The sequence below is a fragment of the Mesoplodon densirostris genome, chromosome 17, assembly GCF_025265405.1.
Source record: "Mesoplodon densirostris isolate mMesDen1 chromosome 17, mMesDen1 primary haplotype, whole genome shotgun sequence".
Taxonomy (NCBI): domain Eukaryota; kingdom Metazoa; phylum Chordata; class Mammalia; order Artiodactyla; family Ziphiidae; genus Mesoplodon; species Mesoplodon densirostris.
In genome coordinates this window covers 9,782,321-10,359,036 of record NC_082677.1, presented here as the reverse complement: position 1 = coordinate 10,359,036, position 576,716 = coordinate 9,782,321, and the positions used below count along the sequence as shown (strand labels likewise).

Genomic DNA, 576,716 nt, shown 5'->3' with positions numbered 1-576,716 from the left:
ATAAACCTCCTTGAAACCAGTGGCTTAAAGCACCAACTCTTTGTTACTTCCCATGGTTCTGTGGGTTGATGGGTGGTTTTCCACCTGGACTCTGAGAGGACCAAAATGTCCCCACTCACAAGGCTGGCGGTTGGTGGTGGCAGGGCTGGCTTCACCAGACACAAGTGTGATCTCCGATGGCGTCGGAGAAGGGATCCATACTGGGGGTTTAATGCTCTGTGGTTGCCATCCTGAAATTCTTAAAGATTTTTTCTTTCCATTTGTATCTGGTATGTAAAGAAAGAAGGGACAATGGTGTACATGTGCCCCAGGGATCGGAGCCTTGGTTCATGTGCAGTCTCATCTCTCACCATCTCCCCGAAGCCCCAGGGTGGCTTCTTGGCTGGCTGCCTGCCTGCTCCTGGGCTCCTTGGGCCCCACACTGTCTCCTCCTTCCCACACCTGCCCCCTGACTCCTCTTGCCCTCCTCCCTGTCACATCTGTGAGCAGAAGGCCAGGGTTCTGCTACTGCCCTCTGCTCCTGGCAGGAGCCTGGGAGCAGACTTAGGGGAGACCAAGGTGTTGTCATCTTGGGTCATGCAGCATCTTGGGGCACCCCAAGGAGGCTTCAGTCCCACCTGGGATGGCAGAACCGTGGAGAGTTTTGTAGACAACTCTTGACCACTGCTAGTCTAGGTTCTGAGCGTGTCCCGTCATGGAGATGGCAATCCCTTGGGGTTACCTATCCACTGTGCATTAGGCCTAATGGGGTTCAGAACATGCTACCTCAAAATATGGCACCTTGGCATATTAAATATCTTAAGCTGAAGGAAATTTTTAAAATAGTGGAAGCAGGAAGGTCACCCTGACCTACTCCCCCTCACCTTTCCCTGAAACAGGTCTTAAAACTCCCAAGTGAAAGATACCCTCCCTGGACCAGGAGGAAGTAAGATATTCTTATCACCAGAGATGGGGAATTGGGAGCCAAGAAATCTCTATAAACAAACCTTGTTACACAACCCTTATTTTCCTAGTTACTTCTTCACCATTTACTACCCTAGCTCAGACCCCTTTGTTTTGTCAATTCTCCACAAATGTATTGTTGCTTTGTCTAAAAGGTATACAAGCTTCCTGCTCTGGTCACTTCTTCAAGTCTTCATTCTCTTGTGAAGGCTCCCACGTACATATAAAAATTTAATACTATTTGTATGCTTTTCTCCTATTAATCTGTCTTTATTAGCTTAATTTCCAGACCCAGCCAGGGACCCTAAGAGGGCTGAGGAAAGCTTTTTCCTGCTCTACAGGGTGCTGGACCTGAGGGAAGGGAGATTGACTTTGACCCTGACTGGGGACCACATTTTCATTTTGCACTGGACCCTGTCCGTCATGTGGCTGGCCCTGGGGGCTGGCTCCTTTCCTAGGATTGGGGGAATCTTTGTTCTCCTCCATGTAAGTCTTCTTACATTATGGCAACTGGATTTCAGGAGTTCCAACAAACCAAAGCAGAAGCTGGAGATCTCTTAAGGATCACTCTTGGAAGTTATGCAGAACTACTTTTACATATTTTATTTATCAAACAGTCACAGGACCAGCCCAGAATCAAGGGGAGAGGAAATATACTCTACCCTGTGAGGAGTATTGGCAAGGGCACAGGCAGAAGAGCTTGTGGGACGAGAGAGACTGTCAGACACTGTCTATCATTCAGCTGAAAGCATCACAGTGTATAATGGTGAAGAACAGGCCTTGGCCTCAGTCAGACGGGGGCTGAAATCTCTGTTCCACCACTGCCTGATGGCTAAACTTATTTAGTTCCTCTGAGCTTCAGCTTCCTCATCTGTAACATGAAGCTTGTTGTGACGGTTAAATATGATACACACAGTGCTTGGCACCTACTCAACATTCAACATATGGCGGCTACTGTCACAATGGAGTCACAGAAGTTCCTCCTACAGGGAGGATAATAGTTTCTACTTTAAAAAACTTTAACAATTACAGACTTATCATTCATCCCTTTGGCTAATAAAATGTTTGATGGTGCTTGGAAGTCAAGTTGACTATGACTAGATATTTACTGAAGGGTGTGTTCATTCGTGGATACCTGAGAAATGTTCGTATTATTGGAAAACACGTAATTCTGATGGAGGCAACATTTTAACATAAAACAATTTTTTTTTTTCAGAACTTGACCAACAGTCAATTCTAATAGGAGAGAGAACGTGAAGATACTAAGCATCCTTCTCAGAAGTCCGGGCCCCACTCAAGGGGAAAAAGGAGAACCTGGACACCGAAGACACATCTCTCTTCCTGAACATGAGTGGTGATGACGCAGTAGGCATTTGGGTGACTGATCTTTAATTTGAAACAGTGCAGCAGAAACCCCCTCAGCAAATGTCAGAGAAATCTGATGTTTTATTACCTTCTATTTATTTTCTGACATGATATGGAATGCAAACAATTGTTGCTAAACCTGAGAATCTCTGACCTTTAGTTTCTGCCCAAGCACTTCTCACTTAAAGTAGTAACGAGAATATATACCTCCTCAGTGAACAACAAGAACGCTTTCTCCCCTAAGCCTAACATTGTATTCCTGCTTTCATCTGGGTAAAAATAATCATTGTGATGATAATAAAATTCATACAACCTCACAGGACATCTGTCATTGTTATAACTGGAAATGAACCAGTGAAGAAAAGGTGAAGAGAGACCATTCTGGATAAATTGACTGAAACAGTCTGCAACAATGGAGAATAATAAAATACAATTAAGACTGAAAGTGACCTGAGGCTTTAAGTATCAGAGTACTTAATGGGACATGAAGACCACATAAAGGTCAGCAGCTCAGAAGTGACCTCTGGGCCATAGTATATAGGTTAAAAAAGAGTCCAAACCTCTTTAAATGTGTATAACTTAACATTTGTGAAATGTAAATTTTTGCTCAATTTGCATCAAAATAAAATCGTATTTTGCATTTATTAAACTGACAAAAAATTTCTACAAGGTAAAGATCAATACTGGTAAGGGTGTGGTGAGAGAGGGAGTTCACATTTCTGAAAGGTAATTAGCCCAGAATCTATGAAGTAGCTCAGAAAGTTCCAGACTTTGTAGCTAACAATTATACTGAAAAGACATATTGAAAAAAATTTTTAAGCTTCAAAAAATAGGTATGTGCAAAAAAAGCTCATTACAGCAAGATGTATATGTATGTATGTATGTGTACACGTACACACACACACACACACACACACACAATAGGAGTATGGTTTAATTACAGTATATCCCAGGAAAGAAATATGCTGCCACTTAAAACTAGGTTTTAGAAGACACTTAATGACAGAGGAGAAAAATCTCATAAAATGGTATTTGGTTTACAAAAAAGGCAGACATAAAATTACAGAGCATTACTCTTTCCATTAAGTGCCTTGAAATAAAACAAGTGGAAGATGGAGAGACATGGAGATTAGCTGGCAGAGAGCATGTAGATCCCTCCAAAAAAACCTCCACCCTAAGAATCTCCAGGTAATCTCCAGGTAACCTCCAAAGAGGTGAGGTAGAGACAGTGGGGGCCAGAGCCCACCTCGGGAGCAGAACTGGCGTGAAGGGGCTCTTCAGTTGCCCATTGCCTGGGGTTGAGAGCTAACCACGTGGAAAAGAGGCAGGGCCTTGGACGGCAGAGCAGCTAGAAGGCATGCTGTAAATAAAGGGCCTGTAGCTAGGGTTGTTGCCAAGTGTGTCCTCCCTGAGGGGGACCGTGAAGTACCATCTTTAAAGAAAGCCAGCTGAGAATGTTGTAATTTAATAGCTGTTTCTACTGGAAATTCTGCTTGGTAATGCCCACTGATAGACATTATGCTGAACGTAAATTTGCTCATCCAATTGTTGTTTTTCATTCCTTAAAAATGGTTTAGTGGTATCTGAAGAAAATGTCAACAGATTTCATAGGAAGATTCCAGACCTCCTGAGAGTGTGGTTTATTCTGAAATATTAACACTCCCCTTAGAACATCCAGTGAATGCTGAATATTGATCATGAGAGGCCAAACATGATTATAATCAACATATTAATCTGCTATTTTCCAATGCCTATTAGGAAACCTTGGATTTAAATGATAGGGTGCTGTCTGCTATCAATTCCACATGTGTATTGTAGAAATACAGTGAAATGCAAATTCATGAACCCAGCATTTTTACCACAAAGACTTCAAAACTCTAAAGAACATGTCACTTAGATTTTACATTGAAAAGATGAAGCCACTGAAACTCAAATAAACATCTTTACTCCTGAGGGGCATGGGCTGGAAGATGACTTACAAAATAACATGTGCAAATTGCATGCATTCCCTGAAAAAAAAAAAAAAAACTAGAGCATTGCTCAGTTAAATATTCATAAAATGATGTCTTAAAATGTTCATCTTTATATGCTGGCTTACATCCTGCAGATAAAGTGTTATAGTATATTTTAATCTCTAGTTTGGAAGTAAGTTAGGTGTAAATCTTAAATGGGTAATGCTAGAGTCAAATAATATCACTGTGGTCTCCCATACAGCTAAGAGGTTATCCTGAGTTTTGCCCCAAACCTCTGTTCATGGGTGAACAATGCATTCATTCAGCAGTCAACAACTATTAATATTTATTGAGTGTCTACTATGTCCTGCGCATTGGGGAGTTGATGGTGAATAGGATGCACATGGTCCCTGGCCTCCTCTGGGTTACTCTCTAGTGGGGACGAAAGACAAACACAAGCAAATGAATAAACAGAATAGTCACCAAAGATGATGAGAATGATGAAGAAACAGCGAGTTTAGACTCAGTGTTCTGATATGGTATTAAGTATTGAACTGGGAATTTAGATGTATTTTTCAAAAATAATCTTTGAAAAGTTTCACTGTGAGTGTGGAAGATTCAGATCCCAGAGGGTATAGTCCCACATGTAGCTGAAGTTTTTGAATAACGGTTAGATTTGTTTAACAGCTAGTGGTCTAGATTGAGACAAGTTAGATGTCTGGAAGATCTATGTTGAACTGCCGTGCAGGTCACAGCATCTTGGGAATGACATAGGTTCTAGTGATACCCTATGAGACTCTAACCCTTGGGTCTAACTGAGGCTAAAACCAGAATGAGGACTGAATCAGACTCCTGGGGACCAGACTGGATTTCTTTTCCAGTGATTGCTGTTCAGTCTGTGCTACACATTATCAGATGGGGTCAGTTAAGCTCCAAAGACTCTGTCTTCTCTACCTTCTTAGACCAGACCATGCCCAGCTGAGTCTGCAGATATGCCAGCTCTTTAGCTCTCTTTTCTCTTTTTCTCTTTTCTGTTATTTATGTTCTTGTTGCCCTTTTCTCTCCCTTATACCTTTCCACCCCATCAAAATAACAGAAGTTGGCCATCTGAGATGGTCTTTCTGAAAGAGGGATTCTTGGCCTGAAATCCTAGAATGGTGGCTCTGAAGAGAGGGGAGAATGGGTGAAAAAGTGGAGAGTGGAACATACAGACTGGTTAAGGTCATCTGGGTAGAGGTGATCAAATCTCAATGAGGAAGATCATGTATATTTATTTGTTCCTTTCTTCATTTCTCAGTATTTCAGTGAATGTAAACAAAGTGTCTACTATTTCCGCTAAATAATTCTGAACAATGTGTCTCTCCACCTCCTGACACAGGAGGACCACAGCCCTGGTTCAAATAAAAAGTTCAAACATCACAGCTACTCCTTAAAGACACAAACTTATACTAACCTAGAAGGGGTTTCCAAATAGGACGGTCTTAGAACTCACCAAGATATAACCTGCCTTGAGGATGCTTTAGCAATGTGTATCAAAAGTCTTAAAAATGTTCACGTTTTCTGACACGATAATTCCCCATCTCAGCAAATGGCTACTCCCAGAACTTTGGTGTCATCCTGGACTCTTCTCTTTCCTTTAATTCATTTTCAATCTACTGCAAATCCTAAGGCTCTACATCTGTAAGGATCCAACCACCTTTCAGCACCTTCCCTACTAACAGGCCATCATAATGTGACTGTGGACAACTGTAACAATCTTCTAAAGGATCTTTGTGTTTCCATCTTTGCTCTCATCTCTCTATTGGCCACACAGCAGCCACAGTGATTCTTTTATCTAAATCTAAGTGAGGTCTGCTCATTCCCTTAATATTGTCCCGTCTCTGGTGTACTGAACCTGTGTGATCTGGTCCTGGGCTTCCTCTCTGGGGGCTCTGAACTCAGCTTCCGTCACTCTGCCCCCATCACTGTTCTTGCAGTTCAGTAAACAGGCCAAGAGCAATTCTGCCTCAGGGCCTTTGCACACATCATTCCTTCAGTTTTCAGTGCATTTCCTTCAGGCATCCACATGACTAACATCACACAATTCAGAAAGGCCTTCAAACTCATCAAATGTCAACTTACCAGAAAAGCCTTTTGTGACCACCCTGGCCTCTATAACTCTCTTCCCTTTCACTCTGCTTACTGTGTTATTTTTCTGTAGCCATGATCACCACCCAGCATCTGTATCTGTTTATTTTCTCTCTCTTCCCATTAAAACATCAGCACACAAGAGCAGGGGATTTGTTTTCTTTTCTGCTGTGTGCTTAAGGCTAGAGGAGTGCCCGGCACATAGTAGGTCCTCACTAAATATTTACAGCAAGTCCCCTACATATGAACAAGTTCCGTTCCGAGAGTGCGTTCGTCAGTCCAATTTGTTCGTAAGTCCAGCAAAGTTAGCCTAGGTACCCAACTAACATAATCAGCTATATAGTACTGTACTGTAATAGTTTATAATACTTTTCACACAAATAATACATAAAAAACAAACACAAAAAATAAAGAAAACATTTTTAATCTTACAGTGCAGTACTTTGAAAAGTACAGTAGTACCAGCTGCGTGTCTGCTGCTTGCTTCCAGACATCCAGGGCTTGAAATAAAGATACTGTACTACCGTACTCTACAGTACTGTAAAGTACACAAAAGCACAACCACTTGTAGAGGATGCACACACATGGCAATGTACGCCAGACATGTGAACTGCCTTATGTGATTGGATATGCAAACGCACGTTTGCATCTTTGAAAGTTCACAACTTGAAGGTTCATATGTAGAGGACTCACTTATTGAATCAGTGAGTTGGGTTTGTAAGTTTCCTTTGATTCCCATCACTTCCTTTTGCGTGCTTCTACAGCCCACCTATTAGATTGTAAATTGGGGGCATATTAGTACACAGAGCTCTTGGCCAAGTTTTTGTCTAACAGTAATTGTGAGAGTGCAGCTCTGTGGCTTTCCGAGAATAGGAGTTGAAACTGATCCCTGGGAATTCGTAAAATTAACACCCTCCAGCTTCCAGTTGTCTTCTTTCCATGTTACACCCCCAACACTTGTTAATGGCCTTGGATATCAGTATGAAAGTCACTTCCTGCAAAAAGTTTCCCTGATCTCTACTTCCCACTACCAAGTCCCCCAGTATATTATTATCCTGCTGTGTGTGCACAGTACACTATTTTTCCCCTAGTAAGGCACTTCCCACACTTATTTTTATTCATGTTTAACTGTGATTCTGTCTCACTGCTGGACTGTCAGTGTGATAAGGGCAGAGTCCAAATCTATTCTGTTCATCAGTGTCTCTTTAGCACCAAACATGACGGAATTCATTCAGACCGTCATTGTCAAATGGATTAAAAGCTGAATGAATGAATGAATGGATGGACAACTGCTTTCCATCTCTAGGAACAGCATGCAATGCACAGCCTTCCAGTGCCCTTGCATGCTGGGTCACACGGTGTTATTGATGACTGCAGCCCCCTTTGGGGCACAGAAATGGAAGAAGGAGACCAAAATCTCTGTTATGAGACATGCAATAGAAGGCAGCAGAAGCTAACTCCGCATCCATCCCTGCTGCACACAGGCCCTATTACAAAGAAGGGGCTCAGGAAATACCTCGGATGAACCCCTCTCAGATCATCTTCAATCCAGCCCAAATACATTTTACCTCAGAGAAATTTCTCCAAAGTATTTTGAAATCATTGATCAGTTTGCTTAGTGACCAATATTGTATAACTCTGGGGCTTTCTCTGTGCTTTCAGGGATGTTTCAAAGCAAAGTTAAGTGCTGTGAAATTTCACAATTTGTATGGAAACAATAAAGACCCCGAATAGCCAAAGCAATCTTGAGAACGAAAAACGGAGCTGGAGGAATCAGGCTCCCTGACTTCAGACTATACTACAAAGCTACAGTAATCAAGATAGTATGGTACTGGCAGGAAAGCAGATAGATCAATGGAACAGGAGAGAAAGCCCAGAGATAAACCCATGCACATATGGTCACCTTACCTTCGATAAAGGAGGCAGGAATGTACAGTGGAGAAAGGACAGCCTCTTCAATAAGTGGTGCTGGGAAAACTGGACAGCTACATGTAAAAGTATGAGATTAGATCACTCCCTAACACCATACACAAAAATAAGCTCAAAATGGATTAAAGACCTAAAGGTAAGGCCAGAAACTATCAAACTCTTAGAGGAAAACACAGGCAGAACACTCTATGACATAAATCACAGCAAGATCCTTTTTGACCCACCTCTTAGAGAAATGGAAATAAAAACAAAAATAAACAAATGGGACCTAATGAAACTTCAAAGCTTTTGCACAGCAAAGGAAACCATAAACAAGACCGAAAGACAACCCTCAGAATGGGAGAAAATATTTGCAAATGAAGCAACTGACAAAGGATTAATCTCCAAAATTTATAAGCAGCTCATGCAGCTCAATAACAAAAAAACAAACAACCCAATCCAAAATGGGCAGAAGACCTAAATAGACATTTCTCCAAAGAAGATATACAGACTGCCAACAAACACATGAAAGAATGCTCAACATCATTAATCATTAGAGAAATGCAAATCAAAACTACAATGAGATATCATCTCACACCAGTCAGAATGGCCATCATCAAAAAATCTACAAACAATAAATGCTGGAGAGGGTGTGGAGAAAAGGGAAAACTCTTGCACTGCTGGTGGGAATGTGAATTGGTACAGCCACTTTGGAGAACAGTATGGAGGTTCCTTAAAAAACTACAACTAGGGCTTCCCTGGTGGCGCAGTGGTTGAGAGTCTGCCTGCCGATGCAGGGGACACGGGTTCGTGCCCCGGTCTGGGAAGATCCCACATGCCGCGGAGCGGCTGGGCCCGTGAGCCATGGCCTCTGAGCCTGTGCGTCCGGAGCCTGTGCTCCGCAACGGGAGAGGCCACAACAATGAGAGGCCCGCGTACTGCAAAAAAAAAAAAAAAAAAAAAAAAACTACAACTAGAACTACCATATGACCCAGCAATCCCACTACTGGGCATATACCCTGAGAAAACCATAATTCAAAAAGAGACATGTACCAAAATGTTCATTGCAGCCTTATTTACAATAGCCAGGAGATGGAAACAACCTAAGTGTCCATCATCGGATGAATGGATAAAGAAGATGTGGCACATATATACAATGGAATATTACTCAGCCATAAAAAGAAACGAAATTGAGCTATTTGTAATGAGGTGGATAGACCTAGAGTCTGTCATACAGAGTGAAGTAAGTCAGAAAGAGAAAGACAAATACAGTATGCTAACACATATATATGGAATTTAAGGGGAAAAAATGTCATGAAGAACCTAGGGGTAAGACAGGAATAAAGACACAGACCTACTAGAGAATGGACTTGAGGATATGGGGAGGGGGAAGGGTAAGCTGTGACAAAGCGAGAGAGAGGCATGGACATATATACACTACCAAACGTAAAATAGCTAGCTAGTGGGAAGCAGCCGCGTAGCACAGGGAGATCAGCTCAGTGCTTTGTGACCACCTAGAGGGGTGGGATAGGGAGGGTGGGAGGGAGGGAGATGCAAGGGGGAAGAGGTATGGGAACAGATGTATATATATAACTGATTCACTTTGTTATAAAGCAGAAACTAACACACCATTGTAAAGCAATTATACTCCAATAAAGATGTAAAAAAAAAAAAAAGCAAAGTTAAGGATGGGCCAAAGAAAAGGTGCAGAGAATCAGACACAACACTGAAAACCAATATAACAATCCCTGCATGCATTCTTTTAACTCAGGACCTAATAAAGATCACAGGAGAATTTGGTGAGACTCTGCAGAACTTATAATTTGAATGAACTGTGCAGACTTACTAAATAAAGGAAGCAAATGCTTGTGAGCATTTGTGAGCATACATATTCTCATGTAAGCTTCTAATATTAACCCAATGCTCTTCCTAAGAAATTGATGAAACACTTGGCCAAACATGGCTGATGGCAATTCCAGTCACTTTGGGTTCTCAGTTTTGAGTCCCTTGTCTTCTTCTATGGCATAAACTGGTATGCTTTGAAATATTCTCTTCTTTCCATGCAGTGTAGGGAATTCTCCATCTCTCTCCTAGGAGAGAAGTGTCTTCATCCATTCTATTTCTATGTCTCTAGCTTGTACTTCCTTTTGTTTCTAGTTGGCTACTGAATAGACTAATTTAATGCTAAGACATTCAGTGTGCCTGTTGCCTTTCAGCTGAAGAAGTCCTGTCTGTTCCTCTTTCTCTGCTTGCCTTATTCTGTGTGCTCTTTCAGCTGACGTAATGGTGAAAATTATGTAGGTCTCTCTGGTTTTTTGCCTAGAATAAAACAATTTTCAGATTGAATTCACTTGGGAAAGTCTCCTTATCTGCACAGAAGTTACTGACTGTCCTACTGTACTTCCTGGAATGGATGATCAAAATGTCCCAGTGGCTGCAGCGGCCTTGGGCTCTGCTGTTTAACCATAGCATGCCCAGCATGTGGACTGTATATGCTCATTAATGGTGACTAATCCTAAACTTCATTCTGAATAGTGTTAAGGAAGGTTTTAATGTTTTGAGCTAAATGCAATTTACTTCAGTCCAGTCTTTGCTTACTTGAAGCCCTTAATTCACTTACTATTGAGTATCTATTACTACTCACCAGGCACTAAATGCTAGAGATACAAAGACCAATAGGAAAGAAATTACAGGCTAATGCTGGAGAGGTAAAAGAAAACAACCAGTTGAAATGCAGGGTGGGGCCTCCCTGGTGGCGCAGTGGTTGAGAGTCCGCCTGCCGATGCAGGGGATACGGGTTCGTGCCCCGGTCTGGGAGGATCCCATATGCCACGGAGCGGCTGGGCCCGTGAGCCATGGCCGCTGGGCCTGCGCGTCCGGAGCCTGTGCTCCGCAACGGGAGAGGCCACAACAGTGAGAGGCCCGCATACAGAAAAAAGAAAAAAAAAAAAAAAAAAAAAAAAAAGAAATGCAGGGTGATAAGGGCTGTAATTGAGATCATTACAGGGCTTCGGGCACTTAATCCAGACTGGACATATCTCTACAGAGTATTGTGAGCTTTTGTCTTGTTTTGTTTTATTTTTACCATCTTAACCATTTTAAAATACAATTCAGTAGTGTTAAGTATATTCCCATTAAAGAATATCATTCTAAGAAAAGGATAAGAGGCATTATTTGATACCTTTTTTGATATTATGGCAGCACCAACTTTGGTAATTGGGCATATGTGCTTTGAGTGATGCTATTTCCCTGACTCTCTGATGTTTGTCCCTCCTGGCATTTTGTGCTCTTGAAAAACATAACTATTCTGACACAGTCAAAAAGATTCATTTATTAAGCTCCAAGCACATTTAACATTCTCACTCCTATGTTTTTGATCATGCCTTTCCCCTTTTCTGAAATGCCATCCCCTTTTTTTCCACGTATCCACAGCTTTGGTCTATCTGCTCCCTAAGGCCCAAGATAAACCCCACCTGAAATCTATTTTCTTCAATCACCCACTTCAGGAAATCACCCCATCCTTTATGACTGTACCAACTTATTTGGAACTTAGTATATGTTACCTTGGAATGTTACTTTGTCATTAATATATAAATCCTATCTCACCAACTAAGGTAGAAATTCCTCAAGGGCAAGGACCGGGTTTAACAATAAATCACATGTGCTTAGACCCTTAAGCATGCATTTAAAATGTATTAATAATTTACTATGTACAGAGACTATATTCAACATGAGGACATGATGATGCAGTTCCTGTCATAGAGAACCTCACTACCTAGTGCTTTCATTTACACGATCCTATTTCCTCTTTCAAAAAAAAATCTGTGCAATAGTTAGGGGAGACATTATTATCCTAATTTTATGATAAGGATAATGAGAGTGGAGACACTAAGTGGTCTGCTGATGGCATCGCCTGCTATTTTCCAGGGCGATGCAACATACATAGTGAAGAGAACATGGGCTCTTGAAAGAGATGGTGCTTTGGATTCCCACTCTGGTAATGGCCATCTGAGTGGATTTGGAGAAGTTATTTAATGTCCCAGAGCTTCAGTTACCTCATCCATGAAATCTGGTTGATAACGCCCCATAGAGTTGTTGGAAAGATTAAATCAAATCATTGCGAGTAGTGTCCAGTGCCTAGTAAGCCCCCAACAAATGATAGTTATTACTACTACTGCTGCAACCATTACTACTGTTATACTCTTATTACAGCCTCTATGTCTATAATGCATCCCCAGAGTCTAGCACATGGTAGGTACTCATTAACAGTGTTGCTTTGGTATCTGTACACTCACCCACAAGCAGGGCTGAGACCTGGGCAGTGCATGTCAGCACACGTACCAGTTCTTTACGGCCGGTGTACATTCTGACTGGGCCAGTGTCCATTTTGATTGGTTGGCGCCTTTGATAGCTTAGCTGTGAAATATTTTGTACAACACCCCTGCCCATAAATGTTGTAGGACTACTGTTTTATGCATTTTATGTAGTGTAGGTAACCACCCGTAACTAATGGCTTTACTTTTCTCCATCAGCAAACACCTGCCACAAAGAAACATCCCACTCAAAGACTTATTAGACTAACACAGTTTTGGAGAATATTCACAATACCTGGCACACTACCCACTGAGGGCCAATCTTGCGTAGGGATTCTCTGTAAATACTATACCAGGCAGCTGGATATCAGGGAAATAACTTGAAGTTGGGTTTAATGAACTAGCAGCCATGGAACTGATTTCCTTATCGCTGTGGTTCAGGAATTTCCATTTAGCTATATTTCTGACAGGTCAGACATTTCTTACATGTGATTTAATTTAATTTAATTTATGATCCTTGCTCAATAATCGTGATTCCAAGCTAATAGATGCTTTGAAAAGAATAACAGAGTAGCAAGTGGGCCTTTCAGATGTCTCAGGTCTCGGTATTTTCCACTGTACCTTCGGCCTTAATACAACCAGGAGAGGTGGTCAGAAGAGGAACCTCATTAAACATCTGGGGGCCATGGAAACACAAAACCAATGAGCCGGATGGGACCATAACCTGCATTAACACTGCTCTTTGGAGTAAGGACATGTGTGCCAATGGCACAGTGTAAATGCACACAGGTTTTTCAAATGGCCTCTGCCTCTGGTGCCAGGGAACAGGTTGCTGGCAACAGCAGCTTCTCTGACTCTCTCTGTGGCATTCCTCTGACAAAGAAAGTACTGTCAAAATCCAAGCTGGGAGCATGTGCTGCTTGGGAGAGCAGTAACAGAGATTAAGGGCACGCAATGCAAGTGTGCACTTGTAATGAAATTGCCCTTACTTACTGCCTGGTTAAAACTCATGATTGCCACAGTATGCCTCTGTGATCAGGCTTAGCATAATGAAAAATAGCAGCAAAGCTTAGCTTTTCAGATGGCTTATATCAGGAGTAGATAGAAGTGTTTTCAAGGCTGAGGTGGTAATGAAGAGGAATCCATGATGCAGAGAATAGCAATTGATGCTTACTCACGGATAAAGGAGGGGTTCTCTGGGTGAGAGATATATTAGCTGGAGGACTTCCTAAACACAGGTCTTAGTGATTTAATGTCTCTGTCTAAATGTCAACATCACACTGTGTTTCTGACTATCCCATCTTCCTAAGAGATTGCATCATTATCTTCGAGAAGTAATATAGCTTTACTCTTTTCTGGAATAGAATTTGACTACACACACACACACACACACACACAAACACACACACACACACACACACACACACACACACACACACACTCCAGAAACAGGGATTCCACTTCTGGGTATTTAGGTATTTATCCTAAGGAAATACTCATGTAGGTTGCAAAGGTTTAATTTTACAGCTGTTCATTGCCATACTTTCTATATTTTAAGAGAAAAACCATAAATCGTCCAGATATCTAACAATAAGAAAGAGGTTACAAAATCATGGCACTACTATATAATAGAATATCATGTAGCAAAAGAAATACTTGTAGAGAAAGTTTAAGGACAGGGAAAATGTTTCTAATATATTAAATATATACATATATACACACACACACTGTAGGTAATAAGAATATATAGAGAATGTGAACAGTGATTATTTTTGGTAGTAGGTTTTGGTTGCTTGTTTTATTCTTTTTGCTTAATGACTCAATATAAGAAAAGGCATTACTTTTATAATAGGAGAACTGTTTTTTCTTTCTTTAAAGAAAAAAGAGAAAAATAAAAACGACAAAAACAGGTGTGTGAGTCAGTAGTGGACATACATAATTATTGACTATTAGAGCTAAATACTTATCTATATCTGTAACTATGATTCCATATCAACATGTGGTATAGGTTTAAATTTTCATTTTATCTGCAGTTATTGTTCTTCTTGGCTGTGCACAGAAAATATTTGACAGAGGACATAAGGATGCTGTCCTTTCAGGGGGTTCTTTATCATCATTTGTGTTCCCACCATAATGGATATACACCCCATATTTTTCCATATTGCTGTTTCCTCCCCTTGGAATACCTTTTCTTACCCATCCTTAGAAAGCCTACCATTCACCAAGACCCAATTCAAATCCTACTTTTGAGGATTGCTGTAATTCTACTCATTCAGAAGAAAATTCTAATTCTTCATCTTTCTAGACTTTTGACATTTTGCATTGAGTTGTGTGCATATCCTCTCTCCTCTAATAGACTGTAAGCTGATGGAGGGCACAGTCTTTACTCATCATTCTGTATTCTAAAAATGGAAGGCATCAACGGGATAGGTACTTAAGTATTCACTGAATGTGTAAATGAAGTAACTGTTTTCAGAATACAGAGATACACAAAAGTCTGATTGTTTGCTTGAAAGTCTGACCCATCACTGATCTGAATGTGAAACCAAAATAAGTGTAGATCCCTGGCTATTTTGTGATTTTTTAAAAAAATAGTTTCAAGTTTAAGTAGTACTCACTTTTTGAAGCTAGCCCCACTATAATAACTCAATGAGTATTTATGTAAAAAATCACTGCAAGGGAGGAACTCTGAAGTGTAATAACAACCTCAGTTTATGTTCCTTTTCCAGGAAAATCTTAGCCCTTGGGACTCACTAGTGCAAAGGTTAGGAATATGGTAGCTGGAAATGGTAGTCTTCTGACACTGGCTGCTCACCCATCTTTCCATGGCCCCCAAGGTGGTATTGTTAAGAGCCAAGCTGAGTGCTTCTGAAATGACATCTTGGGTTGGAAGCATTTTGCAAACCATAAAGGGCAAGGGAAATGTTAGTTGTAATTATTACTATTCAGAGAAATCTTTTGCGAAATGCTTGGGCATGAACCTTCCCATTTGAGAAGGTGAGTTTGGTATGCCTGAGTTGATGCTGCACTGGTTGTTTCCCTTTCTCTTCTAGAACACACTTCAGGGGCTTGCCCTCTCTGGAAAATGACTCATTTTGTAAGTGTCAATGATTCAAAAACATTTCTAAGGGGGATTCCCACCATATACAAATCAGAGGCTCAGTCAGAATTCTCTGATACTTGAGGCCAACACTCATGTTCAGTCCCACAGTAGGACTTTCCCTCTGACCTTACATTCCAAGCAGTGCTTCCCAATGATTAGCCAACACCTCCTATGAAGTCCTCACTTGCCCCTCAGTATAAAGGACACTCTGATTAGAGCCTGCAATTGGCAAACTTTTTAGTAGCTGTGTTTACATTTGTTCTTACTATTGTTCATAGAATGGATTCAAATGTGATTCCACTTACAGACAGTTCATAAATAGTTGGTTCTAAGTTTAGCCTTAATTCCTTTGGGAATGAGTTCATTTATGGTTCACAATGTGACTTGCTAGTTTGAAAAAGAAAAAAATAAGCAAATCCTCTAAGACTTGGAGAAAAGCACTTTCTATTTCATGAGCTTTCATAAAAATTCTGGGAACATGATTAAGCTGCCTGCTTCCCAGCATGACGTCACAAAGGAGAAGGCAGAGGTGATAGAACTTGAGGCAAGAGAGGAAAGAAAAAGATTCTTACAACTGTCAGTCTACAGAAACAGACAAACAAACAAAATAATAAGTTCAGAGTATTTTAAAAACAGAATCTAAAGCAAATTCAGTCAGACATTCATTCAACTTGTCTAGCTTCAGAAATAATGAATACAGAATGGTATAGCCATAAGATACTAATACCCTGTATTACTTTCACTCCTTTTCTGCCCTCTCTGTTCCAGACATACTCACATTATTATGGGTTTTTACTTTGAGGTGTTAAACAAGAAAACACAAAATCCCCACTGTTTTAAAAAGTGAAGCTGTCCAACCCTTTGACTACCACCCACAATGAGAAGGTACTAGGACCAATGGAATCAGAGCATGACCAAATCCATCGAGACAGATGGATCAGGGATCCTGTCCAAGAGACAGCCTGACAGTACCACGGCTGCTCCAGACTCTACCCATTTCACAACTCCCATTTTCCACTTGTGGCCACAGCCTCAATCACTTAGATTTAAAGTACTAATTAAATTGTTGTTAATCCTCCACAGTGTAGCTTTACCTCAAAGAAATCCTTTTGTTGTCTATTTTAAGTGGGTTTATGTGAATAATAATGAAATTACAGAGACTTCCAGATAGTGTAACTACATAGCATGTCTTCCAAACCAGGACATTTTTTAGAGTAAAAAACTTGCTATTAATAATTTCTCCAAGAGAGCAGGCATAAACCAAAACTGCCTAAGAAATTTCCCTTTGTTTTCCTCTCTCTCTTTCTTTCTTCTTACCCATGAAAGAAAAAAATATATATATGAAAGACTGTGAAATGAACCAGAAAGATTATTGTGTATCTTCAATGGAGAACTAAGTGTTTTCTAAGCACCCTTCCAGATTAGCTGATTTTATGGGGTCTCCACAACTTTCATTGTCTTTGAGTGATTATACTGGGTTAGCCAGCAAGTTTTCTGGGGTTTTTCCGTTCAGGTTTTTCCATAATAGCTTAGGGAAAAATCCAAACGAACTTTTTGGCCAACCCAATATTTCTTGTGAGTTATATATAACTGACAGAAATGTAAATGCCTCTTGTCTGCAAAGATAAAAATAAAAAGGTGAAAATACAATTGATTTCCTCTCCCCTTCTTTCCAATAAGCCCATTTCACAACTGTTTATAAATTCACCTCAGCATTACTTATTGCTGCTATATCAGTGTTAACTTTGGATTCATCTTTGAACTGGTTGTAACTTCTTACTGGTTCCTTCATTAATTAACAAATTAACTAAAATCTCTGAAATGTGTTTGACATATGTTTATAATTATAGAATTTTCCCCTTTAAAAACAGCCCTTAATGTCCAAAATTTAATTTCTTCTCTTGTTTTCTCCCTTACATTATCCATGGACCAACAAATTCTCCATTTCACCATAATAGTGGTCCCTCTGTAGCTAAAGAGATCACTATCTTCTGAGGTCATTTATGCATTCATTTAACCTGCACTAAGTATTCACTAGGTTCCAGACATTGATAAAATGGAGAAGAGAGAGGAGATTATAAGCAAGCAAGATTGGAAGCAGGGAGACCATGTGGGAGTCTATTGTAAGAGTCCCAGTGGAAGATGAGGGAGTGTGGATTATGATGAATGAACTCTGACTATAAGGTGGACCACTTTAAAGGAAGAGCTGACACGATTTACTGATGGAGTTGATGTGAGGTAAAAATGAAAGAGAGAAGCCAAGGAAATCCCTAGGCTTTGGCAGGATTAATGAGGTAATTGGTGGTGCCAATTTCTAGAGACTGGACAGACTAGGGATGGGGTTGAACTGAAACAAACACTCACTCCCCCAGCTGATTGGCTTCAGCTGAACAAGCTCCCCCCTCTTCTTTATCCAGTGACTGATTGATACAGGGATAAGGCCTGACCCGTTGGCCCAATCTGATTCAACTCTGAATGGCCATCCCAGCTCTGGGGGTCCCTCTGGGATAAACTGAGGCCTTTATCATGATGGCAGCAGCGCTTCTCCCTCTGCCTAATCCTGCTGCCCTCACTCCCTCACAGGCATGGATCCTAAGGGCAAGCCCCCCAAACTTCCTGCCCGCGGGTCTCCACCTCTGAAGCTGCTTCCTGGGACCAACCTACAACAGGGAGCCAGAGTTCAAGGATCAGGAGTTCTCTCGCACATCATCTTCCACACACCTATACAAGGTTATTGAAAATGGATATTTGATGCTAGACCCTTATTGTTTATCCTCCCCTCACCCCAAAAAAGAAAAAAAAAAACTTAGTGGCTCTCTGTTGCCCACTGCCAGCCTCCTTCAGGACATCTCACAACCTGGCCTCTGTATTTTCAGCCTCTTCTCTCACCACCTTGCTGTAACCTCCCACCACAACCCATGTTTTTAATTGCAGTGACTATTCAATGTTTCCTGGAAACTACAAATAGCTCCAATTTATGATGGTTGACCTACTGTTTTTCAACTTTATGTTGGTGCTAGAAACCATAATTCGACCTCACAACCGTTCTGTTTTTCACTTTCAGTACAGTATTCAATAGATTACATGTGATATTCAACACTTTATTATAAAATAGGATTTGGGTTAGATGATTTTGCCCAAATGTAGGCTGATTTAAGTGTTCTGAGTACATTTAAGATAAGCTGGGCTAAGCTAAGGTGTCTGGTATGTTAGGTGTATTAAATGCATTTTTGACTTTGGATATTTTCAATTTACGATGGGTCAGTCAAGACATAACCCCATCGTACGTCGAGGAAGATCTGTACGCATGTTTTCACAACTCTGTCCTTTTATCAAAGAGACTGGTACTCTCCATCCATCTCACGTTCTTCTCTCAATGGTAAAACTATTCATACTCTAGCACCTAGTTCAAAACCACACTCCAAAATCCATCAATCTTTCATGAAATCTTCCCCAATTTTCTCCAAAAGGACACGTCATCTTTTTCTCTTCCCATAGCACTCTGCATTCTTTCTATTGTTTATAGAATCTACAGCATGATTAAGACCCCACCATCCTGATCTTCCAATGAACCCTCTTAAGTCATCCATTCTCTATCCATATATTTCTAACAGAAATAAAATGAAAGTCTTTTGTTCGAGACTTGGTCTTTTCCTGTCAATTGTTTCATCTTTCCCTCCTCTGGACTGGGCAGAAGAATGCCAAAATGAACATCCAGTGTGTCCTCCTCCTCTTTTTTTTTTTTTTTTTTTTTGCGGTATGCGGGCCTCTCACTGCTGTGGCCTCCCCCGTCGCGGAGCACAGGCTCCGGACGCGCAGGCTCAGCGGCCATGGCTCACGGGCCCAGCCGCTCCGCGGCATATGGGATCCTCCCAGACCGGGGCACGAACCCGTATCCCCTGCATCGGCAGGCGGACTCTCAACCACTTGCGCCACCAGGGAGGCCCTCCTCCTCCTCTTTATCCCTAACCCAGAAAGCCTAGATCTAGCTCTGATAAACTCCAATATTTTTATTCCTTTCTCCTGGTCCCACAAGGGCCCTTTTTATTTCTCAACAAAACCACATCTAGCACCAAACATTGCTAAATGAAATGTAATTTTAAAGTATAAGTGTGCTGAAGAAATGTTCTTGAGTCTCCTCTGCCTGGTTCCCTCACACCCTGCCATATCCCCAAGAGTAAACACCCTCTTTGCATCTTGTAAATGTATGATCCCTCAGCTCCTGGGTCGGTGACACTTGTAAAAAGATGAAGAATAGGACTTCATCTCTCTCCACCCCTCTCTTCTCTCCTACTCATTTGTAAGGATCCTCTCTGTCTTGACTCTTTGGTAGGGACTTGTGATCCCATTTTTATTCATATCTTCCAAAGAAACCTGGAGTAAATGTAGAAATCTAAATATTTAGTCAACTCTGGAGTTCAAAACTGCTTATTAATGGGAGAAAGGGGGCGAGGAATAAAGGAAGAGAGGGAGGAACAATCCAACTCAAAGTTCCATTTCTGCTGCTTCCCAGGCCAATAGAAGGTGCAAGAATATCCTTGACACACATCATAGGCTTGTTCAACAAGGGGTAATTTCTGAGGAAAATGCAGAGAAATGAATATAAGAAGTTAGTTCCTTAGATTCTCATTCACACATACTTAAAACGTGGCCCCAGGAAAAAAAATTACTTTTTTCTCAGAAATGTATTTTAAGGTGATCAGGTTACTTTAGACTTTCTTAAAACTTCTGAATCCGTGAAAGGTTGATTTTGATGGTAGAATTAAATACTTCCTTTGCAAAGACCTAAGTCTATTGAACTTAAGGTTAAATGGAAAATTAGTTCCTCAGAATTTTCCTACCCTTTAAAAATACACAGTGTTCCCATGCCATTTTGATGAAAAGTGTCAGCGGCATAAAAAATTAAGGGAACAAAATACCTAATAACAGCTCATTAAAATTTAAAATCCACTAGTTCGGAATTTATGATAATCTTGACACTCACTAGGTTGATGCTTTCCTTTCTATTGCCTATGATAAATTATTTTGAAGTTATTAACATGTACAAGTAGATATTCGGGGGAAATAGTTCACTCTTCAAGGGAAGAAACTTCTGCAGTATAGTGGCAGCATCTCTTTACTGGCAAACAATAGTATAATTATTTTTAAATTTGCTCTTCCAATGACTCAAGTTGGATGAGGACCTCTACACTGGTTTAGAGGCTAATTTAGATTCTGAGCAGCCTGGTGGAGTGCAAAAGTCTCCCTCAGGTGCTCTCTGTGTGATGTAGGAGACGGGTTTCACTTTGGGTCCATCTGCCCTCCCGCTATCTTAGCTGCTATGAGAAGCAGAAGAGCTGCTCTCCGTGAAGGTCACCCCTTCCACCCTCACCAGACCCACTAGCTCTGCGAGAGGAGGGACTGGGTTTGTTCATCTTGTTTTCAGTGCCTGTCACGTAGTAAGTATTAGACACGTGAGCCATACTATGAATGATATGTCATAGACTTGCATTTCCTTTTGGAATATCTTTCATTTTTTTCTATTTATTTATTCCTGCATCCTTCCCCCATGCCCCCAGCCCAGTCATTCCAAATGTGTCTGGTGTTCAGCACAGCTCTGTGGCCAGAGCATGAATCGATTGCCTATTGTGGGCAGACAAAAAGATTTCATTTCTAGCGGGTGTGTGTCTGTGAATAACCTTAGAAATATTTCTTTTTCTGTGTTCTCTCTCTAATGCCATTTCAAGACATGAAGGCTTTCCTGGGAAGCCCCCAGCCACCAAGTCCACATGTGGGGGTCACTAGGTAACAGGATCCACGGCCACAGGAGCACAGTGTCTATACAGCCTGCTGCTGCCCAGTACTCAGCGGTCTCCTTAGAAACCAGCAAGGCTGCGGTGAGTCAGGGCAGCAGCAGAAGCAGGGCGGTGAGTCTCATCAGGAAAGGGCCTGTTCCCCACGCCTCTGATTCATCCCCACCTACTCCCATCTCTGTCTGTGCAGAGTTCATTCATCTCACCTCGTAGTGAATGCTTATCGAGGCCCCAAAGTAATGCCGGACACAGTACACCTGCTTCTGGGGAGAAACACTCTAAGGAGGAACTGTCATCCCTGTGTTTTCCCCAATTTTCAAGTTAAGAGCCTTAATGAGCTTCAGGCTGAGGATCATTTTCTGACAAGCCCCTCCCTTCTCTGCCCTCTGATTATTTTGTCTACGGTGGACAAATGTGCAGTGGCTCTCAGCACATTAAAAACAATGCGATCACTAGTTAAATTTCCTTGCTTGACTGGGGAAAGGGATCCAGGGTCCTGTCCTTCCATTTTTCAACCCAGAGTTGAAGAATAACCCTGTTAACAGGGAGAGGCTAAGGAGAAGGGAAAAATGGAAAGTTAAATGCAGCCATGAACACTGTGGAGAATCAATAAATATTGACAGGTGAGGGGGGCAGAGGGAGGGAGGTTTTGCCAACCTCAACTAATACCTGCTAATAATATGAAACAGCAATTTGCCACCAGCCTGGAGACTCCAGCCTTCCATCCCCCAGGGAAATCCCAGAGGCCCCTCCCAGCAGCCCTTGGAGAAACAGCACAGAGTTCTGGGTTGCTGGGGGAGGTTGCTGGGAAAGTGCATATATATAATAAATATAAAATACAAAATTTAATGTTATATCAAGTCAATTCAAGACATGGTACAAGACAGCAGAAAATGAATTTTCAAGTGTTTAGGTCAGATGAGGCATCCCTTTTGAGAGGGAGCCTAGTAACCTTGAAGTAGGCCTTGAAAGAGGGGTAAAATTTTAATACTTGGAATGCAGTGGTGGAAGACAATATTTTTCAACGTTTCCTTTCTGTTTTTTAAAAAGTAATTTGATCCCTTTTATGCATAGTAAATATTTATGAGTGGAGTGAGATGTCTGGGACCTGCTTATAATACTCAAGCAAAAACAAGTAAATCAATAAGTTAGGGGAATAGATCAAGCAGTGTTGGCAAAATGTTACTAGAGGTTGAGTCATGCAGCAGGTAACAGGGAGATCACTGCTCGAGCCTCTCTTCCTATATGAATGTTTGAAAAGCCCCTTACGAAAACCTCCACAAAGAAAGTATAATGGCTGCACCAGTGTTGGCACAAGTGAAGAAGCCCCTTTCTAAGAACTATGATGACATCCTCACCCTGAACGCTGAAACAAGTAAGTTCATTTAAGATGATAATCACCAGCCACAGGGAAACAGGAACATCCTCATGAAATGTGATAAAGTTTAACTACAGCATGGTGATTTGAGTGAAGATAAACCTGAGAAGGAAGACAGAATTCAGACACCAAAAGATTGATTGCACTGCTCAAAAGCATAAGTCATGCTTTGGAGGCAGACGATTCTGACTGAAACGTAAGTCGCAATTATTTCTCTATTTATCTAGCCCTCCTCTTCTGCCGCTATTCTCCTTCTGTGCCAAGTGGGTGGCTTATCCTGTTCCATCATCTCATTCTGACTCTCATCTGAGAACATAATCCTTATTTCAGTTTTAAGAAAATTATGTTTTTATTTCCATTCATAACAAAGTATTTCGCAGTGTTAGGATCATTATTATTTTCCTACTTTCCTACTCTATTCCTCTTTAACTGGAAGTTTCAAATGATTTAACCTATTGTTAGTGTCTCGGCTATAACACACACCATCAAATATTCCTTTTGCCTCTCCTGGAGCTGGGCTGCCAAAGGGGTTTGCATCAGAATAGGCCTCTGGGGGAAAGTTTTCAATTAGTTCATTATTCCAACCTTTTACAAAGCAGAATCTGTGAAAATTCACAGGCCAAATTGTATCAGCTCATCTGTGTACTGAGGAAGGCACTGAAGTTATTACATTAATTGATAGATTAACATATACTTGAGTGAAAAAAAAATGCACTAGACCTTTAGGGCTTAAGGCTAGCTCATTATTTTGACATGACATTATGTGCCCAAATGCTACAAATCAGTTTAGGAACAGTATCTCATTTTGCCCAATCCATTCCCTTATCTAGAGAGTTTCTTAGTGGGTTTCTTTAGCTATAAAGAACAGACTCTCTCCCAAGTTACCTTAAGGGAGAGGGCATCTATATAAGGGATGCATGTGATTTGAAATTGAAACTAAATTAGTATCAGGCCTGGTTCTGGCCTCTCTCTCACGGCATTTCAGTTTCTCTCTATGCGTCTGCTTGCTCCACATGCCTCTCTCTACCAAAAGGCAATTTCTGGCCATGTTGCCAACATCAAGATACAAAAGTAGTAACAGTTAATCCTTATTGAGTCTATCCTGTGTGGGGGGCACTATTCTCAGTATTTCACATACATTAATTTATTTGATTCTTGCAATAACTGCCACTGAATTTTGACTTACACGTGAACTGGTCTCACTATGATCCAGACTAAATCATAAAGCATATTTCCATCTTTAATTCCATTTGTCCAGCCTCTCCATTTCCCAGCTCATTTTTTGAGCCATGCTGCACAAGTCAACCTGTGGTTGGCTTCCCTTCCATCAGCTGCACAGCTCTGAACCCTTCAACTGCGAACCACAGTCAGGGTTGCTTAGTTTAGGACATAGGAGCGAAGCGAGCTATGCCTATGAGTGGGACAGCTTCTTCCTAAGGAGTTGTAGGAGGGGCAGATCATACTGACATCTCTAGTACCAGGGGAAGAAGCAGGGTTTCCCATGTCTAAGGAATCTGCCTATGATCTGGGAAGCCTTTTCTGGCTGTTCACATGTGAATGGTGTGTGTTGGAACCCACTCACATCTGGGCTGAGAGGTGCATGAATGTAATAACTGAACAGCCCTCAGAGAGTCTATGCCAAAGCCTGCCCATTATGGAGGTTAGAACAAAGGGTCACTTACATACTGGGGAATGGAGGGGCCACAAAAGATTCACTTCTCTCAAGATTTGCCTCCTACTAGGTCTTACATCCACCATTAGAAGAGTTCCTTTGGCTAATGCAGGTGCTAAGGACAGCCCGTTTGTGTCTGCTCTCCCCGCTCCGCCCTCCCCATCCCGCTTTCCAGAAACATCGAATTTCTTGGCTCCTGCCGTGCACTGTGCTCCCTTTTATTCACTCAGAACCACTCTCTCCTCTGAGGCCCCTCCTGTGCTTGACTAAGTGCCCACTCTTCAGGTCTCAGAAGATATTGTCTCTGGGAAGCCCTCTTGACTCCACAAGTCTGGGTCCACTAGTTGTATACTCTGGCCAATGTCCCTCATCAGAGATCTTATCACACTGTCTGTATTTCATGTTTCCTGTTCACTCTTGACTTCAGATCCGTGAGGTCAGGGTCCATATCTTCCTGGTTATTGTTATCCACTCAAATTTAACACAGTGTCTGATACAGGTTAGGTGCCGATAAATATTTGTTTAAATGAATCAAGTTAAAATAAAACTGTGTTACTTTCAAGGGGTAACTCATTGATTATTGTTAGTTCACAGACTCAGTTGACTTCATAGAGTCCCAGTAAGGCCCCTGAGACACGGTTCATAGGTCAAATAAATTTGGATTGATAAGAGGAGCAGGAGATTACCTAGAAAAGTTCAAACTGGAGAAGATAAAGCCTAGAGAAGGACACCCTGGGGTCTGTAAAATGGGGAGGAGGAGGGCACCTAGAGACAAGGGTTGATGCCAAACAATTCTGCCCCCGTCTAAATTAGTTCCAGTTCTCACAGGCTCCTTCTAGGAGTTGTACAACTACTGAAGCAACCCCTGTTGGTGGGTTGGCTCTGTTGGTGGACGACATCACATGACGGAAACTAGATCAGGGTACAGAACCAGGATTGGGACTCATTCTACATGCAAAGCCTGTAAAAGAAATGAGTGACAGTCTCTGGCGGGCAGGCTCCCATTTCCATTTTCCTAGTAGACAATTCATCTGCAGCGTAAAGACACTGACTACTTGATGGACAGCCAAGTCTCAGAAAACTTTTCTCTTTTTCTCTAGCCAGGAAGTGCCCATTTATTAACCAAATAAAACAGAAAAGAATGTCTTTCAGGGAAAATATGTGGGAATACTATAGCAAGGAAACTCAGTTCTTCATAAGACACACCATACTTTGAAACAGAGAAATGTTTGATGAAACATAACCACTCCCTTGTCTTAAACTCAGTTGTACATCCTTGTTTTATCAAGCTTTTCTACAGGTTGTATAAGTGGTGGCTTAAACTTTTAAAGTTTGACCTACATTGATGATTTAATCTTTTAAAAAATTTGTCCTAATAAGAGACTACTTCTGGTTCATCCAGTCTTACAATTATATTATTGTAAAATTTATTTGAAGAAGCATAATTTAATGGCCACTTATGACAGATTTGGTACTGTATGTCATTCATCCTTTTAAAAATGTTTTTATTAATAATGTTCTTGCAGAATGTGATCAAGTAGAAAGGGGAGGGGAATAAATATGGAAAGGAAACAAGACAGAGATAAAAACTAAGGGGGGAGAAATGAAAAGGAGGAGGAAAATGTTCCTGACTTTTCTCTCTCCTCCCCAAGGAAGAGGGTTTGCAGTTGCATCCTGATACTCAAGGGAAACTGTCCCATCTCTCCCAGAGATGATCTTCCACTCCAAATTCTACAAATTTAAGATTTTAAGATTAAAAAACAAAATTTAACTAGATTCCCCAGAAATGTATTCAGCAGTTTAAAGTTGGAATGGGGAAAAAATGTATTTCTAAGAGAACTGCCTCAGTAACTGATCTTAAAGAATATAATTTTGATTTTTAAATCTCATTTTACTGATGGACTAGAAAGGGAAAATAACTGTAACCCTAGAGAACAGGATTTTCATCACTTCCACATTTTAGAATGTTGCAGAAACAATTAGAAAAAGAGAGGTGAGAGAAAGACATATCAATAAAGAAAATTCTTTTAGCTTGGGAAAAAGTCTTTACGTACAAGAGAGTTGAAATCCAGGTACTGGGGGGTACCTTGCAGGTACTGGGGGAGGGTGTCCTTTGAATCTACATTTTGGCAAGCATGACTGGAGCCCCTGAGGATGAGAATTCAGACTTTGGTTCATGCTGTCTCTTGTAAAAGGTATTTAGAGAAGGTACCATTAGCATTCCCTGAACCATGTTCACCCAGAAACAAGTAATTGAATGGATTCATAGCCCTCCACCTTCTCCTCTTTAGAATTAGCAGGCAGGTCTCTGAATAGGAGAGAAGACGGAGTCTGACTTCTATAATGGATTCCGAGAAATGCTGAACAGCGTGGGTCTGCTGACAGCTCCCCCCCTCCCTGGTAGATTGCTTCTGAAAAGGACAAGGGGAGAGAAAGTCAGAAATACACTTGTGTGTGCCACAGAGAGGTGTGGAATCGGATACAGCTCATGAAGAATTGCTTTCCACCCGAAGTATATTATCATGCAACCTCTGCTTCACTGGAGGAAGCAATTGCACAGAAAGATGGATGTTAGTGATCTGATTTCGAGTGCAAAGTGGTACTGTACCTGTGGGATCACGTGGGAGAGTAAGACTTGGGGAGGATATTGCGCAGAGACAATAAAAGGAAAAGAGCTGTTAGATTTTATCTGGAAGTTATCTTTTATCTAACTTTGTAACTTTCACCTGCATTGATGCCATGTTTCCTGTAGAAATTAAGAACATATTTTATTGGGGTCAGGCAAATTTGGGATGTTATCCCACCTCTACGTCTTACAGGGTATATGACCTGGGGTAAAGTTATTACTTAACTTCTCAGAGACTCAGCTTAAAATAGAAATACTAATATTACCTGCTTTGCAGGGCTATTGTGAAGATTAAATCATGCCTGTGACATCAATAGCCCTAAATATGGCCTTCCCTAAACCCTGCAGAAACTCTGACACTACAACTGCTGTGGTGGCTGCTGCTCTGTGCCTGAGGGCCCTTCTTATGTGTGGAGGAGAAGAAACACACATACAAGGTGGGATGTCAGCACCAGTATAGTGTACTCAATGCGTGTCTGTCTATAATGAAAATGAAAACATACAGTGAATTAAGGAAAGAATCTAAGCATTGATGCTGTTTACAAAGGCCAGGAAACTAAAGAGATTAAAGCAAAAACCCTGGGAAATATTGGCTACGTTTTGTGAAAGTAAAAGAAATGGTGTTAGTCAGCCAGCAGCCATTTCTAACCAGTCATATGCCCCACCAATCCCCAGAGCAGGGCAGTGATGTTTCTGCATATCATTAATACATGGCACGTTCATTTTGTTGTAAGTTTAATGTGACTACTGCACTAAATTCTGTTATTAATACTCAGCCTTCTGCTGCTCGTGCAGCACGGCCAGCTGTTCATGATTTTTAAAAACGAAGGGACATGTTTGTTCTATATCCACCCAGCAGGAAGGAACATGATATCTCCCAGAGCTGGGAGGAGAATGGGCTCCTGTAGGGTAAAGTGAAGCAGGTGCAGTGGGAGCTGGTGTGGGAATGAGATGTGACCCCTACCATCCACTTCCCACCAATATAAGGGGTCTATCCCAGAATATCCCCAGATGCATTTCACAGTATCCAGTCAGAACAAAAAATCCTCTCCAGGTCCTTCAACAAAGGGAACTGAATACAAGAATTGGTTACAAAGGTGATGAAAAGTTGAGAAGGCAAACGGGCGACTGTGATAAAACTTGCAATAGCAGCATCAAGAAACCACTGTGACCCTGAAGCCTACAGTGACAATAGGCAGGGGTGGTGTTCCCAGAGTCCAGTAGCAGGCTACCTACAGGAAACAGAACTGCAGGTGAGGGTGGCATTTGAGAGCTTAAGAGAGAGGTACTCCTGGCAGGAGTTGGAGCTGTGAGGGAGATGCAGCTGCTGCCAGCTCTGGAGACCCACCCAGGGAAGAGGGAAATGGAAAGAATACTCTCACTTTCCCCCTCCTTCCACCTTCCAGATTTCTCCAGTGCCTCTCATTGGCCAAAACTACCTGGAAGCCAGTTGCATGGGAGTCTGGGAAACGTCATTTCCTACAATATTGAGCAGAACAGGCCCAAAGGAGAGAAGGAACTAACTAAGAGCAAACAGGCCAGCAGCACACCAGGTTCTACTGAACTGACCAGCGGCCAGATGTGAGTTAAGCTGAAATCCCTCCATGGGAAGACCCCCAGAGAACAGTCAACCTGGGCACCCTCCACACCCCTCAGGGTGAGAAAGCTGGAAGGCACCTCTGGGCAAAGATGAGGAGCTTCAGCTGAGGAGACATCATCTCCCTGCTCACTGTTCTCTGTTGCCTACTGTCTGGAAACAACTATATGTTAATTGGTGGTTAGCGGAGTTTAAAAAGGTAATAATATATGAATATAATGCAGTCTAATTTCCTTATTCTGTTAACTAATAATCTTTTGTTTTGGATTATCCATCTGAACCTTTTCCTCATCATTCTGGATAATTGAAGGTTGCATCTTATTGTTCTCAGAATAATTAACTTTTTTCATTTTTGACTCCATGAATAATCCAGCTTTATAATAAGAAGATGTTAAATTTGTGATGATCTTTACAGCTTAGGGCCCACATTCACATACTTTATCCCGTTTTCTTTTTTCTTTTTTTTTTTTTGCGGTACGCGGGCCTCTCACTGCTGTGGCCCCTCCCACTGCAGAGCACAGGCTCCGGACGCGCAGGCCCAGCGGCCATGGCTCACGGGACCAGCCCCTCCGCGGCATGTGGGATCCTGCTGGACCGGGGCAAGAACCCGTGTCCCCTGCATCGGCAGGCGGACTCTCAACCACTGAGCCACCAGGGAAGCCCTATCCCATTTTCTTTTATGCCCTGATAGTCTGAAGTGAAGAGGAAAGAACTAGTATTTATTGAAAATATATGATATGCCAGGCACTGTGCCAGCAACATTACAAAAATCAATTCGGTTACATTACAACAACCTAATGAGTCAGATATTTTTATCCCCATTTTACAGATGAGGAAACTCACTTGAAGAGAATGAACTGTCCTGTTCAAGATTATATAGCCAAGTCCAGAGACCCTATGATGCCGAAAATTTACACCACACACACTTCTTGTTATAGATATGATATATATGCACATTACAAATTTTATATATAATATACATTTATATGTAAACTTTGCTCCATAAATGCTGTGATTTTTACAAAAGCCTTATTTACAATTTGTTTATTTAGAAAACCTTAATATCAGAACCGTTCATCTGAGGCCACATGTGCTGCTTAGGAATCAGAGGTGAAAACAAGGCCTCAGTACACAGCAATCACACTGGCTCCAGTTTTGCATATTCAAAGTTAAGTCCACTCTGAGCCTCATTTACCTCATATAGAATGGGGATAATATATATTGACTTGAATAAACAGCAATAATATATATAAAAAGTTAATAAAAGTGCCTGCTGTGTATAAAGCTAGATGATGGGGCTTCCCTGGTGGCGCAGTGGTTAAGCATCTGCTTGCCAATGCAGGGGACACAGGTTCGAGCCCTGGTCTGGGAAGATCTCACATGCCGCGGAGCAACTAAGCCCGTGAGCCACAACTGCTGAGCCTGCGCGTCTGGAGCCTGTGCTCCACAACAGGAGAGGCCGTGACAGTGAGAGGCCCGCGCACCGCGATGAAGAGTGGCCTCCGCTCGCTGCAACTGGAGAAAGCCCTCGCACAGAAACGAAGACCCAACACAGCCAAAGATAAATAAATAAATTTATTTTTTAAAAAAAGCTAGATGATGAAAGTTGTTACTGTGCTAGCGTGTCTCCCCACACAATCGCTGAGCACAGCTGGTGCCCATCCCTGAGCTAAGTGTGAGTCAACCTTGCACTCTGCTAGTGACAGGACGTTGAACTGTCCTCGAAATGTGCCCAAGGCCATGGATGTTCTTTGTGCTCACAAACATCTTGCCCAATGTTTTCCTTCTTGCTTAATAGAGACTAGCCCAGGAAAAAATTCTTACTAGGATCATTTTCTAAATTAGCCTGGCAGTGGGCACATGTACAAACATGTGTAGGTGCATAAACAATCCTACTCTGAGAGAACTCTGCTATATCTGGATAAAAATAATAAAAAATAGTAAAAGCACCATAAAAAGCTAGCATTGTTAAATGTCCTAAGAGCACATTTTAGAGCCCCATCCTCCTGCCCAATCAAATGGTCTTCGAAGGAAGCTCTTCAACAGGATTAGTATATTTTTATTTAAAAAAAATTTTATTTTTAAATATACTCTAGTTTTTGGTTTGTTTGTTTGTTTTTGGCCACAGTGGGTCTTCGTTGCTACGCATGGGCTTTCTCTAATTGTGGCGAGTGGGGGCTACTCTTTGTTGTGGTGCACGGGCTTCTCATTGCAGGGGCTTCTCATGTTGTGGAGCACAGGCTCTAAGTGCGCAGGCTTCAGTAGTTGCAGCACACAGGCTTAGTTGCTCTGCAGCATGTGGGATCTTCTCAGACCAGGGGTCACACCCGTGTCCCCTGCATTGGCAGGTGGATTCTTAACCATTGCGCCACCAGGCAAGTCCCCAGGATTAGTTTATATCTATCTACAGTCAGGTATTCAAGGCCTTCCAACTCTAGGAAACAAGCTGGACTTCTCTAGAGAAGGTGTTAAACATTTACTTGAAACTCATGCAGGAAATGGCCACAGTGATACAGACAAGGATTTCAAAGAAATGAATTTAAATTATATGAAATGTGGCCAGAATTTTGGAAACTCCACACACTCTCTAAATAAAAATGTAGATGGATTTAGGAGAAAATATAAATAAAAACTAGAGGAAAATGTGGATCAAGGTAATCAGCACACAATATATCATCAAGGTTCTGTCTGGAGATAAAAACAGGCTGGTTGGGCTTTCCTGGTGGCGCAGTGGTGAGAATCCGCCTGCCGATGCAGGGGACACGGGTTCGTGCCCCGGTCCGGGAAGACCCACATGCCGCAGAGCGGCTAGGCCCGTGAGCCATGGCCGCTGAGCCTGCGCGTCCTGAGCCTGTGCTCCACAACAGGAGAGGCCACAGCAGTGAGAGGCCCATGTACCGCAAAAAAAAAACCAGGCTGGTATTTAACAGAAAGAATTTAATATAAAGAACTATTAACTAAATAACTGAACATGCAAAAAGAGAATGCTAAGATAGCAAGGCAGTAGCAACTGCAGGAAGCAACTACCGCCCCCGAGGCTGGAGGAAAAAAAGAAAGAGGCTGAACTTGTCAACATTTAGATGCTTGGAAGATGCCCCGAGAAGGAAGCAATAGTAATGATGCTGGGGTCTCCAACCTTGGAGAAAGGGCCCCTGGGGCTGGGCCAGAGTTCCTGGGAGAACTCATGAGGCTGGTTCTGTGAGGGATGGGAAGATGGCAAAATGAATTCAAATTCTGCTCAGAATGAACAATGCTTTCCGCTGAAAAAAGAGGCTGGGGGGACACTGACAAGACTGAAAGTAAGTAGGGAGTCAACAGGGAATAAAGACAGGAGGGCCTTCCTCCCTCTCCAGCCTTGCAGCTCCCTCTAATGCCTCATGGAAGCCAGCTGGGGTGGGGTCTCATGGAAGTCAGCTGGCAACGGAGAAACAGTCCCAACATTGCAAAGAGGAGTGTCAATGAGATAATACGTTAAACACTGGTGCACACTGTATTGTTAATCACTTACTATTATAAGGTTGATAATAAACATTATATTTTGGGAGTATACCCCAAAGAGTGGAAAGCAGGGGCTCAAAGAGATATTTGTACACCCATGTTGACAGCAGCATTATTCCAAAAGGTGGAAGCAACCCAAATGTTAATGGGCAGGTTAATGGATAAACAAAATGTGGTCTATACGTACAGTGACATATCATTCAGCCTTAAAAAGGAAGGAAATTCTGACACATGCTACAATATGGATGAGCCTTGAGAACATGATGCTAAGGGAAATGAGACAATCACAAAAGGACAAGTACTGTATGTTTCCACTTATATGAGGTACCTACAGTAGGCAAATTCATAGAGACTGGTGGTGCCAGAGGCTGGGAGGAGTGGGAAACAGGAGTTGTTGTTTAGTGGGTACAGAGTTTCAGAGAGTTCTGTAGCTGGATGGTGGTGACTGTTACACTACAATGTGCATTTACTTAATGCCACTGAACTGCATACTTAAAAATGGTTAAGACAGAAAATTTTATATTATGTGAACTTTACGATAATTTTTTAAAAAAAACAATAGACACATAAAAAGATAGTGAGATAGCAATTTATCTATGAATTTTACTGATCATTAAAGGAGTATAATTTTTCATAATTACAAAACACCATGTGAACCTCTGAAGAGGTTCACAATCTGGTGATGGAGGAACTGAACTAAGTAATCAATTAACTAATAATTTTTAAAAAATTTATCCCCAAAACTAAAGCAATTCTTTTTCTCTATCTCCTTCCCCCGACCAAATATCAATATTTTATTTTCAAAAGTTTATATATCCTTCAAGGTCATTTTCAAACGAGACCTCATGCCCTGTTCAACAATCAGAAAGCTATTTCCTTCTAAGCCCAATTGTGTGTTGTATTTCTCTTACGACTTTCATTGTATGTGGCCTACATACACTATGCTCACTAGATTTGAAGCTTAATGGTAAGGTCTATGTTTCATCTCTCGTCTCTCACAGCGTGCAGTGCAATAGAAGTTCTCACAAATACTTTTGAATTGAAATTGTAGCATCACCTAAACTACATAAAAATTCAAAATTTGGGTTGCAAATAGTGACCAACTGTCCAAGACTGCCCATAGCTGAGGCATGCAGGGATTTCAGTACTGAACTGGACCATCCTTAGAAAACCAGGACAGGCAATTACCCTAGGAGTCAAATTTAGTATCCTGAAACAAAATGGGTGCTTTGTTTTGTAAAGTTACTATATAAATTTGGCAAAATACACTTCTCAAAAACAAAATATGCATGAATATCAGAGTAAAATAACAAGACATAATTATATGTAAATCATCTTTCTAATCAGAAATCCATTTCTGATATAGTAACAATTATTAATATACAAATTTTGATAAATTTCCTTTCATAACTATGAAAATCAGCTTTTTTTCCTATTGTGGTGGGAAAGAAATAAATCCATACTAAAGGTTCTAATAATCAAAAATTCCTGCATCTCACATCAGAACCATCGCAGGTATTAAGAGTCTTGAATGTTCCAATTAAAACCATGAAGCATTTGCCCTACAATATGCAGCCTCATCCCCCCAGGCATCAATATGAAATTGAAACTGGATGCTAGGAGCCAGGATACTTTGATCTAATGTCATCTGCAGTAGGACCATATCATAATGTGCTCATAACATGCTGATCGCATCTGAGCCTCTAGCAAAGCATTGTCAGGAGATGCTAATGACCACTTTATACTAGACTTGGAGTTGCTCCGTCTAAAGCTCTTTGTGCCATCTCAGACCAAGCCAGCATGACTACCACCCCACTGCTCTGTGACACACAGTAAGTCAGGAGAAAAAACACCAGAATCCGTTTATCATTCAGCTGTTCACTCAAACACATTTACCGGGAGCCTAACTAAGGGTGACCGTCATTCTGTTAAGTGCTGTGAATACAAAGAGGAATAAGACCATTTCCAAGGGGGTTACAAACCAACTGGGAAATAAACAAAGTGCTGTGGGAGTACAGGTTGGAGGGCAATTTGTTTTGCTGGGGAAGTCAAGGGAAGCGTCAGTGAGGAGGGGACATTGGTGCTGAGGTCTGGGGAATTCAGCAGTTAAAAGTGAAGGAATGGAAAGGAAGGGAGGAACATTCTGGAAAAGTGAGTGTGGGATATGCCCTGTGTATAGTATCCTCAGACTGCTGTAACAAGTACCTCAAACTGGGGGGCTTAAACAACTGAAATTGCCTCGCAGTTCTGGAGGCCAGAGGCCTGAAATCGAGGTGTTGGCAGGATTGGTTCTTTCTAGGGGCTGTGAGGGAGAATCTGTTCCACACCTCTCTTCTAATATCCAGTGATGTGCTGAAATTGTTGCTGGTTCTTGTCCTGTAAAACATCAACCCAATCTCTTCCTTCATTTTCACACGACATTCTCCGTTTGCACTTGTGTCTAAATTTCCTATTTAAAAAAGGATACCACTCATTTCAGGGCTTAGGGCCCCCCGACTCCAGTAAGACCTCATCTTAATGTAACCACTTACATCTGCAATGACCCTATTTTCAAATAAGGTCACATTCTGAGGTACTGGGGGTTAGGACTTCAACATATAAATTTTGGGGAGGACACAATTCAACCCATAATATCCTGGAAAAGGAGTCAGATATATTAGCACAAAGGGGGAGCTTTTTTTTTTTTTTTTTGCGTTACGCGGGCCTCTCACTGTTGCGGCCTCTCCTGCTGCGGAGCACAGGCTCCGGACGCGCAGGCTCAGAGGCCATGGCTCACGGGCCCAGCCGCTCCGCGGCATGTGGGATCCTGCTGGACCGGGGCACGAACCTGCGTCCCCTGAATCGGCAGGCGGACTCTCAACCACTGCGCCACCAAGGAAGCCCAAGGGGGAGCGTTTTTAAGATAAGAGTGTCTGTAATTTTTAAAATGGTAGGAGAGGAGGGTGGAGGCTGGGATTTGAAGAGATTCTAGAGTGATGTTTAAGGGTGAAGAAAGTTGAAATATATGCTCAGGTGTTCTGGGAAACACAATTGATAAAAAGATTTGTGGGGCTTCCCTCGTGGCACAGTGGTTGAGAGTCCGCCTGCCGATGCAGGGGACATGGGTTCGTGCCCCAGTCCGGGAAGATCCCACATGCCGCGGAGCGGCTGGGCCCGTGAGCCATGGCCGCTGAGCCTGCGCGTCCGGAGCCTGTGCTCCGCAACGGGAGGGGCCGCAACAGTGAGAGGCCCGCGCACCGCAAAAAAAAAAAAAGATTTGTGATTGTAAATTAGGTGAAATGTTGCATTAAATAAACTTTAACAGGACTCTTTATGACAGAGCTTCTCAGAGACTGTAACTCGGTAATGCGCTCTTTAAAATCTACAAAGTTGAGGGTATGCAGTGCTTCCTAAACTTATTTCACTGCAGAGGCAATTTTTTTTCAATGATCTTCCACTAAAAAATAATAATTTGGAGATGCGGGCACAGTCACTGCATAGACTTCCCAGCTGGCTTCCTTACATCGCTGAGTTCCAGTTTCCTTCCCTGTGGAGCTGGGATCATCACTGTGTTTTATAAGTTCAGTCCCTGTGAAGGGAAGGCAGAGCACATGGAGGTGACTCCTAAAAGTTACACCACTAGACACATGGGAATAATTGGAGGCCTTTCGAGCAGGAGTGGGGAGGTCTGTGCATTTGTTAGAAATAAGATAAGGGAGCAGACAGAGCAATTATTTGGGGGAAATAAAAATCCCTGAGGAGTACAAATCCGCATACAGACACCCAGTCAGCATCGAAAGGAAGGCCCCTTGCCGGGGCTGCTCATGCGCTTCCCACCATTGTTCCCTGGTCCTAGTTCATTCATTCAACTAATATTCATTAAGCCCATTATTATGTCCTGAGTTCACTGCTCAGCATTCTTCAAGGCACACTTCATAGACTCCTTGAATTTAATCTGGCCTCTCCTTCCTCTGATCTCCTGGGCACACAGCTTGGCACCTGAATATGCATTCGCTTAAATGATTACCTCTTTGTTTCCTTTTCTTTGGATGTACCTCCTAAATGAGACTGTAAATCTTCCCTAAGCAATTACAAATAATAACCCATGGATTTCCAACTTCAAGATGCACAGTGCCAAGTGCATTGAAGGTACTTAATAAGTATGCAATGCATCAAAGAAAATTTTGCATCTGGGACAAGAAGACCTCTGCAACATCTAGTTAACTTATTGTAGTGTTACAAAGACACTGGCAACTAAACACAAAATGTGGAGAACTACCTGGAAATATGTTACATATTTTTCATGAGTGTCCATAGTAATAATCAGTAAACGATTCCTAAGTGTTCATATATGCAAGGGAGCCACTATGTATAAGGCACACTTTGATTCAAAGGAGCTGAGCTTTGCCTCTAACCAGCACAGGGCTGTCACAGACAATAAAAAAGTGATGAACAGATAATGTGAAATGAGCAGACAACACCTTCTATTTATTTATAAAAATGATGGTTGAAATATATGAGAAACTGGGAGCTGATTTATTTAGACAAATGACTTCCCATTTCATTTTGCTATTAGGCCCTTCTCGAATGATTCTTAAAATTACTTAAGGAAGTTCAGATGGAAAGTTTATTTCTGCTTGAAGGTCATTTATAAATTACAGAAGATACTGACTTGTTAAGTTAAAAAACACCAAATCTCTTTGGGCAATGTGCCGTGAAGATCAAATTGGCACTTGCAAATTTCCAGTGTTACACTAGTCAATGTGTTTTGTTAATTTGTCAGGTTGATACACTGCATTAAGGTTGAGAACAGTTTCTTTGGGAGGACATTTCTTTTCACCAACTTAAAAAAATGACTCTAGTCTATTCAGATAATATTTTGTCAAGAATTATCTTATAAAAATACTGAGCTTTAGCTCTGTGACTTAATAAGCCATCCTCATATGTTATCATTGAAGATAAAATAATTATTAAATCAAAATATGCAGCTGATAAGAATTTTCTTCAAAAGCCTTACAGATCTACAAATGAATCAAAGGAGAAGAAAACAATCAAATAATGATCAGGTCCCTGGATCATTCCTAGCTGCCTTGTTCAATCATTCAAGTTTGCCCTCAAAACATCCCAACCCTATTTCCAGCACTTCCACCACTCAATATTGAAAGTTATTCTTTTTTATTTCCAGCTTCACTGAAGAATACTTGAAAAATATAACTGTTTACATGTAAAGTGTTCAACGTAATGATTTGATATACATATACATTCTGAAATGATTACCAAAAAGTTATTCTCAGTAATGATTTCCTTCCAACCAAGCTTAGCAGTGTTTTCAATCTCTCCAGCACCTAGAACTCCATATATCTACTTCTTTTCAAACTATTTTTCAATTCAGGAAATGTAAAAAACTATAAGAAAACTGATAAAAACAAGGTCTCTATGAGGTATAGCAGCATCGGCATGGTAGAAAGAACACAGACCTCAGAATCAAAGCTCTGATTCAAAGTTAAGGTCAACTGTTTACTGGCTGTGTCAACTCACTTAACTTTTTGGAACTTACTTTCTCCATTAAAGGATATTAACATCTCAAAGCTCCCAGGTTCAAAACAGATTTTCAGTTCTTGTTTAATGAGTGAATGGATGAATGATCTCACAGTATCCCCTCTCTCTCATATTATGCTTTGGTCTCCCTCTTTTCCTTTTCCTATTTCATATTTCTTCCTTCATACTACTTCCTACTTCCTTTATACTATTTCCTACTTCCTTTCTTTCCTACTCCCAATTATGCAAGAAGTTTCTTTCCCCGTGACCTTTCACTTAAAATCACTTTTCAGTTTCTTCATTTGCTCCACACAATCCAGTTTCATGTCCCCTTTTCCCACACCAGCTCTTGTGCTTGGAAAAGCTTCCCACCTCACACTCCCAAATCCAGTTTTCTCCTTTCATTTAAAACCTGACAAATATCACCCCCTTTGCCTATTACACGCACTCAGTAAATAATAAACGATTAAAGTGGTGATGATGATCCACAAAGAACATATAATCTGAGCAATAAAATTTGGCAAAGAAAAGATAGTAACTGCAACCCACTTAGCAACAGGTGTGATTTCTCTAACCAACCATTAACACATTTGCACTGCCATAATTACTGCTCAGGTAAATACTATATTGCCATAGAAACATTGTTTCCAAATTACATATTTATAGATTTTATTGGTGGATATGTTGACTATAAAGTAGTTTTCCACATGTTGTGAGCTTTGACAATGAAGGGTGATAGGAATCGTATTCATCTCTAAAGTTGCCCCAGGTTGAAGGGTTTCAAGGTGCAACAAGAAATTCTCCCACCTTCTGTATTTCAAGGTGAGCAGAGCTGGCATTCCCCTGGATGCACACATTTAAAAGTAAAGGAACTGGCTAAATAAAGATCACGTTGAACTAAAGTAAGAGTCAAAATATAACCAAATCGGGATGAGCCTGGCTGCATCTGTAAAATGGGAATGATAATAATATTGCTCTTAGAAGATTTTTATTTGCTCCAATGAGACGTAACAAATAAAAACACCTGTAAACTATAAAGTGTTAAGTAAATATCAATTCTAGTTTTTATTCAACATCAGCACAGACTGTCCTCACCTATTGGGAGGAATTGTTTTGAGAGTTCTCTTGGTCCCTCTTTAACCACTTTGAAATATTCTTCCTTTCCTATATATTTACGGACAAGCACAGTCAGCATCCTCAAGGTTTAACCTCAGTTCCAGACCCTATGAAGAAACAGTCCCTGCTAGCAGATGAGATTTTCTCTGGCTACCTTGTGGACTTTTCCTACCTCTAACCTATAAGGAAAAAATATCAAATAAAAATCTTTGGAATTCACATTTTTCATTTCTATTGATGAAAATCAAAATGACCATGAGAAACTACTGAATTCAAGAAAAGCGATATAAACTCACACCTTTGACCAGCACAGAGGAAGAAAAAGTCAAGGGTTAAACTGAACACTTTCTCCTTAAAAACGATAGATAAAAGAAGGAACCCTTTTTTTAAATAAATAAGGAGACAAACCTCTTTTAATGACAAGACCAAGTGGCTAGGTTCTGATTCAAGTAATAACAATTCCTGTTTGCCTCCCCTTTATAACCACAAAGTATTTCCTTGTACTTGATTGCAGCTGATCTTCATTACCACACTATGGTGTAATCAGAAGTAAGGAGTGACGAGACAAGGTGTTTTTAATATTTCCTGATTTATTATCCCTTACCTATAGACAGGTTTATTTTTCTGCACTTCGTCCACTGTTAACGCTAATCACAAGGCTTATTGCCCCCAAAGAAGAGAAGTGAATGAACCACTTAGAGGTAAGAAGTTCACAAGGCTGGAAAACGAGGCTGTAACACAGGGAGGAAGGTCTTCTCAGACCGACTGTTCAAGGGAGAGAAGAGGTTTGCAAGCCACAAATGAAGGGAGAAGTATAACCAGGGGCTTGGGAAAGTAGGACATCAACCTCCCTGTACCTGATCCTCGCAGTGAAAGTGGAGGAAAAGAAAAGAAGCCCAGACAGTACAAAGGAGCAACGAAAGTAAAGGGGACCTTTTCTCACTTCCTGTTCAGAAACTGCTTAGCAGGGTGCCCTCAAGCTAACATGGCAGACATGACAGAAAAACACAGTGGTGTGGCATGTTTCGGCAAGAGAGGGCAGGAGAAGGTCCCTACATCCTTTCTAGCTTTTATGTGACAGACACACATGCTAGGGATTGTGGGGAGGTAGCCAAGAGTTGGGAGCCAAACTGAAGCAAGGGGTGAGGGAGCCCACAGCAGAGACTGTGGGGCACGCTGCCTAGGCAGGCACTAGACACAGCAGTCCACTGAGACTCCAAAGATCTGCACACCAGAGGGCCAAGGTGAGATGGACTCAGCTGAGCCCTCACTATACCAAGTGCATAGATCTCCAGGTACACCAGCCACAGGCAGAGGCAGAGAGGAAAAGAGCAATGTCCAGAGACGTCCAACGTGTCTCAGCAGGAGGGCAGTACATGCCCAGCAGAAAGGATGGGACGAGATTGGTCCCTCCTCACTGACACTATGGGAACTGTGGAAATAAGCAAAGGCTAACTAAATGAGAAAACAAAGTGCTATTTGTTCAGAGCCTGCTATAGCAAGAGAGTCGGCCACCCACCTTCATGGGCATTTTGACAGAGACTCGACACCTGGCAAAGAAGTAGGAAAGCTTTATAGTGGAAGAAAGGGAAGGCTTCGGGTGTGCCCTGACTGGAGGCTGTTGGCCTGGGGGAGTTGTAAGGGGACTGACTGAAGTGGGGTATCCTTTGTGGTTGGTTCGGTGCATACCTGGCTTTCTCTAGTTGACCCTAAATTTGAAGCGGGGACAAAAATTAAGGAAGATGTCAGTTACTAATCAAGTCCTGGCCATTTGGATGGGTGGTTAACAGAAAAATATTATTTAGTTTCTTGGATTGTCAACAGAAAGAACAACTAGGCTTCCTGCAGGTCTGACTTAGAGCAGGCTGACTTCCTGAGCTGTTTATTGTAGATAACGGGTTGGTTTCCTGGGCAGGTTGCTGCAGGTTGTGGGTCAGAGTTCTATTTTTAATACATGGTCTTGCCTTTGACTGTTTCTACAGTCAGTCGCTCAGAGCACACAAATGTCCCCTGTCACCTAGGTCATACCTTATAAAGAAGAGAGGGGAGGGAAAACTCAAAAGAAGAGGAACAGGGCCTCCCTGGTGGCGCAGTGGTTGGGAGTCCGCCTGCCGATGCAGGGGACGCGAGTTCGTGCCCTGGTCCGGGAGGATCCCACATGCCGCGGGGCGGCTGGGCCCATGAGCCGTGGCTGCTGAGCCTGCGCGTCCGGAGCCTGTGCTCCGCAGCGGGAGAGGCCACAACAGTGAGAGGCCCACGTACAGGAAAAAAAAAAAAAAAAAAAAAAAGAAGAGGAACAGAGGAACAGCTCTTTTGGAGGATTCGAACTTTGGATGGATTGAATATTTATCCAAAAGAGACTGAGTTAGCTGGAAAGAGAGTTTTATAGCCTGGAAGAGATGAATTTATCACTAATGAGAAAGCTTAGGATTTTGGGAGTGTTGTTTTTTGTTGTTGTTTTTATATTTTTGCTAGCAACAAGATTGGAGGATACAGAGCAAGATAAAATTAGATTTGGAAAACAGAGTACCTACATTTTTTGCGCTCCCAATATGTGGTGTGCAAATTTTGACCCTGTTGCTGGTATTTTTGCACACAGTTTACAAATGAGGAATCTAACACTGAGAAAATTTCAAAATAATAATGAATATCAAAACCATATATTTCAAGGTGCCACTTTCTTGGAAACTAGTAGGTTCTGCCCGGGATACTTGGATGGAGAAAGTAGCAGCTCTGCTTATTGAGTGCCAAATCCTGATACAGATAAACACAAAGCCAACAGACCACAGATTGAGAATGTGGAGAAAATACTTACTCATCCCTAAGGAAACTAATATATAGATTTTCCAGGATTGTGACATTTCAGATGTTGTAGTCCATTGTTCTCACAAGTATGCACACATGGCATTCAAGCATTCCCATTTTTGACCCAGATGATATAGTCATCACACTCTGAATGTCAAGAGTAAGTTCAATGGGATTAGATGGTGTAAACTGAGCTAAAGAGTCACTCAGAAAAGCCATAATTAGAATCTGGTGCCATATCATCTGAGCAGGCCGCTCTGGGCAAGAGTTCTCTGTGACTGGAAGGAAGGAAGAAGGGCTGGTAGAGTATGTGGTGGGGGAGGAGAGGGGAAATGCAGTGTTGAGGGCTGAGAGAGTTTATGAGAGAGAGAAGATAATTTGTTTTTGTTGTTAACAATATTTTTCTTCTCAAAGTTAGAAGGCTGAGGGATAATAAACAAGTAAAGGAAAATCCACTAATAACTATGATGTCTTTCTGAAAATACTACTTAGAATGTGGGTTTTTTTTTAAATTCCCTGATTTTTTTTTACTTCAAGAATCAGCTGTTTGTTTAATGAACTGAGAAGCATCTTGTCCCAACTTCCCAAAACTCCCCTCTGATCTGTATCTTTCAACTTCCCATTTTATGTGTTCCAGTATTTCAGAATAATTTTATTATTTTGTGTTTTTTCATACCTCAGTCCCCTATTCCTTCTCCACATTTCCTAAATCCTAGAGCATATTCTTAGGCTTTTCATGTTTGTAAATGATCTTTCTAAATGACAAATGGCCATCTGATGATGTGGACTCTACTTTGAAAGAGGTATAGGAATAGTTTTCTCTGGATCAAAAGTGTAACGTACATTTCCAAAGTGTTTACTTTACAAGAGTAGCATAAAGTCTAAAACAATTTATTCACATTTCAATAGCCTCCTTCTCCCCTTATTGCTATTAGGCTTTTTGTTTGCTTTCTAATTATTTTGCTTTTAAGAGTAATACTTTATTATTTTTATGGGATTATATATTCATTATTAAAAATCACAGTACACTAAAAATGTAAAGAAGAAAGTTAAAACAAAACCACCCAAATTTTACCAATACTATATTACTGAGGCATTTTTCTATTTATATACAAAATAGAAGGATAAATCAATAAAGAAATACAGATGGAAAGACTCAAATAGCTTTCTGGTCTACCTGCTAATTTTCAATTAAAAAACATGACTGTGTTTCATTAACTCTAATACACTCTTTTTCATATTTTAGCATCTCTAAAATTCGGACATGTCTTATAATGGAAAATATCACTGTGGCCAGGCAGTAATGCTGATATGATGCCCATTGCTTGGAACTTCCTGAAATTGGCTGCTATTCCTGGTGGACTGATGGCCAAATACAGCCCTTCAAAACTCACACAGAAAGGAGGGCTAGCCTTGGCTGTTGCCTAAAAAACTCCCTTTAACACCTTCAGATTAGAAAAAGACACCATGTCCCCAAATGAGTGACACACACTATCTCTGGATTGCAAGTATTATCAACTCTTTCTTTGTATCTCCGATGTTTTCCAAATTTCATACAATAAACAAGTATTATTTTGAATTTAGGAGGTAATTTAAATCTATAAAGTTTTTTTAGGGGACTCTGGGTCGATGGTATACTCAATTTTTGCCTCCCAACTACTCTCTAAATCATGAGCAGTTTCTCTATGATACAGAAAAGTGGGTCTGAGACACAGCCTCTCCCTGAATCTCCAGGGGAAGGAACTGTGCACTGCAGCCTCAGAGGAAGGTTTTCACTGAGGTTCAGGATGAAGATTTCCTGCTTTGCTGAGACCTCGGGTCATCAGGACCTACTGATCTCACTGAGAGGAGTAGCGTCTGCTTACTTTCAAGAGTTCTGGAAACAAAAAGATATTCTCCCAACGGTAGACATAGGGTTAACAGTTTTCCAGACTAGACTTTAAAAAATCCAGTAATATGCTGTTTACTGGAGACACATATAAACAAAAGATACAGAAATTATGAGTATTCGATAAATAATGGAAAAAATATACCAGGTAAATATAAACCAAAAACTAAGCTCTAAAAATGAATATGTCATGATCAAGAGGATTTATCAGCGTGGCTAATCTGAGAAAATGCAAAGATTGTTGAACGCCATAAAATCAGTCAGTGAAATTTACTACAACAGTGAAATAAAAGAGAAAAACCACATACAATACAGCCTCTACAGATTCGGGAAAGGTGAATGATGGATTTTAACATCTATTTATGATTAAAAATAATTCTCTGATAGATAAGAATAGAAGGAATCTTCTTCAACTTGATAGAGGGTAGTTACCAGTAATCATTCTTAATGGAGGCATTTCAGATACATTCCTTTTTAAGCTCAGGAACAAGACAAAGATGCATTCTACCACAGAAATGGTTATGTCATGTCCAATGCAAAAGCCAAGAAGAGATGCGTTCCAGTTATGCTTATCATGGAGTAGTTGGGATCCTATATAAACAACTGTTACAGCTGGTCAAAAATATTATAAAACTCTCCAGACATAATCCTTGAGAAAAGGAAAAAACACACACACACACACACACAAAAATCCATGGAAGTCAGAAGACAGTAGGATGACATCTTTATAACACTGAAACTTTAAAAATATGTCAGCCTACAGCTCTATATTAAGTGAATATATCCTTCAAAACTGAAGCCAAAATAGAGACGTTTTCAAACCTAAAAACAAACTAGCCAACAAAAAAACTCAAAGCATCTGTTGCCAGGAAGTATACACACAAGAAGTAATAAAGAGAAATTTTCAGGGTGAGGATAAATGTTACCAGATAGAAACATGGGACTGTAAGAAGGAATGAAGTGCACCTGAAAGGATAAATATGTGCAAATAGAAATAAATATTGACTCTTTCAAACAACAACAATAATAATATTTTGTGGGATTTACAGCATATATAAAAGTAGAGTATAACAAAAACAGCACAGGGGAGGGACGGAGTAATATAAGTTGAATTTTTGTAAGCTTCTTTTATGTTTGAGGAATGGTAAAGCACCTATCTAAAGTAGATTATAATGAATCAAGGATATGTATTACAATTTCAAGTGCAACCAATAAAATCATAATAACAGATGATATAACCGAAGAGATAATAGAGGAGATAATGAAATAATAAAAAAATACTTGTTAAACCCAAAAGCAAGCAAGGAAGGAAGAATAAATGACACAAAACATATGAGAAAATAGAAAGCAAATATCAAGGGCTTCCCTGGTGGCATGGTGGTTAAGAACCCACCTGCCAATGCAGGGGACACGGGTTCGATCCCTGGTCCGGGAAGATCCCACATGCTGCAGAGCAACTAAGCCCGTGCACCACAACTACTGAGCCTGCACTCTAGAGCCCGCAAGCCACAACCACTGAAGCCCGCATGCCTAGAGCCTGTGCTCCACAACAAGAGAAGCCACCGCAATAAGTCCACACACCGCAACAAGAGTGGCCCCCACTCGCCGCAACTAGAGAAAGCCCGCCTGCAGCAACGAAGACCCACCACAGTCAAAAATAAATAAATAAATTAAATAAATAAATAAGAAAGCAAATATCAACATAATAGATATAAACCCAATTATATCAGTAATTAGATCAAATGAAAATGGTACTGAAGATAAAAGAAGAGCCTGAGCATCTTCTAGTGCCAGAAAGTGAAGCAGTGCTCAAAAAACAAAAGGATGGAGGCATGGAAAAATTACAATGGCCAAAGCTAGAACAATTTGAGCTACAAAATAAAATAACATTTTTTTTTTACCATAAAGCAAGCATATTGGCTAGTCATAGTCCCTTGCCTGATAAGGAAAATCAAACTTTCAATTTTAAAGGGCCTGAGCTATTAACATTCCTGTCTGAATTTTATTGTTGTACTTTTCCATTGGCTTTTTTTTTTGGGAAACAGCTTTATTGAGATATAATTCACATACCATGCAATTCATCCATTTAAAGTGTACAACTCAATGGTTTTTAGTATATTCACACATTAGTACAACAGCCACTACAATCAACTTTAGAATATATTCATCACCCCAAAAAGAAACCCTGTACCTACTAGCTGTTACTCCTTCTTACCCCTAAGCCACCCAGGCCCAGGTAACTACTTATATACTTTCTGTCTCTATAGGTTTGCCTATTGTGGACATTTCATATAAACGGAGTTGTATAATAGGTGTGGTTTTTTGTATGTCTGGTTTCTTTCACTTAGTATGATGTTTTCAAGGTTCCTCTATATTGTAGCAGGTATATTAGTACCCCATTCCTTTTTATGCCTAAATACTATTCCATTCAGTATGAAATATATCAAAATACACAACAAACAAAAAAAAAATCTATATATTTTGTTTATCCACTCATCAGTGGATGGACATGCAGTTTGTTTCCACATTTTGGCTACTATGAATATGCTGCTGCGGACATTCATGGACAAGTGTCTGTGTGGATTTGTTGGCTTTTATCACAGGACATGGGAGGATTCAGAGCCAGACCAGAGGATCTCCTGCATTATAGATCTTCTTTAACTCCTTTGCATATTGGCACCTGATTTCCCTTTCATTGTCAGGATCAATCACCCCAGCCACTAAAGTCATCATTTTTTGCCTATTTATTCAATGTTATTAAGAGCCTGAAGTGGCCAGTAGCAGTCTCAGCTTCTAGGTAAGAAAGGGAAAGATGCTGACTGATATCCACAAAACAGGTCATCTTATCCAAGTTAGTATTAAGAGCTTTCTCTTCTGAGTTGCTTTTTGGTGAGCACTCAGGTAGGACATAACGTATCTTCTCACTTTGTGCCTATTAGGAGAGATCAATTCATATATCTCTTCCCTAGACCTCCTTCTCACACGTTTTAATCCTTCTATGTCTCCCACAGCAAGCCAAACCATTAGGCACAGCCCATGAAAAGATGTATACTTTTACTTTTGTCCATATCTCCTTCAAGAAAAACTTAACAATCAGATGCACTGCTCAAAGTTCTAACAAATGGGAGAATTTTTCCTTCACCAACTGTCCTCAAGGCCATCTTTTGGGGGCTATAGTGCTGCAACCATCCATTTTTAGGTAGTACCAACAAATAATGCAGAGGCATTTGTAATTCAGATCTAAAGGTTTTCTTCTACAGTTCACTAGTCATAGGAAAGTCCTCATAGGTGTGAGTTGAAAACAGTGAAGTAGGAGTAAGTTGGATATTGCTCATGGCTTTAAGGATCTTCTTGGGTTCAATGTTATATATTTATATGACTTTCATTCATTGACTGAGGGTTGCTGCACACGTATAATTTTGTGACTTGGTGGGTCAGACAACATCCATTCAGGATAGGCAGCTCAGGTCACGTGGGAAACTTGGTAGTCCATGGTCAAGCATTCAGGCCAGTAACAAGTCAGAAACCTGTTTCCCAAAAATGTAGCTGTCTGCAGAGGATGACGCAGCTTTGCTACAAAATCATAAAGGTCTGCACTGTAATTCTCCTACCAGGGCCTGCCAAAGGTTCAAGCAGCACCTCTATCTTCCACAGACACCTATAGACACCATGAGTGTGTTAGTGGGCCCCCTATGAGACAAACCTGAGCCAAAATTCCATTAATCACCTCATATTCAAAATCCCCTACTTGTGGCTTAGAAATCTCTAGGAATTGGTGTCAGTTCAGAGCCAGCATTTAGTAAACCCTGAAGAGTCTGATTATTTTCCCTTCCTCAGTGCATAACCACCCTGGAAACTGGGCACAAGTTCCTTTGGAGACAGCTAAGAGGAAGCATCAATTTTCGGCTACGTAGAAGGTTCCCTCTTCAAGAGGACGTGGCCTCCCCTTCATTCAGGAGACTCTAGATTTGTCAACTGACTTAAGTCTTGGAATTGATTAAAGAACCATAACTCTCTTTGGAGATTCAGGTCAGGATTCTTACACCAGACTTGGAGCTTCTTGCTTATATAAATCAAATAAAACTTTAATAAGCTGTCTGTTGTACATTGAGTGGTTACCTGCAAAAATGTATATTGAAGACCTAACCTCTGATATCTATAAATGTGACTTTTTTGGAAATAAGGCTGTTGCCATTGTAATTAAGATTTAGTTAAGATGGAGTCATACTGGAGTGGGATAGGTCCTTAATCTAATGTGACTGATATCCTTATAAGAAGAAAAGAAGAGACACAGAGGCCCAGACACAGGAAAAACGCCATGTGATGAAGGAGGCAGGATTGGAATGATGAATCAACAAGCCAAGGAATGCCAAAGATTGCCAGCAATATCAGAAGCTGAGAGAGAGGAATGGAACAGATTCTCCCCTCAAGGCATCAGAGAGAACACGGTATCTATACCTTCATTTCAGACTTCTAGACTTAGGAACTGTGAGAGAGTAAGTTTCTGTTGTTTAAAGCCACCTAGACTGTGGTACCTTGTTACAGGAGCCTTAAGAAACTAATACACTGCCCAACTATTCCAGTCGAGGAACACCATAAGTAATTAATTAATGTTGACAATCTCTGTGGGCAAGACTGCTGTGATGATTGCTTTTGTTCTGTCATCCATTACGGTACCAAGTCCACCTTATCTTTAGTGATTATGTACTGTCACTTGGCCGCCGCCATCCAAGATCCCATCATGTCTGTTGAATTAAGGAATGAAAAGATTTTCGTGTGTGTGCACAGTGAAATCAAGGACAATGTTAACAGATATGTGACAGACTGAAAGACATCCAAAACCAAGATGGAATTATTAACTAGACCATACAAAGAACTTCTACAAATCAGCAAGACAAAGGTAGGTAATCAACTGAAACATGCGGCGCCAGCCAGCTCCCTCTCTGCGCTCTGCAACCACCACAGTGAACATGGCCACAGGAGTGCAAGTTGCTGATGAAGTATGCCACATCTTCATGACATTAAAGTTTGGAAGTGCTCCACACCAGAAGAAAGTATTACCAGGTCAGGGATGCTATTCCACAAGCCCATGAGGAGTTATACCTAAAGATTATCAATATAGCATTACTTATAGAGGTAGGGAGTTGGAGGCAACCTAGAGAGCCATCATTAGGAAAAAAACACAAATGATTTTTTTAAAAATAGAATCAAATTGTGGATATATGTTATGCAATACAACACAGCAAGTCTTGCTGAATTTTCTTGCAAAAATAGATCTTCGCCTGACCTTTTCACTCTATATCTCTACCTCAGTCCAGGTGATCTTTACACCTTGTTAGATGACTGCAACAGCCAAATGTGATCTCCATATTCTACTTTTGGAACTTCCTACCTTCTTTCAACATGGTAGGAAAAATGACCTTAAAATATGTCAGTGTTCCCAAATAAGAACATGATCTGCCTTCCCATCGATTCAAGTCTTATGTTGTGTTCTCAAATAGACTTTATAGTTTTCTTCACTTATTTCACCATGTATTGACCCAATAAAGATTTTTGATTCACCTATCATGTACTTAGTCACTGTTTTCTAGGCACTGAAGTACAAAAGTCTTCTATCCTCAAGGAAGCTGCATTCCAGTAAGAGTTTTAGTTAATAAGAATGCAATAAACAAATAGCAAATGCAATGTTAGGAAGTCACATGTACTTTGAAGAAATAAAGTATGGGGCTAGAGAAGTATGGGAGCTAGGCAAGGCAACTGCTATTTGAGAAGGTTTATACTTTCCTAGTTAACTTTTTAAGTTATTTTATATTTTTCACTATTATTTATGAAGAAAATAGAGAATGCAGAGAGTAAAATAATACTTCAGAAGTTATCAGTATTGGTCTCCTAAAAACACACTATTTATGTAAAAAGCTACAAAAGGAAAATTCAGAGAGCAAAATAAACTCTAAGACATTAAAAATTATGATAGCAGAGATACAAATCCCTATAAAATGTTGGAATTTAACCTCCAATAAACTAGAATGAAAAGGTAAAGTGATGGAAAACAGAAGATAAAAATTAAAAAAAAAAAGAGGATCAGCACAGTCAGACAACATAAAAATTAAAAATTCCACAAGATCAGGAGAGAGAAGAGAGAACATACAAGAGGACAATTATCAAATAAGTAATAATAATAATAATAACAAATACTCAAAATGCAGGATGTGATTTTCTGCATTAATGAACCTACCAAGTGCTCAATACAATGGCTGGAAAAATGTCTTACACTAAGTCACATTAGTATGAGATTTCAGAACATCGGAGACAAACGGAAATTTGTAGAAGCATCCAGAGCGGGTGGAACCAGTTTACATGGTTTGTAAATACGTTGTAGAATTTTTTTTAACTTCTAGCAGAGGATTTGGGAACAACTAAGTAATAGGCTCATATAAAACAAACAGCTATAACTACTACAAAGAAAATTTTTAAATTACTAGAAATGCATTTTATTATAATACATTGCATGACTTGGCTATAAGCAATATCCACACCCATAAAAATGTAAAAACTAAATACATAGTATAAATGTGCTATAACTGTGGAGAGGCCGAGGTAAGGAAAGTGTGTAGGTGTGGGTTGGTGAAGAAAGAAAATTGAGTCCTTGTGGTTGTCAATAGATGATATTTAAAACTAAAAAAAAAATGAAAAAAACATTGTACAATTAAGTCAGAATGGAGCAGGTTAGAACCCCAAATCATTTTTTTCTTTTTCATCTCACTTTCTACTTACCTCCTCCCCATTAACAATGAATCTGATTTGAAGGTAAAAGGCAGAAGGTAATTGTTGATATAACCCTGATTTTTGCTCTATTTTCATTCTCTTTGGATTTTGAGAATAAGGAAACTCTTACCTTAGGTTTTCTTCAATTCCTCTCTCTGTTTATCATGACTTTGAGAATGCTATCTTCTCTCTGCAAAGGAAATGAAAGATTTTACCAATTGTTTTTTTAATATTACTACATACACATCTGATGGCCTCATGATAGACATAAACTGTCTCAATATCTTATCTGTAAAATGGACATTATAATCTCTCTCTTGCCACATTTTTGAAAGCAATCTTGAAAATGAGGATTCTAGCGTAATACCTGGCATACTAGAGATTCACAGTCACTGGTGATTGTTGCCAGTAGTAGCAGTAGTAGTGGTACTATTACTAGTCCTTGTTTTACTTGCCCTGTTGCCAAAACTGATTCATTATCACTGTGTGTATAAAATGTGATTGATGGACACAGTATACCTTGGACAGCATATGCACTCAGAAATATTGGTTGAATGAATAAATCAATATATATGGGAATGAGTGCTAGGTGCTGGAGGCTTTTTTCTATAAAATTGACTGGCCTATTTACAGTGAAGTGATCTTTCTGGTTAGGTTTCTCCCCAGAGAATTCTATTTTTATTTTAATTGAAGAGCAGTTATAAAAGCTAATTGACTCTTTGCATTTGCAGGAAACTATTCCTACCTCCCATCAACCCCGTACCCCAAGGGGCAATCAATGTTTAGAGGTTTCCCACCTATACCAGTGGTTTATAAGAGGTTAAGCCCAAGATTAATGTATATAGCTTGTTAGATATGTACTTAGAGTTTTTTTTAATGAATCCAACTCAGGCAGTTTGGGAATTAATGCTATAAAATTCAGCTCAACAGAAACTCAATTGAAAAATGAGAATGATATAATAGAGAGTGCTACTGAAAAAATGGCTTTCCAAGGCTGCTATTTTTGAAAAGTAATTCAAGGTTCTCTGTCACTTAAAGCAAAGATATAGGCACATTGTATTGTATATAAACACAAAAACTTCCCCCCTTTCTTTGGAACTATATTCAATTTGTATATATTAGTTGCATATAATGCTTAAGAAGAGTATTAAAGATATTTTGAGGGCAAGATATCAAATTAGACAGAAAAAGTGAAGAAAAATAAGTAAATTTTTAAATCTACAAGCATAGTATATTTACACATCTAGGAAATAAAAATATTCAACATACTTTATTAGACCAATTATCTAATTACAAGAAAAACAAGATTATAATGGACTTGAAAGAAAACCTTTACTAATTTCCAATTCATTATTTTTTTAAATGTTATCAAAATTAACCTGTTCTTTTTTTCTCCATTAGGCAAAAAAGAACTGGAGTGGGAAGAAACAGATTACCACTCACTTAAAATTAGATAATTCAACAGACATATTCATTACCAAAAAAAATCATCCTTTATCTAAATGTTATGTCAAATAGAATAAAAATACGTGGGAGACAGAAATTTTAACCAATAAAAGAGGATTATTTTAAACCCAATGTAGACTAATTAGTAAGCAAGTATAATATAAACATGGGTTGAACTGGTTCAGATACTTACATTTTAAGAAACTGATTATCTTATACTTTGGCATTCTCCAGCAGCCACTTAAATGTGCAACTGTGTGTTTGTGTATTTCTATACGTATTTCTAAAATATTTTACAACAACAAATTAGGGCAATAGGGAATTTAGAATCAAATCTAGAGGTAAATATTTTCATATGAAAAAGAACAACTGGCTACAGTTGGATTGAAGCTTACTTTACACAGTATTTCCTAGATTCCGGTTCACTAAAACAGTTTTAGGTCCAACCTGAGTTCTACTAGTTCCATATTAAATTTTTTAAAGTAGTATTTGTAAGTTTTTCTCAAAAATAAAAATGAATGCAGCCATGACTTTATGAACATATTTGGCTCCCTGACCTTGCCAGGGAAGATTACAATAGTACTTGGAAGCACAGTAGTGTGTTTCAGTTCACACACTTCAATAGCTTTTCTTTTTACTACACGATCAAGTTGAAATTTGAATAAGGCAATCTTCGCACCTTTCTTTAATACGACCTTATTTTACTCCACCCTACAACAAACCACTATCAGAAAGACTCATCTCATTGCCCTCACTCTCACCCACAAACATCATGCACCCCCTCTTCACCCACCAGACCCAGTGGTCAATGCTCAGCCAAGATGGTACTCCACCCCTGTGGTCATACAGTAATCAAGACCAGAGCTGATCTCTTTCCTCTCTCGGGGGACTTACAACCAGTTCTATATTGTCCACTGATTGACGATTTACTGTCTTTTATATATATATATATGATATATTAACTATATATGTATATACTTAAATTGCCAAAACTAAAGTTTGAACTTTAGCTTCTCTCGTGTCTTGTATTAAAACAAAAACAATAACTGAAACAACTGTTAATTTTCCAACTTCATAAATATTATAATGTTTTTTCCTACAAAAAACACCTTTATTTGTTGACAGATTACTCCTGATTGCCGATGTAGGGGTGGGAAAAAGCTAGAACTCAGGGAAGGAGATAGAATGGTATGGTGAGTGCATAGGGAATGTCAGATTGGCTTGAGGGCTTTGAATGAATATTTATTCACTCATCAAACATTTATTTAATGCCTCCTATGAACCAGGATTTGTGGAGGGCTCAGAGGTAAAACACCTGTACCTGCCTGTAAGGAGTTCACATGCTCACATTCTCGTGGGTGAGACAGCAAGAAATCAATATTTATAACCTAGTGGGATAAGCACTGTAATCTGGGTTTGCATAAAGGGGATGAGAACATAAAAGGAGGGGAGCAAAATGAGTCTGACTGGGAGAAATGCCTCAGAGAATTGCTGCTGCAGGTGACGTTTAAGCTGGGCCTTCAGAAGAGTAGGAGTTAGCTAGTCTCATAAGGGAAGATCATTTAATACAAAATAAGGAGGATGTGCCCAAGAAAAGAGGCAAGAAAACACAGAGTGTAGTCGGGGAATCACAAGTATTTCAGTACAGCTGGAGCATGGAGTACTTACAGGAGACTGGGAGGGGAAAAGTGGGAGGAGAGTGAGACAGGGGCCAAAGCATTGTACGCCATGCCATGGCCTTCAGATTTGATCCTACAGAAAATAGGGAGCCACTGGAGGGTTTTAAAGCAGGGCGATAATGTGATCGCATTCACCTCTCAGGAAGATCACTTTGACAGCTGTGCCAAGGACAGATTGGCAGGGAGGAGTCAGAAGTCGGGGAGGTGAATTAATAACCGAGAAGAGAAACAATAAGGGGCTGAACAGGCAAGAGAAGCAGTGGAGACAGAGAGGAGGGAGCCAGTGTAAGTAACAGGAGAGGGTATGATGTGGACAGCACTCAGTCCCTGCTGTGGAAGTGAGAGAGGAGCCTAGAGTGACTCCCACAATCATGGCTGGAGTGCAGTCCCTCAAGAGAGAAACTCAGGAGGATGGGTGTGGGGGAAAGTTATGGAGACATAAAATCTGCAATGCCAAGGTTGGGACGGTCATTTAGCAGTTTACCAGGATATATGTGCCTTGAGGACAAAAGAGAAATTTGGGCTGGAGTCATCAGCATGTGTAGGGCAGCTGAAGGCAAGGATGTAAATGGGATTTCTCAGGAAGAGTAGAAAGAGAAGAGGGCAGAGAACAAACCCTGGATGATCTCATCATGTAAGATGATAATGAAAGAAGAAAGGACTAGGGAATGAGTGAACTAAGAGAGAATGATGTTAGGGAAGAGGTTAGAGAAGGAGGTCGGTTATATCAAATTGTCAAATTCTGCAGAAAATCAGAATACTCTAAGGACAAAAACACTGCCATTTTGATCTGGCAATTAGGAAGTCATCGGTGACTTCAGTGGAGCCACATAACAACAGTGGTAGAGACAGAAGCAGGATGAGGAAGAATTGGAAACAGTGAACTTGGACTACCCTTTTAAGAAGCTCTACCAAGAAGACATGTGCCATCTTGTAGAAATCACATGTCATCACGTGTAGCCTTGTAGTAGGCAGCTTCTCAAATGGTTCCCAATGATCCCCACCTCCTGGTCCCCACACTCTATGTAATCTTCTTTCCTTTGATGTGGGCTGGACCTAAAGACTTGCTTCCAATGAATGGAATATGGTAAAAGTGATGGCATGCCAATTCTCAGATTAGGTTACAAAAACCTGCCACTTCTGTCTTGCTTGTTCTCTCTCCCTTATTCGCTCTGGACATAGCCATCTGCCAGCTTGTAGACTATCCTATGGAGAAGCCTATGTTATGAGTAGCTAAGATCCAAAGTCCAACAGCCAGTGAGGACTGAAGGTCTACATGAGGGAACTTGGGAGAGTCTCCTCCCTTGGCCTCAGATGAGACCATCGCAATCCTGTAGGACACTTTGATTACAGACTTCTGAGTAACCTAAAACTGCATCCAAATTCCTGACCCACAGAAATTGCGAGACAATCCATTTTTTTGTCTTAAGTTTGGAGAAAATTTGTTACACAACAATGATAATTAATACACTGCTATGGTGTGAATATTTATGTCCCCCCCAAAATTCATATGTTGAAATTCTAAAGCCCTATGTGATGGTTTTAGGAGGTGGGGCCTTTGGGAGGTGCTTAGGTCATGAGGGTGGAGCCCTCACAAATGGGATTAACGTTCTTAGAAAAGAGACACCACAGAGCTCCCTAGCCCTTTCAGCCATGTGAGGGCACAGTGAGAAATCAGCAGTCTGTAAAATGGAAGAGGGCCTTTACCAGAACCTGACCATGCTGGCACCTTGATCTTGGACTTCCCAGCCTCCAAAACTGTGAGAAATAAATTTCTGTTGTTCATAAGCTTCCCAGTCTGTGGTATTTTCATTTAGCAGCCCAAACTGACTAAGACAAACATCTTCTGAGAAAAGAAGATGATGAACATGAAATGGTTAAATGTATTGGAAACAAGAGGGCTTCGAACAGATAAATGCCTGGGAAGAAATGAGACAAAGAGATTAGCTTTGGAGAGGAGAGAAACAGATTTTCTCTGATTTAAAGAGGGAGGGGAAGTACGTAAGCAGTAGTTATTTCCTAATGGCTCTCTATTCCTTAACACAGTGGCCATCTATTGAGAATGGCGAAGCTGAAGAGTAAGGGATGTATGGAAACTAGTAATCCTAGCTTCCAAGGAGAGTGTGCAAGGGAGTTGGATAAGGAAAAAATAGAAGTATAACAGAGCAGTGATAAGGGGCTACTGAAACTGTCGAGAAGAAAAAAAATGAAAAGATAAAAGTAAGAAAGAATGAGAGGGTGGAAGAACAGAAGGATGGAAGAGAAAAGGAAGAATAGAAGAAAGTTGTTTAGCTGGTTAAGATGACAGAGTGAATACTGGAGTTAGCAATGCCTACAGTGTGAAAATTTTAGATAAGGGCAAAAAACAGCATGATAATGACATTGGGTTGGTCAAAAAAATGAGATGAAGGCAATTGGAATTTAAAATCAAGAAAGGATAAATATTTGGATTATTAGTCCACCATATAGACCTGGGTTTTCCCATGATGATGACAGAATTTATAGTAGAGAGAAATATTACTATTATTAATATTGTTAATACTTTTTAAATTATTTGATGACAGCAATTACTATTTATAATGTGCCTATGATGTGCAAATCACTAGGCTAGGAATATGAACTTAATTCTCCTATTCTCATAATGGCCCTAAAGACTATTAGCTCCTTGTTTTGTGAAAGCTAAGTAATTTGCCCTCCTTTGGACAGTTAATTAAGTGTAGCAGAGACTGCTGGTCATCTCCTAAAATCCATTATCTTTTTCTTATACAGATTATATGGATTATTTGGCATGCCTGCCCAAAGACTACATTTCTCAGCTTCCTGTGCTGATGCTATGTTGTGACCGTGTACATGGCTATGCTTCTAGATTGTGGCCAATGAAACATGAATAGAAATAATGTGTGCAACTTACTGTTTGTGCTCTGAAAATAAATTGTGTGTACATCCTTTCCCCTCTTCCTTTTTCCATTAACTGGAATGTGAATATGATGGCAAGAGCTGGAGCAGCCATATTGGATCAAATAATGCAAGCTGCTTATTGAGAACAGCAATATTATAAGATAGAAATAAGTCAGATCCCTATTACGTGGTTGTTTAGCAGAGTGTAGGATCAATGCCCTCTCTCTAAAATTGGTTCAGATGTCAAGACTGATGATCTCTCTCTCTCTCTCTCTCACACACACGGGATATGAAAATGTTTATTACTCATATAATGAGGCTTTCTGGGGAGAGCAGGGCAGACACTCAAGTAGGTCCAAAATGCCTTGAGCAAAGGGAAGAGTAAGTTGCCTTGGTTTTTACTGTGATTAAGACTTGGGGCCGAGGTAAAAGTTCCCAAGCTGGTCAGCGTTTGTGTGGTTTGATCTTTCTGCTGGTGCCAATGGCAGGTTAACAGGGGTTTCCTTACTGCCTTGCCCAGATGTGTGGCAAAAGTGAAAGAGGGAGGGGTGGGGTTTGAGAGCTGTCAGTCAAACATCTAAAATGGAGTCAGACTCTATTACATCCTCAGCTCTATTGAGCTCCATGCTGTCCCTGGACCACCTACTTGGATACTTACATGATGGAAATAAGCTTCAACCTTATTTAAGCCATGGTTTGGGGGCATTTCTTTGTTTTAGCAAGTTAAACCCTACCTGCCTGATATAGGGAGTGATGCTGTGAAACTCTGAGAGGTAAAGTCCTCAAGATACATGGGAGAGAGATGAAAGCTATGATAGTGATGAGGAGGGAGACAAAGGAAAATAAGGCTATACATAGATGTCATAAGAAAGAAAGAAAGAAGGAAAAGAAGGAAAGAAGGAAGGAAGGAAGGGAGGGAGGGAGGAAGGAAGGGAGGGAGGGAGGGAGGGAGGCAAGCAGCCAAAGGAGAAAGAAGAGAGGAAGAAAGATTTTATAGACGAGTGCAAGTCTGACAGGTGTAGGAGAGACTGTTGAGCCCTCTCTTGCTGTGCTAGCTCTTACATGAGCCATAAACCTGATATGTGGGGAGAAGAGAGAAGCCCCCCTATAAAAGGAGTGCAAGAAACATGGGGTCCTTGGAGAGAATGGTAGTTTTCACTTAAACAAGAGTGGTTGAAGGGAGAATTATGTGAAAAGGTATGAGTTAAAATGGCGGGTTTCCAACAGATTGGATCTTCCCAGGGCAGAATAGGTTCATTGTAAGAATCAGGGAAGAAGTATCACGTTGTTGGAAAATGAGATTAGTGAGGTCAGTAAACAATCATAGGGGTTGCATTTTATGCACTGGATGAGAATGACAGGGATGGGAACAGAAGGAAACTAGTGGACTCAGGGTTAGAAATGAATCATGATGTAAACTCTGGTGTCGAATAATGCTTGGACTTTAATCTGTATGTGGTGAAAAAATCAGAGGGAGCCTTTGAGAAGACAGGTGTGATCAGGTTTACCTTTTAGGAAATCTAGTCTAAGAGCAAATTTTAAAAAGTGAAAAATTAGAGGTGAGTAGAAGAGACAAGATGCAGGACAACAGAGTTTTACTTGGTTGATGTGTTATAATTTGTATATAATTTACTAATTTAAGTGATAGAACATTCAAGTTCTTCCTCTGGGCTTCTGAAGCCCTTGTTTCTATTTCCATTATAACACTTAACCAAATTGTATCATGCCTTTTCTGTTTTCACGTTTGCCATCCCCATAGCCTGAAAGCCCTTTCCAAACATGTGCTGCCTTTTACATCTTTGTATCCCCAGGGTTCTGGGCTTGACATTGGAAGGCATTCAGAAAAATATTTTTAAATCAATTAAATGAATAAGAGGCTACTGGAATATTTAAGATGTATGGTGAATAGGCCTCCTACCAAAGGAGTAGCAGCAGGAATGGAGGGAAAGAAGTATATCAGAGGCATTTAAAGGAAACAATCATTAGGATGAGGTGACTGAATGAAGAAAGGAGAAGACTCAGAAACAACTCCAGTACCTAGACTGAAAGGCAAGTCAGACTACAATGGTGTATTGATACCACTGGGGACCATAGGACCAAGTAGATGTCTAGATCCCCTCACTTCTCCCTCTCACTTCAACAACTGATATTTGTCAATGCCTGGAAGTGATGTGGAGGGTAGGAAAGGTGGGGAGATCAGTGAATATGATTTCCTCTTCTACAATATAAGAAGAAGCATATGTAAATTCAAAGGTACATAGTCAACTGAAAGCCCAGAAATAAGACAAGGTTTAAGATACAGATTAATATTTCAAACTGGACTAAGATATTGATGCTCTGACAATACTCTTCAGGATGTTTCTGATTCCAAAGGTCTATGAGATTTGAACCAAAGCAAAATGTATTTTATCAATATCAAGCATCACTTATAGAATACCTTCAGGGAGTATATGTATGGAGTATCCAATGTGAATGTGAATGAGAATTTTTAACCAAACTATTTTAAGGAATTAATACAACCAACTGCTAGATCTCAACTGAAGCAGAAACAAAGGCAAAGATTATAACTATAGATAGAGTGAACTGTGTATCAAAACATTTGAAAATATAGGATCAAATGAAAATTATAGAAAGATCAATATCAATATAATAAATATGCTGGCAATAATAAAACTGATATTCTATTTCAGAGAAAAACACCTATTAATAAAGTCCAAGAAAGCAAAAATAAAACATATCTGGATATTTACTAGAAATTATTTTATTCTTTCCTAAGAAAAAGACTATTCTTAAAGACAGAGACACCAACTTTCCCCAACGCAAGGGCTGACACATAAAGGGAAGATAACACTGAATGCTTCTGAATTTGATCAAGTTAGCAAGAACCATGATGCTGGGCGTGAACTAATGGTAATGGGCTTATTTCCACTCTAGGAAGTACATGAATTTAGTTTAGCTCATGACTGAGATCTATCTAGAGTATACAGTGGCTCAAAAAAAAAGATGATAGGCTCAGCCAAACACTGGCCACAGTCAAACAACCTCCAAACAGAGGAGGCTCAGGTTTCCCTGTTTTGCCTAGAGGTGCTGCAGCACAGAAAGTCCAGCTGTAGGTATTTCCAAGGCGCTCACTCTAGCTATCAAACACAGCCTGAGCCAATTATACCCACGAGCATCCTTAACCAAGGACAGCTGGGGTCTAAGACCTTGCCCTTCACAATTGGTCTGGTATCTCAGGAATGTTGAGAAACTGCTTAAGAAGATGAATATCACTTTTGTGATGGGACCAAGTCTCACCATTTCAGAGAAAGGACGATGCTACGAAGGGTTGCTCTGCAGGCCTTTATTTGGCCCAAAGCTTGTTTCCAGACACCAATGTCTTACCTATCAATCATCCCAGTGAGATTAATGCCTATTAGATGTCTGAATGCATCTTTATATTAAACTTAAATATGCTTGCTTTAACTTATGGACAATGAACAGAAATTATTTGGAAAGAATGAGAATAACAAGTGAGCATCTACAGAAACAAGACCACTAGCACAGAATATGTAGGCAATTGGACAGAAACCCGTCTCTTCCATGTTATTGATATAAACAGGCCTGTTTTCCAACCACTACGTCACATAAACATCAACCCATTTTCACATATCTTCTGAAAAGGAAGACAGAAACAGTAAAACAACAAAGACTTCTGTAAGAATGATTTTGAAACAATGAAGTGTGTTTCAATGTCCCTTCCAAGTGCCCGTTAATGTAAATGTGTATAAGGAAAATTGTATCATGCGTATGCCTCACTTCTAGTAAGAATATTGGGGCAAAAGCAATTGAATTTCATATCTGTCACATATTAAAACTTATAAGGTGTCCGTGGGCTTCAGGTTTCCTTCTGAAACTGGTCCCCTGAGAGAGAAGGGCTGCTCTCGGCTGAGACAGAGCTCCCAGAGGGAACAGTCAAAATGGAAAACCTCCCATCAGCAGGCCACATGCCAAGCCAATCTCCCATGAGGAATAATATTTTGACTTAACTGGTTTAATCAAAGAAGTAATCCCAATGTTCTTCATGTGTTTCTTGGGCTTTACAACGGAAGAAATGTTATACTTAGGACATGGATTTAAATGTGGAGGAGGAGAGGATCAGGGGAAGATGGCAGAAGAGGAAGACGCGGAGATCACCTTCCTCCCCACAGATACAGCAGAAATACATCTACACGTGGAACGACTCCTACAGAACACCTACTGAATGCTGGCAGAAGACCTCAGACCTCCCAAAAGGCAAGAAACTCCCCCACGTACCTGGGTAGGGCAAAAGAAAAAAGAATAAACAGAGACAAAAGGATAGGGACGGGACCTGCACCAGTGGGAGGGAGCCGTGAAGGAGGAACGGTTTCCACACACTAGGAGCCTCTTCGCAGGCGGAGACTGTGGGTGGCGGAGGGGGGAAGCTTCGGAGCCGCGGAGGAGAGCACAGCAACAGGGGTGCGGAGGGCAAAGCGGAGAGATTCCCGCACGGAGGATCGGTGCCGACCGGCACTCACCAGCACTCACCAGGTCGAGACGCTTGTCTGCTCATGAGGGCTGGGAGCTGAGGCTCAGGCTTCGGTCGGAGCGCAGGGAGAGAACTGGCGGCGTGAACACAGCCTGAAGGGATTAATGCGCCACAGCTAGCCGGGAGGGAGTCCAGGAAAAAGTCTGGAGCTGCCGAAGAAGCAAGAGACTTTTTCTTCCTTCTTTGTTTCCTGGTGCGCGAGGAGAGGGGATTAAGAGCACTGCTTAAAGGAGTTCCAGAGACGGGCACAGGCCGAGGCTATCAGCGCGGACCCCAGAGACAGGCATGAGATGCTAAGGCTGCTGCTGCCGCCACCAAGAAGCCCGTGTGCAAGCACAGGTCACTCTCCACACCTCCCCTCCCGGGAGCCTGTGCAGCCCGCCACTGCCAGGGTCCCGGGATCCAGGGACAGCTTCCCGGGGAGAACGCACGGGGCGCGTCAGGCTCGTGGAACGTCACGCCGGCCTCTGCCGCCGCAGGCTCGCTCCGCACTCCATGCCCCTCCCACCCCACGGCCTGAGTGAGTCAGAGCCGCCGAATCAGCTGCTCCTTTAACCCCGTCCTGTCTGAGCGAAGAACAGACGCGCTCAGGCGACCTACGCGCAGAGGCGGGGCCAAATCCAAAGCTGAGTCCCGGCAGCTGAGCGAACAAAGAGAAAGGGAAATCCCTCCCAGCACCCTCAGGAGCAGCGGATTAAATCTCCACAATCAACTTGATATACCCTGCATCTGTGGAATACCTGAATAGACAATGAATCATCCCAAACTGAGGTGGACTTTGGGAGCAAGATATATTATTTTTTCCCCTTTTCCTCTTTTTGTGAGTGTGTATGTGTACGCTTCTGTATGAGATTTTGTATGCATAGCTTTGCTTTCACCATTTGTCCTAGTGTTCTGACCGTCCGGGTTTTTTTTTCTTTTTTTTTTTACTTAAAAATTTTTTTTCTTAATTAGTTTTTATTTTAATAACTTTATTTTATTTTATCCTCTTTCTTTCTTTCTTTCCTTCTATTTTTTCTCCCTTTTATTCTGAGCCGTGTGGAGGACAGGCTCTTGGTGCTCCAGCCAGGCGTCAGGGCTGTGCCTCTGAGGTGGGAGAGCCAAGTTCAGGACACTGGTCCACAAGGGACCTCCCAGCTCCACGTAATATCAAACGGCGAAAATCTCCCGGAGATCTCCATCTCAACACCAACACCCAGCTTCACTCAACGACCAGCAAGCTACAGTGCTGCACACGCTATGCCAAACAACTAGGAAGACAGGAACACAACCCCACCCATTAGCAGAGAGGCTGCCTAATATCATAATAAGGCCACAGACACCCCAAAACACACCACCAGACGTGGACCTGCCCACCAGAAAGACAAGATCGAGCCTCACCCACCAGAACACAGGCACTAGTCCCCTCCACCAGGAAACCTACACAACCCACTGAACCAACCTTAGCCACTGGGGACAGACACCAAAAACAATGGGAACTACAAACTTGCAGCCTGAGGAAAGGAGACCCCCCAAACACAGTAAGATAAGCACAATGAGAAGACAGAAAAACACACAGCAGATGAAGGAGCAAGGTAAAAACCCACCAGACCTAACAAATTAAGAGGAAATAGGCAGTCTACCTGAAAAAGAATTCAGAATAATGATAGTAAAGATGATCCAAAATCTTGGAAATAGAATAGAGAAAATGCAAGAAACATTTAACAAAGACCTAGAAGAACTAAAGAGGGAACAAGCAATGATGAACAACACAATAAATGAAATTAAAAATACTCTAGAAGGGATCAGTAGCAGAATAACTGAGGCAGAAGAACGGATAAGTGAGGTGGAAGATAAAATAGTAGAAATAACTACTGCAGAGCAGAAGAAAGAAAAAAGAATGAAAAGAACTGAGGACAGTCTCAGAGACCTCTGGGACAACATTAAACACACCAACATTTGAATTATAGGGGTCTCAGAAGAAGAAGAGAAAAAGAAAGGGACTGAGAAAATATTTGAAGAGATTATAGTTGAAAACTTCCCTATATGGGAAAGGAAATAGTTAATCAAGTCCAGGAAGCACAGAGAGTCCCATACAGGATAAATCCAAGGAGAAACACTCCAAGACACATATTAATTAAACTATCAAAAATTAAATACAAAGAAAACATATTAAAAGCAGCAAGGGAAAAACAACAAATAACACACAAGGGAATCCCCATAAGGTTAACAGCTGATCTTTCAGCAGAAACTCTGCAAGCCAGAAGGGAGTGGCAGGACATATTTAAAGTGATGAAGGAGAAAAACCTGCAACCAAGATTACTCTACCCAGCAAGGATCTCATTCAGATTTGATAGAGAAATTAAAATCTTTACAGACAAGCAAAAGCTGGGAGAGTTCAGCACCACCAAACCAGCTTTACAACAAATGCTAAAGGAACTTCTCTAGGCAAGAAACACAAGAGAAGGAAATCATCATGAGCTCTTTTTGTCTTACATGGTTATCTGACAACCTGTTTTGTGCTCTGGTACAGCAATTTTCCTTAACTTAAATGTTCCCATGCAAGCATTTTTCATTTCAACACATCCTTCTTATTATCTTAACTCTTGTTGTTTTACCCTTGTTTCTATTGTTTTACAGTTTTTAGTGGCTTTTTTTTTGAATTTTATTTATTTTTATACAGCAGGTTATTAGTTATCTATTTTATACATATTAGTGCATATATGTCAATCCCAATCTCTCAATTCATCCCAGCACCCCCACCACCACCCCCTGCCACTTTCCCCCCTTGGTGTCCATACGTTTGTCCTCTACATCTGTGTCTCTATTTCTGCCCTGCAAACCGGTTCATCTGTACCATTTTTCTAGATTCCACATATATGCGTTAATATATGATATTTGTTTTTCTCTTTCTGACTTACTTCACTCTGTATGACAGTCTCTATATCCATCCACGTCTCTACAAATGACCCAATTTCATTACTTTTTATGGCTGAGTAATATTCCATTGTATATATGTATCACATCTTCTTTATCCATTTGTCTGTCGATGGGCATTTAGGTTGCTTCCATGACCTGGCTATTGTAAATAGTGCTGCAATGAACATTGGGGAACATGTATCTTTTTGAATTATGGCTTTCTCAGGGTATATGCCCAGTAGTGGGATTGCTGGGTCGTATGGTAGTTCTATTTTTAGTTTTTTAAGGAACCTCCATACTGTTCTTCATAGTAGCTGTATTAATTTACATTCCCACCAACAGTTCAAGAGGGTTCCCTTTTCTCCACACCCTCTCCAGCATTTATTGTTTGTAGATTTTCTGATGATGCCCCTTCTAACAAGTGTGAGGTGATACCTCATTGTAGTTTTGATTTGCATTTCTCTAATGATTAGTGATGTTGAGCATCCTTTCATGTGTTTGTTGGCAATCTTGTGTATCTTCTCTGGAGAAATGTCTATTTAGGTCTTCTGCCCATTTTTGGATTGGGTTGTTTGTTTTTTTAATATTGCTGCATAAGCTGTTTATATAGTTTGGAGATTAATCCTTTGTCTGTTGATTCACTACTTTTAAACAACTCTCTTCCCTGCCCCCCTACCTCTCCTCTACACACACAGTTAGGTGAAGCCTATTTGTTTAGCCAAGGCTACAAAATAATTTCAGAATCAAGGTAGCCCCAGGACAGAAACAGATGCAGCATATCTCAGCCTGTGCTTGGTCATTAGAGGCTCTATTGGGGGAAGAGAGTTGCTGCAATGATATCCATGCATGAAAGAGTCTCATCGGACCTGAGTATCTAAATCCTTGCTGCACCACTGCTCTTTTATATTTGGGCCTTTCATCACTTCTGGAAAAACTTACAGTAGAAACTGTATGCTCCATTTAAGGTAGTTATTTTCTAAACAAGGCTTTTCAACTCATGAAGAGATGGTAGAGTCAGTCACAGAAATACCCAAAGAAAGATATAACTAAGAGAATAAAATTCTCCTTGTAGAAATATCCCCCCTTTTGTAATATAGAGTTCATATATGCCCAACTCTACCACAAACTGCTCAAAATTAACAAAGTATCCATCAAAAATCCATTAAACGAATATTTGAATCTAGTTTCTCAGACTTAATTTCCCCCTCTTTTTGTAATTTCACTTGTGACATCTAAATGTTCAAGCCATCACCCTGAGTTTGCCATGACTCCAGGGGGTGTGAAGACCCATGTGGAAGGAGGTTCACTTATGAAAGTAACAAGGGTCCTGCTGGTCCAACATGGAATTTCCATGTCTTGCTACTCTTTGATCTATGCTCCTCACAGAAATGTACCTTTTGAAGCATTTTCTAAAATATACCAAAATCTGAGTCTCTTTTTGACTTGTTCTGAGGTTAATCCAAAATGGTAACATAATGGTTAATTGCATTATCTACCAGCCCAATCCATAATACTTTGTATCAAACATGATGAGAATTTTATCAAACTCATCAAAGCAAATGTACAATAAGAGGAGCTTTTTTTGATATATGCACATTGAAACAAATATTGTATACATACTAAACAAATTCCTCATCCCTATTCTTAAAATTTTTACACCTTGGGCTTCCCTGGTGGCACAGTGGTTAAGAATCCGCCTGCCAATGCAGGAGACACGGGTTCGAGCCCTGGTCCAGGAAGATCCCACATGCCGCAGAGCAACTAAGCCCATGTGCCACAACAACTGAACCTGCGCTCTAGAGCCCGCATGCCACAACTACTGAGCACACATGCCACAACTACTGAAGCCCGTGTGCCTAGAGCCCTTGCTCCGCAACAAGAGAAGCCACCATAATGAGAAGCCTGTGCACCGCAAGGAAGAGTAGCCCCCGCTCGCTGCAACTAGAGAAAGCCCATGTGCAGCAAAGGAGACCCAATGCAGCACGAAATAAAAACTAATTAATTTTAAAAAAATTATACACCTTGACCATGGTTTCTAGACTTTTGCAGTTTGTCATGTTTGTGACTTTATGTAACAATTGCCTTGTTAACTATAAATATTTTCAGGGATATTGTTTTAATCTCCAACTTAACACAAACTTATCTTTCTTGGAGGCATGAAACTATCTCCATGTTGCCTGTGGAGAGAATTTCCAAAATGCTTAAGTTTTTTTTTTTTTTTTTTTTTTTTTGCTGTACGCAGGCCTCTCACTGCTGTGGCCTCTCCCGTTGCGGAGCACAGGCTCCGGACACACAGGCTCCGCGGCCATGGCTCGTGGGCCCAGCCGCTCCGCGGCATGTGGGATCTTCCGGGATCGGGGCACGAACCCGTGTCCCCTGCATTGGCAGGCGGACTCTCAACCACTGCGCCACCAGGGAAGCCCTGTGCTTAAGTTTTTCAAGAAGTACACTGCTGTTCCTACATGCCAGGACTCCTGGGTAAGCAGCCAAATTGAATACGGGGTCTATCTTCCCACTTTTTAAATCACATTTAAAATAAAAGTAAAGAAATGAAGAGGAAGAAAACCCATGAAGACAAAGAGAATGGGAACAGAGATAGAACATGTAAGAGACATAAATAAAATCTAGAAGCTGGAAGATTGAGTGGTAACTGACCTCCAGTACCTGAGAAAGCTACAATCTAATCCTGCAGTAGGAGAAACTAACAAGAAGCAAGTTGGCGTCCACCTTACAGCCCGTTGAAATGCTCTGGAAATGGCAGTAATAAGTTCTTCTAAAAGGGCAGGGGCAGAGGCTGGAAATAGGAGAATGAGTTGAAAGACTGAATAAATTTTTAAAGGGAAAATTGACCTTTTCTGTTGCAATTATCTCTTTCCCGATACAGCTGAAGCCTAGAGGTCTCCTCTCTGGAGAACTAAACTTGAAAGAATCTAGTGTTGCTCATAAGAGATACAGCCGAGGGCAAAGATGAGAGACAATACTAAAACAGGGAAGTTACGTGAATGCTGACATACTGAACCGTGAGGCATTCAGCAACCTTCATCACTCAGCTCACAGAAAGTTAGAAAGTGGGATATTTATGTCCCTTAAGCATAAAACTGAAAAAGCTGATCTGTCTGTGGGAAAGGACTCCCAGAGATACACAACTGAGGGTCCTGCAACAAAATAACTGGGCTATAGCCAATCACCCTGTATCGAAGGTCCGTAGTTGACAACGTGTACCCACAAACATAAACTTCCAAGTAGTATTGTTTATGTCTGTTTTAAACATGATCAGTGGAAAGAACAAAGCCAACTAAAAGCAAAGAAAAAGGAAAACTCCAAAACAGCCAATAGGACAGAAAAAAAAAATCTTTTTAAAGCCATAATATTCTCAGACATTCAAGAGAAGAAATTGCTTTCTAGAAAGGATGTTTTTAAAAAAGGAATTTTCAGAGAATAAAGGGTTCTTGGGAAATAAAATTAGAAGGCAAAATTTTCAATAGAAGAGCTGAAAGCTACAACTTAATAAATATGTCAGAAAGAAGAAAAACTTAACAGAGAGATACAAAATAAAGGAAAAAAGAAGATTAGTGCATCAGGACTTCTAGTACTAGACCAACAGGAACTCCAGAAGGGGAAAAGAGTGAAAACAGAGAGAAGGAAATGATTAAATAAATATTTCAAGAAAAATTCCTTGGTATTGAATAAGACAAATTTCCAGTTGAAAGTGCCCAGGACATTAAAATAAAAGAGACCTGTCTTCTTGAAAAGGCATGTCTTCATGACATTTCACAATATTAAAGACAAAAATAAAATGCTAAAAATAGGTCACATTTAAAGAGTCATGAATAAAAATGACGTACTTCCCAAAAGCAACAATGGAAGTTAGAAGACAGTGGAGCAAGTCCTTCAAAATTCAGAGGAAAAAAAATTCAACATAGAATTATATATTTGGGCAAAACTATCAATCAAGAGTGTAGATATAATTAAAACATTTTCAGAAATTTAATATTTAAAAAAATTGTACCCTTGAAGTACCTTTCCTTATGGAGTTACTGGAGGATACACTTCATGAAAATAAGGGAGGAGTCCAAAAAAAAAAAAAAAAAGGAAGATTGGGTTGGGTTTCAGGATATGGGCAGTGTAACACAGGAGAAAGAAGGGAATTCCAGTGATGATGATGTGCAAGCCTTCGTAAGCCTAAGGAACAACCATTACAAATTGATGCTGAAGAATAGAGGACTCTGGGAGTTACGTCTTCAAGAATATAGAATAATAAAACAATGGGGGCTATACTACCTGCTGCAAAGAACCTACTGAAAAGAGAGTTATATTTCAGACAAAGATGAAATACTTCTTCTAGGGTAATTTTTTAAAGCAAAAATAAAAAGGTAAACATCATCTTCAAGAAAATAAAAAATTTTACCAGAAAGAAAATATGATCATGGACACCATGTGTGGGGGTGTGACTAAAAAAAATAACTTAATGGAATTTGTGACATAACTATATTAGGAGGATGAGAGAATGTAAGTAGTTGGAGGAGGGGGAGGAGGTATATGTAAGAAAGCTAAATTCTTAACCATGGAAGAAAATTAATGAATAATATCCAAAACAACTAAAATTCAAGAAATAGAATAATCAAGTCATTTTCATACAGGTAATAAAGTGCCAGAAGCAGCTAAAATGTTCAAAGTGGTTGTCTCTGGGGAATGGAAAGTAGTCATGATGAGAGACAGGACAGGGAGCTGATGGATGTTTTTCATGTTCAATTCGGTAGTACTATTTCTCTTTAAAATTATGTTACATGTGTATTAATGGATGGAAATAAAACATTATATCTTTCAAATTAGTGTGTGAGCTATCAGACAAATAATTATCTTTTGCAATAGTCTGAACTTAGTAGTGAGCATTTTTACATTTCTAGTAAAACATTTCTTCCAGCTTTATTTTAAAATTTCTGCCTGAGACCAAGTCCCCATTGCAAAATTAACTCAAACGCTGAGACAATTATCAAAGAGAAAAGACTGCTTTTTTCCCCCTGAAGAATAATTAAGTGCTCCAATTATCTTATCCACTTTGCCTGTGCAAAACTCATCATAGAAAGATAAGTCACACTAGAATACGGAAAGACAACTTCTCTTGGGAAATTTTGACAATCGCAGAAGTAAGTTTGGGGCCAAAATTCTCCGGATAACTGCCTCAGTCCTCCCTCCTCTTGAAGAGAAAGATGTCCTTTGACAAAGAACATCAGCAGTGGAGTGGTGAATGAAAACCCTCTCTTCTTTAAATCCGTTCCTGTTTAGTGATTGAGAAGGTCAAGCAGCTCAGGCAGGGGGAAACAGGACAGACTCTCTTAAAGTCATTGTGCGAGTTGGATCTTTTTAAGAATTTGTCCTCTAACTTATTCATCCTGGAAAAAAATGTGTGCACAAAAAGGAAACCAGATGCTAGGTGAGAAATCAAGGCTGAAGAGTGATTGCATAATTATTTCTGTACAGGACATGATAACCTGTACAGATAACTTCTCTGGATCTTTTCAGTGGCCTCTACTTTTAAGAGAACTCAAATGATTTTTCAATAAAAGAGACCATAAACCTGAAATCTTTGTAGAAAAGAAATAAATATTTGAACCTAATTTGTATATCAATGCATTTTATTTTATTTTCAAAATGCTAACCTGAGTCTTTAAAAAAATCATGATTTCTTTCTGGTCTATAATTAGTAAATAATTATATTCATCATTCTTAGAGCAATTTTCAAAGAGGTATCATTATCAAGAGAAGTGTCAATTTCTCAATTTTTTAAAAATTACTAGAAAATCTCTCTTTTCAAAATAGTATCTAATACACATCTTGAGTAGATAAATGTTCTGTCAGACCTTTCGAAAATTCTCTTAATTTTTAAAAAATTTCTTAATACATCTGAAGAAATCATTAATGCCATACCCTATGGGCAACAGAAAATATTGAAGACATCAAAACAATGCCTGAGGTGTCCCAGAATAAAACGCTGTCTTTCAGATTCAAAGGCCACTCTAGCGATGTGTTCATGTGCAGTTTAAAAGATCGATACACAGGCAAGAGTGTTTCTGCCCACACTTCCTTCACATGAAAGCAGAGCTTTGATGCATAGTTGCAAACCCTGTTTGCTGAGCCCACAGGTGTTTGAGAGAGGGCCACTCAGACTCGACCCAATCTGAAGCCTTTGTTCAGCGGTAGCTCCTTCATCCTTACAGATACCTTATCTGTTTGCTGCTGCCGTTTCTCAGCAGTCCACAGCTGTGCCATTTTTTAAAACTGAGCCTCAGGGCTTCCTTAAACTGTTTATTCTGTCTTCCCTGATTGAGGTGGCCCCACTTGCACTCACTGCCCAGGAGCTGCTTGGCTGTGCTGCTGTCACTCACTTAGCATCATCTCCAGATGAGCCATATCAGGAGCTATGTGCCAGGACTGGAGTTTTTATTCCTAGGGATGATCAGAAGTTGCACTGGTGAAATTATGCAAGAGACCAGGCTTGCAGGTTTCTCCTGACCTTTCAATGGTTATTTGATGGTATCGTTTTCTTTGCCCTTGGCCAAATCTAGAGTCTATTGCCATGTTGGCACCACACTGGCATGGTTGTATACAGTGTTTGTGTTTTGTTTTCCTGGCAATCAAGGGAGTGTTTGATTTTGTGCTACATTAGCAGACAACTTTTCATTTTAGCTTGCTATCACAAATTCTTAGATGTTGTGGGTCCTCTGTGACCCACCCTGGTAGATGATACTGGTCTTTTAAGGTCCACTGTAGATCCATTTGTAACTTAAGTCATGAAGTAGTCCATGCTCACGTCACAGGTGTAGAGACAAGAACCACTCCGGGAGGCAGGACAAGGCTACTTCCTTTTGTTCACATTCATGGCTACTCCCATGAAACGTGTGAGTTATTCTGCTCCAGAATCTGATCCTGGTTCATGGCTTTCTCCATTCTATATCCTCTCCATGAGCAATTCCATCATATGACAATTATGAGAAACAAGCAATTTCTAAGGTAGAAATTCCTACTTTGTTTACAAAATTTAAAAGTTTTGCTATCAGTGACAGCAAGATACTTCACCACAACTCAGTAAAGGATGTATTCAACCAGAACCCACATGCACCATAACCTAAAAGTTGTAAATCTCTAAATATATCTATCTTTTGGAAATCTCTACATCACAGTTAAGATTCAGTAATTTTGAAAAATCCATGTGAACATCTCAAACTTACAGAACTTTAAAAATTGCCCTGTATGTATAGGAAAAAAACCTTCTGCTTACAGTGAGTTATCTTGCCAGAAAAGTATTATAAATAAAAATGCTTATAAGAATTATTTTTGTATCAGCTTTATTGAAATATAATTTATAATCCATACGATTTACCCATTTAAACAGTGTACAATTAAACAATTTTAACATTTGTGGAGTTATCACACAATCAATTTTAGGACATTTTTATCACCCAAAAAGAAACCCCATCCCCTCTGTCACCCCAGAGCCCTTCATATACTTCCTGCAAGCCCTAGATAACCACTAATCTACTTTCTGTCTTTATAGATTTCTTTATAGATACACCTAATCTGGACATTTCCTATAAATGCAATCATATAATATGTAGATTATTGTGACTGGCTTCTTTCATTTAGCATATTATCAAGGTTTATCCATGTTGTAACATGTATCAATACTGCTCTCCTTTTAATGGCTGAGTAATATTCCATTGTATGGATATACTATTTTTGTTTATTCAATCACCAGTTCATAGATATTGGATTATTTCTGCCATTTGGCTATTATAAATAATGCTGCTAGGAATATTAATGAAAAAGTTTTTGTGTAGACATATGTTTTCATTACCCTTAGATATATACCTAGAAGTGAAATTGCTGGGTCAAATGGTAATTCTATATTTAACTTTTTGAAGTCATGCCACACTGTTTTCCAAAGTGGCTGTACAATTTTCTATTCCCACCAGCAGTGTATGAGAGTTCTGATTTCTTCACATCTTCATCAATACTTCTTATTACTCTTTGAATACAGCCTTCCAAACAACAAGGGAAAAGCAACAAATAACACACAAAGGAATCCCCATAAGATTATCAGCTGATTTTTCAGCAGAAACTCTGCAGGCCAGAAGGAAGTAGCAGGATATATTTAAAGTGATGAAAGGGAAAAACCTACAACCAAAAACACTCTATGCATCAAGGCTCTCATTCAGATTACACGGAGAAATCAAAAGCTTTACAGACAAGTAAAAGCTAAGAGACTTCAGCACCACCAAACCAGCTTTACAACAAATGCTAAAGGAACTTCTCTAGGCAAGAAACACATGAATACAGCCTTCCTCATGGATGTGAAGTGGTATCTCATTATGGTTTTGATGTGCATTTTCCCAATGACTAACGTTGTTGAGCCTCTACATGGGCTTATTTGCCATTTGTATGTCTTCTTTGGAGAAATGTCATTCACATACTTTGCCCATTTTTTAATTGGGTTGTCTTTTTATTTTTGAGTTGTAAAAGTTTTTTATATATTCCAGAGAGAAACCCCTAATCAAATATGACTCTCAAATATTTAATCTCATTATATGTGTTACCTTTTCACTTTCTTAAGAGTGTCTTTCAAGTTTGTCTTTTTAAAATTTTATGAAGTCCAATTTATATATAATTTTGTTGTTGTTGTTGCTTGTGGTTTTGGTATCATAATAAAAAGTCATTGCCAAATCCAAGGTCATAAATATGTAGTCCTTTTATTTTTCTTCTAAAAGTTTTATAGTTTTAGCTTTTATGCTCATGCCTTTGATACATTTTGAGTTAATTTTTGTATATGGCGTGAGGTATGAGTCCAATTTCATTTTTTTTATATGGGGATAGTCACTTGTCCCAACACCATTTGTTGAAATCAAATAACATTTTAAAAATAACATCTTTATCTAGATTCCTCATATATACATCAATATACAATATTTGTTTTTCTCTTTCTGACTTACTTCATTCTGTATGACAGACTCTAGGTCCATCCACGTCTCTCCAAATGATCTAATTTCGTTCCTTTTCATGGCTGAGTGAGTAACATTCCACTGTTTATATGTACCGTATTTTCTTTACAGATGAACTATTTGCAGGGCAGGAATAGAGACACAGACGTAGAGAACGGATGTTTGGACACAGAGTGGGGAAGGGGTGTGTGGGATGAACTGGGAGATTAGGATTGACATATATACACTACCATGTATAAAACAGATAGCTAGTGGGAACCTGCTGTATAGTGCAGGGAGCTCACCTTGGTGCTCTGTGGTGACCTAGATGAGTGGGATGGGGGGGTGGGAGGGAGGTCCAAGAGGAAGGGAATATATGTATACATATAGCTGATTCACTTCGTTGTACAGCAGAAGTGAACACAACATTATAAAGCAACTACACTACAATAAAAAAAAAATCTAATTTTCTCCAAGAGAGAAAATACTGAAAAAGTTAAAATCCTGATAAGTATCTGGCATCTACATTTATTTAGGCATGATCATAATGCTGGGTTTGATCACCAACCTTATATAAAGTATACAGACTTATTAGTATAATTTAGCATAAACATTTCACATACACACTGGGCAACAGAATAATCATGTTCAATCTCATCAAGTTATATTTAATAGGCTACAGTATCTTAATGTATTACATAAAAATTCTTACTTTCCCTTTTTGTATATTTACTACTTTAATTTTACTGCAGTGAATCAGTTAATTCAAGGAAAGCTTTAGGAATGTCGTAGAACTTAGAAATCTTTCACAGATAGGTTTTCAGGGGAAAATGCTGGAAAACATTTCTTTGAATCACATAAATGGCCTTATATGAAAATGAAAGTAAGCATATCTATTTGCCTGGCCCCTTTTCTATGTTATAACTTTCTGGGCAGAAATGTGGGTATCAGAGATCAAGTTGTTTATAACTGTGGTGGCTTAAAAATCAACATTCACTTGCTTTTTTTAAAAAAGTTGCTACCAAGTTGCTATGTCTTCATGTCATGCAAACTTATGTTGCCTAGTTCTTATTTGTGCTAAAATTTCTATCGTTTACTCTCTAACCATATTATTGCATTCCACTGCCAAGGGCCTCAAAACTTTCACCTAGATAGTAGCCAAACTGAAAGGCTAAAGCTCTGGGTTAAAACCAAACCTAAAATATTAAAATTTTTTCCACTTTATATATGATATCTACATGTAGTATTTGAAATTCGAACTAGCACTAGAGTTCATCACATTCTCAATACTAGAATTTTTATTTTTTGCAATTAAATCTAAGACTCAAAATAGCCATTTGAGATCCAATGATTCTTTGGTGCATTAAAAATAATTTATATATTGGCCATTCATTGCCTAACTTTTAACAATACATTATGATACTGTGGCCCATTAAATACAACTTTATGAGGCGAAGCTTGGTTACTATGTTGCCCAGTGTTTACTTAAAAATATATATGCCAAATTAAACTAATTCAATACAACATAAAAATGAATCATTAATTTATCAATTTTATTGAGGTAAAGTTTACAAACAATAAAATGCACATATTTTAAGTGTGGAATTCAATGAGCTTTCACAAATGTAAGCACTCACTGACAACTGTCACTACCAGCACAATTAAGATGTAGAAGGTTTCCATCAATCCAATAGTTTCCTCAAGCCCCTTTGCAGTCAAACCCCACTCTCATCCCATCCCCAAAGTACCACTGACCTGCTTTCTGTCACCATAGGCTAGTTTTGCCTTTTCTAGGATTTCATATTGATGAAATCATGTAGTATGTACTCTTTCGTGTTTGCCTTCTTTTACTCAGCAAAATTGTTTTGAAATCCATTCATGCTGAGTGCCTGAATACTCTTTCCTTTTTATTGCTGGGTAGTGGTATTCCTTTGTATGAATATACCCAAGTTGTTTACCCCCTCACCTGTTGCTGAATATTTGAGTTGTTTCTAGATTTTGGTTACTGTAAATAACAGTGTTATGATATTTGTATATAAGTCCTTGTATGGATATGTTTTCATTCCTCTTAGGTAAATACTCAGGAGTGAAATTGCTGGATCATAGGGTAATTATATATTTAACCTTATTGAATAAATAGGTATTCTGCCAAAATTGTTTCCAAAGTAGTTGTATCATTTTATATTCCCATCAGCTGTATATAAGTTCCAATTGTTTCACATTATGGGATGTAGAGAAACCATTTTGTATTTCTGAGAACTGGGGCTAAAAATGTGAGATCCTGAGTTAAGAACCAGCCTTGGGAAGTTAATTTACAAATGTACGGATAGTAAGAGAAGTCCAGAGAGAATTACCTAACTTTGGACATACGTGTTTACATTTCAGGGGGAAATGAGGCCTCTGACTTTGGAGACATCTCTAAATCATAAAAGCTGGAGATAAAGTTGCTTATCTGGTCATGGAAGAGATGAGAACCCAGGAGTCTTTCTATCCCATCTCCAAGGAGAAAAGCTTCCTTCTGGGAAGTGAGGAGGCAGTAGCTGCCCCTTTCTTCTGTACAGAAGCAGAGAAAATCCAGTCTTCTCCATCTCTTGCCTATGGAGTGTGGGTCCACTTGTATAGGGGACTTTTCCATCTGACTTTCATTGCATTGCCTCAGGGATAATTAATGGGGCAAGGAGAACTGGTGTACTTATTAATATATAAACAATAAAACAAATCTGTCTTCTCATCCAGAACACCATGTGTGTGCATTCAAGATAAAATTAATAAAAATCAATATTCAAACCTCAACCTGCATCCTCATCATCATCTGATATTACTGAGATTTTCAACTTCAGTCATTCTAGTGGGTGTGCAGTGGTATCTCATTCTGGTTTTTATTTGCATTTCCCTAATGCGAATGATATTGAGCATATTTTCATGTGCTTATTACTAATTTGTAATAATTAGTAATTATATTACTAATATCTTCTGTTGTGACATTTCTGTTAAAATCTTTTGTCCATTTTTATTGGTTTATTTACTTCTTACTACTGAGTTATGAGAGTTCTTTATGTATTTGAGATACATGTCCTTTGTTATATATGTGTATTGTGATATTTTCTCCCAGTCTGTGGCTCACCTTTCCATTTTCTTAATAGTGTCATTCATTTGGCAGATGTTTTTAGTTCTGATGGACTAAGAATGAACATATGTATAAATGAAACAAAACTGAGTTTAGAAATAGAACCACACATTTACGGTCAATAGATTTTCAACAATGGTGCCAAGGTAGTTCCATGGGGAAGAAAATAGAGTTTTCAACAAATGATTGTGGGACAACTGGATATCCAATTGGAAAAAAAAATAAACAAAACATATGTTCTTAATCACATCATACGTAAAAATTAATTCTCTACAGAATATAAACTTAACCGTAAAGCTAAAGCCATGAAACGTCTATGAGTAAACATGAGAAAATCTTCACAAGCCTTGGGTAGGCTAAGATTTTCTTAGGACACCAAAAGCATAAAGCAGTACATTTTAAAAACAATTAAGTATTAAGTCCACGAAGAAATAAGACTGCTATTTTCCCCAAATATCAATATAACATCTTACACAGTCAAATGAAAATTGCCCAGAAGACTAGTCACTCCATTGCTGGTAGAAGAGGGGAAAACATCCACATGCTGACTGAAATGAGATCACTTTTCTGCCTGACACACAGGCTGAGGGCAGGGGATGTGTTCCAAGGACCTAGAATTCTTGATCCCAATCCTTGGTTTTAGCTTACTTTTTAACCACACTGATTATCTCTCCTCCTTCCTCTGGGGTGATGGTTATCTTTAGGGTTGGCCCAGTTTTCATTCGGCTTTCAACATGTCCTAATTAACTTTCTCAGCTGTGGTTATACTGAGCCGGTTCTCCAGTGTGACTTCTAAGGAATGCTGGAGTTGTGAGAGGAGGGGGCACGGTCTCATGGTCTTGCTAAGAGGGAAGAATGACAGCACTGAGCGCAATGACAGCACAGAGTAGAGAGTATCAAGAAGATATTCTTTCACACAACTGAAGGTTGCTGTTGGGAGAACATCATTATCCATATTTTCTTTCTCTTTTTTTCCATATGCATTTTTTAAATTCTTTTATTTTCACTATAGAATGATATAGATATACAAACAAGTACTGAAAATAATCTCATAGTACCTGTGTACCTCCACGCTACATTTAACAAATCTATTTGAAATCGCAGTTGCTTCCTCCTGTTCGGCGGCTTTGTATTCTTCTCATTCACTGTGCACAGAAGATTTCTTAATTTCCAAAGCTGAATACAATTTGTTCTCCCTGCTCTCTTCCTGGTTGTTTTCAGTGCTGGGGTCTGTGATCCCATTTCTCTCTGTGCTGAATTTGATTATCTCCTAGTCACTGATAGTAGTCACTCCTATCATTTGTACATTTGAAATCAGTAACTCTTATCAGTAATCAGTAGTCCTACTATTTTTTTTAAAGTTGTTAAAAAGCAGGCATGCTGAAGGAATCTACACAAAACTAGAGAATGAGGGAAAACCCTGGTGCAGATTCAGGCTGCAGATGAAGAGACAGTGTGATCAATAAAGAACAAGCTAGTCCTTACTTCCCTGTCTTCAGCACAGATTTATAAAATTGTAAATTAGATTCTATAACCCATTTCCAGGGAAAAGGAAAAGCACAACAAAAACTTCTTTGAAAGCTAACTCTACTAAGCTCTGCCTGTTACCTTTCATCTCTTTCTCTAAATCTGAAGCTTTTCACAGAGGCACTTTGGAGTTTTATATATCAAAGAACCAAAAGGTAAATCCACCCTCTGAAAATGCACCATGCCATTTTACATTTGCTTTGTCACTATGCTAATGAAAAATATGTCAGCCTCTTACAGTATAAATTTTATTTCTAGTTTTGTGCCTGGGCAATTTTAGGAAGTATATGAACTCTTTTAGGCTTAATACTAGTCAAAGATTGTGTCTTCATAGTTAAAGAATATAATAGATGTGTGACATATCCAAGAGAAGCAACAATGCAAAAGTACAAATATGGTATTGTCTTCTGAACACTGTTTTATGAATTTTTCTAATATAGATAAACTCTTATTACAGTAATATTGGGTACATCTTAAACACTTTCAGTGTATTGGAATTAAGTGATATGGAATTTTATTTGAAATAAATGAGCCATCACTTGGGAATTGAAATATTTTGTAATTAAAAGATATTTTTGGAATGGTCTTTGATCTATATTAAAGTATCAGTAGTTTTTATTCCTCAAACTTAAGTGATTTGTGCTGTAAACAATGTACCAAATAGATATTTTGTACAGCAAAGGGAGGTAAACTCAAATGTAAATGTTATGAACAATACTGGAACTGGATCATCTAAAGGTAAAGAATGTTTGACACCATAATAATTAAAGACCAATGAAAAGAAATGAACCAGCAACTAAGAAAAGAAAAACGCAAATTACCAAGAGTTTAGCCTCACTAGTAAGTCTGGGAAATAAAATTAAAGCAACAATGAGATAGCACTTTCAACTATTCAATTACAAAAGACACAGACGAATCCACTGAGGATGGTTTATAGGTATTTCCAGCAATTTGTTAATATTGGCTACCTCAGACAGATGGAATTAGAAGAAAAAAGAGTAAATTAATTCTGTATTAGAGATTTTTGAAATTTCCTATCTGTTTAAAACAACATGTATTAGTCATGTAACTTGAAAAATAGCAATATTCTAGAAAGTAATAGGAAAAATACACACACACACACACACACACACACACACAATTCTCCACTGCTGGTTAAACAGTAAATTTCTGGGGCCTCCCTGGTGGCGCAGTGGTTGGGAGTCCGCCTGCCGATGCAGGGGATACGGGTTCGTGCCCCGATCTGGGAGGATCCCATATGCCGCGGAGCGGCTGGGCCCGTGAGCCATGGCCGCTGGGCCTGCGCATCCGGAGCCTGTGCTCCGCAACGGGAGAGGCCACAACAGTGAGAGGCCCGCATACCGCAAAAAGAAAAAAAAAAAAAAAAAAAACAGTAAATTTCTGGAGTGCAATTTGGTAATTCAAATAAAATTTTTTAAATGCATATATTCTTTGATGCACAAAAATTTACTTCTAGAAATTTACACCACTAAAACCAACTACAATTATAGGCAAAGATAACCATGGAAAAGTTTATTTTAAAATTTTCATAATAGCACAATATTAGAAATAATCTAAATGTCCAACAACTGTAAGCCAGTTAAATAAATCATAAGGTATCTGTATGATACAATACTGCAAAGCAATTATAAATTATGCTATAAAAGAATATTTAATGGCATTGGAATATTCACGATATATTGTTAAATAAAGAAGTAAATTGTAAAAATGACAGTGGAACCAATTTTTGTTTAAAACCACACAGTTATGGTTTTCTATATATCATATATATAGTGGCATTATGAATTTATATCACAATATTAACAATGGTTATGTCTCATTAAGGGGATGTGGATAGTTTTATTATTCCAATGCAATCTGGAAAGTGTTCAAATAGCTCTTAAGATCTATGAAAAAATTTGAGCCAGGGAAATCTGGTTTGAGTAATAGAGAATGGGAAGATGGTCTCCAAACAAAAAGGAATAGACTTAAAGGAGAAAAGGGAACTATGGTAGGCAGAGTGCTAAGATAACCACCAGTGAACCATATCTGTGTATAATCCCTCCCCTTGAATGTGAGAAAACCTATAACTTGCTTCTAGCCAATAGAGTATGGCAGAGGTAATGACACAGTCACTCCCATAACTTTCTTACCATAGACAAGACTCTGTCTCAGTAGATCAGAGCAAGAGGTTCTCTTGCTGGCTCTGAAGAAGTCAGCTGCCATGTTGTAAGTGGCGCTATGAAAGGGCCATGTGGCAGAGAAGTGTGGAGGCCTCCAGAACATGACAGAGGGCCCCTGATGACAGCAAGAAATTAGGTCCTTAGTCCTATAACTACAGAGAACTGAATTCTGTCAACAACCACATGAGCTCAGAAGGGGACCCCAAGCTCATGAAAAGAATGCAGATTGGCTGACAACCTGATTGTTGCCTTGTATGACCTTCAGTAGAGGAACCTGTTAAGCTGTGCCTGGACTCCTGACCCACAGAAATTGGGAGATAAAAAATATATGCTGTGTTAAGCCACAAGTTTGTGATAATTCTTTTCACAGCAACAGAAACCTAATACGGGGACCCAATGTAAACATTTGTTACAGAATCTTACTTTAACTCAGTAATTTATTCACTCTTTCATCCATTCATTCAACAGATATTTGCCTAATACCTCCAAATACCACACCCCATGCTCAGCATTGAGTACATAGTGTCTGCAATTGAAGAGTTTGCAGATGGAGAAGGAAAGAGGCAGAAAATGCTGAGCACAGTGCACCATAAATAATGTGATGTAGAAGACAAACACGGGACGTCTAAATCACATCATGAGGAGCCTGCATAGTGGTTAAGACCACAGGCTTTGGATCTTCATTGACCTAAATTTGAATCCTAGCCCAACTACTTACTAACTTTATGATCTTGGGCCAGTTGCCTGAATGAAAGCCTCACTTTTCCCACATGTAAAGTGGTTATAATAAGACCTACCTTGTGGAGTTATTGTGTAGACTAAATTAAATAATATATAAGAACTGCTTAGCACATATTAAGTGCTCAGTGCATATGAGCTATTATAATTATAATTCTGCCTAGAAGCAAATTATTATCTTGTCCAGGTCTGTAGTGGACTTTGGGGAAGCAATAAACTTTTGTCGGGTAAAGCCACAGAGTGTTCTGTTTGGTTTTTAACCTCAGCATAACCTTGCCTATTTTGACAGATACATTTATTGTTACCAGAAGTAGGGTAGTTCCTAACAAAGAAGATTAAAAGATGTGGCAATTAGTTGATGGGCTGAATGGTAGTGGTGAGGAAACATAATGGAGAGTACAAATATGGTAATTCACGTTATACAGGAGAAAAGTAGTTGGAAAATCCTAATCTAAACTAACTTTTTAGGCAGATCATGAACATAATGAACTTGTAAATATATGGGAAATGACTGAAACACAGAGTTAGAAGTGTATGTTGGCTGCAGTTGACTGTACTTGACATGGTACTCTGAGAAAGAAATGAGCTGAAAAAAGCAATGACCAGTTGTAAGCATAATGTAAAAAAAAATGTGGAGAGGGCCCAGCCATTCAGAGAATTTTGGCATTGAAGAGGCAACTGCTTAAATTGAAACAGAAGAAAATGAGAAGGCCTTTGAATAATGATGACTCATTAAAACTGAACCTTGTACCTGGACCAAATTAAGGATTTGTCATCAGACCCATTGTTAACATCTTTGGATAAAGAACCTCAGGGCAAATATCAAATTAAGATGTAGTATCCAGTAAATCTTTTCAATTGGTTAAGATGGCTCAGGGAAAAGAACCTAAAGGTGGCTTTTCCACCAGTGTCTGGTAGTCTGAGGAAGCTGCAATTAACTCAAGGAGGGGTTGCAGTGGTAGCTCATGGGAACAGGAAAGTAAAGAAATATACCTGAAATGGAAACTAAGACTCAAGTCTTGAAGATTGTGTGTCTTGCTATTGGTAGATAAAATTGACTGGAAGTGAAGAGATAAGAATCTAAGATTTTGAGAGAATCACACACAAAAGAATTACCAGGCTAGACTAAGAAAGACTTTGACTTTTTGAAACTTAAAATGATCCATAGACTCTCCCTCAAACATCAGTGGGCTGGGAGTCAGCTGAGAAATGCTGTCCTAAGAAGGAGTATTCCAACAATATCTGAGAAGGATAATGGAGTAGCAAAACTTCATGGAGGGAAGAGCCAAGAGCTACAGAAAACAAGACTGATGAGCTCTTCCCAGGGAATGGGATACAGGCCCCTAATCATGTAGAACATTCTCTATTCCCAGGGTGGGGTGTCACTGCAACCTTGACCCAGGGGGATTTCAGAGTTGCAGTGGACCAGTGGTTCATTCTTCCTCCATCTTAGTGCTATGGTAGCTACCCTGCCTCTACTATGCCATTGTATACTGGGTGTGTGGGGGACAGACAGCTTACCTTATTAGTTTATAGGTCTCTGCAATAAGAGGAGAAAAGGCAGGACCAAAGTCTCATTTGGAGACCCTGGATTTGGAGTGGGATGCAATGACTTGGTTGAACTTTTGGTCTATAATCCCTTAGACAGGTGGTAAATTTTTTTATGTCAGAAGGAATTTGAGCTGACTGTGTGCTGTGTGACAGAACTGGGTAGACATCAGGGCTGTCCACCAGATATTTCCAGCTCTCCTTCAGATACATGCTAGGAGAGCAACACTCTGCACTCTTGAAATTGGATGTGGCCATATGACCTGTTCTAGTCAATGAAATTTTGTCAGTAGTGCTGTAAGTGTTTTCTAGGTAGATGTTTCAAGAGCCACATGCAATCTCTCCTCTCTCTGTCTGCTTTGGCAATAAGCAGTGCGCCAGATGAAGGCCACTTCAGCAGCCTGGGTTCCAGAGTGGGGATGATGTGAAGAAGAGCTTGAAGCTGACCTGTGGAAGAAGTTTGGTGTGAACAAGTTCTTGTTGTAATAAGCCAATAAGATTGCAGGTCTGTTTGTTATGCCAGCCTAACTACACTACCGAGATTGATCCATTAACAAGTGTACAAGGAGCTGTGTGATTTCATCCCTGCCTACCTCTCAAGCCATCCCCCAATCATTCTTTGATACACATGTGTATTCCAGCAACTCCCGTGAACTACTTTTAAAATAAAATCACTACACTGTGTGCAGCATGGATTGGAGGTGAGAAACTAGAGGATGACAGTTACACTCACAGGGACAGATGACCCCCCACAAATGCACAAAGGGAAGTGTAGAGTCAGAACATAAAAGACTGAGGACAAAACAAAAGATGTTTAAAAGCTGGGGGGAGAAAAACAAGGAGAGAGGCAGGAAACAACCTATCAGAGAAGTTCTGCAGAAGTCAAGGGAGAAACACTTCAAAACTGAAAAGGTCCGCAGCATCAAATCTAACAAATGGATGAAACAGGGTCAGGATTAAGAAGAAACAATTGGATCTGACAATCAACAGGCCTCTGTTGTCTTCCAGAAGAGTTTCAAAGGAGGAAAGGATCAGTAAGAGACCTAGGAGACTTGAAGATGGAATGAGGAGGGAGAAAGGGGAATTCAAGAAGGACCAGCACGAGTTTGCTCCTGGCCGTCACTGCCTCCTGCTTCTCCAGAAAATAAGTCATCTTCTCATGCTGCTCTATTCCCAAGTTCCAAGGACCCAATCCAAGAAGTGTGGTCCAGTTTACACTGGGCCTAGCCCAGGTGTGTGACGGATGACCTTAGTGCTAAGTCTCTGCAAAAACCAGTGTGGACTTGAATCTAAGCTACTACAGGCCTGCACAAACCCAGATCCTTGGATAAGCGTCTCTGCGATGCCCTGTCTCTGAGGGTAGCTTGGTGTGGTGGAAGGAGCCAGCATTCATTATGCTTCTTATATCTGTATCTCATCCAGTCCTCATACAACCCTCTGGGGTGTGTAGGAAAGTCCCCACTGGGTAAGTAAGAAAACCAAAGCTCAGATGCTTTGATGATAAGCCCAAGGTCAAACTGTTATAGATGGTAAGGTCGCAATATCTTTTTGACTCCAAAGTCCTGGCAAAAACCTGCCTCTAAAACCCAAGAGCTCAGAAAGATTCATTAATTAACTATTAATAATTCCAGAGGAGGTTATATCTTCACAGCATGATGAAGTCAGCCGTGGCATAATAACAAACGTCTCTTCTTCCTGCCTCAATCTTCCCCTCTCCTTGCTTGCCTGTATTTGATTTCTATTTATAATTCAATTCCAGAGCAATTTATATCACTTGCTGGGCCTACTGCAAGCACCAAATTAATTGTGACCTGGTAGTTTGGGGTCATATCAACATAGCCTTTCTCTAAGGGAATGGCTCATGAGTGAGGGAGAACTTATTTCTGTGACTAAAAACAAAACTTAGATCAACAAACTCAGAGTCCCTTGAGTATATCACTTAAAATCTAATAAATGTACATCCAGGGGGTCTTCATTAAAAGCTGACATTCTTTGAGTGATGTTTACTTAATGATATCACCTGACATTCCCCGAGGTGATGTTTTTCTGAAACACCTCTGAGTTCTTCCAAAGCCTAATGAAAATGTTCTATGCTGCTCACTTCCAAATTTCTATTTCTAGCCCTGATTCTCACCCAAGCTACACTCCTACCTACTCCATGGGTGTCATTTCAAACCATAGGATATCCCACTGCCACCTCAAACTCAACATGCACAGCAATGGATTTATCATTTATTCTTTATGTGGAGAGTTTTCTAAAGGATACTTTTGTATCACCTCACCATGGGAAAAAGGGAATGAACGTTACACTTAATACATTTTGACTTAGACTATTTAAGTCTGAATAAATTAATTGCTTTGTAGTGATCAGAAAGAACTGGTCGTAAAATAATTCCACTATTTTTGTATTACTAAATTTTGTGCCCTCCAGCAAGATTTTGAAAGCTGAGCTAATAATGTCACACTTGTTTTTCTGACCACCTTTAAGTGTGTATGAAGTGAGAAGTAAATGCCTCTTGCTGCTGTAATACCCTCTGAGTGAGCACTGCTCTATGTGTGTGTTTATACATGTGTGTTTGTATCTATGTGTGTGCATTTGTGTGTTTGAGTATGTTTTACATGTGCGCCCCCTTGATTGTGTGTGTACATGTGTGTTTGTATGCGTGTATGCACTATAAGAAGACTCACCCCAGGTCAGAGTGGACCCCTTACAGTTGGTGAACCTCCTCCTTCTCCTTCAGCTATAGCTCTGCCCCCCATCATGTCCACCACCAACCCCCTGCATCCACAGGAGGAATATCCTGAATTAAGCCACCCCGTCATAGAATCAGAGGGATGCAGTAGGGCAAATGGACTGTGGGAAACAATTTTTTGCTCTATCCACCACATTTAAATGAAAACAAAGATATAGATACTTTGTATTACATATAAACATAAAACTTCCCCCCATGTCTTTAGAACTACATTCAATATGGATGTATTGGAGGCATACAATGATTTAAAAAGTGCTGAAAGGTATTTTGAGGTCTGGATATCAAAATGAGACAAAGAAAATGAAGAAAAATAAAGTCTTGAGTCTACAAGCATCGTATATTTATCCATTTAGGAGATTAAAATATTCAACATACTTTATTAAACCAACTATCTAAAAACATAGCTATGAGAAAAATGAGTTAACAATGCACTTGGAAGAGGTCACCTGTTGTTTTTGTTTTATCTGACTACCTCCTGTTTTAGAGAGCTCCATCTGATCAACACATAGGGGTAGGTTAGAGAGGATACACTATTTCCTGTTCCAATAACTAACTTAGGGACCATGTGCAACATTTTTCACATAGACTCTGCACACACACACGCAACTTTTCCTCCTGTCACCAGTCATTCTTCTTCCTCATACCTCACAAACAACCCGGCCCCAATTTCTCTCTGGTTCCTTTACAATGTCTGCCCTATTGGACATTTTCACAGCTTTCCTTTCAATCTAGACGCACCTGTAATCATCCTGATGATCACAACTTCCTCCTGATCACCCAGACTCCTGCCCCGGCACCAGATTAATCTGACTACACACTGCATTTCCTTATTCCACACTGGTGTCAACTCACTGGTTATCAACAAGCCGGGGTGCATTTAAATAATGGCCACTGAATGAAGAGGGGCAGATTGAGAACATTACTGGGCCTCTTGGCTGCAGGATGAGGATATTTTTACGGGGAAAAGAGGACTGATGTGTCAGCCTGTCTAGCCTTGTCTGTCAGTCCGCAATCTCCAGAAACATACCATTCTGCAGACATCCTCATGGTATATGCCTGTTGTGGTGAGTGTCTTGCCTTCGTCAAAATGCCATAAGCTTTCTGAGGATGGAGATGGTGCCTTAAGCTATGAGTTCATCCTCCACAGTGGCCAGCAGGGCACAAGCTTCCTCTGTGAACTTGGTCACCTTGGGCAAGCCATGTGATTTCTCTGAGCCTCACTCCTCATATGTAGGGAGATCAAGAATATCTGCCTCGTGAGTACCATGGTCACTGGCACACAGTAGGTGTTGAGTAAACTGTGGTAATTATGATTATTTCCTGAGTAGAATGCAGCTGCATTGGCTAAAAACCTTCGAAGAAGTGTGATGAGTGCATCTGCTGCTCTGAAATTCTGCCTGTGAGACAAAGAGGCAGGTGCCAAGAGCAAACAGAGGCCCTAAAACAAATTGCCACGGCCAGAATTTCATCTAAGACTTGGATTTGGAACGACAAGGCTTGTATGCAAAGCAGCTGGTTTTCAGGAAACCTCCAGCTCGCCACAGAGATCAGCAACACCATCCTCAACCACCAGAAATAGCTAAACAGAAAATGAGCTGTTTGTGTAAATCTCAGTGTGCCCCTCTTCCAGAGCAGCACTGAAATGAGTTTATTCGGAAGCGCATCTAATCTCTTCACTCTGCTCTCTCGGACAAGTAGCCTCGGTATTGAACTGCTCTTCATCTCCCGTGGAGAAAGGCGCAAGCTCACCACCTTGAGATAAGCCATCAGAGGCCCCGAAAGAAAGGCAAGGTTTCAGTCTCCCCTTCCCCTCTTTGAAAAAGGTCATTAAAAAAGTTCTTGTTTCTCTGCTACCACTAGATGGTACTAGACACCTGCTTGTCATCTTTTTTATTTTGTTTTGTTTACTGCCTCTGAGCACTAAACCAAGGGCTGATTACAATAACATGCTTTACAGAAATGGGACTTAGAGTGACCTTGGTCAGTCATTGGAAAGTCACTAAAGGTGCCATTTCTGAGATGTGTCAGCACTTCCCTTCAGCCTTTGTTTATATAAAGTCCTTCTTCGTCCTATCCTGGATAATGGAACTATTTAGTCATCACACAGATGATTCATGCCCATTTGCCCCTGTGTTTGGGACCTTAGGAAGCCTGGGAGAGATGTGGAGCACAGTGACTTTGAACTGCAGGCAGACAGTGAAAACTGGCTTTCCTGCTTCTCTCAGGAGTCCTGTCCTGCTGCCTATTTATTTAGAATATCTCATTCTTCCCGCGTCAGACTCCCAGCATATCACCAACACCTTCCATTTTCCATACAGACACTTGGAACTTCCTTCTTTTTTCTGGAAGGAAAAGATGGCAGTGGCTGTTGAAATAAGTCATGGGAGATACTGGGAGAAACTGGAGAGTGTGACCCTGACTTCTGATCCCTTTCTTCCCGAAGCTGGTTTAAGCGAATTGGGCAGACCCCTTCCCCACCCCCCAAGCTCTTTAAGCGATTAGATGCCACTAAAGCCCAGCCTCACCTGAGATGGCTGCATTGTAGGGAGTGGGGAAAGCGATCCCAGTACTTGACATTGCAATCTACAGTTAGGCTACGAGAATAAATAGGGAAACAACGGGGGATACTATGCTAACCCAAGATTAGTTGGGAATAATCACTTTGGAATATGTATCTCCCAGAGACTGCAGGATTCATGCAAAATATTTTAACTGAAGCAATATTTACCTATGATCCAGATCTACTTTTCTAACACAACCTCTATCTTACTGTGGAAAATTGGAACAATTCCTCAATCTTTCTGAGTCTCAGTTTCCATATCTGGAAAAAAATCCTTTTTTTGTAGGATTGTTAAAAGGACAGAGAGAAATAAAGTTTGTAAAGCTCCTGGCATTTAGCAGGACTTCCCCAAGCATTCCTGACTCCTCCAAGTGGCTACAATGCAAGGTAGCCCCCCACTCCCCATCACTCCAGCTCTCTCTAGGCTAGAGTCTGGGTTCCAAGGAACTGGTCCCCAGCCACTGGAATTAAGGTAAGATGCAGGGAAACCTTGACTCTCAAACCTCTGCTTTCAGCTCTCATAACAATAGCAGTGGCTTCCACACCTGTTTATATGCCCTGTTCATCTTGAGAAGGGGCACCTTCAAATCTCAGGAGAGGTCACCATCTGTGTGGCAGCTGCATATTCCTATCTGTTTTCATAAGGATTTCATTTTCTTAAACAAGATTTTTCTTTTGAAAAGAGAAGCAATTTTGCTTCACTGTTTTTTGTTTTCCCCAGAAGTATTTCCTACTAGCCAATGTGACAAATCAAAGAGACAATGTGAAATGATGGTGTAATCTTTCCTATCTCAGTTGAAGGAAATTATCAGGATTCACCACACAAGGAATTGTTACAGGAACACAGCACGACATTAAAGTAACATATAGAATATTTTGTCTCTGGGTATAGAAAAAAACAGATTTAAAAAGCAATAATTTGAGCTGATTATAACACACTCCAAATACACAAGGAAAGGACTGTTGAAATTTTACTTTGTTAAAAGTTATTCAACAGCAACTTGCAAGCAAGTAGCTGAAGTAATCAGAGTCTCATGTTAGAGCAAGATTTAAGGAATCTTCCAGTTATTAAAAACTGCAGGCACCTCAAAGCAGTCACAGTTAAAGGAGCACACATTAAAAGAAAGCTAAGGTGGGGAGGGGAACCTACACAGGCAAGAAGTGCAAAGAATAACATCTCTTATACTATAATTTCTGATTTGTGCTTTCAAAGATCCTAGACATTTTAAATGTTTAAGTTAAAAACTTCAAAGTTAGGACAAAAACTTTGGTGTATTTGGTAATGGATGGCTGCAGCATTGTGCTGGAAATGATTCCAAAAACCATTTTGGGGCGCTGTAGAGAGCTTGGATAGATTAGTGATGCCTGGACACTGCAGGCAGGAGAGTCTGGGCCTCTCCAATACACAACACTTCATGTACATACTTTCAGGCATGCATAGCAGTCATGCATAGGACTGTTAAGACTATTAGTCCTATTATCTAGGACTATGTAACACATTTTTTAATAATTATCTGATTATATGATAGAATTTTGTTTTTTGTAACTCCAGTGCCTGACAAAGAATCAATGAATCTATTTGTAAGAACAACAAAAAAATACTCCTGGATTCTGGGAAGATAATGGAGTAAGAAGCATTGAAAATCTGTCTCCCCACCTAGACAACAATTGCACTGGCAGAATCTGTCTGATGAAATAAAAATTCACATTTTAAGGCAAGACAGAAAAATTTAAACATAAAACATTTTATCTGCCCTTTGGCCTCTCCCTTTCCTCTAGTGTGCATTGTGCATCTGCATTATGTGTTAACCAGACCTCCCCAATATCAGAAATACCTGCTCAACCATAAAGATCTATTTTTCTCCTTCTAGTGCCAGTCATGTAACTCCTTAAAAGATAACATTCCTTTCTCAATCCTGTAAGGCATCAAGATGACCTACCACTTGCTTGTACGTGCAGACATCTTTGGTGAACTTTATGTACAATGCTAATATATCATTTCCCTTAAAGACAGCAAGTGGTGCCCAAAAAACTGGTCAGAAGACCTGGAGACATACTGGGCCATACCTAATGGAAGTTTTTACTTAAATATTTATGACCTTATTAATGTTAATAACTATATAATTTGTATTCTGCCTACTTTACAAGACTATTGTTTCTTGCATTACCAAATGTGTGACTGAGCCTCAGATAAAATTAATGATGAGTAGGTGACTTGAAATGATTGACCAGATATAATAGTCATACAAGATCAATGACTATAATAGTGTAACTCTAGATATGGGAAGAAGCAACAAGAGGGAACCACTTCCTGGACTGTAACTGATTAATATGACAGATGGTCCAGAGGTTTTTGGTTACTGTTAACAGGGCCTAGTCCAGTAACAGCACATTGAGTGGCCTATCAATGAAATCCCTGCCTGACCTGCAAATGAGCATTCCTAGCACTGTGGGACAAACTGGTCGTGAAATACCTCCCAAACCCTGGTTGAAATTAAGACCAAAAGGCAAGGGACTGTAAAATAATGAATGCTGCCCACCATCCTGTTCTACAAGAATCAAGTCATTAGCCACTGCAATTGCTGACCTACAGTATATCCTGAAAGGAATTCAGGGCAAAGATCAGGATGAGGTGCTCTGTGCTCTGGGAAAACTGACAGAACAGGCCTTCAGATAGTCAGATATCTTTAGGAGAAATTGTTTATGAACCTAGTTTCTTGCATCTTCCCATACTTAGAAAACCACTAAAACCATTAACTAAATGTCTGTTCCTCGTGACTACCAGTAACTTTCTACTGAGATGTGTGCTTGATTGCAGTACCCCCTTTGCCAAAATTACATACTGGCCTTCCCCTTTACCTCTATGAGCAGATCTCAGAGCTCTCTGAGAGACTGACTGTCTCCTGGGTTATAATCCTCAGTTTGGCTAGAATAAAATTTCCTATTTCTTTCTTAGATTGACTATTGATTAATTTTGTTGTTGTTGTTGACATGTCTGAAGTAATTATTTTGGAACTCTGGAGTCTATTGAAAGGTTGCAGCTCAACTACCAGGGGAAGGCTTGGATGATAAATTAAGGTTTGGAAGGTAAGTTGTGGTTAATTTTGGTCAATTTCAGTCTTAGCACATTAGCAGCTACCTACCCACCAGCATGGCAGCTGTGTACGTGTCCCTAGAGCAGCTTGCACATAGCTTTTGGGAGCCAGAGGGTGCGAAAAGGAGGTTATCCTCCATATATAGGAGATCTGTTTTCTGATCATGATTGCCACCTCTGATCAAAGAGATGCAGACAAAGGAGGCAGGCAGCCATTGTTGAAAGCTCCTTGCCTCTGGCTGAAATGAAGGCTCCTCCCTCTCTGGCCAAGTGACTTACAAGGGATTTAAAGAGCCAGTGACACCATCCCCATCCCCAACCCCCTGCCCCCCTACACAAACACACACTTTATTTTTTTCTTTTTCCCCTTTTGGGGGTCACACATTGAAGACTAGGATATTCAAAAGCAACTATATATACAGGAGAAATGAGAAAGTCATCACACATGCCCAGGGGAAGGTGCAGCCTCAGAAAATACCTAAGAAGCCTTTAAGTTTGCACCTCAGGCTTATCTTCAGCACAGAGACAGCCTGCAATTAAACAAACAAACAAAAATAGCAGACCTTGGGGAAGGGGGGGGGAAATCTGATATCCAGAATTACCACATTATTAGATTCAAATGTCCAGTTTTTAACAACAACAAATCACAAGGCAAAGAAAGAAGAAAGTATGGCCCATTCAAAGGAAAAACTAAAGCAACAGAAAATATCCATGAATAAAACTTGATGGCAGATCTACTAGACAAAAGTTTCAAAACAATTATTTTAAGGATGCCCAAGAACTAAAGGAAGACATGGAGAAAAGTCAAGAAAAGAGCTGTGACATCAAAAACATGAAGGGGGGAGTAAAAGGGTAAAGTTTTTGTATTCAATTGATGTTAAGTTATTATTAGGAGAAACTAGACTATGTCTATGAGATGTTTTATATAAGCTTCATGGTAACCACAATGCAAAAATCTACTGTAGATATGCAAAAGATAAGTATATGATATATATACACATATATAAGCATATGTATATAATGTAAATATATCATTTATATATATTATCATTTAAACATATATGTAATGATAAAGAGATCAATTCATCAAGAGGATATAACAGTCATAAATATATGCACCCAACCTCAGATAACCTAAATATACTAAGCAAATACTAACTGATTTAGGGAGAAATAGACAACTATACCATAACAGTAAGGGATTTCAATACCTCACTTTCAACAATGGATAGATCATCCAGATAGAAAATCAATAAGGAAACATTGGACTTGATCTATACTTTAGACCAAATGGATCTAACAGACATGTACAGAACATTCCATCCAACAGCAGCAGAATACACATTCTTTTAAGTGCACAAGGAACATTCTCCAGGATAGATTACATGTTAGGTCACAAAACAAGCATTATTCACTCTAAAATATGGAAGCAACCCAAGGGTCTATTGACAAATGAATGAATAAACAAAATGTGATATACGCATACAATAGAATATTATTCGATCTTTAAAAAGAAAGAAATTTTGACATACACTACAACATGGATTAACCTTGAGGACATTATGCTAAGTGAAATAAGCCAGTTACAAAAAGACAGGTACTATGTTCTTCCCCTTATATGAGATACTTAGAATAGTTAGAATTATAGAGACAAAAAGTGGAATGGTGACAGCAAGGGGCTGGGGGAGTGGGGAATGGGGAGTTGTTATTCAATGGATGGAGTTTCAGTTTTGCAAGATGAAAAGAATTTTAGAGATGGATGGTGGTGATGACTATGCAACGGTATGAAAGTACATAACACCACTCAGTTGCACACTTAAAAATAGTTAAGATAGTAAATTTTATATGTATGTTACCACAATAAAAAAATTTGAAAAATTAAATTTATTCCTCTTAACTCTGCTCTATCATCTCCCTTCCCTTCCCTTCCCTTCCCTTCCCCCCTCCCTCCCTTCCTTCCTTTTTCATGGGAAATATGCAAGAAGGAAACCAGGCCTGGGACTTTCTAAGCACAGGACCCAGTGCAGATGCACAGGTGGTATAGCCATGAAGCCAGCCTTGCCGGCGCCCTTTCAGAGTATCTCCTCACAAAATATTTTATTAATTAGAAAAGGGAGAAAAGTAACTTTACCCTGGAGAAACTAGGCAGACACCATTTTAACCAAATAAAATGAATACCACAGGTAATGAGATACAGTGTGCCACCTGATAAGATTCAATGTGAAGAACACAGGTCCACTTCTGCGGTGTTCCAGCCAAAGATGCATAACCTGAGTCTAAATATAAGGAAACATCAGGCAAACCCAAAGTGCGTGGCAGCCTATAAAATGGCCTTGTGTATTCAAAAAAGCTAAGGCCATGATAGTGAAGGGAAATTGGGAGCTGCTCTAGTTTGAAGGAGACTCAAAAGACATCACATGGGTGTGATGCATGATCCTGCACTGGATGATTTTACAATAAAGAACACCATTGAGAAGATAGGTGAAATGTGATTGACTCTCTGGGAAGAGAGAATGTGGGAGTTATTTTGCACCATTCTTTTAGTATAACTTTTGTGTAAGTTTGGAATTATTTCAAAATAAAAAGCGAAAAAAAGGAAATTACTATCACAAAAATAAATAAACAAACAAATGAATAAATACTCTTGTCTCAGTTTGGGTTCCCCCAAAACAGAGCCAGAAACAATGATGTGGGTGGAGTATTTATCTGGGATGTGATGTCAGGATTGCAGGATTTGTGGGGAGAGGGAAAGGTGAGTGAGACAGGAAAGGAAGAAAAGACAAAATGCGTCCATGTAGTTTGCTGTTCTATCCATTTTCTGAAGAAATGTGTCAATTCCTTAAACAGTATTGCGTATAGAATGTCTCCCAGACCCAGACCGGCCAACTAAAGAGAAGTGGAGGGCATGCGGGGAACAGGGAATGTGAGAGGGAGGGAGAAAACTTTCATTCACTGTCTCCCTTCCCCTATTGGTTGAGAGTTTTTCCAGGACATTCCTTTCAGATGGTTTCAGCAGAAGAGCCTGGGGCAGAAAAAGGAAGGGAACATTAAGTCAGAGGTGGCATGCCAGCAGCTCAAGAAGAGTCCAAGCTTGGAGCTGATGTCAGAGGTGGGCAGAGACATTAGGTAAACTCACCAAACAGCTCAGTCTAAAGACACATAAGTAGATAGTTATCAAACAGTGGTAATGCACCAGTGAAACTTTGCCCAGGGTGTCGGGGATTCCAGGGGAAGGCACTTAGGACAGCCTGGGGGTGGGAGTAGGTTGCGATGCCCAAGAAAGTTAGGATTTAAATAATAAGTAGAATTTGGCCAGAGAAAGAGGAGAGAAGGACATTCCAGCAGAGATGGACATTCAAAAGCAAAAGCACTGAGGCAAGAAACAGCTGTATGTGTTGTGGAGACCTGCTCAGAACTACAGAGTTGGTATAGATTCTATAAGCTAAAGACATTTGAGATTCAACAGATGCAGGAAAAAGCCTCCAAATTTCCCTTATCTTACTAAAAGCAGAAGCTTCTGAGAAATGAGGATTCACATAAATTCTCTCTTCGAGGAGGCTTCTCCTCCCAGGAGAGAAACCAAGAGTAAAGCTACCATAAATTCCTTCTCTGTGGGGAATTTTATGGCCCCAAAGAAGATGGAAAAACCACTCACACCTGCATAGACAAACATTATCACAAACTTCTTATCTCTCATTTGTTCTTCTAAATGAAAGCGGCTCTTTTGCCCCTTTCCTCATTGCTTATCTCTGTTCCCCTCTGATCTTAAAAGAACCTAATTATAGGGACGAGATCACTAGGTAGTTTAACCAAACTTCTGACTTAACGTTCCACTGAATGCACACAATGCCTTGCCTAACCTGTTGGTTCTTTCCTTAGATTGAAGAAGTAGAAAAGAAGAATAAGTAATTAATAGATGACCAGATCTCTTCCCTAGTTTCCCCTTCGGTAATGGGTATAGATTTTCGAGCTGCGAGCAGCAGGACCTGAGCTCAGTAACATAAACACCCATTTGTCTTTCCTAAAGAAACCTATTTTTTCTTCCCATAGAAGCTATTTCTCTCTTCCTCCCTTTCTCCTATTTAGTCAGGTGTGTAAAGCTTCAACTTTAACCATTTAACTAGCCAGCTATTTATTTTGTTGGCTTTCATGTGCATATGAATAAACCTTTTCTTCTGTTAATCTGCCTTTTGTCAATTTAATTCACAGGCGCCAGGCACTGAACCTAAAGAAAAGAAGAAAAAGCTTTTTCTTCCTAACAAACTGTGTGTGTTTCTGTGTGTTTGTGTGTGTGTGTGTCTGTGTGTGTCTGTGTTAGATGGAGCAGCAAGTAGAATGAATGTGTTAGTCTGGAAGCAACAAGAGATACGATTAGAGAATCAGGAAGCAGGAGCATCGTCCTTTATGCTGAGGACAATTGGCAGCTAAAGAAGTATTAGGCAGAGAAGTGACTTGGATATAGAACAAAAATGACAATATTTAGGAGACAGAGATCAGCTTGCAGCCCCTGAAGTTGTCTAGGCAAGAAATAATGGGGACCTGAGCCACTTTTTTAAAAAGTGAGCTCTATCAGTGTGTAAGTTAAAAGTCAAGTTTATTGAGGTATGATTTACCTTTTTACCCGAACAGTTTTGAGACGGACAGAGTAAAAGGACAAAGTAAGTAATTAAATAGTTAATCCCGCCAGGGGCTTGTAAGTACAGAAAAAAGTATGGAAGACTCCTGTAAGTTAATGATCACTCAAGAAAGCAGGTTTGCTTAACCACAAAACCAAGCAGGCTTGCTTAGCAACAAAACAACGCAACAAAAGCATGAGGCACGCCCCCAAACAATAAAACAATCAGGGCATGAGACCCACATCCTGCCCAGTGAGCTCAGTAAGTTAATGATTCCTAGGACATGCTCATCTGGGCACATTAAAAACAAAAATATAAGGAAAGGGTGACATTATACCAAAACCTGAAATGATTTGCCATTTTTAGCATAAGTTACTGCCTTTTTGCTCATTTCCATTGTGCCATGACAGTTCTCACTTGACCCTGTAGGGACAAGAAAACTCCCCCGCCTGACGTGGAGGAGGAGCTGATGATGGAAGCGTGACATCTACTCGAGAATGAGGAAGAAGGTGGTCTTCTCCCCCTCCCCACTTTTCCTTTGATTATAAAATTGAAGCCCTCTAAATTTCAGGGTGTGCACCCTTTTGCCCACCTGCTTATAAGCCTCACAAGCGTCCTATTCTAATAAATCATTTCTTATCTATCACTTTGCCTCTGGCTGAATTCTTTCTGTGCTGAGACATAAAGAACTGGAGCTCCTTGGAGCTCCCTGAAAAGCCACCTAGAAGTTTCAGTTTTATGAGATTTGATAGATATATATACACCATGGAGTATGCATGGAGAATATTTCTGTTATGGGTTGAATTGTGTCCCCTCTAAGGGAGGAAAAAAAGCTTTCTCCTCAACTCTTCTAGGTTCTCCAGGGGGACCTGGAAACTAGATTGATGAAACACAGATTAACAGGAGAAAAACAATTTATTCGTATGTGCTTGCACACCATGCAGGAGAAAGTTCAATGATGAGTAATTCAAAGGCATGGTTAGAACTTGGGCTTATACAGCATCTTAACAAAAACCAATAAAAAGTGACAAGACAAAGGAAAAAAGTTTTAGGCTCTAAGGGTGGAAAATTGTGGAAAGGTAAATATATGGGGGAAACTAATGGAAGATTAGGGTTTTTAGTAAGGTTTGCTATGTAGACCCCTCGGTGCCAACTCATCTCTGGTAATAAGGTTGTTATTCCCTCCTTGGTATGAGAAGTGGAGGGAAAACACCTTTACAAGGAGAATTTATATACTGCTTTTAGCTCACACAGGGAAGGCAGAGAGTGTGTCCTGTGTCTGCTTTTTCTCAGTTGCTTTATCTCAAAATAACCCTTATGCCAGAGTGGAATATATTGGGGTGGCATACTCTGAACACTTTCACACCCCAGAATTCATATGTTGAAATCCTAACCCCCAGGATCTCGGTATGTGACCTCATTTGGAAATAAGGTCACTGCAGGTGCAATAAGTGAGGTTAAGATGAGGTCATACTGGGGTAGGGTGGGCCCCTAAACCAATATGACTGATGTCTTTATAAAAATAGAAGATTTGGACCCAAACACAGACAAAGAGAACACCATGTGAAGGTAAAGGCTGTGATCAGGGTGATGCATCATCTACAAGGCAAGGAACACCAGAGATTGCCAGCAAACCACCAGAAGCTAGCGGGGAGGCCTGGAACAGATTCTCTTTCTCAGCTGTCAAAAGGAACCAATCCCACCAACACTTTGTTTTCAGACATTTACGACTTCTAGAATCCAGAACTATGAGACCATACAGTATATTTCTGCTACTTAAGCTGTTCAGTTTGTGATTCTTTTGTTACAGCAGCCCACGAAAACTACAGCTATCTTTCAGTATCTGTGGGGGATTAAATCCAGGAACCTCCTCATATACCAGAACCCGTGGATGTTCAAGTCCCTTATATAAAATGGTGTGGTACAATGAATACAATTAGCCCTCCATATACATATACATGGGTTTCACATCATGGATTGAATCAACCATGGATAGAAATTTTTGTCCTCGGTTGATTGACTCTGCAGATGTGAAATTCAGTAATGCAGAGGGCCAACTATATATATATTGAAAATAATTCACAGATAAGTGGACCCTCGAAGTTCAAACCTATGTAATTCAAGGGTCAATTGTGATACAATTTCCAGCCCCCAAATTTCCCTCTCCCTCCTTCCTGACAATTCTCACCCCAATCCTGACCCCTGGTAACAATTGATTTCTGCCCTTCCATTTTTCCTTTTCCAGAATACCATATAAATGGAATCATAAGGTATACAATGGCCTTTTGTGCCTGGCTTCTTCTTAGTGTTAAGCTTTGGGGCCTCAATCTTGTTACTACTGGTATCAGCAGTTTTTTCCTTTAATTGTTGTGTGGTATTCCATTGTATGGATGTACCACAATTTGTATATTCATTTACCAGTGGATAGACATTTGGATGGTTTCCAGTTTGCAGCTTTATGAATAAATCTGATATTAATATTTGCATACTAGTCTTCATGGGGGAGCCACTTTTGATGCTTTGATTTTTTTAATTATTTTTTTTCTAACTACACTGTGTAGTGGAACATTAGTAGTTCTGTAAGTCACTGGGGGTATAGGAGGTCTCAGGAATTGAGGAAGGCCAGATCAAATGATTTCAACTGGATACATCACTCTAAAATCTCCCCTTCATCCCCATTCTGCTTTGGTATTCCATTCAGTTTCAAATGCAGTTTTCTGATCTGACTCACATCTTAATTCCAGGCACTTGTTAGAAATTACATGGGTTGCAAAATGGCAGGAAGAAAAGATCAAATCTCTTTTAGATTTAAATTTGGAATGAAATGGGACTTTTGTTTAAATTCAATAGAAGCAGTTAACAAAGGAATGAAGACCTTAAAGTTGTTTCATTAAAATTACCCACAATGCTACTCTGAATGATTCATGGTTTGAGCATTTAAATGAGTCATATCCACCCAAGTGTCTAAACTAATCTCTATTGTAAATGAGGTACATAGGGAAATTTTATTAACCCTTTAAGCACCATGCAAATTCGCCCCAGCTCAGTTTCTATCTCCTTCATGAAGGAAGCTCATTATAACCACATAATGTGAGCATCTTCATTTAATTCATCATGTGTGTGTGTTTGTAATTTATGTTATGAGATTTAATGTCCAAAAGGTCAGATGTCATAGCCAGAGAGCACTAGAACAAAAAAAAGCCTTGTGGACATTATTTTATTTTTTATGATTAAACAATTATAAAATAGCTACCATGTGTTGAGTGGCTTCTATGTGCCAGAAACTATATTGGCCCATTTATTTATATTTAATTTAATTTAATCTAATTTATAGCAACTTTACTGCATATTAAGGTGGTAGAAAGTAGTGGTAAAGAGATGGAATTTGGATTCTGACAGAGCTGGATTCTGATTTTGCCTTTGTCACTTTCCTTCTATGCAATCTTAGATAAGTTTCTAAATCTCTTTTTTTTTTTTTTTTTGCGGTATGCGGGCCTCTCACTGTTGTGGCCTCTCCCGTTGCGGAGCACAGGCTCCGGACGCGCAGGCTCAGCGGCCATGGCTCACGGGCCCAGCCGCTCCGCGGCACACGGGATCCTCCCAGACCGGGGCACGAACCCGTATCCCCTGCATCGGCAGGCGGACTCCCAACCACTGCGCCACCAGGGAGGCCCAAGTTTCTTAATCTCTTAAGGCTTTTTTGTTTGTTAAGTGTTAACAAGTGTCACAGGCTCTCCACAATAACATATTACTGAGAGGACAAAGGAAATAACATATATAAGATGTCTAATACCTCATATACTCTCAAAAGGGGAATTATGTTGCTTATTTTTATATAGACGATGAAGAAATTGAGACTCAGAGAGGTGGAATAATTTGTTCAAGATCCCATATAAGTGGCTGAGTCAGGTTATGAGTCACAAGACAACCACTCCACACCATATACTTCTTTACTCATCCCTGTAGCACTTGTTACACTTAAGTCCTTTGCAAATTTTGGTAAATTAGTTGAGGGCAGAGGTATTAATGTCAGTAATTAGAAACGGCTCTCTGTGCACCTTACTGTCTAGAAGGTTGGCTTACACCTTCAATTCCACCTCCTGAGGAAGTCCAAACTGCACTGAGATTTTCAAGCACTCCCAGAAGGATCACATTCCCAGGGCTGCTTCTGCTCTTGATCTCTGCTTCTGCACATCTGTTCTTGGTCTCATATGTATAGATCCAAATGAGACACAGAGTTTCTTCACTGACCTTCATTAAAATAAAGTGTGGGGGGCTTCCCTGGTGGCACAGTGGTTAAGAACCCACCTGCCAATGCAGGGAACATGGGTTCAAGCCCTGGTCCGGGAAGATCCCACATGCCACAGACCAACTAAGCCCATGTGCCACAACTACTGAGCCTGTGCTCTAGGGCCCGCGAGCCACAACCACTGAAGCCAGCGCGCCTAGAGCCGGTGCTCCACAACAAGAGAAGCCACCGCAATGAGGAGTCCGTGCACCGCAACGAAGAGTAGCACCCGCTCGCTGCAAGTAGAGAAAGCCCAGGTGCAGCAACGAAGACCCAACGCAGCCAAAAATAAATAAATACATAAATTTATAAAAACAAAACAAAACAACAACAACAACAAAAAAAAAATAAAGTGTGGGAACCTACTCAGATCCCAGAGTTGGTTTGAAGATTATTTTAAACTGAAGACGTTTGAGATATAGCAGATGCAGAAAGAAGCTTTGTCAGAGCTTCTCTTATCTAAGGGCAGAATCTTCTTAGAGGTTGCCGTACATCCCCTCTCCAGTAACAAGATGACCACTCACACTGGGACAGAGAGGCTGCATAAACAAACATTATCACAGATTATCACACTTTCCATTTGTTCTAAAAGCCCATTTGTCTTTCTGAAAGCCCATTTGTTTTTCCATAGAAGTCCTTTCTCCCCACTCCCTTTCCCCCATTAACTTGGCATATAAACCCTTATCTCCAGCTGTTCAGGAAGCCTCTTAATCTGAATGTTCTCACATACATAATACACTTTTCTCCTGGTAATATGTCCACTGCCAGTTAATTTGCACCCCTGACCCCCTACCCCAATCACTGGAATTAAGCTGGTAGAGGGAAAGTTTTCCTTCCCCCAAAAAGTATCATGTATCTTTACACATGTGTGTGGAAGACAGCCAGGAATTAACAGGGAGGGTCGGGTCTCAATTACTCTATGATGAGATAAGCCATCCTAAGTGCAGACTTTTCCGATCAGAACCGTCAAGCAGACAAGATTCTTCCTTTTAATAAATACTTCCTTCAAAGGTAACTGTGGCTGTAAATAATGTTTTCTGTTAAATATATGTACAGCCATCTGTGTTGGTCTTGGGCATACATATTCCACTGGGGTTTTATTGTTCTCTACTCAATATGGCATAAGAAGTAACCTCACTGAGGGACTAAAAGGTTGACATGATTTTCATATTTGCTTGATCATATGCTATAGTGATATTTTCATATTTAAGGATTTGTGAAGAATTTTCTGAATACCTTTCTCTCAAAAGCTGAGGGTCTGCAGTATCTTTCATATCCTGACTTTCAACACTTCTTTCTATCTTCATGATTACCACCTTGATCTAAGCCACCAGTATCTCTCACCTGGGCTACTGCAATAGCCTCATAACCGGCTTCTGTGTTTCCACACAGCAATCAGTGACATTTTAAAGCTGTAAGCCAGATTACGTCATTCCCATTGCTTAGAATCTAAATTCCACAATAGCTTTCAAATCTTCCTTTTCAGCCCCATTACCTACCATTCTTTCTTCCTCCATCACCTGTTCCAGCCACTCTGACTCTCCTTCCCACACTTCTAGATCCCTAGTCTCTTTACATTGGCTGTTCCACTTTACACTGAGCTCGAAATGCTCTTCCCCTAGATCACATGACTCATTTCTTCTTGTCAATCACATCCTAGATCTAATGTCACTTCCTTCTTAGAGGCTCCCCTAGCCCAGTCACTCTCCCATGACACCCAGTTTTATTTTCTTCAAAGTACTTCTCTCTAACTGAAAGAATCTTATCATTAATTTGGGCAATATTGTTGTCTTTCTCACTAAAATATAAACTCCTTGAGATCAAGTAACTGCTCTGTTTTATTCATCTCTGCATTCTTAATATGCAACATTCATCACCTAGCTCATAATAGGTACTCCACAAATATCTGTTGAATTGGTGAACAAATGGCCTCTCATCTCCATTCCTACTGCCATGGTCTATCCCTCACAGACTTTCATCAGGGCTATGGCATCAGCTTCTCAGCTCCTTAGCAACAGGCTCTGCCTCTTCCATCAACTGTCATCATCAGTGTGTGCTTCCACGTACAGCAAACCTATTGAGTCTACTGCCCTCTTTAAAGACTTCTACTTACTTCCCATTGTCTGCCAAAAAATAAAAATAAAAAGGAAGGAAGGAAGAGAAAGAAAAGAGAGGAAAACTCTTTAGGTAGCCTACAAGGACTTTTGTGATCTGGATGCTGGCTACCTCTTGAGGCCCCTATCCAACACTGTTCCCACAATATGATGCCTAGGCACCCTATGGTTGAGTGAAACTGAGCATCTCACTAATTAATAAATAGACTAAAAATAAAAGTGGTTAATATGCTCTAAGTCACAGATATTGCATTCTTTCCGCTATATCGTATGTCTCTAATGCTCCTTTTGTTCTAGTGTTCAAGCCCCTCCTCATTCTCCACAAAACCCCCAAAACCCTTCCTGTGAACCTCAGCCTCTCTCAGAATAGTCCACGTCTCCTAACAATTTCCACCCAGTTTTATGTGTTAACCTCCTGGAATTATAACCTCTTCTATTTAGACATCCAGAATGTCTGGAAAAGCAGGTCTGGCTGGGGCTGGATCCCACACCAGGCAGAACATGACCCAGCTTAAGAAGTCCTTGACTCAGAGCTTCTCATCTTGTTAAACCAGCTTCCCCACTGAATTAATTTCATTAATTTAAAATCCAACCCGATGAATTTATAATAAACAATATGACAAACTTGATTCCTAAAGGTACCCTTTTAGCCTGAAAGAGTTAATATGGCCTGTAGATTGACCACAAGGGAACAACTATGAGCTTCTGGTCCTGTTCATGAGGCCATTAGGGATTCTCGCAAGTGTTTGGAGCTACAAATAAATGAGTTTCCTGCTAAGTGGGCCATCTGGAATTGTCCCCAGGAAGCTTCTAAAAGTCAATAAAGTCTCCTGATGAAACAGCCTCTGTGTTTCTAACACCAGCTGCCAGGTTCTCACCAGATCTCCAAGAGTAGCCCCAGATAATGCAGAGCACAATTTGACAAGCTTCAGTGTCAGGAGAACAATCAACTTTACCTAAAACAACTGCATTTTTCTTGACCAACATAGCCTCTGACCTCTTCGTAACATCGAGACTTCCACAGCAACCAATCATTCCTTTTTCCTCAGGTAATGCTTCCTCCAACTTGACTGGTTAACTGTGGCCTCTTATCCCTCCTGTATATACCTAAGATATGAGGAAAATATATTAACTAACTTGACCCAAATACCTGATGATTCTTAATTGCTTCAATTTCACTTGCCACCATTTCTTGCAAGAGGAACAGTATTTGTTTCTTCTGGCATAGTGAAATGAAAATCAAGCCATTGAGAATTCTGGATATTTGGTTGTAGAGCAATCTTATCTTCTCTGCATTATCTACACACTGATTTTCAGTCTTATTTTGATGGTCTGCATTTGGATAAATGTTTGCATTTGTCCAGATGTCCACCCATAGAACAAATTCCCACAACTAAAGGACTATCATGAATCACTGAAACCATCTAGACGATTTCAGACAAAATGCTTATGTCTAAGTGGCACAGGATAATTACATCATTCCTGAATTTCTCTGCAGTTATAGTACTAATTCCACTCATGCAATATTCCTTAAGGAAATAATAGAACATTATTTTAGACTTTAGGAAAAAAAAAAAGTTTTAAACCTATGCTATGGGAAAACCCCTGAACGTCATGGACAGCTGGTTCTTTAGTAAAAAGTAGCAAATATGTACTGTAATGCCCAGCCATTTTAGCTTTCACAGGTGTCATTAAGGAGAGATATTAGTACTACTCACTAAGAATCTCATCTGTGTTTTGTGTGAAAAATACTTATGCCACCAACATCTTAGCAGAGCACAGTTCATAGATTGTGTCAGATAAACACCTTACCAAAGAGACATAGAATTTTAACTTCTTAAAATTTTGAAGGGCTTAATTTTTTAAGACTTCTTCCAGGAATCTAAAATATCTGGCTGGTAAATTTAAAAATCCTGTCAAATCAAGTATCTGGTATCACAGAAATCTTGCTTTGCTATATATAAGCAGTAAAATTTATACAACTTCTCAAGTAAAGAATGTGATAGAAAATGGTCTCATGGGAGTCTCCATATGACTGACAAGTCTTAAGGTTGCAGGCTAGGACATATCTCATGCTGCTGAGTTTTCTCACAAAGATGAGAGGATTCTGCAGGAGAATTCTAAGAAGCAATGGAATCTCAGCCCTTGAGCTTCTTAAGGAATGAGTCTAACAACTGGAGGAGATATGTGGAAGCTAGTATATCAATGCACACTTGACTTGATTCTATGCATCCTTGAGTACGTTTCTCCTCCCTCATTTGTGTGTCTGTGTCTGTGTGTGTGCATGCGCATAAGTGTGGGCATGGGGATGGTGTACTTCTACTGGGTGAAGGTGTGTAGTCAAGGAGAACATGTTTTTGCTACTTCATTTTTAAATTCAGTTTATCTTCTCTGCATTTTCTACACACTGATTTTTTAGTATGTAGGCACTATACTATCTTAAAGGGATGGTATTATAAGAGCTAGATTAGCTTTAACAAAGTGATTTCAACCTTTTAGACCAGCCTTTCTAGAATGAGATTCTGCGGCAGAATTAAGTCCTACAAAAAACTGAGTGACTATTTTCTTAACTCTCCCAAGGATGGAATTTAGCTAGTACCATTCTAGATGCATAGAAAGAAGTCATTCATTATATACAATAAACACCTTAGGGTGTGTGTGTGTGTGTGTGTGTATTATACACACATATGTATGTATATATGTATAATATATGTAATTACATATATAAAATTCTGCAATATATTAAAATAGTATATAATTCCAATTTTGCTATATGTAAATAAAATCCCACACACAAAATTCAGAAAATGGGTATGATAGTGGAAAAGTTAGACTCAAGCTACCTAATGCACTGCAATAGAAATGCAATATTTTCCTTTTATTTTTTACATCTATTCCATGTGAGTCTCACAAACATGTTGTAATCTTAGTCCATTTAATAGAGGCAGAAACCGAGTCTCAGGGAGGGCAGTACTAGTCTCCAAAGAGAGCTCCTCCATGAACTACAGCTCCTGGTATTCTGGGCAGGCCCTGAGACTCAATTCCACTAACAGAATGTGACAGAAATGAGGTTGCACGTCTTGTGACATTCACTGGGAAGGAGTATTGTTGCTTCTGTCTTGATCTCTTAGAAACTGTTAGGCTTCTCTTGGAACCCCAGAGTTGGTATGAAGATTATTTTAAGCCTAAGACATTTGAGGTTCAACAGATGCAAGAAAAATAAAAAGCCTTCTCCAAACTTCCCTTATCTGACTAAATGCAGAAACTTCTGAGAAATAAGGATTGACATAAATTCTCTTTGAGGAGTCTTTTACTCCAAGGAGAGAGACCTAGAGTAAACCTACCATAAATCCCTTCTCTGTAGGGAGTTTTATGGCCTGAAAAAGATGGAAAGACCAACTCATACTTGCATGGACAAACATTATCACAAACTTTCTTATCTTCCACTTATTTTGCTAAAAACCCATTTGTTTTTCCTAAAGAAACCTATTTGTTCTTCCCATAACAGCCTTTTTCTCCTCTCTTTTCCCTACCTTAAGTATATAAGCCTCTAACTTTAATCATTTGACCAGCCAATTACTTCTTTTGTTGGCTCCTGTATATATAAACCTTTTTGTCCTGCTAATCTGTCTTTTGTCATTTAATTTGCAGGTCCGCAGAAACTGAACTTAGGAGAGTAGAGGAAAACTTTTTTCCTTCTTGACAAAATACTCCCTCTTGGCACCTGAGCCTCTGTGTTAGAAGTCCAACTGTCCTGAGACTATCCTGCTCTGAGGAAGTCCAACCTAACCAGGTGGACAAGCCAGGTGTAGAGAGAGCAATGCCAGCTCACAAGCTTCACCCCACGCTTGTGAGTGAAGCTGTCTGGGGAACTCTAGACCAGAGCAGCTGCCAATACCAGTGACCCATCTGACTCCATGTGGAGAAGAATAACCCACCAAAGACATGCGTGAATTTCCTACCCATAAAATTGTGAGACATAATAAAACAGTTGTTGTTGTAAGCCATTAGGTTTTGGGTAGTTTTGTAGGTAGCAATCGACAACTGCAGCAAGGAAGTTAAGTGGCATGTTCCAGACCCACAGTCTCCTAGCAGCCAAACCAGAAGGAAGCCAAGATTCCTAAACTGCAATTCCTGAGCCAGGTTTAAGGCTGAGACGCTGAAGCTGCTCATGGTAGGACTTCAAAAGCAAGAAGTCATTTGTGCCCCCAGGACCCCTGGCTACCACCCCATTGATAAATTCTCCTCGGTGACATTCTACTTTTATTAAATGAAGGTAACCATGATGACCATAATCCTATCTGTCATTTTATGCTTTTGTTTGAATAACTTCTCAAATCTTCCCTTAGGAGTAAGCTTGGTAGAGGAGAAAGAAAATGGTTAATATGATTTGGGGTTGGGGTAGATTTAGCAAATTAAAATGCAGGAGGCCCTGTTAAATTTGAATTTCAGATAAACAACAAATTTTTTCTAGTATAAGTACGTACCATTCAAATGTGGTATGTATATATATATTTTAATATCAGGCATTTATCTGAATTTCAAATTCAACTGAGATTCTTATATTTAATCTGGTAACTTCTGGTTGGGGAAATTTATGGAAAAAGGAGGCTGGGGCTATAGAGAAAAACATTTATTTACTTCACAGTATTACCTTTTTAGCCCATTATGTTTTCAGTATTCCATACCCTTACCCTTACATAGAAAAAGGTGTAACTCCTTCAGTGTTAAGACGTTCCTGTGGCTGGAAAAGCAAATTCCCTGCTTTCCAAGAAGGGGGTTGACAGCATCTACTTCACATGTAAAGAACTTATGCCACTGAACATGATTTATCAAAGGCGACATGTTTAGCACTTGGAGAAAAGCTTAAAATTCAGAAGCTAACCAAAAAAAGTCACAAAGCCCAAGTACTTGACTCCTAAAGAGGCCTGACCAACTTTCAAGCTGACTTAAATACAACTGTGTAAATTAAGATGAGCAATTTGAAAACTTGGTAGAAACTAACGATAGTAAGAAGGGACAGCTGACCAGAAAATAAGGCGACAGCAGAACTAGAAAGTCATACATACCAGGAATTCCAAAAGCCATTGAATAACAGTCCCCACCGTCCCCTCCACCTCCACCATCCATCATCACCCACAAGCTTTAATTGTCCTGCCAGGCAAAACTATCAAAGTCAAGTACAAAACACCAGATACATCATGGTGACCTTAAATCAATGAGAGATTACATAATTCAGTATATTCAGCTGAAGAGGGAAGAATAGTGTGCACAACCATTTTTTTAAAGTATATATTTTCAAAATGGGTGAGGGGGCTCATGCTTAAAAAACACAAACTCCTTTTATCTGGAAAATTTACATATGTGAATTCCTTAAAGATATCCCATTCATGTTAGTGCTGTAGCTTGTTAGCTCTAAGACTGTCTCAGAACTACAATGCAAACACACTTCTGTGACATGGTCCCTTACTGTGTTCTCTTGGCACATGTTTTCTTGTAAGGCATTAAAATGTCAGAAGAAAGAAGGAAAGTGAGGAAGAGAGAGGGAAGGAAGAGGTACAGGAAAATGCCAAGAGCATTATCAAGAGCCCCAACTTTGCCATCAAAACATGCCACATTCAAAATGTTAATTGGGAGTTGGCCACTTCAGCAGGAGATTTACTGTGAAAACAGGAAGGAATACTGGTGAAAAAATTAATTCTAGGAAATATTCTTGGGTTTCTTACACAATTGCTTAAAGAGTCTAGACCTACAGGAAGAGGATGTTCTGGATAGTGCCCTGGCTGTTATTCAGGTTGTGATTTTGCAGCATGGTAAGCATAGCCTCAAGTGATAATAAAAGATAACGAGGGCCTCCCTGGTGGCGCAAGTGGTTGAGAGTCCGCCTGCCGATGCAGGGGATACGGGTTCGTGCCCCGGTCTGGGAGGATCCCATATGCCGCGGAGCGGCTGGGCTCGTGAGCCATGGCCGCTGAGCCTGCGCGTCCGGAGCCTGCGCGTCCGGAGCCTGTGCTCCGCAACGGGGGAGGCCACAACAGTGAGAGGCCCGCATACCGCAAAAAAAAAAAAAAAGATAACGAATGAATGTGTACTCACCAGCAGGCATATCTTTCCCTTGGCTCAGAATTTAAGAATAGGCAAGGGAGAGTGGGGCAAAGCTAGCTTTTCTTCTGTGATTTGTTACATTGCAGCCTACTAACAGTAAATGAGCTCCAAAGAAGTTTGGGTCAGGTATTAGGAATCCCTGCCTTAACACCTAACCAGATACCAAATTCAATTAGCTACAGGTGGCCTCATCACTAATTTGAGTACTACTGGAAGAAGTTTAACTTCCATATTGTATTCCCTGGGCCAGCAGCATCAGGGTCATGTAGGAACTAGCCTGAAGTACAAATTCTCATCCTTCTCCCACCCCTACTGAATCAAAAATGCTAGGAATGAGTCCCAGCAATCCATGTTTTATCAAGCGGTGCAGGTGATTCTGATGCTTGTTAGGGCTTGAGAGTTGCTGATCTAGAGAACTAAGGCTGACTAATTTTTGTGGTATTATAAATTCCATCATCTCTCCAATAATCTGAATTATTTCTGCATTTGTCTGGTTTTCTGTTTGTTTGGTTTCCTACCTAAAACTTTCTATTCTCCTTTTCTTCTTTAGCTACATAGAACTGTAGTTGCTACTTTTCATGAGAATTACAGCAGAATTCAAACACTAGGGAAGTCAAATGATTTTCCAGGTAACAGTGGCAAGTGCTAAGTGGGGCTCTTCTTGTTAAGAAGGTCCTCAACATTTTGATCAGTGGCTTAGAGACTTCTACACCCGCTAGTCACAATCTCACTCCTCCAGTAGCACTCCTCCTTCCTCCTTTATTAGCTGCCAGATTTAGCCAATAAAAATACAGAATATTCAGTAAAATATGAATTCTTAAATTCAAATTTAAATTATATTTATTTATATTTATCTTTATAAATAAGATAAGCAACTTATTTATTAATTAATTTTTTAAGTATAAGTGTGTCCCAGGCAATATATAGGATATACTTTTACTTCAAAAAATATTCATTGTTTAATTGAAATTCAAATTTAACAAGAGTGTCCTGAATTTTATCTGGCAGCCCTAAGCCCAGGGAGAGTGGAGAGTAGGAGTAAAGAGAAAGCTCTGAAATTTAAATCAATTCAGTACAAACACATGTACTTTTTCTACAAAGTAATAGAAACTAATGAGAATTTCTACCATATCCTTCATTACTAATGAAATGACTTGAAAATAAGTGGCTTTGGAGGTGAAGTACTAGACTGTTCCCATCTCTTTCCTCACCATAGGTTTCCTCACCTCACTTTCCTCACCAGTTACTTCACTCCTTGTCCTGAAGGGGAGGCAGGGCTGGGGGTGGGAGCTGCTTCTAAGAACATGTACATGCAGGAGACCAGAATATGCCAACCCAAATATGCCTCTTTAGCATAAGGATTATTTGGAGCTGACCATTTTGAGAAATAGCAGATACAGGAGCAGCACCAGAAACAGAGCATACGTTGTATGTTTGTAAAGGAAATTTGCCTTTATAAAGGAAATCACCATTTGTAAAAATGTCTACATCCCTGTACCAAGAAGAGAAGGATGACTCTATATCACAAGAGAATCTTATCAATGGTGAAGGCTGTGGATTAAATCTGCATAACAAACCTTACAGGTGTTTAGCCTACTATTCCTGGTCACCTTTCCATAACCTGCCTCCCTCGCACCAATCTGCCTTTGTTTTAGCTGAAGATGGTATTTAAGCTCAAGTTCTAGCCACCTCTTTGAGTGCACTAGTGCCTGAGTTTCTTCCATGCATAAATGAAATATACAAGCTAATACATTCTGTTTATTTTTTTCTTATTAGTCTGTCTTTTGTAACTGGGGTCTCAGTAAAGAACCTAGAATGACAGAAGGAATATTTTTTTCCTCCTCTACACATGCATGGGAATGTGTGGATACACACGTGTACATGGCTTGGGGTAGAGAAGAAAGTACTCAAAGGCCATTTCCGATTGTATTATTTGGGGTCAGATGCTAGAACGTTCAGCTTTCTCAACCAGAAAATAGCGAATTACCTCATAGGGCTTTTGGAGCCTCAAATAAAATAATATTTTTGAAAGTACCTGGTAAACCATGAAATAAGATTCAGCATGATATAGTGGAAAGTGCATGGGCTTTGGCATCAAATAAACCAAAAAATGAATCTCAGTTCAGAGACTTAAAAACTGAGCAAGTTGTTTAAATCTTTGAATGAGTTTCCTCATCTGTAAAGGAGGGATAACATCTACCTCCAACACTGTTATCAAGACTAATGGAAATACTGTAGAAAGTTACAGGAACAAAGGGGACACCATAGACATTACATGAGCCGGTATATTATGGGTTAAAGTTCTGGAACTTTGGATAGTATAAAACTCAATCTTTTTTCTTGTTCTATGTTATGATGATCTGACTTTAATAAGATCAGGGTCTGATTATATTGTTTTAAAAGTAATTAAAGGCAGCATGGATTTCTTTTGTTTTTTTTAACATCTTTATTGGAGTATAATTGCTTTACAATGGCGTGTTAGTTTCTGCTTTATAACAAAGTGAATCAGCTATACATATACATATTTCCCCATATCTCCTCCCTCTTGCGTCTCCCTCCCACCCTCCCTATCCCACCCCTCTAGGTGGAAACAAAGCACCGAGTTGATCTCCCTGTGCTATGCTGCTGCTTCCCACTTGCTAACTATTTTACATTTGGTAGTGTATATATGTCCATGTCACTGTCTCTAGATTTCTTTTTTAATTTGCCACCCAGATGGCAGGATGTAATGCCCTCATTAATGATTTAAAGAGCTACTTAAAATGTATTAGAGCAAAGTGACCAACTTAAATGATTTACAGTCTGCTTAGGATTACTGTCTTACACCCATGATGGCAAGTAACCCTTATTCTCTTCGTGGAAGACCTGAGGCTTAGGGTATTATATTTGAATACATTGAGAAGAAAAAAACCCAATCTCCATAATTTGCAATGGAGTAATTTATTTAGCAATATCTATTATTAATTTCTATTTGCAACTGGATTGAATATGTAAATATATCCATGCCTTGCAGTGTATCAGGATGACAGGACAGAGCAAAGAAGTGGTTTTCAGCGACGTCCATTGTACAGGTTTCTTGTGAATGATGGCCTTGCTATCAAGTTAACTACACAAAGCAATTACTTTGAGTTACATTGAATAATCATATTATACAGACATGTTTTTCATCAATTGGCCCATTCTTCTGCATCCTGTGATCCTTAGGAAAAGGCACCTTTAAAAACAGATCAGCAATATATGTGAGAAGTATATGTTTTTCATAAAGTGCGATCTTGAAGAAAATCACATCCGACTTGTGTCCAATGAACACTTTCTTTTTCAGGTTCAAATTTTGTGACTGCTTGATCATTTCAGCTCTCAGGTTTTTTTTTTTTTTTTTTTTTTTTTTTTTAACAAGTTGGACTTTATTCATCTAGGGAGAAATGACTGCAAACATAAGCACAATGAGTTCTGAATGTTCAGATGTGAACGGATTTAAAACAGGCAGCCACACTATAAAACCTCACCTAAAATGGTGGGGAGTGCCCCAGAGTGCTCATTAGTCCCCTGTATCACCACCACACACTGCAGATTCCAGCCCCAACAGTGCCACTAACTCTGTGAGTCATTTATTTTTCTAACCCCGAGTCTTAGTGTCCTAATCTAGAAAATGAGGGGAGTGAAGGATTGGAGGCATATGTTAGTTCACTAGAGCTGCCATAGCAAAGCACCACAGACTGGGAGGCTTAAACAACAGAAATTAATTTTCTCACAAACCTGGAGGCTAAGTGTTCAAGATCAAGGTATCAAAGGGTTGGTTTCTTCTGAGGTCTCTTACCTTGGTTTGTAGATGACTGCTTTCTCCCTTTGGTTTCACATCACCTTTCCTCTCTATGTGTTCTCTTCTTCCAATGACATCTGTCATATTGTGTTAGGGCTCACTCATGTGACCTCATTTTAATTACCTCTTTAAAGGACCTATGCTAAATACAGTCACATTCTGAAGTACTGGGGATTAGGACTTCAACGTATGAATTTTGGATTCTGACCAAGAGGTGTCCAGCTTACCTACCTTCTATCCTTCCCTGGCCCTGCTCTCCAGTGGCTGATGTTGCCAAGCCTCTTCCCACCAAAACCAGCCTGGTCATCTTCTTAGAGCCAAAGTATCAATGAACCTTGTATTAGTTACCTATTGTGGCTATAACAAATTATCATAAACTTAGTGGCTTAAACCAGCACATCCATTATCTTATAGCTCTGGAGGTCAGAAGTCTGAAATGGATCTCCCTGGGCTAAAATCAAGGAGTCAGCAGGGCAATGTTCCCTCTGAAGGTTCTAGAGGAGAATTTATTTCTATTTTCCAGCTTCTAGAGGGTGCATGTGTTTGCTGGCTCATGACCCTTTCCTCCATTTCCAAAGCTAGCAACATCAGGTCAAGTCCTTCTCATGCTGCCATCTCTGATTCTTTCTTCTGCCTCCATCTTCCACTTATAAGGACCCCTGTCATTGCACTGGACTGACTAGAAACTATATTTGTTTTCTAGGGCTGCCATAACAAATGAAAATGAACTGGGTGGTTTTTGCATTCTATCATTTTTCTGAAGACTGGAAATCCAAAATCAAAGGGTTAGCAGGGCGATGCTCTCTCTGCAGGCTCTAGAGGAGGATCTGTCCTTGCCTCTTCCTAGCTTTGGGGGTTGAGGGCAATCCTTGGCATTCTTTGCTTGTAGACGCATCACTTCAATCTCTGCCTCCATCTTCACATCGCATTCTCCATTCGTGTGTGTCTCCATGCCCAAATTTCCCTCTTCTCATAAGGACACCAGTCAGACTGGATTTAGCGCCCCCACCCAATCCAGTATGACTTCATGTAACCATGATTACATCTACAAAGATCCTATTTCCAAATAAGGTCACATTCACAGATTCCAGGTGGATGTGAATTTGGGGGAATGGGGAACACTATTCAACCCAGGACAGCAAACTTAATTCCATGTGCAACCTTAATTCCCCTGTCATGTAACCTAACATATTCACAGGTTCCAGGTGTTAGGACGTGGACACATAGGGGGAGGGAAGGAGCATTATTCTGCCCACCACAAACCTGATGAACACATCAGTGCTAGCTGTATCTCAAAGAAAACCATATATTTTGTCCAGCCTCCTCAAGAAAGTTGTCCTCCCACTACCTCTGTTGTCCAGTCCTATAATAAGAGGTACAGCCATGATCAGCACCATGGGGAAATCACTTTCCCTAAGTGGACAAATCATGCTGCTATTCAATGTAGAAAACTGTTTTCCAGTCCATAATTCTTTAGTGGTCTTCTTGAGACCACCCAGCCCCATTTCCCTCCCCGTGCTGAATATGACTCTCTTCACTTACTACCACCGTTCTTGAAGGCAGAAGCTTCACTTTAGCCCTTCTCTGAGCACAGAATGTCTTATTATTGCCATTTAGGCTATTCCACTCCATCATGCAAAAACTATATATCTCAACTGTTTTCTTCCTTAAACTTTCTCTAAACAAGTGATAGACCATGTAACTCTTACACACTATTCATAGGTCCACTATTCACAGAAGTTAAAAAATGGCTGCAAATGATTTGAAACTCCTCCCATTGAAGTAAAGACTATGACCCTGCCCTCTGCATCTGAGGGAGCCTGGGATTGCTTTGCAATATTCTACTGCAACAGAATAATGTGGAAGTGACCCATGGGATTTACAGTATGTCACTTCTGCCTGGTCATCTTGGAATGGTCATCATCCTCACTGTCATGAGGAACTTTCTTAAAATATTTCTTCTGGGATCTCAGTTGCCATGCCACAGGAAGCCCACACCATATAAAGAAGTAACATGTAGCTGGTTGACAGTCTCAGAGTCCCTGCTAAGCCCATCTTCAGACATCCTAGCCCAGGGGCCAGATATGCAAGTGAAAAGCCACCTAGGAAGTAGATTTTCCAACCCCAGTTGTCCTAGCCCCCAGCCCTTTGGGTCTTCCCAGATGAAGTCATGGGGGACATCTCCTTGTTCAATGTTTAATGGGTTTCTAAAAAGGGCTTTCTTGGCCACACTTTGAGGAAATTTAACTAGCTTCTATGAAAGCTTTCCTTTCTTTTATTTTTCCTTTCCTTTAGTCTTCTCTCCTTCTGTCTTTCCTTCCTTTTTAACTTATACTCCTAGAGGTTGAGAGCTGAAAAGAGCTAACCACTTTGCTTCCTCCAGCAAGTGCTGTGCTGAGAGCCTCGTGAAAGCTGATTGTTAAATTTTCAGGGATTTTACAAACCATTTGACATCATTTTTGTAGCTTGAAATTGGCCATGGTGGCATTATTTATACCATGGAAATGAGCAAAGACTAAAAATCAGAGCTTTTGTTTCCAGAGGTCAGTTTGGTAAACATTTACTAGCATATCACTGACTTCCCTCAAAGATGACTTCCACAAAATAACCGCAGTTCCCCTGAAACCAGCACAAGAAGAGTAAGTCAGATTTGATTCATACTCCTCCTGATCTCATTATACCATAGATATTCAGAAAAAGTTCTTTTTTCAGGGAAAATACTAATAAGAACTATTGAAAGAGGGGAAGATATTTGAGCAGGCTGAATTTGAAAATGCCTATGCTAATATCACACTCAGCCACTGTGATCAATCAAGGAAAAACCCTAATACATAAGCAGTACGTTTCCTGAATTTTGTAGTAGATGCTTCAGTTTTATTTTTTTTAATGGATATTCCTGGAATATTGTGTGAAAATATACATTTAAAAATGGTATCGGATTTTAAATTGGTTCAATGAGCTTTCTATACAACAAAATTCTATGTTAATATGTGTAAAACAAATAATCACTTTTTCCATTTACTTTTGGAATAAATTCGTTAGTTTTATCCTCTGAGGAAATTTAAAATAATATAACTAACGGACTTCCCTGGTGGTGCAGTGGTTGAGAGTCCATCTGCCGATGCAGGGGACACGGATTCGTGCCCTGGTCCGGGAAGATTCCACATGCCGCAGAGCGGCTGGGCCCGTGAGCCATGGCTGCTGAGCCTGTGCGTCTGGAGCCTGTGCTCCGCAACGGGAGAGGCCACAACAGTGAGAAGCCTGCATACCACACACACACAAAAAAAATCTGTTGTTTTTATTCATTTAGCACCCTAATAACTTTTGGAGAAATTTCCTCTCCCCATTCCCATGGCCCTGCAGGCTGTCAAATACTAGTCCTGCACAGTAAGGCACTTGATCCAGGATGCGTCAGTCAGGATTCTTCACCCTCTGACAATAAGAATTGGTCCAAGTGGGCACTTGGCTCACCTTGGGCCAATCAGAGTCCTTCCCTGGATTGCTGATTTATACACATGGAGAAAGAGCAGCCCTTTTCTCCTGGGATGGGAAAATTAGAAGGAAATAAATATAGCATTGTTAAAGGACATTTCCTGTCTCATGGAGAAAGCCTTCTTACAGAATGAAGCCAAAATTCAGGAGAAAGCAGAAATAAGAGAAGAGATAGGCATATTCCTGACATCTTTTGAGCACTTAAATGTAGCAAGTCTGAAGGTCCACCTCGTGGTTTTATGGGTGAATAAATCCCCTCTGTATATGATTTGTCAGATATACCCCTCACCCTTCCTGGAACTCAAATTTCACATTAGTCTTCCTAATATGGTCCCGGAGGATCACTGATGCTCTGTTCAAATATTTTTTCCAATTATTTTATCTTTAATTTTGAATAGTTTCTATTGCTATGTATTCAAATTCATTGATCTTTTCTTCTAGAGTATCTAATCTACTTAATCCCATCCAGTGATTTTTTTTTCATTTTATATATTGTATTTTTTATATCTAGAAGTTCTATTCATTTTGTTTGTTTGTTTAATTTGTCTTCCATTTCTCCTCTCAACATGTTCATGTTTTCCACTACACCTTGAGTGTATGGAGCATATTTTTTTTTTTTTTTTTTTTTTTTTGCGGTATGCGGGCCTCTCACTGCTGTGGCCTCCCCCGTCGCGGAGCACAGGCTCCGGACGCGCAGGCTCCGGACGCGCAGGCCCAGCGGCCATGGCCCACGGGCCCAGCCGCTCCGCGGCATATGGGATCCTCCCAGACCGGGGCACGAACCCGTATCCCCTGCATCGGCAGGCGGACTCTCAACCACTTGCGCCACCAGGGAGGCCCTGGAGCATATTTTTAATAGCTCTTTTAAGGCACTTGTCTGCTAACCATCATCTCTGCCATTTCTAGGTCTATTTCTTTTGACTGATTATGGGTCATATTTTCCTGCTTTTATACTTTCCTGGTAATTTTTATTGAATGTTGGATATTGCAAATTTTATATTGTTGGAGCTGTCTGGCACATAGTTAATTTCCTTGAGATCAGTTTTGTTTCTCTCAACACTTGTTTTTAAGCTTGGTTAAGGCAGGTCTAGAGCAACCTTTAGTCTAGGGCTAATTTAGTCCAATTACTAAGCCAACATCTGCCTGAATGTTCTACCTGATTTTCAAGTATTATGGATCCTATGTGAACTCTAGGTGTTATTCTGTCTACTGCTTTCCCTCCTAGCCTCAAAGAGCTTCAACCTTTGCATGCAGTGGTTGATATTCAGCCAAAGATTCCAGAAGATCTGCTGAAAATATCCAGCACTCTCTCTCCTTCTCTCTTGGTATCTGTCCCTGTCTCTCTCTCTGTCTCTGAATCAGTCTCCTCTGGTATTTTTTTCCTTCCAATTTTAGCTGCCTGAATTCTGATCTCTGTCTCTTCAACTCAGTAAGAACTCTGGGCTTTGTTTGGGTCCTCCTCCTTGGGTTACACCTTGAAACTGCCTCCTAATTGGAGCAATTATAGGACTCATCTCATTTGCTTCCCTTGTGTTGGGATCACATTGCCTGTTGTTCAAGGTGTGAAAGTAGTTATTTTCTATATTTTGCTTGGTTTTTTAGTTGTTATGGTGGAGGAGCAAAGCTCATAGCAGTTAATCCTTCATGGATGAAAGCAGAAGTCCCAAACTCTAATTATTTAAATTTATTCTTTATCAAAATTTTTCTCAGGGGAATAATCTATAATTTTTTACTTAAGAAAAAACTAAACTTGTGCCCAAATATTAACAAATTTATGTTTATCCTACCCAATTCCTTATTACTATATTACCTATTACTATACTATATTACTTATTACTATGTTACCTCTCCAGCTTTCTACTTGGACTGATCCTAGGAGCCACAAGCTATGAGACATGATTTCATCTGTCAAATGGGAATAATAAAAGGTACTCATAAGTTTGTGGTAAGGATCAAATGAGATGAATTACATAAAGCCTGACATACAATGATTTTTATGCAAATGGCAACTCTTAATTCCACTAAATGAATCACAGGAAATGGAAACACTGATTTTGTTGAGTGGAGGTCAACATTAGCAGCTCTATTTTTCTAAAAATAAACACAAACAATAAGATACAAACACATTTTCAGTTATGAGTTCATTTGGTGCCAACTTTCTGAACAACAGGCCTTGTTAATTTTGTTATGAAAGTTTCTCAAGAGTCCAAAGGTCCATTGAAAATGCATTCCGTTCAATTTTTTTGTTGTTCTCTAAATTAGATTTTAAAATAACAATAAAAACTAATATGAAATGCATAGCTGGCATTGAAATATCTTGCCAAAAAAGCTACCTGTCCTGGTCGTCTGAGTCCTAGAGACTTTGGCATCCCAGAAGTGAGATCATGGGAGGAAGGAATGGCTAGACTGGCCTTGAACTTGAAAGATTAACTACATAATTTGTATTTCTGTTAAATCCTAGAAAAAGAAGTAGCAAAATATGGTGTCTGCTTTTCATAAATATTAAAATGCATTAGTTATCTAGGGAGCATTTTGTTCTAGATTTTGTTTTCAAGGTATCATTGATTTCATTTAAAAATAGTACTCCCATCTGATAGTTGTACTAGTAGATCACAGTTACTTCTCACTTGGGAAATAATCAGTCCCTTTTAAGTATTTAAGCGTTTTTACTCCTTTACACAATGAAGATTTGTGAAGTATCTGTTCATTCCAGTCTCTCTGCTGGGCTCTTTCATATGCTAGATCACATGTATTCTCATTCTTTCTCTTACAACATGTATAATTATCGCATTTTATAGTTGAGGAAACTGAGGCTGTGAGACAGATTATGATGTGCGTAAAAGCACACGCCTATTAAGTGGCACTTCTAGAAAACAAATAGGACTGGGCTATTATCCTTGAGAAACACTCTGCCTAGAGTTTTAAAAGTATCTTCTAAAGAGTGAAGAATGCTTGAGTCTCAAAAAGACCATGAAAGCACTCGTTACAGTTGGTGGCTGGATGCCTCTCCCAACTCTGAGAGAGTGCCCGTGGGGATAATGCTGCCAGCCCCTGTGGACCAAGATCAATGATTTCACCCAGCTTCTGATCCCAGGAAAACAACCTCCAGTGTACTATGCTGTTTCTTCCAGAAGCCTTCCGAAATTTTGCCCCATATCTAAGGAATTAACATATTCTTTAAAGAACAGATGCGACCGAAGCATTTCATTTCCTATTTTACTTCTGTCTATTTGCTCAGTAGTTCGCCAGAGGTTTGAACAAAGAATTTACTGCAGGGTTTGTATATTCATGCGAATAACATATTTCCCTACAAGACTGCACCCTTTGTTCTTCCAGATGCGAAAATATTGGTTTGCTTTCCTAGTTGATTTTAAAGAATTTTGATGCAAATTGTAGTTGGCAGATATTGTATATTCTTCCTTTTGCTCTGAGTGAGAGAAGGCTGTGCTCCTGAACTTGGGTTCCCTGTTGCTTCAAGCAGGTGTGGATGTGCCACTGCCAAAATCAAGCTGGTGTGCAGCATGAGTTCCTCCTGGAGACCTACATGTTCTGCCTTTGGCCGAAATACTTTGAATTCACTGCTTTATAGTAAGCTTTTCTGATTCTGCAGCTTTAAATTTTGATTTCATCAGGTTTTTGGTTTTTCTTCTCCTCTCTCTCTATCTCTTCACTTAGTTCAGGGGTAAACTTTTTCCCCTTGGTATAACTTGACATCTCTGTTTTTGGCACATCCATGGAGACTGAAGTAATAGATTGAAGGTGAAAAGAGGTCAGGTGTTAGTGCCATCAGGGCCTCCTGAGAAGAACCAGCAGGGAAGCAGGGAACCCAGAAGCAGCCCTGACTAGAATCATCCTCCAAGACCAACCCTTGGTTGTCTGAGATGCACTGGAGTGATAAGACCCCATTCTGCAAATCCAGTTTATGTGGACTAATAGAAGTAAGAAACTCTCTCTGGGGGCAGATCTGTGACCCAAACCACTCAAAGTAGAAACACACAACCATTTTGGCTTCCTCCTCTATTTTTGTAGGAGGTTAATACACACATTTATACAAAATAAGCACACATTTTCCCTCATTCTTTATAAATCATGATTCTGCCTGTCGCAAGGTAAGTGACATCACTGATACCCTCATTATGCCTTTGGACTAACAGCCCACAGACAGACATCCTTTTATGCAAGGGGATGGAGGTTGTGCTACATTAAGGAAAGAGCCCTATGTTTTTGCCATAAGTAGACAGAAATAATAGAAAAAAACATATGTTGATCTCTGCCTCTGGTTCCTGAAGCAGAACTTCTAAAACCCTTGTAATTTCCCAAGTGATAGGAACATCTGAAACAGATGCATATAATATAATTTGCATAGGTAATGCAAATAAAATCTATACTCTAGTTAAGTGTATTGTGCCAATGTTAATTTCTTAATATTGGTAATTGTACAATGGTTATGGAAGATGTAAACATCAGGAGAAGCTTGATGAATGGAACACAGATACTGTCTGTATTAGTGTTGCAACTTTCATTAAATCTAAAATTATTTCAAAATAAAAGTATTTAAAATGTTAAAATATTTCAAAGCACTTCTGCAAGGAAGTATGGGGAAGGGCTGTATGGCAGACCCCTGAGCCTCAAAACATTTGGTCCATGTGAATGCCAAAGCAGAAGACATTCTTTTTTTTTTTTTTTTTTACATCTTTATTGGAGCATAATTGTTTAACAATGGTGTGTTAGTTTCTGCTTTATAACAAAGTGAATCAGTTATACATATACATATGTTCCCATATCCCCTTCCTCTTGCATCTCCCTCCCACCCTCCCTATCCCACCCCTCAAGGCGGTCACAAAACACTGAGCTGATCTCCCTGTGCTATGCGGCTGCTTCCCACTAGCTATCTACCTTACGTTTGGTAGTGTATATATGTCCATGCCTCTCTTTCGCTTTGTCACAGCTTACCCTTCCCCCTCCCCATATCCTCAAGTCCATTCTCTAGTAGGTCTGTGTCTATTCCTGTAGAAGACGTTCTTAATCAGACAGGATGACCTACTTTGTGGATAGCACCGTACAGCTGACAGGGTCTTTGTGCTCCGGCCGGGTGTCAGGCCTGAGCCTCTGAGGTGGGAGAGCCGAGTTCAGAACACTGGACCACCAGAGACCTCCTGGCCCCACGTAATATCAGTCGGCAAGAGCTCTCCCAGAGATCTCCGTCTCCATGCTAAGACCCAGCTCCACTCAACGACCAGCAAGCTACAGTGCTGGACACCCATGCCAAACAACTAGCAAGCCAGGAACACAACCCCACCCATTAGGTGAGAGGCTGCTTAAAATCATAATAAGTTCACAGACACCCCAAAATACACCACCAGACGTGGTCCTGCCCACCATAAAGAAAAGATCCAGCCCCACCCACCAGAACAGAGGCACCAATCCCCTACACCAGGAAGCCTACACAACCCACTGAACCAACCTTACCCACTGGGGGCAGACACCAAAAACAATGGGAACTATGGACCTGCAGCTGGCGTAAAGGAGACCCCAAACACAGTAAGTGAAGTAAATTGAGAAGATAGAGAAATATGCAGCAAATGAAGGAGCAAGGTAAAAACCCACCAGACCAAACCAATGAAGGGGAAATAGGCAGTCTACCTGAAAAAGAATTCAGAGTAATGATAGTAAAAATGATCTAAAATCTTGGAAATAGAATGGAGAAAATACAAGAAAGTTTTAACAAGGACCTAAAGAACTAAAGAGCAAACAAACAATGATCAACAACATAATAAATGAAATTAAAAATTCTCTAGAAGGAATCAACAGCAGAATACCTGAGACAGAAGAACAGATAAATGACCTGGAAGATAAAATAATGGAAATAACTACCTCAGAGCAGAAGAAAGAAGAAAGGATGAAAAGAATTGAGGAGAGTCTCAGAGACATTTGGGACAACATTAAATGCACCAACATTCGAACCATATGGGTCCCGGAAGAAGAAGAGAAAAAGAAAGGGTCTGAGAAAATATCTGAAGAGATTATAGTTGAAAACTTCCCTAACATGGGAAAGGAAATAGTCAGTCAAGTCCAGGAAGTTCAGAGAGTCCCATACAGGATAAATCCAAGGAGAAACATGCCAAGACACATATTATGCAAACTATCAAAAATTAAGTACAAAGAAAAAACCATTAAAAGCAGCAAGGGAAAAGCAACAAATAACACACAAGGGAATCCCCATAAGGTTAACAGCTGATCTTTCAGCAGAAACTCTGCAAGCCAGAAGGGAGTGGCAGGACATATTTAAAGTGATAAAAGGGAAAAACCTAAAACTAAGATTATTCTACCCAGCAATGATCTTATTCAGATTTGATGGAGAAATTAAAACCTTTACAGATAAACAAAAGCTAAGAGAATTCAGCACCACCAAGCCAGCTTTAAAACAAATGCTAAAGGAACTTCTCTAGGAAGGAAAAAGAAGGAAAAGACCTATAATAACAAACTCAAAACAATTAAGAATATGGTCATAGGAGCATACATATCGATAATTACCTTAAATGTAAATGGATTAAATGTAAATGGATTAAATGCTCCAACCAAAAGACATAGTCTGGTTGGATGGATACAAAAACAAGACCCACAAATGTGCTGTCTACAAGAGACCCACTTCAGATCTAGGGACACATACAGACTGAATGTGAGTTGGATGGAAAAAGATATTCCATGCAAATAGAAATCAAAAGAAAGCTGGGGTAGCAATTCTCATATAAGACAAAATAGACTTTAAAATAAAGACTATTACAAGAGACAAAGAAGGACACTACATAATGATCAAGGGACCAATCCAAGAAGAAGATAGAATAATTGTAAACATTTATGCACCCAGCATAAAGGCATCTCAATACATAAGGCAAATGCTAATAGCCATAAAAGGGGAAATCAACAGTAACACAATAATAGTAGGGGACTTTAACACCCCACTTTCACCAATGGACATACTTTCCAAAAAGAAAGTAACTAAGGAAACACAAGTTTTAAATGACACATAAAACAAGATGGACTTAATTGATATTTATAGGACATTTCATCCAAAAACAACAAAATGCACTTTCTTCTCAACTACTCCTGGAACATTCTCCAGGACAGACCATATCTTGGATCACAAATCAAGCCTTGGTAAATTTAAGAAAATTGAAATTGCATCAAGTATCATTTCCGACCACAATGCTATGAGAATAAATATCAGTTACACACACAAAAAAATACAAACACGTGGAGGCTAAACATATGCTATAAATAACCAAGAGATCACTGAAGAAATCAAAGAGGAAATAAAAAAATACCTAGAAATAAATGACAATGAAAACACAATGGCCCAAAACCTATGGGATGCAGCAAAGTTTAAAGCAATATAATCCTACCTCAAGAAACAAGAAACATCTCAAATAAATAACCTAACCTTACACCTAAAGCAATTAGAGAAAGAAGAACAATAACAAAAAAACCCCCGAAGTTAGCAGAAGGAAAGAAGTCATAAAGATCAGATCAGAAATAAATGAAAAAGAAATGAAGGAAACAATAGCAGAGATCAATAAAACTAAAAGCTGGTTCTTTGAGAAGATAAACAAAATTGATAAACCATTAGCCAGACTCATCAAGAAAAAAAGAGAGAAGACAAATCAACAGAATTAGAAATGAAAAAGGAGAAGTAACAACTGACATTGCAGAAATACAAAGGATCATCAGAGATTACTACAAGCAACTATATGCCAATAAAATGGACAACCTGGAAGAAATGGACAAATTCTTAGAAAAGCACAATTTTTTGAGACTCAACCAGGAAGAAATAGAAAATATAAACAGACCAATCACAAGCACTGAAATTGAGACTGTGATTAAAAATTTCCCAACAAACAAAAGCCCAGGACCAGATGGCTTAACAGGAGAATTCTATCAAACATTTACAGAAGAGATAACACCTATCCTCAAACTCTTCCAAAATATAGCAGATGGAGGAACACTCCCATACTCATTCTACGAGGCCACCATCACCCTGATAACAAAACCAGACAAAAGATGTCTCACACACACACACACAAAAACTACAGGCCAATATCCCTGATGAACATAGATGCAAAAATCCTAAACAAAATACTAGCAAACAGAATCCAACAGCACAGTAAAAGGATTATACACCATGATCAAGTGGAGTTTAACCCAGGGACGCAAGGATTCTTCAATATATGCAAATCAATCAATGTGATACACCATATTAACAAATTGAAGGATAAAAACCATATGATCGTCTAAATAGGTGCAGAAAAAGCTTTTGACAAAATTCAGTGCCAATTTATGATAAAAACTCTCCAGAAGGGAGGCATAGAGGGAACTTACCTCAACATAATAAAGGCCATATATGACAAACCCACAGCCAACATTGTCCTCAATGGTGAAAAACTGAAACCATTTCCACTAAGATCAGGAACGATACAAGGATGTCTACCCTCACCACTATTATTCAACATAGTTTTGGAGGTTTTAGCCATAGCAATCAGAGAAGAAAAAGAAATAAAAGGAATCCAAATAAGAAAAGAAGAAATAAAATTGTCACTGTTTGCAGATGACATGATACTATACACAGAGAATCCTAAAGATGCTACCAGAAAACTACTAGAGTTAATCAATGAATTTGGTAAAGTAGCAGGATACAAAATTAATGCACAGAAATCTCTGGCATTCCTATACACTAATGATGAAAAATATGAAAGAGAAATTAAGGAAACACTCCCATTTACCATTGCAACAAGAAGAATAAAATACCCAGGAATAAACCTACCTACGGAGAAAAAAGACCTATATGCAGAAAACTAAAACACACTGATGAAACAAATTAAAGATGATACAAACAGATGGAGAGATATACCTTGATCTTTGATAGGAAGAATCAGCATTCTGAAAACGACTATACTACCCAAAGCAATCTACAAATTCAATGCAGTCCCTATCAAACTACCAATTGTATTTTTCACAGAACTGGAACAAAAAATTTCACAATTTGTATGGAAACACAAAAGACCCTGAATAGCCAAAGCAATCTTGAGAAAGAAAAACGGAGCTGTAGGAATCAGGCTCCCTGACTTCAGACTATACTACAAAGCTGCAGTAATCAAGACAATATGGTACTGGCACAAATATAGAAATATAGATCAATGGAACAGGACAGAAAGCCCAGAAATTAACCCACACACATATGGTCACTTTATCTTTGATAAAGGAGGCACGAATATACAATGGAGAAAAGACAGCCTCTTCAATAAGTGGTGCTGGAAAAACTGGACAGCTGCATGTAAAAGAATGAAATCAGAACACTTCCTAACACTGTATACAAAAATAAACTCAAAATGGATTAAAGACCTAAATGTAAGGCCAGACACTATAAAACACTTAGAGGAAAACATAGGCAGAACACTCTATGACATAAATCACAGCAAGATCCTTTTTGACCCACCTCCTAGAGAAATGGAAATAAAAACAAAAATAAACAAATGGGACCTAATGAAACTTAAAAACTTTTCCACAGCAAAAGAAACCATAAACAAGACCAAAAGACAACTCTCAGAATGGGAGAAAATATTTGCAAACGAATCAACTGAGAAAGGATTAACCTCCAAAATGTACAAGCAGCTCATGCAGCTCCATATCAAAAAAACAAACAACCCAATCCAAAAATGGCCTGAAGACCTAAATAGACATTTCTCCAAAGAAGATATACAGATTGCCAACAGGCACATGAAAGGATGTTCAACATCACTAATCATTAGAGAAATGCAAATCAAAACTACAATGAGGTATCACCTCACATCGGTCAGAATGGCCATCATCAAAAAATGGGCAAACAATAAATGCTGGAGAGGGTGTGGAGAAAAGGGAACCCTCTTGCACTGTTGTTGGGAATGTAAATTGATACAGTCACTATGGAGAACAGTATGGAGGTTCCTTAAAAAACTAAAAATAGAATTACCATATGACCCAGCAATCCCACTACTGGGCATATACCAGGCATATACCTTGAGAAAACCATAATTCAAAAAGAGTCATGTACCACAATGTTCATTGCAGCACTATTTACAATAGCCAGGACATGGAAGCAATCTAAGTGTCCATAGACAGATGAATGGATAAAGAAGATGTGGCACATATATATAATAGAATATTACTCAACCATAAAAAGAAACGAAATTGAGTTATTTGTAGCGAGGTGGATGGACCTAGAGTCTGTCATACAGAGTGAAGTAAGTCAGAAAGATAAAAACAAATACCATATGCTAATGCATATGTATGGAATCTAAAAATAAAAGTGGTTCTGAGGAACCTAGGGGCAGGACAGGAATAAAGATGCGGACATAGAGAGTGGACTTGAGGACATGGGGAGGGGGAAGGGTAAACTGGGACGAAGGGAGAGAGTGGCATGGACATATATACACTATCAAATGTAAAATAGATAGCTAGTGGGAAGCAGCCGCATGGCATCGGGAGAGCAGCTTGGTGCTTTGTGACCACCTAGATGGGTGGGATGGTAAGGGTGGGAGGGAGACACAAGAGGGAGGGTATATGGGGATATATGTGTACGTATGGCTGATTTACTTTGTTATACAGCAGAAACTAACACAACATTGTGGGCAATTATACTCCAATAAAGATGTTAAAGAAAAACAAATAATAAAGTTTACGGAACCAAAAAAGTAAAAAAAAAAAAAAAATTAAAGAGACAAAAAAGTGCATTACTGACTGGTGGGAAGGGAGGACTATAGAGAATCATTTCAAATGCACTATTAAGCAACTACAATATGCTGAATGTCTTTGAAAATGCTGGCAATATCAAATAAAATTGTATTACCACACTTAAGGGTCTGACTTATGGTCTCGTAGAGAGATGTACGCTATATGTTACTGCTTCTATGATTTACATCTAGACAAGAAAAAGCAGAAGTACAAAGAAGAGAGTTCAATTACAAGGGCATGTTGGGTAAAAGGCAAGGGGGTCAGTGTCTGGAAAGCCTTCTTAGAGAAAGTGATTCTTAAGCTGAGTTATAAGAGATGAGTTTTAGAGTGTTGGAAAGGCCCGGAGGACATTCTTGAAGGCTACAATCAGGCAAGTGAGTGCAGAATATCTCTGGTGTAGCAGTGTCGTCCACTGAACTACCTTGATTTCCCTAAAGATACTTTGTCCAGTGTTTGTCCAGTGTCTAACTTTTAAGTTGATTCTTTATCCTTTATTAATTTTAGGAAATATACTTGAATCTCATCTTTAAACAGAGATATATCTCTGAAAGAACTCCAGTTACCCTTAAACTTTGAAGTGTTCTGTTCATAATTTAAAATTAGCCTATAATCTCAAACCTTATTTTGTTTAGATGATATTGAATTTCCTTGAATGAAATTACAAAGGGTGGTTTAGGAACCTTTCCAATGTCAAGGGGAAGAACTGGTACATCTTCTCAAGAGGAATTTTTGAATGTATGGAGTGACTACTAGTTTTGCTGCTTTGGAGTCCCTTTGGCTGCTGAGATATGGTCTGGAGATCATTTATGAATCTCAAAGGGATGAAGACAACATTTTTGCCAACTGAGTTGTTTAGTTCTGTTCATTGTTTTTGATCGTTATGGAATGCCAACTGCAATGTTGGTGAAATATTGAGAAGTCAATCCATATGTTTGGAAGTACAGCAAAGGATATATAAAAAAGATTTTATCCACCCATCCATCCATTTATCCATCCATCCATCCATTTTGCAATATTTATTGAGTACGTACTGCATATGTAACACTGTGCTAAGGACACAACGGTGTGCAAAGTAAACTTGGTCCCTCCTCTGGGCAAGCTCATACCTCATGGAGAATGGAGACAAGAGAATAGGTATTTATACCCAATGTGAAAAGAACTCTCAGACGGGTGAGCAGAGGGGTTGAGCTGACCCCAGCCTGGTTTGAAGCAGGCCAGTCGATCTATAGCCTCTGTCTAATAGGAGAGTGGAATGCCGGCCACAAGGTGTATAGGTGTTTTCTGGACTTGGGTAAGAAAATGGGGGGAAGGAGAAACATTTGTGCAAAGTGTCAGAGAAGCCCTTCCCCCCTTGCTGCCTGCTTCATGGGTATGAAGTACCTCATCAGTGTGTGCACAAAAATCCCCTAATGGCATCAGAACTTCCTGCTTTGTTAGGCTAGAGCCATTGGGGCACTAAGGAACAATTCTGGTGACAAGAATGGAAAGCTACAGAAACTTCTGCTTCTTTTGCACGGTGACTTATTTGCTTTCTTATTTTCCCCCCTAATCTTTGAGCCATCTGGTCTCTGAGGATTGGAAAGGATATGAGGAGGTCTTAACCTGTACCCATCTGCATCCCTTCATCCCACATTGATTTATCTCCTTGTGCTGCAATGATGTGTATAAATGATTAAGAAGGCAAAACTAGTCCTTGCTGAACTAGAACCTTCCTAGGGTCTCCAGCTCCATTATTCTAAACTATCCATCTTTCCATCCCTGGCCTTGAGCCCTGATATCTTACTGCGAATTGACCCCAGCTAAAAACGGCCTTCAAATTATTTTGTTTTGGCTTCCCAGGTCTAAAAATCTTCCAGGGTATTAGTTGCAATTCACTACCTATCAACTGCCACCCTCACCCAAAATAATGCTTCCTCCATCACAGGAACCCCAATGAACAGTATCTTTCTGGCTAGATGAGTTCCGAAATCCAATTTAGCACAGCCCTTGATGCATTTGGAAACAGAAGACAGGATTGAGAGACAGGCACCCAGTGAGTTTAAGTCCCTGATTAGTGGAAATTGTTTATTACAATATCAGTGGTCTATTGTATTTGTTTAGCAGTGGCATACCTAGCATATTATTTTTTACAGATTTCTGAAGTATAATCAACACGCAAAGTGCACACATTTAAAGTGTACAATTTGATAAGTTTTGACATATATACACACCTGTGAAACCATCACATAGTTAAGATAATGAACATATCTATCATTCCCAAGTTTCCTTATTCTCCTTTGTTTCTCATAAAATGTGCTAAAATATAGATTTCTTTGGCCATGAAAGAAAAAAACACTAGTTTCATAAATAGATGTAACTCTAACTGTATATTGTCATCATGTCATGAGTAAGAAGCAGCATCCCACAGTGGAGTCCATTTAGCATCATTCTAGCAAGATCAAGTTGCTGAACAGGTTGATAGAAGACTATGTGACCCAGCCACAGACTGGACATCTAACCTAGCTAGTCAGCGAGGTATTCTGATGTGTGTTGTCTTGATGAATGTTTCCCATTCCGGTGCTTCCCAAGGCTGGATTAGGTGTTCCACTATGTACTCCCATAGCATCTTACCCTTACTCTTGAAATAAAATTATACCATTGCATTGCAAAAGCTATTTATTTTTTCTTTCCCTGCTATGATGTCAAGAACAATCTTCATTCATCACTGTATCCCTGATGCAATGCTTAACACAAAACAGAGTTCAATGCATTCTTGCTGAAGAGAAAAATTAATGAGTCTTGCTTTTCCTGAAAGCAGCTGGGCAGATGGCTAGGAAGGGACTCAAAGTGCATGACTGACTAGTGACATGATATAGTAACATCATCTTTGAGTATAAAAGCAGCATATTTCACCAATCAGGAGGGCTTGAATCACATCCTATCAAACACTGCCATCACTGGGAAATGTTTCTTTAAGGTGATATCCTTATTGAACCATGTCCAGTTTTATGAAGAAAAAAATATTGGAGGAAGGACAGATAGAAGGTGAGCTCTTTTTCTTTTACAATTAATTGTAAAGAGATTCATTTGTTTGCCCACACATTCTACGCACTGCTTACATGGTTTTTGGAATATTTGATTTTTCTTTTGAAATTATCTTAAAAGAGAAAGCATTGCTTCTGAGAGTTATGAAATCTCAAAGGCAGTTAGAAATTCATTTATCACTTTAATGCAGAAAGATAAACAAGGGTATTAGCAAAGACACTCCATTATGCTGCAGCAACGTTCCATTTTAGCTTTGGCTCTGGCTCTACTTGAGGATTCTGTACTCATGGAAACATTGATCTTACTTCCAACGTTGCATTCCAGCATTCTCCTAAAATTCAAATCTTTCTTCAGCATTTGCACTTGTTTCTAAGCACGGTGAATTAAATCCTCCCTGCGGTTGTGCTTAATATCACAGTCTATTGCATGTTGTCCTGAACACCACACCACCTACACTCTACAACAAATTTCTATATAGTGATCTTCTAGGCTCCCCAAATATGCAATACAAAAATTATAACAGATCTTATCAGAGACTGCTGCAATCATTTATATGTCTGAAAAAGTGGACTGGGAGACCTGTGAGGTTTTATCAACTTACGTAGAATTTTCACAAATTTGTCTAGATAGGATCAGCTTACAAGAATATAAATTACAGGGACTTTCCTGGTGGCAGAGTAGTTAAGAATCCATCTGCCAAGGCAGGGGACACAGGTTCAATCCCTGGTCTGGGAAGATGCCACATGCTGTGAAGCAACTAAGCCAGTGCACCACAACTACTGAACCTGCATGCCACAACTACTGAAGCCTGTGCACCTAGAGCCTGTGCTCCACAACAAGAGAAGCCACTGCAATAAGAAGCACACACAGAGTTTGGATCAAGATAGCAGAGTAGAAGGATGTGTGCTCACTCCCTCTTGCAAGAGCACAGGAATCACAACTAACTGCTGAACAATCATCAATAGGAAGACACTGGAACTCGCCAAAAAAGATACCCCACATCCAAAGACAAAGGAGAAGCCGCAATGAGATGGTAGGAGGGGCACAATCACAATAAAATTAAATCCCGTAACAGTTGGGTGGGTGACTCACAAACTGGAGAACAATTATACCACAGAAGTCCACCCACTGGAGTGAAGGGTCTGAGACCCACGTCAGGCTTCCCAACCTGGGGGTCCAGCAATGGAAGGAGGAATTCCCAGAGAATCAGACTTTGAAAGCTAGCAGGATTTGATTGCAGGACTTCGACAGGACTGGGGGAAACAGAGAATCCAATCTTGGAGGGCACACACAAAGTAGTGTGCACATCAGAACCCAGGGGGAAGGAGCAGTGACCCCATAGGAGACTGAACCAGACCTACCTGCTAGTGTTGGAGGGTCTCCTGCAGAGGCAGGGTGTGGCTGTGGCTCACCACGGGGATAGGGACGCTGGCAGCAGAAGTTCTGGGCAGTACTTGGCGTGAGCCCTCCCAGAGTCCGCCATTAGCCCCACCAAAGAGCCTGTAGGCTCCAGTGCTGGGTCACCTCAGGCCAAACAACCAACATGGAGGGAACTCAGCCCCACCCATCAGGAGATAAGGAGATTAGTTTTACTGAGCTCTGCCCACCAGAGCAACAGCCAGCTCTACCCACCACCAGTCCCTCCCATCAGGAAGCTTACACAAGCCCCTTAGATAGCCTCATCTACCAGAAGGCAGACAGCAGAAGCAAGAAGAACTACAATTTTGCAGCCTGTGGAATGAAAACCACATTCACAGAAAGACAGACAAAATGAAAAGGCAGAGGACTGTGTACCAGATGAAGGAACAAGATAAAACCCCAGAAAATCAAATAAATGAAGTGAAGATAGGCAACCTTCCAGAAAAAGAATTCAGAATAATGATAGTGAAGATGATCCAGGACCTCGGAAAGAGAATGGAGGCAAAGATGAGAAGATGCAAGAAATGTTTAACAAAGACCTAGAAGAATTAAAGAATAAATAAACAGAGATGAACAATACAATAACTGAAATGAAAAATACACTAGAAGGAATCAACAGCAAAATAACTGAGGCAGAAGAACAGATAAGTGACCTGGAAGACAGAACAGTGGAATTCACTGCCGTGGAACAGAACAAAGAAAAAAGAATGAAAAGAAATGAAGACAGCCTAAGAAGCCTCTGGGACAACATTAAACACACCAACATTCACATTATAGGGGTCCCAGAATAAGAAGAGAGAGAGAAAGGACCTGAGAAAAGAGGTGAAGAAATCATAGTCGAAAACTTCGCTAACATGGGAAGGGAAATAGCCACCCAAGTCCAGGAAACACAGAGGGTCCCAGGCAGGATAAACCCAAAGAAAAACACCCCAAGACACATCGTAATCAAACTGACAAAAATTAAAGACAAAGAGCGACTTCCCTGGTGGTGCAGGGGTTAAGAATCCCCCTGCCAATGCAGGGGACACAGGTTCAAGCCCTGGTCCGGGACGATCCCACATGCCACGGAGCAACTAAGCCCACACTCCGCAACTACTGAGCCCACGTGCTGCAACTACTGAAGCCTGTGCGCCGAGAGCCCGTGCTCTGCAACAAGAGAAGCCACCACGATGAGAAGCCCACACACCACAACGAAGAGTAGCCCCCACTTGCCGCAACTAGAGAAAGTCCTCACGCAGCAATGAGGATGCAACGCAGCCATTAATAAATAAATAAATGCATAAATAAAATTAAAGACAAAGAAAAATTATTACAAGCAACAAGGGAAAAACAACAAATACATACATACAAGGGAACTCCCATAAGGTTAACAGCTGATTTCTCAGCAGAAGCTCTACAAGCCAGAAGGGAGTGGCACCATATGTTTAAAGTGATAAAAGGGAAGAACCTATAACCAAGATTACTCTACCTGGCAAGAATCTCATTCAGATTTCACAGAGAAATCAAAAGCTTTACAGACTAGCAAAAGTTAAGAGAATTCAGCACCACCACACCAGCTCTACAACAAATGCTAAGGGAACTTCTCTATGTGAGAAACACAAGAGAAGAAAGGGAACTACAAAAACAAACCCAAAACAATTAAGAAAATGGACATAGGAGCATACATATAGATAATTACCTTAAATGTGAATGGATTAAACACTCCAACCAAAAGACACAGGCTCACTGAATGGATACAGAAACAAGAGAAGTATATATGCTGTCTACAAGAGACCCATTTCAGACCTAGCAACACATACAGACTGAAAGTGAGGGGATGGAAAAAGATATTCCATGCAAATGGAAATCAAAAGAAAGCTGGAGTAGCAATACTCATATCGGATAAAATAGACTTTGAAAGAATGTTAGAAGAGACAAGGAAGGACACTACAAAATGATCAAAGGATCATTCCAAGAAGAAGATAAAACAATTATAAATATTGTTTATATATATGCACCAACACAGGAGTGCCTGAATACATAAGGCAAATGCATAAGGCATATGGTCGTTCTAAAAATAGAACTACCATATGACCCAGCAATCCCACTACTGGGAATATACCCTGAGAAAACCATAATTCAAAAAGACAGGGCCTCCCTGGTGGCGCAGTGGTTGAGAGTCCGCCTGCCGATGCAGGGGATACGGGTTCGTGCCCCGATCTGGGAGGATCCCATATGCCGCGGAGCGGCTGGGCCCGTGGGCCATGGCCGCTGGGCCTGCGCGTCCGGAGCCTGTGCTCCGCAACGGGAGAGGCCACAACAGTGAGAGGCCCGCATACCGCAAAAAGAAAAAAAAAAAAAAAAAAAAAAAAAAAAAAAGACAGGGCTTTCCTGGTGGCGCAGTGGTTGAGAGTCCGTCTGCCGATGCAGGGGACACGGGTTCGTGCCCTGGTCCGGGAAGATCCCACATGCCGCGGAGCGGCTGGGCCCATGAGCCATGGCCGCGGGGCCTGTGCGTCCAGAGCCTGTGCTCCGCAATGGGAGAGGCCACAGCGGTGGGAGGCCCGCGTACCGCAAAAAAAAAAAACAAAAAACAAAAGACACATGCACCCCAATGTTCATTGCAGCACTGTTTACAATAGCCAGGTCATGGAAGCAACCTAAATGCCCATTGACAGATGAATGGATAAAGAAGATGTGCTACATATATACAATGTAATATTACTCAGCCATACAAAGGAACAAAATTGGGTCATTTGTAGAGATGTGGACTGACCTAGAGACTGTTGTACAGAGTGAAGTAAGTCAGAAAGAGAAAAACAAGTATCATATATTAATGCATATATGTGGAATCTAAAAAATGGTACAGATGAATTGGTTTGCAAGGCAGAAACAGAGACACAAATGTAGAGAACAAACGTTTGGACACCAAGGGGGGAAAGCGGGGTGGAGGCAGTGGTGGTGGGATGAATTGGGAGATTGGGATTGACATATATACACTAATATGTATAAAATAGATAACTAATAAGAACCTGCTGTATAAAAATATAAAATTAAATTTAAAAAAAAAGCACGGAGGAGGAAAACGTTTGGGCTTCCCTGGTGGCGCAGTGGTTGAGAGTCCGCCTGCCGATGCAGGGGACACGGGTTCGTGCCCCGGTCCAGGAAGATCCCACATGCCATGGAGCGGCTGGGCCTGTGAGCCATGGCCGCTGAGCCTGCGCATCCGGAGCCTGTGCTCCACAAAGGGAGAGGCCACAACTGTGAGAGGCCCATGTACCACACACAAAAAAAAAAGCACGCACACCACAACGAAGAGTAGCCCCTGCTCACTGCAACTAGAGAAAGCCCACACACAATAACGAAGACCCAGCGTAGCCAAAAATAAATAAATAAAATAAATTAATTTTAAAAAAAGATTATACATTATAGCCCTAAAGCAGGAAATAAAACCAAGAGCACAAAAAATAAAAATAAAGATAGTTTCTACATTCTCCTTCCCAAGGAGAATTCAAGAGAATTTAATCTAACTCTCTTTTGGAAATTCCACTTACCATTACAATTATGTATTTGACAATTTCCTCATATATTAATTGTTCTTTTAACAAACTTCACTAAAGTCTTACTTTAATTCACTTTTAAAAGATAGTAATACAAATACACCTGCTGTCAAGAAGTTTGAATCATAGTGGAAAAAGTAGGCACAAAAAACAACTGCAACACAACACAAACTGTCTATACAAGTAGAAACTTATACACAGGGTGTCCCAGAAGCCTGGAGAACACACACAGAAAGCTTGTTGATTATGGGACAAATGTGAGTGGTGGCCAAGGAACTCTCCCACAGAGAGGCCATGCTTGAGCTGGGTCTAAAGGCTGTATAGGAATTTTCTCTCAGGATATGAAAGGAAGGGGAATCCAGACAAAGAGCACAGCACAGGAGGTATTAGAGGGCAGAGCATACTTTGAAAACAGGCGAAGTATGTCAGGGAGTGTTTGGAAATGAGCTCAAGAGGTAAGCAGGAAAGAGTCTTGTATCCCTGCTGGGTAGTTTTGAACTTGACCCTATGGGAAATGGATAACCACTGCAACATTTAAGCTCAATTATAACAGAGTCATGTTTTATATCTCAGAATGATCACAAACGAAAATGTAGTGCAATATTTTGCAAAGAATCTTCCTAGGAACATTGGCATGTTAAGAGTTATGACTTAAAATGATTTCTGGTCAAGTAAATTTGGGGAAATGATGGGTTAAGCATACTTAAACTATTTAAGCATACTTAAACTTTTCAAAATCTTTAACGTGTTCGTCTTTGTTTTGTTTCTCCAAGAAAAGAGCTATGCAACTTTCCCCACTTATTTCACTATGGAAACCTTTTGTTTTTCTCTTCACCAAATATCTCATAGGATTAGGGTTCCCAAGAATACACTTGGTATGATAGTCTCCTGGCTGTTCTCTCTGCTCTAATTTTTTTGATAGCTTTTGATTTTCCCTGACAAAAAGGTTGCTTTGCACAGGATGTGCTGAGCAAGATTTACCTTCATTCATCACTGTGCTACTCATTCATCAGTGGCAGTTTCTGAAGGTGTTAATTGGAATACTAACCACTCTTCTTGACTATTAAAAATTACTGAAGGTCAAAGATGAGCAACTTGCTCTATTCTCATGCATTTTCCATCCTGGTGAAAATGTTTGTAACTTGCCTTCCCTCAACAGTACTATTATTACTGAGATACACCTGTTCCACTCAAGGAGTTGCAATCGTCACAATAAGGGACCGCATTTGTTTTTTAGTTGGAAGAAAGAAAAGAAGAAGAAAGAAAGGAAGGAAAAAAAGAAGATACTGTCCATAAATTCCGAAAAAGACTGGGATAATTCTATACCAACTAATCAAAAGAAATAAAAGAATTAAAAAGCAAGAATTAAGTTTCTTAAGCTCTAGGAAACAACCGTTATACACTAAGACAGACATTTTATAGTGTTGTTATTCCATAAATCTTGAGTCAATTATTTTCAGTCATCATATTATTAAAATGAATATCCTTCCTCCTTAGGGAAAAAATGCTTTTTTTTTAAAAGCAACTATTACAATTTTCTGTCAAGAAAGACAAAATTTTTAATCATTCTGAAATGTTTTACTTTGTTTTCTGGATGATCATGACTATACCTAAAAAAGAAACTGAAGCAAACAAGTAAAATTTTCCAAATTTAGCTATAATTAAATGCCTGCATTAGGAATACCACTCAGCCTCCATATGTTAAACCTATTCAAGGGTCACTAACAAACAGTGTACATTTATGACTTGGAACATTATTCAAGACCTGGATCAAGTACAGCCTATGAAAATTTCCCCCAGTTTCTCAATATACATAGGCAAAATTGTACATCTTCTATTTTGTGTCTACCTGAGAGTGCCATACATAATTAATGAACATATAAATAATAACACTAATTATGTTTGTTGCAATATGTGGAATCACAGTCTATCGTGAGATGTTTCACGATGGCAGGAATGAATTATTCCTACTTCTATCCCGCTAAAACAGAGCCTAGTACATGGTAGGTATTATATATGATATGTCATTTGCTTTTTAAACATCCAGTGATGTTTAAAATAATTAAATATATTCAGTGTGATAATAACTATGAAGTTATCCCTTAAATCCATTATTATGGGGCTTCCCTGGTGGCGCAGTGGTTGAGAGTCCGCCTGCCGATGCAGGGGACACGGGTTCGTGCCCCGATCCCGGAAGATCCCACATGCCGCGGAGCGGCTGGGCCCGCGAGCCATGGCCGCGGAGCCTGTGTGTCCGGAGCCTGTGCTCCGCAACGGGAGAGGCCACAGCAGTGAGAGGCCCGCGTACAGCAAAAAATAAAAAAAAAAAATAAATAAATCCATTATTATGGAAAAATGGAATCATATTTCAGCTCCTAAAATACAGCACTCACAAATATTCTGAAGTATTTTGCTTCCCCATTTTACCATAATGGATACAAATTCTAAGCATATCAAATGCCCACTTTTTTTTTAAACATTTATTTCTTGCATTGCTCTATTTAGTGCCCGCTTCTTTTTATTCCAAAGCTTTAAACTCCAAAAGTGAAACATCACCTCTATTCCTGGTTTGCAGTAGCCTTTAACAATGAAACATATTTTGACTATATCAAGGTCTTATATGAATTAAAGTTGTTAAGCCTAAGAAGGTCTGAAAATTTTCTCTCCTTACATATAGAGAAAATGAGAATTATTATTATTATTTATTTGCATAATTATTATTATTTTCTAAAGGCAAAGATGATATCAGGAAAAGACTTGAGGGACTAAGTATATATAGAGAAAAGCTAGATAGATATAATAAAAACATGGTAAAGACACCATATATGACACTATCTAGTATTATAGCCATTATGACACTGAGCACTTGAAATGTGACTAGTCCAAATTAAACTGTGCCATAAGTGTAAAGAATACACACCTTTTGAAGACTTAGTGCAAAAACATGTAAACTAGTTAATTAATAATTTTTATATTGATTATGTTGAAATAGTAATATTTTGGATATTATCAGGTCAAATAAGATCTATTTTAAAAATTAACTTCACCTGTTTCTTTCCCATTTTTTAACTTAGCTACCAGAAAATTGAAAATTACATATGTCTCACATTGTAGTTCTACTGGACAGCACTGCTACACAGAATCATTTTTTCTTTTCTAGTTTTACATTCAATTTAAATTTGTCTTTAAATGGACTTCAGCTCCTAAATGTATGCAGGCTAGATATTTTTAAAAGCTGTCTTCTCATAATATCCTCTGGATAAATTATAACAAGCACATTTTAAAATTCATTGATTAGCTTGCAGGACAGTATGTAAAATACCTACCGGGAAATAAATGAGTTGAAAGCAAATGATTGAGAAACAACCTCTTAACCCAGAATCTGTCTGTCCTGGGGGCAAAAGGAGAGCTTCGGGGATGACTTGGAATTGAACAAAGCCCTGGGACCACTCAAAGTGGCAAAGCTGAAGGTGGGATGTGACATTAGGTCAGGAGTGTGAAGATGACTACAGTATTATAAAACAAAATGGGCCAGAAAAAAAAAAAAATCCACCTGCCAGAAAAGAGATCCTTTAAAGAATCTTTGCTCTCTCCACTATGGTTTCAAATGGAAAACAGACATATAGTAGAGAAGATTAACACATTCAATATCTGGTTCTTAAAACACACACCCTGTAAAAATTATAAATCTCTGACAAACTTGCATCAGAAAAATTGGTATGAATAAGCTATACCAGGAATTTTAAAAAGAGAACATAATTACAGATAAAGCAGAGATCACAAAATTCAAAGAGAATGCTATGAATAACTTTGTGTCATTAAATCTTGAAGCTCCATTAAACGGTCAGAGGCCTAGAATGAAATAATTGACCTATTCTGACTGAAAAAGAAATGAAAAGCCTGAAGAGTCTTATAATAATTGAACAAATTGAATCAGTAGTCTAAAATATCCTCACAAGGAAGACACCAGGCCCAGACAGGTGAGTTCTATGTACCTTTCAAGGAATGAATCATTCCTATATCTTATACATTCTTTTGGGAAATTATGAAAAGGGATACTTCCCAAATAACTTTATGAGGCCACAGTAACTTGATCCCCAAACTTGGCAAGGACAGAATGAGAAAGAAAATTTAAATACAATCTCACTCATGAACTTGCATATAAAAATCCTAAACAGAATGTTAGCAAATCTAGCAATGGATATTTTATTTTATTTTATTTTATTATTATTATTTTTTTATTAGTTTCTGCTTTATAACAAAGTGAATCAGTCATACATATACATCTGTTCCCACATCCCTTCCCTCATGCATCTCCCTCCCTCCCACCCTCCCCATCCCACCCCTCCAGGTGGTCACAAAGCACCGAGCTGATCTCCCTGTGCTCTGCGGCTGCTTCCCACTATCTATCTACCTTACGTTTGGTAGTGTATATATGTCCATAGCAATGGATATTTTTAAAAAATCTTTACCAAATTGGATTCAAGTTTATTTCACTTACTTGAACTTCTGTAAAAAGGCAACATACCAATGGTTGCTAGGAGTTGGAGCTGGTGGGAAGGAATCAACTATAATGGGCACAAAAGTGTTTCAGGATAAGTGAACTGTTCTAATCTTGATTGTGGTGATGAATACCCTGTATAAATTAAATGGGAGAATTTTATTGCCTATACATGAATTCATTAATAAAAAGAGAAACAAAAGAAAGATTTAAGGGGCTCCACTGGCCAAATCTGGGAAATGGTGGCAAATTACAATCCAGTGAATAAAATAAGAACCCATGAGATGGTACTGATAATGAATGAATTAATTAATGAGAGAGAGAAGGGAAAGCTCTTTCTTATAGTATAATGCTGACTAATACATATTGGAGAAATGATAGAATTTTAAACATATCAATACTTTGCAAACATCATAGTTAAAATTGACTGAGGTAGGAATTCTCAATGGATGCTAAATCTAGGGGAAAATACAGTGCCAAATATCTTCCCACAAAGTACTTAATAATCACAAAAGGAAAATTAATAACTGTACAGTGGAGCAACCAAACAATACCTTAATCAAATGATCAAAATTAACATCACCAACAAGGAACAAACAGACATTCTGTGTCTCTTAATATAATATCCCAGGATGGACAAAATGTCACTTAGGTCACATTCCAGTGAAAATCATGAACTATGATACAAATCAAAATCAAGAGACACTTCATAAGACATATGGCCTAATTCTTAAAAAGTATCTACATAATCAAAGATAAAGTCTGAGGAATTATTGCAGAATAAAGGAGAACAAAAGATATAATCAGTTAAATGTAACTTTTCATTCTGGACTGGATCCTCTAAAGAAAAGAAAAAAAAAAAACTGCTCTTAAGTACTATTCTGGACAATCACTAAATTGGAGTACTGACTCTATAATAGATAAAAATATATCAAAATTACATTTTCTGACTTTGGTAACTGTACAATAACTTTGTTCTCAGAAAACACATACTGAAGTATTATGGGGTAAAGGGATATGACATATGCAACCTACTCTCAAATGGCTCAAAAATGATAATAAAAATATTTGAGAGAATGATAAAGTAAATGTAAAAAATATGAAACATTGGTGAATCTTGGTAAAATTGATAAGAATTTTTTTATACTACCCTTGCAACTTTCTATAAATCTGAATTTATTTTAAGATAGTTTTAATGTAAGAGTTTATATACTCATATGAAACAATCTTCATCATTTATCATTGACTAGAATAACCAAGGTGCAGAAGGGTGTGTATGATATGCTATTGTTTATGTAAGAAAAAGGTGAATATATATACACACACATTTCCTTGGATATGCATAGATTATATCTCAAAAGGTAAGCTACAAATTAGTCATATTCTTTGCCACTGGAAAGAGGAATTGAAGATGAGAAGGAGATTTTTCACTTTACACTCTTTTGTCCCTCTTGAATTTTAAACCATTATTTAGTCCAAATGATAAATAAATGTGAAAAGATTTAAATATCTGCCAGAGCTATACATTGGTGGAAATGTGGAACAATGGAAGCTCTCATATATCACCGAGGGAAAACTAAATTAGTGCAACAAGTTGAAAAATAGTTTGGCCTTATCTTGCAAATGTGAACATATCCAAAGCCTGAGAACCCTGTGATCAGAAATTCTACTCCTAACTATACGTGATTCTGGCAAATGTGCACCAAACGTCACATTTAAGAATGTCCACGGCAGCCTTGTTCATAGTAGAAAAACACTGGGCACAACTCAAATCTGGTTGGGAAGAGAACAGATGAATTTGTGATACACTGAAATAGTATACAGCAGTGGAAATGAATGAATTTTAGTTGCCTATAAAAAAATCATGAACTGTAATGTTGAGTAAAAAGTGAAGTCACATGCAAAATAATACCATTTTATAAATACCCACTAATGTAGTTTAATCATATATTTGTTATACTGTAAATGTAGTAAAGTTACAATGAAAACTAAAGGAACTATAATTACACAGCTCCTAATACTGATTCCCTCTAACAAAGGGAGGAGGATATTAGGGGGAAGGAAAACATAAAAGAATTCAACAACCTCTATGGTTTGGGAATATTCTATTTCTTAAAACATTTCTAAAAAACATAAAAACAAAACTCTAAGAATGCTTTTCAAGGAGAGAGTTAGAAAATACACAGTGGATAGGAAGAATATAAATTGGAGTGATAGAATAATGCAGGTAGAATGCATCCCCCCCAGTCAGTGTCTGTGGATGAAGAAAGAGCTGATTATCAGATGGTGGAGTTCCTCCTACTGGGGTCATCTTCTCTCTGTCTCTCTGACAGAGAAATGACAGAAGAAAGGTCTTGGCTAACAGGGAAAGGTGACAGCTTGAGCTATGAAAAACGTCAAGCCAAGCCTTAGTAAAATGTTCCTCTACTTCCGATGAGTGTCTTCTCCCACCTTCAAGCTGGGGAGATGGCTGACAATATTCACTTATTCATTCAACAAACACTATTGTGTGTCTAGGCGCAGGAAAGCACAGTGAACAAGAGGTGCAAGACCTTCTTCCTTCCTCCTCCTCTGTGAACTCTTCTGCATCTCTTCTGTGAGCATAACATCATGGTCTGTCCCTGTCCTCAGGGATCTAACCCCACTCTCCTTTTCTTTACACTCTAGGGATAATTTCTGACACTTCACAAGTTAACAATATCACATCTGTGTAATCAAATGCTTTCTGGGTATCTCCACTTACATTTTTCATGGCTACCTGTTGGAGAGATAAAACGATCCTACCAACACAAGACCCCTCCATACCAATACAGAAGTGAGAGAGAAAACAATTAAAATTGAGTGTTATCAGATTTACATACATGTAAGGGTAGCTGGAATATGTCTACAAGTCTGGACAGAATTTCACATAACTTCATTGATAAAAGTAAAAGAGAAAAACAGTAACAATTTTTCTCATCTCCACTGGAGACAAGAGGACACACCTCTGGTGGGTGATTGTCTCACATACACCTTCTGAGGGACTTCCAAGTTCATCTTGGAGGTTGTGTTTACAGTTCCAAGGGTCTGAAGGCTCATGACTTTGCCTTGTGAAATCCAAGGTCAGACGCTGAATGAGAACGCCTGTATTTTCAAGGAGACACCCTAAGGAAGGGAGGAATCCACTTCGCTCCTCTTTAGTAAACAAAGGGAGCTTGATCATCTCACCTTTACATTTGAAACTTGATCAATTTACCCTTATACACCAGGTATGTATTATTTTCTAAGCTGAACTTCAGCTTCAGCCTACTCCTTCCTCTGAGTCCCTCACCCAGTATCACAGGGAATTGTACCACCAAGCCAACATGTCTCTGTCCAAACCAGAAATTAAGACATTATATTTGCCTTTTGTCTCCTTCCCAGATTCCCTTCCCACGTGATCCTTAGAAACTCCTGGCCATTCTACCTCATAAATGTCTATTCGTCCATCTCTTTGCTCTACCCTCACTGCCCTAATTCAGGCCACCCTCCTCTGGGGGTCAGCAGAAGCTCCTCATCAGGTCTCCCCACTTCCAGGATGGGCTCCGTGCAGGGTAGTGGGATTACGGGAATGGATAGAGAAGGCTGAACAATTTGTGTTTACCTCTTTTTTGTCAAAAGGAGAATTTAATAGAAAATTGAGACATAAAAAACTGTTCTTCAGCACCCTCCTCCCACCTTTTTACCCCAGTTTCTGTGCTTCTTCATTTTAGAAATAAAGCTTGCTTTTCCCTTTTCACACTTTCCAAAATAGTTCTTCTCCTCTCTTAGTTTTCTTTTCCATTTAGCAGTCATCCACCCCCAAATATTAATGAGAAGGTAAGAATACCATAAGATAGAAAACAGCAACGTGTAGATTTTATTTGGCCGAGTGCCACTGGCTGCTTCTTTAGAACCGAAAGGCTTGTCCTCATTCTGCAAAGTCCCCAGAATGGATGCAGGCAGTGGGTGCTCGGTATGTATTGCACGGATGATGAAGAATAGATGAGGAAGGCTGACAAATGAGAAAGCCTTGGGGTTTAAGATGTAATCCTGGTCTGTTTGTGGTACACTTGTTGCAAAGCCCTTAAGGGAGCAGTTATTTCTTTCCTGGAAAATAATTCCTCACAGGCTTGTCCATCTGGGAAGGCATTGAGGCATAGCTGGGAGGGGGTTCGGGGGTAGGTTGAGGGAGAGTGAACAGTTATGGAGACAAAGGGCTACAGTGCTAGGCAAACAACTGCGGAAAACATGAGATGTTGACGTGGGCAAATGCCTTGAGCCCAGTGATTGAAGTGATTGTGTTCACTTCCGGCTGTGTAAGTAGATCACTATGGCAGGCAGGGATTTTGTCTTTGTTGTTGTTGTCTTCGTTAATCACTTATGATAGTGGCAGTCTACTTATTTTCTGAATTTCAAGCCCTGGTGGGAATTTCCTCAGCACTCCAAGTAAAGAAAGGAAAGTGGTTGTTGTTTTGGCTTTCTTCTTTTAATTGAAACCCTTAAATCTTATGAGAAGAAAACATGTCATATAGTTGTAATCTTTGTGGTGTCATTTGCACTGCTATTCTGAAAGCTTGCCAGTGTTTCCTTTGCAAATCAGTCCTTTTATAGGTTTATAGCTGTCATAAAATACCCCAGGGATGGAAATGTGCCACCTACAGAATTTCTGGTTCACCTGCTGCACAGCATAATGAATACAGGTACTTTTGCTTTTACCCAATCTTTATCATCAAAAAATAAGAATATCAAACAAATACTTTTAGCCTGGTACCTGGCACTCTACTGCATTTCATGGAAACAGGAAAGACAAGTTCAACTATAGTGTGTACACCTATTACTTGTCCATAGAAAAGGCAAACAAGATCCTCCCCCTCAAAGGTCACAGACTCGCAAAATGCTGTGTGAAAACCACCAGATCTTTCTCTTCAGGATTCCATGCACTGGAACCACAGCCAGGCTATTTATCAAAAACAATTATTATTCCATGGGCATGTGTGATGATGCAATTTCATTTTCTCTTCATCAGGCTGAGAGGAGAATCTCATGAATCCTAAGCTCTCCTAATGTCCTAGAAAGACCTCAGGACTTCATGTTGCTATTTGTTACCTAAAATATATATTTCCTTGATGGTCGAGACCTTTGATATGAATGATTTATGATTTTGGTGCCTGAAAGTATAGCAGGGGCTCTGGAAGATGATCTATCTAATGTGGTTTTATAACTAAGCCCCAAACTACTTAGAGCTCCAGTTTCCTCATTTATAAAATGTGGATTTATAATTCAGACTTTTATTTTTCTCTATTTTATTTAATTTTAAGGTAACACCTGCACATGGTAAAGTGGGAAAAAATAAAAAATCCTTATGCTTTGTATAAGGATACACAAAAGATGTGTCTCTCCTCCTTTTCTACTTTCACTGTTTCCCACCATCCCAACTCCAGCTGCCATTGTGTCTCCTGTGAGCCTTTCCAGAGTGATTCTTTGCGCATGTGTATGTACACATGTATGAAGATGGATATGCTCATGTGCATATATTCTTTCTGTTTATTCCAGACAATATTTACATAATATTATAGCATTTTAATTAATAATTAAAATTTTCTAGTTATAATGATTCCTTTTCTTCTTTATAATGTCTTCTCTTCAGCCCCTATATGCTAACAAGTCCTGATTTACTTCTTCATAAGTATATGGCAGTAATCTTGTATGTGAGATAGGGTTTCTTTCATGAAATAAATAAGTTTCTGGGACCACACCTCTCAAAAATAAAAAAATATGCTGTGCTCTGTGCTCACAAGTGACCTTGTTGAAGACTGTATAATGACTGCAAAAATGAGCACACGATAGTTTGATTGTGACATTCTGAAGGAGCTCTTTTTATGAGACCTGTCTCAACTCCCAATTTTTTATTTTTGCATGCCTATAAGCGTGCTCAATTTTTTATACATGTCAATTTAACATTTTTTTCCTCTATAATTACTGACGATTTTTTGTTAACCATTATTGTGTCTTTCCAACAACAACCAATCCTCCAATTCTCTGAACACCAATTGAGTGTCCTACAATTCATTTCAATTCTGACACTAACTACCTGGAGTTAGCACACATCCCATAGATCAAGGGCTCAGTCCCGTAAGACTGGCCCTCCTTCAGACACCACTGCAAATGGGGTCTCCAGCCTACCCACTCTTCTGCCCAGCTGACTGCATTTTCAGGGGTTCCTAAAACTACCCCCTCCAGGTTTGATAATTCACTAGAATGACTCCCAGAATTCAGGAAAGCACTATACTTCTGATTATATTTTTATTTTAAAGGATGTAATTCAGGAATAGGCAAATGGAAGAGATGCATAGCATAGGTCAGGGTAAGGAAGGAGATGCAGAGCTTCCACGTCCTCTCTGTTCACCAGTCCAGGAACTCTCTAATCTCATTGTTCAAGTTGTTCAAGGGTTTTTACTAAAGTTTCATTACACATCACATAAGCATGACTAATGACTCATTATTCATTGGTGTATCTGGCCACCTTGCTAAACATAGTTTTAAGATGTTGCTAGTTGATTTTATTCCTTTTCTAGGTAAACTGCATATCCCATTCAATGAGTTTTTCTCCTTGCCAATATTTATACACATACATTCTTTATTTTATTGCACCAGCTAGGACTTTCCACAAAACATTGAATACTGGCAATGGTAGCAAGCTTCCTTATCTTACTTTTGAACCTAATGGGAACACACCTACCATTTCACCATTAAGTCCTGGATTTCTGGCACATATTTTTTCTGGAATTAAATTTTCTTCTATACTAATATGAGAAGATTTTTTGTTTGTTTTTTGAAACATGAATAGGTATTAAATTTTGTCAAATTTCTTTTTAGCATCTATTAAAATGATTAGATTTATTTTTCCTCTTTTCATCTGTTAATATAACAAATTACAATATATTTCTCACGTTACTGTTTCTTGCAGTGCTTGACTAAACACTCTTTGGTCTTTGAATACATGGTTAATATTTTATGTTGAATTTTTACATTCTCTCATAAATGAGTGGTATAGAGCTCTCTTTTCTGGTATTGAACCACCTGAAATATATGAATAACTAGTTAAAATCTCCTTCAGATATCAGGTTTTTACTAATTGTTTTCTCAATTATATGCATTTAGAAATACAAAGTCACAGTTTAACAATTAAACCCAGGGCTGCAAACTCAAATCTGTACACAGACCAGGAAAATATCATACATAAATGCAGCAACCTATGTAAATGCTTTTATGTACAGTGAACAAGTGGCAGGTCCTCTGGCAGAGAAGCTCACGAGCCTTCTAAGGGATCAGCTTCTACTCGGGTCCAATTACTGCAGGCAGAAAAGTAAGCATGGTGCTGCCAGATCTACCAGCTACTTAATCACTCTTAGATACCTAGCTCAAATAGAAAAAGAAATGAACACTCTCTCAGCCTTGTTTTTGACTTTTCAATTAGACAATAAATCTTAGGATTAACACACACATGTGCACATCAGAAAGCCTCACTCATTTCTTTAGCCAATCAGAAGAAAAGAAAAAAATGTTCCTGGGAACTTCCCATCAATAGACCAGCAGAGAGCTTTAAAGAGGCCTGAAAACAAGGCAGGCTGCTTTAAAAATTACACCATAATTTCAAATGTAAGAAAGCAGAGGTGATTCTGAAAGACAATGAGATCACTGAGAAGTACTTGCTAATCAGATTTTTATGTATAGTGATAAAAATGAAAATCTTGAACTGTCTCTAGATCTCATAACTAGCCAAACAAACCTAGACATGACAGTAACTCATTATTTTTGGTCTCAGATGAAAACTATAATTCTCTAGTTTAAAAGCACAAAGTTAGAAAGCAGAAAACTTCAGACACTTTTGGAAAATACAAGCAAATGCACTAAATAAGTCTTAGTTGATGCAAATTCCACATCCTCCATAACAACAACAACAACAACAAATAACTGTACATAATCTCTTGGGTCCTACCTTCTGCTTTTACTGGATGTAGTTAATATGCAACCCTTGCTTCCCTTAGGCATATCTACTTGGGGGAAAGCCATCACAGAGGGCTGGTATCAAAAGCAGTGGTAATAAAATATAAGGGGAAAAAGTCTAAGGCTTTGAAAATCCACATACATACACTCACACACTGACACATATACACACATAAGTGTCATTAGTGCTCTGAGCTTCCCAAATCATTTCCCATTCCCTGCAGAATCCCAAATAGCTCATATATTCATTCAGGATCCATTTTGTTCTTCTCACTGAAGTCTAGAGTGTTGCTTTTTCCAACCATCATCATTAACTTGGCAGTGAGTCTTTGGCAGATTCTTTGGCCCACTGAGCCTGTTCTGGATGTCTGTTGAATAGCACTTTGAGAAATGCTGCAGTAAAGGCAGAACATTTATTTTTTTTAACTAATTTTTATTGGAGTATAGTTGATTTACAATATTGTGTTAGTTTTTGCTGTACAGCAAAGTGAATCAGTTATACATATATCCACTCTTTTTTAGATTCTATCCCCATATAGGTCATTACAGAGAATTGAGTAGAGTTCCCTATGCCATACAGTAGGTTCTTATTAGTTATCTAGGGCAGAACCTTTAGTATCACATCAGCACTGTCTGATCTGTCTCTCTGAATAATGTGCCCTACCAATGTTGCTGAGAGTCCTGTTCCAATGAGCTCTCAGTTTTCAGCTAGATGAAGCATTTATCCTGACCCAACAGTTTTAAGTATATTAGAGTATGTGAAACTGCAGTAACAAATAGGCCCAACATGTAAGGCCTCCAAATAACAGAGAATTCTCATTTATGTGATAGGTCAGGTGGCTCAGGGTGGTTCATGTAAGTGGGGGCAGTTTGTTCCACACAGTCATTCAGGGCACCAGGCTAGTAATGCCTGTCATCTCTGACAGATGTCCTTCAAAGTCAGCAAAAATGGGAAGAATATGGAAGAACATGTGTGGTAGATTTTTATGCCAGGCCTAGATAGGACAAATGTCACTTCTCCTCATATTGCATTCACTATAAATATAATTTGGCCACACCAAACTGTAAGGGCAACTGGAAAATGAGTTCTAGCTGAGCACTGGGAAGGAGAGGAAACAAATTCTTGTAAATAGCTAGCAGTCTCACCACAGATGGGAAGAAATATCTTCTAGATCAACTGCCTCTGGGGAATCCCATAGGAAAAAATAGACCCTCTTTCTCTACAGTTTTTCTTTTTTTTCCATTTCCTGTTTCAAAAACCTTACATAGTACTCATCCCGTATGTTGAAGTACCAAGTAGCTGTGTTTCAATATAAGCCACGTATTTTTGTATTTTATATATTAGAGGCTTTCTGGCTTAGAATCCCTCTGCCTTTCTCCCATCTCCTACATGTGAGATACATTCCTGTTACAATCAAAGCAGGGGGAATACGGAAGACACCAAACACATGATCTCTGCCCTCTAGAACTGTGCAATTGAGTTTCCAGAAAAGAGGAGACAAAATCATAAACACAATGAGTGATATAACAATACACTGTTAAATATCCTTTCATTATAAGAACAGGAGAAACAACACACTATCACTGGGAAGTTCCTGATTCTTTGCCTTATGCACACAGCATGCATGAGTGTCTCAGGGATAAAGAGGAGAAATCGTTTTGAAGGTTGGTTATATTTTAATCAGAAAACCAATTTATTAATTTTATAACCAGTGATTTTAGATCTTAAAAAACCTCATGCCTAGAAAGCTTGGCAGTGTGCCGGCTTATTTTTTGTACATCCTCTAGGTTTCTCTTTTTGCATATTGGATGAGTAAAAAACTTGTTAAATTGTATTTCATTTTGCCTTCTGTCTTCCTTCATAAAATAATGAAGTCAAAGGTGAGAATTACTGCTGTTAGAGAAAAGCCTTTGATGAGTGCAAGGAAATGTGACTCATTAACAACTATTTAATCAAAGCGTTACACAATCCAACTGTTGGTTTAAAAAAGCTTTCTTCCAAGTTTTGCTGTATTCAACTGCAGTATGAAACTCTGCATTAAACCACAGATTCTCCAAATTCAATAAAAGGAAATGTTAAAAGATATTTTTTTCAAATGCCTCCAGCTGGCCATATGCCCTAATCACATACAGGCTTCAAAATGGTTTTCCACTGACAATAATAGGATCTATAAAGAGTATTGCTGCGGAGTGATTTGAGAGCGCGGGAGCGTCCTGACCCTCGCCTCTGGCAAGCTGCGCGCGCCTGGACAGGAATACAGATGGGCAGACGGCGGCCTAGCACCGAGTGCGGGCGGCTCCGAGCTGCAGCGGCAGGTTGCTCAAATCTCTCTGAGGGGCAGAGGAATGGCTCATTAGCTGCTGACCTTCTGCCCTCAGAGGGCAACCTCACACAGCACAGATGGCGACACAGTTATTGCAATAATTCAGCAAAGTGGGAGTTTTTAAAAAGAGGTTGGCGGAGCCGCTGTCTGAGCCCCTGACCTTTACTGGGCTGTCCCACGTGACCGTGCACAGTGCCTGTGGGAGATGAGCACCAGGGTCAGCCCCAGCTAGACTAGGGAAACAGGCGGCAGGGAATGAGGGGCTCAGGGAGGCTCCCCCATTCAGTCACACGGTGGGTCTAGACTCCTGCCTGGCTGAGCAAAGTGCTCCGGAGCAGACCAGCCCCGTGTGCGGTCCACGTTGAGTGGAGACTCTGAGTGCTGGGTAGGTAAACACTTACAAGAGGCAACCCGGAAGGTGGGGAGAACATGGACTATGGAATGGAAAGGTCTAGGTTCATAACATAGATCTGCCTCTTACACATCTCCCTCCCTCCTCGGGATGCCGAAAAAGTCACCTTGAGCTCCAGTTCCTTCATCTGTGAGGGGAGAGTTACAACACGTACCATTCAAGGGTTGCCACATGGAGTGACTGAGATATCTCTGAAAGGGCTTTGAAAACAGCCAAACGTTACAAACATTGTCGAATGGTGTTAAAGAATACAAAAGAAATTCTAAACAGAGATCCTGACATGAGAGCCCTATTTCTTTAGGGAGAATTGCACATTCATCAAGCAATTTGAGGAAAATCAGCAAGCAGACAAAAACCACAAAATTACTTGATAATGACATGAATGCTTCTCATTTACCTAAGCACATATGTAGTTACATACCCACTTCAGGTTCTCAAAATGCATTCTTTCAGTTGATTGATCCTCACAACAACTGGGGAGTGGAGCAACGTTAGCCCTCATCTCCCTATTATGACACATTTGTTGTGCCATGCCCTGGTCAACATGCTTTATGTGTTGTGAGGATCATGACATTCTTACAGATAAACAATGAGGTAGATACTAGTATCCTTTTAATTTTAGAAACAGGGAAACAGAGGCACAGAAAAAGCTAAGAAACATGCCCAAGGTCAGACAGGTAGTTAGTGCTTAGAGGCAGGTTAAGAGCCCAAAGACATGGCCTCCACAGTGCTACACCACTATCTCAGGTGTGGGAGCTGAGGTTCAGAGACCAAAGGAACTTCTATAAAGCAAGGGAAGATTCAATACCAAATCATGGGTCTTTTGGTCCAGTGATCAGAAACCAAATGTTAGAGTAAAGAAGCTTAACCTATTAGCTCTATTTTCTCCTCAATTATATATTTTTAAATAAAATCAATTCATTAGAAGAATTAAACATTTTCAGAGTTATACATATTAACTTGGATAATTTAGGACCTAAGTTTGAAAATCATAGGAAGATCTAAGTTATTTCAAAAACTCCATCGACTAACATTTACATTTGTAGTCACTCCCTAATCTTCCACATTCCTCCTCATTCTCGATTTTTCTCTTGCCCTGGAATCTGCTTGTTTCAAGCATTTGTGTCTCCTGACACATTTTGCTGTGAGCCAAAATTCCTGTGGGCTTTTGTCATTTGCTGCCTTTCCCCCTGGCTAGTCTGTTCTCATCTTCTTGATCAAATTCCTAAACAAATGCACAGCTCAGCCCGGTGTCACTTGGACTTGAGAAGATTTTAGCTAATCCCAGAAAAGGCCTCGATCCCGCCATGGATTAGCTTTCTGAGTACTCAGGGCTGTCACATCATTTTGTCTGCCAAAGGCAGGGAAGGGAGAACACAACAGCCAACTATCCCCTTGTCACAGAATATAAGTGCCCTTCCCTGCCTCTCTCCTGTAAGAAACAAAATAAATCAGTCACTCCTCCCATGAGGGTCCCCAAGCTGGGAAAGTTTCCTTCTTCAGCACCAGGGAGAACCAGATTTGTGAATTGGGAGGCAGTGTGCCCCAGAGAACAAACCCAGGCTTGGTAATCCTTCAGTCATGGTCCCCCTCACAGAGGTGATGAGAGAAGCAAGAGAAATGTTCTGTGGGAGGGGTTCTTGACAGTTTGGGTCTGAATAGATGGTTCCTAAATAAGGGACCAGGATTGGTTTGAATTTTGACCCACTATTTAATGACTTTGAGGTCTGGGTGTATCACTTAACTTTTCTGATCCTCAGTTTCCTCGAGTACTGTAGTTCAGTTCAACAGTTAACAAACATCCACTGAGGGTCAGAGTTAATTCATCAAACATTCATTAAGTACTTATCGTAAGCAAGACCTGTGCTTTCTCCTGGAAATACAGATGTGAATAAATTGGATACCATCTCTGCACCAATAGAAATATGGTCTAGAGTTAGGCATCTACAAAAACATGAGGAAAATACCTGACCGTTAAGATTCCTTTCAAAATTCAGTGAAATAAGTAGAGCATGTGGCACATAGTAGGCACTCAATATACATTATAGTCACTGTGTCAGCTCTTTAGAAATTTGCATATATAACAACTGAGTCAATATCAATAGCTTCAATGGGATCTTACCTGAAAGCTTAGCCTGCTCTCCTTAGGGAGGACCCTCTATTTAAAGGGGATCAAGGACCCTCATTATAGAAAACATAACATGAAAAACACATCTGAACTGAGCATATTCAAGTTTGTATATATGGGGCAGCTAATTTTTTCATCACGCTCCCCATTTTCCATTTGGCATATATTGAATCCTTTTGAAATTTGACAAGTAGCTTGGGCTTTTCAGTGAGAAGAAACTTAAGAAAGTTCAAAGCCATAATATTCCAGCAACTAAACTAGGCAACAATGACTACAAAATGGCATTTTAGAAATGGCCCTGCAGAAGTCACCCAGTAATGGCCTAGGTGGGTTAGACCCTCTCAGCTAAAGGTCAGGCCTGCTGTAGCAAAAATGAAAAGGGAAATTTAGGCAATTTTCCAAGTAATTTAGGGGAAAAACACTTCCATCTCCATTCTCTCGAGGTACAATGATTGGCACAAATCTCTACCCTGGCAATGGAGACTAGGCCATTGTGGAACCAAGGCTGGGTCAGTCATCCAGGAAATGTGGAGTGAGGGCTGTGAGCAGAAGGGACTCAGGAGGAAAGCACATTCTTACTGAGCATTAGCTGGATGGCTGCTCTGTCCACCACATCGATTTGTTCGCCTTTCATTTGCAAGTCACCAACTCAACACTCCAGTTTTGCTGATAGAAGGTGTTCACTTATATTAATTCATATGGAATTTTTCTGGTAGTCATTCTCCTCACTTTATTTATTTATTTATTTATTTATTTATTTATTTATTTGTTTGTTGTGGTACGCAGGCCTCTCACTGTTGTGGCCTCTCCCGTTGCGGAGCACAGGCTCCAGATGCGCAGGCTCAGCGGCCCTGGCTCACGGGCCCAGCCGCTCCGCGGCACGTGGGATCTTCCCAGACCGGGGCATGAACCTGTGTCCCCTGCATCGGCAGGTGGACTCTCAACCACTGCGCCACCAGGGAAGCCCTCTCCTCACTTTAAATGCAGCAGAGTGATTACTTCTGAACCCAGAGAGCAGTGAGTGTTCGGAGTCAGAGAGGTGGGCAAACAACTGCACAGCAATCAGAATCAGAACTCGATAGGAAAAGAGCTTCCTCACTGGGCTGCCAACCAAAATTACATCAAACAATTTTAAAGGAACTAAGAACTTGTTTTCACTGCTTCTCCCTATCTGCATCTCTCTCTGGCAGGATGTTTACTTACTGCTCAGTCTGAGCAATTGCACCAGTTCACTAAAGATAAATAAATAAACCCCACCTGGTGACTGTTTTATCATCCTGAAGTCCAACCTCTAGGAATAATTTTGTCAAGTTGAGCTTTGGCAGGAAAGGGAACTTCTGGATGCAGTGCCCACCATCGTGGCTCTGCCTTTTCTGGGCTATACACACTCAGTTACTTCAGATAAATCACAATGGATTATACCTTAACCAAGGAGGAAAATATTGTATGGGGGGAAAACAAGACTTCAGGAACAAAAAGGATTCTAAGAAATGATTCCATCACTTAGTGCCTAATTTTTGGTAAGTTACCCAACCTCTCTGAACTTGGTTCTTCATCTATACAATGATATTAGTGGGTATTAATTTGTTAACATAAGTAAAGCCCTATCACAGGGCTTGGATAAAAACAAGTATGTAGTAAAAGTACCTTCCCTCATACCTAGTGACTATGCCTCTCTCTGTTTCTTCTTTTCTAGGGTTCAATGTGTGGACCAGAACCCAATGTGTAGATTCAACACTCTCTGATGCTGAAGGAGAATTTGTTACAAGGCAGCTCTAACTCCGACTTCATCCTAATTGTATTAAACTACTAAAGTTGATTTATCTTAGCAGGTGGTCTCTTGAGAGAGATGAAATAGACCAAATAATATAGACTGAAGCTCCAAATGCTGTATTAGATGTAATTTCCCTAGTTCCTATGCACCTCCACTCCACTTCCAAATAGTTCAACAGAATTGAAGCAGAAGTCTGAAACAGCTGTTACACTTTAGTTTCTCAACTTACTTTTAGATGCCCCAGCCAAGTCACCATTAAGCAGTAGGAATAACGTTGTGCCCGGTGATGACGTTTTGTTTATTTACTTTGATATTATGTTTACTATAAAGTCAGTCTATGCATATGAAGAAATGAAAACAATATAGAAAAGTGTGAAGTAGAAAGTGAGCACTTTCTATAATCCCATGTGGTTCCCCATCTCCCCAAACTCGACTACACGTGCACAATGAATTTGGAGGCTGACTTCTGGATGGAGCAGGTGACATTGAATTGAGTGAATTCCATTCTTCTGGAAGACAATTTCACCATTCACAACACTCAGGGTTGTGACATTTGTCGGGAGATAGTTCTAATGGAAAGTCAATTCTGATCTTTGTATTGGCCGTGGCCTCCTTGAGGGGCTCGGACAGCCACTCTATAACTGCCATACAATCACTTGCAAATGTGCCCCTTAGTTCTGTTGAAGTCGAATTTAATTCCATGTAGAAAATACCAAAGTATTTTGATTGCCATATATAAGTGGAAAAGATCTTTCTAATTCCTAAATTTCTTACCAGTTTTTTTGAGAATTGCCACCAAGAATAATAGCAATGACTTTTTCAACCCACAGGATATTCCTCAATTCACTGAAACAATAAACCAAACAGGCTCCATGTCCTTTATAGGTGCCCAGCACATAACTGAGGTATTAATATAAACTGCATCAATTCTGTATTTATTATACACATAAGGTATACAAAGAAATTTCTGCAATAGTCTTTTTATGGATTTTTCTATCTCTCTTTCCCCACTTGGCCACATTGGTTGACTCCATCCTACTCATGCAATATTTCCCTAAAGCAAAACGGTAAAGATGGAAAAGTTTCTACTGAAAAACTGTCTTTGGCTTGAGTGATCATTGGTTTTGTGAGTGATAGGGATCACTCACAAAGAAAAGTACAAATGCTTTTCATCCAGGGTTCTCCTTACCGTGATCCGGTGCACCTCTCCAGACTCTTCTCCCCCGATCACCTCCAGGCCATGGGCTCCTAAGCACAAGTTGGATTGCTTCTGCAGAATTATCCCAGCATCCTTGCCTCCATGTCTGGACTGTGGCAACTTATTCTAACCACCTGAAATGCTTTTCGCCAATTCTTCTGTATCTGAGGTGTCATATTTATCTGTATGAGAAATAAAAATATTTTTCAAAACAGCAGTGAAAACAAAATGACTGTAGCCACTCCTGCTGTGAATGTTGGTGTGGCGGAGATGAGTGGCTATTGGTAGCATTGACAATGTCCATATTCAAAGAAGACAGTCCTACCAAAGCATTTGAGCTGATCAAGATTAAGGAAACACTGCCTTATCAAGGCTTTGTGCTGCTTAAACAGGCACAAATAGTTCTAGAAGAGAAACCTCTGATATAGTAAAGTACTGTATTGTCCATGTGTACCTAAATTCACTTGGAATTTGGTTTAGGAAGGGACTATAGACAATTGTTCAATGTAATACCCTGGGAGCCTTTTGTTGTCTTTTGAGACTCAGCCAAGGTGCACCACAGAGAGGAGCTTCATGAGATAACCAGGGGATGAAGTGGAAATATTCTCCATGAGAAAGACCTGGTCACAGAGCACGGCTGAAGCCCTTTTAATTATAGGGCGTTCCCTCCAACTTCCAAGCATTTTGGCAAAGTTTACTTAACCCCCCAGCCTTGTGTCTGTGGAAATTCAGGGAGTAGAGGAGAATAGAGGGGTGGGGGGTGCCCAGCAGGTCAACACGGTGTGAAAAGGAAAGCACGTCCTAGAGGTGGGGCGTTCACAGAGATGGAGGACTCAGCGGCAGTGGAGACTCAAAGCCAGGGTGGCCGGGAGGAAATTAAGACCCCATGAATCCCTGGAGTTCATGGACATGATGCTAGGTTCCCCCAACATATGTTATGGATATAAACCAGCTTGAGTTCAATCTTAAAGGGTACAATAACCCCAGAAAGCTAAGGCACTTAGGTAATATATGAGAAGGTGGTATGTGAGCGAAATATCCATTCATGAAAGCCCAAATGAAATGCCATATTACCAACCAAGTAAGTAAAAATTAAGAGAAGATGGAAGAAAACAGGAGAGCACTAAGGAACCGCAGAGCTGGAACATGAAGAGGGGGCAGGTGGTAGACAGTTGTTTTCAGCCCTCCCTGTCACTGCAGACTCGTGAAGCAATGCCTGTCAATCACTTCCCTCACAAGCCCTGTCCGTGGCTTCCCCCCATTGCTTCTGTATCCCCACACATCAGAAACAACCCCAGAAGAGACAGATAGTCCTTGCTGTAAAGGAGAGGGCTTGGGAGAAGGAAGGAGTACAGAGATGTAAAAAGACTCATATTGAGGTTGCCCAAATGTATTTTCTCAGTGTTGTGCTGTTTGAAGTAAAGCTCAAAAGGTCTACCCACATTTGTTAAAAGAGAACTTTTGAACTGTTGGACTTTATAATAATGATATTCCATCCATGTTTTCCTCTATATAAAGAGGATATTAAATATGTATTAGACACAGGTGACTCAAAAGTCTTAGCTGTGATTATTCTGTGAAGAGTACAGTTCAATTTTTCTAATCAAAATGGAATTTTAGCATATCTTTGGAATTCTTGAAACTTACAGTATTGAAAATTTTCCTAAGTGTTTCTCTGTTAATTTGTTATAGAATATACATTAGAGCAGAAATTTCATTTGACTATGTATTTGTTTATAACTTAAAGCAATAGGATGAGGGAGAATAATAGAAACCTAGAATCATGGAGTTAGAAGGGACCACAGAGGTTGCCAAACCTTATGTTTTACAGATAAGGAAATGAAATCAAAGCCCAAGTGCAGAGAATTAGATTTTACTATTCTCGTTCTATTAACGTTGGGTTTAACTAAAAGTAACAATCTCTCTAATAGAAGCTGTAAATTCAGGACCTACTCAGTGCTTATGCAGTGGTGATTCATAATGATGATGAGGATGGGGATGACTTCATTATTAGCCCAGCTCTTCAACCCTCCTTAAATTCGTACCCTTTACCATGTGACCTTTAATCTTCTCCCAGGAAAAGGGTGGACTGTATTTCCCTGCCCCTTGGCTTTGAGTTTAGCTGAGTGGCGGGCTTTGTCCAATAGACTAAAGTGTAAGTGACAGTGTGAGAGCCAGATCTGATCCTGTACCTTAAGAGGCCTGTGGGTTTCTGCTCACTGTCTTGAGCCACACACATCATAATGAGAAGAGCATTTCTTGTCTAAATCACTGGTTCAAGGAGGATGAGAAACACATGGAGCAGAACCGTCCCACCCCAGCCCACAGATGCACAGTAAGAAGCAGAGCTGTCCAGCGGCCTCAGTCCGAAGCAGAACCAGCCAGCCAAGCCAGCCAAGCCAAGCCTGGATCAGCCACCTCCCACAGATGTGTAAGCAGTAATAAATGACCTTTGTTTTATGCAACTGAATTTTTAAATGCCAAATGGCTTATTTTCACATTATCATATACATTCTAGGCTGAATTTTACCCCAAATCAGTTAAAGTATGCCATGTTGTGCAACTTCCTTGCTCAAAGGAAATGTTCCAGAAGCTCTGGATTGCCTGAAAATAAATTTAAATTCTTACCCTTGCTATGATTCTTTGCAGATTAGCCTCCCATGGTTTCCAACATGTTGCCTAGCTTCAGCTGGACTACTGTAATTTGTATGTGTGCCTAGAATATGGGCTTTGGAGTTATGAAGATGGATTCAAATCTTGGGTCTGCCCATTTATTTGTTATTTGACTTGAGGCAAGTTCTTTACATTAATCCCTGAGTCTCAGTTTATTTATCTGTATAATGGAGCCAACTATACCTACATCACTGGGTTATTATGGAGAGTCAGTTATGTGGTACATGGAAAGAACCTGCCATAGTGTTTGGCTTTTGGCAGGCCTGAGGGGAGGGAGGGAATATCTGCTCTCTTTTTCTTTTGTTTCTACTTCCACCTGTTAAGGACAATAGCCAAAATCTCTGCTTTCCATCTAGGAGAATATTTAAGGTAAAACACAGCATCTCTGATGCTCATACACCTCACAAAAGAAAGGACGGTGGTGAATTTTGTTAGAAATTGGCATCCATTGAACTATCTTTCTTGGTGATCATGCTGGTGGTGCCAAAAGCCAGGGAAGATTCCACATTTCCTTTTTCAGTTTCTGCATTTTGTCAAACATAAACTACCTCTTCTCTTGAGGTAACTACTCCACTTTATTTCCTGTCTCCAAATGGATGTTTACAGCCATCTTGAGGTTCTCATTCATCTAGTTGGTTAGGTATGGAGGTTTTGAGTCTGTATTTCAGGCCCAGTGGGATCTCTGTGGGTATTAGTGTCGAGATTCAGAGTAGAGGGTATGAAGCCTGTTCTCAGTCTTGACTCTGAGACATGGTGTCCAATCCAACCTCCCATGCCATCAGCAATCTCCTTTATGTATGTGCTCCATTGGTCGGTACCCAGAGGAGAAGAGGGGCTCCTCTCCCTCTTCTTTGCATCTCTCTACATCCAGCCTGCTCTTCAAAAGCGAGTTCTGGGCCTCCCTGGTGGCACAAGTGGTTGAGAGTCCGCCTGCCGATGCAGGGGATACGGGTTCGTGCCCCGGTCTGGGAGGATCCCATATGCCGCGGAGCGGCTGGGCCCGTGAGCCATGGCCGCTGAGCCTGCGCGTCCGGAGCCTGCGCGTCCGGAGCCTGTGCTCCGCAACGGGGGAGGCCACAGCAGTGAGAGGCCCGCATACCGCAAAAAAAAAAAAAAGCGAGTTCTAATCTTGCTCTGTGATCCCCCACAGTGAAAGGAAACTCTACTGCCTCCAAACTGCAGTAAAGCTGATCTATCTATGCAGCTCGTGGGGCTTTTGTATGATTAGCTACTTTCTATGTGTTTCCATAAAATTGTCCTCTTTCAGTTTATTCAGTCTTTATATTACTCTTCTGTTTATCTCCTTCAAGGCTAACCTGATGCCTTGCCCAGGTAGATGTTCAAAAAGCACTTACTTTATATATAAATGATTTACCTTATATATAAATGATTTACCTTATATATAAAGCATTTACCTTATATATAAAGCATTTACCTTATATATAAATGATTTACCTTATATATAAATGATCTATTCTTGTGTATTCATGCCTTCTGTCCCATCCCAAAGCAGGCTATGTTGACAAATATATGTGACACTTGACTTTGAGGATTTTACACTTTGACCAATAACATTGGTTTGTTGTTTTAACATATATTAGAACTATAATTGCTCATCTATTGCACAACTTCCTATGTCTGCTGCTGCCTTTCCTCCTTGCATACTTCTCTTCTATTTCCCCTTCAAGTCCCCCTCTCCCACCTCCTACCACCACCATACAAGCAATATACATTCAGAACTTAGGCTAAAAATGGTTCCCTGATCTCACTTCTCTTTATCTTCCCTAAACTGCCTGGTCTTTAAAGCAATTTTCTTTAATTGTTGATTTATTTAATTCCTTTGAGCCTATAGATTGACTCTCCGGTTCTATTTACCTTATTTCTTCTACTGCACCTTCCTTAAGTTGAAAATAATTAGGCTTCTGGTTTTTGTTTGCTTGTGTACAAAACAACAGAAAAGTTGCCAGCTCCTAACGTTTTACAAACAGAATTAATAGAAAAACAGCCACTGTAGGTTGGTAGCCTGGTGAATGTAATGCTAGGTGAATGTTGACTGGGTTGGATTTTGGATCAAATAGGGTTAAAATAGGCAGTGGTTCTTTTTCAGAAAAAAAAAAAAAGACATGGAAATTGGAACACGAAACTTTAGCACTTGCCAAATCGAGGGTCTCAGAATTGGAAATGCCCTCTCCCTGACTCTGTCAGGAAGCTCATATTGATACAAGCACCAAAAAATGAAAATCTCTGTCAAATGTGGTACTTGATCTTGTAGACTAGCTTCTGCTTGACCTGAAGTGGTCAGTGGAGCACGGTACTGTAAATGGAGGACAGAGAGAGTGACTGTTTACCCAAAACCTGAAACAAAGGCTGTGTTTGGAAAATACAGGATAAAAAAATATCGCCATGGTAACAAATTACTTTTATACTCACATAAAGCAAAAATAGATCTCTCTCTCTCTTCCTCTCTGAAAAGCACATATTTTAAATTACATGGAAGATTAAAGGTGATATGCAAAAACAGCTGCATGAATATATTTTCATTTTTCTTCATTTGGTTTATACTAATGTCAGTATAAATCTGAAAGGCAGAAATAATTTTGAATTAGAAGCATCTCAGTTCCAGAGAGCAGGAGCAACTTAGAAGAGAAATGTATAATTCAGTCAAAAACTCTATTTTGACTGTAATATAATGATGGCAGAATTGAACTTATCAAAACAAGATGTTCCTGGCATCAGTCACCAAGGAAAATATCATTTCTCCATGTATGTTTTTCCTTGTATTTGAAAAGTCCAAAAATGTTTTGCTCTTCCCTTTGGCTTACAAAGTAGAATTCTTCAGTTTAACTTACATGAAAGATAAATGATATTTTCAGGAGTCCTTAGATCTTACTTTAAAATTCCAAGAGATGCTGCTCCATCCATACAGTAGGAAATGCTGTAGAACACTGGTGTGGGGACTGGAGGGAAAGGAGGAGGATACAATCCAGTTTCTCCAGCAGAGTTCTTGGAAGTAGAGTCCTAATAAGAACCCCCCATCACTACCACTCACCTCCCAGGTCAGAGCTCTCTACTGGCTTACCTGGGCATCATTGACCTGTCCTATGAGACATGAAAGTTAAGTAGTAAAAAGTAGATATTTTGGCTTGATAAATTTTCTGTCACCAGTTTTATTTCCCTTGGAAGATTGTTTTCAACACTTTACAATAATCTTTATTTCCTTAGTGAAATCTAAGGAAGATCCTTTATACGGTCTTTCCCAAGGCCAGAAAACTATCTGATGGACCATATGAAACTTCCATTTTACACAGATCAAAAACAGCCAAATATTAGCAATTTCATAGGGTTTAACCTAGAATATATTTTATCTGTTCTAATGGTCATAGGACTTCCCTCTAAAGCACTAAAACTGTTGATAATTTTCTTCAAATCCATCACAACTTTTTTTTTTCTTTCATAGATAGGAGGTGAAAGGCCTTCATACTTAGTGAGGGGTTGTATTTCTACATGTCTGACTCAATAAGCCCAAACCTGAACTTATCATCACCACCAAAAACCCAGCCAGCCTACTTCTCTATTTCAGCAGTTGGCTCTCTCACACACCTAATCAGAAGTCTGGGAGGAATCCTCAATGTCTCTCGCCTTCAGTTCTAAGTATCAATATTTATAGGCACTGAGTTTCATCAATTGAAATCTTTCATCCTCAAACTCAGTGCTGCTTACTTATCACTACTGTAGTTCAGGATCTTAACACATCTGCATTTGTGCAATAGTCACATGAATAGTATCCCTATTTGCATCTCCTCATTCAAAGTTAAGTTCCACTGCTGCCAGAGTAGTTTTCCAATACTACAAATCTAAAATATCCTTCTCCTTGTCAAAAACCTCACAGCTCCCCATTGCCTAGGGATAAACTAAAAATTCCTAAATTGTAGCCACCTTGAACTACCAGGTCCTTTTATGCTTGTTTTCATTTGCTTATCTGGCTGCTGTTCCTTGAATAGCCAACCCTACCCCACCCCACTGTTGTCCAGCTTGGAAACCCCTAATCAGCATTTAGGGCCAAACTCAGAGGCCAGGGAAAACTCCTTCATCTATTCTCTTTAATGTCCTGACATCCAGGAAAAGAATCTCTCTCTTCTGCCTGAGCCCTCTGTCCATACCCAACATACATCATAGGTAGTATGGTTACTTGTATAAGTAACTCAACTCTGGTCCACAGATTGTGAGTTTCTTGAGTATACATAGTTTTAGTCAACTTTCTTTTCCAAAAATCCAGCCTAGGTCTTCACGATTACTCACTATTGAAATGCATCAAATGAATCACTGCCTATACCTTCCAAACACTCTAATCACTGGAAATAAGAATTTGGTTTATTTACAAGTTCACTCATTACCTAAGAATATAGTATCTTTCATTTTTTTTATTTTGGGGGATATTAGTTCTTCCTTTTAATATTGCTTTACATGTGGACTAGACTTCACTCTCAAACACCTGTTGTTATTGTTGTGTTTGGTTTTGGTTTTGGTTCCTTATTTTCAATTCTGAGCAAGAATCCCTTGAAGCCATGTGCACCCAAACTGCCTCTGAAGATCTCATATGCCTACATCCATTTTCATGTTACTGCCATAATCTTTCATTAATCCAGATTTCCTGGGTAATGTAGAAGATGCTATTGATTTGATGCTCCCCTCCACATCGTATTGACCGACCTCTAAGTTCATTTTGTTGGGTTGGACAGTATCTCACCTGCTGACAACCAACTGCCCAGCTCACGCACCCACATCCTTCTGTTTCTCTGCCGGTGGGCTTTCCCAGCTCTATAGAAGTTTGAACGCAAACCAGGACCAGAGTGGTTGCAACATGCTATACATTTTATTCCCCCGGGGGCAATTTTCAGACAATGATAGACAGGACTGGGTGGATAAATTCCCCAGCTTCCCAATCCATGAGGGGGACAACTCTGAGGTATATTCTACCCCATACCTCAGGGTTCCCCAGTGGAATAGTGCCTCAGGTGCCCACAGAGGTAACACACTAAGTAACAACTTTTAGTGGTGCTCCTTCCTTCTCAATTTCTCTTTCCTTTCTGTTTTCCATTTCCTTTCCTGTGCTTCCTTTGACCACTTCCTAAATAAATGACTCACACCAAATCCTTGTCTTAGAATTGCTTTGGGGGAAACTAAAATTAAGGTGGGGAATATTTTGGGGACGTAATGTCCAGGCAGTTCAGAACATCAATAAAACCAGGGTGTGTAATAACAAAGTCATAACGTTTTAGAACAAATAGCACCATAAAGATCACGTTGTCTTGCTTACTCTCTCGCTCTATTCCCTCTGATCCCCCTGGCTATCCTGCTTTATGTCTGCACAATTCTTTGTTCCCTTATCACTTGGCTTAAGTGAAATGGTGAATTTTTCCAAAGTAACTAAATATACAGGCAAAAGAAAAATGCAAACCAAATATAAGACATCATAGAAGCACAAAACTTGACAAAGGTACCTTATGAGTTTGCTAGAGGTGCTGTAACAGTATCCCACACTGGGTGGCTTAAACAAGAGAAATGTCTCACAGTTCTGGAGGCTGGGAGTCTGAGGTCGAGATGTTGGCAGAGTTGGTTTCTTCTGAGGGCTATGAGGGAAAATCTGTTCCAGGCCTCTCTGGCTTGTAGATGGCCCTCTTCTCCCTATCTCTTTACACTGTCTTTCTTCTATGTGTGCCTGTTTGTATCCAAATTTCCCTTTTTATAAGGACTCCAGTCATATTGAATTAGAGCCTACCTTAGTGACCTCATTTTAAATTGATAACTCTGTAATGACCCTATCTCAAAATTAGGTCACCTTCTGAGGTACTGGGAGTTTGGACTCCTGCATATCTTTTTTGAGGGGACACAATTCAATCATAATGGTTGACAACACAGATCCCTTGTGAAACTGAAGTGGGAGGCTGCCTCTACTTTTCTTATACAAATACGGACATCCAGAGCCAAGTTCCCTTCTTCATTTCAGCCCAATCCAGTTTACTAAAGGGCTAATCTTACACCTGAGGTAAAGATCAAGCAGTTGGTTGCTGCTGTTAGATTTACAAGGGTTGTAAAATTTAGTCTTTTTGCAGCAGGTTGAACATTCTTAGAAAATGTTCAAATCCTTATGATTTGAGCATTATTTTTCATGTAAATAAAATGTAGTTCTAATTAATGCATACTATGAAATACAATATCCTCCTTTGATAAACATGCTTGCATATCACTGTACAAATTGTACAAGGATTGAATGGACACCTTTACATATATAGTTTGTTTCTTGCACATTTGTAAATGTTTTTTCTGAGATGCTCAGAATTAAAACCATTCGGTTAGAAGTGTATGTCATTCAGAAGGCCCAGATTTCTTTCCAAAAAAGCTGTACCAGTTTTTCTTCAAAGAGCAATGTGTGAGTGAATTGTTCTCCCACATTCTCATTAACAACAGATATTATCAGTTTCTTTGTTTAACTTTCGCAAATTTGATGAAAAATTGATATCTTACCTCTATTTTAATTTGCATCCTGTAATTAAAGGGAGTAGGATGAGCCTATTTTATTTATTTATTGTCTATTTCTTCCGTCCACTGCCTGATGATAACATTTGCTCATTTTATAAGTCTTTGGACATTTTCTTATGTATTTGTAAGAGCTTATTAGATATATATTTGTGAGTTAATTCTTAGCTTGTTTTTCATTTACGTTAAGCTATTTATTGAATATATTTTTATGTGTAGTATGAGTTAGGAATCAATTTTTTCCCCCAAGTGGAGAGATAACTGTCCCCAAACTATCTTTTGTTTACTGACTTGATCAAAAACATATAATTTTAATGTCAAAATTCTCTATCTTTTCCATTGATTTTCTCTTCCTACACAAATCAAACTATTTATATCAATTATTAATGCTTTAAAATGTTCTTGCTATCTGGTAGAAAAAATTCGTACTATTTGTCCTTGTCTGTTTAGAACAAGCTTATCAAATTCCATTTGTGTTTTGACTAGAATTGCTTTCTATGTATAGATTAACTTGTTCAAAAGAATTCTTTCCCCCATTGAATTTTCTTCTCAAAATCCAACTGACCATAAAGTGTCGATTTATTTCTGTATCCTGTTATCATACTGTCTTGGTAACTGTAGCTTTATAATAGTTTGAAATCTGATAGCATAAGACTTACAACTTTGTACTTCTTTTTCAGGAATGTTTTAATTCTTCTAGGTAATTTGCACTTCCATGTAAATTTTAGAACCAGCTTTTTAATTGCTTCAAAAAGCCTTAATAGGATTTTGATTGAGAGTGCACTGAATCTATCAATCAGTATGGAGAGAATTGATATCTCAATAACATTGAGTCTTCCAATCCACAAATGTTTCCATTAATTTCAGTCTCCTTCAATCACTCTCAGTAATGTTTTGTAATTTTCAGTGTAGAAATTTTGCAGTTGTTAAATTTATTGATGTTTTTCTCCTAACAACCCTAAATATTTTTATACTACTATACATGATGCTATTAAATTTTAGTCCCATTTTTTTGGTGAAGTTTATAGAAATCCAATTGATTTTTTTTTATATGATGGACCTTGTAAATCCTGTGATCTTGTGGAGTCACTTACTAGCCTTAATATCTCTTTTGCAAGTCCCTTAGGATTTTCTAGAAATATGACTATGTGATCTGTGAATAAAGACATGCAAATGTGTGTTTTACACACATATATATAGATATACTTTATTTATTTTTTGGTTATACTTTATTTATTTCCTTACTTCATTAGCAGTGACTTAATGACTTCCAGGGCAATGCTGAATAGAAATGGTGAAAATGGAACCCTTGTCTTGTTCCTGATTTTAGGATAAAATTGTTAAATGTTTCTCCTTTATATATAATATTAGCTATAGGATTTTTTTTTTTTTTTTTTTTTTTTTTTTTTTTTGCGGTATGCGGGCCTCTCACTGCTGTGGCCTCTCCCGTTGCGGAGCACAGGCTCCGGACGCGCAGGCCCAGCGGCCATGGCTCACGGGCCCAGCCGCTCCGCGGCATATGGGATCCTCCCAGACCGGGGCACGAACCCGTATCCCCTGCATCGGCAGGCGGACTCTCAACCACTGCGCCACCAGGGAGGCCCAGCTATAGGATTTTTTTATGCATACTTTATGAGACTGAGGACCTTTCCTTCTATTCTTAATTTTCAGAGAGTTTTTTTTTTCTATCATAAATGGATGTTAAATGTTTTCATGTTTTTCCCTATATCTTTCAAGACAATAATATAATTTTCTCTTTATGTGTTTTTCAGTGATTGGCTCTTGAATACTAAACAAATTTTGCATTCTTGGATAAACTCCATCTAATGTGCTACATTTTGAGTTTTAAAAAGTATGTTACATGTTATATTTATTATTAAATATTTAAATATAATATAAATTTTAATATTTAAAATACTTTAAGTATAATTTTATCTACTAAATGGTGTATTATAATTAAATTATTATCTTTAAAATTTATTAAATATATTGCTTATTTTTATTTAAAACATATTTTATATATATTTATACTTTCCTGGATGTGATTTGCATTTATTGTTAAGTATTTTACATCTATATCCATGAGACATACTGGTCTGTAACTGTCTTTTATGAAATGTCCTTGGTGGCCTCATAAGATAAGTAAAAAAAATATTCCTACCTCTTCCATTATCTGGTAGAGTTTTCATAAGATTGGTATTATTTCTCCCTTGAATGTTCCTTAGAATTTATCAGTAAAGCACTCTGTTGAAGATTATTTTTAATTATAAATACAATCCCTTCAATAGATATGAGGGTATTCAGATTTTGTTTTTCTTTGTGTGTCCATTTTGTGTGAGTTGGTAAATTGTGTTTTCCAGTTTCATCTAAGTTGTTTAAATGTATTGCCAGAAAATAGTTCATAATATTTCCTTGTTATCATTTCAATGTCTGTAGGATCTCTGGTGAAGTCCACTATTTCACTCCTGATGTTGGTAATTTGTGTCTTCTCTCTCCTTTTTTCCCCTTAATTTTGCTAGGTGTTTATCATTGTTATTAATATTTATGAAAAACCTACTTTGGCTTTGTGATTTTCACTATTATTTGTTTGGTTTTTGCTACTTTAAATATATTAAATTTGGACCATTTCAATTATCTCCAGTTAGCTTCCTAACTGTCACCCTACTTCCACTTGACTCTCCCTTCTATTATCAACACAGAAGTCCTGGCGACTTTCATAACACAAAAGCCCTATCATTTTCCTCCCATTCTCTTTCCTTCTCTGCCATATCTTCTCCAGCTCCCTCTAGCTCTCCAACTTCTCTCTAATCACAATGGCTTCCTTTCTGTTCCTCAAACACTTCAGTTATGCTACCATTTCAGGGTCAAGCTTTTATTCAAAAATAACCTCCTCGAACAAATTAGGAGGGGAAGGTTACTTCCTTAATCAGAAAAGATATCTGCTCAAAACTTTCAGCAAATATCATACATAATGGTAAAATATTAAATGCTTTTCATTTCAGATTGGGTTTGAGATGAAGATGTCTGCTAACACCGCTTTAATTCAATATTTTACTAGAAGTCCTAATAATGGCAGTAAGGCAAGAAAAAATATAAAATTTCTAAAGATTGAAAGGGAGGAGATAAAACTGTTATTACTCACAAATTACATATGCATATAGAAAATCCAACAGATAAAATATTAGAATTAAAAACTGAAGGTACCAAGGCACTATATCAATACACATAATTATTTACATTTCTAGAAATCATCAGAAACAAACTTGAATCTTAATATAATAGCAAAACTACTGCAAGAATAATCTTAATGATTGCAAAATCTCTACACTAAAAATCATAAAACATTGAGATAAATTAAAGAATATCAAAGCAGAGGTATATACTATGCTCATGGATTGAAAGAGTCAGGATTGTAGAGATGTCCCCAAGTTAACTAACAGATTCATTGCAACACTAATAAAAATCCCATGAGGATTTTAGAGTGGAAATTTCAAGATTATCCTAAAATTTACATGAAAATGTAAAGAATGGTCAAGATAATCATAAAGACCTATGTTGAAGCACTTTCACTACCAGATATCAAGCCTTATTATAAAGCTGTGGTTATTAACAGAGCATAGTAACTGTGCAAAGACAGACAATTAGAACAACAAGCCAGAAGATAGTGCCCAGGAATAGACTCACATATTCAGGCATTTGATTTATTGCAAGGATGTCTCTGCAGATTTGTAAGGAAAGAATGGTCTTTCCAATAAATGGTATTAGATAACCATAAAGAAAAATATATATATAATTATATATGATATATATGATATATAAGACATATCATAACTCCTACTTTACACCACCACCCCAAATCAGTTCTTGGTGGATTTAAGTCTAATTATGAAAGATAAAACAATAAGGCTGATGCAAGATTACATAAGAGAATATCTCCATGAGCATGGAATATATGAAGATTTCTTAAACAAGACAAAAAACAGAAACCATTAAGGCAAAAACTACCTTTAAGGCATTAAAATAAGGATGACTTTCATCAAAAGATACTGTCAAAGACTGAAGAAATACTCATATCCACAATATATAAAGATCTCCTAATAATCAACAAAAATGGCAAAAGACTTGAACAAACATTCCATAAAAGAGAATATCCAATAGACTAACAATTAAAAACTTGATCAACCTCCTCAGTCATCAGAGAAATACAAATTAAAATCACAATGAAATACCTGTATATGACCATAAACATGACTAAAATGAAAAAAGATGAAAAATATCAAATGTTGATTAGAATGAAAAGCAACTGGAACTCTTATGGACTACTGATGGGAGTGCAATTTGCTACCACTAGTTTGAAAACTGTTTATTCCACTACAACTGAATGTAGGCATAGCCAATGACCTGGTAGTTCTGATCCTAGGTATTTAACCAACAGTACTACATAGATGTATACACAAAATTTTGCATACAAGAAGTTTCATTGCAATGTTATTCATGGTGCTCAAACAACAGAAACAACCCAAATGTTCATCAACAGTAGAATAGACAAATAAATTGTGATGTAGTCATACAATGAAAACGAACAAACTTCTACATGCAACATTTTAAGTGCACCTCACAAACATAATGTTGAGCAAAAGAAACTAGATATAAGAGTATAGATTATATATTCCTAGTTACATTGTTCAAATACAGGAAAACTTATTAATGGTATAGAAATCAGGATCATGGTTATTTTTAAGAAAAGGGACATAGTGATAAGTGGGCAAGAAGAGAGGCTGAAATATAATATTTCTTGATCCAGAATATTGGTAATGTCTTATTTCTTTATCTTCATTTAAAGATGTTTTCATTTGATGAAAATTAATGGAGCTTATGATTCATGTGATTTCCTGTATGAATATTGTATTTCAATAAAAATGTTAATATTTTAAAAGTTGACTTCTCCATGAGACTTTTCCTAACCACCCCATTGAAAGTTACATCCTCCTCCATACTCCATGTTTCCCTTCCCTGCTTGATTTTTTCTTTAACCTATAATCTTCTGATTTATTTGGTTTCCCCTAGGAGACTTTAAGACAAAGATTCCAGTGTGAGCAGTTTGTTTGGAAGGTGATACAAAGAAACACAGGCAGGAAGGGGTAGGGGAGGTGAGATTGGAAGGGAAAGAAGGAAGTAAAGTTACCCTGTCAAGTGAGCTACTCTGTGGAACTGGGGCTCAATCTGCTAGGAAAACTCTTGGAAAACCTTGGAAGAACACATCCTTCAGAGTTATCCCACCTGAGAGACGAGATTGCTAAGATATTTTACAAGTAATTTTCTGTCAGTTGGTTGATGGCTGCTCCCAGAAATGCCTGGCCTCCCACCTGTCCAGACGGACCGGGCTCTGGGGCAAGCCCTCAGACCCAGAGCTTCAAGGGCTGGCAGTGGGGTGTTGGGATGTCTGCACCAAGGGGAGAAGGGCTGCTGGGATATGGACTGGACGTGTTTCATGTATTTCATCTTCCTTATTTCCTGAACCCCCTCCACCCTCATTAGAGTACGTGCTCCAAAAGGACAGGGATTTAGGGTTTGGGGGTCTGTTTTTGCCTGGCATGTGGAATATACTCAATATACATTTGTTGAATAAACAAATGAAGAACAAGAGTGCCATTTCAGTCTATTTCATGGTCATTTAAATTATCTTTCAAACGTACATTAAAAGAATTAAAAGGGTTATCCTTTATTTTTTGAATTCATTGACAATAGTGTCCTATGTGGCAAATATGAAAGCTTTTCTCTGAGCTGCATAATTCATGGTCTTTTCTGTTTGTTGATGTGATTGACCTCTTTGCTAGAGGTGGAAAATGGGATGGCTGACACAAAATATTCTCTAAAGAAACAAAGTATTTGTTATGCCATATATATATATGGCAGCTGCAATCCAGTACCATTAACTCTTCTAGGTCTTGATAAATTATTTGATGTGTATCTTTTAATGGATTTTTTTTCTGCTTGATAGACTATGGTGTTCAGGGTGGCTTTTAACTTTTTTCCAGTTGTATTGTAAAATAATTAACATACATACTATAACTTGAAGATATATATAGCATGATGGTTTGACATATACATTGTGAAATGATGACAATGGGTTTACTTAACATCCATTATCTCTATTGCATCTTTAATACAAGAAAAAAAAGAAAAAAATTCTCCTTGTGATGAGAACTCTTAGGATCTACTCTCCTAACAACTTTCATATATATTATACAGCAGTGTTAACTATAGTCATCATGTTGTACATTACATCTGTAGCACTTATTTGTCTTATAACTGGCCTTTCATTTTTAATAACACTAACATTAGTAGTCATAATGACTATTATGACATTAAAGACTGTGTTTTCACAGTCTTTAAATTATTTGTTTGTAAATAAATTATTAAAAATTATGAATAACAACATGTATACAACCCTGATACCTTAACCAGTTCTAAGTGACACCCTCAACTCTTGAAATTTTCTGTAGCCAAGTCATTCCCTCTTACAGTCTCCTTCTCTCCTTGTCAATCATAAGCAGCACACACTCTGTTTGGAAAGGCCACAGGTGATCTTTTTACTAAATAAAGATCATTAAAATTAAAGGTTTCTGACTTTGAAAAAAAAACATCTTTTCTCCCAGATTTTGACCTCTTTCCACCTTTCATTACTCCCAGACAGCTGCTGCTTGTTGGCCTGTTCTGAACCTGGGCCCTTTATCCTTGCACAGCTTTAATACAGAGGGCAAAATCATCCTTTTCCTTTGCCTCTACTTATACAATTTGATTAAAATTCTGGAAATTGGCTAAGAAATTATATTAATGACCACCCTTAATATCAACCTCTCTATTGGTTGCAGTGTGAATTTATTTCTTTTTCCTTTCACTATTATTGGTTTGCTGACTGAATAAAAACTCTTTAGTTGAAAATGATTCCCTATAGAAAAAGAAAATCACGACTTGCTGAAGTAGCTAAGTAGAGGTGATAAAACGTATCGCATGTGATATGTTTTTAAAGGAATAAGGTGCCCATTTGTGTCATCCAATCAGCAAAGATTTTTAAATGCTGACTGTATATCAGGCACTGAGCTAAGTAATTGGACTATAAAGTCAAATAAGATATCTTCCTGACCTCAAGTCTAATGAAGGTTGAAATAAGTGCATGGGTGATTATATTTTACCTTAGTAAAAGCTATGATGGAGGTATGCAGAAAATGCTATGGTATTATAGAGCAGGGATAAATAAATAAGATGTGGATGGTTAAGAAAGGCTCGGTGAGGAAGAATGGAAGAACAGAGGAATCTCAGACAGAGAGAGAATGTCTCAAAAGCCCAGGGGGGTGGTGGAGTCTTGATAGATGCAGCATGTAGAAATGTGGTGATAACTGTATGTACTAAGATAGAAGCATGACTTTACTCTAAAACCTCCTACTGAAGGAGGTTAAGCATAAAATGATTTATATTTTAAAAAATTCCATTCATATCAGAGAAAGATGGATTGATGGGAGACTAGACTGGAAACAGAGAGGCTAGTTAAAAGATCCAGGCAAGAATAGTAAGAGCTTATATGACAGCTCTGGTGACTTTAATGGGAAATGGAGAAGTAGGAACAGAAAAATAGATGTCATAGGAAGTTTACAGGATTAGGCTAATTAATTCTAAAAAAATAGAACTGCCATATGATGCAGCAATTCCACTCCTGGATGTATATCCAAAGAAAACAAAAACACTAATTCAAAGACATACATGCACCCTGATGTTCATAGCAGCATTATTTACAACAGCCAAGACATGGAAGCAACCTACATGTCCATCAACAGATGACGAATAAAAGAGATGTGGTATGTATATGCAATGGAATATTACTCAGCCATAAAAAGAATGAAATTCTGCCTTTTGCGACAACATGGATGGATCTATAGAGTATTATGCTTAGTGAAATACGTCAAAGACAAATACTGTGTGTTATCACTTATATGTGGAATCTAAAAAAAATAAAACGAATGTATGTAACTAAACAGAATCAGACTCACAGATACAGAGAACAAATTAGTGGTTACCAGTGGGGAGAGGGGAGGGGGAAGGGCAAGGCAGGGGTATGGGATTAAGAGATACAATACAAACTACTATGCTTTGTATCTACTATAAAAAACAAGAATATACTGTACAGTACAGGGAAATATAGGCATTATTTTGTAATAACTTTAAATGGAGTATAATCTATAAAAAATTGAATCACTATGTTGTACACCTGAAACTAATATAATATTGTAAATCAACTATACTTCAATTAAAAAATATCACATTGAGGGCTTCCCTGGTGGCACAGTGGTTGAGAGTCTGCCTGCCGATGCAGGGGAAACGGGTTCGTGCTCCAGTCCGGGAGGATCCCACGTGCTGCGAAGCAGCTGGGCCCGTGAGCCTTGGCCACTGAGCCTGTGCATCCAGAGCCTGTGCTCCACAACAGGAGAGGCCACAACAGTGAGAGGCCCGCGTACCGCAAAAAAAAAAAAAATACTCCTAAGTTTCTGGTTTGGGCAACTGAGTTAATGATGGTTCCATTTGCTAAGGTGGGGAATATGATAATAGGTTGAGAATTGGGGTGGGAGTGATGTGTTCAGCTTTAGACAAGATGAATTTGGAGTACCTATAAGACAGCTAAGTGAAAGAGTTCAGTTGACACTTGAATATAAGACTTGGAGTCCACTAGAGAAATCCTGACTGAAAATATAAGTTTCTGGAAGCATTCATACAATGCCATAGTTGAAGCCCTGGGGGTTAATTATGTCACCCAAAAGAGTGTGAAAAGTAGGAGGGTTAGAAAATTAGGTGGCCCTAGGGAGCTTCTATTGTTAAGGCATGATCCAGAGAAAGGGTAGCCCCAAAGACATGAAAGAAATCTAAGAAATAGTTATGTCATGGAGATAGAGGGGGAAAGAGTAATTCTCAAATATTACACAGTTCAAAAATCATATCTGACCTTCAAACAAAATGTGGACCCAGGGGACTACATGAATGCTACTTGAATGCTCAATTTACAGCATTCAATGTTGCTGAAAAGAGTAAAGGATAGTGAAGAGAAGCAATGCATGAAAAATTAGAAATTGGAAAAACAGAAACAACATGTTAAATGAGAATATATGAAACCAACACAGTTGTTTATACTTGATCACTTGGAAAATCAGGCAAAAGCCTAAAACGTTTTTCATCTTAGAACTATGAGAGCTCTCTGAGGCTTTTTTGGTCCCTGCCCCTAGTCTTTCAGGGAGGTCAAGTGTTACCATATCTATTTAGAGATGTGCCAATAGAGGCTCACAGTGATTTGTATGATACTCAGGTATGAAAAATAACCCCCAAAGCCATTACACTGTGCTTTTTCCTATCCTTATCCCTTTCCTATCAGAAAAAAAAAAATTGTTTACTATCAGTTAGTTTGGGAGTCTATGCTATCTTGTTTGTTAAATTTCACATCTCTTTCTTTTGTGATAAAAATGTTAATTCTGAATTTAGGAGAATTTTGAATGAAAATAGTAATTTGTGACAAGGGTCATAAATGGATTGCCTGCTATATCAATTCCAGGCTACCTTAGAAACTAAGTTTTGTTATAGTAAAATAGCTTTCAAGGTTCTTCAAAAGAAAAAATCAACAGAAACCTCTCTTAAAGTTCAATAACAAGTAGGATTCAACACAGTATAAAAAAAGAGTATCCCAATATTCTATACAGTGATATTTTATTAATAAATACGTATTTTGTAACATTTAATTTACAGGATGTATTTTTGCACTGTATTTTTTTTAAAGTCACTTAACGAAGTTGTTTCAATAAACATAGCAATTCAAACTTGGGGTTGCGTTAGCAAGTTGAAGATGAGTCTGCACCTAATGTCTGTCATGGCTTTTGCTTATTCAGCTTGGAGAATGTCCATACTCACAGAGATAAGAGGTAACAAATGGTACTTGTTCTTTTTTTTTTTTAACCAAGTGGGGAAAGGGGGGTGGGATAAATTGGGAGATTGGGATTGACATATATACACTACCATGTGTAAAATAGGTAACTCATGAGAACTACTACAGAGCACAAGGAACTCTACTCAATGCTCTGTGGTGACCTAAATGGGAAGAAAATCCAAAAAGGAGGGATATATGTATACATATAGCTGATTCACTTTGCTGTACAGCAGAAACTAACACACCATTGTAAAGCAACTAAACTCTAATAAAAATTAAAAGAAAAAAAGAATTTATATAAAAAAGGTACCTGTTCTTTTAAAACAACTTACCTTGCATTATCACAATACCCTAGTTATACAGAGATGGCCAGAGGTTTATCCTGAGGACTGCACAACAATGAATGAACTTAGGATCACAGGATAGCAAACTGGTTGGTTCCAGTGTTAAAATTTTCTATATGATACATTTTTAAATGTGTGTTGGTTTTATTCCTGATTAAAATATATTAAAAAATAAAATTTTTAGTAAATTTCTGTCAGATCCCTGAAGTGCATAATCGTTTGTGGAAAATATGTTGATATTTCAACGTCTAATAAACTTTGGTATAAAACAGTATTTTTCAAAGTAGAAATATTTATGAGACCCTTTCATTTTTTTCATAAACTTTTTATCGTAGAATAGTTTTTAGATTTACACTCAAATTAGAAGGCTAATACACAGGGTTCTCACGTGCCCCACACCCAATTTCCCCTATTTTTTTTTTTTTTTTTTCGGTATGCGGGCCTCTCACTGTTGTGGCCTCTCCCGTTGCGGAGCACAGGCTCCGGACACGGAGGCTCGGCAGCCATGGCTCACGGGCCCAGCCGCTCCGCGGCATGTGGGATCTTCCCGGACCAGGGCACGAACCCGTGTCCCCTGCATCGGCAGGCGGACTCTCAATCACTGCGCCACCAGGGAAGCCCTCCCCTATTATTAACATCTTACATTAGTATGGTACATACACCGCAATCAATGAACCAAGATTGATGCACTATTATTAAAGTCTGTACTTTATTCAGACTTCCTCAGTTTTTTCCTAATGCCTTTTTTCTGTTCCAAGATCCCACCCAGCACACTACATTACATTTCATCATCATGTCTCCTTAGGCTTCTCTTGCTTGTGACAGTTTCTCAGACTTTCCTTGTTTCTGATGACCTTGACAGTTTTGAGTGGTATTGGTCGGGTATTTTGTAGAATGTAATCCAGTTGGGATTAGTGTAATGTTTTCCTCATTATTAGACTAGAATTTACAGGTTTGGGTTAGAAAGACCACAGAGGTAAAGTGCCATTTGTCACATCATACACTCAACATGATTTATCCCTGTTGAAGTTGACCTTGACCACCTGGCCAAGGTAGTGTTGGTCAGGTTTCTCCCCTATAAAGTTACTCTGTTTCCTCCCTTTCCACACTGTTTTCTTTGGAAGGAAGCTGATGGGCAGCCCACACTTAAGGAATCAGGAATTATGTTCCATCTTGTTAAGGGCAAAATACCTATATAAATTATTTGGAATTATTCTGTGTATGATATTTGTCTCTTCTCCCTCATTTATTTTATTCAATTATTTATGTATACCAGTATGGATTTGTGGTATTTATTTTCTATTTTGTGTTATAATCCAATACTACTTTATTTTGTGGCTCAAATTGCTTTATAATTGACTATTGGGAGCTCTTTTAGTCGGTTCCGGTGTCCTTTGACATAGAGTTGACATTTTACTTTGGTCATATAATTGGAATTATACATGTAGACTTTTCAGACCAGCATCTTTCACTGAGCGATTATTCATTTAAGATTCACCCATGGCTTTTCATAGCTTGGAAGCTCATTCTTTTGTACTGCTGAATAGTTTCTCTTGTATGGATGTTTATCCATTTGCCTTTGAAGGACATCTTGGTGACTTCCAGTTCTGAGTGATTATGAATAAAGCTGCTATAAACATTCATATGCAGGTATTTAAGTTTTTAAATCAGTTGAGTAAATACCTAAGAGCATGATTGCTATGTTGTATGGCAAGACTATGTTTAGCTTTGTAAGAAACTGCCAAAATGTGTTCCAAAGTGCTGGTACCATTTTGCATTCCCATCAGTAATGAATGAGAGTTCCTGTTGTTTTGCATCGTTGCCAACGATCAGTATTGTCATATTTTTGGATCTTAGCCATTCTAATAGGTGTGTAGTGATATCTCATTGTTGTTTTAATTTGCAATATCCTAATAACAAATGCATTTGAAAATTTTTTCTTATGTTGATTTGGCACCTGTATATCTTCTTTGGTGTGATGTCCAGATCTTTTTTCCCATTTTTAATTGGTCTGTGCCCTTTTCACTTTAAAATCCATATTCTAATTCAAGTATTTGGTATAGTTTTCCACCAAATGACACTGCATAGCTTTTCTTCATTCTTAAAATTTGGGGGATTGTTCTCACGTCTATTTGGGTTGGCCATTACTTTTTTATTTTGTGAGTTTAGCAAATACTGTCAGCTAAGAATCATTTATTTGGGACAAAAATAATAATTCAGTGACTATCATTTCATCCTGAAGAAGGGATAGAGATCAGAGAAGGGAATAAAGTTGTTTTTAGCAGCAGGGGAACAGCCCTGAGCCCCTTTAGTTGTGACTGCTCATGGGAAGTGAGCCACAGGGAGCCCTGGGGCAGTGTCCACACACTACCTAAATAAGGTTGGAGAAGAGCAAGTGGGAAACACTATTCTTTCTTATACAACTTTTTGCCTTAAGTAAATTAAAAAGGAAATCAAGAGTATTGTGTGCTCACTTATTTTCTAGGCACTTTCATGGCTTCCCCTGAATCAAAAGTTTGAAGTTGGCTTTGCTGCCAGGGTAATTTCTGCAGCCAGGGTGCAAACTCAGCAGACCTTGAACAAAGACTTCTCTCTGCACATGTTTTCAGCCTCTGCCCTCTTATTAGCCAGTACAGGTGGGACCCACTGCTGCTGGCAATCCTGTATCTCTGCCCACTAGAGCACACAGTGTGGGGGGCAGAACTCAATACAGATCTCAAATTCCAGGATTACTCTGCTGCACAGACACCCAGAGTTCCTCCACTGGAATGCAGCCTAAAAAGAGAGAGGCAGCAATTGGCTTTTACAGTCACTGGGTGGTATGCCCTAGGGGATGCACAGATTAGGATCTCTCACTGACCTACCTAAATGCTTTCCAAGCCTCATTCCTTGCTGGGTATACTTGATTATCCCCCTACACTCCTCCTCAGCTTTAGTTAGAAAAGTAGAGAAGATGAGGCAATATTCGGTGGCTTCAACGAAGGCAAACTCACATCATTCCCATGACACACTGTGCTGTTTTTATCTGCTGACCTTTATTCATGTACTGTTCCTCTGCCAGGAATTTTCTCTCTAGTGAGCTATCCAAATGACGCCCATTGTGGAAGCATCTGACCAAATCTCTCCTCCTTTAAGATGTCTTTCTTGGTTCCCAGTTCCACAGAGATCTCCAATTTTCTAAATTCTCATATCACTTGCAGTTTAACCATTACTACGGTCTATGACATGCGTATGCACACACACACACACACACATTCTGCAATGTTTCTTTTGTGTTATCCTTACATTTTTTATAAGACAGCAAGGAACTCATGGCCTTTCAGGTCAAAAAGAAATAACTTGTGCTATTTTCTATACTATCTTTCGAAGTTGAGATGGATTTTACTCATAATAGGTGCTAAATGAATAATGTTAAGTTACTTGATTCCTAGTATCTAATATAGAAATAATCATTGTATTTCTTGTGCCCTTCTGCAATGTAGACCCCATAAAGCCTCTTCAACATTTTTCTATTTTATTATTCTTTTAGTATACCTTTATCAAGTACCTAATACTATATTGCTGAGTCATAGATGCTAGAGATAAAATTATATATAACATATGGTTCCTGCTCTCAAGAAGTTCACAATTTAGACTTACTGGGCCAAACTATGGCACTTGGTAGAACTAATACTGCCAGTTACATTCCCAGGGTACCAGTTCTATCACGTATCTTGCAGGTACAGAATCTGGTGTCCATTTGCAGAAGCAATGAGGACAGATTATTTTTTGCAAACATCTGACCCAAGCAGAAATGGAGTTTTCTTCCCCATCCACAAAAAATGAAAACACTGAGTAAAATATAACAAAAAATATATAGCCAAACTTAGTAGTAATAAAGGGAAATCTTCAGGTGCTAAAAAGGAAAAAGTTACTCTAATCTAGCAGAGCTAGAGTTGAAGCTAAATGTGTTTCTTAATTTTGAGGGCTGGATATGAATTTCAGATAGATTTCAATGCCTTCACGGGGCTGGAAGTAGAGACTATAGGCTCTGAGCTACATGTGGAGCTGCAACTGGACTCTGTCCATAAACATGGGCCCCAGAAGGGATGGTCCTATCAGGAAAAATATTGAAAAAAATTTCACACCATCTTGAGGCTTATAAATTATAAAACCCTCAAAACATAATTCATGAAACAAATTGATGGTTAATTACTTTAAAACTTAAAATGTTTGTATGATAGACTATATGACTTTCAACACCTAAAGTATTTATTATCTGGCCCTTTACAGAAAATGTTTGCTGATTCTTGCTATAGAACAATTGAAAATACTAAATGTTACAACGTGAATAGATTTCAAAGGTAATGTTGAATGAAAATTAATAGTTGCAGAATGATGTATACCATTTGTACCATTCTTATTAAATTGTAAAATAAGCAGAACAGTACTACAAGTTGGTTATGGGTACTTTTTGAATAATAATTGTATATAAATTCAAAGGTGAAATGTTTTCATCAACTTCATGATGGTGGCTCAAATTCTGAGGAATAAGATCACAAAGATGAGTTCAGCTGTACATGAGGATTTTTTCATATATATATATATATATTAGTAAGTCCTCTACATACGAATGAGTTCTGTTCCGAAAGCGCGTTCGTTAAGTCTAATTTTATCCTAGGTCCAACAAAGTTAGCCTAGGTACCCAACTAACACAATCGGCCATATAGTACTGTACTATAATAGGTTTAGAATACTTTTCACACAAATAATACATTAAAAAACCCCACAAAAAATAAAGAAAACATTTTTAGTCTTACAGTACATTACCTTGCAAAGTACAATAATACCAGCTACATCACCATTGGTTTTACACTTGCTTCTGGACATCCTGGGTTTGAAATAAAGATACTGTACTACTGTACTCTATACTGTACAGTGAAATACACAAAAGCACAAGCACGGGCTTCCTTGGTGGTGCAGTGGTTGAGAGTCCACCTGCCGATGCAGGGGATGCGGCTTCGTGCCCCAGTCCGGGAGGATCCCACATGCTGTGGAGCGGCTAGGCCCGTGAGCCATGGCCGCTGAGCCTGCACGTCCGGAGCCTGTGCTCCGCAACGGGAGAGGCCACAACAGTGAGAGGCCCGCATACCGCAAAAAAAAAAAAAAAAAGCACAAGCACTTATAGAGGATGCACACATGTGAAAATGTATGCCAGACAAGTGAACTAACTTACGTGACTGGGCGTGCAAGTGCAAGTTCACATCTTTGAAAGTTCACAACTTGAAGGCTCATATGTAGGGGACTTACTGTGTATATATATATGTCAATACTCAGCTCATATTCCTCTGGCCCTCTCTATTTAAGTGCACATTAGACTACTTTCAAATACTAGGACCAATATGTCTTTGCCTAAGGGCTTTCCTTGGCTTCCTCTGAAACCACTCAACTCATGCATGTGACAGGCTGAAGTGTCAAGAAATCCCCCATCCCCTAGGACAGGCTTCCTTAATGGCTGAATGGAGTTGGTCTGTATGCACCAACCCTCAGGTGAGACAACTCTGAGATGTGTGTCTTACACTGCTTCCTAGGGTCCCCAGGTGAGATTGTCAGTTGTGCACAATGATAATTTATTGGAAGCCAAGCCCACTACTGCCTCTTTCCCCTTCCCCTTACTGGTATTTCCTGGAATTATCTTCCAAATAAATTACTGCACCCCAAATTCTTCTCTCAGGATTTGGTTCTAAGAGAATTCAAACTAACAACCATTTATACTCACAAAGTGAGTTCACATATATTTTCTACAATTGTTGTATCTTTGTGAAGTAGGTTGGACAGGGCATTTTTTCCTATTTTACTGGGGGAAAAACTAAGACCCAGGGAAGTTTAATCTTCTACCACCACCACCAATAACAAGCAGAGTCCCTAGCTAGTAACAGAAAGAATTTGGACTTAGAGATAAGTTTTCTGACTGCAAGTTTGAACCTTTCTATGACGCTGTACCATTTGAGAACATCATTCTCATACCTCCATTTCTACTGTGTAAATGGAAGTTATATTATGACCGTTTGTTACAAGTCTGTAACAAACGGTGCACTGTGATTTTATTGTAACTCCCTGGAAATGGTCACTCAGGTGTTATGACAGGGCTTTGTCCTATGCACGTCAAAGAGGATGCTGGGATTTTCCTGAGTGCCAGTTGGTGGAAATGTTTATCTAGACTACTCTTCAGGAATCACTAGCAAGGGTGGAGAGCCTCCCAGTCTCTGTAGGAAAATGGCAGGTGAAACAGACCTTCTCACAGTACATTGTTTCTCACAGTTTCCAAGGTTCACCTTCAGAAAGGTGGCATGTCGAGCTTCATGAACTAATTGCTTCAGCTTTGAGGCACTGCAGCTTGTTAAAATTCTCACTCCTTATTGATTCCCCATGGCTTTCAAGTAGGAAGGACACTTTTAATATAACACATGAGGAATCTGGATATGATATCATCCGGAGTTGAAGGCAATCAAAGTCCAGATTTCAAATCCCATTGCTGCCAAATATTTACTTGTCAGATCTCATTTGTTGACAGTGTTCAGATGCGTGTAACTTCTTGCAAGGCAGACTTTTAGAATGTGAGGACATGGCAGTAATGAAGAAAATTTGTACAGTGGGTGAACTGCAAGCCTGAATGTTCAAGCTTGACTTGGTAAAGTTAACACAATGCCAGCATTAGTATTCAGATGAAATTTCAGCTCCTATGGACAAGCTGGCATGCAGCCCAATTTGTCAAGATAAAATTTCAGGGCCTTGTTCTGTGTCTCTTCTCTCTAATAACCAGAGCTTCCAAGACAACATGAGAGGCAATTTTAAGGATATTGATGACAATCCTCCTTGTGGAAAGGTGTGCACCAAATACAGTGGCAAAATGCTTAGAAATTGCTTTACAATTTACAAAGTGCCCTCTCTTAATTTTGCTGGTTTGGTCCTCACAATAGTTTTATGGATTTCAGGACATTTTTTGACAGTGTTGGATATCAATCCTTCTACTGATTATTAAGTAATTTATGCACAGAAAGCACTTAGAAAAACTTTGAATTATGACTAAAGACAAAGTAATTTAAGCTTTGGACAAACTGTGACTGTTCTTCATTTCTTTATTCTGTGAACTTACTCTGCGGTCAGATAGTTAAATTATCACCTGGTGCATAGGTCTTTGGCCACAATTGAAAATATTAAATATGTGACTTTAGAGGTAAGGTACTGACCCTACACATTGGTTAGGAGGCATAACCAACTCAGAATTACCCTTCAAGTGTGGTAACAATTCTTTTTTTTTTTTTTTTTTTTTTTGTGGTACGCGGGCCTCTCACTGTTGTGGCCTCTCCTGTTGCAGAGCACAGGCTCCGGACGCGCAGGCCCAGCGGCCATGGCTCACGGGCCCAGCCGCTCCGTGGCATGTGGGATCCTCCCAGACCGGGGCACGAACCCGTGTCCCCTGCATCGGCAGGCGGACTCTCAACCACTGCGCCACCAGGGAAGCCCTGGTAACAATTCTTATACGTTTATCCTATAATTAAAAATTTTTATGCCCATCATTATTACAGTACTATAGAATTTATCAAAGCATGTTCCAAAGAACTTGATTTCCTCAGAATGCCAATAGGTATGACTTGTCAGAAAAATAAAAATAAAAAACTTAGTGGTCATATAAGTTTGAGAACTCCTTGTTGAAACAGTTTAGGAATCATTGGCTTAGACTAAGCTGATTTCTTAACATTAGGACACTGCAGAGCATTTAATATGCTAATGCATATTATACTTTTCAAAGGGGGTTATAAATAGTAGTGTTTCTGAAACTAATTTGCTCAGTAAGCTCTTTTTCATGGATCATCTCACAGGACTGGGACTCCACAGCATAAGGATTGGAAATTCTACCAATGTATTTGAAGGGAATGAAATTTTATTTGCTTCTCTTGAATTTATCTCACCACTGTGCCAATAAAATTGGTAACTTTAGCTCATTCTTAATGTCTTCTTCCTACAAAATTTCCCTGGAAAACAAATTTAATTGCATATTGGTTTATCAGAAAACTAAGGCCTTGTATCTTTGCTGTCACTGGAATTCATGTTAACACTGCAGGGTTACAGAATATCCAAAAGAAGGACTGAGAACTCAGAGTGGTCATTTCTGAATGTCATATTTTCCATTAAGTCCATTAAGTCCCTAAGCCTTTAATAAAAGCATAATAAATATGTCATATATTTTACTCCTGACAGACTAATGTGCATAGAAAAAATATCTTTGTGAGAAAAATAGCAGACCAAAGATAAAGAAGAGAAAGCAACAATATTATCTTTATTACATGGTGGCATAGGTAAGCATATCTATTTATTGAATACATGACAACTAAGGACCAGAAGATGAGCTAGATGTAGGAATCCATGTGGGGATAAACTTTTCTGATCCCGATTCATGGAGTTTATTGTCTTCTGAGAAAGATACAAGTTAAACTGTGAGATGGGTGTTTTAAGGAGAAGAAGAGGGTTTTGTGGATATGATTAGGGGGTGGACTTAACCATTCAGGGAAGGATTTTCTCAGGAAATGATATTCAGACCAGCTCTGAAGCCTGAGCTACAGGAAGAGTAGAAGTCAGCATAGTCCAAGCAAAATGGAAAGTATCAATATATGCAACTTTCACATGCTAGAGAAAAGAGAGAAGTCAAGCCAATGACAGGCCACTCCGAGGAGGCCCTCAGAGTGTTTCACAGCTTCTTGATTCCTCCTTATGTGCCTGTGAGAGGCACTTATTATTCATCCAATTGTTTATCACAGACCTACTATGTACCAAAATCCATAGCAGATACAAAAGATACACTTCAATGCAATGTATACACTTCAATGTAATGTATACACTTCAATGTAATGTATAGTCTGTTATGAATGAATGGAGAAAATGAGGCCAAGAGAAATAAATATTCAACACCACAAAAGAGCATCCAGATGATAAGAAACCATCATGAAACGAGGTCACTCCACTCGGTGTGTCAAACTGAGGCCGTAGGCCAAGAGGAGCGCCTGCAAAGCTCTGTCCAGGGATCTTAAGTAAAACACAGACTCCAGGATATCTGAAAATGGGTTGAGTACAAGCTGAGCAAAGCTGACTTTTAAATGCTGAAGGTAGTTTCTGTCTGGTAAGAGGTGGTGACTCCAGTACATGTTTAGAGACACTCTTCCCTCCTACAGGCTGTTAAATTAGTTAAATTAGGAGCCCATTAGACTGAGGAGGCTTTAATGCCGTGACAGCCTTCGTAAGCAAACCAAAATCTAAGCCTGTAAATGCCTCAAGGTTATGAAATTGAAACGCAAAGGACAACACATCACAGCCAACTAGGCTTTAAGCTGTAGCCAATCATATAATTTCCTTTCTCTCCTTCCGTACCTTACCTATATAAGTCTTTCCCAGAACTCCCGTCAGAGGAATGCTCCTAGCCACTTCCTGTTTGGCACTACCAGACTGAAATCAATTTTTGATCAAATAAACTCAACATTTTTAATAGGCCTCAGTTTATCTTTTAACAATGGCAAACCCCCTTCATTGGCCTTTTAATTATATAAATGCAGTAATAATAATGTATAGACATTTTTCAATAGCCCTCTGAGGGATATACTACTATTATCATCCCCACTTTACAGATGAGAATTGTAGAGAGGTTTATCAACTTGCCCAAGGTCATAGCAGGTCAAGGACTGGAACCCTGGTCTGCTAACTCTAGGGTCAGCTTGTTTTAGCTTCCTGTGGTTGCTGTGACAAATTACCACAAACTAGGTGGCTTAAAAGAACAAAATTTATTCTCTGAATTCTGAAGGCCAGAAATCCAAACTCTAGGTGTCAGCAGGGCTGTGCTCAACCCAGAGGCTCTAGGGGAGATTCTGTTCCTTGCCTCTTCCAGCTCTGGTGGCATTCTTTGGCTTGTGGTCGCATCACTTTTGTCTCTGTCTTTGTGGTCACACTGCCTCCTCTTTTGTCTGTCTCTCTTCTGTGTGTCTCTTACAAGAATACTTGTCATTGGGCTTAGGGCTCACTGGTATAATCCAGGATGATCTTATCTCAAGATCCCTAACTTAATCACATCTACAAAGGTCGTTTGTCCAAATAAGGTCACATTCACATGTTCTAGACAATAGGACGTGAACATATCTTTTGGGGAGGCTACCATTCAACCCACTACAATCCTCCTCAACAAAACATCACACTCTCCAAATAGTGATGTGGCCAAAGCAGCTAAAACTGCTTTGGGGTGAAAATGTAAAAGATTGTCTATCTGGAGGCAACCAGTTCAGTTAACATTTGGGGAAAATGTTTTTTCTCAGGAGATGAGGAGGATGGGGAAGATGCTATGATGTTTATTTCCCTGGGAATTTCATCCATGGCCAGAAACTGGTGGGAATTTCTTCAAAATCCACACTGTGAAACTCTGAACAAAACCTGAATGGTTTAGAGGCTCAGGGCTCAAAATGAGGGGAGGGTTTGGGGAATGTGTCATTCCCCCACCTGAATGGAATCTGCATCTATCTGGCTCACAGAAGAACAACTCTTGCAAATCATATCTTTTTCATTATAATTTATAATTGATTATTGCCAAAAAAATGTTCTAGATTTTAGAACATTATTTTATATCTCTACTTCTCATGAGTTCTCTAAGCATACAGTCATCTCCTTCTGTGAAAACAATGATATACTGCCTCCTTCCTAATACACATTCCACTTGTTAATGTTTCCTGAATTATTACATTGTCTAAATTATAAACTGTAACTAAGGTAATGAACATATAACATAGTTGAACCTCAGAGGAAGAGCTGATTCGAACACAGAGAGGCCAGCAGCAGAACAAACAATTCTAGAGAGACTGCAGTGATTTTGTAAATGAATAGAGTATGATGATAAGACCAGCGTGATAGTTGAGGGCAGAAGACAGAAAGGAGAAGTCTTTTCATAGCTTGGAGGAAGGCACATGTCAGAAAATGCTTCAGAGTTTGTTTTTACTACTTGTGTAACTGATACGAATTAAGTAGTAATAACCTTTGTCACACTGGACAAACAAAATTGCCTTTGTTTAGGAGGGGTATTCCTGTTGATAAGGTTTAAGCTGCTTTAGCTGCTGTCAATTCCCTCCTCAATCTCAATGTTGTTTGTGATAACACGCTCGTTTTCTCATTATTAACCATCATTCCTCAGAGAGAAATGACTGCAGAAGAACAGATACAAGTCTGTTAAACCCAGAAGTCCATGATAGCAACAGAGGATGGAGGAAACATCAATAAGCAAACTGAAAATGTCCCTAAATGAATCAGGCTGTTCTATAAGGCTTTTCAAGGTTTTTAATCAGGCACGTAACTAGCGAAAGATTTATCCTGTCCTGTGTTACTAGGTATGGCTCCTACTCACACAGTCCTTCATCAAGCATAATTAATTTGGTGCCTTGCTGCAGAGCATGATTCTCAGAAACCACACTGTCTCACTGTTAGGTAGTTTTAATTAAATTTTACAAGTATAACACAAACACATGCATAATGTCTATAGACTGGCTTTCTGAGCTAAGATTTTGCTTAATAGGCAAGAGCCATTTTGAACCTTCATATTCAGTATTGTGTTACACAGAATCCCTATTTGATCATGGCATATTTTTGACAATACCCCTGGAGTTTTTTGTCATGTCTCTAAAGATAAAAGAAAACAAAGACTGAAACAAAGCACTTTTTATTGCTGAAGAAATGCCTTAGGTTTTGCAAGCTTTATGTTAATTTATTTAATATAATAATTTAATTCTAGTATAAAAGAAATACATATTCACTATGGATAATTTTAAAAATGAAAATACAGGGAGAATACATTGAAAAATGTGTAATATTATTACCTAGTGAAAAACATGTTAATGTTTTGGCATATATATATATATATATATATAGAGAGAGAGAGAGAGAGAGAGAGAGAGAGAGTGAGTAACATTTTGGATTTTTATGTATTTTTATAAAAATATCATTTATTGAATTCCTGTGTGGTAGGACTATACCAGGCATTTGACAAATGATTTCTCATATAAATCCACAAAATAACTCTGTAAGACAGTTACTATTATCCTTATTTTACAGTGACATCCTGAGGCCCAATAAATTCCCAGGATCTTAAGTAAAAAGTGGTAAGTCTAAATCTCTATGATTCCAAGCCTAATCATTCTAACTTCAATGCTTTATTGTTTCTCATTCACTCAAATCATTTATCATATATGTTATACTATATTTGTTATATGTATACATATATATACAAGTATATATGTAATATATATGTTACATTATTTGGAACTTACAGTCTTTTATTCTGACATTGATGATAGCAATCACAACTATTTGGTATAAACTATTCTGGTATTAACTATTCTTAGAAAATATTATTTTAATGAATGGATAGTATTCCACTGCATGAATGTCTCAGATTTATCTATTATAATAATATAGTAATGAGCATCACTGAACATAAATCTGTATGTTCTTTAAGCCTTGATTATTTCCTTATGATAATTCCTAGAATAAGAGTGCTATGAGAGTTATGAATATTTATCAGGCTCTTAATATTTATTCTGAAAGTGTAGGACAGTAGCTTATATATTATTAAAGATCTACTAAACCAAAAACCATTCACTTGGGGAGTAGGGCTAAGGGATAGAGATACATTAATGAGAAGAAAAAGGAGAGAAAATGACAGAAAAACAGGGGAAAGCTTCTGATTGAGAAATGAATTAAACCAAGGGTAAGCTGGGATCCTAATACATTGATAGACATTGACAGCCTGTGTTCCTCTTTTCCTTTGGTGGCAGATCCACCAGGCCTCCACTTGCATAACTCTCCTCACAGCTCTGATTAATTCACAAAGGAAACCAGAAAGTTGCCACCAGCCAGCAAAAGTACTCGCCACTCCCACCAAACGAGACACTCCACTCCCCTTTTACACCCAGCAGGAGGGCTTGCCATGAGCTCCAAAGGCAACGTGCATGCCTGTTCTGTGGACCGTTGCCTATGAGAACAGCTTCAAGACAGTTGTGGTCAGATGATCCCATTCCTTCTTTTCTGCTAAAATTCTTAGAGAGGAAAAGGTTTCATGGGAAAGCCCATGTTCAATTATCAGCTAAGCAATCCATCTTTTCTTCACTGTCAAATTCTCATTATTCTAAGACCTATTCTGTGAGGACTGAGATGAAAGGTTTCCTGACTATGTTTTGTCCCCTGTCTCATCTCTATGTTCTAAATCTCTGCTAGCTGGCCATGATCTTTCTGACTGTGCCTCCTTGAACGGCCCTCTTGTTGTGTCTGTGGTCTGCATCCTCACTACTGTCCCCTGAAATGCCCTGTGAGAGTGACCATCTGGAAATGAGTTAGCAGTTTTGACATCTGGCACCCTCTTCTCCTTCCACCTGGAAACCTAGATAGACCTCTGGCCATGTGTTTCTCTCTATGTACTTTAGAAAGCTAGTAAAACGACACCATTAGGCTTGTCAAACAAATGTTAAACAGTTATTATGTGTCAGCCACTCAGTTTCTGGAGATAAACAGAGTAGAACATGGATCCTGCCCTCAAGAAATGTCTAGTTTAGGATTTCTCTGGTGGCACAGTGGTTAAGAATCTGCCTGCCAATGCGGGGGACACGGTTTCAAGCCCTGGTCCAGGAAGATAGCACACGCTGCAGAGCAACTAAGCCCATGTGCCACGGTTACTGAGCCTACGCTCTAGAGCCTGTGAGCCACAACTACTGCACCAGTGTGACACAACTACTGAAGCCCACGCGCCTAGAGCCTGTGCTCCACAACAAGGGGGACCACCACAATGAGAAGCCCACTTACCACAATGAAGAGTAGCCCCCGCTCGCTGCAACTAGAGAAAGCCCCCACGCAGCAACGAAGACCCAACGCAGCCAAAAATAATAAATAAATAAAATTTTTTTAAACTAAAAAAAAAAAAGAAACATCTAGTTTAGCGAGTTACATAAATATACAAATAAGCAATTACCATAGATTTTTATAAGTACACTATTAGAAATAGGCCCAGGGTACCACAGAGAAGTATCTAAACTAAAATGAGAGGTGATGGAGGCTCTTCAGAGGAAATGAAAGGAGTCCTGAATGATGCGTGGATATGAGGCAGGAGGAGAAAGTGTTCAGAAGTGACAGCAGGGAGAAGGCAGGGGCCCTTGAGACCACATGGTATAATAGGTAGTGTTACCATATTTATCAAATAAAAATGCAAGATGCCCAGTTAAATTTGAATTTCAGGTAAACAAAAAACAATGTTTTAGTAGAAGTATGTCCCATTCAATATTGGGAACATACTTGTACTAAAACATTTGTCATTTATCTGAAATTCAAATTTAAATTGTAGTCCCATATTTTATAGGGAACAGCTAGTGATTTTATGGACAGCAATAAGAAGTGGCCAGAAGAAAGGGGCAGGGATCAAATCATGAAGAGCCACTCATCTAGTCATTTAAACACGATCCTAAAAGCATTATTGACAATTGGTAGAGTTAAGGCAGGGCAATAATGATCATATTTACATGTTAAAGGTCTCCTGGGCCTGGATGTGAGGCTTGAAGGCAGGTGGCCTGACTGTTAAGGTGCTTGAGTGAGGAGAAAGGTCATGTGACTCAAGGCAGTGTCACTCCCTGTCTGTGTACTGATTTCTCCTATGTAGTTCTGATGATTCTTTTACAGAAAGAGCTTCCTAGATCACCTTTGCTATAGACCCAAAGTGCCTTGAAAGCTTAGACTAAGGACCTTTTCCCTGGAAAGTGCACTTACAATAGAAGGAAAGGAGAATAAGTCTTCCTGAGCATGTCAGATGAGCCTGACAGCACAAATCTTAAAAATATGCCAATGGATTTTTATACATACTAGATTAGACAAGGGACTGCAGAGAAGCTGGCCTTGGGCTGGACTCTTCACTAATCCTTTGGAGAAACAAGCTTCTAACCTTGTACAGTTTGCCCAGGCCCCACAGCTATTCAGGTCTAGAGGCTGTCCTGAACACAGATCTTTTGATCCAGGGCTCTTTCAACAACATGACTTGTTTTCTTGGTCAGCCTAGGTTGATGAAAGAAACTGTAGCAAACTTGAGAGCGAGGTGTGAGGTCAAACGCTAGGGAGCCAGGAGAAGGCAGAGTGGGCTGTTAGAGCATGAGCACCATGTGCTTCCAACAGAGCTTGCTGTCCAATGGAGGAGACTGAAATGGACACCGCTGGCCAACAATGCTACAGTGCCTGGGATGAACAATCTAAATGTAAACAAATTGCCATGAGGGCTGGGACGAAGGAGGAGAGACTCATCTTGAGTGAGGAGACTGAGAATACCCTCATGGGAAGAACACAATTTGCAGTGAGCTCTGCAGGATTGAGGTTGATGACAAGGATGAGAGAGGAGTCATGACACTTTTGCTGTGTTCAAGGTTGTCTGTGTGTCTAGGCTGCACAAAGGCCTTGCGGGAAGGACTGAGAATGACACGTGTTAGCAGGTGGGGAGGTTACAGTGTGCAAAGAGTCTTAGAAGATCTGATAAGGAGTTTGGTCTGTATTCTGCAGACATGAGAAGTTATCAAATTTGTAAGCAGGAAAATAACTTCATCATAGCTGTGTTTTAGAAAGGGAGCTAAGGCAGCAGGATGGAGATGGCTTACAGAGGGGAGGAATTTAAGACAAGAAGACAAGTAAGATCACTGAAACAGATCAGGAGTGTGGCCTGGAGTTAATTCTGTGGATCTCTGGGCCCATAAGCTGCTACTTGGGGGAAAAGAGGCTCCCAAGCATGTTTGGAGACACTGACTCTTATATCTCTCTCTTTATGTCTAAACTTATTTGAACACAGAATTTTTTCCTAGAATAGGTCTATAGAGCTAAGAGAAGTGACATTCAAAATCTTTAATAACCAGTAATGAATGAACACTAACTAACCAGAATGCATGTCAGAAAGGTCCTGGAAGGCCCTCTGAGTTGTTTCCAAAGTATGTTTAGGAAAACACCAATTGTCAAGACTTATACTCATCCAGTTTTCTGCAGTACAACCATCTAGTTGTGAAAATACTGAAAAACATCCACACCAGCTTGAAAAGTTCTACTTTATCATGAGAGCAGAAATGAGTGCCAGTATTTCCAGAACTCTCCTTCCTCTTGCTGTCCTACTACTCATGGGCCTTTATCAAGCCAAAAGCTGCGCCTATATTCTGTAGCAGGATCCTTGCCATTACAGTCCAGTGGCCCACCCCTCTCTTGCCTCGGGGCCTCTGACATTTCTTTTACTTGCGGTATTCAACCACCACCACCATCACCCTATTGAATCAAAACCTCTCCATGTCCTGACATTTAATCTGAGACCTGCCTTTATGTCGTCTTTATTGGAGTATAATTGCTTTACAATGGTGTGTTAGTTTCTGCTGTATAACAAAGTGAATCAGCTATACGTATACATACGTCCCCATATCTCCTCTGTCTTGCATCTCCTTCCCACCCTCCCCATCCCACCCCTCTAGGTGGTCACAGAGCACTGAGCTGATCTCCCTGTGCTCTGCCTGCCCTTATGTCTTAATTTCAATCTTACCTCTTTAGAAAGACCCACCCTGATTGCTCTATCCAAGGTACCACCCCTTTCTATTTGTTCTCTCAGCTCCCTATTAGTTTTTCTTAACTTTTATAATAACTTATAGTATATAATCTTGTTAGTATGACTTAGTTTTCACCCTCACCTCTACTACAATGTGAGGTCTATGAAGATGGGACAGAATCTGCCCAGTTCACCATTACACCCCTAATAGATATTCAGAAGGAAGACAGGCAGGTAGGCCAGCCACTCCCCAGTCAGCCTGGAATATTGGTACCCACGAAGGGACTCCCTGGTTGAGGGGCTCCCCTCCTTCTTAGTGGGATGGGCACAGCCCCTACTCTCCACTGCATGGAGAACTTCCCACTCAACTTCGTAGAATTCCAGATTGATAAACACAGTGGGCCTGGGCCAGCTGTGCTAAAGTCAAGCAGTCACAGTGTGACATGTTTGGCCAACTTAGTTCAGAGTTTCCCTGCCTTACATTTACATATTTGACTTTAGAGGAACTATTGTCCTTCAGAGCAGCAGAAGCAGGCTTTGTTCTCTCAGCTTATTTCTAATTAAATGCTGCCCGTTGCTGAGCACATTAGAAGTAGATTCAGTCATTGTAAGCAGTACCAGGCAGGACGAAGTGCACCCAGCCGTGCTGCTCTGGAGTCTAAAGGGCTTCTTTCAATGTTTTGTTTTCTGTTACCACAGCTTTACCTGTTCTATTATAAAATTGTTACATCATAAAATATAAGCCCTAAATGATCCAATTATGCTTTTCTCTTCAGTTTCATGATTTATAAGGAAGAAATGTAGGGGTGGTCATCCAATGGGGCTCTGGAAAAGTTGATGCAAATAAATTACTCTCTTCAGCTTTTCACCATAATTTTTCAAACAAAATCTTGGGAAGCTGCATAATATTAAAAGGAAGAATGGGGCTTCCCTGGTGGCGCAGTGGTTGAGAGTCCGCCTGCCGATGCAGGGGACACGGGTTCGTGCCCCGATCCCGGAAGATCCCACATGCCGCGGAGCGGCTGGGCCCGCGAGCCATGGCCGCGGAGCCTGTGTGTCCGGAGCCTGTGCTCCGCAACGGGAGAGGCCACAGCAGTGAGAGGCCCGCGTACAGCAAAAAAAAAAACAAAAAAAAAAAAACAAAAAAAAAAAAAAAAGGAAGAATGAAATAATCTACCAACATCTTCCAACACTGGAAGAGAGTTACCAATACACTTGTTTGCATATAAAAGTATAACAATAAAGGAGAATTTTATAGAAAGAAAGAAAAGGAAGGAAGGAAGGGAGGGAGGGTAGATAGATATATAGATAAACAGACACATAGAAACAGAGATATATGATAAATCTGCATAGCTCTGCACAATTGATACATACACATAAAGAGAGGAAGAAAGAGGGAGCACAAGATCATATGATATTAGTTACCAACACGAGTATGGAACTTCACAATTTATTACCATGTTATGAATTTTCTGATTTGATTGTCAAGACATACAACTTGATTGTCAAGTTAGGGCAGGAGTTACTTTCCCATTTCACAAGCAAGGACACAGACTTGATAGCCATTTAGTGCTTTGCCCAAGGTCACACATTTAAGTGTGGAAGAGCCTCCTGGGATGCCAGTTCATTCTCTATGACTCCACACTTTCTTTTATATGTTCTTGATGCAGAAGTTCTTCTAAGAAACAAAATCCCTTAACTTTATATAATCATTGATTTAAGGTATGAGCATCTGAAATAGTTTTTGGTATGATATAATATATTTTATTTGTAAGTTAGAAAATTTTCTGTGGAGTATCTAATATGCTGGTTCAGTAGAGTTTAAGGAAATGTATTAGTTTTGGCTTCAGCAGTCCTGAGACGGTGCACAAAATTCATAGACGTTTTGTGAAATGATCATCACTCAGAGCTCTTCTATGTTTTTGAAATGACAAAAATTTGTATTTGCGAATTGTGATCTAATTCCTTTGTTACATTTATGAGATTCTGCCTTTTTTTTTTTTTTTTTTTTGTGGTATGCAGGCCTCTCACTGTTGTGGCCTCTCCCATTGCAGAGCACAGGCTCCGGACGCACAGGCCCAGCAGCCATGGCTCACGGGCCCAGCCGCTCCGCGGCATGTGGGATCTTCCCGGACCGGGGCACGAACCCGTGTCCCCTGCATCGGCAGGCGGACTCTCAACCACTGCGCCACCAGGGAAGCCCTCCTTTGTTACATTTATGAGATGCTTCCTAAAAATTATGGTTTCTACTGATTTCACATAAATATAGATAATCCCTATTATCACCCCCAAATTTGTCTACTAAAAAGTATCTTTTACTTGAGAAATAAAGAAAATGAAAGGTCATTTTTTTCTCATTCCTTTATAGGGTTTCTATCAATTTTTAAGATAGAATTAGTCAATTAGATTGGGAACCAAGCAAAGGAGAATTAAGGATGTCAAACCAATCTTTTAGTACCATATTTTATGTTCTTCTAAATGAATTGTTTTTAGAATATTCCTGAGGTCTTTCTGTCATCCCAGGTTTTCAGGGAGTCATGCAACAGATATCTTTTAAATGTAAAGGGGAATCAGTATGAGTCTTCAATTGGTAAACTCTGTTCAACACTATATATATTACCTCACACTCATAATTCTCAACCTATGTTTTTAATTTTACCCTTCTTTAAAATTTATCCCTAAACGTTATGTCGAAATCCCATCCAGTTTTTAAGTAAAAAATGAAGAGAGGAGCATGAATAGAAGAAAAAATAGAGGATCATGAAATATCAGGAAACTGGGCAAGCCAGAAATGTCTGGAAATAGAATGGTTGTACTGTGAGTGTTTGGAGGTGTCAGTGCATCTTGGATCCTGTGGATTCCACCTTACTTCAGGAACTACGTCATCATGTAAGTTACAACTTCATAGTGCTAAAATGGCAATCGTTCTTGTTTCTCAGGATATAAGCAAAGAAAATAAGATGCTCCTTTCCCAACAGTTTCCTGAGGACTATGTTACGACATGTCTAAAATCATCGAGGATTTTCTAGTCACTACTGAGAAGAGGGTTTTAGCTTATCTCATTGTCTGGGAACAACGGGTTTCAGTCACATTATTGCCACTGAATCACTATTGATATTCTTCAAGGAGAAATGACTGGGTTTTCCTTTTATTCATCAAATCTACTTTGAAAAGAAAGGCCACACTCCTAAGGGCAATTTATTCTTTTATTTTTCTCAAAATCTGACCTCAGGATCTACATAGTTAGTTAGGGATCCTGATAATTCAGAACTAGGAAATGTTCACAGACCATCCCTCCAGTTCAAAAGAGAACATTTAACCATTCTAAAGTGGATACCTTCCAAACAATCATATAGGAAGTGTAAACCTTGAACTTAAATTGAGAATAAATTTCTCCAAATGAATTATATCTCTAATTTCTTCCAATTTTTTTCTTATTTTCAATTTGAAATAAAGATGTCAAAACAACTGTATGCATGTTTATTCTACATAGTTGAAGCACAGTTTTTTTTTTTTTTTTTCTTTTTGCGGTATGCGGGCCTCTCACTGTTGTGGCCTCTCCCGTTGCGGAGCACAGGCTCCGGATGCGCAGGCCCAGCAGCCATGGCTCACGGGCCCAGCCGCTCCACGGCATATGGGATCCTCCCAGACCGGGGCACGAACCCGTATCCCCTGCATCGGCAGGCGGACTCTCAACCACTGCGCCACCAGGGAGGCCCCTGAAGCACAGTTTAATTAAATTTTTATTTTATTTTTAAATAAAAAATATTAAAAAATTTAAAAGCACTCCTTTTTATTACAGGAGCCAACTGGTGGCTTTAAATATTTGAATGTCTCCCATAGATAAGAAGAATAAGAGTTTTTATACGTAACATCTGAGAACAGGACCAAGGACTGGGAACTTACAAAGATATCCTGATAGAAATCCCATTCTACTAGAAAAAAAGGATTGTTTAAGAATTTGAAGAGAAAGATGCCTTGGGGAACAGTGAAATCCCATCCCTAGTGATTTTCAAGGAGTGCTTAATCAAGGATGCTCTGCAGGTTGTTCTTGAATTTTTGTAGAAGGTTGGAGAAAAGAACCATAATCTCTCTTTCAACCAAAACCATGACACTCATTTCTCGAATACCTGGTTGCTAAGAAGGGTGATTTGAATACATAACCGGGGAAGGGAGTGGAACATCTACTTAACACCAACACCGTGTGTAGACAATGTGCTCTTTTCCTTATTTAATAAGACCAGAATTCCCATGAGACAAGTATTGCACCATTTGTTGATAAACTCCTAGGGTTCAGGCCTAAGACCTGGCAGAGTAAAGTGAACTCTAATCCTTCAGATTCCAAAATTCATGTTTCTTCCACAAGTAATACGGCTTCTTTATCCTTTCTCTGTAATTACTTCTATAATCAATTGTCTTCGAGACCAATTTTAGAAAGAGATTTAAAGAGAACTGCTTCCAACTGATTTTTCAACACAAGATGCCTCCTCAAGGCTTATGCCATTCGCTTCTGCTCCTTGGGATTTCACATATATATATTTTAACGAGGATTGTGCATTATGTGTGTTCAAGTCTAACTGCTTGCTGGGCAAACTGCTCTCCACACATAAACAACGAACACCACAAGGCTAAACCAGGGGCTCCTTTCTCATTTTGCAATCTCCTGCTGCACCAAGCACAGTGCTTTGTATTAAAGGCACTCAACAAATAAATGTTTAATTGAATCTAATATTATTCTTGGAAATGTTTACAGCATATGTTAGTGGAACAATTATATGACTTAAAGTCAATGACTTTGTGAATCTTGGCTACCACATTGATAGGCTGTGCTACTTGGAAAATTTATTCAATCTCTCTGAATCTAATTCCTCACATGTAAGATATTAATCATAATATCTACTTTTCTGGGTTATTGTGAGGATCAAAGATAATTTATATAAAATACTGAGGCTATTGCTTATCACATAGAAGGCATGTAGTAAACAGTAACTATTATTATCCTCTATTTGTCAGCTTCTTATGATAATCAACAGCTGCATGAGTTCGAAACTATAAAGAGATTTTGCCAGTAGTTCTACTGTTAGATGGTTCACTATATACCTGTTTTTATTCCAGAAGACTGACTGCAGATAGCTTTCTGAAGGAAATTGCTCCAGTTAGTTGACTACGAATGACATTTTTCTAAGAAACATAAAAAAAAATCCCTGGATTTAAAAAAAGCATTATTTACAGTATACCCAGTGATACTCATACAAGAATCAGAGAGCAATTTATTACCAAAAAATATACCACTGATAGTAGCTTGATAGATTTCAGAAAAGGGTGCCATCAGCAGAAGTCTTCAAGAACATTGGTAGCCCTAGAATTGGAATGGCATGGATGACAGGTATCCTGAAGAGTAAGCACAGGAGTATGAGGTGAAGGCAAGAAGAAACTTGTGGGTGGGGACCTTGGATGAGCTTGTGGTGAATATTAAATTACTGGAGGAATTGGCTGGATAAGACAGGGCCAACTTATGGTGACCTTTGGCCTAAAAGGAAACGAACTCCAACTCAAACTTGCTTAGGCAAAAAAGAGAATATACTGGCTCTGTTAGTCAGGAAGTTCATATTTTCCGGCAAGGCTAAATCCTGGACTACGAAAGACACTGTCAGAGGTCTCTTCTCTGAGCTCAGCTTGCCTTGTAATGGCCTCATTCTTTCCGAATTCTAGAATACTTCTTCCATGTTGCCAGGGAACATGGCCAGGGCCAAGCCCAAAATATCTGGCTCCAAGCTTAGCAATTTCAGTGAAAAGAGCATTTCTTTATACCAGTGGTTTTTAAAGTGTGGTTTACAGATTCCCAGGGAGCCCCCCCATGGCATTTTCAGGGATCTACAAGGTCAAAACTACTTTCATAATAATACTAAGGCATTATTTTCCTGTTTTACTGTGTTGGTATTTGCACTAATGATGCAAAGCAATGTTGGCTAAAACTGCTGGTGCCTTAGCCAGAGGCCCCAAATCATACTAACAAGTCATTTATTTACTACCACATGGTTGCAGTTAGAAAAAAATTTTTAAAGCCACTTTTACCTAAGAATGCCATTGATGAAACAGTAAACTTATTACTATTATTAAATCTCAACTCTTGAGTGTATGAGCTTTTAATATTCTGTGTAACAAAATAGGAAGTGTATGTAAAACACTTTTGCTTCACACCGAAGCATAGTCAAATGGTAAGGAAAAGCACCCTGGCAAATATTTGAGTTGTGAGCTGAACTAGTCACATTTACATGGAATACCATTTTAACTTGACAACTGATAGATAAACTGTGGTTATTTGGATTTGGGTATTTAGTATACATATTCTGGACAGTGTTTACAGCAAATGATAAAATTTGAACTTTCTCAGTTTGAATTTTATTTATTTATTTATTTTTGGCCATGCTACGCAGCTTGTGGGATCTTAGTTCTCAACCAGGGACTGAACCCGGGCCCTCAGCAGTGAAAGTGCAGAGTCCTAATCCCTGGACCACCAGGGAATTCCCTCATTTTGAATTTTAGAACACATGTGTGTACCACTGTGAGCATGACAGTGTCTGAATACATAAAGCCTTTCCTGATGAGGTCACTGGTGATGTTGGCTGGAATGTGGTTTTTTGGCATCTTATAATGAAATGTGTCAATATTTGCATATCTCAGTGAATTCATATTTTCCAAATGATCAACACATGATATTACAAAGTCATGCATGGGTAAAAGATCCATTCAAAGGGCATAATAGATCAATGCATTTTAGTGTAGCTGAGTACAAAAAGATCATCTATATGGTTTAAGATTCCACACTGCAACTAACCTTTAAGAAACTACCACCTTCTCTTCAATAAGTGGTGCTGGGAAAACTGGACAGGGACATGTAAAAGTATGAGATTAGATCACTCCCTAACACCATACACAAAAATTAGCTCAAAATGGATTAAAGACCTAAATGTAAGGCCAGACACTATCAAACTCTTAGAGGAAAACATAGGCAGAACACTCTATGACATAAATCACAGCAAGATCCTTTTTGACCCACCTCCTAGAGAAATGGAAATAAAGACAAAAATAAACACATGGGATCTAATGAAACTTAAAAGCTTTTGCACAGCAAAGGAAACCATAAACAAGACCAAAAGACAACCCTCAGAATGGGAGAAAATATTTGCAAATGAAGCAACTGACAAAGGATTAATCTCCAAAATTTATAAGCAGCTCATGCAGCTCAATAACAAAAAAACAAACAACCCAATCCAAAAATGGGCAGAAGACCTAAATAGACATTTCTCCAAAGAAGATATACAGACTGCCAACAAACACATGAAAGGATGCTCAACATCTTTACTCATTAGAGAAATGCAAATCAAAACTACAATGAGATATCATCTCACACCAGTCAGAATGGCCATCATCAAAAAATCTAGAAACAATAAATGCTGGAGAGGGTGTGGGAAAAAAGGGAACACTCTTGCACTGCTGGTGGGAATGTGAATTGGTACAGCCACTATGGAGAATGGGATGGAGGTTCCTTAAAAAACTACAAATAGAACTACCATATGACCCAGCAATCCCACTACTGGGCATATACCCTGAGAAAACCATAATTCAAAAAGAGACATGTACCAAAATGTTCATAGCAGCCCTATTTACAATAGCCCGGAGATGGGAACAACTTAAGTGTCCATCATCGGATGAATGGGTAAAGAAGATGTGGCACATATATACAATGGAATATTACTCAGCCATAAAAAGAAATGAAATTGAGCTATTTGTAATGAGGTGGATGGACCTAGAGTCTGTCATACAGAGTGAAGTAGGTCAGAAAGAGAAAGACAAATACTGTATGCTGACACATATATATGGAATTTAAGAAAAAAAATGTCATGAAGAACATAGGGGTAAGACAGGAATAAAGACACAGACCTACTAGAGAATGGACTTGAGGATATGGGGAGGGGGAAGGGTAAGCTGTGACAAAGTGAAAGAGCGGCATGGACATATATACACTACCAAACGTAAGGTAGGTAGCTAGTGGGAAGCAGCCGCATAGCACAGGGAGATCAGCTCAGTGATTTGTGACCGCCTGGAGGGACGGGATAGGGAGGGTGGGAGGGAGATGCAAAAGGGAGGGGATATGGGAACATATGTATACGTATAACTGATTAAATTTGTTATAAAGCAAAAAAATAAAAATAAAAATAAATTAAAAAAATTAAAAAAAAAGAAACTACCACTTGTCAAGTCTTAGTATAGTATCAAAGAAAAATATTCATAATATTTATAAGGGCTATTATAATAATCATCCCTTTTCCAACTACCTATCTGTCTGAGGCCATATTTTCTTCATATAACAACATATACATTTAATTGTAACGACATACTATACAGATTGAATGCAGAAGCAAGTTTGCCTATTAAGCCAAATATTAAAGAGATTTGTAAAAATGTAAAGCAATATTATTCTCAAATTTTTTGTTTTAGAAAATATTTATGCATTTTAAAATATATTATTTATGTGCCTTGACAATGGCTGGGGTAGTTTGGATCATGGGAACACCTCTTTTGTAGCATATGGGAGGAGAAGGCAGCCTCCCTTTTAAAGGCAGAGTGTTATTGAGAGAATAAGGGGATAGTGAAGCTGAACAGGCACGCAGAGCATGTGTACCATACAGACAGTGATATTTATACTGTTCATTTCTGAAATATTCCTCATGAAGCATCATGCAGATTATTTCAGTGGAGAGAACCAGAGTCAGAGGCACCTCCTACATGGCTGGAGCAGCACTCCAGACGTGGAATACTAAATATCTGGACTTAAATTATGATAATAAAATTAGAAAGCAAAATATATATCAAAAAATGAAAGAATAATAATACTCTCTGTCAGATGGGTATGAGATACAGGAAAAGAGGCAAAGATGACTCCAAGATTCCTAGCCTTAGAAAGGGATACAAATGTGTATTTATAGGTGGTAGGAAGAAGATGTGTTTAAGGCTGGAAGCCAAGAACATACCATTTCATCAGGAGACTATGCCCTTTTTAAATGCATGTCAGATTCAGCTGAGCATGACCATGAGTTGAAATCACATGGGTATTTTAAGGTACCATAGATGCCTAAAGGGATATAGTCTTAACATTCTTCAGTCTCTGCTTCCAAGAGATCAGATGGGGGTCTGTGGATCTATTTTTTCAATATCTCTTGAGAAAGAAAACATTATAATGATTCAGCTTTATGGTGAAGAGTTAGTACACAGTTTCACTATCAAGGCAAAGTGAAGGATGGCAGACATTTTCAGTTGACTGGAGCTTCCTGAGGCTGTGTACTCAAGCCAGGGCCCCCACTTTCTGCTCCCAGCAGTTACTTCTACCCTATCAGGTGGTTTTTCCCCCTCTAATTCTCTTTCTTAGTTTGTAAACTGTATCTAAGAATTTCCTTATAGGGACATTTTGAAGTCTCATTAGTTAACATTTATGAAGTGCTAAGTATTATATGAATACTTATATGAAAGTGAGTGGTAAGGATGATTACTCTATGGCTCTATTTTTATACCATACCTTTCTTGCCAATTGCCTCTATCACATTGTAGGATTAGAAGAGAACAGTTAAAATGAAAGTTGGAGTATAAAAGAGAAGACTAGGAGGCAAAGGGCATGAAGGTGAGAAGAAGTACTTTCAGATGGCATTTGAAAGCAGAATGTTAATCAACAAGACAGAGAAATACTAGGAATTTAATCATGGCAGCAACCAACAAAGCTAACTGTGTGAGTTAAGCTAGTATATGAGGAGAAAAGATGCCTCAGAAATGTAAGATGACAGGACGGAAGAATAACAAGACCAAAATATATATGTTACACCCAGGGAATCTTATAGCTTACTGACAGTGCCTTGATCTTTCTGAGGTGCTGAGTTAAGTGCTGTGGTAGTTTCTGAGTTGTTTTGTAGCAGTCATGGACTTTTGGTCTGGTGACATTTGTCCCCACTGTTTCCAGAGGATCCAGGGAAATATCATCTCATCTTCTGGCAACAAGAAGGGATGGGTGGGAATTTAAGGGCATGTGTGTGTGTGTGTGTGTGTGTGTGTGTGTGTGTGTGTGTGTGTGTGTGTGTGTGTATGGGCAAAAGCAAACAGTAGGCAATGCAATTCCACTCTCAAGTGCTATTATTAGGTACATAAATGAAGATTCCTGCACCCTGAACTTGAACAAACTCTGTGTTTAAATTGGCTGATATGGGCATTTTGCACAGGTCAGTTTGAGTGAGTTATTTCCCAGGATTCTTGCACATAAAGATTTTCATCTCATCTCTAAAATAAGCAAAATATAGGGCTGTGATGATAAATGAACCATACACAATCAACAGTTTCTAGGGCTTAAACATAGTGTGACTAAACATTTTCACACATCCTCCCATTATTTCCTTCACCTAAAATTAGATGCCATTGTAGCATTATCAACAGCATGTCCACCATCATCACTCACTGATCAAAGATTTAAATTTTACACATGTAATCAGCAGCCTTATGAAGGAATTGCTACTTAAATTGTATACCTGCCCCCTCTGTTCCAATATTATAAATTTAGGGGTTTCCAAAAGATGTGTTATTGATTAAATTTAGCACTTCTAGTTCCATAAGAAAAAGAATGCCACTTGTCACAGAAAGTAGAGGAGTAGTTTATTATATAAAGAAAGCTTGTAACAACCAAGTGAACAGAGAACACAAACATGCAAAACGTATGCTTTAGAATGCCTACAACCAATTCATATCAGTTCTTTCTCAGTCTGTAGTGCATGAGAATGGATGGTCTTCAGACAGCAAGCAGCAAAGCACTTAGGTTCTAGAGCCAAACACCTTGGATTCAAATCCTGCCTCCACCACTGACTAAGCATGGGCAGTTTAACTAACTTCTTTAGGCTTTGTGGAAGACATACCCTAGAGTGATCCTCAATGAGTCTTACCCTTGTATAATCCCCTCCCCTTGAGTGCTTGCTCTTAACCTGTAGAATGTGTGGATTTGCTTCTAACCAATAGAATATGGCAACAGTCAAGAAATGTCATAAATGTAATTAAAGTTCCTAGTCAGTTCACTCTAGGTTAATCAAATACAGCCTTGTAAAACCCTGAGAATATGACTCAAGTAAGCCAGGTCCAGATTCCTGACCATGTAAATGTGAGACAGTAAATGCATATGATGTTTTTTTTTTTTTTTTTTTTTTTTCTTTTTGCGGTATGTGGGCCTCTCACTGTTGTGGCCTCTCCCGTTGCGGAGCACAGGCTCCGGATGCGCAGGCCCAGCGGCCATGGCTCATGGGCCCAGCCGCTCCGCGGCATATGGGATCCTCCCAGACCGGGGCACGAACCCGTATCCCCTGCATCGGCAGGCGGACTCTTAACCACTGCGCCACCAGGGAGGCCCCATATGATGTTTTAAGCCAATCAGAATGTGGAAATTTGTTATGCAGCAATAGAAAACTAATACAGGCTTCAGTTTCCTCATATGTAAAATAGGAATAAAAGTACTACATATGCCACAGTATTGTTATGAAGTTAAAGGAAATTAAATATATAAAATGCTTAACATAGTCCCAGAAATATAGATAGCTATACAATAGATATATTAGCTCTTATATCCACTTCAAAAAGGAGATCAGAAGAAAAAATTTGTCACGGCACCTGTTTTCAGGTGAACTTGATAATTCATGTAACAATTAGGCCCATTGATAGTATCATATTTAGAGACCCCAGTGTGAGATGCCTCAGAAACTTGCAGAATTAAGGCAGTGCTTATCCTTGTCTTTCAATGAAAAATAAAAGTTTAATTAAACTGTAAGATGCCAGTACTAAACGTAAATAGTTTGCACAGTATTTTTTCTTAAAGATTTTTGCTAAAATCAATGAAATCACCATAGTATTGAGATTGATAATCAAAATCATGAAATCCTCCACTGGTTATTGGTGGAAGAAGCTCTGAGGATATGGCTCATTCCACTCATCAAGGCAAGGGTGGGTAGCACAGAAACAGCTCTGCCTTACTTTACCTTAGCACTCAAGGCTTCAAATACTTGGACCAGGTCAACTTCTAGAGGTGGTCATCAAATTTCCCAAAATTTTCTACAGGGTATTTGGAACCACTGTCATTCCAATTTAGTCTAGTCACTACACCAATTAACTACAAGTACACAGTTCATGTGAAGAAGAAAATTGGAAATGTTAATTAAGCTACCATTCAGAAAAATGGGGGCGAGGGTCCTTGAAACAGGAGCATGTACCCTAAAAACAAGAATAAGAGTTCTTCTAAATTCTGCTCCTAAATTTGTTACTAAATTCCAAATTCTGCTCCTGTATCATTTATAACCTCATTATAGAAAAAATTGTATAATCTAATCAGATATCACAAGTTGGTAAAAATGGTTGAAATAATTACAAAGATTATTTCAAATATGGAATCATGTCCACAATCATTACTGTTGAAACTCTTCCTAAGTGCATGATATATATTAGAAAATAGCTAATTATTATATGAAGAATTATTAGCAAGATCCAAAATTTTTTCTTCAACATTCATAACATGTTGAAGAAAAAAGAAACAAATGTTTCAGTCAATTGAATACTTGACTAAATTCCATTAAACATAATAGGAAATGTTTAGATGCTTCTTTGGAGGTTTTCTACTAAATATTAAAATTTAAAACGTGCACACCATCGAGAGGTATTTATCCTTCCTGAAAGAGTAATAATAGTCAAAATAATGCACAGAAGATATTAATTTATCAAATCAAAATGCACATATTTTTGAGCAAATATTATTAGAGGACACACAGAAAACTTGCTGAATAAACATGTATTAGAACTAATTATGAATTGTGAAAAGTTTTCCACTCAATGGTTAAATAAATGTACAGGTTTTAGATATATCTCAGTTTATAGTATTCACTAGACTCGTCCAAAAATAAAATAAATGAACAGCCACCATGGAAAACAGTATGTAGGTTCCTTAAAAAAACTAAAAATAGAACTACCATATCATCCTGTAATCCCAGTCCTGGGTTCATATCTGAAGAAAACGAAAACACTAATTCAAAAAGATACATGCACCCCAATGTTCACAGCAGCACTATCTACAATAGCCAAGATATGGAAGCAACCTAAGTGTCCATGAACATATTAACAGATAAAGAAGATGAGATATATATGTGTGTGTGTGTGTGTGTGTGTGTATTACTCAGCCATAAAAAAGAATGAAATTCTGCCACTTGCAGTAATGTGGATCTAGAAGGTATTAAGCTTAGTGAAATAAGCCAGACAGAGAAAGACAAACACTATATAATCACTTCTATATGAAATCTAAAAAATAAAACAAACGAATGAATAAAACACGAGAAACAGATTCTCAGATATAGAGAACAAACTAGTGGTTACCAGTGGGGAGAGGGAAGGGGTGAGGGGCAAGATAGGGGTATGGGATTAAGAGATACAAACTACTATGTACAAAATAAATAAGCAATAGGATATATTGTATAGCACAGGAAAATATAGCTATTATTTTGTAATAACTTTAAATGAAGTATAACCTATAAAAATATAAAATCACTGTAGTACAACTGAAACTAATATAATACTGTAAATCAACTATACTTCAATAAAAGAAAGAAAACAAAAAAATGGAGGATTCTGGATTTGTGATCCTCTTAAGGAAAGATGTACAAGATAAAATATATTCTTAGTAAATAATTTTTTTTTTTTTTTGCGGTACGCGGGCCTCTCACCATTGTGGCCTCTCCCGTTGCGGAGCACAGGCTCCGGATGCGCAGGCTCAGCGGTCATGGCCCACGGGCCCAGCCGCACCGCAGCATGTGAGATCTTCCCGAACTGGGGCATGTACCCGTGTCCCCTGCATTGGCAAGCGGACTCTCAACCACTGCGCCACCAGGGAAGCCCAGTAAATAATTTTTGACAAACAAAAGTTTATGGAAATTCCATGTAATAATATCTACTAATGTATAGAAGCTTAGTTAGATTTTAAATATAGGCATACCTTGGAGATACTGTGGGATCAGTTCCAGACAACTGCAGTAAAGTGAATATTGCAATAAAGCAAGTCACACAATTTTTTGGTTTCCTGGTGCATATGAAAGTTATGTTTACACTATACTGTAGTCTAGTAAGTGTGTGCAATATCATTATGTACATAAAAAACATACACACCAGGGCTTCCCTGGTGGCGCAGCGGTTGAGAGTCCACCTGCCGATGCAGGGGACACGGGTTCGTGCCCCGGTCCGGGAAGATCCCACATACCGCGGAGCGGCTGGGCCCGTGAGCCATGGCCACTGAGCCTGCGGGTCCGGAGCCTGTGCTCCGCAACGGGAGAGGCCACAACAATGAGAGGCCCGCGTACCGCAAAAACAAAAAATAAAAAACAAAAACCATACACACCTTAATTTAAAAATACTTTATTGCTAAAAAATGCTAACCATTATCTGAGCCTTCAGGAGTCATAATAGTAACATCAAAGAGCACTGATCACAGATTGCTATAACAAATATAATAATGAAAAGTTTGAAATGTGAGATTTACCAAAATGTGACACAGACATGAAGCGAGCAAATGCTATTGGAAATACGGTGCCAACAGACTTGCCCCTTGCAGGATTGCCACAAACCTTCAATTTGTAAAAAATGCAATATCTGTGAAGCGTAATAAAAGTGCAATAAAACGAGGTATGTCTGTATGTTATAAAATAAGTTACATAGGGCCTCCCTGGTGGCGCAAGTGGTTGAGAGTCCGCCTGCCGATGCAGGGGATACGGGTTCGTGCCCCGGTCTGGGAGGATCCCATATGCCGCGGAGCGGCTGGGCCCGTGAGCCATGGCCGCTGAGCCTGCGCGTCCGGAGCCTGCGCGTCCAGAGCCTGTGCTCCGCAACGGGGGAGGCCACAACAGTGAGAGGCCCGCATACCGCAAAAAAAAAAAAAAAAAATAAGTTACATAAACAGTATCACACATTAAATTTATTTGCTATATCGTTCATATAATAATAATGCCAGCAAACAAACTGAAGTTAGAAAAGCACAAAATGCTACCAGATACCATCAATATGATTAACATCATAAAAAGACTTTAGAACATAACTTCTGGCTATGCAAACACTAAATTGCAGCAGATCAACACTCCTTCAAATACAACTAGGAAGACTGTATAAAATTTTTAAAGTCCAGTCGGAAGCATCAGACCAAGAAGCCAGAACCTGAAGACTAAAAATTCCAGAGAGAAGGAAAGGGTAGAGAAGTAAATCCAAAAATGTGTTCTGCTTTTCCCTTTGAATTATTTGCTGATTTATGAGCAGTGCAAGACTACAGGCTAAGAAGCCCAGAATAATGTGTCAGCTAAAAGACTGAGAAGCTTAGCAGAGTGATAAGCAATCTCATTGTGTTCTGGAGACAAAAACTTTCAGGGCTCGTCAAGGAGATGAATACCCTGACTTTCAGATGCAACCTCTGAAGGGCAGCATCCTGAGAGTAAACTGAACATACTCAAGCCCTTTAAAAATACTGCAGTCCAGACTGGAAGCAGCTCATTCTATCCCTGAATGAATTAAAGAGATCTACCTCTACTCTTACTACCTATCATAATCTAAAATTAATTCTCTCTATGAAGATATTACTATGATCATACACAATGCCTAGCATTCAATTAAAAATTACTGGGTATACCAAGAAACATTATCAAGACAAAAAAATGGAATATAGAAATAGACCAACAGGTGATCTAGACATGAGAATTATTAGACACAGCCTTTAAATAGCTGTGATTAATATGTCCAAAAAATGATGATAAGAGAATTTTGGGAGAAAAGTGGAATATATTTTTAAAATTCAAACAGAAATTCTAAATATAACTGACAAATACAACTGAAATCAACAATTCAAGAGATGAGCTCATCAGTAGATTGGGCTCAGTTGAAAAGATGATTTTACTGAACAGAAAGATAGAAAATATGCAGATTAAAGCATGAAAAAGTTATAGAAAATTCAGAAAACAATATAAGAAATATATAGGAGAGATTAAAATTTTGATTCAGGGTAATCAGGGTTCTAAAACAGTAACACAGAGAATGAGGCAGAAGCAATATTAAAGCAATATTAAATTAAATATAAAGGCCTAGAATCTTCAAAAACTAATAAGGAACATCAGCCTGTATGGCAGGGGAGTCTGGGGGAGAATGGATATATGTACATGTATGGCTGAGTCACTTTGCTGCACACCTGAAATGATCACAACATTTTTTTTTTTTTTTTTTTTTTTGGCGGTACGCGGGCCTCTCACTGCTGTGGCCTCTCCCGTTGCGGAGCACAGGCTCCAGACGCGCAGGTTCAGCGGCCATGGCTCACGGGCCCAGCCGCTCCACGGCATGTGGGATCTTCCCGGACCGGGGCATGAACCCGTGTCCCCTGCATCGGCAGGCAGACTCTCAACCACTGCACCACCAGGGAAGCCCTATCACAACATTTTTAATTGGCTATCCTCCAACACAAAATAAAAAGGTAAAAAAAAAAAACTAATAAACAACATCAGCACACATGTTCGAGACGTTATAAATATCAAGAAGATAAAAAAAATAATAAATTCACACTTAGGTATGCCATAGTAAAACTGCTAAATGCTAAAGAAATAGAAAAATCTTAAAGATAGCCAGATAAAACAGCCCCATTATTTTCAAAATAGTAAAAATAAGACTGGGCTGAATTTTTAACAGAGAAGATGGCAGCCAGAAGATAATAAAAGGAAATCTTTATAGTGCCAAAAACAAAGTGCCAAACTAGAATTATATAGTTCATGAAAATATTCTTCAGAAATGAAGGTAAAATTGAGATGTTTTCAGACAAACAAAAACTGAAAAATTCATCACCAGTAGACTTTCCTAAAACAATTACTAAAGGAAATTCCTCAGGCAAAAAGAAAACAATCCTAAACAGAAACATAAAATTCAAGAAGAAATAAAGGGTGGCAGAAAGTGGTAAATAAGGGGATAAATATGAAGGAAGGTTGACTATACAAAACAATAATAGTAATGGGCTGAATTTAAAATATACCAAAAATATACGATAACAATAATGTGAAAGGCAAAACAGGAATAAATGGAGTTAAGGTATTCTAAGGTTCTAGCATAATCAGAGAATTGGAAAAAGTAATATTTTTTATAAGGCTGCAATAAATCAAGGGTAAGCATTAAATAATAATAAAAGAAGGTATAATAGGCAAGGTGACTGAAATTAAAATGAAAATAGAAGTATTTTAATACTTGAAAAGACAATATAGTAAAATAATTATGAGAACAACATGACTAACAAACTTGACACATTTCACGTAAAATACTGCCCACATCAATTGCAGGATATGCATGCTTTTCACATGCACATGCAATATTTAACCAAACTGCCAATATATTGGGCTATAAAGAATTTCTCAACAAATTTTCCAAGGATTAAAACCATACGGAGAGTATTCTCTGGCTGAGATAATTCCCTTGTGTTTGGAAGTTAAGTAATATAATTCTAAATTAATTCATGGATCAAGAAATCACAATGAAAAATTTAAAAATATTTTGAACTTAATGATAGTATGTATAAGACATAATAAAACTTGTGGAGTGCAGTTAAAGTCATCCTTAGAAAGAAATATATAACCTGTGATTAATATATCGGAAAAGAAAGAAATGTTGAAAATCAGTGATCTAAGGATTCAACTCAAGAACTTACATAAAAACTTTATTCTATTAGAAATAGAATAAAACACAATTAATTCAATAGATAAAATCAACAAAACTGAAAGATATTGTTAAATATAAATAAAATGGATAAACCTGTAGGAAGATTGATAAGAAGTCTAATTAGGGTCAGTATGGATCATAAAGACCAAGGCTGTGAGGAGTAAGCAGCTGGGGGTCGAGTGGCACCAGCTACAGAGAGGCTCAGAGGCTGGGTTGGTTGTCAGGGGATCTGGTGGTTATTGATTCTGATGTCCAAGAAAACAACTGAGGGATCCAGGCCAAAACGCACGGTCATCTCAGAACTCAGTGACTGTACCCTTTTCATTGTCCCTTTTCACCTGCCGTTGCTTCCTTCTCCCTCTTCCTGCCTCCTCATCATGTTTCCTTCTCACTTTCTCCCTATCCATTTTTTTCTTACGTGTTCTTTTCTTTGTGTTTCTGCTCTGTTTTTAAATATTTGATTTCTCTGTCCTGTTTCTCTTCCTATTATTTCTCTTCTCCCCCATCTGCCTTCCCTTCAATCTCGGTCTGCCTGCCTTTTTCATTGTCTCCTGCACAGTTCTTCTCCTTCCTCTGTTATGTATCTTTCCTTTCCTGCGTTTCCTCCATTCTAGAGTCTCCTGTTACCCATCATATTAAATGACATACTTTTCCTAATTTAATGTAGCTATTCAATGAAGCCTTAATACCCTAAATGTTAACTCTTACAAAAGACATTTAGAATTTTATATTCTCTCTTACAAAAAGATAAAAGCAAACAAATTATTTCCCTTTTCATGCATCTAACTCTTGGAAGATTTTTTCCCCAAGAGGGTCAGTGATTCTTAACAAGAAAAAAAAAAAAATCTCCCTACTTGTTTTCAAATTCTCTAAGTCATCATTTAAAAAAGCATCACCAACAATGAAATTCTTCATACATTATTAAATTTTACCATCACATTGATTTACTGTCTCTTTATTACACCACAGATAGAGAAGATGAGAATCTGACCTGGCCCACTGTTATAAATGGTAACAATTATATTCAACGTGGCTAGGTTTCTTTGAACATCACATTTAAAGGAGATGAGCATCTAGCCCAATAATAGCAGTAGCCATAGAAGCCATGGTAATAAAAAGCAATCACTAAACCAACTGTAAGTTCTCAGAATACACTGTTTCCCTGGCACTGACCGGCAGTTCATTTTAACACAATAAGACATCATTTCCAAACAACGTAGGACAGGTTTAATGCGATTATTATACATTCTTCTTTTGTTCATCCAGATCTCCATGTATTTTCCAACCTCTAATACTGAAATCGCTATCGAGGTTATACTCTCTACTATCAACTTGGCATTAGCAGACTGGAAAAGAAAAAAGAAAAACAACCCCAGATTTGAAGAATTTATTGTCTGCCATAGCACTTGCATCAATGAGGCTGAGCAGTTGGCTCAAAGCTCTTACAATATCACCACCTGTAACTCAAAGAGGAAAACGAATATCTCTGATTTTTCAAAGGGTAAAGAGAGTACAGTCGTATTTATTTGATGTTCAAAGCTTTGACAGGAGAGGCCTGTCAGACATTATCAGCATGTGCCAGTTGGCACGCAGATTGTGGATACATTGTCCTTTAAAGTTGTCAGTCTACAAGTCTCAACTAATGTTTGCAAATCTGTGCAGCAAACGCCAGTTGTGTTGTCATGATCCTAGTAATATTGCTCAGGGACCGGTGTCCCCACTGTTTAAAAATTATATTGCAATGTACTTTGCAGGAGAAATAAACAAGCATTTATAGATAGATAGACAGATAGATAAATAGATATTTATATATGGAGATATATATGAATATTGGGAAATTATCTATATTTATATCTAGAAGTATAGATATAGGTAGATATTTTATACTTGTTTAGACATCATGGATCACACACTATTTTACATGATTATTTTGATGATATAAGAATGTGCTGACTGTTCTTGCTCTAGGGCAATCCTTTCTCTGTACTTCCTTCTCCATTTGACAAGCTCCATTCTCATCCCTTCCTGGGGACCCAGTTCTTAAGCTTCTTGGAATCTCTTGCATCACTGATAAGATACATTTTATAAAATAGGCCTAACTAACATATTTTATTACTTGCACGTTATAACACAGGAAATATGAAAGAAGATCCTAATAAGTGGGAGAGAACAATACCATTTTTGGAGGCAAAGACTATATTATAAAAGGTATCAGTTTTTCCCAAATCAATATATACTGTAAGACAATTCCAGAGTCACAAAGGTTTCTTCCCTTTTTTGAAACTTTACAAAATGATTCTAAGATATATTTAGAAGTATAGACAGGCAAGGATCACTAAGGTTTTTTTAATAATGGTAATGAGGAGGCACTTTCTCTACCACAAATTCTGCATCTACAACAATTAAAACCAGTGTGGTACCTGTGCAAGAATAGATAGATGAACAACAGAACTGACTATTGAGATGGTAAATTGCATGTGGGCAGAGCCCACATGTGGTTTGTTCATGACTATTTTATTCATCCTCATGTCTCCATAGTGCCTGGAACATAGTAAACATTCATAGAATAAATGAGTTAACACAGTCAAGGCAATATAAATAGTATTGGAATATAAATACACATACAGCATATGAGAAAGACAGAATCATATATCAGTGAAAAACAAATGTTTTATTCAAAACGTGTTGAGAAAATTGCCATTTAGGGAAATAATATACTGTTTTCACCTTCACCTCACAGAATACACGAACAAATCCTGACTTTGTCTATAATTAAAGTGTAAAAAAGAGAATTCATTAAAAAAAAACTGAAAAAAACCCCCACAGGTTGACTATAAATTTGACCTTTGGATTGGGGATGGGGGGCTCTTGGAGAAGAGGAAGAGTTTCAGTGTTTAAAAGCAATGTCACATATCATAAAGGAGAAATTATTTCCACTGTCAGTATTCAGAGTCTAAGTGCAGCCACATATGTATGTCCCACGTAAATGCAGAAGCTGTCATCTTCATAGGAATGGCATCCTCTGGAAATAAGCTACGTGGTATCCCTGCTGGGCCACCACACACCCCCAGTAGTTTTGGCCTCCTGGAGGATACCAGTTTAGTTGGCAAAGAATTAGGAGAACTAACAGACCTCTTTTATGGATCAGCACCATAGAAAGTTCCGCTCTCAGCTTAGGTCAGGGGTTCTTCAATTGTGGTTCCTAGCCAGCAACATCAGCATCACCTGACTCACACAGGACCTACTGAATTAGGAACTCTGGGGTGGGACCCAGCACCTGCACTGGATGATGCTGATGCATGCTAAAGTCTGGAAACCACTGGCTTAGATGAAACAAACCACCATCCACATTACAATTGAATCCACAAGATCTCAGTTCAACTCTACTTTCATTACCATTATGAACAGCAAGTATCATTTTCCTACCCAGTGATCATATTCTCCTGTCCCAGGCCATTCAGCCAATCAACTCTTGAAAAATCTGTTTTTATCAGGACAGTCTCATCATGTTGGTGCCCAGGAAATTTTCACAGTACAATATGTTCACGATCCAGAATTCACAAACCAAAGATGTGGAGAACATTGACAGTGTCTAAATCCTACATATCAACTAAGGATAGGCTGAAGTAGTCCAACTCTAAATTCACCCCGATTATAAATGACCACTAAAGGACACTCGAAGATTAAAAAAAATAAGAGAGAAGGCAAGATATCACTTGGTAGCATTAGAAATACATGAAGAAATGACAGATGATGCCAAATAATTGTGATCATTTTCCAGAAGAAATAAAGGAGGTAAGGAAGGCAGGGATCATGCTGGAAGACAGCTTTGAGATATCCATGTGTACTCTTTCCCCAAAGATGTTCATTTTATCTCCACTAAGACTCTATGAAAATATTTACGATTCCTAAGAAAATTCTCAAATCCTCAAGAGGAAAGTGACTAAAGATCATGAACTGACAAGTCACAGAGAGAAAATTAAAAGATGTCATTCATGAATGTGAAAGTAGCCTCTTTAGTAATGAAAGACAGAAAAATAAAACAATAAAATTCAGTTTTTATTTATTACACTGTCAAATATTAGAAGAAAACTCTCAATGCTAATAGAAGTATTAAATTATCACAAATATTTTAGAAGGCAATTTGGCAAGCTACATTAAGAATCTTAAAATGCTGACTCTTTCTGACTCAGAAGTTCCTTCCAGTCCTCAGTTCTAAAGAAATGAACAGGAATGTGGACAAAGATTTCTATCAAAAGATGTTTACTTTAATGTTATTGATAACACAAACTGAAAATAATCCAATTGTCAAATTACAATAACATAAGAAAAAGTTTTACAATTTCTTTATGAAAAAGTAGGATAGAGAATTGAATACATAGTATGAGTTCAAATATATAAAATATAGTAAGCATATGCACAAACCAAAATGTTAACAGTATTCATGGATGGATGGAGATTGAGTAATTTTTTTTTCTTACTTTGCCACATTTCTCAAATTTCCTATAATGAATGACATTTACCAGGAGGAGGAAAAAATTAAGGGTATCACACGAAAATCACATTTGGGAGATTTGGGAAATATTTGGGGCTATGTAATCTTTCTTAAAAACTACAAATCACAGTAACATTTAATGAGCTTTAATGACACAATTATTCCATTAAATTTAGTGTTAATTAAATATTTGTAAAGTCAGTAAATAGTGTCTTGCAACATAAAATCAGAGATTTGTTTATATGGCAAAACTCTTCCGCTATATATAATTAAATATTTTCTGGAAAAAAAAAAAAAAAGCCCCGAAGTTTACTGGCTGTGTTTCGAGAAGAGGGGTATGTCAGCACTCCAGCAGTATCTTCCTATCCATCATAGTACCCTCTGCTTTTCTCACCACCTACCCAACCCTCTAGAATGATTTCTCCCAGACTGGGAATATTCCTCAGACTTCTCTCTTCTACTGCTTTCCTTGGTGAATTTACAATGTCAAACAGAATAAATGCAATACCGTATTTTATTAACAAGTAGGTAGCCCTCCTTTAAAGGCTTTTAGTTCAAGGTTTAGATTCTGAAAAAAACTATAAACCTTATTCATCCATTTCAGAATAATCAAGGGCAAACGGAGTTTGAAAACTTTCCTGCAAAATACTCTAGAAAAAAATTTTTATTTTAGTTGTAATCCTAAATCAGGGCCAAAGGTAGGCATGTTCTTCTACAAAGAACAACAACTCTGTTTCTTAGGGTAACCAGTCCATTGTAGATAGAGTTCTGTTTCCTCCCAGACACTGGGGTCTCATTCAAACGTGAAACAGACATGTTCCTGCCTAGTTGAGTGGATGGCATACAGCTAATCTATCCTGTACAGGTTTAAGCATAGGTAAGTGGTTGGGGGACTTAGCATTAAGGATGTGGGTACAGACGTAAGATAGCAGGTAAAGGATAATCAGTAGTCCAGGGAGCCCTGGTACATCATCCTACAAAGCCTACAAGACAAGAGAAGCTGCCTAGCTCCAGACCCCTCTTCTGGGCAAAGCTGGGGTGAAGTACAGGTGAGCTGATCAACACAATAGGACAGAGTGAACACTTTAAATTTAACAAGCAGCATATTTAACACACCTTAACATGCCCAACTTACTTATACCTGTGGATGTCGAGTTCAGGGCATGGGCATATCCTCCAAGCAAACTCTCACTAAGCCCCTGACTGTTGGTTCATGAAAGACGACCAATCTTGTCATCACCAAACAACTTGGAAGGAAAATTCGGGACTAACTTTTGTAGCAGTTATTAATATTCACAGTCATGAATTCAAGTGGTAAATACATACATTTATCTCCCATTTTTGAGTACTGCTTGCTTCTCAAGTGGCCATTTCTGCTACTGAGCCAAGTGCATGATTTTCTCAGTCTTTCTTGGGAAATACTCAGTCTCGTTTCCTCCCTCATAACTAAACAACAAAATCAGATTACAGTGCAATAGTTCTCTCTCAATGCCATGAAGAATGTGCATTATCTTTATTTAGTTCTTGGATGACTGTCATTTCCCGATCAGAGGGGGAGACTTTGATTCCCTACTGAAGATAAAAGAAACCTCTTCCCATATTTATAATTTTCCTAATAGGAAGTCACCCCTGTATTCTTAAACTTAATAAAATGGTTTCCTTTATCAATACCCTAGTAGTCTACAACTCAATAAAATTCCAGTGGCCATTTACTGAAGTCTTACTATATGCCAGGCACCATACTAATTGCTACATATATGATAGCTTAATTCCCACAACCCTATTATCATCTCTATTTTATAAGCAAGGAGGCTATGGCCCAGAGAGTTAAGGAACTTGGTTTAACATCCCACAGCTACTAACTAGTAGAACTGAGTTTGAACCAGAGTCTGGCTACATAGAGCTCTCATGCCTAATCCCATAGCATACCACCTTTCTACAAGTGTCTGCCTTTTTTCAGAGTTTCTAGTAACACTTTCAAGATGATTTCAATGACCATATTTTCATAATAAAACTTAAAAAAGAAACCACATTTTTTTCCAAGAGGTTTCATGACAATTTGTTATTTTTCTAACTTGTTTATTTGAATAAGTACCACCCAGTGATGATGGAATGTTCTTTGTACAAAATACTAAAAACTATTTCAATATTTCTTAATAATATCAACAAATATTATATGTTATGTCCCCTTATTATCTGAAGAGTCTTTGGAAGGAAGTTATCAGAGGATGTATCCTTTAAAATAATGATTACTAAAAAATAGCAAAATACTTAGCCACATAAGTAAAACACAAATGGTTAGTCTGAATTATAGGAAGAGTACGTAGCCAAATGAGTTATCAAAGGTTGTAACATACTTAAAGAATTAACATTACAAGTGATAATTATCATAATGTTGCAAAATGACAACCTGTGGTTATTTAGTAAATATAATGATTATCCTGGATCCTTAAATAGAACATTTCCTGAACACAATTAAGAATTCATAGCACAAAAGAAATCCAAAAGTATTTTTGCTGAGGTGATGGAAATGTCCTAAAACTCGACTGTGGTGCTAATTGTGCAATTCTGAATATACTAAAATTCACTGAGTTGTACAGTTAAAATGGATAAATGTTATAGTATATAAATTATATTCCAATAAAGCTATTTTTTGAAAAAAAAAGAAAATACAGGAGAAAAGAAGAGAAAATGTTGCTGAGGCTTTAAAATATTACTCTCATCATTAATTATCATTTGCTGACGAAACCAGGCATCATGTTAAACAGGTAATAAAGGTCATCTCACTTAATCCTCACAGCAGTCTTCTGGGTAGGTATTCCTAACTCTGCCTGACAGATGAAAGGAAGAACATGCCAGAGGTTTCCTAGAGCTGAAGAGCAGGAGCCAGGAGGCAAATCCAGATTTCTCTGACTGGACTCCAACAGTGTGCCATGTTTTACAATTTCCTTAATTCTGGGCACCCCTGTAACACCTTATTTAAAATATTGGATAATTAGTTCAAATCCTTGCCTAACTAGCATATGAGTGAGCAGCCTCATGAGAAACTAAAATGTGTTTGAAGTCTAGAGTAACAGATGAGCAAGTTGAAATCCCAAAGAAACCCTGGCTTTTTGCCTTTGTTCTTCACCCAAGGGCTCCATTCCGGGGTACGCTGGGAGAGTGGCACGTTGCTTCAAAGTCATCTTGAAAGGCTGCACAATCAGGGCCTATCAGACGTATAACCTCAGCCTAAGACACAGATGTACAGAGTTGATCCTGCAGTTTATTTAAAAACAAAATATCCTAATAAAAACAGCAGATCAATGTCACCAGCATGGGGTTTGTACAAGCTTGAGACTCTTCCCTAGTATCTTGCAGGCACAGGAATTCAAGAAACTTTTGAATTCAAGAAACAGAGGTCTTTTGGCCTCTGACCTTTAACTGTCTACAAACTGCATTTCCTTCTGTTTGGAACATTCTCTCTAACTTTTTCATGCAAGCTGCACATCTTCAGTTCTCTGCTTCAAAGTCATCGCCTTGGGGAAGTCTGCTTTAGTTCTGTGAGTACACCATTCCCATGTGGGTTAGGAAGCCACCATGTGCTCCGAGAGCCCGCATTCCACTGCTCAGGGCACTTAGCGTCCACTCTTGTAGATGCATCCATAATGCCCAAGGAGGAAAGACACGTGTCTGCCACGCTCACTACTGAATCTCCCACAGCTAACACAGTGCAGGGGAAAATATTAGATACTCAGTAAATCATCACTGAATGAATGAATAGCCTAACTTTACTTGGTGCGGGAGATATCATGCTTTTGTTTCATTTTGTTTTCTTTTGTTTTATAGACTGCTGTCCCTACCTGTAAATTGTTCAATCTGTGAGGATAAAGATACTTAAACAATGGTAATGTCATATGGTAAGTATATGCATATGCTATTAATTGAGGCACAAATAAGATACAGTGGGAAACTTGATTTACTCCCTATGTTCACTTTTATTAAAATAAATAATTAAGATTCATAATATGAACCAAATATGTGATAGGGAAGATTTAGTAAGATAAAGACTTATAAGACTGTTTATTTCCTTTTAGATATCATAAGCTACCAACATGGTGACTATACTTCATCATCCCAAGAATGAAGGTTTTGCACAGGTGTGGAGAGCTGAGGGAATAGCTATGTCACCATGTTAACATTTTTCAGTTGTGCATTTACTAAAACTCACACATGCAAAGGGCAAACAACTGTTCCTAATGAGTTCTCTCCCCACCCCACCCCTGCGTGATTAGATGTTGAGTTGGGAGGGGTTACACTTCTTGAGGGTTACTTGGACGCTATCACTATGTAATTTACCAAATCTTTGTGAAACCTTCTCTTTCCAGGTCAGGTTTGTCATGGGACATTGCTTGTCTCCCATAACATGCGATGGCATGAGGACACTAAAAATTCTCTGAGGTTCTGCCAGCCAAACATTCTCTCCTTTTGATTCAAATACATCACTCCAGGATCCTAGTGGTGTGTTTCTATGAGGGGGTGAAGGAGGGGAGGTTGATTAGGGAGACTTAGACTGGAACAGGAGTGACATTTCTTGAGCATCTGTTATCTGCCTGGCACTGAACCAGGAGCATGACATGTATTGTTATGCTTCAACTTTCCAACAACCCAATGAAGTTATGACTTTCATTTTACACATGAGGATACTGAAACCCAGGTAGAGTACCCACAATTAACAGATGGTGGGTCTAATATTTTTCCTAAGACCATTAAACGCCAAAGACTTCTCTCCAGACATATACTCCATGAATATTTATCTGTTCTCCCTGAAATCTGCCCATGGGATGAATATGAAGCAGATAGAGCTCTTTAATATAATTTTTCTATTTTCTGGAAAAAGTTACTGCAAAATGGTATTTTTAAAGCATACGTATAGAAATAAAATGATACAAGCATTTTAAAGCAAGTAGATTTTTTTTCAGAATCATCTAGGTGTTACATCAATACTTTTGGCAAAGAAACAAAAACCCAGCCAACTGGTTTTACTAATTTTTCCAGGTATTCAGTTTAGGTTTGAAGCAAATTGATTCTCATAACCACAGTACAGGTATAATTGGTATCACAGATTTATCGAGGATTTTTAACATATAGCAAGTGTCTTGTGAGTATATGTATAATAGCTTTCTACAGGGGGAACTTCAATGTCAGCCAAAGAAATAATCTCTCACAAAGGAAAAAAAATAGATTGGACAATTCAGCCTAAGTACCTTTAGGGTTTCCATGACAACGACAATTAGCACCATTTAACAAGAAAACAATGGATTTGTCAGTTCAGAATAGTAGTCAAATAAATGTCTTCTAATTTATTACTACCATTAGTAATACAAAGAGATAATTGAATACGGTACTGCGACTGCTCCCGCACATGCTTTGCAGGATTTCTGATGTGGTGGGGCGATCACATCATTAGCATAAACAATATTGATCGTGTGGGCTGTGGGGGACTAAGACAGATGCCCTCCAGAAATCCCATCTGAACACTTACCACCATCCCAAATCAATTACCCTTTACAATGTAAATAAGAACTGACACGTTCTTCGTTCCAAAATGCCCAAAAGACAGAAGGGATTCCCCTTCTCTACCTCCAATTTTGGCTGGGCAGCTCCCTCCAAATTACAGAGGTGAATGAAAGGCAAATCAGCAAGCCAGAGCTGTCACTACTTCATGATTAGAGCCATAAAAACTTTCTGATCACCCTTTTTTCTTGACTTTACTTTTGAGATGTGAAAATATGACCATATCAATTCTCCAGCATATAAACCTGTCTGTGATTACTGCCTGCCTTTGACTGAGTCAGCACGGAGTTAGGCTACGAAGTAATGGGGCATGACAGCCTCTGCCTTTCCCATCTACCAGTGAATGCTTTGTTGCAATGCCCTCAGCCGCTGGCAAATTTTGTACATCAGCCTTATTTATTTGTTACTGTTATTTGAGGTTCATAGCAAGTCACAAGTTAATTTGTTCCAAAAATATTCCTCTGGAAAAAAATTTTTTTTTCTTCCCCATATACACAGGGCAGGGAAGACAAAAGTACTTAAAAGTTTTGGTAATAACAATAGTTACCGGTAATGATTACCCAAGAGCACTTTGCAAGCATTTTCTCATTTAATTGTCATAACAACCCTATGATGAAAGTATTATTATTTTCCTCATTTTATAGCTCAAGAAACCTAACCCCAGAAAAGTAACAGCCACAAATCACCCAGCCCAGCCAGTGGCTAAATCCCAAATAAACGTGAGGGTTTAAATCCTAACAGCATGGCCCAGGACTGGTTCAGTAATAATTATGCTACTCCAGTTGCTGAGGTCTAAAACTACTAGGATTCTCCAGACCAAATAGATACTGTTAATGGAATGTATTCATACAAACTAATGTGTCTGCAGCATGTCTACCTGGCATTTCTTTTTGGAAGAGTTATTTGCCCTGAGAGGCAGAACAATGCAATGGAAAGAATGGAACCCAGGGACCCAGGTTTAAATCCCAGCCCTGCAACACATCTGCTGGATAAACTTGAACAAGCTTCTGGGCCTTTCGGAATTCAAGTGTCCCTAACTGTAATATGCACGCTGCAGAGCTATGGGGATTACAAGAAGTGGTATACGTTAAATGTTTTACAGGTAAGGGGCACTCTGAGAGTGGAGTCCATAATTATTTTGAGCTTCTTAAAATCAGAGCTCCTTCAGATCCATCTTTGACCCCAGTTCCACCAGTTGCTCCAACAACAAAACGTTTTCTAGCAAAATCCAAGCGGATTGTCTGCATGTTCTGAATCCTCCTAGTGGAGCCAATCAAGGGCCTTCCTTTCACTTTTAAATGAGGAAAATCTTATCCAGACACTTTTAGACACAGTGTTATCAGGTAAGTTTTCTAATCCCAGAGAGCCTGTCATTTTCTAATGAGGAAATTTGAGAGTCATGAAAAAGACAACTTATATGAAACAGGATGATTTGAGGAGGAAATTAAATAATGTCTGAGTCATGACTGCTGGATTGTGCTTGGCCTGGAGTGCAGAGGATGTAGAAAGGGCCATATACAGTGCACAGAGCATAACTAAATGAGCTAAAGCAGGGCCACTGGCAGAGCTTGCTTAACTCTAAGGAAACAGGAGGGCTCTTTTTTTTTTTTTTTTTGCGGTACGCGGGCCTCTCACTATTGTGACCTCTCCCGTTGCGGAGCACAGGCTCCAGACACGCAGGCCCAGCAGCCATGGTTCACGGGCCCAGCCGCTCCGCGGCATGTGGGATTCTCCCAGACCAGGGCACGAACCTGTGTCCCCTGCATCGGCAGGCGGACTCCCAACCACTGCGCCACCAGGGAAGCCCCAGGAGGGCTCTTTTGATCCTAATATGCTCAAATAGATCCTGAAGAGGCCCTGGAAACAGCAGAGTGTTCTGAAATATTTAAAGGACGCTACTGAGATTCACAATCCTCAAATTAGACCTGCGGCTGTTTCCTGCACTTCAGTCTAAACTTCCTTTCCATGCCTGTGACGATTCTTCTGGAAATTAAGGTTCTGGTTCATTTAAAAATCTGTTTACAATAAAGAGGTCCACAGGGAAAAGCAACAAATAACATACAAGGGAATCCCCATAAGGTTAACAGCTGATCTTTCAGCAGAAACTCTGCAAGCCAGAAGGGAGTGGCAGGATATATTTAAAGTTATGAAAGGGAAAAATCTACAACCAAGATTAATCTACCCAGCAAGGATCTCATTCAGATTCGACAGAGAAATTAAACCTTTACAGACAAGCAAAAGCTAAGAGAATTCAGCACCACCAAGCCAGCTTTACAACAAATGCTAAAGGAACTTCTCTAGGCAGGAAACACAACAGAAGGAAAAGGACCTACAAAAACAAACCCAAAACAATTAAGAAAATGGTAATAGGAACATACATATCGATAATTAGCTTAAAAGTAAATGGATTAAATGCTCCAACCAAAAGACACAGACTGGCTGAATGGATACAAAAACAAGACCTGTATATATGCTGTCTACAAGAGACCTACTTCAGACCTAGGGACACATACAGACTGAAAGTGAGGGGATGGAAAAAGATATTCCATGCAAATGGAAATCAAAAGAAAGCTGGGGTAGCAATTCTCATATCAGACAAAATAGACTTTAAAATAAAGAATGTTAGAAGAGACAAGGAAGGACACTACATAATGATCAAGGGATCAATCCAATAAGAAGATATAACAACTGTAAATATTTATGCACCCAATATAGGAGCACCTCAATACATAAGGCAAATGCTAATAGCCATAAAAGGGGAAATTGACAGTAACACAATAATAGTAGGGGACTTTAACACCCCACTTTCACCAATGGACAGATCATCCAAAATGAAAGTAAATAAGGAAACACAAGCTTTAAATGACAAATTAAACAAGATGGACTTAATTGATATTTATAGGACATTCCATCCAAAAACAACAGAATACACTTTCTTCTTAAGTGCTCATGGAACATTCTTCAGGATAGATCATATCTTGGGTCACAAATCAAGCCTTGGTAAATTTAAGAAAATTGAAATTGTATCAAGTATCGTTTCCAAACGCAACACTATGAGACTACATATCAATTACAGGAAAAAAACTGTAAAAAATACAAACACATGGAGGTTAAACAATACACTGCTAAATAACCAAGAGATCACTGAAGATATAAAAGAGGAAATCAAAAAATACCTAGAAACAAATGACAATGAAAACACCATGGCCCAAAACCAATGGGATGCAGCAAAAGCAGTTCTAAGAGGGAAGTTTATAGCAATACAATCCAACGTCAAGAAACAAGAAAAATCTCAAATAAACAACCTAACTGTACACCTAAAGCAATTAGAGAAAAAAGAACAAAAAACCCTCAAAGTTCACAGAAGGAAAGAAATCATAGAGATCAGATCAGAAGTAAATGAAAAAGAAATGAAGGACACAATAGCAAAGATCAATAAAACTAAAAGCTGGTTCTTTGAGAATATAAACAAAATTGATAAACCACTAGCCAGACTCATCAAGAAAAAAAGAGAAAGGACTCAAATCAACAGAATTAGAAATGAAAAAGAAGTAACAACTGACACTGCAGAAATACAAAGGATCATGAGAGATTACTACAAGCAACTATATGCAATAAAATGGACAACCTGGAAGAAATGGACAAATTCTTAGAAAAGCACAACCTTCTAAGACTGAACCAGGAAGAAACAGAAAATATGAACAGACCAATCAATCACAAGCACTGAAACTGAAACTGTGATTAGAAATCTTCCAACAAACAAAAGACCAGAACCAGATGGCTTCACAGGTGAATTCTATCAAACATTTAGAGACGAGCTAACACCCATCCTTCTCAAACTCTTCCAAAATATAGCAGAGGGAGGAACACTCCCAAACTCATTCTACGAGGCCACCATCACCCTGATACCAAAACCAGACAAAGATGCCACAAAGAAAGAAAACTACAGGCCAATATCCCTGATGAACATAGATGCAAAAATCCTCAACAAAATATTAGCAAACAGAATCCAACAGCACATTAAAAGGATCATACACCATGATCAAGTGGGGTTTATCCCAGGAATGCAAGGATTCTTCAATATACGCAAATCAATCAATGTGATAATCCTTATTAACAAACTGAAGAATAAAAACCATAAGATCAGGCTTCCCTGGTGGCGCAGTGATTGAGAGCCCACCTGCTGATGCAGGGGACACGGGTACGTGCCCCAGTCCAGGAATATCCCAAATGCCGTGGAGCGGCTGGGCCCATGAGCCATGGCCGCTGAGCCTGTGCGTCCAGAGCCTGTGCTCCGCAACAGAAGAGGCCACAACAGTGAGAGGTCTGCATATTGCAAAAACAAACAAACAAACAAAACCATATGATCATCTCAGTAGATGCAGAAAAAGCTTCTGACAAAATTCAGCACCCATTTATGATAAAAACCGTCCAGAAAGTAGGCATAGGTAGTAGGCATTACCTCAACATAATAAAGGCCATATATGACAAACATACAGCCAACATCATTCTCAATGGTGAAAAACAGAAACCATTTCCTCTAAAATCAGGAAAAAGACAAGGTTGCCCACTCTCAGTAAAACTGTCACTGTTTGCAGATGACATGATACTATACATAGAGGATCCTAAGGATGCTACCAGAAAACTACTAGAGCTAATCAATGAATTTGGTAAAGTAGCAGGACACAAAATTAATGCACAGAAATCTCTTGCATTCCTATACACTAGTGATGAAAAATCTGAAAGAGAAATGAAGGAAACACTCCCATTTACCACTGCAACAAAAAGAATAAAATACCTAGGAATAAACCTACCTAAGGAGACAAAAGACCTGTATGCAGAAAACTATAAGACACTGATGAAAGAAATTAAAGAGGGTACAAACAGATGGAGAGATAGACCATGCTCTTGCACTGGAGGAATCAACATGTGAAAATGACTATACTACCCAAAGCAATCTACAAATTCATTGCAATTCCTGTCAAACTATCAATGGCATTTTTCACAGAACTACAACAAAGAATTTCACACTTTGTATGGAAACACAAAAGACTCTGAATAGCCAAAGCAATCTTGAGAAAGAAAAATGGAGCTGGAAGAATCAGGCTCCCTGACTTGAGACTATACTACAAACCTACAGTAATCAAGACAGTATGGTACTGGCACAAAAACAGAAATATACATCAGTGGAACAGGATAGAAAGTCCAGAGATAAACACACGCACATATGATCACCTTATCTTTGATAAAGGAGGCAAGAATATACAATGGAGAAAAGACAGCCTCTTCAATAAGTGGTGCTGGGAAAACTGGACAGCTACATGTAAAAGAATGAAATTAGAACACTCCCTAACACCATACACAAAATTAAACTCAAAAGGGATTAAAGACCTAAATGTAAGGCCAGACACTATAAAGCTCTTAGAGGAAAACATAGGCAGAACACCCTATGACATAAATCACAGCAAAATCCCTTTTGACCCACCTCCTAGAGAAATGGAAATAAAAACAAAAATAAACAAATGGGACTAATGAAACTTAAAAGCTTTTGCACAGCAAAGGAAACCATAAACAAGACGAAAAGAAAACCCTCAGAATGGGAGAAAATATTTGCAAATGAAGCAACTGACCAAGGATTAATGTCCAAAATATACAAGTAGCTCATGCAGGTCAATATTAGAAAAACATACCACCAGTCCAAAAATGGGCAGAAGACTTAAATAGACATTACTCCAAAGAAGATATACAGATTGCCAACAAACACATGAAAGGATGCTCAACGTCACTAATCACTAGAGAAATGCAAATCAAAACTACAATGAAGTATTACCTCACACCTCAGAATGGCCATCATCAAAAAATCTACAAACAATAAATGCTGGAGAGGGTGTGGAGAAAAGGGAACCCTCTTGCACTGCTGGTGGGAATGTAAATTGATACAGCCACTATGGAGAACAGTATGGAGGTTCCTTAAAAACCTAAAAATAGAATTACCATATGACACAGCAATCACACTACTGGACATATTCCCTGAGAAACCATAATTCAAAAAGTCACGTACCACAAGGTTCATTGCAGCACTATTTACAATAGCCAGGACATGGAAGCAATCTAAGTGTCCATCGACAGATGAGTGGATAAAGAAGATGTGGCACATATATACAATGGAATATTACTCAGCCATAAAATGAAACAAAATTGAGTTATTTCTAGTGAGGTGGATGGACCTAGAGTCTGTCCTACAGAGCGAAGCAGGTCAGAAAGAGAAAAACAAATACTGTATGCTAACACATATATATGGACTCTAAAAAAAAAAATGGTTCTGAAGAACCTAGGGGCAGGACAGGAATAAAGATGCAGACATAGAAAATGGACTTGAGGACTTGAGGGGGATGGGTAAGCTGGGATGAAGTGAGAGAGTGGCATGGACATATATATACTACCAAATGTAAAATAGATAGCTAGTGGGAAGCAGCCACATAGCACAGGGAGATCAGCTGGGTTCTCTGTGACCACCTAGCAGGGTGGGATAGGGAGGGTAGGAGGTAGATGCAAGAGGGAGGAGATATGAGGATATATGTATACATATAGCTGATTCACTTTGTTATACAGCAGAAACTAACACAACATTGTAAAGCAATTATACTACAATAAAGATGTTAAAAAAAAAGAGGCCCATAGAAGCCTGGCCTCTCCTGCCTTGTACATAGAGTTACCTGCATAGGACCACACCTGTGTTCTGTGAAATGAGGCATCTGATAGGGAAACTGCTTTGGCCTGTGATCATGTTTTATGACTCAAGGACTGTACAGGGGAAATGTGGACCTCTACGTGTCTTGCAAATCGATTCACATTGCCAGCACCTCAAAATGGGAGCATGTGTCCACAATCTTTCCCTTCTTTTCAGAGTTTTAAACTTTTAGGACCTTGAAATTTTACAGATTAATGTCTCAAAGTCCCCTGTACTCACTTGGGAATTATATCTTTAATTTTGCAAAAATTTCAATTTAACAACTTTGACTGTTGGTGTTAAATTATGTCAGTAACCTTGTAGGTGAGGAAAGTAATATAAGCAAAAAATGCATTGGGCAAGTGGAATTAAAAACTTTTGCATGCACGCACACACACACACATGCATACACACATGCATGCCACATACATATATACATACATACACATACACATACATATACATATAAATGCAGTTGCTCCCTGTAAATGGCCTTGCTGAAATCATCGTTGGTATTATCAGCCAAACCTCCATAGATACTATGAGGCAATATTCTGCATTATCACATTTCATCTAGTCAAAATCCAGATGGTTGTCAATGAAGAATGCTTTCCCCACTAGGCAAAGTCTGACTTTGTGTGATCCAGGCCTTTTTGAAACATCTGCTTCTGTCACCAAAGGACGAGAATGATTTTTGTCTAGTGAGTTTTGAGTTGAATAATATACAAGCAGGAAGACCAATGATTGCTGTATTTTCAAGCATATTTTAAAATATTATTCTTTCAATTCTGCATCTTAAGGAAAAAAGTTTTGGAATTATGCCTTTAAATTTGTAGCAGGTGGCTGGGAAGGAGCTCCAGAGGGTCACATGTGCCCTCAGCAGGATGGAAATAGGAGACACCTGCAACTCAGCATCTTTGGCAAGCGAGCATTTTTCTTACAATTTTTTAGCCTAAATGAAGCTCTCTCATTTAGAGATAGTTATTCTCTCTAAATTTTAAAATCAATCATTATAATTTTAGTCATTGTTTTCTTTATTTAATCATACTAAATAATAGTGATATAATATTTGTGAAAGTAGACAATAAAACTTGAGTCTCTCCTCCCGACAATGATTGAGAAACTAACCTGAGTGACTGAAAATTAGAGTCTAGGAAGCTGAAAGAAAAAGAAAACAAAACCTTGGCATGGACATGAGGAAAGCTATGGAAATCTACTCCCATGGAAGCCAGCATTTCCATTTTCTCTCTTCAGTGCTAGCTGATATACTAATTAGTGAATATATTTATTTTATTGTATAATAATAAATATAGCATAGAGAGCATGTTTTCAGATTAAGTAAACTTTATGGTCTCTGCCCTGAACAAGGTTAGCATTTAACTGGAATTTATATATATATGTATATATATTCATATAGAATTAATATTATATAGAATTAATATTATATATAATATATAGAATAGAATTAATGTAGGATTGCCATTCTTTATATATATATATGTATTCACAGACACACACACACATGTATATACACACATATATATGTATATAAAATATCCAAAAAAGGGGGTAAGTATGTATTGGCATTTTAAAAACCTCTTCATTTTAGTTCTTGAATTCTCTGTTGGCAACATCATAATTCCTGCAGTAGCAACTATGACAGCCAAACAAAGGATTAAAGCTGTTTGTAGAAAAGCAGCAGCAGTTGAATTCATAAGCAAGAGAAATTCAATATACTTGTAAATGTCCCTCACAATAGAAAATGAGATAAAACATCGAGAAACAGAACTATTTATTTCTCTCATATTATTTGAATTCTAAAAGTAGTGAAGGCTTTTTATCTGGCACTTTCAAGATGGTATCTTGGATTTTGACCACGTACAAAACAATTCTTTGTAGTATTTATTTTTGGTATCTTATAAAAAAATATTAAAATAAATTTAAAATAAAATTTTACCATTGGAAAAAAATCATTCCACTCTCCTAACATACTATTTTCATTTTTGTTTGCTCTTGCCAACAAATTGCCAATGTGTCAATTTACCTTGCCAACAGACACATGTGTGTGTAAGGTGCCCATTTCTAAATTAGTTTGGAGTATATGGGGGGCCAAGTGGAGGAAGGATGTACAGAGTAGGAGGTACATAAAAGAATAATAGGGGGTGTTCGTTAAATGTTGGTTGAATGAATGAATAGATAATTGGACTTTTTCAATACTGAACTCCTTCCTTGGAAGGAAAAGTAGCCTAGAATAAAGCATTTGTCTAGCACAATTAGTGGTTCCATTTTCTTCCAAAGCTTGGCTCAGTAACAGAGCAAGTATTGGCTCCTTTTTAGCTTGAAAGCAGAAATAAGATGCTCTTTTCAATATGATTTTTTATTATAATTGACCATGAACTGCCTATATACCACTATCATAAGAAAAATACACTTAATCATCATTTCCAATCTTTAACTAAATCCATTTCTAAGGCAATTACCTGTCTACTATTGATTGGCCATCTGTTTCCCCAGTAATTACATGAGCATATCACTTAGCAACAGGATGCACTTCTTTTTCATATTTCCATAGAACAACATGGTTATGGCTTTCAAGCAAGAAAACAATGAAGTCTTCTGTTATTACAAATAAATACATAGTCACATTCTCTGTGCACATCTGTGTGAATGGGTGTGGCTGTGTGCTCCTTTCACTCCTGGTTGCTGTAGTAAACAGGGGGAAAAGGATACTTGCCTTCCCTGGATGTCTCATAACAACAGCAGTGGCTATAGTAACTAACAGAGACTTACTGTTTGCCAGACACTGCAACTTGCTAAAACTTTACATACATTATTTCACTCAAGCCTTACAACAATCTGATGAGCTTGGTATTTTTATACTTAACTGGGTAGTTTTATCCCATTTATAGATAAAGAAATTGAGGCTTAAAAAGATTAATTTCCCTAAGGTCATAGAGTAAGTGACAGAACTGGAATTCTAAACCAGAATTATCCACTCAAAAGCCCATGTTCTTAACCACTGTGTCCTTCAAGCTGATCACAAAATTAGTTCATTTACTACTTGAGCAGCTTGTTACGTTCAGAACAGCTTCATATGGATTAATAATGAAGAAGAGATTTAATAGTGTCTCTGGCTTCCTCCTTTAGACTCCTTCAGATGCTCCTTATTCTCCCGCCAGTACATGGCTCAGCGCTTTGGGCTCAGTTTAAGCTCTGTGGGTACTGTTCTGGAAACCCCCAGATTCTAGTATAGATAGCAAAGGTCCTTGTCCAGGGAGTTTTATCCCCTTTCCAGAGAGTGTCTTGGGAAAATAATTAGTCATTAAGTTTCTGTACATTAATTTGACATTTTCACTTGCCTGCTTTATGTTAGACAGCTTCACTTGAGTGACACACAAACACTTCAGACTCAAAATCCAAAACTAAACTCAATTCTATTTCTTTCTGACCCTCTCTATAACCCCAAACTGTCCTTAGTCCAGTGTCCCCTGCTTCTGTGAATGGCACTGTCAGATGAGGGTTTGCTCAACAGAACCTAATGAGTGCAATTCATCTACGACTCCTCTACCTCGTCCGCTCACATGTCCAATCAATTACCAAGCCAGTTACCACTCCTGTCTTTCCACTTATTTCCATCCCCAGGCCACTAATAAGTCTCGCTTTAGTTATTACAAAATTCCCCTACTGATATTCCTGCACCCACTCTTGGCCTAGGCTATCTGGTCAGTCACTATCTGTAGTGCAGATCCACTGCACTACAACTGGATCTTTATAAAATTACAAGTCTGATATTTTTAGTCTCCTAATAAACAGTATATAATTCCACATTGTCCTTAGAATGAACTTCCAACTCCTTTCTCATGTTCACATAGCCCTTCATACCCGGTTTCTGCATCACTCTCCATGCTCTCCTCTGGAGATGAATGAGTTCCCACCATTCCAGCCACACTGATTCACTTCTGCATCCTGAATATATCCTCCTCCTTCCAGGCCATTGCACTGGCTGTTCCTCAAGCCTAACCTGAGGAACACCAACTACTAATCCTTTCTAGCTCACTAACTCTGACCCATTGCAAAACTCAATGCTGAAATTACTTCCTCCAGAAAGCCCTCCTTAATACCCAAGGTCAGAACAGATGTCCTTCCCAGGAGCCCTCATAACAGCTTTGACTTTCCCCATCATTGAGTTAGTTACACTGTTTTGCAGTCATTCATTCTCTTGTCACATTCCCACTATCACTGCAGTATCTCTAGGACCTAGGACACATCCTAGGTCCTACACTCCTACACAATGGAGTAGATGGAAACTCCATTTCTTGAGTAACTAATCGGCTAAATAAATACTAATGATAAGAAATTGGGGACTGAAAACCAGTATAGTTGGACTTGGACATTTTTTTCTCAGTTTCATATCATTAACTCTTTTGTTCCCTTTCTTCATCTTGACTAGATCATATGAGCAAGAATTTTCAAGTAGCTCTTTGATCTGGCAATGAGGAGAGGTAGTAATAGAAAGTGTTAGGTGGGTTCTAGGAAAGAAAAACATTAATCAATTCTAGCAATGTATACCCCAAAATACCTGCTTATCAGCTGTCACTATCTAGGTAGTTAAGAAAAAGATTGTAAGTGATAGATATAGAAAGCTGCTGATGCAAATTTCTATACAGAAACTCTTGACTTCTATGTGTAAACTACCAGCAGGATGTTCTCCCATGTCAGGTTTGCATTGGCAAGGGGGACTGTGGGGTGAAAGAGCTCTCTCACTCATCAGTTGTCTGACCTTAGGTAATTCATTTCAATCAAGGCATTTAGGCCTCAACCTCCTCATCTATAAAATGGGTGATTGAACTATCCTACCTCAAATTGGAGTCTATGAGGTCTGCTTCTGTCAGTTTCTTTAAAACCCTTCTCTGTAAGTGCCTTGAGCTTTCACAGACTATTGTTTTTATAACTGCTATTCTCCTTTACCTGGAACACCCTTTTTTAGACTCCTTCTTGTAAGGTAGCTCCTAGTCTGCCCAAGGACTCAACTCAAGTGCAAGTCCTCCAGGAAGTCTTCTTTGATCCTTCTATCAGGGATCAAGTCCAAGTTTCCTCAGCTCCATTTGTCATGGAGCAATGACAACATCATCACACTCTTCTATACTATTGATTTACCTTCATGAGTCTCTGAGTTGGCTTCAAGGCTAATGTCAATAATAAAAATAATGATGAAGGCCTCCCTGGTGGCGCAGTGGTTGAGAGTCCGCCTGCCGATGCAGGGGATACGGGTTCGTGCCCCGGTCTGGGAGGATCCCATATGCCGCGGAGCGGCTGGGCCCGTGAGCCATGGCCGCTGGGCCTGCGCATCCGGAGCCTGTGCTCCGCAACGGGAGAGGCCACAACAGTGAGAGGCCCGCATACCGCAAAAAGAAAAAAAAAAAATAATAATAATAATGATGAGCATTGATGAATGCTTACTATGTTCCAAGTACTCTGCCAAACTCTTTCCATGCATTTAATCATCACTATAGTCCTATTAATCCCTACTTTATACATAAGCAAGCCAAGGTTCAGAGAGAGTAACTTCTAAATAAGTGACAAAAACTAAGCTTAAAACATCGTCCATCCTATTTCAGAGTCCAAATTCTTAACTGTTATGCTGTATTAACTCTTGAGAGCAAAATCTGTCCTATTGATCTGTGTACCTCCCATACATGCCCAACACACAGTAGGAGTTAAGTGTTAGGGAGTTGAGTCGGCAGATGAATAAATAAACAAGTGAATTAATGAAAATGGCAAAGAATCAATAATAAAATAGTAATAATAATAGCAATAATAAATAATAAGATAATATCAAACATGTTGATAACAAAATTTGAGAAATCTTATATAGGTATCATTGCCATGGTTTCTGGTCTATAATTCTTATCTACTTGCTGAAAGGTGACTAAATGTTTACTACATTTTTATGATGAAAACTCTAAGACCTCTCTCCTTCTCCTAAGTGAGCTAAAGTGCTCAGCATAGGACCCAACATATAGTATGTGCCAATCAAATCTTACTTTTACTGAGCAAATGCCCTAAATGGTCTTTCCGGTGAGATGCCAAGTCTCAACCAAAGGGGTACCACGCATGCAATTTCCAAGTCCTCAAGGACACTCTTGCTTTAGGTACATTTCCAAGATCTTGGCTCAAAAGAGGAGCCATCACAGGGAGATAACCATCACAGCGTTTGCCTTCAGGCTGAAGACATATAAACCTAAGTTAAGGAAGCATGGTTTGTTTTGTATTTTTTCCAATCCCTAAGTTTTTCAACTCCAGGAAAAAAGGAGACAGAGCAGGAAGAGGAGAAAGAGGAATAAGGGGAGGAATAGAAAGGAGAGGAAGAGAAGGAGGTGGATACAGAGGAAAAGGAGAGAAAGAGGAGAAATAGGAAGAGGAGGAGAAAGAGCAAGATAACAGGAGGAAGAAGACTTGGAGGAAGATAAGAAAGAGGAGAGGAGAAAAAGGAGCAGATGCAGGTGAAAGAGAAGGCAAGCTTCTCCCCACATGACAGCTTTCTTGACTTTAGAAGTGCTATGGACTGTGGGAGAAGCCCTAGCCTGAGAGCAGGAGGACAGGGACCAGCTTGGCCTCTTATTGCCTCAGGGACCCCACCAGTGGTGTCTTTGTAAAGATAAAATCAGAGACTTAGACTAAAACTTTCTAAAATTTCTTCCAGGTCTACAATATTAATGATTCTACAGAAAACCCTGCTTTCAATTATTTTAAATCATGCCCGAAGAATGGACATTATACTTTCGATGTCTTTCAGGTAATATGAGAAAAAGCTATGAGTATTATCAGGTTACAATGGTGTTTCTTGATAATATTATCATTGGTATCAGTAGACTCAATAAAGCAGATTGCTCTCCCTAATGCAGGTGGTCCTCAACAGTCAGTTGAAGGCCTGAATAGAAAAAAAGGGGCAGATCTTCCCCAGTGAAAGGGAACTCCTCCTGACTGACTCTTGAGCTGAGACATTAGTCTTTTCCTGCCTTTGGACTCAAACTGAAACATAGGCTTTTCTTGGGTTTCAAGCACACTGGCTTTTGGACTGGATCTTATGTTATCAGCTCTCCTGCTTCTCAACCCTTTGGACTTGGAATGGAACTATATCATTGGCTCTCCTGGGCCCCCAGCTTGCTTACTGCAGATTTTGGGACTTCTCAGCCTCCATAACCGCCTGAGTCAATTCCTTATAAAATTTCTCTCTCTCTCTCGATAGATAGATAGATAGATAGATAGATAGATAGATAGACAGATAAAGTTCTATTAGTTCTGTTTCTGGAGAACCCTGACTAAACACAGATCATTACAGAAGAGAGATCAGCAAGGCCTGATAATTTCCCTCTTTCACTGGAACCATAAGACTTTTCTCAGCTAATTTTGTGGAGCTAACAATCTCCACAAGAACTAAGATTCAAGTCACAACAAGCTTTCTATTTCTAGATCATGGAACACCCAGTGAGCCACCTCAGAAATCACAATCATAGCTCTTCTGGGTCTCAAGTGAGCATTTCCTGAAACTCCAGGTCTCCAAGCCACGAAAGCCTTCTCTGGCTCCTTAATGCCGTGAAGCAGTTTCCAGAACTCTTCCCTCCTAGTTTGCAGTGTGTCTCTCATTTTTAATAAACTTTTCAGCAGACTCTCATCTTTCTTATAAAACAAATGCTGAACTGGTCAATTTAACATTGTTTTTTTCAGATAAATGCAGTGCAAATCATTAATCTTAATGGAAATATTTTGGAGAGTTCTTCAAGTAGGTTAATACTTGGTAATTTTACCCTTTCTGACTTTCAGCATGTCCAGCCAGAGAATGAATTTTATTATCTAGAATTTTTTATTCCAAGTACATTGAAGACTTTCTCTTATAGAGCCTGTCAGGGAGAAAGTGACATAGAACACACTGAACATGTACATGCTATGAGAAAGAAAAAGAATTAAAAAAAAAATTACGATGGCCTGATTCCCAAATACTTTTCAAAAGTATGTAAAAGGCTTTGACCTTAATAAGATTTGGCAGAAGAATTATTTCTGATTACATGCTTTTCTTGCTTTTTAACAAGATTTAAATTGGATCACTGATTTAAAATATTCATATTGAAAATTATTTCACAAAAAAATAAGATTAAATAGTTGATGCTTTTAACTGTGGTCTTTAGAGACAGCCAAATTCTATTAAAGCTTGTTCTGCATTGTGTTTTTGTTCTAATTAATCTCTACTGGGATGATTATTGCTAATATTTAAATTAACCAAAGAAGCAATTAATTCTATTCTTATTAAATTAGAATGAATTAAATCTATAAGAACTTTATCATTCTAAAATTTTGCCTAACAATTAAATGATGTCTCCTTCACTAAGGAAAGTATTTTCGGCTGCAGATTTAAGTGTAATTTTTGAAATGAGCTGTATTCACAATTAATTTTTCATCAATTTTATTTGTCTTGGGGAGATTTAATTTTTGATATGTAATAACTTGGGACAGTGAAATATGTCCCAGGATTTATCATTTCTTAATAACAAATAGCAAATGTAACAATCTCAAGATTTCTGGTCCAGATTTAGGGATAATAAATATATTAGAACTAAGTAGAACACAGAGTTTCCATTTCTAAATAATCTTCCACTTTCATTATGTCAAAAAGTTTAGGGATAGAATATACTATCCAAAGTCTTTACCGCACAAATAATTAAGATAAGAATTCAATAAGTAGTTAATAAGAGCTTCGTACTGTAATACGTTGGTACTGTGAACAACAGAAAAATAGAGATCACAAGTGAACTAAGGAGTAGCCCTTTCAGAAAAGGAAAAGTATACAAATAAAAATGACTGTCAACAGTAAGAAAGACTGACTATATAATTTAAGACTTACACTTCCACAGAAAGTGATGATCAGGACATGTAGTGTCTACATGAATCTGAGAAGTTCAAGTTGGGTCATATGTAGAATCTGGGTGTCTCCTGGGCCTTTAGTTCCAATGTATGTCTGCTATTGGATCTACTACTAGTCAAACAACCACTTGAAGGTCAGTAAACACAGAAAATGGAGATTTCCCTGTAAATTGGTTTATCCACCTTTCAATCTCTCTTGATTTACTGACCATGAGCCAAATAAATAAGAGTCACATATCACAGAATGGTTTCCAACTTAGAGTCATGGGTAGAATTTTAAGGTCCTGTGGCAATATAAAGAGAGCTGATTCACAACCAAAACACTATATTTTGAGGATGTGATCAATGTGTTGTTTTAGAAACAGAACCATTAATCAAACAACAGATTAAGTAACACTATGTACATATCATTATATATGATAACAAAACATAAGCCACAGTCCCTTAAGGACATCATGGTTTTGATATTGAGAACAGAAGTAATTAGCATCATACACAACTAAGCAAAGCAGCAGTTAGGAGAAGGGCAAGACCAACTTGAGTTTAAAATTCCTAGTAGCTTTTTCCCATTGGCACATAAATGCAGATTGTCTTATCAGGCCAGGTATTAGTCAAAGTGAGCTTTCCAATCATTGTTCCTATTTTTTTTTTTTGAAAAGGTCAGATTTGCTGAAAATGTTAGTGGGTCATTTGAGTTGAATATTAACAGTCACTGGAAATCCAATCAACAATATTTACTGTGCACCTACTAGGTGTGAGACACCTAGCTTGCTATTTTAACAGCCATCTTTACCATCTACTTTTACCATAATGAGGGAACAAGTCAAGGGAATCTACTTCAGCCACAAAGATCCCTGAGTTACCTTTAAACTTGAATGTAAATATTGTTACAAACTTATGGATAATTTTTTCTTGCCATTTAGAAATTTATTTTGTACTTAATAAAAGAGGTCTTTCACACTTAGATTTTGTTAATTGTCACTCTTATGCATACAAAAAAAAGGAGGACATAAGTTAAAGAAATTGGTTAAGATATTTCTAAGGTAAAGACAACTACATCACAATTGTCACTTGACTCTCAGCAATTGTAAGACCATCTTGATTTCAGAGATGTTAAGATGTGAAAAAATATATACAAACAACAACAAATAACAGGCACTCGTGTACATACTACCTTGCTTAAGATACAGAACAATGCTCAGCACCATTAAAGTCCCTCATATATACCTCCCTCCTTTCCACACAAGATAACTACTACCCTGAATTTTGTATTCATCGTTCCCTTGTTTTTCTCTAGTTTTACCAAATATATACCCCAAATATATATATTGTTGGATCATATTTTTCAACACAGTTTTGCTCTGAGAAGTTCTACCAACCTCTGCTTAGGCCAGCATTGCCATCCCCACTTATTTGGCCATGGGGAATGTGTTCAATGCAGCATCTATTAATTTCTGAAGAAGTAGTGTTCTGAGGAATTCACCTGGGAAACATCGGCATGTCAAACGTAGAAGGATTTGCTGAGAGGAAATGGTGGGTAGGCAGATTGAGGCCAGATTGTGGAAGGGCCTGAATGGCACATGAGGGAATTTGGATTTTATCCTGATGATGTCAGAGCCATCTGGTCTGTTTTAAAGGACATGGCATGATCTGACCTGTGCTTCAGGAGGGTTCCTCTGGCAGCAGGAAGATGGATAATGTGGTGAGAGACTGGAGGTAGGAAAACTAATTTGAAGACAATTAACAGTCCCTAATGAGAGGTGATAAGGGTATGAGCTAGGTCATAGACAGCAGTTAGAAAAGATATAAACGGGTAGAGGAAGGACACTTCAGCTACATTTACCAATACTGGTGAAGAGCAGAGGTGAGGAGATGGATGCTTAACAGACAACTCAGAGGATTTGAGCACGGGTGACAAAAATATAAGTGGTGACTTTAGAAAAAAAAAGTCAGAAAGAATTAACTTTTTAGAAAAAATATTGTTTAGTTTGGCCATAGAACAAGATACAGTCATCCAATCATTCAATAATTTTCAAGTGTTAATAATCATGGCTGACTAAGATGTCCCTTGTTCGTATCCACCTCAACAACAATTTGGTATTCACTCACAGACAGAGTCCCTTTGTGGGAGCTGTGGGATCCAGCACCATATGCCAAGAGACGCAGGAGGAGCCTGACCCATCCAGGCATCAGATAATAGGCACACAGACTTGGTCCTGGCTGTGGACCCTGCAATGACCCATGAACCAGCTCCAGCCTCCTCTAAGCTATGGTCCAGAGGCTACAGAAAACACTGCCTTAGACAATCACTCATTGGCAAAAAACCTCTGAGGAAGCGCAGGTTTCCAGTGGAGAAGTTCCAGCACACTGTTGGGGCAAAAATACATGAGTTTGGACACATTGGAGAGGGCAGTATGTAACTGGAGGAAGTGACAGCTATTTCAAATGCAAAGATAGCAATGAAAAAACATTTTCAGGAAAACATGGCGCCACTAGAGGATCACAATCATCATCCAGTAACCATTAACAAAGACACGAAGGTCTATGATTTACTAGATAAAGAATACAAAATAGCTGTTTTAAGGGAACCCAATGGGCCACAAGAAAGACAATTCAATGAAATCAGCAACACAATATATGAACAAAATGAGAAGTTTAACAGAGAGATAAAAATTATAAAAAGAATCAAACAGAAATTCTGGGGCTAAAGGATACAAAGAATTAAATTTAAAAAAATGCAATACAGAGCCTCAACATCAGAATGGATCAAACAGAAGAAGAGCCTGTGAGTTTGAAGACAGGAACTTTGAAATAGTCTAGTCAGGGAGAACAAAGAAAAAGGATTGGAAAAGAGTAAAGAAAGTCTGCATGATCTACTGGGATACCAATCAAAGAGCCAATTGTGAATTACTGGAGTTCCAGAAAGAGAAGGCGAAGGGGGCAGAAAGCTTATTTAATGAAATAATGGCTGAGAAGATCCCAAATCTGGGGAGAGATTTGGATATCCAAGTTCATGAAGCTCATAGCTCACCAGACCCTAAGATACATCATAATAAAACTGTAAAAAATCAAAAACAGAGAGAATCTTTAAAAGTTCCAAGAGAAAAGAAGCTTGCAACTTACAAGGGAACCCTTGTAAGGCTATCAGTGGATTTCCCAGTAGAAATCTTACAGACCAGAAGAGAACAGGATAATATAGCCAAAGTGCTGATAGAAAAAAAATGTTATCCAAGAATACTCTATCCAGCAAATTTATCCTTCAGAAATGAAGGAGAGATAAAGACTTTCCCCAACAAAAAAAAAGCTGTGAAAAAACATCACCAAAACACAGAGGATTTTCTTGGTTTTGTATAAATATTCAAATCTAAGCAGGAGTGTTTAAGAACTTCTGGGGTACATACAGTGATGTCCTGGAGTCACCATGCACCCCCTCATGAGGACCTATTGTTAAATTTTCAGAAATTCTGCAAGCCAGTTTTTAAAAATACACATTTCAAAAAATAAATTATATAACCTTACACTTAAATTTTATTGAAAACAAAGGCAATAAATACTTAAAATTTATTACTGCCTAATTATATTATAAATTTCACCATTATCTGTGCTCTTGCAGTTTTTACACCTCCTGTTATCTGTACAGTGGAAACACTTCAAAGGGGGACAACTGTGCATCTCTGCCCAGCTCCATGTCCAGTGACATTGTATTCATAGCTTGGAATTGGTCAAGGTAGGAGTGTTTACACTAGAGAAATTGGCAAATGCTACATGTCAGTCTTGGTTCCCTGCTTTGTTCACTATCTAGATGTAATAAAGAGATGGAGAAAGTGTACTTAGCTAGTGTGAGAGAGGCAGAGAGTAACCTGGAATCTGGTCAGGAGCTGGGCAGGGGTTGGATTGTGTGGTGGCTTTCAGATCATAGAAAGGAGTTTGGATTTTATTTGTAGTGGAAAAGGGAAGATATAAAGGTTCAAATCAGGGGAAAGACATCACCTGATTTACATTTTGTTAAGTTCCCTCTGGTGGTCTATGGACTGGACCTAGAGGAGCTACTGTACTTGTTCAGGTGACATAATGGTGACTTGGACTGGGGAGATGATCAGTAGTAATGAAGAAAGGTGGATGGATATGGGGTAAATTCTGGAAGTGGAGCTGACAGTCTTGGCATTATACACAGGTCAACTATCTGACAAAGGATGAATACTGAGTATAAAATTAAATTGCGATCTTTAAATGCTATTAGATAAAACTTTAAGGTACAATTTTCAATAGGCTTTACTGCCAGGTGCAAATAGTTTTACTACTGATTTCTGTTTCATTAACAAGAAGTGAAATGTAGAGACTGCCTATTCACATGTTCCTTTAGAGCTAATTCTGATGGGAACTGAGAGTCCTATCCTGATCTATCAGTCTCTAAATAGATCCCCACGTTTCCACACCTACATTCACTCTGCCTTTTCAAATTGCTGGTTCCTTCTCAACCTTCAGTTCTCAGTTTAAATGTTATTACCTGAGAGGGGCTTTTCCTGACCAATCTAAGAATGACTAGTATATTTTCCTCCATTATTTTTCTATTTTAGCACCATGTTTGTTTCCTTCATAGCAATACTCAAAGTTTATAATTATTTACTTGGTTATTTAATATATCTATTTATATTGCCTTTCTCCCCACTACAACAATAATGGTTCCTGTCTTATTCAACATTTCATGCAAATATCAAGAACAGTGTTTGGTATATCACAGGCTTTTAGTAGTTATTCGGTAAATAAGAAAAAAATGACTAAGCTCATTTTCTTCAGGTGGACTCTTAGCATTGTGGTAGTGGTAGTAACAGTCATAAGCATAAGTAATAATTAGCTATTATCTATTGAGCACTTCTCATCTGCCACGTACTATTCTAAGCACTTTACATGAATGTACTTAACCCTTACTTAACTAACCCTCAGGGAGTCACTGTTAACATCCTTCCCATTTTACAGCTGAGGAAACTGAGGCACAGAGGTCAAGTAGCTTGTCCAAAGTTACACCAAGAGTAAGGGCTAAGGTTTGCTCCTAAGCAGTCTTACTACACACTCATGGAATTTAACTACCACATATTATTCTGATAGAATCACACAGGCTTGAGATAGGGTCAGCCTTATGTTTGAGCACGCAAGGAGGCTAATTCTTATAGGACCTGAGAATCTCATCATGTTCTATCAGCCTCCAAATATATCCCTGTTTTTCTACCCATATTCACCCTGTCTCCTGCCTATATGTTCACCACTCTGCCTGGCCTGATATTCCCACCATGAGTGTTATTCCGTATAACTGTGTTGTCTTACATTTGGAAAGTCAGAATAGTCATTTTTTTAAATGTACCCATAGCAGGGCAGGGGCCAGGGTCTGGGGTGTGGGTGGACACCTCTCTGCTAGGGAAGTATTTTCCTCAGGACTTTTCCCACTAAATGGATTCAAATGAATGAGTTTATCACTTACATTTTAGAAGCTGCAAAGAGTCTGATGCTGAGCTTTTAAACTGGAGGGAAATTTGCTCATGAGGGCAAGTGCAGTGGCAGGAAATCTTGGTGGTCTTTGCTGGCAGTGCGGGAGGATGCATGAAAGCACCACTCGGGGTCAGAGGTCTTAGATTGTTGGACGAGGCGAGGCAGGTGCCATAGGAAGAGTCACTGATACAATCACCAAAGAAAGACGGGAGATGGAATAAAGTCAGGAAACAGAAATGTGGCACCAACACCCAGCTCTGCAAACCTTATGGTTTCAATTGGGGCAGAAAGAATATAAGGTGCTTTCCAGGCTGAGGCATCCTTTCTTTAAGTCTTAAAGGCCCTCTGGTTTCAGGTAGATGGAACTTTCTACTAACAAGCAGAGGGGCCATATACCTTCTTCTGGCTTCTGGAGCTCTGGCTTTTATGTTCAGTCTTTGACCGTTTCTTTAACCTTCCCCTAATTTTGTCTTTGATTTGTTTAAGCTATCTACCCATCCCCAAGGCAATAGTCCACAAGGGCCAGCAAATTCCTATATTTTAGATGCGATAGCCATTAGTAAAAGTTCAAGCAATACATGTATAGGCTATCAATTACAATTTTGATGGCATCATTGGATTTTAAAAAAAACTTATTTGACTTGCTTGGGTAGTCATCTGACCACATTTTTTGGTTGTTTTGGTACCAGGTAGGCATAGTCAAATAATGCTATTAAATTATCCCTTATCTACATTGTTTACAGATTGAATTATCCTGATATCATTAACATCTATGCCTAGAAAGTATTTTCTGATGCCTCACTAATTTTCCTTGCATTCCTGTTAACTTTCTCACAATTCATACCCTTTGATATGAATAGGACTTTAAGCAAGTTTATATTGATGCAAAACTTCGAATATAATACAAAGGCTAAAATTTCAGATATTTCCAAGTACATACATTCTCTGTGTGTCTGTGTACACACATGTGTGTATATGTTGTGTTTATACATACAGATTTGACATTGTAGAAACAGAGCATCTGGTATTTTCATCCAGATGTTTGACATTATGTAGTGACTATAATCCAGTCAGCTATGTGCTTTAGGTCACATTTTTTTTCTTTTTTGTTTATTGATAGGTGTAACATGCAGATAATCAGAAGATTTGCTGCAATCAAGACACAGTACATCTATCATTTCTCCTTAATCAACCATATTAGATTAGCTTAAAAGGATTTGGTTTTAAGTAGGACACATTAGTCATTATCCACTAAGTACCTTCTTGTCTTCAAGTTATTTGCAAATTGATTGTATCAGGGTTTCTGCCAGTATTTTTTTAAGTATCCAAGTAAAGGTTACTTGTCTGTTCTGCTTGCTATATGACTCGTGACTTCATTTAATTCTCTACTGGTGACAGATTTCCCTGTTAACACTTCAAGATAAAACCTTTAGGGAACCAGGCATATGAATAAAAAGAACACATTAAAACCAAGGTTGGTGGAATTGCTTCTATTGTTAGAGTTCCTACATATGAAATTCTGCCAGTACTTCAAATGCATACAGAATGCTTAAAAATACCATTTCCATTCTTAGTTGTATATTTAATATCAGGCTTAGCAAGCAAGATTATGAAAGATGTTTAGTTTATTAATTTTTACAACTACTGAACATGATAGACTCTTCAGTTTTGTTAGGTGATCATGACCTAGAAGGACCAAAAAGTTGAAAATTATAATAATTTTTAGGTTTTTCACTTTATAGATGGATTAAACTATACATAATACAAAGTCAATGTTATTTCATGAACTGTATGCTTGATATGCAATAATATGTTGCTCCTACGGATAAGTGTCAGCATTTAAAAATTAAGTTGGGGACTTTCAAGATGGTGGAGGAGTAAGACATGGAGATCACCTTCCTCCCCACAAATACATCAAAAATACATCTACTCGTGGAACGTCTCCTACAGAACACCTACTGAACGCTGGCAGAAAACCTCAGACTTCCCAAAAGGCAAAAAAATCCCCATGTACCTGTGTAGGGCAAAAGAAAAAAGAAAAAACGGAGACAAAAGAATAGGGATGGGACATGCACCTCTGGGATGGAGCTGTGAAGGAGGAAAAGCTTCCACACACTAGGAAGACCCTTCACTGGCGGAGATGGAGGGGTGGGTGGGAGGGAAGCTTCAGAGCCATGGAGGAGAGCGCAGCAACAGGGGTGCAGAGGGCAAACTGGAGAGATTCCCGCACAGAGGATCAGTGCTGACCAGCACTCACCAGCCCAAGAGGCTTGTCTGCTCACCCGCGGCGGTGGGTGGGGGCTGGGAGCTGAGGCTCGGGCTTCGGAGGTCAGATCCCAGGGAGAGAACTGGGGTTGGCTGTGTGAACACAGCCTGAAGGGGGCTACTGTGCCACAGCTAGCCGGGAGGGAGTCCAGGAAAAAGTCTGGACCTGCCTAAGAGGTAAGAGACCATTGTTTTGGGGTGCACGAGGAAAGGGGATTCAGAGCACCACCTAAATGAGCTCCAGAGATGGGCGCGAGCCGTGGATATCAGCACGGACGCCAGAGACGGTCATGAAACGCTAAGGCTGCTACTGCAGCCACAAAGAAGCCTGTGTGCAAGCACAGGTCACTATCCACATCCCTCCGGGAGCCTGTGCAACACACCACTGCCAGGGTTCCGTGATCCAGGGACAAGTTCCTCGGGAGAACACACAGCGTGCCTCAGGCTGTTGCAACGTCATGCCAGTCTCTGCAGCCGCAGGCTCACCCCACATTCCAATTATAGCTACCATACTCCTCCCTCTTTTGGCATGAGTGAGCCAGAGCCCCCTAATCAGCCACTGCTTTAACTCCGCCCTGTCTGGGCGGGAACAGATGCCTGAGGGCTACCTACACACAGAGTAGGCGCCAAAACCAAAGCTGAACCCCAGGAGCTATGTGAACAAAGAAGAGAAAGGGAAATCTTTCCCAGCAGCCTCAGGAGCAGTGGATTAAATCCCCACAATCAACTTGAGGTACCCTAAATCTGTGGAATACAGAAATAGACAACGATTCATTCCAAAATTGAGGCAGAGGAATTTGGGAGCAACTGTAGACTTGGGGTTTGCTGACTGCGACCCACATGCTTCTGATTTTTATGTTTATCTTACTATAGGTTTTAGTGCTTGGTTTCATTGATGGATTTGTTTATTGCTTTGGTTGCTCTCTTCTTTATTATTATTATATATATATTTTTTATTTTAATAAGTTTTATTTATTTATTTTTCTTTCCTTTTTTCTTCCTTTTCTCTTGAGCCATGTGGCTCACAGGGTCTTGGTGCTCTGGCCTGGTGTCAGGCCTGAGCCTCTGAGGTGAGAGAGCTGAGTTCAGGACATTAGATTACCAGAGACCTCCCAGTCCACATAATATCAATCAGCAACAGCTCTCCCAAAGATTTCCATCTCAACACTAAGAACCAGCTACACCCAACGGTCAGCAAGCTCCAGTGGTGGACGCCCCATGCCAATCAACTAGCAAGACAGGAACACAACCCCATCCATTAGCACAGAGTCTGCCTAAGATCATACTAAGTTAACAGACACCCCTAAACACACCACCAGACGTGGCCCCGCCCACCAGACAGACAAGACCCAGCCCCACCCCTGGAACACAGACACCAGTCCCCTCCACCAGGAAGCCTACACAACCCACTGAACCAACCTCACCCACTAGGGGCAGACACCAAAAACAATGGGAACTATGAACCTGCAGTCTGTGAAAAGGAGACCCCAAACACAGTAAGTTAAGCAAAACGAGAAGACAGAGAAATACGCAGCAGATGAAGGAGTAAGGAAAAAACCCACCAGACCAAATAAATAAAGAGGAAACAGGTAGTCTACCTGAAAAAGAATTCAGAGTAATGATAGTAAAGATGATCCAAGATCTTGGAAACAGAAAGCAGAAAATACAAGAAAAGTTTAACTTTTAAGTTTGACTCAAATCAACAGAATTAGAAATGAAAAATAACAACTGACACTGCAGAAATACAAAGGATCATGAGAGATTACTACAAGCAACTATATGCAATAAAATGGACAACCTGGAAGAAATGGACAAATTCTTAGAAAAGCATAACCTTCCGAGACTGAACCAGGAAGAAATAGAAAATTTAAATAGACCATTCACAAGCACTGAAATTGAAACTGTGATGAAAAACCTTCCAAAAACAAAAGCCCCAGACCAGATGGCTTTACAGGCAAATTCTATCAAACATTTAGAGAAAAGATAACACCTATACTTCTCAAACTGTTCAAAAAATTGCAGAGGAAGGAACACTCCTAAACTCATTCTACAAGGCCACCATCATCCTGATACCAAAATCAGACAAAGATGTCCCCCAAAAAGAAAACTACAGGCCAATATCACTGATGAATATAGATGTGAAAATCCTCAACAAAATAGTAGCAAACAGGATCCAACAGCACATTAAAAGGATCATACACCATGTTCAAGTGGGGTTTACCCCAGGAATGCAAGTGTTCTTCAATATACACAAACCAATCAAAGTGATAAACCATATTAACAAATTGAAGGAGAAAAGCCACATGATAATCTCAATAGATGCAGAAAAAGCTTACAATAAAATTCAACACCCATTTATGATAAAAACTCTCCAGAAAGGAGGCATAGAGGGAACCTACCTCAACATAATAAAGGCCATATATGACAAAGCCACAGCGAACATCATTCTGAATTGTGAAAAACTGAAACCATTTCCTCTAAGATCAGGAACAAGACAAGGTTGCCCACTCTCACCACCATTATTCAACATAGTTTTGGAAGTTTTAGCCACAGCAATCAGAGAAGGAAAAAAAAAATAAAAGTAATCCAAATCAGAAAAGAAGAAGTTAAACTGTCACTGTTTGCAGATGACATGATACTATACATAGAGAATCCTAGAGATGCTACCAGAAAACTACTAGAGCTAATCAATAAATTTGGTAAAGTAGCAGGATACAAAATTAATGCACGGAAATCTCATGCATTCCTATACACTCGTGATGAAAAATCTGAAAGAGAACTGAAGGAAACACTCCCATTTACCACTGTCACAAAAAGAATAAAATACCTAGGAATAAACCTACCTAAGGAGACAGAAGACCTGTATGCAGAAAACTATAAGACACTGATGAAAGAAATTAAAGAGGGTACAAACAGATGGAGAGTTATACCATGTTCTTGCACTGGAAGAATCAACATTGTGAAAATGACTATACTACCTAAAAAATCTACAAATTCAATGCAATCCCTATCAAACTACCAATGGCATTTTCCACAGAACTAGAACAAAAAATTTCACAGTTTGTATGGAAACACAAAAGACCCTGAATAGCCAAAGCAATCTTGACAAAGAAAAATGGAGCTGGAGGAACCAGGCTCCTTAACTTCAGACTATACTACAAAGCTACAGTAATCAATACAGTATGGTACTGGCACAAAAATAGAAATATAGATCAATGGAACTGGATAGAAAGCCCAGAGATAAACCCACACACATATGGTCACTTTATCTTTGATAAAGGAGGCAAGAAAATACAATGGAGAAAAGACAGCCTCTTCAATAAGTGGTGCTAGGAAAACTGGACAGCTACATGTAAAAGAATGAAATTAGGACACTCCCTAACACCATATACAAAAATAAACTTAAAATGGATTAAATGTAAGGCCAGAAACTATCAAACTCTTAGAGGAAAACATAGGCAGAACACTATGTGACATAAATCACAGCAAGAGTCCTTTGACCCATCTCCTAGAGAAATGGAAAAAAAACCAAAAATAAACAAATGGGACCTAATGAAACTTAAAAGCTTTTGCACAGCAAAGGAAACCATAAACAAGACCAAAAGACAACCCTCAGAATGGGAGAAAATATTTGCAAATGAAGCAACTGACAAAGGATTAATCTCCAAAATATACGAGTAGCTCATGCAGCTCAATATCAAAAAAACAAACAACCCAATCCAAAAACGGGCAGAAGACAGAAATAGACATTTCTCCAAAGAAGATATACAGATTGCCAACAAACACATGAAAGGATGCTCAACATGACTAATCATTAGAGAAATGCAAATCAAAACCACAATGAGGTATTACCTCACACCAGTCAGAATGGCCATCATTAAAAAACCTACAGACAATAAATGCTGGATAGGGTGTGGAGAAAAGGGAACCCTCTTGCACTGCTGGTGGGAATGTAAATTGATAAAGCCTCTATGGAGAACAGTATGGAGGTTCCTTAAAAAACTAAAAATAGAATTACCATATGACCCAGCAATCACACTACTGGAGGTATTCCCTGAGAAAACCATAATTCAAAAAGAGTCATGTAGCACAATGTTCATTGCAGCTCTATTTACAGTAGCCAGGACATGGAAGCAATCTAAGTGTCCACTGACAGATGAATGGATAAAGAAGATGTGGCACATATATACAATGGAATATTACTCAGCCATAAAATGAAACAAAATTGAGTTATTTGTAGCGAGGTGGATGGACCTAGAGTCCGTCATACAGAGTGAAGTAAGTCATAAAGAGAAAAACAAATACCGTAAGCTAACACAGATATATTGAATCTAAAAAAAACATGGTTCTGAAGAACCTAGGTGCAGGACAGGAATAAACAGGCAGACGTAGAAAATGGACTTGAGGACATGGGGAGGGGGGAAGTGTAGGCTGGAATGAAGTGAGAGAGTGGCATGGACATATATACACTACCAAATGTAAAACAGATAGCTAGTGGGAAGCAGCTCCATAGCACTGGGAGATCAGCTCAGTGCTTTGTGACCACCTAGAGGGTGGGATAGGGAGGGTGGGAGGAAGATGAAAGAGGGAGGGGATATGGGGATATATGTATACACAGAGCTGATTCAATTTGTTATACAGCAGAAACTAACACAACATTGTAAAACAATTACACTCCAATAAAGATGTTAAAAAAATTAAGTTAATTTTACATATTGATATATCTAGAAGAAAGCATGATATAAAACAAATAGGAATGGACTTAGGAGTCCCGTAGACCTGGTTTATGTCTCAGCTGGTCCACCTACAAGCTGTGTGACCTTGGACAAGAAACCTAAGCTCTTGAAGCCTCAGTTTCATCATCAGTAAGTCAGGGGGGTATTTCCTATATCATTGATTTGTAATGGGCTCAAAGGATACGACATAGTTAAGCTCAGCACAACATCTGACACATAGTAACTGATAACTGAACACTAGGGTTCCAAAAATTCATAGGCTTTCTGGAGAGATGGGAACTATGATGGAAAATCTGCTGAACCATTTGGGGCAATTGCTGTGCTCATTTCATCAGCACTGGGGCAATGCAATGGCATCTGAATCACTGCTGTGTGGTTTCTGGGATAGAGTCAGGTCTAGTTTGAAGCCAGGTTAACACTGTATTTTATTGGTTTTCAGTTTAGGCAGAACTACCCATATAGAGTAGCTATACCACATAAATGAGCTTTGAGATTACTTTTAGGCATGTATTGAATAGTATTCAGATCATAGAGACAAATAGAAAATTGGTATAGGCTCTAACCAAATTCATAATCAATAAATTAACATCATTAGGTACATGCCTGTTGTATATAGAGTGACACATTGCTAAGAATTACACCAGCAATGACTCAAATCAAAGTTAGGACCCTATTCACCCAGCCCAGCTTAAAAAGTGAGCTAAAGACTCTCTGGGATCTTTTTGTCAGGATGTTGAAGAGTTGCTCCTGACCCTAAAGATGGCCATTATCACCATTATCAACATGTGAACAAATATTTAAAGTCCATGAAGTCAGGGCCCTTGAATAGATTGACCACCAATATAACCTTTGATCTCATTAAAAAATCTAATTTATAGTAGGCTATCAAACAGTATTTGTTGAATGAATAAATTAATTAATTTTAAATTAGGCAAATTTTTGGATAATAATTAGCCTGCAGAGTGACTGAGCTGAAGTTTTGCTGGTTGAGGGTAAAAGAGTAGCCCAGTCCTCTGTTGGTTCAAGTCTTATGGTTTCTAACGTTTCTCCAAATGTCTATATATAATTTCTTGCCTTACTAAGCACAATCTACTGAACATAATTGCATCTTTCAATGATGTGATGTATCATTACAGCCTCAGGATTATCATGCTAAATCCAGTCTCATCTTTCAGTTGCAGGTATAGATGTAGGATGGGTAAGAGTTGGGATGAAGGAAGTGTGGCCCTGAAATATAAATTTAAGATTTTCATTAAAATAAATACCTATTACCCAAAAATGTTTTGTCATATATCTTGTTCTAAAATCCATATGAAGAAAAATATCAATATTTTCTCAGCTTGTCTGGGTAACTTTTACTACAATGAAAATCCTATTATCACTCAATAGGTGAATGAAGTTTGTTTTATTCCAGAAACTGTGAGCACATATTGTATACTAGGAAGATGCTGTGCTAGACACTAGGAATACATAAAATGATAGGACATGGCCTCTGCACTTGAGAAGTAGACTCCTTGACATTTAATCACAATTCAGTATATTATAAAAAATTGCTATCTCTATAACAATATATAATTACAAGATACTGTGTTTGACTAGAAGTGATTATTCTGTGTATGAGAACTTTCCAGAAGAGGCGATATTTGAGATAAGTCTTAAAGGATGAGTAAGAGTCCACCAAGACCAAGGTCATCATGTTATACAACTCCAAGGAGCACCATCACATTGTATATAAATGGTGACCTCTGAGTTTGTGCTCCTGGGGAAGAAACTTTTTTTTATATGGATTAGGATGACTTCAGATACAAATAAACAGAATATTACAGAAAGTGGCTTAAATAGTAAGGGTTTATTTCTCAAAATCCAAAGGAATGTGGTCCTAGGGAGGTTCAGGTGCATGGCTGTGTCAGCCAGGATCTTCCATCATTTCACTTCGTTGTCCTCAGCATGTTGGCTTCTGTCCTTGGGTTTATCACCCATGGTCATAAGATGGTTTCTAAAGCTCTTGGAAATCATTCAAATACAGGAAAAAAATAGAGCAGGTGAGAAAACTCTCCATGAGGTTCTCATTTATTTTTTTTAAGGGAGGAAAATACTTCACAGACATCACCCAGAAGATTTAGCCCTGTGTCTCAGTGGCTAGAACTTATGACCATTACTAGCTACAAGAGAGATTGAGAAAGCAAGGAAATAACATTTTTAACCTCTATTGTGTGAATCACTCTCCATTAGGAGAAAAAAATAAGGGAAAGAAAAGCTCTTGGGGACTTCCCTGGTGGCACAGTGGTTAAGAATCCACCTGCCAATGCAGGGGACACGGCTTCAAGCCCTGGTCCTGGAAGATCCTACATGCTGTGGAGCAACTAAGCCTGTGTGCCACAATTACTGAGCCTGTGTTCCACAACTACTGAAGCCTGCGCACCTAGAACCCATGCTCCACAACAATGACAAGCCACTACACCACAACGAAGAGTAGCCTCCGCTCGCTGCAACTAGAGAAAGCCCACGTGCAACAACGAAGATGCAGCCAAACAACGCAGCCAAAAATAAATAAACAAATAAATAATTTAAAAAAGAAAGAAAGAAAAGCTCTTGGGTAGGAACTCACAATATCTTAAAACTATTCTAAAGTTAAAAAAAAAATTAGACTTTTGGTCTCCAGAACTATACCTTTGACAAATACTATGATTTTTCGTATGTCTGCTAAAACTATACTTATTTTTTCTAATATTAATTTTTTCCTTCCTCAAAAGTAGTGTGCTTCAGCTTAACATCTTTTATTATTCTCTCAAGATACCTACGAAATACATATTATTATAGTTAATTTATATCTGCAGAGTAGAAAATTGGAGCAAGAAAGGCTTAAACAACACAGCTAGCAAATAATTAAATAATGAAGACCAGAACTGTCCCTGGTCTCCCAACTCTGAGATCAACTTTTTTCCTATGATGTCTCAAGTGTTTATATTTTCATAGTCTGAGATTACATGGTAATATAATGATATAGTACTTTAATTACATATAGTATAATACAGTTTGGTACTATAATGTAGTGTAATAGTTCATCTCTGCCATATTTCAAAGTGAGCAGTTTTGCCCAAGATAGATAAATCAGCCTGTAGGAATTATGCATTACAGGTTTAAAGGTAGTTCTGTTTAATGGGGCACTCTCTATTGCAGGAGCCCACTATCTTCTCAACACAGCCTGAGAGAATAAAAGAATTGGCTTTCACTTTAAGATTAGAGGAGTTCAGGAAATGACCTGGGTGTGAGGGCAACAGAGCATAAGAAAGGTGACTTGAAATGCAAGAACTCTATGTTCCTTGGACTACCTTCTTCCTCTGTCCTCTGGCTTGCATCTGCACCTGGCGAGTAACAAAATCACCAGCAAATCAAAAGAACACATTATGCCAAGAGATAAGACGAGCCTTTAGAAACCCAAGAGGAGCTAAAATATACTTCATCCCTGGGGGAAGAGACTGCACGGGCCATTTGAAAACTCTGAGATGAACTCTATGCTCAAGATCAATAGATTTAATATTCGATAGCAGCAGCCATGGTCGCCATGGTGAGCAAGACTCTGACTATAATTACAAGGTTTGGCTGGATGGATTGCAGGGAGAAATTTTTTATGAACAAAACAGACTTGGCACCCTTACAAGGCTTATCTCCAGCATACTTCTGACAGTCAGGGACAATTCAAAAGATGGTGCCTTTGAAGATATAGTAGAAACCACAGTAACTGGGTCATTTCATTCTGGGGCTTTCAAACACTGCTCTTCTAAATCAGGCTAGGGTCTAAACAGCTCCCAGTGTCTATAGCTATAATTTAGGACTGTGCCCAAGTGTTTACTTGACCTCATTTTTCCAACATGAAGAATTAGCTAGTAAACAAGTCAAAACAGAATTTCCCCAAAACAAGCACACTTTGGTCAAGGCAGATCCATTCAAGCCGAACCCTGTAGCATGCATCTAAAGAATAGGAGAGGTCAGTGACAGGATTTCTCTAAGATGGCATCATGTATTTTCAAAAGAGTGAACCAGAAGACCTGGTGGAATGTCATGTTTCTGAGTTGTAAGTTGTTTGGTATGCTTTAATCAGGCAGATTATTATGTAGTTGCTTTAAAAAAGTGTCTCAGAAGCTTTTGTACAGCAAAGGAAACCATCAACAAAATGAAAAGACAACCTTGTAAATGATATAACTGATAAGGGGTTAATATCCAAGATATATAAACAGCTCATACAACTCCACATCAAAAGACAAACAACCTGGTTAAAAATGGGCAGAAGAATTGAATAGACATTTTTCCAAAGAGGAAATGCAGATGGCCAACAGGCACATGAAAAGATGTTTAAATCACTAGTGATCAGGGAAATGCAAATCAAAAGCACATTGAGGGTCGGCTTCCCTGGTGGCACAGGGGTTGAGAGTCCGCCTGCTGATGCAGGGGACATGGGTTTGTGTCCCAGTCCAGGAGGATCCCACATGCCGCGGAGTGGCTGGGCCCGTGAGCCATGGCCGCTGAGCCTGCGCGTCCGGAGCCTGTGCTCTGCAGCGGGAGAGGCCACAGCAGTGAGAGGCCCGCGTACCGCAAAAAAAAAAAAAAAAAAAAGCACATTGAGATATCACCTCATACCTGTCAGAATGACTATCATCAAAAAGAACACAAATAACAAATGGTGGTGAGGATGTGGAGAAAGGGAACACTCACACACCACTGGTGGGAAAGTAAATTGGTGAAGCCACTGTGGAAAACAGTATGGAGCTTTCTCAAAAAACTAAAAACAGAACTACCAAATGGCCCAGCAATTCTACTCCTGGGTATACAACTGGAAAAACAAAAACAAAAACAAAAAACACTAATTCAAAAAGATATATGCACCCCAGTGTTCACAGAAGCATCATTCACAATAGCCAAGATACGGAAGCAACCTAAGTGTCCACCAACAGATGAATGGATAAAGAAAATGTGGTACATATGTGCAACTGAATACTACTCAGCCATAAAAAAATGAAATTTTGCCATTTGCAGCAACATGGATGTACTTGGAGGGCATTATGCTAAGTCAGGCAGAGAAAGACAAATACGGTATAATACCACTTATATGTGGCATTATAATGGAACACCACTGTGGAATCTAAAAAATTCAATAAACTAGTGAATATAACTAAAAAGAAGCAGACTCACAGATATAGAAAACAAACTAGTAGCTATCAGTAGGGAGAGGGAAAGGGAGAGAAGTAATATAGAGGTAGGGGAGTAAGAAGTACAAACTATTAGGTATAAAATAGGCTACAAGGATATACTGTACAACACAGGGAACATAGAAAATATTTTATAATAACTATAAATGGAGTATAACTTTAAAAAAAAGAAAAGAAAACTTTGATTACAATTTAAAATTAAGTTTTCATGCATTGGTGGCAAATGACAAAAACAAAGACAAAATTGGGCCTTTTTATAAAGCTAAAAATATTTGATCATTTTAATTCTAAAAAAAAAGATATATATTTAGTTGTTAATCAGTTATTTCCACTATAAGACATATGACCCATCAATTATGTGCCTGGCTATTTCTGCTAGAGAAATGAAATTTTATGTCCTCCCCAAAACCTCTATCTGATTATTCACAGCAGCTTCCTTTGTAAGAACCAAATGCTAGAAACAACCCAAATGTCCTTCAGTGGGTGAACTGTGGTACATCCATGCAAAGGAGTACTACTCAGCAATAAAAAGGAATGAACATTGATACACACAACAACTTGAATGGATCTCAAGGGCAAACTGAGTGAAAAAAAGCAGATCAAAAACATATCCTGCATGATCCCATTTATAAAACAGTCTCAAAATAACAAAATTATAGTGATAGAAAATAGATCAGTGTTACCAGAAGTTAGGATTGGGAAGGAAGTATGATTATAAAGGAGTAGCACAACGGAGTTTCTTCATGGTGATGGTACACTTATGTATCCTGATTGCGGTGGAAGTTAAACAAATCTACACATGTGATAAAAATTTTATAAAATTATGCATTCCCCCCCCCAAAAAAGTCTGCATGTAAAAAAACAGATGAAATCTGACTTAGGTATGTAGTTTAGTTAACAGAATTATACTCATGTCAATGATCTGCTTCTAATAATGTGCTATGGTTACGTAAGATGCTATCATTGGGGGAAGGATACAAAACTCTCTGCACTAATTTTAGAACTTCTTGTGAGTCTAAAATTATTTCAAAATTAAAAAAAAAATGGAAACAAAACATTAGGTTCCCTCATTTACAGAGAAGTAAACTAAGATTCAAACAGGCTAAATAAGTTGCCCTTATTAAAAAAAAAAAAAAAAAAGCCCTTGAGCTAGTAAAAAGCCAAGTTGAGATTTGAACACCAGGGCTTCTGACTTTAAATTCAGGGTCCTTTATACCACAGTGCTCCTATTAGCCATGTGTTTATTGGGAAGGTAAAGATCCAGGTGATACGTGAAGGTTGTCCAGGTAGATGGAACAACATGTTCAAAGCCAGGAAATAAACAAGAGCAAGGGAAAGAAGTACAAACCAAAGGCTGGGGAACAGGGGAAAGCAGAGAGATAAGAGCACTGAACCTTCAGGGGGGCCAAGAACAGGGATAGAGGGAACAGGCTGACAGGCCAGGAGGTTGTGGACTGTGGACCAGACACCTAATTAAGAGAATAATTCCTGACAATGACAGACTCTAGAAATGGAAAGGAGGTGAGTGGCCATATGCTACTCGAAGTAAAGGTCAGTGAGTCTAAGCTGATCAAGGAACTGCGAGACTAGGGAGTCAAATCAGTGGTCTTTTCAGGACATTCGAGGGAGCCAGAACAATGATACGGAGAGGAAGATAGAGCTTTATCTCTCCTACTAGTATAAGCTTCCTAGAAGTAAGGACTATGCTTTATCTTTCTCTGCTTTTCCCACAGAGCCTACAATAACACCTTGGACTTGGAGCTCCATTGATATTTGCTGAATTAATGAACAAATGTTCTTATGCCTTGAGAACCTGAAACGGTCAATGAACCTTATTTAGCACCTATTTTCCCAAGAGGAAGTTGTATTGGTTGATCAACATGACAGCAAAATGACTATTAAATTCCATTTTAAAAATACATCAATTTCTCATTTGACATAATGAAGATAAAGTATTTTGTTGAGTTTCATTTGTATCATATATTATGAAGGAAATATAGCTCCATAGATTTCTGATTCTCACTATTATCTTCTCATACACTCAAACCTATGTGCACATACCCACACACATAGGTGTCCCTCTATTCAGAGAATTAAAACTATAAGGAGGTACTCAGAGTTGGTCTGCCATGGTCTTGATTCTAGAGTTGTGCTGTCCAATATGGTAACCACTAGCCTCACATGATTATTGATACTTAAATTTAATTTAAATAAAATTAAAAATTCAGTTCCCAGTTGCTCTAGCCACATTTCAGGGGCTCAGTAGCTAAGTGTGGCTAATGGTTACTGTATTAGACAGTGCAAATAGAGGGCAATTTCCATCAACTCAGAAAGTTCTAATGTACAGTGTTGCCCAAAGCGACACACAATGACTCACTACTTTGTCTTCTCTCTCTTACACAATGAATCATGTCATCTTAAGAGGTTCAGCATTCCATGTCTCAGATGGGCCCCTGCCATCAAAATGAAGAGAGCAGCATCAATTAGGTTATTTTCAGCACAACCATGTGGAATTCAACTATATTAGAACCCTGATGTCTTTGATATAAACATATCAAATTTTATGATTATACTATTAATATACCATGGTACATGTTTAATATGGTTAAGAAGTACAGTACAGTAAATCCTCTACATTCGAACAAGTTCCATTCCAAGAGCATATTCATAAGTCCAATTTGTTCATAAGTCCAACAAAGTTAGCCTAGGTACCAACTAACACAATCGGCTATATAGTACTGTACTTTAATAGGTTTATAATACTTTTCACAAATAATACATAAAAGACAAACACAAAAAATAAATATTTTTAATCTTACAGTACAGTACCTTGAAAAGTACAGTAGTACAGTACAACAGCTGGCATCCAGGGGCTGGCATTGAGTGAACAGGCAAGAAGAGTTACTGACTAGAGGAGGGAGAGGAGGTGGGAGATGGTAGAGCTGAAGGATTGTCAGCAATAGGAGATGGAGGGCAAGCTTCAATTTCCCTCATGCCTGAAATTGTTGGCACAGGTTCTGGTTCCTTGCTGGATCCAATTCTATCTACCCTCTTGAAAAAACGATCCAATGATGTCTGGGTAGTTCTTTTTTTCTTGTCATAAATGACACAGTAGCACTGGATTGCATTCTGAATGGCTGCTGCAACCTTTGTGTACTGTTCTACGTTCAGGTCCTGTGCCTCAAAGACTAACAGTACCTCCTCAGATAAAGAAAATCCCCTTGCCATTTCCTGCATCGTGAATCTCTTCAGTTCTTCAGTTACCAAATGAGTGACGTCTACCATCTTTTCGCCTCGCTCCACCATCTCAATTATTTTCACTTTTGTTTCCATGGTCATCACTTGGCACTTCTTAGCAGTACCAGCTACAGCACCGCTGCTTTTACACTTGCTTCGGACATCCTGGGCTTGAAATAAAGATACTGTACTACTGTACTCTACACAGTACCATAAAGTACACAAAAGCACAACCACTTGTAGAGGATGCACGCATGTGACAATGTACACCAGACATGTGAACTAACTTATGATTGGACATTCGAACGCACATTCACATCTTTGAAAGTTCGCAACTTGAAAGTTCATATGTAGGGGACTTACTGTAGGCAGAATAACAGTGACTCCCCTAAAATGCCCACACATTAATCTCCAGAATCTGTGAATATTATGTTACATGAAAAAGGGGAATTAAAGAAGCAGACAGAGTTAAAGTTCGCTAATTAGCTGACCTTGAGATGAACAGATTATTCTGGATTATCCAGGTCCTTACCAGAATCCTTAGAAATAGAAGAAGGAGAGATAAAAAGAGTCAGTGTCAGAGCTATGCAGAGGGAGAAAGATTTGATTGGCTATTGCTGGCCCTGAAGATGGAAGCAGGCCACAAGCCAAGGAATCCAGGCAACCTCCAGAAGTTGGAAAAGGCAAGCAAACAAATACCCCCATAGACCCTCTGAAAAGAAATGCAGCCCTGCCAACACTTTGATTTTAACCTGCTCAGAGTTACTTTGGACTTTTAACTTCTAGAACTATAGGATGATAAATTTGTGTTGTTTTTAGCCACTAAGTTTGCTGTAATTTGTTACAGCAACATTAGGAGCCTCATATAGAAGTTTCCTAAAACTCAATATAATTGATATAACTTTTAGTTAAGTATTTAATTTTATTGCTATTTCTGTTTTGGTAGTGTGGGAAAGCAAATTTTAAAAGAATCAGTGGTTCTTCAGCTCTCAGAAGTTTTTTTTCCTAAGACACTGAGGCTTCCTAATTGGCCACTTGACCCAGAACTCTGTAGGAGGGAGTGCAAGTGTGGGCAGAGGAAGAGAGCAGACTTTGACCTAAGCCCCCTCACAGAAAGTTGCTAATGCAGAGTGGCTGTCTGCCTGAAAATGACACTGAAGTTCTCAACACAGAGGATAAAATTAGGTAATCTATTTTGCTTCATGAAAAGGGCAAGAAAATGATATAATCTTTAAGAATATTAGAAAAATATGCACGATTCTATTTATAATAGCAATAAGATAATTGTTCTATTGTGTTAAATTACTGGGATTAAATGTTATCAGGTGAGGTCTTATTTTCCATTTTGTCATTTTTAAAAGATTCAACGTGCTTCTCAAGACAAAAGGCCAATAAAACATTGCATGTTGGTATCAAAATAGAAAAGTAGGTCTAGTGCATTTGAGGTGGGAGGAAATTTGTTGGGATTTATGCTAAAATACAGCCTAGAGTTCTCATACAACCCATCAAAAAACTATGATTTAATGAGGCCTAAGAAACTACTTCAATACTTTCCATTCCTAATGTACTTGCCAAGAGCTCTGAACTTCCTGTGTTCACTCTCAGAGGCTCTGAGACCCTCTACATGCCATCCATTTAGGCTCATGTATCTAGATACCTACACACACCTCAAACTTAACATGTCTCAAACTAAACTATTTAAATCCTTCCCCACCCTAAGCTTGCTTCTCACATTTTTCCTAACCCATTCAAGCTTGAAAGCTCAGTTATCCAGAGACTGCCTACCTTCCATCCCCATCATTCCTAGCTCCTGACCAAATTCTTACAATTCCTCTTCTTCTGTATCTCTCTGGTGAACATGTTCCTTCCATATCCATTTCTAGAGCCTCCATTAATCTTGTTGGTTCTCATCTAAGCTCAAATCCGTTTCTTCTAACCAATCCAGTCAATGAAAAGGACTTATAACTGCAGAGCATCACCTTAATTCTTTTATTTAAAAATATTTTTGCATACTTGTAATCTGAGAATCACCATGGAAAGACATTGCCCTTGGTATCAAGGAGTTTAAAACTGAGTGGGAAAGGAAATAATAGTATGTAATATAACAATATAATTATATGTAATATAATGATATATAACAATAATAAAAATAATTGCAGTTATCATTTATTGAGCATCTTCTATATTCTAGACATTATTCCAGATTATTGCATATATTGTCCCTAATAATTATAACAGCTCTACAAGGTAGGAATTATGCTTATTTTATAGATGAAAAAACTAAGGCTGAGATATTACTAACTTCCCAAGATCTTGCAGTCCTAAGTGGAGTATAAACCTAAGATTCTTGAGAGCAGAATCTTGAGAGCAGAATTCAACTTTTTATTTTCTATTAATTCCAAAATAAAAGAATTTCAGACCAAATAGTAGCTAGTTTTATAGGCAGTGATAAACAGTCTAAGTCAGAGAAAAACGTTAGACTTTAAAATGGTATTTATATTCCTTAAACATCTTCTATATCAAGGCCTCAGGTTCTTCCTATTTATGTTTGTGGACTTTCTTTCTCCTTAATATGCCTTTGTCCTATAATTTCTAGTACCTCTTACAAAGAAAATATACGAAGTTAATAAGAATTACTCCACAGAAGTGTTGTGAGCATTTAATGAAGGAATGCCTGTTTATTGCCCACCACAGTGCCTCAGAAATAGTAGACCCTCTATAAGAAGCAGTCAGTGGCTTCTTACAGCAAAATGGCTAAGAGAATTGGCTCTGGAATCAGCCCATCACTACTACTTACTAGACTTGTGACTTTGGCTAAATTACTCAATCTCCCTGAACCTCACCCCCTTGCATGTAAAATGTGTCTAATAATATAATATTCACTCGGAGTTACAATGGAATCTAATTGGACAATGCATGTAAAGTACTTAGCATAATTTAGCTGGGACTCAATAAATATTAACTCTTGGCATTTAGCTTTTCTCCAGAAAAGGAGAGTTGCAGTAAAAGTTTTATAGTAAAAAAAGAAATCAACCTGCTTTTAATCCACACCAGTCTATTTTGCCAGAAGCTCAATTGGTTTATCATCTGAATAGAAAGATATCAAATCATAGGATTTGGGAATGCAGAGAGAACCTTAGCTGAAATCCAGCTCAATCTGGACATGTTTAGAGATGAAACAGAGGTTCATAAAAGGAAAATTGACTTCCCAAGTTTGCAAAGCTTGTTTAAGGCAGATCCAAGAGTAGAATTTAGATCTCTATTTTATAATCTGATGCTCTTTCAACTACCAAGAAATGTACACCTTTTTAGAAGTCAGTTAAGCACCATTTCATATGTTAGAAATTCTAAAATAAATCACTAGTCATATTATTCCCAAGTGTTTAACTGACTATAGTAAGTAGACTATCTATAGCTAAGTTTAAAATTCAAATAAAATCAAATTTATATGCTATTGAATATATGTCTGTATTGCTTAAAAAGAGTTGACTACTCTTTACATGAGTACTCTTGTTGAATTAAAGTTTTTAAGGTTAAATGAGTTTTATAAAAATGGTCATTATCCGCCTGGAGGGGTGGGATAGGGAGGGTGGGAGGGAGGGAGACACAAGAGGGAAGGGATATGGGAACAGATGTATATGTATAACTGATTCACTTTGTTATAAAGCAGAAACTAACACACCATTATGAAGCAATTATACTCCAATAAAGTTGTTTTAAAAAAAAAGGTCATTAAATTCAGAAAGCAATGGACATTGGTTAAAGGAAGGATTGTCAACAAAACTTGGAAAAATAAAATAAGGATTTTAAAACCCTGAATCAGGCATGTTTTCTGCCCTCAGGGAAATGCCATTTCCTAATGGAACAGATCACAGAGGAGCTCACTACACATACTCTTCAACTGTATCACCTTGGAGTTAATAGTTTTAACTGTGACACAGGCTTATCTTGAATAACACAATGACTATTCTCATTCTTTGGATAACTACTGATTGAGCACTTCCTTTTCCAGGAATGGTGGTAGTAGCTAGAGCTGAAATAAGATATGGTTCTTGTCCATAAGAATCTTAGGAGATAAAAGAAGAAGCAGACAAGTGATTAAGAAACTACAGTCCAGGATAATGGACATCAACAGCTAATGTTTAGGATAATTAATGTCAATAATTTATTATAATTTATTTATAGCTAATATTTATTCAACACATATTATGTGCCAGGCAATCTGCCAAGCACTTCCAGATTGTTTCACAAAACCCTATGTAATGGCTGCTATTATTGGCCTCGTTTTCTGAATGAGAAATCTGAGGCCAGGAGCTTACTAGAAAGCAGGGGAGGTAGGACTCAAATGCCAGGCAGCTAAGTCCGAGCCCCATCTGTTAACAATGACACCACTGCATAAGTGATGGATGGAAAGCACATAATGTGCAACATGGCCCACAGGTGAGGATCCTAACCCAGTCTTGGTGGGTCAAGGACCATTTCCTAGAGAACACAACATGTACACTTAGCCAGGGATTGTGTCAGAGAAGGGTAAGAAAGACCTTGCAGGTGGATAAATCAGTATAAGAGGACCTGCTTCCCTATTGCCCTAAAAATTGTACATGGCCAAGTCCCTTCATGATATGATCCAGCCCCATCTCTCACCACTCTCCACTCCAATGCTTCAACTATAATTTGACGTTTTTCAATTGTCAAAGAACCATGTTCACTTTCCCTGCTAGGTCTCTGGGTACACCATTCTTCTACTTAGATTAGAACTTTGCTTCTAGGTAATGCTTAGTCATTCTGCACGTTTCAGCTTAGACACTGTTTTCTCCAGGGAGCTTCCAAAGAGCACCATCCAGATCTTCTCAAATTGTATTTAGGGTCCCTACCATGCATGCCTACAGCTCTCTGCATTTCTGCCACCACAGCACTAAGTGGACTGTGAAATTCACATTCCAACATTTACTCTCAGGAGACTGTAATCTCCATTGAGCAAGGTCTGTTTTTATTCATCACAGTAACCCCAGAGCCTGGCACAATGCCAAGCACTTAGTAGGTACTCAATAATTATTTGCAGAATGAATGAAAAGATCTAAGTTTGTGGAGTAACATCCCCATCTTGTGGCCTTTTAGAAGACTCCCGTAAAGTCATAATACCCTGCTGTGTTTTCAATACCAAAAGGACAGGTAAGCACTCATAATCCTTGTTCCAGCACTGGAAGAAATGAAAGTAAAAGTGAGATCCCACCTGCCAGGTCAATGTTTACTATTTTTAGTTGACACAAAGCAGAAGAAATAATTGGGAAGGGAATAATCCTGAGAGTACAGTTGTAAATAAAAGTGAAAGAACACTCAAACCAAACAAACCAGTTGCCTTGTCTACTTTCATTTCTGAAGCAAAGGATTTTATTCAGGTTTACCATCTGGAAGGACATTTTCCAAGCACATATTTTCTCATAGACCGAGTCATTCTCAGTTAGATTCACAACCTTCTTAGAACAATTGCACCTTAGATGGAAGGAGAGAGCAGACATTTCAGAGGAAAAGCACCCAGCTAGCAGGTGGCACTGCCAGGCTAGAACTCAAACCAGCTGGCTGCTGGTCCAGGGTCACACTGCCTGTGCTAAACCTCAGTTGTATTTGTTAATAAGTAAACAATGATTAGTTAGTGTACTGTGGGATGAGTGATGATATCTTTTTATTTTATTATCAATTCATCATAATTAGCATATAACTTTTCTATGAATGGTCCAGGAGAGGGTGGAGGCACATAAATTAAAGCAATACCCCAAATGGGATCCTTTGAAAGTGTTGCAGAAAAAGAGTAATAACATTAAAGTTCTATAGAGAAATTAGAATTAAAGTGGAAAATTTTATATACAAAAGCATTAAATTTTGACAGACAAGGGTATTCATCCTGAAAATAGTAATCTAAAACTTCAGAATCTTGCACCAAAGAGGAATGAGTCTTAAAGGAAGACTAGCGCCTATTAAAATGAATAAAAAATTGAACTTGTCTTTGACTTCCCGCAAATAATTAGCGTTAGCACTGTTGAAGCGCCTCCAGGGCACCATAAACTGGATATGCAAGAATTCTTCTATTTACCCTGACAACCACTGTCACCCTGTAAGTAGGTGTTGTCCCTCACTTCAACTTACAGATGAGGTGACGGAGCAAAGGAAGGCTAAGGGTCTTGTTCAGAGTCCCACGGTAAGCAAATGGATGGACGTGAGACTCAAAATGCCCTAGTCTAGAGCTACTGCTTTTGCAGCCCTTTGCAAAACCAAAAGTTCAAACCTTGCTTTCTGTCATTTGTCACCCTTCAACCTCCTTTTGAAGATGTGTTAGATTTATGACCTCACTTCATTGAAGGCATTCTATCAATGTTTCCTCAGTCTTTTCCCTAATAGAAATTTCTGATAGAATAAGCCAAATGAAGTCAAAACAGCACTGGAGTTGGAGTTGAAACAAAAGGGCTTTGGAATACTTGGATCTTCCATCCTATCAGGTCACTTAACCTCTTTCAAGGTTTTTCTAATCTGTAAAATGGGAGCAACACCTACTGCACAGAGTTGTTGAGTTTAATGGAACAATATATTTCAATGTGGGTGCTCACACATTTGTTGGCCCTGACTCCACAACTGTCCTTGCGGTCCACAGCACCCTCTGAAGTTGTCGATGGCCCCTCCCATGTAAGAAACCTGTATGTAAGAAGTGACACTGAGACAATGGGTGGATAGAAGGAACTTCTTTGCGATTATTTTTGAACACTGTTGAATGTCCAGCAAAATAGTTTCCCTCAATTTTGTCTCCTAAGCAAACCAAATCTGGCACTTTTCTGACCACAGGCCTATGTTTGTTTAGCCCAAATTTAAAAGTCAAAGGACTCTTTAAGTCATCACTGAATGTAGAGGAAGCAACAAGCCCAAATGAAAACATCCTTCATTTATTTTTCAAGCAAATGCAATCACCCAATGATAAGATTCACTCATTCAACACACCACAAACATTTACTGAGCACCTACTATATTTGTCTTAATAAAACATAATATCAAGTGTTCAGACTATTTGGAGATTGTGTGGTTCATATAAATTGTAAATATTTTTACTCTCTTTCCTATCATTCCCCAGGAAAGAAATTCAGAGTGACAACCTTAATCCATCTGCAAATAGCGCAGAAATGACTGAACTCTCCAAGGTGACGACTTTCCCTCCCTAATGAGACCTCATCCTCTTCCACGTCTCCCTCACTCCGTTGCTTTTGGTAATGGGCACCTCTCTGTTCGGATTCAGCCATTTATATATATTTAGGATTATGAATATGTGTTCTTTTTTTTTTTTTTTTTTTGCGGTACGTGGGCCTCTCACTCTTGTGGCCTCTCCCATTGCGGAGCACAGGCTCCGGACGCGCAGGCTCAGCAGCCATGGCTCAGGGGCCTAGCCGCTACGCGGCGTGTGGGATCTTCCCAGACCGGGGCACAAACCCGTGTCCATAGCATCGGCAGGCAGACTCTCAACCACTGCGCCACCAGGGAAGCCCCTGAATATGTGTTCTTTACCACACACTCTGCCCAAAGACATGAAGTCACACAGATATTAAGCAAATGTTCTCTTATCTCTTGCTGTATTGATAAAAAGGAAAAAAAAGCATGACTAAAGGAACAAATGAAGCCACCTGCTTTGAGTGTTAACAAAAAATTAGAAACCTAAGAACTCTGAATACTGTTGTAAGCACTGAGTGCTGTTAAATATTATTTGGTACAAGCAAGTATGCCTTAAGAACCAATCTAATTTAAAAATGCTCTTAACTGTCCCCTCTTTTTCCAATGTGCAAAATATAGTGATATTGCCCCTTCCACTCATCCAGGGGTCGGGGAAACTGACACGGAGGCAAAAGTGCTGTGTCAAGTGAACAGAACCACCCCCAGTGCTCCATGAGCTTTACCACACAGTTTTGGTCCTGGAAATCTCTTCTGCCTTCTATGTTGTTTGGTTTCAGAGGACTGGAGAGCAGATAACCAAAGGTAGAGTGGAGTGGTAGGCAAAATAATGCTCCCCAAAGATGTCCACAGCCTAATCTCTCAAACCTGTGAACACGGTACCTTATATGATAAAATGGATTTTGCAGATGTGATTAAGTATCTGGAGATGAGAGATTATCCTGGATTATCTGGCTGGGATTGATGTAATCACAAGTGTCCTTACAGGAGGGGGCAAGAAAATCAGAGTCAGCAATAGATGATGGGCTAATAAAAGCAAAAAGTTGGAGTGATGTGAGGAAGGGGCCACAAGTCAAGGAATGCAGGAGTTCCTTAGAAGCTAGAGAGGCACAGAAATCGATTTTCCCTCAGAGCCTCCAGAAGCACTTTGCTGACACCCTGACTTTAGCCCGGTGAGACTGATTTTGGACTTCTGACCTTCATATCAGCAAGATAATAAATGTGTGTTGTTTTAAGCCATTAAGTTTGTGGTAATTTGTTACAGCAGCCATGTGAAACTAATACAACGGAAAGCTATGTTCTCTACTGAAGAGAGCAAAGGACTGAGGGTCAGAAGACTTTGGTTGTGGTTTTAAGTTTGCCACTTGTAGCTGTGGGACCTTAAACAAGTCACACTATTTCTCAGGACTTTAATTTACCCTGCACCGCAGGACTTCACTCTGGTTAACTCTTCAGAACTATCTAGCTCTGAGAGTGTATGAAGGACACGATGCTAAGCAGGCAGAGGCACTTAAATTAACATCCTCCTCGTCCTCAGATGACATCTCAAATCCAGTTTACATGCTCCCTGCCATAACACACCTCAGGTGACTGTATAGCCAGATCATAAAGCCCAGACATTGGTAGTGAAGACACAGCAGCATATAAATTGTATATCTAAATCGTGGAATGTATTTGCCTGGTACCCAAGATGTTTTTTAAAAGATGGTGCCTGCCTTAGGTAGGTTTATTTTGGAGAAGGACACTTTTAGTTCTGGCCAAACATATGGTCTGGCGGTTCTACTACACCCACTGAGTGTTTGTTATCTCTGCTCCTGTGCAGTAATTTTAATAAAAGCCCTGTACCAGCCCTCACCCCAAGTAGTGAGCCAGCCCCACCTGACTCTTCCTGACAGACTGTTGAACATGGATGCCTTCCAGCAACTAAAAGTCATTATTTGACCTTCAAAACCTTTCTGCTTTTGCTCCAGGTAGCTGTTGCACAACATTTTAAATTTAGAAACATGATGTATTTCTTATTTTGCCATCTTTGAGATGTGTGACTTGGATTTTCCAACAAAATAGATCACTCTTTGCACCACTCCCCGTTCTCAATACACAAAAGATCAAATGGATTAAGTGAATCTCACTGTTTTTATATGTGTTTCATTTTCTTCAGAATACATAAGCCCACCCAGGCACCTGGTGCTTGAAGTGGACTGAGGAGAACAGCCAGGCAATGCTTTGACCTTCACTAGTCCTGGGCAAAGGAATTTTTGTCTGAAATTGAGCTGTTAATTGCTTTCAGCCTGCCAGATTCTGTGAGGACATTTTCACCAAAATCAAAATAGAAGCCAAAATATTCTGAGTATACATTTAAAAACCAGATTCCAGGTACTTAGCAATTCTGACACGAGAGTGTTCACTGTATTTCATCAACTTGACAAAGGATTACTCCCTCCCTTTGTGAAGCTAGGGAACATAAGAATAAGAAAGAGGTATACTCTTTTCTCTCAGACTTATAAAGGGTGGGATTTTTATAATGACCATTTTGAGAAATCTGGAGACTCTGAAAGTGTGAATAATAAAATGGAAGCCTTCTAAAAGGTGACATTAAAAAGGTGACAGCAATTATTTTAGCATATTAAGATATAAGAGATATGCTAGGAGACGATGAACCTTCACAGTGTGGAAAGGTCTGATCTGTGCAATACTCCTGAAGGCCAGACAATAAGGAAGTCTTTTTCTCTCTCCCCACTTTACCTGCAGGATCGAAGCACTCACTTCACCTTCTCCTGCACCTGCAGGTCAGCTCCATGCAGCAGTGGAACTAGATGAAGAAAAGGGCAACTAACCCACACTGGAGGCACAAAGGCAGAATTGTGCTGGCCCTAAACACAAGTGAAATTCAACAATATTCTTCTTTATAGATAAGAATTTATCTCCCTGAAAAGGATTTAATTTTCCATTAGTGGAAGTAATTCTACATTTTTTTCTACTTTTTACTTTGTTATGTGAAAAAGTAGGTGAGTAAAGAAAACAACAATCATATTAAAAAATTTAAGATTTGCAGTGTTTTTCATGTAACCCTTAATATTTTGTGCTCACTGTCCCTAGATAGAAATCAAATGTTATGCATGAATCAGTCTTGTAAAGGTCAAGGCTTTTGGTTGCAAGCAAGAGACACCAAATATCACTAACTTCATGAAGCAGAAAGGCATTTATTGAAGGGATATTGTGTTGCTAACTCAATCAACAGGAAGGCTAGAGAGGCCAGGCCGAGAAAATGGACAGGATCAGTGTAGAATGAACTGCACGGCGCCAGGAGGCCACCGCTGCTTACCACCACCTATAACAACTCAGTGTTGCCACCACCAAACACTTCATGTCATTGCCCCTAGAATTCTGACACTAACCACTGCCCTTGCTGAGCTCCCCGTCATTACCAAACTAGCACCAAGGAGCGTTTTTCACTGGCTCTGTAATTTTTGTCATTCTCCCAGGAACACTGGAATGCTCGAGCCCAGGTGAAGTCATATCCCAGCACCAGGGGCCAGGGAGCAATGCCTGGCCATTTCAGATTCTATAACAGGTGAGGCCTTTCTTACAACAAGGTTCACACTCTGGAGGATTTCCCACAAACAGAAGCATGTTTGGACACTGGGTAGCCAAACAACAGCAGATGTCTAGCACAACCCAGTACTCTTCCTATCTGATATCTGCATATACTCTTCACTGGAAAATACTCCTACCTCATATACTAATGCAGTGTTCCTCAAATAATCAAGACACCTTCAGCCCCTCCCAACAAAGGAAGGCAACCCTCACCCTTGCCAATTACTGCCTTTAGTTCCAAATCTAAGATCTCTGAGTCATGTTCTTTTTTTCCTCCATTTCTGTTAAATGCCTGCTTAATGTTCTGCATTCATAGGATCTGAAATGTAAAATTAAGCAACAAAATTTATTTAAATATGGTTTGGTAAAAAGGTAAGAAAGAAAAAGAAAATTCGTTAGAATATACAAATTTATATATGGCATGGCAAGGAAGGAAATACTAGTCATGGGATGTAGTTGATAGTTACTTGTTCTCCCCTCTGTTGCACAGTTTGTTTTCCCTTCTTCTTCAGCTAGCATTGTAACTAGTATGGGGTCTTTAGCCACATGGACAACACAAACCTTCTTTCCCACCTGGGGGATCTCAGCCCTTGTGTGTTAGCCCAGAAGGGTCTGCTGCACTTTTATATTAACTTACTGCTCAATGCAGTGATAATAGGTGCTGCCCAAGGAATTATCAAAACTCATCTCTTTCTCTTTTGAGTAAATGAAACCTCATTTCTTCTGGAGAGTCAGAATCCATCATCCCAGTTACCACCATAACCCTCCTTTTCTCCTGTTCTCCCAGAAGTATGAGTCGTCTAAAATGGTCAAGCTTAGCTTCCAATTCAACTATTGTATGCCCTCTGGAAGAAGCATTTGTCCCTGGGGCACTAACATAACTAAACAAACAGAATCCAGAGTCACAGGGACAGAAAGCAAGTTTTATAAGTGGGTTATTATCTATACCAGGTACAGGATCCACCCCACCTCCAGTTCATTATCCCTCAACATGCACATTCTGACTGTAAGAGAAAGAACACGGTATTTCAGTTAACAGTTCAGAGTGCATTCTGAATTTTGTAAGACAGTATCCAACTTCACAAGGTATTGGCAGTAAAATTGAGTATTGCATAGTCCACTGTACCATTCCATAACGCTAACCGCTTCTAAAGATATAAATCCAGTTAATTCCATGGGTACCAACCATTGTTTTGTTTCTTTTACTGTAGCTTAACTTCCAGTTGGCCTTTCCTACCATAATCGTCCTTACTTCAGTTCACAAGTCAGGAAACTAATGAAGATTAGTTATCCTGCCAGTTACTCAGGATACCTATTCTAACTGTATATAATACATGTATTTATCTTTACATACATTTATATACATACATATATACATCTAAACTTACAGGAACTAGGTAAATAACCATGTTCAGAAACCTACTGTACCTACCGTGAGGTAGACCTGGGTCAAAACTCTAAATATTATCTGGCTTTTAAAAATCCCCATTATTCCTGGTACACCTCAGTAGAACTTGGGTCACCTGAGTTAGAACCATTGTGAAATCTTCCCTGGAATATCTAGGCCCATTTACCATGGTAAATAGCTATAAACCCTTAAAGGACAACAAGTATGTAAAGTACTGGTTGTAAAGAGCACACACTTGTAACTCTTTGGCATGTTCTTTCTGAGGGGCCGCAGACCTGCTTTCATGCAAGGGGCTCCATCCAGGTCTGTGATGTGGCTCAGGGCTGGGAATTGGGTGAGGAGCTACAGCTCTCTATGGTAAAAGCTCAAGTCAGGCCCCCTTCACCACACCTAGAGATATTTTTGTTTTTTATTTAAATACATCAAGAAGGACCATAGAGAGCTTCCAATTAGGAATCCCATGGTCAATTATTCATCTCCAAAATCTGTATGGGTCACACTCTTCCAACTGACTATTATTATCCCAGCTGCCCATGAAGGTAATGACATCACTTTGTTTCTGCTGGTTAAATGCCATTACTTGTCTTGGGCATCTAGGTGCTTCCCATCCCCACTGAGTTTATGAGACCACAACCCCTGTAGAACCTCCCATTGTCATCTCAGCCTACAGAAAAGAACCCCTGAACCACTTCTCAAAGGTACTCAACTTGTCGATGTATTTATTACTCAAAGCCTCAGTGAAGACAGTTTCTTCTGAGACCTCTTGGAGGGCAGCGTTACGGGAGTCACACTTATTTAATCCATTCAAACACTTCTGTTTTAGTAGATGTAGGCTACATTAGATCGAGTATTTTCTCATAGATCAAATTTATCTACTCTAGACCTCTGTGAAACCATTTTCATTCAACCAGCCAAGTTAACATTTAGAACTATTTCCAGCCATTTGGTACAGCACACAGGATACAGAATCTCTGAAGTGTGGGCTCTCATTGATAAATTCAGTCTGATCTGTAATTATGCCCTCCCATCCTTGATAGAGCTTCCTCAGAATTTATTTCCCTGAAGATTTTGCTGATATGAACTAGCAAAGACTTGTAATTCTTTTCTTATATCATTTTCTCCTCCTAGGTTTGCCTTTGTAATTTTCCCAAGTCCCCTCTCCTCCACCATCCACACTCACAGCACACACTCTGGTTCTAGGCCTAGAGACATCCCAAGAGTGGGTGAGCGCAAAGGGAAAAACTACTTCCTAAAGGCAACTCCCTCGAGGAAAGGTACTATGAAATAAGCTTCCATTACTTCCTGAAGTTAGCGATGCCTATAGAAATAGTTTTGCATATTTTTACAGAATTTTCAGGTGTTCTGAATTGAGAAGATTACTCTGGACAGTAAAACCACCATATTCCTGGAAAATTCTCCTGTAACATTTGATGCCACTAATCACTCTCTTTTTTGGAAATCCTCCTCCTTCTATGTTTCTATGTCATTTCATTCTAATTTTGCTTCTCTTCCTCAGTTTCTGACCATTTTTTACCATTCCAAGATAACCTTTTATCTTCTCTATCTCTTTCTCTCTTCTCTTTCCACAGTTTCAACTCTAATCAATTTCTGATGTTTTTGTTTCCATCTATAGCCACATGCCTAGGTTTTATCTCTCTTCTGCACTCCAATCGCACATTTCCAACTACATGCCAGACACTCAAAGTTGCCACTGAAAAAGAATAGCCCAAAGACTGAACTCCCATTTCTTCCTACAAAAAAAGCTCACATCACCTAGGCTGGGTTCTTGGAATCATATCTGAGTTGTTCTCCCACATTCACATATCCCGTCTATGCCAGTTCCTTCCACATGTCTCTATAAATTCTCTAGAATCTATCCCATTTCTTTGATTAAATCATTTTCTGCTTCTCAAAGGCTTCCCAATGCCTTGAGGAAAAAAATGAAGTTTTAAACTTCAGGCTATCAGTGATCCACTGTCTTTTCGCAGGTCCATCACTCTCTAAGCAGATCTCTAGTTGACCCCTTGACCCCTACCCACACTCTCAAGGGTAATCTCAAGTGCCTGCTATTTCTGATATTCACCGTTCTCAAATTCACTTCATCATCTCTGGTGATGTTATTCCCTCCACCTTGTAACTACCAATCCTCCCCTTTCAGCTGGACTAAGTAAAGAACCCAAGAACTAAAGGATATATTAACGAAAAACAAAAAGAAAAACAAAACCCAGAGGGAGAGAACTCAACAATTAGATGTTTATGAGGTCCTGGAGAGGGTAACCAGGGCTTAGACAGCTACAGGGATGAGGAGGGGAGAAAACTACAAAAACCTTGACATATACGTTTGGAAAACATAGAGCAAAGGAAATCTGTACCCTGTGCCCAGTAGAGCCCTGAAAATTGGCAAGATCCCAGTGTTCCCAACCTCAGCATACATGGGAGAACACAGAAGACATAGCAGTGGAGTGGGAAATCTAAAACAAGAGCCTTAGCTGGTCTCACAGAGGGCCTGGGTGCACATTCAGTGTCAAACAAAAGAATTATTTCATTGCACCAAAGCAGCAAACAGCATGGAAGAGGGGCCTCAGCACTGACAGCTCCTCCGTGGCTGAGAAAGCTCTCATGGTTGGAACAAGGAAGACACAGCAACTGCCTGGGTGCAATGACCCAAGACCAACAGGAACGAGAGTGTCTCAGCTGATGCCAGAGTGGTTCACACAGCATACAGCCCTTCTCAGTGCCTGAATATCACAAAGCCTCTCTGCCTTCTTCCAACCCCCTCTCTCTTCCCACAAACACAGCCTGGGTTGGGGAGGAAACGGGTGCTAAACTGATGGAAGATATTAACACCTACTACCTAGCAGAGTAGGAACTCTGAACAGAAACTAAACTCAGTTACAAAAAAATCTAGTTATTTTTAACCACCTGATTTTTTGTTTGAGATTCAGATCTGCATATGTGTGTTATGTGTACATGTATACATAAAATTTTTTCAGTCACAGAACATCAATGTATGTCTTAGTCCTTTTCGATAGTATAACAAAATACCATAGCTTATGTGGCTTGTGAGAAACAGAAATTTATTTCTCACATTCTGTAGGCTGGGAAGTCCCAGATCAAGGCACCAACAGACTCAATATCTGGTGATGTACTCGCTTCCTCGTTCATAGATGACAGTCTTCTCACTGTGTCTTCACATTCAAGAAGGGGCAAGGGAGCACCCTGAGGTCTCTTTTAAAAGGACACTAGTCCCACTCCTCAGTGCTCTACCCTCAGGATCTAATCGCCTTCCAAAGGACCCACCTCCAAAATACTATCACATGGGGGGTTAGATTTCAACATATGAATTGGGGGGGGGGGACACACAAACATTCAGCCCATAGCAACGTGGTTATAAATACTATGACAAAAAATAATCTATCAGTAAAAAGGAGTTTGTGATTGGAAGGAACATCATTCTAAATATTCCTAGATATAAAATCAAAACCAACTAACTGACAAAACAAACCAAAGTTCTCTGTGGGAAACACTATCCTTAAGGACCTCTAGGAAGTCATTTTTGCAAGCTTTCCTGAAAAATTCATGTAAGAATTTATTATGAATAATAGAATCCGACAGCATTGGGAAGCAATTTGTAAATTCCATTCTATGATGAAATTGTACAGCTGTGAACCTGAGGAATGAACTAAATAAAATGACCTTACAGGTGACTTCAAAACAGCAACCCTCATTATATTTTTGGACGCTGATTTTCCTACTCCCTATCTAATTTCAGGACATTAAATTGCCAGTTGCAAGAGGAGATCTGATCAAACTACTCAGAAACTTAAGACAAAACTATAGAAGATATGTATCAAAATATGTACATCAAGATAGATATACATCTGGTGGAGCTTCAAGATGGCAGAAGAGTAGGACATGGAGATCACCTTCCTCCCCACAAATACATCAGAAATACATCTATACGTGGAACAACTCCTACAGAACACCCACTGAATGCTGGCAGAAGACCTCAGACCTCCCAAAAGGCAAGAAACTGCCCACGTACCTGAGTAGGGAAAAAAAAAAAAAAAACAGAGACAAACGAATAGGGACAGGATCTGCACCAGTGGGAGAGAGCTGTGAAGGAGGAAAGGTTTCCACACACTAGGAAGCCCCTTCAGGGGCGGAGACTGCGGGTGACGGAGGGGGGAAGCTTCGGAGCTGCGGAGGAGAGCACAGCAACAGGGGTGCTAAGGGCAAAGTGGAGAGATTTCCGCACAGAGGATGGGTGTCGACCAGCACTCACCAGCCCGAGAGGCTTCTATGCTCATCCACCGGGGCGGGCAGGGGCTGGGAGCTGAGGCTTGGGCTTCAGAGGTCAGATCCCAGGAAGAGGACTGGGGTTGGCTGCGTGGACACAGCCTGAAAGGGGCTAGTGCTCCCCAGCTAGCCAGAAAGGAGTCCAGGAAAAAGTCTGGAGCTGCCAAAGAGGCAAGAGACTTTTTTCTACCTCTTTGTTTCCTGGTGCGCAAGGAGAGGGTATTCAGAGTGCCACTTAAAGGAGCTCCAGAGACGGGCGCGAGCTGCGGCTATCAGCGTGGACCCCAGAGACGGGCATGAGATGCTAAGGCTGCTGCTGCAGCCACCAAGAAGCCTGTGTACAAGCACAGGTCACTATCCACACCTCCCCTCCCAGGAGCCTGTGCAGCCCGCCACTGCCAGGGTCCCATGACCCAGGGATAACTTCCCTGGGAGAACGCATGGCACGTCTCAAGCTGGTGCAATGTCATGCTGGCTTCTGCTGCCGCAGGCTCGCCTCACACCAATACCTGTCCCCACTCCCAGCCTGAGTGAGCCACAGCCCCAGAATCAACTGCTCCTTTAACCCCGTCCTGTCTGAGCAAAGAACAGACGTCCTCAGGTGACCTACATGCAGAGGTGGGGCCAAATCAAAAGCTGAATCCTGGGAGCTGTGCAAATAAAGAAGAGAAAGGGAAATCTCTCCCAGCAGCCTCAAGAGCAGCGGATTAAATCTCCACAATCAGATTGATGTACCCTGCAACTGTGGAATACCTGAATAGACAAAGAATCATACCAAATTGAGGAGGTGGACTTTGGGAGCAATGATATATATATTTTTTTCCCCCTTTTTCTCTTTTCCTGAGTGGGTATGTGTATGCTTCTGTGTGTGATTTTGTCTATGTAGCTTTGCTTTTACCTTTTGTCCTAAGGTCCTGTCTGTCTGTTTTTGTTGTTTTTTTTATTAGTATAGTTTTTAGCACTTGTTATCATTGGTGGATTTGTTTTTTGGTTGGGTTGCTCTCTTCTTTTTTTCTTTCTTTCTTTTTTTTCTATTACTTAAAAAATTTTTTTAAATTATTCTTTATTTAAACTATTTTATTTTATTTTACTTTATTTTATCTTCTTCCTTCTTCCTTTCTTTTTTTTCTCCCTTTTTATTCTGAGCCGTGTGGATGACAGGCTCTTGGTGCTCCAGCCAGGTATCAGGGCTGTGCCTCTGAGGTGGGAGAGCCAACTTCAGGACACTGGTTCACAACAGACCTCCCAGCTCCATGGACTATCAAACAGTGAAAATCTCCCAGAGATCACCATCTCAACGCCGAGACCCAGCCCACTCAACGACCAGAAAGCTATAGTGCTGGACACCCTAGGCCAAACAACTAGCAACACAGGAACACAACCCCATCCATTAGCCAAGAGGCTGCCTAAAATCATAAGAAGGCCACAGAAACCCCAAAACATACCACCAGATGTGGACCTGCCCACCAGAAAGATAAGATCTAGCCTCATCCACCAGAACACAAGCAGTAGTCCCCTCCACCAGGAAGCCTACACAACCCACTGAACCAACCTTAGCCACTGGAGACAGACACCAAAAACAACGGGAACTACGAACCTGCAGCCTGCAAAAAGGAGACCCCAAATACAGTAAGTTAAGCAAAATGAGAAGACAGAGAAACACACAGCAGATGAAGGAGCAAGGCAAAAACCCACCAGACCTAACAAATGAAGAGGAAATAGGTAGTCTACCTGGAAAAGAATTCAGAATAATGATAGGAAAGATGATCCAAAATCTTGGAAATAGAATGGAGAAAATACAAGAAAAGTTTAACAAGGACCTAGAAGAACTAAAGAGCAAACAAACAGTGATGAACAACACAATAAATGAAGTTAAAAATTCTCTAGAAGGGGGCCTCCCTGGTGGCGCAAGTGGTTGAGAGTCCGCCTGCCGATGCAGGGGATACGGGTTCGTGCCCCGGTCTGGGAGGATCCCATATGCCGCGGAGCGGCTGGGCCCGTGAGCCATGGCCGCTGAGCCTGCGCGTCCGGAGCCTGTGCTCCGCAACGGGGGAGGCCACAGCAGTGAGAGGCCCGCATACCGCAAAAAAAAAAAAAAAAAAAAAAAAAAAAAAAAAAAAAAAAAAAAATTCTCTAGAAGGAATCAATAGCAGAATAACTGAGGCAGAAGAAAGGATAAGTGACCTGGAAGATAAAATAGTGGAAATAACTACTGCAGAGCAGAATAAAGAAAAAAGAATGAAAAGAATTGAGGACAGTCTCAGAGACCCTGGGACAACATTAAACACACCAACATTCGAATTATAGGGGTCCTAGAAGGAGAAGAGAAAAAGAAAAGGACTGAGAAAATATTTGAAGAGATTATAGTTGATAACTTCCCTAATATGGAAAAGGAAATAGTTAATCAAATCCAGGAAGCACAGAGAGTCCCACACAGGATAAATCCAAGGAGAAACACGCCAAGACACATATTAATCAAACTATCAAAAATTAAATACAAAGCAAACATATTAAAAGCAGCAAGGGAAAAACAACAAATAACACACAAGGGAATCCCCATAAGGTTAACAGCTGATCTTTCAGCAGAAACTCTGCAAGCCAGAAGGGAGTGGCAGGACATATTTAAAGTGATGAAGGAGAAAAACCTACAACCAAGTTTACTCTACCCAGCAAGGATCTCATTCAGACTTGATGGAGAAATTACAACCTTTACAGACAAGCAAAAGTTAAGAGAATTCAGCACCACCAAACCAGCTTTACAAATAATCCTAAAGGAACTTCTCTAGGCAGGAAACACGAGAGAAGGTAAAGACCTACAATAACAAACCCAAAACAATTAGGAAAATGGTAATAGGAACATACAAATCGATAATTACTTTAAATGTAAATGGATTAAATGCTCCAATAAAAGACACAGATTGGCTGAATGGATACGAAAACAAGACCTGTATATATGCTGTCTACAAGAGACCCACCTCAGACCTAGGGACACATACAGACTGAAAGTAAGGGGATGGAAAAAGATATTCCATGCAAATGGAAATCAAAAGAAAGCGGGAGTAGCAATTCTCATATCAGACACAATAGACTTTAAAATAAAAACTATTACAAGAGACAAAGAAGGACACTACATAATTATCAAGGGACCAATCAAAGAAGAAGATATAACAATTGTAAATATTTATGCATCCAACATAGGAGCACCTCAATACATAAGGCAAATACTAACAGCCATAAAAGGGGAAATCGACAGTAACACAATAATAGTAGGAGACTTTAACACTCCACTTCCACCAATGGACAGATCATCAAAATGAAAATAAATAAGGAAACACAAGCTTTAAATGATATATTAAACAAGGTGGACTTAATTGACCTTCATAGGACATTCCATCCAAAAACAACAGAATACACATTCTTCTCAAGTGCTCATGGAACATTCTCCAGGATAGATCATATCTTGGGACACATAGCAAGCCTTGGTAAATTTAAGAAAATTGAAATCGTATCAAGTATCTTTTCCGACCACAACGCTATGACACTAGATATCAATTACAGGAAAAGATCTGTAAAAAATACAAACACATGGAGGTTAAACAATACACTACTTAATAACCAGGAGATCACTGAAGAAATCAAAGAGGAAATCAAAAAATACCTAGAAACAAATGACAATGAAAACACAACAACCCAAAATCTATGGGATGCAGCAAAAGCAGTTCTAAAAGGGAAGTTTACAGCAATACAATCCTACCTTAAGAAACAAGAAACATTCCAAATAAACAACCTAACCTTACACCTAAAGCAATTAGAGAAAGAAGAACAAAAAAACCCCCAAGGTTAGCAGAAGGAAAGAAATCATAACGATCAGATCAGAAATAAATGAAAAAGAAATGAAGGAAACGATAGCAAAGATCAATAAAACTAAAAGCTGGTTCTTTGAGAAGAAAAACAAAATTGATAAACCATTAGCCAGACTCATCAAGAAAAAAAGGGAGAAGACTCAAATCAATAGAATTAGAAATGAAAAAGGAGAAGTAACAACTGACACTGCAGAAATACAAAAGATCATGAGAGATTACTACAAGCAACTCTATGCCAATAAAATGGACAACCTGGAAGAAATGGACAAATTCTTAGAATGAACAACCTTCTGAGACTGAAGCAGGAAGAAACAGAAAATATGAACAGACTAATCACAAGCACTGAAATTGAAATGTGATTAAAAATCTTCCAACAAACAAAAGCCCAGGACCAGATGGCTTCACGTGAATTCTATCAAACATTTAGAGAAGAGATAACACCTACCCTTCTGAAGCTATTCCAAAATACAGCAGAAGGAGGAACACTCCCAAACTCATTCTACGAGGCCACCATCACCCTGATACCAAAACCAGACAAAGATGCCACAAAGAAAGAAAACTACAGGCCAATATCACTGATGAACATAGATGCAAAAATCCTCAACAAAATACTAGCAAACAGAATCCAACACCACAATAAAATAATCATATACCATGATCAAGTGGGGTTTATCCCAGGAATGCAAGGATTCTTCAATATAGGCAAATTAGTCAATGTTATACACCATATTAACAAACTGAAGGATAAAAACCATATGATCATCTCAATAGATGCAGAAAAAGCTTCTGACAAAATTCAACACACATTTATTATAAAAACCCTCCAGAAAGTAGGCATAGAGGGAACTTTCCTCAACATAATAAAGGCCATATATGACAAACCCACAACCAACATCATCCTCAATGGTGAAAATCTGACACCATTTCCGCTAAGATTAGGAACAAGACAAGATTGCCCACTCTCACCACTTTTATTCAACAGTTTTGGAAGTTTTAGCCACAGCAATCAGAGAAGAAAAAGAAATAAAAGGAATCCAAATCGGAAAAGAAGAAGGAAAGGGGTCACTGTTTGCAGATGACATGATAATATACATAGAGAATCCTAAAGATGCTACCAGAAAACTAGTAGAGCTAATCAATGAATTTGGTAAAGTAGCAGGATACAAAATTAATGCACAGAAATCACTTGCATTCCTATACACTAAAGATGAAAAACCTGAAACTGAAATGAAGAAAACAATCTCATTTACCATTGCAACAAAAAGAATAAAATATCTAGAATAAACCTACCTAAGGAGACAAAAGACCTGTATGCAGAAAATTATAAGACGCTGATGAAAGAAATTAAAGCCGATACAAATAGATGGACAGATATACCATGTTCTTGGATTGGAAGAATCAACATTGTGAAAATGACTCTACTACCCAAAGCAGTCTACAGATTCAATGCAATCCCTATCAAACTACCAATGGCATTTTTCACAGAACTACAACAAAAAATTTCACAATTTGTATGGAAACACAAAAGACCCAGAATAACCAAAGCAATCTTGAGAAAGAAAACCAGAGCTGGAGGAATCAGGCTCCCTGACTTCAGACTATACTACATAGCTATAGTAATCAAGACAGTGTGGTACTGGCACAAACACAGAAATGTAGACCAATGGAACCGGATAGAAAGCCCAGAGATAAACCCACGCACATATGGTCACCTTATCATTGATAAAGGAGGCAAGAATATACAGTGGAGAAAAGACAGCCTCTTCAATAGGTGATCTTGGGAAAACTGGACAGCTACATGTAAAAGAATGAAATTAGAATACTCCCTAACACCATACACAAAAATAAACTCAAAATGGATTAAAACCCTAAATGTAAGGCCAGACACTATCAAAGTCTTAGAGGAAAACATAGGCAGAACACCCTATGACATAAATCACAGCAAGATCCTTTTTGACCCACCTCCTAGAGAAATGGAAATAAAAACAAAAATAAACAAACGGGACCTAATGAAACTTAAAAGCTTTTGCACAGCAAAGGAAACCACAAACAAGATGAAAAGACAACCCTCAGAATGGGAGTAAATATTTTCAAATGAAGCAACTAACAGGATTAACCTCCAAAATTTACAAGCAGCTCATGCAGCTCTATATCAAACAAACAACCCAATCCAAAAATGGGCAGAAGACTTAAATACACATTTCTCCAAAGATATACAGATTGCCAACAAACACATGAAAGAATGCTCAACATCATTATTCATTAGAGAAATGCAAATGAAAACCACAATGAGATATCATCTCACACCAGTCAGAATGGCCATCATCAAAAAATCTACAAACAATAAACGCTGGAGAGGGTGAGGAGAAAAGGGAACCCTCTTGCACTGCTGGTGGGAATGTAAATTGATACAGCCACTATGGAAAACAGTATGCAGGTTCCTTAAAAAACTAAAAATAGAACCACCATATGACCCAGCAATCCCACTACTGGACATATACCCTGAGAAAATCATAATTCAAAAAGAGTCCACACAATGTTCATTGCAGCTCTATTTACAATAGCCAGGACATGGAAGCAACCTAAGTGTCCATCAACAGGTGAATTGATTAAAAAGATGTGGCACATATATATATAATGGAATATTACTCAGCCATAAAAGCAAATGAAATTGAGTTATTTGTAGTGAGGTAGATGGACCTAGAGTCTGTCATACAGAGTGAAGTAAGTCAGAAAGAGAAAAACAAATACCATATGCTAACACATATATATGGAATTTAAGAAAAAAAATGTCAAGAAGAACCTAGGGGTAAGACAGGAATAAAGACACAGACCTACTAGAGAATGGACTTGAGGATATGGGGAGGGGGAAGGGTAAGCTGTGACAAAGTGAGAGAGTGGCATGGACATATATACACTACCAAACGTAAAATAGATAGCTAGTGGGATGCAGCCACATAGCACAGGGATATCAGCTTGGTGCTTTGTGACCACCTAGAGGGGTGGGATAGGGAGGGTGGGAGGGAGGGATACGCAAGAGGGAAGAGATATGGGAACATATGTATATGTATAACTGATTCACTTTGTTATAAAGCAGAAACTAACACACCATTGTAATGCAATTATACTCCAATAAAGATGTTAAAAAAAAGCTTGCAAAGAACAAAAACAAAATAGATATATATCAAGATATAGAATGTTAAAAATATATAGGGGCCTCCCTGGTGGCGCAGTGGTTAAGAGTCCGCCTGCCGATGCAGGGGATACGGGTTCGTGCCCCGGTCTGGGAGGATCCCATATGCCGCGGAGCGGCTGGGCCCGTGAGCCATGGCCGCTGGGCATGCGCGTCCGGAGCCTGTGCTCCGCAACGGGAGAGGCCACAACAGTGAGAGGCCCACATACCGCAAAAAAAAATATATATATATATAGGGCCTCCCTGGTGGCGCAGTGGTTGGGAGTCTGCCTGCCGATGCAGGGGATGCGGGTTCGTGCCCCGGTCTGGGAGGATCCCATATGCCGCGGAGCGGCTGGGCCCGTGAGCCATGGCCGCTGGGCCTGCGCGTCCGGAGCCTGTGCTCCGCAGCGGGAGAGGCCACAACAGTGAGAGGCCCGCATACCGCAAAAAAAAAATATATATATATATATATATATATATAAATATATAATGCATAGCTAGAAGTATTATATATTATAATTTTATATGTTCATTTTTAACCTTTTTATACTTTTTTGTGTGCGTGTGGTATGTGGGCCTCTCACTGTTGTGGCCTCTCCCGTTGCGGAGCACAGGCTCCGGACATGTAGGCTCAGCCACCATGGCTCACGGGCCCAGCCACTCCACGGCATGTGGGATCTTCCTGGACCGGGGCACGAACCCATGTCACCTGCATCGGCAGGTGGACTCTCAACCACTGCGCCACCAGGGAAGCCCCAACATTTTTATACTTGTGTCTCATTTGTAAAATATTTTGATATATGTGTATGTGTATATATGAATCCGTGGGAAACATAGTGATTTATACAAAATCACTGACAAAAGCAGCTTATTGATGTAGAAAGCCAGCAGAAAATATATGAACACATCTAATTATAAAGGATGGGAGCTACAAATGAAAAACTTTGCATAAAGACACTGCAGCTACAAAAATAACTGTTCAATATATTTCACTGCAATTAAACTTCACAACATATTAATTCTCTGTCCCTAAGGGATTCCATTTTGCATAGAACCTAAATAAACTGCCTGAAAAAATTTCGCTGAGATTGAGATTGGATTTAATTACCAGACCTAATTCTTCAGTAATGGAAATCAGCCAAAGAACTGTGGGAAAATGCTGACTGAATAGAGACCCGAGTGACCTAGCTAACTGGAAGGGAACAACATTTTTGATTAATTGAAAGGACAAGCACTTCATCTTAAAATGTCCAAAGGTTAGATGTGTAGAACTAAATAAATCAATAACACTGTTTGATAGCACTTTTCCAGTAACCCTGTGGAGTACCTTTTCACATTATAACACATAAAATAGCAAGAGGCATATTCTTGCAGGCACTTTTGTACACCTAAAGTAAAAGTTAGTGTTTTATAGAGCCTCCAGAATCGGCATCTCTACTACTCATAAAAACAATTTCTTACCTTTTCCGGGTCACTTTTACTGTAAAGGTCACCAACAGTAACTGGTTGCAGTACTTTTGTGTGGCACAGTTGGAGCTGGCAAGAGACTTTTAAGTGGAAAATCATTCTTGGATCTTCAAAGGGGAGTTGTGTTTGTCCTTGCAAAATGAACTGCCTCCACAGCAAAGAACTGCAGTGATTCTACATGTTATTTCAAACATGAAATGTCATAATTCTTCCCTTTGTAAAGCCATCCTGCAATCAGCAACAATTAGTATGCTGGTTAAAAAAGAGACCACTTTACTGATACTATTAATTCAATGCCACATTTAAATTAAGCTTATTATCACTATTCAAACAAATCTTGAAATTAACAGACAGCCATTAACTGCTATATTTCACTTATGGGGCAACATGTTATTTTTTCTAAATTTTTATTTATTTTTTATACAGCAGGTTCTTATTAGTTATCTATTTTATACATATTAGTGTATATATGTCAATCTCAATCTCCCAATTCATCCCACCACCACCCCTCCAAACCCCCCCTTCCCCACCCCCGGTATTCATACGTTTGTTCTCTACATCTGTGTCTCTATTTGTGCCTTGCATACTGGTTCATCTGTACCATTTTTCTAGATTCCACATATATGCATTAATATACGATATTTATTTTCCTCTTTCTGACTTTCTTCACTCTATATGACAGTCGCTAGGTCCATCCACATCTCTACAAATGACTCAATTTTGTTCCTTTGTATGGCTGAGCAATATTCCATTGTATATATGTACCACATCTCCTTTATCCATTCGTCTGTCGATGGGCATTTACGTTGCTTCCATGACCTGGTTATTGAAAATACTGCTGCAGTGAACACTGGGGGTACACGTGTCTTTTTTGAATTATGGTTTTCTCTGGGTATATGCCCAGTAGTGGGATTGCTGGGTCATATGGTAATTCTACTTTTAGTTTATTAAGGAACCTCCATACTGTTTTCCATAGTGGCTGTATCAATTTACATTGCCATCAACAGTGCAAAAGGGTTCCCTTTTCTCCACACCCTCCCCAGCATTTAGTGTTTGTAGATTTTTTGATGATGCCCATTCTAACCTGTGTGAGATGATACCTCATTGTACTTTTCATTTGCATTTCTCTAATAATTAGTGATGTTGAGCAGCTTTTCATGTGTCTCATGGCCATCTGTATGTCTTCTTTGGAGAAATGTCTATTTAGGTCTTCTGCCCATTTTGGGATTGGGTTGTTTGTTTTTTTGATATTGAGCTACATGAGCTGTTTATATATTTTGGAGATTAATCCTTTTTGAGTTGATTCATTTGCAAATATTTTCTCCCATTCTGAGGGTTGTCTTTTCATCTTGTTTATGGTTTCCTTTGATGTGCAAAAGCTTTGAAGTTTCATTAGGTCCCATTTGTTTATTTTTATTTCCATTCTCTAGGAGGTGGGTCAAAAAAGATCTTGCTGTGATTTATGTCAAAGAGTGTTCTTCTTATGTTTTCCTCTAAGTTTTATAGTGTCCAATCTTACATTTAGGTCTTTAATCAAACTGGAGTTTATTTTTGTGTATGGTGTTAGGGAGTGCTCTAATTTCATTCTTTTACATGCAGCTGTCCAGTTTTCCCAGCACCACTTATTGAAGAGACTGTCTTTTCTCCATTGTATATCCTTGCCTCCTTTGTCATAGATTAGTTGACCATAGGTGTGTGGGTTTATCTCTGGGCTTTCTATCCTGTTCCATTGATCTATATTTCTGTTTTTGTGCCAGTACCTTATTGTCTTGATTACTCTAGCTTTGTAGTATAGTCTGAAGTCAGGGAGTCTGATTCTTCCAGCTCTGTTTTTTCCCCTTAAGATTGCTTTGGCTATTCGGGATCTTTTGTGTCTCCATACAAATTTTAAGATTTTTTGTTCTAGCTCTATAAAAAATGCCATTGGTAATTTGATAGTGATTGCATTGAATCTGTAGATTGCTTTGGTTAGTATAGTCATTTTCACAAAGTTGATTCTTCCAATCCCAGAACATGGTATATCTCTCCATCTGTTTGTGTCATCTTTGATTTCTTTCACCAGTGTCTTATAGTTTTCTGAGTACAGGTATTTTACCTCCTTAGGTAGGTTTAATCCTAGATATTTTATTCTTTTTGTTGCAGTGGTGAATAGGGTTGTTTCCTTAATTTCTCTTTCTGATCTCTCATTGTTAGTGTATAGGAATGCAAGAGATTTCTGTGCATTAATTCTGTATCCTGCAACTTTACCAAATTCACTAATTAGATCTAGCAGTTTTCTGGTGGCATCTTTAGGATTCTCTATGTATAGTGTCATGTCATCTGCAAACAGTGACAGTTTTACTTCTTCTTTTCCAATTAGTATTCCTTGTATTTCTTTTTCTTCTCTGATTGCTGTGGTTAGGACTTCCAAAACTATGTTGAATAATAGTGGCGAGAGTGGACATCCTTGTCTTGCTCCTGATCTTAGAGGAAATGCTTTCAGTTTTTTACCATTGAGAATGATGTTTGCTATGGGTTTTCATATATGGTCTTTATTATGTTGAGGTAGGTTCCCTCTGTGCCCACTTTCTGGAGAGTTTTTATCATAAATGGGTGTTGAATTTTGTCAAAAGCTTTCCCTGCAAATACTGAGATGATCATATGGTTTTTATTCTTCAGTTTGTTAATATGGTGTATCACATTGATTGATTTGCATGTACTGAAGAATCCTTGCATCCCTGGGATACGTCCCACTTGATCATGGTGTATGATCCTTTTAATGTGTTGTTGGGTTCTGTTTGCTAGTATTTTGTTGAGGATTTTTGCACCTATATTCATCAGTGATATTGATCTGTAATTTTCTTTTTTTTTGTAGTACCTCTGTCTGGTTTTGGTATCAGGGTGATGGTGGCCTCATAGAATGAGTTTGGGAGTGTTCCTTCCTCTGCAGCTTTTTGGAGGAGGTTGAGGAGTTTTTCTTGTTTCTTGAGGTAGGATTGTATTGTTATAAACTTCCCTCTTAGAACTGCTTTTGCTGTATTCCATAGGTTTCAGATCGTCGTGTTTTCATTGTCATTTGTCTCCAGGTATCTTTTTCTTTCCTCCTTTATTTCTTCAGTGATCTCTTGGTTATTTAGTATTGTTTAGCCTCCATGTGTTTGTGTTTTTTACGTTTTTTTCCTGTAATTAATTTCTAATCTCATAGCATTGTAATCAGAAAAGATACTTCATATGATTTCAATTTTCTTAAATTTACCGAGGCTTGATTTGTGACCCAAGATGTGATCTATCCTGGAGAATGTTCTGTGTGCACTTGAGAAGAAAGTGTGATCTGCCGTTTTCGGATGGAATGTCCTATAAATATCAATTAAAATATTGTATATAAATATTAATATCTATCTAGTCTGTTGTATCATTTAAAACTTGTGTTTCCTTATTAATTTTCTGTCTGGATGATCTGTCCATTGGTGTAAGTGAGGTGTTAAAGTCCCCCACTATTATTGTGTTACTGTCAATTTCCTCTTTTAAAACTGTTAGCATTTGCCTTAGTATACAGGTGCTCCTATGGTGGGTGCATATGTATTTATAATTGTTATATCTTCTTCTTGGATTGACCCCTTAACCCCTGATCATTATGTAGTGTCCTTCCTTGTCTCTTCTAACATTCTTTATTTTAAAGTCTATTTTATCTGATATGAGTATTTCTCCTACAGGTTTCTTTTGATTTCCATTTGCATGGAATATATATTTCTATCCCCTCACTTTCAGTCTGTATGTGTCCCTAGGTCTGAAATGGGTCTTTTGTAGACAACATATATACAGACTGGCTGAACATATATTCAGCCAGCCTCTGTCTTTTGATTGCAGCATTTAATCCATTCACATTTAAGGTAATTATCGATATGTATGCTCATTTATCTTATGATTAAGATAAATACCATTATCTTAATCATTTTGGGTTTCTTTTTGTAGGTCCTTTTCTTCTCCTGTGTTTCCCACTTAATGATGTTCCTTTAACATTTGCTGTAGAGCTGGCTTTGTGCAGCTTAATTCTTTTAGCTTTTGCTTGTCTGTAATTCTTTTGATTTCTCTGGCAAATCTGAATGAGATACTTGCCAGGTAGAGTAATCTTGGTTGTAGGTTCTTCCCTTTCATCATTTTAAATATATGGCACCACTCCCTTCTGGCTTGTAGAGTTTCTGCTGAGAAATCAGCTGTTAACCATATGGGAGTTTCCTTATATATTGTCTTTTTTCCCTTGTTGCTTTTAATAATTTTTGTCTTTAATTTTTGTCAATTTGATTACTATGTATCTCAGAGTGTTCCTCCTTGGGTTTATCCTTCCTGGGACTCTCTGTGCTTCCTGGACTTCGGTGGCTATTTCCTTTCCCACGTTAGGGAAGTTTTCGACTATAATCACTTCAAATATTTTCTCAGGTCCTTTCTCTCTTTTTTCCTTCTGGGACCCCTATAATGCGAATGTTGGTGCATTTAATGTTGTCCCAGAGGTCTCTTAGGCTGTCTTTTCATTTTTTTTTCTTTATCCTGTTCTGCAGCAGTGATTTCCACCATTCTGTCTTCCAGGTCACTTATCTGTTCTCCTGTCTCAGTTATTCTGCTATTGATTCCTTCTAGTGTATTTTTCATTTCAGTTATTGTATTGTTCATCTCTGTTTGTTTGTTCTTTAATTCTTCTAGGTCTTTGTTAAACACTTCTTGCATCTTCTCATCTTTGCCTCCATTCTCTTTCTGAGGTCCTGGATCATCTTCTGAATTCTTTTTCTGGAAGACTGCCTATCTCCACTTCATTTAGTTGTTTTTCTGGGGTTTTATCTTGTTCCTTCTTCTGGTACACAGTCCTCTGCCTTTTCATTTTGTCTGTCTTTCTGTGAATGTGGTTTTCTTTCCATAGGCTGAAAAATTGTAGTTCTTCTTGCTTCTGAAGTCTGCCTCTGGTAGATGAGGCTATCTAAGGGGTTTGTGTAAGCTTCCTGATGCGTGGGACTGGTGGTGGGTAGAGCTGGCTGTTGCTCTGGTGGGCAGAGCTCAGTAAAACTAATCTGCTTGTCTCCAGTGGGTGGGGCTCAGTTCCCTCGTGTTGGTTGTTTGGCCTGAGGTGACCCAGCACTGGAGCCTACAGGCTCTTTGGTGGGGCTAATGGCGGACTCTGGGAGGGCTCACACCAAGGAGTACTGCCCAGAACTTCTGCTGCCAGTGTCCCTGTCCCCGTGGTGAGCCACAGCCACACCCTGCCTCTGCAGGAGACCCTCCAACACTAGCAGGTAGGTCTGGTTCAGTCTCCTATGGGTCACTGCTCCTTCCCCCTGAGTCCTGATGTGCACACTATTTTGTGTGTGCCCTCCAAGACTGAAGTCTCTGTTTCCCCCAGTCCTGTCGAAGTCCTGCAATCAAATCCTGCTAGCTTTCAAAGTTTGATTCTCTGGGAATTCCTTCTCCCGTTGCTGGACCCCCAGGTTGGGAAGCCTGATGTGGGGCTCAGAACCTTCACTCCAGTGGGTGGACTTCTGTGGTATAATTGTTCTCCAGTTTGTGAGTCACCCATCCAACTGTTATGGGATTTGATTTTATTGTGATTGCACCCCTCCTACCGTCTCATTGCAGCTTCTCCTTTGTCTTTGGATGTGGGTTTTCTTTTTTGGTGAGTTCCAGTGTCTCCCTTTCGATGACTGTTCAGCAGTTAGTTGTGATTCCAGTGCTCTCGCAAGAAGAAGTGAGCACACGTCCTTCTACTCCGCCATCTTGAACCAATCTCGGCAACATGTTTTTAAATATTATATGATTTGTTTGAATATGTTTCTTAAATAATGAGAAAGAAAAGAAGAGTTTTGGCTACTTTAAGAAGTCACTGCAGGGCTTGCTTATTTTATGAAAATGAAATATCACTAAGCAGGAGGAGGTGTTTTTTTTTTTTTTTAATTTTTAAAATTTATTTATTTATGGCTGCATTGGGTCTTCATTGCTGCCCACAGGCTTTCCCTAGTTATGGCGAGCGGGGGCTACTCCTCATTGTGGTGCACAGGCTTCTCATTGTGGTGGCTTCTCTTCTTGCGGAGCATGGGTTCTAGGCACACAGGCTCAGTAGTTGTGGCTCGTGGGCTCTAGTGTGCAGGCTCAGTATTTTTGGTGTACAGGCTTAGTTGCTCTGCGGCACATGGGATCTTCCCAGACCAGGGCTCGAACCTGTGTCCCCTGCATTGGCAGGCAGATTCTTAACCACTGCACCACCAGGGATCTCCCAGGAGGAGGTTATTTAAAGGCCCATAAAATTGTTGTTGCCAAAGTAACCTCCCCCTGATTTTAGGAAAATCCTGACGGGGAATCATGCCACAGACAGAAACATAACACATCTCATTTTTCTTTCTTTTCTCCTTGTTTTAGCCTAGAGGGAAAGAACAAGGAGTTTCTGTATCCTCAGAGCTGCCTGGACCACATATGGAATCAAGTGTCACTTTAAGAAGCTGAGGGATAAGGAGACACACATCTAGAGACAAGCAACCAGCAGAACAAGGACTCTGAAGACCAAGTCACAGGATGAAAATGTGCAGCACCTGGGAATGTCTAGTTTGGAGAGGGGGACAGTTAAGGAGAAATACAATAGCAAAAAATTCAAATATTTAGAGGTCTGTGATGTAGAATACATATTAAAATGTGTTTGTGTGGTAGCAGACAGCAAAATCTGTCTGCATCTGAGCAAGTGTCTGATGGCAGTCCCCACCCCAACTGCAAGCAGTCATGCACTTCCATCCTCCTCCTCCACATTGTTGTTCCCTTGATTTTCTTGTGGGGAAGCTGGCTACTTCAGCTTTCCCCCCTGGCTCTTTTCCCTCATCCAAAAAATATATGTACAGATAGAATACAAAAATATATCTAAAGATAGATATAGTCTTATTTAGCCATCATTATATAAGGGATGCTCTTTGCCTGGCCTGTCTATAGGAAATTTTATTATTTATGTCAAACTGTAAATACATACATGTATATGCATATATATATATATATATAATGTTGTGATTATAAACATAATTCACATTCCTTAGAGGGAAATATTAGAAAATGTAAAAAATAGGAATTATGCATAGTCCTACTACCCAAAATTATGCTAAAATTATGCTTCTTTTCCTCATGACTATGCTCTCCGAGTATGTCTATAATGTTGTAATCTTTGTACACACTTTTATATACCCATCTCTTCACTCGTTAATACATAAAGACTTTTGTGTTATTAAAAATACTTCTAAATATTCAATGATTTTATGGTTTTCCATTATAACATTATTTTACTATTCTATTATTTTGGAGCATTAGAGTGATTATCAACTGTCCTTATTATATATTGGGTTAATTTGTTATTAACCCATCTATTTTTTTCCTCAAAATTCTTATTTTGCTCCATGACCCTCTCTTTTAGGCGTGTAGGCTTTGTCTCAGGGAAAGGATGAGAGGGCAGATGAAAATAGTTCATCCTCAGCTTCCGAGTTTTAAAGCAGACTTATGAAACTTGCAGCAAAGACAAAGCAAAAAGTTATTTTATTTAAAGTTATTTTTGAGTCTCAAAAGTCTGACTTCTGAGTATCAAAATCATGATGTATTTGTGGCATTTCATTTATGTCATGAACAATAAACTTGAAAGCATGTCAAATTAGCCAAAGTAGTTTAGGAGGGATTACAATTTATAAGGAAGAGAGAAGTGTAAGAAGATATGAGAGGAAAGCCATAGAGTTAGATGGTGTAGGTCTCTGAAAAGAGAGTCTACCCTCTAACCATCATCACCAGGGCCAAAACTCTTGGGAGGGGGTGAGGGGCAAAGAATCCCAGATAGATTTGGGGATCTGAGCATAGAGGAGACCAGTGCCCCACTTCCACTAGAGACTATGCAAGAGGTAAGCCTTAAAGGGATCCCTGTATCACCAAGGTAAGGTGACAATGGGTAGAGATGGTAGCATGAGGAGTCTATACCAAGGCACCTGAGAAAGCTTGACAGAGCACAATTTTGCCTGTGCCTCCTGAGAGACAAGGGGGGGAGTGTCACTAAAAGAGAGCTTGCACACTCATCACATCCCAGTGGCTGAAGAGAGCACAGTAACTGGAGACCAATGGGAACCCCAATGCCTCAGCAGACACCACACTGGGACAGTCACAGATCCCAGGAAACAGGGAGAATGATACATTTGCCAGGTGCCAGCCTAGGCAGAGAACGTCCCAAGTGTAGTCTCTTCTCCATGCCTTAAGGTAATGGAACTTCCCCACAATTGAGAGGCAGTCTCAGAGGAGGAATCCTGAACTGACTGGGGGGAAAAATAAGCCTCTGAATTGACTAAGAAAGCCATAATTTGACTGAGTCTACTATGAATTGGCTGAGATTAAATCTCCAAGGGGAATGAGGAGCTCAACGTCAATGTTAATTTGAGTTGGAGAAAAATGATTACATTTTTGCACACCCAAATTTGTCACCACTGCATAATTAATACCATGCTAAATAGTTTCATAGCAATGATAACTTTCAATGATAATACCCTTTCAAAAACAGATGTAGCTGCTCACTGTCTTCACTGACTTCCAGCTAGGAAGACTGACAATGAAGAAGTTATTACAACAAATTACTATGGCCACTATGACAAGGGAGGAGTCCTAACCTACCCTTCTAGGCAAAACAACAGTGACACAGAACCCCCACAGAATTAGCAGACGTAAGGAAGGGAAAAGTATCCCAGAGAAAGAAAACAGCCTACCCAAAGTGCCAGGAGTCACATAGAGAAGGATGACATGGCCACCCATTGCTGAGCATGCATTCAGCACTTGAGGATACATATCGTGTGTGTTATAAATGGAGTTTCAAATTCAGGGGGTTACGATGCCATAGTTTAAAGATAAAGGTAGGACTAAGAACTAGAATCAGAAAAATAAATTCTGTGAACAATACTTTCTCAATATTTGATAGCTTACCATTTCTATTTCCACTTAAATAGGTAAAGAGATACCTCATTTTTCTATGACTGGAACAGAGACAGCTAATTGCTTACCCCAATATTCAGTTTCCACTTTTTCTCTGATTTAAAAAAAAAAAAAAAAAAGGATTTTACTCAGTGCCATCATATGCCTGCCTAGCTTTTCTCCAACTTCAGAGGTGACCAACAGAAATAAATCCCAGACATTGAGAAGTAAAAGTGTAGGAGGTACCTCTAGGAAATCTTCTTTAAAGTTTCCTTTGTCCTGCTGCCATCCTAGAATATGACCGTGATGTCTCCATCTCCACCTGCCATCTTGAAATATAAGGACAAAGTTCGTACTCTAGGGCTTGTAGAATGAAGAGAGGGAAGTATATCCTGACTACCAATAATTTTGTAAAGCCACAAGACTAGCCCACCAAATTGCTTTTACATGAGAGAAATAAACTGTCATGTTTAACCCACTGTTATTTTCTTTTCTGTTTTATGCAGCCAAACCTAATCCTAATACGATGTTGTAAGGAGTTGATTTAGGATAGCTGAGAAGTAAATGTTCTAAATCTACAGCAAGGCCCAAGACACAAATCAGATAACTGTAAAGCTAAAAAGAAATCTAGAAGTCATTTGGTCTGTTTTGTAAACTTGACCATATCACTCTCTGGGGTACGGCTGTTCAAACGCTCCTCCTCAATGACAAGATAATGTCGAAGTTTAAGCTTATTGAATGGTCATGATCCAGTCCTTTCTACCTCTCCATCAAAGAAATTATGTTCAGGAATTATCAACTATTTTTAGTATCCTGATACAACATGTACTTCATAAGCCCATGTGTTTATTATGTCCTATTCTTGCTGTTAAAAACATACTTCCCCTGCTTGGCCATTTTGCTCAAAAATGTACTTCTCCATGAAAGATGCCTACCTCCAAACCACCAGACAGACTGATTGTTTCTTCCTTTGTGTGATCTTTACGATGTATTTTTTCTAATATTATACTTAGGCATGTAAATAAGTAGCCACCATCTAATGTGATAGTTTATTTCTGTATTCCTAGTGCCCAGCACAGTAATATATAGTAGGTGCTGAATATCTGTTGAATTGACTTGCATTTCAGATTAGGAAATTAAGGACTCTGAAAGAGTAATCAACCTAGGTATTAACAGAGCACCAAAGTTTACATCAGGAGTCAAAAGAGAAAAGATGAAGCCAAAATATCATTTTTATATCTGATAGGGGTCAAGTTGGAAGACCTGGCTTATACTGATATCTTGGGACTCACTAATAATGAAGTCCAGAATTGGGCAGACTTACCCAACTAGGCACAGAAGCACTGGACCAGGGCAGGACTCCCCATGTGGAATAATGGAGGAGAATTCATGGTCACTTCCAAGAGGAGAAAGACGGGAGCTGAGCTGAGCTGAGCTGAGCATGCCCTGTTATTCCTCCACAATGGACTCATAGGCTAAGAATCTCCTCAGAGGCAGGGTGATCGATGGGGCAGAGGGAAGCCCAGACCTACAACTAATTGAGGTCCTTCCACATAACCACAGCATCAGAAGTGGGAAGGAGGACCATTCCCCAGATTTTGATTCTCTTAATTCATTGGGCTTAAGTATGAAGCTGTGGATGCAAATAGTCAATTAAAAAATCTATAATAAGAATAGAAGAGAGCTTTATTCATGCCAAACTGAGGACTATAGCCCAGGAAACCACCTCTCAAGGGACTGCTCTGAAGAGGTAGGGGAAGGGCCAGTATATATATGAATTTTTTGGCTGGGAAATACATGTAGTCTAGCATATATCTTGGTAAAAATTTACTGCTAATCACAAAAAACAGATATCTCAAGTTAATGATTTTAGTGTTTTTCTATGTATATGTCTTCCTATGTATAGGAAGATGCAAGAATATGGGGTCACTGAATTCTTCCTTAGATATGAACCTTAACTATCTAGGACCCCCGATATATCTGAAGGACAGAATGCTTCATCCTGTCTTGGTTTTTTTGCATCCTGAATTCCCCTTAGGGCACACTGTCAGTGGGGCAACTGCAGTGGGTTGTGATTTAACTCTTTGTATAACTGGATGATGAGTGACACTCTTTTCTTTAATGGTTAAAGCAGATGTACAATGTATGTTTGACAGGCCATAAGAAAGTTCAAGCCAAATCACGTTATAAGCCCAGAATGACTTCCCCATACCTCAGTATGTGAAAATTTCTTCCATCAAAGCCTATCGTCAGCAAGAGTTGTAGCTGTCTGCCTTGGGAGACCTTTCATGAGGCCACCTTCATAAGATCACAAGCTACACGTCTCTGCTCTTTTGAGTTTCCTCCTGGGTCTAGTGGCAGGCAGCTTAAAAGTCATCCCCACAAGAATCTGCAATGCGTCAGATGAATACATTCAATATATCAACTTTGAATCCACTCCATACCAAAAGCTGAAAATGTATCCCCTATTCTATTTTCTGCCCCAAATTATGTCCACATATGCTGTCCAATACAGCATGACAAAGGTTCTGCAGAGATTAAACGCTATCTTGAAGATACTTCGATAATAAAACGCCTACGAAGAGATGCTTCAACTTTGAACACGATTTCCTTTCTATTATTAAATTCCAAGAAATAAATTAAAGTCCAAAGGCTAAATTCTTTTACAAGTTGAAATTCAAAAGCATTGAAATGCAAGGGAACTAAAGTCTGAAATCAAATTCTTGTGTGTTAAAGTTCAAAGTGCAAAGTTCAATTACAAAACAAAAACCATTCACTGATTTGTTATTCCATCGAGGCTCAGCAAGAGGGATTTTTCTGCCTTGGTAGCGTGGGGTCTCTTCAGCAACTACAACAGTTCCTCTCTGGAATGGATTTGGAGTTTCCGAAGCCCCAGAAGTCATAGTAATTCAATACTTAGTCCCTCAGGAGCCTCACTTCTAAAGAACCCTAAGAGTTAACAGGACACGGAGAATTATCACAGGGTTTTTCCAGATCCATCTAGTTTAGAAAGCCATTCTCCTGCCCTTAGATCAATTACAAAATTACATTCCCAGAACCAGGGCTACCAAGACCCTAAGAGAAATCTGATGATGTCTGGGAAAAAAGGAAAATATTCTTGGATTCAACCTAGTAGGAAGTCTGTCATTCAAGACCAATTGTCTGGATTGCTTACTTAAGCCAAACGAGGAAAATTCTCCGAACGAGAAGTTATTTTGAGACTACACTTGCATTTAGCACTTTCATTTACATTTCTTTACATTTACATTTTTGTGAGAAAAAAAAAATATCTATGCTTCCTGCATCCTCACAGAGTGTCATTTGAGGCATTTCTGCCTCCTTGCACATTTAGATAACTGTAATGGGGTCAACTCCAATCACAGGAACTCAAGTACCTTTCTTCCCCATCCAGCATATCCAGGACCTCTTAATTCCATTTTCCTATTAAACCTTGGGCCCCTAATGCCGTGTAGTGACATAAGTGCACCACCTCTCAGAAACAGGCTTTTTCGGTCCTGTGCCACAGTGCCTGCTTCACTGCCTCTGGCTCCAGGATTGCTTGGGTAGTGAAACTCACCCCATAGAGAAGAGTTTCCCTTCATTCCCTATTTGTTTTGGCTGAAGACCCACCCTGAACAGATTCCTACACTATGATTTTGATGCTTCTGAAGCTTGTGTCCCTGGAGAAAAGTTTTAAATGTCCCAGCGTCTGAGTAGCTTTTTTGTTCAACTACATCTTTTTTCTGAAGTACTGAAACATACCACTGGTACTGAATTTCCCTGTTATTTCCCCACTCCTTTCAGGAAGGCTATTTGAGCTTAACAATTTAATCTACTTCTTAAAGTGGCCACTTTCCTTCTCTAATCCGTGTGGGAGCTAATGCTACTTGTTGAAACTTAGCGCCTCCCTTCCATTTATTTCATCTTTGCTTTCTGGTTGTTATTTTTATAACTTATCTGGATTCTTCATCATCATCATAGAGAATAAATCAACAAGTTCTGGATTCACTGTTCAAATTTTGTCTACCTTACTCTTGATGAGATGAATAATCCCCGCGTAGAGATATTCGTCCATCAGACATTTAATCAAAGCCTGGACTTGTTCTCTGATTCTCACATCTAGATTTCATCACATCTTCCCTCAACTTTCTTTTAGGATCCTCATTTCATAAATGTATTGACCAAGGTCAGTAAGTTCCCTCAGGGCAAAGGTAATGCCTGTTTCAACTGCAATGATGTGTCACATGGAAACTCAGCTGAAAAATGCTTTGAATATTTCACATGGATTTCCTTCCTCAATTCTGCCCCAATTTTTTTACAACCACTTGGTACAGCTGTCACACTCTTTAAGGAATGGTTCTCCAACTGCTCTGAGTGGGGACCTATGGCTTTCAGAAGTTATCATCCCTCGTTGACTTGGCCTTTCTTGAAGGAATCAGATCTGCTACCTGCTAGATTTGTTTGGATCCCAGTCATCATTTCTGATCTAATAACAAAAATGTCTTTCCTGGGGCTTCCCTGGTGGCGCAGTGGTTGGGAGTCCGCCTGCCGATGCAGGGGACACGGGTTCGTGCCCCGGTCCGGGAGGATCCCATATGCCGCCGCAGAGCGGCTGGGCCCGTGAGCGGAGCTTGCGCGTCCGGAGCCTGTGCTCCAAAACGGGAGAGGCCACAACAGTGAGAGGCCCGCGTACCGCAAAAAAAAAAAAAAAGTCTTTCCTTCTTTTAGAGCAGTTGGAATCTCTTTTTCCCCCTTTTATATTGGTCTAACGTCATCTTTAAGATGCCCTTTTCTTCTTTACTCTTCCTTAACATAAATGAATAAATTTTTTAAATCTCTTCCTCCAGCTTAATTGGCCTGTGTTCCTTTATTTTTTTAATCTTTCACTGCTTCTGAGTTTGACAGTAAAACTGAAGTACACCTTTCAAACCACTACAGTTTCTTCTTGTTTTCCTAAGCAAATGAATTTATTACTAGAGGCAAACAATTCCAGGCACTGAGCATTTTTGTTTCCTTCTACCTTTGGGTTTGTAATAATGTCATTTAGTGGAATTTCTATCTTCAGGGGATGGCATTATTTACTAAGGGCTCACATCTCTTATTTGTTCATTAAGTCTAACACAAGAACAAGGGTGAAGCCACAATTTGGGTGTCAGATATCAAGCCAGAGTTATAACTTACGATATTAACATAGAGCCGATCTGAGATTCTATGATAGGACCGTGAGTCTTGAAAGTCAGAGGAAATGCCACATGAAGTCAAGGTTAGTCAGTCCCTCCAGAGTGCCCTCCTTGATCCTGAAAGAGGAACAGAACCTAGGATTTCCAACCTAGATGACCTAGATGACCTAGGCTTGGTACCAACCATATAAAGCTAGAGCATCACTAGTGCTCTGTTCACATGCAGAAGTCAGCTGCCTTGCAGTTGAAAAGTGGCAAATATTCTTCTGACAACCAATGTGTAAAACAGTGGTAAGACTCTTCTCTGCAATGGAATCTTTGTCTCAACAAGGAAAAGCAAGGCCTGTGCAGTAAACTAAAGCAATCTACCTGAAGCCCCCAACACAGCCAGCGGGTTGTGTCTTATTTTTTCACATAAATTGCATAAGTCATAAGTTACAGTCACCTGCTAAGCTCAAAATACCTCATGACAGCTAAAATTTCTTTCTCAGGCAACAGAAATCCAAAGTCAAGTACAAAAGTGTAAAAACACATTTGGCCTAAAATAAGCCTCTATAAACCAGCAAGGTTTCTCCCCCACATAAAGTCCAAGACCCATGGTATGGACCCCGGATGCAGAAAAAGCTTCTGCCCAAATTGTCCCCCTCGAATTTTTCGTTTATTTTTCTTTCTCAATGTTGCTGGTGAATAAACAAAACTTGGGAATCTCTGAGAGCCTCTCCCCAATAAATAGCACCTTTAATATACACTCGGCTTATAAACAAGTTGAGAAGTACAACAAAACAGAAAAGCAGTAGGTCAAAATAATGCCTGTTACTGACAGAGGGCAGGCTGCAAGATATGGTTTGTTGGGGGTCAGGGGCGGGGGTGCAGTGCTAGAGGTGGATAGGCCTCCCTGTAGGTAGGAAGTCTGACTAGTTAAGATTTATAACTTAGAACACACAGGCTCATTCCAAACAGGAAGAAAACTGAAGCTAAATCAAGCAGGTTCATTTATTCTTCTCAAAGTTGACAATCAAAAGACTCGATCTCTCTAGGAGCTGGATGAATAAAGGATGGAGAGAGACCTACAATGACATTAAGAGATCTCACCTTACAGGAAGGAAACATCAGAAATGGGCATTATTCCCAGCTAACAATGCTTGCAAACAAGGTTAAATTCTTTGCTTACTGGTTTTTATACTGAGAACAACTTTTCTCAATATATTTGTGCAATTCTGATAGAATAATATTCTCATATTTAGTTTTCAGTACCACATTGCGCTGCAACTTAATAAATCCCATTTGTGGAATACCAATGTTTCACAGTATCGATATTAATTCATTTTCATAAAATTTGATATCAGAAAGTCAATTTTAGAATTTAGTCTTCAACTACACAATTTGGGGAATGTATTCATAGTTATGTCTGTTATTTAATGTCTGGAAATTGATTTCCCATAAGATTATAGGCCAGATGATTCACTGACAACTAATTTCCCAAAGACTTCAGTAGGAGCATATGTGCAATGGCTTAAGAATGACCTTACACAAAAATATTCACTGTTTAGATGCACTGTATTATCAACTAAAGAATCCAATCTTTGCAAAACAGGAGATAGAGGGTGGGGAAAAATTAAGAATAGATTTTCCCTTAGATGACATGAGCAAAGTTGACTTCTTTCAACAATTCAAAAATCATTCTCATCTAACCTTTGTGTAAAGACAGCCTACACCTATATTATTTTATGCACTCAACTTATCCAAGATATATCATTACATTTATACACGTTCTTTACCTTCTTTTAACAATGATTTATTTTCAATGTACAGGTCTTAAGCATTGTTTTTTAAACTTATTACTAATTATTTTAGCATTGTAGTTGTAAATTATTTAAACTTTATTTTCCAATAATTTACTTCTTTATATAAAAATACAATTAATTTGTGTATATTAACTTTATATCTTGCAAGCCTGCTAAATTCACTAATTTGTTAAAAGAATTGTTGTTTAGGATTTTTCAGGTAAACAATAATTTCACCTGCTAAAAAAATAAATTTTCCTCCATCCTTTTGTTTCCTTATGCCTGTTATGCATTTTTCTTGCCTTATTAAACTGGCTAGTTAATGATATACATGTTAACAGGCTGGGAGAAAACGTACTTACTTTGAAATGCAGCAAAAACATAAGATGACTAAAGAATGGAGTGATGGATAGATATGTGATAAAGCAAATACAGTTAAATGTTCACTGTAAAATACCAGTATGAATGTTCATTGTCACTTTTTTTTCAGTTTTCTGTATGTTGGAAACTTTAACAAAGATGACATTAGGAAAATAAAAACCAAAGCAACAATCCAATTTTGAGAGAGGGACTGAGGATGAAAGGGACAAGGACAAAGGACATTATAGGTTTTGAGAGACAGGCTAAAATTGGTGAAATCCAAGGCACAGGATTAAAGAGATGAGCAGCTTCTCTGTCTCATCAAGAGAAAATATGAATGCACACAGAGTAAACCGGATACATACAAATGAACATATAGTAATATAGGATGCATACATATTTGGTTTTGGTAGCTGGCTGGTAAGGAGATAAGGTTATCTGCTCTAAATGAAGTTCTGGAAAAGGCATTGTGGAGACTGGATCTGAGAAATGTTTGAGTTTGCTAGGTAGTATTGAGGGCCTATTTCTTGGTTGGTGGCTATGAATGTAGTTGAGGGCAGTCTGTGCTCAACTGCCTGGATCCAGTTTTTTCACCTGTAAAACAGGATAATAATGGCAAACTTCAAGATCATTAAGAGAATTAAGTGAGAGAATGACTGTAAAGAATCTAACACACTGTCCCACATAAAGACCAAGAAGTTTTTTCCATGCCTACTGCTAGTGATTATTTTGTACAGCCGCACTTCAGGAAGTTGCTAAAGTTTCTCATGCTGCTATCTACAGAGAAGGTAATTTCAGTAGGCAATCAGCTCATCAAAAGAGCTGAAACAAGAACAGAAAGTACCAAGCCACAAAGGTACCATGCAGTGTTTGTAACCAGCATTAGGTTGTAATTTAAATGAGAGTTAAGGTTTGTAGGGACCACTTTCCTTTACTGAAAGTAATTTATTATGTCTTGCATACCACAATCAAACTGATAAAGAGCATCTCATGATAACATTCCAAATTTCCATTGGAATTGTAAACAGGAAAGAAACCAAGGGGCAAATAGCTAATAAAATTTAGTTCATCAATTTGAAAAATATGAAATGATTATGTCTTTCTTGAGAACTAGGTAGAAAGAAAATGGCTGCTAAGGGTTGATTCTGTAATTTTTAAGAAATGTGTTTCATGATTTGGAGGGCTGTAATTTGGAAATAACATTTAAATTCCTATTACTCAGTTCTATAACTCAAAGTATAACACAGTACTTACAGAAAAACCACAGCAAGAGGTTTCTTGTGTGTGTGTGACGCATATTACACAACTTCAAACCTTAGGAACAAAACTTAATTTATATTATAAAAACATAAAATCAAAGGGGAGTGACGTCAGTATCATGGCAGCTTAAGATATACCTCATCTTTGTCTCCCCACCAACAATAAAATTTGGCATCCACCCATGGACAGAAATCCCTTTCAGGAAGCTGTGGAATCCAGCACCATAAGCCAAAGGACCCGGGAGGAGTCTGGTCCAGCCATCCATCAGGTAATAGGCAGACAGACCTCAGTTCCAGATGTGGACCTTGTCGTGGCCTATAACCTGGCCCCAGCCTCTTTCAACCACCATCTAGGAGCCCCTGAGAACACCAACTTAGACATTCACTCAAGGACAAGAGAGACTTTGCAAAAGTTCAGGTTTCCAGAGAAGTCCCAGAATTCCATTAGAGGAAAAAAAAAAGTTTGGATGTATTGGAGGAGGTAAGAGGGACAGTTTGACTTTACCCACATCACCCCTCCACCCAGGGATGGCACAGCTTAGGGCCAAGAGAGATCTTCCTCACAGTGATTTATCCCACAGAAGAAAGGGAGAGCATGCGAGTGAACATCCAGCTGCCCCAGCTGTACACGACACTGCCAAAGGGGCTCCTTTCTCTCTTGCTCCATCCAGAGTACAGAATCATGAGCTACATGACTGGGGGCAGGAAGAAGTGGGGAGAGTGGCAGATACAACTACTGAAGGACAGTAAGAGGCACACAGCTTAACTGTGTCGTGAACTCCACCAAGAACCTGCCCAACAGCTGCTGGGAATGCATTACCAGTGGATCACAACTGGCTCACGGGAACCTCAAGCACTCTGTGTGCCTCACCTACAAACTCCCCATCTTGTGGTCAGCTCCCTGCGTGTGCTCCCGATGGTGGCAGCAAGAATAAGCTTTGGAAGATAGTTAGTGAGCATGCACATAAGCTGGCCAAATCTGCAGGCCAGGGAGAGATCACAAACTTGACCCTAAGCACCACCTGTGCGAAACAAAAGAGAGGCTGTCAGCACTTACTCAGCCTGGTGTATTGAGGGATCCAGAGAAGGCATAAAGCCTAAGAATTCTGCCACAAGAGGGAGCAAGAAGCATGGAGGAGGCATACTCCAAAAAGGGTCTAAGATAGCCTCAGAATCTCTAATAAGGCTGATGGGAGGTATCTCTCTTCCAGAAGCAGTTAGTGAAGCCTGGAGGGGGTGACTGCTACTTCAGAAGTAAAGAAATAATGCAGAAGTTCAAAGAACATGAAAAATCAAGATAACATGACACCACCAAAGGATCACAGTAATCCTCTGGTAACCAAAGACATGGAGATCTGTGATTTACCCAATAAAGAATTCAAGTTTTAAGGAAGCTTGATGAGGTACAAGAAAACACAGAAAGGCAACTGAACCAAATCAGGAAAACAATAAATGAACAAAATAAGAAGTTTAGCAAATGCTCATAGCAGCACTATTTACAACAGCCAAGACACGGAAACAACCCAAATACCCATCAACAGATGACTGGCTTAAGATGTGGCATATATATATATATGATATATATATATATATATATCATATATATATATATATATATATGATGGAATATTACTCAGCATAAAAAATGAAAAAAAAGAATGAAATATTGACATTTGCAGCAACATGGATAGACATAGAGAATATCATACTAAGTGAAGTAAGTCAGACAAAGACAAATATATGATGTCACTTGTATGTAGTATCTAAAAAGTAGTACAGACGAATCTATATACAAAACAGACTCACAGACACAGAAAACAAACTTATGGTTACCAAAGGGGAAAGGGAGGGGAGAGGATAAATTAGGAGTTTGGGATTAACAAATACAAACTACTACATATAAAATAGATAAGAACAAGGATTTACTGTATAACACAGGGAACTATATTCAATAACTTGTAATAACCTATATTGGAAAGTAATCTAAAAAAATACATATGTAACTGAATTACTTTGCTGTATACTTAAAGCTAACACAATACTGTAAATCAACTATGCTTCAATTAAAAAAAAAAAAGAAGAAGAAGAAAAGTTTAGCAGAGAGACAGAAGTCATAAAAAGGAACCAAATGGAAATTCTGGGGCTGAAGGATACAATGAATGAAATGAAAAATGAAACAGAGAACATCAATGGCAGAATGAATCAAGCAGAAGAAAAAAATTTGTGAGACTGAAGAAAGAACTCAGAAATTATGCAATCAGAGAAGAACGAAGAAAAAAGATGTAAAAGAGTAAAGAAAGTTACATAATCTATGGCATATCATCTAAAGGACCAGTTTGTAAATTACTGAAGTTCCAGATTTAGAAAAGAGGGAGAAGGGGGCAGATAGCTTATTTAAAGAAATAATTAGGGCCTCCCTGGTGGCGCAGTGGTTGGGAGTCCGCCTGCCGATGCAGGGGATGCGGGTTCGTGCCCCGGTCTGGGAGGATCCCATGTGCCGCGGAGCGGCTGGGCCCGTGAGCCGTGGCCGCTGGGCCTGCGCATCCGGAGCCTGTGCTCCGCAGCGGGAGAGGCCACAACAGTGAGAGGCCCGCATACAGCAAAAAGAAAAAAAAAAAAAAAAAAAGAAATAATTACTAAGAACTTCCCAAGTCCATGGAGAGATTTGGAAATCCAAGTTCGTGAAGCTCATAGGTCACCAAACGAAGAGATTCTCTCCAAGGCACATTATAATAAAACTGTCAAATATCAAAGACAAAGAAAGAATCTTAAAAGCATTAACAGAAAAAAGCTTGTATTTACAAGGCAACCTCCATAATGCTATCAGCAATTTTCTAAGAAACATTGAAGGTCAAGACAGAGTGGGATAATATATTCAAAACACCGAAGGAAAAAAACTGCCAAACAAAAATATTTTATGCGGCAAAGCTGTCTTTCAGAAATGAAGGTGAGATAGGCTATTCCAGACAAAGCTGAGGGAATTCATCACCACTAACCTGATTATAAGAAATGCTGAAAGGAGTTCTTCAAGTTGAAATGAAGAGACACTAATTAGTAAAATGAAAATATATGAAAATGTACTAAACACTGGTAAAAGTAAATACACAGTCAAATTCAGAATACCCTAATACTGTAATATGGTTAAGTGTTAACCACTTAACTTTTGTACAAAGGTTAAAGGACAAGAGTATAAGAATTACTATAGCTACAATGATTTGTTAATGAATAAACAGTATAAAAAAAGGTAAATTGTGACATCAAAAACATAAGAGGAAGGGGGAGTAAAAGGATAGAGTTATCGTGTGCAACTGAAGTTAAGCTGTTAATAGACTGTGATATCTATGTTTTATGTAAGTCTCATGGTAATCACAAAGCAAAAATCTATAGTAGACTCACAAAAGATAAAGAAAAGGGAATCAAAACATACCCCTACAGAAAACCATCAATTCACAAAGCAGCAGCAGAAGAAGAAAAAAGCAAGGGACTTACAAAACAGCCAAAAAACCATTAATAAGATATCATTAATGAGTCCTTACCTGTCAATAATTACTCTAAATGTAAATGGAGATTCTTCAAATAATTAAAAATAGAATTACCATATGATCCAGTAACACCACTTCTGGGTATTTATCCAAAGTAAATGAAAACAAATATGAAGGCTATATCTGTACTTTCATGTTCATTGCAGCATTATTCACAACAGTCAAGATATGGAAACAGCTTAAGTGTTCATCTATGGACAAATAAAGATGTGATATACATATATACACAAACACACACACAAAATTGTTATTCAGCCATGAAAAAGATGAAAACAGTGCCATCTGTGACAACATGGATGGACCTTGAGGGCATTATGCTAAGTGAAATAATTAACACAGAGAAAGAAACATACTGCATGATATCACCTATATGTGGAATCTAAAAAAGCCGAACTCATAGAAACAGATAATAGAATGGTGGTTAACAGGGGCTGGTCAATGGGGAAATGGGGATACACTGGTCAAAGAGTACAAGCTACCAATTTTAGGATGAGTAAGTTCTGGGGATCTAATGTACAGCATGTTGATTATAATTAATAATACTGTATTACATACCAGAAAGTAGTTACGAGAGTAGATCTTAAGTGCTCTCACCACAAAAATAAAATTGTAATGATGTGATGTGATGGGAGGTATTGCTAATGCTATGGTGGTAATCATTTTGCAATATGTAAGTGTATCTATCAACACATTGTACACCTTAAACTTACACAATGTTATATATCAATTATATCTCAATAAAGCTGGGGGGGAAATGTAAATTATACATTTTTAAATAACTACGTAAGAAAGTGATTCACACCCAGGAGTCAGGGCCTTCAGTTAAAATCCTGACATCAAGACTTCTACTACCAGTTAAAAAAGAGTAACTGATACTGGACTTGACCTTCATTGTAAACAACTAGAAAACTAGACAAAACATAAAAGGAATGCTACACCAGACACTGGAGCAGGCAGTGCAATGCTATGGTATGTTAAAGAAAAGAAACCAAGGAAGTAAACTCTAAAAATCACCCGATTTCTGCCTAGAGGCACTTTCCAGCCTACAGGGTAGGAAGGGCAAACGCAGGCAGACAACTGTGACAACAATGAGTTGAGGAGAAAAGAGCAAAATTCAGAGACTGGGGTGGCTGAACATGCATGCAGAGATCTGGAAAGAGGGGAATTATACAGAAAAAGTGCAACAGAAATCTGCATAAGGGTTGCCTTGCATCCTTGGCTGATTACTAAGCTGTATATACATTGAGTATGACTCCACAAAGCCAGACAGAGAGGAAAAAAACAAGCAAACAACAACAAAAAACTACTAGGGAAAGACCTTCTAGAAACTAAGCTGAATAGTTACCAGAGCTCACACAGGGCTGGAAGACAGTGAGTTCTGGTGACCCAGGATGTAGCTCCTCAATGACCTCTGGGGCATTCGATCAACACTAGAAAGATCAAACCACAGCTGTAAAGCTCAACTAGGGATAAAGACTACTCTAGGCACACCCTAAAAAAGGTTAAAAACAAGCATGAAAAGGATCAAGCTGCTAATCAAATAACTGCCTGTGAAAACAAAGCTCGACACTGTTTAAAGAAAGAGGGTTTCACTGGATGGTCTTTAAAGCAAGTTAGACTGTGCAAAAGATTAGTGAACTTAAAGGCAACGGAAACTACTCAAACTGAAGGACAGTGAGAAAAAGTCTGGAAAAACGATAGAAACCCTGTGATTTACGGGCACTATCATGAAGTCAGAGATGTAACTAGAGTCTCAGAGGAGAGGGCAGAAAAATAATTGAAGAAAATGACTAAATTTTCCTAAATTTGATAAAAAACACAAATCCAAAACTGAAACAAATGTAAGGCCAGTATAAAGCAGTATGAACACAAAGAAAAATCACGCCAAGACACATCTTAAACTGCAGGAATTGGTCATAAAGAGAAGTTGTAAATCTTACAAGGAGCCATAGGAAGTAAAATAAAACAAAAAACGCATAGGAAAAAAATTAGAATGCAGATGTCTCCTCAGAAACAATGCAAACTGAAACACAAAACTGTATTTTTAAGATACAGAAAGAAAAACAACTGTCAAACTACAATTTTATACCCATTAAAAATGCTTTTCGGGCCTCCCTGGTGGCGCAGTGGTTGAGGGTCCGCCTGCCGATGCAGAGGACGCGGGTTCGTGCCCCGATCCCGGAGGATCCCACATGCCGCGGAGCGGCTGGGCCCGCGAGCCATGGCCGCGGGGCCTGTGTGTCCGGAGCCTGTGCTCCGCAACGGGAGAGGCCACAGCAGTGAGAGGCCCGCGTACAGCAAAAAAAAAAAAAAAAAATGCTTTTCAAAAAAGAATGCAAAATAAAGACATTTTTGGCGAACCCTCCCCCAAAAAAAACAAAAACAAAAACCTGGGAGAATTCACCAGCAGATCTGCCCCACAAGAAAAGCTAAACCTGTTTCAGAGTAAAGGAAAATTACATCAGATTGAAATTTGCGGGCTTCCATGGTGGCGCAGTGGTTGAGAGTCCGCCTGCCGATGCAGGGGACACGGGTTCGTGCCCCGATCCCGGAAGATCCCACATGCCGCGGAGCGGCTGGGCCCGCGAGCCATGGCCGCGGAGCCTGTGTGTCCGGAGCCTGTGCTCCGCAACGGGAGAGGCCACAGCAGTGAGAGGCCCGCGTACAGCAAAAAAAAAAAAAAAAAAAAAAAAGAAATTTGCATATACAAAAAAAGTAATGAAGAAATAAGTCAGTGGAGGGCTACTTCTACTAATTGAAACAGGAGGAGATTGAGTAATTTCCCTCCACAGAAAAGTATAAAAACAGACAAAACTGTCAAAAAATAACCAATCATGACACTGAAAATTGATCAAAATCAGACAACAAATTTGAAAAATGTTTATTGTTGAAAAACTAGATTTGGACAAAAATGGTAGCAACACCGTGACTTTCTATATTTGGTATTATTACCTTGTACCTACCACTTCTTCAGTAAAAACTGTACCTTTATAAGTTTAAGGCTAGTTGCAGCCAGAGTATTAGACTGAATTAACAGTTGGGAACAAGGAAAACCCACAGCTTTGCTAAACCAAGGTTGCAAGTCCAGTTCATGGCCACTGAGAAATCAATCAGATAGTGAACTGAGAGATCCTGGAAGTGAAAGAGCCACACAGTGGCTAAGACAAGCTCTTTATTCACACATACCTGACCGACTGCTTAAGTGGAAAAATGAAAACCAAGGGATACTGAGAACTGGTTGCAATCTTGAATGTGTTCCTCAACCCACATACAGCCCAGCAGACTTAAAGTCTCAACTTTAAGACGTCTGAGTTCACACTCCACCCAAATCATTGGGTTGACCACTAAGCTATGCAGACAGAAAGATGAAGCCAGGCTAAAATAAAAACTGAGCAGAAACATCAGTGGCAGCACAATGCAAGGAAGATAAATTACAGAGTTTAAGCAAAGGTAAGCTAGGAAACAAACAAAAAACATAAAAAAATCAGAAAACCAAAAGAGAATCCAAAGTTACTAAAATATATTATCTAAAAGTAAAGTTTTCAGCCACAAAATTACCAGACATTGGTGTAGGGGGAGGGGGAAGAAGTATAATGATACACAAGGGAAAAAGCAGTCAATAGAAACTGACTGCGTGGGACCAGATGCTGCCTTCAGGAAAGACTTCAAAGCAACTATTACAAACATGTTCAAAGAATTAAAGGAAAACATGCTAACAAGGAGACAGAAAATAGGAAATCGTAATAGAAACATTGAAACTATATAGAACAAAATGGAAATTCTAGAGTTAAAATGTATGAACACTAAAGTGAAAAATAAATTAGATGAGATACCAGATATGAAATGGCAGGATTCAGCGAGTTTGAAGATTTATCAATAAAATTATCCAAGCCAAAGAACTCAGAGAAAAAAGACTAAAGAAAAATGAACAGAGAATCAGCCACCTGTGGGCCAATGTCAAGTATTCCAGGATATAAGTAAAAGGAGTCTCAAAGTAGATGAGAAAAAAAGGTCAGAAAAAAGGTTTGAATAAATAATGGCAAAAAAACTCCCTAAATTGATACTATAATACTAATACTACTCATAATAATCTGATCCAAGAAACTAAACAAAGCCCAAGTAAGATAAACACAAAGAATTACAACTAGTTACATCATAGTCACTTTGCTAAAAGCCAAAGAAAAAAAATACTGAAAACATCAAGAAGAAAGTAATGTATCATGTAAAAGGGAACAATCATGTTACTGGCTAACTTCTCATCAGAAATAATAGAGATCAGAAGGTAGCAGAATGAAGTATTTGAAGTGCTAGGGGAAAAATAATAAAAATTTTAAATGAACCTAGAATTCTGTAAGTTAAGACAAAATAGGTACATTCCAGATAATCGAAACTGAGAGAATGCTAGCAGACCTTAGCTATAAGAAATATGTCTACCATACAAACTCTAATCAAAAGAAAGCTGGAGTGGTAATATTAATATAAGATAAAATAGATTCAGAGTAAAGAATATTACCAGAAATCAGGAGGAGCATTCATAAAGGGGTCAATTCATCAGAAAGACATAACAATCCTAAAATTTTATGCACCTAATGAGCTTCTAAATGCAGGAAAACCCAAAAGAACTAAATCAGACAAATCTATAAATACGGTTAGCGATTTCAATATTCCTCTTAGTAAATGACAGAAAATTAACAAGGGTAGAGAAGCCTTTAAAATATATCTGAAATTTTTCAATCATTTGGAAATTAAACAACACACTTCCAAGTAATCATTTGATCAAAGAAAAACATCTCAAGTGAAACTGAAAAATAGTTTGAACTAAATGGAAATGAAAACACAAGACATCAAAATCTGTAAGAGGAAGTTAGATCAGTATTCAGGGTAAAATGTGTAATTTTAAATGATAGAAGAGAATGGTCTAAAATCAATTACCTAAATTTCCGTTTTAAGACTCTGGAAAGATAAGAGCAAACTACATCCAAAGAAGAAGGATGGGATTAATAAAGATAGAAAAGGTAATCAATGAAATATAAAACAGACAATATAGAAAATCAATTAAACCAACTTTATAGAGACAACTAGAATGCCCATACAATGCTGGTAGGAATATAAAATGGTACAATCAATTTGAGAATCTGGTGACTTCTTAAAAGTTAAACTGACACCTATCTTAGGTCTAATTATTCCATTCCTATGTATTTACTCAAGAGAAGTGAAAACATATGTCCACAAAATGACTTCCAGAAATATTCAGAACTTTATTCATACTAAACAAATCCTGGAAACCCAAAGATCCATAAACAAGTCAATGGGTTGTAGAAGTGTATACATACACTGATCAATGAAAATTAATTAATGAAATATACAACAATATAGATGAATCTGTTATAATTCTGAGAGAATGAAGCCTTAACCAAAGACCATACAGTATTTGACTCTAAATTCTTGAACAGGCAAAACTAATCTATAATGACAGGAAGCAGATCAATGGTCACTTGAGTTGGGGTAGGGGTGGGCTGACTGCAAAAGGGATATGGAAGAAACTTTTCAGGGTGATGTAATCTGTATCTTGACTGGGATGATGGTTACACTGAATACCTTCGTCAAAAATCAAACTGCAGACTTAAAATGGGTATGTTTTATTGTATGAATTATACTTCGTTTCTCTACATCTCAAGTTTCTTATTCATAGCTCAGAGATAATACTTCACAGAGTGGTAAGGTTATAATGAAATAGTACACATACCCAGTGCAATTCCTACCATGTAGTAAGCAGTTTGTTATTCATCAGTTCTCCACCTGAACACCTGCTGTTTCTAAGGAGCTTTCAAGATTCCCATACCATTATTAAGATAGCTGCAGTTAAAAAATTCTTCTTCATAGGGAATTAAAATGCCTCTCTCTAACCTACAGCCATTGATCCTAAGTCTACCCTCCCTATAGCAGTGGTTCTCAAACTGAGGCGTGCATCAGAATCACTTGGAGGGGTGGTACAACACAAAGACTGCTGAGGCTTATCCCGATCGTTTGATTCAGTAGACCTGGAATGAGACCTGAGAGTTTGCATTTCTGAGTTCCCAGGTGATGCAGGTGATGCCAGGGATTCCACTCTGAGAAGCACTGCTTTAGAGAAACATAAATTATAAGACCACTCATACTTCCAAGTGCATCATTTTAAACACTGGAAGAGTTAACATATTTTTTAACTTCCCTTTTTTCCCAATTAAAGCAGTCTTAACTCTTCCAAACCTCACTTTCCTAGTTCTCTGTTAGAATGTCAATATCGCTCCTAACATGTAGCCCCCAGGACTGAGACTTCCAGTTGGGACCCGACTAGTACCACCCCCCCGCCACACCATAAAGAAGTCAACAATCATTTATCTTAACCTGAACAGTTTCCCAGGTTTAGGTTTTTCAGTGTGTGTGTAGTTGTGTCTTTGTCAATCAAACACTTCCTGATTGTTTATCACCTGCTATAAGAGCAGGTCTTCCTAATATTCTTATACAGAGCCTGTCATAAACTTCTGTGAAGCAAACCCTTTGTTCCATGAACCAAATTTCTCAATTAAAAAATGCTCCAGGGCCTCCCTGGTGGCGCAAGTGGTTGAGAGTCCGCCTGCCGATGCAGGGGATACGGGTTCGTGCCCCGGTCTGGGAGGATCCCATATGCCGCGGAGCGGCTGGGCCCGTGAGCCATGGCCGCTGAGCCTGCGCGTCCGGAGCCTGTGCGTCCGGAGCCTGTGCTCCGCAACGGGAGAGGCCACAACAGTGAGAGGCCCGCATACCGCAAAAAAAAAAAAAAAAAAAAAAAAAAAAAAATGCTCCAAAGGACAGGACCAATAATACAACAGTACACTTGTTCAAAGAGTAATTTCAACAGTAATATACCTTTGCTTCAGAACTACACGATGCATATTCTTCAGGAGTCTTCAAGTACTTAATGAAAACACGCTTATCTGAATCACTGAAAATAAAAGCTGGAATTCTACAGTTTCAATAGAAATGGTATGTGCAATTTTCTCCACACCCATGCTACTACGTTTCAAAATTAATTCCTCTATTTCCTGCAAAAATATAATTCTTGGTTGAGGGAAAAAATGATTAAACGTAATGACTTGCCAAGCAAAAATTTATGTACCTGTGGCCAAAAATGGTCATCTGAAGGACAGAAAACAATCCCTGCTTTCTTATGTGGAAATTTCCTCCAGCAGGTGAGAGAGTATATAGAAATTAGAGGATCAATACTGCATACTTGGAAAACAAATTTTTAAAGTAAATTAAAATGATGTTCCTAGACTCTAAAGTTTCCAGTTGTATCCTTTCAATACACTTCAATAGTACAGGAGCAATTATTTAACCTAGAGAATAATGATGAATAATTCAGAGGAATTATTACAAAAACCACAAATAAGACATAATTAAGTAAAGTTAGTTTATTTTACCTGTAGGTCTTCCAATATAAATTTAATGTACATGCTGATACTGAGAAATATTAGGAAGAATCACTGACAGACGTCAGAATATCATGCCTTCCAATCCGTCCTCCATGAACTTCTTATAAAGGGCCATAAATTTGGCCACAAATGCTTCCAAGTGATAAATGGCTTTGCTACCCAGCTGTAGACGATGTTCATAGTAAGCTGCCATCTGGGCCACTTCCCCTTTCAGTTGTCCATCACAATTATGTAAAAGTTCTGAGAGAAGGCCCTAAAGAAAGGTAACTAGTAATTAAAAAAGTAATCATTTAAAAAAAATATTAGCTGAAAATGCTTTATTTCTCTCATTCAAAAAGGAAGTAAAACTTAAGCTAAATATGTTTTTTTATTCCTGATGGACCAGCAGACTTCATCCAAAAGTACACACCATTCTATAATGTAAAAATGTGATAGTTATCTTTCATAGTCCAACTCTACATATTTAAATGTACAGGGTACAAAGATATAAGTATAAAGATGCTTACCGCAGCATTATTAATTATAATAATCTGTAGACAACCTAAAGTTCCACCAACAGGGGTCATATCCAAAAAACTGTGGTATAGTCATACAATGAAATCCCACCCATCCACTAAAAAGAATAAGGTAAATCTGTACTGTCATGAAACAGCAACCATACTACACTGCTGAATTTTAAAAAAAGGGGGAAAAAAAACCAGAACAGTGGACAACTGAAGTTTTGTGAAACACACACATATATGGGCTTATTTCTACATGACTAGAAAAGAGGTCTTATGGAAACAGAGTGTGGAGCTTCACTTTTTTCTTTGTACCAAATGGTATTTGGTATCATTTGAATTTTTTCATGTAAGGATTACCATGTAATTTTAATAAATACAAACAAACAAAAAAACAGTGTGTTCCCTAAAATCTAACAGTCAGCTTATCTATCCAGCTGGGGAGTTGATTAGGTTTAGACCAGCCCTAAAACTGTGTCTTACAATATCCCTCTGCCTCCTTCTTTAACCTCATTCCTCAAGTGCACTGGGCCTTGTTGTCTGCAATACTTGTTCCCCAGCTACTTATACGGTTCCCTTCTTTTAATCCTTCAAGTCTCAGTTTAAACATACCTTTCTCACAGAAGCCATCACTGACCTTCCATAACCCTGCCCTCCACTGTTACCATTTCACTTGGTTACTTCCTCTGTGGCACTTGGAACATTCTGAAATCCTCTTGCTTCGTTTCCCATTTCACCCCACAAAAATGTAACTTCTCTGAAGGCAGGCCCACTCGTCCCCTTCAACACACCCCTAAAGGGTCCTGACGCACCAGAAGCTCAATAAATATCTGTTGAACTAATGAGCTGGACAGAAAGAGGTGACAATGTATCTTAGTGCAGCAAAAGCCCTGAGATCACACAAAGTCCAAGTTTTATGCTTATAAACAGTTCAAGATTTGAAATCAGGATACCTTCATTATTATTTCAGGAGGAATACAATGAGTTAGAAGCTCATAGAGTCTCCCACGAACTTCAAGGAGCCTATACAAAACAAAACAATATTTTGTGATAAAAATAGGAAGTAATTTTTCCTCTGTACTGTCTTACTTTACGAATTAAACATCCCAATACAGACATTTTCTTAAATGGCTTATCATACTTAAGATACACCTATGGAAGCTTATCCTAATTTCAGTTCATTTTTCTAAAATGATGTAATAATTGCTCACTAAATATTAGCTGCTATTCAAATTAGAAAATTATGAATTTTCTCAGATATGTCAAATAAGAATCAAGACTAAGGGGTCAAAAATCACAAGGAGTCATTTGGTACTGTGTGGACCAATGTTCAGAATGACACCAGCCATCCCAGTATTTCTGCACAGCTCCAAGGTTTTCTGAAATTAAGAGAAATTTCTTTTTATACAGCATAATGGCATCAACTCCCAAAACTGTTAGTCTAAATAGGCAACAGCAGCACTCGAACAAGTTCATTTATGAGCTGTCAAAACCTGTTTGGAAATTGGAGGAAAGGGCCGCAGCAGCTAGAATAATTAAGTAAAGTAATAATCAACTAAAGTCTTAAAAATACATCTAATAATAGTCAAATAGTCAAATACTGCAACATCTGTACCTAAATCTCTTAAGAGCAGGAAAGTTCAACTACACCACCAATTTTTCTTCATTAAAATCAGAACAAAAACAAGAAAGTCACCATTAGTGTGGAAATATTTTATGGAAGTAAAAGGCTCCCAAGACATGCTTTGTTTGAATTTTATTTCTTTAAAGCCTGAAACTTCTTCACTGCTTGACAATATTTTACAGAACGGAATGCACATTTTTTCCTAAAGTCAAGGTTTCTTTTCTGAAGAACCTACCTAAAACGTTTGCACTTTTCGAAAACTATTAATTTCTTCAACTAAAATAAATGAATTAATAGGAATTCTACGCAAATACCACGTACCCATTATCTATGACTATTCACCTCCTCTAATCTATATGGTAGCCCAAGAGTACATATTATCATTTCCTTTGAAGAATTTCTTATAAAAATAAGAATTCATCAGATATACCATACAAGAAGAGAAACATGGTATAATCCTCTCATGATTATTTTCACGTAAACCAGGGAAGCTTACATTTCAGTGGTTACATTCAGCCTAGTCTGTTTCCTAAAAGAATCAACCCTCTCTAAAGTCCAAAGATGGTTTCTCAGTTCTGACAGGCAAAAAAAAAGTAACGAACTGTGTCTCAGTGAGCCTAAGGGACCTTCACTAGACATTCCGAAGGTAGTGAGTGGGCCTTAAGACTGTCACTCTTGATTTGGAGAAGAGCAGACTGCCCTTCTCAATCAAAGCTGTCATGATAAATCAAACAAGCAGTGGCTGAAGTACTTTCAGTATGGTCTACTACTGAATAAGAGACCTAGGAAGTAAACAGAAACAACTGTACAGCAAATATGCACAGAACACTTCCTAAATACTGATGGCATATACACAACATTATTCTTAACAAAGCCTATCATCACACATGAGCACCGGGTCTTCTAGTTCTCAACCCATTATCACACAATCTCTTCTGCTCTTATAACAAAGGTACAAGTATCCTTGGCAGAGTAAAAATAATAGCATCTTCATTATACAAATGAAAAAGCTGAAGCTCTAAGATGAAGTTACCTGCTCAAGGACACTTAGCTAAAAATCAGCAGAAGAACTAGAAGTCTGACCCACAGTCTAGGCTCTTTCTATGACACATCAATACAAAGTTATATATTGTGATTTTCAATATTAGAAAGCTAGATACATCATGCTATGTATTAATATTAAATCATCCAAGATTCTGGGAAAAAACCTAAAACTTCCAAAATTTGTTTTAATTTATGTAGAAGTTCCACATTTACATGCCAATTGCCATGATATCATACGCTAACTATTCTGAACCATTAAATTTCTAAAATTAAATCCTACCTTTTCTTTATAAATGTAGTATTATAGATTTAATTATAATTCTAAATGGCATGGTATTAGCATAAAACAGCTAACCTTAAACTTAGAATATCTGTACTATCTCAATGACCAAACTTTCATGGTGATCTTTTACAGCAGTTACCTCTGTGGAGTCTGCTGACTGACAATAGCATTGGCAGTCTCCCTCAGATACACCTCCCAATCTGTTTCAGGGATTTCTTGATCTGCAGTAAAAGGATATCTACATGACAAAAAGAGAACACAATAAATTAAATGAAAGTGGGCTTATGTCCCAAAATGTTTCCCACGGTAACTTCCCCTTTTCACTCACTGTTGCACTCTGCAGGCTTCACACATAAGCAGGGCTTTTCTGAGATTTCTGCAGGACTTCTCTGCAAGTCTATGAGCCAGTTGTGAAGGAAGATTTAGACCTTCCTTCTTGCACACAGTAGATAACACATGGCAAATCTACAAACAAATTAACAAAAACGGGCAGTATGTCAAACAGCATACTGAGACAATTTCTGTTACTATCTTTATAGACCCTCCCAACCTTTTTTTTGGTCACTACCCTACCCTAACCCACTGCTCCTTCAGCAGGAAGCTAGGGGTCTAGCCTAGTTGTCAGGAAGAGGCAGCAGCTAGATGGGCAACTGGAGGGAGCTCTGGTCCCAGCTCCAAGCCTGACAGCCTCCTCAAGGCAGCAGGGAGTTGGAGACAAAGGGTCTCATGTTGGAGGCAAAGATACTGCTCACAAGTCTGCCAAGTAGAGCCGTACAAGCTGAAGTGCACACGACTCAGGCACTGAGACCTGAATGGTGCCCATGGGAGTGGTGTAACCTGGCAGTGCTGCTGCTTTACAGACACTTTTAACCCTATCACCCCCAAAATTTTTACAAGTGAAACTTATAATAAAGTTACTTTAACTACTTTGAAACTAATACAATGTCACATATTATCCCCACTTTGCATAAAATTGTCCCAAATCTATTAAACAGCAGAAAACTGCCTCTGAGAAACTGGTATTTATACTGATGGCTGTTAAGAATGATAAAGAAAACAAAAAAATGTATTATGTTTCAGACTAACTTTGGTCCCCTAACAGGGGACTAGGTATTCCCAAATCATCTTCTTGCAAAATCTATTTCCTGAATACTCACGCCTCCTCCATAAGCCAGTTAAATTAGGTTAAGGTAGAAGCCATTAAATTAACTAGCCCTTACCTACTTTCGTAAAATCCACAATAATTACTTGTTTAAAGTAAAAGATGATTTAATGGAAAGAACATTTTCTATATATTGGTATCTGGTATTTACTACATATATATATATATATATATATATATACACACACACACAGGTTGATACGTATACTAATAGTTAGCATCCAGGCCATAGCTATTCCTAAATTACTGATATAGCTCACTAAGTTTTCACAAAAACAAACATGACAGGGATGTACACACAGTACACATGGAATCTGAAGTGAAATTTTTTTCTGAAAAGTTTAACTTGACTTACATCTTCAATGCTGGGAGCAGGCACACGAACTGCAAGGCACCTACTACGAATAGGTGGTATCACTTTTGATGTAGAATTGCAACACAAGATCAACCTGCAGGTGGACATATACTTTTCCATGGTTCTGCGCAAGGCATGCTGAGCATCTTTAGTAAGTTTGTCAACTTCTGTCAATAACACGACTGAGTCAAGGAAAAACAAAACAAACTTTAACTTAAGTATTTCTCTTCCTCTTCCTCCTCATTATTCAGAGTGAAATCCTAAACAATAAGCCTAATATACTACTTTCCCCTTTGGAGAAGACATGCAAAACTTATAGGTATGGAGAGAATAATTTCTTTTATTTTTATTTTAAAACATTCTAAGATCAAACAAGCCTAAGAAACACGAGGCTAAACAAAGTTAAAGAGGTTATTTTGTTGTAGAATTTACTGCAGCCTTTATAATATTTATACACAGTAGAAATCACCATGACAAGGATACACTGTGCTGCATTTACCCAAAATAATTTATCTCAGGAGCACATTTCTGTAGAACATCTTAGCATTAAGGAATACATTTTGGAAAACACTGGCACAAGAGATATAGCAAATAAGGCATAAAGATATCTGGTTACTTGTATAATAAGATTCCATCTGGTCATAATCAAGGATTGGCCTTAAAGTGCTTCAGGAATAGTATGTAGGGACTGAATCCAACTGTTGTATTTTTCATTGTATTACTTCTAGAAGATGACAGTGGTAGCATTTGTAGCATTTGAATCTCTCCCATAAAAACAGACAGAACAAGTAAAGATTCCAAGACCCAAGACAACATTTATATCAAAACTAGGTGACAAGTTGTCCCTAAGAACCCTAAATATGAGCAAGTGAGAACAAGAAACTATGTGTGGGAGGAAGTGGCAGGGATCCACCAGGTTTTTGACAGCCTTTAGGACAGGAGAACCCCAAATCACCCACAAAAGCACACTGGAAATATCATGGGCCAATTTAAGAACAGCACTCATAGGGCTCAATTCATGGCTAAGAGCTAAGGAACCTTGATGCAATAAGGTTTGAGAGAACATGGGACTGAAAATAATAAAATGAATATTCCTTCCAAGACAACACTTCACAATTTGGAGACGTTCTGGAAATAGAACCGAAATTGAACAGAACAGGAAAAATAAAGACAAGGAGATTGATCCCAGTATCTGACAAGGATAGCACCAAATAAAATGATAAAAAAATAAATCACTGCTAGGTGAGAAAACAGCAGCATATTTTAAAAATTAACACAGCCCAACCAAGTGACATTTACTCCAGAAATGCAAAGCAGTTTCATTAAAAGATCCAGTTTAATACTAAACACTAGAGGAAAAAGCATAAAACTACATTAATGGATACAGGAGAGCATTTGAAAAAAAATTTTTTAATTTATTTTGAAGTACAGACTGAGGAGGAAAGATAAGAAATACACTGGAATATGCACAGGTGATTTACAAAACAGTAAAATAACCAATGAACAAAAGATAAAATCATCACATTCACTAAAAAAAAACCCAAAGTACAAACAATTTATTTTCTCCACTCAAACTGACAAGGATTAAAAATAATTATCCAGTGTTGATAAATGTTAGAGAGAAATGGGCATTCCTAAACACTGCCGGTGTAGCACAGAGCTATACCCTCTTTCAGATAAAGAATTTGGCAAAATATATCAAAAGCATTAAATTTGGCATATTTATCAAAAAATCTCCTGTAAAAATATATGCATATATATGCACATAAATAATACTGCAAATGTTAACAGTAACTACTGTTACAGGGGTTACAGCTGGTATGAATTTTCTTTTGTTTAGGTAAATATTTGATAATGAACATGTCACTTTGGTTCTAAGAACCATTATTTTTAAATCATGCAATTTCTTATTTTAAATTCAGTATTTTTTCATTACTTATCTAGTTCTAAAGTAACAAATGGGTGGCACAAATAGTTCTCTTTCTGCCAAAATTCAATTCCATTAGACTATAAACTCCCAGGAGCAGAGATCATGCCTCTCTTGTTCACTTTTACATACTTAAAGGAAAAAAAAAAAAAAAAAAAAAGGTAGCATAGTGCTTGGCACAGAACAAGAGGTTAATAAATATTTGCTAAATGGATGGAATTTACATTCTCCACTACATTTCTCTTATACCCACTGCTTGTAATTTAAGTGTCTGCCTCATAAAAAGAAATCTTTTTATCACATACCTTTAAAATCTTTTTGAGAGTTTGTTTCAAGTTGCTGTGATTGTGCCACTGTTTTCAACATCTCCTGAATTACTACCCGGTCACTATTTCCAGCATCACTATACAAAACAAAAATAGTGGTAAATACGTGTGTAAATAGTTAGAAAGTGTTATGCCCTTATTCTTAATCTGTCATTGTAAGAAAAATGTTGAAGATCTTAAGTGATCAAAATTTTAATCAAACTGAGTAACACCTATTACATTCACAAAACTTTAAAAGTGAAGTGTTTTAGGGTCATTAAATACTAAAAATATTCCAATACTCAACTACAATTTGGTTAATATCACTGAAAACACCAAGCATGTTCTTATATTAAGTTTACTGAGAAGATAAACAAAATTGATAAACCATTAGCCAGACTAATCAAGAAAATAAGGGAAAAGACTCAAAAAAAAAAAAAAAAAAAGTGAGCCATGGCCGCTGAGCCTGCGCGTTCGGAGCCTGTGCTCCGCAACCGGAGAGGCCCGCGTACCGTGGAAAAAAAAAAGAGCAATAGCTATTAACAGCTTATCAAATACTTTGACACTTCTGTACCCACTATAATTCATACCTAGTCAGAGCTAATTTAAAATATAAAAATAACTCCTTGGAAGAGAAATTTAATCTCTGTTCCTCTTCCCCACCCCCAAAATAGTAAAGGTCTGAGAGAGAACAAGCCTAGACAAGTCCCTCTCAGCACCAGCAGAGTTGATTCAGGGTCTTAGCAAGGGGGATGGGATAAGCAAATTAAGTTTAGCACACAAATCAGTACTCTGTAAGCTGCTGACTTACAGGCATTACCTGTCACTTATACCAACATCATTGCTTTAGCACTTAAGTCCTGCACCTCACAAACCAACGTAAGTCACCTGGTTAAGTCAGGCTGAATGTCAATTTAAAACACCTGAAAAACAAACAGCTTACCCTCCAACTGACTATTCTTGCTACAGAGGAACTCTCAAAGAGAAAAAGAGGGCAAAGAAGTCAGCTTTAGTTCATTTTCCCAACAGCCATTGTCTGTCTCAATTCAATATTATTAGATCAATATATGTACAGTGTTTCTTTTATAATCATTTCCTTGTCCAGAATCTGAAATATTTCGCTTTTGTCTATGGAATTACCACTCTCTACTTTTATGATCAGACCCTTTCCCACCAACCTTAATTTTTTCTTTGACATACCTAGGAAAAATAATAATATCAGTCTGTTAGGGTTGTTCTGAGGATTAAATAATCCACGTAAAGCTTCCCACACAGTGCCTGCTACTGAATGCACATTAACTTAAAACTCTCTTCTTATTCCATTCAGTCTAGAAAGGGATGCTCGATCTCATTGCTGTGCCACTGCCGATAAAGTTGCCTTTGCCTGAAGATGTCCTTGATTCTGTTCTCCTTCAAGAACATATCAGACCCCGTAGAACCCTGAAGGCTTAGCCAACTTTACGCTCAATACAATCATTTCTACATCATTTACTTAAGCAGGACGTAACTGCTGTGGCATGAGTTTTCAATGTGCCTCCCAACAAGATCCTAGTCATTATCTCATGATAGAGAATACAGACAGTGGCTGATGGACTATAATACCCTCTAATCAAAAAACTGAAACAAAGAAAATGGAACCCAAATTCACTTTCTGAAATATTTTTTCAGGCATTTACAAACTTTTTAGATACACTTTGCTCACCAGTTCTGAATGAGTCAATATAATTCAACAAAAACTTACTGACTATGCAAAATACTTTGTGTAAAGCACAGAGCTCTTTAGAGCAAGAAAACTTAATTAAAATTATTTGACTTGGGGGGTATCAAAGAGAAGGGAAAGTAGGAAGGTTCTAGGCTCCCCGTCTCACACAGGGCCACTTCACTTTTATCTGTTTTATATATTGTTTCCATACATAATTTTATTTCAAAAAAACATTCTACCTTTAAAAAAAAGTCTGAACATCGTTATTCTAAAATTGCTTATTTCTATGTAGTAGCAACTTACCTGGGATTAACTTCAAGGTGGTAATTGCTTGCAATAGTGCTAATTTCAATTTTCTTTTTAGATGGAGTCTGTGGACAAAGAAAATAGTTTTTTTTAATGTTTATTCATGACTATTTCTCTTTTCTGTATTTCATCCTTTTTAATTATGTAAACAATTTATGTTTACTAAAGAAAGAAAACTTTAGATGACCACCACTAATGCTTCAACTTCATTAACCCCATTCCTTTCTTAAGGTGCATGTAAACATACATGTTTTTATGTACATTGGGTCATATCACACCTTCTGTTGTTTTTAGTGTGATCACTTTTCTCCTTTACCTCCAGAAATCTCCAAACCATTCCCACCTATCAGATCATCGTTGTAAACAATCTGCCTATGCCCTTTCACAGCCTTTTCCACGATAACACACAAAAATAAACACATACTAATACATTACTACAGAGAGTGTGTCAGCATACTTGCAAAAATTGTTTTAAAAAGAGGCAATCATATATATTTCTCTGTGTTTTGCTTTTCCTTAACAACACATCTAGACAACCTTCTTAGACAAGTGGTATAGGCTGTTATAGTTGCATATCAACCATAACATGGATGTCCCAAAGCCAGCCATACAGATGGGCATCTTGTTTCTTGCTTTTTACAATCTCAAACAGTTCCATAATTAACATACTTGTGCATATGTCTCATGCACTGCTTTCACGTCTGTGTAACAGATTCCCAATAAAAGATCTGCTGGATTGAAGATGATGTGTTTTCTAAACTTTTATACGTATGTATGTGTTTATGTATAACCAGCCACTTTCCAAAAAAATCTAACAATTCACTTTTCCACTGGCAACAAATACTCCTTCTCGTTATTCCTCATCTGCAGTAGGTTTCATCATGCCTTCAATTTTTGCCTATTTGATGACTGTGTAATAGACTCTCACTGCTTTTCCTCAACTACCACAAAGGTCAAACAACTTCACATAGGTTTATTGACTGTTTATCTTTCTCTCCTGTGACCATTTCTGATTCAGTTTTCTACCAGGTTGTTTTTCCATTATCACTTTGTAAAATCTTTTATCTAATACATTCCTTTCAAATATTTTTTATAATCCTTCATTTTTCTATTGATCTTATGTATATTATCTTGTCATACAAACTTTTAAAATTCATATATACCCAAGTATATATTTTCTTCTACAGCTCCCATGTTTTTTATTAAAAGGTGTTCCTGACTCATACACTGTTCATACAGTCTAAGAAATTCTATTCTAAGAAATTTAGTTTCATTTTACCATTTCAGTCTTTAATTGATCTGGATTTATAAATTATGTGTCATAGGGATTCAACTTTATTTTCTTCTGGGTTGGTAGCTAGTTATGCTAGCACATTTTGCTGACCAATCCTTTTCCTACTGATGTGAAATAGACCTTGGGCTGTCATATTTCTGGGCTCTCTATTCAGTTCCACTGATGTAATTCTCTATCCCCATGCCATAGCAATATTGTTTTGATTATAGTAGCCTTACAGTATGGTTTAATAAACACATGTCCCACTTCACAAATCTTCTTTTTCATAATTATTTTAGCTAGTCTCAGAAATGTACTTTAAGATCACTTCATATAATTAAAAAAATAAATTGCATTTTAATTGGAATTTCACTATAATTTACACTGAACATGGGGAGAACAGATACTTTTAAATACTACTGAGAACATGATGCATCTTTCCATTTGATCAGCTCTTGTTTTTTGTCCTTTTATAAGATTATGTACAAGGTTTTCTTACTACCTTCCTTATTAAATTTGTCCCTGCATAAAGAATTTCCACAAGGATGTACTACCAACATCTCAAATTCAATGTGTCTAAACACAAGCTAATCCTCATTAGCCTACAGTCCATTTATCCTCCTAAAGATTCTATTAATAGCACAACCTACTGTCCAGTCACTCAGTTTACATTTTTTCAGTGCCTAATATGTGCAAGACACTATACCAGAGGCTACAAAGAATATGAAAATGATGGCACCTGGACTTATTGTGGTGATTATTTCATAATGCATAAAAATATCAAATCATTATGCAGTATACCTGAAACTAATACAATGCCACATGTCAAGTATAACTTACAAAAATATAAAATTTACCCTATATAACTTCAAAACAAATACAATCTTGTCAGAGTCAAGATGTATAAATAACTATGATCAAGGCAAAACAAAGTAATGCTCTAAAAAGTATAAACTATGGGCTGTAGGAGGAAACATTAATTATAACGGGGTTGGGGGGGCACTTCCAAGAGGATACATTTCAGCTAGATCTTAAACACTGTCAGTAAGGAAAGAGTATGAAAATGCGTTGCATAGCATGAGGCTACAAAACACAGCCAGGGCAAGATCATGGGAACTCTGAACATCCCAGAGCCTCATGCCTCCTCTCCCAGTCAGTCAGCTGCCCAATCTTTACTGAGTCACCGGATTCCACATTTAAAATTTTTCTCCAAATCATTCCCTTTCCATACCCACTACTGCTCTCAGAACAATGAACTTTAGAAACTTGAGTTCTAATTCCAGCTAACACTAACTTGAATCTGAAATGAATCCCACCACCTATATCTTACCCAAAGTCTCCTGTTGCTCATATTTCTTCTCTAATGTAATGTAACTTTTGGCTGGTTATAATAGTTAGGTCTATAAATCAGCAACTCTCAATCCTGTACACCAGGATTACCTGTGAAATTCTTACTTAAATCACACATTGGGCAGCAAAGGGTCCTATGTGATGAGGATTGAAAATCCCTCCTCTAAATATTTGGAGGGCCTCAAAGTGAAATGCTTACTGTGATGGTCTGATGTTCAATTCTCAATTTTTCCACTCCCACACCATAAAGTTCACGTAGAATACACATAATTCTTGTCTTTTTTCCAGCACCTGATGGTCCATAGACTAACAGATGAGGAAAGTCACCACACTGCACCTGGGAAAAAAAAGAACAAGGCATTTTCCCCAAACTACTGCCCAACGTGTGGAAGTAAATTACTTTTCAAGTATCAAATATTTTGTGTCTCTACCTATGAAACTTCAAAAATGTGTGTGTGTGTGTGTGTGTGTGTGTGTTTGTGTGTGTGAATGTATATATAGAGAGACAGATCTTTAACTCTGAAATGTTGATTATCCCCCTGGGATTAATGTTATATAACTTATATATCTAGCACAGTACATGTAAGATACAACACTATATGCTAGAAAGCAAGAAATCCCAAACCTGGCTGACTGTCAGAATCTTCCAGAGAACTTTTAATAAAAAGACTAATTACTGGACCCCTTCCACAAGATTATGATTCAGTAACTGAGACTTATGCCTGTCGTAGTTTGGGCTTCTACAAATAGTCCCTTTGATAAGAAACCAGTGCATTTGGTTTTATTTGGAAGGTAAAGGAAAACTTTGTAGGGGAGCAGGAAAGCAAGGAAGAAAGGCAGCAAACAACAGTGTTGTTAACTTAAATACCACTCTGGGCATCTGGGGCGTGATCCTGCTGTGGATATCTTGAAGCCACTGAAAAATACACCACACTATTAAACCACCCAAGGGTGGAGAAGCTGGAGTATGATACACTACCTCTCATCAATCCTTTGCTGGCTTGGGAAAGTGAATGGAGAGAAAGAGAGGGCATTACTTCCCTGACATTTCAAGTCTGCTTAGAGGTGTCAGCAAGAGAAAGCCTTCAGGAAATGCAGATGCAGGGAGTTGGAAGTCGGTCTGTGTAATTTTATAAATTAAGAGCAAGGGAATGGAGTAGGACGCTGACAGTGCTGCATTTCAAAACAAGATTGTTTGTTTTTTAAAAATGTTCCCAGGTGATTGTGATGCTCAGTCAGGTCTGGGGATCAGTGTTATGAAGGCTATAAAGATAACAAGACACAGACCTTAGCTTCAGGTGCATAAAATCTTGTGGAGCAAAAGTTTTATAAATAACCATTTTAGAAAAAATGAAAATAAGTATCTTAACAGAAGTGCTTGTTACAGTGAATTTTAATACTCTGTAAACTCATCTATCTCTGGCACTGAAAGAAAAAAGTGTCAAGGAAAGGAACTATTTACCTAAGACAACGCATGGAAAATAGTAGGTACTCCACAAATATAGCCTTCATTTTTATAAACTTCTATCTCACCAAAAAATAAGTTATGCTGCAAATGTTTCACACTTTTATTAGGTTGTAGATTCAAAGGTAAACAGGTGAATACTTTTGAAAAGCCAAATCTATTAACACAAGACTGATCCACTAAATTTTTGTGCAAATATTTATTCCAAATTCTATAAAATAGAAAACTGGCAATAGAATATAAAATATATCCCATGGTTAAGAAAATCAAAGTCGAAACTATTTTAAGAAAATGCAATTTGTCTATAAATGAAGCTGTATTCATTTATAAATTGCATTTTCTTAGAGCAGCTTTGACTGATTTTCTTAACCATGGGATATATTTATTTAGATTATTTAAACAGTATTTTAAATACTAAAAATAAATAAGATAGTAAATTAATAGATTTACTTAAAATTAGTATAGTATTAGTATTGGAATACCAATAATTTTAAAAGAGTTTTAAAAAAACACTTCACTCTCACAACACCACCAACTTTTCTAATGCCTTTCATATATAAGGATGGAGTTCTTTTATTATAATTTCTCATTAAAAAAAACCTTTACAAATAGTACCTGTAATTCTGAAAAAGATGGGTACTGGAAGACCAGAGGGCTGAGCAAAAACACTTCCATCAGGAAGTGGTACTTCAGGCCCTTAAAAAGAGTAGATAAGTGGCTTTTCTACTCAAGACCCTTCTTCCATCTCCACTCTCTACAAACTTCAGTTTCCTTTTCACAAAGCACTGCCATTAGATACTTTTATCAACTACAACATAAAAATAGGCATCGCGACAGGAAAAGAAAAACCTTCCATTAAGGAATTATACTCAAAGACAACCTAATACCACATAGCTTAGAATTAAAAATGACCTTAGGAATTAATAAACAGAATTTCTTCCTTTTTGTAAATGCGGGCAATGACACCAAGACATTTTAAGTAAGCCTATTAAAAAGTCAGATGATGTCACTTCTCTGTTCAAAACGTTCCAAAGGCTTCCCAACTCACTCTATTAAAATTTACTGTATCTGCACTTCCTCCCACCCCCAAACTCCCCCATTTCCTACTCCTCTTCCCGCTGGCCCACGGTTAGCCAGCCGCACTGGTCTCCCGAGTGACGGGCTGTGCACACTCCTGCCTCAGGTATTCTGCACCTGCTGCTCCCTCTACCCGCTCCACTCCTCCCCGCAGAGCTCCCTACTGTGGGCTCTCTCCCACTTCCTTCAAGCTTCGGCTCAGATGACAAAGTCCTCAGGTAAACTTTCTTGGTTTACAAGCACAGGTCCCGCCCCCACACCGTGTGCTCGTCCCAGTTTTACTTTTTTCCACAGCATTCATCACCTTCTGAGCGAGAGGGCGAAGGCCTCCCCTCCTCCGGCTCTCCCCGCCCCGTCCCGCCGACTCACCAGGTTGCGCAGCTGGGCCGCCTGCTCCTTGTGATAGTCCAGCTGTCCCAAGGCGCAGGGCCGGTACTTGTCCACCCAGAGGCTCATGCCAGCCCGAGTTCCCGGGGTCCGACACTGGAACTTGCCGCGAGCCCGCTCTCCGCTCCGGACGCACAAACTTTTCCCGCGAACTCCAAATCTCGCGACATCACTACCTGCGCGGCGGCGTAAACGAGTTAGGGGCGGAAAGACTACGGAAGCCTAGTACGGACAGAATTGGGCGCAAAGTCGGATACCACCTACTCGATAAGGCTCATTGTTTTATTTAATCATTTTCTTTGTCCTCACCCTCTATCATAGTACAGGAATTATTAAGCAAAATTGGAAACTTGGCTCTGATACGCTAGGAGTCAAATCCGGGAACTTAAGAGAGACCACCCTACTAAATTCGTTTCAGTCGTTCATTCATTCACTCATTCCTTCTACAGAAACTTACAAAATATTTACTGTGTGGAGCTCTGTTCTTGGCACCAGAATATATCCGGCTTTTCTCACTTTGCAGGCACCCAAAGAAGCTTTATTGAATAAACCGCTAAAACTAATATCTAATCTTCACTACCTTTCCTTACCTCCATTCCTCAAGATTCTTACTGAATTTAAAACAAAGGAATCTAAAGGTCGTGAAAAGCTACAGAAATGTGGCCACTCAAACTGCACCTCTTAAATGCACTTCTCTAGGTGTATGTAATTTTAATTACTTATTTAACTTATGCTTTTATTTTACATATTGTTCAAAATCCTAAATACTGCCACAGGACAGGAATTGATTTCCAAATATGTTTAATAACCTTCTATCAAGGTGACCCTCTCATTCACTTATGACACAAGAATTTATTGTATTCTTTGAATCATCATATTTACTGAATTATTCCTGTGGGCAAGAAATTATTGGGCACAATTAATAACACCACCAAGTATAATACACAATCTCTGTTCTCAAAAAACTTTTGAAACACCCTGGGAGACTTCTACCTCAAGGCCTTTGCGCTTATGATTTCCTCTTCCTGAACCAACTCTGTCCAAGTGTCAACTGAGCTGGGTCCCTCTTCAGCGTGTTTGCTCGGAGTCATCTCAGTGAGGCCTCCCTGACCATCCTATTTAATACTGCAAAACTCTCCACAATCCCTATGCTCCTACCCTGTTGAATTGGGATGTTTGAAATTAGAAGGTAAAAGAAATCAAAAGCAAGGGTATTGAAGTGTCATTTATGTGGATATTGGAATCATAAAAAATAATGAAATTATTACTGTGAGAAAGAAAGTGAATCAGGTACTAAAACAATCAATTAATTGACGTGAGTGACAACAAGCATGGCAGACAACTTCAACAAGGAGGGGTTCATGTAGAAAGTGGAGTCTGAAGACCTGTGTTTCAAAGTTGTGAGTTCTAAGGAAGCAGAAATGGTGTGGAGGGGACAACAATGCATAAGAAAGACACTTAGCTCACCTTGACTTGCCAGATTTCACAAATAAAAATATAGGAGGCCCAGTTAAATTTGAATTTCAGATAACTTTTTAGTATAACTATGACCATGCAATATTTGCAGTAATATTGATTGCATGGGCATACTTATACAAAAAAAATTCACTGTTTATCTAAAATTAAAACCTAATTGGTGTTCTGTATTTTATCTGGAAATCTCACTCCAGACCCTTGATGTGAGATGGGATGTGAGAGATGGCTGCTCAGAAGAGAGCCAGAACATGAAAGAAGTATTCAGAGAAGAAGGTATGAGTATACAGCAGCAGCCAGCAAACTATAGCTCCAATCACTTAATGACTCAGGTTCCTCAGCTCAAAATGGGGTTAATGAAACTTGCTTTATGGCTCAGTTGAAGATTAAGGGAGGTAATGTAAACATCTGTCACAGAAGGCACGCAACAATTAATGGTTACATTTTATTGAGAAAAGACATAGTCACAGTGATGTCTGCCATCTTGTACCTATAACCAAGGACTAAAAAGAACCAACCAAACCTTCCAAAGACCCTTAAGATGAAGGATTGTGTTACCCAGGCTCTTCTGCTCCTAACTCTTGACAGTTCATCCCAGTGCACCTCTCTGGGGCAAACCTGTAATTGGTTCTTGCCAGAATCAGGAGTAAGGTTCTTCTCCAGGCTGGATCTAATTTTGGTTCTTTAAAGAGAAGTAATGAGGAAGACATTTCAGGGTCTCAAGAGGCTGAGAGACTAGTTAAGGGTATAAAATATATATATAACTTTGGCTTAGCCCCTATCCTTGTGAGTTTTCTTCTTTTCTCATATGCCCACACTTTCCCTGTTCATTGGTCAGTTAGATGCAGAAAATCCAGGAGGGCTTTGAAGCTCTAGGGGACAGTTGAGGCCCTTGCTAGAAGGAAACTGGGTCCCTGCATCTTAGCCCAGGGTGATCCACCCTCTCCCCAAAAACAAAGTGGGTAAGTTATTGGGGAGATGATCAAATGGATCAGCAGTGAGAGACTGAGGAAAGCGAAACAGGGGAGGAAGTAAAGCCAAAGCAAGGTGTGTTATCAAGGTCACTTCCATGGGCAACTGGGGCTTGATCCCTCTGGGGACTTTCTAAGGAATGAATAGAGTATTTCTTTGAATCATCTATTGAGGAAAGATGGGAAGAAGCATTCATCCTCCAGCTCCCATACTCTATTGGTTGAGGGTTTCTCCCTTGAGGATGGTAATTCCCAACACACACACAGTTCCGTACTGGGCCTCTGTGCTGGGCAGGACCCTGCCTGTGCCCATGCTGTCAAAGGACAACAATCCTACCATTTTTTCCTATCCATTCTTTGTTTTCTTATCCATCTATTCTCTTATGCTCCAAGAAAACAGGTAATAATGGGTTTGTGCTTTCCATATTAAATTTACACACAGTTAAAATATCCCAGGATATTAAAGATGGCTGCACTTCACGGCATGCAGGATCTAAGTTCCTCTGACCAGGGATCGAACCCATGCCCCCTGCAGTGGAAGCACAGAGTCTTAACCACTGGACCGCCAGGGAAGTCCCAAGACTGAATTTTTATAAAGATAATTATAATAGAAATAATAGCCATGATTTATCAGAGAGATTGATGCATAGCAGAGAAGTATTTTTCTCGTAAAAGGAAAACTGGCATCTCCTTAAAATGCCAGGGATTCTCAAACTGAGTGGGAAGGCAGACGGTTCTTTGGCTAGTGTCCCTTTGCCCCTGTGTGGATGACACCATTCGTTGCTTCAAAAAGGAAATCTAAGAATTCAAACCTTATGGTCCACTCTATGTCAAGGGCTGCTTCAGCCAACTGTCACCATCAAGAGTATGTGCTAACTGAATGACCTCTATTACTAGAGTAAATTTCCTTCTAATGTTCTATTTTTGTTTTTAATATGAAAATTATTTTCTTTCTAAATGCGTATTTTTTTTCTTATGTTAAATCTATTGATTACATTGCAATGAAAGAGGAGGGTCTCTGAAATAATGTCTCATGAAAATAAAGGCAAAGTACAGCCATGATGTGCTACAATGTAGGGGTTTTTTTAGGTCATGTGAGGCACTTCTGCCCATAACCTAAGTATCCTAGATAGACTTCTGAGTGTGTTGGGTGTGAATTGGCATGGCTGGTGTCCCTGGCTCTACGAGTATCTCAGGACGGCAGATGTTGATAGTGGACAATGGGCATGTGGGTGCCGTGAATCAGAGAGCATGTCAGCATGGAGGGTCTTCCTCCACTGCTCTCTGAGCCACATGTCCATGCAGCACCACCCATCCAAACAGGAGCCAGAGCACAAGATTGAGATCTGTGCCTGGATGACAGGGATTGGAGGGTAGGAACAGCAGACACCACGAGTGCTTTCATATTCAGTCAGACAAGTATTGTCATTTATGTTTTTATACATGTATGTATCTGTGTAACCATAATCCAGATCAAGATATAGAACATTTTCACCACTCTAGAAGGCTCTCTCATGTCCCTTCCCATTCAATACATCCCTCTGGAGTAGCCACTATTCTAAATTCTACCATTGTTTACTATTTTCCCTGTTCTTAATCTTCATAGAAATGAAACCGCATAGTATATTCTCTTTTGTGTCTGACTTCTTTTATTCACAATATATCGCGAAATTCATCCGCTTGTATGTAGCAATAGGTTGTACCTATTTTTATTGCCATGTAGTATTGCATTGTATTAATATCAGGCAGGCTTCCTGGGATGTCACCTGTGCAATGTCACATAGCCTTTTGCTTGGTGTAATGCTCTGCTGTTGCCATCTTGAAATTCTTAATAATTTCTTAACAAAGCACCTGAATTTTTAAATATTTTGTGCTGGGCCCTGTAAATTATGTAACCAGCCCTGATCAATATATCTTAATTTATTTATTCATTGTACTATTGATGGACATTTGGGTTGTTTCCATATTTTGGTTAGTAAAAATAATATAGTTGAACATTCTTGTGCATATATTTGAGATATGTACTAATTTCTATTGGACACATGCATCTAGGAATGAAATTCCTGAGTGATAAGGGTAGGCATATGTTCAGCTGCAATAGATACTAACAAGAGTTTTCAAAAATATTTGGACCAATTTACACACCCATAAACAATGAATGAAAGTTACATATTTCATATCCTTCCTGACAGAAACCTTCTTCTTTATCGTGGTAAAATATTTGTAACATAAAATTTACCATTTGAGCTATTTTTAAGTGTACAGTTCAGTAGCATTAAGTATATTCATTCACATTGTTGTACGACCATCACCACCATCCGTCTCCAGAATTTTTTCATCATCCCAAACTGGAACTCTGCACCTATTAAAAGTAACTCCCAGGGCTGGTAATCCCCAGGCTCTGGCAACCAGCATTCTGTTTTCTCTAAATTTGACTAGTCTAGGTACCTTTATAAGTGGAACCATATAATATGTATCTTTTTGTGTCTGGTTCCTTTTACTTACTCTAATGCCTTTAAATTTTATCAGTGATGTAACATGTATCAGAATTTCATTTCTTTCAAGGCTGAATAATATTCCATTGTAGGTATATACCATAATTTGTTTATGCACTTATCCGTCAATAGACATTTGGGTTCTCTTCATCTTTTGGCTTCTGTGAATAATGCTGCTAAGAACATTAGTGTGCAAATATCTGTTCAAGCTTCTGATTCCTATTCTTTAGGGCATATGCTCAGAAGTGGAATTGCTATAGTACTGTTTTTCATGGCAGTTGCACCATTTTATGTTCCCACCAGCAATGCACAAAGGTTACAGTGCCTCCGCATCCTCATCAACCAGCAAGCCTTTTTCATTTTAGCCATTCTGGTGGGTTTATAGAGGAATAATTCATGGTGTTGAGCATTTTATCACGTGCCTATCGGATATCAGAATATTCTTTTGTAAAGTGGTTTTCAAGTTTTTTTGCTATTTTTTTACTAGATTGTCTCTTTCTTATTGACTTGTTTCTCTTCAAACGAATATATTGTAAATAACTTTTTTTTCTATGCGTGACTTGGTTTTGAACTCTCTTAAAGGTTTCTTCTGATGAACAGAAGTTTTTAATTTCACTGTAGTTTAGTGCATATTACTTTTAAAAGATGTTTGCCTACTCCAAAGTCATGAAGATGTTATCCTGTGGGCTTTTTAAAACTTTATTGCTTTATTCTCATATTTAGATTTTAAATCCACTGGAATTGATTTTTTTCTGTGATCTACGACATAAGAGTCAAGGTCCTTTTTTTCCCCATGTGAATATCCAATTATGCCAACACTATTTATTGAAAAGAACTTTCTCCATTACACTGAAGGATAACCTTGTCACAAGCCAGGTGACGTATATGTGTGGATTTGTTTCTGAACTCCCTATTCTGTTCCATTGGTCTATTTGTCTATACAGGCACAGATACCACACTATCCTGATTACTGTAGCTTTATGACAGGTCTTGATTTCTGGTAGTTTGACTTTTTTTCTTCTTATTCCAGGCTGCCTTTGCCAGTCTTTGTGCTCTGCATTTTCATATAAATGTTAGAATCAGCTTGTCAGTTTTGCAAAAGTCTTGGCTAAGATTCTGTTTGGGATTGCTAGTTACAAGTATTTAAGCCCATATTTGAATATTGTGGATTTCATCTCTTTGGTCTTAGAAATCATAAAATATAAATTGTTCCACTTGAGCACATTACAAATCTGTCACCCATTTTACTCAATCCTTTACATATGAAGCTGTAATTTCAAAAGGGAAAAAGCACTTTTTTCTACATGATTTAACTGTGATATATATTTAACATGTCTTCAGTTGCCCTTGCTACCTTCTTGAAAGGTAATATATTAAAACTAAAAATAGTCACTAATAGATGTTGAAAGGGAGGATTTATTTTATATAAAATGGCATAAAAAACCAATTACAACTTTAAAAACACAAAATGTGATTAAATATCCAGTGTAAAAGGAAGAATGCCTTTATTTCTTTGAGATTCTGAGGCACTTGTCACCGATATTACTTCATCTTGATGTTTTAAAAATGACTAATCTGTGGCCTCTGAGAGAGAGATCTAGTAATGAGGAGATCCCACAGTGGAAGAGAGCAAGATGGCATTGCAGGCAACAGTGCAGGAAAGTCCCAGGCAACAGTGATAGAGCAAGCTTGGCAAACGACCTATTCAGGCTGGAGTAGGAGGATAACTACCTCCAGAAGATGAAATTAGTATCTAATGTGCTCACACTTCCTGAGATGAGATTTATACATATGCAAGAGAATACGGGGAAATTAGCAGGATGTGTTAATACATTAAAAACTAACCAATGAGAAAACAATTAGCAAGAGCAGTAAACATAAAAATTATATAAAAGGCATATGTAGTATCTAAGAAAGGAAATGTTATAACGTTTTATCATGTGGCTCAACTCTGCATAACACAGATTCAAAATAATATAAACACCACATACTTATCTAACTAGAAATTATGATATAAATGTACTGGGAAGATGACGGGAGGGGAAGTGTGTCCAGATTCTAAAACCCTGAGCAGTTTTCCCAGGGATTTCCTCGGTGATGGAAAGCTCTCTGCTGAGTGTCAGGGCATAGCTCCACCCTGGCCCGGCTTCATCCTGGCTTCTTTTTTGACTTTGATTAAGTCACTTTCTCTAGGCCTGAATGGACTCAACCACAAAAATGTAAGGCTGGGCTACATAACTTCTAAGGGCCCTGCAAGCCCTAACACTCTTTTCACTTTTGCACTAGTCTCTGTACTTTTTTTTTTTTTTGGTACGCGGGCCTCTCACTGGTGCGGCCTCTCCCGTTGCGGAGCACAGGCTCTGGATGCGCAGGCTCAGCGGCCATGGCTCACGGGCCCAGACTCTCCGCGGCATGTGGGATCCTCCCGGACCGGGGTACGAACCCATGTCCCCTGCATCGGCAGGCAGTCTCTCAACCACTGCGCCACCAGGCAAGCCCTCGTCTCTGTACTTTTACCAAAAGGAAGAATTCCCAGTCTTCAAAGCATTCACATTTTTGTGTGAAACTCCTTTTTGCCATGATCTTTATCAGTTCCTCAACTTCTCAATTTTTGACATGTTTCTACAAAGTAGAATGGCAACACCAGTGAATGCTGGTTTTAGCAAATGGGACACAGAGACAATGGTCTAGGATGGGTGGCAGTCTATCATGACAGCTTTAGATCAGTTCATTGAAACATTGTTTTTGAAAATATAGTTTGCTTTTTTCTCTCAGAAATTATTATATTTTTATAAACTAGATAATATTTTCAGCAACGTTATTATGCTTTTTCTATAATCACAGCAGCTCATTAACCCATACTGTTTGATTATTTTTTCTCATTTCCATATATCTTCTGCATTCCTCTTCACAGGAGTTACAAACAGAAATGCCAGCACGGGCTGGACAGGCAAATAAATGCATGATCTCAGCTTGGGAGAATAAAACAGGAAGAGAATGCAGTAAGTTTCTTCCCACCAAAAAGGGGTGGCAGCCCCTCAGCTTCACTTGATCACCCACAAGCAGGATCCTGGACCACTGGTCATAGAATTTCACGTGTTTTGAAAGAAGCCACAGTCCAGATTTTTTTTGTACAATCAATCTCCTGAGAAAAACAAGGACACTGTCAGAGCCAACAGAACTTATCTGCAGGCCAGATTCAGCCTGCCTCCTTGGCTTGTGAACTTTGCTTAGACCTTGTAACATTCAAACCTCAGAAAGAGAAGCAACAAACTCAAAATTCAAATCATGCAGTATCTGGTTTATTCTCCCCTGCTTGATCCTGGAGGGAAAACTCTGGTGCAGACAGAAAGGGAAACAATTGGCTAAGAGAAGCGAGGAGTTCGTTTGATGGTCACTGATGCAAACATCCTCTGCCTCCTAGCATCAGGGATCCCAGCAGCTGGTAACTATTATCTGAAAGGCTATCACTCTGGTTTAACAGGTTAATGGAGTTTTGCCTGGTTGGTTTACAAAAACGTGAAATATAACACATTTATCTATATTTTTCACATTTGAAGACTAATCACGTTTTCTATAAATAATGTATCCACAAATGATACTCAGAGATGTAAAGCAAAGCACATCTGACCATTTAGTAATTTATTTCCACAATAATCTGTAATATGGAAATCAATTTTCTTTTTCATTTCTGAATGAAAAGGCTCAGAAATCCCTTCAGTTTCATTTATTCTGTGAGTTGGATGATATATATTACAGCCAATAATTATAAAAGGCTTTTATTATAAATAATGTGATTATATAAGTAAAAGTGCAAGGATCAGTAATAACTTCTAACAGAACCCCATTGATTTTTCTTATATTCCTTATACTTTTTTATGTCACTGATATTTTTTATTCAAATACTCTGCTAAATTCCTCATCCTTCCTACCTCTTAAGTTGGAGGAATGATTACATTTTATAGGAACTATTTACCCATAGGGGTAATTTTGAATTATCATGTCCTTTCCTATGGTGCTTTTGAATATTAGTCATTAGAAATATAGTTTCAAAGAGCAGGTCTGTTTATTCATGGGTTATGGGTTTGAAAACATCTGTATTTTAGATATTTCCCTAGGAAACATTAGTATTTCAAACTTACTCATAATTTTGCTACTAATTATTGTAAGAAAAACATTAGACCTGCAATCTCTATGTTGCATTTCACTGGTAAAACTAGATACATTCTAAATAAAGTGGGTTTTTAAAAATTCTAAATAAAACAGCAACTATTCAAATCAGAACATGGTTTTTATGGTATACAATTAGCCTGGTTCAGCCACCTTTGAACATGGGTATATAAATAAAAAGAAAGCTAATTTAACAGGAATTTATATTTACAAACATCCCTCCATCCAAAATTGAAAACCATAACCAGTTCAAAAACAACATTGATCTTACACTAATATCACAGTATCATTCTGCCAAGTTACAAAATTCTACCTGCTTTAAGTAGGATATGCAATCTACTGTAAAAACAGACCCCAAAATCTATAATGGCGCAAGAAAGATGGACTTTTATTTTTCATTTATGAAACATCAAAAATGAGTGATCCTGAACAAGTGGCTCTCTTCCAGTCAGTAATACAGGGTCACAGGCTCCTTCTCTCTTTTGTCTCTGCTATCTTCACCAGCTGGCATCCACAGCCTCCATACTTGTCTTCATCAAGCCCACGGAGAGGAAAAGAATGTGCAGGACCACATGTGGAAAGTTCATGTGGGCCAGGACTAGAAGCAGCATATGGCACATCCCATTTGCTAGACTCAGTGGCGTACACACACCTAACTCGAATGGAAGCTGGAAAAAACAGTCCCCCTTTTGCGAGCTCCTGCTGCGGCCCCTTAACACTATGTCTATGAAGCTCTTGTGATAAATTAACCTATTAACTGTTGTTACAGTTGTAGACAGCCTGTGGAATGGCTGCTAAGTGTCAGGCACTGCACTAGACCCTGGAGGAGAGACCCAAGGAGGAAGGTGTCGTGGTCCTTGTCTTCAAGGATTTTACTCTCTTACATGGGCTTTCATAGAAGAAGCTGACAGGGAACCAAAAAGGAAATGGAAGAGGACCCATACTTATATTGAGAGAGAGAAGTGTTTACCTTAGACACTTAGCTTAAGGCTTCACTCTATCCTTGCCACTCAAAGGGTGGTACCTGAATTAGAAACATCTGCAATACCTAAGAGCTTTATGAGAAACACAGACTCTCAGGCCCCACTCATCATCCTGGTCTTATTTTAATAAGATCCCTAGATGATTTTTATACACATTAAAGTTTGAGAAACACTAGCCTATATCTCAAGAGAGTTTTATGAATTATTCTTCTATCTACATAGAATTAATACTTCTGTGTACACTCATAGACCAGTGCCAGATAAGAAAAGTTCTTTTGTATCATGCTGAGGAATTTGAATTCACAACATGTGACTTGTTATAGAAAAAAATATAAGCCTAGAAACAGTGTGGATGGTGGATTGGAATAGACAATGAAGCTGGGAGAACTGTTAGAAACATATTGTGAACGTCTAGTCATGGGATGACATGAGCCTTTTCTAAGACAGTGCAACTAAGGACAGGTATTTAGAAGATACTTAGATGGGATTTGGGGGTACAGAGAAGAGTTGTCAAAAATATTTCTAAAATTTCTTGTTTAAATGACTGAGTAATAGTAAAGTTATTTACTGAGCTCTGAAAGTTCAAGTGCATTTTGTTTATTTATTTTTTTAATATTTATTTATTTATTTGGTTGCACTGGGTCTTAGTTGTGGCAGGCAGGCTCCTTAGCTGCAGCAGTGCTCCTTAGTTGCGGCCGGTGGGCTCCTTAGTTGTGGCACATGGGCTACTTTAGTTGCACAGGCAGGCTTCTTACTTGAGGCTCAAGGGCTCCTTAGTTGCAGCTTGCCTGTTCCTTAGTTGCAGCATGCAAACTCTTAGTTGCAGCATGAGTGTGGGATCTAGTTCCCTGGACAGGGATTGAACCCGGGCCCCCTGCATTGGGATCACGTAGTCTTACCCACTGCACCACCAGGGAAGTCCCTCAAGTGCATTTTAAATAAATAGAATTGCTCCTAAATTTTTATCTTGTCTATCATAAATTTAATATTATAGCCCAAGACCTTAGTGAATGTTGTAAACACTGAAGAACACAGACTTTCATCCTCGCCCCTCCTCTACTTTTACTTATTTTGTTAGTAATTTGAAGTACATTTTTCATATGACACATTAAAATCAAAATATTATAGAACCACTGAATAAAGAACAGCTATGCCAAGTAAGCATTTCAAAGAAAATTTGCTTTTACCTCCTAGGGAAGTAGTTACTAAATGATTTTTGTCCCCCAAGAATGTTAAGTGTTATTAAATGAGAAAGAGTTTTCAATTGGCCCCCGGGTGGCTGAGATTCTTTTTCCTGAGTCTTGAAGTTGTCACTGTTGTTCCCCAAAGTAAATTCTCGAATGTAGCAGAGCCTACAGAAGCTTTGAGTAAAGACCATTCAAAGGCTACTTCCCAGAGATACAGATTATAGTGCCCCACAGTGGTCTGCAAAGTAACCAGATGCCTTGCTCTGCAACCTTTTAGACACAGCAAAAGAAAGTTTGTTTAAAACATAACAGACATACCTTGGAGATCTTGCAGGTTGGGTTTCACTGAAATAAAGCCCATATAGCAATAAAGTGAGTCACGAATTTTGGGGTTTCCCAAAATAAAAAGTTATGTTTAAACTACACTGTAGTCTACTAAGTGTGCAATAGCATTATGTCTAAAAAAAAATAATGTACATACCTTAATTTCAAAATAATTTATTGCTAAAACAATGCTAGCCAGCATCTGAGCCTTCAGTGAGTCATAATCTTTTTGCTGGTGGAGGATTTGAAATATAAGAATTACCAAAATGTAACACAGGGACATGAAGTGAGCAAATGCTGTTGGAAAAATGGCGCGGACAGACTTGCTCGAGGTAGCGTTGCCACGAACCTTCAATTTGTAAAAAACACAGTTCCTGCAAAGTGCAATAAAATGAGGTACGCCGTATACAATTGTGTTTGTTTCCTGGGGCTGCCATAACAAATTACCACAAACTTGGTGGCCTAAAACAACAGAAATGTATGCTTTCACAGTTCTGGAGGCCAGAAGTCTGAAATCAAGTTGTCGGCAGGGTTGGTTCTTTCTGGAGGCTCAGAGGGAGAATTTACTACATGCCTCTCCCTAGCTTCTCTTCTTCTAGTTGCTGGCAATCGTTAGCATTCCTTGGGTTTAGATGCATCATTCTAATCTCTGCCTCTGTCTTTCCCTCTGCTTTTTTCTCCTCTGTCTGCATGTCTCCAATCTCTCTCTTCCTTTTCTCATAAGAACACTAATCACTGCACTTAAGGCTCACCCAAAATCCAGGATCATCTCATCTGGAGATGTTTAACTTAATTTTATCTGTATAGACCCTATTTCCTTTGCCACTTGTAGCAACATAGATGGACCTGGAGGGCATTAAGTTAAGTGAAATAGGTCACACATAGAAAGACAAACACTGCATGATATCGTGTATATGTGGAATCTTAAAAATACAACAAACTAGTGAATAAAACAAAAAAGAAGCAGACTCACAGATATGGAGAACAAACTAGTGATTACCAGTGGGGAGAGGGAAGGGGAGAGGGGCAATATAGGGGTAGGAGGGGAAAAGTGTTAATATGGGATTATATAAATCAAATGTGTAAAACTTTTGAAAATTGTAAAGCACTATGGAACTTAAAGAAACTTTTATTCAATAAATAGATAAATACCCTATTTCCAAATAAGGTCACATGCACAGGTATTTTGGGAAGATGCAATTCAACCCACTACACAACCAATCCAAGTAGAAAAATGAGTTTTTGTGATGTCAAAGGGGCCAAAGACAATGAAACCCAAATTTAAGTTAATTTATCAAACCCATGGGCCTAAGAGGAGAAACAAAACTCTATTCAAAATAAATGCTCCCAGGGTACTCTCTATTCAGACTTCTTTTCTTCAGCTTATGGAGAGTCCTGTTTTTATATTTTTCTACAGGCTGCATTTTTCTACTATAATTTTTTTTTTCTTTAAATAGTTTAGAATGATAAAGGTTTTTGGAAGTGTTGAATCATCATTACCTTTTCCTTCGGCAATAAATCAAAGAAAAACAGAATGTTGCCTACTTTGCTTACACACCTTTTCCTCTCTTTATTGCAATTTTATTCACTAGGTGAATTTATGCTGGGCATTTCCATATTTTCAGTTAACTTTTATTTACAGTTTTGAAATAGGAACCTCTGAACCATGAAAAGGGCAAAAAATCAACTGAAGGTCTTTGATGCCTACATGAAGCAAATATGTATATCTGCTTAATAGCTAAATATGTCCACTGAGACCAAACTTTAGTTTTACTTTAAGAATTTAAAAGATCTTTTTAAGGGAATTAAAGTCTTTTTTAAAAAAGCAATTTGCATTTTGGCAACCTTTGTTTATAGATCTCTCATCAGTAGATGACAAATAATCTGGAACCTAATTTTATATTTTCAACAATATTTACTGATGAAAAGTATAAATAGAAATGTTTGAAAGAATTCCAATGTAGGTTCCACATAACTGTTTTTTTAAAAAATTTCTTCCTTTATTGCATTGTTGAATTCATTCCAAACTATTCATCAAGTACTTGCTCTGAGCTGAGCACTGTTTTCAGGAAACAGTGAATAGGTAAACTATGTCCCCTTTTTCATGGGATGTCATTCTAGCAGGAGGAGACAAGACAATAAATAAGCACCAGGATAATTTCAGGTATTGATGAACACAGTGAAGACAATCATGGAGGGCAATGTGACTGAGTGTGACACAAGAGTGTGAGGTGAGAGATGTCTGCTTTAACTAAAGTAATCAGGGTAGCCCTCCCTAAGGAGATGTTGTTAGAATTGACACTGAAGGATGAAAAGGTACTTTTAATACTGCTGAAATGGCTAACACTGTTATTATCAAGGCCAAATTCATTCACTCTCACACTGAGCACAAGAAGTCCAAAGGAAAAAGAAATGATGTCAAATGCTTCAAGACAAGATTTGAAACAGAACATGTATTTCCAAGTTGATGACTCATTATAGATCTAGTGTGTATGGCCAGAAAACACCTTATATGTATGGCCCAAAACCAGCTGGGAAGCATTCCAGACCCAGCCCTGTGGTCCTTGTGCCCAGATGCATTTTTATTCGATAGATTCTGGTAATGTCAGCAGCAGGACCTTAGCAGCAAACAGCAGTAAGTAAGGGGTTGAACTGAAATCCTGGGGAACCCTCTCTCCAGTCTGCCTTTTCCTCATCCACAGTCAGCACTTAGTTGCACATGACCAAATCCCCTTGGTCCCTAGGGCTTGGAGGGGTTGACCTGCAAAAGCTTAAAGGGAGGATGAGGATTTAAAACAGAGCCTAATTTTTGGTAGAGAAGCAAAGAAAAGCTTTCCAGTGTATTACCTCAGTCTCTCAGTGCTGCACCTGGATAGAACCCAGCAGAATACCTATCTTGAAGTTATGGTCAGATTTTTAATTTGCATTGGAGGTCAAGCTTTGGATTCTATTCAAGACCAAATCAGTGTTCATTATTATTATTATTATTTTGGTTCCCATTCTTTTTCTTTTAAAAAATCAATTATATTGAGGCATAATTTATATACCATAAAATGTTTACAGGTTAATCAGTGTTGACAAATGTAAATATCTGTGTAAACATCACACAATGAAGATACAAAGTACTGCCAAGGGTTCTCTTGTGATCCTTCTCATTCTATTCTTATTCCCCACCCTCAGTCCTAAGAACACTGACCTACTTTCAATCACAATCAATTTGTCTTTCCTGGAGGTTCATATAAATGGAATCAGACAGCAGCTGACCTTTTGTGTCTGGCTTTTTCCATTTAGCATAAAACTTGGAGATTTATCTGTGTTGCTCCATGTTTCAGTAGTTTATTACTTTTAATAGCTGAGAAATATTCCATTGTATAGATATACCACAATTTATTCATTCACATCTTGATGGACATTTGGGTTTCCAATTTTTACTAATATGAATAAAGATGTTACTAACATTCAGGTATAGGCCTTTTGTGGATACATATTCTCATTTTTCTTGAGTAAATATCTGAGTGGAATTGCTGGGTTATACAGTTAAGGGTATATTCAACTTTATAAGAAATAGCCAAATAGTTTTCCAAAGTGGTTGTACCATTTTACATTTCCACCAGCAATGTATGAGTGCTCCCATCTTTGCCAACATCTGGCATCTTATTCATTTATTTATTTGTTTGTTTGTTTTTAGTCATTTGATTGAGTGTATATCTGAATGAGTGGTATTTCATTGTGGTTTTAATTTTTATTTGCCTGATGGCTAATGATATTAAGGATTTTTTCATGTGCTTGTTGACCATTCATATATCTTCACTTGTGGTCCATTCAAATATTTTGCCCATTTTTAATTGGGCTGCTTTATGTTATTGAATTGTTAGAATTCTTTATATATGGTGGATATAGTCTTTTGTTAAGTATATATTGTGCATATTGTCTCCCAATATGTGGCTTGCCTTTTCATTTTATTTATGGTAATTTTCAAAAAGCAAAATTGTTTTCTTTCTTTTTCCTATTACATTGTTGAATTTTTGTGTATTTTTCCTCTTGTCATATCCCTAATTTATGAATGTTGAGAAACTAAGATTATAATTTGTAATATATATTGCTAAATATTAAATGGGTGAAAAATTATACTATGGCATTGAAAGAATGTTCTACAATTATAACTGCCTGTATTAGTTTTCCATAGCTAACACAGATGGTGCAGCGTAAAACAACACCTGTTTATTATGTTATAGTTCTATAGATCAGAAGTCTGGTCACAGCATAGTTCAGGTAGTTCTCTGCTCCTGGTTTCATAAGACCAAGATCAAGGTGTTTGCTGGGTGGATTCCTTTTTGGAAGTTCTAGAGACGAATCCACTTTCAGGTTCACTCAGGTTGTTGGCATAATCTAGTTCCTTGCAGTTGTATGACTCAGGTCCCCGGTTCCTTGTTGACTGTCAGCTGGGGATTGTTCTCAAGGCTGCTCTCTTTCCCTGGCACATGACACCCTTCAAAGCCAGCAATGGCAGCTGAGTTCTTGTCAAGGTCTCCATGTTCTTCTGCCTTATTTCTCCTGCCTTCCTCTTCTGCTGTGTCTCTTTGACTAACTCTTGTGCCTTCCTCTTCTATTGATACTTATTAAGGGTTCACATGATTGGATGGGCACCACTGAGATAATCTAGAATAATCTTCTATTGATTTGCAATCTTGGGAGCTTCCTGGGGGAAATCTAAACCTGCTCCCCAAACACATGAGATAAGAGACTGAAGAAAGAGGCAGAACCCTCAGATTGGTAGGTTAGCAGGTTTAATAGCAAGGGAACTTGCACACGAGGCTTGCCTTGGACAGCTGCAAGATGAGCAGATCTCCACACCCACTCACCAGAATCTTAAAGGTTTATAAAGAGACCTTAATTGGGTTTTGTCACATATACTGTCCAGATGGTCTCAGCAGCATCTTACTTTCCCAAGACTATGTCCCTGGAACAGCTCCCACTGTGAGAACAGTGGGCAGAAAGTACATCCCAAAATGTAGGAGGGGGTGAGGAGCCTCTGATTGCCCAGGTCCAGCTCTCAGTCAACTGGTGGTCACATCCTTTCAATTACTTCCTCCAACACCTCCCTGTTTTAGCTCACCTGATTATTAATCTTAATTATATTTACAAAAGTTCCTTTACAGAAGTACCTAGATTAGTGTTCATTGGGTAATGAGGGAATGGGAATCTTAAGGGAATGTCTTTAGAAATCTACCTAACACACTGCCTAACTAATATCTATATTATATGTTTATGTGACGGGGGTGTGAGGGAGGGTTAAAACTAGATTCAGCAATAGCAATAGGTTGGAGTGGAATTCTAAGAGGATATTTTAATTTGATATAATCATTTTAATGTTAAATATTAGCTTATAAATTAAAACTAGTGAGTAAGGTAAAATGTACACACATTCTGCATAGGCATTTTATTCAAATTGTCACTTTTATGTATCTTTAATCACTATCACACTGAGTGTGAAAGAAGGAAACCTTAATTTTTTTTAATTTTGCTTTTTTCCTCTTTGATTAGCAATTGATTTGATGGACACCCTAAAAATGAATTAATAATTTGCACCTACAAATCAATAGTGAATCTAAATTTTTTTGAGAAATTGCTAATACTAGCAGAATTTAAAAAGGAAACAATGACTATAACACACTAATAAAATACTGCAAATTGTTCCTCTTCTTTTACCCTCTTTCCTTGCTTTGTCCCTCTTCACCAGAAAACAAACATAGTGTTTTCAATGTTAAGTTGCTGTACTAGTCTGCTAGGGCTTCCATAACAAAACACCACAAACTGGGTGGTTTAAACGACAGAAATTTATTTCCTCACACTCTGGAAGCTGGAAGTCCAAGATCAAGGTGCTGCCATGACTGCTTCTGGTGAGTCCTCTCTTCCTGGCTTGTTTATGGCCACTTTCTCCCTGTGTCTTCACGTGGCCGTTCCTCCACAAATGTATGAAGAGAGAGATGTCTCTCCTGTCCTTTCCTCTTCTTATAAGGATGCCATTCCTATTGGCCTAAGGCTGTAACATATGACTTCAGTTAACCTTTGTTACCTCCTTAAAGGCGTTATATCCAAATATGGTCACAGTGGGGGTTAGGTCTTCAGCGTACGAATTCTGGAGAGACACATTTCATTCTGTAACAGTTGCTATAATAACATTTTTGGCATATAGAAATGACAGCGAATTTGTTATTGGTTGAATTGTGTCTCTCCAAAAAAGATATGCTGAAATCCTCACCCCCACTACCTCAGAATGTGACCTTATTCGGAAATAAGATTTTTGAAAGGTCATTCATGGGCTTTACTTGAATGATTTAATATAATAGGCCATTAATAATCTATAAGAGTAGATAGTTAATACAAAATTCATCCATGACTTTTTTTTAAAATTATGGTAAAAGATACACAGCATGAGATCTACCCTCTTAACAAATTTTTAAGTGCACAACACAGTATTGTCAACTATGGCTACAATGTTGTACAGCAGATCTCTGAAACTTTTTCATCTTACATGACTCAAACTTTATACCCATTGATCAACAGCCTCTCATTTTCCTACCCCCTCAGCCCATGACAACCGCCATTCTACTCTCTGCTTCAATGACTTTTGGCTCCTTTAGATACCCCATATAAGTGGAATCATGGAGTATTTGTCCTTCTGTGACTGGCTTATTCCACTTAACCTATCGTTATCAAGATTCATCCATGCCGCAGCATATGAGAGACACGTGTAATGGTTCATTTTACGTGTCAGCTTGACTGGGTGTGTCTGTAAGGGTGTTTGTGGATGAGATTAAAATTTGAATCAGTAGATTTGAGTTAAGAAGGTTGTCCTCCCTAATGTGGTGAGTCATTCAACCTGCTGAAGACCTGAATGGAACAAAACAGCTGAGTGAGAGGGAGCTCCTCCTGCCTGGCTTCTTGATCTGGAACATTGGTCTTTTCCTGCCTTTACTCGAACTGAAGAATTGGCTCTTCTTGGGTCTTGAACCTGTTGGCTTCAGACTGGAATCTGTACCATCAGCTCTCCTGGTTCTCAGATCCTCAAATTTAGACTAGAGCTGTATCATCAGCTCTCCTGGGTCTCCAGCTTGCTGAATGTAGATCTTGGGACTTCTCAGCCTCCTTAATCAAGTGAGCCTGTTCCTCATAGTAAGTCTCTTTGATCTGGTTCTCTGGAGAACCCTGACTAATACAACAGGCTTTCCCTCTTTTTAATGGCTGAATACTATTTCACTGTACATATATACCACATTATCAAAGGACATTTAGGTTGTTTCTAAATTTTGGCTATTGTGAATCATGTGACATTAAACATGGGAGTGCCAGTATGTGTTCAAGGTCCTGATTTCAATTCTTTTGAATAAATACTCAGAAATTGAATTCCTGGATCATATGGTATTTCTATTCTTAATTTATTGGGAAAACCCATACTGTTTTCCATAGTGGTTGCACCATTTTAATTCCCCACCAACAGTGCACAAGGGTTCCATTTTCTCTACATTCTCATTAACACTTGTTATTTTCTAGGTTTTTCTTTTTTCTTTTTCTTTTTTTTTTTTATAATGACCATCTTAACAGGTGGGAGGTGATACTTCAGTTTTGATTTGCATTTTTCTGATAATTAATCATGTCAAGTATTTTTTCATATACCTGTTGGTCATTTGTATTTATTCATTGGAGAAATACCTGTTCAAGTTCTTTGTCCTTTTTTTAATTCAGATAATTCACTTTTTTGCTATTGAGGTGTAGGAGTTTCTTACATATTTTTGATATTAATCCCTTATTAGATATATGGTTTGCAAATATTTTCTCCTATTCCATATGTTGCCTTTTGATTTTGTTGATTGTTTACTTTGCTGTGCAGAAGCTTTTCAGTTTGATGTAGTTCCATTTGTCTATTGTTGCTTTTTGTATTGTGTATCCATTAACATATTTTATAATTATTTGTATACTTTATTCTTTTGATCTAAAGATATTTATGCACGACTGTTACAGTGTTACAATGTTCTGTATTTGTCTATATGTTTACCTTTATTAGTACACTTTATACTTTCATGTTGCTGTTAGCATTTTTTTGTTTCATCTTGAAGGGCTTCCTTTAGTATTTATTATAAGACTGGTCTAATGGTGATGAACTTCTTCAGCAATTGTTTATATAGGAAAGTCTTTATCTCTCCTTCACTTGAAAGACAATTTTTCCAGATGTAGTAGTCACAGTATTCTTGGCTGGCAGTTTTTTTTTTTTTTCTTTTAACACTTTGAATACATCATTTCACTTCCTTCTGGCCTACAGGGCTTTTGGTGAGAAATCCACTCACAGTCTTGTGGGGGTTCCTTTGTGTGTGATGAGCCACTTTTCTCTTGCTACTTTAAAAATTCTCTTTGTGACTTCTGACAATTTGAGGGTCTAGAGCTTCCTATTCCACCATCTTTCTGACGTCACTCCCTGGTCTTTGCAGATTCAACCAAGTTAAGATGAGATTATCATGGTGAGCCCTAATCCAGTATAGCTGGTGTCCTTATAAAAATGGGAAATTTGGACACAGGCATACACAGAGGGAAGACAGTGTGAAGACACACAAGGAGAAGATGGTCATGTGACTAGAGTGATGCCAAGGAATGGCAGGATTGCTGGCAAACACCAGAAGCTAGAAGAGGCAAGGAAGGATTTTCCTCTGGTATCATCAGAGAGAGCATTATTTACTTGCTGACAGTTTGATTTCAGACTTCTAGCCTCCAGCATTGTGAGGCAATAAATTTATGTTATGTTATTTTAAGCTACCCAGTTTTGGGTACTTTGTTACAGTAGCTTCAGGAAACTAATACAAGGCTCCTTTAACAAACTTGGTTTCATTGTGGATTCCCTCCTACCCACCAAGATATATGCATAGAGACAACCACTTCTGAGTGGTTCCTATTCTCTATACAAGAACAACTAGTAGATTGGGAGAAGGAAGTGCAAAAACATGTGTGAGGTTACGGAGCTATAATTGATGCTTATTTTGAGAAACTGGTTGAAGTATCCAAATTTTAACTTGATAGTGTTATATCAAAAGCAGAACATATTGCAGTAGAACTGGCTTATTACTTCCTTATATCCTCAATAAATGTCACTAATTTCCCTCATTTCTTTGGTGACCTACATCCCAACGCCTGCCCTCTGAGGAATTTTTAAGTCTTTTTTTGCAAGAAAAATAAAACAAGAATTAAACAAATTACAAAATTATATATAGCACGGTCATGATGTTCAAGCAAAATATGTTTAAAGACCCAGATATGTGAAGATAGAGGCAAATATAACTGAAATATTGAAGTGAACAATTAGATAGCACTGAAGTTATTTACAGAGCATTTAAAAAATTCCTGCCCCTCGGGACTTACCTGGTGGCGCAGTGGTTAAGAATCTGCCTGCCGATGCAGGGGACACGGGTTCGAGCCCTGGTCTGGGAAGATCCCACATGCCACGGAGCAACTAAGCCCATGCGCCACAACTACTGATCCTGCACTCTAGAGCCCATGAGCCACAACTACTGAAGCCCATGCTCCTAGAGCCCATGTTCTGCAACAAGAGAAGCCACCACAATGAGAAGCCCTCACACTGCAATGAAGAGTAGCCCCCGCTCACCGCAACTAGAGAAAGCCCGCGCGCGGCAATGAAAACACAATGCGGCCAAAAATAAATAAATAAATAAAGCCCTGCCCCTAAAATAAATATTATTCTTATTTCTTGTTTTCTTTTATACACACAGTATGACTAGTGGACTCTGGTGTTTGTGATAGAACTGAGCCAACAATGAACTCAACATTCTGCTCTTTACTTCATGCAAAACATAAATTCTCAATGAAACTTCCCCACTTTCTTTATACTTGCATTTCCAGGACTAGAAATTGGCTTTCCTTTAGGGTCTCTTTTTTCCCAAAAGAAGAAAGGTTTGTCATTTCACAAGAGTGAAGAACAAGAAACCAGAGGTGTGGATGTGATGGCAAGGTGCACTCGAGAGACAGGGACCCATCCCCATACGCAGCCTCAGCTGTGGGATATAAATGTATGCAAATTTCTACATGTCCTCAACCTTTGAAGTTAAAACCATAATGGTAAATGGTAAATCCATAAATGCTTAGGGGGTCCTGTAACTAAAGCTAAGCCCTAAATGGCAGTAAACATGGATGGTGGGACTCTGTTCAAATCATACCAAGAAAGAGATATCAGGGGAATTTGTGATATAGTTTTCTAAATTATTTCCATCAAATAATGCTGGGATCCCACAGGATCCCACCCTGAACAATACATGGAAGATACCAACACTAAATATCATTCATTAATACTAATTTCAAGTTTAAAAAAAATGAACCTAGGAAAAGTAAGAGTATTGTAGAAGAATATATTTATTACTTAGGAAGTTTTTGAACTTATAGGACAATTGGAAAACATAATACTTAAAATGCATTAAAACATAAAAGCAGTAACTTCTGCCCCAGTCAGATCTCTCCAAGAAAAGTGTTCTTTCAATGTGTGTTCTTTACTAAGAACATTCATCTTCATGCCAGTCAGTGCCACCAGTTGGTTTTAAATTCCATAGAAACAACATTAATTATTAGAAATACCAAGAGCAGCAATAAATATAATAATTATAAAAAAGGCCTACTTCAGGGGAAATGTTCAGCTCTTTTAGGAGTTTGATTTCTCCTTTGTCTCATGGAGGCAAATTATAATAATTGTTTTGTCAGTTGGTACTGGAGGTCTTTTAACTTCATATCACATCAGTTCAGAGATCCCAAGTCTAACTGCCACTCAGATAGTGCTAAATAACTGGGACCCTGAAGGAAGCTACTGCTTTCTAATTCATTCCACTGAGTGTGGATAAAATTCAGTATTCCCTTGACACAGCACTCCTCCAATCCCACAATGCTTTGGGGTTATTTTTAATTAGATACATTGAAAAGATATTAATTTTTACAACAACAATGCACTAGGAAACTGCATATGTGAATTTAAAAGATTGGAGAAGTCTACATATTGTGATTTCCCATTCAACAACAACTGACAGTTCGTATGTAATTGAGAATTAAATCTTTGTCAGTTAATGGGATTTGTGTGAAATAATGGGTGAATTATTACAGTAATTTAAAAAAACTATTCTAACTTACCCCTTAAGCCAATGAATAGCTGTATAGAAGCAAGAATAAATAATATAGGTAAAACTGGAAAAAAAGAAATTTCTAGAAATCAGCCTCTCATTGAGAGTTCTATAAAATCCAGGGCAGCACTTTCCATGTTCATCAGCACTGCATCATCAGCACAGTGCTCGAAATGCAGTCAGCATACAATAAATAACTACTGAATTGTTGAAGGAAAAGCATAGCGGCTCTCATAAAAGATCTTTTCACAGTCATTTTGACACAATCTTATCTTGATGTTTTTACATCTGTATACTTTTTTATTATAGTCCAAAATAAAAGTATAGGTAAGAAAGGATAAGTATAACTTTTTTCTCCATTGGTGTTTTGGAACAACACTGTGCTAGAAGGCAGATGACTTCTGGTGGGATGACCCTATCTGTGTCAGGGTGTGACCTTGAACTAGCCAAAATCTGAAGTGCAGAGAATAATATCTAGCAAGGATTTGTTACAGATGAAGTAATTTTAATAATAATATAAAATAATGACATATACACACTGCAAGTGACAAGAGAAATATTAGGATGCTGCCTGTGTGTGTAAAGTGCTCTAGAATTTACAAAATCCATCCATTTTTTATCACCCCACTTGCTAATCACAGTAATGCCACAAGAAAGACGGAGCTCAATCAGCAAATAAAAATATGTTAGCCTCGAGTCATCTAAAATAAAACACGGCCACTTTCTAACTTTTTAGGTATAATTTGCATACCATGTAATTCACCCTTTTTAAGTATAAAATGCAACGGTTTTTAGTAAATTTACTGTTAAGGAACCACCACCAGCCATTTTTAGAACATTTCCATCACCCCAAAATGATTCCCTCTGCCCATTTACCATCATACCTTGTTCCTTCCTCCAGCCCCCAAAACAGAAAAACAATAAATAATATTTTAGTACAAGTATGTCCCATCTATTGAATGAGACATGCTTATACCAAAACATTTTTCACTGTTTATCTGAAATTTATTTTTAACCAAGGATCCTGTGTTTTATCTGACCACCCTACCAAAACATGGACTTTTTTTTTTTTGCAGTACGCGGGCCTCTCACTGCCGCGGCCTCTCCCGCTGCGGAGCACAGGCTCCAGACGCACAGGCCCAGCGGTCATGGCCCACGGGCCCAGCCGACCCGCGGCACAAACCCGCGTCCCCTGCATCGGCAGACGGACTCCCAACCACTGCGCCACCAGGGAAGCCCCAAAACACGGACTTTTAAAACTAGTTTTCTTTTTAGTATTGTTGATGGATTTACACATAGTTATTTATAATCTCTTAGTGGTAACCCAAAGTATGTTTTATAAGATGGCTGACCAAGGACTTATGTTTTACAATTCTTCCCTTGTAAATCACTATTAGGACAACCAAGGAATTCTAAAAACAAGAATCTCTAAGGAAACTAATCCCCACATCCTTTTCAGATTCAAGTGCAGCTACCAGAGGAGGTAGGGGTTCGCACTGCTCTGGGATGTCCGAATGTTTATGATTCTATCCGATGTGTCCTGAAGCTGTACACTTCCACCTTTTGCATTCTTCTAGGCACTTGTGCATTTTAAAATTAGCTACGGTACACTGTCTACTTGCCATATGCACTGTGTGACCCCACTCAGTGGGGAAGCTGTTCGGGGGGCTAGTAAGTGTCAAGCCACATAGAAACCACAAAGAAAAGAGATCGCTCTGCTTTATTCTTATCGCCATTATACTGGAGACCTGAGCCTTACAGGCTGGGACTACTTAGTAGCCAGAGACCTGTTTTTATTTCAAATAGAAGCTTCGGCTGAAACATGCATGCTATGTTTCTGGGAGTCGAGGCCAGACAAACGTTAGGTAGAAAATACTCTATTATGTGATCTCTTCCAATCTCTGTGGGGTTCCTATTGCTTCCCTCATTTTATAACCTCAATTTAGACATTCAATCTGTCAACAAATACTTCCTTAGGGTATTGATTTGAGAACTACATGGTGTGGTGAAGACACAGAAGCACAGAAGTTCCAGGATTGTGTTTGGTTTTTGCTTGCCTTTTTGGACTCAGTGCCTACCTCGGTGCCTGGTAGGGACAGCGGTCAAATTCATGTGCCAAATAAAGGAATACATTCAGCAGTGAATAAGACAGAAGTAGCTCTTGCCCTCACCAAGTTTACAGCCTATTTTACTGGCCCTTCTCAGAAAAGTTTTGAAGCGCAACAGAGAAAATCAGGCCACAGCAATCTCTGCAGTTTAGTTTTACTCTACTTTAGCCTTTTGCTTTAATCTTTAACACTAAAATCTTTTAATTGCCCATTTTAGACCCCTGACCGAAAATTCTAAATGATTCTTCCTCAGGTTAGAAGTAGAAAATACTATCTCAGGCTGGAATGGTCAGGGAAGGTTTCTCTGAAGGCAGCAGAAGCATGCAATTTGGGGAGATGGCACTGTAAATCGGAGCAGATGATACAAATAAAAATCCAGAGGCAGAGAGGCTGAAATCAATAAAAATAGGATTTTGTGATAATATGGGGCTTTTCTTTATTAGAGTGCTTTTGATAAACAGTTGGGCATATTGTGCGGGTTCACTTCTGGGCTCTTTGTTTTGTTCTATTGATCTATGTGTTTATCCCTCTGCCAATTATCTTGACTCTATGTAGTAAGAGTTAAAATCAGGTAGCGATGTCTCTGACTTTATTCTTCTTTTTCAAAACTATTTTATCTATTCTAGATTTTATGACTTTTCATATAAATTTTAGAATAAGCTTATCTGTGTCTATAAAAAAAAACCTTGCTGTATTTCGATAGGAATTGCACTAAGTGTAATCAATTTGGAGTTAAAGTGTTTATATATATATGAAATCATTTTATCTTCCGGAAAACCATGGTAAAGTTTTCACAGTGACAACACACACACACACACACACACACACACACACACACACGAATTCCAATGAGATTTGGGCAAGTATGTCCACCAAGCGAAGCAGTAACGACTATAGGACCCTCTTTTGCAACAGAAGTGACCCAGAACACTGGTTCAAATGGGAAATGGAGTAGGATGTAAAGTGTTATATAGGGATCAACGCCATATCCCAGGTAGGATGTCAAGATAACGTTGGCCAAAACGTGGCACTCCTCACTTGATGGGGCTTTATCTGAGGTTTCTACCCTAGTAGCTCACATCGAATGTTCCTCAGACTGAGGGAACCATCGGAAATGGCAATCTTCTTTCTTTTCCTTGGCTTATAATTTTCTTTGAATTACATGGAAATCTCATTTAGATCAGTTTATGGTAGAGTGGTGTTCTGACACTCCAAATCCATGAATAAAAACAAAACAAAACTTAGGCAGGGCAAAACGGCATACTACTAAATTTACTGTTTCAAATTAATGCAAAGTACTGAAAGCTCAGTTATATGACAGTAAATAATCTAGTCTTATTGGGATTTCATTATTATTTAATAATTACTAACATCATTCAATATTTAGTTAATGTAATCTGTAATAAAAAGGACAATAGCTTTGAGGGAATGTAAAATGCTGCAGCCTCTGTAGAAAACAGTATCTCCAAAAAGTAAAAATAGAATTACCATGTGGTCCAGCAATCCCTCTTCTGGGTATATATCCAAAAGGATTGAAAGCAGGATCTTGAAGAGACATTTGCACACCCATGTTCAGTGCAGCATTATTCACAATAGCCAAGAGACAGAAGCAATGCAAATGACCATAGACAGATGAACTGATAAAGAGAATGGCATATACACACAACAGAATACCACTCAGCCTTAAAATAGGCAAAAATCCTGTCTCATGCTACAAATCCTGCTTCATGAATTTTGAATATACCATGCAAAGTGAAATAATTCAGTCACAAAAAGACAAATACTGTAGGAGTTCATGTATATGAGGTATCTAAAGTGGTCAAATTCACAGAAACAGAAAGTGGAATGGTTGTTACCAAGGGCTGGAGGGAGGGGGGAATGGGGGCTGCTGTTCAGGGATATAGAATTTCAGTTTTGCAAAATGAAAAATTTCTAGAAATGTGTTGAACAACAATGTGACTATAGTTAACACCAATGAGCTGTACACTTAAAAGTGGTTAGGAGAGTAAATTCTACGTTATGTATCTTACCACAATTTTTAAAAAGACAATAATGGTTATACTGAGATTCAGTATAAGAAAGAGGATTGCAGGTTTTGCTTTTAAAGCTTGTTATCTCCCTATAAAATGAGTCTTGTTGCAGACTGGACAGAGATTATTTCCAAATTTGCATTGGAGATTCATGCTAAACATGCATCACTATGTGTGGAGACTAAAAGGGAGAGTTATTTAAAATAGATTAAATGATGTGGAATAAAACATCCAAAAGCTGTAATTGAAAGTGTCAGAAACATTAGCTTTGAAACAAGTAACATTTAATCACATAGATTATACAGAAGCATAAATTTTTGTAGGTTGTTTTCTTCAATCAAATTTACATTTTAATCTGCTGAGACTGTTCATCACTTTTGGCTGTCTGGTACCAAGCAGCTTGTCAAACTTATAAAGGCAAACCGCCTACATTAGAAACAGGACTTTTCATTTAAGTACAAAAGATGATGATAGTTTAATTTGAGTTTTCAAGACTGCAAGTGTCTTCAAGACACTACAAGATAGCAAGTGTCTGAGAGTAGTGAGATTAAAATAAAGGGCATTTGTCTAAAAATATTTCTTTAGCTACTAAGAGTTAAAAATTATAATTATTTATGCCCATAGAACAGCTTTAAGGGCCACCAAAATGTAAAACTTTTCAGCATTGGACACTTGCCAAAGGAAAGAATTTGACAGGATTTATACTGTGTGGATGACAGAGGAAAGCCGTGAGATAAACAGGCGCTCTCTTCAAAGGCTGGGCTGGGAAAGGACACTTATGGTCATTTTGGAGGGCCTGCTACATAGGAGGGTTCCAGAAGAAAAAGAACCCATATAGCTACAGATTTGGGCAGTTCTCTCAGCTAAGTCTTATATTCCCACTCCTCTTCACAGTTGTCCAGGAAATTGTTCTCAATACCAGGTTCTGGAGCAACTCATGATTTTACCAGCATCACAGAGGGCTGCTGCTGCTCTTTTTTTCAATGAAGTACCACTACCTGCGGTTGTTGAGGTCTTGCTAACAGATTCTAGTTTGTTGTGCATGTGTTTATTTCTATTCTCTTTCATAACACAAGTCCTGCCAGGTACAAACGTCATAAGGGAGAAGAGTTGAAAACTGTGGGTGAATCTTGTATAAAGGCAGAACCTTCCCAAAACATGCATCTTTGGCCAGAGATGACAGTGACATCCAGATCAATGGCATAGTGTCTAAACATTTTACCAAACTATGGTGGTTATACATTTCTCCAAAAATGCTGTAATAGGGGAAAGCAACCTTTAAAAATTGTATTTAGAAAAGGAAAAAGTGTTGTAATGAGCTTAAGCTTGTTTACATGGAGTCAAGGCACAGAAGACTTTACCTAAATTGCTACCATTGTTATGTGGTGGATGAGAAAGCAATTCCTTGGGATTGGCCAATGAGGAGACTACAACATCACCAAAGAGCATGCTCTGCCAAGCTCCCTGTGAAGCATCATGCCACCACCTGAGTGATCCAAACCCCTGTCGTCCACAGAGAGCGACATTTGCCCAAGGAATCAGAGAAAAAGTAACATGAAGATTCAAAGAAAGAATACACTATTCCACACTAGGTCCCTGTCATATTCTTTTTGTTTGTTACTGGGAGTCTATCTATAATAGGTCAAAAATGCAATACTTACATTTCATGAACACAAGAATGATCATTAATAGCTCCCTGGTTTCATGCTAATAATAGTAGATAGAAAATCTATTTACTTTAGCACCAGCATAGGATAAATGTTACTTGTAAGTCAAATACTACGTGGTAATTGTAAGGAAGACCAGGCAGGCACAGTAAGAAAGTACAATTCCTTGTTAATAAATATTGCTCCCCTGCTTGTTGTGCTCAAACAATTCCCTACAGCCCAAGTGAGAATGAATTTACTGGATAGACTCTCTCAGTAACAGTAGGAATCAGTACACAGCAGGCTTGAAGTGTGTACTGGGGTCATTTAAAATGAGTTGGGTCTTGGTTGCCTTGAGCCGAAGACGTTTATGGGCCATCCAAGTGGAAATGTAAAGGAAGAGCTTGAATAGGCAGATCCAGCATTCACAGAGGTCTAGACAGGAGATACAGGCTTCAGTATAACAAAGGTAATTGATGTTGCCACAGTGGATGAGATGACCAAGGAGAACTATGCAGTGTGAAAAGAGAAGAGGCAAAGAATAAAGCCCACATGCTGGAGTCTGAGTTTTCCAGGGAGCAGCCTCTGAAACAGAGTTTTGTGCTCAAGATGTTCATTGAGGAGTGCACTTGGAATCCACACCTGCAAAAGGGGTATGGAGGAGGCGGGGCTAGGTAAACGGAGAAACTGAGCTGCGGTGCCACTCCAAGAAGGTCTCTCCAGGTGGAATGACCTATCAGAGCTGTCCTATATGCGGTCAAAATAACCAGGCCTTTATATCCTGCCTTAGTCAGTCAGTCATTGGATATGCGTCCCGGAAGGGTATGGACCCTACGTGAGAGCTCTGAGAGCTCTCTCTCTGCAGCTGAGGCCACACCAGGCTGAGCTGAAAGGTCTCTTGTCTGCCCTCCCAGCAGCTGTGACAGCAGGTCCCTCCCCTGGGGGATCTGGGCAGCACGTCTCCATGTCCACCACACTGAGAAATGCAGACATGTACGGGGTGAGCAGATAAAGAGAAGCCTGAAATCAGAAGTTTGAAAGGTCGGGTAGAAAAGCAGTAAAACAATAAACAGCTCCTGCTGTGTTGGAAAGGGTTGGAAGCCAGAGGAAAAAGGAGGGAGTGGTCAACAGTGTGAAGTGCTATTTAAAAATCACAAGTAAAATGAGGGCCACCAAGTGTAGATGGCTGTCAAGAGTTTACAGCTCCCCGAAGAGGTACAGGCTTTAAGAAGCCATAGTTTTTACATGAGGCTGAAGGACTCATGGTCCAAAAGTGTCATGCAGTAGCAAAAAGCTGCTGAGACTAAATCTTAGCCCAGATCTATATGGGGTTGGAAGAATAGGCCAAACATACTTAAAAGGGCCAAGGCATGTCTTCAAGGGAAGGTCAGGTTTCAGTTAAGGAAAGAGGTGCATGTGGTTTCCAATAAAGAAGTTAAAGATGCCAAAGCCTTGTTTATTGTATTAAATGTTCTAAAGCCCAACAGGAAGGCTTGTGAGGGGAAAGGAGGGGGAGGAAATGGAAGAACAGAGGAGGGAACAGAAGGGAAGGGCAATGAGCAATATAATTTTAACCCAGGTGAAATACTTACACAGCAGCCCGTGGTGTGAGATTACAGGAAGCAGGGGGGATGCTCAATGGGGCTTCTAACACCTTGGATGGAAACGTGAGGCCTGGTGGGATTTTCCAATCTCAAGACTGTCAAAACAACGTGTCCTAGCAGGCCCAGGCTTGAAAAGGCATAGACCACTATGGAAAGAGTTAATGTTGCTTGAGTGAGGGTGTTTCCAGGGATTTGTATCTCAGGTGAACGACAAGGAGGCTGACTTGTTTTCAGGACTCTCACAAGTGTTAAATATGGCAGCAGCCCTCAGTAGAAGGGCAGGCCCCTTGGAAGGCATCAATAGGAGTATCTCATGGGGCTATCACAATGTTAATGTTCCTTTGTCTTTTTTCCTCTTCTATCTTTTTTTCTGTATATTAAACAATAAATATTTATTGAGAGTTTATCGTCCCAGGCAGCTGTCCTAGAGCTTGAAGATACAGAGATAAATAAAGCACATCCTTGGTCCTCCAGATGCTCAGAGCACAATAATGCTAGCATAGTTATATTTGTCAAGGAAATGCCATGCAACGGTCATGCAAAGGAGCAATCACAACCTGGAATAAACCAGAGCCAGCCAGATAGCAAGCTGTTGGTAAGTAAAGATTTTAATAAAAGTGGAGAAATATACTTTGGCACTCTTCTGCACATGTTTCCTACTTCTGCCGCTCACTGCTTGTCAGGTGTAACATTGCTAATATATTAAGTGAGGAAAGGACAGTGAAAGTGGAGTTGGTTACCTGCATAATCATTCAGTTCTTTGAAACATCATCCGTAAGAGCAGAACTTGCCAACTGTTTAGTCACCTACCCACTAGTCAAACTTCCCACTAAGTAGGCTGGGAACGATCTCTTGTCTTTTATGGAGGCCAGGTCCTTCTCTGCCTGTCTTGGATCCCACCTGATCCTCTGGCTCTACATTCCAACTCCTGCCTTCTCATCAGTTAACAGGAACAATCCAGATGAAGGGCTTGTTTGGGACCCACTGCAAAACACGCCCAGGCTGCCCACTCCCCATGATCCACAGTCACCTCTTGCCAAAACTGGCTTCTCACGAATATATAATTGCTCTGGCCCAACATCTTGACAAGCGGTTTCAGCCCTTATTATCAGGGCAAATATTAAATTGCTATAATTTATTCATGAGACATTTACTGAGTACCTGTTAGGCCTTATTCAAAATGAATAAGACTGATCCCTTCAACAAAGAATAGAGGAAAGGAAAACATCAGCAAAATATTCTCTGAGAACTAAAGGCTAAAGTGCTTAGAGGGTAAGCTTGAGAGATGGACAAAATCTTTCCATTACTTCTTTCATGGCGAAATAAAAGCCTGGAAATAATTAACAGCTAATGATGTAATCTTTTCCCTATTATTGTAGAGATTCTGGTGATTATAAACCAAATTCTGTTTGCATGATTGTATACATAAATATTTAACACACGTGAACATATTTTATTTATTCATATAATAATCATGCATATAGGTATGTTCAACTCTGAAACTTAAGTGTATCATGTCTACATTTCACTTATTCAACAAATATTTGTTGAGCCTTGATTCTGTGCAAAGATGGAGAGAGATTCAAAGATGAATCAGACATTTTAAAAAACCTCTTTTAAAAAGTTTTCAGGGGCTTCCCTGGTGGCGCAGTGGTTGAGAGTCCGCCTGCCGATGCAGGGGACACGGGTTCGTGCCCCGGTCCCGGAGGATCCCACGTGCTGCGGAGCGGCTGGGCCCGCGAGCCATGGCCGCGGAGCCTGTGTGTCCGGAGCCTGTGCTCCGCAACGGGAGAGGCCACGGCAGTGAGAGGCCCGCGTACAGCAAAAAAAAAAAAAAAAAAAAAAAAAAAGTTTTCAGTATAAAAAGGGAGGCAAGCCTGTATATCTAAATAATTAATATTAACTTTTTGGACAGTTTTCACCAAATTTGGAAGGCATATTTGGGATGTACAGACTTAAAATACAGGATATGTGGGCATCCTGGAAATTCAATTAAGAGAACCTTGGAGAATCCCTCAATCAGATAGGCTGTCTTTCCAGATATCAGTTATTTGGGGCCACCTGGCATCTAACAGTACCTTGTCTTTTGGAGAAGGATGTGATATTGTGATTTATATTAAGAAATACATTTTTGGCCTTCTTCTGTGTTTCTGGTACAGAGCTCCTAAAACCCTTGGAATTTCCTAAGTTATAAGAGTGACAGAGGTATCTTGGTATTCCTAACAAACCCCTTTCAACCACACCTGGGTTTATTTCAATGAGGTAACTACTGGAAAGCACCTAAGGATAGGGGCTGTTTGCTAGGGGAACCCACTATATGATTGGAGGCCTGGAACTTTCAGTCTCACCCTTGCTGACCTCTGGGGAGGGGAGAGGGACTGGAGGTGGAATCGATTGCCAATGGCCAAAGATTTAATCAATCGTACCCATGTAATGAGCCCCCATAAAAACCCTAAAGGATGGGGCTCAGAGAGCATCTGAGTTGGTGAACACATGGAGGTGCTGGGAGGGTCGTGCACCCAGAGAGGGCATGAAAGCTTTGCATCCCTCTCCCCATACCTTGCCCTTCCCATCTCTTCCACCTGGCTGTTCCTAAGTTATATACTTTTATAATAAACCAGTTATCTAGTAAGTAAAATGTTTCTCTGAGTTCTGTGAGCTCCTCTAGCAAATTAATTGAACCCAAGGAGGAGATCTTTGGAACCTCCAATTTATAGCCTGTCAGTTAGAAGCTAACTGAAGGTAACAACCTGGACTTTGGACTGGCACCTGAAGTGGGGGCAATCTTGTGGAACTGAGCCTTAACCTCTAGGATCTTATGCTATCTCCAGGTAGATAGTGTCAGAATTGAGTTAATTTCTTGGTGGTGTGAACAAAACACACACACACACACTGGAATTGGTGTCAGAACTGGAGAGACATTACCTCTCCTCCTTTGTGTGCAGTCTCAGCAAGATGGTAAATCAAGGGATCCGGCCCTCTCACAACAGATGCTGAAGGGCCTCCTCTGAGTACACCTCCCCAACCTCTGAGAACACTCAGAGGCAGGCAAGTAAACCAAGCTTGCCTAATCAGCCTCTCTCTCCCAGGACTTTGAATCTTAATCAGAACAATCCAAAAATAATAATAATAAATGACTAGACTTGGCTCCTCCCAGGAGTAGATTCTGAGTGACGATGCCCTTCCTCTCCTGGCAGTAATACCTGTAGTAGGTCCCTGGTCTCTCTTTTATGCCTGGTTCTTCTGCCTTCCTTGGGATTCTGTAAGCTTCTGTATAGTCTTTTAATAAAGACTTTTTAAAAAACATTTATCCACTATCCATTTCTGCTGCTTTCAACCAAAGAACCCTAACTGATACCACAGACATCTCCCAAGGGCAGCTAGAGGCCCACATGGCTGCTAAAGGGAAGAGAAATACCAAAATCACCTACACAAAGGGATTTCAAACATGAGTCTCAAAGCATAAGGTATCAGGGCAGACATTCTAAATTGCAGATATTGGTTTGTGACAGAGCTGCTTCCCATTTGGACTCCTTGGTGCAGAAAAAAGGAATTTAATTGCTTAATGGTGGCTAACAATTGTCCTGAGAATGGAGGAGAAGCCAGGTACAACATAATTAAAATTCAAAGGGGAGTGAGATCCCTGTCATAAGAGAAGGGCAAGTAAAATGCTGTGGAACTCCAAGGAAAGCGACTTCATCTAGTTGAAGAAGCCAAGGAGACAACTCAAGGAGACAACACTGAACTAGATCATCAAAGGAATTCATAGCTGGGGGAGTAAGATGAGCAAGTAAGTCAGAGAGGCATGAAATTATAGACTTTGAGTAGCTGGTAATTCAGCTTTGCTAAATCTTAGGGTCAGTGATGAGAAGATGTGGAACGTCAAGTTTGGAAAAGCAGTTTGTTGATACAGAACTAGGAGACAAATAAGTTTCGTCGCCAGTGTCTACTCTAATCCACAGGCGGTGTGTGCATAGTACACTAGACAGGCACGGGATTTCCTATAGCATTCTACTTGTTGAACTACCCAGCTTTCAGCTGGATCTACTGATTGTAGGTACATAGCTTCAACAAATCAGAAAGATTCATTTCTCATGACTTGCTATAGGCCTTTGAGAGGTTTTAAGGAAGCGTGGCATGGTTAATATTGTGTTTTGTCTTGCCCTCTCTGGAGACCATTGAAATAGGAGCTACACATCATATCCCTGTGCCTAGTATGTGAGAGGCATATAGGAGGCGCTTGATAAGCAGAAGCTCCTTTCACCATTACTTCTATCATTAATGCCTTGGTAAAGCATTTCCGATGTCTTCACGGTATCCTCAAGGATCCTACTTACCTTCAATTACCATTCTTGTCCTAGTCTGAAAATATTTGTTATCATTTCCAAAATATCTGATTTAAAATTTGGAAACCAAACTGGACACAATCTTCTTTAGAAGCAGAATATAAGTGGTTCTTACCAGACATAGGAGGTAATAAATATACAACCCAGTCCATAAAATCAGGGTGCAAAAGATATAACCTTTTGCTTTCTACAATTCACCTTAATTTTAACCCTCTTTCCATCAGTCCCTGGTATGTGGTAGATACTCAATAACTGTTTGTTGAATGAGTGTATGTATGCAGGAGTGCATGAAGGAATAAATTAATTTGTTAGAACAAAACTACAGGTCAACAAGTCCAACTTTCTACCTATTCCATTAATCCTCTCTGACAATGAGTTATCCAACTCTTTAAACCATCCTAGTTTGTATTATCTTAGAAAATATATCGACATCTTACTGTAATTGTGGTCAACAAGAAAACCATGAGTCCTAGTCTTCTAAGCAAGTTTGGATTTTAAATATCTTAGTCTATTGTCAGATCACAAATTACAATTCTTGTTTTAGGAAATATGATCACTGTATATGATTCTAGCGTTACTTTCATACCTAGCTTACCCTCATCACTTTTGGTTTTCTTTCTTCCTTTTTCATCCTCTAAAGATCTGGAAGAAAGTCAGGAGAGATGCTGTCCATAAATGAATGGAGCAGAGGGCAGGAGAAAGAGATATCCGAAAGCCATCTCAAAAGGCAGCTTCTATAGCACTGAACATGATCTGGCTGTGCAGGTAACTGGACCAACAACCTGTGTAGCCTGTGGGTCAGCAGGGAAATAGACCCCAATAACATAAGGGTCAAAGAGTCAGCCCAGGATACTGACCTGCTATTGTCTGCAGTGATGAATGTTGTACCCAAGTCATGGGTCCTATCTGGGCAAATGTAAATTGACAGCTACACACCTCAACACATATGACCTACATCTGTGGCCTCTGTCAGCCTTTGATTTCGAGATGTCCAGTAATAGGGGTAATCAAGGACTTGCCAAGCCAGAAATACTGAACCAAAGAAAACCATTTAACTTGGGTATAGTTTTAAATCAGGCTTTTTTTCTGTAGTCACTCTGCCATGGGGTTCAGTACCATGCTTTTTAAATATGTGTGAATTGCAAGTGGCTTTCCACACACCTCTCCACTTCCACTCAGCAGGAGACAGACACTCTCCCCACGTTCTTCTGGTTCATTCTAAATGGCCTGACAGCAGAGGTCTCAGATTTGAAGTGTCAAAAGTTAAGTTTGCAATCTCAACGGCCTCAAAGTCACAATCTTCAGAAACTCATTTTTCTTTGAGATATTATCAGGACACATATTATCCCAAAATTACAGCTGTGGACAGAGGTTCCAAGAGGTGACGGTAATTGCCCAAAGTCACTGAGAGAGGTAGTGCCCAAACTCTACCTAGACTTGCTGGTCAAGTTCACTGTTTTCTCTATATTTGTAAATGCAAACTGGTTTCCTGTGGCTCCTCTTGCCTCTCCTAGGAGAAAGGGTTGCAAGCATAAGGGCTATTAGAGAAAGATTATATGTAAAAATTTCTCAATTATATGTGAGAATTTCCTCAAATTTAGAAATATCTAGCCCCTGTCTTAAATTAAATCATCAAATTCTGTGTACTTTCTCTTTAAGACCATCTACCAACTAAGCAGTCAGAGGTTTACAAACATCAGAGGTCTCTGAGCAGATTCTGTCAAGATATTATTCTTTTTAAACCTCCTATTTTCTGGTTTGTAGCACAGTGTTAAAATGACTGATGAACAAATAAGTTCACAGTGGTTGAGGCAAACGCTTACCCAGCTGAACCAACTACAAACCATACATCATTTTGTAGCATTAAATCCTTTGCCTGTTGCAAAAAAAAAAAAAGTTAAATAAATAAAAAATAAAAAGACACACACCCACGATTCTTAGTGACAACACAGAAGGAAACGGGTGATTTCTGCATCAGTCTGACACTGCTGTTTTTCTTAGAAACAGTTCCCAACCCAAAGGCCTCTGTAATGGTGAACTGTGAGCTAGATGTCTCATTCCTCTTTTCTGGGCTACTTCCAGAAACATTTGCAGTAGTACACACACATCTTTCATCCTTAATACACTTACAGCTGAAAACGAAAAAAGCACAATGCACTGCTTTCAGGATACTAACCTCATTCATCTTGAACTGCTATTGAAGTAGCTCATGGCTCTAGTATAGAAGAGTTTTCAAGTCAGTTCTACCACATTCATTAAGCACCTATATTTGCAGGTTGTTCAGCAGAGATACAGAGATGAATAACACTTAACACAGTCCCAGTGCATTTTATTTTACAGTTGGGGAGATATGAGAGATAGACAAGGAAGAAATGACAGCACAGTGTGATAAATGCAATGACAAGTGTGCATACAAGAAATAGAAAATGGTCCTGGGCGGGGTCAGGAGAGGGTTCTCATCTATTTGGAGTGGTCAGAGGAGATTGCCCAAGCAGTGGTGTCGGAACTGGACTTTGAAGAATCAGTAGTAATCCTCATGGTAAAGAACTCAGGGGCTGCATTCTGGGAAGAAGGAGTGATATATCCAGAGCCAAAGAGCTATGAGCAGAAGCGATTGGAGGCTGCTAACATATAAAGGAAGAGGGTGTGGAGATCTGTCATGATGAAGTGGGAGGTGACACAGGAGGGAACATTTATGGCATGAGGACCCAGAGACCTTGGTTTATTCAGATCTTCAGAAGCAGCCAGACTCTTTCCCTCTCCCTTTTGAAAATCCCGGTATTTATCCATTTGCACTGCACCTACCAGATAGAAAATGCTACCAAATATTATAGGCAGAAGTATTTTTTTCCAAATAAGTACATTTCTTTCCCTCAAAGAAGGCTTTCTACCAAACTTAAGGTCAGTGTGGCCTAGAGGTTAGAGCATTGGCTTTGGAGTCAGGCCTGAGTACAAATCCTGTCAATACCATGCATATCCTGGCAAGTTACTTAAACCTTTAAGCTTCTGTTTTCCTGCCTGTATTATGGTTGCTATGAGAATTAAATAACAAGAACTTACTACAGTGTCCGGAGTGTAGTAAGTGTGAGAACACAATAACTGCGGCTATTATTACTTTTTTTTTTTTTTTTGGTACACGGGCCTCTCACTGTTGCGGCCTCTCCCGTTGCGGAGCACAGGCTCCGGACGCGCAGGCTCAGCGGCCATGGCTCACGGGCCCAGCCGCTCCACGGCATGTGGGATCTTCCCAGACCGGGGCACGAACCCGTGTCCCCTGCATCAGCAGGCGGACTCTCAACCACTGTGCCCCCAGGGAAGCCCTATTATTACTTTTTTATTGACAGTCCCCTAAGCATAATATTGCTTTAGTGTCAATTGGATAAATAAACTGCCTCATTATAAATCCTTCCAACTAAGCTCTATGGCAAGCGGACTGGATATCGAGGAGCAAGGAGCACCCCTGGAAGCCTTGAGATGTACTAAGGAGAGAAAGCACAAGGCTCCTGAAGATAGGACCCTACTCCCAATGTACCTGTCACCTGCCTTCAGTGGGAGCTCTCTCAGATCCCCAAATGATTAAGTGAAGCAGCCCAGAGGTAAGACAGGTGTTCTCTTAAAATCCTGGTCGTGTGTGTATGGAAATTGCAGTCTCCCCCATCCCAGCGGCATGCTTGCATTGAGAATTCTGGGCCAGAGTTGTTAGGCTGCTCCCTCATGCTGCCCTCTGCAGATGCATTTGGTAAAGCCTTAAGTGTTAAATCCACAGAGTACAATGAAAATAGCTCTAATAGCAAGATCTGAAAATGTTTATTCCTTCCAAAAATAGTTTCTTAAACAACCCGAGCTATTTATTCAATCTTGCATCTTAGAAGAAAATTAGATGTTGAGGTAAGAGTGCCTCAATGGGAATATCAGAGCTGATCTCCAAAGAATGAAGAATTTCTTTAGAGTAGAGAAACAAAACTGCCTCAGGCCCCTGTTCCAACAGAATCGTATGTTCATCTGTGAATGAGAATCTGTTGTATGTGAGATTACTCTGGAGTTTTTACTGTGATAACTTCCATAATTTCTGCTTTGAAAAACATGCCAGTCTTATTAACTAGAGAGTACCTGGATATCTGTCACAGAAATGAAAGTGACTTATGTCTTGAGTATATTCTGCAATGCCAAAATGCATATCTTGCCAGCTCTTCCTCACCATATTCTGGGGCAGGGTTTTCACACTGTCTTCCCATGCAAAGGCTGGGAGCATGAGGCCACTGGTAAAAGCAGAGCTCCAACACCAAACTTCACTAAGGTCAATTTATGAATTAAACGTCATTGCTTGGCCACCAGCTCCCTAACTCCCCAGCCATAAGCAAGCAACAGGTATTCTGGGGGCATCTAGTTTTAGGTACAAAACTGTGCTAAGTACTGTGCAGAATGCTGAAGAGTAAATTATGCTCTTCGAGATTAAGAATTTTGTAAAGTTAAGGGAGGGAGAGGGTTGCAGAGATGAACGTGCAAAACCAAGAGCAAACAACAGGATCAAAGCAATGTAATGTTACTGAAGGAGCCTGGAATTAATTGATTAACTTATTTATTCATTTATTTCTTATTTATCATTGAAGTATAATTGACTTACAATATTAAGTGGTTAACAAATAGTGATTAGATATTTTTATGCATTACAAAATTATCACCCCAATACATCTAGTAACAATCTGCCATCAAAGTTATTAAAATATTGGCTATATTCCCTATGCTGTACATTACATCTCCATGATATTTATTATATAACTGGAATTTTGTACCTCTTAACCTTCCTCACCTATTTCATTCATTCCCTACCCCATTCCCCACTGGCAACCATCATTTTGTTCTCTATATCTATGAAGTCTGTTTCTGTTTTATGTTTATTCGTTGGTTTTGATTTTTAGATTTCACATATAAGTGAAACCATATGTTATTTGTCTTTCTCTGTCTGACTTATTTCACTTAGCATAATACTATCTAGGTCCATCCACGCTGTTACAAATGACAAGATTTCCTTCATTTTATGGCTGAGTAATCTTCCGTTGTATATACACCACATCTTCTTTATCCACTTATCTATTGATGAACACTTAGGTTCCTTCTGTATCTTGGCTATTGTGAATAATGCTGCAATGAACATAGGGGTGCATATATTGTTTCAAATTAGTGTTTTTGTTTTCTTCCGAAAAATACCCAGAAGTAGAATTCCTTGATCATTCTATCTTTAATTTTTTTAGGAAGTTGCATACTATTTTTCATAGTGGCTGCACCAATTTATATTCCCACCAACAGTGCACAAGCGTTCTCTTTTCTCCACATCCTCACTAACACTTGTTATTTGTTGTCTTTTTGATAGTAGCCTTTCTGACAGGTGTGAGGTGGTAACTCGTTGGGGTGTTGCACTATTTACAATAGCAGGACATGGAAGCAACCTAAATGTCCATCGACAGAAGAATGGATAAAGAAGATGTGGTAAATATATACAATGGAATATTACTCAGCCATAGAAAGAAATGAAATTGAGTTATTTTTAGTGAGGTGGATGGACCTAGAGTCTGTCATACAGAGTGAAGTAAGTCAGAAAGAGAAAAACCAATACCATATGCTAACACATATATATGGAATCTAGAAAAATGGTACTGATGAACCTAGTGGCAGGGCAGGAATAAAGATGCAGACATACAGAACGGACTTTAGGACACAGTGGGGGAAGGGGAGGCTGGGACAAAGTGAGAGAGTGGCATGGACATATATACACTACCAAATGTAAAATAGATAGCTAGTGGGAAGCTGCTGCATAGCACAGAGAGATCAGCTCAGTGCTTTGTGACAACCTAGAGGAGTAGGACAGGGAGGGTGGGAGGGAGGCTCAGGAGGAAGGGGATATGGGGATATATGTGTACATATAGCTGGTTCACTTTATTGTACAGCAGAAACTAACACAACATTGTAAAGCAATTATACTTCAACAAAGATGCAAAAAAAGAAAAAAAAAGAATTACTATCCCTGGTGATTAGTGATGCTGAGCATCTTTTTTGTGTCTGTTGGCCACCTATATGCCTTCTTTGGAAAAATCTATTCAGTCTTCTGCCCATTTTATAATCAAGTACTTTTTTTTTTTTTTGATGTTGAGTTGTATGAGTTCTTTGTGTTTGGGGATATTAACCCTTTATCGGATATATTGTTTGCAAATATTTTCTCCCATTCAGTAGGCTGACTTTTCATTTTTCTGATAGTTTCCTTCTCTGTGCAAAAGCTTTTTAATTTGATGTGGTCCCCTTTGTTTATTTTTGCTTTTGTTTCCCTTCTTGAAGAGACATATCGAGAAAAATACTGCTAAGACTGATGTCAAAGAGCGTACTGCTTATGTCTTCTTCTAGTAGTTTCATGGTTTCAAGTTTCCCATTTAAGTCATTCATTTATTTTTTTTATTTATTTTTTTTTTTTTGCGGTATGCGGGCCTCTCACTGTTGTGGCCTCTCCCGTTGCGGAGCACAGGCTCCGGATGCGCAGGCCCAGCGGCCATGGCTCACGGGCCCAGCCGCTCCGCGGCATATGGGATCCTCCCAGACCGGGGCACAAACCCGTATCCCCTGCATCGGCAGGCGGACTCTCAACCACTGCGCCACCAGAAATGAAGAATCATGAACAAGTTTCAAGTAAGGCCCTAATACTACTAATGCAGATTTGCACCTGCATGCATTTATACACAAATGATTGCATTTGCATGCACAGATTGAGTAATTAGGCAGCTAACTACAAGATCAGCAAAGTAAATGCTTATTAGCCCATCAGCAAATTGGTGCTCATAAAAAATTTCCAATCATAGCTTATAGTTCAATTTCTTTTCACCTTTCAAATATTGACAATATTTTTGTACGTTCATTCAATTTCCAAGGTTTTGGGGGTTTTCCCCCAAAAAAACTCATTCCTGGATTTTTAAATCTTCCATGTATGTGTGTACACATAAATACGCACACATCTGTATGTGCATGTACATACACTCTATCTATCTATCCATCTATATGTATTTTGTTTACATTTTTTCATGTTTTTTTTAATTGAAATATAGTTGATTTACAATGTTGTATTAGTTTTGGGTGTACAGCAAAGTGATTCAGTTATACATAGTATATGTATTTTTAAATTGAATTTTATTACTGAAATGAGTCTTACAACTTGTTCATTACCTGTTTTTCAGACTATAAAAATTAAGAACCAGAATAAGCAAATGCCTCTAGTTAGTTTCACAGCTGGGAATTTGATTCTAGGTCTCCTAATTTATTCTATCATGTCAGTTCATTCCCTCAGTGTCCTCTTATAAAAGATAAAATATCCAAAATAAGGCAGAAAGTTAAAATCTACATATGTAAATAATTATTTGATTTAATTCAAATGAACTTTTCCTTCTTATCTTTTAACAAGATAAAAAACTTGAAAATCTGACATAATTTGACAGTTGGAACAGAGTTTAGAAGTTAGGGAAACTGGAGTTCCAGGTTATATGGACGTCTAAGCCTATAAAACTTCAAATAATGTGTTTCCTGCCTTTATTTTGCCAAGTAAGGATATTTAACAAATGACTGTTATTCACCAATGCCATAATCTATAAAAGGAAGGAGATTCTAGTACCAAGGAGAAACAAAGAACATGATCTCAGAATAAAGCACTAATTTATAAATCAAATGAATTTAGTTTTATATAAAACTATGTAAACAAAGTTTACATAAACATGTTTTTCTCAGTCTGTTGTGGGCAAATTAAGAAGTTCTCCCACACATGGAGCCAAAATAGACCTCTCTAGAACTTTTATCCATAGTACCAGTGTGGATACTAGTATTACTTCCAGAACATACAAACAAATCGGTGTCAGATCACTGGATATTTAGACAAGCACAGCATAAGAGCAGAGACAACCAATGTTTGAAAAAAGAACCCATGTCTTGAAGGACAAAAAGCAGACAAAAAGATATCAAAGGAGTTACTCAGGATTTCAGAAAACTTCTGACAAAATTTGATGCCAAAGACCATTTAAGTAATTGTGTCACTATCATTTTTACAGCAATGAGTACTTGAGCAATGACTACAAAGAACTACTTGAGCACTGGGTCACTTAAAAGTAATTTTACATATATTATTTCATATATCAATATAATTACTTGTTTATATTTTTATAATAGTTACATATATTATTTGAGAACTATCCTATGTTTGAAGTCATATCAAAACTTGTTTCCTAATAAGAAATTACAGGATACAATGGGTAGAATTAAGTTAAGTACACCTTGGCATAAAGTGAAGGTCATGGGATTCCTCAGCAATCATAGATTTTAACTGCTGTACCTTGCTTTTCTGTCTAAAATGACCTTTATCTATTTATAACTTATGAAAGGTTTATTTCACTGATTTCCACCCTATCAGGTCTAATTAACTGCTTTTCCATATTCATCTCATTTGTACTTTATACATGAAAACATTATTGCACCTACAGATGGGTTTTGTTTATGCCCATTTCCCTAGAATAACAGAAGATCCTCAAGGGCAAGAACTGAATCTTACTGTGTTGTATATATTTTATCCCATCTCAGGTTACATGTTACTTTCTTCAGGAAATCTTCCTGTAGTACAGGGTAAGTGTTGGTACACTGAGCGGTGTTACTTCAGCACTAGCACCAGGCTCATCATAAGCTTTGTCAAACTATGTAATTGTCTCACCTCTTGTCCATCCCACCCATTAGAGAACAGTCCCCACACTGTATGGCATGTAGAAGAAGCTCTTTTTTTTTTTTTTTTTTTTTGCGGTACGCGGGCCTCTCACTGTTGTGGCCTCTCCCGTTGCAGAGCACAGGCTCCGGATGTGCAGGCTCAGCGGCTATGGCTCACGGGCCCAGCCGCTCCGCGGCATATGGGATCCTCCCAGACCGGGGCACAAACCCATATCCCCTGCATCGGCAGGCGGACTCTCAACCACTGCGCCACCAGGGAGGCCCAAGAAGCTCATTTTTAAGTGACCTTTACAGTTTAAATTGTTGTATTATATTTGCATGTAGACAATTTTGAAAAGATAAACAAGAAAGCAAACAATGCACGTATATAGGTACATATATATATATAAAACATTCCCATATTATTAAAAAATTCATCTTAAGCAACAACTTTAACACTGTATAATATTCCACCAAATGTATTTAAGTAGTCCTCAATTCATTCACATTCACATATAGGCCTTTGTGCCTAATCTGGTCATTTCCCGAACGTGGATTTCTACAAACTAGGGCTATTTGCTGTGGCTATGAACAACTTTGAATCTTGACACATCTTGTTAAATTTCCCTCAGAAAGTCCACACTAATGTGTGAGAACTCTGCCTCACTGCTCTTCCCAACACTGAGTATTATCAACCACTGCTGTATCAGCCATCCTGACCTTCATTCACAAATAAGCTCAGGAAAAAACAGAATCAGCAGACATTTGAGAGAATAAATTTGCACAAATGAAAAGCACCACGATGAATAATTACAACTAACTTCAGAGAAAACTTATAATTCAAGGATAGAAGAGGGTTTTAAAATGCCTTGTTCATATCCTCAGAGAAATATGAGAAGATATTGAAACCATAAAATAAACCATAGGTTGCCATGAAAAAGGAGCAATCATAGAAAAAGATATTTTTTGATAACTAAAGAATATGATTTCCAAAATGAAAAATTCAGTAGAAGCACTGAGAGATGCCCTTGCAGAAATCTCCCAAAATCTAGAGCAAGAGAAAAAAGGTAGATAATCTGAGGGACTAGCTATCTGATCTGGCCTGTCTTAACACAGAAAATAACAATATAGCTTTAAGAAACTAGAATGGGAGAGAAGTAATGAGAAGGTGGAGGAAAGTACAAGGATCAAAAACATCCCCCCCTTAAATCAGCAAGTAAAGAAAGTTATCCAGGCAAGGAAGAGAGGTTTACATGTATTACTTAGAAAGGTAAACACCAGAAGAATCAAAGCTATTGGTAACCATTGAAACCTGGGTAAATACAGGAGATGGGGTAGTACTGTGAAATGAATTCTTCTTCTTTCGTATCAGTGAGACAAGAGATGCTGCTGATAATTTTTTAAACAAGAATTAAAGGTGTTTGCATATAATTAGTAATATAGAGGTATTCACCAGAAATGCTACAAACTAAAATTGCCAACTTTAGTTTAAAAGTATTACTTGTCAATTTGTACTTTTCCAAGTTATAGTCATCTATAGTGTTGAACTTTTTTCACTATGAAAAATAATTTCATAAAATTATTTTTTAAATATTAAAATTACATATTGCCAAGATGACTCACTAAGCTTTTTCAAACATGCAAATGTACACTTACACCTAGCAGATTGGGTGTAGTTTTAAGAGGCGGTAAGTGGAAAGAAAGGTGGGGGCTGGCCTTGAGTGTGAGGCTTCTCCAAGGTGTATTCCAGGGATGTAAACAGGTAGGGAGCTTATGTTTGGAGAAGAGGACAGAGAAAATCTGCATTTGCATTCGGGGGATTTAGTTGGAAGGGACAATAGGAAGGAAGAGCAGATAATAGAGCAGCCGGTTAGGCCAGAACTGGTTAGTGAAGGATCTTGAAGATGAAAAGAAAGTAAAGATTTAAGCCACAGGTTCACTTGTCAAACATTCTTGAAGAGAACTAGAAGCCAAATTCAACAAATGAGATACTTAAAAAAAAAAAAAAAAGTGTGCTGGCTCTCCAACATTATTTATTTATCATGGCCTTCTGATGACCAAAAAAATCATTCTTTTTTCTAAGGTGTTATGGCCCATAAAATACACATATATACACATGTATACCCTGTGAGTTGTTCCTCTGCAGTAAGAAAAATCTTTGCCTGCAACAAACATCTGTTGCCTGCCCACACAAAGCTATTCTGTCAGTAGTTTAATTTACAGGAATCACACACATAAGAACACTTTTTGTTATGTATTTTTTATGGTTATCCATATTAGAAATAATGACCCAGAGCCTCAATGTCCAAAGTAACTGAGAAGGAAACTACATTGCGACTGCCACTGAAAGCAAAATTACACATATATTAAGCATACTTTGGAAATGTATTATCTTGCCCTTGACTGGAGCTCCCTTCTTTGATGTGACAATCTTATTAAGTGATATAAATAAAGTTTAAGAAAACTTTAAACTTACGTTAAAAAGAAAAAAATACAGGGCCTATCCTGGTAGAAGAGAAAAACATAAGTAGAGTTATCAACTCCTCTGCTATTTCTAATAGGTATTCAGAGGCAACCAGTGAGTTCTTCAAGAAACTGTCATTAGTGAAAGGAAAGTGTTCTCCTTCCTCTCAGAATTTCCAATACCTCACCTCCATCATTTCAGCTGCTAAGAAATAAAAATTCTTTTAAATGAAGCATCCCTTCTAAGTTTATTTTTACACTAGATGAAAATTAATGAACTAGATTTACAGAATTGTTTTAATGAGACAGTGTCACACATAAGGAATCCAAGAAGTAAGAAATTCTAACGACCTTGAATCCTTACTAAACCATTCTTCTTTGGTTCAAAGACTGGCAGAAGGCAACTTCAGTTAGGGAGTGACATTTTAAAGAAATGGCAAGAAATTCTGTGTCACTCCTCCCCTTTGTCATCTGGTTGACTAGATATGTTGATCTTCATTCTTACCTGGCAGGTGGTGAGAGCTAATTTGTTTTATAATCTGGAAGTCGCTAGATATCTTCGATTAGGTACTAGTAGAGGCTAGCTTTTAAAGTAATTTCTTGGACTTTAGTTTCTTTGCTTCTTTTAACAGTCATCTAGAACAGAGTGGTAACTGCAGCCAAGCACTACGAAGAAGCAAACTTCCAGAAAAAACCTTAATTAAATAAGAAATATCTGAGAAGAGTAAAATTTGGAATATGAGTATGAGTATTTCTATTAAAGTCGACACCTACTGGGTCAAAGTGAGTGAATTTCTTTTATTGCTTTACCATCCTTCCCAATCCTTTCTCCAAGATCTTAAACAATAAATTACATTTTTACCACTGTATTCTTGGGACAGTTTGTCTTACCATAAATGCATTGCCCTGTACGTGTTCACCATGACTGAACAAAACATCAGCAAACTACCTTGCATCAGTAGACTCAAAACACAAAAATAAAAACAAAATCCATGGGGTGTGTGGCTTCAACATTATTCAATTACGATGAATAATTTTAAACACTGGCCAACAATGTGTTATAAGAGAATCAGATGTCTTTAAGGCATCATCAAGACGCAGCAGCAGTTCTTCATTGTCCATTTCTGGGAAATTCGATTTGGGCTACAAACTTGCACAAGAACAGAGGGCATAGACTTCTTATCAATTTCATGTTTGAAATGAAAGGGAGATCAGTACTTTCATCTTTCATAGAGGAGATGAGTTTTTAAAATCCATTCTATTAAAGTATGAAGGGTTTTATTTTCAAATTCTGGGGAAATTGACTTGAATACTCAAGAAATATTACAGGTTAATTTTTGGATAAGAGCATTCTTCTTTTGATGATTTTCCCCCCTTTCCACTACCATCACAAAAATAACTTGAGATTCACAAGTTATTCATACTCTAGGAGCATCTAATGCCCAGGCAGGGCAGGAAAAATAATGTGTAAATTTAAACCGTTTCTGTTGCAGCCAAAAGGAAGGAGGAACTGTTTAAGAGTATAAGTTCTGGAGTTAGACTGACCTGGTTCAGATCCTGGTTCCTCAGCTTCCTAGCTGTGCAACCTTGAGCAAAAAACCCAACGCATTTTTCCCTCGGTTTCCTCATCTTCAGACTAAGAGCTACATGAACACCTACAGTATAGGGCAACTGCGAGCTATACTATATATCATCTGAAAAATACTTAGCTAGGTTCCTGGTTTGTGCTGTTATTATTTAGCTATTCTAAACCTCCATTCTCTCATTTGTAAACAGAAGATAATTATTTTGCCTATCTTACCACATTCATGTGAAAATAACATTTACCGCATTACTTGGTACATAAGACCCTGATAAATACTAGCTAGCTGTTATTTATTACTCTGACTTTTCAACAAAACGGCAATTATAATATCAAATATGGCCTCTTCAGAATGAACTTCAGAAACACTGCCATCTAGTGATACATCTAAACCTGCAATGTTCCCTCTTCTAGAAGCTCTGGTTCTACAGTCTTTTATTATTTTTGGCTTGTAGATGCAATAGGCTCTGCTCAACTCTTTCAGGTGTGCTTTGAAAAGGTTGGTCACTGCTGGCCTCTGCTGCCTGCCCCAGAGGTACAAAAGAAAGGAAAACACACTGGTATCATTAGCCCTCTGTGTACTCAGGTTCTAAAAATCTATTTGCTTCTCTCCTGTTTGTGTGGACTCAACCATGGACACAGTGTTTCTTTAAGCAAACCTAACCTGAATATTAATGAAAAATCAACAAAATAGCAAAACACAGAACTGGCTATGGCATCACTCCACAATGCCATAGTGGAGTACTGTCAGGTCACTTTGGGGTAGAAGGTGATTTAAAAGGTCACGTGTGACTGGAGGTCAGTGAACTAAGGATTCTTTCAGCTGAGCAGGAGCGCACTTGGGTGCTAAAGAGCCCACTGGCTCCCAGTGGCATCAGTGGCATTTGTGTGTTCATGGACTAGAACAGAAATTTCCCTAAAACAAACTGGGCAGGTTGGACCTCATCTAAAGAGCAAACACAAAAATACGATAACTAAGGTGACCTCTGTGTCACATGACTGAATGTCATCTGTTATATTTTCATAGTCTTGCTGCTTTTTGTAGGTAAAGAATTGCTCAGGCTCTAAATATTGAGGAAAGTTTTCAATTTAATAATGACCTTTCAGAATTTTTGTTTCAAATACCCTGAATATAAAAAGTAAAATTTCTGAGCGGAGATAATGAAGGAGGTCTGGCCTCAATTGCCTAGGTTTCTATTTCTGCTTTCTGTCTGACCTTCTGGTTAGGGACCCTGGTATCCAGATCTTGGTACCAGCCTCACCTCTTTAAGAAGCCTCAGCTGTCCTCCTTAATGAGGTCAAAGTTTACTGCAATGTTCTCATTGAACCAAGTACCCACTTTCTTAGTGCATATCACAGCGCATTACATTTATATGTCTGATTGCTTGATTAACGTCTCTTTTTCCTACCTGACTATAAGCTTCCTGAAAGCAGGGGCCCTGTCTGCTTTTGCCTAACATTCTATGCCCACACTCAGCATGGGCCTGGTACAATGCAAGAGCTATATAAGTGAGGAAAGGGGGAAATCAAGCAATGAATGATCCCCAGAGCTAAATCTGCACTGAACAGAGATGTATATGGCCTGTGGTAACAGATCTTTGGACTCATTCACTGTCCATCCTGCATGCTATTTAAAAATGGCTGTGAGAGGAAGATCAGGGTTCTCAGGGAGAAAAACTGAGACTAGAGTGCCAGAAAAGGGACAAAATTCATTTGGTCAGAAATGGGAAAGTAATAGCTCACTTCTTTTTCTCTCCCAGAACCTGGTTTAAGGTTTGTATCAGAGGCAATGACTTAACTCTCTTCAAAAAGTAAATTTTGAATTGGGTTTAAAGTATTAAAATTCAATTTTATATTGGTGGTATGAAGTAAGTTGACATATCCATTTTCCCCCAAAAGGTAGTTAAATACTGCTTTATAGGCCTGATACCAAGATGGTTCATGTAGAACACTGCTTTCAGGTTGGCGCCCAACATATGTGCAAATCAGGGCTCAAACCACTGATGGAAGGAAAATGAGAAAATGAGGCATAAAAAGTAACAGAGAATCTCAAAACATAAACTTCAACAAAACATCTGTCTCAAGATTATATCCTACAGAATTCTAATCATAGTCTTACCCTTTAGATTCACAACAATAATGTTGGGCCTTTGCTATTCTTATCTATGTTGCCAAAAAGTCACCAAATATGTTTAAAAAGATAACACATGGGGTTGAGGAATAAAAGAAATGGTCTTTTTTCTCAAGGAGATTATATTCTATTTCCATGAGGAACATGTTACATTTGTTACTGAAAAAAAGAAAACTGGTTTTTTACCTTATAAAAATAACATTTTATTTCAGAATCATTTTGGTTAAGAGAAATAATTTAATCTGCTTTTATAGGTGGGTCAAGAGAGGCAAGGGAAAATATATAAATATATATGTTCTTTTTAACATTCAGTGTTGCAGAAAGAATTAGTGGTGTACCACAGTGTGTTTTTTAGGGCTACAGAGGGTTACAGAATATGAAGTAGAGTTACTGCCTTCAGCCTAATGCAATACTTATAATAGGGTCAGATTGAATTAAGAGGGCAGTTAAACATCTGACAGCAATAGTTTTTTATGTTTCGCTTGATTTAAATAGTACAGTGACAGTCCAGGAGTCATCATCTAGTGGATAGAAATTTGCTTTAAACTCTTAGGTAGCCAAATCTGATGAGTAATGTCCAAAACAGTTTCAAATGGGCTCCAGAAAATATGAGCTGTATAGTCTTAGGGATTTCAGAAAAGAAATCTAGTTCAGTAATCAAGGCAGGACCATATTCTACACTGAGCCCTGGTATATGATAATTTCTAAAAGATTAGATCCTTGTAACACTTACACTCTTCTTCAGCATGTTGTCTTGTGAATAAACACAAAAATGAGAGTTCACAAAAATCACAATATGTTAACTGAGGTTCTAGCATTCTATGAGTCTCACATATTACATGTGAGTTCTGAAATTATTATGCCATCTCAATAGTATGCATATTATTTCTTTTTTAAAAAAACTAGTTTTTTATCTTTATAATGTGATGACTTTTTAGGTAGAGCTAGGATCTAGGACTTGTAAAAAGTGTTTGCTAAGCTGAATGTACATCCAATCTTCCCTCTGAGATAAACGGTATTAAGGACACAACAGATGTACCTTACAGATTAAGTGAAATCACCTCCATGCAATGACCTTAGCTTATTCCTATCTGCCATGTTCTGAGTAATGTAGTTACTTTCGTTTATATTTCAGAATATATATTATCACCACATCTTAGACCATCAATCACTAATGCTATTTTAGGGAAATAAAAGGAAATGTGTTAAGGTTCAAGGTTGATAAAGGAAATTAGTCTGAAATTAGGGGTCTTATAAATTTAATGGTAGACAGATTCCTGTCTCAGAAAGTCAGACTGACCAAAAGAACAAAGGGAGGAGATAGAATTGGCATCAAAGAAGTAAAATTGTAACTATTCACTCATCTTACATTGGTGATACCAGTTAAATCTGAGTTCTTGCCAGTTCCCTAAAGGACCAAATTTTCTCTTGGTTACAATATGCATGGATACATTCCTAAAAGACTATATATTTAGATTTAAATTTGTACAAAACTAAACACGTTAAAATACACTAAGGAAATGGTTCCCCACCCCCACCCCCCAAAAAGGTAGTATGATAGGCTTGTATGTTGCAATTAGTTCTAGGATATGTCACAAGGAATTTGTTACTATAATAGCTAAAGTATCAAGGTTTGTGAATTATTTACTTACCAAAAAACCCTCTTGTTTTTGAGTGTATCAAAACTCAAAGTCTTGAGTGTATGCAAGATTGTCCCTATAATACTATCCTTTTATTAATTTGCATTTGACTATTGCTTTCTTGAGTGGGACAGAAAGAGGTAAATTTTCAGCCATTATACTAGGAATGTCCCGGAGACAAGGTTAATTGACCCTGGAGGTTAAGTCTGTACATACCTCTGTCATAGCATTTCATCATTCTATAATTGTAACTGCTTTTGGACCTGTGTGTCTCACTGAGCTCCTTGAGGATGGCAACAGTGCCATAGCACATAAAATGAACTCAGTAAATATTTGTTCAGTTAATAACTTGGGTTTCTACAAAAGCAAAATAGGGACTCAATTAACTTTACAAATTCCTTGACAGTACATATATCAGATGTACTTAAAGTTATCTTGTAAAATTTTGATCTGAGAGTCTTCCTGTTGGGTAGACTTTTTCTTCTTCCTTTAAGCCAAGTATACTTGTACTTATTTTTAAGGAATTCCAAACTCTTCATTAACATTAATTCAACTTAATTAAATTAACTTTGTTGAGTTCTGACTCTGTTCAAGTTCCCATGCTTTTCACTAAGAAAACATGATGAATTAGACACCATTTCTATCCTCAAACTTTAGACATGCATATAAATAATTAAAGTATGAGAAGAGTAATGATGTATGTATAAAATACATACTTAACATAGAGGAGAGTGGATCAAGTCTGCTCAGATAAGTCCAAAAGGCTTCCTGACAGAGGTGACATCTTAGCTGAGGTTTCAAGGGAGAGTAGTGGGTGATTAATGAGTGAATAGTGGCGAAGGAGAAGGAGGGTATCACCCTGTGCAGCTAGAACAATATGTACACGAGAACAGAGACACGGAACATCATGAGTGGAGACAAACATGCAAAGGGGGATGTGTTGGAGCGTGTGGTTAGAGAGGCAGGAAGGTGCATATTATGTAGGGCCTTGTATGACATTATAAGGAGCAAGTACTCAACTCTACAGTGAAGAGTTTTAGCATGAAAGGGACGTGCTCATATTTGCTTTAGGTAGGAAAGCCATATTTGTGTCAAGAGAAGGATCAGAGTAGGAAAAAATGATAAGTCAGGAAGTTAAAAAAAATGCTGGACAGTACCAGAAGGAACGCAGAGGAGGGGATGGACTCAGAGAGATTTAACAGGCAAATCAGCAGAACTTGGAAGAAAGTATACATGGGATGATGGTGAGCACTACACTAGGCTGTGAGCAGGCATTAACATTTCTAAAAGTCTCTAAACAAAGCCTTCTGCACCTCGGCTTCTCAGCAGAATTACCTGGGGAGCTGTCCAGAACCCCAATGCCCAGACCCATAAAATCAGAATCTCTGGAGGTAGAAGCCCACGTCTGTGTGATTTCAGTGTGCAATCAAGGCTGGTCTAGAACCACTGGTCTAGACAGAGACTCTTCCCTCAAGTTATTTGTGGGGAAAATGAGAGCTTAAGTGGTGCATCGAAAGTTATAGAAAATGGGAAATAGGATCTGATTGTCTCTATTTCCAGCCCAGGGGCCTAACCGCCAGATAAAATTACACCCTAGGAATATCAGCAGATCATTGACCAGCACTGACAAGTCAGGTCCACGGCATTCATTCATTCACACTTCTGCATGCCCAAAGCTAGCAGAAGCTGACTATATTAGAAATAGATAAGAAATAGAAGACACTTCTACTGCCTGAAATAATGATACTCAAGATGATGAGAAACTAATTAGGAAGACATAATGCTTCTAAATGTAATGCCAGAGAACATATAATACAAGACATGATTAATGGTAGAAGCACTACTCAAAGAGTCATGGGAATTCAGAGAAGTAAGAGTTAACTCTAGAAAAACTCACTCTAGGAGGAGACAAGACTCATCAAAATGTAAATTTGAAATGATGAGCATTTTAAAAGGCAATGAATGGCATTTCGTGAACTTTCAGTAACAATCCAATTAATTCTGACAGGTAAGCACATAAGTCATTGAAGATTGATTTTACTAGGCCAGATTTGGTAGATTCAGGAGGAGTTTACAGCCCTTGCACAATTTTTAGTTATAAATCAGAATGTAGTCATTTTATTCATGGAAAAATTAGGTAAATTGGGGAAAAAACTACAATTAACAGTGAAGCAAAATGAGTTATTTTCACTGCTGTGGCCTCTCCCGTTGCGGAGCACAGGCTCCGGACACACAGGCTCCGCGGCCATGGCTCGCGGGCCCAGCCGCTCCGCGGCATATGGGATCTTCCCAGACCGGGGCACGAACCCGTGTCCCCTGCATCGGCAGGCGGACTCTCAACCACTGCGCCACCAGGGAAGCCCAAAATGAGTTATTATTAATCAGCTCATGTGGCTCTGAAGAACACACTTTCAAAGTGTTTCTTCAGAGTAGATTACCTATTTTCAACTGGCACAGTAATCATATTTATTGTATCTACATATAAATAATATAAAATACAAATTTAGTTAACATTCAAGAGTTTTTTTAAAGAATAAGAAAAGACCAATTTTCCATAATGTTGCAATCATCAGTCATCCCATAACCAACATCCCCCCTTCCTTTGCACATCCATAGAACTTGGATTTCATCTCTCCCATGACATTGTCCATGTTAAGGTTTGAGTTTTAGATATCTAGACACAATCCACTACACTGTACACTCCCAGAAACACCCAAGGTGGTTGGGAGAGAGTATGAGAAGTGATGAAGAGCATGGACTGTGCACTCAGACAACCTGAGTTCAAATTCAGGTTCTGCCATTTACCAGCAGGATGATCTTGAGTAAGCTACCCAAAACCTGTATGTTTCAGTTTATTTACCTCTAAAATTAGTATAGTATTATTAGTAGCAGTACCTCAAAATATTGTGCTATCCATCAGCTAATAGTCCCGGTGCCTTGAACACTGGACATAACTCAATAGATATTGGTTATTGTGATATTGTGATTTATAATAAGACACACATATTTGGGTTTTGTTCCTGTTCCTGGCACAGAATTCCTAAAACCCTTGAAGTTTCCTGTGAAGATAGAAAAAAAAAAAGCGGCTTTTGTTATGTTACTAAGGTGACTTTGGAAAGCAACTAAGGACAGGAGCTAGTTGCCAGTGAACTGTGATTAGAGGGTTGGAACTTTCAGTTCCACCCATGACCTCAGGGGGAGGGAGAGGGGCTGGAGACTAAGTTCAATCACCAATGGCCAATGATTTCATCAATCGTGCCTATGTAACAAAGCCTCCATAAAACCCCAAAGGACAAGGTTCCAAGAGCTTCAGGTTGATGAACACGTGGAGGTGCTGGGAAAGTGGCAGGCTCAGAGAGGGCATGGAAGCTCTGTGTCCTTTCCCCCATAACTTGCCCTATGCATCTCTTCCATCTGGATGTTCCTGAGTTATATCCTTTTATAACAAACCAATGATCTAGTAAGTAAAATGTCTCTCTGAGTTCCGTGAGTCACTGTAGCAAATTAATCAAACTCAGGGAGGAGGTCTTGAGAACCTCAGATCTATAGCAGATTGGTCAGAAACACCAGCAACAACCTGGACTTGAGATTGGCATCCGGAAGGGGGGGGTGGGGTGAGGTCTCGTAGGACTGAGCCCTTAACCTGTGGAATCTGACACTATTTCCAGGTAGACAGTGTCACAACTGAGCTGAATTGTAGGGCACTCAGCTGGTGTTGGAGAATTGCTTGTTGTAGAGAAAAAAAAAAATCCTGGGATTGGGTACAGAATCACAGTCATTACAGTGTCTTATACTAGTAGGTGCTGAATAGATATTGGCTGGAAGGATTGACAAATTACACAGAAATAAAACGTCTAATAAAAGAAAAATATTCACTGCTACCAGCTGGACTTGGTCTTTTTCCTGATCTACTTCAAACCTAGTAAAATACTAGAAAACTTCTATAACTTCTCTTTGAATTTTATAAAATAATGATGTTAATACTTTCTCTCTTCAAATTGGCTTGTAGACTAATTCTATAACATTTTTCACTGAAACATTTGAAGATCATATTCTACATGTATATTATTTTGAAATATCCTAGTTTTATTTGATGTTTTCCAAGAGTGAAGGAACTAGTTTTGAAGAAATCCTCAAAGAGCTTAATATTACATTCTTTGTTCAAGTTAGCAAATTCAGAACATTAAAAGTACTAAATCTCTAATAATATAGTTAGAGGTCTCTTGCTTGAGTCTGACATCTGCTAAAGCACATACAGTGAGGGTAGATGCAGCCCTTATCTAGAGACTGTGGTGGAAAGAACTAGACTGTGGCAGTGCCTTCTAAGGAAAGCAACACTGTCCTGCCATATATTGGAAAACTCCAAATACAGCATACATAGGTTTCCTTACCTACATAAAAGCATCAAGTTGAAACCTATTTGAATTGAAAGTTATCCCTTCTCTAAGATCAATGTCTTCAAGCAAGATAAGCCCAAGGGTTGTAGAAAATGCTTAGTGCACAACCCAGGGGAATAAAAATGTATGTCAACCACTGATTTATTAAGTAATTTCTGCAAAAGCTGCACCTAGGGGATACATCACAGGGGCTGAGTTATTGGAGGAGAACCTCCCAGGTCGAATATAGGCTGCATGAACAGTCCTGAATTTACAACTTGGTGAAAGGAAGAAAGGAAGAAACACTGCTGAGAGAAAAACCTACCATTCCATTTCGGTGGTTTCATAAATTGTGATTTGTGGAAAGTGCTCATTTCAAAGCCCATGCGTTTTATTTTATGAGTTTATGCAGTTAGCCACATGTTCTGCTAAGGAAACTGAAGAAAGCTGCATGAGTTCTGTCCCTTGGCCTATGGGAGGCAGAATGGACAAGTGCATTTTACCCGGAGTGACTTTTCCTTTCCTCCAGACTGCTGTCACTCTACACCATGACCTACACCCCAAATCTTTGAAAAATGATGATAAATTATTCCAAGTGACAGTTTCCATATAATTTCACTGCAAAGGCTTTTAAAGCTGAAAGGAGCCTTAAGAGATCATCTAATGACAACTTTCTGGTTTTATAGATAAGGAAATGGAGCCTCAGAAAAGCACTGAGCGTTGGCTGGGATCACACAGCCACGTCCTGGTAAAGTCAGGACTGGATTCCACTGTCTCAGACACAGAACAACATCCTTTCCCCTGCTTGAGCTAATGTCTTCTTCAAATAGCTTGGATTATGCTATATAACACTGCACTTGCTTGAGAATCTAATTTATTACCTGAAAACAATTTAGGGCATTAGGAAGACAACTCAACAAAGCAGTGATGCTTTATAATAAAGATATGGGCAAAAAGCCTAAAATGGCAGGCTGCTCATAGATATGCAGAGAATAATATGATTAAATGGTTCATTCTCAACCAGGTAACATAGAGCATTCTAGAATGAGCAGGGGGGATCAGTAAAAAAAGCAATTTGCAAAGATTTCAAACTTGTTTGGCCTCATCTAAAAGATTTACAATCTATTTCAAAATCTCATTTTATATCACTGACTTCTTTATGATTCAACCAGATACACATGTTTAGTCAACCACAATTTTTTTTCATGATTACTATGTACCCTTTAATCCTATTCTCAGTGATAAACAAATAAATATTCTAAATATGTTTGAATTTTCATATCAAAATTATCTAAAGAAAAAAGAACTTTATTATACCTACCAAAAATTAGATTTACGTGTCCAATACAAGATGCTTTATTAACAGAGAACACTGACTTTCTGTTCTCTCTATATATCTGTATCTATCTATTCCTATCTATCTATCTATCTATCTATCTATCTATCTATATACACATCTAGGTAATATATATATTACCTCCCTTGACCCTGGCTTTGCTCTTGGGTCACAAAGTAACCAAGGTACCAACGAGTAAGTTTTTCTTTGATTTGGGAATCTTAACCCATTAAGGCTATTTAGAAGCTTAAAAATTCTTGGATGGGACTACTTCCGAACAAATAGTGAATCAAAATGCATAATTTAATGGTATTGCTGTATAACAGACCACTAAAGTAAACCTTAAGTCAGATCAACTTTTATTTAAGGTCACACCTTTCAGCATCAAGGTCTAGTTTTTCCAAATATTAATAGTTTGCTTTCTGATGCTTAGAGTTAGATGAAGCTAGAAGACCAAATTACTCTGCAGGGTGGTGTATCTCAGAGAATCAAAAGGGTGCCCTTTGAGCAACTGGAGAAGCAGCACCCATCTGGACTGATTTCAGAGACCTAAATGTTGTCTGGACCAATGCTAGTGTCTGAAATTGACTAGTAATAAAGTTTTCATGCACGTCTCTTAAAACAAACTAAACAAAGAAACAAAACTTGTTTTTTTCTTGTTGTATAGGTAATATATATTCATTTTAGAGTAATCATAAGGTAACATAAGATAATGAAAAACAAAAAGAGGACAAAAATAACATCCTATCATCTACAGGTAAGTAATGTTGATATACATATATATAGGCTTAGTCCCCAAGTACCATATATATATATTTTTTTTCCTAAAAAAGAAACTTGGGGCATATTACATGTTTTATAACTTCCTTTTCTTATTTTTTCCAAATACAGAAGTATTTGGAAAATATTTTTTTTCATCATTTTAAATACCTGGATAGCATTCCTTTGCAGAGATGTATGCTTTTATCTTACAAATCCCCTAGTGCTGGACATTTAGTTTTGTTTCAATTTTCAAATAAGATAAGTAACTCTGCATTGAATTTCTTTGGGGGTAAGTCTTAGAACAAATCCATGATTTATCCTATTCTTCTGGATAAGTTTTAGAATTCCTAATTTAAGAATATGTTAATTTTTAAAGCTTTTGATATTATCTTTAAACTGCTTTGTGGACGGGTGGTACCCCACCATACTGCCAAAGCTGGCATTATCCTTTTGTTTAATCTTTGGCAATTTGACAGCAAGAACTGAGCGAGAACACTGTTGTACTACAGTTGCTCTTGTTAAATGGGAACATATAGTAAGAACTTGTTTCTCAAAATGAGCACCCATTGCTAACAACACTGTGCTGTGTGTTTGGACATGAAGGCAGGTACAAAGTGGTCCCTGTCCTCATGAAGCTTATGTCAAGAGAAGACAGTGTATAAAGCACAAAGCCTCCAAAAAAGAAGAAACGGGGGTTTAAGGAGAAGCTGTTTTAAAGACGGTGGAGATAGTATAAAATGTGTGGTGACCGAGCTTGCCTCCATCAGCCATGGGACCAAGTTGACTCAAATGAATGCCTGTTCTGCTGAAGCTCATTCTGACTTGGCTCTGCTGAGCAGGCTGGCAGTGGGGCTGGCTAAATTTGTCACAAATGGTTTGTGCCTGCATACAGGAACAATGCAACAGTAATTTTTCTTTTCTAATGATCGGCGACCACTATCCTTTATGTGAAATGATAACAATAGACTCTCTCCCATCTGCATCTTTGAAATGCTCTCCTCCCATGGAGGCCGCTGACTTGCCATTATGCAACAGCACCTCATTTTTGTCATGCTGGGTCACTGTGTTCCCTGCAGGTGTGTGGCTCATCATAATTCTTCATACTTGTGCTTATGGCATTTTTTAAACAAGATTAAAAACGCGTGTGTAGCACATATCATCAATCCCCAGTATCGCTTAACTGAACTGTGTGTGTTTGTGCAGCTGCTGACTCCTAGGTACCCTCTCGGGAAGGAGACAAAAGTTCCGAATGTACCTTTTTGTAAATCAGTAAATAGTACAGAGTTTGAATTAAAAATATATATATTAAAGGCTTTCTATTCAACAGCCTTGCCAAAAGGGGTAGTGGCTGTGCACACACTGGTCCATGGAAAGATCTCTTGTTTCAGGCATCTTCTTGGAAGCAACACAGTATTTGGTATATAGGAGGTATGTATTTCTTCTTTAAAGAAAACTGGAGTTTTGCAAGATAGCAACACTTTGCTCCCTTTGTTTGTTTGGTTGTTTTAGTTTACAAGCAGCAAATCTGGAAATAATCTATTTTGTAGTGGATCTTTCCAACTGAAGTTGTAGCATCTCCCCTACCCTGGGGGACTTGCCTGTTCTGCACAGCTGTGCTGATCCCCACCCACTTCCTGCCTCAGTCCTCATGGAGGTGCTTCAGGATTTCATCACACTTCCTCTGCCTCTCCCTAAGCAGCTCAGCAACCACAGTTCACATCTTTTCCATTGACAGACCCTATACTAATCATTTGAGGTAGACACAGATGAGGAAGCTGTATCAGCAGAATCAGTGACTTGTCCAATGTCCTCATCTTTTCTGAGGGGCCACATGTCATTCTGCACCATTTTTATGTGAGAAGAAGCCTCTCTGTGGATCAGTCAAGAACAGGTTGTAGGAGGACTCAGCAGTCAGCTCTGCAGCAGGATGGAAGCTTACGCTGTGGTGGTGGGCTCAGTGCACGCCCTTCGCTGAGCTGTCCCCAACTCTGTCACCACAGCTCCAGTTTTCTCTTTCAGTTCTTTCAAAGATCTTCCAGTTATAGGTTAGTTTCTTTTCATTGTTTCTGAAGTTTGAGGTGTGAGGGGATCTCGCTTAACGATGAAAAAATCAAGTCCGTTATCATTCAAAACGCCCGTATGTTGGTGGAGGTGCGGGGAGCCGTCCATAAACTGTCTCTCCTCTCTAACCAACTACTGTTTCATAATGAATTCCTGAATATTCTTCTTCCTGGTCAAGCAGTGCCAATACGGAGTCCCAGACATCCTGGGGGCCTTACCTAGGGAGGTGTGGTCCCAGCGCACAGACTGATGAGATGATGGAGACCAAGCTTACTGTGGGTGTGGGGACAGCTCTATCTGGGGCTATGGGGCCTGTGGGGGAGAAGGGACAGGGATGTAATGAGCAAGTAGTAGAAGTGGGCTGTCAGGAAGGGCCAGAGGCTGTGCAGGGGGTGGTTTCCAGCAGTCCCAGTCTGGACTCACGGAGTGGGGTGCCTGTAACATTTGTGGGGTAAAGCTTGAGTGATGCAGGAGAACACAGTGCGGTTAGGAGGGTTAGCCCCGGGGTTTCTGGTTTGGCAGCCTGCAACAAGACTGACACCCACTGTAGCCTCTCACATGCTTACCTGCTAGAGACTCAACCAGCCAGCTTGCCTCCACCCTGCCTAACAGTCTCTGCTACCTGGCAGCCAAAGTAACCTGAAAACATGCCAATTCCTGCTCCGCACTTCCGCTGGCTTCTTGACACACTTAGAATAATCCAAGCTTTAACGTGGACTACAAGGTCCTGAGTTAGTTAGCCCTCAGCTTACACCTCATCTCCTACTACTACCTTTTCTCCTGCCAGACACCCTGAATCCTTGCTGCTTCAAGTTTTCCTACCTCAGGCATTTGCTTTGTCTGCTTCTTCTCCCCAATAGACATTCCCTGGTTTTCTAATGAGGAGGTCCCCTCTGACCACTGCTGTCTAAAATAACACCCAATGCCCCTCTTTTTCCTCTTCCCCTGCTTCACTATATATTTCATAGAACTATCACTACCTATATTCTATTCTATATCCATTTGTCATACTCACTAGAATGTAAGTTCCATGAGGGCAGGGGTCTATCCTTGATCACTGTTCTATCTTCAATGCCTAGAATAATGCCTACACGTAACAGGGGATCAATAAATATATCATGAATAACTCAATTAATTAACTTAGAGATGCTGTCAGGCTATGTTAAAACATTTAGTCTTTTGAGAGGTTTGTGTTCCTATATGTGATCAATTACAGAACATTCAACCAGTGCATATGCTGTGCTAATCCTGATGCTTATTTCACTTTACTTCTGAATAACCAGACAATTTAGTGATGATCCATCTGTGACCGAAAGGAATACATTAGGTGTTATTGTAAAAATTACAGTACACTGAGGTGAAAGGTAGAGTATTAATAAGCTATTTAAGATACATAATTGGAAAAAATGACTTCATTCATTTACTGATTCATGCATTTATTCAACATCTATTTATTCGTTCTTTTTCCATACCACCCTGCATGTTAAGTCATGAGAACACAATGGTGAAAACAGCAGATTCTGTGCTCAGGGGAATTTAGAGTCTAATGGGAGAGTCTCTTAGGCTGTTCAGGTTGCTATAGCAGACTACCATAGATTGGGTGGCTTATAAACAACAGAAATTTATTTCTCACAGGTCTGGAGGTTGGGAGGTCCAAGATCAAAGTGCCAGTAGATTTGGTGTCTAGTGAGAGCTTAATTCCTGGTTCTCAGATGGCCATCTTCTCACTGTGTTCTCACACAGGGCAAAGAAATCCTCTGAGGCCTCTTTTTGGTTTTTTGTTTGTTTTTCTTTATTTCTTTATTATTTTTTTAAATTTTCTGGGGTCTCTTTTATGAGGGCACTAATCCCATTCGTGAGAGCTCCACCCTCATGACCTAATCAGCTCCCCAAATCCCCACCTCCAAATATCATCACAGTAGAGGTGAGGTTTCAACATACGAATTTGAGGGTGGGGAGACACGAACATTCAATCTATGGCAGAGAGATTAATTAAACAAGTATTTACTAGGAAATCAATTGATTAAATTTTGGTAAGCACTAAAATGGTGACTTATAGTGTGCCATAAAAGTAAATAAAGGCAACTCAACTTGTTGTGGGGAGTAGAAAAAGCTTCCATAAGAAGGTGACCATCTAAGCTGACACTGGAAGAATAAGAATTACCCAAAACAGAGAGAGGAGATGAGCATCTCAGGCAGGGGAGCAGCAAGTACAAGGGCCCTGAGGTAGGCTGGAGTTCAGTATATTGGAGAAACTCAAAGAAGATCTTGTTATGACAGCCCTAACAAACCAATACACTATCATTGTCCCAAATCTGTACCCAATGGGGTCCATCCTGAAGAACAATGGCCATGAAGATGCCTTTCTTCACCTCCTTTACCCCCCAAAATTTAACACTATTGAAGACCTTCAGAAATCAGATTGAGGACTCAAAGACATGGAGCAAAGAATAACTCATCTATTCATCTATCCATTCATCTAGAAATACTCATTCAACCAATATTTCTTTGGAACCTACACTGTTTCAAGTACTACATGAAACTTGAAGTATTATCCACATGGACTGAAAGGAAGCACTTGTTTGGGGGTGGTCAGGGAAATTATAGCCAAAATCCTGGATTCAGTTGGACAATGAGAAAATTTGGCTGACCTTCAAAAACTATTCCTAATAATAAAGGCTATTATTCTATAAAGTGCTTCCCAGAGGAAGTGGTAATAATCCCATAGTTTGAGTCATAGGAAATTTTGGTGGGCAGGACATTCAAAAACACACTTTGGGGAACAACCTTAAATTATAAAGGCAAGAAGGCAGGATTATCTCATTGTTTCCATCTTTATTTTCTATAAAGCCTCCTTGTGGAGACTTCATGACATGGGTGGCTAAATTATAATCACTGAATGACACAGTGGAAGATGAATCAAAATGTCATAATTGTTCTTTTTACTCCTATTTCTGACTTTTATTTGCAAGCTTTATCCTCTGGGCTCATTTCTCCTTAACACTTCTCAGTTAATACACTCCATTTCCTCAATATTTTCCATTATTGTCTTTGTACTTAAATTCCAGGAGTGTGAAGATCTGGAAGCTACAAACAGTCTAGGTCCACACATCTTTTGGTGTAGCTACGAAAGCAGCCTTCCAGGTGCAAACTGCCAAGAGAATTGTCCAGTTCCCATGCCATTAATGGTGTTTTAGTAAGTATCACCTCACATGTTAGCAGGAAATTAGCAACAAGATAAATCACACATTTTTTTTGTTTGAAATGCTTACATTTTGTGTTTAAAGAACTAAGTTTTAGCTTCCTGGCAACTTTTAAGTTCCTTCATAATCTGTGTCTTCATTTCCAGCTATCTTACTGGGGGTGGGGGTCAGAGGGCAATCCTAGGGCTACCAATTACCCCAAAGCAAAGAATAAGAAAGTTTTGACAGGGTTGCCTCCTTTCATCAAATTGGCTTATCACCATACACTCATTGATGCCTGACCAAGCAAAAACAGCCTAGCCTGCTCCTCAAGCAGTATGGAGACTAGTCCCCAACAGAGGGAACCAGATCCTTATAGAGCATAATGACGGCTGTATTTTCCCACGACCATAAGAGAGGCATGGAGCTCATAAAACACAGGAGTCTAGTGTGATACCTACAGAAAGGTCACATCCTGTGGTTTTCAGGTGAAATGGTCATTTTTGCCTTGAATGCCGCCAGGGTTTGGTTTAAGGGTCTCAGATTGGGTAGCATTGTGTGAAGAACAGTTTAGGCAAAAGATAATTTCTCAGGTAACCTTTTTTTTCTAGGAAGCGTTCCACAACCCATTGACCTTTCCATGAAATTCTAGCTCTTTTCTTCTTTAAAATTCTGAGACTTACAGTCAAATTTCTAGCAAAGAACATCCTTTCCATCCTTTCTCTGCCCCTGAGTACAGTGCTCCACCAGATAGAGAATATGAAGGAGGCCACAGGAAGCACAGCGCTTAGCAAGCAAATTGAATAAGGAAAGAGAAAGTTTTGAGCACACAAGTTCTGTTTGTTTTGTCTTAAGAACTTAAAAGGCGGCAGCAAGTCATTTTTAAATAGAAGGAATATAGATATTCTCATAGCTGCGTACTGCTGTGGATTTCAAGGTATGTCACAACTTTCATTCCCTTCTTTACCCTTCCCAAACACATCCAGTAAAAGGAATAACACACTTGTCTCTGGACTCTCATCAGCTATGGGGAGGAAGAGGGTCAGAGATCCTGAAAGGATCACTGGGGTGAAGGTGTACATTAGTTTCCTATTGCTGTTATGACAAATTATCACAAACTTAGAGTCTTTAAGCAACACACATTTGGTATCTTACATTTCAGTGGGTCAGAAATCCAGGTTGACTTGGCTGGTTTCTCTGCTTAGAGTCTCTCAAGGCCAAAATCAAAGCGTCAGTCAGCTGGACTTCTATTGGGAGGTTCTGGGGGAAAATCTGCTTCCAGGCTCAATCAGGTTGTTGGCCAAACTCAGTTCCCTGTGATTGTAGGACTAAGGTCCCTACTTCCTTGCTGGCTATTGTCTGGAGGCCATTCTCAGCTTCTAGAGGCTGCCTCATTCTTTGGCTTGTGGCTGCCTTCCTCCAGCTTCAAAGTCAGGAATGGCAGGTCAAGTCCTTCATATGCTTTGAATTTCTGAGACCTCCCTTTCTATCTCATGTCTCCTGCTGTCCTCTTCTGTTGCATCTCTTTAACTAACTATTCCACCTTCCTCTTCTGGTTTTAAGGGTTCGTGTGATTATAATGGGTTACCAGGATAATTTCCCTATTTGAAGGTCAGTGGATTACTAACCTTACTTACATTTGCAATGTGTCTTCATAGCAACATCTGGATTAGAGCTCGATTGAATAACCAGGGGATAAGGATCTGGCAGGGACATCTTTAGAATTCTGCTACCACAGGAGCATAACAGGGACATGGCTTCAGGCCATCTGTATATAACAGGATGTTAAACCACCTCTTCTGCTGTCTTGGAGTTTTAGCGGAGGCAAATACTCCCATATCCTAATGAGCTGTTAGACACATGCTAAGCAATTATACAATAGGTTCAGTCAACATTAGTGCATCACTCACTCCTGCTCTATAAGAGAAGGATTCACTGGTAGCGAGGACCATTTCAGAGAGCGTTGTCAGTGTGTTGTGCATTCTGAGCTGACTAGCACTCCTAATGAAGGAGAAAGGCATGCTTCCTTCCACCTCCAGCTGAGGAAATGCCATTTCAAGACAAACACTCAGAGGCAATCATTCCCTAGAATCTGAAAAATGCAGAAACAGGTATCTGACTCAGGCCTGAAAAGTTAAAGATGAGAGTCTTCCTCTGCCTGGTGGCAGTTGGAAGAGCCACAGCTACATAAGGAATAGTCTGCACTTCCAGAGTTTGATGGAGCAAAGAAAGACACCTTGAATTTCCCAAGGGCCATGAGTGGACCTACAGGAGAACACCAGTCTCGGATCCTTTTAAAAAGGTCTCTGCCCAAGAGCACCTTTTAAAAGGGATGAGAGGGCCCAGCAAAGGAAGCAGGTGACTGAGGGGAAAGGCATTAGCAGCCGACCAGAGGACATGACTATAAGAGGGAGAACACCAGTCATGGGGGAGAGGGTGTCCAGAGAACCCAGCAAGCAGCCCACAAAGAAAGAATCAAAATTTGGAATCTGCCATATTCAGAAAGCACCAAAACCAGATCACAACCACATCAGCAAAGCCTGACCATTCTATGCCTCATCTACCCCAGTCTTACTTCTGCTGACTCTGGAGAGGTGAAGAACGGAGGGAAGAAGTGGCCTAGGCCAACATGAGTTGGAGAAGGGGGAATATTTTACATTGGAAGAGAGTTTGTAATTTTATGATTATTACCTTGGACTGGCCTGGACTGGAAGAACTCTGGTACTTTCCTAAGATTTCATCTGGGATAGGTAAAGAACTATTTCACACAGAAAGTTTAAAAGAGAATAGTGATAAAGAATAAGATTGGTTTGTATCCTCTTAAATTAAGCTTGTTCAATAAAATAGTTACATGTTATATGTGCCATTAATTACTGACTTACATATTGGGATCACTATTTTAATTGTGATGAGGTCATCTCTCAGCGTTCCCTTATTTACTTAAATAATATCCGGTCCTTTAACTGAGTGTTTAGTCATCTTTGAGCACCTCCTGAAAAGCATCTCTCTGTAGCTTCTATCAAGATGCCAGATAATTCCATACATCTTGGCTCTAGTTTTAAAGTATGTACTCTAAGGGAGGCTGAAAAAAATGATCTCTACAGTTATTTCCAGTTCAGCAGTTATAAAATGAATTGTAGTTTTCTCCAAGGTCTCTTTGCCTTAGTTACCAGATTAGCTGTCCAGTTAGGTTTGAATCTGATAAACCCGTTAATGGCTCTCTACCCTCACAGAGCACTTGGTTCCATGTTAAGACAAGTCAGGGAATAATCTCCACACTTCATCTCCCATGCTCATCTGCAATCACCTCCTCCTGGGACCCATCTTTCCTTCACCTTTTACCATGCTCCCTCCATACTTTTCTCAAATCTGCCAAGAAGAGCATCTTTCACTTTGGAACCTCTGTTCACCTACATCTCACTCCAGCCCCAAAGCTAAAGGCCTCTTTTAGAGAGGATATCAGTGCAGTTTTGACAGAAACACTCTAACATTACTGGATATCCCAGAAGAATAAACTGAAAAGAACACTGACATCAACGCAAAGCTCAATTTATACATCATAGCCATTTTTGATAGATGTAAAAGTGACATGCAAATAGAATTTTTATGGCATATCACTACATTAAAGTGCTTTTTAATAGAATATGTAATGTAGAAATATAACAGTGCATTTTAATTGCCCACAAATGAGTTTTTAAAGTACTTAGGAGTATCAAGAACATTAAATGCAAGTGATTAGGTAAATTATCCTGCTAAAACTAATACTTAATTTACATGGCAATAACTATATGAGTAACTATGTTGTATTAAGACAAATTTCCACAAACTGTGCTAATCAAAGAAATTAGATTTAAAGTTATATCTTGTATTGGCACACTGTCACCTTTTATATTTAATGGTATCATTATGGATGGTGAAGAATCCTGCAGTTGTGTGTGACAGAGAAGATTTGGGATCGACAACCAGCTTTGTGAACTCTTCCTACACGTCATCATCCATTTTTGTACAAGACACTGCCATTTACAGTTCTCCTGAATTTACTCAGTGTGAACCATGCTTTTTCTGGTTTCTTCATTGTCTTCACAGCACCCTGGGTCTGTCCGCTTCTGTTTCATCTGACCAGGGAAAGAGCTCATGATTAGAATTTAGAGGACCTTTCCCAACATTTTTATCTGGCTCTTGTCCCACGTCAGATCACCAAACTGTTTCACTGCAAGTCATTGTCTCATACATCAAGTTCAAAGTGAGTTAACCAATGAAATTATAAGGTCATGGGCCTCTGGTCCATCCTGCGCATTAGATATTAATAACAGCTTTTGAGAGATGCTGTGGAACCTGTGCAAGACCATCAGAATAACATCAATATCTAATAAAATTATGTTGTGCTACAAGGCAAGATTGGAACAATCTTTGAGGCGTTTTAACAAATGCCTCAAAAGAAGATTACAGGGAGCCATAAAAACGTCTGACAGGGAGACTCAACCTAGTGCAGGAGCTCTAAAAAGCTTCTCTGAGGAAAAGACATCTAATCTGAGACCTGGGAAATGAATAAGTTATCTAGTGTGGAGAAAAAGAACATTCTAAGCTTCTAAAGGAGGAAGGATCATGGAATGTTTGAGGATCCAATAGATTAGTCAGGCTGAAGACAGAGGGGGAAAAGTTAAAGCAAGAGAGGTTCATATGCTGCAGGGTGATAATTAGAGAGAGGCAAGAGTGGAGGTGGAGAGAGAGTCTAGAAGCCATTATAATAACCAGAGACAGAAACGATGTTGGTTGGACTAGGGTGGTGGCAGAAGCGATAAGGAGAGATGGACATTTAGAAGGCACACAACACTACTTGATGATCAACTGCATATGGTGGGTAAGGAAGAGGAGGATGTTTCCAACTTACACACTTGGATGGATGGCAGTGCCATTCACTGAACTAATGGTCATTAAGGGAAAATTGAGTTGCTGGGGGTGGAAGAAAGAAATGAGTTTTGAGCTTATTGAGGTTGAAGTACCTATTAAATACCCAAATATCACTGTTGAGTAAACCATTGGCCTGAAGCTCAAAAGAAAGATCTGGTCTGGGAATATAAATCTGATGGTAATTAAAGATGTTATATGAAGCTATCAGAGTAAATGAGGTTCCCTAGGGAGAGTACATGAAAAGAAATTCGATTTTAAAAAATAGGACCTCTAACCAAGGCCTAAGGAAGGAACGCCAGTATTTAAAAGTTGGGTAGAACATAACGTGTTGGAAAAGCTAGAGATGCAGAAGGATGACTAGTAAGTAGGGTGATGTATCCCACAGGCCAAGGGGATAGAAATTATCAGAGAGGAAATCACCGCTAGAATCAAGTATAATAAATGAGAAGTCAAGTGAAATGAGGACTAAAACTATCTTTGTGATTTAGCAGTGGTGGTGGTGGGGGTCTCTGATGATCTCCCCAAGAGCCATTTAGAGAGTGAAGAGCATGAATAGCATAATAGTATGAGCTATTAGTCCTTAAGAGCTGAGGAAGCTCAGAGTGTAGACAACTCTTTTGAGTTGGTGTGGCCAAATGTCAAGTTTTACCCAAGACAGTTCAATTTTGGGCTCTTGTCCTAGAGAAATTATTATTATTATTTATTTTATTATTATTTTTTTTGAGGTACGCAGGCCTCTCACTGCCGTGGCCTCTCCCGTTGCGGAGCACAGACTCCGGAGGTGCAGGCTCAGCGGCCATGGCTTATGGGCCCAGCCGCTCCGCAGCATGTGGGATCTTCCCGGACTGGGGCACGAACCCGTGTCCCCTGCATCGGCAGGTGGACTATCAACCACTGCGCCACCAGGGAAGCCCCTAGAGAAATTATTAATAGCTCCCTCTTTCACTCTCAAATATGCCCTGTTTTGAATGATAAATGATGCATCACTCTATGTGAAGGGTAGGGTGAAATCTGGAGGATGAATTGGCATAGAATAGCAATTTTTTTAAAATAAATTTATCTATTTTATTTATTTCTTTTTGGCTGCATTGAGTCTTCGTTGCTGCGTGCGGGCTTTCTCTAGTTGTGGCGAGCGGGGGCTACTCTTTGTTACGGTGTGCGGGTTTCTCATTGCCGTGGCCTCTCTTGCAGAGCATAGGCTCTAGGCGCACAGGCTTCAGTAGTTGTGGCTCGCAGGCTCTAGAGCGCTGGCTCAGTAGTTGTGGTGTACAGGCTCAGTTGCTCCGCAGCATGTGGGATCTTCCCAGACCAGGGCTCGAACCCATGTCCCCTGCATTGGCAGGCAGATTCTTAACCACTGTGCCACCAGAGAAGTTCCTAGAATAGCAATTCTTAACTCTCTGGTGCAAGAGGGTGGCAGCACAGAGCTGTGTATGAACCCACATTTGAAGGCTGACAGCCCAGAGTATAATTTTCAGTTCTACCATTTATTGGCTGTGCGACCTTGGACAAGTTTATTTAAGCTCTCTGAGACTAACAGGACTTAGATTTCAGTATAGAGTGAGGATTTCATGTAACTATATGCTAACATATAGTGCTCAGAAAATACAGGTTCTCTTCTCTTTGTTCCTATGATTTATCCTTTTCTATTTCATTTCCTCCCTCTCTTTTCTTTTTCCTCCTCTCCTCACCCTAAAGTAACTCAAACACTTTGTGAAAGAGGAAGTTCTTATTTTTATATTTCTAATGAAGCCCTCTTTCTGTGTAACATGTGTCACTCTTCAGGATAGTTGGTGACCCAGGCTTCTGTCCCGTTATTCTAATTGGCAAATGTACTGATACCCAACTAATTCACGGCAATACATTTCAACTGGTACTTACTTAGTGTCACTTGCATCTCATGCTAGAAATGCTGAGAGATATCATACAAGTATATAGCGTGATCCTTTTCTCAAGAATGCTGTTTTGCAGGGAGAGAGACAACATATTATGCATAATATTCCTGCTGCTACTATTCCTGCTACTTCTGCTGGTGGTCACCATGTATAAAGTACCTTGGATGCACTGCACTAGGCAGCTAGCGTATCTTATCACATTAAACCTTTACCTTGTGCAAGGCATTTTGCATTTTACAAATGAGGAAAACTGAAGTTCAAAGAAGTTAAGCAAACGGCTCAGAATTACACAGCTCACAAGTGTCCAAACTGGCGTCTAAATCCTGATCCACCTGACGTCACAGGCCATGATCTTCTCATTTCTCAATGGAACACAAAGTGAATAAAATACTAAGCAGACAATGAGAGCTATGGGTGCTCAGAACAGAGAGAGGGCACCCACTGCAAACCGATGGCACTGGTGAAGGCTATGTGAGGAGCTGGAACTTTAATGGCCTGGAAGGATAATTTATGCACGTGATTGTCTAAAATAAGCAATGCACTTGACAACTAGTTAAGCTAGAAATGTTTCCCAAGGGATAAGACGTATAGATTTCCAGGGTTTTTTTATCTCCTCAGCCTTGACTATTTAAAGTAAATTTTCACTTAAATGCCCTTGAAGTCAAATTGGACAGAATCAGCCCTACTTCGTTCCAATAGTTCCAAGCTTCCCTGGCATGAACTCTCAGCTTTATAAGCATGAATTGGTGCTCAGGGTTCAAAATCACAGAGTTCACTGCTGTTTACCAATAGCACATTATTTGTTTTCAGTTCCTGCCTCTAGCACTGAAATGGTACAGCCTTTAGAATGATTTAAAGTGGCCACTTAGAACCCAGCTGAATAATGCCTGACTTTCATCACGGCTGAAAGGGTACTTAAAGCACAGCCCCTGCAACTGTGTCATCTTCTGAAATCAAGGTTGATTAATAACAAGACTGCCTCACCCTGGCATCGTGCCTTTCATCTGAACAAGACCGAAGCTATTCCTGGAAAAGATCCAGCTTTCTTTTGCTGCACTGGTGGGTGTGCTGACAGCAGGGGCAGAAAGGAAGGTCAAAGTTAGCATTTGAGTTTGGACTGTGAGGAGGGAAGTGAGAGGACTGAAATCTGCCCTATAAAATAGTATTAAGGTCCTGCATGCTCCTGGCACAGAGCTGACATCAGGGGTGGGGCTGCGATCATGCTTTCTCTGTCCAGCCAAGCAGGCACCATTTTATGGACAAGCCTTCTGGAAAATGGTGATATCATTGGTGGGTGTGGTTGCAGGCACTTTTCCCACCTTTCTTCTGAAAACAAGCAGGCTATTCTTCTACACAAGAATTTTCAATCTGTACTCTGTAGAAGCTTGCCATGGATCTGTGGCCTGTTTCAAAAGTAGAGTTTAGGCTATGGGAATTTTTGTAAAGGATTTTTCCCCCCTACAATTTACACTGAGAGTGAGGATAGTCTGTCAGTATTTTCTCCTAACTTGTCCTTTCACCATGTCCTATAGTATTGATGCCTTCCTCAGAGCACTCCAGGAATGTGATTTTAAGTAATCAAACCCATGGAAAGAAGATGTTTTGTGTTGTGCTCAACATATATAGAAGTAACCTGTATTGCAGTACCTTCAACTGAGTGTTTTTCTTCATTGCTTTTATCATATTTGTAATGATGTAGTCATTTGCATAGGTTTTCATATTTTTCTACCACACCACCTTATAACCACCAATGACAGCACAGACTATATCTCCCAAGGTCACACTATATAGATCCAACAACTGTATGGTTTCTGGCATGGGGTATGGGTGATATATATGTCAACCACATTTATCACTCCCGCTCCCAACACAGTCTCAAAACTTTACTATTTTGTCAAGATTATGAAAAAATATTTAAATGTGAAATGTTTGATCTTTAAAATTTTTTTTCAGTATTTTAAAAAAATGCCTCTAGGTATGGAGAAAAGTAGGTCAAAACTTCTGGGCCAAAACTGAATTGGTTGACTTTTCTCTAGCAAACTTGCTAATGGTCTTGATGTACTTAGAAGCTATCTGAGCATTGCAAAGAATGTTGTAGATACTAATTCACTAGTCAAACTATAGAGAATTTAAGGCTTTGCCACCATCTCCTTGATTTGCATAAATTTGTTTTCAAGTTCCAGCCACTGGTTGAATCAAGCATCTATAGTCATTTAAGTTACCAGTCACTACAGAGTGGGTGGCATGCTCTCCATCAAAATTAGAAGTCAACAAGCTAACACCAAACTCTTTACTAAAATACACATTTCAACTACTTTAATTTAAATACAGGTCTATTGGTTTATAGTATTAGAGATTCCAGACAATGGAAAACCATGTTCTATTAAACTTACTAAGAAAGAGGGTGAAGTGGCAAGTATTAGGAGTCTGCTGTGTTCTAGAAACTGTCCAAGATGCTGCACTGCTGCCCAGCAGCCCTGCAGGAAGATCACTCGGCCACAGAGGAATATTCTCAAGTCTTAAGATTAATGGAATTTACCTTGCTAGGTTTTGGACTTGCTTGGGACCCATCACCTCTTTCTCATTTCCAATTTCTCCATTTTGGAGTGGGATTATCTAACCCATGCCTGTCCTACCATTGTATTTTGGAAGTACATAGCTTGTCTGGTTTCACAAGTTCACAGTTGGAAAGAAATTTTGCCTAAGCATGAATCACACCTCAAGCCTCATCTATACCTGATTTAGATGCTATTTAGATGAGACTTTGTACTTGGAATTGATGTTGGATTGGGTTAAGATTTTTAGGGTTATTGGGATGGACTGAATGTATTTTGTATATGAAAAGGACACAAATTTGGGGAGTCTAGAGGGTGGAATGTTATGGACTGAATTCTGCCTCCAAAAATTCACATGCTAAAGCCATAATATAGTAGGACTGGTGCCCTTATAAGAAGAGACACCAGAAAACTCTCTCTTTCTGCGTGTGCACAAAGGCCATGTGAGAACACAGTGAGAAGGTGGCTATCTGCAAGCCATGATGAGAGCCTCACAAGAAACCAATCCTGCTGGCACTTTGATCTTGGATTTATAGCCTCCAGAACTGTGAGAAAATTCATTTCTGTTAAGTCACTCAATCTGTGGTATTTTGTTATAGCAGTCCAAGCAGACTAATCCACCACCATTAGTAAACTTTAACAGTTTCTCTAAAATTGGTCCACCATTGTAAAAAGTATTATTCAATTATCAGCAAATAGTCATTTCTTGTCCCCTGAGTAGGAAGACATGTAGCTGGCAGTACAGAATTAAGAGAAACTAGAAATTGTCTGCAATCTCCTGAGGACCCAAATTAGACCCCCCCAAATATTTTCATTATATATTTGATAAAAATAAAACAGCTAATGGCCATGATAAACAATTTTTTTAAAATTTCTCTTTTGCTTTGGAATGTGTTATAGAATTTTTAAAAGAAAATTTCCTCTCCTATTAATGTTTTCCTTGAATTAATTTAAAATGTGCTTGAACTTACTGAGCCATACCAACTGTGTAGTGGAAAAATACGCCTGGCTTCTGCAGGAAATGGACAAGATGGAGAATTTGTTTGTGAATACTAAGGGCTGATTATATTTTGGATTTTGTGGGGAGTATGAAGTAATTCTCTGCTAAGTAGGGAAGGCATTTGAAGGAGATAAAATTTCAGTGAAAGTCTAATGGAAGGGAAAGGAAGGTCTGGGGCAAATGTGAAGTCCCATTCTGTTCCAGGTAGATGCTCTTTAGTGGGAAGTCATCCTGAGTGCAGAGCTGGGGGGAAGGGGCAGAACCCTTGTTTGTGCAGAAAACTAACAGTAGTTGGAAAGACACGTCGAGAGGCTGTGATTGGCAGACCGATGAATAGCCTTGGAGGTTTTTTTTTTTTTTTTTTTGCTGTATGCGGGCCTCTCACTGTTGTGGCCTCTCCCGCTGCGGAGCACAGGCTCTGGACGCACAGGCTCAGCGGCCACGGCTCACAGGCCCAGCCGCTCCGCGGCATGTGGGATCTTCCCAGACCGGGGCATGAACCCGTGTCCCCTGCATCGGCAGGCGGACTCTCAACCACTGCGCCACCAGGGAAGCCCCCTTGGAGGTTTTTTAAGATGTCTTTGCTTGAAGAAAAGAGCATTTTCATCATATTTATCAACTGATACTTGTTTAATGCCCACTAAGTTCACGATTAACACCTGAACATTACATGTGTCTTTAGCCATAAATTTACATTTTTTACAAATCAGATTGTAATGTAATTGGAGTATATAAAATATAAAAATTTTATCCAAACAATAGAAATACTGCCCAACCAAATATTCTACTTGTGTGATCTTTTCACCAGAAAGAACACGGCCAAGTAAGGAAGACTTTTTTTTTTCTTCTTATTTGTAGTCTTCGTTCAAAGTCATTATTTCAGCACAGTAAATGTATACTCTAGAGACTGGATGAACGATGACAAACTTAGAAGACAAAATCCTCCTTTTGCGACAAAAAGTAATATTACTGAGCCTTATGCAGGGCTTTCTGGGTAAGGTGTTCTGCATGACCAATCCCAGAAAGGCCCTGTAGTTTGCTACTTTCTAATCGTGTAACTTTCTATCCTATAATCATGTGTAGGTTTTAAGGACTCAGACTCAATTTTCCAGATGACTTCAGGGATAAAGAATTGCTAATTTGTTATACCAATCTTGACATTTCAAACTGTAGTTGAAAACAATCTTCCTTAATTAACTATGTTGTTTCTGGTGAAAAGATCAGACAAGAGTAGCATATTTATTTGGGCAATATTTCTATTTTGGTGTCCTTTTAAGTATAGTCCTTCAGTCCCATTTATTGATACATATATGATACACATATATTAATTTCTCAGCTTACCCCATAGAGAAGATTCAAATATAAATAAAACTCAACAACTATATTTGGGAAATAAAGATTTTCCCCCATAATAAAACTATTTTACCCATATTACTCATGACAGAACTATTATGAGAGAGGTTTTGTGAAAAATCCTTTTCTCCCTTTAATAGGCGAATACATTATTCAAAAGTTACCTCTCTGGGGCCTCCCTGGTGGCGCAGTGGTTAAGAGTCCGCCTGCCGATGCAGGGGATACGGGTTCGTGCCCCGGTCTGGGAGGATCCCATATGCCGCGGAGCGGCTGGGCCCGTGAGCCATGGCCGCTGGGCCTGCGCATCCGGAGCCTGTGCTCCGCAACGGGAGAGGCCACAACAGTGAGAGGCCCACATACCGCAAAAAGAAAAAAAAAAAAAAAAAAAGTTACCTCTCTGAATATGGGAGAATTTTTAGATAAAGTGCTAAATCACAATTGGCATTAAATGTGCATTTACCTTCAAGCATTCTGAAATTAAAGTTGACTGTGATTTTTTTTTCCTGTAAAATATATGCTAAAGCATTGTGCCTGCCTAAGCCTTTATTAATATATGTTTATTTCTGCCCTTCCACTTCCCAACCACCTTTTAGATTATGTATATAACACTTAATATATAGATATATTTAATATACATTTAATAGAATGAATATATATATATATATATATATATATATAAATTCTATAGGAGAAAATTATAGGCTGGTAGTGGACAAAAAAGTTTTTCTAGAGGATTGGTGCAGTACTGCTTTCAGTAGAGAAAACAGGTCTCCTTGCTACATCCTGCTCAGACCCCTCCTCACCCAAGCTTTTGTCCTGTTAGAGGTAAATTCTCCCAGGAACACAACACAAGGTGGTGCTGTTGTATTTATGCTAAACCAGCTACAGGCCCAGCCGCTGAAGCTATCCGTAGATTTGATCTGAAAGTGTTAAGTAAGTGCCAAAGGCAGGGAGGGAAAGGTTTTGCATATGTAAGTGTTTACCCAGTAGTTATCCTTTCAGATGAGAAAAGCTAAGTAGAAAGAAGGACGAGGAATGTAAGTTTCTTCCATTTGAGGAAGCTTCTGGGAAACCATCTTAACAAAAGAAAGTGAAAGTGCCAATGGGTTCCTCTGTTACTAAATTACAGAAGCATAGAAAGTTAGGGCTAGAAGAGATATTAAGATGTTATCTAATCCATTTCACTATTGTAAGATTTCATTTCTTAAATTATCAACCAATTAAACTTTTCCCTTGGTTTTAAAATTTCCTGGGGAAGGGAGCAAGGCAAATTAACTTTCCCTAGTGTCAATCAATCTCCCCTCCATCTGTGGTATGGGGTTGTGGACCCACCCCTCCTCCCACTCCTCTCACTCTGCATTCACTTTCACAAGGAACAGAAGGGATTTCATCAGCAGGTCTCCTAGTGAAGAGAGAAAAAAAAAAAAAAGACTAGAAATCAGGGAGCTTGGATTCTCTTCCCTCCCTCTTCTGACCCAGAATAAGGAATCCTCAGACTCAGCACCTCCAAAGGAAAGAGACTGGACTAGCATCCCTGGTTTCCACAAATAGCTGGACCACAGAATCACCTGAGAAGCTTTTCAAAAAATACAGATTCAAGGGTGGTCACACCCACAAAATTGTTCAATCAGAAAATCCAGGGCAGGGCCTAGAAATTGCACTTAAAAAATAAAAGCTAGAGTCCCCCACCCCTACCCCCATGGAAAACTTTTCTCCTATCTGAAGATAGAGAAATTAGATATAAATTCATAGGCAGGCGGCCCAGCACGGGTCTAATGACTGTTCAATAGGCACCACTAGATTAAGTAACTCTTAAATCCCATCTGGCTTTAAAATTTTCAGTCATCCTTAACACAAAAGCCCTTGAAAAATAAAAGTAAATTGTACCAGGTCCAAAGTGATTTCCTCTTGAATTGTATTCCCAGACTTTCATGCAATCTGTTGTGTACAGGCCTAAAATTAAGTGTTTTACAAATTTTTCATACCTCTCAAATTGGGAGGTACAGAACTATGACTGTGGTAAAAATCTAATAATAGTGAATGTGTTCAGCCTGCTTCCTACATGATATTTTATTTTCCTTAATTGTAACTATGAATTGGTTGACAGTTATGAAAGTAGTATTTTGACCATTTCAGTTTTTATTCTTATAAAACTGGAAAGTTAAGAAACTGGCCAAATGCTTGGCCAGTATATAAGTTTATTTATAAGTTGCATTCTGGCAAATTCAGGTGTACAGGAGTCACTCACAAAAAAATCCCCTAGGCAATTTTGGCTTTCTGAGTCTTTTAGACTTTGTCTAATTTAGCAACATGAAATTCACGAGCAATGCAATTCAGATCATTCACATCCCAAGTCTCATCTGAAAGAATCAGATAATTGAAGCAACATTTGTTTACTCTAGTTTATAGTATCGAGATAATTAATTCTGCTTTCCATTTCCCCTTGCTAATGTAATGTGACCTCAATGTTATTGTTGAAGTAAATCGATTGGGAGATTTGGCTTGCATATGCAACTCTTGCATATGGGTAATTATTCCAGCAAACAGAAACCTATACACCCTTTGCAAGCTGTAGTCTTAGTGCCCCTTTCAAATATTTGGTTCTTATTACTTGTAGTTTAAAAGCCATTTACAAGTCTAATTAATTTGCTCATCAGCAATCTTAAGATCAATGTTTCCAACCCATGGATTGAATATATAAAATGATGCATGGGGCCAAAATTAGCATTTAGTTAAATATTAAGGTAAGTCAGTGTCGGAGCTAAAATCCATTAAATGCCTTGTAGGTTATTTGCCCATTAGATCTTTCAAACCACCTCTCAAAATTCAGCCCAGATACCACTGTTTATCAGTTACAAATTTCCATATCCTTCTGCTGCTCAGTCATGCTGTTCTGAATTATCTCTAAGCTCATGTCTTGTGATCCTCTGTATAATTACATCTGCTTCTCCCTGATTTTCCATGAGCTCATTTCACCCTTTCAAGATGGCTTATGAATGCATTTGTTCCCTTTATCAGAAGGACACCAGCCCCGCAGCTCTGCCACTGTGACTCCCAAGCCCCAGTGAATAAAAATAGCCTTGTATCTTCTGGAGTTCTCTGAGCCATTTAGGAAGAAAGAATGTCTGTCATGGAATCACTATAATTTGTAATGTCCTCTCCAAAAGACAGCCACAGGAAAAAAACAAAACAAAACAAAAAGCAAAAAAAAAAAACCCTAGAACTATTGTGACCTCATGAAATACAAAAGAAAAGGAAAGAAAATGTGCTCAGAACAATACAGCCTTTCTTTATTGCACAGTCCCGGCTTCTTCGAGCCCCAGTGATTTTTGTTACTGGACTTGGTCTCGGTTGTGCAGAGGTTCTGACCACGAGGAAATCAGTTGCCATCTCAGTAGTTAATGTGAAATTACTCTGCATTTTGAACCATGCTTTCACTGCCATTACTATTGCTGCGTCCTGACCGTTCAGGATGCCCTCTCCCTGGATACTGAAAACCTGCTCCTTCTATACCCAGAACCGGTCCTCAGCGTCGTGGAGGAACTGGGAGCTTTGGTGTAAAGTGCAGTTCTTCACTCAGTAGGTATTTTAGCTTTGTCCATCATCAAGTTCCTGAACTTATCTAAGCTTGGAAAACCCCACCTATATAGTAGAAACCATATATACCTCTCAGTGTTATCTTTGTGGAATTAACAATGCCACAAAGTGAAACACTATGACCACAGTGTGTAAATTGTATGTTGTTGCACAGATGTGAGGAATTGTTAAATACTGGTAATCGAGAGCAGTGGCCTCCAACTGGGAGCCCTTGACTTCAGGGGTCCACGGCAATCAAGTGAGGCATGGAGAGAGAAGGTTAGGATGTCTATGTATAATCATGTATAAACTAAAAAAATTAAAAGATATTAAGCCTTCACAATATTTAATTCATGAATTAAAGCTGATGCCTTCTCTAGTCTGCATCTGAAATGGTCATGGGACTTAGTACGTGAGATATCCTGAGGGGCATGCCGGTGCCGCAACAGATTGGTGACAGCGGAGTCCTCACACATCTGTACGCATCCTGCACACTGCAACATGCTGCAGTTTGTGTATGTCCTGTGTGGCTGGCAGAACGACGGACCCCCAGAACTGTCCAGGAAACCCTGGCACCTGTGAATAGGTTACCTCACATGGCAACAGGAACTTCAGGGATCTGATTAAGGATCTTGAGATGGGGAGATTATCTGGATTATCTGGGTGGCCCCAATGTAATCACCAAGGTCCTTATAATAAATGAACCAGGGAGGCAGGAGAGTCTCAGTGAAAGATGTGACAAGAGGTCAGAGTGATGTGACTGCCAGAAGGGGGCCACAGGCCAAGGAATGTAACAACCTCTGGAAGCTGGAACAGTCAGGGAAACAGAATCGCCCTTGCAGCCTCCATAAAGAACACATCCCAGCTGACACCTTGATATTAGCTCAGTGAGACCCATTTTAGGCTTCCAACCTCCATAACGTAAAATAATAAATTTGTGTGTTCAAGCCACTCAATCTGTGGTAATTTGTTATAGCCACAACAAAGAGCTAACTTATTATGTTAAGTGGATGTGTGAATTCTATTATCTAGTTTTAACTAAACTATTTGTCACCAAAGGGGCAAATGTCCTCTAAAGAGATTTCTGCAGAAAAAGTATTGCTGAAAGACAACTCTAATATTCCAAATGCAAGTGAACAAGAAACTGGCAGGGCTGAACATCACTTCACTCCTCAGCTCATTTTGAAGCTTCCCTGGTGGTGCAGTGGTTGAGAGTCCTCCTGCCGATGCAGGGGACATGGGTTCGTGCCCGGGTCCGGGAAGATCCCACATGCCGTGGAGTGGCTGGGCCCGTGAGCCATGGCCGTTGAGCCTGCACATCCAGAGCCTGTGCTCCGCAACGGGAGAGGCCACAACAGTGAGAGGCCCGCGTACCGCAAAAAAAAAAAAAAAAAAATGAAGTGAAAGCTCTGATGTTCTAACATATTTAAACCTATTGTTTTTCACTATATTAAATTTTTAAGTGAACATAATGTTTTTGTACCATAAATACATAAAATAATGTAATAAAATATTACTTTTAACATATGTATTTTATACCTATTAAATCATTTTTAATCAGCCTTTCAACTTTGAGATAATTGTAGACTCACATGTAGTTCTAAGAAATAATATGGAGATATCCCCATGTACCCTTAATCTGGTTTCCCCCAATGCTACTGTCTTGCTTAACTATAGGGTAACATCACAACTGGGATATTGACACTGATACAGTCCACTGACCTTATTCAGGTTTCACTAGTTTTACATGCATTCATGAGTGTGTATGTAGTTGTATGCAATTTTATCACTTGTGTAGATTCGTGTAACCACCACTGCAGTCAAGTTACAGAATAATTCCGTCACCACAAGGATCCATCATGCTACCCATTTACAGTCACCTCCACCTCCCTCCCCACTTCCTCCTAACCTTTAGCAACCAGTTGTCTGGCTTTTTTTCACTCAGCAAACTTCCCCTGGGATCCATCTAAGTTATTGCTATACTAGTTTTTTATTGTTGCTGTACCAAGTTACCACAAATTCAGTCACTTAAAACAACACACATCTATTATCTCACATTTCTGAAGGTCAAAAGTGCAGCAACAGCTCAACTGGACCTCTGCTTAGAACCTCACAAGGCCTAAATCAAGGCTGTGCTCCTTTCTGGAGGCTCTGGGGATAAAGTGGTTCCAAGCTCATTCAAGCTGTTGGCCAAATTCAGTTTGTGGTACTTGTAGGACAAAGGTTCCAATTTCCATGCCGGCTGTCAGCCGGGAGACAGTCTGCTTGAGAGCCTGCCTGCATCCTTTTTAATGCTTTCCATGTGGCCTGCCCCCAGCAATAGCAGATGAGTCCCTCTCACACTTGGAATGTCTCTGACTTCTTCTGATGCATCACTCCCACTCCAGCCAGAGAAAATTCTTTGAAGAGTTCATGTGACTGGATTGGACCTACCCAATAATTCAATATATCTCCTTATTTTGAGGTATGTAACTTTAATTATACCTGCAAAGTCCCTTTTGCCATGTAATATATTCGCTGCTTCCAGGGATTAGACAGCATACATCTTTTTTTTGGGGGGGGGGGCATTTTTCTGTCTACCACATTGTACATACCAATAGTTTGTTCCTCTGTATTGCTCAGTAGTATTCCATGGTATGGGTATACCACAGTGTTTAACCATTCATCCACTGAAGGACTTCTGAATTGTTTTCAGTTTTTGACTATTATTAATAAAGGTGCTATGAATGTTCATGTAACATATATTTTTTTCATTTTTCTGAGGTAAATGCCCAGGAGTACTATTACTGAGTCATATGGCAAGTTCAGTTTCATTAGAAACTGCCAAACTGCCAGTTTCATTAGAAACTGCCTCACTTTCCAGAGAGGCTGTGCCATTTTATATTCCAACCAGCAAAGAATGAGTGATTCCATTTCTCTGTATCCTCATCAGCATTTGCTGTTATCACTAATTTTTATTGTAGCCATTCTAATAGGTGTATAGTGATATCTCATTGTGGCTTTAATTTATATTTCCTTAATGATTAATGTTGAACATCTTTTCATGTGTTTCTTTGCATTCTCTTCAATGAAATGTCTGTCCATAGCCTTTGTCCATTTTCTAACTGGATTGTTTGATTTCTTTTTTTACTGTTAAATTTTGCAAGTCTTATATAGTCTAGATACAAGTTTTTGCTGCATGTATGGTTTGCAAATATTTTCTCCCAGTCTGCAGCTTGTCTTCTCACCCTCGCACATCAGCTTCATAGGGCAAAAGTTTTAATTTTGATTAGGTCCAATTTATCAATTTTCCCTCTTCTGGACTCTGATTTTAATGGCAAGACTAGAAAATCTTCACCTAGCCCTAGATTTTGAAGATTTTCTCCCATGTTGTTTTCTAGAAGTGTTATAATTGCATGTTTCACATTTGTTTCAGAGACCGAGGGACTTTAAGGGCCCACTGACTTCCCTTTTCAGTTGGAGCTCTTCTCAATCCAAAAAATTTCTGTAGAGACAGAATTGAGAATGGCATTTGGGTTTGGTTAAACACTGAGGAATTTTTTTACAATCTAAATGCCAGTGGTGCAATTTCATATTCAGACATGTATTCATTGCAGAAATCTGATTGGTTAAGGAGATGAAGAAGATTGTTTGAGAATTGCTATTGTTTTCTTACAAGCATGCTGTTCTTAGGTTAACCCTAGAACTCAATTTCCACCTTGAACATGCTCTTAAGACTCTTAAAGTAGATAGAGGAACTGTTCAATAAATTATTTATGAATGGAATGAATGGGTAATAGCATTCCCATTCCCATGTAAGGTCTCATCTATATATTTTTATATTGTGGATGTCTATAACTTCTAAAGATGTTTTTCTAACCTGATCTAAGAGGAACTCAGGGCAATGTGGTCAAGAAAATTCCCTGGGACTCAGAATCATTCAAAGAGCTTCATAACAATTTTCATTGCAATTGTGGTGGAATCCAAAATCTGTATTTTTAAAATGTTCTCCAGGTGATTCTGATCGTCAATCAGGTAAGCAACCAAGGCCCAGTTGCCAAATAAAAAGATTGGGTTTCTTTTAAAAAACTTCATGTTCCTTATTTGTGTGTTGACAACTGTTCCATATTTTTACTGTCTTAAATTGGGGACAAAACCTAAAAGCCTGTGTAGCTCTCTAATATGACATCAGCTAATGCTCCACAAATTCATGAAGAATTCTTAAACAATACTCCTACATAAAGAATTTTTTCCTCTTGTTATACATTGGACTGATGTTTAGAATCAAAAGCTATGACTTGACTTGAAACCTTAGGCAGCCACATAGGAAAGAAAATTGAGAATGTTCCATGGTCCACTCAAGCCAAGAAGCATAAAGATGGGCTTTCTAAGAAATCATTCATTCAACAAATATTTATTTTCTTATATTTAAAATGCACCATGATAGACTTTGTGACTCTGACACATTTAGTCCTTGTCCTATGGAGGCACAGCTGAGGGAAAATATTAGGTCAATGAATAAGCAAATGCAAAGTAGTGGCAACTATAATGGTAGAGGAAGGACAGAGTGCTACAAGCACACACAGGAGGACTGTCTGAGTCTAGAATCATTGGTTACAAGTAACAGGAACCCACTTAGGGTAGCAAAAATTGGTAATTTAACATATGTGTAGAGGTAATTCTCAGGAAACCCAAAGGGTAGGAAGTAGAGCTGTCAGGAAGAAAGGCAGCTGGGTTTTTCCTTTTTTTTTTCTTTTTTTCTTTTTCTTTTCTTTTTCCTGAAATCACATGATCTACCACACTGACTTCTTTCTGGGCATCTTTTTCATTCTCTGCAGCTTGGATTTTATCAACATCATCATCATTTCTCCATGCATATGGCAGAATATGAATGCCCCACGGTGGAACCCCAAATGAGTTTACCTCATTTCTCATTTCCAGTAAGAAATGAAATGGCTTATTATCTTAGATTCCAAACCAAATTCCCAAGAGAGACTCTGACTGGCCTAATTTGACTCATGCACCTACATGAGCTAAGAAGACACCTTAAATTAGGACTACTTCAAGGGATATCTTATGCTGATTAGGGCATACAGTGATAGTGTCTTAGAGGAAACAGCAACTGTCAGAGATGATATTATCAAAAGTCTGGAGAGAGCACAACACACCTGGAGCACAGAAGGAAGTTCAGGACAGCTAGAACTTAGGTATGGTAGAAGTGGGATTGGAGACAGAAGGTGAGGAAAGAGAATCCTGGCGCCTGCAGAGGGAAGAAGGGGCCAGATAACAAGGAGTCTTGACAGTGTGCTAAGGGGCTGAGTTTTGTTGGAGTGGTCCTCCTTGATGTAAACTTCAGCACCAAGAATACTGTGTCCCATGCACCCCTCCCCAAATCACCAACTTGGACTCTACTGAGTCCAATCACATCCTTACTTAGCATGTTTTGTTTCATTTTATGCCATAATGACTTTCTCCCCTGTTGTCTTCCTATAATTGTCCTCTTCTGGGCTTTCTCTGGATCTTGGTTGAGGTACAGGTATACAGAATCATGGTTTCACATAGAAGTAAAAATATGTTTTATTTATACTACTTTTCTAGTGATGCCCAACATGTCTTTGACCTCATTGATGTACTGGGGAAAAAAGCCTCTTGATTGAGCCACCTACTTTTATTCCCAGAAGAGGATATAAATAGAGTGAAAGACAATCCAAGGCATTAGAATAACTTATGTTTTCAGCTTTTTTCCTTTGAGATTTATCCCCAAGCATAATTCCGAAGGTCATGACAATTTGGAAAATTCCATTCGAAATCAATTTTCCCTAAAATAATAAGGGAAAATAAGCACTAAGATAAGACACACTGATGGAAGAGATGTCAGTTTAGTTACTTAAATTTGTTTTGCATAATGTGTTTCATAAGGACATTCCTGTATTTTGAAATGTTTTATGACAATCCCCACTCCCACATCATTTGTTGAACTCGACAAAAACAAGGTTTTTCTGGACTATTTCTTCATGTCCATCAATCATGACTCCAAGTTGAAAACCTGTAATGAACTTTCTCCCACTGGCTTCCCATTTCATTCACTTGATTTCTCCTTTTAGTGTTTCTAGTTGTACCTTCTCATCTCCACCATCCAATAAGCCTTGTTCTGAACTACTTTACTGAATTCCTTTCTTACTAGTTTCTGATCATTTTAATGCGGGACTGCTTAAAAGTACTTCACTGGAGCCAGATCAAAGAGATTCAACTTATCTCTAAGAAATCACTTGGAAAGGCATAAACAAGCCGTGTGACTTTTAATGGTGGCTCCTTCCTTTCAGGGGCTTGGACCAAGAACAAAGTTAGTTTTATTTGAATGTTTGTTACCTTGAGACAAATGAGAGTACACTAAGTGGAGGGGATCCTCTGGAGGACGGTATAAATGGCTGCCCCTTCTTTGTTCTCCGAAGCCACAGGAACACCCACTGTGGCCCTGGTTATTCCCTTCCTTTTTTTCTGGGACTGTAGCTAAATGCATATCTTGGAGAGCTGAGTGGGCACTTGCTTGTAATTTCTGTCTCTCTTCTTAGGACACGGAAAATAAGTTAACTGATTTTCAGGCAAAACGCCGTTCTTCTTTCTAGGTAGAGCCCTAGGGGCTACCATCTTCGATAATTCAATACGAAGGGTCAATTCCAGTTTAGAAAAGAACTGGCTCTCGCTGAAATTTTAACTTACAAATTTTAAGAAGCTGAGTTCAAGACTGCAGGAGTAGAGATACATTTTAACTGCATGACTAAATGTTGAAGCCCTATGATATAGTAGCTTTCCCTAGCTAACTTCCTGGTGCTGGCTCAAATCTATCATTGAACTGAATTTTACCCACACTGGCACTTCATGAATAATTTACGCTTATAGAAGTATAAAGTCCATGAAAAAATTATTATTTTTGCTACTGACTTGAGTAGCCAAGATACTTGTCATCTCTCTACATTAATTTCTGATGGCTTGCTCCTTGGATAACAGAAAATAAAGCCAGAGAGAGCTGAAAGGACAAGAAATACTCCTCCTTTTATGCTTGAAGATATACAATTCCAGTTTTCTCTGACATATAAATCAGTATCTGAGAGAGAAGGAACCATGGCACCAAAGAGTGATAGACCCCAAAGAGGTGAGACTAATACCAAAATGCAGTGGATACTTTGACATTAAACCAGATAGGTAATAAACAGATTAAATGTTTCTTAAACTAAATTAAGCTTAGTATTTGGAGATAGTCAATGGATTTAAAAATTAAATCCCAGTAATATTTCTCAGGAGTTAGGACCAAAAATAAATTCAGGTCAACAGAAATACCAATAAGAGTCGTGCTTTTCAAAACAAGTGCATTCATTTTTAGGGAAGGGGCAAAGAACAGACTAAACCCTCTGTTTTCCCCAAACAGTTTTACATTAAGCAGTCTTCCTGACGTGTATGAAACTTATTCATTAGAATATTTTTCTTCTGCTGCTCTTTTTATAGATCTTATGACTATTAGATACACCTGTGTCAGAAAAAAATTCTTCACGTTGTTCAGAGCAACTTTCCCCCAAAGTAATTCAGGGGACTTTCAAGATCTAAAGTGAAATGACATAGCACATAAAAGTAATAAACACCACCTCACTCATGCACCAGTTATATTTTCATTTTCTTGATTCATGAAATATACTTTCCGTGTTGTTATGGTTTCAATTATTTGAAAATAAAAAAGCAACATAAAAACACAACAATGACAATATTGTGCTTTGAAAGCTAGAAGCTTTCAGTCTTCTAGTTTCTTTATTTAATCAAATCAGTCCTAAAATGGATCATTTTACCACTGGCTCTTCCTTTAAAGATACAAATAAATATATATAAATTTATACTTTTTCTTATCCTACAGTAAATTGTAGATCTTGCCATGATATGGTATTTATTCATCGTCAAGAATAAGACCAAGGAGTTTAAAAGATGAATTTTCAAATCACAATGCTAAGAGCATTTGCTTAGGAGAGCAGAGAGGAGTCTTAGCATGGAGCAATGATTTGCTAATTTGCAGAAGTCAAACAAAGGGCAAGATTTTGTGATGGCCCTAAATGCTTAGTTCCAAGCAGATTCTGTGTTGACATGTAGGACTGAGAAGCTGATTAACACCCCTCTCTGTGGCAGTGTTCTCAGATATTTTTGTTGTGTTTGAGAAGACTAGTCTGTCCTTTATTTATCAGAACATGCACCCCACACAGTATGGAGATGCCTCCCTGCACTAGTGACACTCTGGGCTCTCCACACTGTCTCTTTCTAGAAGTTCGGAGGCAAAACTTCTTATGTTTCTCAAACACAGCATTAGTCCCTTAAGATGAGCAGGAAACAAGTACCAGTGTCCTCATTTTCAATAGGGAAACTGGGACAGGAAAGAGTAATTTATTAGCTAGATCTCTGTTTGGCAAAGCAAAAAAATTTTTTAAAAAAAGGAAAAGACAATTTTCCAGATAATTGGTGTAAAGCCATGTGATGTTTTGAATAGTATGAGTGTCTTTCAATGCTTTGCATTGCAGATGTATTTGCAGTTCCTCTTTTAGTTTTAGGGACACGAAAGGATTAAAATACTGAGCATCCTAATTTTATAACTCCATGTTTCAATTGCTAGAGATCCTTAAGCTATTGCATAATAGAAATATAATCAGGAGTGGTGTTTTTTAATTATATATAAATTTCATGTTTTCAAAATCTTGGAGAAAAAGAAGTAGAATTGAAAGACATTGAAAGAAAGTTTTGTGAAAAGAAAATGCATTCACTTGGGGGTTTGCACTTATAGCTTGCTTTCCTTTGTGGAACTGACAGGACAGATGACACTCTCAAAGCAGAAGTAAGTTGGCAGTGAATTGAACCACAATGGCATAATCAAATAGGTGTGTCTGACCATCCTTATCTGCAAACTCCGAAGTGGATAATGAGAAATGTGGAAACAATGTGTAGAGTTTGCTTTTTAAATACATAAATAAAGTGAACAAAGAACAGATCACAGAACTAAATGTAAGAGCTAAAACTATAAAATGCTTAGAAAAAAACATAGGAGCAAATCTCCATGACCCTGAGTTAGGCAATTTTTTTTTTCAGACATGATACCAAAAGCAAAGTGATAAAAGGAAAAATAAATAAATAAATTGGACTTCATCTCAATTTAAATCTTTTGTACTTCAAAGCAAACCATAAAGAAAGTAAAAAGATAACCTCCAGAATGGAGAAAATATTTGCAAATTATATATATATATATATATATATATATATATATATATATATATATATATATATATATATTATAAGGAACTTGTATCTAGACAATATAAAGAACTCTTAAACTCAACACTAAAAATACAGTTTAATTTACAAATGGGCAAAGAATTTGAGCAGACATTTCTTCAGAGAAGATATATAAGTGGCCAATAAGCCCATGAAAAGAAGCTTAACATCATTAGTCATTACCGAAAAGCAAATCAAAACCACAGTGAGATACGACTTCACACCCACTAGGTTGGCTAAAATAAAAAATACAGACAATAACAAATGTTGAGTAGGATATGGAGAAATTGGAACTGTCACACTTTGCTGGTGGGACAGTAAATTAGTACAGCCATTGTGGAAAAACAGTTTGCAATTTCTCAAAATGTTAAACATAGAGTTACCATATGACCGAGCAAATTCTACTCCTCAGTATATATTCAAAAGAATTTAAAACCTAGTATCCACAGAAAATTTTGTACCTGAATGCTCAGAGCATCATCAATCATAATGCCAGAGAGTGGAAACAACCCAAATAATCATCAGGTGATGAGTGTATAAGCAAAATATAGTACAGCTACACAATGGAATTTTATTTGGCCATAAAAATTAATGATTCATACTGCAACACGGATGAACCTTGAAAACATCATGCTAAGTGAAAAAAGCCAACATAAGGGCCTCCCTGGTGGCGCAGTGGTTGAGAGTCCGCCTGCCGATGCAGGGGATACGGGTTCGTGCCCCGGTCTGGGAGGATCCCATATGCCGCGGAGCGGCTGGGCCCGTGAGCCATGGCCGCTGGGCCTGCGCATCCGGAGCCTGTGCTCCGCAACGGGAGAGGCCACAACAGTGAGAGGCCCGCATACCGCAAAAAGAAAAAAAAAAAAAAAAGCCAACATAAAAGGCCACACATTGTATGATTCCATTTATATAAAATGTCCAGAATAGGTAAATTCATAGACATAGAAAGTATATTAGTGATTGCTAGGGGCTGGAGAGAAGGAAATGGGGAGTGACTGCTCATTAGTATGGGGTTTCTTCTGGGATGGTGAAAACATTCTAAAATTAGTAATGATGGATGTATGACTCCAACTCTTAATATACTAAAAAGCTTAGACTGTACACCTAAACTGTACACCTTAGAATGGTGAGTTTTAAGTTATGTGAATTATAACAAGCAGTTATTTTTGAAAAATTGTGACTAAGAGTCCATTTTGGGTGGCTAAGAAGTGGGGCAGAGGGAGTTGCAAAATTGATGTAGTCTGGTTCTTTACAGGTTGCAGACTCTTTACTATGATTTTTTTTAGAATGCTCTGTTTTCATATTCTGCATTCTTCAACTGGACTTAACCTACTGTATTCAAAGTATAAGAAGAGAGGATCACTCTTCCAAGTACCAGGGAAACTGGGCAGTGCTTTCTGAAGACAAAAAAGAATCTGTAGCAGCCTCCACTCTGTGGACTTTAAATAAGATAATGTTTCAAATTAAGCAGAATTCCAGAAACTAAAAAAGTTAGGTCAAGGCAAAACACTCAACTAGGGAGCAAATAAAGGTTTCTGCTGTGATTTAATTTTTTCTTTGCAGTAAAAAATCATATTCATTCAAAATCAAAGACTTTGAATTGGTTGCTTATGGATTCATGGATATTTTTATTAAAAATATAGAATCTCATTGATAATGTTATGTGTTGGTCACGATTTAGAGCAACTGGAATTCTCAAAGAAATGAAAACCTACATTCATTCAATAACTGGTATGTGAATGTTTTTTAGCAGCTTTATTTGTTGTCACTATAAAATGGAAACAGCCCAGATATCCCTCTGCTGGAAAACAGATAAACAAATTGTGGTACAGTTCTACAATGAAATGCGATTCACCAATAAAAAGGAATGAACTGATTCATGAAACAATGTGGATGAACTTTAGATGCATTTTTCTAATGAAAGAAGCCGGACTCAAAAGAGCTGCATACTCTAAGACACCAGTTGTATAACATTCTTTCATCAAAGACAAAACTACAGGGACAGATAACACATCCATGGTTGCTAAATGCTGGGGGTGAGGAAAAGAGTTGACTACAAAGTACAAAGGGCATTTTGGGGGGTGATAGAACCTTTGCACATCTCAATTGTGGTAGTGGACACATGGCTATATACATTTGTCAAAACTCACAGAAACTGTACACTAAAACAATCTATTTTTACTGTATGTAAATTATACCTTAATACAAAAATGGAAAAAGAAAAACTTCCCAATATACTGACTCACTTTGAATGACAACATTACTTGAATATATGAGCCTGGCACAATGATTAAATTAGAAGTCATTAGTTGGTGATCAAATAAAATGCTGGTAGCCAAAATGAAATCTGTGAGGTTTCTGGAAACATACATATCTAATACATAACATATATATAATATACAATATAATATATAGTATATACACACACATATGTATAATCTTGGTAATTCTAAATGAACCATCTGGAGTTGCCTCAGATAAAGAATAATTTTGGTTAAACTGGGGCTAAAAAAGATTCACTGTGTTTTTTCCTTTGGAAAAGCCTAAACATTAGTCAGAAAAACATTATTAATACAACTGTTGAGAATAAATTATCACGAAAATGTTTTCGTTTGTTCTTGCCCCTGTCATAAAATTCTACAAGTCTATGCAAGCACGTTACCTTTTTTAGTTTTGTTCCAGGGGAAGAAAATAAAAAGGTAGAAATTTCAGTCCTGAAGTGACGTTGGCAAGGATTTCATAAGTTTGGGCAACAGCTGGTGGATGGCATTTAGGAGCCCAGTCGTAGAACGCTTACACAGTGACTCATGAACTGATAGCTGTTTTCTGAAGGGGAGGAAATGGCATTATCTTGTTTAAAACGTTGCCATGTTTCAGAGAGAATACAAATCTCACTGAACTTTGAGTCTGCCTCCTTTCTAGTTTTATTAATAATAAGCAAAGTTTCTTTTGTTCAAGTTATTTACCACATCTAACTAACTCCTTTAATATAGCTTTTATATGCTGAGCCAAACTTTTACTCCAAATGAAAGACAACTGCAATGTGTTTGCATGAATCTATTTTAGCTTATTGTTTTTCCTATGTAAGAAAGCGTGTCCATATACATGGATAAGTTCATTAAATTTGCTTATACATCATGTTTGGATATGTGTAAACCAGACAGTTAGTGCTTTGGCTTCCTTTAATCAGAAAACAAAATTAAAGTAGAGGGAAAATGAAGAAGCACTTTGTGTTATTTATTCATGGATTTTGAATGACAGTTGGTGGTAAGATATGTGGTGGAGGTGGGGAAGGGGTTTTAGCAGCTCTTAGTGGTTGCAGTTTGTAGGCTAAACATTATATATGTGATGGTCGATGTGTTTCAAATTTTGGCTATTGCTGGTGACTGCTGAAGGTCGCCTGGTGATTCTATGAGATATTTTCCAGTACCATAATCACTAGTATTGTAATATGGATGCATTTTTTTTCATTTTCACTATTATTTTTGATAGTGGAGGCCCTTCCCAATTTAAACGGATGGGTTACGAGCACTGACATGGTAAAGGGACTGGGAATTCTCAGATCCAAAGTCTAATCCTTCAGAGAGAAATGTACAAATGAGGAACAAAGATTACAAGTTTGATGTTCAAGACTGAAAATGAAGCTGAGGTTTTGAAGCATGGGGCTTTTCTCAGCGCTAAAGAGCACAGGTTTTTTATTTAGAAGACAGCTGAATGCATTCGTCTGAATCCGACGTTCCTCCTCTGCCTGCTCTCACCCCACTCTGCAGAGATGAGTTATGCTCCACGGAGAAGCTCCTGGAGCCTGCTGTTTTAGGGGAACAAGGCTGTCATTTTTTACCAATAGCAAAGCTGCCAAGGTTTCTCATGTTTTAAAAAATTCAAATAACAGCAAAATTAAGCTATTTGCCACTACCCAACCAACACTGGTCCATCTCATCCCACATCTTCACAGGAGCTCCCTGACCTCGCCTGCTGTCAGGGGAAAGGGTATTGTTGCTAGACTCTTTCCAGCCTAGGCTCGGCTTGATTTTACCTTCTTTATGGATTTTATGCTTGCAAGTATGTTAGTATGGTTTCAAAATCAAATTCAAAACTAAGGGAAAAGAGCCAATTTGCTACCTTCACGCTAATATGAGAGCTTGCATTATTTGAGTTATTCCTGGCAAATTATATTTTGTTTTCTAAGATGTTATTTCTCCATGGTAAAAAATTGCATTAGGGCTCTACGTCTGAGATCTGAGAGTTAGTATGTAACATTTTTGGTTTGAAGACTCTGAATCCCCCTTTGTAAAGTATATGCAGATCAAAGTTAAAAACCAGATTATTTGCTAGCCACACAAGGGAAATCCAGTTCTCTGACTGGGGCAGCAGACTATGCTTGACGGTTGGCCTGTCTACAATATTTGCCATCCTACTGACTGCCATGGTTGATCCAGATGATCTAACTGAATGGTCATCCTCTTTCTTCCTGAGCACTCATGTGGCCACTGCTCAAAGATGCCTGATAACTGTGACACTAAGGGAAGGGACTGAAAACGTGTTCCATCCCTGAATATCCAACTAAAGTCAAAGTATAATAGCCTTAGCTATGACATACTAGAGAGATCAGAAGTCTTACTCTGCAATAAATTTAGAAAATCAGATCCATATCTTGGTTGCATCTCTTGATTCTGGTCTGCTTCTGGTATAGGAAGAGAGAATAGGACAAGTTTAGTGTGCTCAGGGAGTGAACTCTGCCCAGAGTGTCAACTGAAAATGAAGTTCTACACAAGGACTCTTGGAAAAAGAGAACGTTTCTCCCTCACCCAATAAGCCCTGGTTCTCAGGCACGGATAGAACAGAAGCATTACTGTTTCCTATTTTTTAATGTGGAAATGAAGCAGGATGTGAAGGAACATTAACTGAGCTTATGTGTATAATCCCTAAGTGTCGTACATGGCTAATAGCAAGTACTCAATAAATGGCAGCTACATCTATTTTGTTTTTGTTGTTAAAATTAATAAAACAGAGACAGAGCAGCAACTCACTGCTATGGAAAAAGCATTAGGAAAAAAGAGACAAAGTGTATGTAATCCCTTGCTCTACCTTTTGGCATTTTATTGACTTCAGAATTAAATGAGTTAGTTAATAGATTGTAGAATTATGAAATTTAAGAGTACCTTCTTCATCCATTTGTTTAATGAACATCCATTAAGTACCTACTATGTGTTAGAACTAGAGACATAAAGGTAATTCAGACACTTTGCCTGTACTCCAAGAACTTATCCTCTAAGGGAAATGATTTACAAATGATGATAAAACACAGAAGAAATGCAGTATAAGAGGTACATGCAAAATGTGTTATGGAAGCACTTGGTGATGGTGACTTAAGTCACTGAAGATGTGCTATTTTGGTGGTTAGGGAAAGCTAGTTGGAGTTTGTAAGCCAAACATTATATATATGATGATGGTGTGATTAGAATTTTTATGTACAGCTGGCTAGAAAGATACCTAACTTGTCCGGTGTAATAATAGGTTTAGGTCTACTGGGGACAGGCAGGAACCGTACACTAATGTGAAGGCCTAATGAGCTGAGGTCAGGAAAGGCTCTGCTCACTAAAGCAAAGTGCATGCTTTGGGGAACAAACCCACCTGCAATTGTTGCCCCCTGTAAGACAGAGTTGAAGCTCCAGACAAAATTATATCCAAAGAGTAGATATTATTTCAGGAACCATCAATACTAGGAATTCCAATCTAGTATATAAGGCACAGAGATTGTGGACAATGAAATAAATATTAGGTTGTGATTCTGGGATATCTGCATTTACAGCTAGATTCTAGCTGTGACTGAGAGAATAGATTATGGTATCCACCGCCTGGAAAAATCTGAAAAGGTTAGGATGAATATCACAGCCCTCTAAGCAGGCTGTGTTTTAGCTAAAGCCTGAGCAGGTCTCCAGGATAGATGGACCCACTGGCTGTGGAATGGGGAGTAAGTACTGGGTCAAGATTGTGAGGATGCAGAATGAGTAGGGAATGCTCACACTCAGCTCACATCTGTGTAAAGTGATGCTCCTGGTGCAGCTGGACGGTGGTATATATTGATCAATTGACTGATTGATTGATTGATATCCCTACTCCATTCTCAGTAAGACTTGAGGTGACAATCAGCATGATTTAACCCTGATGGATACTCAAGTACTGGCATTTATCCGAAGTTGCTATTTGAGTTTAGAACTAATCTCCAGCTTGTTGGAAGCCAGTGTAATGGCTGGGAACAATTTGCACAGGTGCCTTGTGCATGATGGAGGAATATGTGATGGGAAATTCAGGTAATTTGTCAAGTGCCTGGGAATATAAAGTCAGGCACTTCTAGGAGGTAATGTAGGAGTCTCTCTTGAGAAATCACATGGTTAAGAATGTGCTTTGGGGGACTTCCCTGGTGGCACAGTGGTTAAGAATCCACCTGCCAATGCAGGGGACACGGGTTCGAGCCCTGGTATGGGAAGATCCCACATGCCACGGAGCAACTCAGCCCGTGCGCCACAACTACTGAGCCTGTGCTCTAGAGCCCGTGAGCCACAACGACTGAGCCCACATGCCAAAACTACTGAAGCCCATGCGCCACAACTACTGAAGCCCATGCGCCTAGAGCCCATGCTCTGCAACGAGAAGCCACTGCAATGAGAAGCCCAGGCACTGCAACAAAGAGCAGCCCCCGCTCACCACAACTAGAGAAAGCCCGCATGCAGCAATGAAGACCCAACGCAGCCAAAAATAAATAAAATAAAATAAATAAATTTAAAAAAATAGTAATAAATAAATAAAGATTAAAAAAAAAAGAATGTGCTTTTGGATCTGAGTTCTTGGAGGTATAGTTTAAGGCTATCCAGAGACCAACAGGCCTTCCTCGGAGCTTGCAAACCAGCAGGTACCACACCTGTTTTCTGCTGTTCCCGAGCACTCTACCACTTGCCAGCTGCAGCGCGTGTCACCGCTGCCACAGGACCAATCTGCCCTCCTATGGTGGACGGACATCCTCCTGTACCTCAAGGATGTGGAAGATCAGAGTTTGGGTGAGACGCTTACGAGCTGTGGCTCTCACAGGTTCACAGACCAACATATTTTTATGCACCAAAGCTGCATACTCACTCTTGCAACACTCCTGTTGGGCCATTACAATTATCAGTATTAAGTCAAACTACTATTTTAGTGAGTGTGCATAGGCAGCCATTAAGCTGGGTATTTTCAAAATATACAGTCCAAACTTTGTAACAGCCCTATGATATAGGCAGTATTATTAGCTTTATTTTGTAAATAAATAAACTGAGGCTTACAGAGGTTAAACAAATTGCCCCTAGGACATAGTACTAGAAAAGGGCTAAGGTTCAGTTCAAGTCTACTTCTATTTGATGCCAAACCCAGCACTCTTTCCACCACCTCCCTGTCTATATACTTCTGCTACAGGGTCTAACGCATTGTTTGGGCAATTTCTGTTGTGTATCATGTTGTCCTTTAATGAATTTAATGACATCCTTCATTTTCTGAGATATCAGACAAAAGGAAATTAAAAAAAGGGCACATTAAACAGAAAAGTCCAGTGGAAGTAGAATACAACTTTCTGGATATTACATATCTACAGTATATATGCAAGTACCAATTATATATACACACTCTGAGATACTGCAGATTCAGTTGCAGATCACTGAAACAAAACAAATATCACAGTGAAGCAAGTCACATGGATTTTTTGGTTTCCCAGTGCACATAAATGTTATACTACACTGTAATCTGTTAAGTGTGCAATAGCATTATGTCTTCAAAATGTACTTTAATTTTAAAATATTTATTGCTAAAAAAATGCTAACCTCATCTGCTAACACAGGGTTGCCACAACCCTTCAATTTGTAAAAAACACAATATCAGCAAAGTGCAATGAAGTGAGTACAATAAAACGAGGGAGGTATGCCTGTATATTACCTATACACACAGTCAAAAATTATAAAACTTCAAAATCATTGGGCAAGAAAAAGTTGAAGTCCTAATCACATTCTTTGGCTCTCTAAAAGCAAAGCAAATGCAATTTTTCACAAGAATAGTCTCAGATGTGCCAGGAATCCTGCCCTACCCTGTTGCTTAAACGCTGTCGGGCAGACCGTTGAGCTACTGGTGTGGAAATGCAGCTACGGTCTCTTGAAAAACTTACTTCAAGAAGGATTCTAAAATATGGAGTAAACTCATATGTAAAAACCCAGTTTGTCTTTCACTTTTCAAAAGTGCCTATTTTATGCCTAAGAGAATATCTATGACTCCCTTTCCTGAAAATGTTCCCTTTCTGATGAAAAATGATCAAAGTCAGGACAAAGCGTTCTTACTTGAGATAATTCAGGAAAATAGCTCAGGGGGGTGAGCATTGAAAAGAGGCTTTAAAAACTGCAGAAAAAAAGAAAAAAAAATGCAATTTTAGTATCATTTTCTTTGCTTTTGAACGTCTCTTTGTTGTGTGGTCAAGGAAGCTTTATGGGTTCTTTACGAGAACCCATAAGGGAAAAGTCTGAATTAATGTTTCCTTGGGAAAAGCTAGACCTGAGTGTGGGTGATATCTGTTATCACTCATGGAGCCAGGGCGGATGGAATACTCCACGACACGCAGGCAGCTGAGAGGGGTTTAACAGTTTCTCGTGTCAGAGGTGAAAAGCCTCAATTTAAGGGAGAATTTTTGCTTCAAGGTTTGCTACAGGGAATATGTGATACTTTTGATATGTATATTTTGAAGTATGTAAGACACAGAAATTGAAAAGCCCCCATTGGGAAAATCTCTTAGATCATAAACAGTCCAGGAGAGCTGGGACCTGCACTGAATTCTTCTCCCATCCACTTTTCCCCCTCACCACTCACCTCCTAAGGCACATCTAATGCACTAATTTGGAGCATATAGAAAATGTGTGCTCCAAATACACGGAGGATCTGTGCTTCTGATGGGACTTGACCAGATAGATTTCTGTGCTCTTTCTGTCATTCTGTGAAAGATGCCTTCCTGCCCCTCTCTTACCTTTATCCTGTTCAAAATAAATGAGATTTGTTTTACAGTTTTCCTGAAGAGTTAGGCTACAGCTATTTCTAAGTAGAGATACACACAACACTTCTGGAGTCATGGAAAATAGGAATTCACTTTTCTCCAAGAAACAAACTTGAGTGTATATGTGGCTAGATTTTGTCATTTTCCTTTTCTTATTCTTGTGACTGGGAGGTGTCACACATTTATGAGTGGTTTAACCCATTTTTCACACCCAAATCCACAGCTTTCATGCTTGCCCCTTGAGATCTCCATAGAAAAGTTAAGAAGGCAGAAAATACTAGGATGACAATAATTTATCCATCAGAGATGAATTTCTTTTTCTTATGGAATGACGTAAATTTGCTCTCTCTGAAGGCAAGGCTTTAGAAATATGGAAGGAAAAAAAAAGATTTCATAAATCCTGGTGAATTTGTAATAATCTCCTAAATCCTTCTGAACAGGGGACAAAGTTACTTTTTATCCTCAAGGAGAGGAACTACAATCTCTCCAGACTCCAAGATGTCATGGTCAGAAGCTTCATTCTTCGCCAGAAGGCCTTCGTAAAACTTCCAGAACAAAACTCAAACATAATAAGAACCTTCAGAAGTTGTAAAGTATGCATCAGAACACAGACTGAGCTTCTAAGCATGGAAACAAGCATTCCATGGAATGCTGACTGCATTTGCAGAATCATCAGATTAAATGTTATCATAGCAATTAACTGTTAAATCTAAAGCATACTATTCAGATTTTTGAAACAACCAGTGCAAAAAAAGGAAACTTGATATATCACAAATCTGTCTTTGTCAGACTTCAACAAGACATTCTTCAAATTGTTCTCAAATAGATGCTGTTTAGAATAACACAAGAAACTTGGTTTTCTAGACATGGTTCTAGAAATGCTGAAAAAATTACCAATAGGATGTCTTTTTGATCTAAGGACTCTGTAATTAGAGGTTCTTGAACTATGAAAGACTGTGGTCACTGTAATCAAACATTACAACAGGCAGAGTTTGATCAGAGAAAACCATTATCTAGGTTTGTAAAAACTAGAATGGAGCCAACAAACTGATCTAAAGTGGCTACTTCTATGGTGTCTGGATCTCCAATGTCATGAAGTGGTGACCACGCACTGGACTTCTCTTCATTGTGGGTCGTTGACCACTGCAGAGGCATTCTTTCTCTGAGACGCTCAGCCTGAGAAGAAGCCACTCACAAAGGGGGAACACTTTGTGAGAAGAATTAAGTACTGATTTTACTTACTTACTCATTCAGGGCCAGGTACCTTCCTGAGATAGGGGAGAAAGGAACTGATTACTAATATCTTAGTATAAGAACCAGCTGAAGACCTAGCTAAAAGCCATACTTTCTACTGAACTCAATGTTTTTTTGACAGGTACTTTTCCAGCAACTAAGTGCCAGGAGCAGGCATAGGCACTGGGATGTAGTAGATGAACATGAGAGGCATGGCCCTGACCTTTTGGAGCTTATTTGTGTTGAAGGAAGACAGGCATTGAGCAAACAATGCCAAATAAATTATTATATTTTATTCATGTTGAGTGTTATTATGAAACAGTACAGGGTATAATGAGTGCATGACTTAGCCATTAAACTACATGAGGCTCAGAAGGTTTTCCTTAGGAATTTATGATTCCATTGAGATCTGATAAATGAGTCAAAGCTAGATAAAGAGAAGACTAAGGTTTGGCCCAGCAAACATGAAAGATGTCTGTCACATGACGGACAAGGAAACTCCTATTCTTAGAGTCTTTTTTCCCACATTACTTCTCTGGCCTTATTTTCTAGGAAACTTCTTCTATTCCCTCTGTTCTAGCCATATTGGTCGCTCTGTGTGTGTGTGTGTGTATCGAGTCTTTGTAGGGTTTTTTTAGAGCAATTTACGGTTCACAGTAAAACTGAGGATAAAGTACAGAGATTTTCCATATGCCCCCTTCCCCTTCATGACAGCCTTTTCAAACAGGATAGACTCATCATTTTAGGGCTGGTATACTCAAGTGTCCAGTCATCTAGAAACAGAGGCTACATTAAATAATCAGGATCATATGGGGTTCCAGCAGCCCAGTGATTCTAGAATCCCAGTTCCATATTTATACAGCTTTTTTTTCTTACCAGTTGAACTAAAAATAGGGCTGGGACTGGCATGAAAGGGCCAGGAAGGTTGTTTTCTGAGCACTAAAGGAAGCTCCTCTTCAAGTAGCACATTCTGGCCTTGCACAGGCAGAATGCCCAAAAGTGTTCTCTCCACTGGAGCACTCTTGGCTGGCAAACAGAACAAAGGGAGTTTGCTCCTAAATAGGCAAGGGTGAATGAGTGCAGGAAGCACTTGGGTTCAGAGCTGAGTTACAAAGCACAAAAGAGAAAATAAAGCTCAGCAGAATAAGTGACATGGGGTTAGACACAGGAACAAAATGGAGAGAAGTCACCTAAAACTTTGCTATGAGCAAGGATACACGTGGTTATACGGCTATGCGGTCCGTGGGTGAGCCCACAGTCCTTGAGAGGTTCTGGGTTTGATCCCCCGGGGGCCTGTTGGCTTGGATCTCTTCCTGCACCCTTGGTCCAGCTGGATGTCTTACAAATGCTTACTGCTGGTCACCAGAGGATCTTGTGAAATGGATCAGCACAGCTCAAAGTTCATGCTTTCCTGGACAGTGAATACTTGATACCCTTGAATGCAAGGGATATCTTTTTAATGGGAATGAATTATATTATACTGAAAGTTAGGGTCTGACTAGTGAAAATGAATTGGAACAGAACTGAAATAAATAAGAACACGAGACTATGCAGGCTCTGCAACTTAACAGCTATATGATAGTGGGTAAATTACTTAATCTCTATGGGCCTCGGCTGCCCATCTGTAAAATGGGGGCAATAATAGTATCACCGCATAGAGTTATGCTAGAATGAAATGACTTAATATTCATAAACCACTTAGAACAGAGACAGAGATAGACAGAGACAGAGAGAAAAAAGAGATTAATTCACCACTGAGGGAAAAGTATAAAGTGTAAGATAAATAAATATAATAAATTAAATATATAAATATAATTCTGAATTGTAGCCCAGGCACTGTCCCGCTGTCACTTACACTTCAGACCAAGAAGTCAAAAATACACTTTGGTGGTAAATCTCAAGTACAATGAACTGAATAAGAGGGAGACAAGTCTTTGAGGAATTTAGTCCTACATGAAAATTAAAAACAAATAAGAGACCTGAAACAGAAAAATCAACACATTGATATATTTGAGGCTGATCATACCAGTGACTAATACGTTTAGATAGAATGGAATTTACCTAGAGAGCAAACTCTACAGAACATGTGGAACATATAACGCTTGGTATAAAAATAAACATTTTTTTAACTGTCTCAGCTATCATGTTAAAGTGAAAACTAGAATCAAATATCATAACACTGGATTTCAGAAATTGCTGGGTGGGGCTGTGACCAACCCAATGGAAGAATCCATGGTAGTTTTCTAATTTTCTTAATTCAAAAGCTGTGGGAAATTACTTTTGGATTTACAAACACATGTTCCTAATCACCACTCCCTGTGATAGAAAAAGAACACAAGTTTTAAAGTCACCTTAGGGTAGACCAAGTTGATTAAAGATCTACAATGGGTTTTCATTGTTCTGTACATCTGAGCGCTGTATTTCCCCATGTGGGATCCTACTGGGTCTGGGCCAGGATACCTACTCTTGATTCATTAGACAATGAAAAAGAAATGCTGGCAACCTGCCTCTTGCTTCTATGTCTTAATGGATGGCCATGTGTAGATGCACTAAAGAGCCACAGGGAGAACCTACTGCAGCTTCCCCTGGGGTGAGCAGGGCTCACTTGGTGAGCCTGAGTCCAGGAAGGCAAACACAGAGAAGAAGGCATTCAAATTCACTTAGCTACTCTGGAGTCAAAAGGCAGGTAAGAATCATCAGGTTTGCTTCAACAGCATAAGAACTGTGTATCACAGAAATGGGATACCAGTGAGGTGCTCCCTTCAGGCCGACAGCTAGGGGACACGCTAATTCACAAAATCTCTCCATGTTGTCTGCCCAGGACTGAGCTTAGCTGGGGCCACTGTAGGAAAGTTAGGAGAAGCGCTGGTTGATGCTCCTTTATGTACTCTCTCACAGGACTGTCCTACTTCTCCAGTAGGGAGAAATCTGTCCTTTAATGTCAGGAAGAAAGAAATAAGAGAAGGAAGGTTGAGAAAGAAAGAGACAGAAGGGGAGACTGGACCACGGCAGATAATAGGAATTTAGGAATTGCTACAATTTATTAAGTGCTCTCCCTTTGCCAGGCTCTGTGCTGGATCCTTAATTTACATCATGTCGAATTCTTACAAGGGTCCTGTGGGGTAGATGTTATTGTCTTGTCTTGCTGATGAGGAAAAAGAGGCTCAGAGAGGTGAAAAAACTTGCCCATGCAAGGGTGAAAGTCTAACTAACTCTACAACACCCCTCAACCATACCATCCCCAAAACTTGGGCCTTTAAAATACTTGAGAGCAGCCTCCATTCAGGTTGTTGAATGCAAGAGAGCTAAAGCAACAAATCGCAGAGCCAATTTGAGCTTATGTCCTGAGGAGGGATCTAAACATTTTCTTTGCACTTGGCAGTCTGCAGATGAAAATCTATCTTCTTGTGATAGCTAATGATCTGTCAGAGAGACGGAAAAGCCTAGGAATTTACAGTTTTTGAGAGGAAACTGCCTGGGAAGAAAGAACGGTCCCAGGGAAAAGGTCTGAGACCAATGCATTGCCAGGCCATTGACCTCAAACAACATGTTTAAACTGAATGATCATTCCACTAGACTGGTAGTATTTAAAAAGAAAAGCAATGGGTAGACCCACGTTCATTTAAAAATAAATTTTCTGTTTTAAAATCATATCCTGCCCACCTCGAACCTCTAGTAACCCCAAACCCAGAAATCTCACACAAAGTCCTTACCTGATGAACCTGGTCTGCCATGGACTGGGTTGCAAGTTCCCTCCCTTCCCTGGCCAAAATTCCCCTCAGAACTTCACCTCCGTTTGTAGCTCATTGTCACTGTTTCAGTGCTCTCTTTTATAGCTGAAGGAATCAAGTCATTGTCACATCCCTTAATAATATACATGAAAAGATTATATATATAACATAAGATGAAAAATATATATCATTCTTCTATTTCCCACCACATGGCCCAGTGTGTATAACTAACTCTGCAGTAGCCTGTGTGCGAGTGAGTAAAGGGGAGGCTCCATGTGGTTAACCTGTCAGGGCAACTCGCTGTGTTTCTAGAGGGACCTTTTCCAGGGTTGTCACTTCAGAGGGATAAGGGGGTAAGCAAACTGGCTTTTCTGTGCCCGGCACGTCTCAGGCATTAACAGGGCGTTAAAATTTTTAGAAGCAATTGCAAATAGACTTGAGAGCTCTCCCGGGAGAAAGGATCTTGGCCCTTAATAAGAAGGAGAGATGTTAATTGGATACACCAGCCAATTTTTCATGTTTCAGCTATGGGTTTAGTTATAGTAATACTTAATTCTACATCTTTAGCGTCCACAAACTCCTGGGTGGGGTATTGCACCTCTCCCTGACCCCGAAGACTGGGCCCCATGGGACAAGGACAGATATGTTTCCAAATTCCTTTCCAGTGATGCTCCTTCCTTAGACTCTGGCCACACAGCCCTTCCCTTCTTGAGCACTCTTGCTGTCTTCTAAGCCCTGCCCTTTGCTAGCTGGATTGATCAGGGCCCACGTTTGTCCCTCTCTTCTTGTCACTCTGTACCCATTCTTGAGGAAATCCACTCTCAAGGCTTTGGGGTCCACAGCTCCCAGTTCCCCGTCTCCAGCCCAGCTCCCTCTTCTTCACAGGACAGCGTGGCTAAGAGCAGGGGCCCTGCAGTCACACTGCCTGGGTTTGAAACTCCACCCACCCACCTGCTGGAGGCGTGAATTGTAAGAGAGACTTAAGCTCTCTAAGGGTCTCAGCGTTCTCCTCGGTGAAAGGGCAACACTAAGAGTGCCTTCCTTGTTGAATTATTTGGGGACTGTGTGTTAATGCATGTAAAGCACTTAGAACAGTACTGGGCACATCAGATATGCTCGGAAATGTTAGCGGGTATTGCTACTACTACTACAACTATTACTACTACTCTACTGCTACTATTACTACAATTCAAAACATCTAACTAGATGTCCCTTGTGTGACTTAAAGTCAGTATTTATTTAATGCAATTGTATGCCAGGTAGTTCTATATGTTGTGTCATTTAATCCTCACAACCTCTTTGCAATGTAGTATGCTGGTTATCTATTGCTTCAGAACAAACTATCCCAAACTTAGTGGCATCAAATAACAACCATTTTATGATGCACATGAATACTGAGTTGGGAATTCATCTGGCACAGCAGGGGTAGCTGTCTTTTACAATGTCTAGGGGTGAGTCAAACAGCTAGGGATTGAAATCAACAGAAAGCTTCTTCACCCACATGTCTGGCACCTGAGCTAGAATGACTTAAACACTGGGTTTGGCTGGGACTGTTGACTGGAGCACCTGTACATAACTCCTCAGGTGATGTGTGCTTCTCAGAGCACAGCACCTGGGTTCTAGGAGGTAGTGTCCCAGTACGAGACATCCAGAGAGCAAGTATTCCGAGAGCACCAGACAGAAGCTGAAAGACCTTTTATCACCTAGCCTCAGGAATCACACAGCATTGACTCTGCCATACTCAACTGGCTGAAGGGGTCACAAGCCTGCTCAGATTCAAGAGTAGGGGACATAGATCACACCTTTTCTTAGGAGGAGTGTCAAAGAATTTTTGGTCCTTTTAAAAATACTGCCACAGGCAGGTACCATTATCATTACTTTAATAATGAAGAAATAGAAGCTTAGAGAAATAAAGTAACTTGAGAAAATGACACAGTTAATAGCTGAGAGAGTCCAGATTTGAACCCAAGATTTTTATGTTAAGGTACGGCTTATTTCTTATTTATCCTGCAAAGCACATCCCCTCATTTTCCTCCTTATTATCCTCCCCCATCAAACAACAGATTTAGTCAGTTAAATATGGAACTCAGACTATTTTAGAAATGTTGCTGATGTAATACTGAACAACTTCCCATTTACCTTCTCCACCTTATACCTGCTACACCTTCCCACCAATGCTCATATTCTATCCCAAGATTGGGAATCATCCCTTTAAAATGTGGAAGTACTGTGGAGAGGAACCAAGATGGCAATAGAGAAGGCTCTTGAACCTCCCTCCTTCCATGAATGCACTGAATGTACAGCTAACAAGTGGCCAAGTCCCTCTGAGAGAAATTCAGAAACTACCTGAGTGACTCCTACATATCAAGCAAATAAGAAAATACTCACAATATCAAAATGGATAGGAAAGGCTGAGACACACTCTCACCATAAACCCCACCCCTGGCACAGGACCATACAATTGGGATGGAACCCCCAACTCCCAACTTCTCCTTGAGGAGAAAAGAGTTTGGACCACACATCTAGCATCTGAACTTTTAAGGCTCCCACTGGGGGACGGGGGGTCCCAAAACATCTAGCTCCAAAAGCCAACAGGGCTTGCATTCACAAGTATCACAAAACTAAGGAAAGAAGCAGTTCTTCCCACCCCCGCCCCAGGTTTATTGTGACATAATTGACATATAACACAGTATTATTTTTAGGTGTATAACATGATGATTTGATATATGTATATATTGTGAAATGATTACAGTAAGTTCAGTTAACATCCATCACCTTACATAGTTACAATTTTTTTTTCTTGTGAGAATTTTTAAGATTTACTCTCTTAGCAACTTTCAAATATATGATATGGTATTGTTAACGATAGTCACCATGCTGTATGTTACATCCCCAGGACTTATTTACCTTATAACTGGAAGTTTATACCTTTTGACCACTTATACCCATTTCACCCACCTTCATTCATTTTGCCCCCTCACCCCAGCTCTAGCAACCACCAATCTATTCTCTGTATCTATGAGCTTATTTTTTTCAGATTCCACATATAAGTGAGATCATATGATATCTGTCTTTCTCTGTCTGACTTATTTCATTTCAAATTCAATAGAGGGGTTCAAGAGCAGACTAGGATCAAGCAGCAGAAAGGATCAGTGAACTCAAAGACAGGGCAGTGGAATTCATCCAATTAGAGGAGCAAAAAGAAAAAAGAATAAACAAGAATGAAGATATCTTTAGGAACTTGTGGGACACCAACAAGCATAAAGATGTATACATTATACAGATCCTAAAAGGAGAAGACAAAGGGAAAGCTTATTCAAAGAAATAATGGCTGAAACTTCCCTAACCTAAGGCAATATCTAATTTATCTAATACCTAAACTAATATCCAGATCCAGGAAGCCCAAAAAGTATCTAAAAAGATGACTCCTAAAAAGACCCACACTGAGACACATTATAATTAAAGTGTCAAGGGTTGAAGACAAAGAGAGAATCTTAAAAGCAGCAAGAGTAAAAACCTGGGTATGTAAAGGAAATGCCTGTAAGAAAAAAACCTGCCAACCCAAAATACTCTACCTGGAAAAGATGTCCTTCAAAATTGAAGGAGAGATAGTTTTCCAAAGAAAAGCTGAAGGAATTCACCACCACTAGCCCAGCCTTACAAAAAATGTTAAAGGGATTTCCTCAAAATAAAATGAAAGGATGCTAATTACTAGCATGAAAATATACCACACACTGGTAAAGATAAATATGTAAGTTAGGCTACAAAACAAGTCTTAAACTTAAGAAGACTGAAATCATATCAAGCGTCTTTTCCAAACACAATGGTATAAACCTAGAAATCAATTACAAAAAGAAAACTGGAAAACTCACAGATATGTAGAGATTAAACAACAAGCTCCTGAACAACCAATGAACCAAATAAGAAATCAAAAGAGAAATTTAAAAAACCTTGAGAAAAATGAAAATGGAAATACAGCACACCAAAACTTGTGGGATACAGCGAAAGCAGTTCTAAGAGGAAAGTTTACAGTGATAAATGCCTACCTACATTAAGAAACCAAAATGATCTCAAATAAGCAACATAACTTTACAACTTAAGGTACTAGAAAACTAAGCCCAAAGTTAGCAGAAGGAAGGATATAACAAAAGTCAGAGCAGAAAATAAATTAAATTGATACCAGAAAAACAACAGAAAGAAAACAATGTTACTAAGATCTATTTTTGAAAAGATAAACAAAATTGACAAATCTTTAGCTATATTATTAAATAGATTATGAGCTATTAACTGATAAAAGGAACTCATACAACTCAATAGCAAAAAACCCCAAATAACCCAATTAAAAAATGGGCAAAGAATCTGAATAGACTTTCTCTGAAGAAGACATACAAATAGCCATCAGGTACATTAAAAGGTTTTCAACATCATTAATCATTAGGGACATGCAAGTCAAAATCAGAATGAGATATCAGTTCACACCTGTTAGTATGTCTATTATCAAGAAAGACAGACAACCAGTTATCTGTCCCCATAACTGCAGCTTAGCAGCAGGAGAATCACCCAGATAGGCCTAGTCAATTTATATAACCATGGAGATAATAAAATGTTTTAAGCTACTATGTTTTGGGGTAGCTTGCTATTCAGTCATGAATAACAGAAACAGTCATCTACATTGCTTTCCTTCATTCCTTTATTTCTTTGTATTCATCAGTTTCTCAAATAGTCATAGAATCTTGTGGTCAAAATAAATTTAATTCCCCTGAAGTCTTGATTGATCTTGAATTTTCAAATTTTATTTTCACATTTACAGGTGAGGCTCTCTCTAGTTAGTTCCAAATCTATGTGTAAAAGAATGATTCTACCCATCCCACTCTTTGGTCCCCTGAACCCTGGTGGCAGGGTGTGCTGCTGCTGTCACTAGCTGCCATGTGACAGTTCAGAGCTAAGTCAATTACCTTCACTCCCTCTACTCCCTCTGTTGTAATTGCGAGAGCAACACAAGATTTGAAGGTGGCCAATTTATGTTAACTCTCAGCTGTACACTCATTATTGACCAAAACATTCCCATAGATGGTCACAGGAAACAAATAAGACGGCTTAGAAAGTCTGAATGATGCCAATGGCAGTAAACATTGTAATGAGGAAAGTTACATGGAACCAGTGCAGGATAACAATTTGCAGAATCCACAACAGCATGAAGCTGGAAAAATATTAACTATACTTTTGAGAAAAAATAATTCTCATAGAAAAAAATTCATCTAAACCTAATTTTCTTTCAAAGATTTGCCTTATAACTTTAATTTCACTGCATTTATAATGCACATTTCTCCTAGTTACTAGTTTCTATTTATTAATTCATTCAACCAATATCTATCAAGTTACTTACATGTGCTAAGCATAGACTATGCTACATTCTTGGAATAAAGAAATATGAGAGAGAAAGAGATCCCTACCTCAACCAATTCATAGTTTAGTGCGGTAGACAGAGAAGTAGACAAAAAAAAAATCAAAATTCAGTTTAAGTACTATACTAAGATACAGCAAAATAAAGGATGATCTATAAGAAAGGTAGGCTGAGAGATTAAGGGGAATTTCCTGGAATAAAATGATTGAGACTGAAGCTGAGTCTTGAATGATTAGAGGCCTTGCCTACCTGTCTTGGTCTTTGATCCACAGTCTCCATGCCAGGGTTCATCAGCCAGGACAAATATTTATTGACCATGTTTGCAGGACTCTGGCCTGGGTCCTTGGTGTGTCAGCACCCTTCCCCCTCAACAAGGATGAGTCCACAGTCGTAAAGTGTCATTCTCCACCCAGTTAGAGCTCATCCAGTGGCTCAGGAAGGATAGCACTGCTCAGGTTGCTCAGATCCTGAGGACTGAGTATTCTTAATGATAGCTTTGCATTTTGATGTAGAAGAGACTTATTCAGTCAACTTTGCTTTGCACGAATCTCCACCCCACTCAACCTTCCAACATCTCTTTTATTCAGCAAGTCAGTAAACCTTCTCTTCCCATCAATTCCTGAATTTAGTTACTTATCATGAGCCCTACTGGAAATTTTGCTTTTACTTTTGACATTTCAGTCTTGAGATGAGATTGGTAGCACTGCATCTGGTTGATCTTTATATCACTGGAATAATCTTTTCTTTTCTCCCCTGTGTGGGTTCTCCTGCCTCCTTTCATTCATCAGATTCTTGGATGGCTAATGATCCCATGGGTCCCACATCAGCCCCTTTCATGGAAAATCAGCTGCATGAGGTCATTGATCATGTGGTCACCATCATAAAGTAGGGGAACAAGGGTCCCCAATTTCACCCCAAAGTATTAGGCAGCCTCTTCTTTAGGTCCTACCTTGACTGCTAAGCATGCTGAAAGACAGTTTCTTTTGGAGACAAATTTCCCTGTATTATTTATTTTCCAGCAGGATAAGACACAAGATTACCTAGTTGCTAAATCCTAAACTGGTAGCCTGCAAGGCAAATTTAACCAGCAGATAGATTTTATTTGGCATTCATGGTATTTTTAAACATTTTTGAATAAGTTGCTTCCATATAAAACTTTGATTTCACATAAAAATCTGAATTTCCAGCTTCTTTTTAAAAATTTAGAGGATTTGGCATAATTCAGCCCTTGTTCCAATTAGGATCAGTTATTTTGGGAGTAATAGCTACCCTTGAAATGTAGACTCACGTTCTCCATCTCACTTTAGCCCCTACCCAGTGAACTGAACTCAGAGCCTTTGCATGCATTTTCTTTTCCATTTCTCAACTCCTTCACTTTATGGGGGGGAAAATAAACACAACTGAGACCCAGAGAGACCTCAAGATTTTCCTGGGCTTATACTTGGTGATACAAACAGAACCAGAACTTGAACATGGGTCTCTCTGCTCCACTTCATGGTGCTACCCTTCTATCTTATTTACATCCATAGCTAACTGCTTACTGTGATTAACTGCTTCAAGCTAGTGTCTGAGCAAAGATGGCAGAAGGACTGAACATCAAACTCCAAGCAAAGGGTAGTCATGGATCGAGTCTTAACATTTGGATTTTGAAGAGATTTGAGTATTTTGATTTTTTTTCTCACCCAATACCTCTTTTCTGTGGCACATTAAAGCAGGTGGATATGAAGGTCACGGGCAAATGTTTTTCTGATCATTGTACATCTTTGTCCCATGAGAGGATGTGTAATTCATCCTCACAATGACTTCTAGTTAACTTGATAAGGAGAGTCCACTTGAAATATTATGTCAATGTCACCGACGACTTTGTAACAGAGATGCAGATTTTCATTTTGTATTTGGGCCTGGTGGGAGCGAGTTAATAAACATTATTGCACACTCATAATTGTGAACTTCTTTCCAATAAAACATCCTGTCGGTTCTTATGGAGTCGACACTTTTCTAAGTGATGAGATGGAGCCCTCCTTCACACCAGCCAGGACCAGTAGCAGAATTCCAAAGGATAAGCTTTCCCTCATTTCAATATATAGGTATATCGTTATTAGTTTTACTTGTTCCCCAGGAAGCTGATTAACAGAAAATAGTTCCTCTATCTTTTTAATGAATGAGTGGCCCATCCCAACAAAAGCATGAAAACTTCAGATTAGACAGAGCTTTTTTTATAACCCTTTTCTTCTCCCCAGAGATGTCCGGGATCTCACAGTGAGGTGCTTTGTGAGCTTCAAGCCAAGGTTGATTTGAGAGCATGTGCAGACTGTGACAGGCTTTCAAGGAAGCCACTTCCCACATGTGCTCTTCTGGTTCCCTCATTGGTGTTCGGGAAGAGGAGGCTGGTTCCTGCCGGTGAGCTGGGTGCTATGACAGATTAGACTTCTATGCAAGAAACTCAATCCTGCACAGCTGATGTACTGCTTTAAACTTAAAGATCGCTTGAGACCTGAAATTGTAAGGTAAGCAGTGCTCAGCCACAGTTTTTGAACTTTGAAACTGTGAATGTAATTTGAGGACGTTCCTTAAAACTCTTTGTTGTTTAATGTGAAACTTTAATGTGCTGCCTCTCCCGCTGCCTTTAAGAATAACAGCTCACTGTCAAATATGCACATATAGCTCTGATTTAAAAAGACACACACACACACACACATACACACAAAACCCCACTGCTTAAAAAAAAATCTTCCATAATGAAATAGTCACATAGATATGTTATACTTTTAAACTTGTGTGGAAGTGTCCAGGATGGACTAGGTTTTCCTCTCTGCTCTCAGTCAGTGTAATCAGTATCCTTTAAAATGGGATCAGATTATCCTTGCTACTTGAAAATGGGTCTGTGTGCAGGAATAATCCTGTAGAGAGAAAACCCCAGTGGAACTGCAACCAAATGTCAGTCCAGGTCTGTGGGTCTTTATCCCAAGTGTCGCTTGGTGCTTGCTTAAGCATGGGAGAGGATTAGTGAAAACCCTGCTGTTACAGTGGTCTTGGCACTGCTCTGCAAGACGTGGAAAAGCTGCTGGGATCAGGTGTTGCTGTGTGCAGGCCTGCTCCTGTGACTGTGGCCAATGAAGCTGGGAAGCTGGAAGCTATTAACAGTGCACACCAACAGCCAGAGGCGTGCCAGACGTACGCAGAACACGCTCAACAGTATGTATGTAAGGCAGTTACTTGTCTAATGCTGTTAACAAAAATCCAATCTTTCTGTAGAAATTTATAAGCGCTTTTCATGTTTTCATTCAAGTTCGAACTCCAAAGGTGAAATACTGGATGCTTTTAGGTATCCAAATGCTCTATTTCTAAGAGGGCATCACTGTAAAATCTCTCTCTGTTGTAGGGGAAAATAAGATGTTGAATCTTCTCTCTGTGCTCTGCAGACTGCAAAGGAGAAGACCTACACTATATTCACGCTGCTTCTTTTCTCTTAAATCTTTGCCCAAATGTTTCTACTCTCTTACTTTGCCTTTGGCACTTACCAGGGGACTAAGTTAACTGTGCGTGTCTTCAACTTCTCCTGAGATTTCCAAAGCTCTTTTTGTGCCTTTTTCACAGACAGCGCCAAAGTGCATCCACACAAACCAATTAGATTCTTGCTCGTTATTATCTTTCTCACCATGGATCGCGGTCTATTGATATATTGGCCTCCAGTGCACATTCTTATGATACAGGTTCCCTTCCGTTTACAGGCTGAGAAAGTGAACCCCAGAGGGGCGAGGGCACCCCACCTAAAGTCTGAAGTGACAGCCTTGGTGGGACCTGGCCTGGATGCCATCTCCCCTCTCTCAGGCTTTCTCCCTTCCAGGACTAAGCTGCATCCCTTGGCCCCAGTTATTTCCATGAGCCTACCCTTTGAACCACATTACTGATTAGCTGCACACGGTTTAAGTGAGATACTTACTCACTGTAAGGATTAGAATGTCTAAGCTACCTTTGGCCTGGAAGGAAGAAAATTTCCCCACCAGGCATGCAATAAAGAATGTGGGGGTCTGGAAAAGAGAGTGGCTATCTGAGGACTTTTCTCCTTCTCTCCCCATGTTTCCTGCTAGTCTCGACTCAAGTTTTTAAAACAGCTCAAACAGAAAGGTGAGGTTCCTAAGGAAATGAGGCTGGGGCTATTTGCTTTGTGCAGCTAGGATACCCAGGATGCGAGGCTCACCAGGACAAGCACCGTGTGCCACTGCCTTGTAGAAAAAGTTATTTATTTTTATTTATTTATTTTGCGGTACGCAGGCCTCTCACTGTTGTGGCCCCTCCCATTGCGGAGCACAGGCTCCGGACACACAGGCTCAGGCCATGGCTCACGGGCCCAGCCACTCCGCGGCATGTGGGATCTTCCCGGAACGGGGCACGGACCCGCATCCCTGCATCGGCAGGCAGACTCTCAACCACTGCGCCACCAGGGAAGCCCTGTAGAAAGAGTTATTTTTAACCTGATAACATTTCGGCACATCTGCAATCCAAATACCCTGTATGTGAGAATAAATATTTAGGCAGTGTGTTGGCTTCATTAACCAGACACTACATCACAGCCATTCTTAGGAATTCCTTTTCTTGTTCTAATAAAACTAAAAGCAGAAGAAAAAACAAAAACAAAACAGTTGGGGGGAGGAACAAAGGTGAAATATACTGCCTATGTCAGTTCAGGAAAAACTGCCTAAAAAGGGACCAGAAAAATTTTTCAAGATTTCTCTCTTTCTTTATCTAAGGATGACATCTCCTCTATTGAAAGATTCACTGAAGTTCTTGTATTTTTTTAATCTCCGACAGTCTTGAGTCTTTTCCTCATAGCTGCACTCAGACTCTGATTTCTCAGCATGGGAATGCTTGGGGTGAGTTCCCAAAAGATAGACAAAAGCACTAGAATTATAAGCACTAGGAATAAGAATTCTCTGTCATTGTTAACAACCAAACCCTGATGAAATCACTACCATTACAGAACTCACATTTAAAGAATGTCTCATTTGTCTCTAGCGGTAATAGTTTCCTTTATTTTTATTTTTACTTTTCATTTTTATTGAATGAATGGAAGGCTGAAGGAATAGTTGAAATTAACTTCTACAATTTCATATTCTACGTGAAGCACGTTCCTTCAATCATTCTACAAGTTTTCACTGAAATTACCAGGCATGCAATTCTAGGTGAACAAAAACCCTGAGAGATGAGGTTAGACCATTTTATTTTTTAAAAATTCTAGGAAGGTGAGGACTTGACCTAAAAGTTAGTAATCCTGACTGTATCCTTTCACAGAGAAGATTGAAAATAATTTAGATGTTTTATCTTATGTAATTCAGTATATTAGGCAAAATAATAGAAAGTGTAACCTATCACCTATGTACCTGGTAGCAGCACTACAGGGCTCAGGAAGAGATGGCTGGCAACTTACAGGAGCTTTTGGTGACTCCAATATACCCTCCCTCTCAGACAGCAATATAGACCGGGAGGTAACAGCAGGACCAAGCAGCAATCATGGCCCTTGAAACTACACTGGTTTTTAAAATCATAGTAATAACAGTAAGGTGGGTCAAGGGAAAATTAGCATTGGAATACAGACAGGGTAAGAGAATATTAAATGTATGTCATATTCTTGAAGTGATTCTGTAGAGATGCCAGAGGCTGGAGAAGTTGAGCAATTTCCTTAAGAATTGGTCAGTGTAAAATACTTGGAATAAAGGGCCTGGACGACATCCTAGCCAAGTCTGTCAGCACTTATTTTAAGTAGGAAGTTACTCCCCATTGCTGTCTTTAGACAGCTTCAAAAGGAACTTATACATATTGCTTAATTTTCACAAACTAGCAAGATTTTAAAATGGATTATTAAAGGAGTGGTTTGTGGAACAACCAAAAGAGAAGCTAGTGGATCCCTAGAATCCATCATAGATTCACTCAAAAGAAAATCACCTTGATAGTCACATTTTTTTTCTCTATTGTATTGTTAGCCTGGTAGACAGATAGCATATAATTTAGCCAAAGGTAATTTGGTCTAAAGCAAATTGGTCAACAAAATAAATTAGTTGAAAATGAACATCTATCATTATATGTTCAATTATGGGTGATAAAACATAGGACAGCTTTATAGAGCTATAAGTATCTATAAAAATTATTTTACAATTTTCAGAACTTTTTATCATTATGCATAACGAGTTCATCTTCAAACAATTACTCTGTCTTTACTGTGAAAAGTTTGAACGATTAAGGAATTGCTCAAGGAACAAGCTAAGGATCAAACAAAAGGAACTAATCATTTGAAGCTAATAGAGTAACTGAACAATTGACTACCACTGTGACTTATGTATTATTTTAGACTTTTTAGCCAACACATGTTCATTATGGGAAAATTATAAATACAAACCAGAAAAGAATTTGTTTACCATAATGACATTCAAATAGGACCAACCAATGATTGCACATTATTGTATGACAGCCTTCCACATGTGCTTCCTATGACTATATATGAGATTTTGCCTACCATATGGTATTTGAAAACTAGTATATTAAAAAAAAATCCATCAGTTGTTGGACATTTGCATTCTTTTAATTAACTGCTGAACAGTTAGATTGTTTCAATCATTCTACATTATAAGTAAGGCTTGAAAGGAATAACTAGCTGGAAATGAACTACAAATTTAAAAAAATCAAACTATTGAGAAAAGGCAAAATAGAAACAAAAATATATAAGATACAAAATGGGTCACAAATCTGTCCAGAGTACACAAAAATGACCAACTTTGAAAAAACACCAATTGGCATTATTCGGTTTTAACTAGGTCATTGTTTGGACAAAATTGTCTTCTTGACCAAATTGCTTTTTGTCAAATTGCTTTTAACTAAATTAAATCAAGCCAAATTAGCAGGAAACATTGTTCAAGGAAATGCAGTAGACAAAATACTACCAAATGAACTTCAGTGGGGCACTGTGTAATTCCTTCATGATATTATTGGAGACAAGATTAAGAAATATGAGCTGAGCTAATGCAATTAGGAAGATTAATAACTGGTTGAATTAACATACTTAGAGGTACTTCTTAGCAACCGGGGGTGCGTGGGGTGGCGTCTGGTATTGGCTTATAACAAAACTCTGTTCATGGTCTTATCCTAATATTCTTTTCAGTGTCTTAGATAAATGTATGTTTAACAAATTTTTTAATATAATGCCAATGTATTATTGTGTTGACATCATCAAAATCCAAACAGATCTTAACACATTGGAATAATGATCTGAATCTACCTAGACCTATATAACAATGATAAATATAAGATTACTTACTTGGTTTATAACTGTAAATGTACAAGTACTGGTTGGAAGAACTTACACTTGTGAAATAAGACTTTATGATTTTGGCTGATAGTAAATTCCATACAGTGTAGACAAAGAAGGCAATGTGGTCTTTGGTGACACTGTTATAAGCACAGGGGAGGAGTATGAATGGGACATGCTGTATGCAGAGCCCTGTGCTAACTATAGTGCAGGCCCCACCCCTGTGATTTTCATTGCTTGTGAGTACACACTCCATCCTTGAACTACCTTTGAACGCTGCAGCCCAAATTATTGGTCAATTCAGATGATGACATCAAGACTTGCTACTCCAAAAGATCTTTTCATTTCAATGTCACTGAGGCATTTGTGGGTGAATATGGAGAGGAGGGTAATAGCTAGCCCAGCAGGGCAGGAGACATCTTTGAGTCTCTACAAGATTAAGAATAATGATTAGATTTTTTCAACAAAGTTAATAGTTGGATAGTCAGGGCCCTGTAGGACAGGGTCATGTAAGAAAATACTCTTCATATCGTGTCAGTTAGTGACCAGGGGAAAGATTCCAGATGCAGTGGAACAAGGCTGTGAAAGTCTAGAAGGACCATCTGAGTTCCAGGAGATGGTATGAAACACACCAGCTAAACCCAGGCATGAAAGGCTCGAGAATGCATGAGTATGCTCTGAAATGATTGAAAGACTCAGGAGAGAATGGAAGCCATTGATGAGCTGACCTCTTCTCCCTGTCCCACTGCTAGGACTGTGTTTATCTACATGGTAGAGGTATCTGCATTCCTTTTCATTTGTTTCTACAAGGGTTGCTTTCCTGTGTCTGTACTCCTTTTCACCCATCTGCATCTGCTGATTATTGACTCGGGGTTGAGTCTTTAGTCCAGATCTGCAAGTGATTCTCAGCAGGCTGTGACTTCCATTGCTCTTAATCCAGTGTCACTGGAAAGAAGTCAGTACGTAGTGTGATTTAGAGCACAGCCTAAGATTTAGAGCCAGGCCCTGCCACATGACAGCTTTGTGAAAGGCACTTAAGTTTTATCAGTCTCTTTCCTCATGGGTAAATAGAGATCATAATAGTATTAACCTGGTAGGGCTGTCAGGAGAATTAAATAAAATCACGTGTGGTAAGCCACTTAGCATGGCGACTGGAACATTCAATAAAAATTTTAATTGCTATTGTTGTTGCTTTTAATTAGCCTCTGTGCCAATCCTGTATATCCCCCAAGGCTGAACAAATACTGATGTAAAGGAACACAGTGGCCTTCAGGGCTAGAAGCAATTATGAGGACTAGCCAACTGGCACTGTAATAAAAGGTGGGACCCAGGCAGCTTCAACACAATAAGGTATTCAGAAGGAAGATGAATGACCAGCAATGGACATACCTTCCACTCACCTCCTCACCCACAGTCCCAGGAAGTATTCTCTTCAGTGTCCATCTAGAACTTACCACCGTGAGCACAGAGCTAGCCTCCCTGACATAAGGGAACCCACTCCTATTCTTGGGAGGTTCTGCCACTACCTTACAAGCAGAAATTCTTTTTTTTCCTGAGACTTTAACAGAATAGTCTACTAAGCCCTCATGTACCTTACAATACAGCTTGAACAATTATCAACTCATAGCCAGATTTGCCTTATCTATACTCCCCCACAACGCCTACCCCCAGATATTTTTGTGACACGAGCAAGATGTCATCACTTCATTATAAATATTTCAATTCAGGTTCAAAGACCCAGGCTTGGTTTTAGCCCTTTTTCCCCCGACCCAGGAACCATTTCTGATGGATATTTGAAATAATTAAGTCAAAAGTGCGTCAGTGCAACAGTTATTCAGCACCCACGAAAAAGGATAATTTTGTAATAGATCACATGAAAAACATTTTTACCAATGAAGAGGTATCAGGCTCTTTTCACATTTTTACATCTCTGAAATCAGGATGAATTTTACAATTGATGGCAAGCAATAGTCCAATTGACAGTGTTATTTTTCTTTCTTTATACATAACCTAATGATCCATCTCAGAAGATGATATCTTAGAAATGAAGAAATGCAATACTTGAGAAAATAAATGGACATACACTTAATCTACACACAAATAACATCTAAAACTATGTGCTTCACTGCCTTTTTACACACTTTCTGACACATGTCCATATGAACAAGAAAATGATAATGAATTCAAAGTAAATTGAGTATGTAAGTTCTGAAAGAGAAAAACAGATATTTCTGAACACCTTAGGAACAACCTGGAAAGTCTGGAAAAGAGATAAAAACCACATAAGGATTTTATCCCAAAAGGCACAGAAGCATACCTAATATGGAATATGAAGCCTGAAATTCTCAAGATGAAGTTGTCTCTCCTTTAATAATGTTTCCATAGTCAAACCCTCCTTTCTTTATCATCAGTGCCATCTTCACTCATTGCTTTAGCTTTCAGAAGTTTTGTAAATGGAGATAACAGAAATGACATGGCATGGTGAATGTGACAAGAAAGGAAAGGAGGGTCACGTGGTGGCCCCAAGGGGTTGGGAAAACACATACTTTTGTCAGACGCAGAAGAGCTGGTACGTTTATGCAACTGCACTGTTTCTGTATCAGCTAATTTGACAGGCAAACGCATCTTGTGGACATTTTTAGAGCTGCATGGTAAACAATATTTTTAAAAGTCTGGTGTGATAAGGGATCACGGGATCTAGGACGAGCTGTGTGACTGGGCAATCGGCTAAGGAATCTCTGAACCTGTCTCCTCATTTTAAAAAAATAGCGGACTAAAGAAGACTCCTTACATAGCAGACTCCTGACATTAGACTGTGACCTTCAGGAGGGCAGGCATTTTTGACTCTTTTGTTCACTGTGAGAGCAGGGTCTGACACACACTAGGTGCTCAACAGATGCTGAGTGATGAGTGAATGGATGGATGAGTTTTAGTTCCCAAACTCTGGGACAAATGCAGGGGAAGAGAGAATTTACTTCTAGTAATTGCGACTGGTCTAAGAATGTTCACTAAACACTGTGTAAACTGAACAAATCATGTTTCCCATAAACATGATTTACCACTTGTCAAATATATGTAGGTCCTTTTGTGGTCAATAAGAATTTAAAACTGTATAATTAATGTTATGTAGCACTGTGTGAAATTCTTCAACAGTATGAGCAAACATTATACAGTACTTAGTTTGACAGCTACCCTAAGCACTTTAAATTTATTAGCTGATTTACTCTTCACAGCACACTATGACATAGAAACTTTAATTATCCCTAGTTTGCACATGCAGACACTGAGGTAGAGAAGTGCAGAGATGGAACTGACATTCAAATCCAAGCAACCTGGATACAAAGTCCCTGCTGTTAACCACAGTGTTCAATTAGTATCGCCAAGGAGTCTTCTTTCTAGCTCATGAGGTAACTCCTAGACTGAAATGACATCTAAGATCCCGTCCAGCCCATAAATGCTGTGCTTCTGTATAGTGAGTCCTGATCCATATATCTGTAACATTTAAATAGCAGCACACAGGGCATTCAGAGAATCATTGGCAATTTCTCCTGAGACCCATGGAGGTGGTGGTATAAATTTTCCTCCATTTAGATATTAAGAAGCTGTGGCATGACCTTCCCAGAAATTCTGCCAGAAGCCCTGGGGTCAAAGGAATGTGCAGATCTTACTAAAAGGCTGAGTCTCATTTTAGCAGCAGCTTCTCTTCCTTCAGGGGCAAGTGAGATTATTTTACACCTCAGTTTATTCCAGGTCCCTGTGGTCTGGGACAGAGTATACTGACACATTTAGCCCAATGGCTTGCACTGAACCAGCCAAGTGACATTGACTTACCACCTTCCCCTTTGGGACCCTCATTAAGCATAAGCTTTGACACCCAAGAGAACCCTGGAGAGAGTCAAAGTTTGGAATTCATTTCCTTTTTAGCTTAATGGTTCCCTCTTCTCTCATTTTGGATCAGATCTTTCTCAATGGATGCCTCTGAAAGCCGGCCAGCCTCCTGTTGGTTAAACATTACTGAGTCTCATTATTGGGAGAAAAATGGGAAAGCCAAAATAATAAAGAAGTACTTTCTCCCATAAGAGAAAAAATATCCTAGGTAGTAATTACTCCATATTCTGAAATGATCCTACTAGGCATTGTCTTTCCATCAAAATTAAACAGTACAAAGGAACTGGCAGGTGAGGGGAGCTGGTGGAAAAAGTATTGTTTCTACTTAGCTGCTGGTCAAAAGAAATAATTTGAATGTTCTTATTACTTACTTATTTACTTAGAGGTACAAAACTAACCATTAATTCTTGACCATAACAAGATTAAGTATCTGTAGATTGTTTTCTTACTTTTTGTCCTCAACTTGATAGCCTTCTCTATGTTTTGTGGCATTAGATTAAGAGTTCTTAATGTTTTTTTCTTTCTTTTGTGGGGATGGGGTTGGGGAAAGGGGATCATATTCTTTGAGAATCTGAAAAATGCCACAGGGATGGTTCCTTGAAGATTTTCATAAATTGCATAAGATGTCAGAGGGTTCACGTATTCTCCTATTCCAACTTCCACTCTACAAGGAGTAGTAGGTAAAACATGATTAAGAATTACCTTGAATGAGAAGTAGGGATTCACCTTTAAGGAATCTGAGTTGTGTTACTGGGTGCTTCACTGATTGCCGCCTGACCTTGAAATGGTGGCCCATTAACAGGGACTCTACCTCCTCTGGCCTCCTTTTTTCTCATCATTGTGACATTTACAAATAGTTTATAAACACTTTCACCCACACTGTCTCACTGTATCCTTTTGGCCAAGAGGGGTAAGGTTTTTAAAGGTGGTCACTGAAATTCAAAGCAGGCAGCTGACTTCCTCCAGGTGAGAAAGAGCATTGTTAAGTCCATGGCATGCAGCAAGCTGTGAATGCCTTAAAGGGACTTTTCACCAAATTCAAAGTCAATGTAGCTCCACACTTTTTCAGAGAAAAAAACATCAAAGGAAATAAACTATTTATGTGGAACCCCTGCTGTCGATTTGTTCTTTCTCACTATGACACCAAAGACTTAACAGCTGTAAAAACAAATTGAATGTGTCTGCTACTAACTCCTTATTTAACGTGGTATTATGAGTGATGATGGGCCACAAAGCAAGAATATGTAGAACGAAGAAAGCCTGCAGGGGAAGCTTCACATGGTGAAAAAGCTACCAAGTAGAATGGAAATGTGATGTTGAAAAATTAGTGCCTCTTCAGCACCCTTACATTTTCCCTCTCAGGTCCTGAGTCCTGATTGGAAAAGACTTGTGATCACTGGGCAAAAGAAATGTCTGTGTTTCGTCTCTGGAGGGACGAGGACAGAATAGAAACTAGTACCCACTGGTGTTTGTACAACCTGATTCCCGTTCCTCCCTTCCTGTGGAGACTGCACTTGGACGCTTCAGCGTCCACTTCCTGTTACAGGTTGCCAAGCTCTCTTCAGAGAGGTGAGGTCAGACTTTATCACTGCTCACTGGAGGAAGAACACGTGCTGTAGCGTCAGATTTCGGCCAGTAAAACAGAAGCTGGTCTCATTCAAGGGAGTTTGGAACCATGGGCCTTTCATTTCCCTGTTAGAGAAGCTTTAAACTAGATTAAATCTGACAGAGCCCACCTGCCTCCCTCCTTCCTGCTCTCCATCCTCCCTCTTCCTTCTCTCTCTCTTTCTGAAAATTACAGGCAGGGAAATGTATTTGTGTATAGTTAAGGATCTGTTTCACTTCTTGTCTATACTGTGACAGGCTACATGTTTTTGAAGACCGGGACACAGAATTTCATCACTTTGTGATATACAAGTTTCATTTTATGGATTCAGGAAATGGGTGTTCAGTGGGTTAAGACATGGCCACAGAGTTAGTTAGGAGGCTAGAAGTGATTCCTAGTGATGCTTTCTTTCAAATCACCAAATTGCCTCCCTAGATATTACTATTGGAAAGAGTGGCTGAGCTGAAGGCAGATATGTGAGTGTGGAAATAATGAAGACCACCCTAATGTGAATACATGGAGGTGATTTAATTCAGAGTTTACTATAACAAGGGAATCAGACACCATCACAGGCATTTCACAGACTCAAAGGCAGGCAGAGGAGTGGGAAAGCTTTAGAGTGGAAAAAGGAATGATGGAAAAAGGTGTGACCTTTCTGGACATTGCTAGCATGTGGAAGCAGGAGGAGGGCCAGCTAGACGTGAGGCATCCTATGTGATTGGTTAGGAGAGCATTTTTTGGCTAAATAACTCCTGAGTTGGAAGTAGGGATTAAAAATAGGGAAGTTGATAGTCACTGGCCCAGTCCTGACTCTAATGGGCCGGCTGCTCAGAGGCTGGCCTCAGAGCTCAGTTGTTACGTACGGTCCAGCCGTTGCAGGCTTATATGTTCAGTCTCTCAGGAGGGATTACTAAGGAATGAAGCCCTTTTCCATCTTCCAGGGGAGACGGATCAATGATACCTTTGAGTCTTCCTTCTCCTTCACCCTCTGTGCTCCATCTATCACAAGTTCTCTCCCTGAGAAATCTCTCTGACATTCACTCTTTTCTTCCCACTAAGTTTTTGTCAAGAACACCATCTCCTCTCTCAGGAATTGCCAAAACTCTGACCTAGCCAGACTCCTTCCTCCATTCTCCTGACCCTTAAGTCCATCCAGCAAATTGGCCACTCTTAGGCTAATTACCCCCAAACCAGCTGCCTTTGTGACACCCAGGCTCAAAGCAAATGAAACAACACCTAATATGGCTCCATCTTAACCAGTGAAGATCAAATTTGTAAAGTCTTCAGCCCGACTTTCAAATCCCTTCATGATCTGGCCCACACTGCCAACCCGGCTTTATTTCCCCCATCCTTTACTACCATCTCCCCAGCTCTCCAATGCTACGGGTGGTAAACCACTCAAAGAAAGGCCCTGGAATAGGCACCTAACGGGCTATGAATTTGGTCCTCAGTTAAGCCATGTGTATGGCTTTATGTTGTATGGCCACAGACGGTTCCCTCACACCTGATATAACCACATAGAAACATGTCATAAGGTCAACCCCAATTCACCTTTTAGATTTTTTTTAAGTATTTTATAATTTAGAAAGCATTTTTCATATTCATCACTTCAAATGATTCTCCTAACAAACCTGGCAGAAAGTTTTATGCAATATTTTATAGATGAGAAAATACATGCTTCATAAATTATGTGATTTACCCCGAAGTCATACAGATAGTAGATGGGAAGAATAAATAAATAAACAATATTTTCAGTCTCTGTTCTTAGAACCATGCTCTGGGTATCCATCCACCTGACCGTCTATTGTACATAGTTTTTTCTGAATGCTGTAGAAATCTTGGGCAACATATAAAAGGGTAAAAATGACAGAAAAACTCACCTATAAACACTTCCCTATAGATAACCAATGTTAACATTTTGTATATTTCTTTGCAGTTCTTTCTCTACTATTCCAAAATAATTGATCCCAAACTGTATATAATTTGTATTGCTCTTTGTTAATTAAATATATGACACAGATATCTCCCCATGTTTTAATAATTCATAAGATTCATATGAATATTTGATGTATAATATTTCACTTTTTACACATATAAAATGTAATAAACTATACCCAAGCAACTAAACATTTAGTTTGCTTACAACCTTTCTATTTTTTTAAATGTTGCTATCATTTTTTTGTCCATAAAGTATCTTGATCATTTACTGAGCATAGTTCTAAGATTTCTATCATTGAAAACAATATTGTGTGATATTAGAATATTATTTTCTAGAAATATAGTTTTAATTCAAACTACTATCAGCAGTTAATGGGAATAAACACCTCACCTCACTCTCACCAACACTGAATTTGATGTTCTCCAAACCTTAAGAAGTTTATGGAGAAAACAGTGTCTCACTTTTACTTGTATTATTATTGTTTACTGCTATTGAGACCAATTTTTTTTTTTTCAGATTTTCATCAGCTTTTTATATTTCCTCTCTGGGAAAACCTTACGTCTCCTTACCCATGTGGGTAATGGGGTTGTGGCTGTTTTCAAATTAATGGGTATGAGCTTTAAACATTAATTTTAACCCTTGGTGATCTCTTCTGAGGCAACTCTAAAGAAGGCAGAGAGCGCAGTGGACCCTCTGCTTCCACAGATTTCAATTTGTTGTTTCCTCAGAAAGCAGCTAAAGGCCCAGGGGCCACGTCTGGTAAAGAGAGGGAGGTTTTTCTCAGTAGAACTGGATTGGAAAGTCCCCAAGAACAGGCATTCCATCCTCTTATATCCTCAGTGGAGACTAACCCAATCCTGGGCCACACTGAGGTACATAACAAACACTTGACTTCTCAGCTTAAGATAAACGGGGGAACAAGACCGTAAACTGAAACGTACTCGATTTGCTGGAGGCCACAGAGCAAATCATGGGTATCCTGTTCCCCTGACCAGCCACATACTAACTGGACTTCTAAGCTCCTATGATCAAGTTTGTTAAGGACAAGAGTATCAATGCTTCCAAACAGTATTTTGCCAGAATTTCTGGTAGTCTTTCAATTACAAAATTTTCAAGACAAAGCAAATTTTAACATCATTTTATACCTGCAATAGTGTGTCTATGTATAATCAAATTAACCCAAGTGTGATAACTCTAAACTATTTAGAATCTCTGGTAAACAGTTTTAGGGTTGAATAAGAAATAAACTACTTTAATGGTGATATATTGGTGAGCCTGTATTAGAATATAATCAGATGTTTTTCTTTCTGGTAGGTCACATTCCCATTCCCTCCCCATCCCCTCCTCCTCTGCCCACCCCCGCAATACACACATACATATACTCCCTAGTAGAGTTCCTACCCACCCCCAAATTTTCAGAATTAACAAAATTCAGTATGTGTCAGAGTTTGCCTTACCTTCTTACTTCCTCTTCCCTTTACTGGCCTTACAAACCAGGCTTTTCAGATTGATCACCTGGGAGGGTAACCTTTATCAGCGTCTGCTTCCAAAAGAGAACTAGAAATCGAGGGGCAAATCCTCTTTATCTCTTTTCTTGTGACCCCCCACATTGCCATTTCGTGTCCAATTTAGGTCTCTCCAAATCACCTGGCTTAGACCCCATCACACTTACTGGCATTTTCACCATGCTGTCTGGATTCAAGAACAGTTGATTCTGTTTTTATTAGTTAATGTCACGATGAGCTCCTCTCTTTGAGTACCTTTCTGCCAGAAATCCAGAGTTGTCAGATAAAAGATATCCAGTTTAATTTGAATTTCAGAAAAACAACAAAAAATTTTTTAGTGTATGTCCCAAATGTTGCACAGGACATACTTATAAAAAGTTAGCTGTTGTTCATCTGAAATTCAGCTTTAACTGGGTGTATTTTTATTTGCTAGATTTGGCAATCCTACCAAGGAAGCAACACCATCAAGGAATTAACAGCACAGATCAAAGAGGTATTTAGTGTACGCCCCAGACACGGCAGCAAGAACCACCAAATGTTACCATCAAAGAAAACAACTGCACACCAGGAAGGGTGTAGACCTGGTCAGGACAAGCAAGTGAAGGCAAAAATCCAGGCAAACTGTAACACTCAGGATCCTTCCCACTGACATGGAATTATTAAAACTAGAGATATTTTTTTTAAATTGAATAAAATTTAATAGTTAGAGCAGTTTTAACTGTTAGAAATATCTTTTTAAACCAACAGAAACTACGAGAAGTCGCACAGATAAATAGTGCTATTTTAAAAAACTAAATCTTGCCTAATGTTATTGACATAAAGAAACATATGAATTTAGTAAAGACAAACTGCTCCAGCACAAATCCGCTGTAGCCTCGCTGGGAAGGGCTCCGTGGGGGACACAGCGTCACTGGCTCTGCCACGCCTACATACCTAGCCTCCACTCCCCTCCCTCAAAGGTCATCTGAGGACCTCTCAACTTTTTTAAAGCTCTATTCAAACAGAGCATTGGCGTCTCTGGAAGTTAATGAAGATTTTTATCCAAGAACAGAATGTGAAACTATATCAGGTATGATTTAAACCCGTGAGTAATCAAGATTTAGATATTTTATTTGGGTTATAGACATCGCTTCCCAACTTGGAGTACATGGGAAGTTTGAATTTTATGAGCAGTGGTGTAGTTGGGGGGAAGAGGGAAGGCTAAGTCTGGATTAACCAGCCCAGAATGTCATTTGGCTCGAAAAAACTGCTGCCACTGATGCCTGAAAGATAAATTTTTAAAACTGATTTTTTCCCCAAATTGTGGGCCTACTGATTTCATTTAGCCTTTCCAAGTAAAAGAAGACTTTTGATCTGCCCTACAATTGCATTTCAACAGGATATTTTGGCTTTTGCATCTCTGCTGGTGAAGGGATTATTGGAGTGAATAATAAAAAGTATGTTGAGAAAAAGATTCTCCAGACTAAGAGAAACTATCCTTAAATTAATGTGACTTAATTTTTCAATAATTTGGATTTCTTATCTGCCAGAAGAGGAAAATACTAACTACTCTACCTCCCACAGAGTTTATGAATTATAGACACAAAAAAGTACTTTGAAAAATTAAAAGCACTGCATAAACATAATAAGCATATTTGTACACCTATGTTTATAGCAGCATGATTCACAATAGCCAAAAGGTAGAAACATCTCAAATGTCCACCAACTGATGAATGGATAGCCAAAATGTGATATATACATAAAATTAAATATTATTCAGTCTTAAAAAGGAATAAAATTCTGACACATGCTACAATATGGACGAAACTTGAAGACACTGTGCTAAGCAGAATAAGCCAGTCACAAAAGAACAAACGTTGTATGATTTCACTTATATAAGGTACCTGGAATAGTCAAGTCCATAGAGACGGAAACAAAACTGTGGTTACTAGGGGCTGGGGGAGGATGGAACGGGGAATTATTGTTTAGTGGGTACAGAGTTTCAGTTTAGGATGATGAAAATGTTCTGGATGCTGGTGATGGTTGCATAACAATGTGAATATACTTAATGGCACTGAACTGTACACTTAAAAATGGTTAAGATGTTACATTTTACATTTTATATATTTTACCACAATAAATAATATATACTACTGTGTATACTATAAAATAAAAATATAATTTATAGAATAAAATAATAATTAGAAATGATAGTAGATAGATTTACTGGTGTAAGTAGTATTAGTAATGAAAATAGCAATAATTTAGGTAGGTTGGAGAAAGATTTCAGATTGACTGGATTCATGTAAAAGGGTGGGCTCAGCCACCTAGATCAAAATATTATGGTGTATTTGTGTGCATAAAGTGAGGAGGCAAAGTGGTCTTTAGACAATTACGTCTAAAAATTTCAAAGCAAATTAAGGACTCTAGAGGAAATTTATATATGTTATAAGAATCCTATAAGAATAAGTTAAAAAACGATTTAGTTTTCCCCAGAACTTACCCCCAAGCAGTTTAGGAAAAAGCGTTGAACATCTGCATATTTTCTACATGTTGAACTTTAAATCTGCAGTTTCAGAGCCTCTGCTGTGTTTTGGTACCTTCCTGTGCAATACGCTAACACTTATTACTTACCTGTTTCTCTTTCCTGATAATACTGTGAGGTCTGTGAGGACAGGGATCATGTGACTTCTTCAACACTTGAATATATAGTACCTAGCACACGGCCTGGCACTCAGTAGGTGCTCGATATGTTATTTGTTGAATGAATGAACAGATGCATGGAGGTGATGGAATCATATGTGAAGCATATTTTAGAGCTAAATAGGCTTTGTGATATCATCACTCCAGTGGGTGAACATGTCAATATATTTACACCAACATCCTGACTAGAGGGCTGCAGGGTTCAGGTTCTCCAGGGAAAGTTCTTGGGACAGAGGGTCAGTAGAGGTTTGTCTGGGCACACCTGCCCCTCTCAGGTAAGTCCCAGGAGTCTCTGGTCTGAATGAACCAGGTCTTAAAGACCTGGGCATGATCTGCTCATTGAAACCCCCTTGGGAATATAGGTTTCCATAAGAATTTAAATTATTCTGAGGACTTCCTGGGTTACACATCCACAGTGAGATTCTCAGGGCCATTCAGGAAATCCAAGAGAGATCCCAACTTCCATCCCTGCTTTAAATTCTCTGGCCTATTAAGTCACTCTAGCCCATATTCCCTACTAAAGGGCATACTCAGGTCTAGATGACTGATGTGGTACGGGAGCACAGACCCAGGCCCAGCTAACCAGACCTGACTGGTTGAGAGAAGCTCATAATCTGATATTTTATAGAAATTTTTCAGCTTTTAAAATTTTAAAAATATTTTCGAGAGCTAAGCAAAACAAATCTGTAAATTGGCCACGAGTTTACCTGAATAGATTGAAAAGCTTGCCAGACTTCCAGATATTTTTTAGATTGATCTTCCCTTTTGTCCTTCCATTCTTCTTTCCCAACATTCTTTTTTATTCCATTCCCCCTCTCCCCTTCCTCCCTCCAATCTCTCTCTCCCCTCCCTTCTCTTCCCTTCCCTTTCCTTTCTTTCTTCATTCCTCCCGTCCATAATATTTATTGAGCAGCTACTATTTCCAGGGACTTTTTTTTTTTTTGCTGTACGCGGGCCTCCCACTGCTGTGGCCTCTCCCGTTGCGGGGCACAGGCTCCGGACGCGCAGGCTCAGCAGCCATGGCTCACGGGCCCAGCCGCTCCGCGGCACGTGGGATCTCCCCGGATCGGGGCACGAACCCGTGTCCCCTGCATCGGCAGGCGGACTCTCAACCACTGTGCCACCAGGGAAGTCCTCCAGGGACTATTTTTAGCACTGAATATAGACCAGGGAAAAAGCAGACTATATAAAATCAGAATTTAGATTCTGGTGGGGCAGGAGGGGAGACAGGCAGTAAATAAATAATTAGAATACATAGTGATAATTGGAGAAAATGATAAATGGAGAAAAATAAAGCGGGAAAGTGGGAAGGAGTGGGGGAAGGTGTTGCAAATTTAAACAGAGCCCGGGGAGAACGGTAAGTGCAAAGGCAGGACGGGAGTGTGACCCGCATGGACTCAGAGCAGATGGCATCAGTAACTTGCTTAAATTCTTCTGCACTAAAAATCTCTGCTTCTAGTAAGTTGCCCATTTTCAAGCATTATCACTGCAAGTCTCTCAGGGAGCCCAGCAGCAGCATTCCCCTCAGGACTTGAAACTTCAGCTATGCATGGCAGCAGTCCCAGGAACCAATTCCTGATCTTCCTTCTGGCTGTTTCTATACTATGCTCCTACGGAAATTTACCAACAATTTATGTTTTTTAATTCATTTATTCATTTGTGAAATATCTACTATGTGCCAATCACTATATATAATGCTGGGGAATCAAAGATGAAAAATCACAACTAATGCTGTTCACAGGGCTTGCATTCTATTTATCTAAGAAGCAAAGACAAATAGATGAAATAAAGGGTCTCCCTCTCTCTCTGTATCTCTCTCCATATATATATATATATATATATATATATATATATATATATATAGACACACACACACACATACATATAAAGAGGATCACATCTACCTGGGAAGATCAGGCCTGGAATGGGCTGGGAGGGGAGAAATAAGAATGTCTTAATTTGAGAGCATAGCAGTGATTAAGAAAGTCTCTGTTTATTACAGATTTGTATGTCATTAAATACTGACTGCAATATATTATCTTCCTGGGTTGATGTATTAGAGACAGTTATAGAAAAATACCATCAATTCTTGCCAATAAACATATTTCTCCTCTCAAGGAACTATCCATTGCTGCAGGTCTGATTTCAGCTGCATAATACTTAGGCAGAATTTTAGCTCATGCAATTCAAAAGAAAAGTTTATTAAGGTTTATTAGTGTTCTTTATGCCCACTTACTACAAAATAACATTTAAATTTGAGTTAAGCTCTCACTAATAATTACATTCTGAATTTGGAAAGATATTAGGTATTAGGTGTGCTTGTCTTATTAAAGTTAATTATAAGAAAGAAGAACTCCTATTATTAACTTGTATTTCTAAAGCATTCCGAATTGTAAAATGCCATACTGTTATTTTGTGCACCTATTTCTCAGCATTCATCCAGGGAGCTAGAGACAAGACAAGCAGTCCCTCTCACAAAGAGAGAAATGAGCCCCTCCACGAGGTGTGTCTTGTCAAGGGCCACAGAACCTGACATTGGAGAGGCAAAATAAGAAGCCACAAAGTCTGATTCCCGGGTATTATTCTTTTGATTAAAGACTCCTTCAGTTCAATCAGCTACAGAAGATTTAGAGGTATGCAAAAATCAGGCAGAAGTATTTCCAAAACTTTCCATATCTGACTCAAGGTAAAATCACAAATTAACCTAACAGCTTTTGCACCACGGGCAGGATACTTCTCAGATATTTACCTGTTTTAATTTTCAGCAAATTATATTTCAACCCTCCTTCTTTATGTTACTCAGATTTTCTGAGATATAATTCACATACGATGAACTTTATCCTTTTAAGGTGTACAATTCAGTGGTTGTAGTACACTGCCAACACTGTTAAGTCATCACCACTAATTCCAGACCATTTTCATCACTCCAAAAAGAAACCTATACCCGTTAGCAGGTATTCTCCATTCGCCCCCTTCCCCAACTCCTGGCAACCACTAATAGACTTTTTGTGTCCATGGAATTGCCTAGTCTGGACATTTAATATAAATGGAATCCTATGATATACAACCTTTGTGCCCGGTTTCTTTCACATAGCATAATGTTTTCAGGTTTCATCTGTGTAGTAGTACATATCAGTACTTCATTCCATTGTTATAGTTGAATAATAATTCCATTGTATGGATATATATCACTTTTTAATCAATTTCATAAGCTAAAGAGCATTTAAATTGCTTCCACTTTTTGACCATTATGAACATTCATGTACACATTTTTGCATGGACATATGTTTTCTTTTCTCTTGTTTATATACTCAGGGATGGAATTGCTGGGTCATTTGACAATTCTGCCAGACTGTTTTTCCAAAGTGGCTGCACCATTTTACTATCCCGTCAACTATGTATGGGGGTTCCAATTTCTCCACATCCTGGTCAACACTTCCTATTGCCTTTTTTATTACAGCAATTTTAGTGTATTTGAAGTAGTATCTCATTGTGGCTTTGATTTGCATTTCCCTAATGACTAATGAGGTTATGCATCTTTTCATGTACATGTTGGTCATTTGTATATCTTCTTTGGAGAATGTCTATTCAAATCCTTTGCCCATTTTTAAATTGGCTTATTTACCCTGTTATTGCTGAGTTTTAAAGTTCCTTGTATATTCTGAATGCTAATCCCTTATCAGATACATAATTTGCAAATATTTTCCTCAATTTTGTGGTTTATCTTTTCCCTTTCTTGATAGTGTCCTTTGAGCACAAATTTTTTTTTATCTTGATGAAGTCCATTTTATCTGTTTTTTGTTTTGGTGCTTGCACTTTTGGTGTCACATCTAAAAATCCATAGCTGAATCCAAGATCCAAAGATTTCTTCCTATGCTTTTTTGCAGAGAGTTTTACAATTTTACATTTAGGTGTTTGATCTATTTTGACACCAATTTTTGTATATGATATAAAATAGGTGCCCAACTTCATTCTTTTGCACATGTGTATCCAGTTGTTCCAGCACCATTTATTGAAAAAAATATTCTTTCCCTATTGAATAGTCTTAGCACCCCTGTCCAAACCAGTTCAGCATAGATGTATGGGTCATTTCTAGACTCAGTTTCTATTCTATCGATCTATATGTCTATCCTTATTCCAATAAAGTTTTTATTACTATAGGTTTGTAATAAGTTTTTATAATTTTTAAAAATTAATTAATTTATGTATTTATTTTTTAATTTTTGACTGTGTTGTGTCTTCATTGCTGCGCGGGCATTCTCTAGTTGCGGCGAGCGGGGGCTACTCTTCCTTGCAGTATGCGGGCTTCTCGTGGCGGTGGCTTCTCTTGTTGCAGAGCACAGGCTCTAGGCGCGTGGGCTTCAGTAGCTGTGGCAGTGGGCTCAGTAGTTGTGGCTCATGGGCTCTAGAGTGCAGGCTCAGTAATTGTGGCGCACGGGTTTAGTTGCTCTGTGGCATGAGGGATCTTCCTGGACCAGGGCTCGAACCCGTGTCCCCTACATTGCCAGGCAGATTCTTAACCACTGCGTCACCTGGGAAGCTCTGTAATAAGTTGTGAAATCAGTAAGTTTGAGTCCTGTAACAGTATTCTTCTTCCTCAAGTTTGTTTTCGCTATTCTGGATCACTAGTATTTCCCTATGAATTTTAGGATCAGCCTGACAATTTCTGCAGAATAAGGCAGCTTGGATTTTGATAGACTTTACACTGAATTTGTAGATTAATTTCAGAAGCATTGCCATCTTAATGATATTAAGTCTTCCAGTCCATTCCAGAATACAGGATGTCTCTTGACTTAGGTCTTCTTTAACTTCTTTCAGTGCTGTTTTATAGTTTTCAGCGTACCTGTCTTGCACTAGTTTTGTTGAATTTATTCCTAAGTATTTAATTCTTTTTAATGTTCTAAATTAAAGATAAAACTGGTAGTTTCATTTTTTTAAGAAGCTACCATTACTTATTAGATACCAGATATTGGATTTGTCACTCAAGTGGCAGGGAATAATTCCTAGGGACCAAGGGAAAAAGGAATATGAAACTTCCCTGGTAAAGTGTTTGGAAGCAATTAAAAATGTTGTGCTAAGAATAAAACTTCAGACAAGCTATATTTCATAACGACTATTCTTATTTTTTACTGATTAGGATTTTTAAAAATTTTTACTGCTTCCGATTAAGTCAGCCACTAACGGCAGTTGAATGTGTTAGCTTCGCTTTCTATTTGGATGAGATATTTCATTTGTTACTTCTTCACCCTGACTACCAAGGCCAATCATTTATTTAGTTTTCATTTCAAAGCTAAGTTATCAAGCCATCTGTATTTTGAAGTGTTTTGAGATCTTTTGAGGAAAAGGGATGGATGGATGGATGGATGGATGGATGGATGGATGGGTGAGTGGATGGATAGGTAGAGATACTCATTAAACCAATATTTATTTTGAACTTGTTATGTGTCAGGCTCTGGCTTAAGGCTGAGGATGCCAAAACAAACAAATGCTGACAACATCTTTTCATGATATTTAAATTCTGGTGTAACCAGAGAACAGCAAATAAGTTAATTATAAACACAATAATTACAGATTGTCTTAAGTGTGTCTAAGGAAATACACAAGAGGACATGATGGAAAGTAACCGAGTGAGGTGGGAGGTTGGGGCAAGGGGGGTGGATCGTAAGACTGACAGAAAAGACCCCTCAAGGAGGTCATATTTGACCTTAGACCTGAAAGATGAGAAGCAGAAAGTCATGAGGAGTCAAGAGAAGAGCATTTCAGACTGAGAAAACAATAACTAGGTAGGTCTTTTTACATGTAACATATTTGCAATAAATGTATAAAGAAGCCTGGGCCAAAACCCAAAAACAAACAAAGTACAATAATTAGAATTTTACTAATTATTTAGAATCTAGATTATCTGGTAATTTGGTCAAATTAAGTCCAAGTCTCATTCCAATAACGAAAACAATTGCTATGAGAACACCAACTGCTCACTAACCAACTGTGATTTGGGGCAAGTTGCTTCCTCTCTAGGTCTTAGTTTTCTTACCTATACACTGAAGAGACTGCACCAGTTGCTTTCTGGAGTTTTTATACCGCTAAGGCCCTCCTTAATACACAGAGGGGGAAACTGAGGCCCAGGCAAGGAGGAAAGTGAAGGAACTAACTTTTATTTAGGGATTAAGGACTATTATATGGGAAACTCTTTTGTTAACATGTCCTATTTAACCCTTCCAATATTTTGGACTAAACAGTATCCTTCCTGTATTACAAACGGAAAATGAAAGCACACAGAAGTTAAATAACTTCTCAAGTCTGCCTAGCTGATAAGTGGCAGAGCTGAGATTTGCCCCCAGCGGTGCTGACACTACAATTCAACTGAAGGAGGTAAGAGTATGGCTCTGGAGTCTAAAAGACCTGGATTCAAATCCACTCATCAGCTAATGAGCTTGGCCAACCACTTGACCACTATGAGACTCAGTTTTTGCATTTGGAAATAAAGTTAATATCATCTACCAAATGGGGTGTTGAAAACACTAAAATAAAACTTGGCTTATAAAGTACTCTGTCAGCTCCTTGCATAGAGTAAGCCTTTAATAAACGGCAGATGTTTTAATTTTATTTCCCTAAGGCTGCACAGCAGATGGAACCAGATCTTAAGTCTTCTACATCCCAGAACAGTCCTCTTATCATTGCCCCATAAGAGATAACACTGTATTTAAAAGATGAATATATTCACTGAGTACCTGATGAAATATACAATACAATGAAAATAATTAAGAATGAAAATAATATTCTGTAACAACCTAATTGGGAAAAGAAATTGAAAAAGAACAGATACATGTATATGTAAAAAATAAAAAAGTAATAAAAAATACATCTTTTTAAAAAATAACAAAACTGTTAAAAAAGAATGAAAATAATGAAGAAGAATATCATCTTATTTTCCACATACGTCAGAAAAAGCTTTTGGATGCCATTCTGCCAAATGCTACGGTTGAATTCTATGGGACCAAAACCTTTGTTAGATCTTTGCCATTTATAGGATCTTGAATTAAAAAAATCACATCATGAGACAGGGATTCAATAATCTAGATATGTCAGGCTTGTTGCTCAAGGTCCTTCAAGATAGTTTCCAGCTAATAGGATTGTCATTGTTAATATTAAAACAAACAAACAAACAAAAAACAGGGTTTGGTTAAGTATTTAAATAATTTGATCAATACATAGACAGCCAATCTACAATGCATGATTCAGGTCATGTACTGGGATAGGAAGAGCAGGGGAGGGAGCCGGGCTGCTGAATGACCTCTGTTGGCCTGAAGCACTAGATTCTCCCCCTGGACTGTGTGCATAATTGGAACACTACACTACAAGAGCTGTTTGTTAACTGTAAACACTGAATATATTCTTTCTCCAAACAAAGTAAATCATGGGAATTACTAGTATGTCTGAGATAAATATTTTTTTTTTTTTTTTTTTTTTTTTTTTTTGCTGTACGCGGGCCTCTCACTGCTGTGGCCTCTCCCGTTGCGGAGCACAGGCTCCGGACACACAAGCTCCGCGGCCATGGCTCGCGGGCCCAGCCGCTCCGCGGCATGTGGGATCTTCCGGGATCGGGGCACGAACCCGTGTCCCCTGCATCGGCAGGCGGACTCTCAACCACTGCGCCACCAGGGAAGCCCCAAATAAATATTTTTTGAGATAATTTTTTGAGTCTCATGAGATGTGGATGAAAGGAAAAACATATTTTGAATTTCTGTGTGGTCCCACCTTCTTTCAAGGAGAGCAAATCCCTTTGCATTCTACTAAGGGCAGATATAAGCCAGACCCCTTTACAACTATGTACATCAGAGTTACAGAGAAACTGTTTCAACATCAATAAAATGCAGATATATTTTAAATTAAGTTTTAGAACTAGTGAAAGCCTCTTACTTCAAGGGACATTTTACTCTGAATTCATTCATTTTATATTTTAGGTGTGTTACATACTTCTCTATGTAATTATTAAATGCAAAGTGAGAACCTGCTTGTATATGAAGAACTTTCATATCATTAAAATTTACCATTGAATGTATTTGCCCAAGAAATTATTACTTTTTCAAAGTTTATTTAAAAGTCAACAAACAAAATGTTGTATTAGATGATACGTTTTAAAAGCACTTGCATGTAACATTTCAACCCCTGCCCTTGCCCTTTGGCTAGAATTTTGGACCAGTTACAGTTGATCTAAATTTAATTTTTTTTAATTGAACTTGAATATGATTTTAATGGTGCAAAACGATGGCCTAGATGCCTGTGTCTAACTCCTTTTGCAAAAGCAAAATCTTTTGCATGACAACACAAACTAAGCACTAACATTTTGATCCCTAGAGACACTCTGACTGACTTTTCCCATCACCCAGGTCCTCCAGGGCCAACACAGGTGCTGAGAAGCTCATAGCCAAGTTGTATGGGAGTTTGAAGGATTCTTGGGCAGAACTTTCTGGAGTCCTTGGATTTCTTTATATGAAATCCATGAATGCTTAACATATCTTTCTCATATATGCTGAATGCTGGGGCAGAATATTTTCCCTACAAGGTGGCCACTGATCGAAAGACGCAAGGAAAAGAACAACATGGTATTTATTTCACCATGCTGCATTTTGAGATTTTATATGAATAGCATAGAGATTATTCTTCTCAGTCAAGAAGGAAAATTAGTTGGGTCAAGACTAGTTGCATTCCAGTGTAGCTCTTCAATGAGAAAGTACAGGACTGTGCACCAGGAACATACGCAATTTCTGTTTGAAAAGTCAGTACATGAGGTCTTACTCTTGCAACTGGACTTAACTGGATAAACCAATTTTACATTGGCTTTGATGAACTCTTTGTACATTTAAAAAATTATCATCTCTCTGACAACAGCTGGTATCAGTTATTGCTCAGGTGTGTGCTCTGTGTAATATCCTCCAGCTGGAAAAGTCACAGAATTCTCAATTAGTCACAATAGTTGGCAGGAGGGAAAGAAAAGGGAAAAATCCTCTGTGATGTTGCTGCTGATACATGCAAATAAGATCTGTCCTAGCTGATACCCTGGCTGAAAAAATTCTACCCTCCCTCACCCAGGCATTCCTGTTGGCAAACTTTTTCACACATCAAACACAGCTCAGAGAGCAAATACTGCCAGTGACTGACATGCCACTTCCCTCCAGCTTTATAAGGCAAACTTTCTGCTCTTTACATTGCTTAACAACATGTTTTCTAATGATAACAATCTCCCAACAAGACAACCCTCTGAGACTGAGGCTTCTTCAATTCTACTGTTGGTTAGTGATGTTAATGGACCACCTGTCCCACTTCCTACTGCACAGTGTTAACAGTTCCTGCTCACAGTGAGGAAAGTGGTATATCCTTGCATCAATAATCTATTTCTTTGTAACAAAACACCCCACAATTTGGCAGTTTAAACATGCTATTTATTTGCTAATAATCCTGTGGGGCAGCAACTGGGCTGATGCTTGACCCAGGGTCAGCTGGGTGATTCTTCTGCTGCTTGGTCTTGCCTGGGGTCACCTATATGTACAGTCATCTGGCAGCGTGACTGGATGTGGGTTGCCCAAGATGGTCTCACTGCCTGGCAGCTAGTACTGGCTGTCCGCGAGGACTCTCTCTCCCTGGGGTCCTTCATCCTCAATGAGGCTAACCATACATGAAGGTCTCAGGGTGGCAAAGGGGGAGAAAGTGGAGGGTGCAAGGCTTTTGAAGCAGAGGCTGGCAGATCATAAGACTTTGCTTCTGCCATATTCTATTGGTCAACACTATTCTTGATGCCAGCCAAGAGGCAAGAGGAAGGATTAATAAACTTCACCTCTTGATGGAGGGAATGGCAAGGTCACATTGCAAAGGATTGTTGCGTCCACCTCTGCAAGCCATCTACCACCAGAAGCCAGCAGTAAAGAACTTGCAAAAAGTCATGGCAAGATTCCTCCAGAAAGAAAAGTTCCATGTGTTTCAATTTACTGTTTCTGACTTAAGGGTTTTGCTCTCTAATGATGCAAATGCAAATCTATGACATGCATATGTTCCAGTGGAGCCATCTGAACATTTGAGTGCCATTATTTCTAGAAAAGCCCATATTTAAGTTGCTATGCACAGCATAGAGAATATTGTACATTCTCTAAATAATGTGATGCTCAGTCACTCAGGCAGTTTCACAGACAGTATCAGTACCTTAAAATAACCTTTTGGTCAGAAAATAACTGTCCCTCCTCTTATTTCTTTGAAAGATTTTTTTTTTAAAGTCTAGCCTCAGAAACAGCTCAGGCACCTGGATAGGGAAGTCTCCAGAGCTCTGGTTGCTTCTGTTAGCTCTAAGGGTGGCAGAGACTGGCCACCCTCATATCTGTCCTGAGAGATCCCCTGGGAGGGAGGGGAGTGTTCCAGGAGACATACTCATTGTTCTGGGATGAGACTCACCAAAGTTGCATCAAGGAGGTGCTGGTGGGATTTTGTTTTGTTTTGTCTTGTCAATTATCAGCTTGGAATGGTAGGATGGCTGGAACTGGGAAGCTATCAGCAGCCAGCTGGAGGAACTGACTTCTCTCCCTCTTTTATGGCTTGACAATCTCTCATTTTCTGCCCCCCTCCCCCCATCTCTCTCTGTCTGTCTGTCTCTCTCTCATATTATCTCTGTTTTTCTCTATCTACTCTCTATCATCAGGCTTCTCAGACCCACTTGAGTGCATTAATATCGCACACCCACATGGGGCACTATTTGCATTACAGCCCATGTGAAGGGACCCCTGAGGGGCAGGGACTTCCCTCCAGGACATACTTTTCCTTACTCATAGGAATTGACATTTACTGAGCACTTACTATGTACCAGGCATGGTATTAAATGCTTTACAACAATTATCTGATTTAATTCCCACAACAAGTCAATGGCATATAGTATTACTTTTTCCATTTTATAGATGAAGAAATTGGGGCTACAAAGATATTGATCTTATCCTAAGATTGTCATACATCTAGGAAATAGCTAAACTGGGACCAAATCCAGTTCTGTGTGCCTCCGAAGCTCATGCTTTTAACTGTCTTCAGCCCTCCTCCAAAGCCTTGTTTTATACATGGGTGCTCCATCATTGTCCCCCTAGCTTCTTGACCTTGTAAGTTCAGGTCTTACCATTATGTAAAAGGTTACTGACTAGTAAGTTCTCTGTTTATTAATTTCCTTATTTAGAATTTTAGCTACAGCGTCAACAATGAAGCTAGCAGGTACTAAGAATCCCTGATCTTTAGTGAGAATGTAGAAGAGCAGTCAGACACATCTGCCCTCTAGCCCCTAATAAGAGGTGGACAAAGTGCTCTTTTGACCCTGACTTCCCAGCCCCCGCCTCACCAGCCTCTCTAAACAGAAGACCAGAATGTACTGGCGGGGTGGGGGTGGGGGAGGGGGGGCAGAGAGTTCATCGATATAAAAGGGTAGTTTGAATTAGGAATGTTGCTGCAGAAGTGTAGGAAAGTGTAGAGTGCGAGCTGCTCAGCCCCACCTTAAACCAAGTTCAGGAGGCTCCAAGAGAAACTGAAGATTTCTGCCCCCAAGAGAGACTGGTATCTCCCTCCCCAGCTGGAAGTCACTGAACTGCAGAATCAAAGGCCCATGACAGCACAGGGACCGAGGTGCCATGCAGCAGAGAGTTCTTGAGAAAGCTTGGTGTGAGTCCCAGAGAGCTGGGGCCCTCGAGCACATGGGGCCCGGTGGATACTTCTGGCCTAGAGACTGCCTAAGGCGAAGGCTGACCACAAAAGCCAGAGAGCACAAGTGAGCAGGAAGGCAGCAGCAGAGCAGCCTGCGCCCCAGCTGAGTGGTGGGGCGGGGGGCTGAGACACCCTCCACCTTCCAGCACGCACTGTATGCACTGCAGCGGGACGGGCAGCTCTCTCCTCTGCCGGAAAGTTCTCCCTCCCTGGAGTCCTACCTGTGGGGAGGACCTAGCAGTGAGAGGCTTCGGGCTGACAAACAAGTGGGTGGTGGGTGTTGAGAGGTGTTTCAGGAGGTCAGAAAGTGCACCGCCTAGGACAGGGGACGGGGCCCTGTGAAGAACCCACACATGTGCCCTTTGGGGGAAGGAGCATTAAAGAACTGCTGAACAGATGATGTTAATAACCAAATTACAGCAGCATCCATTATGTAAAAGATGTTTGTTCTTTTCATCTGGTGCTGCTCTGAGACCCCCCCCAACACACCAGTCATGGAAGGGAGACAGAGAAGGAAATGGAAAGAGCGAGTGAAAACATGGACCTTCCCTGTGTGGAGTCTCCACCCAGAGCTAGTCCCCAGCTGGGGTTTGGGGGTGGGTGAGGGCTTTGAATTAGATGTGAGGTTGAGATTTTATAATCAAACCGTGTTGCGGTTCTTAATACATTAACATGAATCATAATTACTAAAATAAGGAAACAAGGCCATCTTTTTAATAACTGAAAGGGAATAGAAACCTATTGTGTCTGCCTGAGGTATCACCCAGAGACACAGATGGGAAATTCAAAGGAAGATATTTGAAGGCATTGGTTAGAGAAAAAAATAATAAAGCTACTTCCTTTCTTATACCTCATGAATAAACAGATTTCAAGTATCTGCTTCTCAATTCTCATTCCCCAAAGAGAATCTTGACTGTTAGGCCTGCCTTTTTTCTGGGCCACATTGTAAGCCTCTAGCCAGCGTATGGGTTGGCTGCTTGTGCCAGGGGCCCAGCTCTCATCCAGCCAGCTCTGCCCAGCACAGATGGGACTGAGGACAAAGCCTGAAGAACTTCCCTTCGGCAGCTACAATGGACAGGAGACTTCCCCTATGGAGGTTTTAGGCAAAGAGGGAAATAATCAGCATTTTCTGCAGCTCTGAGGACTGTTTAGGGGCATCTGTAAAAGGACTAGCCTTCCTGAACTGGGCTCAGAGCCAAACAAAGAAGATGCTCAGCTTTTCCTAAACATCCTTCACCTCTGTGTCTGTGTGAGTGCGTGTGTGCGCACGTGCACGTATGTGTGTATGCACTATTTAAAGTACCCAAGTTAATTTACTGGAATTCAAGAGAATCTCAAGGAACAAGCAATATATTCTGTATAGAAACACACATGCATACATAGTAATAAAGTCAGAGGTCTTTCTTCCTAGCGTGGTTTAAAGCAGTAATCCATCTCTTCCAGGCCCGGGGCCCAGGGTAATTGCTTAATAAATGTTCGTTCTTTTCAATAATCCTGTCCTTGTGTGTGAGTTCACCCTGACCTTTTGCCTCAGTCCAAATCTGATTTTCCTTGATCTCAGCTTTATCTGTTCTTAAGCAAGGAGGGAGTTATGTTTGTTTGTTTGTTCCCAGAGTTCTTGGCCACTCTGCAGTGTCTGGGGGCTCCCACAGCCCCCACTGTCATACAGCCTTTGAGGAAACACAGAGCAGTCGACAGAGCAGGGACTCTGGTGTCAGCCAGCTGTTACCAAATCCCACCTGTGCTATTTAATGGCTGTGTGACTCAGGGCAGGTCCCTTAAAGTCTCTGAGCTTCCGTTGATTAACTTGTAAATGGAGCTCTCAGCAGTCACCTCAGAGTTGTTTGGAAGGTTTTTAAAAAGAAAAAGAGTTTTTGGGGAGTGCCTGGAGCACAGGGAGGGCACAGTGTTTTTAGTAACCTGCCAGAGCAAAACCTGCCTGTTCCCACCCACCACTCTCTCCCGGGCAGGGTCTCATTCCAGGCCCCAGACTTGTACTCAGATCCTCTCTATCTTTCTTTAAATGTCCCTATTATCTTTCTCAAATTGGCTGCTGTACACAGCTTTCTCCCTGCATTGCTAATCATACCTCCCTCCTGTCAATATCTGAATCCAGGTGTTTATATCTTAAGCTTTAACTTTATTCACAACTCAACTCCCAAGCCTGATTCTCCAGAAAATTATCCTTCTCTCTTGCATAACCATAACAAAATTAAGACTGTCTGGACTCCCCTGATGGCACAGTGGTTAAGAATCCGCCTGCCAATACAGGGGACACGAGTTCGATCCCTGGTCCGGGAAGATCCCACATGCCGCGGAGCAACTAAGCCCGTGCACCGCAACTACTGAGCCTACGCTCTAGGACCCGTGAGCCACAACTACTGAAGCTCGCTCGCCTAGAGCCCATGCTCTGCAACAATAGAAGCCACCACGATGAGAAGCACACGCACCACAATGAAGAGTAGCCCCTGCTGGCTGCAACCAGAGAAAGCCCACACGCAGCAATGAAGACCCAACAACGCCAAAAATAAATAAATAAATAAAATTTAAATAAATAAATAAAATGCAAGCATTAAAATTAAAAAAGTTAAGACTGTCTCAATAACCCTCATTAATTAATGAATTAATTCATTCAACTACCGTCCTGTGAGTACTCTGCATTGATACCAGCTTTTTCAGCTGGATCATGAAAAAGGAAATAATGGAAGACAGAAAAATGAAAAGACAAAATTACTATCTTCTAAGAGCCCAGAGTCTAGCAGGAACACTGCCTTGTTGGGTGACAGTCTGATCTGTCATCGTTATGTAATTGTTTATCTTGAAATTAACTCTTAAAGTCAGTATGTCTTTTTCCTTTTCACATTAGCATAACAAAAACATCACAATCCTGTTTATTTCTGTTCCAGCAGCTTTTCTCCGACAGGGTAGGTTTTTGCTATGGAAAGTTACATGGTTGAACGGCTCGATTAAATTTTGTGAAACTCAGTTTACTCATCTCTACAAATGGGAATAATAATTAGTATCTCACAGGCTTTTTCTGAAAATTAAGAGAGAAAACAAACACCGAGCATCCTTCCAAGAATACAGTAGGCACTCAATAAAGTTTGTCTCTCCCTGCTTTCCTTAATTAGCAAAGGGAAAAAAAGAAAAACAGCTCCCTTTCTCCATCCACCATCAAGAAGCCAAGAAGTGTGTGCTTCCCACTCTTCTCTTCTTGATGCGAGATTGGGGTCAGTCCCCACCATGACACTGATGCACTGACCACTTCCCATTGTCTCAAGAACCTTCCTCAAATCAAATTTTGAGCAGGACATTTACAAGCCTGCATAGAACCTAAGGATCTACTGTTTGGAGGGTATCAACGAGTAACAGTCAAAAGGAGATTTATTTGACAAATAACAAAGCCATATGCAAATCCATCATTAAATGGCAAAGACTCCAGGTCTCCTGTGCTTAGTTAGAGAAAGAAGGGCAGTCTGTTTCCAGTGAAACATTAAATAGATCTTCCAGGTTGGAGCGTGAGTGAAGGGGGAAGGCACTACTGTCAAGGCTGTTTTCCCTCCTAGATTCATAATACATTAACACTCTTATCTGCATGGACTATTAGAAGAAGGTAATTTATATTCTAATTACAGGCTATCGGAATATTGCATTTATATTCTAATTACAGGCGCTTTTTTTGAAAGCTCATACGTTTTCAGGAGGGGACTGTGGTTTAAGAAGAAAGAAATGGTCAGCGGTCAGGACCTCTAGGCACAACAGGACCCAGCATGTAGAGATCAAAATAAGAAGTGGTGGCTAAGAAACAGAAACCACTGACCCTTGCAGGTCTGTCAGGGAAAACTAGGTAGGAGCACAAAGAAAGAGGCATCTCTCACTGTAACTGAAAACAGCAACTCATGGTAGATTGTACACAGCTTTAGGAAGCCAGCCACATAACCCACCATCCATCCTTGAACTCCTTCCTCCAGGCAAGGCCCCCAGATGATTTTTTGTACTACAGATGATATTCAGATGGGAAAAAAATTAAAGACATGGAAAATTTCTTTTGTCTTAGGGAAGAAGATTTTTGGACCTATAACTGGACTGAGTAACTGCATTTTCATAGAGTGTGCTGATCTTCTACACAGAAGCCCCATATATGATGTTAGAATTTTTTTAAAGAAGTTCAGTACAGTACTGGAGTCAATAAATATAAACTGTGCCATTCTCTAAAATCATGTATGTGCTTCCCTGGCATTATTTGGGGAATTTTTTCTTAGCCTCCTCACTTTTCCCATCTCTTTTCTCTGTCCCCCGGGAATACAATGAAAATCAAAGCACAGAAAACACTGGATAAGGATTGAGAAACCCATGTGAGAAATTTGGCTTTGCCACTGATGACCTGGGTGACCACTGGCAAATTCCTCTGGGAGGTTTCCTCTGACCTGTTGCTTTGTCCAGGGAAATTGATCACTCCCTTCCTTGTGTTGTCATGATGGCCATACGTGGAGACTTTTGCTATACTTCAGTGACTTGCTTACATGTCTTTTGTCTCTACCAATCATGAGTTCCTTGAAGGCAGAAACCTTATTTTCCTATTAGACAGTGAACTTCATGAGAGCAAAGACCATGGCCGTTCTTGTGTACCTTTGAATCCCCCATCTCCAGCACAGCCCTGGCACATAGCTGACTTTCAAGGCCTCGGAACTGCTTCCCCCTCAGCCCAACATGGTCTTTGCCTAAGTATCCCCATGACCCATCTCCACTCTAGAGCCTCTTCAGTGAGGCTTCTCTGACCACCCACCCTAAGTATCCTCCTCCTAGTTACTCTCACCTCTCCATAACATCACCCTTTTTACCTATTTGTAGTATTTGTCAACATCTGGCACTGTCTTATCTGATCACCTGTTTCTCGTTTACTTTCTTTTCCCCTTAGACCGGAAACAACATGAGGGCAGGGAGCTTACCAGTTTTGTTCATTACTTTATCTCCAGCATTTAGAAAAACGTCTGGTTCACAAATATTTGCTGAATGAATGAACCTGACGAAAGGCTCAGATAGTTCACCCATCAGTCTAAAATCTCTGAGTTTAGGAAAAGGAAAAGCGGTTCCCTTTCACAGAATACTTGGGAAACACCTGACATCACCAAACATATAAAGATAAATGTCTTCAGAGAGTCAGTGATGACCTCCTGTAATGATTTGTCCTGTTGGAAACACTCTGTGTGGCGTGCACTTACTGCCAACGCCTTCATCGTTCAGTTGACCATGGTAGCACTTCTGTACTTCAGTCTTACATTTTAGAAATGTAACAAATACTTTAGGAAATGTATCTGTACATCAGAATTGTACATGATTAAAATTATCATCATTATTATCTGCCTCATTATCCTTACTGTTCTACCCCTGCCTTATTTTTTGAGAGGGTAATGTTACAGGAGGACACTTAGATATAGAGTCAGGGGTCACAATACAATCAAGTTGGATAGAATCTATGATGTGAACTATTAGGGAAATGTCAGTCTAATATAATTTCTGCAGATCTGAATTATTTCTTATCCTATTATTTCAAATAAATGAGTTGCCACTACATTTCAGAAAGTAAAGCCTGTCTTTGTATACAGTATTTCCAAATTTATTGTTATAAAAATCTTGGAGAAGATAACAAGTAGCATTTATCTCACAACTGAGTTTCCAAAACCACAGTTTAAAACAGGGTAACATATATAAGTAAGAAGCAACACAGATTTATTCAACACAGGAGAACCTGTTAAAAGAACATGACAAGAGGAAGTATGGAAAGAAGTCATTAGATGCCCCAAAAAGGTTAGCTTAATAAAATGAATAAATTAAAACACAATTTGGTTAAAAGTTGAAAATCGACGACAGTGACTATAAAAAAAGTAAAATAAAAGACAGTACTAGCACTATGATTGAAGCAAATCAAATTCCTACTTAAAGGAGCTGGAAAACTGAGTCCAATACTTGATGTTGCAGGAATATTTTTTTTAACCTGCTAAAAAAATGGATGCTGCAAGAATCAAAATTCAAAACTCAGACCCCTCTTCTTTAGATTTCATGTGACTCTTATGTAGCAATATAATTCAAATCAATTTAACTCATGTTTTAAAACTACTTCCTGGAAGCAAATTATCTGGGTTAATAAGTTGACGCTTCCTTGAGTTCCTTTCCATGTGATAAAATGTGTGTGTTGATTAGAAACTGTCTTTTGGTCTTTGGCAAGGTCATTATCAAAGCCCCTGAATGAGCTGCAAAGTAATAAGCATTATCTGCTAAGAAGCTTCGTGGAAAATGTAGTGCAAGTTGGTTCAGTGTAGGTTGGCGAGACCTTGCAATGAGTTTCCAATGAGCAAGAAAGCAATCTGAATGATATTTATAGCTCAGGCCTTTCAAGTTACAATATGGAAACAGCATTTTCCAGTCTGCTGCCTGTTAAAATGTACCTTTTGGATATTTACCCTCTAGGGTCAAGTTTTGCCCTCACTGACAAGCTAAGCCAGAAGATACTGCTTTGAGGATGTGGATCATGGAAATGATGCCTTCACCCTCTAAAACTTAAATAAATCCTATTTCCTGTGACCCAGGGGTGGAGGCCTCTGCCTCTCCTTGAGGTCACCCTGCTTTGTTTAATGGCACAGGTTAAGAACACAGGCTCTGAAGTCCTGTTCTCTCCATTCAAAGCAACACTACTGCTTAGTGTGGCAAGACCTTGATTAGTTACTTCTCTGTCTCAGGTTCCCTTCTTAACAGATGATGACAATACCTACCACAAAGATTTGCTTCAGGGCCTAAATGTGCAGGCTGTACGGAAAAATATACAGCAGAGCAGAGCAGACCACAGTGCCAGACTGTCCTGGGTTCAAATTTGACTCCTACCATATACTGCTCAATATACTCGGTTTAATTTTCTTACCCGATAAATGAAAATTAAATACCTACCTCATAGAGGTAGGTATTTAAATGAAACAATAGTCTCTGGCACATAAAACACTCCCAGTAAAGATAAAAAAGGAATATTATTTATTCCTTTATGGTGCTTCCGGGAGTAACACACTGCTCACAACCTAAATTGAGCGCTATTTTCAGAAGGATGCAAAATCTGAGTTTAGAAAAGGTAATACTACTGAAATTATTATGTACTACTAATACTACAGGAGATTAAAAACAATTCTAAACTGTTAGAGATCCCAGAGGTCCCTTGACCCAACTCCCTGATTGTATAGGTGGCATAAGTGGGACCCAGACTGTGATAACACAGCCAATTATCTGCCAAAAAAACCCCAGGGGTCCTGATGACCTCCTAACCAGTGTTTTTTTTTTTTTTTTTTTTTGCGGTACACGGGCCTCTCACTGTTGCGGCCTCTCCCGTTGCGGAGCACAGGCTCCGGACGCGCAGGCTCGGCGGCCATGGCTCACGGACCCAGCCACTCCGCGGCATGTGGGACCTTCCTGGACCGGGGCACGAACCCGTGTCCCCTGCATCGGCAGGCGGACTCTCAACCACTGCGCCACCAGGGAAGCCCCCTAGCCAGTGTTTTTGACAAGGCATATTAAAGCAGCAATAATCCTTTGTGGTTTTGACTCATTTTTTTAATGGAGTTTCTGGATAAAATAGCAGGTGCAATTATTTCCTAGCCTTCGTCGAACAAGAATAGACTTTTGAGAAAATTAGCACCTTTTCCTCCAGTTGTGTTTCAGATTTTGAAACAGGAAGAAGGTTTAGGACCTCAGCCTGCTTAACAGTCCCATAATTAGGCTGTCAAACTCTCAGTTTTCTAAGGAGAGCCCCAGTTTATGCCTGTTGCCCTGGTGTCCCATCGGATTAACACTCCATTTCACTCTCAGAAGTGTCCTAGTTTGGATGGTGAATTTTGTGATTTCTCTACCGAAAATGCAACCTCAACAAGAGTAATGACGAGAGAAGTTGCAGAGCCTCCAAGTCTTCCTTTCCAGGAGAAGAAGGAGAAATTCTATTTCTCATGTTCTTTAAAGTAGGGGACTAAGGAGGCACCATCTGTCAGCGTCTACAACAACCATCATAATCATATATACTACCACGTATTGAGCAGTTACTACGAGCAATGATCTCTATGAGGTAGGTATTTAAAGTTCATTCATGGGGTAAGAAAATTAAACCAAAGATACAAAGCAGTATATGATAGGAGTCAGGATCTGAAGCAGGGCAGTATGGCTCCAAGGTGTGTGCTCTGCTGTGCTGTGCTATTCTTTCATACATCCTGTGCATGGAGTGAAGAGTTCACAAAGTGGGCACTGTAAAAGGTTTCTCTGAGCCTAGGGGAGAATTTTCTATAAGCAAAGGGAAGAATTGGGCTCCATTCTTGAGGTACATATCCTCTTTCTTTTGTTTTATAATTTATGGTAAAAGAAAAAATGTGTCTCAAATGTCCCATCCCTCTTTTGTAATACCTCCAAGGCAGAGCTGGCACATAGCTGCCTTTCCCCTGTCCCCTACTGCAGACCTTCCATCCACCAGGCTTGGCAAGAGGAAATCACAGGAATCATGGAGGAAATGAAGGCCAACACAAAGCACGCCCACTGTTTCACAACCTCACTCCACCCTTCATTTGCAGCTACACCACTTTCCCTGGGGGCCAATGCTCATTGTTTTTCTCTCTGTCAGAGAGGCAATCCAGCTAAGTGAAAGAGAAATAGGAGAAAGGAGGGGTGTGTGTGTGTGTGTGTGTGTGTGTGAGTGTGTGTGTGTGTGTTTAAAGAAAAGCAACAGTGAGTTAGATCCTTTAGGTTTGTTCCAACTTAGAAGCAGTGCAGTGAATTGATTTACCTCTAATGGCTCCTTTCAGAATTTTAGACCTAGAGAAAGAAGGATTTTGGTGACACAATGTGGCTTTGAGATCTAACTTATTCAGATCTAACTTAAGCAAAAAAAAAAAAAAAAAAAAAAAGAGCTTTGGAATAGAAAATCTTTTAGGTGCCTATTTCTTTTGTAAATCAAACTTTGAAAACACTATGGGGCTGTGGGTTTAGAAACAGTTCAGAGGTTCTAGGAAACACCCATTGATCACAATAAGAACTATTCCATGTATTTACGGAACGGCTTCTACCATTGGATCATTAAGGCATACTTTCACTGTGAGGTCACTGATGTCGTGTAAGTCTAGAATTCATGGGGTGATCTGTTCCTTAAAGGAGTTCTGACATGTCTTTGGCAAAAGCTTTCAGATGGTATGGATTGATGCCACTCAGAGTTCTTGGCTCAGGGATATAAATCAGGTTGTAGCATGAATAAGGTACATTAGAAGTCTAACTTTCTGACATAAGGTAAGAGGGAAATGAGGTTATTTAAACCATGGTTATATGGTGGCCATCTTTTGACAAAAATTCTTCTCAATCTATTAAAAACTATCATTAAATTATCAAATGTAATTCTGTCCTCTGATAGACAAAGGAGTAGTGTTTAGATCATCTGAAGAATCTATTTGATTGAAAGTTGCAAACAAATGTGGTCTTGTTATCATCTCTGGATCCTTCTGAAAGCCCTGTGTACAGAGTTCAGATAGAGATTCCCAAGAGGGTGGTCAGGAGTGATAATGGGCTCTTCACTAAGCCAGCTCATTTACCAACACTGCCCTGGGCTGAGAGTCAGGGCTCGCGTGCCCCTCCCAGATTACATCACCCTCTCTGTATGACCTTGTATGCCAAGCTGAATTCTTCCATTCTCCAACTGGTTTTTGTATAAAATGGCTGAATAATGAAACTTAGAACCATATGCTTTTTTTTCACTTTTAAACATTATTCTGAAGATGCAATCAAATAACCCCTAGCTGTTCTGTGCAGTGATTACATTTTAAAAGTTGTGCCAATCATTCATGTAGAGCTTAACACAGTAAATAGGAGGCAGCTTAATGTCCTATGAAGGACATTTAAGCAAAGATCGTGTTTTTCTTTCGTCTTTTCCACAATTTAACATCCACTAAACAGGATACTGACTAAAGAATATATATGAAAAATATATTATTGAGTGTGTATATATATATATATATATCAGTATATTTTGGGTTTTTTGTATTAAGTACACCTCGAGTCCATCTTATGAGTAAGGCAGGTGGGTTGTGATCTATCATTCTGTTTACAAGAATCATCTAGCATTCATTTAGAACTTCTGTTTATGTGCCATAAAAAAGAGGGTATCATATGATTAAAGGTAACCATCAAATTCTTTGGTAAATAGCATTGGGCAGCATTTGACGACAAGAGGATATTAGAAGGTAAGGGCTTTCTAAATGCCCAGAGGGTTAAATACAATGAATGACATATAGCTGAATATAGCTGACATTATCAAGCACTATTGTATCATTAATATCATTTACAATTCAACACACACCTCTTAATAGGAAGTAAATGAATATTTTGGAGAATTTCAGGATAAGTCCATTTTACAAAATGAAAAATACCAGCTCGGGTCCAGCTTGGCTTTTGCCCTTTTGAAGCAGTAGGGTTGACATTTTCCAGCACTAATGCTGTGTTTATTCAGGTCTTGGGATATCATTTCATTAATCAACATTCAGTTCTGTGAATGATCACTGTGCTCTTGAAAGACATTATGCCTTGCTTGTTGCCTCTTAAATAGAAATGAAAAAATTAGAATATAGGACATCAGGACGTAGTGATCCATACAAAGAAAACAGTGAGACTTTATCCTTGTAGAAAAGTAGGTAGCTGCTAGATTTGTTTCCCTCTAAAATGTATTTTTCTAGCAAAGTAAAACCACAAGTAATAAGGTTGAAATATAAAATATATACCAGTGAAGAGAAATGATAAAATTTGCTGATTATTTTGCCAATATCTTTTTTTTTAAATAAAATCAACAAAGGCTTTGGCTCCCAATTTTATTATAACCCATTTTCTGGACTTGAGATAAAATACTTCTGCTTTGGAGCAAAATTTCTTCTTAAATACATCCCAGTTGATATAAAATATGTAGGTAGAAAATAGATACAGTGAAATGGGAGCTAGACTACCCATGATTTTCTGAATATGATTCACAGTTATATTGTAATTTATATCAAAATATAATTGACAGGATGCCATAGACTAATTCACAAGGTTCTAAATAATATATCTTGTCAAAGTAGTGCTTAACATCAGAGTGTGCAAGAACATGTTCCAGAGTGAGCAAGCAATGGAATCAGCCCAGAAGTGACTGTGCAAGAGCTCAAGAGTTGATGTCTCAGCCTAGCCTCAATAACTCATGTGTCCTTTGCCTATAGTGTATTGATTACCTGTATAAGTTACAAACTGACAGCATTACAATCAACCCGCATCAATGAGTGCCATTTGGTAAATTAAGGGGTCAAGTGCAAATAGTGATGATTTCATTATAACGACAAAAATTGGTTTCTTTAGGCAACACTGTGATCAGGAATTTTATTGTGACTATTACCTTATAAAATCTATTTAGGCTTTTGTGATGGATTTTCTTTTAATTTCAAACCTAGTGAAAATGAGTTACCATGACCACATTTTTTCTTTCCACTATTATAACCATAATTTTTTTTTTTTTTTTTGCGGTACGCGGGCCTCTCACTGTTGTGGCCTCTCCCGTTGCGGAGCACAGGCTCCAGACGTGCAGGCTCAGCGGCCATGGCTCGCAGGCCCAGCCGCTCCGCAGCATGTGGGATCTTCCCGGACCAGGACACGAACCCGTGTCCCCTGCATCGGCAGGCGGACTCTCAACCACTGCGCCACCAGGGAAGCTCTATAACCATAATTTCTACCACAGATTATTCTTATCTGCTCACCAGACATCATGAAAATTTTTAACTTCATCTCTGAGTATGGCATTTGAATACTGGAAGTGTTCACATTTACACAGACATTTAAAGAAATAAAGTAAAAATTAGCAGCCTATAGCATCCTAATTACCATCCTACTCTAGAAATCTAAAACTTCAATTAATCAAAATGCAACAGAGCTACCATTGAGATTTGATTAAAGTAAACAAGCAAACACAAGTAGTCCAGGTTATTTCCTAGCTTCAGCATTTTTTTAGTCCAAAGCTCATAGCTTATCCACGTGTCTTGTACAATGAGGCAGAGGGGTCATCATCATTATGACATGAAATGCTAGCACTTCCTCAATCATCAACAAGATAAAATCATATCTTTTATATACTATCTACCAAGATAAGAACACGAAGAGGATATTCTAAGTGCTTTTAGAAAAGAAAGTTGAAATCAAACTGTTTAGTATCTCCCTGGTTTTACAGACACTTGAGGTAACTGTGGTTTTAATTTAGCGTAACAGCCAGCTATTTTGATAACTCAATAATTGGTTTTGGATAGATGGATGTCACCTGGCATTCCCTTAATTGGAAGGTGATATATTTTGGATGATCATGTGGTATTATAAATCCCTACTGCTTATGCTGGCCAAGGATTACTGTGTAAAAGATTACCAAGTAAGTGCAGCTCCAAAGCTCATAAAATCAGTGTGATTTATTTAAAACTGCCCTGGACTGGAACAACTACTGATCATTTCCACCAGTATATTATACACACTGGGATGACAGCAGGGACTTGGCACTTCATTACAAAGATGGGAACATCTTTTTTTAAATGCAGGTTTATATCTCAAAAGGATTCATAATGAATGCCAACTGAGTTCATTTTTGCCTAAGAAGATCTTAATCTTTCTACCTCAGGAGTCTAGCATTACATTATCTACAACAGTCAGACAAGGATGGGAGAGGTGTTAATACGCCTACCATATTATAGCCAAGGAAGTGATGAGAGAAGGTGAAGAAAGATTAGGACTGTGGTACTCATGGAGTCTCAGGACAGAATATGTACAAGAAAACATGTGTTTCAGCAGGTAGTGATATGGGCTAGAGCATATCTTGTACTGTGAAGAACAAGATAAAATTCCACAGACTCGGGTGTTTACAAAAATTCTTCCTCTTTATTTTATTTCTTTTTTCCCACACTTAGCCCTTGGATAAGGCTCTAGTAGCAACTCAAAGAGGATAAAGGTCATGAGGGACTTGTAGAAATGCTGTTCAGAACCCAGGACTGCATTTTGGAGACCAGGTATGTTGAATCTCTATCGGAAAGGTCCATAATCCACACCTCTGAAGAGAAAAGTAATATTCAGTGGCTGTAGCAGGCCAATTTGGAATAAGTATCAGCAAATTAACTTTTCCCTAGGCTTTAGAATAAATCTTTCCTAGCGGTAGGAAAGTGGTGGCGTGGTAGAAATAGGATTTCTAACCTAAAGGATGTCTCATGGGCCTCATTAAAATAAGCAGAGAATAAGAAACTTGGAGGATGTGAAGAAATGAGAGAAGCTGGGACTTAGTGGCTAATGAGTAAGGGACCAAGGGACCAGGAATTTGCAATCTGGATCAGCTACTTCTTTGCCAGGTCACTCTGGGAAGCTGACTTCATCACTCTATTCTTCTGGCACCTTGCCTTTAAAGCAAGCTACTCAATCTTACCTCAGAAGGCGGCTGTGAGAAACAGATAATAAAAGCAAGCTTGAAGACTTGCAAGTATACAAAAATTATATAAATGTGAAAGAAGAACAAGGACTACTGGGATATATTACGTAAGTTATATTTGATTAAATAAAAAGGCTTTCACTTGCCTTGACATGTATTTTATTCATTTTATATTCATAAACCAAATGATACTGAGCTTGTATTACTTATCTAAAAGACTTTGCAAGCCTTCTGAGATTGTTACCACATTAGAAGCAAATTAAAGATTTACAACACAAGATAGTGTTTCTGATAGAATGGGGCCAGGCAGAGAGGCAATGAGACAGTATTGATTTTTTGCCCAACAATATCTTGGCTCTTGAGAGTTCAAAAAATGATGTTAAAACTCAGCAGTATTTCTTGTCTGTTTGTTTTATATTTTTACCCATATGAAGGTACCAGCTTATAGGGTATATGCTTACAACAAAAAATGCCATCTAGTGCCATCTATAATTTTCATATATGTCACATAACTAAAGCAGATTTAACCTAAAAACTATAGTGTTTCTCTAAAACATATGCATATTTGTTTCTAGACTTTGACAAAGTGAAAGCCCAGTAAAAATCATCAAGAACTATTTGCATATTTACATTAAGGCCAAGCCACAAATCTGGCTCTGTCTAGAAATCTCTAACAAGCTGGAACATACAAAAATTTCTGACTGGTAGCATTGTTTTCACTTCCAAAAAAGACATTTAGCAAATTTGCTATTAGCTTAAATGGATACACACCTATACCCCTTTCAGAACATTTGAAATAATGACCAGCAACTTCCAGTTAAAATGCTCATTATTTACAATTTTATATGTCAATTATACCTCAATAAAGCTAAAAAAATGTTGATTATGTATTAATTTACTAATGAACTGACTTTGCTGTTGTTTTATCAATGAAGTACAATTAGACATGAACTCTACTTCTAGGCACAAACTCTGCTTTAATATGGTGTTTGGCCATCACAGTTGTGATAGCCTGAACTGGAGAAGGGGTCGACTTGGGGACCCAACCTGCAACCCAAGGCATGCCAGAACTAGAACTGTCCATTGAGACAAATCAAACCCAGGCTTCTGCCTTCATCGGGAGACTTAAGCTCAACAAGGCTAAGAAGCTGGTGGCCCTCCTTTGAAAGAGTCCCACAATAATCATAATCACATAGCAGCTATGTATTGACAGTCATGTATTGACTGTCGGCACTGAGCAAATATCTCATGGAAGCCTACCACTGTAGTTATTTCCACCCTCATTTTACAGAGAATGAAACTCAGGGATGGATATCAGGCTGAGTTATACAGCTTTGCCAACATCGGGAGCGAGTAGGAGACAGATCTGGGATTTGAGCTCAGGTCTGTCTGATTCATCCCCTATAACAGAGTACCTCCCTTGGAGAGATGAGAGCTTAGCCATGTTGGTAATACCCGTCTGTTTTGTTGTAGAGGTTCAGGGCGGCTGCTGTAGTGAGTAGGGGTACTTTCTTCTTAGCCTTCCTACTTGAGGCCTCCACTCACACCACTGCCAGCAACTGATGGACAAAAAAAATCAATACTCTAGGGTACCCCTTCTGCACACAGAATGGGTTGAGTTTTGCCAAATTTGACTCAGATTATGTGAGGTTCCGGCTGAGTGAAGCTGAAGTTAATTACCTTAATGCCAATTAGAACAGGTTCATTTTAATATAATTCTGAGTAAAAGAGAAACGACCCATTCTGACTCATTCTTAATACTTGAACTTTGAAGTTGCTCAGAAGCAACTTTGGTCTGGAGGAAAACAATGGCTGGAAGGAAAGGAACTGGACCATTTATTAATGAATAAACTTATTAGTGCTATGTACAAAGGGGAAAGAATAAAGAAGAGGCATCTCTAGTTTAATTTCTGAAATAAATAAAAGGAAAACATTGGAAGTGTGTGTTTGTGACTCCAAGGACAAGAAAAGATGTATTCATTCAAAATCATTACCCTATTAAACTGAAAGAATACTGTCTTAGAAATAGCCTAAAATTATGCAAAATAAATCTAGGCTGATTTACACTACAGTATGTCCTATAATAATAACTGCACTTGGAAAAGTCAATGCCAGATTGACACTGTCTAGATTTAAGCAGAAAAATACAATGAAATATTAGAAAGTATTTGTGAAATAAGATGATTTAATGATTATGAAAATAGAGGTGGGAAGAATGCTGGATGAAAGTTGCAGCAGGTTTATTCTATTTTCCTTTATCAGAACCAATTTTGTAATTACATTATTCAAAGTTTATTGATCCTTTGGTCCTGGTGGCCATGATTTTTTTTTTTTTTTTTTTTTTACCCAGGACAGGGTCAATCTAGTAATTTACAGATGCACAATCTATAATCAAAAGTGTAGATTTCTCAACAGGAACTCAAATACAGGTGAGTCTCTACGTTCCAGATTTGCCATTTTTAAGCTGGGATATGTGTTGGACTAATCTATACTCTTTCTTCTAGTATGACAACACTCAGCCTGGTGGCATATAGTACTACTTACGAAGATGAGAACAGACAGTGGGTAACATGTTTCTTAGGATGGCTTTGTAGAGTGGGCCAGGAAGATTAGATGATCCTATGATAGAAAATACCTCCTGGGCCTCCCTGGTGGCGCAGTGGTTGAGAGTCCGCCTGCCGATGCAGGGGACACGGGTTCGTGCCCCGATCCCGGAGGATCCCACATGCCGCGGAGCGGCTGGGCCCGCGAGCCATGGCCGCGGGGCCTGTGTGTCCGGAGCCTGTGCTCCGCAACGGGAGAGGCCACAGCAGTGAGAGGCCCGCGTACAGCAAAAAAAAAAAAAAAAAAAAAAAAAAAAGAAAATACCTCCTTACACATTCCAAAACCGGAGAGCCACTTGGAACAATAGCTCCTCTTTGGAGATGGAAGTGACAACAGCTTTATTTAGCTTTACATTACACCAAATGCTGTCTCAAGTAGTGGATGTTAAGCCCATCCATTGGTCATTCATGCTTTATTGCCTTTCTTTCATCAGATTCATGTGTAACTAAAGATCAGCAAGAGAGAACAGATTGGGAGATAGGGGTGAAGCTTCAAGTACTGAAGGAAGACAAGATCTGTTTAGCTGAGAGGATGAAAGTATTAGACAGTTTGGCTTCTACCCTTAAACAAATCTCCACCCATTCATTCCTTTCTCCTCCTCCTCCCTCTTTGGTATCATCACATCTGATACTTGATGTTCCCAGAAATAGGTATAGCCTATCCAAAGACAATGTCAAGAGCTTTCTGTATAATATTTTCTTGTTTACATTCTGTAAGAAGCAATACATAAGGCCAAATCATAACAGAATTATTTTAAATAGAATGTTTTTTAATGACTATGAGTGGAATATACATTTAAGTATTCTTCTGGTACCATTAGGTAAATGAAAGTACTGACTAACCAACAAAATTAATAAAATTTCTTAATGTCTTTGTTCTATTATCAATTTCCTCTGTCCAAGTTGAGAATATTTTTTAGAATATTGCTAAGGTTACACCTGTAGTTATGGACAGACTTGGTTTCTACCCCTGCCCTTATCTCTAGGAAAATGCTTCTTATTGCCTTCTCGAGCGTGAAGAGGCTAAAATGCCCACCCCACCCCTCCACCCCCCAACCCCCCAACCATCCTCTGCTCACCCCCGTGTCCAGGCTTGCTCCTACTCAGCTCTCAGAAAAAGAGTTCTGCTATGCGCCTCAGAGGGGAAGGGCCAGGCTGCAGTCAGGAAGCAACAGAACAGCAACTGCTGCCCTCAGGATGGCACTGCCCACCTACTGCTGCCAACATGGTCCAGCCAAACAGGATGACATCCCCCTTGCAGGGATTCTGACAGACTACACTTGCTTTTGTGAGGCAGGAAGAACAGTTGGTAGCCCAGGTCCCAACTCTAACACCAGACTAGCCATACAGCCTTGGACAAGTTGACTTGGATTAAACTAAATTGTCTGTAACTAATCTGGCCAAACTGTTGGTGATAAAAAACAAATATTGGGATAGAAACCCAGTCAAGCCGTCTAATTACTTACATCCAAGTAATAAGATTCATTTATTATTTAACAGACACTATTGAATCTCTGTTGTACTGGCCTTAGGAGACTCAAAGGAAATAAAAGATGCACCTGTGGTGTCTCTTTATTCTTTCACAAATTTTCTTTTTTTATATAAATTTATTTATTTATTTATTTATGGCTGCATTGGGTCTTTTTTTTTTTCTTTTAGAAGATGTTGGGGGTAGGAGTTTATTAATTAATTTATTTATTTATGGCTGTGTTGGGTCTTCGTTTCTGTGCGAGGGCTTTCTCTAGTTGTGGCAAGCGGCCCGGGCCACTCTTCATCGCGGTGTGCGGGCCTCTCACTATCGCGGCCTCTCTTGTTGCGGAGCACAGGCTCCAGACGCGCAGGCTCAGTAGCTGTGGCTCACGGGCCTAGTTGCTCCGTGGCATGTGGGATCCTCCCAGACCAGGGCTGGAACCCGTGTCCCCTGCATTAGCAGGCAGATTCTCAACCACTGCGTCACCAGGGAAGCCCCTGCATTGGGTCTTTGTTGCTGTGCACGGGCTTTCTCTAGCTGTAGCGAGCGGAGGCTACTCTTCCTTGCAGTGTGTGGGCTTCTCATAGCGGTGGCTTCTCTTGTTGCAGAGCACAGGCTCTAGACGTGCAGGCTTCAGTAGTTGTGGCATGCAGGCTCAGTAGTTGTGGCTCGCGGGCTCTAGAGCACAGGCTCAGTAGTTGTGGCGCACAGGTTTAGTTGCTCCGCGGCATGTGGGATCTTCCTGGACCAGGGCTCGAACCTGTGTCCCCTGCATTGGTAGGTGGATTCTTAACCACTGTACCACCAGGGAAGTCCCAACAGCAGCTTTTTTTTTTTTTTTTAAGTATATTTTGGCCACACCACACAACCTGTGGGATCTCAGTTCCTCTACCAGGGATTGAACCCAGACACAGTAGGACCACGTTGAGTCCTAGCCACTAGGCTACCAGGGAACTCCTTCTTTCACAAATATTGATCGAGTTTAAACATTGTGTCCAGTGCTGGGCAGGATGTTGGGGATTCAGAGATGAGTAAGACCATCACTGATTTCAAGGAGCTCTTAGTCTGGTAAGATAGATGGAAAACCAAATAAATATTCACAAAACTCTGTTTTAAGCACAGTGATACAGATGAGCATAAGCAGGATAAAACCACTGAATAACAGGAGAGACAGCACCTCACTCTGTGTGCAATGAGGTCACGGGCCTCAAAGATCACTCTCAGGGTAGCAGAAACTGGAGCTGAGTCTCGAAGGAGGAGTAGGTTGTTTCACAAACATTAGAAAATATCTTCTCAACACGTGCATCAGTAGCTCATTGGTTTTTATTACTGATTAGCACTCCATTGTATGAATATAACACAATTTGTTTTTCCGTTCTATTAAAGGACATTTGGATTATTTCTAGTTTGGTTTGCTTGCATTGTTTCTAGTTTGGGATTATAATTTTTAAAAAGTTACTGTGAACATTCTCAAATAAGTCTTTTTGTAGGCATATATTTTCATTTCTAGGAGTGTGTTTCCTGATTGCTGTTTTATATATATATATATATGTGTGTGTGTGTGTGTGTGTGTGTGTGTGTGTGTGTTAAGTTCATAAAAGACTGCCAAACTTTGCCAAAATGGTTGTAATTATTCACTTTCATGAGCAATATATGACTTCCAATAATTCCACAACCTCTCCACAGTTGGTATATCAGTCTTTTTAAAATTTTAGCCATTCTAGTCAGTGTGAAATGCTATTTTGGTGTCTTTATTTGAGTTTCACTGAAAATGAATGATGTTGGACATCTTTTCATGAGTTTATTGACTATTCTTATATCTTCTATTGTGAAGCTTTCCAAGCCTTTGGCCCATTTTTTATTGATTAATTTGTTTTCTTATAATAAATATATGTGTGTGTGTGTGTGTGTTCACAAAACAAAAATTTTCTCCCAGTCTGTGACTTGCCTTTGCATGTTATTAACAATGGCTCTCATGAGCGAACTTAAAAATTTTTTAATTTGGCATTTTAAAATTCATTTTAAATTTCATTCCAAGCTCTTTTGCTGCTAGAATATAGAAATAAAGTTGATTTTTGTTTTGTGACCTTGTATTCTGGAACCATGCTAAATTAACTTGTTACTTCTAGTAGCTTTTTCATAGATTTATTAGGATTTTCTACATAAATAATCATGTCATCTGCAAAAAAAGACAGTTTTACTTCTACATTTTCCATCTTTATGGCTTTTATTTCTTTTTCTTGCTTAACTGCAATGTTTATGACCTTTACTACATAGCTGTTTGTTTGGCAAACAATTAAATTACTTGGAATCCTTTCTGTCCTGTCAAAGTTGGTTTGGTTCTTTGTCAGGGCTGGCCTAGCCCAGTTTTGTCTTTAGTCCTCTGTTATGGCCCTTACCTGGGGTGTGGTCTTTGCTCACAGAGTGAGGTGCTTCTGGGGTCTGAACTAAATGCCCAAGGTTCTCAGAGATGTCTACCAGTCTAACAGGAGCAGAATTCTGTCTTCCAGCCTTATGTAACTTGTAATTATCTCTTGTTCTGCTCTCAGCCCTGAAGCAATCATTCTAAGACTCACAGAATTTCCCCCTCTGATTGCATAGCTTAGCCCTTACCCAAGGATTCACTGAAAACACATTCATAGAATCCTAGGTCCCTGCTCTCCTTAGACCCCTCCTTTCCAGTACCTATGCCTGAGAATTCCAAATGCTTCAGCAGTCCTGAACTCTCATCTTAGCCTCCACAGCTCAGCAAAATCACTGTTCTCTGCTTGGGCTCCACCTCCCTGCACTTCGGTCCACAGCATGCCCCCAGCAGGAAACACAGGGCTTATCTCATATTTCTGTATCTCAAGGATTCCCTGCTGCTCAGTGGTGGAAAACTTCATACATCTTTTTCTCAGTTTTATAGTATGTAGGGAACAAATTTGGTAGCGGTAACTCTGTCATAGCTGGAAGAAGAACTCTCACAATTTAATTTGTATCTTCAATGCCTGGCCTGTATTCCATCAACGTAGGATGGATGGATACATGGATAAATGGGTGTACGAACAATTGGGTTAGTGAAGAGATGCGTGGCAAAAAACTATGTCTTTTCCCAGCATTATTTTTCTCCTTAGCACTTCTCACAATCTAATATATTATATAATTATATATAATATAATTATATATAACATAATTATATATACTATATAATTATAGTAGATAATGTTATACTATATAATTTACTCTTTTTTTGCTTTATTTTTTGTATCACTCCCACTGGAATGACATTTTGTTTGTTATGTTCACTGATTTATTCCTAGTATTAGAATGACCGATGTATACAAAGTGCCAATGACTATGTGTTAGAATGGATTGATAGATTTTTTAAGGATCACCTGGCTTACTTTTACAGAAATATGCTGAATAGTGAAGTAAAGTTGAGAGGTATAAAATCCATCAATGGATAGTTAATGCTTTGGGGGGAGGGTCATTTTAGAATACGCTATCATTTTGACCTGACAGCTGGAATATTCATTTCGGCTACACCAACGCTTTTACTCTTCCTCATTACATGTACCAAACTTACTCTTGCCTTAGAAACTTTGCCATTCCATCTACCTAGAACCATCTCCTTGCTCTGCATGGATACAGTTCCTTCTGTCATTTAAAACTCAATTCAAATTTCACCATTTCAGAGAAGTTCTCTCTGATCTAAAATAGAACTACCACAACCCCAGCTTCTCTCGCACTAATACTTTTATATTATATGTCTCTTATTTACTGGCCTTTATAAATTTATCACTATTCTTGATTTCCATGAAGCATTTGACATTATCAAAACAAGACCATCATCATATGCCCTCAAATTCTTCAGGAAAAAAAAAACCTCTTTGTTTTCATAGGAGTGAAATCTTTAAGTGGTTTCCTGATTCCCAGGTTACTTCTTGCCCATTTTATAGTTGCCTCCACTTCTGCCTCCTGTTCTATCAATACTAGAGTTCCAAGGCTCTGAACTCATGGATTTCTGTAGTTTCAACCATTAACCTCATGTGGATGATTGCCAAACTCATCTTTTTAGATAGCCCAAATCTATCAGCCAAATTCTAGCTCTTCATTTCAGCAGACTCCTAAGCATTTTTTCTCAATATGCCGTAAGTCCTTAAGAGATTTCTGTCAAATCCTACTTCAGCTTCTTCTGGGGAGTAGGAAAGGACAGACCTTGAAAGCAGGTTCCATGGTTTTTGTAGGGCTACTTCACCTTACTCCTTGCCCAATGCCCCTTTTCCTGGTTCCATTTTACTTATCATCCAGGTCTCAAATGAAACATCATTTCCTCAGTGAACCTTTCCCCATCTGCCCTTCTGTTCTTCACCCAAGGTGAGGTCCTCTTGTTATGTACTCTCATCGGCCATTGGTACCTGTGAGTTCCACATCCCCAGGTTCAATCCACCACAGATAGAAAATATTCGAAAAAAATTCCAAAAAGCAAAACTTAAATTAGCCACACACTTGCAACAATTTACATAGCATTAACATTGTTTTAGGTATTAAAAGTAATCTATAGGTGATTTAAAGTATATGGGAGGATATGCATAGGTTGTGTGCAAATACTATACCATTTTATATAATGGACTTGAGCATCCCCAGATGTTAGTATCCTCAGGGGTCCTGGGACCAATCCCCCACAGATACTGAGGAACGACTGTACTTTGTACTTTTCTTTTGTAGCATTGCCACAATTAAGTAAAAAAATATTCCTATATGTACATATTTTATCACTTATTAATATCCAGGTAATTACTTACTTAATTACTAAAGCATGAACTAAGTTAAGGGCAAATACCACATCTCTCCTTCACTAGTGTATCCTCAATGCCTCACACGGTGTTTGGCTCATGGTAGGCAAAATACAAACAGTTGCTGAGAGAATGAACAAATACTCCAGTATCTAGGACAGTGCCTGCCTGGCATGTGATAGGGTTTTCCTATGCCTTGATCCACCAACACTGAAATATTCCCTTTTTGGTGAATTAAAAGATGGATGGATAGATATATGAACAACTCTCAAAAGTCCCCTACTCTAGATTTCTGAGACTGGCATCCCAAGAATGATAGATAGATGGAAGAAAGAGAAGAAAGTTTTTATTGTCTAATATATTTTGGTGCTGATTACTAAAACTGCCAGCATACTACCTGTCCCTATAGAGCTCACCTTTGAAATTCAGTCTTTCTTTCTTTCTTCCTTTTTCTTCCTCCTTTCCTTCCTTCCTCCCTCCCTCCCTTCCTTCCTTTCTCTCTCTCTCTCTCTCTCCCTCCCTCACTTTCCTCCCTCACTTCCCTCCTTTCTTTCTTGCCTTCCTTTTTGTTTTAAGCAAATCTAATTCTGGCAAGAAACGTATTTTTAATATGCTTGGCACAGCTGCTTAAGCAGAGTTAGAAATGTTAAATAATACAACACAACATAAATAATACAAATAATAAAAATAACGATAGTACTACACTGTTAATATTAAACTGATTCATTTAAGGACTGGCAGCAACAAGTGTTGGTTCAAAGGAATTAGACACTTGGAGATCCTATAGATACACAGTAAGTATTAATTGGCCTGAATAGTACTTACAACCCATGAGAGATCTGTTTTCCCACATAGCTATTTCCATCTCAGGTTCAACAGAGACCACACTGAAAGGCTTCTTTGTTTGGGTGCAGTGTGATGCTGTTGGTACAGTACCTAAATGTCAAGATGATATCTCTAACACCGTAGATTTACACAGCACCATGCTTCACAGAAGCTTAATTGTGTTGTTTTAAAAACAGAATTGTGCCAAAGATCTGGCACTCTGCAAAGAATGCCAGATGGTTACCTTGGAAAGTCTCTTCTCAGAAACAGGTGAGTTTTCCATCTCACTGTCCTGCCCAAAGGTGAAGTCCTGCTCTGCCTTAGCTCTGTACTATTCAGGGAACCAGTTCTCAGTGAAGAAGCACTTTCTGACAATAGAAAGTATTTTTTCTTCCAGTGGTGCCAAGCACATAGTAAGCACTCATAGATACTACTGATTGATCTTTTAGGTTTAAAAATCAATATCTCCAGCCCAATTTTATTCTGAGCACCAGCCGCCAACTGCCCCCTCAGCATCTCTTCTTGGATCTCTGCTACTTAGAAGCCAAAGCAGAACTATAAACTCCTATCGACATTCCCCAACCCATGCTCTAGGCTAAATCAACTCCTAACCCCGGTCCTCTCCAACTCTGTAAAGGGCACCACCATCCACCAAATTTCTCAAGAAAGAAAGATAGGAGTTCTTATGGATTACTCTTGTTTTATAATATCCCACTGAAATTCACTAGTAAGTTCTGTTGACTAGTAAGTTCTGATGCCTACAGCATTCTCTCTTGCCTAAGTGGCCTCTCTCCTTCCACTCTTGTCCCTTTACAGTCCATCATCCAGTCAATTTTCCAGCATCCTGGGTAACAATGCAAACCAGAACATTTCACTCCCTTGACAGCTTCCGAAAATATTTAGAATGAAATCCCGTTCGTTGTCCCAGCTACAAGGTCTACTGATCTGCCCCTGCCAAAGGAGAACCTACTTGCTACCCCTTTCCTACTCACTGGCCACAACCCAGCCACACATGCCTTGTTTTGACCCTCAACACAGTGAACAGTGGTCCAGACTCCAGGCTCACAGGCTTGGCACCAGCTGCTCCTGCTGTTTAAAATGCGCATCTCCCAGATCTACGTTGGACTTCCTCCTTCTTATCTTTCAGACCACTGTTCAAACACTACCTTGTCAGATTTCCCTGTCTCCTTTGCTCTCAATCATATTACTTTATTTTTTCATAGCACTTGATTATTATACCTAAAATACCTGAAAGTGTTATTTGCTCACGTGAATTTATTACGTGTCTTCCCACTAGTTCATAAGCTCCTTGAGCTCAGAGACTGACTCATCGATTACTGTTGCATCCCAGTATGGAGAAGTGTGACTGGCAGGTTGGCTGAAAATGCAACTAAGACCAACATTTGTCTCAGTGGGACCAGGCACCTTCCTGAGTCCTAAGATTCCGAAACTTTTACAGAGCAATATTTGGCTAGGATCAGTCACAGACAGTATAAAAGAACCTAAGTTCAATTTTCCAGAAAACAAAATGAAACAAAAACTGAGACAATATGTCCACAGAGATAAGGTGTATTTAGGCAGCAGTTGAATGCCACCTGAGATCTTATTTTCAAGCTAAGCTCCGGGTGTACCTGGGGAAGCCGGTGCTCCAGGCACCCGAGCACCTCTCTGTTGCCAAAGCAACTCTGCTTTAATATGCTTTATTTTTTTAAAATATAATTGACCTCCACAAAAGGGGATATCTGATAAACAGGATTCTGCCACTGAAAAAGAATTAAGGGACTGCTTAATACATATGTTTATGTGCATTTAAAGCCTCCAAAAATAGATAGGAGGTGTTTCTAGTAATCCCACACTTCTCACTGCTTTCTCGTCCCACTGTTGTTGCCCTGGTTGAGAGACACCCCCCCACTCCCTTAGTTGGCCCTGACAGTATCTGGAAGTATCTTCCGTCCCTTCTGATAATCCCTTCTTCACCCTGCTCTTAAATTAACATCTCTCCTCCCAAGCCCAAAGCTGAGCTGTCCTTCCCCCAGTGGCTCCTGGTGCTACGGAGCTCATGGTACACTCAGCAGCCTGGCCTGTGACAACCTCCCTTACTTCACTCCTCCTTCCCTGTCTCTGCACCCTGCACACAACCCAGACCAGCTGTGCTAGACTGTTCACTTGATGTTCCCCAATCAGAGCTGAAATTCTCCTTTCTCATGTGTGGCTGTACTTGGGCCACTCCTCACACTGATTTGCCTTTTCACTTGAACTTACCAGTGGAAACCCCACCTGTGCTCCCTTAGGTTCCCCATTCTGCACCCTCACCTCACCTTGCCCTCAGAGACATATGTCCCCCTCCCTCGGTGCCCACAACTTTGTTTGCACCACTCCTGTGACACAAATCATGCTATTTTCCTCTCTGGACTATAGACATAGCCAGCACTCATGGGGAGAGGTAAGATTTAGAGCAGAGGAATCGGTTGCAGGTCCCACTTCAACTCATACTATTTGTGCAAGCTTGGACCTCTGAGCCTCAGCCTGTTTACCTATAAAATATACATAATAATAACTACATCTCAAAGTTGTGGGTATTGACATATATGAAAATAATTTGGAGGCTACAAACGTGATGCGTTCCTATTACTATTTGCTGCTTGAGGGCTGGGACTATTTCCATCCATCTTTGTACCTGCCCCCCAGCCCCAATGTGCATCTAGCAGAGTCCAGTCATTTCAACACAATTCTGAGAAAAGGAGAAAGGATTCATTCCGACTCAATACCCTAACTTGAACTTTCAAGTCACTCATAAGAGTTCTTTTAGATCTGGGGGAAAATGACTGAAAGAAAAGCTATTAGGCTATTTATTAACTGCTTTTATTTGCATAACAGATTATTTGGGGGTAGGTCCAGATGAGCCTCTGACAGAGTTGCTGTGAATTTAGGACCATGCTGGCTCTCTCATATACTCTGAGAAGTCCAGCTCCCAGAAGTTTTGGGAGCTCCCAGCCCAGGAGCCCTTTGAGAGAGAACTTGAATGAGACATTTGCGTCAAGACATGTATAGGTTTGTCCATAGTATATGGTATATTTCCAGAAGGGGGTTAGATAGGAGGAAAAGAAAATGGGCTCCCTGAAGTGATGTTCCATGCAGGAGTCTTAAAGGATGGACCAGTCTCTGCATTCAAGTACCAAGGTTTGGATGATGCAGGGAGACATTTCAGAGGAAGCTGTGCCTGGCTTTCCTCTGATCCAGCTTCCTTTCCATCTTGTAGTGCTGGATCACCATGTCTGGCTATTCAAGTTGTGCACTGAACAAGGGTCACATAGGAAGACATCATTCACATAGTAAATTTGTGCTTTTTTTTTTTCTTTGCGGTACGCGGGCCTCTCACTGTTGTGGCCTCTCCCGTTGCGGAGCACAGGCTCCGGACGCACAGGCTCAGCGGCCATGGCTCACGGGCCCAGCTGCTCCACGGCATGTGGGATCTCCCAGACCAGGGCACGAACCCGTGTCCCCTGCATTGGCAGGTGGACTCTCAACCACTGCGCCACCAGGGAAGCCCTGTGCTTTTTTTTTTTTTTTTTTTTCCTATTTTTCTGCCAAAGGAAAGTCAAGTAAGTGTCTTAAGGAAGGACTGACTTTTTGTTTGGACCAGGAGAGGCCCCGGCACGGCACCCTTAGAAGGAGAGGGCTGTTGAGAGCGGAAAGAACCATGCCATTAAGACTCCAACAGTTCTATTTTAAGATATCCCTGCAAATGAACTGGCCTCTGGAAGTAGAAGGAGTTTTCCTACTGGCCAGAGTGGAGAAAAGCACCAGAGCCCAGTGGTCCAGAAGCAATTGATGGAGGCCTGTAGGCAGTAAGCAGAGCAGACACGTGGTCCATGGTGGTGGGGCACATGGAGGGTCCCAGTCCAGGCCAGTTGGCCTGCTGGCTCTGCCCTCTGACAGGGCTGAAACTGCCACCATTAGGTGCACACATAACTGGATCATCACGATTCCTTCCTTACCATCTAGCTTGCACACCCCCACAACCCTTTAAAGGCAAGGACTGTTCGGTCATATTTACTACCTTAGAACCTAGTATAGGACCTGGCATATAATAGTAATTCAGTAAATCTGGTTGTTTGACTGATGCCTATGGGTTTTATAAGTTTTATCCAGGAAGGTTCATATACCCCATTTTCCTCATTCCTTTTGTGCTTTCTTCCCAGACTTGGGGTTTTGGCACAAAGGGGTACTACTATCAACAGACAATATAAACTCTCACTCAACACACAAGTGAGAAAATGTCATGGCAGGAACCCCCATGAGGAAGTCATCTTTCCAGGCCCTGGTTTTCCACCCTTCCTCCATTCCAAGCTATCAGAAGCATTTTCCTATGCCCTAAAATTCAGGACACTGATCAAGTTAGTTAAGAAGGTTTTATTCCAAGCCTGCTGAGTATAAAGGGCTGCATTTTACTTTGGGAAGGGATTCAAAGTCTTTCCAAATAAATGACCTGCTTGTCTAGCTGTCAGAATGTGGACTTCTTTGGCATTCTTACCCTAGTCCTAATTCAAGTTTATGCGACAAAAACAGAACTTCTGTCTCTTTCAAATTCAACAAGGTCTTCAGACCATGGCAGTCTTGCACAATATGGACCTGTTATTAGAGCAATGGAGGGTATTTACAGTGTATTTAAATAACATAGTGCAAAGAATTGGATATTTGAAAGTCTGGCTGGGTTTGGAGAATTGACTTCCATAAATCTAAGACCTGAAAAATACCTTTTTTGTTCAAATGTTGGAAAGAGTTTTGTCAACCTTTTTGCTTCATTAGGATTTCTTTAAGTTTTCCTGGTAACCAGAAACAAGTTTCACAATTTGTGTCGCACTTGGCTCCTGTTCTGGAGAGTGAGGGAAAGCTTGCTGTTATTTCAGTAACCCCTGCACAGTGGAGGATGGAGAATTCAGAACTGAGGAGCCCTGCCAGCAGTTAACCCTGCCAAACCAAACAGGAATCAGTGTGGACAATAGGAAGATTATGTGGTGGAAAATGGATATCCCGAATGAAGGCAGGAAAGCTACATCAATTCTATTTAGAAGCTGCGTCTTTCCCCCAGGTTACAAAGCCATCCCTCTGAGTATTCAGAAGATGTTGCTGTTTCACCGAAAACTCACTCACAAAAGGTCAATGGGTGGAGTTGAAACAGAATGCTTTTTCTCTTATAACTTCCTGTGTGTTTTGATATCTGGCCGCAAATCTTTGTGCCAGCTCTGTGTCCTTTCCTTCACTCTGGTATCAGGCCTTCCAGGTCTCCCCAGAGGAGGAGGACAGAGCTGATCTGCCAGGAGCAGAGGCAGAGGGCTCAGCGGTCCCCTCAGCAGGTGCTTTTCACGCCAGGTTCCTAAGGGACAATTACCAGCCAATGGCCAGGCTCGGCCAGGTCCTCTGGTGAAAAACCTGAGCTCAGTCCAGGCTCAGCAGAATTGACCAGGGCTGTGTCCCCGAGTGTAAATGATTTTTCACTCCCTGTCTCCTCCTTTTTAAAAACCAAAATCAAATGAATAATTCTGCTTTTTAACAATGAAATTGAAGTACAACGAATCATATGACACTCATGCACACATCACCATGATGTTTACCTGTTACTATTATTTGAAACAGATCTTTTTATTTTTACTTTCATTTTTTTAAAGAAACAACTTTTAAGATACAGTAAATCTCCACCTTCAACCTTTCCTACCCAGGAGGTACCACCTGAAGTTGGCATGGATCGTTCCCACGTAGTTTTTAGGGCTTTTATCACATATGTTTTTATTCATAAAAATTTATATAAAAATGATCTTGCGTGTTTAAACTTACATAAAAGATATAGTTTAGATATCCTTAAATTTTTATTTTTGCACCCAAACTAATGTTTTTGAAGTTTATCATTGTGACTATTGGTAAATCTAGCCTTAAGATCATTTAATATTCCTTCAAAAAAATTAAATCTAGCCTCCTATTCAAGGGCATGCATTTTTCTCACTTTTTTTATTACAAGGAATGCAATGAACATGCTTGTACATTGATCCTAACACATTTAGTATTTATTGAGATAAACACTCAATAAATCAGAAGTACAATTGCTGAGCCATAGTTCAGTCTTAACTTTACCAAGTAATGGCAAATTGACCTCCAAGAAGTTTATACTAATTTACAAGCCCTCCAGCAATGTCTAACATTTTCAACAAAACTTGATGTCAACAGATTATGTTTTGCTAATCTGATAGCTTCAAATGGTACCTGTTTTATTTTTCAATTCCCTGGTAACTAGTGAAGTTGAGCATATTTTCATATGCGATTGTCCATCTGTGCTTCTTGCTTTTAAATTGCCTCTTCATATGCTTCATCTATATTTCTACTGTGTTACTGTAGGGATTCTTCATAAATTTGGGATTTATATGTGGTTCCCATAGATTTTCCCAGTCTATGACTTTTCACTTTATGGTTTCTTTTAATTTTTAATATAGTTAAAATTTGTTTTTTAAAGTAGTTATATTTATTAATCTTTTTCTGTATAATTTACTGGTATTTTGTGACTTCTTTAGAAAAAGAATATATAGGTATATGTATAGCTGATTCACTTTGCTGTACAGCAGAAACTAACACAACATTGTAAGGCAATTATAGTCCAATAAAAATTAATAAAAAAACAATATTACGTAAAAAAAACTTTCTTTAGCTTTATATCCTAAAGATTCTTCCATGTTTTTCTTTTTTTTTATTATTAATACATTATACTCTCCACTCGCATGAACCCAAGCCTTTGAGTAAATACATCTTCCATGTTTTTTCTAAGATTTTTTTTTTATTTCAGTCTTTAAGCCATCTGGGAATGTCAATTTGTATGTCATGACATAGCAGCTTAATTTTATCTTTTTCCATATATATAATCAATTGGCCCATACTATTTGTTGAAAAGTCTACCCTTTCCCCACTGATTTATAATATTGCCTGTCATATTCCAAGTTTCTTTATATTTTGGGGTATGTTTTCAGATGCTCTCATTGATCAATGTTTCCATCTCTGAACAAGTACTATACTTTTATTTATTTATTTATTTATTTATATTTTTTGCGTTATGCGGGCTTCTCACTGTTGTGGCCTCTCCCGTTGTGGAGCACAGGCTCTGGACGCACAGGCTCAGCGGCCATGGCTCACAGGCCCAGCCGTTTCCGCAGCATGTGGGATCTTCCCGGACCGGGGCACAAACCCGTGTCCCCTGCATCGGCAGGCAGACTCTCAACCACTGCACCACGAGGGAAGCCCTACTATACTTTTAAAATTACAATAGTTTTATTAAAAGTCTTATTATAAATAAATTATTTCTATCTTGATCTTCCTTTTTTTCCTTTCCCTACTTTTCTTTCTTCTAGATTTTCTTGGCTTTTGTTGACCTTTTACTCTTCCATAAGATTGCAGAATCAACTTGTCCAGTTCTTCAGAAAATCCTGGTGAGACTATGACGGCAATTATATTGAATTTATGAATTAATTTGGAGAGAATTGATATCTTCATAATACTGAGTGTTTTCATACATGAAAACAATGGATCTCTCTATTAACAAGGTCTTCGTTTATATCTTTCAATAAACTTTTAAAAATGTTTTCTTTAGAAATATTGCACATTTTTGTAAGATTTATTTCTGGACAGTTTATCAATTTAGTTATTAATGTAAGTTGTATCTTTTACAATTATATTGTCTAATTATTTGTTGCTCATTTATACTAATGCAAATGATATTTTCACATTCTATACAGTAGCTTTGATAAAATCCAAAATTCCTTATTTGTTCCAATAATTTGCTTAAGTTTCAGGATTTTCTGTGTGGTCAATCATACCAACGATGAAAGTTTTGTTATGCCTTTCCAATCAGTATAACTGTGTCCCCTCCCCCACCTCCAATTTGCACCATCAGAAAAGAAACAATGATAGCTGGAAAACATTCTCATTCCTGGTTTTACAGCATGCTTTTGTTTCATTTTTGATGTTGACATTTATAATGGATTTAAGATAACTTTTAAGAATATTTTTTCCTAATGGCTAGTAATTTTTCTCTTTTCGTGATTTTTTTTTGTTTTTATACACTGTCTTCTCTTTATCAAAGTAATCATTTGTTATTTCCCCCTTTTATCTGTTAATGCTGTAACATGTTAATACAATTTCCAAATTTAATACTTAATCATAATATATGTAGAACTTGATTTTCTAATATTTTACTTAGAATTTTTGTATCTATAGTCATGAGTAAGATTGGCCTATTGTTTTCCTTTCATGAACTGTCCTTGACAGTTTAGGTATGAGATTACACTAACCTCATAAAATGAGTTGTTACTTTTCTTGTTGTTCTGATCTCTGGGAGAGTTTATATAAAATAGATATGATCCATTCAATGGAAATTTGGGGAAACTTGCATATAAACCATTTTGGACTGGAGGATTTTTAAGGGAGTTAGATTTTGATCCATTGATCTATTTTCATAAATGGCTATAGGACTGTTTAGATTTTCTATTTTCTTCTTGCATCAGTTTTGTTATGTTTTTCTAACTCATCACAGACCAAAACTTTCATAAAATACACAATTATGTGCTTGTATGTTGCAGCCATATAAAAAAATGCTTTCTCAGGTTCTAAGCAGTTACTCTCAATTTCTGTACTTACTTCATTGCAGGCTGGTAACAAATAGTTCACTGACTGGTCAGTTGACCACACTGTGCTAGCACTGTTCTAGGAAATCATCCATTTGTCAAACCTGTCAAATCCATTAGCATGGAGCATTGTTCATGATATCTCATATTATCTTTAAACACTGCTATTGTATGTGTAGTTATACTGTGTGTTCAGTCCTAGTAACAGGAAGTGTGAGATAATGGAAAGCAATTTAGTCAGAAGAACCAGCTTAATCCACAGCCTTGGTGTTTATGAGCTGTGGAACTTTGGGCAAGTCACTTCTCAGAGATTCAACTTTCTTTTTTGGTAGATTAGGTCAGGGCTTTTTTAAAAAAAATTCCTCTCTTCCAGTAAAGCATTTTCTTCAAATGGAGTCTAACATTAAAGCAGATCAAAGTGGAATAATTCTGTTGAAGAAGAAAGTGGTATTGCCCCCACCCCACTCTCTCCCGCCCCCAGAAGCCCCTGAAGCACTTCCACGATGCCCCTAGGGCTAACACAGCTTCCACTACTAGTCTACCTTGCAAGGGTTTGAGGTGACCAGTCCTTGAGTTGGCATCAAGCCAACAGCCAATAAAGACTCAGCCAAAGTGATTACATTAAGCATGGTTTCCATGAGGACTAAAAGAGCCTTCCAGGTTTCCTAGCAACAGACATCAAGGGCCAGGCCACAACAGAGTAAAAAACGTTATTTGAAACATGGGAAAAATGGTTAATTGAGTTTAACCCTTATTCTCTATTGTGATGCAACAAATAGAAGTGATCGTAACGGCAACAACAATTTTCCAGTTTCTTAACCTTCAATTTTCCACTATCCCCTGAACTGCAATGTGGCAATCATCCACCAAAGAGTAGAATTTCCGTTTTATTGAAAAATGAAAAGTGCTAGTGATTTTTTCCTTTTTTTGATCCAAGTTTTACTTGAGGAAGGGATGAGAGGAGAGTGATAATAATGTGAGCATTTTCTCCTTTCATACCATAGCACATAGAGGAAGATATTCAAACACAAGTTTGCATAAAGCCTTGGTCTTTGACCTTTTTTTATGAGCATCATCTCCCCATTTTATAGATTAGAAAAATTCAGTCGGAGGTTAAGAGATCCACTTAAGGTCACAGGCCTGTTAAACGGCAGATCCAGGAAAAAACAGGGTTTTTTTTAAGGCTGATTTATAATCTTTATTACAGAAATAACTGATTATAATGCTTTTGGTCAGAGTTTATATATAATTTCCTTGTTTCTCTCTAGTTTTCACTTTGAAAAAATTTAAGCCTAGAGAGAAAACAGAATATGAATAGCATATATAGATTCACAAATAAACATTTTATCCATTTATGCTTTTTTTAATTAAAAATTTTTTATTTTAATTTATTTGTTATTGCATCAGGTCTTTGTTCCTGTGTGTGGGCTTTCTCTAGCTGCTGTGCGGGGGCTACTCTTCATTGCGGCGCACGGGCTTCTCATGCCGTGGCTTCTGTTGTTGCGGAGCACAGGCTCCAGGCATGTGGGCTTCAGTAGCTGTGGTACGCAGGCTCAGCAGTTGTGGCTCACGGGCTCTAGAGTGCAGGCTTAGTAGTTGTGGCACATGGGCCCAGTTCCTCCACAGCATGTAGGATCTTCCCGGACCAGGGATTGAACCCATGTCCCCTGCAATGGCAGGCGGATTCTTAACCACTGGGCCACCTGGGAAGTCTCCCATTTGCTTTTTCTGTATATATATGTGTGTGTATATATGTGTGTATATATGTATTTTTATGCTGAACTATTTAGTTACTTAAGAAATAGCAACTCATGAATACTTTCTTATTTTATACCTTATTATATATATTCTTATATCCAAAATGCCATCAACTACCCATGAAAATTAAGTAAATTGACTATCATCTAACACAGCCTATATTTAAATTTCTCCAATTGTCTTAATACTCTTTCATAGATTTTTAAAATATTGGATCCAATTAAGATTTGCACTATACATTTGTTTTTTCTTTCTTTTTTTGGTTTGGTTTGGTCTTTTTAATCACTTATATCTGGAGTAGTCCTCTCCCTATTCTGTTTTCCATGATATTGATGTTTTTTGAGTCCAGATTAGTATCTTCTGGAATGTCCCACATCCTAAATTTGTATATTGTTTCTTCATAATTTGATATGGGCTGAACGTTTTTACCAAGAAAATTACATAGGGGACGTTGTATACTTATTATAGCCATCAAACAAAATCAGGTGAAAACAAATGAAATCAGGTGGTTTCCCTATTGGTGAGGCTGTTTGATCACCTAGTTAAGATGATGATTAGCAGAGCTCTTTATTATAAAGGTACATTTTCACTTGTAATTTGTAAGTAATGAGCATTGTGAAACTTTGAGATCATGTGAATATTCAGTTTCACAACTTTTCAGGCAATCATTTTAGCAACCATCGTTGATCCTGATCTTGCCAGAATCATGTATTAATACTGAGAGTTGCAAAATGGTGATTTTCTTAGTTCTATCCATTCCTTCCACATATATAAGCTGGCACTGTGTTAAAAAGAAGAGTCTTCTCCCTCTCCCTCTCCCTCTCCCTCTCTCTCTCTCATTGGGTTTCTCTGTGTCTGTCTTTCATTGCTACTTCAGCAGTCACTGTGCACTACTTCTTTAAAATGTTGCTTTTGATCTAAATTCCTCCATAAAAAGACCTGCTTGTAGAAAATGTTTGAAAAGCACAGTAATTTAGGATTATTTGTCCATGGTGTCTTCCAAAAGCTTAATGAAGAGGGTAGAGCCAATTATCTTCATCTGAGCTTCCAGGAATGAAGTTTTTATTTATTAATAAGGAAACTGATGAAAAATGTTATTAAGTAACTAATGAAAATAGAGAAGTGTATATAAAAGAAAAAAGGGGTAGGAAACTTTTTTAAGGGTGTTGCTGAAATCCTCAAACTTCTCACCTGATATCAAGCTAAAGAGAAGAGTTTGAGATGTTTTTCTTTGTTAGCCTTTGGGTTCCTTAAAGGAAAGGGTCTAGTTCCAGTGCTATGAGTATAATCAGTGCAGAGGGAGTTCAGGGAACATGTGAAAAGTTTTAAGGCTGGCATGCAATGTTTCCTTAATTGCTGCTTTTCAAATAAATTAATGAGAGCAAAAAATAAACTTAGTTTGGGTCAGGATGCTTGAAATAAAAGCACAATAGGACAAGGATGGGGCTGTTTCTCAAGGGAAGTCAAAAGAGAAACCACTGGATGATTTTTTACTAAAGTTTCCACATTTAAAATTCCCTCCTTGCAGATATCACTGCCAGAAACTTTCTTATGAATATTTCCTTAACTTGTTATTAAAAAAAGAAAGCTTGGGCTTCCCTGGTGGCGCAGTGGTTGAGAGTCCGCCTGCCAATGCAGGGGACACGGGTTCGTGCCCCGATCCCGGAAGATCCCACATGCCGCGGAGCGGCTGGGCCCGCGAGCCATGGCCGCGGAGCCTGTGTGTCCGGAGCCTGTGCTCCGCAACGGGAGAGGCCACAGCAGTGAGAGGCCCGCGTACAGCAAAAAAAAAAAAAAAAAGAAAAAGAAAGCTCTTGAGATGCATATTTCTTATGATCATGAATCATTCAGGAAACATTTAAGGAGGGTTACTGCTTTCTTGGCATGGATTTACAAGTTAGTGACCCAAAGATGAAAAAGACCCAGCTCCTGATCATTGGTACCTCCAGAATTTCTATCTACAAGTTTAGGAATGACAATTTTGGAGCTAAGAGATTTGTCATGAAGCTATATTTGCATTTCAGATGAAGTTTTTTTACTTAGATTATATGTTACAGGTCAATTAAAAATTGGCAAAGTTTTTTTGAAGATGTCTTTACTCATTCGTTTCATAAGAATGAGAAAATATCAGTTATGTTCATATCAAAAAAAGAGAAGTTACTGATGGAAATTATTAAAAAGCTAAGACTTTTTCTCTCGCATTATGTTATACCACCACTATTTCTACACTTGAGGACCTTGGTCTTAAAAGGGGTGATAAATGCATATGCAAATCATTATAATAAAACATAGCATTAATGGGATAGATGAATGAACAAAGAGACATTAATAAACTAAATGGGCTTGATGAGTTGGAGTTGGAGCCTAAGGGCATAACAAATGAGTTGGAGCCTAAGGGCACAACTATGAGATTTTTCCTTCAGACACATTTGAGGATAGAGTCTGATTCAAAATTTGGTCCTCTACCCTCTATCCTTTTGTTTCTATCCTAAAATCGAAAGTTCCTAGGGAAATTTCACACCCATAAAACCAGGTTTTTCTTTCACTATGCGATAGTTCCAGGGAGGACTAAGTTCAAATGGAGCTGTGTGAGTGGGTTATAGGTACAAAATCTCTGGGAGTAAAAGAAACGGCTTAGCAGGAAAAAACTGAGACTCCTCTCTTCCTGAAGACTCTGGGCTCCCTGCTGCCTGCCCACTCCCCCTCCCCAAGAAGTGGAAGCAGAGATAGCTGTGTTTCCAACCGGGCAGAATTTTAATAAAGTAACTGATGTTTTCAGGAAAAAAACATTAATGTCAGCCAGGGGAGAAAAGATCAGGAGCCCCTTGATGGCCATGTCAGGAGTGCCCTAGAGGCTGGGGTTCAGTGGCAGAGAGGGCATGACTAATAGCCACATTGTTGAAGAAAAGTTGTAGAATAAATACCATTATTCAGACACTCATTTATTTTTCTGTAAGGTATGTTACAGTTCAAATCTACCAACTAATAGCCATTAACATTCATCCAACTTCTACCTGACTAGAGTTTGAGCTTCTTGAGGGCAGGGATCAAATCTTATTTATCTACATTTCACCAATGCCTACTGCTCTACCCACCACATAGTGGAGTAAAGATAGTGTGACTAAATGGGAAGAGTTTTGATAATTCTCTTAACCAAGGTTATAGAAAAAAATGAGAGTAATGGTCAGTAATGATATATATGTTGCAGACATTCCATTATGTCATTTACATCACTGTGTGGGTTCATGACCTAAACCATGATATAATGAAGCTTAATAGAATAAGGCACTTTTTTAAAGGATATAAATATAAATATAATTTCATGATTTAACCCTTTTACTTGGGGCTTTCTGCCCATGATAGGAATGTTGAAGACACCAACAGTTAGCTTTTGAAACAAGATGATTGAAACAAATATAACTTTTCAATTTTCTATGATGAATACATATGGTCTCCATGTTCAGGCAATCTCTAATAACAAAAGTAACCATTGGCTTTATGAATCATAGCTTAGAACAAACTATCAATTCACACATTATATAATGATTTGCTGATTGTCCTTGGACTTGAGTCAATTTCATAATACCTGGAAGATCATCTGATTTCAAACTTAGGTTACAAATCCCAGGGAGAAATATAATCTAAAGAGTGAACAGCACATGAATAAAGAATGGGCTGTTCTAACAGTTAAGTTTCAACACAATTTGTAGAAACCCTATTATAGAAGTGGTGTTTGTTTTATCAGAGCTGTCTTGCAACAAAATTTGTAGGACAGTATTTTAGGGTACGATTAAATCACTGGGATTTAAATCTGGCCATTCCATAATTGCTAAAACCCATGTCATGCTGACACAACAAAACTTTTCCAATCACCTCTTTATTATTTTGCAGTAAACTGTAATTGGTATTTAGTTCCCCTGAGTGAATCTGTTCTTTAGGACACACATTAAGTCATTTGTTTAGAGTTCATCTATATATGCACATTTCATTTACGTTAGACTGAAGATTTTCACTATGTTTTTAGAAAGTCTTAGGCATAATTGAAATTAGGGGTAACTTTTTATATGTTAATATAATATTAACAATTAATATGATATTAACTATTTCCTTCATAACCTTAAAGGACTTCAAATTCTGCTCATTATAATTTGTCTACTTTTTTAAAAAAAACATTTAAACCTAGTGATCCATTTTATTTTCAACTCATCATATCCTTATATAAAACACTGTATTATGCCAGGGAGGAGCTATAAAAGTCACTTAGAGGATTTTCACAGTTGACATGTTCTCTAGATGATCCACACATTCAGATCTCACTGGATAGGGGTTTTCCACTTTTTACTCAGCTTGCATGCACTCTTATTTGCCCAAACTTCAACACACTTAAGCTCTCTTTATAGATAATGAAACATTCTCTCACAACCCCAATTAGTATATATGCATTCAGAGTCATTTTATTGTTATCTCTGAAATACATATATATAAAGAGGAGAGGGTGGCAAGATGTTATTGTTCAATGTCAGATTTTTAAACTAATTCTAAAATAGTATGGAGTTTGCTCAAAAATTAAACATAGAATCACTTCACTTCTGGGTATACACCCAAAAGAACTGAAAGCAGGCACTTGGACACATATCTGTACACCCATATTCCTAGCAGCACTGCACACAATAACAAAAAGGTGGAAGCAATGAAAGTGACCATCAACAGATGAATGAACAAAATGTGGAATATACGTATGATGAAATATTATTCATCTTTACTAAGAAAGGGAATGCAGGTACCTGCTTTAACATGGATGAACCCTGAAGACATTATGCTAAGTGAACTAAGTCAGTCATAAATAGACAAATACTGTATGATTCCACTCATACGAAGTTCCTAGAGCAGTCAAATTCATAGAGACAGAGAGTAGAATGGTGGTTGCCAGGGGCTGGGGGGAAGGGAGAACGGGGAGTTAGTGTTTAATGAGTATGGAATTTCAGTTTAGGAAGGTAAAAAAGTTCTGGAGATGGATGGTGGTGATGGTTGCACAACAATATCAATGTACTTAATGCCACTAAACTAGACACTTAAAATGGTTAAAATAGTAAATTTTATTTATATTTTACCACAAATTTTAAAATAAATAATTTAAAAAGTAATCCTAATATTTTAGTAAGGTCTGCTGAAAAACAAACTCTACATTTTACCGTTTAAGCAAATTATACTCTAGAGGTTATTTTACTTTTTGTGGGATCTTGTGATGCAACCAGAAATGAGATAATTAATTATGGTAGCAAGAGCCTTGGCAGAGTCCGTACTTCACATGAGACCTCAAGTAGTACCTAGTAGGTAGGTCTTGCTGAACCTAAAACCCATGCGAGGCTCAGAACATAGTGGTTATCTTCAAAGCTGGATGGAAAGCATCACAGGAATACAAGCAGGTGCTACCTGAAGAGCCCAGGCAGCTATTCACCCCCAGGGATTCTGTCAATTTTGGATGAGACATAGGGACTGATCCTATCTCTAGAGACATGAGACATTAGATGTCAGGTGAATCCTGACATAGGAATTCAATCCAGAGACTGAGACAGTTTGGGAGGCAGTTTAAGAATGGCTGGTCTCAGGAACAAGGAGACTGTCATTGGTATTTGGAGCTCAAGTTCAGAGAATGTAGAAACTTACGCTGTGACCCCTTGGAATTGAACATGGCTTCTTAAATCCTTCCTGACTTAGGCAAGACTGGCACAGGGCTGAATCTCCACCTGGATATTGTGTGGGTCTAATTATTCCAGAGGAGAGTTTGGAGGCTGTGGGTATAGAGGGAGTGGAAAAGCTCAGGTCAGGTCCTGAGAGTTTAAGGAAAGTGAACATTTTCCACTCCATAATCCGGTGAAAGTCACTGCCATGGTTTACACACACGTCAGATCCTCAGCCCTGGAATATTGACCCCTTGTGCTGTTGAGCATCTCTGGAATCTTCCCATCTCTCTATCAGCTGCCCATCACCATTCCCTAGTCCCGCTGGTGTTCTATCCTCTATGATGTTCTGAGCCCAAACATTCCCAATCTAGTCCTCCTGCCTCTTTCCAATCCACTCCAGCCCATATACAAGGCAGAACTTTTTGAAAGCACTGAGCTTTAGGGCTGCATTAGCTCTACTTGGTAGAAAGTACTCAATAATCATTTGTTGAATTTCATTGAAAATTTCCTCAGCAAACAAAATTTTTTCAATGCATTAAGTTTCTCAAATTCTCAGTTTATCCTGATGCCAAAAAAGTGGCCTGGGAAGGAATCAGGAGTTAGCTATTAAGAAGTCCTATGGGGCTTCCCTGGTGGCACAGTGGTTGACAGTCCGCCTGCCGATGCAGGGGACACGGGTTCGTGCCCCGGTCCGGGAAGTTCCCACATGTTGCGGAGCGGCTAGGCCTGTGCGCCATGGCTGCTGAGCCTGCGTGTCCGGAGCCTGTGCTCCACAATGGGAGAGGCCACAACAGTGAGAGGCCCATGTACCGCAAAAAAAAAAAGTCCTATGATCTTAAAAAAAAAAAGTATTTAATTTCTTTTTTGCTCTTCTTATAAAATGATTCTTTTAAGTCCTTATAAAATGATTCTTTTAAGACATTCTAGTTCCAAAGTGTTGGTTTATCAGGGCACCTCAGATGTCTGGAATCTCCCATTTCCTGTAAACAGTTAATCCCTGGCAAGGGCATGAGGCCTTAAGAGTTCTATCCCATTATCAATCTCCTAAGCCACACAGTGTTTCTTTCTAATTGTCTTATGATTCTCAGTCCCTCCTGATCTCAGGTCTGAGATAACCTTTTGGGTTTTGCGGTAAATTATGGGAAAAAACAAATGAATTAAACATATGATATAAAACAACGGCTTGAAAACTGATGCAAACTTTAAACATTTTTATATTTTGAATAACAAAGGAGATTTGATCCATACGCATGAATACCTAAAAAATCATCTTTTAAGGTCAAATTTTTAAAATCTACACACTGGTCTCAAACCATTTGGCTTTGTTGCTTTTTAACTAAAATAAAGGGAACTAATTCTGATTAAGTTTGGGGGGGTGGGAATCTTCAGCATAGATGACAAATTATATGCCAGATGTTGGCTTCCTATGATTCAAAACCACGTTGCTAAAAAGCAGGCTGCTGGCAGATCTTTAATTACTAATATTAGTAATATGGACATCCAAGCCTAATGCATAATATGAATATAAAATATACAATTAATATAAAATGCATACTGAAAAAATTTTAACTAATGAATGAACATCACTACTGCATTAGCTTTCTTAAGTAGGTCAGAGCTTAAAGCTGTCCAAATAATAGATTTTTATGTTTCTTTTTTTCTCTATCTCGGAGCAAGAAATGAATTTTTTCCTGTTCCAAAGTCATCACTAGATTAATGACTGTCAATATGAAGCCTGGTTACAGGAAGCTCCTCATACACACAGCCATGTGTAGCTCCTGAAAAATGAACAGAATCATTTTTCTCACAGAATATGAGTACAATGGGATATCAAATAGATTATTATTTTTCTGAGAAAGGACTGTTAAATTTGTTCTGATGACAGTGGTGAAATGAGATTTAGAAATACTAATGCCTTTCCCTTCCATCATGCCTAGCTTATGTTGTCATAGATACTGTTTCAATTTAGAAAGCCATACTGAGCACACTGTGGAAAACCTTACTGAACACAACAATGTGGAAAAAGACAAGACCTTTGCCACCCAAGAACGTATATTCTAGTAGGGGACATATGATTCCATTAAGATCCACTGACATGAATAACACAGGCAAAAAAGCATTTTTTAACTGAAAATGAGTTTTCTAATTGGCATTTCATTCCCTTTTTTAACATTATAAATAAGATAAATTTCCAACCGTGAGAATTTTCTTTAAGAGTCTACAATGTTACTTCAGACACTCAATATTAGCTGGACTTTACCATCTGGAATTCAGTGTGGATGGATGCAGTGAATGACAGGCTAGAGTTCCCTGAGATGTGGATTCGGACTAATGCATCTGCCCTTGCCTTGCAGTGAACCCCTGCAGCTCTAGGGCAAATGAGGGGAGAGCATGCTGAAAGCTCTTGAAGGAGGATGCTACTGACAGGAGTCAGGCATGTCTTAAAAATGAAATGAACACAAAATTCCGAACTTTACTAGACTACAAAAATTGCATATGTTAAATTTTAAGGGGCTCTTTTCCATAATATTGCTCTGTTACACAAGTTCCAAGAACTTTAAAAAAAAATTGTAGTTTGGAAAAAAATAATCTTAAGTCCTCAAGGCATCTTCAGAACTAGGAATGTTTAATGCCCCTTCAAAATGCTTTGAGGACTTAAAATTATTTTTTTCCAAACTGAATAGTAATACTTATGTATGAGTGGTCAAAAAATTAAACTAATTACCAGATCTAGTTCAGAAATTAAAATTAGCAGGGAAAGAGAATGGTCTGGAGACCCATTTTCATTTAAGAAGTTATATGTGTCTGTCTCCTCTCCTGTACCGGACTGCCTTATGAATCCCGGGTCACCAGCGCCTGACTTATTGTAGGTGCTCTAGTGCTCTATAAATTGCTGGTTGAAGGAGTAAGCCTGTGAGTTAAGTGAGGGGGTAAATAAGTGAGTGAGAAAGTGAGTCAGTGAAGAATAAATGAATGCATTAAGATTTACCAGGAAGTACATTAGAAGGCAGTGATCCTTGAGCCTCAAATTGAAGATAAGTAAATGCTTCTTAAATCCTTTTTGACATAACATTTGGAATATGTCTCTTACTTCTAGCCAAGGGCTTTCTCAAATTCCTCATTTCAATCACGACAATGGTACTGAAAGAGAAGCAGTAACCTTCTTTTATTTTTAAGCAACTCTCTTTCAATCAACTTTTAATTATCCTAAAGGAGGAGACCAGTGGTGCAGATAATCACCAAATCTCTTGTTGGAATGCATTATATGATGGCTTTTTACAGCAGTTTGCCTTCCTAATTAAGTTTTGATTAGGTTTCTATTACAGTTATGGAGAATTCCCTTAGCAGAGAGGACAGCAGGTCAGGCAGCTCAAGAATACAGTGATCAATGCATTGAGGTTGGCTGGGACTGACCCATACCTTAATTTAGGCCCTTCTTTTTAAAATGCATCATGCTAAATAAGCACTTTGAGACATACAATGTCATAGCAGATTTTCAGGTTCATAATTATTCAGTGCCCACCACTGAGAATCTATTAGAAGGCAGATACTTCTCCAGGGGCTGTGAAAACAAAGAGGAATAAGATACAGTCTTATACAAAAAAGATATAAACTCAGAATTTCAGGAACTCACTGCCTAGCCAGCAGTTTTCTGGTAGTCAATTTAAAATGAAAAAAAGAAATGGGTAATGTTGATTTTAATAATGCATTATATTTAACCCAACATGTTCAAAGTAGTATTATTTTAACATGTAATCAATATAAAAATTATGAGGTATTTTACACTCTTTGTTTTAGACTAAGTCCTCATAATCCAGTGTGTTCTTTACATTTGCTGTACATCTCAATTCAGACTAGTACATTTCAAATGCTTAACAGCCATATGCATACTGGGAAGCACAGCTCTAGAATCTTGCTTCGCAAACTATGGTCTGAGAATTGGCCTCACTGGCAGCATCTGAAAAAAGTTAGAAATGCAGGATCTCAGGCTCCATCCCAGACCTACTGAATCAAAATCTGCATTTAGCAAGACATGTAGGTAATACTAAAGGTGCACATTAAAGTTTGAGAAGCACCACTCTAGACAGGTGTAGTGTAGAGAAAAGATCTGAATGATCTGGAGTTAGGAGCACTGAAGAAATGTTTACGGGCCAGCAATGATTATAATGCGTGAGACGCAGAAGAACTTAAGGGTATACAGGTAGCTGTTTATAAGGAATTGGATAAAACCATTTTAATCTGAGTGTTTCATAATCTTCAAAATGAAAGAATCCAGCCCATTTTGCAAGACTGATGTTAGAATTAGAGACAGGATGATAAAGCAATTCACATGATGCCTGGCTTCTAGACATGGACTCTTTAGATAATTCCATTACCAATGGTACACAGTCAGATCTAAGACTCCAGTGCTGCAATATTTTAACTACAAGGAAAGTGTCCGACACTATATGAAAACTGACCAAATAGGGAGAATTGCAGTATATCACTGCTGTCACAAGCATAGATTCTGGGTGATTGCCAGGAGTCTCAAGTGAGAGCTAATGTCAGAGCAGGTTCACCCAAGGTAGGATGGGAGAGGGGAAACTCCCTCAGAGGGCAATGCAGATGCTAGAATTCATACATCATGTTCATAAACCTACTGTGGCCACCTTTCACCAAAATATGTTGCACAACTTTGGATATCTGGTTTATCAACTAATTAATAGGACTAAAAGGATCAGATAACTGGTCCTTGTGCTCATCTAACATCTGGCTCTTCCACTAAGTGGCATGTTGGTCAAGATGCCTTATTTTGGCTGTCAAATGATGTCAGCATATCTGGGAATATTATTCAGCTGAAAGTAATGCAATATCGAGAACTGGAAACCCAGTAATATTTTTGTTGGAAGATTAGCCATCCCTCCCTTCTTCTAAGGCTTATGTATCAAAAATATCAACTATTACTAAAAAGAAAGGGAGGTAACTCTGTGGGAATAGAAAGGCTCTGGTTTGGGAGTCACAGATCAGGGAGCGCTAGTTTTAGCTCCCATATTAACTAGTTTTCATAACTCAGAATTTTAATCTCTTGTGGCCTCATTTCTGCCCTGATAAAACTTGGAGGTTTAATATGTGAATCTCTTCTCTCTTTATTTTTAGAACATTTATTAATGGAATAACAAAATTGTTTTTCTTAAATACTATTTTCTTAAGTAACTTCAGTGATTTCCAGTTGTATTTTTATTTGATCTTTTTCAGGTTTTATTTTTTATTGTGGTAAAAAATATATAATATAAAATTTACCATGTTAACCATTTTTAAGTGTATAGTTTGGCAGCACTAAGTACATTCACATTATTGGGTAACCATCACTACCACTCATCTCCAGAAATTTTTTATTTTCCCAAACTGAAACTTTGTACCCATTAAACACTAGTTCCCTCACTCCCTTCCTCCAAACCCTGACAATCACCATTCTGTTTTCTGTCTCTATGAATTTGACTACCCTAGGTACCTTTCATATAAGTGGAATCCTACAGTATTTGTCCTTTTGAGTCTGGCTTATTTCACTTAGCATAATGTCTTCAGGGTTCATCCACTTCGTAGTATATACCAGAATTTCATTCATTTTAAGACTGAATAATCTTCCATTTTATGTATGTGCCACATTTTGTTTATCCACATTTGGGTGCAGTGATATGTGGTTTGAAGATAAAAGTTGCTGAAATTCACTGCAGTAGGGCCCGAACAAGGAAATGGATGCATTGGTGGATTTTCTGGGACTTTTAGGGTTAATGATGCTTAGGCCTTTTCCTAAACATCAGGAAAGAGAATAGGAAGCAGCTAAGGTAATTATTTAGCATGGTTAGAGGCTGACTGAGGCTGGAGTATAAAAACAGGGAAAAGCCTATTTATCAAAATGCAGGGAAAGTGCAGCCTCAACTATTGGAGCCATCAAAGGTCTGAGATGAAGCTGTGCAAAGTCTAGGAAGATGCTCAAGCGCCCAGGGCTAAAAGAAAAGTGGGAAGTAAGGCACATTTTGGTCCTAAATGGGAATGTCAGTCAGAGTATCTTTGGTAGGATGATCACTCCTTTGAGCTTTGCATAAAATGTCAACCCTTAATGCAGATGAGTTAATCAAGGTTCATAGGTTCACACCATTAACAGTGTTTGTTTCCACGTGCCTGTTTGGATTATGACAGATCTGTGACTATCAGTGGGTCTATGAATTATTAAAGTTGACTAACAGTGACAGCTTCTGTAAAGTAAATTCTACTGACTTCAAGTAGCAAAAGAAACCACAAAGCAACTGAAACCATCTTCCTTTTGTCATTAGGTCTATGAATTAATGAGTTTTGAACAGCATCTCAAACAGGCAGTTCACAGCAAATCTTCAGGGCAAAAAGGAGTGGGTTAGAGGAGGTGAGGGTGAAAAAACTATGCTCATCCCCACTGTGCTGACCTTTCTAGGAAAAGTTTGATGAATTGGTGGAAGCTGAAATTGGGCAAAGGATATGAGAAACGCGATCCCGCTTCTTATTTTACATCAGTTAGAAGTAGATGTAGATTAGTGGAGTTTCTCTTTGAAAATGAAAATGTTTCTCATAGCTTAGTCAGAAACTTTCCTGAAAAAGAGGTTAGGTTGAGGGCCCATCTCAGGGCACTCTGGACATTGGAGTCCATCTGATATGTGGAACCAGAGAAGAGTCAGAACTGTCTGCAATATTGTAAGGACTGTTAGTATATTCTTAATTCAACCTTATTCTACTGGGCAAAGAGCAGTCACCAAAACTTGGGGAAGAAAGGGCTTTTTGTAAAACCCATATTTGAGAATGTCATATTTTTATTTATTATTTTTTAAAATTTATTTTATTATTTCTTACACAGCAGATTCTTATTAGTTATCTATTTTACACATATTAGTGTATATATGTCAATCCTAACCTCCCAATTCATCCCACCACCCCCACCACCCCACCGAGAATGTCATAATTTTAAATGTTCAGATCTCCATAGTCATCTCTCTGAGGCAACACAGGATAAATAAAAGTATGAGAATAAAGGCCAAAAACACTTCCAAGTTTGCTTTCCAGCTTTGCTACTTAATAGCTATGTAACCTTGGACAATTTACTTAACCTTTCTCAGTCTCAGTTTTCTCATCTTTAATTGCCTGTGTGATGATAATTGGCTGCACTGTTTTATGACAATGTACAAAGAATGCCTCTACATAGTAGATGCTCAATAAATGTTAGTAACCTTCCCTTATTGTTTTTGTTAAATTTAGGAGTACATATTCGTTCACTCATCCAGTCTTTCATTCTACAAATACCTATTCATATGTATGTGCCTAGCACTGTTGTAATCAAATGCAGCTCTTCACCAAATCATACATTTTCAATATATGTTATTATCTTTTCCATGAAGTACTTTATCTTTTTTTTTTTTTTCGGTACGCGGGCCTCTCACTGTTGTGGCCTCTCCCATTGCGGAGCACGGGCTCCGGACGCGCAGGCTCAGCGGCCATGGCTCACGGGCCCAGCCGCTCCACAGCATGTGGGATCTTCCCAGACCAGGGCACGAACCCGTGTCCCCTGCATCAGCAGGCGGACTCTCAACCACTGCGCCACCAGGGAAGCCCGAAGTACTTTATCTTTAAAAATAATTAATTCCTCCTAAGTTCTGTAACATAAATCAGTTACTTTGTATTATAAATATTCATAGTTCGAAATTATGTACCATATTTGTAAATGGGATGAAGAGTACGTAAATTGAAATACCAGCTTGACAATGCAACAGAAATAAACTCTCACTGAGACCTAACAAATTCAAAAGGATATTGTTAGTAAACCCTTATTTTTATGTAGGCTGTAATAGGCTTACCCTATTATAATAACTAACTGCCAAAACAACTACAGAATTGATCTTGGGCCCATTGGGAGTCCAATGATACCCTAAAAATACATTGATTTGGAATTTTTTCAAATGTTTTTAGAGTTTTACAGATCTCCTATGGGATTATGGTGGGGAAAGCTTTGGGTGACTATCTACAGAGAATTTCTTCTATAACCATTATATTCTAGGACAGGAGTTCTAATGAAGGACTGATAAAAACTGAAATAGTCTGACAATCATCATTCTGTTCTCAAAAGCTAAATTATGGGGAAAATGGGCATGAGGAAAGGCTAATTTAAAAATTAATTGTCCATGCTCATCCTAAGGGGTTTCTGCTCACACCACCTGTCCTGAAGTTCCCGGAGCTCAAGGACTCCTCATTGTCCTAATCAGAGTCACAGTGTCTGGGAGCCTTGCCCCAGAGCTCCTGCAGGTGCTGGGGAGTCTCTCTGGTCCAAACGCTGTGCCTGGAAGGCACATGGAAACACAAAAGACCCCGAATAGCCAAAGAAATCTTGAGAAAGAAAAATGGAGCTGGAGGAATCAGGTTCCCTGACCTCAGACTATACTATAAAGTTACAGTCTTCAAGACAGTATGGTACTGGCAATGGAACAGGATAGAAAGCCCAGAGATAAACCCACACACATATGGTCACCTTATCTTTGATAAAGGAAGCAAGAATATACAATGGAGAAAAGACAGCCTCTTCAATAAGTGGTGCTGGGAAAACTGGACAGCTACATGTAAAAGAAAGAAATTAGAACACTTCCTAACACCATACCCAAAAATAAACTCAAAATGGATTAAAGACCTAAATGTAAGACCAGACACTATAAAACTCTTAGAGGAAAACATAGGCAGAACACTCTATGACAAATCACAGCAAGATCCTTTTTGATCCACCTCCTAGAGAAATGGAAATAAAAACAAAAATAAACAAATGGGACCTAATGAAACTTAACAGCTTTTGCACAGAAAAGGAAACCATAAATAAGACCAAAAGACAGCCCTCAGAATGAGAGAAAATATTTGCAAATGAATCAACTGACAAAGGATTAATCTGCAAAATATACAAGCAGCTCATGCAGCTCAATATCAAGAAAACAAACAACCCAATCCCAAAATGGGCAGAATAGCTAAAAAGACATTTCTCCAAAGAAGATATACAGACTGCCAACAAACACATGAAAAAATGCTCAACATCACTAATCACTAGAGAAATGCAAATCAAAACTACAATGAGGTATCACCTCACACCAGTCAGAACAGCCATGATCAAAAAATCTACAAACAACAAATGCTGGAGAGGGTGTGGAGAAAAGGGAACCCTCTTGCACTGCTGGTGGGAATGTAAATTGATACAGCCACTATGGACAACAGTATGGAGGTTCCTTAAAAAACTAAAAATACAACTACTATATGACCCAGCAATCCCACTACTGGGCATATACCCTGAGAAAACCATAATTCAAAAAGAGACATGTACCGCAATGTTCACTGCAGCACTATTTACAATAGCCAGGACATGGAAGCAACCTAAGTGTCCATCAACAGATGAATGGATAAAGAAGATGTGGCACATATATACAATGAAATATTACTCAGCCATAAAAAGAAAGAAAATTGAGTTATTTGTAGTGAGGTGGATGGACCTAGAGTCTGTCATACAGAGTGAAATAAGTCAGAAAGAGAAAAGCAAATACCATATGCTAACACATATATATGGAATCCAAAAAAAAAGGAAAAAAATGGTTCTGATGAACCTAGGGGCAAGACAGGAATAAAGAAGCAGATGTAGAGAATGGACTTGAGGACACAGGGAGGGGGAAGGGTAAGCTGGGACGAAGTGAGAGAGTAGCACTGACATATATACACAACCAAGTGTAAAATAGCTAGCTAGTGGGAAACAGCTGCCTAGCACAGGGAGATCAGCTCAGTGTTCTGTGCCCACCTAGAGGGGTAGGATAGGGAGGATGGGAGGGAGATGCAAGAGGGAGGGGATATGGGGATATATGTATACATATAGCTGATTCACTTTGTTATACAGCAGAAACTAACACAACATTGTAAAGCAATTACTCCAATAAAGATGTGAAAAAAGTAAAGTAAAATAAAATAAATAAATAAAAATTAATTGTCCAGAAAATTTTCTCATTTTTGTTTATGATGTATTTTAATAAAATTCTACTTATTTAAACTGGGTTAGCAAGTACTAAATTAAACAGTAGAACATTAATATTCCCTAAGGCCAGTACAACTGTAATTTTTGAAAGAATATTAAAGTTGGGCTTCTTAAGAGTTGGGTTTCTCAAGAAGTATTCATTTAATTATGATAGTTTTGATATCTTTTTGTGTTCCCATGGGAGTTGAAGACATATATATGTATGTGTATTTTCTAATCCTGAAGTCATGATGCAATAGTCTATCTTGCTTATATACATAAAAAGTGGGGCCACACTGTCCTTGAATCAAATCGATTCCCTTCCTTTGATTCTTACAACTCATCTACCTCCCTCACATTCTTTATAAATGTGGAGCTCTTTTTTTTGTTTGGTTTTGTTTTTCTGGTTTATATGTGGTTTTTAAAATATATTTCTAAATTAATAGGCTTTATTTTTAGTCCAGTTTTAGTTTACAGAAAAACTGGGTGGAAAGGACAGGACAGAGTCCCCAAATACTGCATTTCCCTCTTTCCCCACCCCTAACACTATTTTCCCTATTATTAACATCTTTCATTAATGTGGTACATTTGTTGCAATTGATGTATCAATATTAATACATTATTAACTGAAGTCCATAGTTTACATTAGGGTTCACCCTTTCTACTGTACATTCTGTGGATTTTGACAAATATATCATGATATATATCCACCATTATAGTGTCATACAGAATAGTTTCATCACCCTGAATATCCCATGTGCCACCAATTCGTGTCTCTATCCCTCCCCCTGAATCCCTGGCAACCACTGATCTTCTCACTGTCTCCATAGTTTTGTTTTTTTTCAGGATGTCATATAGTTAGAGTCATACAGTATGTAGCATTCTCAAATTGCCTTCTTTCACTTTAGCAGTATGTATATAAGTTTTCTCCGTATCTTTTTATGGCTTGGTAGCTCATTTCTTTTAAATACTGAATAACATTTACTTCATTCACCTACTGAAGTATATTTTGGTTGCTTCCAAGTTTTGGCAATTATGAACAAAGCTGAAACAAACATCTGCATGCAGGATTTTGTGTGGATATAAGTTTTCAATTCATTTGGGTAAATACTGAGGAGCACAACTGCAGGATTATACAGTAAGAGTGTTTCATTTTGTAAGAAATTGTCAAACTGTCTTCCAAAGCGGTTTTACCACTTTGCATTTTCACCAGTAATGGATAAGTGTTCCTGTTTCTTCACATCCTCACCAGCATTTAGTATTGTCAGTATTTTGAATTTTAGCCATTCTAGCAAGTATGTAGTGGTATGTCATTGTTGGCTTAATTTGTGATTCCCTAATGAAAGATAATGTTAAGCATCTTTTCATATACTTATGAAAATTTGTCAATATACATCTTCTTTGGTGAGTGTTCAGATTCTTTGCCCATTTTAAAATGGGTTGTTTTCTTATTGTTGAGTTTTAAGAGTTCTCTAAATATTTTAAATACCAGTCTTTTATCAGATATACGTTATTCAATTATTTTTTTAGCTTATCTTTTCATTCTCTTAACAGTGTCTTTCGCAGAGCAGAAGTTTTGAATTTTTAATGTCTGACTTACCAATATTTTCTTTCATGGATTATGTTTTGGTGTTATATCTAAAAAGCCATCTTCAAACTCAAGGTCACCTACATTTTCTCATATGTTATCTTCTAGGAGTTTTATAGTTTTGTGTTTTAAATTTAGGTCTATGGTCCTTCTTGAGTTAATATTTGTAAAATGTGAAAAAGCTATTTCTAGAATTATTTTTTTGCATGCAGATGTCCAGTTGTTTCAGGACCATTTGTTGAAAAGACTATCCTTTTACCTTTGAATTGCTTTTGTTCCTTTGTCAAAGATCAGTTGATTAAACCTGTGTTGGTATATTTCTGGGTTCTCTATTCTGGAGCTTATTTTATTATCAATAATTGTGATTATTTATCACCTTTTGCTTCATAGTATTATTGGTTATTAATAATTCCCTTCTTGTTTTATTCAGGTAAAATTTACATACAGGAAAAAGCACAGACCCTTCCTTTTACATACCTGATGAGACTCTTGATTTTTTAAGTACAACAATATGAAACAGCTGATATTTTATAATGTAATATTTATAACTATGGGAAAAACCTTTTAAAAAGTGAAAGCCCATCTTACTGTGAGCTTATTTTTCTGTAGAGTAGAGGTTGTCACCATCATGACTGCCAGTGTCATGACCAAATATACTATAGGTGGATTTGGTTCACTTTAGTTTGAATCCAAGGTGTGCGCTGCATACACTTGTCACGCTTTATGCAAATCACTTAATCAAGAATCAGCTTCTGCTGTTAAAGAAATGGAAATAATTATGCATACCAGTCAGGACTGTGATAAGGATTAATGATAAAATATATTTGAAAGGGCTTTTGTAAAATGTGAAATCCTACAGAGATGCTGGGTGTTGTTCTTATTAACTAATAGAACTTGAAAGGACTATTTTAAAGATCAGTACATCTAGCTGTCACCAGACAGCTGATGGTTTCAAACCAGCAATTGAAGCATTACAAGATATTAAACTCACTAATAATGCTTTTATAAGTGCCTTCCAGAGAAAAAGTTTCCACCAAATTCCATCAAACTGTGTTGAAGTTTGTTATTCTAAGCCATATTACTCTATATCTAATTTAAATCTTTCATGCTATATTATTTTTTATCCTATCTTTGGTTAAAAATTTAAGATTCCTCTCAAATTTTGTACTGTAAAGAATAATACTTGGGGAATAGACAATTGATATGTGTTTGTGGATAACTGACATGTGGTTTTCATTTTTCTTAAGAGAATTAGCAAGTTAAGACAGATTAATTGATTGTAGTTTATCAACCATCAAGAGAGCAGCACCAACAATAATTCAAAATATCTGAACTAAAAATTGCTAACTGGTATAGAAACAATGTATTCTCTTAACTGACCTAATTTCACTTATCTACCCACTAGTTTGTTAATTCATTCAATGAAGCGTTAAGGCTCCCACTGGGCTGTATAATCTGGTAGAATCAAAATACATTGGAAACAGACCTGCTATCTCAAGGCCTTTGCAGTTGAGGAGATCAGTCCCATATTGATTTGGGGGCACTATTACTTAGACCTATAAACATCATTCTGCTTGAGCATTAGACAGTGTGGCTGGCAAGGAGGAAGAGGGGCATCCTGGTAGAAGAAATGACATATGCAAAAGCACAGCAGTTCAGGGTGCCTTGGCCACCTTTGTATCCATTTCTTCTTTTCCCCATCCCCCAAATATAGAATCTTGTTCAATGGGGGTTGGATATCTGGTTATCTCATCCTGATTTTGAGTTCAATGCTGGCCCAGCTGGCACAGTGATAAAGGAATGTGTGCATAAAGTCTATTGCTCCAGAGCTCACTGGATTGGCCAGATAGTTGCTCAGCTGCAGGAAAGAAAGGACTGGCAAACATATAAATCTAACATTAACAAGAAATTGTAATAACTTAGTGAATAAAAATAGCTCTTTGGGGAACTTTTCAAATGTAAGATTTCTACATTTTTCATAGTGCAGAGACATTTTATTTTTTCAAAAAAACCCCAGAAGACAAGTGATAGTAGATAGTGAAAATGTAAAAGGACTTTGCAATTCATAAAGGGCTAAATTAATTTATATTGCTTATTGACTTATAAAAAATGTAATGATTTTTCATTTTAAATCTAAATCTCTTCATTTCTAAAAATTTCAATCACATAGTTGTATTGATCTCCCTGGAAGCTTTTTGATTTGGATACTAAGAATTAGCTCTATTTTAAAGAAATGACCAGATCTCTCTCTGAGGTTTTTCCTGTGCAAGACTCTACATCCCACTTCCTCTGGTTAAAAGCAGCAGGGAGATGGTGGCAGCGGGATTAATTTCAAAAACCTTCGTATCTACCCAAAATGAATTAACTGGTTATGCAGAGCAGACAAGGAAGTTTAACAGCTAAACTCGCACATATCCAATATGTTGAAATTCTGTTTGACAGTTGATTTTGAAAGATTTTTTTCAAAACATATACGTTAAGCCACGTTTCAAAAACTGAGAGCAATGAAATCCTTGATATGATCCATGAGACATAAATATTAGGTGCTTCGGAAACTAAAACAAGACGGATTGCTAGTATCAAACTCACTACCCATATTCTCCAAACACTTTTGACAGCCTCCACCATCAGTAAAACATTTTTTAATATATCCTCAACATATATACTCATTTGCTTATTTGTATATTATGCCATTTATTACTAACTTATTATTGTATACATTACAAAACATATGCAAAAATTGAAATTTTAAAAAGAATGAAATAAGGGGGAACTAAATTATATTTTAAATGACTACTTTTAATAGTTGAAGACTATCATTAGCTAAGTCAATTTAGGAGTGAGACTCTGTTAATGGTAATGGATAAAAATCCATATTTAAGATTATCTTCTCGGAAATTTCTAAAAATAGTTAAACTAGTTCTTATAAGAGCCAGTAAGTTGATTTTTATCTCTTAACAGAGTTCAGATAAAGCTCATAGTAGAACAAGGAGCAGGGGCCATTCAGACGTTTTCTTGTTCACCTGTGCTTATATTTTTATTATTGTCGCATTTCCTGGTTTCTTTGCAGGATCCTTTTCATTAACTTCTCCCTTATGTGAAGGTTACTTAAGTTAAAGCTAGATAACATAATCCACAAAGCCACTTAAATAAAGCACATAGAAACTGCAATATGTTCAGTTTCTGGACTTGTTATAGGGGCAAGATGGCCTAGACTTGGTTATAGGGGCAAAAGCATGAAAGAATGACTGGAAATTAAGTTGTGAGGACGAGTTCATTCTTGTTGCTATTAATATTTAGCATCTTAAGCTTTAAGTAGAGTCAATATAGCACTAAACAATAGAAGACATTCATCAAAGGTTATACTGCAAGCAAATAATTTTATAAACTACAATGCAAGATTACTATCCAGTATTTACTTTTTATTTACTTACTCTTTGTTTTTCCATTCATCTCTCCACCCCTCTCCCCTCTGGCAACCACCTATTTGATCTCTGTATCTATATCTCTGTTCCTATATTGTTATGTTTGTTCATTTGTTTTGTTTTTTTAGATTCCACATATAAGTGAAATCATACAATATTCGTCCTTCTTTGTCTGACACTTCACTTAGCATAACACCTTCCAGGTCCATTCATGTTGTCGCAAACAGCAATACTTGATTTTTTTATGGCTGAATAACATCCTATTGTACATACACACCACAACTTCTTTACCCATTCATCTATCGATGGGCACCTAGACTGCTTCCATATCTTGGCTGTTGTGAATAATGCTGCAATGAACATAGAGGTGCATATATCTTTTCAAATTAGTGTTTTTGTTTTCTTTGGAAAAATACCCAGAAGTGGAATTGCTGGATCATATGGTAGTTCTATTTTTAATTTTTTGAGGAATCTCCATACTGTTTTCCACAGTGGCTGCACCAGCTTACATTCTCACCAACATTGTACCAGGGTTCCCTTTTCTCCACATACTCACCAACACTTGTTATTTGTTGTCTTTTAGATAACATCTTTTCTGACAGGTGTGAGGTGGTATCTCATGATTTTGATTTGCATTTCCCTGATAATTAGTGATGCTGACCATCTTTTCATGTGTCTGTTGGCTACTTTTATGTCTTCTTTGGAAAAATGTCTATTCAGGTCCCCTACCCATTTTTTAATCAGGGTTTTTTGTGTTTTTTTTTTAATGTTGACTTGTATGAGTTCTTTGTATATTTTAGATATTAACCCCTTATAAGAGGTATCATTTGCAAATGTCTTCTCCTATTCAGTAGATGGCCTTTTCATTTTGTTGATAGTTTCCTTCTCTGTGGAAAAGCCTTTTAGTTTGATGTAGTCCCATTCGTTTATTTTTGCTTACGTTGCCCTGGCCTGAGGAGACATATTCAAAAAATTATTGCTAACACCTATGTCAAAGAGCACACTGCCTATGTTTTCTTCTAGGATTTTTATGGTTTCAGGCCTAATAGTTGAATCTTTAATCCAGTTTGAGTTTATTTTTCTATATGGTGTGAGAAAGTAGTCTAGTTTGATTCTTTTGCATTTAGCTATCCAGTTTTCCCAACACCATTTATTGAAGAGGTCGCCTTTTCCTCATTGTATATTCTTGCCTCCTTTGTCATAGATTAATTGACCAGAGAAGTGTGGGTTCATTTCTGGGCTCTCTGTTCTCTTCCATTGATCTCTGTGTCTGTTTTTTGTGCAGTACCATACTGTTTTGATGACTGTAGCTTTGTAGTATAGTTTGAAATTTGAAAGTGTGGTACCTCCAGCTTTGTTCATCTTTCTCAAGATTGTTTTGGCTATTTGGGGTCTTTTGTGTCCCATAAACATTTTAGAATTATTTGTTCTAGTTATGTGAAAAATTCCATTGGTGTTTTGATACAGATTTCATTGAATCTGTAGATTGCTTTGGGTAGTATGGTCATTTTAACAATATTAATTCTGACTCATAAGCATGGTGTATCTTTCCATTTGTGTTGTCTTCAGTGTCTTACAGTTTTCCAAGTACAGCTCTTTTACCTCCTTAGTTGGATTTATTCCCAGGTATTTTTTCTTTTTGATGCAATTGTAAATGAAATTGTTTTCTTAATTTCTCTTTCTGATACTGTATAGAAATGGAACAGATTTCTGTATATTAATTTTGTGTCCTGCAACTTTACTAAATTTATTTATTAGTTCAATAGTTTTTTGGTGACATCTTTAGGATTTTCTATGTATAGCGTCAAACCATTGGCAGTTAGTTTTACTTCTTCCTTTCCAATTTGGATTCCTTTTGTTTCTTTTTCATGTCTGATTGCTATGGATAGGACTTCTAATACTAGGTTGAATAAAAGTGGCAAGAGTGGGCATCCATGTCTCGTTCCTGATCTTAGAGGAAATGCTTTCAGCTTTCCACCATTGAGTATGATGCTGGCTATAGGTTTGCCATATATGGCCTTAATTGTGTTGAGGTATATCCCCTCTATTTCCACTTTGTTGAGAGTATTTATCATAAATGGAGGCTGAATTTTGTCAAAAGCTTTTTCTGCATCTATTGAGATGATCATATAATCTTTATTCTTTGTTAATGTGATATATTACATTGACTGATTTGTGGATATTAAAACCATCCTTGCACCCCTGGGATAAATCCCACTTGATCATGATGTATGATCCTTTTAATGTAGTGTTAAATTCGGATTGCTAATATTTTGCTAAGGATTTTTGCATCTATGTTCATCAGTAATATTGACCTGTAATTTTCTTTTTTGTGGTGTCTTTGCCTAGTTTTCATATCAGGATGATGTTGGCCTCATACAATACATCTGTAAGTGTCCTTCCTCTTCAATTTTTTGGAATAGTTTGAGAAGGAAAGGCATTAATTCTTGTTTAAATGTTTGGTAGAATTTACCTGTGAAGCTGTCTGGTCCTGGGCTTCTGTTTGTTGGGATTTCTTTTATTACTGATTCAATTTCATTACTGGTAATTGGTCTGTTCATATTTTGTATTTCTTCCTGATTCAGTCTTGGGAGATTGTATGTTTCTAGGAATTTATCCATTTCTTCTAGTTTGTCCTTTTTATTGGTGTATAATTGTTTATAGTAATCTTTTATGATCCTTTGTATTTTTGTGGTGTCAGTTGTAACTTCATTTTCATTTCTGATTTTATTTATTTGGGCTCTCTCTCTTTCCTTCTTGATGAGTCTAGCTAAAGGTTGTTATTCAGTATTTAAAAACAAGCCAATAAACATATAATAATCTCATTAAAAAGAAGCCATGTAAACAATTAACAAGGCAATTTATTCCAAAAGTAAACATGAAAATTAATGAAGTGATTTACACTTTAAAATAATTCCTCCAATAAATTATAGACAAACTGTGTTAAGACCATTAGGGTTATTTTTATATATTATAGGCAAATATTTATATATACAAAATATGTAGGTATATATACCATTACAGTGGTTTTAGATTGAAAATACAACAAATTGTGCTTTTGGGGTCTGCATCCCTAGGTAAATAATTCTATCAAGTTTAGAAATATATCTCAACAATATTTTCCCTCTTTTTCATTCATTATGTTTCCATATTTCTAAGTAGAATTGAAATATTCTTTTTGGTCCTTAATCTAGTTTCAAAGCATCTATTGATATAATCTGATAAATATTAGAAATGGTTCCTTGATGTCAAAATCTCCTGGATGAAACTGTGGCAAAAGTCCTCCCTCTGGTATGACCTATGCTTTCACCTATTATGGATTTAAAAGTTTGCCTTTTTTGTATTCACATCAATATAACAAACTTGATGGCATTTTGGAAATATAACACTTACTACTGGAAAAGCACTTGCTTTTTAAGGTGCTTCGAATTAATCATAGTTTTCCACACAGCACCCTGTGAAATAAGACACAGTCCCTCATCCCTTCACTCACCACCCCTGCACACCTCTCAGCCGGTGCTTCCCGAACTTTTCCTATTTTGCAGGCAACATTCATGATTTCTGTCATATCCTGTACCATCTACACTATTATTTATTTAATGTTTTTAGGGACAACCTTTCTTTTTAACTTAATTATAATCTCAGCTAATTACTCTGAAAACACAGTTGTATGACTATTTTTATCCTAATACATTATATACATACATATAAAAATATCATTTTTGCCCACCAACATTATATACAATATGCTTTGGGAAACAGATGCCTAAGAGCAGGGTCCCAGGACATTGGTGGCAAGAGAAAGGTAAAAAGCCAGGCCAGAGGGTGCCCTAAATACAGATATTTTCTGAATCAGTTTTCCCAGTTGAACTAATAAAGGAACAATCTATTTGATAGATTTGATCTATCTATTTGATAGTTATATTTGATATTCTTATAAGGTACAATTAATAGACTATCTGCTTTTATTCCAAACATCTCCCAGAATACCTTTTTACTTCAAAACATGTCCAACAAAACCTTAGTATCTGTTGCCATAATTGTTATTGGAGATGTGCAGTGACTTTCAGGAAAATCAACGTTTTCACACATACAAGGACAGCCATATTTTCAGCCACTAGTCTTATGGGGACTTTAGCAAATGTTTTCTATTTTTTTATAGTGGGATAAATACCTCCATATTTTTCCCTAAATAGCTCAGGGGAAAACTGACTTTAACCTGCATTTTGGTGAAATAAAATTGCTATTCCTGAGTAGAATTAACTCATATATGTGTTGTTTTGTTTGTTTGCCTCAAGATAAAATATAGGATGCATGATTTTAATATAATATGACAGATTTCCATTTGCTACACATAGAAATTAATTTCATTATTTGATACTTTACATTTTATAAAATAGGGTTCCTCCCTTCAAAGCTTTTCCAGACTAGATGGGGAGACAAAACTAATAAACATAAGCCAATAAATTAAAAATTAGGTGCAATCTATTTAATTGTGGAAATGGTATGTAATTCCATGAAACTGAATTTACTTCATATTGATTGAAAAGTCAGTATTAGAATCATTTTTTCCTGTTGGTTTTCTTTCTCATATAAAAATTCTACAAAGAGTTATATTTTATATTTTTGTAGCTGTTTGATAAATGCTACATAAAATCAGATCCCTTCAGAGGTTTTCTTTTCTTCTTTTTTTTTTTTTTTCTATTGTGCCTATGCAGGGCATTCTAACCATGAAGCAAAAAAATAGGAAATGGATCAGGAGGAAAAAATTTCCATCTAATTTTGTATTATCTTTGAAAAGGAGGCTGAAGTTGCTAATCTGAATAGCTATTTTATGCATACAGTTTTTACTGTACAGTAATAGAAGAAAAAAATCCTTAGAAAAATGTGAAAAATAAAGACAACTAAAATATACCTCAAGGTATATTTTTGCAACTCTTAAGATACATATTGTTTATTCAATAGAATAAATTGACCAGTAAGCTCCCTTTATGACTATGTGTATAAAGCATTGATACAATGGTGTATTGACCTCACAGACATTTTTAAAAGATTTTTAAATGAACAGATTGGCATGTACAGTATCAGATACTTAACTAGAGCACACATTTCCCAGGGAGCTATAACCTTTATGTGAAGTTAAATGGTAACACTTTTTTTTCTATATAGATACAGACAGTACTTTATATTTTTAATGTTTATAGTTAATGAGCAGAGATGTTTCTTAATAAATGCATTATCTAGGCTTCTCAGGGGTTGACTGGGGCTACAGTAGCCTAGATTATTCTTGTAATTAGAGCAGCAACCCCCATAACTATCACTATTCATTATAGGGACTTAAAGGAATAGAGAGCAGAAGCTACAGAGCCATGATTCTTTGTTACAATAATGTAGAAATGGAATATGTGTCCTGGGTCATTTACTACATTAAAGTTTACATTTAGAAAATAGTATAGAAGCTATTTAGAAATGTAGATTATAACCTAGAGCCATTTGAAAAAGTTGCATTATACGAAAGAAAATCTGGTACCCAGAAAGAACTTAGGGACAATTAAAAATTGAAGATTAGGATATTACTCTGCAGGCAGTGGAATAAAAGAGATATTTCACTCTGCCTGTTTATTTAAGTAAATACACAGTTATTTATCTCTGTTTTTGCTTTTCAATTTAATTAATATTTCCTAGGTTTTGATATATCCCAGCAGGCTGCTAACTTCAGATCATTGGTCTAATATTCCCCGTTGTTCTTTTCTTTCTCAACCATCTATGCACTGAGTTTTTCTCAGTAACTTCCCTGTTCTCATAAGCTCACAAGCTCTTAATTCCCAGAAGAAGAATATTTCTAGGTCCTCTTAAATTTTCCCCTTCTCACATCTGGTCATATTGCAAAAGGTGAACAGATTTCTGGCAGGCACATGCTATAGAGCAGGTCACCTCTCATTTCTGGACTCCTGCATAGCATCTTTATCCCCTGGAAAGAGGGAAAGGGGTATAAGGGTCCACTGCCCACATTAGAACCTGTTCAACTTTCTGTTAGAGAGTTGGTGAACTGGAACACAAAATAACTGCTGGCAACAATGGGGCAAGAGTGTGGTACAGTAAAGAAGGAGCATGGCCCAAGTCTCTCTGACTCCTGGAAGAGAGTGTCTGAGTTGTGTAACCAATATATAATCTAAGATAGGCAGAAAGATACAGGCACTACAGACAGCTGCCACACTTAATTTTTAACTATCTATACATTAGAAATTCTTGTTCATTCTCAAAAACAAAATAACCTTAAAATATAATAAGTTGAATTTGTGATATAGATTTTAGGGATTGAAAGAATTTGGTTCACTTTGTGAAGAGTTCCTCCCCTGGGTAATTGTGATGGGATGTAATATGAATTTTAATTGCCAAGCCAACCAAAAATGAAGATAATTCTACATGTCATTCCTTAATGCATAAAACTCATCAGAATGGAATCTCAGATCTTCAGAGAGAAGCAGATGTCTTCCCCTTATGTATCTGCTACATGCCCAGAAACTTCAAAATGTGCACAGAAGGAGCTATCAGACACCAGACTGGAAAACCTGCCAATCCCTGAGGATTGGAATCTCCACCAAAGGATTCCTCCTTAGGGACACCCAAAGCAAGGTGCAATGCAATGCCTCCAAATCTCAGGATGCCTGGCGGTATGAGCATCATGAATGATGTTAAGAAGAAGCATCTAACGGGAGCACATCATTTACTACCATAGGAGCAGTAGAAGGTAGTATTTATATTTCCTCTCCTGAGCCATGTCTCTCTACACATCTTTCAATCAGAGCTCCAAAGAAAATTTCAAAACAAATCCTGAACAAAACCCAGCATAATGTTTTTTTTTTTTTTCCAACCATGACTGTATAACCCTTGCTGCTGATAAAGAACTCAGTATGTGCAAGGTGACAGACGCTTCATTTGCTAAGTCTGGGAGGAGGAAGAATTGGGGGGTTATGCTTTCCCACAGCTGCTGCTCTATGAAACTCCTCTACAGGAACCTCAGTCGGTAGCTTTCCCTCAAATTAAGCCAACAGCCTATAATCTGATAAAGAGGAAAGATTTGCATTATGAAGAGAGTTTCAGTAAATATTTTGGAAACAAATTAGAAAAGGGCAAGAGTGAACAAAAAGCAATCCATCTAGTGATGAGTTGTTACCTAATTACAGTAGGAATGATTCTTGCAAACGTTTGAAGAATGGCTCCTCTACATTCTGTTTTAATACATTATAATACTCTTGTCAAGAAAAATGAGGGAAAAGAAGGTCATTAGTAAGCTTTTATATGGGGGTAAAATTGGTAACATAAATTACAAAGTTTAAATCATCTATCGGTATCTTGATACATTCCCAAATTTTGCTTATTCTATGCCAAGATCAATGGTATTACCATCCAACTGAGAGAAAAATCAAGTCCTCAAATAATATAACTTGCACTTGAGAATAAGCAGCTGGATGTTAGGAACTGTGACTTCCTGTCCCATATTTTTTCACTAATCCCTTTACTGATGCAGTGCCAGAGGGAGGCCTAGCTTAAAAAGAGCCAATGAAACAGAATAGTCATTACATTAAACTTGTGCTTAGAAATAGCCACATGCTGGCTTTTTCTTTAGATAGCAGATTTTTAACACAAAGAAGCATAACTCTTTTTATCCATTTTATTTTATCTGTATTTTAACCTACTAATCAAAAGGAAAATTAATATTTCTGTCTCAAAGTTTAGTTAATAATTTATTCTGTTGCCATTTTATCACAACCAAAATAAATACAGTACAAAAAATAATCGGTATAATTTATACTGTATATTATAGTTTGAAAGTCAAATAATGTAAATCTATTACACTTTAAATTCATGATGAAATACTCCTGTAATTATCATTTCCTGACTGATGCAGGCTTTTTTTAAACCTTTCTTCTAACTGAGATGTTACCTCTATATGCTGAAGCTTACTTTCTATGCACTTTCTCCTCATTTAATGCTTTTTTCCTTTAACTTCATGACCTAATTATTATATAAAAGTATTAAATCCTTAAAATTTCTTTAGAATCATTCCCATTATTAACCATAGACCCTCCCTTCAGGGAGGGCTTCCTGGAGATGGTTTTTTTCTTACTAATCTGCATTAACTCTTCAGGTCATGATATTTATATATATTTACAGTCATATTTAATACTGTTAAACGGTTCTTCAAAGTATTTGACCATTTTACACTTTTACCAGTGAGATGTAAATGGGAAGTAGCACTAAAGTTTACATTGCTCTTCTTGCTTTTTGACAAAGAATAACATTGATACATCATATACAAGATTATTTGAGTTTTACAAGATTTTTCTAGACCTGATGCTAAATAAACAGGGCTTTTGGCTATTTACACTCAGTTAAATCAGAATGGCTAGTTTACCCAAAGAGAAGTTCCCATATTCATTTTCTCTTACATTTTCTCTTACATTTCTATTAAGACAGTAATGGTTATTGGTAGTTTAAAAATTGTAAGGCAGATATATAGGAAAAATCGATTCCTTAGCTTAATATGTCATTAGAATAATTCTGTCCAAAAATAAAGCTCAAATATATTTCTTATTCAGTTTATTCTAAATTTTATATAGACATATATGAAAGCAACCCTACTGTGATTAGGTAACAACTCATCACTAGATGGATACACACACACACACACACACATGCACACATACATATATATAACTGTATATAAACACACAATCAATAAATCTTTTTGAAACGTAAGGTAACAAATCTCCCTTGGATAAATATATAGCTACATGCAAACTCTGTAAATTATGTTGAGGCCTTATAAATATATTAAATAGACAACCTTATACATTTAGTGTATTCACTCTTTAATCCCCTCATTCATATGCTGGGACTTTCTGACATATTCAACAACCCAAGAAACTAATTCTTACTCAATTATTTAGTGCCTGGTGCTAGATAGCAGTCCTGTGCAGACAGGGGACACCACGGTACCAAAGCTAGATTGGACCACAAGTGAAATTAAATTGATAGCTTACCTCTGGCACTATACGATTTCTCTTAAATGTTTGATATCCCTAGGAACTATTTAAGAAAAGTTTCAGAGCTCTTCTTTCTAACATTTTATTACAAATAATTGCCCCAGGAGTGTGCTAATCACCTTACAGAACTTTACAAAAGTCATTTGACCCCAGTGAGCTAGATGGTAGCTTACCTACCACTGCCACCAAATCAGGCCCCCAGTCATCACTGGCATTTCTGAAGTTCATCCCAGGCTTTCCGTACCTGTTTACTATCCTCTCTGCAAGTCCAAGCTTCCTCTCTTTGTCTTTATCATGATTTACTGTAAGTACCAAAGCAAGATGGCCGGAGTCCCCACAGAAACACACAGCGTGATAAAAGACTCCATACTGCAGAGTGACTGGGAACTACTACTGGGGAATAATGCCTCTAAGTTACAACAAAGTCAGTTTAGTTTCCCAGGTGTTTTCTCCCTAACACCTCATGCTCTAAAATATCCTAAATATTCATTTAAATGATGGACAAAGACTGAAATCCCTAAATACCAATATCTTTTCAAAAAATCTCTTCATTTCCTAAAGATATACAAACCCACAAACACATTTTGACATTTTATTAATAGTGATGTATGGCCCTATGTAGTGACTTCTAAGAGAAGCATCAGTGATTTCAAGAGAATGGGGACTCCCAGCATGAGATGTGCACAGGCATTTAACCCAGCTATTTCTGACACTGGGGATGTTTTGACCCTGTTTTTATAAGCACAAGTATTTCAAACAAAGTATACTGACTTTGATGAAAAAATACCAGAGCAAATTTTATTAGCCAATAGATCAATTCTCTACACAATGCATTTGAGCCACTTTTACTTTTGTCCACTTTCATTTTAATTTTTCTGAAATGATCCATTGCCATCACTTTTCTATATAAATTAACTGAAGACTGGACTCCTGGAACAATTTTTGTCCATATTAAGTTTTATCAATTATAGCTTGACCACTGTAAATTTGCTCTTTTGGCCATTATTTCTATGAAATTCCATGTTCTATAATCTAAATATTACCAAACTTTAATTCTTCTGTTAACTTATAGTCTATGACAGATTCCACCTTGTGCAGTTTTAGCTGCTGTCAGTTATATTTTGTGTTTATTACTTATACTAGATCTAATTTTCCCTGAATCACTATTAGTTGTTTTCACAAAGATGTCATCATTCTTCACTGTGCTCTCCAGTTAAAATTTAGCCATTTTCAGTCTTATTTTGTGTTTGTTATTCTTATCAGCATATTTGTTAGGAATCTTATTTAAGAGTTGGGCCTTTGTATTTATTTCTTGGAACCAAAATATTAGTGGTGGGTGTAGGCACCAGGCAGGGTGGAAGCATTCTGCTTCAGCAATGTATCTTTAAACCATGACCAAGTGAAGCTTAAATAAAGTTTTGGAGAAAAGCCAATGAGTGCAGTAAAGCAGAAGAATTGCACGGTGGGAATATTGGAAGGGCACTCAATGGCTTGCTTAAGATATCGAAGAACAAGAGATTACTGAACCATCAAATGAGACCACTAAGAAGAAGCTGAAAACTGAAGCCACAATACAAAATTATTTAGTGTACATGCTAGAACCTAAGCAATATGGTAAGTGACAGCAGGCCTGCTATAAGCTAGATGAAATGAGAACTAGACTATGGAAGGATGGAATTCGGACACTGCAAGGATTGCCTAGTAATAGGTAGCACCTGAGGGCAGTACCCCGCCTACTGCCTAATTCTATAAAAAACCTCCAGCTGGGAACTAGATGTCTCTGACCTGGCAAATTTCTCACTTCTCCCAGGTTACTTTGACAAATAATTTTCAGGAGGCGCGGGGGAACTGGCTGTATTCACCATGCCCTTGATAATGTGAGCTTCCACGCCTCTTCTTTGCAGGCTCCATAGAAATGAAAGTGAGAGCAGCCTTAAAAACAATAGTACACAATGTTTAACAGAAAATGAAGTGCTATGATTATGAAAGGGGAAAATCTTTGCTTATACAGGGTCTTCAGAAATGCCAGAAACCGTGCTAGTGGCTGAACTTGTACGGAAATCTAGACTTAGTCTCCGAGTCTAGGCCGTTAGAGAAGATGAGGAGGTATAAACATTGTGGTATGTTCTGTAACAGGTATAGGTACAAGTGTTTTAAAAGCACAAAGGAGAAAGTAATTAATCAGGCATGGCAAAGCCTTCCAAAGAAGGTGGCATTGATTTGGGTCTTGAAGGATGAATAACTAGGAAGTTGCTTATTAGAGAAGGAAGAGAAGAGAATAGCTAGGATATCCTGGATCAAGTCCCTGGCTATGAGTTGAGGTTAATGTCAATAATGATGCCCATCTATGCAATCTTTTGATCTGTTTTGAGGCAGAGTCCTGGGCTGAGTGAGAATCTGCAGGAGCCTACGGGCAATTGACGTTCTCATGCTCTCTCCATTCCCAGGTTCGGAGGCACAGGTCACTGATCACAGTGGCATGCAAAGATTTCAGAATCCATGGGGAATTTGCTTTCTTTAAACTTTACTGGTATAGCTCTCTATTTAAAGTCACCAAATAGATTACATAATTTATCAAAATACAACTCTTTAAAATCTTTTTTTTTTAATTTGACCAAAAGCAACAAAGTGGCTGACTTTAAAAAAATAAACACTGAAAAAATCCTTAGCAGTATCTTACCCCATTCATTCTTAACAGCTCCTGCAACACTTATGCTCAATATAATTCTTGGTGACAGGGTTTCCTTGGTTGTTTTTCTCTTCTTAACTCGCAACTATCATGCTAGGAAATCATCTAAAATATATATAATTTTACTTATAATTATTAATTGATATTTTTATCATATAGCATATTTGTAAAACATGGTTTCAATTTTTTTTAATGAGTCATTTTAGGTAAATCTGTCCTTTTACCCACAAAATTAACACTGTTTTGCTAAATGCATAGTTCATTTTTTTAACCAATATATAGTGATAGTTTTGCACTCCAGAATGAATAAGACAGGATCCCTGACCTTTGGAGAGCTTAGAGGTGTACATTTTTAAACTTTTCCTAATTATTAAGCATGAGAAGTTAAAAGTACTATATGATTTCAGAAGAAAAAGAGATTTATTATTTTTTGTGGAGAATTCAGGAAAGCATTATGGAGGAAGTACCATTTGACCTGGGCTTAAATGTTGGATAGACTACGAACACATGGGAATGGAAAAAGGTTATTCTAGGTAAAGAGAAAAATAAAATAAGGCCATATAAGCTAAGAGGTACATGTAGCCACATTGGAGTATAAACAGAGGTTTACAGTCACTTGAGGGCACGGTCATAAAGAAAATTATGGATGAAAGAGCTTTCTCAGTTAAAAAAAAAGAGCCCATAGGAAATAGCTGAAATAAATGTGAAGATTTGACTTTTTAAATTTGGATATAATATCTTCAAAAATCACCACTTACACACATTAAACCCAAAATTTACACTGGCTCTAGATCTCATAAGAAAAAGGTAACACTGAAATGAGGTTCAGAACCAAATAACATTCAAGAATATAAACCATCTATTATACTCAGATAGCAATGGAAATGCTATCTCAGCTATGAATATTTTTTAAAAACTTGAAGTGAGATATTAAGCTGCTAAAGTTTAAAAATATGACCAGTTTTTTCAGGCTGACTGAGAAAACCAAAGGCCAGATTGTGTTACTCTTCAATTTGTGGCTGTGGTTTCAGCAGAAAGAAATGACAGCGCATTAGTCACATTATATGGTACAATAATGGCCCTGGGGGTGGGGTTATTATCAAATAATGACACCTTTGAAATTGTTTGACTAATGCTGTAAATTATCTCTGTATTGTACAAAAAGCATTACAGTATGATTTTTTGATGACTTTGGATTGCAAGGGATTAGCAAGTAGTGCTCAAAAGCAGCTAATATAGGGGATTTAAAATGAAGAGCAGTCTGAAGTTTCATGGCTATTCACTGAACTTGATACACTGGCAGAAGGCAGTAAAGATCTTCAGTCAGGTACGCCAGCACAGATCTCTCAAATCCAATTTGTAATACACAGTTAAAGTCACTCACAAAGACATTTTAAAAACAGAAGAAATGTAATGGAGGAAAAGAAGCATTTCTAAGTAATGCAATTTAAAAAATAACAGGAAAGAGTATTTCTGGCAAAAATCACAGGGACTGCACACAGAGTCTGTCAAGGGAAAAACACCTTCAATTTGGAAGCAAACAGCTGTAGAACAAACGGAATAAAAGAACTCAAGTAAATAATTTTTATCAGAGTGTCAAAAACCTGTTCAAGTTCTTTGCAAAGGTTTTAAACTCTAAGTCCTATAAATCATTTCTTTTCTTTTTCTTCTTCTTTTTTTAATCTAAATTAACAACATTCAGGATTTCATCTTTGTGCAAAGCTAACATCTATCTGTTAGGAATCCAGAGCAAAAAAGAAAAATCCTTCCAAGTTTATCTGGATTAATAACTTTACAAACTTATGAACTTCTATAGCAAACTCAAAGAAAAAACTGAAAAAAGTTAAGGAGGTAACACAGAAAGACAAGATTCTTAAGCATTTTTTTTAATGCAATGGCAGCAACAGTGGCCTTGGAGAGAAATAACACTTTTCTAAAGCTTATTAATGCCTACACTGAAGGCATTGAGAAAAATACACCATCCATACAAAGAATGTAAGTCTGTGGAACTATTGTCAACAGATTGCAGAAGAGACATGGAAAGAACTCAAACCAAACACAAAATTGCATTTAACTGTGTGGGACTTTATCTGAAGGGCTCTGATTTTGTGTTTCTAAATCCTTTCAGTCTAACCAAAGCCTAAAAGTAAAAAGCTAAAACTTACCTGATAATGTTACTGATTCTGAAATATATATATTTAAATTAAAGATGAGCAATGAGGGGTTTTAAGAATTTTTAAATGGTGGATAGCTTGTGTGCACAAAAGGATTCTTTAGTTATATACTCTCTAAGGTGGTTGGTTCTCTCTGGGATGTTGCTGCCAAGACCTGTTCAACTTCACCTGGCAACAATTTTTATGATGCCTGAAAGGACCCCTTTATTGTGGCCCAATGTTCACAAGATGTATTAATCAATTCTCCCACATTTTCAGGTGGCATTTCCCATGTTTTTAGTTATCCTAGATTCTGTGGAAAGGGGGAAAAACAAACAAAAGCAGTCCTTTCTTCTTTTGAAAGCTAATTCTTTTCTCTTTTAAATAATTTCCTCTGTTTCCTTAAGATGTTATGTTTTGAAACAGTCTATATAGAGACTGTTTTGGCCTTTTAAAAAAAGTCTAAACTAAAACCTTTGAATTTAAGTTTTCAAATCAAGTTAAAGTTCTGTTTGGGAAAAACATTTTTATATAAAAATTTTTCAAAAAAGTTACAATGTGGCATAGCTGGGTAGACAGGTAAGTAAATATATTCTATTCTTAGGATACTATCTACAATGTAAGTGATTGTTTTAATTTATATCAAGTTCCCAGAACCTGAAAATAATATTCACATATAGCTCATGCATATGTAATAAAATACCATAGACTGGGTGGTTTAAACAACAGATAAGAATTTCTCACAGTTCTGGAGGCTGGAAAGTCCAAGATCAAGGCACCAGCAAATTTGGTTCTTGGTGAGGGCCCTCTTCCTGGTTCACAGATGGTTGTCTTCTCCCTGTGTCCCTATATGGCAGAGAGAAGAAGCTCTGGTGTCTCTTCATCTTCTGAGAAGGGCACTAATCCCATTATGGGGACTCTACCATCATGACCTCATCTAAACCTAATTACCTCCCAAAGGCCTCACCTCCTAATACTCACATTGGGGGTTAGTGCTTCAACATATGATTTTAGGGAGAACACATTTAGTCCATAAAACCAATTACATGATATTTTGAGGCACCTTAACTTCTCTCTTCTCTAGCTTTACTGTATTCCAATTGTATTCAAATCCTTTCAAAGCTAAGGTGTATCTGAATGTCAAGTTTTGTGCTTAAATGGAACTTCTTTTAGCTGAAAAAAATAGGTGGTACTTTGGGGAAATAAAACATAACATTATAAAGAAACTTCCCAAAGCCTCCCATTCTGAGTTTCCAATAAAGAACAAAGTAGCAGTTCAAAAAACATTTCCAGATCACCCAGTATACAGTATACACAGTGCTAGTACTGGGATTATAAAGATAAATGAGACACAATTACTGTCCTGAAGAAAGTGTAACAAATAATAAAACAGTAAATCTTATCAAGAATTTGAATTCATAAACTTCAGAAAAGCAAGCAATCATTTCCCTGAATAAGCTCATTGCAAAATTAATGGTTACAAGACTTTAAAAAACATTTTTGTAGAATACTATATGCAACTTCAAAAGGAGATTTTTCTTTTCTGGATCTGTATAGGATTATTATGCTACTTGGAAATAATCATTTCTTGGAAATAATCACAAGTCATTTAAATGCCAAAGTGAAGTCTGAATTTTAAAATATCAAGTTCAGTTTATTTAAGCTTCTAAATGAGCAACACAGTATCCTAATTTATATATCTATGGCTAAACAAGCAACATTAAGGATTTCTTTGCACAAGATATCTTATCTCGTGTTAACTTACTGTGCTCAATGGTGCCCTATAGACTGAATGAGAGGTAGGATGATTTTATCTAGCTGGGTGTTGCTTTGATAAATCCTTTTCTCTTTTCACATGATGAATCACCAAATGTCTACTTCAGGTAAGAAGCAGGAGCCTTTCTTTATCTAAGTCTCTAATTCATTATCAAGGAAGATAATTTAAGCATGTAGAAGTTGATAAACCTGCCACAAACCCAGAATGTTTAAAATTATTTTTATAAGTCATTTCCAGAATGGGAATAAATAAGTGAGAAATAAATGGAAGGAAGGAAAAAGGGAAGGGAGGCAGGAAGGGGATGAATAAACATTGACAGCATCCTTTACGAATATCTAAACATCATTATTCCAGAAGAACAAGTAAGCATCATCTTGATTTTATAACTTCCATTTCTTTATGAATTTCTCTACAAGAAATCTGATATACTGAGAGTCCATTACATTGTGCAAAATGCCAGTCTTAACAGCAAATAAAACAGCATTAACCTTCATTTGTTATTACTTTCAGCAGTTCTTGCCTCACCAGTTAAGAAACCTGTGTCTGAGAAAGCTCCACAGCCACTGTTGTGTCACATATGTTTCTGAGGAAGAAACATGATTATCCCCAAATCTGGGGCTTCAGAAATGAATATGGTAGCATCAGACAATAAAAATGAACCTAATGCTAACTAAAGATTGAATATCACAGAGCAATCAGCAAAATCCTTTTACCCAAATTCTGATATTAAGCACTAATACCTTTCTCTCAAGTTTTTTTTTTTTTTAATCATTTTTTGGCTAATCATGTTTCAAACTGGGAAGGCCTCATCATTTTTTACTTTATTTATTTATTTTTGGCTGTGTTGGGTCTTTGTTTCTGTGCGAGGGCTTTCTGTAGTTGTGGCAAGCCGGGGGCCACTCTTCATCGCAGTGCGCGGGCCTCTCACTATTGCGGCCTCTCTTGTTGCAGAGCACAGGCTCCAGACGCGCAGGCTCAGTAGTTGTGGCTCACGGGCCTAGTTGCTCCGCGGCATGTGGGATCTTCCCAGACCAGGGCTGGAACCCGTGTCCCCTGCATTAGCAGGCAGATTCTCAACCACCGCCACCAGGGAAGCCCCTCTCTCAAGTTTTTAAGTGAAGACACTCAAGTATGGAGATGATCAGAGATTTGCCCAGAGTCCCTTAGCTGGTAAACAGCATGACAAGACACACCAATATTTTCTGACTGCAAAGTTTTGCTCTTTCCATTAGCTCACCATCCTCTAGAAACATCTGGCTATGCGTGGGTAGGACTGAAGAGGAACAGTTGTTTAGGATGATCAACAACTTAGAAAATATTTCAGAACAGCACTAGAACTTCGTGAGAATTTAACCAGGGCATTGAAATTTGTAGCAAAAACAGTCCTTCCAATTACAACAAAATTTCTTAAGAAAAGAGGTTTATATCTAACAGGGTAACTCTTTTCTTTTCGAGACATTTCACAAGAAAAGTTTATGCAGACAATTAGAGCCATCCAGCTTCTCAGCTGGTCTGGGCTCCACTTTAAAATAAACAAGGCCTCTCGCCTACAGCAGCTTTGCTAAGGCCCAGCTGACTGGATTCTGGGCTCAGAGAAAACCTAGGTCTGAGGTCTCTGGATTGAAAAAGAGCAATGGATTAAGTGTCAGGGTACCTAGATACTAGTTTCAGTTCAGGTACTAGCTTGCTATATACAACCTTAAGCACATTTTAAAACGTTCTGTGATTACTTCACAATATCTTTCCATAGTTATTTCAGAACATTAGCTAGTCTCTCAAACTGTGGTCCTCAGACCACAAGCTCAGAATCCCCTGGGGCTCTTGTTGTAACTGAATATTCCTGGGCCCCATTCCAGACCTACTATATCAAAATATCCTAACATGAATCCAGAAAAACCCAGGTGCACTTTTAAAATTTGCACACTTAAAATTTACAAACTAACGGGACGGTCTTTATAATAAACCACACATTTTCTATCCTAATCCCAACATTTACTGGCACATGACTTAACTTTCTCTCTGGGGAATTTGCAACCCCAAGGCTTTTCTTCTCAGTCATATCCAGCCAGCTCAATCTTTCTGGACCTCACTTCTCCCAGCTGTAAAATGAGTATGACAACTTCTAACTCATTGGACAGATATGAAGAATAAATGAGATAATGCATTTATATCTTTAATGTGCCTAATAGAATTCCTAACACATAACAAATCCTTGATAAATGTTACATACTTTTCCTCTGTAATAAGATCATTAGCATAATGATAGCAGATATTAATTCAGTACTAACTGTATGTGGTACAGGCAAGTTACATATATTAATGCACATAATTATCATAACCCCATGAAGAAGGTACTATTATTATCCTCAGTTCCTCTCCAGAGGAGGATCCTGAGACACAGAGAATTAGGTAACTTGCCTAAGGTCACACAAAGAGTAACTGAAGGAATCACAAGCCCGCTGTGATTCTGATACAGGGTAAAGTTGGAGAATTGCTGCCTTATAACCACTGCCTTTAAGAAACACATAGCAGAACTGTATTGCACTTAGAATCTATGGGGTTGGGATCAGACAATTTTGATACAAACAGAATTTTGAGATTCACTGCCAAATTCAGAGGCTAAAAGAAGTTACATTTCCTGTATATTTAATTAATGTTATCTATCCCTATATCAGTATTACACTATATAATTACTGCACCTTTAAAATATGGTTAAACATCTATTACTATTCTTTGAGCTGGATACTTGAAAGTGTAGAGAAGATATAACTGAAACTCACAAGCTCATGAAAGAAATAAGCACTTGGCATGTTCACCAAACCTTCAGTATAATACAACCAGGATCTTAATAATAGCAATCTTTTTCAAAAAAATTTCCTATGAATTTTGAAAAATTGGCTATGAATTTTTAAAATATTGATATAATTATTGAAAAAAATTAATGAAAATGCTCATTTTTATAAGTTATAAATATAAAAAATTCTACTCAGACTACAATAAAACACATAATTACAATTAACATATTGGCATATGTATTTCCTATTATTCCCTTTACAGTTATCTTTATGTTTCTGTAGTCAGAATCACACCATTTATGTGATTTTACTTCCTATATTTCACTTAACATAAAATTCACAAGCATTATCCCTTATAATGACATACTAGTTATAATCATTTTAATAACAGCATAATATTCCTACTTGTGAGTTGTAAATTAACTATGTTGTCTTAACTAATTCCCTACTCAGTGTTTAGGTTGTTTCAAATTTTATATAATTATGAATAAAGCTACAATTAATATTTTTGCCCTACCCCATTTTAGGATTACTTCCATAAAAGAGAGTCCCAAGAGTATAATTGCAAGGTTAAATTCAACTATTTATTTCAATAAAAATTACCGAATTATTCATTTCAAATTATATTGTAATTTAGTCTTTTAATATGTACTAAGATATGTAAAATGTTATATTTCTTGGATATTTCATTCAATGATTGTTCTATTCCTATATCAGCATTACAATATTTTAGACATCATAGTTTTAAAATATGGTTCAATGTCTAGTATATCTTGTGTAACTCATTTCTCTTTCTTTCAAAATATTCTGTACATTTTTTATGTGTATTTAACCTCCCAGATGAACTTTAGGATGATTGTGCCAAGTTGAAAAGCAAACCAAATCAAAATTTCATTACGATTTTCACTGGAATTGCATTAAATCTATAAAATAATTTGGAAGTAGCTGACTTCCTTGAAGCACTATTTTTGATATACAGAAGCATAATTTCTACTTCTAATTCTCTCAAAGCTCTATCATTTTTTATTCATATAGGCCACAAATACTTCTCATTAAAGGTATTCTATTGCGGACTTTTTTTGTGTGTGTGTGGTACGCGGGCCTCCCACTGCTGTGGCCTCTCCCATTGTGGAGCACAGGCTCCGGACACACAGGCCCAGCGGCCATGGCTCACGGGGCCAGCCGCTCCGCGGCATGCGGGATCTTCCCGGACCGGGGCACGAACCTGCGTCCCCTGCATCGGCAGGCGGACTCTCAACCACTGCGCCACCAGGGAAGCCCTCATTAAAGGTATTCTAAAAGTTCATACTCTTGTTGCTATGGTGACTGTGACTCTCCTTTCATTAATTTTTAAACAGGTTTACTGAAGTATAATTTATATTTTAAGTATACAAGTCAATGATTTTTTAAAAATAAATTACAGAGCTGTTCAACCAGCACCACAATCCACTCTTAAAACATTTCTGTCACCACAAAAAGATTTCCCTTTTTGTTGGTGATTTCTAATTTGTTTCTGTTACAGTTAGAGAACTTACTTCTTATAATTGTAGTTCTTTTAAATATACTGAAATGTTTTATGGTCTAGCATGTGTTCTATTTTGGAGAACACCCACAAACACTTGGAAAAAACATGCATCTTGCTTTCATTTCACTGCTAGTGTTCTATAAATGTCAGGTCAAGTTGGCTGACAGCATTAAATGTTAAGTGATATAAAAGATATTCTTGATGATTTTCCATCTAGTTGTGCTATCAATTATTGAGACTAGATCGTTGAAGTCTCCAACTATTATTGTCTATTTCTCTCTTTAATTCTGTCATTTATTGACTCCTGTACTTGGGGGATATATGTTGAGTATGTATACATTCATAACTATTCTATTTTCCTATTGAACTGACCATTTTCTCATTATGAAATGTCCCTCTTTGTCACAAGAATTTTTTGTCTTAAAGTATATTTTTTCTGATATTAGAATATTTATTCCAGCTCTTTTATGGTTACTGTCTGTGTGGTATATCTTTTTCCAGGATTTTAACTTCCAGTCTACTTGTATCTTTGAATTTTAAACCTGTCTCTTGTAGACAGCATATAGTTAGATCTTGTTTTGTTTTGTTTTAATGCAGTCTGACAATCTCTGCCTTTTGATTGAAGGACTTAACCTATTTACATGCAATGAAAATATTGATTAGTTGGACTTCTGCTACTTTGGTATTTGTTTTCCATATGTCTCAAGACTTTTTTGTCCTCTGTTTTTCTTTTACTGTTTTCTTTCATGTCAAATAGATTTTTTTAGTATACCACTTTAATTCCTTTTTTGGGGGGAGTTTAAAGTTTTCTTAGTGGTTGTTCTTGGCATTACAATAATCTAATTTAGTACAATCTACTGTAAGTAACCACCATCTACTTCAGATTAATACTAATTTAATGTCAGAAAAATATAGAAGTTTTGCTCCAATATAGCTCCATTTCCTCCCCCTTCACGTTATTATTGTCACATATCTTATCTGTATATAAGCCCAATAACACAGTATTGTCTTATGCAATTGTCTTTTAAATCAGTTAATAAAAGACAAAAAACAAGTATTTATATAGTCCTTTATATTTACCTCTGTAATTATCTTTTTTTCCATAAGACTTTGTTTTATGGAAGTTTTAGGCTTACAACCCAAATTTGAGAAGGAGGTACAGAGATTTCCCATATACCCCCTGCTCCCACATAGGCATAGAGACTCCCCCATTATCAACAACACTCAACAGAATGGTACATATGTTGCCAAGGATGAACCTACACTGACACATCACATCACTCAATTAGGCTTCACTCTTGGTATTGTACATTCTATGGGTTTGGACCAATGTATAATGACAGGTGTCCATCATTAAAATATCACACATAGTATTTTCACTCTCAAAAATCATTCTGCGCTCTGCCTATTAATCTCTCTCCAGCCTCCCTGCAATCACTGATCTTTTTACAATCTCCATATTTTGCCTTTTCTAGAATGTCATATAGTTGGAATCATACAGTATGGAGCCTTTTCAGATTGGCTTCTTTCATTCAGTAATATGCATTTAAGGTCCCTCCATGTCTTTTAACATACTTTTTCCATTGTTCTTTACTTGTTCATGTGGATTCAAGTTCCATCTGCTGTCATTTCTGTTCAGCCTGAAGATTTTCTTTAGTATTTCTTGTAAGGCAAATCTGCTAACAACAAATTGTCTGTGTTTCTCTGAGAATTTCTTTATTCCTTTTTCATTTTTTTGAAGTGTAGTTTTGCTGAATGTTGAATTCTTGGTTGACATTTTTCTTTGAATATGTCATCCTGCTGCTTTCTGGCCCCTATTTCTGATGAGAAGTCAGCTCTTAATCTTATTGTGGTTGCACTGTATATGATGGGTCATTTTTCTCTTGCTGGATTCAAGATGCTCTCTTTGTTTTTGGCTTTCAACAGTTTGACTCTAATGTATCTTGGTATGGATTTCTTTTGGTTAATACTCTTTAAAGCTCATTGAGCTTCTTAGGTACATAGATTAAAATTTTCCACCAAATTTGGAAAGTTGGGGTCTTTTCTTCACAAATTTTCTTACCTCACACATTCTTCTATCTCTCTCCTCTCTTTCTAAGGCTCCTGATACATACATGTTTGTATGCTCATGTGTCCTACAGGTCTCTGAGACTTTGTTCATTTTTCTTTCTATTCTTCAGAATTCATATCCCCGAGAGAGAGAAACCATATAGCAATTTGAACAGATTTAATATAAAGAATTATTACATATAGCTGAGTATTCAAAGAATGAAGAATTGACTAGTAAAAAAATAAAACAGGCTTCCCTGGTGGCGCAGTGGTTGCCGATGCAGGGGACACCGGTTCGTGCCCCAGTCCGGGAGGATCCCGCATGCCACGGAGCGGCTGGGTCCGTGAGCAATGGCCGCTGAGCCTGCGCGTCCAGAGCCTGTGCTCCGCAATGGGAGAGGCCATAACAGTGAGAGGCCCGCGTACCGCAAAAAAAAAAAAAAAGAATAAAACAAAACCTCTTAAAAACTACAGAATTGGAGATCTAAGGGGAAGCCGCTATCCCTAGAGCTGAGATGGTGTACCTAAGGAAGGACCCCCTCCCTCCCACCTGAGATTCAGACCTTGTTGAAGTGGGCATGACCATGGCTCACTGAATGACAGAGAAGTCACTGTGGAGCTGCACCAGCAAAACTTGCTGGAAATCCCCCACTAGGGTGCTGGCAGCATCTTTTCATAGGGAAGTATATCCTTGGAGACACTCTGATACAAAATTACCCAATGGGAATTGCCAGGGAGGGGGTAGCTGCTAGCCAGTGGGCACTGCTGACTGTCATGTAGTTCAGGAGCTGGGTGCTGGAATAGCTGCCTGTACTGCAAGAGCTGGGAGCTGGAGAAGCCACACAGGCAACATGAATCTACCAAGTGGGCCCACTGTAACCAGGAAGGAAAACCCCTTCTTCCTATAACGCCTTTCCAGTACCCTCTGCTGACAAGCTTTATTGACAGCTGGCAAAGGGAAAAAAAAAAAAAAAAGTTTAAAGGTCCCAAATCCGTTTTCATAGAACAGGAAAGGAAGGGAAATTTGGAACTGAGAGGCAATATATTGATAATGGGCACACTTCATTCCTTTGGTCATTCATTTCCATATGCAACTTTCTACACACATTGGAATTCCTATATAGCAACAAAATATATTTCCAACTAACATGATACAGCTATCCACCTTACAAATATAAAAGCTCTCCCCTTTTCCCAAAATGAAAGATACATACATAGTCTGAACAGTTAATGCGTCCATCACAGGCTATAGTAATAAATCCTCAAATTTAGTCACAGTTTCACTGAATATTCTGTTACCCAAAAACTAAATTATAAAGTTGTTTCCAGCAGCTTGTATATAAAAATAAAAATGAGAAAGAAAATGGTTAGTATATATAAACACAGGCATATAGCAAGAAGAAAATATGCAAAGGTGATACTCATTTCTGTAATTAGTGTCACAGTTGTAGATGGTATCTGTGGATTTCTTCTTTACCCATTCCATCTTTCCCTTACCCTCAGCCAAAACCTTGACTGCTCTGAGCCCTTTACCTGAGTGACCCAACCTTCATTCCTGAAGGGTGTGCTTCCTCAATTGTTCTGCCTTTTTTGGTTGCTATAGTTTTACATTTACCTTTATTATTGGGCATGGAAGTAATAAGATGTGCCCCCTGAGAATCTCCTAGGATCCAAACATAGTCCTTTTTGCCTCCAACCCAATTTTTACATTGTAACATAGATTAATCACTGCATCTTTTTTTTCTTTCTGTGTTGGTTCAGTGACATAGGAGTCACAAATTGCTAGTCGCAAGTATCATCTTCCAATTAAATGGAATCACTGTTGTGTCCCTGATGGAAGCATTCTGTGCTTGGGGACTAAGAACTCTAAACCAGAAGCGCTCAAAGCTGTGGTATGGAAAGCAAAAATTCTGCGAGTTATTACACATTCACTTCTTAATTTCTAGAACCACGTAGCCTATGAGGGAAACAGCACCATGTAATGGTCTCTGATATTTTTTAAATTTTATTTATTTTTTTTGTTTACTTATTTTTGGCTGCGTTGGGTCTTCATTGCTACGCACGAGCTTTCTCTAGTTGTGGCGAGCGGGGGCTACTCTTTGCTGCGGCACGCCAGCTTCTCATTGTGGTAGCTTCTCTTGTTGTGGAGCACGGGCTCTAGGCGTGTGGGCTCAGTGGTTGTGGTACACGGGCTTAGTTGCTCCACAGCATGTGGGATCTTCCCAGACCAGGGATCAAACCCATATCCCCTACATTGGCAGGCGGATTCTTAACCACTGCGCCACCAGGGAAGTCCCGGTCTCTGATTTAAAGCATTTACATATCATGTAAAAAAGAACTCCATCCTTTCAGGGTGTGGTCTCCCAACGGGCATCATAACAGAGTCTTCAGTAAGTCGTTGCAACTTCCTAGTTAAACCAGCATATCCTCTGTTAATAATACTTTCTCTCCTCCACTACATTCCTACTACCTTCTCTAGAATTTGCAGAACACTTCAATGCAAAAATCGGTGAGAGCAGAATTCCCTATTTATCCCAGTTTTCAAAGGAATGACTTAGTATTTTATTTTTAAATAAGGTTAAAATGGGCATTGGTTTGAAATACACATCTTAACATGTGAAGGAATTAGTCTTCTAAGTTATGCTTTTCAAAAAACATTTAAGTATGGAATTTCACTAAATGATTTCGTAAATATAATGGATAAAACAGTACATGATTTTCTTATTTTACCTATTGATACAATGTGATATCAATACATTTCTTGATATTGAAGCATCCTTATTATATTAGCTTCCGCTGCAGTAACCAAAAAAACCCCAAATCTTTGTAACACAAACATGTTACATCAAGGCTGTAGACTGCAAGCTCTGTTACAGCCTGCAGGTTGACTGTAGATCAGCTCCACTGCTTTCCTCCTGTGTCCAGTCTGAAGGAACAACAGTCATCATAACAGAGGAGAAAAGACGGATTGAGATGAATCATGGAATTGTTCTTAATGCTTGTGCTTGAAAATGGCAAATCTGACAATCATTCAGATTCCACTGGCCAAAGCAAGTCACATGGTCAAGCACAGCATCAATGAGGTATAGAAACATACTCCTTCAACAGTGTGGGGAAGGGAGAATGAATATTTGTGAAAAGTAAGTAATGCAAACTGTCATACTTATATTCAAAGAACAGACCCTTTTGGGCCATGGTAAATTATTCTTTTAATATACTATTAAATCTATGTGCTAATATTATATTATTCATATGGATAATCATAAGTGAAAGTGATGTATAATTTTCATGTTTTCCAAGGGTTTGGATGATTATATTTGCTTACAAGAATGAACTGGACAGCTTTCTATACTTTTCTCTATGTTCTATATATGGATCTATCTATTCCTCTTTTTTTTTTTTTTTTTTTTTTTTTTTCTTTTTGCGGTATGCGGGCCTCTCACTGTTGTGGCCTCTCCCGTTGCGGAGCACAGGCTCCGGACGCGCAGGCTCAGCGGCCATGGCTCACGGGCCCAGCCGCTCCGCGGCATATGGGATCCTCCCAGATCGGGGCACGAACCCGTATCCCCTGCATCGGCAGGCGGACTCTCAACCACTGCGCCACCAGGGAGGCCCTATTCCTCTTAAGGATAAAAGATTTCACCAGTACCATTTAGAACCGGAGCCTTTGGGGGGAAGTAATTAACTGGGTAACTTAAAAAAATTCTTTTTCTGTTATTGGTAGAATAGCATTAGATTTTTTTAAGTAGTTTTGATTTTCCTAGAAATCATCCTCTTCATGATATTCAAATTTGATAGTGAAAAGTTATATGTACATATTTAACATGTTTTCTGCATGTTATAACACCTCCATTACTTCTAATTTTTACTGGACTTTCCACATTTACTATTTTGTGATTTCTTCACTTTTTTTCCTATTTTCTAATGCATTTACTATCATTGCTTTTATCTTTACTGTAGTCTTCCTTTTGCTTTCTTCTTTTTCATCTTCTAAATTATTTAATAAAAGTCTTGCTCATAGAATAAAAAATCTAGCTATAGCAGCATTACATAATTCCATTAAAATGAAAACTCAGTGAGGGCTGTATTTCTACCCCTTTATTAATAATCCTCAAGTGTCTAGCACAGTATCTTCTTTGCACAGAGGAGTTTCACAATATTTGATAACATTCAGAGGAATCTGTTTCTGTATTCGTTGTTTCCTTTTAGACACTATGGTTATTTTTTAATTCCAAGAAGCTTGGATTTTTGCTTAAACTTTCATTATCTTATCTAATTTTGTGGTTCTCAGACTTTAACATCCATCAAGATAGCTTGGAGAACTTGCTAAAACACTGAGTTTTAAATTTTAAAACATGGGCTCTACCCTCAGTTTCTGATTTCGTAGGTTCGAGGTAGGGCTCTAGAATTTGTATTTCTAACAAGTTCCCAAGTGATGCTGAAGCCATGCTGGGGTTTACATTTTGAGATTTACTGGCTATTTCACTGTATGAGAATGTTAATTGTTTCTGCTTTGGAAAATTTATTGCGGTATCTACCATTTTGATTATGTTTTTAAAATCCTAAGTATCATCATTTCTTTTTTGTGTAATTGAAGACAGACTAATAGTTGTATAGTAAGATGTATATTAAAACAACAAACCTTGTTGAATTCTGTAAGTTAGTATCATTGTATAGCACAAGACTATAATCTTTTTAGGCATTCCTGGAATTTTTAAATAAAAGACTTATTACAAACTTACAATTGGTTTAGTTAACCAAAATGTACCACTTTTTTCCAGTATTAAGTCTGCTAGCTACATATCTCTGCTATTTCCTGAGAGGCCTGATTTTGCAAAAACCTTACCTATATGCCATTCAGAGCATTATGTTGTGGTTCAGACATCACATTTTCCTCACCAGTCTACTCCACAGCAATAGCTTTAGTCCTTTTCATGAAACTATGATGTGTCAAAAAGCTTTCTATGCAGTGTTCTACTTTTAAGAAGTGATGGGCCTTGTACATTTGGATTTTTTTCAACCAATGGTTCCATGTTAAGAACCTCTTCCAAATTCTTTAGTCAGTTTTCTGAAGTCTGCCATGTCCTCTTTTTCTCAATTCCATATTCTACTTCCAAAAGTCTTCCTTCCCCTGGCTGTCATTATTTTTTCTCTATGGTATATCTTTGTATTGCAGTATTTTAAAATTATCCTATGCATTGCTTTCTGCTATAAGTTCTACTTAATGTGATATTAATACTGATGCTTTACTTAGTTTGATACAAGTATGCTTATTGTTTCATTTGTGATTTTTCTGAATAATTTTTAGATGCATCTCTTGTAAGTAGTAAACCACTGGATTTTAGTTCATTATACATCCACTCCAAGAGACTTTTTAGTGTACAGATGTAAGCAATTTATAATTTTTTATAACTCTTACATAATTCATCTCATTATACAGAAATCAGAAAGCACAAGTACAACAAAAGGAAAAATAAAATAAACTTAGCCATAACCCCATCACCCATACTCAGGGACTGTTACCATTTGGAAGTATATATATTAAGATTTATTTCTATGTATTTGGAAAAAGGACACCTATTATACCATTTTGTAATATGATTTTCACTTATCTTTCCAAGTCAACACTCTTCTTTAACCTCATTTTTAAGGATTGCTTAATACCCTACTGCAAAGATACGTTTATGTAACCTATCTCCTTACTATATATTTGTTCCTAATTTTCTATTACAAATTCAGCTCCTCATACCCATATCTTTCTAGTCAACCGACTATTTCCTTGATCTAATTTACCAGAAATAAAACTATTAAGTCAAAAGTCATAACTATTTTTAGGGTTCTTGGTGTATTAATGACACATTACTTTCCAAAAAGTTTACTAAAATCTGAACTCCTACCAGCTACATGAGGGAGTCCACACTTAGGACTGCCAGAGAAAATGTAAGCTGTCAGTTAAATCTGAATTTCAGATAAACAGAAAATAAGCTTTTAATATAAATATGCCCCAAATATTGCATATTTGTTGCTTATGTGAAATTTAAATCTAACTGGGCTTCCTATTTTTATTTATCACATATGGCAACCTTATACCCACTGCATCTTTGCCAGAATTAAAAATTAATTTTTAAAACATTTGGGAAGTGAGAAAAGTAAAGCTTTTATGTATAATTCCTTTAAAAAAATCTGCTTAAGTTCCTTTCTGAATTATATCAGGTTTTTTTTTTAATATATTGACATACTAAGGCCAAATATTTTCTCTAATTTATTTACTCTTTAAATTTTAAACAAACTTTACAACTTTTACAAACTTAAAAATTTTTATGCAACAAGAATTATCAACTGTTTTTTCCTTTGATTTCTGATTGCTTTTGTGATTTAAAAAAGGTCCTTTCCTCCTATCCAAAGATTGGATATTCATCTGCATCTTCTTCTGATTTTTGGTTTTGCTTTTCTTTATATGTATTACTTTGTTCTACCTTGAATTTATTTTGATGCATGTATATTTTACTCATTTCAAATAGAAGAAATGCAATTCTTTTTATATAAAATACTCTTTGGGCATATTATATTTGGGGCATTGCTATAAATACTCTTAGTATTTATAACTGTTTTCCTCAAGTATTGGAGTTGTTTTAACTTTATTCCTTCGCCTAGCATTACTTACCAACGTAACAGTTATATTCCCAAAACCCGTTACTGTAAAAGAAAGCAGGAATGAAGTATTTAAGGCCTTATAGCTAAAGCACAGTTAGGGGATTGTCGCTATAAGTGAATCTAAAATAATGACAAACAGCTCATTAAATAAACGAACTAATGGCATTTTAACTAATTTTATTTTTTTAATAAATTTATTTATTTATGGCTGCATTGGGTCTTCGTTGCTGTGCATGGGCTTTCTCTAGTTGTGGCGAGCAGGAGCTCCTCTTCGTTGTGGTGCGTGGGCTTCTCATTACAGTGGCTTCTCTTGTTGTGGAGCATGGGCTCTAGGTATACAGGCTTCAGTAGTTGTGGCACGTGGGCTCAGCAGTTGTGGCACATGGGCTTGGTTGCTATGTGGCATGCGGGATCTTCCCTCCTGGACCAGGGCTCGAACCCATGTCCCCTGCATTGGCAGGTGGATTCTTAACCACTGCACCACCAGGGAAGCCCCATTTTAAGTATTTTTTTTTTTTTTTTTTTTTTTTTTTTTTTTTTTTTTTTTTTTTTTGCGGTATGCGGGCCTCTCACTGTTGTGGCCTCCCCCGTTGCGGAGCACAGGCTCCGGACGCGCAGGCTCCGGACGCGCAGGCTCAGCGGCCATGGCTCACGGGCCCAGCCGCTCCGCGGCATATGGGATCCTCCCAGACCGGGGCACGAACCCGTATCCCCTGCATCGGCAGGCGGACTCTCAACCACTTGCGCCACCAGGGAGGCCCTAAGTATTTTTAAATAATAATAATTGGCCTTGTTCAATAACAACTCCTCTTCCTAAAAACTCTTTGGGATTCCTTAGCCCATCAATTTTCTCAAGATGCTTATGCATGTGTTTTTGTTTTGTTATAAATATGCATGTTAAGAAGCATTTTTCCTTGGATCTCCACCAAATGATAAGTGTTTCACAATTTTATGATTCAGTTACCTTATGTAACTTAGGTTAATTGAAGGAGAAAATGCCAGTATTCTGTGACATGTTCTTGAAACCCTTCCTAATGCATAGTTTTATGTGTAAGAGAACTTAATGCCAGTGTACAAACAACCACAGTAGAACGCTACTCTTACTCTGAAGCTTTCACGTGTCTCAATTTCTTTCCTTTGGTTTCCTATATTTTTCCCACACTTCATTAGGAAAATATCTACGTACACCTCTCTTCTATATATTTTACCTCCTTTTTCTCTTCCCAAGATCCCATGTTTTGTTGTAATTTAAAAAATTATGCTCAAGAAAAATCACACATATGTTTACAAATATAGTATCCTAAGTTCTCACATTTGTGGGAAAAGCACAAGTACATAAATACACATATGTAGAATTTTGTACAACAGAAACTGTAGCTAGGAAGACATCACTATACTCAACACAAAGTGTTTAACAGAAATTTGCTTAACGGGACTGACTTCCATCTGGAGTGGAAGCACACTTAAGGCAGTGGGGTTGATACAATGGCTATAACTATATGACCAAAACATCAGGGCTATTGAAGAAGAGGTAGACACAGTTAGTTCAGTGGTGTTAATGACTAATTCTGATCAATAATTCTAATTAATACTGATCAATGCTTAAAGGTTCATAATACAGTATAGCGTAACAGCTGAAAAAGACCTCCTGGGAAATGGCTATTTTGTGGTAATACTTAGAAGTCATATAAAAATACCCTTATATTTTTACTTTTTCCAAACTATCTGTATTATAATTGGCATTGCTATAGCACAGGTAGATCAGCTCGGTGCTTTGTGTCCACCTAAAGGGGCAGGATAGGGATGATGGGAGGGAGACGCAAGAGGGAGGAGATACCCAATATATGTATACATATATCCCCATACATATGGGGATATATGTATACATATGGCTGATTCACTTTGTTATATAGCAGCAACTAACACAGCATTGTAAAGCAATTATACTCCAATAAGGATGTTAAAATAAATAAATAAATAATTGGCATTGCTCAACTAGTATGGTAAGCTTAGATCAAGAGTTTTAAATGTACTACTACCAAAAACAATTATGGTCTGAATCAGTACTCTTACCAGTTCAGGAGTTAATTTAATTCATCCATATATCAAATTATATCAATTATTACTGGAACACATGCAGTGTGTTAGTCTATTTAAATTGATTGCAGGGCTTCCCTAGAGGCGCAGTGGTTGAGAATCTGCTTGTCAATGCAGGGGACACAAGTTCGATCCCTGGTCCGGGAAGATCCCACATGCCACGGAACAACTAAGCCCGTATGCCACAACTACTGAGCCTGAGCTCTAGAGCCCACGAGCTACAACTACTGAGCCCACGTGCCTAGAGCACGTGCTCTGCTACAAGAGAAGCCACCGCAGTGAGAAGCCCACACACCGCAACGAAGAGTAGCCCCTGCTCGCTGCAACTAGAGAAAGCCCGCACGCAGCAACGAAGACCCAGTGCAGCCAAAAATAAATTAAATAAATTTTTTTTAAAAAATAAATAAATAAATAAATTGGTTGCAAATATGAAATGATACTATTTTAACAACACAATAATAAATGTGGCTTACCACTGGTGAGAAGAGCCATTAAAATGAGTACAGCGGATTAATTCAAACTTACTTCCAAAGAATAACTTAACAGAAATGACAGGCAGTTTGAATGAGATTTAAAGCATAACAAGCCAACAGATCAGAAAGTCTGAGAACAGTACCTCCAACACCATAAAAAGGCAGTACTAAGGCTATAGAGATTCAACTGCCAGTGACTGACAAAAACATTATATACTGTCAGTGTACAAAAAAACAGAAAAATTGATGCAAATACCAAGTCAAAATGTGAATACCAGTATTGTTAGGCTAAAACGAAAAGTATTAATAAGTCCATTGATTGTAGCAAAAATAACACTGATAAAAAGATGTCTAGGGGCTTCCCTGGTGGCGCAGTGGTTGAGAGTCCACCTGCCGATGCAGGGGACACGGGTTTGTGCCCTGGTCTGGGAAGATCTCACATGCCGCGGAGCAGCTAGGCCCGTGAGCCATGGCCACTGAGCCTGCGCGTCTGGAGACTGTGCTCCGCAACGGGAGAGGCCACAACAGTGAGAGGCCCGCGTACCGCAAAAAAAAAAAAAAAAAAAAAAAATGTCTAGGGAATTCCCTGGTGGTCCAGTGGTTAGGAGTTGGCATGTTCACTGCCAGGGCCCAGTTTCAATCCCCGGTTGGGGAACTAAGATCTCACAAGCCGCTCAGCCAAAAAAAAAAAAAAAAAAAGATGTCTATAACAGTTAAGAGTTAAGACACTATAAGAGCTGAATCAACTTATTTTGAAATTTCTCCTCGGAGAAATACTTCTTTCCACAGATGTTCACTACATATCCATTTACAAATTACGTTTTTAGAAAATAGGAGGGAAGGTTAAAAAGTAAGCAAATGGAACCCAAAATTAATGAATAGAAAATACATTTGAAAGCAAATCTGACACTGGAGTTCTAATCTAATTAGTGTATCAAACTCCACCAATCCTTGATTGAAAGTAAACTACATCATCTCACATAATGCTTAAGGACAAAATTAGCCAAGATAAGTGGTGATGTTAATAGCCATAATAAATAAATATCATAAATTACTAACTACATTTAGTCAACAAAGTAGGGTTGTTTAATAATGCTCCCCAAAATAAAACAGGTAGCATTTCTAATGAGTAGTGTGTTTTACATCACACCTCCGTTCATCATGAGGGGATTTGTAACAAGTTTCATTTAAAATGAAACACAAAGCATATGCCTTTCTTACCTTGGTTTAAACTGTTTATAATTACTCAGATACAAAGTACTCAGATTCTTAGGGTACTATCATGGTTTTAGGTGTTCTCAACCATTTTTTTTCTAATGGAGATTCATTCATGTTAGAAGGGAAAAGAAAAAACTGAAGTCCAGTGAACAGAATAATAATGACTTTTAAAAACTGAGAAGTAGAAAATTGCAGCCAAATGATAACTGGCAATTACAAAAGTATAAAAATTCATAAATATAAAACCTCACATAATTTTTAAAAGGCAATGTGGAAGAACAGCAATAATTAAGAATAGTAAACATCTCAAATATAACACTGATGATACACTGGCATGAAAGTAACCTTGAGCATTATGGGAATTCCAACCGCCTGCACGTGTTCATATACAGCAAGAGTTTGTCAGGAGTTGGTGGAACCACAAAGCTCAATAGAGTACTGAATTAGAATCCTCAGTTATTTGTGGTAATGCAATAATTTTAGTCTATGAATATCAAATCTAGTAAGGCTGAATAACTCATTCAGTAGGTTACTTCTAAGAAGGCTTTAGTTGTTAGCAATAATTGGTCTACTAAATTGGGCTCATTCGTATGTAAGTGCAAACAATGAGCTTTGCATTCTTCCTTAAGGAGGACTCTCAAAGCCCATGAATCTGCTTTAGAACACAACTGATTTAGGGAACCCAGTGTCTGACACAGAGCTAGAAATGAACAATCTAGTGGATGAACCTAAAATATACAGAAATTGATTAATATCTAATTTTATAAAATCATATAAGGTACCATCTCATTGATCTGATGTAATTTTGTGATAAATTACTTAAATTTTAGAGAATATGGATTCACTCCTCAAAGTTCACAATGAATTCATTCCTTTACTCACTTCAATGACATTATCAAAATTGCTTTTCACTCATAGAAACTTTACTGAATTATTGCAAAAGCAGCATTTCAGTTGTCTTCATTGATCTTTAGATATATTAATTTACAAATCAGGGGTATATCACTTATTTTTTTATAATAAGGTCAGTTACATCAAAGCAAACATTCTAAACTTTTTTTTTTTACCAGTTTTAGGAATAATTTCAGTTATGAACATACCAAACCTATCCCAAAATATCTGTATTTCAATTAGGTGCAAGCATAAAACTTCTAGTGTGCAGTGCATTTTTTTCACTGTCAATAAATGCAGTGCCATAGTCAGGATTTGACAGAATTAACCTAAGAGAAAAGGCCTGAAGAAAAGATTAAGTAAGCCATTTTTACAGATGAGATGACTATTTTTTCAAATGAAAACACTGTGTACATCTGTAAATGGCACGGTGTAGGTGGAGTGCGGTTAGTAGAGGATTTGGAGAAACAAAGGAATTTGGGGAGATGCAAAAGGACTTCGGAAAAGCCTGGTGTCTACCAAAAAGCAAAATGAGAATGTTAGGTTATAACAATTCTGTCCTTAAGTCTAGTCATCTCCCTTTTACTGCCTTTTAACAGCTAATGTGAAGGACAGAAATTACAGCAAAATAATTGAAATATTTAGTATACCTGGTGTCACAGCACCCTCTATCACATGATAATATACAGAACACGTTTATGTGTAGTAGTCGCTTTAATGTGTGAATATTCATTTATGCAGAACTATCTGGTTTTAATCCTCGGTTTATAGCTTCCCAACAATGGATTTCTCCAGCTTCCCTATCATTAGTAACCAACCGCAAGAGCATTATTGACAAAGCAATCCTGAATCTAAATTATTGCACGTGTGATCCTAGTACCAACAACTTAAGCATCAGCAGAGAGCTTACCATAGCTATAATTATACACCTCTACCCTCTGACCTTCCAAATTAAAAACTTCGGATTAAGCCCAATCTGTTTTACTAAGTTTTCCAGGGACGTCTGATGCGTGCTCACGTTTGAGAACCACCACTGTAGGAGAAACGCCCCGTGGAACGGTCAAGTCAGTAGGCGCTTAAGTCTAAAGGAAACTTACTTCATTAACTTTCACTAGTACTCTGATACTCAGTTAAAGCAGTTAAGAACAATCCAATGCTAGCTACCTAATATCATCAGGGCTTCAGCCTTCCAGGAAAATCGAGGCTTTCCAGCAAAAATCCATCATCCAGGGAGAATTTACGTTGACTTTGCTGACTTGGGAGAAATGACTTTTCTTCTCTGGTTAGTCTAATAGAAATATGCCATGTAACCAAATCTATATTCATCCTGAGTGTCCCTGAGGCTACCTTTCCTAAATCTTAGCCTGTTTTTAAGGCAAACTATCCACTAAATTCCCCGCTTCGTCACTGGCTCCAAACACATACGCTGCATGTTTTTTTTACAACACTGCTTTAATAAGCGAAAGGAAACAAAAGCTCTTACAGCAGAGACCAATCTAAGCCACAGAGCCTGTGCCATCTTCCCATCCAAGAGAGAAATGGTGGACCCATGTCTCGACAGAATTCTCGACAGGAATTCATGGCTGAGGGGATGACTGAGAGGACCTCACGAACAAGGCATGAGGAAACAAAAAAACGTTTTGTTTTGTTTTTCTGTACTTAAAACTAGAGAAAGAACTCAGTTTCCTCTCCATCTTGGCTATTTATAGCGAACACATACAAGCACCTTCCGCTTCAAAGTCCTGCAAAGTACCTCCAACGCGGGAACTCGGCAGGGCGGAGATTCGGGCTCTCCTTCCCGAGGGCGGGAGAGACGAAAACCCGGGCCCCGTTTTCTCTGGAAGGTTCCGAAAGAAAAGCGCGCGCCCCCTCTGCGGGCAGTGAGGGACTCGGCACCAGATGGCGCTGCCGCACCGAGAGCCGGAGCCTGGGCGGCAAGTGAGACGGGAAGAGGCGTCACCGGATCCTTTCCTTCGTGTCCGTCGCCGGAAATGCGCGCTGGCGCCAGCCTCTGGTCCCGGATATTAAGACTTCTAGAGGGTTCCCGCGTGGGGGCGGGGCTAGAACCGGAACCGAACGGCGACCTTCGGGTCATGGGGCGGAAGCCGCGGGCGGCGCCAGCGGGGGCTGGTTTCTGGTGCGCGCGCCTCGCCGGAGGCGCGGAGGGGCGGGGCCTCGCCGTGCGCTTGCGCATTGTGAGGACGTAGGCGCCGCTGGCGCGTACGTCTGTCTCTGCACGTTTGCTGGCCCTGCAAGGCGGTAGTGGTGGCGTAGTAGGTTGTTTTGAGTTTTTTTTCCGCTTCCCGCCCACAGGGTTTGGGTTTCTGGCTGTGAATCAGGTTTCTGGAAATCTTTGTGGAAAATTAATGGTATATGAGGTAAAAACTCGAGCTGTATTTTCCCTCTTGAGTACTAAGCGATCCAGATGCCTGCTGGGCGCGGTTCCCGTGCTGGGATGGACCCAGTCTTGCCCTCTAAATCTCTTCCTGAACCGGCTCGATCCATCCACTGTGTCTTTAAGCATCAGTCCTGAGGCGGTAGGGGTGTCACTAGGAAAAGGGAAGGCAGGCAAATACACTGCTCGTGTGGAACCTAAAGACGCTTTTTAATTATGTAAAGAAGATGTCTTTTGGCTTTTTAGCAGCGCTTCTCAAGAATTTAAGGAGTAAATTAGCTTTATTTTTCCGTTTTTGTCAGAAACATTTTATGTTCTGTGTTTTATAGTGTGAACTTGGTCTTTCTCAAATTTTAACTAAAGGCCGCTTGTGCAAAGCGTTTGAAAGGAAAATTCTGCCTCTTTTCCATTTTTACAAGATAGAGGCAAACCACTTTTAAAGGCGGACCGTAGTAAACTCGTGAGAGTGCACTGACGGTGTTTTGTTTTTAGATGCAGCATGGAAACCACCAAATAGGTTGGAAAAATAAAATCTGTGTGAAACTGTACCCGCCCAGTTTTAATTTTAGACTAATTCTAAAAGTGTCAGCTGCAAGGTACTCAATTCTCCCAAGAAATTTCTTCAGCCTTGGTAGAGACTTTTATCTTTGTATTTCAGAGTTTTGTCCAGCCTGCGGCCTACGTAAAAACTAAGGACTTGTGCAAGCCAGAGCGAGAGGAATAGAGATTTTTGAGCAGTTATACTGAGAGAAACAGAGGGGGACTGGGGAATACAAGAAAGTTAGATTGTCTGGTGTAGCCAAATAAGGGCATTTTACAGTTTTTGGATGAAACTTTTTGATGGTTTTGGTAGTAGGTGTTATAAAGAATGCTGCTGCCGGTTGAAGCGTGCCATTGTATTATGTTTATGTGAAAAACCAAAAAAAAAATTTTTTTTAAAGTGGGCAATATCGAAGGATCATTGAAGACTGATCACAAATAGTGTGAGCAGGAGACAAGATGGGGGCGTGGGAAGTGATGGAAGATATTAGGAAGCACATGAAAGAAAAGGTCAGAGCTAAAACTGTAATAGATGCGGAAAGCCTGATTAGGAAGACGGTGAGAAGTATAGATTTTAGACGTCAAACTGAATGTGTAGAATAGGGAGTAAGTTCATCATTAGGTGGCTCAGTTTTGGATATATTGCATTTAGCTGCTTATTTTAACTTTCTGTACATTCCTGTCTTCCCTGTAGCTCATATACGACCAACTTTAAATTGAGGGAGTGCTTAGTTTTGCCACCATTATACTAGTAACTTACACTAGAATAGTGCGTCACAGTGTGAAGAATTATTTATTTACTTAATTATTTCTATTTGTATATATTCACAAATAGTGATATTAAAGTCACTTCCCTGCAAATCCCCTCAACTCTTTGTCCCTGAGTTCTACTACTTGCCTGGCAAAACCCAGATCATAAATGAACTCATGCATTTATCTTTTCTGTGCTTACACCCAGCAGCTTAACAACTGGGTGGACTAAAGTGCTCTCACCCAAATGGTCTTTCCCACAGTCCAGTTATCCTACTCTTTTCTGTAGTCATTTTGGTCTCTTTAAACCAGTTATTGCATTCTTTGTGTTCCCTCTTGGAATCACCAATTTCCTCCTCAACCAATGACTTTGCCTCATCCTTTATTGGAAAAAGAATTGTGAGCTTAGCCAAGAATTCTCTCATCTTCTCACCATCTAGTCTACTTGCATCAGCGTCTTTAATTGGCTTTCCTCTAGTTTAAAAGGGTGATTGGTTTTTCTGTCAGATGGCAACAGTTGGTATTGTCTGTCTTTAGTTTTAGCCATTTGAGTTGGGTATATAGTGATATTTCATTTTTGTGAAGTATGTTCAAAACTTTTGCCCATTTTTAAAATTGAGTTTGTTTCCTAATAATTGAGTTGTAGGAGTTATTTACATATTAAGTACACACCATTTTTCTTTATTGAGGTATGATTGACAAACAAAAGCTGTACATATTTATGTATACAACTTGATGAGTTTGGAGTTAAGTATACACCCACAAAACTGTCACCACAACATATGTCATAAACATATCCATCACCTCCAAAAGTTTCCTCCTGCCTTCATTATTTATTATTATTTTGCAATAAAAACACTTAACATAAGCTCTACCCTCTTAGCAAATTTTTATACAATGAGCATTGTTAACTGTAGGGACTATGCTGTACAGTAGATCTCTAACACTTAGTGATTTTTGTCTAGCCAACTTTGTACCCTTTGAATAATACCTCTCCATTTACCCTTCCCCTGTATACGTGTTTTTTTGTCAAAATGTGTGTTGTGAATATTTTTCTCCCAGTTTGTGGCCTTTCATTTTCTTAATGTCTTTTGAAGAAAAGTTTTTGTACATTGTATTTTTCTAGGAATTTGTACATATTGTCCAATGTTAAAGTTCCCTAGCATAAAGCTGTAAATAAACTCCTCTTACTATCTTTTTAATATTCACAGTATATTATATTTAGGCTTATGATCCATTGAAGGTTAATTTTTCTGTATGGTATAACAGTAGGAGTTGATACTGTTATTTTTCAAAGTAAGAATTCAGTTATTCCAGCAGCATTTGTTGAAAAGATTCTCCTTTCCTCCACTGGATTACCTTTGCACCTTGGTCGAAAATCAGCTGATTTTCTGAATCTCTATTCAGTTCCATTGATAAGTATATGTATATCCATATGCTAACTTATCCAACTTTCTTTTTTCTCAATACCGTCTTGGCCATTCTGAGTTTTTTGCATTTTAATATAAATTTTAGAATTGGCATTTCAATTTCTGAAAAAGCCTGCTGGGATTTTGGTTGGAATTCTGTTGAATCTATTGATCAGTTCAGGAGGAATTGACATTTTAAGAATATTGAATTTTCCAGTCTGTGATCATGGCATATCTCTTCATCTCTTTATTTATTTTGGTCTTTAATTGTCTTTGTAATTTTCAGCATACAAACATATAAATTTATTCTTAAGTATTTCATTATTTTATTATAAATAAGTTTTTAATTTTTATTTATTTTATTTTAGTATGAATATAATTTTTAATTAAATTTTCAGTTTGTTGAATTGTATTTTTCAGCTCTAGAATTTGTGTTTGATTCTTCTTTATAGATTCTAGTTCTCTAGTGAAATTCTGAAGTCTGTGCCTAATAACTCCAATATTTAGGTCATCTGTGGATCTTGTTTCTGTTGCCTTTTTCTTATTCCTGTTTCCTGGTATGCCCAGAAATTCTTAATGGAATCCTGTCTTTGTTTATGAAAAATATTAAGCTCTTAGTGATGTTTTTTACTTCCATAAAGGATTTAACTTTTCCTTCTGTTAGGAAACTAGGGTCAGAGCAGAACACCTTAGCCTATATGGTTTTCATTCTGTTAGGTCTAGTCTATTTCAGGTTCATTCTTACTCCTGGAGTGGCCCTTTTTCTGTCCCAACTAAAATCCTGAGGTGTTTTCAAAGGCTCTTCTTCCCTAGTTGCCCCTGAAGTCCAATTTTTATTTTCTCAGAGCCATGGGACTCCTGAAAAGCTCTTCTTGGCTTCCCTGCTTCTTAGTTGCCACTTTCTGAGTGACTTCTCAGCCTCTGGAACAGCTTCCAAATTGGCAAATGGGTCAAGGGGAAAAACAGAGTTGAACAGACTGGGCAGACTTCTCTGCACCTTCTTTTCAGGATCTTGTCCTCTCAAGATGCCATCAAAAAGATCCTTTTTGTATTTTTACTCAGCTTTTCTAGTTCACAGTTTAAAGGGTGGGTCTGATTTTTTTTTTTTTAAGTCCATCATTGGCAGAAATGAAAGTCCTTAATCTGAGAATCTCAATGATGCTAATAAAGGTAGTACTCTTTTACGTAAGTGTATTAATTTGAAATTGTTATAGTTCAAAATAATTTCATGTATCTCTTCCTAAATTGCTTTTAAATCATCAGTATCTAATCATTTTCATGATTAAATATTTAATCATCTATCCTACACTGCATTTAAGTCAGCAATATCAACATTCAAAGGAAGACTTGGGGCTAAAATTTCCAGTTCTTTTATTACTTTAAAAAAATTTTTTTGGCTAGTCATATTCAGATTTATATACAATAATGAAAACTCATTTTTGCTTCTCCTTATATTTTGTCCGGAATTTGGAAAAGTTATTAGATGAGAAAAGGATGATGTCTTCTCTCATCAAGAAAACAGTTCATTTTAGTTTACTATCTATCTTTGGGGTTAATGCTTCATTTGTAATGAATAGTTTGCGTGGTAGAGGGCCATAGCTTATGGAATAATGGAAGAAAGTTAAGTTTTTATAAAAAATAATGTTAAAACAGACCCAAATCCTACCTTCATGGTGCTTATAGTAGGCACTTAGTGACTAGATTAAGAAGGTAAATATATCCAAAGAACATGTACATTTGTTCTATAACCTTTTTTAACAACGTTTTAACAGTGAATTCTATGTATATATATTAGAAAAGAAAATAAACAAATGTAGCTTGGAACAGATTTTAAAAAATTCTCATAGTACTGACCATAAAATGATCCAAATTATGTCACACTGATTAAATTTCCTAATTTTCTTGCTTTAAAAATACATGTGCAAAGAAGTAATGGCAATATGGTTTAGCCATCTTATTCACCATTTCTATCTTGCTGCACCATTTTGTTTTCCATGTTTGAGTTTGCAATTCTCTAATTTATCACTGGGGTTTGCATTTTTTAATTGTATCTATTCTATAATTGGGTAAACTTATTTGTATTTCTTTTGGAACAGTCATACATTCAATTCACTTACATGCACACAAAAAAATGAAATGTCAAATATAGAGTAGCTTTCCCATAACCCTGCTCTATTAATGTCTTAAAAATCACTAAATGCTCTTATTCCAGATCCCGATGAGGTCAAGCTGGAGTGTCAGATCTGACCTCTGTGTGTTCTATAAGGGGTTTCTCAGCCCTGTTACATTCCAATAGTTTAAGTATAGATTTTCTGCAGTCATCTTGCCTTTTATAATGTGCTTAGATGGGATCAGTAAAACAAATGTGCCCTTCATTTCCCTGAATGGGGTTATTGTAGAGAAATAAGAAGCCATAAATTAGAGTGCAAAATTCCCTTTATTCCTAAAACACAAATAGTCATTTTGAGGGATGGAACATATTTACTTCAGTTTTTGTGTCCCAAAAAAAATATAAGTTTTATATGTTCAAAGTAAAGTTGACATTAGTACAAAATAACTCATATATTCTAAGAACTACCCCCCCCACACACACACTTTGGAGAACACCTTTGTCATATCCTTTTACCATACACTTGAGTTATTTTAAAAATCAAAATAATAAATTGGCATTTTCTCGTTTTTCTAGTTCTCGAAGCTTTAATTTTAAATTTCTAAAAAAGATTATATCCTTAATTGATTGCCTGAGATTTTCTGTGATAAAACTTAAAATGCAACTTATCTTTTACATAAGTGTATTAATTTGAAATTGTTATAGTTCAAAAATAATTTCATGTAACTCTTCCTAAATTGCTTTTAAATCATCAGTATTTAATCATTATCATGATTAAATATTTAATCATCTGTCCTACACTACTTTTAAGTCAGCAATATCAACACTAAAAGGAAGACTTGGGGCTAAAATTTCCAGTTCTTTTATTACTTTAAAAAAATTTTTAGCTAGTCATTCAGATTTATATACAATAATGAAAACTCATTTTTGCTTCTCCTTATATTTTGTCCGGAATTTGGAAAAGTTATTAGATGAGAAAAGGATGATGTCTTCTCTCATCAAGAAAACAGTTCATTTTAAGTTTACTATCTATCTTTGGGGTTAATGCTTCATTTGTAATGAATAGTTTGCATGGTAGAGGGCCATAGCTTATGGAATAATAGAAGAAAATTAAGTTTTTATAAAATAATGTTAAAACAGACCCAAATCCTACCTTCATGGTGCTTGTAGTAGGCACTTAGTGACTAGATTAAAAAGGTAAATATATCCGAAGAGCATGTACATTTGTTCTATAACCATTTTTAACAATGTTTCAACAGTGAATTCTGTGTATATATATATTAGAAAAGAAAATATACTTTTTCTCCTGCATAATATTGTACATGATCACAAAATACAGGTATGAAAAAAACATAAAACATCCAGTTTCAAACATCGTTAATACAGAGATTACATGACTAAATTAAGTAATTGAAAAACAAGAGACCTTTTCAAAATGTTGAATTCAAAAGTCTACCTGTAGAATTACATTTAAATCCAAAGAGAAAATAGCCTTCACTTCTGTCTTACTTCTTCAACTATTTTCCTTGCTTTGTGCAGAATATTCTTATGCTGCTTGGAGGCAACTTTACACATGCAGAAGTGTTATTATTCAGTTAAGTCATATGGCTCTCATTGAGCTTGAGGCCATTCCAAAGAAGATAGTCTTATTCCAAAAGTCTGATACCACAAAATAAAATAATCTTTAAGGGCCTGATGTTTAATGGTAGGAGACTCCAGGTCATAAAATAAAGAGACATTCGATTGATAATAAATTTGAGATTAGAAAAAGTGAAAAGTTGGCTAACAAAAGGTGCCATTTCAGTGTTGCTTATTGGCTTTCCCTTGCCTACCCCAAAGCATTCCTATTGTTCCAATTGTGATGTCCTAACTCTTCTTGTTTCTACTTACTGATCAGTCATCAATTATTATTGAAGAATTCTAGATACAAAGTTCTAACCAGTATTCTGATGAACTTTGACATTAGTTGGAGAAAAAAAGACACTCACCCAATGGGAAATACCTTATGATCAAATGTGAGGTGGTCTCTCTCAACTGTAATGGCAAAGAAGGGCATGATAAGAAGAGCCATCATTTTTTAAGGGCTTAGTATGTGCTTAGAGTTTTCTACGCACCATTTCTATCAGTCCTTATAGTCGGATCAGGATGACTTCTCCATGGAACAGGTGAAGTTGGCTCAGGAGTTTGAAGGTTTGATTGACATCAGACTTTGCAGTTGTAAACAGGGCTATAGTTTAAATTCACATGTGATCTAACCATGTACTTCCTAACCTTTTTCAATCTATGTCAACATAAGTTAATTTTATTTACCAAATGTAATCTTTTACTGAATGGAAACAACTTTATAGGTTGAATAGAAAGCTTTATTTTTTCTTACTGCTTACCTTCAAGTCTATTCAATGGACTATTTCTTCTCCACCTTTTTAATGATTTCTAGGGTGGGCCTCATAGCTTTTCCAATCATTCTTAAAAAAACAAAAACATTCTCTGGTCACCTTTGGGCACAAGACGTGTCACTTAACGATTCAGAACCTCCAGACCGTGCATAATCTCACAACTCCGTAGTCTTACCTTATTTGAAGCTTATCCTCACTGTTGAAACTGTTTCAGGCTGAGAGGCTTGCAGTGTTTGGATTCCCTTTTGATTTCCTATCTCCCACTACTGCTTCCTCATGCAGTCTGCTCACTGCAGTGTCTGACCTTCCAGGGCTGGACCAGTATTAAAAGGACTGGAGAAGAAAACTCAGGTTTACATGGCCACTGCTGTGACAATCTGCAGCTGGCATTCTTGGGACTTTGATATTTAAAGAAAGCTCTTTAGATTCCTTGGCCTGGAATCTCCAACTACAATACCCAAAGATTGTCCTTTTTCCCGAGTGACCACTTAGGGCTTCAACCAATACTTACGACTTCAACCAATACTTAGTCGTCGGCATCTGATTTCACCCCACTAAGATTCTTTTTGTTGGGATCCCAGTACCCTTTTAACTGGCTTTCCCCTTTAAGTTTATCTCTTCCCCCTCCCCATATCCTCAGATCCATTCTCTAGTAGGTCTGCATCTTTATTCCTGTCTTGCCCCTAGGTTCTTCTGACCATTTTCTTTTCTTTTTTTTTTTTTTTTCTGCGGTATGCGGGCCTCTCACTGTTGTGGCCTCCCCCGTCGCGGAGCACAGGCTCCGGACGCGCAGGCTCCGGACGCGCAGGCTCAGCGGCCATGGCTCACGGGCCCAGCCGCTCCGCGGCATATGGGATCCTCCCAGACCGGGGCACGAACCCGCATCCCCTGCATCGGCAGGCGGACTCTCAACCACTTGCGCCACCAGGGAGGCCCCATTTTCTTTTTTTTTTAGATTCCATATATATGTGTTAACATACGGTATTTGTTTTTCTCTTTCTGACTTACTTCACTCTGTATGACAGACTGTAGGTCCATCCACCTCACTACAAATAACTCAGTTTCGTTCCTTTTTATGGTTGAGTAATATTCCACTGTATATATGTGCCACATCTTCTTTATCCATTCATCCGATGATGGACACTTAGGTTGCTTCCATGTCCTGGCTATTGTAAATAGAGCTGCAATGAACATTTTGGTACATGACCCTTTTTGAATTATGGTTTTCTCAGGGTATATGCCCAGTAGTGGGATTGCTGGGTCGTATGGTAGTTCTATTTTTAGTTTTTTAAGGAAACTCCATACTGTTCTCCATAGTGGCTGTATCAATTTACATTCCCACCAACAGTGCAAGAGGGTTCCCTTTTCTCCACACCCTCTCCAGCATTTACTGTTTGTAGATTTTTTGATGATGGCCATTCTGACCAGTGTGAGGCGATATCTCATTGTAGTTTTGATTTGCATTTCTCTAATGATTAATGATGTTGAGCATTCTTTCATGTGTTTGTTGGCAATCTGTATATCTTCTTTGGAGAAATGTCTATTTAGGTGGAAGTAGTCTCTTTTAAGAAACTTCTTGGCTGATCTCTCTGTCTGGTAGGTGCCCGTATGTTTCACAAGAACCACTTGTCTTTCCTTGGCCTGCCTGTGTGTAGAAATACAGTTAGCTCCTAACGTGGCTCCTTCTCTCTGCTCTGCTGCCTTAAGCCAACATGGCCACTGCTACACTTTTACATTCCTCAGGTCTGAGACACCACATATGAATCAAATTAATTCATAATTCCATGAGATACAAATACACAGTTGCTCAGAAGTGTAACTTTTTTGATAACCCAAACAACATAAACTTTTCTCCTATGTTTTCAGGAAAAGAATATGTACACACATCACACCATACACAAAACTCAATTCTGGGTATATAAAGAGCTTAAGAGTGAAAGTCAAAGCTTTAAAACTTTTAGAATGTTTTTTATGACTTTGGGATAGAATAATTATTTAAAAGGGACTAAAAAAAGCACAAGTTATCAAAGAAGAAGAAAACTAAAGGGACCAGAAGGAATGCTGAAAACTATAATTCAAGAAAATTTTTCTGAAATAAGGATTTGAAGTTACTCATCATATATGTAAGAATATTATCCAGAATGACAAACACCAAGATATTGTAATGTACAATTACTGGGTTTTAAAGAAAAATAAAATATTTGAATATCTAGGGAGAAGAAAAGAACACATGATTTATAAGACATTTCAATTAGATAATTATCAAACTTCAAGAGCAACACTTTATGCACAAAGAAAATAAGATTATCTTAAGATTCTCAAGGGAAGAAAATATGAGCCAAGTATTTTGTATCCAGCAAAACTGACTTTCAAGTAAAAAGGGCACAGGGGGCTTCCCTGGTGGCGCAGTGGTTGAGAGTCCGCCTGCCGATGCAGGGGACACAGGTTCGTGCCCTGGTCCGGGAAGATCCCACATGCCGCAGAGCGGCTGGGCCTGTGAGCCATGGCCGCTGAGCCTGCGTGTCCGGAGCCTGTGCTCCGCAACGGGAGAGGCCACAGCAGTGAGAGGCCCGCGTACCGCAAAAAAAAAAAAAAGGGCGCAGGGCCTCATTAACCCTTTCTGAAGAATCTACTAGAGAATTAACTTCAGGTAACCACATGACCAGAGAAACATCAACATAAGGACAGGTACTGAACATTAAATATATAGTTCTTAGTAGAATTAGGGCTAAACAAAGTCTAAGAGGACAAGAGTATAATATATAACGGCTAAAAAAGTAGGAAGGGAGAACTGCGGAGAGCATATACAAAAAATTTTTTTAGTGTTTTTGGTACTCATGTGGGCAGTAATATCAGTATTGTTATTTTAAGACTATCGTATGTGTAATAGATCTTAAAAAATGATTATGGGATATTCTAATTCTGTCATAGCCTATGTCCTTGGGAACCAATATTCTCAGTGAAGAAGAAAGGAGATGCAGATGTAATAGCTTAGAAATTATGTAAAAGTTTTATAGTCCTAAATTTGGATTAGAACTATCAGTATGAATTCCTGAAGTATCTCTCTCTGTCTCATTGAAAACGTCTAGGAACCAGTGAGCAGCCCAGTAGTAATGACTGTCCCTCTTGTGCAGATTGTGTTCTTGAAATACGATTCCTCATTAAAAGAAGCCAGGGCTTCTTGAAGAAATTTCTAATTGTAGGTTTAAGGGAGGAAGTATACAAGATGAGACTACAACAGCTTGTCGTACTATAGTAAGGAACTATCAAACACAACTAGGGTCTTAGGAGCCAACTTGAAAAGCCTCCCACTAGCCAAAGATAGGACTACTTCAATCCTGAGAATAGTTGCAATGGATTAAAAGTCATCACATATATTTAAATCCATGAATTCATAACGATATTTTTTAAAAAAACCTGACTGATCTCTTTTGGAGGACGATGGGGAACCAACTCATTATCTGGAAAACTAACAAAAGAAGTTAAAGACTCGGGCATTTATCCTGCTTTCCTATATGAACTGTAACACTGGGTAACCACATAGTAAATGAGGAAAAATATCTCTGTATAAATATATTCCAACTAATGAGTGAAAAAAAAGAAAATATCGGGCTTCCCTGGTGGCGCAGTGGTTGAGAGTCCGCCTGCCGATGCAGGGGACTAGGGTTCGTGCCCCGATCCCGGAAGATCCCACATGCCGCGGAGCGGCTGGGCCCGCGAGCCATGGCCGCGGAGCCTGTGTGTCCGGAGCCTGTGCTCTGCAACGGGAGAGGCCACAGCAGCGAGAGGCCCGCGTACAGCAAAAAAAAAAAAAAAAAAAAAAAAAAAAAAAAAAAAAAAAAAAGAAAATATCATTGTGTTACAACCTCCAATAAATTAATAAATATAGGTATTTAGCATCAATGGCTGCTAATATCATAAAAAGGACCATCAGACATTATATACCTCTTCATAGAAGCACTCAACTCTACCTCAAGTCATGCCAAAGGGATTGAGCCTGAATATAATTCAACTACTGATGTTCAGAAAAACAGAAGACAGAGGAACAAGCTGTAATGAACTATTGAGCATGCAATTTGTAAAATTGAGACTGGAAAATTCTACACTGTAGAAAACTCTTGGATTTTTCAACAGATAACTTGTAGCATAAATAAGTTTTAGATTAAAAGAGACTTAAAAGACATATCAAAAAATATATAAAGGAGCAAGACCAGCATCTAGGAATATACATTTGACTGGTGAAACTATGAAAAATGCAAGGAAATAATTACTGTAAAAGGATAATGATTCCTTATAGAAGGGAGAATGGGATTGCAGTTGGTATGGAGGATTTAGAGGGGTTTTGCATGTTGGAGGGGAAGTTCTGGCAAACTTTTACTTCTTGACCTGATGGTGGGTAAGATTGTTCTCCTTTGAGTAATTCGGTAAGCTGTGCATCTGTTTTGTGTGCTTTTCTCTATCTCCTCTTTCTTTTACAATAAAAATATTATTTTGAAAAATCTGTCACAAAGAGGAGGAGCAGAGGCAAGGGAGAGTTAAGCGCAAATGAGAAATGTTGAGATACTGATGTCTATTATGCATGTTTAAAACTCTTTGATATTTATATAGTTTCCCTATATTTCTTTCTTTATTTTTTTTACATCTTTATTGGAGTATAATTGCTTTACAATGGTGTGTTAGTTTCTGCTTTATAACAAAGTGAATCAGTTATACATATTCATATGTTCCCATATCTCTTCCCTCTTGCATCTGCCTCCCTCCCAGCCTCCCTATCCCACCCCTCTAGGTGGTCACAAAGCACCGAGCTATCTCCCTGTGCTATGCGGCTGCTTCCCACTAGCTATCTATTTTACATTTGGTAGTGTATATATGTCCATGCCACTCTCTCGCTTTGTCACAGCTTACCCTTCCCCCTCCCCATATCCTCAAGTCCATTCTCTAGTAGCTCTGTGTCGTTATTCCTATCTTACCCCTAGGTTCTTCATGACATTTTTTTCTTAAATTCCATATATATGTGTTAGCCTACAGTATTTGTCTTTCTCTTTTTGACTTACTTCACTCTGTATGACAGACTCTAGATCTATCCACCTCATTACAAATAGCTCAATTTCATTTCTTTTTATGGCTGAGTAATATTCCATTGTATATATGTGCCACATCTTCTTTATCCATTCATCCGATGATGGACACTTAGGTTGTTTCCATGTCCTGGCTATTGTAAATAGAGCTGCAATGAACATTTTGGTACATGACCCTTTTTGAATTATGGTTTTCTCAGGGTATATGCCCAGTAGTGGGATTGCTGGGTCATATGGTAGTTCTATTTTTAGCTTTTTAAGGAACCTCCATACTATTCTCCATAGTGGCTGTACCAATTCACATTCCTACCAGCACTGCAAGAGTGTTCCCTTTTCTCCACACCCCCTCCAGCATTTATTGTTTCGAGATTTTTTGATTATGGCCATTCTGACTGGTGTGAGATGATATCTCATTGTAGTTTTGGTTTGCATTTCTCTAATGATTAATGATGTTGAGCATTCTTTCATCTGTTTATTGGCAGTCTGTACATCTTCTTTGGAGAAATGTCTATTTAGGTCTTCTGCCCATTTTTGGATTGGGTTGTTTGGTTTTTTTTGTTATTGAGCTGCATGAGCCCTTGTAAATTTTGGAGATTAATCCTTTGTCAGTTGCTTCATTTGCAAATATTTTCTCCCATTCTGAGAGTTGTCTTGTGGTCTTGTTTATGGTCTCCTTTGCTGTGCAAAAGCTTTGAAGTTTCATTAGGTTCCATTTGTTTATTTTTGTTTTTATTTCCATTTCTCTAGGAGGTGGGTCCAAAAGGATCTTGCTGTGATTTATGTCATAGAGTGTTCTGCCTATGTTTTCCTCTAAGAGTTTGATAGTTTCTGGCCTTACATTTAGGACTTTAATCCATTTGGAGCTTATTTTTGTGTATGGTGTTAGGAAGTGTTCTTTTTTTTTTTTTTTTTTTTAATTTTTTTTTATTTTACAAATTTAATCAGTTATACATATACATATGTTCCCATATCCCCTCCCTTTTGCGTCTCCCTCCCACCCTCCCTATCCCACCCCTCCAGGCGGTCACAAAGAACCGAGTTGATCTCCCTGTGCTATGCGGCTGCTTCCCACTAGCTATCTACCTTACGTTTGGTAGTGTATATATGTCCATGCCGCTCTTTCACTTTGTCACAGCTTACCCTTCCCCCTCCCCATATCCTCAAGTCCATGCTCTAGTAGGTCTGTGTCTTTATTCCTGTCTTACCCCTATGTTCTTGATGACATTTTTTTCTTAAATTCCATATATATGTGTCAGCATACAGTATTTGTCTTTCTCTTTCTGACTTACTTCACTCTGTATGACAGACTCTAGGTCCATCCACCTCATTACAAATAGCTCAATTTCATTTCTTTTTATGGCTGAGTAATATTCCATTGTATATATGTGCCACATCTTCTTTATCCATTCATCCGATGATGGACACTTAGGTTGTTTCCATCTCCGGGCTATTGTAAATAGGGCTGCTATGAACATTTTGGTACATGTCTCTTTTTGAATTATGGTTTTCTCAGGGTATATGCCCAGTAGTGGGATTGCTGGGTCATATGGTAGTTCTATTTGTAGTTTTTTAAGGAACCTCCATACCGTTCTCCATAGTGGCTGTACCAATTCACATTCCCACCAGCAGTGCAAGAGTGTTCCCTTTTTTCCACACCCTCTCCAGCATTTATTGTTTCTAGATTTTTTGATGATGGCCATTCTGACTGGTGTGAGATGATATCTCATTGTAGTTTTGATTTGCATTTCTCTAATGAGTAAAGATGTTGAGCATCCTTTCATGTGTTTGTTGGCTGTCTGTATATCTTTTGTGGAGAAATGTCTATTTAGGTCTTCTGCCCATTTTTGGATTGGGTTGTTTGTTTTTTTGCTATTGAGCTGCATGAGCTGCTTATAAATTTTGGAGATTAATCCTTTGTCAGTTGCTTCATTTGCAAATATTTTCTCCCATTCTGAGGGTTGTCTTTTGGTCTTGTTTATGGTTTCCTTTGCTGTGCAAAAGCTTTGAAGTTTCATTAGGTCCCATGTGTTTATTTTTCTCTTTATTTCCATTTCTCTAGGAGGTGGGTCAAAAAGGATCTTGCTGTGATTTATGTCATAGAGTGTTCTGCCTATGTTTTCCTCTAGGAGTTTGATAGTGTCTGGCCTTACATTTAGGTCTTTAATCCATTTTGAGCTAATTTTTGTGTATGGTGTTAGGGAGTGATCTAATCTCATACTTTTACATGTCCCTGTCCAGTTTTCCCAGCACCACTTATTGAAGAGACTGTCCTTTCTCCACTGTACATTCCTGCCTCCTTTATCAAAGATAAGGTGACCATATGTCCGTGGGTTTATCTCTGGGCTTTCTATCCTGTTCCATTGATCTATCTTTCTGTTTTTGTGCCAGTACCATACTGTCTTGATTACTGTAGCTTTGTAGTATAGTCTGAAGTCAGGGAGCCTGATTCCTCCAGCTCCGTTTTTCGTTCTCAAGATTGCTTTGGCTATTCGGGGTCTTTCGTGTTTCCATACAAATTGTGAAATTTTTTGTTCTAGTTCTGTGAAAAATGCCATTGGTAGTTTGATAGGTATTGCATTGAATCTGTAGATTGCTTTGGGTAGTAGAGTCATTTTCACAATGTTGATTCTTCCAATCCAAGAACATGGTACATTTCTCCATCTATTTGTATCATCTTTAATTTCTTTCATCACTGTCTTATAATTTTCTGCATACAGGTCTTTTGTCTCCTTAGGTAGGTTTATTCCTAGATATTTTATTCTTTTTGTTGCAATGGTAAATGGGAGTGTTTCCTTGATTTCACTTTCAGATTTTTCATCATTAGTATATAGGAATGCCAGAGATTTCTGTGCATTAATTTTGTATCCTGCAACTTTACCAAATTCATTGATTAGCTCTAGTAGTTTTCTGGTAGCATCTTTAGGATTCTCTATGTATAGTATCATGTCATGTGCAAACAGTGACAGCTTTACTTCTTCTTTTCCCATTTGGATTCCTTTTATTTCCTTTTCTTCTCTGATTGCTGTGGCTAAAACTTCCAAAACTATGTTGAATAAGAGTGGTGAGAGTGGGCAACCTTGTCTTGTTCCTGATCTTAGTGGAAATGCTTTCAGTTTTGCACCATTGAGGACGATGTTGGCTGTGGGTTTGTCATATATAGCCTTTATTATGTTGAGGAAAGTTCCCTCTATGCCTACTTTCTGGAGGGTTTTTATAATAAATGTGTGTTGAATTTTGTCAAAAGCTTTCTCTGCATCTATTGAGATGACCATATGGTTTTTCTCCTTCAATTTGTTAATATGGTGTATCACATTGATTGATTTGCATATATTGAAGAATCCTTGCATTCTTGGAATGAACCCCACTTGATCATGGTGTATGATCCTTTTAATGTGCTGTTGGATTCTGTTTGCTAGTATTTTGTTGAGGATTTTTGCATCTATGTTCATCAGTGATGTTGGCCTGTAGTTTTCTTTCTTTGTGACATCCTAGTCTGGTTTTGGTATCAGGGTGATGGTGGCCTTGTAGAATGAGTTTGGGAGTGTTCCTCCCTCTGCTATATTTTGGAAGAGTTTGAGACGGATAGGTGTTAGCTCTTCTCTAAATGTTTGATAGAATTCGCCTGTGAAGCCACCTGGTCCTGGGCTTTTGTTTGTTGGAAGATTTTTAATCACAGTTTCAATTTCAGTGCTTGTGATTGGTCTGTTCATATTTTCTATTTCTTCCTGATTCAGTCTTGGGAGGTTGTGCATTTCTAAGAATTTGTCCATTTCTTCCACGTTGTCCATTTTATTGGCATAGAGTTTCTTGTAGTAATCTCTCATGATCCTTTGTATTTCTGCAGTGTCAGTAGTTACTTCTCCCTTTTCATTTCTAATTCTATTGATTTGAGTCTTCTCCCTTTTTTTCTTGATGAGTCTGGCTAATGGTTTATCAATTTTGTTTATCTTCTCAAAGAACTAGCTTTTAGTTTTATTGATCTTTGCTATTGTTTCCTTCATTTCTTTTTATTTCTGATCTGATCTTTATGATTTCTTTCCTTCTGCTAACTTTGGGGGTTTTTTGTTCTTCTTTCTCTAATTGCTTTAGGTGCAAGGTTAGGTTGTTTATTCGAGATGTTTCCTGTTTCTTAAGGTAGGATTGCATTGCTATAAACTTCCCTCTTAGAACTGCTTTTGCTGCATCCCACAGGTTTTGGGTCATCGAGTCTCCATTGTCATTTGTTTCTAGGTATTTTTCTATTTCCTCTTTGATTTCTTCAGTGATCACTTCCTTATTAAGTAGTGTATTGTTTAGCCTCCATGTGTTTGTAATTTTTACAGATCTTTTCCTGTAATTGATATCTAGTCTCATAGCGTTGTGGTCGGAAAAGATACTTGACACAATTTGAATTTTCTTAAATTTATCAAGGCTTGATTTGTGACCCAAGATATGATCTATCCTGGAGAATGTTCCATGACCACTTGAGAAAAATGTGTATTCTCTTCTTTTTGGATGGAATGTCCTATAAATATCAATTAAGTCCATCTTGTTTAGTGTATCATTTAAAGCTTGTGTTTCCTTATTTATTTTCATTTTGGATGATCTGTCCATTGGTGAAAGTGGGGTGTTAAAATCCCCTACTATGAATGTGTTACTGTCGATTTCCCCTTTTATGGCTGTTAGTACTTACATTATGTATTGAGGTGCTCCTATGTTGGGTGCATAAATATTTACAATTGTTATATCTTCTTCTTGAATCGATCCCTTGATCATTATGTAGTGTCCTTCTTTGTCTCTTCTAATAGTCTTTATTTTAAAGTCTATTTTGTCTGATATGAGAATTGCTACTTCAGCTTTCTTTTGGTTTCCATTTGCAAGGAATATCTTTTTCCATCTCCTCATTTTCAGTCTGTATGTGTCTCTAGGTCTGAAGTGGGTCTCTTGTAGACAGCATATATATGGGTCTTGTTTTTGTATCCATTCAGCCAGTCTGTGTCTTTTGGTGGGAGCATTTAATCCATTTACATTTAAGGTAATTATCGATATGTATGTTCCTATTCCCATTTTCTTAATTGTTTTGGGTTTGTTATTATACGTCTTTTCCTTCTCTTGTGTTTCTTGCCTAGAGAAAATCCTTTAGCATTTGTTGTAAAGCTGGTTTGTTGGTGCTGAACTCTCTCAGCTTTTGCTTGTTTGTAAACATTTTAATTTCTCCATCAAATCTGAATGAGATCCTTGCTGGGTAGAGTAATCTTGGTTGTATTTTTTTCCATTCCATCACTTTAAATATGTCCTGCCAGTCCCTTCTGGCTTGCAGAGTTTCTGCTGAAAGATCGGCTGTTAACCTTATGGGGATTCCCTTGTGTGTTATTTGTTGTTTTTCCCTTGCTGCTTTTAATATGTTTTCTTTGTAGTTAATTTTTGTCAGTTTGATTAATATGTGTCTTGGCGTGTTTCTCCTTGTATTTATCCTGTATGGGACTCTCTGTGCTTCCTGGACTTGATTAACCATTTCCTTTCCCATATTAGGGAAGTTTTCAACTATAATCTCTTCAAATATTTTCTCAGTCCCTTTCTTTTTCTCTTCTTCTTCAGGAACCCCTATAATTTGAATGTTGGTGCGTTTAATGTTGTCCCAGAGGTCTCTGAGACTGTACTCAGTTCTTTTCATTCTTTTTTCTTTATTCTGCTCTGCAGTAGTTATTTCCACTACTTTATCTTCCTGGTCACTTATACATTCTTCTGCCTCAGTTATTCTGCTATTGATCCCTTCTAGAGTATTTTTTTTTTAATTTTTTTTTTTCTTTTTGCGGTATGTGGGCCTCTCACTGTTGTGGCCTCTCCCGTTGCGGAGCACAGGCTCCGGATGCGCAGGCCCAGCGGCCATGGCTCACGGGCCCAGCCGCTCCGCGGCATATGGGATCCTCCCAGACCGGGGCACGAACCCGTATCCCCTGCATCGGCAGGCGGACTCTCAACCACTGCGCCACCAGGGAGGCCCCTAGAGTATTTTTAATTTCATTTATTGTGTTGTTCATTGTTGCTTGTTTCAACTTTACTTCTTCTAGGTCCTTTTTAAATGTTTCTTGCATTTTCTCTATTTCCAAGATTTTGGATCATCTTTACTATCATTATTCTGAATTCGTTTTCAGGTAGACTGCCTATTTCCTCTTCATTTGTAAGGTCTGGTGAGGTTTTTTTTTTGGTGTTGTTGTTGTTGTTGTTGTTTTTGCGGTACGTGGGCCTCTCACTGTTGTGGCCTCTCCCATTGTGGAGCACAGGCTCCGGACGCGCAGGCTCAGCAGCCATGGCTCACGGGCCTAGCCGCTCCGTGGCATGTGGGATTTTCCCGGACCGGGGCAGGAACCCGTGTCCCCTGCATCGGCAGTCGGACTCTCAACCACTGCGCCACCAGGGAAGCCCCTGGTGGGGTTTTATCTTGCTCCTTCATCTGCTGTGTGTTTTTCTGTCTTTTCATTTTGCTTATCTTACTGTGTTTGGGGTCTCCTTTTTGCAGGCTGCAGGTTCGTAGTTCCCGTTGTTTTTGGTGTCTGTCCCCAGTGGCTAAGGTTTGTTTAGTGGGTTGTGTAGGCTTCCTGGTGGAGGGGACTAGTGCCTGTGTTCTGGTGGATGAGGCTGGATCTTGTCTTTCTGGTGGGCAGGTCCACGTCTGGTGGTGTGTTTTGGGGGGTCTGTGGACTTATTATGGTATTAGGCAGCCTCTCTGCTAATGGGTGGGGTTGTTTTCCTGTCTTGCTAGTTGTTTGGCATAGGGTGTCCAGCACTGGAGCTTGCTGGTCGTTGAGTGAATCTGGGTGTTGGTGTTGAGATGGAGATGTCTGGGAGATTTTCGCCGTTTGATATTACGTGGAGCTGGGAGGTTTCTTGTGGACCAGTGTCCTGAAGTTGGGTCTCCCACCTCAGAGGCACAGCACTGACTCCTGGCTGCAGCACCAAGAGCCTTTCATCCACACGGCTTAGAATGAAAGGGAGAAAAAGTAGAAAGAAAGAAAGATGATAAAGGAAAATAAAATAAAGGTAAAATAAAATATAGTTATTAAAATAAAAAAAATAGTTATTAAGAAAAAAATTATTTTTAAAAGTAAGAAAAAAAAAAGGGACAGATAGAACCCTAGGACAAATGGTGAAAGCAAAGCTATACAGACAAAATCTCACACAGAAGCATACACATCCATACTCACAAAAAGAGGAAAAGGGGAAAAAATAATAAATCTTGTTCTCAAAGTCCACCGCCTCAATTTGGGATGATTCGTTGTCTCTTCAGGTATTCCACAGATGCAGGGTATATCAAGTTGATTGTGGAGATTTAATCCGCTGCTCCTGAGGGTGCTGGGAGAGATTTCCCTTTCTCTTCTTTGTTCGCACAGCTGCCGGGGTTCAGCTTTGGATTTGGCCCCGCCTCTGCGTGTAGGTCGCCGGAGGGTGTCTGTTCTTCGCTCAGACAGGACGGGGTTAAAGGAGCCGCTGATTCGGGGGCTCTGGCTCACTCAGGCCGCGGGGTGGGAGGGGCATGGAGTGCGGAGCGAGCGTGCGGCGGCAGAGGCCGGCGTGACGTTGCACGAGCCCAAGGTGCGCTGTGCGCTTTCCCGGGGAAGCCGTCTCTGGATCCCGGGACCCCGGCAGTGGCGGGCTGCACCGGCTACCCGGAAGGGAGGTGTGGAGAGTGACCTGTGCTCGCACACAGGCCTCTTGGTGGCGGCAGCAGCAGCCTTAGCGTCTCATGCCCGTCTCTGGGGTCCGCGCTGTTATCCGCGGGTCTCGACCGTCTCTGGAGCTCCTTTAAGCAGCGCTCTTAATCCGCTCTCCTCGCGCACCAGGAAACAAAGAGGCAAGAAAAAGTCTCTTGCCTCTTCGGCAGGTCCAGACATTTTCCCGGACTCCCTCCCAGCTAGCCGTGATGCACTAATCCCTTCAGGCTGTGTTCACGCCGCCAACCCCAGTCCTCTCCCTGCGCTCCGACCGAAGCCCGAGCCTCAGCTCCCAGCCCCCGCCTGCCCCGGCAGGTGAGCAGACAAGCCTCTCGGCCTGGTGAGTGTTGGTGAGTGCCGGTCGGCACCGATCCTCCGTGCGGGAATCTCTCCGCTTTGCCCTATTCAGGTACGTGGGGAGTTTCTTGCCTTTTGGGAGGTCTGAGGTCTTCTGCCAGCGTCAGTAGGTGTTCTTTAGGAGTTGTTCCACGTGTGGATGTATTTCTGCTGTATCTGTGGGGAGGAAGGTGATCTCCGCGTCTTACTCTTTCGCCATCTTCCCCCTTTCAGCAACAGCTTTTCATCCCTCACGTCTTATGCCCTGAGCCTATCTCCAATTTCAGCCTCAGCTATAAAGTGTGTAACTCATTGCCGTGTGGCAGCCACCCACCACACACCCCCACACCCCCGCCACTTCAAAAGCCTGCTGTGTCTTTGCTTTTCTGCTTGAGGATTCTCCCTAACGCCAGCTCCCTCTATTTCTTAACATTCTCAGTTGTAAAATACAACAGCACAAAACCAAAAATCTGCAAGGTTCCCGTACCTACAGAGAAAAGTCAAATTCCTTAATATTTAGCTTTTTAGCTGAGGACCGCATTTAATTTTCATACATCATGTGCTGCCATTATCCTCTAGGCATCAACAGATGGAGTCAGATAAAAATCCTCACTATTCTTTGAACATGCTGTATTCTTTTTGTGCTTTCATGCCCTTGGGATTCCCTTCCCTGAAATACTACTATTCTTACTTCAAAACTCAGTTTAAAGGTTATTTCGTCTATGAACTCTCCCTTTTCCCCAGGCAGAATTATTTGCTCTTTTGTCTGTGTTTTCGTATCATTTTATATGATACTTTGGCTTAAATCCCTGTAATATTATGTCTACATGACCCTTTCTCTGTAGACTAGAGGTCTTAAAGAAAATATCTTGTATTTATTTTTGTTTTCCCTGTGCTTAGACAGTGCTTGGCATATGAATGAATGAATGAGAAGAGACAGGAAATTGATTAGCTCCAAAGATACTTTGCCTAAGGAAGCCATTGGGTACAGGGAAAAGATGCAGTTACTTAATCAACTATGTACAGGTGAAAAAAAAAAAGCCACGAGACTACAAACGCTTGTCTTGTATGTCACTATGTTAAGTAGAACTATACATAATTGTGAGTATTCTGTGTTCACACATCTCATGTTTTATTCTATCACTTTATCTTTAATGGATCACATCACAGGATTTAGAAGAGACATTTGAGTTCTTCAATTAGTATGGCACTAACTTTCTTCTTAGTCTGTTCATGTTGGGTCTTTGGTAACCTTTTGTAGTAATTAACCCATCAGAAAGAGTATAGTCATAGCTCTCATAGAGAATATAATGCAGTTAGAACTGGCATCCTGAAGCGGTGACAATATCCTGGGTAAAATATGGGCCAAAAAATCAAATGGGAAGTAATAAACTCTATGAGTAGATCTTATCATTCCCATTTTAGTCCAATGAGACAGCAGAGACATGGAGACTTTAAGTAACTTGCTCAGGTCACATGACAGTAAGCATGGAAATCAGGACCTGAAGTTAGTCAGCAGCCTGCTTTCACTACACAGCACTAAATAAATGGTAGTTATCATTAATGTGATGGAGAAGGGGACTCTTGTGTCTAGCTATAGGAATATGAAAAATGAAGGTCTCATTTTTCAGATAGATCTGGAATCAAGTATGCCTTTCTTGGTGATTTAGCAGGATAAGTTAATTAGTCTCAGTTATGGGAGGAACAGATTAGAAACACTGTCAAAAATAAATTCAATACAAATTACTCAGCCTGGGAAAATTTTCATGTGTGCTTAAATTTCTTCTTTGTGTTTTTAATGCTCCTTGAAAGTTAATTACACAAGTTTCTTTTTTGAGATACAGAACAAATCTACTACTTGAAAAATAAATGGCAAGGGCAACTTTCAGTCTATGCATGGCTTTGACCCTTTATATTTGGGATCAAAATTGATGTTACATCATTTATACCTGTTGTTGCAATTAGATATTAATAGCCAGTATTTTAAGTGTTTTTAAAAATGGATGTTTCTTTATAAACATTGTGCTTTCCTCCAAAAAATCAAATGTAATGATCTTCAATTTCTAAGTCAGTTAACTAGTGAGATACTTCTTCGCAAATGAGGAAATTAAAGAATGGCATGTTATACCTTAAAATATTTTGTAAAAATTTGAATAGTGTATGTTAAGTTTTAGAAATGTCCCTGGAATTGTTTAAATAATAGGATTATCTTTATATATTTCTGTTTTTGTGTTCTTCTAAAAAGAGCAGAATGGGTAAAAGAATTTGCTCTTTGTCTCTCCAGGTTTTGACAATCAACAATGACCCACCTCATTCTTTGCTGTATTTGCATAAGCATAAATATCTTATCTTAGGAATTTTTTCCTAAGCTCTCTTTATATGAAATTCGAACAAAGATTAGGAAGAGAATTTTATTATTTGGGTTCTTGCAATCCTATGTCATGGCTTGGTTGTATGTAGCAGAAAATATTCAATGATTATTATATCAGTGAAGTTCAGTATTCTAGGGCTAATACCTATACATAGCAAACTTTGAGAATAACTACAAGGATAGCATTTAAAAATTTTCTTGTCAACGTAAGAAAAACAAATGAAGAGACATTGTTTAAATAAAATGTGAACTATAAAAAGTAAGTAATGGATAAAGACCCAGAAAAACGGATATTTGAAAAGTTAGAGATTATTTCCCAAAGAACTATCATGTCTCAGGAAAATTCTTGTTCAGTTATTTTGTAGTTACAAAAATATTAAATTAAACTGTTAAACTTGTGTAGTTAAAATAATGTAGTTTTATTGTAGTCAAGGATAAAATATTAAAGAAAAATTCCAATAAGGAACAAAACCTAATTAAGTATTTCTCTGCCCTTGTCACTTTTTTCCAAAGAATAAAACAGTTCTTCTCCTGTGGCCACTGGGGCCTCCCGTTTGTAATGATTTTAATAAAACACCTCAAATGCTTGTCATTATTTAAAACTCACATCACTTGATCCTCAGAGAAGGCCAGAGGTGGAGCAAGTATTGTATTTTCTCTATTTTTATAGATTTATTATTTTATCCATTCATTTACCTGTCATGTACTAACTTAACAATAGCTAACATTAATTCACAACTTGCTATGTACCAGACACACTTTTAAGTGTTTCACACATATAAACTCCCTGCAATCTAGTGAGTACAAAACATTATTTATTTCTGGTTTTAAAGGTGAGGCAACTGAAATACAAAGAAGTGAAATAATTTGTTCATAGTCACACAGCTAGTGAGTGGCACAGCCTGGCTTTGAACCCAGTACTCTAGCTCCAGAGCTGGCATTTTTAATCATTCTTCTGCCCTCTTGGTATGGTAGCTATAAAAGTCCATTATAACTATTATCTTATGAAAGAGACAAGCAGAGAAGGGCATGGAAAAAAGTAATTGTTAATTCAACATAGATTTATTGAATACTCACTCTGTGCTAGGTGCTTGGTGGGAAATTAAACAGACCTCCTCTTTACCCTCCTAGAGCTTACAATTTAACATAGAAGCTGCTCATTAAACAAACTACAATAATAATGTGAGAGAAATGTTTTGCTAGAGGAAATATAGGAATTCACAGAAACATCTACCAGGAGTGATGAAAGGCTTCCCAGAAGCAGTGGTGATTAAGCTGAGATCTAACAAGTGAGTTGGCTTATCTACCTTGAGTCTGTCTAACCTAAATCCTTGGTTAGGCTCTTTCCACTAGACAATATAAATAGAACAGGAACAAGAGGGCTATAATATCAGATACAATATGATTTTCAAAGTGCAAGAGTCTACATACGTCTGCTAATAAATTTGTAAAACTTCATGTAATAGGCAGTGTAATAGAACATATATTGTCAGAATTCACTCAGGAGTAACTTACAAAAATGGACTATAAACCAATAGGAGAAATTTTTAAAGTTACAAAAAAGTACCTCCCTCTAAGGGTCAAAGAGTTTTGCCTATGGGTTCTTTGAGATTTTCAAAGAATGGATAATTCTCATGCAATATAAAATTTCTACATCTTATTTATAAAGAGGCATAGTTTCCGTATTTATTTTATGAAACTAATGTCTTCTTGACACAAAAACTTAAGAGGAAAAAAAATGAAAATGGGTACAAAAAGACCAAAGAAAACACCAAATCAATAAGAGTTAAAGGAACTGCTTCCCACAGCCAAGCACAGTTGATCTCAAGAATATAATGATAGTTTAATAATTATGAATCTATTACTGTAGTTCATTGATAAGTCTAGTTATTTAAAGGGCATTTGACAAATTCCACTCTTCATTATCATAAATAATCTTAAAGACTAGAAGGGTACTTTGATAATATAATACAGAAATGCATGGTTGGTTTAGCATAAGATTAGTTAATGTAGTTTATAAATTAAGAGATTAAATAAGAAAAATTTGATCATCTTAATAGATGGAGAAAATACATTCAGTAAAATTCAACATCCTTTCATATAAAAAATTTTGATCAAAGAATGGAACTGCCTGATTAAGAAAAAACAAAACCCAGTACAGTCAGCATTGCAGTTAAATGGAGAAACACTGGAAGCATTCTCCTTAAACTCAGAAATAAAATAAGGATACTACCACCTCTGACTGGAGGCCGAGCCTACTTATAAGGAAAATAATAGAAAAGAATGAGGAATGGTAAAGAAACAAAGTTACCATTAGTCACCGATGTAAGAGTACAAAGACAGCCCCCCCAAAATATATAAAGTTAATCAGAAAGCTTACAAATATTTATGGAAACAACATCAATTAAGCAAAAAATCAATTGAATTACTATATGCAAGTAACAGAATATAGAAAATGTAATTTTATGAAAGGATATTATTTGTATTATAACAGCATCAAAATTATAAAGTGCCTTAGCATATGTTCACTAAGTGCTGTAAGTGGCTGTACCTGGGCCACAGGAGCTCTACAAAACTGCTGGGTTGAGTGGTCAATTCCTTCCTGCAGTTTCAGCCCCATTTCCTTGCCTCCACAGGTGTCTGTCTTCAGTAGGGCTAAAAGGAGCCCAAGCCTGTTAACCAGCTGAACAAAGGCTATGATGGAACAGACCCTTGCTGAGATTTAGACTGGAGAGGTTGGGGAAGTGGGGCTGGGCCAGGATACAAAGAGAAATATGGGGGAAGAGAGAAGTTACTGAGAAGAATCAAGAGATCTTAGCATTCTCATTTGCTATGTGATCCTTCTCAAGAAACTTGTTCTCTTTAGGAATTCTTTTATAAAATTCAACCAACAGGACCCCCCTCACAGTTACTGAGAAGAAAAAAATGAGGGAATACATGTGAAAGTATCATACACAGGATGTTGTGCTTAACATTCTGTCATCAAATGTTAGTTTTTCCTAAATAAGATACAGTCCGTAACTTCCCAAAGAAAAAGAGGCTGTGTTACAATAGCAGCTACAGTAGTACTGAAGGGGCTTTCATGTAGTAGGCAGCATCCTATTGAAACAGCTGCTAGCATCATCTTCATTTTACAAATGAACCCACAGTGGGTGTTCTTCTAGGCACCTGTCAAACTGTCTACACCAGCCAGCAGAAATGGACATTAGCAGTAGTCAGAAGAGTATAGTATTCATTGGTCAACTCACTGGCCCACTCATTGTATTGCCAGCACCACTGACTGCCTGTCCAACATAGTCTAATTTGCCACTGTTTCTCCTCCAGTTTAATAACTTTCATACCTTTTAAAATCACTGTGCATTTGAATTAAGCCAAGACCCTGTTAGATCCTTCATGGTCTTTTTTCAAGGGCAGAATATGTACACACTCTTCTAGGTCCTTCAAACCCTTCTCAGACATTTTTGAATTAGTAAATTTCTGTTCAAAAGATCAAATCAGGAGATTCTCCCCAAAATGTAAATATGTAAAACTCATTAATGTAGTGCCTGTTATCACACCATATCATCAGTATTCTCATCATCATATTTATTTCTTTTCTCCATAGTGGAATTTCTGTAAGCATCAAGAGTAAGAAAACTATAATTTCCAAGCAGAACATATGAAGTTTCTGCTCAGACTTGACATGTTCCTTTGTACTCACATTCCATTGGCCAAATATCCCAAGCACAAAGAAGTGTTCAGTAGAAGTCAGAAGGTATTGTTTTATAGGTGATTAAATTTAGATTTGAGGAAATTAAGTCCAAGGTTATATAGCTAGTATTTGGCAGTGCTAGATTTACACGTAAGGCTGTATATTGTAGATGTTTTATTTCCCACC

The 576,716-nt window shown here is 38.7% G+C and overlaps 1 protein-coding gene across 1 annotated transcript; it reads right to left on the bottom strand.

Moving 5' to 3' along the window:
• Positions 1 to 307,887: 307,887 nt before the first annotated feature.
• On the bottom strand, positions 307,888 to 549,674 carry RFC3 (replication factor C subunit 3). The gene is made up of 11 exons (XM_060079867.1): positions 549,517 to 549,674; positions 529,029 to 529,130; positions 322,669 to 322,862; positions 319,957 to 320,094; positions 317,132 to 317,199; positions 315,127 to 315,224; positions 312,895 to 313,076; positions 311,706 to 311,842; positions 311,517 to 311,615; positions 309,380 to 309,449; positions 307,888 to 308,179 (listed from the first exon to the last, which is right to left on the bottom strand). The coding sequence occupies exons 3-11, from the start codon at positions 322,753 to 322,755 to the stop codon at positions 307,988 to 307,990; spliced, it is 1,071 nt and encodes a 356-aa protein (XP_059935850.1). The 5' UTR covers positions 322,756 to 322,862; positions 529,029 to 529,130; positions 549,517 to 549,674; the 3' UTR covers positions 307,888 to 307,987.
• Positions 549,675 to 576,716: the final 27,042 nt, after the last annotated feature.

Coding starts and splice junctions, on each gene's coding strand:
- RFC3 (XM_060079867.1), bottom strand. CDS start 322,755: ATGAGCCTCTGGGTGGACAAGTACCGGCCCTGCGCCTTGGGACAGCTG. Junction 320,095..322,668: donor CGGCCCAGCTGCGCAACCTG/GTGAGTCGGCGG, acceptor TTTTTTTCCCAG/GTGCAGTGTGGTGACTTTCC. Junction 308,180..309,379: donor CTCCTGAAATAATAATGAAG/GTATCCTGATTT, acceptor ACCTTTCTTTAG/GGCCTTCTCTCAGAACTTTT.